This window comes from Danaus plexippus, chromosome 31 (assembly GCF_018135715.1).
Source record: "Danaus plexippus chromosome 31, MEX_DaPlex, whole genome shotgun sequence".
NCBI classification, from domain to species: Eukaryota; Metazoa; Arthropoda; class Insecta; order Lepidoptera; family Nymphalidae; genus Danaus; species Danaus plexippus.
Genome location: NC_083558.1, coordinates 1,199,265 through 1,762,667, shown reverse-complemented (window position 1 = coordinate 1,762,667; position 563,403 = coordinate 1,199,265). Strand labels below are relative to the sequence as shown.

Sequence of the window (563,403 nt, the reverse complement as noted above, 5' to 3'; positions counted from 1 at the left end):
TTACCTAATGGTAAGTATGGAAAGTCTATCCGGTTTTACCCGAGTTAGATAAGGGTTAAAATCACGATAAAATTAAATTTGCTTCTGGATAAAATGTTCAACTATCTTATTATATGATGTGATGTGATCCTATTGACATTTGACATTTGACATTTGACATACCCCATAAATCTGCTTTGTACAACTCATTTCGTTTTAATTAATTTATATTAGGTAATATCAGCACAAATGACGGGTGAGACGTAAAAATAACTCGTGTCCGTCATCAGTTATAAAAACTTATTTGTATTCATAATTATTGTTATAACTAAAACTAAATCAGAGACTAGTTTAAGGGAGAGTATAACTACGTTTGTATGTCGGTGTAGACACGACGTGTGGACGCGCGACGGTACAGGTCAGTGAGTGCGGACCGTTGAAGGATATAGAACCTTCTAGAAATAGAAGGACGTTTAGGAGAAATGAAGTCTCATTTTGAAACATCACGGAACGCACTGAGAGAAGTGACGCTAGTGACGTCAGCGATGACGTGTCCCTTTAAAAACAAAGAATTTGTATTAAATCCGATATATAGGTATATATGATCAACAAATACCTAATTTAAGTTTGCTAAACCACAACTTTAGTCCAAATTAAATTCGAGTCAACGTATTTTATAGTCTCTAAACTAATTTTAAATTACAGCATAAAATTGTACATTGAATGAGTAGTATATATTACGGCTATTTTATATCTTTGTAGACTGGATTGTAAGTAATAGTCACCGAATAAAATATAAAATTATGCATAATTTGATCAATATCACCAAGTATCACAAAATTAAACTACAGTCATTGGCTTCAGTGTATTAAAATCATCAATATCAATACATATTATAAAACAAAGTCCCTCGCCGCGTCTGTCTGTCTGTCTGTTCGCGATAAACGGAAAAACTACTGCACCGATTATCAAACAGCTATCAGCACTCGATAGCGTGATTCTCGAGGAAGGTTTTAGTATATAATGTGTTAAATTTTGTATTTACTTGTGTGTACATAAATGATATTTGTTGAAGATGTTGGAAAAAAATGAGCCGTCCGAGAGCTTTTAACGAAAACGCTCCCTTAAGTCTTTGAGATATAACAAAATAATATATGGTAGAATTGTGTATCTTATATAGGTCTACAGAAAAGTCCGCGGTGGCATATGTCTATACCTTAAGGATAACATACTATATCCATTTTACAACTTTTAACAATTGGCATTCCTAAAGCGTTTATTGGAAAGCTATTTACATAAATACGGTACTAAGCCTTATCAAAATAAATTACTTCGTTTTCAAGCCTACATCAGTATCTGTAAATTACTTTTTAAATCATTTAAATCGGGAGTACCGTTTGAAGGTTATCATAATATAAGTTTAATAATTCTCAAAATTAATAGGATATATTATTTTTTGTAAAGAGCACGTGCGAAGCCGGAGCTGGTGCCTAGTTGTTTATATTTATTTACTAATTAGAAATTGAAATGACATTAGGAAATCAATAGCTGTCGAGCTATTATATAGATAAACAAATGAATGAAAGAACGACCGAATCAATCAATCAATCATCAATCAATATATAATTTTTCAGATTAAGGAAATATTTTAAAGTTCTAAGATCTAAAAGTCGCATGTTAATCGTTGTTACTGATGTATCCACAAAAATAATATTCACAACAAAACATATATATAAATCAAATAAACATTTACTAGGCTGTGAATAAACGTTAGTAATAACAAGACACAGTATCAATGATATATATATATATACTGTCATGTGCTGTTTAGGGATACCAACAAACGCTGCGTATTTAATTTAATAAAAAAAACTTGTGGTAAACATACCCACTGAGTTGCACTAAACATTGCTGTAAGTGTATCTCTTCTTTATTTATACGCGTCTAAATCTGATACCGGTTTTGAGACTGCGCTGTCATAAAGGCGAAAAATTTTATTCATATATATATATATATATATAACTTAACCAAAAATAAGGACATAATATTCTTATAACTTTAACAAATTGCATATATTTTATGACAAAACGACTAGCCGGATGCGCGGTTTGTGTATGACATATATATATACATATATATACATAAATACATATATATATATATGTTGCAGGTAAATTACAAGGAAATATGTCCAACCGGTTCATTTACTAACAATAGCAGTGCTATAAAGACGTCTCTGTGATAAAATTCGGATAAATGTATTTATAGGATAAATTTTAGTGTTCTTAACAGAAAAAAACTGTTTTAGGTAAGGCAATATACAGACAGACAATATTTTAACAACACAATAATATTGTAATATTAATTATTTTAGTTGAAACCGATCCAATACGTCTTGAGTGAGACAGTTGGTTGTTTACCGACCGTGAATTTTAAAGGTTTCTAATTTAACGTATTTAATGAGTTTGCTTTGTTTGTGTAAAATAAATTTAAGAAGCATTAGCTCGGATTAGTAACAGTAGTGGTAAATAAATTACTTAATAACTATAATTAAAGTGTAAAGAAGTAAGAAAATTGTGACTGAAGTAATTAAAAACTATATATATATGTATATATATCAGTATATGTTCCCTTTGACCTCTCCGTATCTTGTATATAGTTGTCATATTAGTTAATCTTAATACATAGTGCTTTAAATTGATTCAATAATAATTAATAAGTTTTGAAATACATTAAACGTAACACGTTATAATCCCAGCATTGGATCTTCATTTAACTTACCAAATGTTTGTAACGTCAGACTAAAAACGATGTGTTAATAGGTTTGTTTTTATTTATATATATGAAGACACTCACGTGCGATGGTTTGTGAATGTTAGTATAAATCGTTGTTTTGTATGACGAAACTTGGAGTAAGGTTCGATGACATTAAAATAACAAAGTTATCTTTAATGATTTTTATATTATTAAAAATAAGAAAAAAAAGAATTACTTCATACTTTAAATAAGTAACTATTCCCTTTACGAGTAATTTAATTCTTTTAGAAAGAGTGCTCGGTCATACGAATGACAAATTTTTGTAAACTACCTTAAATTTATTATATAGTTATTGTTTACTACGAAAACTTGTTTAATATTCTAAAGAACAGAATATTAAAAACGCTATGCTGGAAGTATTCAAAAACTCTCATCTTCTGATCGAGCTGACAGTACAATACACCGATACGAGTAATCTTAGTTAAACATTTAGTTAAAATAGAAGCAAAGACGAACGTGTCAACTAGTATCCCAGGATAATATTATTATCATTTTACCGATATGAACTCTTAATACAAATTGTCAATCGGACATAACCCGAAAACAGAGTTAGTATTGCCATTTATATTTTTCGAATTATGTCGAACTAACCAAGAAGTAAACAAAGCTAAAAATACTTTAGTTTTTCATTAAAAAATCGGCCAAGCGCGAGACTTACCGGCGCACGAATGGTTCCGTATTATATAAAAATATATATATTAGAGCCTTTTTAAATAATTATTTTATTTATAGACATCACAGATACATAATCTGTGACATATTCAAGTGTCTCATTATCACAGTGTATTAGATACAACCCAGTGACAAACGGACAGTCCAGCTATTGATTCCAGTTTCACATTTAGGGTTAATGAACTAAAAAAAAAATTAAAAAATTCTTTCAAATTCGCCGAATCAGAGAAATGATCATGTCTATATAAAATTAACAACTTCATACCAGACATATTATATTTTCATAGTCACAACCACTTACTCGTAAACCTTTTGACGGCTGAATAGAAATTGAAGTTAAATTGTCATACCTATACCACGCGTTTGTTACCTTCACAGCGATCGTGATCACGAATACGTGATGAAAGTGTCTGATGCGTATAATATAATAACAAACAATTTTACGTAATACTCCTAACCTTTGAAATTATATATATATATATATGTCTGATTGGTGTACTGGAACGCAGACAAATGGAGGTGTTGTCGTTTTTTATCCTGGTCATCACACAGCTCGGACATTCGCAGAAACGTGAGTATTATTTCAATTATTAATTGATTTTTTACTAAGAATTATATTTCGCTAACACATATATATATATGAATATAAAACACGTATTTTGATTCACAAACCAGTTACTGTAAGCTGCTTTAAGCGAGCTTTGTTACATTAAATATATATATATTATCCCACTGGGTTAATCATATTAGAAAATGATATGAGAAAAAAGTTTTGCGAGACCGTGTTATACCTTTTTGGGTGAAACCCGAGGGTTTATCGGATTCATAAAAGGAGCAAGGGTAAATCCGTTCGTAATGGCTTTGAAGGATTCAGCATGGAAGCATTAGGGAGATCTTAAGAGAATTTAAATATATCAAAATCAATTATACTCGAAGATTTTTAAATAAAAACAGTTAAAGAAATTAATAGAACGAAACTGAAATAATTTTATTACGACTTCAATCACTCTCTTCTTTATTATTTTATATAATATTGAATAGAATTTTGTTGTACGAAATTTTTGTGTCCAAAAAATCTTCACCAACTGCCGACTATAGTCTCTATACTTGTTTTTCTACATTATTAGATCGCGCAGCTAACGCGGCAGCGTTTTATGTGTATTCCTCTAACCTTACCACAAGTCTGCTTTGTTACTCTAAACTGACAGTTCCAATTACATGACAGTAACCCGTTCATTAACCTACATACGTTAAAAAAATCATGGCTTTCAATTCGTGGACCAACAGAACATATATATTTTTTTGTCACTTAAAATAATACCTGCCTGGGCCATCAATGAATGCTTTGTCCACAAAAAATATTAATTACCTATCAATTTTTCTATGAGATATGTTTGGCATAAATAAAGTCTTTTCTCGTCACTAAGAGGTAATGTCTCTGAAACTTAAATATTATACGAGAAAGTGATTTTAATAATTATTATACGTGCTCAAGCAAGTCCCGACATTTTTCTATGTACATCACAGCAACGCTCGGCCCATATTTTCGTGTTTGTTTCCACAGATTGTTGTTTTTCTTTAAATTTACATATATTTTTCCGCCAAGACAATTGTTTCTTTGCGTACGACGTAAAAATATTAACGCAACGTAACTCACTCGCGATATTTATATTTGGTGGACCGTCAAGACTTGGAGATTGTGTTTTCAGTTGGTGAGTTGTGCCTCAAGCAGAACACAAGGACCCTCGGACTATGCACGCCAGCAGCCAGATGCGAGTCAGCGAAACAGGAATACGCGTAAGTTGTTGCTTTCACCAGTATCTTAATAATTGACAGGAATAATGTTAGTTGTTACTGTCAAAAATTATTCAGCTCGTTTTAATAAAATTTTGCATTCAGATGGCTACATAGCTAGAGTATGATGTAGAAGGCATTTTGTGCCAATTCTACGTGATATCCAGCAAAAGCAACGTTAAAAAGATTATGTTTTATTTAATACATATATATATATATATAACAAATTAGTTTGTATATATGATATATTGTGATGTTCCTATCAGCGTGATAACTAGATCAGTTTTTTAAACAAAGATTATGTTCTCTTAGAGTAACAAAAAAAATCAGTCGCTAATACAAACATATCTGAAATGTTAGCGTATTATAAATATTATATAACAAACAATATTTATCGAACATATAAATAAGAAAGACGAAGAGAACATTATAATATATATATAAAGGCTTCTCACATTAGTTAGCATTGTTGTTTAAATGAACCAGATAGATATATGTTGGTCGTTTCGGATTTGGTTAGGTAGAGAGAGGAGCTTGGACGGTGGAGGTGAGCGTTTAACGCGCGTTAGATAAGCTCTTAAACCTACACCGGGGTCGAGTCCCAGGCACTGTTGAAGCTCCTCTCCCTGCATGGACCCGGCGCCCGCACGGTGTATCCATGGAATGCTGAGAAGTTTCATATCCTTGAAGTATGAATTAAAAACTCACAACTGTCAGTATTTAGTCTAACGATTCCGTTTCATGAAGATTAAGTTAGGAGTAACACATACGTATATCTAGAAGTAATGTACATATTTGTCTGTCATCATCATTATCGTCTAGTGATCTCTCAAGAGTCTTTACAGACATGTTCTGGTCATCACGTATCAGTGATGACTTTACTTGACCGTAGACATGATGATTTTCATGAGAAGATAGTAACTATAGCCGTAACTGCACTGTTGCAGTGGCTTCCCATTGCCTTCTGTACCAGCACTTTTTGGAGACTATTTAGACCCTAAGAGGCTTGCTGTAGCCTCTCTTCCAGCCAGTTTCCCGGCCGGGCTTGTGGTTATCCCGACACTGCTCGGTGACACCGTCTGCCAGTGGTGTCTAAATAGTTAGAAAATATATTCGACTCGGAAAAATCACATTGGTACTTGCCTGGTTTCGAACCCGCGCCATCACGTGAGAGGCGGGCCTTTTAACCTCCGGGCCACCACGGCTCATTTTCCTGTCAAAGGAAAATAATATGTTATTATTTTCCTCGATTTTATTAGAATAAACATACATGTAGACATTTCCTTAATGAGAAAAACGCGAGGAAAATTTCATTATTCTCACAGTAACGAGAAACTATGATATGTATTTCCTTTTGATTGAAAAATCATTATAAAATAATTTACGTACCTACTCAGACGACGGACGCGAATTTCGTTTGAAATGTGAATAAATCTAACATATGACTAATAAAAGAAAAAAAGTATGAAGAAGGACAAAACCTGTATTTTATTTTTATTTATTTTACATACTGTTTTTGTTAAGAAATCGATTCTATTAAACGAATGATAACATTTATGAGGAAAGACGAGACATATCGAGATATTCCTATTCTTTTGCATATACTAAATAACATGGTACCAAACAATAGATAATATTCAATATCCTAATGTCATTGTAAATTTCTTAGATAAAACTTTATTATTCTCTTGTTTTATTTTATATCATATTATGTTAGAACATTTACTATCAGTTGAATACGAAACGCACTTCAATGTTGCCAAAATTTTGTGTCCATAGGACAAAGAAAAAGTGAGCACTTCATAAAATACAGAGGCTTTTATTGGTATTGGTGACTGTGCTGTGACCTTCAATTTTGATGTTTGTCTCCCGCCTGATGAGTTCAATATTTAAAAAGGAATAGATAAAATGATTGAGATAAGACTAGGTGGATTAGATCTTTCTGCAGTATTTTCTTTGGCCGTGAAAACACCTCGACTCATAAGCTTGGCGCCAAATGTTATTATATAATGTTATTCAAAAACCAATCGAGTGACACAAATCACAATTTACGGCTAAGATATGAGTTTAACTTGGAATTCGAAGAAATAATAGTGGCACATCAATATTCCTAATCAACAAACGGCTATTGGGCACAGTAGATAATTAATAGAATGATGTACACTGAAAACTACTCACTGCAAATAGCGCCGACACTTCACAACGACAACCTTTCTCTACGACAGCCAATCAGCAAATGCCTTGTCTTTCAAACTACCCTCACTTTTATAGTATTTGTGGGTAGTCGTTTCTAAATGCAGAAGTTATCCCTAATTTTCCTAACATTTATCACACTATACTAAAGCTAAGTTTAATTATAATTTTTAATATTTTTCCAGGCTCAATAGAATAATACCGACATTCTGTGAGAGATTTGAGACCACGATTGTCGTTTGTTGCAGCGATAACACGTTGTCTATTGGATCGGTCAAGTGAGTTACTTGTAGTCATTATTGTAAAAAAGTTATTTCAAACTATTATAAGTAATGAGATCTAAGGGTTTCGCGAGTTTTATTCATTTAAATGAAACTAATATATTTCGGGTATACTACGCGTGCTACCACATCTCGTCTGCCCGTGATCACGGTTGCTGAAAAGTAACCGAAACGTCGGGATTATGTAGTTTTTTAAAATAATAAAAATCCGCGTAGTTTATCCGAAAAATATTCGTTTCATTTAAATATTATAAGTAATGTTACTTAAAAATGTGTATTATTAATGCTGTCAAAATAATAGGAATATTTATGCAAACACGTAATTGGGTTTAGTTTAAAAAACAGTGAGAATATTCTTTACCATTAGTTTGTGACGACAAAGTAAGTACAGGCAGTATTAATAGTTTATTTCACTACTACATACTTGATATAACTTTGAACTGACTGTGTTGAGTTTATTACACAACTATTAGTAAGGATACTGAACTTACTTACTTCTTGTTTGTGGAACACTTTCAGTTTATTAGAATATTAGTTTAAAATACATATATTATAATCCTTAGAATTGTTCTTATGACTGTTTAATAATTATATAGTAAAGTATCGACAGTAATTAAATTGAAATCAATATTTGTATTAATTATAAAACTGAACCATTGCAATTTTTTTATGGCAACATTTAAGTATCAACTTGTATTTATGCTGTGAACACTGGCTTCAGCATATTTTGACTTTGTATTTGAAAGCTATTAATACTCGCTACAGTAATTTTGACAGTCAGTCCTGGAAGTAACGCTGATCATTTAGAATCTCTTTCGAAACTGCCTCGAACACGTGATAGTATTTGCGAACAATTTTATTTTATTTTATGTTAAACACCACACACACTACAACGACTCACACACACATATAATACATCGATCCGTGAACACTCCTCAGTGTGTGTGTCGTCACTGAATGTTAAACATCACACACACTACCACGACTCACACACACATATAATACATCGATCCGTGAACACTCCTCAGTGTGTGTGTCGTCACTGAATGTTAAACATCACACACACTACCACGACTCACACACACATATAATACATCGATCCGTGAACACTCCTCAATGTGTGTGTCGTCACTGAATGTTAAACATCACACACACTACCACGACTCACACACACATATAATACAGCGATCCGTGAACACATAACGATAGCAAATAAATTTAATTTCAGAATAAATTTAACTTAATAAAAAAAATATATGGTTTAAACTAAGGGTCGCGGTAAGCTTTTTATGTTATACAATAATTTAATAAAATAAAAATTAACGATGCTAAGAGAAGTAACTAAGTACTAAGTAAGAAGTGGAAGTCCCAAAAAAAGGTGTAATGATTATATCATCGACGTATTTTTTGATGTCGTAGGTCTTAAATGAATATACAGATTTGAAAGCACTTTTTTATATTAAATATAGATTCCTTAAGGCGATTTTCTGATAATTTTGTGTTATTTTCCGTCCAGCAATGTCAGAATATCACAGCTCGTCCCCGAAGCGAGATAAGCTATTTGTAAAGTATGATTCGATTAAGTGCCCCCACATAGAATAATCGATAAATGAGTTTTATTTATAATTTTCATAGGAAATTAAATGAAAGAAAGATTAATATATATATAAAACATCAATATCTATTCCCACGTACATTTAAATTAATGATATAAGGGTAATAATCACTTTTTATTGTATCCCAGTGTCCAACCTCCGACTCAACCGCTCAGAGCTCCGTCACCTGAACCCGTTCCAAGACCAACAAACAATGAGCTCCGAGTGAGTGAGAAAAGTAAGGATCGTTTGTATCTTGTAAATAAAAACATTGTCATTCTTGTCTCATTATAACAGAAGGAGGTTATATTCTTTCTCAGTCTCATTAATAGCAAAAACACACACACACACACACACACATTCACATACATATATGTGTATGTGTGTATTTGCACATATATTTATGTAAATAAAATACTAAATTATAATTGATATTATTAGTATTTTTATAACAAAATTACATGAAGTACTTTTTTCTTTTCTTAATAAGCAATTTTTTTAAACGTTCTGGAAATCGTCAATGAACTTACCAAATACTATATAGTGATAGTTTTTAACTTATTTTCTTTTAATAATAATTTGATGTGACTGAAACCTCTTTGGGAGGTTTGATATTTATCTTTTCTGAGCCGCTCTAGATGGAATAGACCCAATAATTTTATTTTTCGGAGCGAAACTATGTTTTATCTAAAATTCAATAAAACGTAACAGAAAATTACCCCACAGTACATCAGAAAAGCATAGCATTAGGTTAAATTAACGAATACTCCAACTCAGAAGGTTATTTTTTATGAAATCCAAATAAAAAACTTTGTAAACTAAAAATATAACAGAATGCGCTGAATATAGCAACGATGTGGTCGAAAACATCAACGTAACTGCCGGCATAAGCACGTCGAAGTGTGACTATAATAAACAGCATTTGATAGTGGGGGGCGAAGATGCTGAAAGGGGGGAATTTCCACACATGGTGAGTGAAGTCTTAAAATATATATATTGATAGGCATGTCCAAAAAAAATTACTCAAATCTGATGAGAAATTCCACAAAATGTATAGAAGAGATGTTGATTACTTGTCATTGGTGGTGTACAAAGAGATAATAGACTTAAGTGTTAACTATTGATTGTAATCAATATAAAAAATGACTTAACCTTAGATTGTACTATCTGGATCTCGTTAACTCTGTTTTTTACTGAAATAATTTTATATACTTGCAATATTACCACATTATTTTGTTCAGGCAGCGATCGGTTGGATAAACCTTGAAGGGACATATTCCTTCCTGTGTGGCGGGAGCCTGATCAGCCCCAACTTCGTGATGACGGCGGCGCACTGCTCCAAATACGCCAAGATGAGAATCCCAAGACCCGTCATCGTTAGACTTGGAGATCAGAACATTAAACCGGAGAAATTCGACGGCGCAAATCCCATTGACGTAAAAAAAATCATTTGAATGAATCAAAGAAACTTTCTTTCTAATTTAAAAACACCATCGAAATCGGTTTTTAATTTTGGAAGCCCTTATACCACAGAAACACAGATACACATATAGATAGAAATCGACGTTAGACTTATAACATACCTTTTTTCGGGTCGAAGGTAACAAAAATATGTCACCAAAAAAAATCGAACCTGTAACCTCTGGGCTCTAGGACAACATCACACTCTAGGACACTTCATCAAATTAACTATCGTGACCTTAAAGAAGGGGAAGGATTTTACATTTCATTACTCTAGAAAGTAACTCAATAACATTTAAGTAAGTTATCTATATTACGAAAAAACTCTATCCAACTGCTTGCAAAACTCAGAGGATTTAGATAATTCTGTCTATATATCTCTGTAATCTGTTTTCTGTCTTTCATTCTCTTCGTGTTAGTATGTAAAACACAAAACATGTCTTCGATTAGGTCAAAATCAAAAGTATACAAAATCACCCGCTGTACAAATCCCCGGGCAAATACAACGACATCATGCTGCTGGAATTGGAGACGGAAGTTAAATTCGAGGCGGCCATTAGACCTGCTTGCTTGTGGAGTAAACCTGACTTCGAGGAGTACACGACAGCTGTAGCCACGGGCTGGGGTATTACTGACCCACGTAAGTTTAAACCGATTTACTAATCATGATATACTATAGTACACTATAATCCTTAGAATTACTTTTATGTCTGATTATAATTGATTATAATACTGAACCATTGTAATTTTGTAATGGCAACATTTAAGTATCAACTTTGTATGCGAAAGCTATAAATACTGGCTTCAGCCATTTTGTGGGACATTACTGGAAGTAACGCTGAACATTAAAAATCGAGTCTGAAAATGTACTTCGAACATATGTTCTTAAACCGTTTTTGTATGTAATTTTTTAATTACTATATCACAGTTTTGTTGATGGTTTCTATGTCTATTAAAGTTTAAGCTCGGCGATGGTCCAAAAATCCAGTAAACAAGTTGCTTATTTTATAGCAACATATGGTACCAAAGAGGTTATGTTATTGTACGAATCTTTTAGATGTATCTAGATAGAATCGGGCGTTTCTTGTCAGTGATGGGTAACCTGGAGATTAAAAAAATTCCGAATTTTTAATAATTTAACTAAACACCAACAATCAGAACGTTTTCGATTCACCGTCAGTCGTATGGACGATCACTAATAACCAAGGAACATTGATAATAGAAGTGTTTAGTTTCTGAACGCAAACAAGTTCTAAGCAACGCGTATTTAAGCAAAAAATTGACAAAATTTTACTTGACATTGAAGAGATTTATTTTTTTCATTACATTCATTTTTTCAATTCCAGGAACACAGCGGACTTCCGACGAGCTCAGGAAAGTATCGCTGTCGTTATTCAACAATTCATTTTGTAAAAGTGTTTTGACACCAAAAAGGAATCGCAACTGGCCGGATGGGTTCAGAGACACGCAGGTGTGCGCTGGGGAGTTACGAGGAGGAAAAGACACATGCCAGGTAAATGTAGTCCGCTCACTACATATATGATTCGTTTCGTATGATTTTTTTAAGAACAACACAAACATCACAGTAAAATAGTCATTAAATCTTCAAGAATCTCAGCACACGATGTCTTCTCACTCAAAGCGCTCTGTAGAATGAATGTGCACTCACAATATTTGCCCTTTCCAAAGACATTTCTGGTGGTTTTAAAAATGAAATGAGGGTAGTATTGGGTGAGAACAAATGTATTTGAAGTTGAAGGATAACTTATAATATGTAATCAAGACTTCGGAATCCACAAACGACCATATATAAGAGAATTTGGGGGTTCCAATTTTTTTTCTTTTATTACGAATTGTACCTACATATGTGTGACAGAATCATGTATGTGTTTCTGCGCAAAAAAAATATTTCATCACTTTTCTCACAATCCTCGTAGTGAGTTTAGTATATATTTAATAAACATGTGGACAAAAAGTGGCCTATAACGTCGAAAATGAATGAGATAACAGAAAGTTCCTATTGAAAAGACTAATAGGCTTGAGGTCAGAGAAGATTATTTTGTATTTAAATGAAACTAATATTTTTCGGATACACTACGCGTACTTTATTTTTTGTTAAAACTACACACTCCCGACGCGACGTTTCGGTTACTTTTATTTATAAAATAACATTTTATTTATTTATAAAATAACAAGGACCAACTGAGAGACACTCACATCTCGTCTGCCCGTGATCACGGCTGCTGAAAAGTAACCGAAACGTCGGGATTGTGTAGCTATAACCAAAAATAAAGCACGCGTAGTGTATCCGAAAATATTAGTTTCATTTAAATTAATAAAACTCGCGAAAGTCTTAGATCTCATTATTTTGTTTGTGTTTGATTGTATACAAAACAAAGATTTATATCATTTACATAACGCCAAAATCTACTACATATACACATAACATATATATATATATGTTATTATCTGTGTTTATTTAAAATATAATATATGAAAAAGTAGACCGGAAAGCATACACGAACTTCCCAGACATATAACTCACATCTCATTGACCTTCCAGGGTGACTCAGGTTCTCCACTCCAAGTCGTCTCCAGACAGAATAAATGCATCTTCTACGTTGTAGCCATCACCTCCTTCGGGCCAGGCTGTGCTCTCAAAGGGACACCGGCTATTTACACAAGGGTGTCCTCATATCTTGATTGGATTGAATCCGTCGTGTGGCCAGAGGGATAGTTAATTTAAATTGAATTAACTCAAATAGTTGTCTGTTCAAATTTCAATCTACCTTCGACCTAATGTCGCTGATAAGTAAAATAGTTAGATATTTTGTTTGATCGGACCCCGCGTCGTATCAGATTTAATTTTTAATGACATCTAATTTATATTTAAATCAATATTTAACTAGAATACATATAAATTAATTTTAAAACTCAAAAACCTATTTATTTGTTACTTTTTGTTCATTTTATTAAATATTCTGGTATAAAAGTAACGAAATATCGAGGGTCCCTTTCTTTACTTATAAACGTAATTCCATTTTATTAAGATGTATATTTTATTCATTTTCTTAAGTAACAGATGACCCTAATAAAGCCTTTTTTAATATTTTTTTAAAGCCTTTGTCTCATTTTAATAGTAATAAAATTAAAAAAAAAAAGTTGCCCTAAACACACGACTTACGATATTTTAAGTTGATGGGAGTGGTTTTATAAAAAAAATTGCTGGTCATCGTCAAATAGAAACAAACCTTATGTTCTGTTGAAAAAGTTTAAAAATTGAATAAAATACATTAGTTAATTGTTTAATGATCAAACAATTACGGTGACCTTCAGCCGTGTAAAAAAGTACACATTATATTCTGCCAGTATCGCTGAGACACGAACAGAGATCGCCTTACGATAACACTAATAGTCCTTTGTAAATTTTAATGTTATCTCTCACGCTCAGTAATATTATTTTTTATTTTTTATCATTATTAGAGTCAAATCTTAATTTTAGCTTGTAAATAGAAAGGGCAGTAGTTTTTACCACTATTGACCTGGATGAAAAAGAACTATAAATGGCTCATCTTCGGAGGAAAACTCAGCTGAAGCGTTTTCTGTCAGAGCAACTTAAGAGACACGTTGTCGTATGCAGGGGTAATGTTTAGGAAAACACCAACAAAGTGCTCTCTTTTAATTTCCAGGAAGGAGCGATGTTGCCAGATTCAAAAATGAGATAAATCAGCATAAGAAAGTATGTTTTGGATTTAATATTGAGCCGTGTTGAAAAAGGATAGCGAACCCCCGTCTTCACCAGGAGTCGAATCTTTGTGACCATGGAGTGCACAATGAAACTCAGAAATAGGGACAGGAGAGCCAGATTGTCGCAACCTATTGGGCATATAGCTCGGGGACGAAGAGCGGTGAAAGTAGTTTTGAAGTATGAGGTAGATAGTGGAAACGCCAATATAAATGGAAGTCAAAGAGAGACGGGAGCACAAGTTCCTTACTAATTCAGTAACCCATCTATGGTAGTCTGATGGATCTTTGAGGCGCGCGGTTCGCTACGCGCCGTACGCTTGAGTCTGGTTCGAGTGGGCGGCGAGCTACCCTTGCCCGTCCGCAGACCCGCGCATATTTATAGCACCTAGGCTTATACCGACACTGAGCTTTAATATGCCCAAACCTAAAATCTTTTACTTCTTTGAAGATGTATTCAGATAATAGATTACGAAAATAAAACAGCAATTTACTAATATATTTTAATAGTTCATAATAAAAGTAACTCACGATTAAATTCCTTATCACGCGACATTAATTCCGATCATTGGGTCACGATGACGTAATATGTCAAATTACAAAAAAAAAAAAAAACGATCCAATAAGATCAAATTAAATAAATATAGATTTTGCTATTAATAATAATTTATAAATAAAATTATTGTGACGAAAAAATATATATTTATACGTAAAAAAAAAAATTCAATGTAAACTTTCACATTTATACGTAACTAAAATATTATTTGCATAATAAACAAGAATTAGGCAAAGCGGGCGAGACGCCCCCTCGCGGGCGCTGCAGGCGTGAGGCGGTAAGAGACCCGCAAAGAGATGTGGCGTTGTGTAGAGGCCTGAGTGATTTGTAATCTCATTTAGCTAGGATAAGTTATAGATATTGTTCAGTAGGTTAAAATAAAGGGGTGCTAAATCAAATTTATTCTCATAATGGGCAATAGACAAAATATGGGGGGCGCAAATAATAATTTAGTCGAAGTAAGTTTATTGATCCCCATCAAAACCATATGAGTAAGGAATCAATCTGATTTGTATCAAACAATCTCCCGACTAACACTGTACGTATACGGTTTACATGTATTGTAAATATAAGCCAAGGTCATCGGCAACAAACAAGTCGAAGGTATGTATATATATTTATTTATCGGAGGGGTATGTCCGAACGGGAACAGCCATAAACCTCTCCGGTTAGCGTCTCTAATGTGGTGACTTGTAAATGCTATTATGACCATAAATGCCGATATGTATATATTTATTTTGTGAGTTACTCGACCATATAAAAGCAGGAGTGTTGTGATGATAATCCAGAATGTGCTGCAATGGAATATACCTCGTCGGTTTAAACTCGCCAGGTCCTAGAAATTAAATACATACTATTTATTCTTTATATAATTTAATTCTTTATATAGAACTTTTTTGGTAGATAAAAAATATATATATAATATGTCAGTTATAATGTTTGTGAATTTTATTTTTGAAAGTTCAAAAATTTTGTATCATCTTATTTTTTTTTCTATTGCTGCTGCCAGTGCCGGATTATATCGAAGTAATCGAACTGCAGTTAAGATCATGACTTGTTTTGCTATTCTCTATATAATATCAATTAGGTTAACTATATCCTTATCAATAGTAATAAACACACTGTGTTACTCACCGCAAAATGGAATGATTTCGCCAAAATAAAATGATCAATGTCTATCAAGGATGAGACTGCGGTACATAAAAATACGTTACTAATATACACTTGGCTCGTTACATTAATTCCATGGTTAAAAAAAAGTAAAGACGAGAGTAAACCGACAGCAGCGTGGACGGAGTTATCGGTAAATGCACGGCACATGTGATTATTCGAATATTTACTCTTGAAAACTATATAATCACCGAAAATTAATGTAAAACATATCGCGAATGTCAATAAAGTGTTAATCAATTTCATTTTGGTTACTTATTTTCATTTTTTTTTGTTTATTATCAATTATTTCGTTATATAACCACATTATTTATTTATTTATCCCATTGTTATCAATTGCGAAAACTTTTTACAATACAAAATTTGTTTGACGTTCTTAGCAATGTTTAGAAATTTCAAACTTCAAACTTCAAAGTTAAATATTTTTCACTAATGTATACATTAATTCTGAATTAAAATTTAATTACATTTTTCATAACGTTTTTTTAATTTTAATTTAAGAAATAATTGTTTCTTATTTTATTATTATTATAAATGTTTAGATGATTTTCTTTTTTATGCAAACACCTTCATAAAAAAAAATGTATTTTGTTATATCTCAATGTTACTAAATGGCATCGTATAACATATTAATGTAATATAAAAAACTACGACTATAGTTTTTTTGTATGTATGTATTTATAAACATTTAAAAAAATTGAGTTGAAAATAGTGCCAACATTATAAAACACACCTTAAACTGATTACTAAGAAAAAAAACTGTTAATTTTATAACACCTCAGTCGTCTTACATTTGATTCCATCTAAATACCATCTTAATTTGGACGACTATTCTGTTGACTTCCAACAAGGAAGACCCAGTTCACGAGCTACAATACATTCGATCGAAGGTCAACTGAAAATGGGCAAGTGTAATCTGTCATATCATTATCAAATACGAGTCAGTACTGATAAGACTGTGATAAAGTCGAGTATCATTTTAGCCAACTCTATGCTAGTTTCGTTTAGACTTTGATATTTTTAATAATTATTAAAAGAGACAGTGATTATTAAGTATTGAAAATGCGTGAAATAGTACATGTGCAAGCGGGCCAGTGCGGTAATCAGATTGGTTCAAAGGTATTTATACGTCATATTCTAAATTAAAACTCAAACAAAATTAGAATTTTATTTGCTAGCTCTGATATTGTATAAAATAGACTACTTTTATTTAATGTAGTTTAATTTATAGTTTAAATGTAAGCTTTTTGACACCAAAGCAACTTTTCCTTGAATTTTTATGCACGAACTTCGTGCTAGTTGCTAATTTGGATTGTACGTACTTCAATGATGTGTCACATATTATGACAATGTGTATAACAAGTGTTTTACGGAATCGAATTTTCTATAATTTGACATTTAACAAAATATAAACATATATGATATTCGATATAAATGTTATATTAAATTAATTTTAATGCAGACATTATTCCGACTTCATAGTTAAAGTTAGAGTTAGAGTTAGTTCATAGTTAAAGGTTCTTGATTATATTAATAAATACTTTGTAATTCATGAATCGATTATGCTATTAGTTCTCATGAGCTAAAAGTTAATATAATTTATTGAATAATTATCAGTTATTTTGCAAAAAAAAAAAAAAGAAAAAAATAATTTCGTCGTAAAAACGAGATGTTTAGTTTTTTCGATTTTAAGTAATAATATTATTGACGTTAATTTTATCTGTCTATAATTAAATTTTTCTACCATCAAGTTCAATGACCCAGAAACATCAACTTGAATTTCATTCATATATCCAAGGATGAAACCAAACAAAAGTTGACTTGAGGGTTTTCGTATTAAATTTAAAAAAAAAGTAATACCTTTTAATAATCTGTGTTATCAACAGTAATAATTGTATATAATCTGTGAATTAAACTCATTCTAAATATTTAGATTTTTCTTCTTATACGTGTATTGTAAGACCCTTAAAAATATATGTTATATATTTTTTATTAATAATTTTAACATAAACATTTATTATCTGTGGCAATTTTAAATCTTCTTTTCGTAAAATCGCCATAACAAAAAATGCATGAACATTTACAGCAATGAAACGAAAAATATGTGGAGATTTTACAATTAGATTGTTCTTCTAAGATTAATAATAGTCTTTACGAAACATTCAAACAAAATATTCACCTCTTTTTTGCTTATACACTCGTGAAGACATCACCGGGATTTACTATTTAATAATACTAAATTATCTTTCAATATCATTTAATATGATTTTTTAAAGGATAAGTAATTATTTGCTAATTTCTTCACACATTTCTATATTATAAAAGTGAATTTACGGACGCCATGTTTTTAATTTTACTAATATATATAACTTAATATATGTCTATGATTTTTGGATATAGGTACGTACTACACAATTTTTTATATTTTAAATGTATCTATGTCACTTCGCGTCTGATATGTCGGAATAATGTAGATATAAAATAATAAAAGAATAGAAAAATCTTCGTTTCATTTAAATGTGTACCAAGGAAAATCTTGTGTTATTATCTTGATAGTTACGTGTAGTTAGTCTAAATAAGCTACGGAGATCGCAATTAGGTTGATGCCGGCTGCTTTCCTAACTTATTCAGATATAACAGACAATAGTATATTTATATGACGTCCCTAAAGTAATAATATATATGTATATATAATTGTTTTTATTGTCTCTCTAGAGCCTAGTATCAGATAACCTATAATCATTTTGTAAGCCGCTCGTGATATTAAATTTCAACCGCAGTAAAGACCTTGCTTGAATGATTCTACTCATAGTTAGAATAGTTTTTTCCTATTAATGTTTGCGTATAGCGTATAAAGACGTTTGCTATATATGTTTATATATATATTACCAGCCGTTACCGTACGCTTCGGGCTCCATATAATACAATAATTTAAATTACTCATTGCTAACACACCCTTTGCTTGCTAAAAAATGTAGAGCATGTAGGAGCTGTGTTTTAAGATAGATAATTTTTCATAATTGACGCCCCCGGAACTACCCTTGTGGGTGGAATATCGTCAAATCCTGTCCTAGCTGATCTCTTGGCGGAAGGAATATTCCTACCAAATTTCTAGTCTCTAGCCTTACGACATGTCGGGATGAGTCATTATATCGGTGGAAAGTCTTATACATATCCGTGTGTAGTGTTTGTGTGTTGATCATTGCATTACAATAATATTATATAAATTAAAGAATTAATATATAAAAAACTAGTGCTAGTACATGACATTGTATGATGTATTTATGGCATCTGATTGATTGTCTTAGTTCTGGGAGGTGATATCGGACGAACATGGCATAGATCCGAATGGTTACTACAAGGGAGTGAGCGACCTGCAAGCCGAACGCCTCAACGTGTACTACAATGAAGCCGCTGAAGGTAGCGAACAACAATTATACAGGGTGTTCAATATATAAGTATATAAAAAGAAATATTTTCAGATTACTACGCGTTTTTATTAGTTTGAATAACATACTACCGACGTCTCGTCTGTCCGTGATCACGGTTGCTAAGCAACCGAAACTTCGGGAGTATGCAGTTCTAAATAATAATTTAAAAAAACGTGTAGTAGAGTGTTAGATCGCAGTATGTATTTTTAAGGTTATATTTTTTTTCCTTTTCCTTTTTTTTCTTTATGTACACCAAAATTCTTGTTTTTTTTTTCTATCAAAATGATCTCTTGTAGAAATCTCTGTTATGAGATAAGTTATACTTTTTGCATCACATTTCTTTTATAGTATCGTAATTTTTACTTTTTGGCGCCAAATAAATATTCAAATTATATAAAATACACATGTCTACAATGTCTCCAAGAAAGGGTTTTACTACACCGGCCATTGCATTTATGATCGCTAATGCATCCTAATATATTTTTAATATGAGACTGTATCTACTAAGAAAATGGTTTTAAGTAGACTATAACTCAACTATATTGTTTATTTCTCATAAATCAAGTGAAAAGTTTTTCCGAGCAACCAGATTTCAATCACCTATACTGTATACATAACTAGTATTTTAGTATGAGTTAAAGACACATTAATATCAATTTTCTTATCCAATCATACCAGGTAAATTTGTTCCTCGGGCTGTTCTCGTGGATCTGGAGCCAGGGACCATGGACTCAGTGCGTTCAGGTCCCTATGGACAACTGTTCCGACCTGATAACTTCGTATTCGGACAGAGCGGCGCTGGTGAGTGTTCAGTTCCATTGAATATTACCAACCAAATATCATTTTTTTTGTTTCAAACCCTAAAGAGTAAAGAGAGTTTTAATGTAACAATCTCGTAATAGGTAACAACTGGGCCAAGGGTCACTACACAGAGGGCGCTGAGCTCGTTGATGCTGTGTTGGATGTTATCCGGAAGGAGGCTGAAGGTTGCGACTGTCTGCAAGGTGGTGTCCAATAAACAATGACTTACAAAGAATATACGTTAAAAAAGAAATGCAAGATTTCTAAAATCTGTTCAATATATCGCTCGGCCAAAAACCCAAATTTTGCTATCATCTTAGATACAGCTGTCTATACCTACATCTTTTTCTTCATAACGATTCTATATAAAGCAGGAAGTACAAAGATCTGTCAATATAAACAATATGTGAATCACACTGATTGTAATATCATCTACGTAAACTTCAACCAGGTTTCCAAATGACACATTCTCTTGGCGGAGGCACTGGTTCAGGCATGGGGACACTGTTGTTGAGCAAGATCAGAGAGGAGTACCCTGATCGTATTATGAATACCTTCAGTGTTGTGCCATCACCCAAGGTAACATAGGCATTTGGTGAAACCCCTGTAGTAGGTCCAATAGATAGTGACACATTGTCTCACCTTATCTCCCCATAATAAATGTTACTGATACAATTTCAATTGCCCTCCTCGCGATGATTATGAATTATTAATAAAAAAGATTATTGATATATAGATTTGTTTTATCAATTGATTTGTATGTACCGGAAATAAATTTCCAAAAATTTTAATGTTTTATTGATAGATATTTTTTTAATAGGTATATAATAGTTATTTGCTAACATTTTTAGGTCAGCGAAGTTGTCCTGGAGCCGTATAATGCGACTCTGTCTGTGCACCAACTGGTCGAGAACACGGATATGTCCTATTGCATCGACAACGAAGCCCTTTATAACATTTGCTTCAGAACGTTGCGATTGAGCAGCCCAAGTTACGGCGATCTGAATCATTTGATATCAGTGAGTTTGTTTTATATTTACCCACTGTAAATTATAGATTTAGAAACTTTTCTGTTTACCAAATTTAGCACATATCAAATATTTAACTAAATTGGAAGCGAGACATCTCGGGTTTATATTTCAAGTTAGATTATGCAAGAGCCTTAAAAGGAGTCAAAGTTAATGAAGGATTTTTTAATACTAACTGAATGTTTAGCCTAAAATAATGAACTGATAAAAATACTATTGTTTTATATATGACTGACGACCTTATTAACGAGGACCATGTCAGTGACATTTATCAAGGGTCGCCGTACAAGCAGTCTTAAGAATTATATCACGCAGAAAAAAAATGGTTTCTCTCAGACAATAACATAAATTTACTTAGTCTTCAGAGTTCGTTTAACATTTACAGTCACATAAAAACAGTTTTAACGTTGTTATTAAAGTAAAAAACATTAAATTTCACTGTCAATGAAACTGCTGTTGCCTGTATGTGACGCCAAGACGAGCAGTTAAATAATTTATGAGATGATTTTTTGAGGGGCTTCACTGAGTGATCCGTTTCCATCATCATCATCATCATCACCAGCGTATAGAAGCTCACTGCTGAGCAAAGGCCTCTTCTCACATGGAGAAGGTTAGAACATTAATCACCACGCTCGCTCAAGACGGGTTGGCGATTACAAACTTATAATTTGAAATTATAAGACCAGGTTTCCTCACGATGTTTTCCCTCACCGTCCGTCAGTGGCGTCTAAATACCCTTACAAAGTACATATGACTGGAAAAGATCACATTGGTGCTCGCCAGGTTTCGAACCCCCTCACGTGAGAGGCGGCCTTTAACCTCCAGACCTTTAACTTTTTCCAAATCCGTTTCCAAATGTATTCAATTCTGTAATACACGTTTCTTATCTCCACTTGTTCTTTGATATACAACGGATTAAAGCGATCTATATCAAGTCCTTGATAAACGCAGGTCATTATCAGTTATACGACTTAATTTCAATTTATATTTCATGGTAGCTATATTATATCGTTTAAATAATTACAAAACGGCTAAAATGATTTTGATGAAACTTTTCATTTAAATTAAACTAATATATTTCGAATATACTACGCGGATTTTATTATTTAAAAAACTGCATAATCACGACGTTTCGGTTACTTTTCAGCAGCCGTGGTCACGGGCGGACGAGACGATGAGATAATATCCGCGTAGTGTATCCGAAATATATTAGTTTCATTTAAATGAATAAAACTCGCGAAAATCATATATCTCATTAAACTCTTCATTGTTTGTAAATTGATAAAATATATATGTCACTGATATATTTATAATATAATATACGTAAATTATTTTACTACTTCAAAGTAAAAACGAATTTTTTACTCTTCACAGTCAACATTTCTGTATCTAAATAATTTTCGTTGAAAGGTTTTGTGACGAAAAAAAAAATTTGACACAGATACAGTTTAAGGAAAATATATAAATGTTTACTGGAAATATTTCAATTACACTCTTGTTATTTTAAGAGTTAGTGTATAGACGAGAGTTTATTTCTTTTCTGCAGGTAAAATCGAATACCTACACAATGTTATGTAGATTGAAATCTTCTATCAATAGCCAAAACCAAAGCACTCTTTCTATTAATTTTCATATAATTACATTCATCATCAGTAATATCGTCCAGTCTTTTTCCGCCATGGCTCACTCATCACCTATATCTTTATCATCACACATTCTGACACTCGTTACAAGTGGCGCCATCTGTGCTATGCTACTTAAAATATACTATAATGTATAGAATTACTTTTATGACTGACTATAGTTAATCATAATACTGAACCATTGTAATTTTGTTATGGCGACATTTGAGTATCAACTTGTATTCGAAAACTGTAAATACTGGCTTCAGCCATTTTGTAGAACATTACTGGAAGTAACGCTGAACATTAAAAATCAAGACAAGCTGTATCTTAAACACAGTATCATCTCGATTAAGACCATCTTCCTTGCCACCAGATGACAATGTCCGGTGTCACGACTTGCCTGCGTTTCCCTGGACAATTGAATGCTGATCTCAGGAAGCTGGCCGTCAACATGGTGCCCTTCCCGAGACTGCACTTTTTTATGCCCGGTAAAGTCTATTAGAATTTAAAACTATATGAAGAGATATTGTAATGTCTCATTTAAGAGAGTGTTAATGCCAATATATTTTAAATATCACCTAAAACCTACCTAAGCAAGCAAGTCTTTGTTTTGTGATTTATCCAAATTTTCTTAAAGTTTATGTTTCCTTTGACAGAATTTAATTCAGTTTCTTTATTTTCTGACTCCTAACATTTCAACAGCAAGTCATGATAATTTGAAAAGAGTCTGCTATGAAAAAATAATAGCTGGAACTATTATCATTTTTACAAAATAAGAATATTATTTGTAAATTTTCTGAATTGAGTAATCCTCTTGGAATTTTAAATTTAAACAAATTTCGTTACTGAATTCTAAAAATGCGTCCTTGTGTGAGAATTATTTTTCTTAGCATTAACAAAATACATTATCTTTCCTCAGGCTTCGCTCCTCTGACAGCAAGAAACTCGTTCAACTACCGCCCTCAGACCGTTCCGGAGCTTATGAGCCAAGTGAGTCATTAGTTGATATAATTCTTAGAAAACTTTGATTCACGTTCATTTAATATTTAAAAATTTATTTAGAATTCATCTATATTATGAAATGTAACATAATCTGCACATATTTATTTAATGAAGAAAAATTCAGTTTGAGCCTTGTGCTAGTGCTACAGCATTTCCGACGATAGATGGCGTTTTTATGAACAAAACGTTTCTCTAATTCATGTGATTCCAAGTTTCACCGATAGATATCACTCTCATTAATCACAATAGATGTTCAACCCTGGGAACATGATGACGGCTTGCGACCCCCGTCACGGCCGCTACCTCACAGTGGCCACCGTGTTCAGAGGTCACATGTCCATGAGAGAGGTCGACGACCAAGTGTTGGCGGTCCAGAACAAGAACTCGAGGTGAGATAGAAGTGGGATAGGTCGTTGTCATTGAGGATAAGTGGATTAATGAATAACAAACGAGAAACGCTTCATATATCCTGTAAAAGGTAATACATAATTATCCTTAAATATTCTCCGAAACACCACAGTTAAACAGAATATAACAGTTTAGTTAAGTTTAGTGCACATTATAATCAATATATATATTCCTCTGTGTTCCACGTAATCTCTAATCCGACCAGCTACTTCGTGGAATGGATACCTAACAACCTGAAGGTGGCCGTCTGCGACGTCCCGCCGCGCGGCCTCAAGATGTCCGCCACGTTCATCGGCAACTCCACCGCTATCCAGGAGATATTCAAACGCATTTCAGAACAGTTCACCGCCATGTTCCGGAGAAGAGTGAGTTCTTAACACACTAAACTATGAGCGTATAAAATATAATAAAGAATATTACTCAGGGTATAAAAATTTTTGATGAACCCGAGACGTATAAAAAAATATCTTATCTAAAATATTAAAAAAAAACTATCCTTATGTAAAAATATATCTATACAACTCATTAAATGATATAAATTTATCGAGGCGATAAATTTTCTTTCCAGAAAACGTCTCATTTCTTATAATTACTATTGATGTGAATGAAACATACATGAACTTGTTCCAGGCGTTCCTCCACTGGTACACGGGCGAGGGTATGGACGAGATGGAGTTCACGGAGGCGGCCAGCAACATGGCCGACCTCATATCAGAGTACCAACAGTACCAGGTACATCAACGTCATTACTATATAATGAGATCTTAGATTCTCTCTAATTTTATTCATTTAAATGGAACTAATATTTTTCGGATATAATACGCGGGTATTATTATTTTAAAAAACTACATAATCGTCGTTATTATATTTACATATTATTGTATGGCAACACTCCAAGTGGTTATCTTTATAACTATTAATTTAAATACGTTTAGGAAGGTATCTGTGACAAATCTAATAGTTCTTTGTATATCTTGCGTAGGCATATTTTAGGAGACGATGACTGTACTTTGTGTGAGCGTTTTACTATTATTAGTTATTGAGTTATCATTCAACTTTTAATTTATTCATATATATAAGAAATAAGAATATTTTAATCTACGCGGGAAAACTAGTTAATATGTATAAAATATTAACAAAATTTTAAATTTATGACTATAGTTGTTTTCCTGCACAAACGGAACTATATGAATACAACGCCATCTAGCGTCTAACGCATTGTACTATAAAGACAGTTTTATATTAAGAAATAATATATATTTAACAATAAATTGATTGCTAAATTCTTATATGATGCAGGAGGCTAACGTGGATGATGAAGAGGTAGGCTTCGACGAGGAAGAGGAGGAAGACGATCAAAATTACGACCACAAGGAGTCGGTGCACGTCCCGCTATAGAGACGCCATCTTGTTTTGTATACAACTTGAATTATCTCCCGCATTTATAAACTTGGTACTTAATTTTAAATTTTTAATATCATTAACTTGCGCGTTCAATGTATGTTATATTTTAAGGTTGTAGATGTGAATCGAATGTTTTTACAATAAAACTATTTGTGAAATACTACTGTCGTTTTGATTTCTGTGAACAAAATAATTATACGGTTTGTGAATAATGTGGCCATTTTTGGCCTCTGTTTTTTATGAAATATATTGAAATTCTAGAAGTCAAAGAAAATTAAATCGACATATATATATATATATATGTATATATACTATACTTTCTAATGTCTGAACGTAGGAAAGACATAAATACAAATTCCTTTTAAACAATATTACTTCAACCCTGCAAAATTTTCTTAGTAAACGATCTATTTTTTCTCAAATTATAAAGAACTGTCTAAATTTTTTTTTTGAATAAAACAAAAAATAATACAAAACGAAGTTCATTATGAGTATATCGCTGTCTTCGCCTCGCTTGGCCGCTAGAAATGGCCACTAAATGTCGGTGACGGATTACCGACTACCCTCCCTGTCATTACCCTTTCAGGAAGTAAATTCTGGAGGCAATGAGCGAAGTGAACGTCGAAAACCACAAATTCCGCGACTCGTAAGCCGAGGACAAGACCATACTAATGTTGGAGGCACAACACAACAGATCCCAGTTTAGCCAAACCAGATCACTCCTCTCAGCGATAGCCAAGATCAGCAAAGAACCACCCAAAATTATAAATTCTAGACGCATTCTTCACTGGCTTCTATAAGGGTGAAGTAGAAGATCACCTCTTCAGTGTGGAAGCTTCAGAGTACCATTATTTAGGAGAACATGAGGAAGATCTCAACTACCTGAGAGTTAGGAAACAGAAATCCCCCTGGCATAAACGAGTTCACCAGAATCTTCATCGAGGGCAGTATAATTACATAAACAGAAGAACTGCTAGAAGCCACTCACCTCGAGGACTGGGCGGTTCCAACCATTAATCGGAAAAAGCGGAGTACCGGGATGCGGCAAGACAACCTCGATAGTGGGTAATTGCGACGAGACCAAGAAGGAGGTATCCTACTAAGCTCCTCTTTCAAAATTGATCTCATTATTTTTTAACTATTTCCCACCGACGGATATTTAAATCTTCAGCTCGTTTTCCTCAAATTATTTGTAATCGAAAACCCGTTTTGTAATCGGATTCGTTTCTAAGTGACTGGTATAATTTTTCATAAATAACGGTCGCGTTAAGTTGAATGTCGGCAGCGGCACACCAGTCAACCAGAACTTGTAAAGCAGAATTTATAGCTTGGTTTTGAGCTAAAATGCATTCGACAACGTAGCAAAACTACGTTTCATTTAAAACAAACGTAAAAGAGTAAAAAGATCTTCTAAACGTCGCCCCTCATTTACTTTTAGTTCAGTAAATGCCGGGAAGGCCGCATATTTTTCTGGACGTCTGTATGCTGAACCGCATTCCAGTCAGTTGAGTCAAATCTTTGCATAACTTATTTTGTCGACACGAGCCGCCTTTGCTTTCGCTAAAGTATGTTCTTTGGCCGTCACGTTCAAATTTACCAAACTACCCGCAACTAATTCTGACGGGTATACAAATTGTTCATTGACCAAGAATAATAAATTAATTAGGTTATTAAATGAGGGTACTTATTCCAAGCGGGAGCAAACCTTGCCGTTAAACATTATCTAAAAAACTCACCAACTACTGTGACACGTCCCTTTCCTCCAGATCCTGCAGATTAGCTCTCCTTCGGCGTTTCTTTCACTTCAACTTTTCACTAGGCACCATATCCTTCCAACAACTCATTTTATATTCACTAGTACTCCCAACAGCATTTAAAAAAAAATTTACTCGTGACAAATATTATAACTTAGTGCTCGGCTCGAAAATGGTATCTTGTGTTTATAGCTAGATTTGAACCGAACTGTAAGCGTCAGGGAGGGTGGTCGGTAATCCCTTACCGACAATTAGTAGCGACATCTAGCGGCCAAGCGAGGCGAAGGCGGCGATGTACTCTCTTAATGGACTTCGGACGTCAAACGGAACGCAAAATATTAATATACATTTTATTGATCTATATTTCGTTGTTAAAATCATTAAGATATCAAATGTTTTACTTCCGTTGAAGCCAAAGCAATTTTTTTCCTGAATATTTTTGAAACATATGTAATATGTAATGAGATTTAAGATTTTCGCGAATTTCATTCATTTAAATATGTTATATGTACAAAAATTAAATCATCCCTTGAAAATTTGTTGTCATGACATAAAACAATTTTACACAGAGTTTATATTGAGAAGTGTATTAAGATATTACTTATATCAAATGTATAAGCAATATATTGAATTACATAAAATAAACATGACACGCCCTACTACCACACACACACACACACATATAATACATCAATCTGTGAACCCCACCTTCTCATAATAAGGCAATAGCTATTTATTTTTATTTCGCCCCACCTTCTCATAATAAGGTAATAGTTATTTATTTTTATTTCGCCCCACCTTCTCAAAATAAGGTAATAGCTATTAATTTTTATTTCACCCACCTTCTCAAAATAAGGTAATAGTTATTTATTTTTATTTCACCCACCTTCTCAAAATAAGGTAATAGTTATTTATTTTTATTTCACCCACCTTCTCAAAATAAGGTAATAGTTATTTATTTTTATTTCACCCACCTTCTCAAAATAAGGTAATAGTTATTTATTTTTATTTCACCCACCTTCTCAAAATAAGGTAATAGTTATTTATTTTTATTTCACCCACCTTCTCAAAATAAGGTAATAGTTATTTATTTTTATTTCACCCACCTTCTCGTCATAAAGTAATAGCTATTTATTTTTATTTCACCCACCTTCTCGTAATAAGGTAATAGCTATTTATTTTTATTTCACCCACCTTCTCAAAATAAGGTAATAGTTATTTATTTTTATTTCACCCACCTTCTCAAAATAAGGTAATAGTTATTTATTTTATTTCACCCACCTTCTCAAAATAAGGTAATAGTTATTTATTTTTATTTCACCCACCTTCTCAAAATAAGGTAATAGTTATTTATTTTTATTTCACCCACCTTCTCAAAATAAGGTAATAGTTATTTATTTTTATTTCACCCACCTTCTCAAAATAAGGTAATAGTTATTTATTTTTATTTCACCCACCTTCTCAAAATAAGGTAATAGTTATTTATTTTTATTTCACCCACCTTCTCAAAATAAGGTAATAGTTATTTATTTTTATTTCACCCACCTTCTCAAAATAAGGTAATAGTTATTTATTTTTATTTCACCCACCTTCTCAAAATAAGGTAATAGCTATTTATTTTTATTTCACCCACCTTCTCAAAATAAGGTAATAGTTATTTATTTTTATTTCACCCACCTTCTCATAATAAGGTAATAGCTATTTATTTTTATTTCACCCACCTTCTCAAAATAAGGTAATAGCTATTTATTTTTATTTCACCCACCTTCTCAAAATAAGGTAATAGTTATTTATTTTTATTTCACCCACCTTCTCAAAATAAGGTAATAGCTATTTATTTTTATTTCACCCACCTTCTCAAAATAAGGTAATAGTTATTTATTTTTATTTCACCCACCTTCTCAAAATAAGGTAATAGCTATTTATTTTTATTTCACCCACCTTCTCATAATAAGGTAATAGCTATTTATTTTTATTTCACCCACCTTCTCAAAATAAGGTAATAGTTATTTATTTTTATTTCACCCACCTTCTCAAAATAAGGTAATAGTTATTAATTTCGCCCCACCTTCTCATATTAAGGTAATAACTACTTATTTTTATTTCAGCCCACTTTCTCATAAGTATTATAATTTTCATATGACAATTTGTAAACCAATAAATTCTCCTTGTATTTTAGTTTTTAGTTAATTCTGAGTTTTAACATAACACAGAACTTAAATTTTATCCTCCATTAATAATTAAAACAAATACAATATAAGTTATTTAATACAGAATAAGTTACAATATAAATATAGCTTACATGAGATGATATACGGACTACATCTTGACATTGAAATACTGTTTGTCCATCATCAGATCTATCTTCGGATCGTTCCATCCTTGTATGTCTATCTCGCTCGCGCTCGCCATACCTGTTATATTCTGTCCTTGTCTCTTCGCCCGTGATCTCTTCGGCCAGGGCTTCTTCAGATGTACATATGTTATGTGAGCCCGTTTCTCGCTGGCATGCTTAAAACATTTGCCGCACATCTCACACTTAAATGGTTTTAGCCCGGTGTGAATCTGTAAATATATATATATATATATATATGTATGGTAAATTTATTACTTAACATATACAGACATATAAGGTATATTAAAAATTTTGTTTTTTAACATAAACACAATTATTTGCATTCATTTTCAATACAAATATATACATAGCATTGTTTATATGAAGAATAAATACACGTACAATCATATGTCTCTGCCTGTTGCTGTGTGTGCTGAATCCTTTCCCGCACAGAGCACATGTGTAGTGCCTGGTCTGTCTGTGTACCCTTCTGTGCGCGACCAGGCGTTGTTTCATGCGGAACCTCTTGCCGCACTCACAGGCGAATGGCCTCTCGTTTGTATGCACCCAGCGATGGTCTTTCAACAATGCGTGACTCTAAAATATATATGTATATATATATATTATTATGAAAAAAAAAATCATTTAAAAGAATTGGGTCTGGATATGTGACTTTTTTGGTTTGACAAATTTTTATTTTTAAGTTTAATTTCCATCAAAGGAAATTTCAGTCATTACCTCACATTTTATGTTATGTGACATAGAGTGACATTTTTTTTTTAATTTTAAATACAATAACGTCTGCAGCATTTCATTTTAAATGATCTAGATACAGACAGCGCCATCTGCCGGGCTGAGTTGTGAACCCAATCCGTCTGGGGCCACACAAATGCATACAAAATTCATTCGAATCGCTCGAGCCGTTTAGGAGGTCAGTGACATACACACGGACATAAATATACACAAGTTCTGGTTTCCCTATCCACACAGATTGAATTATGTAAATGGTGATAACACTACTGTCCATGCACATATATGTATATATATATATACATATATATATATATATGCGTGTGCCTTTGTGTGTGTGTGTGTGTGTGTCTGTGCGCGTGCGGGCCGACCTGGAACATCCTGCCGCACACCTCGCACATGCAGGGCGACTTCATGCTGGGGTAGTTGGTCCTGTTCTTGTCGGGATGGTTCCGTCTGAAGTGAGCGTGGTAGGCGCGCGAGTCCTCTAACTGCATGCCGCACTGTTAGATAACATACAAACATATTTATATTATCTGAATTATTATATCAAAGACTACGAGTTATTAGTTGTTAAGCAATCTAGGATTAACTTAGGGCACATACAATGGACCTAGTTTTTTCTTAAAGTACATATAATTAATGAATTTCCAAGGTAACATAATATATTGTCCCTACTTGCTCGCACGGTATAGGACCTTCTGCTTTTCTGACTTGACTCGGATACACTTTCTTGTCGTTTAAGTCGTTTTTTTCGCTGTCATCTTTGTCGAGGGCGTCCCTTGATTTTCTTCCGCGTTTCGGTTTGCTGGGATCCTTGGATATTCTGTTGTAAATAATATATGATATATCAAAATATCTCGAATAAATTATTCGGGATATTCATAGATTGTGAATATCTCGAAAACTTAATTAATTGCCGAATATTAAATTCCATTTAATCTGTATGTATATTTTAATTCGTTAACTACAATCAGACTATAATTACGAATGGGAAAGATTCTATTCGGATTTCGGGATATATAGCTATCTTCGAGGCATTCATATCCGGCATTGAATAGTGAAATAACAGAACAGTAATGAGATCTAATACTTTCGCGAGTATTCATTTATATAACAGTAAATAAGGAATACCTAGAGCGGCAAGAGACAAAAATTTGTAACAGTAAGTGATGAAAATCTCGGACCATGAGTGATGAAAGTCTCGAAAAGTCCCGAAAATATTATCGGACATATCTTATCCGCGATACTCACTCGTCGCCAGCGTGTCTCGCGGAGACGCTGAGGTGTCGCTTGTAAGCCTCTTGTGATATGAAGCGTACGTCGCATAGCTCACAGAGCGGCCCGTCCTCCGGGATCTGGGAATTCATCAATTAATTTAAATTTTGTTAGGACGCGTGTTTGTTGCTTTCATCCGAAATCTACTAAACGGATTTTCAAGAAACTCTCCAATTATGTATCTGGGACATGAGAATAATATATATATATATTATATTTTTTATTTAGTCATAATATATTATTTTCTATCTGAATTTTATTCTGAAGTCTAAGCGGTTCGTTCGTTGCACACTACATTATTCCCGCGGCTTCACGCGGCGACACAGTATAATACCTGTCCGAGATGTAATCTGTGTTTCAGTTTCTTGTGCAAATCTATCCCCTTCTGACTGACGAAGCAATAACCGCACAGAGCGCACACGAAATCCGACGGGTGTTTGATGCGAATGTGTCCCATGTAGGTTGTGAATTTACTGTAACAATAACATTGTTGGCAGAATAGAGTTAAACTTGAGCCTGAAGTTTTGATATCGTAGAAAAATATATATATTATAGCATAAATCGTATTTATATAACCTTAATATGAGTTCTGAATCGTCACAGTAAACACTCTTAATACACCGCACATGAAAACTGGAAACGCTGCGTGTGTAGTGTGACGATGATAATTCGAGTAAGGTTACTGTAAAATACTTTCAGGGCAAAACTATGACTTGGATCACAAAATAATAAAGTCAAAGTCAGCATGACTCCGACATTGACTGTGACATTGACTTCGTCATTGACTCACAGGAACACTTCATTACAGTGCGGACACTCGTATTTGGTGCCCTTGTGCCATCGCTCGTGGAGTCGTGCTGTTTGTCTGTCAATGTAATAAATAACTTGATTAATTTTGTATATAAAGTAAATTCATTTAAAAGAAATTAATATAACAACAAAATTAAATTTTCTTCTCACAAAGGCATCCAAAAATTATATTCCAGTAAAGCAAAAGTCGTCTTCATTATTCTTTCCAATATATCGTTCACTCACTCATTCTTCACTCACATAATGAATGATTAAGTAATTCAATCATTTAATCTTCAATCAATATTCACTCACTCATTTATTAATTGATTCAGTCATCACTACTTATTCATTCATCTACTCACTCACTCACTCACTCACTCACAGCACTCACCTGTGTGTAGTAACGAAAGCACACCGGTTACAATTGAACCTCTGCGCGTGATGCGCCGTCGTGTGTTTCCTCAAGGCATGTGAGTGTTTGAAATGTGTCTTACAAATTTCACAACAATATTCACCGCATTGCTGGAATGTTAAATTAATTTGTATAGACACAAAGCTCGGGTCGTTAACCCCGAGACGATATGGATCTGGGGTTAACGACCTTAGTTCGTTTTTAATACAATTTTTAGAGTTGTTGATTTTGAAAGTTAGATTACGTAAAAATTATTATATCAAGACTATATGATGAGAAAACAGAATAACTAATACCTTTGGTTGTGTGGAAAATAATTAGAACAGTTAATCTACCTACAATTTATAAAATATCAGGATTGGGATACAATAGATGTTTCTTTATATTGTGACGATATTTCAGATATTTTTAACTGGATTCAAAAGTCTGAACAGATTATGATAAAATTTTATAATGATAGAAATTCTTAATTAAGGAAGAGGACGGTGTAACTATATTTACATAGATTATTTAAATTTGATAACCGAATTCTCTACATATATATACTTACAGTAGTATGCCTTGTCATATGTCCGTTGTACGCTCCTTCATCAAGGAAACCCTTAAAGCACTCCATACACTTGTACACTGAATTCTTGAAGTTAGAACTCTCCTGTCTCTTCTGGATATCAGCTATTTGTTCCTCCAAGGTCAGATCGGTGATAGTGAACAGACTCTCATTCAGGTCATCGTTAAGGAACGGCTTTCTCCTCCTATCTACCTTCGGTTCCTGTATCTTCTTCTCTTTCTTCTTCTTTGTCTTCTTGGCTTTGGTTCTCTGCGTCTCTAGTGGCAGACTGTCATCTGTTGTGTAGCCCATAGCGACTGTGTCTTGCTCGTTAATAAATTCCTTTTCAATTTTAACCTGTTCCTCTATAACGATCTCTTGTATGGGGTTCACGTCCTCTTTGTTAATGTATGCATCGCAGTGGTTCGCATCAAATCTCTGCATTTGCAGTTTCCATTTGGGATTGTGATTTAATGATTTTATAGCTTCTGTTGTGAACTGTGATTAAAGGAAAAAGATATATATATATATATGTGTGTGTGTGTGTGTGTGTGTAATTTCATTTTATTTCCATAATTATGTCACCATTTAGGCCATACTAATAAATATTTTTAATATAACAAAAATATATTTCTATGATATATTTGAATATTACTTTTTCTATTTGAGAAAATATACTAATTACAATATTTATTATCTATGACGTCTAAATTCATTATGTGTATATGAATTTTAATGTCACTCACATTGCCTATTCTAATGAGATCCACAATAATAGTCTGCGCCTGTAACGTCTGCGTTCTAAATTTATAGCAATTTTTTAATCTTTGCATGCATTCGATACAAAGATTCTGAGGCAGGTAGTCATCTTTGTATATCTGAAAAAAAAAATATGTTAATTTATATAAGATAGCTATACAAATACTGACAGTTTCTATTTAAAGACAATTAAGACACAAACAGTATTTATAGATGGCGGTACCGGTTACATTATTTGTATGTACAAATTTAGTAAATACTTTGTGGTGAGTAAAACGTGAAACTTGTGTATATAACATCCACAAGCAAGTCTTCCAGCGTATTCAGTGACTTTTTAACAGTTAATAAACCTCCTTAGTATATTAAAGTATAAAAAAATATATATAAAACTGTATTGTCTATTTGTAAATATATATCAAAATAGGATTGTGATTTTTTCTGTTTATACAGGCTAACTGAAACGACAGGACTGATTTGATTGAATTTTCACTGATATGATAGGTACTGACATAGGCTAGTTTACTTTAAATATATATATATATATATATATATTTAATAAGTTTTGAACTCAGCTAGTGATGAAAATTACTTCCTATAGTGTCTACTTACGTTCATGCCTGTGAGTAATATAAATGTCTGCTGAAGATCGGGATTTAGTATCGGGTAGACTCTCATATCTGCCCCCAAGCATATACGACATACCTGCAACATAAGTAGTGATATATATATATATACAATATTAATCTTTTTCGGTTAATAATCTTAACTTTTAAAACGAGAATAACAATTGTAAATAATATGTTAGTATATTCTTAAATAATTTATAAAAATATATATTTTTAAACAATGTACTATATGATAAGTTTGTAATCATATTAAGGTAAGGTAATTAACTATCAAACTTATAGTACCTGTGTAACAGTGCTGTTCACTGGTGTAGTAACAGCTTTAGGTACAGCTCCTGGTAGGAGTTTCCTCTCGCCACCTTCGACTTCACAAATATCGTCGTCCTTAAAATGGTCAGAGCACACCAAACTACGAGGAACCCATTGCGGTAACCCTAACAAGCTCAACCAAGACGTCTTCATTTTCGCATCGTTTGGAAAACTAAAAATTTAACTATCTATGAAAATTTATACAAATAGCGGCTCGAGTGAATTATAACTTCTGTATTTTATACATATCTCTCATTTAAGTTTATCACTTACAAGTAAAACGTCGTTTCCTCAGATTTAATACTGTTTTTAAAAGCATTTTTACAAAACGGTACACAGCAACGCATTTTGTCGTTCACTAGGATACATTACATTCATACATATATAGTCGTATTAGAAACACATAATTTACATCTACATTTATATTTCTTTGAATATCGAGGCAAGTAACATATTTTTAATTATAAAAATTTTATCCTACACTATAGAATAAACTCAATGATAATGATAGAAACAATAATAAATTTCAACCTATCAAAATCCTATTACAACCAATCAATATCTCCAGCTCGCTCTCACGCCTCGAAGTTGATAGAGACAAGTATATTACTTAATAGAATCAAATGTCATTTGAAATATGTCGGATAACAAAGGTTTGTATGACATGTAAACATATTTATATTTTTATTCAACCTCTCTTTCTAAGAAATATAATGGATATATGAGTAAAAAGGAAAACGCTATTTTCTAGGCTCATTTAAGATATTTCTCAAGTATGGCACAGAGTATACGTTTATCATTATGTGAAAAATTGCAAAAGGTAGGAACGTTTGGAATGGTTTGTGATAGTTATTTAAAAATATATATATATATTCTTACAGCATGCTAAACATCGATTTTTATTTATATTTGTTGCAATGTGTGCTTGGCGTCCTTGATAGTTTTGGCAACCTTGAAATCAAGAACTGTCACTTTTGAAGGGTGTCAATTTGTTACAGAAATCGTAAAAACTGAACAAACCGTAAACAATAATATAATCAATTAAATTTAAAACGAAACAAGCATTTCATACTCTAATACGGTTATTAATTTATTTACCCAGCGTGTGGGATATCATCGCTTCAATGTCACAACATATTCATATAGGTTTACGTGTTTAGATTATTTACAATAAATAGTTTTAAAATGAAGTGCTGTGTTAAAAACTGCCCAAATGACAACCGGAAGGCGACAAGGAACGACAGTATCACCTTTCACCCGTGAGTTTCATTCATAAATAAACATTACATGCCAACTACATTACCTCCGATGCACTCATCCCATAGCGTCAATTTAAATTATAATATATATCCTATTAGAATTTTACGTTAAATTTTACGTTACCAATAATATAATTGAAAATTTTTTTATATTTAAATTATATAGAGACTTTAATTTAATACAATAACTATGGTAGTGACATGGAGAAGATGGGGATTAAAGATAGTTGTCTTTAAAATTCATTGTGATGTAAAATATGTTATCTGTGTTCTCATAATTTAAATTGACTAAAGAATGAACAATTTCAACATATATTTATTTAAGTGACATTCAGTTTATTAATTTATATATATGTATATATTTATATAAATTCAAATATATTCTGTGTACAATTACTTGTTTAATCTACATATATAATTGTGATATTTTTTCCATACTATTTTATTTAATTTTTTTTTTTGAATTAAAAAATATTATTATTATTAATATCTTATTTATGTAAGATGAATTTAATATATATATATATATATATTTGGTACTTATGGATGTAACAAAAAATATTTTTTTTCAGATTCCCCAAAGAGGATATCCTCCGCACCACATGGATTGATGCTCTCGGTATGACAGAATGGGAATCCAAAGATCCAAGGTATGTTATAGCAGCTCTACCCACAACTTTATCTGTATGCAATATTATTAATAGTAATAAAAGTAAACAATATTTTGAATAGTGTAGTCTCAGTTACTATTTATCATACCTATTTTCCAAGGAAACTTCAATCAAAATCAGTTGAGCCGTTCCACAGATTAGATGGTTAACAGACAGACAATAATAAAAAAAAAATTGATATCTACTGAGTATACATGTGTTAAGTAATAGTTGATATTTAAGAACATATTACCAAATATATATGTATTTTCTAACAATCACTAACTTTATAATCAATAATTTTAATAGGCAATACAAAATTTTTACTTTAATTTTTATTTTAAATGAAAATGTTTTTAAACGTAAAACAGTTTTTTTAAGTATGTTTAAAGAAACCTTGAATTATTGTGAGCAAATTTAGTTCTCCACCATTTTGAAAAATTTTAAAAATGTTTTGTAACCACCATTAACTGGCTAAAACGTAAAATTTCATTATTTTTATAACCCGAACTCCGTTTTTATCACAGCGTGGTGTGCTCTGAACATTTTACTGAAGATTCATTCTACGTCACAAAATGTGGCGTAAAAAAGGTCAAAGCCGATGCAGTGCCATTACCGGTATTTGTAAGTACTTGATTAAGATTATCTTAAGTGAAATTCGCATCAAACTTAAATTTATATAATCTATACAAGCTCTTTATATGTTACCCAAAAAAAAAACGATTATATAGAAATCGTCCTGCACAGTACAAAGTAGAGCCAACGAAACAAGATAATTTCTGTAAATAAACTTTTATATCAATCAAATTTAATATCAATTTATTGCGTAGATAACATCGGATGAATTAGACTCGGCAGCGGATAAAAGGGTGAGTTTAATAGACAATTTATTTTATTATAACGTATAATATACATTCTACAATTGCCATGAAAGAATATTAACTTAGATATATTCATTGTGGACAAGCACTTACTATGTTTAAAATCATTAATGACAACCCTAAATGTAACCCTACACCATATATGTGTAATTACAAATAAGATAATGACATGTAAATGTTACTAAGTTTTTCGGATACTAAGCGTTTTTTATTATTTATATATATATATAAATATAACTACTGACCGACACTCATCTCGTCTTGTGATCACGGTCTCTGTAAAGGATCCGATAGGTCGTGCTCATGTAGATAAACAATAAAAGTAGTATCCGAATAAGTCAAATAATTTTCATACCCGTCTACCTTCAACGAGCGGGCAACACTCAACGTGAGGTCGGTTTTCAGGTGTGCAGAGTATGTTTGTCGATAGATGTCAAAATGTATGACATAACAGAAGACGGAGTTAGTACGATGTTTGAACGGATCACGAATATACTTGTAAGTATATACATATGTAGACATATATGTACATATATAGACTATCACGTCTCACACACACATACAATACATCGATCCGTGAACACTCCTCAATGTGTGTGTCGTCACTGAATGTTAAACATCACACACACTACCACGACTCACACACGCACATATAATACATCAATCCGTGAACACTCCTCAATGTGTGTGGCGTCACTGAATGTTAAACATCACACACACTACCACAACTCACACACACATATAATACATCAATCCGTGAACACTCCTCAATGTGTGTCGTCACTGAATGTTAAACATAGTGACGTATATATTAAACTATTGAATAGAAAAAATCTATTATGGTCGCATTTCAATTTCTATTCATTGAAATACCTAAGGTATTTAATATATTTTTTTAAGTTTAATAAAAAAAAATTCTTTTACATTGGTTCCGCACGTACGTTTAGGTTAGTGACGTCATTCCAAATCCACTATTTCAGATACAGCCCTTCTGTAACTTCATTCGTTTGTCATAATAAATGTCGTAAATTGTAGATCAATCCACACGATAGATTACCGCATCGTATATGCTGGGAGTGTAGCGTGCGGTTGAGGAACGCTGATAGCTTCAGGGCTAAAGCTATCAGATGCGATGAGCTGCTTAACAAATTGGATTTGGACAGAACTGTGAGTATTCCTGACGTATATGAGGACTATATGTATGTAAAATTGTTTATAATAAAGTTAATTTTTGTTAATTTCTTTTCATGAGAACCTTTTCCTGACAATGACAAACACTAAACAATGTGCGTCTCGGAACGCTTGACAGAAGTCAATGTGGCGCCGTAACGCGTTACGTTACGAAATAGATGACCCTCTCATAAGTTACCATTCTAAAAAATATAATAGTGAAATCGGTTCCACCGTTCACGCGTGACCAAAGGAAATACAGATTAATATATCTGTGACAAATAGATTTTATTAAAAGTATCTAGATAATTATTATCTAAACAGGTTTTATATATTGCGGTAATCGTCATGTAATCCGCAATTCAGAATCTTCATTATGGAGTTCGGGTGACGTTTGTAGAACAAAATTATTCTATGACCTCTCTTTGCATACCCTTTAAGAGGTAGTTTTGATTTTACCCTATTCTATGTTGAATTATCAGTTAAGTGATAACCAGAAACTCTTATGCGCTTTAGGGGTGGTAGAGCCTAGTTTAAATTTAAGCCAGGCTGAGCTGTGCTCAAGTTACTGCAGCTCAAACATGGGCTGGACCGACCGGGGAAGTACCGACCTCTCACAGAAGATCCGTGTGAAGTAGTCTTTAATGGCTGCGTGTCGTCCGATGAGTGAGAGACACGGTTGCTCTTTCTGTTTCCCACCCTCTCCTCTCTTTCTCCCACAACCAAGGTCGGCATTAATACCGGTGACTACTTCCCATCAAGTAGACAGTCTGCTCATTTGACCCTTTACATATAAAAAAGTCCTTATCATTTATATATATCTAAAGCTCTCTGTGCCACAGAAGTTTCCCACTTATAAATAGTGCAGTACACGGACATAACTAACAATAGTATAAGAATGACAGTCTAAATAAAAATATATATATATATTGTTCGATTGTTCAAATGCTACTAAAATAGTCGATTTGTCATCTTTTTACAACTGATATTCATGAACAAGTTTAATGACATTTCATGGAAAACTAAATGACATTAGTATTCTTATGACAGTATAATTATATTCTGGCAAAACTGAAGCTAAAATCTACTTAACGTTTTTAATAAAATGAATTTCTATTCAACAGATAACATTAAGAGATGTAAAATCAATAAATAGGACATTCAAAAAATTTAAAACTACCCTAATACAGAAAATATATGAGACAAACGAATATGATTATGAAATTAATGACGAGATCAAAACAGAAGAAAATAATGACACGGACTTTAATGATTATAATGATAATGATATTAATGATATCAAGAACGAACCCGAGATAAAAGATGAGAGTAACAATGAGATATTCTTCGAGGAGTATCCGGTTTTAAACGACAGCGACGAGATAACACTGAGCGAAGTCTGCAAGAAGAAAAAGGTGAGGAAGAAGAAAGTTAAAATAGAGAAGAGAAAAGAAGTTAAAATTAAAAAGAACGATGAGAACGACAGTCCGTCCATAACAATGGATAAGTAAGTATTAATACTATAGATGTAAAAGTGTTTTATTTCGTTTATATTATAATAAATAAAAAATTCTAGAATTCTATAGAAAAATAAGCCTTCTTGTAGTCATGAGTATTATCCCACAATAAATGATATCAATATTAGATACAATGACTAAGTTAAACAATATGTATATATATATTTCGGCTATAATACGCAGTACTAATGTTTCACTTTACAAATTATCTCGTTTCCGTTGTCACGGTTATTATAAAGCAAATGAAACGTAAAGAAAATTTAAAATACAGTAATAAATGTCGCATCCAATAAACGCAGTATAATTTTAAACTATACATATTCAATTTAGTCTGACAAATAATATCGATTACGCACACGACGTAACAAACAATTTTTTTAGTCCCAGTCATAAACAGAATCATTAAATAATATCCGAAAATTAAGTTATTCAAAACATTAACAAAAAAATCCGTTTTCAAGGTACAAAAAATCCGATGTTAAACGTCGCAAAACCGATAACTTGGACGAATCGTTGTTCACTATAACGACTCTCACTTACGACGAGCAGATCGCTGAGATAGAAAAGCGACAGGAATCGGCGTCGTATAGACACTCGCCGTACAAATGTCTGACCTGTTACAGAGGATTCCTCATCAGAGATAGATATGAAGCACATGTCGTGAGACACAGCGAGGTTGGTGTGGTGAACGGAATAACTATTCGGTTAACCGGAATAGCTATATGGTTAATCATAACAACTATATGATAAAGCGCAATGACCATGCGTTTTACCGTAATAACCATTTGGTTAACCGTAATAATTATTCGTTTGACCGTAATAAGTATACGGTTAATAATAATAACCATGACAGAGCCAATGAAGACCCTTTTATTTAATCCCCCTTTATTTTTTCTTACAACAACATAAATAATAATTTCGAAAAGATTCTAAGATATAATTTATGTTGCTAAAAAAGAGCAAGAAAGAAACTAACTTCAACAGCTTATGTTAAAATTATATGACCGTACAAATCTTGATAGATTTATGAGATTGTTTACATTTTTTGGTAAAACAGGAAGTTCCTTGTGATGCGATTCAAAGATGTTTTAAGTGTGTTACACAATACTATTTATATATCAAGTACAAAAAACTAGTAAGTTTTTTCCTGAATGCTTGGTCGCACAGAACTTTATTAACCCTTTAAGTTTAAACTAGATTTCTATTTAGTGCAATGAATATAATTCATATTGGTTAAGTGATTTTTACGTCAACGACGATCATATATATATATATGTTACAGCAAAGTGGTGCCTACGAGTGTTTTATATGTAAAACACGCCTGAAGACTGCGAGAGCTCTAAGAAAACATCTGACGGCGCAACACACAGAGAAATTTAACTGCAAGGGATGTCCGTTTGTTACCAGGAACAGGTATTGTAATAAACATAGCAATCTAACAAAAAATCATATACATTAAACTTTACCCTTGTATATATATGTGTGTTTCTCGTCCAGGGGTGTAGCTCGTGAACACGAGAAATGGCACGCCGGCACCAAGTACCAGTGTCCACACTGTCCAAGCGAGTTCGAGTCAGTATTAGCTATATTTATATTATGTTATTAATAAAAATATTGTATTTGCAACAAATTCCCCAAAAAACAAATAAATATCACCAAAAAAGCATTGGTCTTCTAACAAAGTCTTAAACATAAATTACAGAATTCTTAATTCACGAACTAAGACTCGACAGCTTGTTTAGCTGCGACTCGACGACATATCACCGAAGTCACCGATTCGATTCCAGCTCGCGTTAATAAATTATCCATTCTATATTTTCATATCGAAATGCATATACATATCAAATTATTGTTTCTATGTAAAAATATAATTTAATTTATTTATCTAGTAAACTGACCACCTACATGGGCCACATCCGCATAAAGCACGTGTCGGACTTCGTGTGCGAGTTGTGTGGGTACACGTTTGTTAGCAAGAAGGGGGTAGACGTCCACAAGAAGAAAAAACATAGAGTTGTCGACAAAAACGTAAGTTGACATATATAATAGTATATCTCGTACAATATAGGAGTACCCGCACTTATAGTGTCATGTTAAGCAAGTAACAATTTTTAAACAAACAAATCGCTCTGTTACCTGGGTAAATACCTCATTAACTGGCAATTCCATGAAAAAATCTTTTATCAAACTTAAATGACCACCCAATATGTATGTAACTACGACCGTAATAGGAACGTGTCACGCCAACAAGAGTGCTTTGTATTGAAGAGTATGAGACTATGTCCAGTACATTGTTTTGTCAGCGATCTGTACCGACACGTGACATATACGGAGCTGTAATTGTTGTCGGCGATAATATTTTGCCCGGTTTTAACCTACAATGACCGTCCTAAACGCCTAAAAGGGGTAACCCCTCTTTTTCTTTCTCGACTGCCTCAACAACAGGAACCGCGCGGAGTTAGCACTCAGATGACATGCTGACGCTGCCTTTACCAATGCCGATACATATGACTGACACGTAATTGATACCCTCTTATTAAAGCTCTTATTAGTGGACATAGTAGAGCATATAGAGTTGCCAGTCCTGAAACGTTCCTATCACGATGATAGTATGACATGTTGTGGGGGGTAGAGTCAATTACACTTCCTAACAGTAGCTGTTGTGTATCTACCCTCATATATTCCAGGTGGAACTGACTGGTCCGTTCTGTGAGGTATGCGACGTCCGCTTCCTCTCCGAGGAGGCGCACTCTAGACATCTGAAGTTGTCATCCAAACATAGCAGCGACAATGACCCGTGAGCGATATATATATGTAGAATATATTACATTGTTTAAGAACAGTATCGAAATCTCCTTGATGTTATCAGCGGATAAAGAATTTGTTGTGTGTTTGTTTCTGTTCTCTCTAAACACGTATCTAGAAACGATGGCAATTCTCTCGATGAAACTTTTATAATTAAATTGTAAGATAAATTTAAGGTTATTTATTTTCTATCAACTTCAAGCGTTATATGTTTAAAAAAACATACTTTTAAATATTATAAATATTAATATACAATATAAGATCGTACCTGTGACTCAATAAATGTCTTCTCGAAGAGACTGTCTCGACTGAGCCATCGCGTCGTTACGTTTCCAGTAATCGTATCCGGAACGACTCTCAAAGTATGAGCAGTGAGAGAGGACTCGCGAGAAGGAGGGACGTCAGAGAAACTGGTGATGCCTCACCTGTTACGTGCGAACAGGTATACATACAGGCATACACACACAGACACACATACATACATTAATACATATGTATATATATATATATATATATATATATTTACTTTCTTATGGGTACCAAATACACAAATGAAGTAAAGACATATTTATAGTATAGTCTGCTATAATTATTCCAGTGCGGTCTTCAGCTGCGTGACCTGCGTCTATACGCGCAGCACTTCCGTCGGTCACACCCGGATAAGAACCGTACCAAGTACCCGGCTATGAAGACACCGGCCATGTGCGAACACTGCGGCCGGATATTCCAGGTGAGTAGGCCACATTGAAGTAAAGCAAAAATATAACCTACTCTCTCTTATGCGGTGTCACTGTTGCTTTTTAAGTGTAACACACACGACTATACTTTGAAATGTCTGTAGTTATTTCGAATTGTTAATTTTATATACATTCTTTGTACGTTAGGCTTCATTCACACCGAACGGTAATAAAACTTGCAGTTGTATTGAACCTTAACGCACACTTCACTGTCAATTTTTGTATCACATATTAGGGAATAGTGACTTATAAAATAAGATACGTTACAACAGATACTATGGATTGTATTTAAAAATAATTATATGGAAAAAAAGGCATAGAACATATTTCTACCCACATTTTCTTAAATGAAGTCGTGGTGGCCTGGAGGTTAAAGACCGCCTCTCATACGTGAGGGCGCGGATTCGAAACCTGGCAAGTACCAATGTGATCTTTTCCGAATCATATGTACTTTCTAAGAGTGTTTAGACACCAGTGACGAACGGTGAAGGAAAACATCGTGAGGAAACCTGGTCTTATAATTTCAAATTATAAGATTGAAATCGCCAACCCGTCTTGAGCAAGCGTGGTGATTAATGCTCTAACCTTCTCCGTGTGAGAAGAGGCCTTTGCTCAGCAGTGGGCTCCCATAGGCTGATGATGATGATGATGATGATTTCTTAAATTAATGTCACTCACTAAATGTAACCTGAGATACATTTCTACTTGTCCGTTATCTTTTAAATGTATGGAACAAAAAACATAGAAATAAAACTAATATTACTCGTATTTAAAACGCGTTTATTTTTATTTTTAAAAACATACTCAGGACGTTCGGTTCCTTTGGAGCCGTGGTCACGGACAGATGAGTGTGAATGACCTTAACCGAAGTTAGTAACCGAAACGTCAGGAGTATGTTGTGAATAATAATAGTAGTGTCGTAGTAATTTCGTAATATATCAGTTTTATTTCAAAGAATACCCGCGAAAATCTTAGATATCATTGTTAGAATATATATCTACCCTCTATCCTTAATGTTTCAGAGTATGGCGCTGTTGAAAGATCACATGTGGGTCCACACTGGGGAGAAACGGTTCAAGTGTGACAGGTGTGACAAGAGCTTCACCCAGAAGACAAACCTGGTGTTCCACATGAGGGTACACTCCGCAACAAGACCCACGTACGAGTGTCCGTTGTGTGGCAAACACTTCGCCTTCTTCAATAACAGGAGACGGCATATGTTTGTATGTATATATTTATATATATATTGTTGTGTGTGTGTGTATATATATATATGTGTGTGTGTGTGTGTGTGTTTGTGACGAGAACTAAAATAGTGGTAAATGTTTGAGTGACTTATATAAGCTGAATGCATTTCTTTTTCGTACTGCACCGGCAAGAGTTCGCAACTACCGCACATAAAAGGTTTTATTTACAAAATAATAATTTCTTTACAATCTAGGGATTTTTTATTCCTTTGGGAAAGCTTAAGGATAGTATAATGAGCCCCTGCACTACCATTTTATACTCTTCCTATGTATATGAAAATCTACACATATTTTTTCTCAAACTTAACAAATATATTACTTACATTTTCAACTTGTATAACAATTCGTTATAATTTTCTCTTACACTTCATTGTTCCACAAATAAATATTTATCATAATTAATTTATAATCTATATTGTACAGGTAATTACATCTCGAAGAGTATTCTATGTTGTCCGACAAGTTAAGTAATGTTCTGAGCTATTATAACATGATTTCAGATCCACACGGGCCTGAAGCCGTTCAAGTGTGACACCTGCGGGAAGAGCTTCACCACGGCCGGTGAACAGCGAGCCCACACAGACCACGTGCATCTCAAGAAACCCTGGCCGAAGAGGGCGAGGAGCGGCCAGTGGAAATGTGTAGAGGATTAGAGTATGTATAATAATATCATAGTATAGACACACACTCAGACACACGCCCACACACACATACTGTGTATATACATTGTAGGCATAAATGTATATCTATACATACATTAGTTTGTAGTTATTTGATATATAAATTATCAAATTCCTTGTTTACTGTTAGTCCTTGTCTAAATTAGTCCAACTATGTTATATGTACCGAGACATAGTCATAAATGATTGAGTATTAACTAAATATATATATTAATATATAAATTACCTTCATCTTTACAACAAATATCTTTCAGATCAATGAGCGTTGAGTCCTTATAAGAAGTTTCAAGATGAAATTCAAATTCAAATAATTTGTACCTTGGCTGCTAGTGTCACATTCAAGCCGACAACTGCCATGTCTTAAGGATATATTGTGTGAGGAAATAGAGTTATGTGGTTCCTTATATAAAGAATTATATATAAATATATAATAAAAATTATAAAACAAGAAATAACTAGCAAATTTTTCATATATTTTCAATTATTGATGAAGATCAATGGACTTGTTAACTTTGATTGAGAATTAACAATCATTCTAAAGTGTACCTTTACATTAAGGTTAATTATAAAATTACTGTGTAATTTTAAGTTCAATACAAACATCACAATAACAAAATTAAACAATAATAAAATTATAAAAAATGAATGTCATACTCTTCTATCAGAAGCTATAATCAGTTACTTCAATGACCATTCCTTCTAGAACTTTCTAGAAATATCTTGTTTTATGTAAAGTGTTGTGTATGAAAAACTTTGATACTGACAATATATTAAAATGTAATCATTACAATATTAAGTTTCTGACTGTCAAGATGGAAGTAACGTAATGCGAACAGCTTAGAATTAAAATGATCTCAACTATGTATTATTATTTATAAGGTTCTATATTTTTAAATGTTATACAAGTATCATTTTGTACATGTATGCTGTATATACGGCTTCAGCAATTAATTTTATTATTTATTTTTAATAAAACCTTTTGTGAGCACGCCTATAATAGTCGATTATTTTAATTAACACCCACTAGAATAACAGGTTTGAGCCAAACTTATAATACTATAGTTAACAAAAATATCTTTTAGAGGACAATAACTGAATATAGTCATGAAATAATATTAAGTTGATACACAATATATCTCTGAAAAAGTTTTTTTGATGTTTGCACTGTCTATTTACGATTTTCTTGAGTTTATTAAACCTTAAGCTAAATTTATCGTCATAATGTGTTGATTTTATATGCAAAAGGAATATTTGCAAAAATTAAAACAAAGTCAAACACAGGTTTTATTCGAAACCAGACTTACCTTTCAAAAAAATATTTCAGCGATTACATTTGACCCATATAGCATAATCACTTTTAAGTGCTCACAGCTTAGGTTAAATACAAAGGGAATCTGCAGCTTTGCTTATTAAAACTTTACATAAGACATACGATAATTAATACATAGATACTGTATTTAACAATACCCATTCAACAAGAAAATTGAATTTTTAAAATATTGACATAGACTCAAAGCAAGGGATTGTATTTTAAATTTTTTAACAATAATTACTTTAAATATACTTATTATCTATTATGTTGATAATTTAAATGACAGAATTTTTTTCTAAAAATAAAATATACATTTTCCCCCCATTTTCTAAAACATAGATAACGAAAACGTACTGTGGAAATAATACTAAATTATATCTAAAACAATATTCAATAGTTTTTAGAAGTAATTAATAACTAAAATAATGATCTTACTTATTTTACTTTTTTATTAAAAAATACTATACATAATAAATGATTACAAAATAAATATTTTTTAAATAATTTTAATGCATATTCCTAATATTGTGTGATGTAAAATGAAAAGACAAGGAAAAAAAGGTTTGAAATATTTTTGGCGGGATATTCGACGTTATTTAAGGTAGGTAATAGGCGGGATTCAGTAGTCTCTTGTAGTTTGAATGTTATTACTTTTTCTAAAGATATATTCTAGATTATTTAGTTTTTTTAGAACTTTCTCTTTATAATAATTATCTTTATAAGAATTCTATGATGAGTAGCTTGAAATTAAGAAACAAGCCTCGTGTAAACTACTTTGAACCAGATGAACCCAAATTAGACGAATATATATGTAAGTTATTTAAATTTAACCAACTGCTTAAACCACTTTAAGTACTATTTAATTATAATGTCATTCTAACCGTCATTTTATATTTTCATACGTAGTTTGTGCTGAATGTGGTGATTTTGTTTATGAATTCTGTTCTATACACGGTCCACTGCTTGTGATACCCGATAACAAGGTGAGTTATAATATGTATGTATATATTTCTTGCTATACAAATATATAACAATAAAATTATCAATCCAAGCCACCGACCAAATCCCTATTCCCTCCCTGTGTCCCACGAGCCGCTCTCACCATACCCCATGTGTTTCTACACATAGCACCTTCTACAATACCAGGTGATTATTAATACAACACAAGTCACATATATACTGACAACAAGAATATAATTAATGTACTTATTATAAGAATTATCATTTAAATCCAATTAACATAATAAGTTATTAATGAAATTTTCTAAACCTCTCTTTTACTTTTGCTTCTTGCTGATTATAGATAAAAGACTTTTTATAAACATTTTAACACTTTATTATATAATAGGGGCGGGTTTAGGGGTGTTTTCTACACTCACTCTGCCCAGCGGAGTGCGTTTTGGACCCTATATAGGGATGAAGACCGAGGAAATTACTTCCATGTATTGTTGGCAGGTTGTTTTATATAGACTTTATTTTATTAGCAAGTTATTTAAACCAAATTAATTAAGATATACATAAATATATATATATATATATAGTTAATTTTACTTAATTTACAATTAGTCTGATTAAATTAATTTAATATTAAGGAACATTATTGAAACAAAAACATGAATCGAAAGAAAAATTTCTTTCTGTATATGGCCAATTAAAACCTGGAAATTGAGTTTTGTATTTGAGGCATTAATATATATGTGTGCTGGTATTGATGATAAGTGAATGAAAAAAATATGGACAAATAATACAAGAATATTAAAGTCTTATTGATAAATAAAAAAAAATTCTTCAAAATTAAAATATATATATATATATATATATACATAATGATGATATCATTGACAAAGCCTAGATTCGAACTTGCTACATCTGTAATCTGTATATTGTCACATTACAGTACCTTTACCAACTAAGCTATCGTGCCCTAACATTCGAAGATTTTTTTATTCAATTTGAAATGACATATACTGCCGTGATATTATATATGTACTAGCCGTTGCCCGCGGCTCCGCCCGCATGTTGGTCTCTTTTCGCATAACCATATAAATATCAAACTTAAAATTGACCATAACTTCTTTTCCCTTAACCGATTTTGATGAAACAAAGTTTTGACAATGCTCCTAATTATATGTAATCCAAATGTGTAAACCTCGTTCAAATCCGTCGAGTAGTTTTGAAGTTATAACGTACCAGACAGACAGACAAAAATTCCAAAAATTTATTTTTTGGTTTCTGTCACTCTTCTTTAATTGCCTCCTATCAGTTTTTTGGAAAAATATTTAATGTACAGACATTCGATTTTTACTGTCTTATTATATGTATATGATATATACTTTCGCCTGCCAAGTGTATTTTAGTCAAAAAAATAATTTACGAATCCTTAAAATAGATAAAAGATAACAAGAGATCGTATGTCATCAACGCCGAAGATCCCAACAAGTCTAATTGGATGAGATACGTGAACTGTTCCCGTCATTGGTCCGAACAGAATCTCATTGCATACCAATACAGGGGAAAGCTGTACTACAGGTGTTATAATATTATCTCAAATTTAACAGACATACACACGCTCAGGAGCACGATCATACAAATTACAAACACACACACGCGCGCAGACACATGCACTCACGCACGTAGTGAGGATTAATGGTATTTAGACAGTAATTTCGAACAAAAATTTTGTTTTTCTATAGACATTTCACGACCGAACTGAAGTAAATCGCTATCACAAAGCAGTGTTTCTTTATCGAGAATTTTCGTCCCTATATATCCACTTCTGATCATTATGCCTTCAAATCTGTTTTCGTTGAGAGTATTCTTTAAGAGGCACGTGATATTAGAATATCCTATTCTATTTATGAAAAAGATGCTCTTTTTTCAACATTTACATAGACAATAAGCAAAGATCCATCAGCACTGCATAGTCATTTTTATATTTTTAATCAGAACTATAAAAATCATTCCGCGCTTCACTGAGCTGATGGTGTTTTATGGAAGCGAGTTTGCAAATATATTGAACATTGACTTGAAGAAATACAACGCACCTACTGGTTATGCACAAAAATTTGGTACGTTACTTTTTTTTTTGGCTTTTTTTTGGTTTCATTCGCACTAGAATCGTGGAATATTATGCCAATGTCAACGTTTTTATTTGTTGGACGAATTATAATTTTGAGCATTATGTGGAGGAAACACCAAGGAGTTTGTCGAGGTAAGGTGAAAAAAAAAATTATCATTTAACTTGCCAGTAATATAAATATTTTATGCATTTTGAGTAAAAAAAAATATTTTTTTTTTGTTCTGTTATCGTAACAACGGTTCTTTTTAATTTTATGTAAGGATTAAGATAATAAGTGTTTTTTATTTCACTAAAAATACTTTTTTTATAACAAATTTTAAGTAACTTATAATGTTCAGTAGCTATAGACCACCAAACCTAAGATCCCATAGCTTGTCATTACGCCCCTATTGCTACTTTACTTGCTGTAACTTTGCTGACTACATTTTAGGCCGAAAGTGTAGAATGTGTCTCTAACTTTAACAGGTGCTCAGCCGCGATCAAAACAAAAATCTGTATCAAGGCAAGAAAACGCCACAGCTATTACAAATAATGCCACATTATCATCAAAAAAAGACGAAAAACACACAAAAAATAATGGCAACAATACAAAAACTAAAACCACACAAAACAAAATAGTAAATTGCGAAAAAAGTATTCAACGAAGATATAAAAAGCCAAAATTTAACGTGCCAAGGAAAACTGAAAATATAACAAAGAGCGGAGAAATATTTTTATCACAAACAATACAAAATTCATCAAAAGCAAAGGTTACACTTTCACAACCTCGAAATGACAGCGACTCGGTTATTAAATTAGGAAAAACCGATGAAAATATAACATCTGATAGCATAACCGAAAACCACGATAAAATTAATTTAATTAAAGGTTCCAATGAAAATTCTATTATTTCAAATGAAAATACAAAAAGTGATCAGACAGACGATATTTTTGTGAAGAGTGACACAAAAAACGATAAGACAAGGATTTGTTTAGATCAAAATATATTAAACTGCGATATATGTTCGTATAAAACAAAAATTGAGAATCACTTGATAAATCATTTGAAAGTGCATGAATCCGCAAAGAAATATAGATGTAGCCTTTGTGATTACATCACCAGTTTTAAAGGAAGTTTAGGGTATCATCTAAGAACGCATACAGGAGAGAAACCTTTTTCTTGTGATGTTTGTAAAAAGACATTTACACGAAGAGGCGATTTAAATAGGCATATCAAAACGCATACAGGAGAGAAACCTTTTTCTTGTAATGTTTGTAAAAAGACATTTACACAAAGAGGCTCTTTAAATATTCATATCAAAACGCATACAGGAGAGAAACCTTTTTCTTGTAATGTTTGTAAAAAGACATTTACACAAAGAGGCAATTTAGATATGCATATCAGAACGCATACAGGAGAGAAACCTTTTTCTTGTGATGTTTGTAAAAAGACATTTACACAAAAAGGTTCTTTAAACAATCATATCAGAACGCATACAGGAGAGAAACCTTTTTCTTGTGATGTTTGTAAAAAGACATTTACACAAAGAGGTTCTTTAAACAATCATATCAGAGCGCATACAGGAGAGAAACCTTTTTCTTGTGATGTTTGTAAAAAGACATTTACACGAAGAGGCGATTTAAACATTCATATCAGAAGACGTCATATTATTAAACATTTACAAAGCCAAGAATCTTAGTTATTATGTAAAGGAAATATTAAATGTTAGGTTTAATTACAAAACAAATAATTTATCCTACTCAGTGTCACTTATAGTAAATATTTAGAACACTATATGTTGTATTCTCTACAATTAATTTTAGATTTAACTTATTGAATATTTTTTTCAACAATGCCTGAAATACTCATAAATTGTTTACTTTAGGGTAATGTCTATAATTTTTTGGGTCTATCAAAACACGAAACTTAATTTAAACTTCAATAATTTAACGAATTAGATGAAGAGTTTTTAAATTTTCAGTAGTTTAAACTTAAAGCGGTACACAACACAGGTACAGATTATTAATATCTTTAATTATCTGTCTATAAAAAGTTTTTAAAGTAATTTTTTTTAGTTTTTATTTTTAGAGTATGCTTCATACTATTATTTTAATACATTTCATTGTACTATTTTATTGTTTCTTTAAGTATAATATTTTGTTAGAATAAAAAAATTAAATAGATTTTATCTTTACATATTAAAATTTTAACTAGAACGTGTCGTTTTTTACTCTTTGACAGACCAAAGACCAAATTGTCAATTATATCTGACGTATGACATGACGCTTAAATGTTTTTATTTTTATAACCTTATTAATGCACGTGTGATAAATATATATTGAAATATGACACAATTACACATCGAAGAGGTTTATCCGAAAAGTATAACGAATCCCGTACTAATTAACTTTCAAAATGGCTACGCGACCGACAATTTCACAACCGAACCGTGTTTTATATACGACAATGATGAAAAGCATAACAAAACTATAGCCACTACATTAGACGGCTTAGTCTACGCTGGCGAGGAGGATACAGAAGATCTTGGCAGAACTTTGATATTAGCCAGAAATAAATGCACCGGTAAAGTACGCGTGATCGAATCCAGCTATGTAGACCTGAAACCAGTCTTCAAAACTAACACAGAGCCAGCTCCGTTAGAAACCAGTACCTTGGAACTTAGTAGGAAATTCGGTTCAAAGAAACAAAAACAAAAAATGGAACAACGCGAGAAAATGAAAGTCAACATCGAAACTGTTACCGAGCAAATGCAAAATGTGACACAGGAAATAACTGAAGACAAAGTCGATTTATCGTCATACAACAAGACCGATTCAGATGATTTTTATATACCGATTATAAATCGGCAAGCCGATAAAGCGGAGGACGTTTACGACATCAATAATATATTAACTGAGGAACAGTACGAAAAAATAAGCTCTGAGCTGGAAGGCAAAGACTATGAAAACAATTTGATTCCGATCATCAAGAGTATTGTTAAAAACAATTTATCCCAAAAGATGACAGTTTTAGCTGTATATGCCAATTCGTTATTACAGCTGTATGTAACAATGATGAAAGAAATAAGTAAAAAAAGTTTTGTAATATGCCCACATTCGGTTACATTAAACAAGCATGTATTAGACCACTTCCTACTCACGACCAATGGTAAACGGACTCGCCCGGCCCCATACAAAGACAAGTCACTATGTCATGCTATGGTGATAATACTAATGATAAATAATCTTAAATTCGACCTGAACAGTCTCTGTGAATCTATTAAGATCACTCCAAACACAGCATCCATGAAAGTCCGAGTGACCGGAGCATCCGTTACAACATCGGGCAGCAAAAAAGTAGTTCAGTTGAAGCTACCTCTGAACACTAAGTCCAGTTTCAGAAGAAGAAGTGCTAAGTTTTAAGAATAGAACGATATATGTACAGAAAAATATATGTATTTTTACATATAGTGTATTTAATGCTTGTTCATACATTAAATGACATGTTTTATACTTATTTCTTTTACAGTCTCATAAAGGCTCTTGCCCGCGACTTCATCAGTTTGGACCTGAGTATTGTGTTAAGATAAAGCAAATAATATGATTGAATTTTAATACAATATATGTCCACCAACCGTCAGCGCCATCTATCGCGTGTCGCGTTACTTAATACAATACAGCTGTTATGAAGCGTTCCCGGGAACTACACGGACTGAAGGACACATTATATACTATGAGACATATTATTATAAGATTTTATGACAATCCCTTCTCTAGTTTTTGTATGACACTAAGCAAACCTATATAGAATATTTAACTTTTATATTATAAAGGGCTTTTTGCACTACAGAGATAAAAGGTCTGGTATTTACGAAATGCAGTCTCCTTAACTATGTATGCAACAAATCAATTTTTTTGTGATGCACAATATAAATAATTAATAATACGCCAAAAGGTAAGTAAATTGGTAGTAAATTATAAATAAAAAAAATATAAAATCAGGTACGGTATTTGAAAAATTTTATGTTAGTCTACAAAATGCTTAAAACTATATAAAGATGTATTATTGGGAAACGAAATAAAAAAAAAACAATTCTTAGAATATTTATAGAATTATATTTACTTAATATAAAGAAATACAATAAACTAGATTGCTGTTACGTTATTTCTTAAAAAATATATATAATTATTTGGATCAGTCTTAATTAAATCGTTATAAATGTATATAAAAAAAATAGGAGAGATTCATACGAAAATTGCAATAAAAGAAAAGGTTTTTATAATAAACCATTGCTACGTAAGCAAGGAAATTTTATAATAAATATCGAAGAAAATAAAATTATATATACCAAGATCGGCAACTATTCTCTAGTAGAAAATCAGATAGATTCTTCAAATAATAATAGAGTAACTAGTGATGTGCCCTACACATATTTATTGTCAAGATCTACAGATATTAATTACTATCGATTAGAGTGATCTTAAAACGCTAATTCACATCACTAGCAGTATGCGAAATTTTTTTCAATTACATATATAGTTTTCATATTGTTATCAGATAAATATAACGTATAAAAATTGTATCTAAGTATTGAAAATTCATAATTAGAGAAAGAAATTTTTAGGTATTTATTTCCGTCCATGGATATCCGGTTTCTTTATGTTGTTATAATACTATACCTAGATGTCAAAACAAACAAATTTATATGAAGCGAGATGTAGATACATTTCATATAAAATTATTGCAATTAAAAACGACTACTTCTATAACCACGTGTTTTGTAATAATTTTTTTGTTGGTAAAAAATTTTAATTAATAAATCAAACAAAGTAGTGTTTTCACAAACACCTGATAATTCGCATAATTACATTGTTACGTATATCCAAAAACCGGTAATAAACGAATCATGGAGAGCTGGGCTCGATTTTTATATTAAAATGTTTATATTCTACATCATCTTTTGAATCAATATTGCTCTCAGGCGCAAGTTTTCCGCTATCCGAATCATTTTCACTCATTTCAGTCGTACACAACTCGCTCAAATACAACTTCCCTTTCACGTCAACGCTCTGTTTATACCTCTGGATCGCGTATTCAAGACAATTGTAGGAATAAGAGCACAATTCGCATTTGAAAATAAACGAATCGCTCAAATGCTTCATTTTTGAATACACCATGAAATAAAAATCATTATTAAAATTTTTAATACACTCGGTGCAATTTACGTTAAACATACGTTTCTTTGTACCGTAAGTAGCCAGTTCCTCCACGTTAAACTCCTCGTGGAATCGTTTTATGTGACGCTTTAAAGTCTTACGAGTTCTGAAATCTTTGGCGCATATTATACAACGCGGCAGGTTCTTCTCTTTGCTTTCACACGCGTGGTAATTATCGTTGTGACAGTCGAATGTTATTTGTCCTTTAAAAACTAAATTGCACTCCTCGCATTTATATATTTCATCTTTAGCGAGATGTTTGGTCGATAAATGAATATTCAGAGCATCGAGGGAATCGAAAGACAGTGAACATAAATCACAAGGATGGGTATTCATGTTGAAGGAATGGAGTAACTTTAAATGTATTTTACAGGATTTAGCTGATTCGAAACGCTTTTTACATATATGGCACTGTGGGAACGCTGTCGAATCTGGATGTTTGATCCTAACATGCTTCCTCAAACTTCTTTTCTCTTTAAATAGAGTTCCGCACTCTATGCACTTATACCTCTGCATGCCTAAATGTGTGTATTCAATGTGCCGGCGTATGTTCCTTTTCGATTTGAATTGTTTATCACAGAAATCGCATTTGGCCCAGTAGTCGTTATTGTGAACGATTTTTATGTGGGATGCCAGGTAATATTTATTATTGCATATTTTTCCACAGTATTGACATTCAGCGGCCTCGTCGCTGCTGTGTTTTAATTTCACATGGTGTTTCAAAGACCTGTCGCTGTAATATATCCTGTCGCAGTGATCACATTTAAAGGATCCGAGATCCTCACGGTTCGATAATAATTTCGATTCAGCGATTTGAGCTTGCGGATGAAATATTCTCACGTGGAAATTCAAACTCGATATGTCAGTGAACAGTTTGTCACAATGACGGCAGGCGTTCGCATTTTTTGGCGGGAAACAGTTCTTTTTATGCGCAAACATGGTTTCTTTGCTGTAAAATTTATTAAAACAAACGTTGCAAGTGGACAAGCTGTATTCAATGTCGTGATGTGATTTCATGTGATCTTTTAAATCGTATGCCGTTGAAAATGTGTTACAACAAAATTCACAGGTATGCCAATTATTTTCCCGCTTAGGTAATTTCCAAGGTGTTATGTTTAGTAGAGATTTCTTGCAGTGGTCGTAAAACTGTTGGAAACTGTGCTCTTCCCTGATATGTCCTCTCAGTGAGTGCTCATATTCAAATATCGCATTACAAACCTCACATTTAAATATATATTTATCCTCATTGTTTTTGTGACAATTATTAATATGCTTCTCAATATCGTCTTTGATGAATTTTGAACAATACTTACAGTAATTCTTTTCGCCGTGTAAAGTTCTTGTATGCCGTTTCAGACTTTGACTTGATAGATATATTTTCGAGCATATATTACACTTAAAAACGGACTTGTCCTTATGTATTTCTGACCAACTTTTTAACAATTTGTCGCTTTTATTTTCTTTATAATTCTCGGTTGCCACTGAAAAATTTGCCAGATGCACTGTTTCTATATGAGATGCAAGCAATCCCTTGTCTTTGAAGTTCTTTTTACATATATCACAGGTCGGATAATCTACAACTGTGTGCTTGTGCTTCATGTGCCTCTTCAAATTCCTCTCGATATTAAATTTACGATCGCACAAATTACAAGTTATGTTTTGTTTGCCCGCCTGCAAGTGTACGACTATCATGTGAGAGACAAGATTATGTTTCCTTGTGAATATCCGTCCGCACAAGTCGCACTCGGGCTGAGGTTTCCCCAATTTGTTGTGGCCTCGTGACATATGTGCTTGTAACAATGCCGAGTTAGAAAATGTCCTCTCACATATAATACATACATTAGACTGGCAGTTCCCATTTAGGATGTGAGTCTGGAGGTTGTTCTTCCTAGTGAACAAGTGGTTGCAGGAATTGCACACATAATCACCTCTCCGTTTCATTTTATAATTTTCAGTTATTCAGTTATCTGAAATTTTGTAATATTTTTATGTTTTACTAAATCAAAAATTAAATATATATGTGTAAAAAAAAAAAAATTATAAACATGTGTTTATGGCAAAATAATATTTCAAAAAAGTTTCAATACATTTATATTTTGGCATTAAAAATAAATAAAGACTTGCAATTATTAAAAAAAAAAATCATTTTTTCACCAAGTTATTTGTTTTATTAGGAATATTAGTTATAAGAAATAGAATCTTGCGCTGGTGAAGTAACAACTACAAGTTCCGAGAAAAATTTTGTGTAACCAGAAATTGTGATAGAATGATATAGGAATTATCAATGGATTATGCAGTACAGATATTAAAAAAGCATAACACTTACAATTTCTCTGAATTTTTCTTAATAATGAGAAAATAAAATACAATAATTGAACACAAATCGTATAATAAACATAGCAAAACACTACCTTAGTAAATTCGTTTGGAATTCCAGAAAACTATGCCATCAGCCGTTTCCATCCACATTTCTACGTATCTAAGTTATGCTTATCATATTTTTGATGCTATAAGTTACGAGATAATAATTATTGGTATTTATAAATCATAATTTATTTATTTTCTATAAATCTATAAGCTGACTTTACGCATCTATCTCAATTTCAACAAACGACAGTGCAATGACACATGACCATAGACTTCTTTACTTAACTGGAAAAAATAAATTAAACAATAATATAATAATTACAAGAATAATTCATACAGTGTAATGAATTATATAAGAAAAATATTAATTAAAAGGCAAATATTTTTTTCTCATATAATGTTTGTATCATTGCTTGTGTTTAAAAACGACATGTTCTGAGATTAAGGTAACAAAAATCCTTAAGTTATTCAAATAAAGAAAACAATATTAACCGTCATTTTGACAATTTTGGCTTTAACTAAATTAACAAGAGTATGAATCTTTCAGTTAGGATAAATTCAATAGAATTCAAATAAAATTAATCAAAGATCCAAAACACACAAAAAGGGCCGGCATTTCAACGATACGAAGTTGGTCTATTGTCGATGCGAGCACGCACTCGGTTCAGACCAGTCGCCATTTACGATTTCATGCCACGGAGTACAATAGTTTGCTTGGAAGTGTTTAAATAGGTTATAGTGGCAATAATTCAAAAAAAAAAAACTGTGCAACGAAAAACGCAATAATATTTGGAGAAACTATAAGATTGATTATATACTGTAAGCGCATGATAAGTGCGTATTATGAGTAAGTTGATAGTTGACTATTTTTTCATGTAACACGTGCGCCAGTTCTTAAATTTTGCTTGCGTAGTTGCTACGTCGACTGCAAATTTATATACAACTAAACTATCACCTAAATTAGTTCAAAACATATCTCGGTCACTGTATTTTTGGAAATCTATTTTGAGCTGTAGTCAGAGCTATGCTGTCAAAAAAAAGATCTTAATAATTTTATAAGCACTTGAATTTTAATAACAATGAAGTTAGTGCAAGTCGCAATTAGCATTTATCACATTATTCTGTCGTAATATTGTAAAATTTTACGTATTTAAAGACAAAAACCAAAGAATTTTATCAAAAGACGTGTAAAATGACTAACGTAACATTTTTTTTATTTTCCAGAAAATTAAGACCGAAATGCTCAGTAACAGACCACGATATAATATCCTTATGAAAATAGTGCCTGAAATTATAATTAAGTATCAATAAATATATTTATCGAGATAAAAATAACGAGTGTACGTTAAGTGTTTTTATTTGATGATAGCAAAGTTACATTGATTACAAGCATGAAAATACCTGAAAATCCATACTACGGGAACAATGAGACCACTCAGTGGCAGGTATGTTGCATGATATTAAAGAAATCATATCAACGGACGTATGACCAGCACCTACTACGGACGGACAGTCACCAAACATGTATATATATATATATTTATATATATATATATATATATATATAAACTTGTATGTTGTGTATATATATATATACTGAAATATCTATCCTTAATAAATTTTTATAATTTAGTACAATTTCTATTTTATCAAATTATAACTTGTACATATATATAATAAAACATGTGTCAGTTATATTATTTTTGTAACACTTATAATTATCACCCGCCCAGCCAAATGGAGTGATCATAGACAGCGGGGTCGGCGGCGGCGTCGTGGGTAGCGGCGACGCGGGAGCCCGACCCGTTTACCCCGTACACATACCGCGACATATACCCGGTGAGTTCACTCAAATGACGTGTCCAACGAGACAAGATAAAAATGATAAATAATGATTACGTTACTTATTATGTACTTTAATTAATTATAAAAATAAAAAATTGCATTCTAAACTTTTTGATTATGTCCAACGAGAAAAGATAGAAATGGTAAATAAAGATATCGTTTTCTTGTAAACAACCAAAATGATATCTTACAAGAGAGTTATGTTATTTCAATGTTGAACAATATATATATATATACCTCCTGATACATTTTTACAATTATCATCAGTTTCTAACTTAATTATTAAAAGAAAAGAATTAGTTCACTAACATAATACTTGAAAATTAATACGATTTAAAACTACCCGCTTTAAAACAAACGAAAAATATTTTTCTAATAGTGGTAAATTTGACCCACCATCAATATCAATGTTGTATGCAGGTGGTTACGTGATGACGGGCGCGTACTACCCGCCGTACGCGGCGCCGCCTCCAGTACCTGACAATTTTGAAGACTATATGTGGATGGAGAATGAGGAGGAGTTCGATAAACAGGTAATATATATATATATGTGGTTCCGTACCCAAAAAGCGATACAAGACTGTCTCAGACTCCACTGTCAGTGAATGTATGTCTGACATCAGGCTATATCTCATAAACTGCTACAGTTAGTACAAATCAACATGAATGATGTTTACGAAGATTTCCATACAACGGAGACATAATTTTATGCCATTTTAATTTCTTAATAGGTATCACTAATGGTATATATATATATATATATATATATATACCATTTGTATATTTGTTTATTTAACTTAGCAATCATATTTAAAATAATCTTTATCAGCTTTAAGTGGAATTCTAATAAAATATCATATCATATCAGTTCAAGCTAAAGCTGTTGTACCCTGACTCATGTTCCGGTACGTTCCGGTGTAAATGTGATACATATTTTCGGATTACTAGGCATTATTTTGTCATGTCTTAAACAACTTCACACTCCCGGCGTATCGGTTGCTTTGCAGCAACCCGATATCTATCATGGTAATAGTAAGTTCACCTGTATTATGAATTTTCCAGGTTATGCAGCAGTTGGAAGAAGAGGCACTTATGGAGCAATGTATAGAAGCTATGTTAGAAGACGAACAGAGAGAACGGCATAGAACTGTCTCCAACGGACACTGTGCAACGTATGTCACTAATCATTATATGAAACAGCTGTCTGATTATAAAGTCTAGACTCGTTATTATCAGATCATAAGTTACAAAGCCTAGACTTGTTTTTATCATATCATAAGTTACAAATTCTAGACTCGTTATTATCAGACCATAAGTTACAAAGTCCAGACTCGTTATTATCAGATCATAAGTTACAAATTCTAGACTCGTTATTATCAGACCATAAGTTACAAATTCTAGACTCGTTATTATCATATCATAAGTTGCAAAGTCTAGACTCGTTATCATCATATCATAAGATACAAAGTCTAGACTCGTTATTATCATATCATAAGTTATAAATTCTAGACTCGTTATTTTCAAACCATAAGTTACAAAGTCCAGACTCGTTATTATCATATCATAAGTTACAAATTCTAGACTCGTTATTATCAGACCATAAGTTACAAAGTCCAGACTCGTTATTATCAGACCATAAGTTACAAAGTCCAGACTCGTTATTATCAGATCATAAGTTACAAAGTCTGGACTCGTTATTATCAGATCATAAGTTACAAAGTCTGGACTCGTTATTATCAGATCATAAGTTACAAAGTCCAGACTCGTTATTATCAGATCATAAGTTACAAAGTCTGGACTCGTTATTATCATATCATAAGTTACAAAGTCTAGACTCATTATTATCATATCATAAGGGTTTGGTAGCAAAGTTTTAGTTTTAACAATTTAAGGATAACTCCAATTTTATTTATATTATTTATTTTTATTTACCCAATTAATACATTTTTTATGTTAGTTAATTTCCTATGTATATATTAATTACAGAACAAGTAGTGGTTCGTGTAACCTGTCCCTGGAGGAGACGATCTCCAGGTCCACACTGAACCCACTGGCCGCTGAGTTTGTGCCCAGTAGGATATCACAGACCAACACACAAACAGGTATATATATAATATAACCCCCCATTTTAGTGATAATTAATGAAAAATTAGTTTTAGATATGACTAATGCTGGATTCCTTCTTGCAATTTAGTTTATATTAAAAGGGACATTCAATATTATATATATATATTAGTTTGGAAACTTACCAAATACTTGTTTTTACAGAAGAAAAACAAGAAAATCCAGAATTAAGACAAGAAGATAAAACAGAAGAAGAAAAAGTTGAAGAAGTTGAGGCTGTAGTGGATAATGTTATAGAAAATAAAGAAGGTACACACTCATATATATATATATATAAATTATTTAAACATTTTAGTCCTGATTTTAATAACCGGGATTCAAACCCGCAACCTCTGGGACATCAGTGCAGTGGAAACTAAACTAATTTAAATGTCATGCATTTTATATTACAAATTCATATTGGCTTGGAAAAGATTTTTATGGAGCTATTTAAAATGACATAAAACACTTGTAAAATAAAACTAATATTTTTCTCCTTTACTACTTGTTTTTGTTGTCATATTAACCACACACTCCGACGTTTCGGTTAACTCGCAGCAGCCGTGATCACGGACACGAGATGAATGTCTGTCGGTCAGTCTTGTTATCTGTCATAGCTGATAAAAATAATTATAAACGCGTAGTAAATCCGACAAAATATTAGTTTTTATTTAATAGAAAACTCGCGAAAATCTTAGACCTCATTGTGTTATTCAAATCAAACTAACCAAAACGAATTAATTCCCAGAAGCGAAGCAACAGCAACCGGCAGACGCGCAACCAGATAATCCACCGGAAGTTACGGAAGAGAAGAAATCAAAACCGGAAGTGAAGTCGAAAACGAAAAATGTATCTAAATCTGACACAAAGGTCGCTGTCAAGAGAACGGCTAAGAATGAACGGGCAGAGGAGAACTTAGCTGATGTAAAGGTATTATATATAGTATTTTACTTAAATCTTACTATCAGTTTGAATTGTGAATACTAAATACCGACAGTTTAGAGTCTTATTTATACATCACACATGACAGTATCAGTTGTGTGAGTGAAAACGTGGGAACTGTTCCGGGATTTACACTCGCGTACGAGTCGCGAGACGAGGCACGAGCCGGAGCACAAGGTGACAGTTTAAAAAGTCGCTCAAAAGTATAAATCACAAACGATTCCAGTCTCAATACACTCGTAATAAGAACGGCAATTTACAATCTCACCTCGTGCTTCCGCTCGTGCCTCGTCTCGCGACTCGTACGCGAGTGTAAATCCCGGGTGTTGGTTTAGTACTACAATGAAGACTCATAGTAAGGAAACAGAAAGTAACTGGAGAGTTCATAATCATATATATATATATATATATATATATTTATATATAAAACCTATTTGTTAAGTTTAATACATATCATAGTCTATGAACCCCATTCATATAATTATGTTATTTTTCCTAGTAAATATTTTAATAAAACATTTTTTCTAATCCACAGTCAGCAACAGAGGACACCGGTTTCAAACCAATAAACTACGCGGCGGCGGCGAAAGCCAACAAACCTAAGAAACCAGAGCAGGACAAACCCAAATCCGACAAACCAGCAGAGAAACCGAAATCTGAGAAACCAGCGGAGAAACCGAAATCTGAGAAACCAGTGAAACTAGCCGATAAGGATAAGAAACCGCTGAAAGAGAAACCAAAGGTCAAAACAGACAAACCGGTTCAAAGGAAGAACTCTGCTAAATAAATAATATATATATATAATACATTTATATAGTAAATACTAAATAATTTGAAGGGTTATCAACATTATGCCTTTATAGCGGTCTCATATATATAAGACAGGCGTACATATGTATTATATATATATATATATGTGAAGATAACTAACACATGAAATACTATGGATATATCTGTGTGTCCGTATGTTTGAGATCGCTGGAAATCATGTTTAATTGTGATAGATAGTATGCATTCTATTGAAGAAAAAAAAATTTAAAAAAAAGATGTAAAAAAACCTATAAATAAAATAATTATAACATAGTTATTATAGAGCTAGATATACTGGATGTAATGTTATACAAAAGATTAGAGGGTAGTTGGCATAGGAATGTTTATCTGGCTTGTGATTGGTCGATTTTGTGTATGACGTGACAATGGACCAATCACGGCGCGGCGCTAGTTTAATGAAAAACCAGATGTGATCTCGCCTACGATCGGTTGCTTCATCTCGCTATGAAGGACTTATTTGTTTGGTTTTCGCGAGTTGATATGATAGTTGGAAATCGCAAGATACCTCCGATTGGTTGTTCAAACAAGTGACGTCATGATGGACCAATCAGGTGAGTTCTTTGGACATTATACAGTAGAACTTACATATATGACGTCATAACGGACCAGTCACAGCGCTGTAAGGATTAAGGAATTGTACTAGAAAAATAGGACTTGTGATTGGTCGATTTTATGTATGACGTGATTGCTGACCAATCACGCAGCCGTCGTTTATGATGGACTTGCATTTCGTTTACAGCCTCAAATAATGTATAATTAAATATGATTCATAATAAAAATTTTAATTAATTAAATCCAATGATATACACATAATGATAATAATTATTAAAAAATAAGCGTGTTTATTATTATTATTATTCAGCTAATATGTAGATAATTAATGTAAATTGAGTGACAAAATATTGCACGTAATTTTGAGGGTATTTTTGTTTAGTATAAGATAAATTTAGTGTTGCATCAACGGTGGCATTGAAAACTACCAAAAAAAAAAAAAAAGAAATGGTAGATTTCTGTTGACGTTTGGTAGATTTTATTGAAGTTATTACCTGTAATTTTATAATAATAGTGAATTAGTTTTAAATAGTTACTCATCACTGCCTTCATATATCGGGAGTTGAAAAATTTTATGTAACAAAAAAAATATATATATATGTGCTTGTGGCAGTATAGACCTATAGACCTTTTTTTTGAATAAATTTCACCCAAAATTTATGTTATGTTTTTCATCGCACGGTTTTTTATATATAATAAGTCAATTAATAATTAGATTAGACGATTTAAATTGTAATATATATAAGACATTGGCTGAATGACACTGTACAAAACACGACTGTGTGTCCCTAACGTGTCGCTGGCTGTTTATATTTTGGCGGGAATTTTTTTTTTTCATTATGTTGGTAATATTTGCTACCGTGCGATGTTTACCGGTAAAAAGTTTGTGAAGCCTTGTTTATAGACAATTTAATATATGTAAAATACAGGCTATGATTGTTTTATTACCCGACTGCGGAGGAGTGTTATTCTTCTTGATATAAAAGTGAGTAAAATATGCAATTAAATAACTAGTAACGATTTCGACATTAGATATTGATCTTTACGATGCTTAAATCATTTATGTATGAATGTACTTTATCTTAAGAATCTGAAATACGTTAATAAATAAACAAAAATTAGTATATAGTTTGTCTTCTATGGAAGTTTGAAGGAAAAAACATATTTTGCCATTTCAAGTCGTAACAAAAACAATATTAATAATAATATATCGTCCTACGAAATTTATACTTGCAGTGCTAAAGCCGTATACATATATACAAATTATAGTCTAAAGCCGGTTTAAATTCTAGGTAAGTGAATTACTAACAAGCATGGACAGTTACACTGTAGCTCATTCATAAAACTTGTATCCGTACTACGAGTTCACGCCAACTAAATAACTATAAGTATTTCTATACTCTACATTGATAGTAGAGTATCATATGACACGGTTTATATTGAAAAACGAACTACTATTTGTTCAGTGACACGACAAACCGGTGGTAATGACGTGACCTTACGATTATTGAATTACGAGTTGATGAAAACTAGCATCGCCGATAGATGGCGCTATACATAAAACTGGTTATGACTCACTGAACCTGCACTATTTATTACGCGGTCGATTCCTTTAAGCGGTTGTATAACAAAAAAGGTTGATTGTGAAAAGGAAATGCTCGTTGCAGAAAACGTTCCGTTAGTTTAAGTTTAATAAATGGGCAGTATATGTGGAATCGAATAATGTAATATTTATTTACATTATTCGACACATTGTAATTTTTTTTACTCCTCCATAATATTACATATTTTTGTATAGGACTTTTCTCAATAACTTCAACTTATCGTACATATGAATAACTTCTGGTAATATGTTTGAGAATTTTTAAAATGGTTTCGAACATTCACGACGGATCCCTAAAGTTTCTCGGAACTGCTTCTGATAGTCGTTGCTATACAGTCTGCGAAATTTTTTTTATTGCTTTAATAACGTGCGATGACGCAGAGCAGATATAGCGAGGGCTTAGTAAATGTATCATGTAATATAAAAAAGAAACGTTAGGTACGGCGATAATCAAGATTTTTATATGAATTAAAATAATAAAAAAAAATACATAAGGAAAAAATTATTAACTTTGAGCTATAAGTCCTACATTTAAAGTTATGAAAATTCACACACGTATCTTAAACTTCAAGGTTTATAATTGTAGGAAAATCCCATTTTTTTTAATTAACTCTTAATCCATATTTCCTTACATAAATATATACCCACAAAGAATATTAATATTAATATCTGTTAACATTTAAGAATCATAAGATAGTTATTAATATGCAATTTAAAGAAGAAACGTATTGACAAATCTATTCGAGCTGATAAAAAATTAGTACAACCTATTTGTAAAACAACATTTTCATCTCGCTCTCCCGTGATCACGGTTGCTGCAAAGTAGTACATCCAAAAATATTAGTTTTATTTAAAACAACAGTAGTTAAGTATTAACGTCAGACCAGTGTCACTAACTTAATATTCAACATGCATTTACAGAAGAATCTACATCGCAAACACTGCTTAACATAGATGTTATGTAAATTTTTCTTAATGTTTTTCTATTTGTTTGTTTAAAACATGGCCTTCATCCGTGCAAAGAGGTGCACAGTATTTTCTGCGAGAATTTTTCATCATATTTAATTTTATAATGACATTCGTTTTGGAGGGAACAATTTGACATTTGTCAAAAGTTGCGAGAATTATTTTGGTAATTTTATTTTGTAGTAAATATTTTAAATTATTTATTACAATTATTTGTATCTTTAAAAATGTGTTATATTTATATAATATAAAGAAGAAAAAAAATATTTTAAATAAAACCAATAGTAAGGTTGAAATATCATTTACCATTATTTAATCTGTATCTAAAGGAGTTTGCGTTATTTTAAAACTGTCAAAATTAACAAATCTTATCCAAAGAAACAGATACGTTATTTGATGTCATATATTTTTGTTCTTATTACTAATATGTTCTGTTCTAGTCGCTGGTAAAAATGTAACAACCTTCCTTAAAAATTTTAAATAAACGCCTTTATACCACTCGTCGAAATTTATGAATTAGGATAAAAAAGAAATTACAGCGATATCATTCATTAAGATTTATATACGAACACTCAAGAAATCTTATATTTGTAAAAGGCACACTTCTTTAAAGTAAATTCCTCCTTTCACATATATCCGACTGAGTGACCCTAGTATAAACAAGTATATAAACAAGTTAAAGAACTGTGAAAGTAGGAACGGTGTGTGTGAGGTGATTGCAATGATTTTGGCACAAAATTGTGATAAGTTGATTATATTTAGTCAATACCACCTTAAATTATTTATTTATACCACGGGATAATTAAACCTTATAAAAATACTTGAGAAATGAACGAATAAACTTGAAGTAAATTAGCCAACTAGATCTTTAAAAATATACGTTTCCTTTCTCGTGATTACCACAAAGTTTATTTGGTTAGGTGGTGAGAGCATGGACGGTGGAGGTGAGCGTTTAACGCGCGTTATATAGGGTCTCCTTAAACCTACACCTGGGTCAAGTCCCAGGCACTGTTGAAGCTCCTATCCCTGTCACAATGAAGCCGGCACACGCACGGTGAATCCGTGGAATGATGAGAGGTTTCGTTACCTAATTTTATTTATACACTGTTGTTGTTGTCAAAAATTAATAAAATTTAATCAAATCTCAGTCTTAAAACTATAAGACAACGGTTTAAATTTCATCGACTGATATAAAATATCTTGTAATTATTGAATTGTATCTCAAAAATATTTAAAATTTTCGTTACAAATATCGATCAGCTACGAAATAGCCGACAATTCATCCGTCGAATACTACGAGTCGGGTTATATCTGAATAAGGTGAATGGTAAACATCAGGTATTTGCGAAATCGGCCTTAAAAAGCGACGCCTTTTAAAATGTTAACACGTAGGAGTTTAGAAACATAATAAAATGTTAATAACCCGTTTGTTCTAGGAATTCTTCCTACAAATTAATTTACGAGTAATATTCTTATTAATTCCATTAATATGGTTACGTGGTTATAAAATTATATACAAATATATAATACACACGCTATTATAATTGTAAATTCTTAACATTAGTATAATGCGTGTGAAAACAATTTAAACAGTACCCAAGCTTGTGAGGCTAGGACAAATAAGAATTTATAAATAAAAGACTAAGGATTCCGAGAAACGAATTTTTTAATATATCTATGACGTACAACGCCACACATTTGAAGGCCCGTTTACATCACAGAGTGCACTACATAATAACAAAATATATATAGATAATAAAAAGCATTGATTATATAAAAAAAGAGAACACAAAATTAAGTGTAAAAAAAGTAGTAAATAAAGAAAAGTTTACGTATCTTATTGTTTAAGTGTTGACTGACAGCTATAAAATCATGTTTAACTATCTTAATGCGTAATATTTCTGTCAAATTGTTGAATATAAATATCTATATTTTTTTATTGCATCCCATAATATAAACACAATAATAATATATAATAACTATATATAATTTAATAAAATATAATATCTCAATTAATTGTAAAGTGTAAACGTTCTCTATAGTCTATATTTTGTCTATGGTCATAACTTGTACGGCTTTCAGTAACCAGTTCGTAGTTCGTACATTCTCTGCACTCGTGCGCACCATTACATATGCTATTAAAAATTAACACTCAAATGTTATTCTTAGAAATGTTGTGAGTTTAAGTGCACTATTGGATTGCAGTGATTTTTATTCAAGAGGAACACTTCTTACATTCTATGCTAAATCCGTATAATCAACTGTTGATGAGGTAGGCGACCTAATTTAATAATTCAGTTTTTCCTTGAACATACTACATGTTTTATTCTTAACTTGTTTTTTTTTCATATCGAACAATGTTTTAATTGAATTTAAACTATCGACGACTCAAATTCACGTAATTTACGTTACGTTTAAAGTTTATATTAAATAAATAATGCTATCGTAATCACTCATCCGTATAAATATGTTTTTAAATACATTTTTATCCAAAAATACAAAATTTACGTTAAACAGCAAATTATAAGTCATTATTCATTACTAATATCCACAAATAAACAAAAAAAAAATAATAATTAAAACATGGAATTTTAGTCATAATCAACACAAATATACGATAATAACATTTTTATTATAAATATACGATGTAATTTTTACAACATTCCCATAATGATGTATAAGTTAACTCGTTTGCATAAAAACCATCAGTTAAAAATAACTTACACATTAACTAAACGGTCAAAAAAAAATAACTCAATTAATATCAATAGATCAGTTAACGGGTTAGTCTTTTAGTTTATTTAACATTGTTACATTGATAATATTTAAATAAATATTCAGTACAAGTATGTTTATCATGTCCGAACATTGTTAGAGATATTACCTACTGTATGTTTTATATATATATACTCATATCTGTATATATACAAAGTATATTGAAAATCTTTGAACCTGTACTAATTTCATGTACATACAGATCATTTATCTTAACATTTAAAAAAACACTTTTCATTTGATCCTTATTTGATGATTTCTGGAAATTTCCGGTAGAAAATCGCTTAAAATAACATGCTCTACCATATACTCAGATAACATTGATATACCTGTAACTAAATTAATTAAATTTTCTCATATTATCAAACATTATATTGTTCACATTATGGTTGTTTAGTAAATTCTTATAAAAATATATGAAAATGCCGTTAGAATTAAATTTTTATTTATATCTTTGAATAATATTGTCTAATATATGAGCTGTGCCACAGAGGCAATGGTTTTTTTTTTATCTAGCATAAAAATATATAGATAAAATATCAATTAAAACTATATTATAGAGTGGGATATATATATATAATATATATATATATATATTTATTTATTTATTTATATATCCATCTTCTGTTAATATATTATGGTTGGGAAAGTTCATTACAATATTATGTGTTGTTTGTTGCTCTATCACTCAAAAATTACTAAATAGATTCTGATGGCACCTTGCAGATGTGTAGATAAGGGATCAGAGTGAGACACAGGCTATCATTTATCGCCAAATTCTGTGCATTTCCCACAGGATCCCATGACAGTTTCATTTTATATGACAGTGTCGACGGTGTTTATGTGCGATTAGCATATAGTGATCTCATATATAAAACTCAATAAATAAATATACTGGTTGATAAATTATTAGTAATTATAATTGCAAGCAAATTTCCACTAAACAGATATTTATCACTAAGGTGTAAGTTCAATAGTGTTATCACCTTTACACACACACACAGACACACACACACACACACACGCATGCACATACACACACGCATGCACATACACACACACACATGCACTGTGTGTTTATCTGTTAAGTAATGTTAAGTATATACATTAAGTTATGGTGTCCTGGAAGTTAAATGCCCACCTCTCATACATGAGGGCGCGGGTTCAAAACCTGGTAAGTACCAATGTGATTTATCCGAGTCATATGTTCTTTCAAGAGTATTTAGACTCCACTCACAGATGGTGAAGGAAAACATTCTGAGGCAACCTAGACTTATAATTTCAAATTATAATTTAAAAATCGCCAACCCGTCTAGAGCGAGTGTGGTGGTTAATGCTCTAACCTTCTCCATGTGAGAAGAGGCCTTTGCTCAGCAGTGGACTCGGATATTGTATATATATCAAATTATGAATTTGAATAGACAGTATAAATTTTAATCGTCTGAACCAAGATTTGAACCTGCGACCTTCAGAACTTCAGAACGTAGCTTTCCCTCTATATAACTATATTTCTTCTATGCCATTCAAATCTTACTTGTGTGTGTTCGTCAATCAAAAGTTTCTTAAAAAATTTTGCTGATATAAGCACATACTTTGGGTGTAACTGGATGTAATATATATGTGTTACACTACCTTATACACCTGACTATACTTGTTTAGTACATGTAACAGTCTATTGTACATACATAAAAGCACATTACTGTATCTTAAAACTTTATATTCAACGAAGACATCTCTATATTATAACCTCTAGGTACATATATATATATATATATGCTGAAGGTGACAAACAAGCAGCCGGCCTACCTGTTGGAGGTAGTTACTAGTTACCATTGTCCGTCAACACCCACAACATTGTTTTATGGAAGTGTTGACACCCTTGAATAAGGATGAGGGAGGGGAATGGGTGGGAAACTGTATATATATATATAAAACTTAGTACGCACATCATTTTTCGTAAATAACTTCACTGCTTAAAATGTATGCATGCGTTGTTGATTCTAATTAAGTTGAAAGATATGCATACCAACCACATTTAGAAGATATGCATGCATGCTATAAGAATACTATGTGAAGTAACAATTAATTATGTTATATATATGACTATAGCTTTATAAACATATATTTTAAGATATTGCTTCAACAAATTTTTTGGCTATTTTATAAGTAACTCTCTTAATAGAAACCCATTGTTTAATTTAATTTTATTTTTATATAATTATATTGTTTTTCCGCCGTTTTATCACATTTTCTATTTATAATATATTGTTTATGCGATCGAATACAACATAGGAATGTTTTTAAATGAGTGCTCGTTTTAGTATTTTTTAAGAGCTCAGAAAACGCTTAAATGGGACGTCATGGAAATTTTGCGTGAATTTTTCTTATGAGGACATTGCAACGCTCGAAATTGATAGGAAATCTCTGTAGACATTTCGTTTTGGGTCGTTTAATTTTAAAATTTCTTAAATAATAAAATGTCTTGTTTAGAAAATACTTCGTCAAAAGGTAATTAATTCTAATCATACATTGATTTATGTACAGACAGACATATTGTTCGCTTTTATTATGTATATATACTATGTACGTCAATCCTACAACTACTTGTGGAGGAAAAACTACATTGCTCCGATCAAGCAGGTCTTAACTAATGTATGCGCTTATTTCTTTACGTCATAGCTCATAAACGAATTGCATCCCATTAAAATGTGCATGTTACGTAATATCTTATTGATTATATAAAACAAAGTTTTCTTGATAAGGAATGCATGTTTGGTTGTTCAACATTATCTCGATCAAAAGGTATGATGTATAAAATAAAACTTTTTAAAATAGATATAAGTTGAGGACACATTAAATTTCAATTAAAATGTCTAACTATAATATGTATGTATACTAGTTTTTGCCCGCGACTTCGTCCGCGTTAATTTCGGCATTAGTTATATATGTATAGCTGACCGGGCCAACACTATTCCGCCCTAGAGGCCATAAATAACCATGTATTGGAATTTATTAAGTATTTTTTTTTCTTTTCGATCGAACAGAATTAAATATCCTATGTCTTTCTCCTGGTTCTAAGCTATCTCCCCACAAATTTTCAACCATATCCGTACAGCCGTTCTTGAGTTATAAATAGTGTAATTAACATATATACATATATATACACTTTAAATCTACAAATATAAAGTGTTTGTAGATTTAAAATCTACAAATATAAGACTCTTCTATTCTATTTTATTTATGACAGTGTATTCGCGTGTATATATATATATTTTATCATATGGAAAGATTTCGAATGACATCTGAAGGCTGTATTCACCTTTACGGTACAAATTCCTGATACACAGTTCGAGGTACAGTTTCAGACTGAATTCTTAATGTTCAGCGTTACTTCCAGTAATGTCCTACAATATGGCTGAACCCAGTATTTATAGCTTTCGAATACAAAGTTGATACTCAAATGTTGCCATTACAAAATTACAATGGTTCAGTATTATTATTAATTACAATCAGTCATAAAAGTAATTCTAAGGATTATAGCACATAATAGTTAGTATGGCATGAACGACGCCACTGGTAGCAAATTAGTTACATATATATATATATATATATTATTCTTATTACCAACTTGCATAAAAGATTTTTTTTGTCTCTAAATTTAAGGCCTTTTTTAGAAGTAACCTCTCCCTACCTGATAGCTCAATTTCCAAAGCACCTGAATTTTAACACGTCTCAAGTTGAGGGTTCGAATCTGGCTGCTGTTTTGTCGTTTATCTGCTGTTATGTTATGTCGTTATGCTGTTATGTCGTTTTTGACGTTTTTGTCGATATTTATTTTTTATCTGTCTTAAGTATGTATTTAACTATTTTAATTAACCTACAGTGTAATAGGAGTGTCTCTTTTAATCTTTAGTAAATCAATAAATCGTACAAACATTATACCGATAATTATTTGATTTTCGAAATCAGTTTAGTAGTTATCGTTCGAAAAAACAAACATACATCGACATATATAGGAATAATTTTATAAGCAGTCATGTACGGTTAAATTAATATTGTCATTCTGCGGTTAACTGAGTTTTGTTTATAACAAACATGACTCAGAGTTATAAACACCATTGATTTTAACATTCATTAAGATATATATATACTACTTTTATCCTGCGACTTCGTTGAGAATATTTCAATATTTAAATTGTAAGTACATTTATTATGTGTACTAACATAGCGCTGTTTAGTTGACTTTTTCAAATAATGTCTCATATGTAATGTGTCCTTCAGTCCGTGTAGTTCCCGGGAACACTTCATAACAGTTGTATAGTGTGAAGTAACGCGACACGCGATAGATGGCGCTGATGGTTGGTGGACATGTTTACGCATTATACGTCACTCTCCGAACACGAGCGAAATATACGCAGACGAAGCCGCGTCCAAAAGCTAGTATAAATCACGTTAAAATCCGATAGAGATTTGTTATTTCCTCAACAAATAAATATTACACATATAAAGTCAGTATAATTAGTTCTTTAACGTAAAATATGTAATGAAAAATCATGTTCTCTAACACTCTACGCTAAATTTAATTTTAATGGAATAAATTAAATTATTATTTATGTTAATCAAATTTTTAATCATTTACGTAATGACTAGATACTTTTTGGGTTAATGGAGGCAATTACGTCCAACAATTGGTCCTGTATTTGTCAACAGAACGTTTGATAACATGAGTCACTTGTTTTTAGAAAGATACAGCCGTATCTGTAAGCTTACTACACGTCTTCTGACACACGATAAACGGAGAGTTAAAAGTTTTTCGTTAACTAAACAACGTTATTACTACGAGTTGTATCGATGTAGAATTGAAAATTATGCTGTGTGACGATAAAAAAACTTGTGGTAACCGAATTAATATTTCGATATGACTTGTATATTGTTTAATATCTCTATATTTATATAATACTAGCTTTGGCCCGCGTCTCCGTCCGCGCGAACATCAGAGTTGAACTCAGATAGAAATTTATAAAGTTTGTTGAAACAGCACATATAGTAAGCTACGTTTCAGTCTTTTCATTTTAAATAACTTAGATACAGCGCCATCTGCCGGGATGATTTGTGAATTTAAACCATCTGGTGCCACACAAATCCATACAAAAAAGCATTAAAATCGGTGCAGTCGTTTAGTAGTCCAGTGACATATACCCGTATGTATATATATATATATACATAGTTCTACTGTACTGTATATACTTAGTACTTACTTAGTTCTACTGTAGTGTATTTATATATATATATATATATATATATATGTATTGTTGTTTTCTGTTCAACAATCCTCTCTCATAAGATTCATAGTACAATATAACATTATCTAGTTCCGACACTGATAAGTGTCGATCACTCCAAATCATTTGAGCAGTGTCTTTTTTATCTTATTTACCAAATATACTAATGATAAGACACACACACGCAGTAAGAAAAAAAAAAATGTTGATTTAACTTTTCTATGAAATATAAGGAGTTTTTTATAAGTTAACATAAGATATATATAAGGATCTTTGTTTAGGTGCCATTAATACTCATAGTGCGTGTTGCGTGTCAAAACACAGATACTATCCGTTTAAAGTTCACTCTAACTAAAACATTATCTACCTTATTACTTCCGCTAATCAGTCAGTTATATAAAATCAAATATATTATCTATTTAATTTATGTATTAAATTATAATCACATGGAAATAAAACACACTAGTACTTGTACGAGACTTCGCTTTTTTACTCACATAATAAGTGAGCGTTTTACTTTACGATGTCACTAATAGTGCTCTAATTTTGTATTGATGAGTAATAATACCAACAAACTGTCCGTGTTATGTAAGCAAAAAAAATTCTTACTAAGCGTATAGATACTAACATATTGAATAATCATATATCTTTGTTTGAACGATTTATATTAATAAATCATTGTGACTTATTACTGTACCGTTCTCAGTACAAGTCATAAAATTTTATAGTGATTTATTACGGAAGGCGTTCAGAATGCAAATAGTGATAGGGTTGACACGAACACAGTTTATTTGTTTATATGTTGGTTGGATACGAGAAAACTACTGAACCGATATCGATTAAATCTCTATGTAATTTTTGTTTTACTACAAAGGTCATTGTACTGAACGGTCACGTAAGTTAACTGGCACTTAAGCTACGAAAATCCAGACTAACTTTCACTTGGTCTATAATAAAGGTTACTACTTAAACTATCAGCAATTAACTACATAGAAAGTAGAAAATATAACTATATTGAAGGACATAAAAAATGTTCCCCTATAACTGAATCTGTCTGTTGGGAAACATAAAAAATACATTTTAAAATTTAATTACGTTGCAAACTCAGCTCGTTAGGACGATACGAGAAGCGACCTTGGAATCAATTGTATTTTACTGATGTATGAGTTTGTTAAGTGCTACATATATACATGTTAACAGCTTTTATATATATATAATAATAAATAAAAGTTAAAGGCTGCCTCTCATACGTGAGGGCGCAGGTTCGAAACCTGGCGAGTACCAATGTGATCTTTACCGAGTCATATGTACTTTATAAGAGTATTTAGACAGCACTGACGGACGGTGAAGGAAAACATCGTGAGGAAACCTGGTCTTATAATCAAATTATAAGATTGAAATCGCCAACCCGTCTTGAGTAAGTGTGGTGATTAATGCTCTAATCTTCTCCATGTGAGAAGAGGCCTTTGCTCAGCAGTGGGCTCCGATAGGCTGATGATGATGATGATGATGCACATAAGCCAACGTCACGGCTCCTTTACAGTTTTCAGCGACCGTGATCACGAAGACTAGATGCACGTCATTTTTAATATTTGTTTACATTAAAGCAAACTTGAAATCATCGGCTCCATTTAGGACACGATAGCTCAGTTAGCAAAGAAAGCATTGCATATAACGATGGTCACGGGTTCGAATCCGGCTTTCAAAACTAGATTGACCGGGTCATTGACACGTCTAAAGCTGTTTTCGACGTGTTAGCTTTTATTGACGTCATTAATTTCTAGTGTTGAGTGAAAGCTTGGTAAAATCCGTTTCGAGGTTTAATCGGTGCAAATATACACACAAGTACACACATATAAATAATATGTAATGACTGTTTGTACGTGTCAGTTATATCAGAGATACTGTATAATATATATACTTATATAGACTTTGTAAAGGCAACGGAACAAATACGGTTTTCTAAGATATTTTTGTCTGTCTGTTTGTGCGCGACGATCTCAGGGAGGGCTGTAACGGTTCGAGTGAAGTTTCCACTGATGTATAGTAGTGAGTTACCCCAAAAACAAGGTTATATCATTTCAGTCGGCCAAAAATTATGAAATTATTAAACATATTTTAGAAAATAACAAACGAAGCCGGGTTTAAAGTGTTGTACAACTCAGGACGTGTGTGCAATATCTGTGGGCGCAAGACGTCACCACCCCCACTATATATACATCGCATTTGCAAGTAGAATATAAATTTTCTGTTAGTATTCCGTTAATGCCCTCAATAGTACGAGGGTAATCCCAGTTTTGGAGACCAGATCGGTAACCGACTATTTTGATGATTTATGAATTTTGTTCTGAACTAAGAATATTAATTGATTTGTTGCTAAATATTACGCTAGAAGTTTTTTTTTATTTCGTTTGATATTTTGAGACGTACATTTTCAAATATATATTATATATATATAAAGTTATTAAAGTGTTTAGCTATACCTATTTCTATGAGCCCATTATCTTTTTCAGCGACGTGTGGTATCTTGTATATTCGATAATTTTGTCAATATAAATTATTTGGTTTCAATACTTATAGCTGTCCCAAACTGGTTCCCAATAAAACAGAAACGTTCACTAACAATGTGTCACTACACATACAGATGACTGTCCAAATGCGAATAGGATTATCGTAGGATGGGTTCCGTACAATTATATAGAGTAAATATTCCCAAAAAAACATGTTTTTTGTTTGGTATAGCACTTGAATGATTATTTTAATATATTTTTAGTATTTCCATTGTGAAAATTTCAATCATATGAAAAATACTGTTTGTGAGATAAAACCCGGTGATGGACGAACAGCTAGGACCAATAGGGCTCGGTTTTGTCATTTGGTTACGGAACTCTAAAATCCAGATTGATTTATTAATTATCTGGTTTGATTACTTCACGGGGGAAATACCACAACTTTTTTTTTTATATTTTTCAATCTTTGCAATGACTGCATATATATGTCTGGACATTATATTTTTGTGTTATATACTGATATATTTTACCTCCACGTTTTATTTAAAATCACAATTAAATAAATACAGTTATTTAATATGTGGTAATATTTAATTTTATGCATCACATGTACGTCATTCCATAATCTCTCTGCATGGGGATTTCATGGCGTCTCAACTTAGGGAAATTATTATAAAAATGACAGAAACACGGTAAATTGTTCAAATAACGCTCTCATGACACTAGAGTTGTATTTTTTTAAAATTTACCGATACGTTGCAAGTAGATCTAACAAGTAGTGTATTTCCGACAACGATAAAAGAAATCTTTAACACACAACCTTCATTGTTGTAATGTTAGCTAAACATTCAGCCAATGTCAATTAGAACGTATAGATAAATTAAATATATATATATATATTTATGACTTTGACATTGACATTTGACGGGTGAAATGTAAACAAAGATTTCTCGGTACAGCCAATGTTAGTAAACGATTGCAGATTAATGCACATATTTTCATACTAATATATATATATATATATATATATTAATTAGTATTACATATGGTACCCCTTTAAATTTATTATAATTTATGTCCATTGGCGCCGCAATAACTGTGGAAGTAATAACTTGTGTGTAGGTCACATTGTCAGTTTATTTATAAAATCTTATGCATCTGGAATGAAACAAACAAGTCTATATTTTGTCTGTTTGTTCCCTTATATACGAAAGGTTTAAAAGATTTATATATATATATTGTAATAAGATTAATAATAGCAAATAAAACTTTAGAATTTAATTCTAAACACATTTATATTAGTCTGATTTTATAAAGAACAGGAAATACGTGTTCAAATTACTTACCGGATGTGTCCTTAAGCTAAAACGTACATAGCATTATAAGGCGTTACATCAACACCGTCTGTACGCTTACCAAGTGTGCATCGACAAACTAAATACAGTCAGTTTGAAGTTAAACATTCATAAACCTAAATTTAGATACTATTTGGCGACACAAATGAATGAAAAAAATTTTAAACCGTTGGTTTATTTCAATGATAATTACTAGTAAGAAAGAGTTTACAACAATTTGTATCGTAAACTGACTTAGGAGAAGATAGTTAGTAATGTGTGAAATTATAAAATCAAGAAATAAATCAGGTGATCATAGTTTTATATAAAAAATAATCGTTTGGTGTTTTTTTTTTTCATTCATTTCATTTTTTTTTTCTTATGATAGTACAAATATATTAATATATCTCTTGTATGGACCTGATTGAAGTTTTATAACAAAGTAATATACATAACATATTATTTTATTACAGATGCGAAAGTTATAACCATCAGTGATGGGCACCTCCAAAGTGGCCGTGGTTACCAAGACAATGGAAGAAAAGAAGAGCATCAAGAATATACTGAAAAAACCGTTCCAAGCACTCTTCCAGAAGGACAAACGGAAGAAAGACAAAGTCAAAGAAAACAGAGATAGTGAAAAAACAGAAATAGTACGCAGTGAAGTCAAGGTGACGCCGGTTTCGGTGCTTCTGGAAAATCTGGAAAAGCTTGAATTAAGAAGACAAGCGAAGCTGGAGGAAGAAGACAATGAGCTTAATAATTTCTCTTACCACGTCATCAAAGACGATAAGGCGACGGCGATAGGTTCACAGCTGTCCAGAGAGAGCGGCTTTGACGAGACCTTCACGAACAGTGACGATGAAGAGGACGGTCACAAGACCGAAACTAGGGGAGACGATCTGGCGGAGTCATTACAGAATCTGAAAATAGGTGACAATGAAGCTGTCGGAGAGAGCATTAAGAATGACCAAAAAGAAGACAGTTTAATAGAATCGCTAAAGAATTTGAAGGTAGACGACAAAGAAGTAAAGACGGATGATAAAAAGAAGAAACAAGTGACAACAGTCCGCATTGACAGAGGGCCGAAGAAGAAGAAAGTGTCGGACTATATACCGTCCGTACATCCGTACATAGAAGCTAGCAATTCATATAGACATGTGAGTATTAAAATACCTAAATTACTGTTCAGCTGTGCATAAATAATAAATAATCACTTCGTTACTCAAAACTGATACACTGATCTGAATGACACGTGTACGCTGAGCACTGAGCGGTAAGAATATAAGACATTTTCGGACTTAGTACGCGTTTTTTATTATGTTAACTACATACTCCCGACGTTTCGGTTACTTTGCTGCCGTGATCACGGACAGGCGAGGCGAAACGTCGGGAGCATGTAGTTGAAGTAATAAAGAATTTAAGTTGCATATTAATAATAATAATTTTTATAAAAATATATATTTATAGTACTCCCCAAAAATATGAGTAACGATGAAGGTAGACAAAATGTCCGAACAAGGACTAAACTCGTACAAATCAGTTCAAAGTATTACGTACAGTCCAATCTAAAGTTAATTATAATATTTTTTCCAAGCAATAAAGTAAAAAATCGTTTAAGACGACCGTTAGGGTACTTCACTTGAAAGTTTTTTTCAACTTTTACATAAAGAACACGATTTCTTTCAATTTTTTTTGTTTATCACCTCAGCAATGTCAACGAGAAGACAACAAAAAAATATAATAAAATCATTCTTCCCATTCACAATATATTTTGCTCGACTTGGGCTATTCTTTATATGTTTATATGCTTAACTGCGATTCCAATATATTTTTTGTTGTAAATTTTTTTTAAAGTAATAGCTTTTTTTGGTGCGGTGTGCATTTAAATTTATATCATTTGTATTATTTGGTAACGTTTAAATTTTTTGTGTCTCGAATATGATGATTTTGTGAGCGGAAGAACCAGTTCTTTAACTAAATGTGAATTTAGTACAACAATTGCAAGTTAGGTCCTTCCCTCGATCGATATTAATAATGAGCGCCTAATTCAGTCTTGTTGTCAGGAAATTTTATATTTATTTCAAGTTTCTGTTAAGTCGAATAGTCGCTAGTTAAACTATGACCAGTTATTTATAGTTGCCAGTATATTGAAATTTTGCCATCAATCACAAGAAAAGCTGTTCTTCCAGCGCTAATAAATAATTACAAAGCATCATACCAAAAGAAAAAAATGTATTTTGCGTGATTTAATAAAAAAATATACAAAATATATCGAAGAACATTTCAATAGATTAGTTTTATAAATGTATTTCTATCTTCTAGATCAGTCAAGTGAACCCTCAAACTTTATCAGGCGGTAATCTGATAGTTAATGAGACGAACACACTTGAAACGTGTCCAGAACTGTCTGTAGCCCTCACCCAGCTCGACAGGAGCGTGAATGACTTCAAGCAATACTCGAAACAGGAACAGGCGGCTGACTTCGAAACAGCCTTAGACTTTGTCCAAGAAAAATCAGCCCCAACACAGTCTTCCACCGACATATTGCAACATTTCGATGACACAATGAACAATCTATGCATCTACCCGACCCCACCGAGATCAGAAAATCTACCAAGTCCCATGTCCGACTCCCAAATATATAGCTTCCCGCCAGAATGCTATCTATCCCCAGCGACCTCGTCGCCGATTTATAATAGCGATAATGAAAAATATCAAGAAATAAACAACGAATCGCCGACAAAGTTCAGTTACGAGAAACAGAAATCGTACGGGACAGCATCTGACGTGTCAACCATTCTGTCGCCAGCGACCTCCTCATCAATATATAACAGTGATAACGAAGGATGTTCAGCATCAGCGGACTATCCCGCTTCAGTCAGCGAGCAGTCCATGAACGTATCGAATCTATCACCAATGTGTAACATTGATCATGAGAAATATCAGGACATATCCTGTGAGTATATCCCAATACCAGCGGAGAAGAAGGAGGGAAGTCTCAGGAGGAATTCGACTTCCATGACCATGAAGCAGTATAGGGACATGCAGAAAGAAATAGCACACGAGTTCTCCAAGAAGCTATGCTGTCAGGTCAATAGGAAATCCTGCAAGGACATCTTCCAAGGATACATGGAGAAGCTATCTATGAAGGACAGGAAGTACCTCTGCTATCAAGTCGCCAACCTAAAGTTGGAGCAAGCCTATGGGTGAGTGACATATTAAAGTACATTATTATCTTTAGGATACTGCAGTAACTCTAAAACTTAGGGTCGAAATATGCCTCCATAGAAATATTTTTGGTTACTCATAATCAGAGTAGTTCATTAAATTAAAGTCTTTTTAATTTGACGATATTATATATGTATAGAGAGATTTTATTTTCCCGACCGAGATAGTTCTATTCTTGACTCCGACCTACAGAATGTACAATTTGCCAGCGTCCGTATTTTTAATTATAATTTGGGTATATTCACACTAGTCTTAGGGCGCATTTTCATTGGTCGATAAGTCGGTAGTTAGCCCGATTGCGGGGAGTACCCGCATGCGAGCTAACAACCAATGAAATCCACTGGTCGATAACTCGGTCGATTAAACGTGTGCGGGTGATATCCGCATTCCGGAATAACGGAATTCGCATGCGTTATAGAAATCACCCGCACCCCGTATGCGGGCTCTGATGACCAATGAAAACGATAAACTCTTTGCGGGCCCTATGGCATGCGTTACAGAAATCTCCCGCACCCCGAATGCGGGCCTTATCGACCAATGAAAATGCGCCCTTAAGCTGTTACTGAGCGCGTTCATCACCTACAACTAAATTTCCACCTACCGACAGGTGGAAGAAGTCAAGTTATATCCACTTAAAATGAAAAAAAAGATATCCATATCTTATCTTATCTTAAATTTTCCTTTCTTTTGAAAATCTTTATTCTGTTGTTGAGATCAAAGAATTTGCTTACCGCCTAAACATATATTATCTTATCAGGAAACACATATATATCTCTAGAACACGCACCCAACACTGTTTTTGAAATGAAATATATATTTTTTTAATCACACTATTATTAATTTACATTTATTGAAATTTATTTTCTATTTTTCAGTTCGGTTTTCTATAAAAAGCGTGTCTTTTTAGTTTTTTTAATCTATTAATTATTTTCTACTTTTTATTTTGCTTTATTTGTAATAGCTTGTTTTTTTTTATAAATTTTAAACTATTGCACGACTCATGCTAGAAGCATCAGAGGGTGCTTTACGATCGAAAATTTTTTTTCTCCCCATTTTGGCAACTATTTTTAGTATTATAGCCTTGTTAGTTAACGTAATCAAGATATCTTGCATACTATTGTCGAGATAATTTATTGGAGATTAATTCTATACTTGCTAAAAATTAATTTATTGCAAAAGAAACAGAAAAAAATATCAAAATAGGTCAAAAAAATTTACTGTCTGTCATGTAGGAAACTCCGGAAACACTGTAACTTATGAGAAAATCGATTATTTGAGTTAATATTTTATTTTATTCTAATCGACAATTGCAGATCATCGAATGCGAATGGCTCATTAATTCAGCGGCCTTTAATTACAATCAATAAATTAATTAAGTTCCTTAGCTTATCGACTATAGATGATAATTATATAAATGAACAAAAAAAATATTTTACAAATTAAAAAAATGGTATAATTTTATCAAATTAGTGTATTGTCATGAGTCCTCGATAAATCTGCAAAGTTTGAACAAAATCTGGCCGTTTAGAGTGGGTCAAAATCGCGCCCAAAGAAGTCGGTTACAAACAAACAAACATACAGGTGAAGCTAATAAAAAGAGTGTAAAAATGTAGCTGGCCTTGAGGAATAGTCGCCAGGGATGTCGGGGGGAAGAGGACTGTGAATATGCACGTGATTAAAAACACAGCTACTTAATATGATAACATAATCCAATTACTTATTATAAATAATCATATGTTTACGAATGTGGAAAGATAATATTTTTCCATGAATATTTTATACATATATATATACTTGTTATATAGCAAAACTGAATGTATTCTATACGAAAAACATCTCTGTAATTTTTTTTGTGTTAGAACTGAAAATTTTCATCAAAATCTAAGAACAGGAAATAACAAAATTTTTCAAAACTATGTTTATTTTCGTATATAGACGACATTTCGATCTGTTAATTGCCCATATCGGCTTATTCCATCGCACCAAGGTCACCGAGGTACGGTTGATATGAGGAAGCCAGAAGAACGTGAATAGTTTTCCTTGTATCAAAGACAATGATAACGTCTACTATTTCGTATATATACAAATACATGTATAAGGTCACCTGGTGAAACCCTGCCAAGAGATCTATTGCAACAACTTTGCATACATTATTATCACACGCGAAGACTAATTTTCGCTCCCAGTTTTGCTCGTTTAAAATATATCAAGTATTCGCGATTGGAATTACGATCGGAACAATATCCTCACTTTAAATTTATGGCGGTAGTTAAACATTTTTGCGTCTAAACTGTTTTTGTGATAAAATTAATTTACATGTATAATGTGTACGTTTCTTACTGTTGCACTTAATGAATATCAATGAAGTTTTAAAATAATATTACTCATACATTATAGTATATAATGTATCTTCAGTCCGTGTAGTTCCCGGGATCACTTCATGACAGGTGTATTGTGAAGTAACGCGACACGCGATAGATGGCGCTGACTGTTGGCTCACATATATATCCAATCCAATTAGCAAATCCACAGAGCTCCACATTATTAAAAATGCAAAAATTATATTTAATTATTACTTGTAGTTGTCAAACAAATGTGTATGAAGTAAATTTTCATACATATTATTTAAGTCCAATGTCTTCAAGGAAGGACAATCTTGATATCTTGAGTAATTTGCAGAGTTCAGAGATCCCTAATTGAGATATATACATGTATATAGTTGCAACATGCTTTATACACTGGTTTTTCATACAGATTCATATATGAATTAATTTTCCTTATACATAATACTGTATTTTTTTTAATAAAACTTTTATCTCTATATGCTCGGTGTATCAAATATATCGGAGATAATAATTTTGTACCTATTTTTTCGTAATGTTTTTTTAAGTTGATATTTTTTTTTGTTCATTTTCTATTTTCCATTTTTATTTCTACCCTCACTATATATAAGTTCTCTAGCAAATATTAAATATATATATATATATATAAGATTACTAATACAAATTCCTAAAATAGGATGTCATACAATTGCATTGATAAGCAATCACCGGAACATGGGCTTAGTTGATAAAGTGTTTGTTAATCATAATGATTACTAACAGCCCGGCTCGTGTAGACTTCACGCCACGACTACTGAAACTTTTTATATCAATATCAATTACTTATTGTCGGATAAATAGAATAGATTAGATATATATTTTTTTATAATCGCTTCCTGTAAGCCTTTGTACATGCCAGGTGTATGACCTCTACAAAATCTCCCACTAAATTCCCATTTCAGTAAAAATTTGTTAACACCTGGATATAATTCCTGAATAACTTTTTTCGTTATAGTTATATAATTAAAATTAATTAATTTAATTTAAGAATATATTTGGAAAAAACAACGCACGTAATAAAACAAGCAAACACAAAATATGTAGACATTTCCACAGCTAAGGAATATTAAGGCATTAAAATAATCTAACAAAATTCTGTCAAAATATTCCTATAGTAATGAGACCTAAGACTCTCGCGAGTGACTCGTCCGCCCGTGATCACGGCTGCTGCAAAGTAACCGAAACGTCGGGATTACGTAGTCTTAAAATAATAAAAAACCGCGTAGTAAATCTGAATATATTACTTTTATTCGTACAGTGTTTATGCATATATATATATGTTTATAGTTCTACTGTACGTGTGTATGTTACTGTCACTGTCATTGTCATTGTCACTGTCACTAAACTACTGAACCGATTTGAATGGATTTTGTATGCATTCGTGTGGGGTCAAACGGCTTAGATTCACAAATCATCCCGGTAGATGGCGCTGTCTGTATGTAGGTTATTTAAAATGAGAAGCCCGCGATGTATCTTACGATATGTATTGTTTCAACACCCTATACTGATGTTCACGGGGACGGAGTCGGTCGCAAAAACTAGTATATATATATATGTGTGTACGTATCTTGAGTCCTATTTTTAACTCCCAACAAGTGCGCATGACTCACCACTGATGTGCTCCCTTTAGCCAGTGACGCATCGCGTAGCAAAAATTGTTTCACTTGAAAGCAATTTTCTTCAGCTGACGATATGATATTTATATATATATATAATGATACACAGACAACCGTGACAACTAGCTTTTAAAACATGTGAATACGGAATAATTCATTAGTATTTTTTTGTTATTATACCTGTAACACAAACTATTCCGTACGTATTAAAACATAATACATTTTGAAAAATCTACATCTTATACATTACTATTTAATCGAACAGTAAAAATGAACATCTTCCGCCTTATGTAGGCGCTTCATTATTAGTCCAATTTAAACCGGACGATTACGCTGAGTAATTGACGGAAGAATATATATATATATATATATATATATAGAAAACTATTGATAAATTTCTAGAGCGTAATATTGTAACTGCTATATGAATTTAAATTAAATGATAGCGTAGAAAATACGTCAATGCCAACATAAATCGAACCTGCAACCTATAAAATTCGTTCCAGTTATTATGCAGACTGAGCCATCGCGTACGAACTTTCGACTTCGAATATTACACAATATATATATATATATATATAGTATTTAAAATATATAAAGTTAAATATATATATGAGAAAGAATTATATTATCTTTATTTCCCATTGATTTATGACCACGTGCATGAGTCGTGACTCTGTATTAACCTTCTCGTCTTGTCACTTCATCTTATTTTAGATTCGGTTATGTTTTTGTCTTGTGTATAAAGTGTTTCCTAAAACGACCCACGATCAATACGAATTGATTAACAATAACCAAAAAGTCGTAGTGGCCTGGAGGTTAAAGGCCCGCCTCTCATGCGTGAGGGCGCGGGTTCGAAACCTGGCAAGTACCAATGTGATTTTTCATAGTCATATGTATTTTATAAGAGTATTTAGACGCCACTGACGGACGGTGAAGGAAAACATCGTGAGGAAACCTGGTCTTATAATTTCGAATTATAAGATTGAAATCGACAACCCGTCTTGAGCGAGCGTGATGATTAATGCTCTAACCGATCCATGTGAGAAGAGGCCTTTGCTCAGCAGTGGGCTTCCGATAGGCTGATGATGATGATGATGAACAATAAGCGGTTAAACTTTCGATATTATATTGACAGTGAAATCGATAAGGTTTATTATAAAGGATTCGTGGTTAGTTTTAAGAGTTCCGTATAATTTCTTTGCAGTATACTCCACCATGTACTGGCTAGTCTCTCCACCAAAGAGGACCCTTTCCAAATGGCTCTTTTCAGTCTCATCTGTCAGAAGGTGCTCGCTCTGAAACCGGGGCTGTTTGTGGATGAATTCGGTGAGTACAAACCATCCATCCATCTTCGAACCAACCACCCATCTCTTAAACTCTTTATCCAAAACTGAAATCGCCCTAATTCTTCTATTCACAATATTTGAACCTTTGGCTGACAGACAATCACCTCTTCGCGGAGTATCCCGGATTATATATATTAAGTTCAAAATTTAACTACGTTTTTGGGATTTACTACGTATAATAATTAATATATCTTCTTAAAGTTTCGATCACTTTACAGCATCCGTGGTCACGGATCACGAGAATAAATTAATATATAATATTTCACGTACTGTATAGCATACATAGGGTAGGCTCATTTTAAATATGTACTAAAGAAAATCGTATGTATGTCGTGTTAAGTTTTTTTTCCCCTAATAAACCACTCCGCGATCTTACAAAGACTAAGTTAATCTCGCAGTTTTACTCATATTTAATGAAAATTAATTCTCAATTATAAACATAAATGTCTTTGAAACAACAAAATATCGATTAACGTCAATCGTAATTTAAAAACAAAAAACAAAAAAAAATATATATATATATATAACGCTTGTTTAATATTCGCCAAAAATTTCTTTCCAGTCACTATAGCTCAATTGTTAAACCAACTCCCACATAATAACCCGGATGTATTAGGTTCAAATCCTGGTAACGACGAATAATATAATGAATAGATTTTAAATATGATCACTTTAAACTGTCCATTTTGTGAACCGAGCGACGCAAAGAAAAATCCAAACATCTAAAAATACGGAATTAATAGCCCAATACATTTGACATAGGAACTATCAGCCAAAGAGGAGACATTTCACATCAAAGTGGACATTAACAAAAAAAAAATCTATATGAGGACCTAAATAACCTAAGGATATAAATTTCAGGACACAACCTCCTAGCGTCAGCTGTCCTCAGATGTCGTAAGATACCACTCCTGACGCGGTATCTGGTCCAGTGTGTGAGGACGGTCACGCGTAGCGAGACATACAGACCCGCTAACGAATATGTGTTCACTGAGGTAATGTATATGTATATAAATCTTATAAAAAAATATTAATTTATATGCCTATCCTTACTACGTGTGTGCATAGTCACACTCAAGACGGACAGTTTAAAGTTCCATCAATAATATCATGTTTGGCGATTTATGTATGATTAAATTTAATATCTTTATATAGCGAGACGATTCTTAAGAATGATTTTGTTTGAACAGGTCAACGACCTCGGTGACAACCTTTTCATAGCCTGCGCCAGAGCTGGCGACGAATGTGGTGATACCCTCAGTGAGCTCGTGAGGAAGGAGGAGAATGACCCGCCGCTGTTCAACATACATCACACCAACACTAACGGTAAAGAGATTGATAGAGTTAGAGAATTAAATACGTCTAGAATAATATGGCTAGGAATATTCAGAATACTGGGACTAGGAACATTCAGTATACTGGAATTTGGAACATTCAAAATAATAGAATCAGGAACATTCAGAATACTGGAATTAGTAACGTTCAGAATACTGGAATTAGGAACATTCAGAATACTGTACTTCGGAAACATTCAGTACACTGGAATTTGGAACATTCAGTATACTGGAATTTGGAACATTCAGTATACTGGAATTTGGAACATTCAGTATACTGGAATTTGGAACATTCAGTATACTGGAATTTGGAACATTCAGTATACTGGAATTTGGAACATTCAAAATAATGGAATTAGGGTACATTCAGAATACTGGAATTAGTAACATTTAGTATGTTAGAATCAGTAATGAGAATATATAAAGCCAGCCAGAAGCTCAAATTATTTTGTTTATATAGAGTTCTCAGTTTGAGAGTTAAAAAAAATATCTACCATCTAAACTACAAACACATGTCCTCTCCGTCTGTTGCTTATCATATGGTTTTGTTCAGGTTACACGGCGCTGCACGCGTGTTGCACGCGGCCGTCGGGCGGCGCGGGCGCGGCACACGTGATGCACGTGCTCCTGAGACACGCCGGGGCCGATCTCTGGAGGGGGGTGAGTGGTGGGAGAGGGGGGATTAAAGAGCAGCAGCCTGGATATAGAAGTCATTGCCGGAAGAGTATACTAAGAGTGTGATATTTCTTTAACCAGGATGTCAAAGGCGGTGACACTCCGCTACATTTGGCTGTGAACTCCGCGACCTGTGACCTCAAGGTGGTCATGATACTGTTCCATCACATCAGCATCAAGGACAGGAAGAGCCTGGCGCACGTTCAGAACAGGAGGTACGGTTTGTGAGGGTGGTATAGTGGACAGTGAACCCGCGACCACCGGCCGTGACGTCACAGGCGCTTGCTTCACTGTCTACTGTACACGAATGGTTGTCGTATGTCCAAAGTGGTTTCTATATATAAGGCGCGTCTCCTAATAGCTTCTATATGGTCAGTCGTGTGATCACCTCAGCATTATAACCTTGTCATTTCGCCCCCAGCTTCGACACCCCGCTGGACTACGCGCGCTCGGCGACCAAATCGCGCCCCAACTACCCGAGCGAGGTGCTCGAGTTCCTGAAGAAGTGTCGCTAATAAACGTTATACACTACACGGCTCTTTTAATAGTGAAAGACAAAACAACCTCTTTGTTGCGGCACTCGTGTGGCTGCGAGCGGGACGGGTGTAATGCTATCTCTCTCAGATCTCTGTATAACATTTGTATAAAAGAGCGAGACAGGTGTATTGCTATCTCACTCGGTTCTTTGATATGATATTTGTATGCGAGAGCGAGACAGATGTATTGCTATCTCACTCGGTTCTTTGATATGATATTCGTATGCGAGAGCGAGACAGATGTATTGCTATCTCACTCGGTTCTTTGATATGATATTCGTATGCGAGAGCGAGACAGATGTATTGCTATCTCACTCGGTTCTTTGATATGATATTCGTATGCGAGAGCGAGACAGATGTATTGCTATCTCACTCGGTTCTTTGATATGATATTCGTATGCGAGAGCGAGACAGGTGTATTGCTATCTCACTCGGTTCTTTGATATGATATTTGTATGCGAGAGCGAGACAGATGTATTGCTATCTCACTCGGTTCTTTGATATGATATTCGTATGCGAGAGCGAGACAGATGTATTGCTATCTCACTCGGTTCTTTGATATGATATTCGTATGCGAGAGCGAGACAGATGTATTGCTATCTCACTCGGTTCTTTGATATGATATTCGTATGCGAGAGCGAGACAGATGTATTGCTATCTCACTCGGTTCTTTGATATGATATTCGTATGCGAGAGCGAGACAGATGTATTGCTATCTCGCTAGGTTCTAAATCGTTGGTTTATTTTCTTACATTAAATTAGTATAGAGCTTTAGTTACATGTTAAGGTTACAATAAAAACAAAGATGGCGCTTGACGTATGTCAAAATTGCCGCCAATATTTTTTTTTCTGGCGATTGTCGCGCCTTTGATATAAATGGAATATAATATTTTCGTATGTCGATAAGGATTTTTTTATTAAATATATTTTTCTACGGACATTTCGTAACTCGAAAGATGAGTTTTTTGATTATTTGCTAGTAATTGTATTATATATATGTATATGTACAAGTTATATGTATATATTGATTTACGACAAACAATTTCCCGTTTAATATTTTTTTATCTTCTAGTCACTTAAACGTATAAATCTCATAAATAATATTGAATTTTTAAGCAAGAAAACGGATAAAATTAATGATTTCGTATCATAAGCATCGTAACTTTATAATAGGTCGGCCATTTTGATATGGACTCGGACTCATTAAACATGGCGGTCACTGAGCGAGTATTTTGTTGTAATAATAAATATATTGATTTGTTTAATGTTCACTTTTATTTTCCTGCACACCCTGTATATAAGAATATACTTCATTCCTGAACGGACATGATTCATGATTGACTCGAAACTACTAAAAACTACTAGAAATCTTATCAATCTAATTATTTTTGATAAGATATAGGATATTATCATTTAAATCAAATGATTTCTTAATATATTTTATACAAATTAAGTTTATATATATATTGTTTTTAATTATATTCGCTTGCATACAATGATTGCTTCAAAAGATCATTAGTCTTACTACAGTCCGATTCGTTAGAGAATATCTTGACCAGCATAACAAGCTACGACAGGTCTGTATGAAATCCTAATAGATTTTGATAATCAATGAAATCTCAAGAGATTTTGATAGTGACGGAAATCTCGATAGATTTTGATAATTACATTGATATCGACATTGTTATATACTTTCAGTGTTTATATTTCCCGTTATCAATATTATTATAGTGTAGGCATAGGGTAATATTAGAGGGAAATAACTAATACTTCTTTGATTTTTTTTTAACCTTAGTATTCAATAAGAATAACTATTTGTTGATAATTAAATATAAATAAATTAGTAATAGATTTGTCTACTAGATGGCGCTATTAATAATATTATTTAATGACAGAAAACACCAGTAAGACTAAGTTATAACAAACTTTTGCTCGCACCTCCGTCCGCGTGGACATCTCTTGCTCTCTGCCACTACGGTCACTGAACCGGTAGTGCACTCTATAGTTCCACCCGTGTAGTTTTGGGATCGGAATCGGAATAAAAGGTAACCCGTGTTCTTCTCCAGGGTTCCATCTATCTCTATACCAAAATTCATCAAAATCGGTTCAGTGGTTTAGGTGTGAAAACGTAACATACAGACGGAGTTACTTTCGCTTTTAATATTAGTAGAGATACACAAATTATGAAGAAATATATGTATCTATGACCAGAGTATGAATATTACAACAGAGACATTTTCAAAGAAAAGAAATAAATATTAATAAATAAAATTCCTAACAATTTATCTAAAAGTTAAATTCATATTTTATGTAAAGGAAGATATTTAAAATTAGTTAAATTTTAATATTTATGATCTTCATATGGCAGCACCACTACCGGAAAGTCCCTACTTCAAAGATGACGTCTCAATATCCTTATCGCTTGCAAAATGCTTATTGACATTGCAGATAAACTAGGAAGTTGCAACTATTTTTCATATGTTCTCTGAAGTTATTATAATTAATGGTTAAAAGTTATTTCTTTTATTTTATTAGTTTAGCTTGTTATTGTACTAACAAGCTTGGGACCTGTAAGAAATCGTCCGAACTTAAAACGTACAAAGAGACCTCGTTAGTAAGTATTGTTATTAAGTCATAGATCTGCATGTTTTAACATAAAATTTTTGATAATTTTAAATGATTTGGAACATGGAATTAATTGTATTATATAGGTTTGAAACACTTCGCTATATAAAATTATAAGGATAACCACTTGCCATAATAAAAATCAGAAACGAACATAAAAGTATTCGGGACAGAAACATTTTGTTTTATATTAATTGTATGTGAGGTTGTTTCTGTGTGTACTTTAACTTAATTCTTCAATATAAATACAAATTACCGTCCGATGAAACACTTTTGTATTGGAAAAGTTATCATTCGATTTCAATAAATTTATTTGACAAACAACACTTATATGGTTATCCTATAGTGATAAAATATAAAGTTATTTAAAAAGAAATTCTTCTACAAACTAAAAACTGTGTATATTTGTGCTTATTCAAAAATTTATTATTTGGAATGTCAATTCTGTTAAGCCCTTCCCTTTTGAGGACTCATAAGTATATCAAGGGATTTGATATTGAAAATTAATTATTCAATTAAATATATAATATTTTTATGTTCATGTTATGATTTATTTAAATTAAAGTCCCACCAAAAAAAATCTACCCGTCTGTATAATATGGAACATTGTTACAAAGGGAATCCATTAATATTAATTTCTTAGAGCATTCAAATATTTTATTATAATTTAAAATAAAAAAAATTTACAGCACAATGAGCGCCGCCTACATTATAACTTTGGATGAGATGGATTTAGGTCTCTTACCAAATACTTATTCCCCGAAGAGAAATATTACGCCGCTGTGGAGCTTAAACAATGAATTATGTGAATTTCGTATTTCCTACAATTCAGTCCAAGATCAGAGCGATAAAGGTGATTATAAAGCTGTTATATATATACATAATATACATTTATATGTTATTGTACATATTTTTGTCTAACTAAAATATATTATGTTACTTTATCGATTCTATTGCACTCTAAACACAGTATTGTGTAAATCAGCATTTCCAGAAGATAACAATCAACAAAAGTTATTTTTGCATAGTTAGAAAATGACTAATCTTATTCCATATTTGGTCTTTTACACTTAACCTATATTTCCTTGTGCGCATCGGTTCAACTTATCTATAATAATCACAATGGTCTAACTTACAGATGCCTCGACACACAGACAGGACATCAAAACGACTATGTGTCACATTTGCAAGATTGATGTGCCGGTAAGATATATCACGGAACATAGAGACAGTGTCAAACATAAGACATATTTAAAAATAGCTGACACAGCGTTACAAAGATTGAGAGACGAAATCAATAGTAATGTGTATTCAGAAGAAAGAGATCCGTTGAAATATTTTTGCCCTCATTGCACTACTGTTTCAGAAATATGTGATAAGGAAAATCATGATAATTCCATGGGTCATAAGAACGCTGTGGTCTACGACAGATATATCAAAACATTTCTTGATTTTTATACAAATGCAACGGATAACCCAAACGATGCTTGGGAACCTCAAGTAGCACAACCAAAGCCAGCTGATAAACTACTAAACGCTATACAGAAAACGAAGCAAATTTATGTTCAGAATAATTTTGATATAGAAAATTACTTGAATGTTTTGAAATACAAACACAAAATGACGACAAATGTAAAAGCGATCGGCAAAGGAAGATTACAGATTGATATAGACGGAAGTACACTAGAAATTGATGAAGATAACTTTCATGGCATCATAAACAGGGACGGGGGTTGTACCGAGTGCATTGTTTGCAAAGAAATTTTCAGAAATGAGAACAAATACATACACATTCGAGGATCAAAACATGCTTACAGAGTGACTGTGCCAATCACAGATGTGAACTGCATAAGAGAGGTGACATTTTATTATATCAATCATTTAACCAACTTTACAAATACGAGTATAATGTAAGCAAAGAAAACAAAATTTACGATAATACGAGATTTCTATATTATTTTTCTCTTCATTATTTAATTTATCAGAAGTTACAGCAAATTACTATTTCTTATCTCAATCTCCTTTGATCTATCAGACTAAAATTTTTTTTATCTTTTCTTTGGCTAAAGGTATTTTATCTTTTCAGATATATCCATTATGGAAACACTGCATTCTCTGCAACACTATCATTAATAATTACTCCAAACACAATATCTTAGACAGTAATCACAGCAGAAATTTGAACACCGCTTTAAACTGTTACAACTCCCAGCAAAACACCTCATCATTAGACAATCTGAAACCTAACAATGAACATTTAAATGACAAAAAATCTTTTGTCATAAACGAAACTAGCATAGACGGCTCTGTTATATCTGATGATACTACAAAAAACTCTTTATGCGAGTACTGTAATATCCAATTTAAAAAAAATAGCAAAAGGTCACATTCCCTGACCTCAAGACATATATGGAATACCAAATCTCCTTATCATTACTTATACACAATCAACACAGCCACATGTAGAGTTTGTGATACTGATGCCATCGATGTGGAAAGTCATGTGGACTCGGAGGAACACAAACAAAAATACAGAGAATACTTAACGGACAATAGATTGGTCTCCATCGAGGCGGATAAATTCTATTGCATGGTCTGTTTCGATGTGGTAAGGATGAGAAACGAATTACTCCACACATATACACCAAATCACAAGAAACATATGAGCAGTGTGACAGACACGGATGACTATTACTGTGCCGTATGTGATAAAACTATTAAAAATTATAAATGTGGCATACAATTACACAATGAGAGTAAGAAACATAAGAAAAAAATTGCAACATTCACACATGCAGATGAGTCTTTTATAGACATAGATGATATGCTGGTAACGACTGATTGTAACACAGATGTCAAATGCTCGCTATGCAACATACTCGTTGCAAATAATAAAAACAGTGTGGCATTACATACGAAAAGCCGGAAACATAAAGACAAATACGAGCAGCTCCTCCGAGATAACATTATGGAGGTGAAAGAAAATATTATATATTGTAATGTATGCAGTGTCCCGTTTACTTATAAAATGTGTATCACGCATCTGAGAGGTAAAAAACACATAAAAAAACTACGAATTCGCAACCAATCTCTTTCTATCGACATAGAAAATGTTAAAGAAACAAATGCAAATGTATCACATGGACAGAATAATGAAAACATTAATAATAGTACTGGCATTAATACAAATGAAATAAATGTCACTACTAACGCAGACAAAACTAATGAAATATATAATTCAGAGATTAATTTAAATGAAAATATAAATCACTTGAATATAAATGTGAAATCGACCATAAATGTACCTGGCATTAAAATGAACGAAGCCGTAAGCAATGAACCTGGCATTAAAATGAACGAAGCCGTAAGCAATGAACCTGGTATAAAAATGAACGAAGCCGTAAGCAATGAACCTGGTATTAAAATGAACGAAGCCGTAAGCAATGAACCTGGTATAAAAATGAACGAAGCCGTAAGCAATGAACCTGGTATTAAAATGAACGAAGCCGTAAGCAATGAACCTGGCATTAAAATGAACGAAGCCGTAAGCAATGAACCTGGTATAAAAATGAACGAAGCCGTAAGCAATGAACCTGGTATTAAAATGAACGAAGCCGTAAGCAACGAACCTGGTGTGAACAAAAAAATAAATAAAGAAAACAAAGCCAAAATAAATGAAAATGTGAATAAAATTAATGATTCCGATGTTAATTTACTCGACAGAAAGATGAATAAGTTTATTGAATTATTTAAAAATTCAGATGAGAACGGTCAGGTATTATGTAAAATCTGTAAAGTGAGGGTACCGCTCACGCTTCATAATATGATGCAACACTTGAACGGTGCGAGGCATAGAGAAAAAATTATGGAAAACTAAGTTTATTTACTGGAAAATTTTATATGGGAGTTTATTTTAAATTAATTATTAACGTATAAGTGATAACGATTCTAAATCAAGAGCTTACTCGTCGCTTTATAGCATGTAAGATATTGTTATTTATTATCTGTGATTATATTATTATAATGTAGGGACAAATAAAATGTGGCTGACATTGTTTTTGTTTTTATTATTTTATTATAAGTAATGGAATTAATTGTCACTTTTTGAAGTGAAACTTCTTATGCGAATTGCAACAAGGTTGCGTTAAATGTTAAACGCTCGGGGGGGGGGGGTGAAAAGAGACACGGCGAGAGGGAATGGGTGGCGCTCGAACCCATGCGAGCAATCAGTTGTGACTTGTAAGAAGTGTTAATAAAGGTCGTCTTAAGGAAACACTAAAAATTCCTTAAAAATCGATTCCTACCCCTTCCTGTTTTCATTACGAAGTTTCACTTATTCTACGCGGAGGAACCTCACACTAAAATTTTTTTTATATTATCTGTTGCATGCGGCTTTCTCCGCCGCCTATTAAACCCCTTTGAGAAACGAGTCTAATGAGGTTTTACTAGATTTGTCAAAGATTTCCTTTTCAGATTCTGACTTGGTGACAATGGAAAACCTCAGGATAATGCCCTTTCGATAATTAAAAGTAAATTTCATCGTCGCAAGTCTTTGCAGACTTGTTCTGGTCGTCACGTACCAGTGATCCGTATACACGATGCCTTCCATGGGAAGATAGTTGCAGTGGTTTCCCCTTGCCTTCTGCACCAGCACTTTTTGGGGCTATTTAGACCCCAAGGCCTGCTGTAGCCTGTTCCAGCCAGTGGTGTCTAAATACTCTTAGAAAGTACAAATGACTCGGAAAAGATCACATTGGTACTTGCCAGGTTTTGAACCCGCGCCCCCTCTGTATAAATGCGTTACTAAAATCGATTAACATAAGAAACATGGTCAATCGTTCGGTGACAACCTGATGATTTTCCATGGCTACTCTAATATCACACGTTATTTTAAACAAAATAGTGCTGAAATCGTACCATCGTGGCAGAAATCGGTTCGGAAAAGGTTCAAGAGACTGTGTTTTTCCACAAAATTATTTAATTGTTGGTTGATGAAACGCTCAGACTTTTGATAAAAATTAAGACATGAAATAAATACAGAAAATTTAAATCAGAGATAATACATTACTCGATTAATCGTAATCTCAAAATAAATGACTTTCTGACATATTTATGTAAGAGAAATTATTAGTCCAATATGACAAAGTAATCTATATCAAAAAGCTTAAGAAATTAAGTCATGATATATAACTAAATTCTTCCAACTTGCCATTTTTATATGACACGTGTAAATCGATTTTATTATTATGCGATTAAGTGCCATGATGATTTCTTAAAAAAAAAGACAAAATGAATTCTAGTTGTTTAATCTGTGTGATTATCCTTGACATATCAACATTGAGGCTGTCAAGGACTGACGCGGTTTTTGTTATGATGTAAAATTATTGAAAATGAGTTCAATACAGGAGCGTTTGCAATTAAAGCGTGTGCCGCTGGACACGTGGAATGTGAGGGAACAGCTATGTCTAGCGTCGGCAGTCGTGAGGAGCGGCGATCAGAATTGGATGACGGTTTCTCGGGCTCTTAAAACTGTCGGAGAATCAAACAGGCCGCCGGACTGGTATTCTCAAAAAAGGTATAAAATTTTAGTTAAAGTGATGTGTTGTGTTACTTATTGTAGTAGTATCTAAGATTTTCGCGTGTTCATTTAAATGAAATCAAGTTTCTCGTATAGGTACTAAGTGTTTTTTTTATTATTTTATATCTACCTGATCCTTACGTTTCGGTTCCGTCACGGCAACCGTGATCACGAAGACGAGATTAAAGACTCTTTTATCTCGAAACATCGGGATTATGTAGTTATAAAATGCATAGTATCTGCAAAACTTAGTTACATTTAGTTATAATAAAGTTGTTTTCTGTAAAACAGACATTGATTTTAAATTACAAATCAGAAGCCACTACAATCACGTTCCACCACTTTGGATTCTATAGAATTAAGCTGGAAAAAACGCTGTTTATAATACGAGTAATTTCACTTCTCTTAACATTTTAGTTGCGCCGCTCAATATGGAGCCCTATTGGAGCACGTTGAGACACCGAAACGTAAGAAAAGAAACTCGGAGGGCGGAGTGGAAACACCGCAGGAGAGCATCTTAAAACAACTAACGCAACAACGTATACAGGAAATACAGAACACATTGACGGAAATGAATTCCCAGTACGAACAGTTGAAGGTAAGGAACAATGACCATACAAACATATATATGTACATCCTGAAAGATTTACTGAAGAGATTTTTGCTTTAAATAAGTTGTAATAGAAATAGATTAAGTTTAAATGGAAAATTAAATCACAAAATAAGTATATATGTATATATATATATATATATATACATACTTATTTTTGTATATATATATATATACATATATATATATACTCGTATGTACATTTAAGTTGTTACACAAATACACCTAAATAATTAAGTCTTAAAGCTAACTATCAAATTTAAAAAAAATATTATTTGATACTGACAGTTACATATATATTCTCTATATATAATTTCTATTACTTGTGGTGACTGGAGGTTAAAGGCCCACCTCTCATGCGTGAGGGTGTGGGTTCCAAACTCGGCGAGTACCAATGTGATTTTTCTGAGTCATGTACCTTCTAAGTGTTTTCCTTCACCACTGACGGACGGTGAAGGAAAACATCGTGAGGAAACCTGGTTTTTATAATTTCAAATTATAAGTTTGTAATTGCCAACCCGTCTTGAGCCAGCGTGGTGATTAATGCTCTAACCTTCTCCATGTGAGAAGAGGCCTTTGCTCAGCAGTGGACTCCGATAGGCTGATGATGATGATATATAGTTTGCGTAATTAATAATGAAAGAAAAGAAAATAATGTGTAAATATGACTTATTTTACAAATAATAATGGTCCAAATCATAGCAGTTGGGGTCCCTTTTGGTTCAACTTAGCTCTCAGATTGCTTGTCTATATTCATTTAAAACAATTTAAAATCTTCATACACATCTTACTGGCAGCATTAACATTTTTTTTTAAGTTAGCGTCATTTGGCTTATGAACGCTTGTTCCAGAACGAAATTAACGAAGTGCGCAACAACTCGACTCCGGATGAAAGGATCCAGGAGTTGTGGGCTGGTATAGAGAGCGCCAAGCGAGCGAGGGAAAGAGACAGCGCTAGGCGGGCTGCCTGGCTGAAGGAAAGAGAGGAGAGACGGGCCAGGGCAGAGAGGACGTGGAGGCCGCAGACCACGTCACCGGCTGGTGAGACATGAACGGGTTAGAGGGAGGTGGAAGATAGGGTGAGAGAGACAGAGAGATTGAGGGAGTTAGTGTGCGAGAGAGATAGCGCTAGGCGGGTGGTCTGGCTGAAGGAATGAGTAGGAAGAGTTGAATAATAAGAAATAAATTTACTAAGAGAAAGATTCTTTAAAATTTAAGATTCTCTTCCAGGTGGTTGTCAACAATGACCTAGTCCCGTGTAAATATTATTTCACATACATCAACATATATACATATAATATATGTAACATTTCCAGCTAGCCCCGCGCCCCCGTCTTCGCCTCTGCTGACGTCACTCCTCAAGTCCTCGCCCGTGGTCACAACGCCCCAGCACATACCACATCCGGCTAGTGTTGTGGGTATGTATGTTAGAAAACTAGCTCGGAAACTAGAATTAGCACGCTTGATGTAATCCAAGATCGTATGTGTGTAAGATAGACATGACTTGTCCGAACCCACACACTCCGGCATGTAGCTCTCAGTTATTTTGTCAAATAAGCCACTATCCCGATACGAGTACGAATATTGTCAATACCACGCCTTCATATATATATAATTAGTTATAAAAGTCATTTATAATAAGTAAGTAATTAATAAGTTGAGCGAGATATTAAAAAGATAAACATATATATCTCTATCTCTGTCTAATATGTTCCAGACACGGTGTCCCCATCAGCTGGTGCGCCGACACTCTCCCTGCTGTTGGAACTGCCTCATGATAACAAACATGCCGCTATCGAACACATCAAGAGCCAGCTGGTTCAGATAGAACACCAGCTGAAAGGTACAGTTGTAAAACAACACTAGTAACCGCCCGCGACCTCGCTCGCTGTCAGATGAGAGAAATTTATAGTATAACAGCGCCATCTAGTGTAAAAATAAATTAACCAACTAGCGCCATCTCTGGTCTGTTGAAATGCAACTGTTTTGCATGTGTTCGGACACAGGAAATTTCTGAATCTCTGTTATGTATGTCGTTCTGGTGTCTGTCCTATATTACTGGAGAGTTAAATCAGAATTAATTTAGCAGTTTTTACGTATAAGAACTATCAAATCTATCTTTAAGTTAAATTATAAAATATATCTACTAGTTAAAATTATAACCTGAACTATGGAGGGAGTAAATCACGATTGTAAGTATGTATGTACTGTTACAGCTAATTCCCAGCCTGCGGGCCCGGCGGTCCCGGCGGTCCCAGCGGTCCCGGCGGTAGATATAGATGACATTGAGATAAAAGCTGAAGACGTCTATGCCTTCCGAGACATAGACATCCACATCCCACCCGTGACCAGCATGCACAAGGCTAACGTGCGGTGAGCTAGCCAACTACGCATAAATAGGTTCTGCGTTTGAGAATTCACTTCATACTATCGAATATCACTAATGTTTAAACTAATCAAAAAGTTAATGATAATCTGTGGTGTAATTAATCTTTTATCTTTGCTATATCTTTATCTTTACCTCATCAGTAACTCAACACGTGTAAGACAGTCAATGAAATTCTTCATTAACCTTCTAGAATTATCTTGGTCTAACACATCTGTGTCTGAACAAATTTTGATGATGCTTTTCATGTATAGCAACTAAAATGGAGATCACAATAACTCCGGATACATGCTGTTTTATATGAAGATGTTTTACCTATAAATATTAACCAGGGTGCTGGAGAAGTCGAAGAAAGGTGCGGAAGCTGAGCCCGTTGATGTTGAGAACACAGAGGCACCCGTTGCTATGGACTATAAGGTTACTAAGAATATATATATATATGTATATATATGTATATATATATATTATATAGAATAAGAAAATTTTACATTTATATAGGAAATGTATTTACTACATTGTCCCTAGGACACACCAGCTCAGTCCGTGACGCGATGAGTGCACGCAGGTCGGAACCCTGTTCCGTTGTTCTCGAGTGTTCGATGTGAGATTTGTGTTAGACTTGCGTGCGAAAACTACTGAATTGATTTTGATGTAACTTTACAATGATATAACTCGCACATTATAATAGCACATAGTATATAATGTATCTTCAGTCCGTGTAGCCCCGGGAACACTTCATGACGGGTGTATAGTGTGAAGTAACGCGACATGCGATAGATGTCGCTGTCGCTCGGCTCACATGCACATTTATTTCTCTAATCCACTACCGAAGTCCATCCAGATGAAGTCGCGTACAAAACTAGTACACACAGTAATTTAATCGTTTTAGTATGAATTGTGTAAGAAATTAATATTTTGCCTAAAAAGTTTTTAAAATAAAAAAATATAGTCTCCAAAGGACAATAAAACGTAAAAAATGATATATATATATATATATGTATATTTTAATATTACAGGAGGAAACGTCAGTACAGGAGAGCCAAAAGGAAGAGCCGCGAACAGAGACGCCATTAGTAAGTTTATGCGAATATATAAACTAATAGATTATATTACACTATTAGTACATGTTGTTATGGATGTGTGTTTTAGTCAGTCATAGAAAATTACTGAACAGATTGCGATGAAATTAAAGTTTTTAAATAGATACTGTTCGTATATTTTATTATTATTTTGCACTCAATTGCAGCCGGAGGAAACCCAACCGGAAGTGATAGAAGAGAAACAAGAGGAGCCGGAGAAAGAGGAAGTCAAGATCAGCTTCCCGGAAGTCAAGTTCCCTACGCCGGAAATAAAAGTTATACAAGATGAACAGAAGGTATTTATTTAGCGACTAGCTGTTGTCCGCGACTCCGGCTGCGGAAAACAAAAAAAACATTGAAAAATTTTTAAGCGCCGCATGCGCACCGCCTGCCATTCGCTCTGATAACGGTTTAATTTCGGGATCCGGATAAAAAGTAGCCGAAGTTACTCCTCGTTACATCAGCCGCCTGCCAGTTAAAGTCCCGTCAAAATCGGTCCAGCCATTTCAGAGATAACCCGGAACAAACAGACGGACAGAAATTGCTATGTCGGTGTACATACTATATATACATATATGTATAAAAACAAACGCACACTCAATCTTTATATAGATATAGATTTTTTTCCTGTAATGTATGTAAAAATATATTTTTATAATATCACAAAGAGGTGACAGATTTCTTCCTTTTGAAGTGCCGACTCAAGCAGACACGGCAGATCAAATGTTGATGTGACTGGGATTATATTATTGTGCCTGTGGGTTCATATATATACTAATATTATAAATGCGAAAGTAACTCTGTCTGTCTGTTTGTTACTCAATCACGCCTAAACTACTGAAACAATTTGCACGAAATTTGGTATTGAGATATTTTGATACCCGAGAGAGGACATAGGCTACTTTTGAGCCCGGGAAAATTACGCATTCCCATGGGAAAAATTACTTTTCTGGCCGAGGAGGGAAAAACAAAAAACATCGTATATAAAAATGTATTGCAGTAACCTATCTTCTTCTTAAAATGTATTAACCTAACCTAACCATAGTATGGCCTCATCCCATCTCGGCACAATTCAAACATACGTACAAAAAGTACAGCTCAGGGTTTTTCATACTATACAAAAAACTATCCAATGCGGACGAAGTCACGGATAAAAGTTATATATAACTAATTCTGAAATTTACGCGGACGAAGTCGCGGGCACAAACTAGTATATATATAATGCTTATTTCACTGACTCGGATCAAGGCACGATAGCTCAGTTCGTAAATCAACCGCAACGAGATGTTCCAGAAGTCGCGGATACAAATCCATCCTATACGTGTTAGACGGATTCTAATTGAAAATTCATTTAGTATAGAATAATATGTTAATGTATATTCTGATGAAAAATAAAATTTAAACGTACCTTTCCATTAAGAAGGAGGAGGTCAAAGAACCAGAAGTCAATCCAGATGACAGAATGGAAGAAGATAACACAGAAGATTTAGAAGACAAGCCTACGTATGTATATAGTTATATATATATATATTCTTCTTTCCACATCAATTTTCATTATTACTTTAAAGCATATTTAGACTATATGTATATATATATTTTATGAATATCTATAATGGAATGAAAATTATATCAAAATCGGTTTAGCGGTGTTTGTGTTACGACAGACATACAGACATTATTTCCCATAAAATAAAATTCGGTACAATACACATTACAGGCAAACACAAGAAGATAATGCTAACGAAAGTGCTGCGGAAGCGGCCACAGCTGAACCTACGATTGAACCTGTTGAGCAACCGGTCGAGCAAGCGGTTGAGGAACCAGTCGAGCAACCGGTCGAGCAACCAGTCGAGCAACCAGTCGAGCAACCGGTCGAGCAATCGATACCCGACAGTATACCAGATCCACAGGACATACCACTGCCACCGGAAGAAGTTAAACCGGAAGTAGAAGGTAGGAGTATAGAATAATCTCCATAGATAATACAAAGACTTTAAACTGACGTGATAAATTTATACCGGCTGGATTGTTGTCGTCATAGAAATTTTGGCTTGTCAAGCATTTGATTACTCCTTGGTGCATAGACAAGTACATCATCTGTAATATAAGAAGAATGGTCTACTTCTACGTCTTTGTTGAGTAGATTCTTCTGGGTGAGTGCATTAGGAGAAACGCCTGTACGGATTTTGGCGCTAAGATCTGGCCGAATACATTCGCGTCATATTCGGCTATTCGGCTGCTGACCTCGCCGATTATTCGGGTATTCGGTATACTTCCGAATATTTAGTATATTCCTTACAAAACTTATTTAATAGTTAGTGAAAATATAGCTATTCTAAATGTGGTTCCTATTCTTTTATAGCCGCTGAAGAACCACCACAGGAACCGGTTCCAGAAGCACAAGGAGAAGATATTAAAGCAGAAGACGTGCCAGAAGTTCCAGAAGATATCAAGAAGGACGCTGAAGATATAAAGAAAGAAGACGATGAGGTGGCTGATGATAATATAATATATATGAAAATATTTTTTAAATATTTTTGCTAGTTTTAAATATATATATATATATATATATATAGAGAGCTTCAATATTATTCCCAATCATTTCGTCATATAAATAAGTGTAAAGGCATATATTCTTATTTTATATTTATAAAAACGACTTCTTAAGACAGGAGATAAAAACATCTGACGATTCTTCTGTTCCCAGGACTCAATACCGCTGAAGGAGATGCTGAAAGAGGAATATCAGGATGAAATTAAGTCGGAAACTGTCGAGGAGGACACGCACACGGAGACCGACGACGACACGCCGATGGAGGTGAGCTCCATCACTAATGGTGCAGCAAAAAATATAATACATATATATATATTTAGGTTTTTAACAAAACCATTAAAACATATAGTTGTCATAGAGAGTTTTAACTATTTGTTATTTGAAAAGAAAACAAATCACCGATCACTTGTTTAAACAAAACTAACTTACTCACAAAATAATACGAACACCTTGAACAACATAAATTTAATTTACAAAAACACTCACAAGTCGCGTCGACAACTACTTTCCCGCGTCGCAGATAGAAAAAAAAATGTACTTAACATCACATTTGATGCGTTCAGAAATTTAAAGGTCCGGTTATAATAAAATGTGTGTTCCCTATATATATATACTGAAGTAGGGACAGCTCCTGGTGAGAAGTTCAGTAGGAAGTGATTACAATGACTGAATGTGCTTATATTAAAAATGTATCAATAATCATTGCAGTTGAGTAGAGAAGAGGACAGAGACGGAAAGAAGAAAAGAGACTATTCAAGGAAAAAGAAATCAGATTCGAGAAGTAAGCTAACAAACAATTAAATATTAGATAGTATACAAAAATATAAAAAAATATATACCTACTGAAAAATTTATATTCAAAAGCTTTGAAATAAATGTCAAAAATAAAGAGCTTTTTATATGATAATACTTCATATAACATAATTATTTATACCAGCCTGTTCAGGTTCGGAGAGCGCTCCGGAGTCTCCGTCAGCGAGCGACGCCGAGCGGCAGCACAGGTTGTGGAGGAAAAGCGTCATGCTGGTGTACAGCAGGTGTGTAGGTTATTATGCCACAAATTTGTATTATTTCAAACATATACGTTACTCACGCTGAACTGTACGTTTCGCACGCTAAACTGTACGTTACTCACGCTGAACTGTACGTTACATTGAAAATATAGTCTGATATGTTTATACCTTCAGGCTGTGCGCACACAAATACGCTTCCCTGTTCCTGAGACCGATAACCGACGAGGAGGCGCCAGGGTACAGTGTGGTGGTCAAGAGGCCAATGGACCTCACCACCATACGCAGGAACATCGACTCGGGAAACATACGGTAAGGATGTGTGCTTTAACAACAATATATACAAGGCCCCGAGTACTGGTCTCAGAGAATGTGTATATATATATATATGTATGTATGTTTGTCGTTTTCTCTAGAACAACAGCGGAGTTCCAGCGTGACGTTCTTCTGATGCTGTCCAACGCCCTCCTTTATAACAGCAGCTCGCACAGCGTGTACAGCATGGCTAAGGAGATGCACCAGGAGGTACGGTGGAACGTTTTATGACAAGACATACATACAGTGAGACGAGTGACTGTGTGCATGTTTGTTAGCAGTGACTCTAACAATATTTACATCGATCCGCAGGCTCAGTGTCAGCTCGCGATGCTAGTGGCGGCCCAGGCCCACGCCGGCCTCAACCCCCCGCCCGCCAGGAAGAGACGCTTCCACGCGCACTCGTACAAGAGAAATTAATGATTATACATAATAACATGTGTACAATAAAAAAACTTTTGTTTCATTTTCATTTTATGTGTATGAGTTAAGTTAATGTTGTCTAAGTCATTGTTTACTGACACAGGCTAGCTGGTGAGGTCTCATCAAAAGCTTAGTTTCATTATCAGTAAAGATTTACTTCTTTTAGCCATATTTTTACACACATAATACAATATTAACTAGAACAGCCACTTACATACATATATATAGAAAGTTTAGTACTGGACCCCTGATTATAGATGGCGCGCTCGTGCAATCTTGCTTCCTTGATAAACCAATAGATGGCGCTGTATTCAGTTCTGAAATATTTAGTAATTAAAGTACTTTTATTGGTTTTCTTTATTTGAATAAACGATTAACACGCTTACATATTAATTGATTAATTAATTATCAGTGCACGAACAGTGAGTGTTTGTAATTATTTCCATATATAAAGAAAACCAGAACATACAACTATATATTTAAAAAAACAAATTCTTCGTATGTGATTCCATTTACTTATCATTAATATTTAATGCAAGTTCGTTCAGTCGCCTTGAAAAAAAGATAGATTTCCGGTCATTCGCTTCCGGTAGGCAACAAACTTATACATAACATCTCTTCTCTTTTGCGTAGGGGCCAATAAAACACTTCCCATCAATCCAACTAAAATGTCATGTCATTGCAAATGTGAAAATTACTATAAGTTGTGAGTTTTACTATAAGTTGGGCTGTAACTAAGGAGCCCAAGTAATAAAACAGGTCACTGAAGATCAAGATATCATTAAACAAGCCGAGTCGTAATAAAAAATAAAACAATATCTTAAAAAACACATACGGCAAAAGAATGTTTTCCGGAGAACAAGGAATTCAAATGTAACGAAGTTGAATAATTACTTTGGATACGGCCACCTAGCTTCAACAGTGTCGACTTAATGATAAGTTGACGAACCTATGATTACAGATGGCGTTACTTATATTATTTTTCATAATGTTTAGGAGTTTCATATAGATATGTAGATAGAGTAAGCTTTTGTGTCTCCTCGTGGTGCTTAGGTGATGAATTACAAAACAAGTAATTATATTTCATTAATAATCACTTCCAAATTCACCAAAGTTTATAAGAAATGTTCTGATAGTCTACGAAATATTGTATATTGTTTATCACTTTGCGGCTGCATCATTTACTTCTGTTGCTTAAAAAAGTTGTAACACATTATAATAATAGGATTTACTTATGGATTTTTTAAATTAAAGTATTATAAGTAAAAAGAAAATCTTATTAATATAATAAATAGATGAAATAAGAGTGTTAAAATATATAAGAACATATTTTACCAGTTCTACATGGAAGTAGCTCTTTCCAAATAAACCACAAATGTCGACTGTATACGTCCACACCCTACACGAAAAAAAAAAACCTCCATTGACATTTTGCTAATGTCAAACATGTTTACAAATCAGATGTAAACAAACGTGTTCAAATAAATTGTAAATAATGGACGAAAACACTGAAATGAAATTAAAAACAATATGTTGTGCATGTTTGAGTGTTGATAGAAAGCTCACGAAACTGTGCCGAGTCGAGGATGGTGTAAATAGTTTATTCTTCCTACTTTCATACAACTGCGAAGTTTTCGAAGTGAGGATACGCTTGTATTTTAAAATAAAAAAAATTGTTAATAAATGCACACTGTTATATATATTTTGTTTGAATAATTCAGTTATTTTCTTAATTCTTCTTTTCTCTTTTCAAATTAAAAATATATTCCAATAAGAGAAATATAATTGTACATAGTTATAATTTAATTTTGACATACATTCAAAGTATTACATTACATATCAGATGCAGTGGTTGTTCGTATATACAATATTTTATCTGTTACTTGCTGGTCTTAAAATAATACCTAAATTTTATTCGTATTTAAGTCAAAACACATTTAATATACTGCTAGTAAAGACAAACAACTGATGTATATCTAGAAAAAGTGTAGTATTTATTTGTATGGACAGGAAATATTCAACAAGAGAGCATCACTTTTATCAATATGTTGGGAGTGTAAGGCTGTTATATATAGACTGCAACAATTCCGCAAACAAGTAAGCCTCGCCCAGAAACAACTGTCCGAGCTGACAGACGGAAGAGATGTTGTGAGTTAACAGATTAAAAATCTCTTAGTATATTCTGTGGATATATATTTTGTAGTCATATATTTTTCTATTACATTTTCTTAACTTATTTTTCAATATGTTATAATGTTATTTATATGAAATTAAATAGATTTATGTACCACAATATTTTATTCTAATATATATGTAAAAAATAAATATTGTATATATATATATGTAAGTATGTATGTATATGCAACAACCACATAACAATTATAACATAAAATACTGTAATTATGAAACTTAGATATTTTTTGTTTGTTTTGGGTTATTGAAGAAATATATTGTTGTTTAAATAAAAATTCTCCATTCATATATATATATATATCTTAATCATATTACAGAAAAATTTCCACAGTCTATCAAAATTACAGTATTTCCATCAGGATAAATACAATTTTATTATAGAAAATATATCAATGCCAGAAAATTTTATAGACTGTGGTCCTGACATCAGTTTCTTGAAGACTGAAAGTGACACAGATGATATACCGCTAGCAGATTTATATTTAAATAATTGTAAAGATATACAACCTCCTCCGAACAATATTAACATTGGCTGTATAGAAAATAATACAGACAATAAACATGTTGGGTCTGGATGTTCCAAATATGAAATGACAGAAGAGGAAATGTTGGAGAGTATGAAAAAACAGAAAGAAAATGAATTTTACATGAACAGTTCAAGCAAATGTGAATCTTGTGTGAGAGTTTTCAAGGACTATAAATGTTTGGAGCGACACAACTTGAAATTACATGTACAGGCAAGCAAAAAGCACTGACACACTAAATATTATTAATATTCATAAAATATGCTTTAGAATTTTATTTGACATAAGTAACTTAGAATATTTCCTGAGATATATTTTTTCTTATATTCCAAGACCAAAACCAGTCTTGTAAGTCCATCAAATTAGTTCCGGGGTAAATTGAACCTGGGAATAATTATATATAGAGAGAGTTACCCTTAAACATCTTAAATTACAGAGACCGAATCATATCCAGTGCGGCATATGTAAAGTGTACGTGAAACGAAGGGGTTTTAAACAGCACGAACAGAGTCACTATACAAAACATGTATGTGATATCTGTCGGTTCGTTGCATACAAAATTGTCACAATGAATACACATCTGAGGAACGAGCATGGTGTTGATGTTGAATACAAAAAGGTATGAAATGATATTTCAGATTAATCATGTCCACTAACCTCTATACAGCAATTTCTAAAAGCTGGACCGATTTTCATGTAACTTCAAGCAATTAGATAGTTGATCCGATAGATACAAAATTAAGCTTGTTAATATTTGAATGAATGAAAATAAAATTACTACATGTATCACAGGTAAGAAGGAAACCAAATGAGTCTAAGACATCGGACAAACAGACGGGGGGGTTTCTATGTACAGAGTGCGACAAATGGTTCGAGTAAGTAATACTATTCAATATAAATTTTATTGAAATGCTCTTATTTTGTTATAACTCTAGCTTTTACATATTCTGTCCCGTCCCGTCCAGTCCCATCCCATCCGCGGAGGGGGGCGAGGGGGTGAACGCCAGATGCTTCAACAGACGCACTGGGTATAGTAGAGTGGCCGAATTCTGTATACCGTAGGGCGCGTCCTGTGGATCAGACCCGAGCCATCTTGTCGTTCGATAATCTCAAAGCGGCGTCGTGTTCCACCCGTCTCATAGTTGAGTCTCGCTGCCGGGTGACGGGGCCCCTTTTGACCATCTGATGGGCCAATACCTGTGGGTACCGACGGAATCTTCGACGACACCTACCCCTCTGACACACGAGTACATGAGGAACACTGGTTAGTTTTTAGTCAGTTGGAGTCTGACAGTCGGATTCGACCTTAGGAAGGAGGGACTTCATCAGGATATATCAATTCGACACCAAAAAAAAAAATCCCATCCCATCCCATCCAATCCCATTCGATCTCTACGTTGTTCACCATCAGCAAATTCCTGAGATAACTGCTGAAGATGTTGATAGAAAACACATTTTCCAGGAACAAAAACAAAAGATACAAACACACACAGAAGTGTCACAGAGACGGCTTCAAGTGCGGCTCCTGCGGGAAGAGGTTCGCCTTCAGGAACACGCTGACCAGGCACGAGAGGTCAGACACATATATATATGATTTGAAAGACGGTAAATGGTATCCCGTCCTGATTCAACTTTCTTCTTAAATATCAATTAAATTGAGGTACTCGTATGGTAGGTAGATATTCTTTTTTATTAGAATATTCATGATGTTTCAGGGTACATTCCTCGCCACTGCCCAGGGAGCAGTGTCCCACGTGTGGGAAGCTCATCCGCCAGGACCTGATCAAAGCCCACGCTCACACACACACTCACAGACAGACCCATGTGTGTGTCGCGTGTGATAAACGCTTCATATCAAGGGCCTCGTACGAGAATCACCTCAAGTATGCCAAATCACACGCCGTTGGAGACGTCTTGAAGTATGTATTTTTTATTGCAAAAATCTTGTGTTTTTGGTCTTAGAGGCGAAAACTATATAAGTATATATTACTGTAGCTCATGTACTAGAATTTGATAGACCAGGGACCTTAGAATCTATGGTTGGTTAAGGAAGACTAACATTGCCCTGTCGCTGACAGATCCGGGGTGCACAAAAAAAAGAGTAAAAAAAAAAGAGACTAACATTAGACGGTTGACTGAAACAAGCTGGACTATAACCTATTCCTCCTCCTCATCCGCATGTTGCTCCTAAATCTTGCCTTTTCTACCGATTATCAAATCAATTCAGAAGCCCAATCTCCAAATCCTAATCACGTAAAATAATCATACTACAAACTTAATTATAATGTCGTCTAAATATACAATTGTAATTTTTTCTTAATGTTAACATATGTTATATAAGATATATTTTATTGTAAATAAAATTATAATTTTTATACGTGTGATTTGAAATGAAAGTAAATATTATTTTTCTGTTATTAATTATTATTTATTAAGACCATTTATTCATATGGATATCGTCTAATACTATTTGATGAAAGGCTTGAATTAGATCAACATATATGAGGTATAATAGTATAGCAGACGGGCTAACATGACGATGTACATACCTTCAAGTGGACTATAGATATTTATAGGAAAAAGCGAAAGTCTCTGGCTAGTTCTCGTTCCGTCTGGCCTCTGGGTTCCAATGCAATGTACATTTAATGTTATAAGGAATATAATATCGATCTGCGCTCCTATACTTGATTATTTTCTGCATCTAGACTAGCTTCTTCCAAACTCTTATTATTAGAATATTTATAATTATTATAATTGTCATAGAATTGCAAGAAGGTAATACGTTTTAGATACAAATGTCCTGAATGCAAGAAAGGATACAGATCCCGTGGCGAGTTACGAGATCACGTCAACTACCAACACATGGGCAGGACCCTGCACAAATGTCCCATATGCGACAAGGTAATCGTAAATAGTTTACTTTATAAAACACATGAACACAATAACTAATGACATATTTAATTATTAAGAATAATTTCAGATAGAAATTACACGGGCAATTTAAACAAAATATTAGCAAAGCTAAGGTTTAGAAGATAATTATTGTACATTTACTTATACAGTTACATATAAAGTGAATGAGAGGAAATAATAAAATATGAAAATATGATAATATACTTCAGGCCCTAGCGACCCGCAGGTGCATAACCCGCCACGTCAAACGAGCGCATCACGGGATCAAAGAGAACGACAAGGACAAGATATGTCAGACGTGCGGGAAGACATTCCGGGTTAGTATATATGTATAAACTGTAAAGGTTTGTATGTCTGTTACTAAATTACTGAATTATAAAATCGATGGAAATAGTGGGTTGTTTAATTATTTAAAATATTGAAATTAATACATAGGTTAATTCTCTTTACAAATGTATTTAAAATACAGCAGTTTCATAGTATTAATGAATGCAAGTATCTGTCATAATGTTATATCAACGGAATGTCATGTGACGTCACGTCACGTCACATGATGTGTTATTTAGGTAACTTTATTGTCATAAAACAGGACAATAAGTGTCTCCGGGAACACGAACTAATCCATACAGGCGAGAGACCGCTGTCCTGTGATGTTTGTGGTCGGACGTTCAGACAGAGCGCGTCATTATACACACACAGACGGAGGGTCCATCATATAGTGGCCGCTCAGAGGATCGTCGTACACGAGGAGGGTTCGGAGAAATTGAAACCGGTCTAGAAGGAGCTGTGTGTTTGCTATCCATTACACATAGGTTTATGAAGAAATTTTTAATAAAGAATATTGTTATATGAGTTCTGAACAAGGAAATGATGGTTTAAGACCAATCGCTAAAGACTATAACAAAACAATATTGTATCCGTCGGCAGTTATTCGGATGAATTGATAACAAAATCATTTGCTCCAGTTTAGTCGTCATGTGAAGCAAATAAATGTATTGATAAAGTTTGTATATGCACAAAATAAAATCAATTGTTTTAAATAAAAAACATTCCAAACTATTTTTCATTTCCTGTTCGTACATTTTCCTATAACATTAGTTAAATTTTAACGTGAAAGTTACTGACTATGTTTATGTTCGTAACACTATCACCCAAAACTATGTGATGTGATAGTTTACACTTGCCACATCGTGACATTATAATAAAACATTTGCTTTTCTTTTCCACCTTCATTTTGTCAATACGAAGATTGAATTTACATGTGAATTAGAGATAAATAATGGCGCCAGTATTGCTAAAATTTTATCCCAATGCGTTCCAAATGACTCCCAGATAAAAGTAATTTAGTAAGATGGGGTAAAGGTACCGAAAAAACTTGCAGAATCTGTGGGAAGGCAGCATTTGCTGGTGGGATGTAGGGTACTCCTGGATAGCGGTCAGTACTCGCGTCGTCACGATAGGGTTCTGGAAATCATACGTGACGCGGTTAGTCCTTCGGTAGCCAGAGCGCTAAGGGGAATAACCACAAACGAGCGATCAGTAGGTTTTCTGAGAGAAGGCACTAGGGCTATAAAATTAAATATCAAGCCTTACTCTATCCTTAAAGCGGCTTCAATACAAAATCCCCGAGGATATTTGTGCGTCGGCCTCCAGTCCAGACATATTTATGTATTCGCGAATTTTAAAGCGCGTTGTGATGATAGAGCTTACGGTTCCTTGGGAAACCAACATCCCCAAAGACCATACCATCAAGGTCAGTAAATATTACGAGCTCACTAACGAACTCACTAGAAATAGGTTCGTCGTGGATTTGTACGCGGTATAAGTGGGAGCGAAAAGTATAACGGCTAAATCTCTCTACAACCTACTAAACGACTTGGGCCTGTCCAGAACTAATATCAATTCATTCTTGGAACGTACTTCGAAGGCAGGCCTAATAGGTATGTTTCAAATTTGGTCATGAAAAGAGTTGGGACGGTGGAGGTCACGATTAAAGCGTTAGATAGCCCCCTAAAACCTACACCTGGGTCGCAAGTCCGAGGCACCAGTGAAGCTCCTCACCCTGCAATGCGATGGACCCGGCAACCGCACGGTGAATCCATTGAATGGTAAGAGGTTCCGTCTCTTTAGATATCCATACTATGCTCTGGTAAAATAGAAAAATAAATAAGTCCCAACAAAATTAATGGTTTCGCCTCTAATGATGGGATTTTTTACATATACATTACTATATCCTTATCTTGCAAATCAAAGAGGGTATATTGAGTAAGGAAATTAAAAGAAAAGATACAGAGAAAGAGATAACCAAGAATGAAACTAGTATTATTCGGATTTACTACGCGGATTTTATTATTTAAAAACTACATAATCCCGACGTTTCGGTTACTTTGCAGCAACCGTGATCACGGGCAGACGAAGTGTTCCGAATCCGGATAATACTAGTTTCATTTAAATGAATACTCGCGAAAATCTTAGATCTCATTAGATAACCAAGAAATTCTAGAGGGACTTGTCCATAGTTTTTCACGCGTTTCAAAAAGACAAGGTTGAAATATTACTTTGGTTTCCATATGTTTTTAAGTCAAAAAATTTATCTTGTGGAATAATCCCAAGGAGTGTACTATCGTCTGGTCCAAGGAGTGTATAATTTACTAAAATAATAGATGCCTGTGTCTGGTTCCCCTAAAATAAGCTTTGATATTCTACACTTATGTAGTTCGAATTTTTAATTCAATTAATATTGATTTTTCGTAAGTCAAATAAAGTTTTTAAAAAGAGATTCAATATATTTCTCTGCTTGATTTTATATTTGTCTGACTTTAAATTTTACAATATTTTTCTGTAAACCAAAAAAAAAATGTCAGCCTCCTCAACGAAGTTTCTTCTCAAGAAACAAATATTACCGAACTGGTTTTATTTCATGCTTATCCTATTCTTTATACACATTGGAGACAATAGAAAAATATATGGAGAATTGTCAGGGGTCAGGATAGTAATTATAAATCTTCAATTGATATCACAAGGAGTTTTTACATATATGTGGAAGGCCGAAACAAAAAAACCTTTAGAATCTTCTTTCATTAATTTAAAAAATTAAACTTAATTTACGATCTGCTAACACAATGATATCACAGAACTTTTACTCACGTGTCATGAAATAAAGTAGCTATGTCATACAATAATATATAGTATAAATGCAAATAGGCTTATTTGACAGGCGGCAATTTCACGGCTATTCATTAGCAAATTTAATATATGTCTTTATGAACGTCACCTGTATAGTGTCAAGACCGGAACAAACTTAAATAAATCTAGTATATTCTGACGTCAGATTCACGGCCGTTGTAGTTTAAAGGTTACTTACGGTGCGCTTAACTTACGACACCACACGACACACTGAGAGTAGGGAGTGTAGTGTATGAAGTGTCCCTGTAGGAACACGAGCATTTAATGGCCAGATTTATTGTGATAAGATCGTAAGTTGCATCAGCTGCTCTGAGGACAGGTTGCAGCCAAGAAAGTATATGTATGGTCCAAGAGTATAGTCCGTGTATTTGAAAATATTCGTGTTTGAGTAACGAATGTTTTTTTCTTGCGTGAAGCAAGGGACCATGTGGATTGTTAGTTTTTAACGAAAGCTATCAGACTTGAAGTCTTTTTGCCAATTACAGGACCACAAATATTATACTTTCAACTTTTTAAATTTAATATTCCAAGCTATTCATTATTCTTTCGAACCAGGTTTTATCAACTGAACTTTTTTTGTTAATATTCATTAAATATTGAATAGGAAGCTGTTTGTACTTAACTGTTTTGAACCTACTCTTTTACCCGAATACTGTTTTTGCGATTGTTTATCGTAACAGCAGCAAAAGCAGTAACCTTTATCTATGCCAACCGAGCACGACTAGCTTGGTTGAATGTTCTGACAATATTTCCGTACACGTGCAAAAAGACACTCGTGTCGGCATATTTCAAAGCAAGCGTTGATATTTACCTTTTAATATTCACACAATTTTTTTTTTTTTTCGGGGAGAAATCGTCTTACAGACTGCTCACTGCCCTGGCTCGACAGTGAGTTTTGTTTGGAGGTCGCCCAGCGCCTGTTGGTATTGGCACTGGGAATACCCACTAAAACTCCCCGGCTTCCCTTCCTGCCCGTGTTTAGGGTGATTTGGGACCTGCTGTAGCAAGTCACCAATTCACCCCCGGGCCGCCCGGCTACTGTGCCGGACTACCGCGCCGATGGGGGACTACCCGGGAAAGCCGAGATAATCCCCAAACATGGTGACCAGGTGCAATGCCTGCGTCAGTGCCATTTGACGCAGGCTGGTCGAACCTCCAGGTCGTCGAAGAAAGGCGTTTACGGGTTCACCCGTCTCCTCCGACCCGTACGTCTACGCCGGATGGAAGCGGCTAGAGTATTTACCTCCCGCTCCCTCTCCGCGGCTTCCTTCGCCGACATTACTGCTTCGGCGAAGCAAGCGGCAGCCTCCCAAGCCTCATCGCTACCAATCATGGCCTCGACCAAACTTGGAAGCGAGAGAATCCTCCCGCCGAGCGCCGAAGTGAGTGCACGGCGCTCATTTTGCCACGCCGGACACACTACCATAGTGTGGTCGGCAGTGTCGTCGGGATCGCCGCAGTGGTGACACTGTGGCCTTTCTTCCCTTCTGGCGACCCGGTGAAGGTAGTGGCCGAAACAACCATGTCCGGTTAGAATCTGCACCAGGCGGAAGGTGAGGTTGCCCCGATGGTGCCCCACCCCCTCCCCTAACACCGGACGAAACGCGGCAATCGTCCGGTGACCTGCGATAGGGTTGGCAAGTGCCTCCTTCCAACGGTGTAGAGCCTCAATCCGCGCCTCGGTTCGGGCCTGCTCTATATCTTCTAGAGCAATATTCACACATTAGTGTTATCGTAAGTTATCGGATGAGTACGGAATACGCCTTGTATGTAGTGTAACGCTGGAAACTTTAGTAAGCATAACGTGAAGACATTGATGAAGACCTTTAATCAATCAAACAAGTCGTTGAATTTGTAATTTGCTGTAACAAAATAGTTATCTTTAAAAGTATAAGAGACGACGGGACACTTTTCGTATCAACATTCCCATTAACAAGACGCTTGAACACTTTGTATATCTTTATTTTATATTAACTTCATTCGAGTTTCGACTGTTTTTTTTTATTAATCCAGCAAACACTTTTAGATTTTAACAACATTTAATCTCTGTTTAATAATTTGGTTGCGTGAGTTTGGGTTATCTGAATCAATTTTAAGTTTATTCCTACAAAATGGAAAACTGCGAATATCAAGAACTGAAGGTTCGAAACGAGTGCGAAAAAGAGAGGTGGTGGTGTTTGTTAAAACAGGTTGTTATACTTAATGTATCTTGTAGCATCAGACGCGGGTGCTGTCACAAATAATTGTTATGTATCGTCTTAAATACAATTTAATTTATATCTTTATTTAGGTATTACAGAATATACTAATTATAAAACGTGAAGGAAGTTTTAAATTAAAAGAACATAGTTATAATAATACGAAAACTGCAATTAAAAGATCGGAAATATTTACTTTATTTTGCTTACAGAGTAACACAAATAGCTTAAGGCAATACTTTTAGCTGACTGTCTCTTGCATCAGTTGGTTATTTAGGGATGTACCCTTTACCCAAAAAGATGCATCACATTTCCTTTTGTGACTAGTTTATGCTTGTGATACAGCGAATGTTAGTTTTGGGAAAGTTAATTTATATATATAGATTTTTGTTCCCCAAATTCAGACACTACTCATTTAAACTCGTTTTAATTATCTGGCAGGGTGTAAAGTCCAGCTGTTATGTTTTTTTTTTCTAATAAAGTTTCCATAGACAATATTTGATTATATTTTATACCTTCATGAACAGAAGCATATTGAACCGTCATATTAATGAGCACTGCTCACATACAGGGTTGTTTGCTGTCTGAAAAAGATGGTCCCTTTATTAATAAAATTTGTGATACGGATATTTGCTACAGAACAACAGCAAATTAAACATAACGAGATATTTACAAAAGGTTTTGTTTTTGGACCTAACAGTGATTCTGTAGTTTATAAAGTAACTTGCGAAAAATTTAAATTCTCAAACATAACATTTTCGGGTGCCATTGAAGAAAGAATTTTCTCTTATTAGTAGTTTGTAAATATAAACGAGCCTTTGAGCTTCTCTCTAAACTAATACTTCATTATCATCTGTTTCAGTTATTAATATGCAGCACTGTTTGGACGCAGTTCTTTATGACCGGGTTGTCTGTGGGCGCCACAACCGTTATGGTTCCTCAACTAAAGCGTGAGCAGTCTACTGAGATCGACGCTGAACTGATTTCCTGGTTGTGTGAGTATACGTTGAATACAACACAAATTTTCGGAATAACACGCTTTTTTATTATTTTGAACTATTAGATGAGATGAGACATTCTCATCTCGTCTGCCCGTGATCACGGTTGCTCCAAGGTAACCGAAACGAAAAGTTGGAAATGGTCCACTAAAATTTCAAAATCCACTTTCAGCGATGAAGGCTGGGCCGATGGGTAACCCTTAATATATTATTTTGTGACACTCTTTTTTTTGTTTTTGGTAGCTTTCGTTGCAATGGGGAAGAAAGCTTATACTCCTATGAAATAGTGTGGCCCTTGATATGAATAAGTGTCCGATTTTGTGTCCCACTGGCCCATGAGCCGATGGGACGGAAGAGTATCTGAACCGACTTGTGGGAAAGCTAGGTGCCATCCAGCCTCCCACTTCGGCCTCTCTCCAGTGGGCAACCAGCGCTGCACTTTTTCGTGGACTATCCCTTACCACAGGCTTATGAAATACTATAAACGGTTCAGAATGGACTTAGATTAAGGGACCCTGCACATAACAACAACTTGGGAGAGAATGGGGTTTGTTAAATACAAGGGCAAACGCCTCTCGCAACATCGGACGACCCGCAAAGTGAAACGCGACCTCACATTGACCTTTTGTGAGACGGTGGTACTTTCCCGGCCCAGGCAGCCCTAATACAAACTAAAATCCACCATCACTTAACATTAGACTACCCTATTAGATTTCCATAGTATTGTAAGTATTAATCTTACATAAAAATCTTTTCAGATTCGACAACAAGTTTTGCGATCCTGCCCTGGGTGTTCATTCTGCCCTACTTCACTTCGCTGACAGGAAGAAAGTTCCCGCAGATTATTAACAGCATCATCACAACAACTTCATTCCTCATATTGTACTTCGGCTCCGAAATAAAACACATCATAATCTCTGAAATAATTCAGGGTTATTTTCACGCGGCGAACATTAATTTGATGGTGATCATACTAACTGACTACAGCTCTGTTAAGTATCGTGGTATATTTTTGGGTATGAAAGGCGCTTCCTTTTTTTGGGGAATGTGGATGGCGAATGCGATCGGAACTTTCTATCATTGGAAGAACGTAGCGTTGCTTGGCATTATAAGTAGTTTATACACGTATAACGTGATTTTTTGGAAGGAATCCCCAGTGTGGTTGGCGAGCAAAGGCCGGATTGAAAAATGCAAAATGTGCTTCAGATGGATCCGTGGCACTGACAAGGATTCGGAAAAAGAATTGCAAGAATTAATATCGGATGAGCCTCAAATAAAATATGACAGAATTAGGTTTACTGATACGATTAGTTCTCCCGAATTTTACAAACCACTCCTTTTATCATTGGTAGCAGTAGCCCACTACCATCTTTCTGCGAAAATGGTTTGTAGTTTGTTTGTGTTGGATATATTGAAAATTATTACTAAGGACGAGAACTCCGCCTACACGGGAATGTTAATTTTGGATGGGGTAACAGTATTTGGTACTTATGTAGGTTCTTATTTGGTAAAAATTCTAAAACGAAGGACTTTATATATGTTCACATCGTGTTGTGTTGTTGCTTGCCTTTTAATTATATCTTTATACTTATATTTGGTTAAATGGAAAGTCTTAGAGGAAAATAACTATGTCCTGATGGTATTCTTCTGTATGCATTCTGCGGCCGTGAGCTGTGGACCAGTCGTTCTCGCATGTTCTGTGTTTGGAGAAGTAATAAGTCCGAGATTCCAGGCTACATCTTACACCGTAACAGGCGGCACCTTTTGTATAATTAACATGATAATAGTGAAGTGTTCGCATCAAATGTTTCGTGTTTTCGATGTCAGCGGTACATTCCTTTTCTACGGTGTAATGTGCTGTATTTGTACTTCATATTTATATATGTTTTTGCCGGAAACAAGAAACAAAACACCCAAGGAAATCGAACTATATTTTAGACCTAAAGCTATGGGAGACATGTAAAAAATTTTGAATTATAGTAGTGTCAATGTGCCTTAGTTTCATTTAATTTTTGTAATATAGCATAAGTCATATACATAGTAATTCTATTCAAGAAAGAGGAACCTATTGTCTTAGCTATATGTATTTTTTTAATACGCCTTAGGGCACATTTTCATTGGTCGATAAGTCGGTAGTTAGCCCGATTGCGGGGAGTACCCGCATGCGAGCTAACAACCGATGAAATCCACTGGACGATAACTCGGTTGATTAAACGTGTGCGGGTGATATCCGCATTCGGGATAACGAACAATGAAACTAGTCAGTCGATAACTCGGTCGATACAAAGCATGCGGTGACTCGCCTCCGTTCAGTCATTTATTAGACGTCATCAATACTACGCGCATTATTTATATTATTAACGCTGTTTATTTTGTTTCTTTTTCTTTTTCTTCAAAGAAGTTATTCATTTCTTTTTTAATATACCGCAAACAGTCAAAATTGCTCCACAAAGCAATAATTGTTGATCCATGGCGAGTACGTTTGCTTATCTCAAAACCCACTGCCAAACTGTAGGTACCTAATTCTCTCGCACTTCAAATGCGGGCTCTAACGACCAGTGAAAATAGCTCCCCGCATGCGGGCCTTATCGCATGTGTTATAGAAATCACTCGCACCCCGTATGCGGGCTCTGACGACCAGTGAAAACGATAAACTCTTTGCGGGCCCTATGGCATGCATTACAGAAATCTCCCGCACCCCGAATGCGGGCCTTATCGACCAATGAAAATGCGCCCTTATACATTTCTTTCCCAACGCAAAGCTAATGTTCATGAGGACTGAGTCACGGGCTATGACTAGTATATCTATTAATACGAAAATTAATCTTAATTTCCGATGGTCACACTATAACTTTAGGAAGAATTTACTAATTCCATTTATTTCTAGAACATTGCTTCTTATACTTCGTAGAGGATTCTAAGATAAAAAATAACAAGATTATTTCGCAAATCCTAAAGGTACGTCACAAAATACTCTAAAACGTTTGCAATAGCTGTCAGTTGTTTGACAGTTGTCTGTCAGTCGTTCAAACAGATCTCACACCTCACGTCTAGTTTACAAAGATCTCAAACTTGTAAAATAGTTATATAATATAATAATTATTTAGTTCTGTTGATCTGTGTAACACGCGTAACTCCCGATAGCTTAGCAGTTGGGAGCATTCTGATTATATTTGTTTACTCTAACGTTTATAATACTCTCACTCATCCTTAATTTAAAAAAAAAACATTATTATTGATTCAATAAAAAAGGAATCATAAAAATCGGTAGAGAAACACCAAACTTATACATTAAATACGCCAATAAGCCATCTCGCGTGAATACTGAGTCATGCTATAAGGGTTATTTTTGCGTAACGGTTGCCAGGCTCGACGCGGCTCGCGGCGGTGGGGTATAAAAAGGCGGGAGGCGACCGCGAGCTTCACTCAATGTTTGGCTGTCGATGCGTTCAGAGCGTGCGACTTTATTGACAGACAATAATTGATATTACAAACCGTGCTTATCAGCGCCACTTTTAATCTTTAAATCGTTTATTTAATAAATTTAAATTCTTTTGTTGTAATTTTATAAAATAGGTTTTAGTTGTTTTGTTAGTGTTAAAATATTCGTTCAAATTCAAAATTATTAATAGTTTCCATTTTATTTCGTTTTAGATGATTTTTAGATACCGATAGGTTAGTTTCGACTAATTTATGTTGTTTTTTTTTTGTATTGAGTAGTTAAAAGCGTAGGTACGTTTATTAATTATAGTAGTTGTAGGTATTTATTTTTAAGCGAAGTATGCATAGGAAGATAGTAGTTTATTTTAGTTTAAATAGGCACTCAGATTTTAAGTGTAAGGTAGCGTTAGTTAGGACCTCTAACGTAGGTTATTTGTTTAACTACTGACAGCCTTTCAGTTATCGTCGGATAAAAACAAAATACACATTGCCACCTAAAAAACAATTATCTTTATCTCGCACTTCGAGTCAAGCTAAGAAAATGAGAATTAGACGTTCTCAAGAATCGGCAGAGCGAAGAGCACATCAGTTCAACTCTATGAGAGTTAGTGCCTCAACTTCTCGAGCTAATGAAAACTGTCCAGAGAGACAGAGAGAGGTGTTTAGCAACTGTTAGAGCGAGGCGAGCCACTCATCGTGATCTGAGGCGTATTATTGACCGAGAACAACATGCGTCATCCCGAGAAGCTAAAACTGCTTCACAACGAGAATTGAGGCTCACGGCTGACTGCGGTCAGCATACATTATCTCGCGAGTCGGAAACATCTATGAGAGGGAATTATGGCTTACAGCTGATTGAGAAGATTATGTTTTATCTCGAGAATCTGAAACTTTTACTAAATATGAAGACCGTTTGACAAATGATAGGGTGCACCATAACATTATTCTTTCTCTTGAAGATGAACATGAGCATGAACAACCAGTAGAGTCGGGACGCGATTATTACAATTTTTTGAGACAAGAACGATAAATAACTTTGTCTAATGAAAGATTAAGAACTGAAAATATTCGGTCTCTTGAAACAGACGCACAGCGAGAGGCCCGCCCTACTGCAGACAGATTTCGACATAGTCTTAATGACTTAGATGTACGCATAGGAGATCAATCTACAAATGCGGTGCCGTGGTCCCACAAACATAAAAGTGGATTTCCTTATAACCTCTCAAAGGATTACAGACCATCTTCTGTAATAGGCGATGTGAACGTAGTACGTTCTTTTTGTAATGCTTCAAAGTGCAGTGAGGAGTCTGCTGGATTCTGTTGTTCTGGAGGTAAAATAAATTTACCTTCGTTCGAAGACCCACCGGAACATTCGAAATCACTACTTTTAGGGGAACATGTGCAATCTAAACAGTTCTTAGACAATATTCGCACTTATAATAGTACATTTCCAATGACATAAAAGCAACGTTTAAAGCAACAAGTCTTTAACCGCAGACGCCGTAGCAGGCCTGTAGATGGCGAGTCAGATATTTTCAAAGAACATGTTGTTGGTAGAGTGTATACCGTTCAGCCTTACAACGCCGAGTGTTACTGTTTGAGATTATTATTACATACAGTGCGAGGGTCAACAAACGAGGAGGAACTTGCCAAGCACGTCATTTGCTTGAAAACGATCAGCACTGGGGTGACGCTTTAGCAGAGTCCTTTGTCAGTGATAGTCCACGACGGTTACGCCATTTATTTGCAACATTGCTGACATTTTGTAATTTGTGAGATCCTGTTCATTCATGGGAAAAAATAAGGAAAAATTTGCATAAGTCTTTCTTCGGAATATATCTCACAGTGACACAGTAACTAATGATAAATTCCGTGGTCTTGCCATAAATTAGCGCTTATCAGCTCTTCAGGAAGACTTAACAGCAGTAGGTGGTAAATCATTCTGTGAATATGGTTTGCTAATACCAACCACAGTCAGAGAGGTTACCAATAGGGAATATTCCACAGAGATTGGTTACAACTCATTGGGACTGCTGGCAACATTAGAAAACGGTGTCCCAATGATGACTGCAGAACAACGGTCAGTCTATGATCGCGTGTGCGAGAGTGTCCAAAACCATTTAAGATTAATATGGTTTTTAGATAACTATTTGATCACTCCAGCCACTCGTCTATCTCTCAAAGTAAATTGCGGGTATATCACTTCTACAATTTTTATTTTTATTTTATCTCGATCCTATTTCACTAAGTCGCGTCATAGGAACTCATTTTATATCCAGCTTTGATTAGAGTATTTATTATAAATTTATATCATAACCTGGTAGGGCGCCTCAGTGCAGCGGTAAATATTGGCTCCGTAATTAATATTCGATGAAAAATGCAAAAGTGACTCTCGACCAACAAAAAAACTATGGTTTGCAGAGTTTTAGTGATCAGGGAAATAGTTATAATAAAGGACATTTAACAAATAAAGTTATAAATATAGAAAACCCAAAATAGTGAAAGTGCAAATAATCATGTTTTCCCATTGTACACTGAAATTTTACGCCAATTTTTCAAAAACAAGAACAGCAAGTTATTGTGTTTCCATACATGTTAAAGTGCACTGAAATATATATAAGTGAAAGACTATCGAGTGCCATAAAACATAACCTTAGGTAGAAAACTTGCTGAAAGATCAAACTACCACACGCAACGCCATCTATTGAATAATAGTTACATCAACATCGACTTCACAATAAATCTGCGAAGAACTACAAGATAGTGCCGACACATACAGAGAGAGCGTGCCACTAATGAACCATCAAGTATCTAGCTAGCTATTTAACTAATACAAAGAAACACCAATAGGTGTCACTACTTGAAACAAAAAATGTATACTGATAAACTAAAAAATCAATGAGGAGATTCTAAACGCACTTAAAACAACACAAAAAGACTTGATAGAAATCAGAGAAACAGGGAAGGATATCGCGGAACAAGTTACCCAGAATACTAGCAGAATGTTCGAAAAGAAATTTCTGGAAATAAAAGAAAAAAATGAAAAACTAAAATGCATCGTGGAAAATCAGGAAAAATGAATTGCATTTTTGGAAAGGCAGGCAAGAAATAGAAACTTGTTATTCTTCGGAATTGAGGAGACAGAGAAGTCATACGAAAAACTTGAAAATATATTTATCAACTGAGTCGACCAATATCTGTCGGTGAAACTAAATAACAGGTACATACAAGAATTAAAGAGAGTAAGAAAGAAAGTCGAAAGGCCACGCCCCCTAGTGGTGACTTTCTCAACTCTATGCACCAAAAAAAATACTTAAGCAAAAAATAGCAATAAAAGATACACAATACCATGTAAAAGAAGATCATCCAAAATCTTTAATAGAGAAAAGGAAACTACTACAAGAACAAGTGCAACTAAAGAGACAGAGAAGGGTCACACAGCCTTTATTAAGTGTGATAGTTATAGCATATGAGCTGATAATCGCAAGAAACAATACTAAAAGAAAATTGACAGGTTCTCCTCAAAGTCAAAAATCAAATCACAGTGATACAATTAACACACAGATAAACAAAAAGACCAAAAGGCAACTGGTTAAGAGGTCGAACAGCATCTCGGAGGGAGTCATAAAACCAGGAATCCTAAATTACATAACAGACAAAAACACCAACAGCGATCAAAACAAACAATCATAGCCACCAAGCGCCTCCTCCAACATAGAGCCTAACAAAATAAATATGGAAACGAGAAACATGCATAGTCTTCCAACCCGGCTGGTCACAGCGGAAGAGCAACCGAGCACACGAGCAAAACCCTCCAAAGAAACTTATTTGCAGGTAGCTGATGTAATAAAAAGTAACTTAGGGAGGCAGGGCGCTTACGGGGCTTTAAATTTTAGTCATAGTTTCTTATTATTTTTCTTACGCAAACGGAGTCGCGGGTACCAGCTAGTATAGTATAAATGCAAATAGGCCTATTTTACAACCGGCAATTTCACGGCTATTCATTAGCAAATTTAATATATGTCTTTATGAACGTCACCTGTATAGTGTCAAGACCGGAACAAACTCAAATAAATATAGTATATTATGACGTCAGACTCACGGCCGTTGTACAGTTTAAAGGTTACTTACGGTGCGCTTAACTTACGACACCACACGACACACTGAGAGTAGGGAGTGTAGTGTATGAAGTGTCCCTGTAGGAACACGAGCATATAATGGCAAGATTTATTGTGATAAGATTGTAAGTTGCATCAGCTGCTCTGAGGACAGGTTGTAGCCAAGAAAGTATAGGTATGGTCCAAGAGTATAGTCCAGTGTATATGAAAATATTCGTGTTTGAGTAACGAATGTTATTTCTTGCGTGAAGCAAGGGACCATGTGGATTGTTAGTTTTAAACGAAAGCTATCAGACTTGAAGTCTTTTTGCCAATTACAGGACCACAAATATTATACCTTCAACTTTTTAAAATTAATATTCCAAGCTATTCATTATTCTTTCGAACCAGGTTTTATCAACTGAACTTTTTTTTGTTAATATTCATTAAATATTCTACAGGAAGCTGTTTGTACTTAACTGTTTTGAACCTACTCTTTTACCCGAATACTGTTTTTGCGATTGTTTATCGTAACAGTAGCAAAAGCAGTAACCTTTATCTATGCCAAGCGAGCACGACTAGCTTGTTTGAATGTTCGGACACTACTTCCGTACACGTGCAAACAGACACTCCTAAGAAAAATAATCATCCGTAAAAGTGTATAAGTAATGCAAACCCCAAGTTGGTGTCGGCATATTTCAAAGCAAGCGTTGATATTTACTTTTTAATATTCACACATTAGTGTTATCGTAAGTTATCGGACGAGTAACGGAATACGCCTCGTGTGTAGTGTAACGCTGAAAACTTTAGTAAGCGTAACGTGAAGACATCAGTTTGGCAGCCTACACGCACCTTTAATCAATCAAACAAGTCGTTGAATTTGTAAATTGCTGTAACAAAATAGTTATCTTTAAAAGTATAAGAGACGACGGGACACTTTTCGTATCAACATTCCCATTAACAAGACGCTTGGACACTTTGTATATCTTTATTTTATATTAACTTCATTCGAGTTTCGACTTTTTTTATAGATTTTAACAACATCAAATCTCTGTTTAATAATTTGGTTGCGTGAGTTTTGCTTATCTGAATTAATTTTAATTTTATTCGTACAAAATGGAAAGCTGCGAATATCAAGAACTGAAGGTTCGAAACGAGTGCGAAAAAGAGAGGTTGTGGTGTTTGTTAAAACAGGTTGTTATACTTAATGTGTCTTTAGGTATTATAGAATATACTAGTTATAAAACGTAAAGGAACTTTTAAATTAAAAGAACATAGTTATAATAATACGAAAAATACAATTAAAAGATCGGAAATATTTACTTTATTTTACTTACAGAGTAACACAAATAGCTTAAGGCAATACTTTTAGCTGACTGTCTCTTGCATCAGTTGGTTATTTAGGGATGTAACCTTTACCCAAAAAGACGCATCACATTTCCTTTTGTGACTAGTTTATGCTTGTGTTACAGCGAATGTTAGTTTTGGGAAAGTTAATTAATTTATATATATAGTTTTGTTCCCCAAATTCAGACACTACTCATTTAAACTCGTTTTAATTATCTGGCAGGGTGTAAAGTCCAGCTGTTATGTTTTTTTTTTTCAAATAAAGTTTCCATAGACAATATTTGATTATATTTAATACCTTCATGAACAAAAGCATATTGAACCGTCATATTAATGAGCACTGCTCACATACAGGGTTGTTTGCTGTCTGAAAAAGATGGTCCCTTTATTATTAAAATTTGTGATACGAATATTTGCTACAGAACAACAGCAAATTAAACATAACGAGATATTTACAAAAGGTTTTGTTTTTGGACCTAACAGTGATTCTGTAATTTGTAAAGTAACTTGCGAAAAATTTAAATTCTCAAACATAACATGTTTGGGTGCCATTGAAGAAAGAATTTTCTCTTATTAGTAGTTTGTAAATATAAACGAGCCTTTGAGCTTCTCTCTAAACTAATACTTCATTATTATCTGTTTCAGTTATTAATATGCAGCACTGTTTGGACGCAGTTCTTTATGACCGGGTTGTCTGTGGGCGCCACAACCGTTATGGTTCCTCAACTAAAGCGTGAACAGTCTACTGAGATCAACGCTGAACTGATTTCCTGGTTGTGTAAGTATACGTTGAATACAACATAAATTTTCGGAATAACACGCTGAGACATTCTCATCTCGTGTGCCCGTGATCACGGTAGCTCCAAGGTAACCGAAACGAAAAGTTGGTAATGGTCCACTAAAATTTCAAAATCCACTTTCAGTGATGAACGGTGGGCCGATGGGTAACCCTTAATATTTATTTTTCTGACACTCTTCTTTTTGTTTTTAATAGCTTTAGTTGCAATGGGGAAGAAAGCTTATACTCCTATGAAATAGTGTGGCCCTTGATATGAATAAGTGTCTGATTTTGTGTCCCACTGGCCCATGACCCGATGGGACGGAAGAGCCTCTGAACCGACTTGTGGGAAAGCTAGGTGCCATCCAGCTTCCCACTTCGGCCTCTCTTTTAAAAGAGCGTTAGTCTAAGTTCGGGTCCCGGACGGTACAAGTGGCGACCAGCGCTGCACTTTTTCGTGGACTATCCCTGACCACAGCCTTATGAAATACGATAAACGGTTCAGAATGGACTTAGATTAAAGGCCCCTGCACATAACAACAACTTGGGAGAGAATGGGGTTTGTTAAATACAAGGGCAAACGCCTCTCACAACATCGGACGACCCGCAGAGTGAAACGCGACCTCACATTGACCTTTTGTAAGAAGGTGGTACTTTCCCGGCCCAGGCAGCCCTAATACAAACTAAAATCCACCATCACTTAACATTAGACTACCCTATTAGATTTCCATAGTATTGTAAGTATTAATCTTATATAAAAATCTTTTCAGATTCCACAACAAGTTTTGCGATCCTGCCCTGGGTGTTCATTCTGCCCTACTTCACTTCGCTGACAGGAAGGAAGTTCCCGCAGATTGTTAACAGCGTCATCACAACAACTTCATTCCTCATATTGTACTTCGGCTCCGAAATAAAACATATCATAATCTCTGAAATAATTCAGGGTTATTTTCACGCGGCGAACATTACTTTGATGGTGATCATACTAACTGACTACAGCTCTGTTAAGTATCGTGGTATATTTTTGGGTATGAAAGACGCTTCCTTTTTTTGGGGAATGTGGATGGCGAATTTTATCGGAACTTTCTATCATTGGAAGAACGTAGCGTTGCTTGGAATAATTTGTAGTTTATACACGTATAACGTGATTTTTTGGAAGGAATCCCCAGTGTGGTTGGCGAGCAAAGGACGGATTGAAAAATGCAAAATGTGCTTTAGATGGATCCGTGGCACTGACAAAGATTCGGAAAAAGAATTGCAAGAATTAATATCGGATGAGCCTCAAATAAAATATGACATAATTAGGTTTATTGACACGATTAGTTCTCCCGAATTTTACAAACCACTCCTTTTATCATTGGTAGCAGTAGCCCACTACCATCTTTCTGCGAAAATGGTTTGTAGTTTGTTTGTGTTGGATATATTGAAAATTATTACTAAGGACGAGAACTCCGCCTACACGGGAATGTTAATTTTGGATGGGGTAACAGTATTTGGTACTTATGTAGGTTCTTATTTGGTGAAAATTCTAAAACGAAGGACTTTATATATGTTCACATCGTGTTGTGTTGTTGCTTGCCTTTTAATTATATCTTTATACTTATATTTGGTTAAATGGAAAGTCTTAGAGGAAAATAACTATGTCCTGATGGTATTCTTCTGTATGCATTCTGCGGCCGTGAGCTGTGGACCAGTCGTTCTTGCAGTTTCTGTGTTTGGAGAACTAATAAGTCCGAGATTCCAGGCTACATCTTACACCGTAACAGGCGGCACCTTTTGTATAATTAACATGATAATAGTGAAGTGTTCGCATCAAATGTTCCGGGTTTTCGACGTCAGCGGTACATTCCTTTTCTACGGTGTAATGTGCTGTATTTGTACTTCATATTTATATATGTTTTTGCCGGAAACAAGAAACAAAACATCCAAGGAAATCGAACTATATTTTAGACCTAAAGCAATGGGAGACATGTAAAATTTTTTGAATTATAGTAGTGTCAATGTGCCTTAGTTTCATTTAATTTTTGTAATATAGTATAAGTCATATACATAGAAATTCTATTCAAGATAGAGAAACCTATTGTTTTAGCTATATGTACGTATTTTTTTAAAACGCAATCCAAGGGTAAACCCACAATTCATGCCAAGTCGAATTTTAATGGGATTTTATAACAGGAAGTTAAGCCGTTCAAAATGGCTAATTTGGCCAATAGGTCTGTTTCATTGCCATGGATACCAGAGTGACTAAATTAACTAAATAGAAACGCAACCGTAATAGCTTTATTTGTGTCTGTGGCGTCGCCAATAGCGGTCTCCCTTGTTAACTGATTTCTACCACGTTTTCTTAGAGTGTAATAAAACTTCCATTTGTAATTAAATACGGTTTAATAATTTAACACAACCACGATTCATATTCCTTTAACTGGGAATCCAGACCAAAGCAACAAACAGACCCATTTGATAACTTAAATACGAGGCCTCCCGAACATCAAAATGATGGGAGACCAATACTTACGTCTAAAAGGGTTTTGTTTGAATGATTCAAGACAGCTTAAGGAGTCGGTCGAAATGATAGTCTGTTTTAAGCTGTGGGACTTCGCATACAGAATAGCCTCAAGAATAGCAATGGCTTTACCGGAAAATACTGAGAATTGAGACGTGCATGTAAATTGTAGGATAACTCGAAATTTGGGAGCTAGCATGCCACCCCTACGCAACCTTCAGAGGATTTCTTAGAGGCATCTGGGTAGATAAAAACATGGTTTGGCCAGTTTTGTGAACATGTGAAAGAGAATTTTTCTTTAGTCCTTTCATAAATTCAAGATCTGCGAAGAGGAGGGTATTAAATATGAGGCAATTATAAGGAATTAAGCGGGAAGGTTAAAACCGGAAAAGGAAGTGATACAAATTTAAGGTAACTATCTAATAAGAGGGGTTTTGGATAACGGGAATTGTTCAGCTGGGAAAGAAGGCGCAGACGATTAGGAAGGGGATGAGAGATAATTGCAGCATTCTACAAATAAATTTATCGCAAAGAAGCTGGCGACGAATATTAAGGGGGGCATCAACACATTCGACCTGCAATGCCATCGATGGAGATGATTTCGTTGCCCCTAGGAAAATTCTTAGGCATTTCAATTATACCTCGTCTAACTTTTTGGAAGCCGCTTCATAAAGAGGGTCCAACAAAAACAAGTTGTTGCGAACAAGATATTAACTATGGCGTTGTATATTTTTTTTGAGAATTAGAGAGAGAACCCCACCACACACCGGAAAAGGCGTGAAGAACATTTGACCGTTTCTCACATTGTTTTATAACGTACTCAACATGAGGAACACCGGATAATTTTTGATCAAGAACTATGCATAAATATCTGACCTGAGAGTTAAACTTAATGTCTTGATCTTTACAATATGAGTGAAGGGATGTAACCTTTTTTAGAGAAAACAACAGCTCGACATTTGGAAACCGCCAAAGATAAACTACGGCTGGAGCCATTGATTTAGATAGCGAAGAGCCGTAGACATCATGTGCGAATTATCCTCGACAGACGGGGAGCTAAAGTAGATAATAATATCATCAATGTATTGTTATTTAGAAAAAAATTACATTACAAAAACTGTTAAAGAAAATACTGAATAACATTGGGCTAGAAACTGAACCTGGAGGAAGACCTTTCTATACAAGTCTGGGGGAAAGCGTCTTTGAATGATATTTTACCACTATTGATCTACATGAACGAAGATTGCAAGTGACATGTCATTCACGAAGAAATACTCAGCTGTAGCACTTTCTGCCCGAGTAACTGAAGAGACACATTGTCGTGTGCTAGGTAGTATCTAGGAAGACACCAACAAGGTACTCTTTTTTAGATAAGGCCAAACGAATGTCCGCAATCAAAGTGCCAATGCTATCGGTAATAATCAAACTTTTTCTAAAACCGAGCTGTGTAGCACCAAGGACTTCTATCCTCCACTATCCAATCCAGATGATCTTCAAGAAGGTGCTCAAGTACAATTTGTGCCACGTTTTAGAATTGGGACTATAATATGGGATATCCAGGAAGGAGGGATGTTGCCGGAGAAAAAAAATAGAGATTAATCAGCTTAAGAAAGTATTTTTTGAATTTAATATTAAGATTTGTTAAAAATAGAATACAAAACTCCTGTCTTCACCAGGAGTTGAATCTTTGAAGCAATTGAGTGCATAATGAAGCTCAGAAACAGAGTGAGGAGAGCTCATTTTATATGAAAATAGAGTCAAAGGCGACTCTGAGAAAAGATTATTATGAGGTACAAAAGAGGGGGCGAGCTTGTCCGCAAAATACTCCAGCCATTCAGAGGAATTACTAGACCACCTATTATTATCATCAAAGAATCTACGAAATCTCTTAAGGTTTCTGCACACAAGAGAAGGAGAGGAGCTAGGATTAAGGGATTCGCAAAACTTGAACCAACAGTGTCTATTTTTCTTCGTAAAAATTCACCTAATTTGAGCATTATTTTTATTTTCTAAATAATAAATTTCTGTGTGGACATTACCCGTTCATAACTCGCCTCTGCTTGATCTCTTTCCAACAGCATCAATACATTCCCAGTCCCACCATAGTGGTGATGGCCAGTAAGTACTATGATAATCTTATTCTGGAACGTGAGAAATCGCAGATATCAAAATATTATTACGGAAATATTATGTAGATATAAAAATTTACAAATAAATAACAGATAAGTACTTACAGAAAGTATGCAACACGTTACTAAAACACCCACCCACTATAACTACATGATAATAGTACACACAAAATAATTTCAACACTATTCTAAAGTAAGACAACTCGAAAAAATACAGAGAAGTAATGTATTAACAACAACAAAGTGTACCTCTATAATTCTATATCACTTGATGTTGATGAAACGCAACTACCCTCAAATCAACATCAAACGTAAAACACGACTACCTCCATAATTAAAACTTACTGACAAATATTATTGTTGCCATACAATAAAATTATAGAAATATATGAATATATTTAATTTTATTAATATATCCTTGCACTATATAAGCATGGAACTTTATACGATACTAGTTTTCGAACGCGACTTCGTCCGCTTTAGTTTCAGAATTAGAAAGATATGACCGTGAACTCTGTTCCCCCTTAAAGACAGTAAATAAGTCTATTTTGGATTTCGTCAACTTATTTCTTTGTTTATTTTCGATTCGATAAAAAGCATGCTATGTTCGTCTCGTGGTCCTGGGCTGTCTTAAATAAATTTTCAGCCAAACCCTTACAGCCGTTCTTGAGTTATAAATAGTGTAACTAACACGACTTTTATATATACATATATATCACCATCATCAGCCTATCGGAGTCCACTGCTGAGCAAAGGTCTCTTCTCATATGGAGAAGGTTAGAGCATTAATCACCACGCTCGCTCAAGACGGGTTGGCGATTTCAATCTTTTAATTTGAAATTATAAGACCAGGTTTCCTCACGATGTTTTCCTTCACCGTCCGTCAGTGGTGTCTAAATACTCTTAGAAAGTACATATGACTCGGAAAAGATCACATTGGTACTTGCCAGGTTTCGAACCCGCGCCCTCACGTGAGAGGCGAGCCTTTAACCTCCGGGCCACCACGACTATATATACATATATGTATATATAATTTAATATAAAAATTAAATTAATTAAAACTATAAAAGGTAAAATGAATAACACATTTCAGAAATAACATATATTAACCAGCACACCTCACGAACAAGAGACTAGACATACAAAGTTGCCAGAACAAAAAAAAATATTTATAAAATATAAATGGCAAGTTACAAAAACAATAATATACACCAAATGTCTGCGAATAAATTTGCGACGATCATCATTTAAACAAAGACTAGGCGATGGCTGATTCAGAAAAAAAAAAAATATCCTGATTTATACGACTGACATCCCTTTAGCAACCGTCTCACTCTAACGCTGCTGTCTCTCTCACTCACCACGTCAAAATTCCAAAGCGGCAGCGTATCATATACAAAAGAAACAATAAGTGTTACACTATGAGAAAAATGTTATGAGACAATCAAATAAATTAAAATTCTAATAATATTATATTTCAAAGACGTATTTTTATTTCTTAATACAAAATAATAACAAAAATTTTTTAAATTATAATAACATTTTTATGGCAACACCGATTGCACCAAAAATGACACGAAAGAGATCACACGCTTTATATTTTATTTATTTCTCGTGTATTTATTTTTAATCTGCGATTACATTCACAACACTCATTCACTCGTTCACTCGTCCGATCGCTCTTTCATTCACCCGTGCGGATTCCATTCGTCCATTCAAACTCATTCATTCGACAATTAATTATCTTTTTAAACATTATCTGTACTTCCAGAACATTTCCAGAACCTTCCAAGAAAATAGTATGTCCATGTCCAATTATAAAAAATATACAAACGTAATCAGTGCTTTTGAAAAAAAAAATGGCGCAGATAAACGCCAGGCTTGCATTATTAATATTTCTGAATCGATTGCAACATGTACACAGAAACCACCCAACAGATATCTCTTAAACATTATAGTTTACAGCGTGTGAGGGAAGTAACCGACACACACACGTTCCGATTACCTTTAAAGGAAAAGTCACGTACAAAGTTTTTATCTTAAAAGAAAAAGTTCGCTTACATTTGATATGTTGAATCACACGTACTTAGAAAGTCGAAATTAATGATTTAATTTTAAACACATTTTTTTTTTTTTTTTATAAATAGCAAAGCCCCTTGGACCATTATAATTTACTTAGCACCTCATTTAAAAATAACACAAGCAGTACCGAAAAAAATTAATATATACATATAAATATCTATAGACAGACTTAATTAAAAATTATATATACATACAGTCCCATAGTCAGAAATCTTGAAAAACAAAAATTTTTTTCTATGAAATAATAAAATTTTCAGATTATGCAAATTCAGAAAGGAATTCTTGTAATAATTTTAGAATCACAGAAATGTCGAGTTACAAATTCACTTACAAGCCTCAACCTGTTTTACAAACTGCTCTGTAGTGTTGAGACACGATAGCTCAGTTTGGTAAAGCGAACGCATGCATCAAGCGGGCAACAGGTTCGAAACCGGGTAGTGCGAACTAATTTAAATTTTAATTCTCGCAAATCATTTTAGTCACATATATATCTGGCTTATGTAGAGAAAAAAAATATTTGTAGTAAAAGTTACAAAGAAAAATATATACTTATACATAAATACATATATAGAAAACATTGTTACAATAGTATTTTTTACATTTTTTTTTTAAATTTTGTACTGAAATATCTTTTCATTTCATTCATTTAACTCTGCTATAGATTTACTTTTTTCATTTACAACCAGTTTCATATATTTCTAATTTTGATTTTTTTTTTTGTCTTCCAAACCTTACTTACCATTTAATTTAATTTCATTAATATCAAACACGTTATTATTTTCAATAATGTATTAAATTTTATTTAAATTTGCCAAAAAAAAAAAAGTTATAATGAAGAAAAAAGTAAATCTTAACAATCCGTATCCTATAATCACATTACGAAGCAATCACAGTATCAGACCCTGGCCGGAGGATGGCGCGTCATGGTGGTTGGGCAGACAAAGATAAGACATACAAACCCACGAAATATATATATATATATAGAGGTCTGTTTTAAATTATCAGGTGACTTTTCCGTTTTAATAGATTATTAATCAGTGTTATGTCATTATTTTTATATATATATAGTAATCGATAAATTTTGCGAGCAAAAATATCAGATCATTAACATACTGCCAACTACCATTTCAAACCATCTCCGACATCACATCACATTATTTTTCAACATTCCAAAATTTTCCTATCTATCACTATACCTAATTAAATCAAAAATTAAATAATTACGAACATCCCGAACGAGCACAATGTTGTGACCGAAACATACTAACGATTACAAAACCGATAACACTTCCTTGTGTATATATTTTTATATTAAAAAAAAAAACACTGTAATTTAAGAAATAAAAAAAATCTTCAAACAAAATTAGTTTTGATATTATTTATCTATAACACAATAAAATCAAAGGAAGACAGATGAAATTGGGAAAAAAAATATATTATTTTTTTGATATTTTCAAAACATAAAATATTTTAAAGTCACTTTCAGCAACATACAACTTTTAATTTTGTATATAAATTTAGTGAAAAAACGAAAACATACAAAAAAACAAATGGGAAAAATACCTCATTTCTTCTTATCCGTCAATATATGAGACATTGTCATGTGACGTCTGAAACAAAGAAAAGTATATATATATATATTTAGTACACACATTTAATTTGAACCGATCCTTTAAATTCCCGAACGCACCCGAAGTGACGTCAAGCGATGACGTTTGTTTTGTTCACTTTTAAGCGGGAAAGTATTTGTCGAAGCGATTCGTGAATGTCTTTGTAAACTAAATTTGAGTATTTTGTCTTGTTACGCGACTTGTTTGTTTGTAAATTGAATTTAAGTTATTTAAATTGTTTTGTTTTAAGATAATAATTGGTTTGTTCTAGTTAAGGTTTGATTTGTTAATTAAAAGTACTGGCTTTATTATACAACTATATTTTTTTATGATCTTGTTAAAATCCTAAATTTATTATATTTTAGTACACTGTTTTACGGTGAGAAATTTACTTCCGCAACTATAACCGTATGACTACCGTAATCCGGAAAATTATCCCACCGTAAATGTAAACTAAGCGGAGTACGGTGACATAATTATGTTAATATATATTTTTTTTTTCGGTAACAAAAATAAGATAAATCTGAACCATCTTAATATAAACTAATTAACTATTTCTTCCTATAATAGTTACAAATAACTCACTACTGTAACTGTAAAGTGAATAACTATATCCTAATATCATTATATACATATATATTTTATTCATATATCAGGAAAAAAAAACACCTAAGAAAAGTTTAAATCTTTTTAAATTCCGTCTAACATTGCCCTCACACATTTTTGAAATACATCATTTATCTATATTATTTTCACTGAATTTATCATATATGTCAATAGAAACTACAAGAAAATTGGGGTAAATAATATATTTTTCTGTATAGACATGTCAATATCAAAGGTATGTTAGTTTTTTACCTTAGCCCTCTCTCCCCTCGGAAACACAAACTGCACAATGAACAACGCCAGTCCAAACTCTTTTCCTTATCTACCGTATTGTCTGTGATGTCATCGTTGTCTACATTTTTCTCTAAAGACGGATTGTCTATGGAATCTTTCTTTGTGTCTATCTTCCTGGACACCTTCTTCTCCGGCGACGGTGATTTGAATTTCTTTAAATCTGTAATCAATTAATTATTAATTAAAAAAAAATTATGTAATGAGTTAACTATATAAAAGAATAGTTATCGAACAAGGATTGAATAAGATGAAGACAACTCACCGATGGGTGTGATAACAATACTGGGTACTCCCATCACAGTATGGCAAGGCGAGGGCGGTGCCCTATCTCTGTAGTCCACGGCCACTCTACTAAGAGGTAGGGCTTCGTCGCTGGACCCATCAGAATCATGTTTAAATGGCTGCTTCTTGACACGTTTCCGGAATCTGATTGGAATATAAATATAGTTACCAAATATTATAATAACTTTCTATATATATATATATATATAGCCGTATTTACCACTAAATCAACCAAATAATTCCTAATATATTATAAATAAAAATTAAAACCTTTATATTTCTTTCTGAGATTAATAGTTCTAAAGAACCTTCTAATAGAAATAACTGTATAGTTATTTATTTTTACTTTTATTAATCCAAGGTTACTTCGAGATACTTTAGTTTGAAAAAACATTTTAGGAATTTTTGGTGAATTGAAACCTTTAAGTTCCAATGGAATATAGTAAAACCAAAAATCTAAATAAAATTTACACCTATAATTTCATGTGAATTTTGTTCTAGATAAGCCCACATACAAATATATATATATATCTTCTCTCAACATATCTTAGTGACTCTCATAACAAACACTTTAATATCATTAAAAAATAATTGAAAAATCCATTACCATACAATAAACATAGTGTACATTAATTATACCTATATCACATAATAAGTATATATGTATATGTATATATATGTTAAATTCACCGTTTTTTGGGACGTCGATGAACAACTTTTCTTTTTTCCTCTATATTGTTGTTGTTAATGTATTTCTCACAAGCAGCGCTGCCGTGTTCCAGTTTCTCCAACTCCGTGGAACTCGATATTGATGATTTATCGCAAGCAAACAGATCCGTTTCATTGCTCAATTCATTACTGTCAATATCGCTGAAAATATTCATATATATATGTATGAGGCTTTAATAGATTATTAATCTGTATTATGTCATTTTATTATATAAATATATATATATATATATAAGTAAAGGTATAAACATATTAAATTTACTTGATGTATCGGATAATTAATTTTACAGTATAATAATGTGACATAACTCGCTATTATTATACAGCCATTTTAATTGTTCGAGTTTAATTATCTGTGGAATTTCGCTGGGTATTGTAACAGATATATTTTAAATATATATATATATATATATGTATATATATATATAATAAAATTTTATATTGTAATAGCTAAGTTAAAAATGATAAATTTAACTTAGAAATTTTTTGTTACAATTTTTTTATTACGAGAAAGTAATGTAATATAAGAATGACAAGTCAAATACGTTTTATCTAGTCGGGATGATTATATTTTAAGTAACAACTCTATGGTCACATTCTATAAGTTACCGAGCTCGATGTTTGAAATACAATTTCCCATGTTATAAAATATGACATATATAAGATTCAAGACTGCATTCTGATATAACGGCTTATTAACTAAAAATTTAACTCTTTTAGTAATGCAGATACTCATTCCATTCGACAAATCCCGTTGTGTTTTCATACAGTACTCGAGATTGTAATTCGTCCAGCAAATAAAAATGTTAGTATTGGCAAAAAATTACATGATTCCAGTGCGAATGAAGCTACAGCATAAAAAAGAAGATAGTCAAGCAGTCCACATATTTAATTGGATCTCATTTTGAACCAATCTCAACTTAGTTTTGTGCATATTTATATTAATTTCATGAAATGCTATGAGATTGCAGTAATTTACTCCACTCACCTCTGATCTGATAGATCGCTTTGAGCGTCCGTCTCCAACTTTTTGATTTCAAACGTTATATTTATTCTTTTGTATATTTCTTCGGTTATATTTCGACACTTTTCGTATTTCTCTGATGTCTCACTTGATATTTGAGGCCACGGATTTTGCAGAGTAGACATTTTAGATAGTTTTTTGTATCATTAAAAACATATTGCAATATTGACGATTTTTAAGTTATTTGGAAATTCCATTTCAATTACGAAATAGTGTGCAAAATAATGGCGGGATTGTACCGATTTAAGGCGATCTCCTCTTAAACAATGCTCAAAATAAGCAGGGCACGTCCGATATTAGTTTTTCAAATTATAACTCTTTATCTGTTTTTATAAAGCACCAAATTTCGCTGTTTTCACAACAAAGACACATCGATCAACAATTTTATGGCACATTAAATTAATCATGGCTATTGCTTTGACTTCATAAGATACTACATATGTCTAGGACTAGATATAAGCACTTATTACACTCTTTCAGAGGTTAATTACAACAATAATTAAACACAAATAAGTTTAAAAACTAAATTAAAACTACAACAGTTGCCTTGCGGCTTTTTTTTAAGACTTTTTTGACGTTTTATATTTAGTGTTGCTTGACACTAATTGCTCATAATTTTTAATAGGAAATCATTTTTCGTCATAGACAACACAATTCTAAAAAAAATCTTCCTAAAACATACCCATTGATAGAGGAATCAATATTCTTGAATATTATCGAGGAAAATGCATTATCATCAACGAAATAAGATATCTAAACGTATTTAAAACAAAGAAGATTCGATCCGTGCTACGAGGGTTGAACGAATGCTTTATCTCTGTTGTAATTATCTTTGCAGTGGAAATTCAGAAACCTTCAAAGCTTTGTACATAAAAATTGTAACATTATTTTTATTTGTTATGCATTGCTAATTGCATTTTTTAAATAATTGCATTTTTCTATTCATTAGTCAATATAAAATTTTTGTAGACCGTTTTAACGTTTTCATAAAAAATAAATAAGGTTTCAGAACGACAATAATTTGCCGCCAAATGTTGCTTTAACTTAATGCTAGCCATTTTTGTTATGACATAAATTATCTAAACAATTATCGGAAATGTTCATAATGTCGTATAATGTTCACTAGTTTTATGAAACTAAACAGTTTTGGAACACAATTGTGATTAAAATACACTTTTATGAATCTTAAATTACGGCAATCATGGCCTACCGAAGAGGGTCAACATCGAGAAAACATTTGCTAGCAAAAATCGCAGAAAAAAGTGTCCCTTGTGCGTTTTGTAGGCTCGAAGTTGATGATGAGGCTATTTACGGCAAATTATACAGCATTGGAGACATCCATTGTCATTATTTCTGTGTGGTTAGTTTATATTTTACACTCGCAATTGTAATTATTTATAAAAAGTTACTGTTTAAGAAAGTTTCTTTTATCGTAACAGCCTTCTGTTGGAGATAAAACGAATCATATAAACAAGACAATTTATAATCGTGATTTGTCAAAGATTTTTTTTTTTCTCCGTCTCATTAATTACATTTTACCAATTAGAGGTTTAGAAACTTTAGAAACTTATTTTGATATCTAATTAAACTGACAATATTTTTGTATATGAATCGTACATAAACTAACACGAGTGTTTCATATATATGACTTGTTATTTTTCCTTTAATTATAAATTGACATGACTGCTTTTAACTCATAATAAACATATTGTTCTAGTTGCTATCCTGTTGTTTGATACAAAAGGGTAAAGACAGCGAAGGGCTGTTCGGTTTCCTCTATCAGGATATATTGGCAGAGATAGAGAGAAGCAAAAAACATGTAAGTATAACTCTTGTATCTTGGTCTAGGACGTGAGATGAAACCTTCCATCGATTCACCAGGCAGGTGCCGGTCCATTGTTGCAGGGAGAGGAGCTTCAACAGCATCTGGGACTTGTGACCCAGGCATAGGTTTAAGGGACCTATCTAAAGCGCTTTAAACACTCACTTCCACTGTCCAAGCTCCTCTCTTTACCTAAGCAAAAAATTAATAAAAATTGCTGTATTATATGTGTGTGTGAGTCGTGGTAGTGTGTGTGATGTTTATTTTATATGTCGGAGTTGGACACACTTTGTAGTTTTTCAAAAGAGTGATGTCGGTCTAACTGAGCCACCAATAACTTTATTCTTGATTGTCATCTGGCTCTGAGGTATTTAAGGTAACCCCGTAGACGATTTGACGAACTCCTTTCTTCGAAGAGGTCTGTACCCTACAACATCTCGAGCGAGACTATCTTTAATCTGTACCCTCGCCTCTATTTATACCAACCGACACCTCAATGTTGTGACTACACTCGCACAGGTGGCTCCGCGGGTTACGCGGCTGACACCTGATAATTTCAACTACCCTCAATTATTAGTTATTCATATAATAAGATTTGCGCCGATATATATAATTTTATATTTTTCTAATACATAAATAATATCCTAATACCCTTCTCAATATAAAACTCTGTCCCTGTCAAAAACCACGATCGGGCATCGCAATTATGTTTAGTAGTATTCTCTTCGTAACATATTCATATATTGTTTTGTACTGAACATAAGTTTTATCTAAATAGGTCCAGCCATTTGCATTTTAGTGTATCTTGCATATATGATTAATAATAAAATGTCATATTTCCATCACAGAAATGCTCGTATTGTTATAAAGAGGGCGCGACTTTGGGTTGCTGCGTGTCTCAGTGCAGGAAGCAATTCCATTTGCCTTGTGGAAGGGAAAGAAATGTGGTCTCCTTGTTCTACGGGAATTTTAAGTAAGCATAATTTATGAGAACTAAGATTTTCGCGAGTTTTATTCATTTAAATGAAACTAGTATTTTCCGGATAAACTACGCGTGATTCATTGCTGAAAATTAACTGAAACGTTGTGATTATGTAGTTTTTTACAAAAATAAATGCATAATTGATGTCAACGGAATGTAGGTGGATCACTATTATGTTACGAATTTGAGATAGTTTTTCTGAATACAACAGCCGTATATTTATATACCTATGTAATGTCTTATTTAAATTAACTTAATGTTTCATAGAAATCCGTTCAGCAGTTTTGGTTTGAGAGATCAACAAACATACATACATCTCAATGAGCTCTCATATGTCTAATTAGTATGGTCATAGAGGTTTGATGTAGACATGTATGGACAATATGTACTAACACACACACACACATATATATATATTTCCAGATCATTCTGTGAAAAACATGCACCGAAACAAAATATACCACCGGCTATTATGGAGAAGGCAAAGATAAGGAAATCCATAACGAGGAAGATTGAAAATGGAGAATCTATTGACACAGGTGAGTGGAAATATATAGAAGAAAATAATTAAATTACTTAAATATACTGAATTTTTAACATTAAAAACTAATTTACTTATAGCTTAAACTTCATGTATTAAATAACAAAATTATTGTGATCAGTACCAGTAAATTGCGTGTTCGATCTGAAGATGTATCTCAAGATCTATCTTCAGATTCAGTTGCTGAGACGACGTGTGTTATATGTTACGAGTGCGTCGATGGCTTCCCTACGCCGAGTACATTCTGGCCTCCCTGCTGTGCTATCGACGCTTGGTTTCATAGAGATTGTATACAGGTATGAAATTATATGACCCACAACACAAACATTATGTGGGATGGTGGGTTGTCTTAATATTAACATATATATAAATACAAATGTACATATATATTGTACTTTTAAAAAATTTTTTTTATATATCATGCAGCCCATATGTTTAATAAGGGAAATAACTTGTGAGTTCTATCAAATATAATTTTTTTAATCATAGTAAATAATATTTTAACATCAAATGTATAAAATATGTAATTTTTTTTGATAAAATTAAGGTTTTTATACATAAAACGTATTTTCTTGTCATGATATATATATAATAACATATAGAGATATCTTCATAAAATATAAACTTATTAAAGTTTCATCTTTACTACAAGTTCCGTCAACATAAAACTGCACACGTTCAGTTAAATCGTCACACACGAAATATTTTATAGTACATAGGCAATAGAAAACTGTCATAGATGTATTGTATCGAGAATTTGTAGTAAATACACATGTGTGTTGAAGTGCAACTTCTTATGCGACCTCCAACAAGGTTGCATTAGGTTCAACGCTCTGGAGAATGGCCCAGGGCTGGGAGGGAGGGTGGCTTTTCGTTTCTGCTTTTCGTTTGCTTTCGTGTTTGTTAGAAGTTGTTTTGAGTGTGGTTGAGTGTTAGATGATGAGTGAGAGAGAGTATAATGGTGGGGGGGGGGGTTCCCGGGGGGAAACACCGGGTAAGGAGATGAAGGAGAGTGTGTGTGCGGATGACTCAATGTCATCGCGCCCGGAATCGGTGTTAGGAGCCAAACGGCTGTTCTCGGACGTATCTGGTTCCGACACCGAGACCGGGGGTGGGATGTTTCGGGGTCCGGTAGTTTCGGGAAGGCGGGGCCGCGGCCGTACGCTGGCGAGAGCCCACAAATTTTTAAGGGAAAGGAAGGAGGAGGAGTCGGAGGCTGCCTTCGACTCCTGCCTCGAAAAGAGGCTCCGAAAGGAGAGTGACGGGGGTGGGAAGGCGAAGGGGAAGGGGAGGGAGGTCCCTTTGGACTTTGGAAGCAATGGGGGCGGAGGCGATAAAGGTCGAGGCCGAGAAAAGCCTCGACCTTATCAAAGAGTTGGTGGGAAAGAGTAGAAACCTCAAAGGGGACTACTCGTCCCGAATTATGAGGGCCTTAGCCTTCCTGAGGGAGTCCCTGGATGCGCTCGTATCGCGCACCGAGGCTGAAGAGACCCACCGCCTCAGAGCCGACATTGGTCGGCTCCAGAGGGAGAACGCGGGTCTCAAAGAAGAGGTACGCGCTCACCGTCTCCAATACGAGGAGATGATGAGGGAGAGGGCGGCGGCGGTTAAGGCAAAGTTAAAAGTTAAAAGAGTTTCCCTGCGTCATCAAAAAAAAAAAAAAGGTTCAACGCTCTGGAGGGGATAGACAGAGACGGAGCGAGTAAGGGCGGGTCGGTGTGACTGTGAGCAATGTTTATAAAGATTGTCTTATAACAACATGAGGACACTGAATACTGATTTTTATTGCTTCCTATTTTCATGTCCACATTGTTAAGTCTCACTTCTTCCCCGCTGAGGGACTGCACATTATTTTTTTCTCATAAATCAATAAAAGTTGATATGTAAAGCGAGCGAAGCCGCGTTCACGAGTTAGTGTGTATTAATTTTGTTAACATTTCAGCGCATGTCCCTGAGCGCTGGCATACATTACTTGAAGTGTCCGCTGTGTAATGACAAAGAGGATTTCTACCAGGCTGTCTTGAACCAGGGATATTATGTTCCGGACAGGTAATAATATATATATATAATAAATTGATATAAGTATTCAGAATATAAGAAAATTTTTTGTATTCTAGAGATGCCGCTTGGGAGCTGGAACAGAACGCCTTCTCAGAAATATATGAGCGACAATTGTCGTGCTCCGCTGAGGTGTGTCACTGTGAGCACGGCCGGGGGCACGACGAGGACGGCGGGTGAGGGGTTAGGTTAAAGAAAAATGGCCTTTGATATATATATATATATACTGAGACCCAATCCAGATCCCATCAAAGTCACTGAACCGACCCTGGACTGACGATACAGACCAATACAACGAAATAACTCTGATATTATATAAACTTAGCTCACAATTATGAGATCTCTGTGAACGACTGACCGACAACTGTCAGACAACTGACAGCCGTTACAAATACTCATAAACAATAGATTTTATATGAAAAAAATATATATATATATATTGTCAAAATATTTGATAATTCCTGTGTGAATGGAGCCTTATAATGACTTACCAAAAGAATAATTCCATTGCTTTTTTCTTTAACATAAACTCTTCAAATAGCATACAATCGTGTTTCAGTCCCTGGGATATAAAGATGTGCCTGCTGTGCGGCTGGCAGGGCGTCCACGCGTTCTGTGGCGGGAAGCTGTGGCTGTGTCCCGTGTGCGCGCCCTCAGCGCCGGACGCGGACGTGCTGCGGGACATCGAAAAACGTGAGTCGGTAACCGGCTGACAAACATATATATATATGAGATACATATGATTGCGTGAATATAATATAAAAGCATAGGCGGTTAGTCCTAAAGGTTCAGTGCTGCCATCTAGTTTAAATTAACGGCATATAGAAGAAAATATTCTAGAAAAATTACGCCAGAAAAAAAAAACACGCAACTGCTTAAATAATATGAACAGTCATCATCATCACCATCATCAGCCTCTCGGAGCCCACTGCTGAGCAAAGGCCTCCTCTCACATGGAGTAGGTTAGAGCATTAACCACCACGCCCGCTCAAGACGGGTTGGCGATACGAACCGTAACAAACAAAAAATCGTTGAGAAAAAAAAACCTAATACTATAAACTTAAATAAATTAAATTGATAAGTTAACATAGAATTAATTTATCAACAAGCGCTGGGTTTGATACTGCGGCCATTAGTTCCCGTTAAGTCACTTTACCAACTGAACTATAACGACTCGTACAACAAATATACTTATTAAATTATCAGATATATATATATTCACCTGGCAAGTACCAATGTGATTTTTCCGAGTCATATGTACTTTCTAAGAGTATTTAGACACCACTGACAGGCGGTGAGGGAGAACATCGCGAGGAAACCTGGTCTTATAATCAAATTATAAGATTGAAATCGCCAACCCGTCTTGAGCGAGCATGGTGATTAATGCTCTAACCTTCTCCATGTGAGAAGAAGCCTTTGCTCAGCAGTGGGCTCCGATAGGGTGATGATGATATATATACATATATAAAGATATTTCCTCAGTACAAACTAAATATCTTAAATAAGCATGAAATAGACATTCTCTTCCAGCTCACATGTTTGAAAGCGTATCGTTTATATTAATTTTATATAATACATTCTTCGAAGGCGGCTCTAGGAAGTTAGGTTCATATTTGGCAGAGAGAGGAGCTTGGACGGTGGAGGTGGACCCTTAAACCTCCACCTGGGTAAGTCCCAGGCGCCGTTGAAGCTCCTCTCCCTGCATGGACCCGGCGTCCGCACAGTGCATCCACGGAATGATGAGAGGTTTCGCCTCTGTAGAATATTTAATTTTCACTATAATTAATGTATTGTTTTTTTCTTATTTCAGTGTCTCTTCCAACATCGAGTCGGCCTCTACGTGCAAGGCGGCGTCCCCTAATGACGAGCAGAATGTCATTGCGACGGACGAAGTTGAACGCTGAGATGTAATATACTTATTATATATATATATATATATATATAAATACTACCCTACATAACAATACAATAATTTAGACTTAGTAATGTTATAGTTTTGTCATTCAAAAAACTGGTCAAGTGATTTTCTTTATAAATAAAATTAACAAATTAGATATCCAACGTTTAATATGATAATAGAATATTATTCCTTAGCACGAGTTGGTATCGTCACTCCATACGGAGCGTTTACCGTTTCGTTGATGCAGAACTGTTAACGCTCCGTTCGCAGTGTCGGTGCGGACTCGTCTCAATCATACTTTGATATAACCACATATAAAATTTTCAGGCCGTCTTGCTCAAGGAATGCAGTAACTAACAAAAACGAGGGAGACAATAGTGAGTGTCCTTAAAGGATTTTTCTTATAAGATCATCTTCGTCACAAGAGTCTACAGACTCGTAGTCAACACGTGTCGGTGATCCGTATACATGATGACTTCCATGGGAGGATTTTAGCAGTGGCTCCCCTTGCCGTCTGCACCAGCACTTTTTGGGACTATTCAGACCCCAACGCCTGCTGTAGCCTGTTCCAGCCAGTAGTGTCTAAATACTCTTAGAAAGTGCATATGACTGGGAAAGATCGCATTGGTGCTCGCCAGGTTTCGAACCCGCGCCCTCAAGTGAGAGGCGGGCCTTTAACCTCCGAGCCACCATGACTATATAAGATTGAAATTTAAAATATCATCATTATTGATTTTTTTTTTCTTTTAATCTTTGATATTTATCACTATTTAGCTATAATTAATTATTTAAAAAATCCTATATATATCAGGGAACCATTTAGATAATTTTTTCATCAAAGATAGAAAAACTCATAAATGACAGGATCATATAATACAAGAGATTTATTTTCATCTTTCTTCTTCTTCTTCTTCTTTCTTGGTCCTATGTCCCTTAGATGGGGCAGAGGGCATCCACAGTACGTCGCCATCTCGTTCGAAATTTTTTTTCATAAAGAATCTTATTTGATGTAAACAGAGAAAATTCTATCAATCTAAAATAGAAGCTCTGAAGGCAGACCTAGTAGGTTTTTTCATATTTGGTTAGGAGAGAGGAGCTTGGACGGTGGAGGTGAGCGTTTAACGCGTTAGATAGGACCCTTACACCTTCACCTGGGTCAAGTCCCAGGCGCTGTTGCAGCTCCTCTCCCTGCATGGGCTATATAACAAATTTCCTTACATTTTTCTGTAATTTAATTAGAAAAAAAATATTTTCAGCTATAGAAAACAGCCGTCGCGAGTTAAATCTAAAGACACCTAAAAAACGGAAGCTGCTGGAGGGAGATATGCTGAGGAATATAGAAAATACGCTGCTGTCACCGATTAAACTGATGGAGAAATTCCTCGATGAGAAGAAGCCGGCTGCTGATATAACTCTGGATGTAACCATCCTCAAGGAGATGACTGACAAGTTTAATAAACCCAAACCATTGGTTGCTAAGAAGAGAATCGTCGAGTTAGTTGACATTTTATCTTAGTTATATAATCTGTGGGGATGTGTGTATGGGGCACTGTTACTCGGAAACTGCTACAGGGGTTTTGAGATCTTATATAATGTATCTTCAGTCCGTGTAGCCCCGGGAACGCTTCATGACAGGTGTATTGTGAAGTAACGCGACACGCGATAGATGGCGCTGATGGCTAGCTCATATATCGTATTAAAACGCTTTAAATTTGAGCCTAATTCCGGAATTAATGCAGACAAAGTCGCAGACAATAACTATTATTATATCATATATAATAATGTAAAATTAAATAAATATCTAAAGACAGACAAAAAGTTATATTCTTATTGTAATGATAAAGAATTCTTTAATAGGTCTGCTTAAACAGATACAAAATATTAGACCGTTCTGTAACGATTCGGAAACTTTAAATCAACGTTGATCATTAGTTAAATAAAAAAACTTTATATATATATACATTCTGTGTAACTATCAATAAGATTTAACTGACAATAATATTACAGTGATATTTTGGAAAGACTTCTAAAAGATCTCGAGGTGAATAAGGAACCTAAGAAGAAGACATCGGTAAAGGAGTCGCACTCACCAGGAAAAAATATGGCCCCGGAAAACATATTGATTGTGAGTATGGAGATGACTTATATATATATATATATATGCTAGCTATGAAGGGGACTTTTCTTGGAATAGTTATTTTTTGTTTATTTCAATAAAAATATATTAATTTTCTGAAACATAAGTTGCCTTAGTTATTCAGCTGTATCTAAGCTGTTAGTGAAGTACCTTCAAAATCGGTCCAGTCCTATCGGTTTAAGCGGAGCCAAACATTCACATAGATAATTAATGTTTACAAGAATATTCACTTAATAAAAAATTTATATATATATGTGTGTTCAACAATTAACTAAGGAGTTAATAAAAATTTGATAACCAAGTTCCCTAAATATATTTTTTGTAAGACATAATTAATCTAATATTTTTCAGGATAACATACATGTTAAGGCAGAGCTCCCAGAATCATTGGACTCTAAGGATGTGGGATGTAACGAGAAGAAATTAGACACGAAAAAACTGAAAACCGTAAATATTGTTAACGATTCGATGGAAATATCGGAAAATAATCAAATTATAAACATTGATCTGGTTAAAATTGAACCTAATGTCAGCCCGGTCAAAGAGAAGTGCGCTCTTAAATTCAGTTCAACGGACAAAGAGATATTAGAAGACAAAGAGATCAATATAGATATAGAGAGATTCAAGAGCCAGTATTTGTCGGAGGTCGGGCAAAATATGGATAAGCAAAAAGATGTGCAGGAACCGAGGGAAGAAGAATTGAAAGAAGAATTACCCACACGAAAATCAAAGAAGAGAACTAAGAAGAACAAGACGCATTTATCAATAAGAAATAAGAATATTAAATTCAAGATTCAAATCAAAGAGGATGATTTTAAAGTTAAGATAAAGAAGAATAGACAGGAGAAGAAGAAGAAGTCGATCTGTTTGAAATATTTCATCAAGATAGACGACAATCCTAAAGTATTGAGGCAGTATGTCATCAATAAGTCGACTGAAATCGAGAGACCGAGCGAGCACGTCTCCCCGGTGAAGGTGAAGCGGGTTAAAACTGAAAAGTCACCTGATAACTTAAAACAGACCTCTATATCCAGCTTTTTTACTGCTAAAAATAATAAGTGATATATATGTATATGTCTGTATGTCTACACGCATATATCTCAGTAACAACAGTCTTATTAGATTCACACTCTCAATGTTAGCGCCACTCATGCACGTTAGAATATTACTACGTAATTTAATTGTCAGTTAAGTAACAATCAATTGATTCAAAAGCTAAGAAAACCGAAGCACAGAGATATTGTTGTTATTTATATTTTTTTATGTATAATTTAAAAATTCCCGCCAAAATTTTTTATAATTCCTCAACAACAGCTGTTATTATTCTCAGTGTTGCTGCATTCGTTAAAATCTACTATATAGTAGTAATTGGACTATTTATACAAATGATTTTATAATTTTTTTCTCAATGTTTCAGCCAAGGATTGTTATATATAACCGCTTGTAAGAATAAATAAAATATGATTTACGTTGTTTATTTTTTATACCAAAAATTTTAAGCAATAATATTTATATAAAAGTTGATTGGAAATAAATAATTTATATATAGTCTTGGTGGCCTGGAGGTTAAGGCCCGCTTCTCATGCATGAGGGCTCGGGTTCGAAACCTGGCAAGCACCAATGTGATCTTTCCCAGTCATATGTATTTTCTAAGAGTATTTAGACACCACTGACGGACGGTGAAGGAAAACATCGTGAGGAAACCTGGTCTTATAGTTTCAAATTATAAATTTGAAATCACCAATCCGCTTTGAGAAGGCGTGGTGGTTAATGCTCTAACCTCCTCCATGTGAGAAGAGGCCTTTGCTCAGCAGTGGGCTCCGATAGGCTGATAATATAATAAATAGTAATTTTTTACTCAACAACACATTTTAGCGATCTGTTTGAGCAAAACTAACGTCTCCTTAACATATGTTAAAACAATACTGTGCCTTAAATACGAATATCTTAACAAGTTTGTATACAGTGATATAGATTATCAAATCCATATAATTCCGCTTGCAATATTTTTTTGATCTATATAAATATATATTCTAAACGAAATTTAATATCATTTTCCAAAGAGAGACACATAAATTTAGTTATTATTTGGAAGTGTCAAAATTAACAGATACTGAATTTTAGAGTCTATATATTTTGTATTAAATATATAGGCAATTAAAATAAAAGTGAAATTAAGTTTTTAGGATGCGGGATACTACGCTTTTTTATTGTTTTATATCTACATGATCAACATTCCGGTTTCTTTACAGTAATGTCGTGGTCACGGACAAACCTTTTCATCTCATCTGGATCTTAATCCATATTTATATATAAAATAATACAAAACACGTATCCGAAAGCCCAATTTTTATTAAAATGAGTACACATGAAAATCTCAGAAATAATTTATCGAATTTAACCCACCTCTTTATTCTTATGAGGTTCGTTTTTATTAATATCAAAGCAATAAACTACTTAATATTAAATAATTATAATCCAGTAATTTTTTTTTTTTATTTAAATAAAACTAGTATTATTCGGATTTACTACGCGGATTTTATTATTTAAAAACTACATAATCCCGACGTTTCGGTTACTTTGCAGCAACCGTGATCACGGGCAGATGAGGTACTAGTTTTATTTAAATGAATACTCGCGAAAATCTTAGATCTCATTTTTTTTTTTATATTTTTCAAAACCATGTATTCCTTTAAAATTTGTATTTGTTACTTTTCACTTTCTTTGTAGTAATTTAAAATTACTTAACTTATTTAAAAGTAAACAAAGATTTTAAATTTTTATAAATATATTCAGCACTTTTTCAATTTATAACATATTAATTTAAGACTTTAAAATATGTTACAATGTTTAAAATTATGGTAGAATTAATAAAACATTTATATAAACATGGCAACACTCGATCACCTTTGTTTACTACACTAAGCTTAGATTGCTCCTCCAAAACAATTTTACGTGTGTATTTAGTCAGTTGCATTATAAATTTTGTTGGGAGTTTGTTATCTCTTGTTATTCTATTATAATAGATAATCTAATTTGACTTTATTTTGCAAATTACAGTTACAATCCAAGTTAATTGAAAGGTAATTTGAAAGTTGATGTATACGGTTTCTTTGTTTAATCTGGTAAACAGCTAGCGACGTTGCCGCTCCTAATAGACGAGCTTTTTTAGTTCATAATCATTAAATCATAATTCTTCATACTTCGATACGATTGTTGTTATAATGCAACTAAAAATTAAGTTATATTACAGTGTCCTGAAATGTGTTATTCGGAACAATATACGCTATCTGACGCAATAACGGTTTGGCAACAGCGCTTCGTATTGGAATGAATATTTGCCTGATGTATTAGAAAAGGTCATCGCTTGTTTGGATTTCCACATTTACCCCCGATTTATGTGGTGAGTTTAAAAATTAGTATAACGTCTTTTATATTTATAATATCTTTTGAAGCGTATGAGATATTTGAGTTTCCCGCGCAGTGACGTAATACGGATTTCGAATGTCCACCATCTTTTCCCGTTTCTGACAGTCATCTTTTGAGTTGTTCAAGGTTCAGTTCGGAAGAGGTGAATTAAAATTTCTCCCATCATAAGGTGTTTTCCACATCAAAATTCGCCACGGAAGCATCCGGGTAAGCTTGGAAATCTCATACGCGATCAAACATATAGTTACACATACTATTATTCGCATGAATAAGGTTGATGACTTCATATTGTCTAACCTACATTTGCCTCGAGTTTTTTTGGGTCAACCACTATCTTAATAAGTTACTAAGTTTTGAAACACAGAAATTATTGTAGCATTAAATTTAATCTCCTATATGCATGGTAGATATATATTTAATATCATTCAAGAACTTTCAGCGTATTTCATAAAAGTTTTATATTGACACGACTAACTCGGTAACGCGCCAAAAATGGCTTTTTTTTGTCGTTTTCCATAGATTAATGTGTTATATCAAGTTGTCTTATAACATAGAAATATCATTTACTTGTAGCTTCTAGAACGCTCCGGAATCTAACTTGTTCGTACTTGTTACTGTCGCGAGACAAACGACTATTTTTATACTTCGCATAATGATATTGATATAGCACATGAATGTTGCCCCCATACTGCGAAACTAAAGTTTAAAACGTTACGTAATTAATCAGAATTTGGAGTTGTTTTTTGTTTAAATATATATAATTTAACAAAAATTTCACCTTACTTTACTCGTTTTTACTCATACTCTATATTAAATAAAATTAATGAAAATTTGTATATTAAATTTTTATGGTTATCTCAGTAATAGTAAATAATAGATTCTAGGCCTTACAACATTAAGTATTTTTTACCATTTTAATTAAGAAAACTAATATTTTTTACTACTGATATTAAATTAAATCATATATAAATAATTTAGTTCCTTATAAACAGTTACAAATAAGTATACAATAATATATTTAGCTATAATGATATGATTGTAATCAAAATTTACTATAAAATAAATTAGGCAACAACGCCCCGGACATTTGCATGTACATATTATATAATGTGTCTTATATATCCTGTTTGTGAACATAATAATATCGTACTACCCTCGAAATAAGACAAAAATTAAAATAAGCAAGGAGTTTGTGTTAATGAGGTTTTATACTATATTCTCATTACAAATTTATACTCGAACTATACAGACCTACATACTGGCTATCATGGGTGGAGCTTTATGAATGAGACTGGATACTGTTTGTATTTAGTTTGCTTATGTGAACTCGTATTAAGGATACATTATGAAATAAAATTATATAATTTGGGAGTAATGAAGAAAAAATTGTTGGACGGAGTGTCCGACTCGATATTGGGGTCATTGATAACAATGCCAAAATTATTGATAACAGATACTCAGTGCATTGCCAAATACGATATACGCAATCGTATTAAGCCTTCCCCGATTTTAACATCATACTAACTTAATCACCTTGGTTCTTATGGGGTGCTTTCTGCGACACTAATATTTGTTGGACAAACTTCAAGAGATCATTTCCGTAACTAAAGACCGTATCATATTAAAACTGTATAACAAATTATTAGGTTGTAATATTAAAAAATTGCTGGAACTATTTCCATAAAACTTTTGCATTTCGATATCAACATTTTGGGAAAGAGGGCGATGGTTTTTTTTTATCACAAAATAAATTTCGACAGAGTGCTCTGATTAAAATCTTTTTGGAAGTTTATTATTTTTAATATTTTTTATTAATATTGATAATTTAAATATTCACATAGTTCCCCTCAACGAAACTTCAATACATATTTACACAGATGTTGCCGTACGAGACACGATAACATCGCAAATTGTAAATTACATTGTTAAGTCTGAATAGAATGACAAGGATAATTTACACTTATTTCTATAGATAATTATAATTTTTAAAACGAAATTAAACTCAATATTATTGAATACATTTATATTATCTGTATTCGAATCTAACACTGCCGGGTTTTGAATCGTAGGCAATTTAACAACTGAGCTATAGTGTCCTTACTAAAGATACTTACACACACACACAGATATATATATATGTTTGTGTTTAGTATTAAAAATGTCTAAATTCTTATTCCGTTACCAGTAAGGACGCGTTATCTCAGTTGTTAAAGCTGTCTGCATCTGATATCACGACAGTCACGCCTTCAAACCCAGCTCGTTACTATACGTTCAGCTTACATTTCAATGCCTAACTCATTTGCCCTTCTCATAACTATACTTTGAAAATATACGCTAAATTCATGTTCCGTATATAAAAAAAAATAATGATAAAAAAATATTATCCATACTGGTTTGATTCGAAGATTACAAACGGAATGCATACTGGTTGTGTCACAGTGCTTTGCTCGCATTTAGAAATCTTATAACGAGTTGTTTATACACACATGATCAGGTCTATGACCAAAAAACTCGTTATTTTCACAATTTAAACTATAATAATGATATTTTTACGATAAAAATGTTTTTCTAGTTATTTATTTTTATGTATTAGTAAACATGGCGTACAATCTAAAGAAGTTATTTGTGTATATAAATTTTATAATTGTACTATATGTTTTTGTTATTAGATTAACTACATACTCCGACGTTTCGGTTACTTTACAGCAGCCGTGATCACGGAGACGAGATGAAATCTTAAATTATTTTTTATTCGGATTGCACAATTCTAATTTAAAAATTTGGGACAAAGTTAAAAATTTGTTTATCTACAATGTTATCTCTCTCTTATCAAGCGGTTCGATTCTCGGTTGTGCCGTAAACTATTATTCGGTTTTATTACTAGGCTAGGTAAATATTTCCTTGAACACGCCTAGCGTGTCATAGTATTGTTTTAGAATGTAGGGAAGTTTGTTGCGAGTTCATTAAAAAAAAATACTAAACAGATTTCGATGAAACTTTACAGAGATATATCTCATACATTATAATAGCACATAGTATATAATGTGTCCTTCAGTCCGTGTAGTTCACGGGAACACTTCATGACAGTTGTATTGTGTGAAGTAACGCGACACGCGATAGATGGCGCTGACGGTTGGCGCACATGTATATGGCATCAACAAATTATACCAATACATACGTGAACCTAAATCCAAAGTCCATACGGAAGAATTCGCAGGCGAGAACGAGTTTTATCACGACACCACCATGACTAGTACGTGTTACGTAGTTACTGACGGTTTTGTAGATAATAAACACATCTGGTACGTGATTCCGGCAACATAGTATTCTATTCTATTCTATTTTAGTTTGCATGAACAACATATGCAAACCGGGAGTAACTCTAAGTATAGTGGCATAGAAAGCTTTACATTATATGTATATGTATATTAAATTTAATTCTCATACAAAAAAAATAATATCTCCAAGGTCATGCTCATTAGTTCGCCTCGATAAATTATCGTTTACTGTCTGTCGGTGATGGCAAAAATATTTGAATGGAAAATTTAATGTATCATAAAAAAAACGACACTTGATTGAAAAACATATCATAAAAAAAGCCTTTGAATTTTTTCGTAAGAAAACGAACGAATATATATATATATATTTATATGGCAGCTGTGTCTGAAGGTGTTTCGAGGCTCGCCTCTCAAAAAATTTTCGTAAGCCCAGACCAGTCAACTGTTAACCTTTTCGTACCTCAAATTATTCTGTTATTTTCGGCGACGCCTAATATCGTTTGGCTAGTTTACGACCGCGTCTCCGCTCGCGTATAACTCACATAAATATGTGTTATGTAAAAATATATTTTATTTTTATCTTACAGTTACCATAGAATTGATTTTGATAAGGTTTTAATATTTATGTAGATGGTGATTTGATTGTTGAGAATGTATATGTACTTATTATGTTAAGTTTTTGAATTTATATATATATATATATATATATATTTGCCAAGCATCCTTGTTATTAAACGTTCCAGAACATCCATCTTAATAGTCGGCTAAAAATTTTCGGTCTTTGATAATTTAAAACATCACTTGTTAAATGCATATCAGAGTTCATTGAACTCGTAATACTATTGATAAAAATTGTAATTTCTTCGCATATGCCCTAGAAATATATATATATATATATATATATATATATATATAAACTAGAATATTATAACTTATAGTAATTTTATTGTTTTGTTTGGAAAAAATATATATTTTGCGTATCAAATTATTTTTCACACTCGACTAAGTTTACATATAAAATACTATTATTCAGTACATGTTATTTGCTCATTTATTTACGTAGTACAAGTCGTCCTTACTTCTAAGTCAATTACAGCGAGATGACGACATTGAATATTAAAAATGAAATTGCCTGTAATTATTTAACTGGCTCTGATATATAACCTCAGGGTTAGTTAAAGGATAAACTTTTACCCGACCGCTACTAAGAAAGACTGTTATGTGTTTAACCTCCGTACATGTACAACATAATTTAATCTTTAAATTTTTGCATCATTATGTATAATATTTAATATTGGTATATAAAATTAATAGATATTACATAGAAAAATATGAAAAAAGATTACATTAAATTATAAAGATAATTCACTATATTTTACCACACATGTTCCATACGAATACTTTGATACTGACAGTGTTCAGTCGGACTGCAACACGCACTAAGGCATTCATATCGTGACTCGAAATGAAAACTTTCACAAACATCACATCTACCGAGTCTGGGATTTTTATTTAGTGAGACAAAGAATTGTTTGAAACGTGCAATTAGTACTTACGTAATATTTTAAATACGGAAACATGTTTGGGTGTGTGTACGTCTGTTGCTCGTTCACGATATAACTACTGAACAAATTTTGATGAAACTACTATAAAATATGTGATACATAATAATAACACATAGTATATAATGTGTCCTACAGTCAGTATAGCGTTTTAAAATTTCCCGTTTAAAATAAAATCTGATCGTTCTTAGTTTTATTTATTTAAATAATATATCAGGCGCCATACACATGGATAGATATTTGTATTTATTCTATGGAAGTGTGATATTTTCATAGCTGAGTTCGCGGTCGGTTAATATGTATGTATGTTTGTCCTCCCACATAACCTCGCCAAGCTTTCACCTCTACCAGTGTGATGTCACGTACGCCAGGCTTGATCGTCGCCTGACCGTATTAAGGTCACGCGCCGGTAGAGTCTCATGTATATAAATAAAAAACAATTTTATATTAGTTAATTGAAATGAAAAACAAATATATATATATACGCAAGTAAATACATAATATAATATTGTTTTACGTAAATATTACGCGTTTATACTTTAGATAATACGACAGTATACGTAAACGTTCACGTAATCGGGTGTCTGAAATCTGAATGAACAATAATAGACATTTACGTAAGCACATTACACGTAATTACGTTTAAGCTCGTGTTGGTTTGTGATTGTTGATTTTTTGGCAAAAATATAGCTTTATATATATATATATATACTTCTGATGAGTTTACCGACAACGAACAGACAAACTCATCTATCCATCAAATGGAAGTTGCAACGGCCTTAAGCTCAATAAAGTTTCCTTAAGTGTATATCTTCTACGAAGGTTATCCTTTGGCCATTTTAATGGAACAAACAGTTTCATTGTACGTTCTAGTTGTTTTGTATTTATCAATGTGTTTTTAAGTTAAACTTTGTAATTTTCTTCATAATGGTTTTTAAAACCGAAAATGTTATGACGTAATGTATGTCAAGGCTGTTTATATTGAGTGATCTGCAATTGGTTGGTTGGAGTTAATATTCTAGTCGGTTCTTACTATATATATATATATATAGGGACAGCTTCTGCTATATTTATATATATATATATTGTTTTTTATTCTCGACTGTTTTATTTATACCCCAGCTAACCTTTGGACGCCGTTCAATTAGTTAAAGTTAAAATTCTTTTTTAAAAATATTTAAAAGTCGCCTTATGATAACATATTTTTCTCATTCATATCAATCATCTCTGTCGCTGTATTTGTACAATGGTATGCTTACAGTAAATCTGCAAGGACAAAACTCTAAACGTAGAGTATTAACGTATTTTGATTATGGGAAACGGTGAACGTTACGTTTGATCGTACTGTTATGATGTCGCAGGAGGTACAGGGAATGTATACATATATAATTTTATTACGGTGTGGTAATCTTGGATTGAAACCTAAATTTACAGTACAATGACCTTCACCCTGGCACCTATCTCTATCTCTCTCACACTTATTGCTATCCCTCTCCCTAAAGAAGATCTGTGACCGCTGCCCGTCAGCTGTTTCTGAACATCTGTTCAAATTAACGTCTCGACTTGGCCAATATTTTCCCATCTAATGCTCCGTATAATTTTAACAGAACAGCGATGTTTATAATCATTCTGTTTGACGAATATTACATAGCTTAAAACTTTCATTATTTAAATGAAACTAGTATTTTTCGAATAAACTACGCGTGATTTATTTTTGTAAAAAACTACACACTCCCGACGTTTCGGTTACTTTTCAGCAACCGTGATCACGGACAGACGAGATGTTAGATCTCATTACTTTGATTATGTTACGTATATGTATATATAATTTTATAAAATTCTTGGCGATGTATAATTAATTGAGAATTTATTTCGTGTCTCAGTATGTATGTATGTATAACAATTATAAGTACAAAAGCCATTGTTACAGCATTTTCCATTCTCATGATATGTTCCTATTGTCTCGGTGAAATCACTCTATGTTAATTACTAAGTATTGCGCGCGACTTCGTCAGCTCGCCCGTCGATATTATGTTCAGGGAGAAATGCAGTGTTGATGCCATATATATGTGCACCAACAGTCAGCGCCATCTATCGCGTGTCGCGTTACTTCACACTGTACAACTGTCATGAAGTGTTCCCGTGAACTACACGGACTGAAGGACACGTTATATACTATGTGCTATTGTCATGTCTAAACTACATCTCTGTGAAGTTTCATCGAAATCTGTATAGTATTTTTTTTTAATGAACTCGCAACAAACTTTCCTACATTCTAAAACAATACGATGACACGCTAGGCGTGTTCAAGAAAGTATTTACCTAGCCTAAGGTCAATCGAAATCCGTTGAGTCGTTTTTCTCTTAAACGGAAGAGTGACGTCACAATGTATTTTGTACACTGAAGCATTACTCTAAGGCTATGCTATATCTATTTTTAATATTATTAACGTATATTAAAGTAAAGGATAACATTTCTCACATTAAGGTGAACGAACTCGAAACAAACAAGACAAATACGTCAGCTGTGATATTGTTTATCGTGTTTTTCTGTTTTTCAAACCAAAAATACAATAATGTCATGTTTTGCGATGATGCGCGCCGATAGAGATGTTGATAGCTTCAGACCTTAGTGTCATTTGGCGATGTTTACTTCATACTAACAGTTTTAAAGTATCTCAATACGATCCCGCGAATGTATCTTGTTATATGAGATACTATTATTAGGGTACTCCATGAACTATTTATAAGATTTCTGTCTGTGCGTGTGTGAGGTTTAATATCAGCAACGGCTGTGACGATTCGAGTGCGGTTTACGTTTATGTATAGTGATGAATCATGAGATCAATTATTGATGTCATTGTCTGTACAATTTCTATCTGTATACCACTAAATAAAGTTTAATCTATATATACAAGATAGTTATATCGAATATAAAACAAAACGAAGTCGCAGGCAGATGTTAGTTTCATAATTTCTACATATCTATACATATATATACGCAATTCAAAACTTTCACTGTGTTTCCGTCACGCTTGACGACACGACCAGCTCGTAGCGGACTCGCACGAGCCAAACGCACTGTAAAGCATTTGTACGAATAGCTTTAAAGTGTAACTACCCTCAATATTTCCTTCTAAATAATTTTTATCTCATCTCATACATGGAAACGTAACAAAAATCTCCTCATCTTTAATTTTATTCCCTGTGATAGTCTTTCCTCGTGACTTTGTATTTTTTTAAATTTAAATATCCAAAATATAAATTAGTGATGTGTATTTATTGAACTAAGAAATACTCGACTCGAAAATACATTACTTTAAGTTTCATCGAAGTCTGTTTAGTATTTTTCACTTTTATAATATTAGTAGTACATATATATATGTACTACTATTATCCAGTCCAATAGTATGTTTTTCATTACGTTATCAACAGATATACAAATATATAAAATTATCTGCGTGCCGTGATGTCATCACGTGTGATGTGTATGATACGCGTGATAGCTTAATTTCACTATCGCGTACATGCTATCACCCCCTGGTTTTGCTTGTGATGTCCAGAATTAAGGGAGAGGTACATAAGTCTAGTGTCGCGACATCTTGTGTTTTTTTAACGAAACATGGAAATGATGAAAAAAAATGACGTTTCTTTTTTATTTAAAATACAAAACTGTCCGTGTGATACCTTTGAATACTTTAGACGTATTGTATTTGTCTAAACTAGATATTTCCTTATAAATGAGCTATGAGATGGTAAAAGTTTTATCAGGATAAATTCAGCCGAGTGTTTAATTTACTAGCAGTCTGTTACACATTTTGTGCATAATTAGTACGTGTTAATAAGTGTACTATACTAAGATGCATGAACGTAAAACGTTTTGTTTGACGTACTTTCACTCGTACTAAGCAGTACTAACAGTTCAATGTCTAGAATGAGCATGTCTATAAAAGTTAACGTATGCGAGACGCGTACTTTTTATAGTTCTTGCTTTACGCTGTAACGAACAAACAAATGAATTACATACATATACATATATTGCTTGTTTAATATAATAAAAATACATGGACAAAGTCAGCAGCAGCGGCTTGCTCGCTTGTTCGCTCAACAAAACATATGATTGCCAAATTAGTGGCAGATATATGCTAAGGTCACGGAAAGGTCATTGCAGTGTGCGAAAATATGAAGCAATACTTAGTTTAAACTCATATCGAGTAATATTTAAATAAAATTATATATATATATGTATATGTACATTATTGTTAATTTTATCTTTTATGATGTTATTATTTAATATCGTTGTTATTATAAATAAATTTTTACGAATATGTTTCTTTGGAACATATATTTTTATTTTTGTTTCTATTATGTTTCTATTAAAAATATTATAATTTTACTTAGTATAAGTACAGATTTCGCATCAATAGCTGCTGATTGTATTAAAGCTGACTGTTCAGGATATTTCTTGAGTGAAATCATTCAAATTAACATCAAAATCGTTACAGGTTTTAGAAATATAGTTTATGCATATAATCCTGTCAAGAGACCCCAGCGCTTGCTGCGTTAGACCTTCGAGGGTCGGATAAACATAGTGTTAAGGGTTATCCTAAGGGTTAAACCCGGTGTGCACTACGGGGTTAAGGATTTTGACCGTGGCGTTAAATTTAACCCACATTTGTCCATAAAAGGACCTGGCCGTTACAGTACTGTTCAACCATTACTGTCCTTATCTGACTTGAGCGAAGCGGCGGGGCAATTGTCTTTCAACAAGACATTGGATTCCGTAGCTTTGGGCTTATTCCCATCAAAAATCCGCATTTATTCCTATCAAAAAAAGCACCTATTCAGGGTTGGCTCTGTCTTCTACAAGGACTCGGCCGGCTTTATATTCATCTACCCACGAAATCATCGACATCATCCAACTACCCACAAACCCTCCAACATCGGACGTCCTCCAACCTCCACCAAAGCCCTCCATAACGCTGCCAGCGTTTACCCAAGTCTCTCGTCAGGTACTAGGCCCCCCGCGCCCGGTCGGAGGCAGTCGGAGGTCTACGAGCATTGGGCGGATCGGTGCTGGCTACAAAACTCTTGGTTGCACAAAAGCAAGCTCAAGTAAGTTACGTTACTACCATATATATGTGAGGAATCATCTGAGGATACTCACTAGGCCCCGTAAGTTATTCTGACGCTCAAGTTACGTAATTGCAAAGTTTCAATCAAAATTTGCTGGTCATATTACAAAGTTAATGAGCTATAGGGGCGCTAATGAACATATATATGCTGTAACCTTAGTCCACGTCTGTATGAGTATTGATGAACACCAGGTGCCGATTCACCCGACGCTCGCAGCAGGCCACCGGCGATGTCGAGAGCGGGCGGCGCACACCCGGATGCTGACGGAGAAGATCTGAACACCATGTATACAACGCTTAATGAATATCTGCTGCTGGAGAACAAGTTTCAGCCGAGGCTGTGTCTGCCGGAGGACAGTGAGGTATGTACACACACACACACTCACGCACACACAGACACACACACACACATATATATATGTATGATTTTGTCTTTCGTGAAACTACTTTATATAAACTCATTATTTTGTTGACTCTTAACTACATAACAAACTAGATGCTTGTCGTTTTTCATACACTATCAGTAACTGATAAGCCCGCGTCTTTAAGAACAAGCGTATTTTATTGTGTGATAATGAATTTGACATTGAAACTGAACACACCACCCCGGCTGAAGTCGGCTGTGACGTTGAAATAAGACTAATACATTAATACTTACTACGCGTTATTATAGTGTCTTTAAAAACTACACACTGTCGACGGTTCGGTTATGACTCGGAATGACTCGGAGTAATCCGATAATATTAGTTTAATTTAAAAGAAAACTCGCGAAAGTCTTAGATCCTGACTGTTCGTTTGTAACGTAATGTTTGCTCGTACGGAACGAGAGTAAAATGTATGGTAATAAACTCGTTAACTTAGCTGAATGAAGTAAATGATAGTAATATAACGTTGTTTCTAACCGACTGCGAAGAGGAAGGTTGTGTGTTCTACCATTGTGTATGTATGTTTGACTCTGTCTGGAACTCGTTACAACTCAGCTTTTCTTTAACATACGAAGCTTTAAAACTTTTTGCATTAGTAGAAATTATTAACTTAATTTATATGATATCAAACTGTAAACGCGACGTATTCAGTGTGACGATGCGAACATGTAGTAAGTATAGCGGAATCAGTTTGTATTGTGTATTGTACTAATGACAAAAAAATATTTATATTGAATCATCGAGAGACCTTGCTTGTCAAAATTTCAAGTACAAAGTCCCATAAAACTAGTTGCCATTAGGATTCAAATATTTCGGGGCCTCTGATAGGTGGATATATATATATGTGTGAGTGTGTGTATCTCCTCACCAAACCTACCTTTACGCGTAATAATCTCGTTATTGTAAAAAAGTACATAATTCTTCTGAGCTTAGTAAGAGTTTAATTTACATTGGTACGCTGATAGTGTCAACGTATGTCACTGTTTCATAGTCTAATAAATGGTGTTCTGTGTCACGTTGATACTGTAAGTTGTTAGTTACACGATTGTTCGTACTAAGAATGTAATACCATTTGAATTGTAATTGCTTGCAACATAAAAATTGCGCGGAAAAAGTGTTAAGAATGTTTCACACTGACCCCGAAATTGAACCTTGAAGCTATGCTAATGTGTCCGCTGCCTTACGTGAAACATCTCACGATTTTAATGTAACGAACGTTCGCCGTAAAATAACCGCTGAGCAGATTGTCGTGAAACTTTTACTGTTTCACAGTCATAATTACAGAATAATATTTGTTTGTGTAAGTTTTTTTTTTAATAAACACCAAATAATATTTATTGTTTATGTTTTCTCCCAAAATTAATCTTAGATAGATTAAACCTCATCACTTTTATCACAGCCACGATCTATATTTTATTTTCGATTTTTTTAACATAAAACAGCCATTATTCAATGACCTCTTAGTAATAACCAACTAAAATTAAGGAAAATAATATACTTTTATATAAATAAATTTAAATACAATAACATATAAATTTTACGGAGATTTATTATAATTGTATCTTCACCTGATGGCTATAACTGTAATTATACTTACTAAGTGTTCGCAGAATTAATAGTAATACGGACAGTATCACGTTTTACATTCATATACTTTCACATGTTAGTATAAAAATTTTCTGAGATTAGTTTTAATATCCAAACTAGTGGTAAGAGTTCAGCAATTTGCTGAGTATTGTTTAGGCTGTTATTACGTATCCTTATTGACCGGGTGTGACGTCATTTCAGAATGGAGACGTGACAACCGGCGCCAGGGACGGAGCTGCCCACGTCCTGCGCTGTCTCAAAGTATGGTTTGATCTGCCGGCCGAAGTGTTGGTCAACGCTATCAATCTGTTTGACCGGTTAGTATTATATATATATACAGAGAGACAGAGAGAGAGAGAGAGAGAGAGAGAGAGAGAGAGAGAGAGAGAGAGACTTGCTATTAACCGCGACTCCCTCTTGTGTTTAAAAATGTTCAGAGAGTAACATGTAATATTGAGTGTGTGTGTGTTCGTTTGTGTGCGTGTGTGTGTGTTTACCATGCTATTATAATGTATGAGTAATATCATTGTATGTACATCAACATACGTTTAATAAATTTTGAGTAAATTCAAAAATGTAACCCAATAGTACTATATATATACAAGCAACTGTGTCGCGACAAGCTCGTTTCCTATTTAGTAGCCTTTGTTATGCAAAAAAGTTGATTTATATATATATATATATATATATGTCTGTCCTGCAAGTAATTAGTTCCCTAACGCAAAGTGTCGGATACAGAAGCCTCATGACGTCATATGTTTTTCAGTTTCCTGTCCAAGATGAAGGTGAGGCCGTGCCACGTGCCGTGCATAACGGTGTCCTGCATGAACATAGCCATAGACGAACACGCCGAGACGGTCAAGCAGGCCAGGAACGTCACCATCGAGGAGCTGGGTTAGTTACCACCTACCACCTACACCATAGTTATATATACAGCAATTTTTCAAATATTCTATTACTATATTTCGCCCACAGTACTCGTCTCCCAGTCGGCGTGTACAGCCGGCGACGTGTCACGCATGTCGTTGGTGATAACGAACAAGCTGGCTCTGGCCGGTCACAGGTCGATTACTGTACTGCACTGGCTGAAGCTGTTCCGGAAGTTGGTCGCAGCTGCCAGCGACACGGTACTTCCGGTGAGTGGCTATGTTATACCAGTTTCCGGCTCTATTTACCGTAACACCCTCCTTTGGAGATCGCTATAGATAAATTTTACCCGTCTGTTACTCCAATAGTAGAGATTTTTATTCAATTTTTTATTAATAAAATTGCTGTGCCAGTTTTCGTGTAATTTTTTAAAACAAATATATATACATACAGAATAAATAGCATTTAAGTTATATCTATGAGTAAAAACAGTCTAAACAATAAAATTTGGTTGTCCGTGGTAGTATGGCCTACACACATGACACAGGAATGACTTAAAAATTGAAAAAAAAAACTAGCTTTAAAAGTATTGGAAATTAAGTGAATTTTACAAATTGTAGGTAGTTTGTGCAGAACGTACATGAGCTGAGCTGTTTCAGTGAAAATGTATAGACATATCACGGCTGTCACAATGAGAGATAATTTAATGGAAGCCGAGTAATGTGGACAATACACGTACTAATTGTGTGATAAAAAAAAGATATTTTACGACTATTTTTCTTCATGTACATAATATTTTTTACATTTCCCCTAATATATTTTTTATAATTCCTATAATAATTACCTGTATCCCCAGGAGGACGACCTCATCAACCTGCTGGAGATAGCTGTGTGTGACGCTCGCTGTGTCAACTCACGGACCAGTGAGTTGGCGTTGGTGCTGATCTTCCACAAGCTAGGTGAGTTTTATATATATATATAAATGTTTTAAACTCATCGTGATGAGATCTGAATATAACACAAACGAGAGATTTGAACACACAATCTACGAGCTGTTGATCTGTCACCAACCAACCAACCAACCAGGAGACCAGGACTCAGTCTGTTGGTAAAAACGAACAGAGTCCTGATCTCCTGACAACTGATTACACGTGGTCTCCCCTCCCCTACACTCACATATTCCCACTATATATATATGAGACTGAAGTTTTTATAAAGTAAGTGAGTACTCCAGACGGGACGTTTTATCATCAATTTCATGTCTACAAAGATTCTCAAAGCATTATCTAAAATTTTAATGTACAGTCATGTTTAAATCTAACCTGTTGAAACGGGATTCGAACCTGTGACTTGTGGGTAATGAAGTCACTTTGCCAACTGAGCTATAACGTCCACAACGGTTTTGACGAATTTTTCGTCGAAAAAAAAACTATTGTATTCGAAAAAAAAACTATTGTATTTCGTCGAAAAAAAAACTATTCTACTCCGCTTTCATTATTTTAACAACGCTACGACCCGCGTTTTGCTTCGAAGCAATCGTGATCAAGAAGACGAGACGAAATATTCTAATCTTGGTCCGTATCGGGAGTATGTAGTTTTAAAGAACGCGTAATAAAACCGAGATTATTACGTTTATTTCAACGTAAGTGTAATATTTTTAACGTTTCCTGTATTGTAGGTACTGTAATGTTTTTTTTTTATCTGTTCCGGCAGAGCAACAGTTCGTGAATTGGAGCCGACGTGCCTCTGAGGGCGGCCCTCCTGTCCCCGAACAAGCCTACTATCTGTACGAGTTCGCGGCCCAGTTACAGCAGCACTGTCATGTGAGGAGACAAGACATACATACATACAGACATATACAATACAAGCAGTGCTCAGTGCTTAGTAAATTATAACAGTATTGCGATTCTTATAAAAATATATGCGGCAAAATGTCTATCAGAATTGTCGCGTTGTCTGGGAATTAATTTTTTTTATTTGTATGTAGTAAGATTTATATGGGTTTGTTTATTGCTTGAAGATGTCGGACGAGTCTCTGGTGGCGACCCACCAGTTGGTCCGCGATGTGGCGGCTCGGTACGAAGCGAGGTTGAAGGCGCCCCACAGACAGCGGCTAGTGTGGAGGCTGTCTGAACGAACTTTAAAGGTATGAACACGCACACAGAGAGAGAGAGACAGACACACACACACACGCACACAGAGAGAGAGAGAGAGACAGACATACACACACACACGCACACACAGAGAGAGAGACAGACATACACACACCGACACACAGAGAGAGAGAGACAGACATACACACACACGCACACAGAGGGAGGGAGACAAACACACACACTCGCACAGAGAGAGAGGGAGACATGCACACTAAGTACATTATACATGTGAAAGTAGTATAACCTGTGTATATAAACACAGGTGCTCCGACCGACGGACCGTCTGACGTCATTGTTGCCCACCATCGAGGAACAACACCTGACGGCGGACGCTACGCCGAAGAGAAATAGGTAACGTATAGGAATTATTACTTGAAGTGCTGACTATATATATAGTACGACAAGTGGCAAGTAGTAACCCACGTGTACACACACAGAACCGGCAGCGAGAGCGAGGAGACCTGCGACTGGCCCTGCAGCCCCGTCCTGCCAGTCTACTGTGACAACTGAACGGTACACACCACAGATCACCATCGCCGCCCTAGACGACCACGTTGGCTGTATACGAACAACTGTATCACATCGACACCGGCTGGATGTACAAGCTGTCAGCCTGACGTTAGGCTGGATGTGCATACAACTGACAGATGACATTGGCTGAATATCAACAACCGCGACAGCACCGACTTCCGTTTCACGTCTTCTCCATACTACGTGACATTGGCTGAATGTCGAAGAATCGTGAAACTGACAGATCAATGCTGGCTGAATACAACAATGACATCTGTCACGCGCTAGCAGAAGACGTGATAGTTATCAATCCAACACTGGCTGAATGCAAGAAACCAACAGCTCGGCTGAATACGAAGGACTCGTAATCATTAATAGTATTAAAAAAAAAAACAACCCGATAGTTTGAAAAGCAAGAAGGTTTTACTATTAGTTATGTTCATTTGTATGTATGTGATAATGAAGAGATAGCATCGATATAGTAAGCCTGTGTCTTAGAACGTGGCGCGGCAGGATAACTTATAATTAGATAATACGCTAATTAGAAAGTTAATAAATAATTGACAGAAAATATGCAAAGTTTTATTACACCGGCTATTATCTGATTATAAGTGTGAGGTGGTTAGTTCACTACGGACTGTCCGTTTCGAGTGCTAAACACCCGTACTAAGGGTTGTCGAGAAAACGCGCTCGTTATAGTACAAAGTTTAATAGTGATGTCTGTGGAGCGGGACGAGTTGACGTTAAATATATCAGCAAGCTTTAATAAAATAATAAAAAAATAAATAATAATCACTGCCTCGTCCGCGGAAACATGATTACTCTATTCCATATAATAAGTTAAGTAATATAATTATTGAAGGAAAAAAAAAATAAAAAAAAAACCACCGAATTAATCGTATGTTGTAATTTAAATCGATTTTTTTTCTTTTTTTTTTTTAATAAAATTCTTTATTTGAAAATATTATTCCGACTTGACTCCGGATCGCCGCGTGTTTCGTTAATTGTGTATTTTTGTATGCGGAATCGTAATTGTAGTGTTGTGTAGGACGTGTAAATGAAAATGTAAAAAAAAAATAATATAATTTTTTTTTAAAAAGCATAAAAAAAAACGATCTCAGATTTAATATAATTTTTTTTGTTTGTCTGTCTGTTTGTTTGTTCCGTGTGCATGTATGTTTGTAGATGAATATTAATATATATATATGTATATATTTAAGACGTCTGTTAAGTATTTCTGTACTGAGAATTAATAATTGTACTAATGATTAAGTACTCTCGTATTAATACCATATCATAATTTACTGTCACACGTACGTTTTTATGTATCCGTAACACGAATAACTTGTAAGTAAACGTTGGATCAGACCGATAATATTTTACCGATGTCTGATTTATAGAATATATTTTTATTAATTCTCAGTCCGTTGTACCTTAGTCGGATGGTTCTGTGACTTTGAACACGGTGATACTGTCAGTTTGACGTTATCGAAACCAATGAATGTAAACCAGCTCAAAAATAATGTAACAGTTATATGGAGGGACCATCTTTTTGTTGAGCATTTACAGTGAATGTTAATCTAACCTGGTGGAATATACAATTGAGACTATCAGGCGTTTTATTATAACATTATCCCTGTCGTATGAAAAATAATGAGTTATGAGAACTATTCGTGAACTTTTTATTTTGATTCAAATATGCTTACCATGCGTTTTCAATATAACACGTGGAGTTAGCAGTGTTCCATTGATGAATCATCTAAAACAGTGTTAAGGTAGCTTAATGATAAACGTGAAACGATTTGTATTTAGTGTGACGATGTTAACTTGGAAATAAAATAGGTTGATATACGAGTTCCCTGGATACACCGAGCGGGCGCCGGGTCCATGCGGGGAGAGGAGCTTCAACAGCGCCTGGGACTTGACCCAGGTGGAGGTTTAAGGGTCCTATCTGACGCGTTAAACGCTCACCTCCACCGTCCAAGCTCCTCTCTCCACCAAATTTGAAACGAACCTACTAGGGCTGCCTTCGAAGTACGTTCCAAGAATTAATTGATGTTAGTTCTGGACAGGCCCAAGTCTTTACTAGGTTGTAGAGAGATTTTCCGTTATACCTCTCTCCCACTTTTCATAAGATTATTTTCAAATATTTTAAGTTAGTGTAAATAAAAAAAGACCATTTTAATGAAAATAATTTAACGCTGAGCCTAAATACATACGTAATTATTTAATGACTTCAAATTTACTCAAACGATATAATGACATATATTCACGAAGCTGAACCGAAGTTTATAATAAGATTAACTGGAGATAAGGCTTAGTATACACCAATAGGTAATCTTCTCATACATTAAAACGATAAATAAATATAATCTTAATATATTTTATTAAATTCATATAAAAATTGTAATTAATTAGTGAAATTTGGCACATTTAAGTTAAAATTGTTGTAGTATATCTTAGTTCTTATGTCAGTCGTCGTTGGCGTCAATGTTTATTCTGTTTGATTTGGTCTGGTTGAAGATCTGGAACAGCTGGCAGGTGGGCAAAACAGCTCCTTTAGAAGCCCAGCACTTCAAGGTCTTCGCTATATCTTCACTTTTCAATTGTATTGTTATTCTCATTTCCTTGTTCAGTCTGAAACAAGATAATCTAGATACAGACAGCGCCATCTGCCGGGCTGAGTTGTGAACCAAAACCGTTTGGGGCCACACAAATGCATACAAAATTCATCCAATTCGGTCCAGCCGTTTAGGAATTCATTGATATATATGTGGATAGTAGAATTATATATATATATATGATTAAATGTACCTTTCAGGATCAAAGAACCGCCTCTGTGCCGTGACAACCAGTTTATCTAGACGCGGCGGGTCCGGCCCCAGTACATCATCAGTGTATTTTTCATCAGTCTTCCTCCCTGTGAAGTCTATCCCGCACCTCGTTAGACACGGCGCGATAGAATATTCGGGAATCCTGGCGAGAAAATCTGGATTCTCGTTGTTATTTGAATTAAATATCCTCAGCAAGGATCCTATATCGTGACCGTTGAGACTCGCGTCTTCGTACTTCTGGTAACCAAGACCTGGAAATTGTACATAAGTTTAATTTATATACATATATATAGATACATATACATACATAATAACAATAGTTTGATAAAAAGTTTTTTAATGAACAGATGTTGATGAAACTATACAATAATATATCTCATACATTATAATAGCACATAGTATATAATGTGTCCTTCAGTCCGTGTAGTTCCCGGGAACACTTCATGACAGTTGTATTGTGTGAAGTAACGCTACACGCGATAGATGGCGCTGACGGTCGGCTCACATATGCCATACATATTACATATGACATACATTAACACACAATTCAATTTACTCTCTGGGAATAATTAAATTACAAATCACATAGATACCTTGGATACAGGCCTTCAATAATGAACTGTGTAATGAGCTCACTAACGCTACAGGCTCTCCAGGCGGAGTTGCTACATACAGTACACCGCCTTCCTTGATGTCGGATATCATTTGGACACTTATGTATATTAAATCACCCAGCTTAACAGTTTGTATCTGTAACAAAATTTATTGATATATTTATATATATATAATATAAATATATAATAACATATTATGCTATGCCATACCTCCGGCCTCATATTCCGACCAGATCTGACCCCTTTCAGTGCCTGCATCACCCTCGACGGCAGCACTCTCGTTAATATGTTGACGGGCTCATCCGTTAACTGGTCGGAGAGCTTTACCACGTGCCAGTTACGTCGTTGCGTCGCTATCACTGTTATGGAGACACATTTGTACCAAGATTATAATTAAGGCTTTGTTGATATCTATACAATGGTGATGCTATTGAGACGGACTTCACACTGTTCAGTAGCTCAAGAGGTTTTTGTATAGATTAAAAAATATATAATTTAAAAATTTAATGATGTCTTATCGATAAAAATGCCTACAGGTAACAGACGGTCAGTCGAATGATAGTTAAATTAAATTTATATGCAAGAAGCAGGATACAAAACTTATCTAAATGGGGCGAGTTCAAACCAGCAACATCTGATACATCACAGACAAGTTGCTTAACAATTGAGCTATACTGTACTCGTCAAGTTGGTAAGGAGTAAAATATTTTCTATAAATAATAACCAGGATTTGCAGAACATTATATGCTACTGTAACAACTCGAGATAGAACTCGACTGGTCTGAGATAAATAAACATTTATTAAGAAATGTTTATGTTTAAATAAATTAAGTGTACATTTTAACCGCAGTCGAGACACAATCTCAGCGATTTCCTCCAGGGTCAAAGCCCTTGCGACATGTCTACACAGCACTCGTGCTACACTGGTCGGTGCCATGGGCAACCTGGCGTTACGAACAGCCCGAGATACTTCGCGCCAACGCACACCCAGCTCCGGCAGGACAGTAGTAGAGCACACTTCCAGCGGCATTTTGCTTATAATAATCTGCAGTTCTGATATTTCTGTGAATAATTATAGTCATAAATTTCAAATAATACGTAATATTTGATATATATAATGGTAAATTTGAAATTAATTTACGGCATGGATTCGATATAAAATTATACAGAACGTTGTAACGAAGATAATTTATGATGCTGTAGTACAACTTCTTATTAAGGAGAGGAATTATGTAGTAAAATATATAATACAAATATGTACATGGTTTGCTTTCAATCGTGAACTATTTAATTATGCTTGGAAAAAATGTGAAAGTGTATCATATCACTTGTTTAATTCTTACTAGTTTTGGAAGTTGTCTGCATTTTGTTGTTTTCTCTCCCGCCAATTAATTTTGGAAATGTTCAACAGATATTTATTGAACGAAAACCCCGCTCTCACAACTTTTTATTACACCGTTAATATTTTTGTGTTTTTAAAATTGTTGACATTTCATAATGACATGAATAATGTTGCTAGTAACAAATTACAAACAATAGAAGCACATTTTATCTTTTGTCGTATAACATTATTATTATCTATAATTTAAGTTTTGAAGTGATACTTCATATACAATATCCAAAAGACTAGCTTTAAACGTTTAACGCTTATGAAAGGAGACAGAGCGAAAGGGAATGCGTGGGCTGGAACGCATGTTGGCAATCAATTGTTATTTGTTAGTAATTTTAATAAAGTTTTACGTAAAGAAACACTAAAACATTCTTAAAAACTAATTTCATCCTCTTCCTGTTTTCATTCCAACAGCACGAAGTTTCACTTTTTCCTCGAGGGGAAACTCTAAGCATATTTTTTTTGTTTTCAAACACTTTCATTGGTATATTAAACTTTATTTTCTTGTTAGAAATATTGATTTTCAAATAATAATAATTTCCTGATTTTATTTTACCATTACATTTTCGTTCTTCTTCTCGTTACAATGTGTAAGTTAACTAAGTTTTAAAGTATATTTTAGATATTACGTTATTAAACTATGTAAATAGTAACATCAATGTTGCCAGAATAAAATTCATCAAATTTTTATTTGTATAGGCTGACAAGTCCGGGTAAAGCAGCCATTTTGTGGTGTCGTTGTGGCATTATACATTCTTCGCCTGGATTCGTCTATTTTACATGGGAGTATTGCTTTTTGTTGTGATTGATAACTTTTCAAGTTGATTTGAAACATAATATTTTTATATTTATTTTTAATATGGAACAAGACGTCGATACGGGTTACAGAACTTTATGTTGCACTTGCCTGAGCTCGGATCGGAATGTAACATCTATAAACGGTCTAACACAAATATATCAAATGTTCAGATTAATGATGTACGATTTCGCGGGTGATAGAGTGAGTTTTAAAAGTTTTATGCTACTTTATATTTAGCGAACAAATCATTTTTTTTAATATATATAATCTGATTGACTTTACGACTTTGGCTTAATAAAAACATGTATAAAAAAAATACTACGTTTTTTTTTTTTAAATTTAACAACAATTTTGATTATGCCATCATAAATAAGCGATAAATATTCTCATATAATAATGTATATTGTTTTTAGTTCGGTGACTCTCTTATTGAGCGAGATCAGTTAGTCTGTTGGGAATGTTTGGCTCTGATGAAGAAGTTCGCGCGTTTCAAGCGGCAGGTTCACAGCGCTCAGGAACACTTGAGGGTGCTGGCTATGAGCCACTCGCAGGAAGTAGGTTTGGTAATAAAAATTGATTTTATTATACGTAATTAGAGCTCTAGTTTCTTTTATGAATATTAATGTAACATGTTTATAGTTTGAAAGTTTTCGCTGTCAGTAGAGTTACAACAGTATAATATTTTAAATAATTGAAGATTTTATTTGTTTAAATATATTTTGTGACCCGAACTTAACATATTACTATACAATTTACAAACATACTTGCTTACTAATTATATGAGTAAATTGTTTTACTACTTAATTGTTATATATATATATATATATATATATATATATATATATATATATATATTTATATAATACTATGTGATTTTACATATATATATACATATACATATGTGTGTATGTGTGTGTGTATTCGACAATTACTTATATGGTTCTCCATACATTTGTATATGTTAAGTACCTTAAAGCAACATACAATATCATATTTTCCGTTCCAGGCTATGGACCACACGTATATGTCCCAATCATTGTCGTCATTGGAATGCGTGATCAAGACCGACTTTGATCAGATCTTAGTCGACTACAACTTGCAAGAAAAGGACTGGCCGCAGTACATAGCGATTAATGGAGAGGAGAATGTTAAAAATGAGGGTTACGATGTAGCACAGGCTTTGAGAGACCACATAACATTGAGTATTGACGACCAGGTCAACGTTATGGGCGGTGAGTTGACTGGTTAGGTTAATGTTAAGAATTAGTTACGCTTCCTCGGTATCGTTGCTGTGAGGTTCCGTCATAGCCTTGCTACTTAGCGCAATACATACATTACAAATTTAATTTAGCTTTATTGAAAACTACAGTTAACAATAGAATTAACCGAACAGTTAGTTTTTAACTGTGACTTGCTCTATAACTATACAAGTTTGTACCCAAGGCGCTATCATTTGTATAGACATTGAAATACTCAATACTAGAAGTGTGTCAGTATTGTCGCTTACAAACTTGTGGTAGGTTAAGGAGATTTATTAATTTTTTTTTTTATAATCATACATACATTATTGATCTTATATAGTAGAGATGTATGAAAAAAAAATTATCGGCTATCATTACTACAATTCTATTCTATACAACTATACTATGTATACAAGTAGATAATTTGTTCGCTATATATAAACCGGAACAGGTTTTATTTATATATTGCTTGTTCTTGGTTACGGCTTGATATCAGCTATCAGATAAAGTATGGACTAACTTATAGTACATCTATTTTAGAAATAAATATCTATTGAAAATTATATATAAGTTATACAGAGTTGCATTGTCATCTATATATGTATTACAGTCCAATAAACTGAGGATATTTAATTATTTTAAGCAAAAAAACTATATTAGTCCTAATATATGTATTTTAAGTAGCAATACTGAATGACGGAACCTAACATAATTGATCTACCCACATTATATTATGCATCATTTGAAGTGGAACTTCTTATGCCACTTTTAACATGGTTGCGATGGTTGCGTTAAACTTTAACGCTGAGCGAGAGGGAGATAAGGAAATGTAGACAGTAAGAGAGGAAGAGAGTGAGTCGGTGGGTTCTCGCTATGCAGCACAGTAAATTGAGTGTCGTGAAGTTAGCTGAAATACTTACTTGTTAATACAAATTTATAAATTTTTTTTATTTCCACATTACAGAAGGACCGAACACACTATTTACTTTTATACCGACCAACTATGTATAACTAATACACAACAATATTGCAGTTCCGGAACTAGTTTTGGAGAATCCGGTGACCGGTGTGATGTCACACATCGTGGTCAATGCCGGATCTCTGACCGATTACAGCAGTGTCAAGAGGGAAATGCCAGAACTGACCATAGAGTTAGTAATATAATCTTTAATTCTATGTAAATTCTAATATATATATAATAAATTAATGTATTACTGAACTCTCTGTCTGTTCTCATGTTATAGCTGAGCTGATTTTCATGTAACTTCTAGTGGTATGTAGTCTGAAGGAAAGATATGCTTGTCTGATTCCTGTTTAGTAAATTAAAAAATATTATACATATATATATATATAGCTCAAAATGTGAGAGTTTGTTAGAATCTATGTCCATTGCATTTTCAGACAAAAAAAGCTGTACAGATTTTGATGAAATTGTCACAATGCTATTTCATTTTCCAGTCCCACAATAAAGCCTGATACAGTGATAATAAGCCAGAATCCAAGAAATAGTCCGAGGAAGGAGAAAGCTGATCTCAAAAGCAAATATACTAAGGAGCTTATGACTGATGAGGAAATGCTCGCATTGAGGTGATTACATTATATATGCTAAACACACACACACACACATATATATATATATGTGGGCCACAAGGCCCTCTAGTGGCTGCTGCAGGCCTGAAGAGACCCAAAAAAAAAATGAGACATTGTATAGATTCCTGGGTGATTTATAATAATATTTATCTGAGATAAGTCATAGTTTTCAGTAAGTGAAAAAAATGGCGGTGTCAAATAAATTTTTTATTCTCAAAGTGTACTGGAGACAAAATAAGATTTCGAATTCCTTATATATATATATATATATATATGACTTGAGATTTAAATTAAAAGATTTTACTGCGGTCTTACAGAGAGGAAGCCAAGCAGAAAGTGCAATACGTGAGCTCTGTGTATAAATGTGAACTGTGCATCATAGGATTCTACACGCAGCAGCAGGTGGAAGATCACTTCGTGGCTATGCACAGAGAGGTGTGTGTAGCTGGTTTTGTGTATAAGGATAAAACATACACACATATGTACATTTTTTTGTTTATGTGAACTATTCATAGAGCAGGTGTTAGGTCATAGATAACTTTACGTTTATTTTTTATTAATTAGTGAAACAATTCTATATAAAGATAATAAATAAGTTAAATTTCATGCAAAAATAATACTATTTAGGTAATTTAAAAAAATAATTACATGTCATCATGTTAAATAAAATAACTTAGTAATCAATCGTAATTCCCGTAACAGAAGCCGGGTTACGTACCGTGTAAAGTATGTTTCGTATATACACCGGAGAACAAGGTGGACGAACACACGGACACGCACTACAGCAGGTACACGTGCAAGATGTGCAGCCGGCGGGAGACCAGCCTCAAGATGATGATGGTGCACCTCAGGGCCCACGAGAACAGGACGCCCAGGGCGCTCATACAGATAGACGGGGAGAAGAAGGTTTGGTTTATGTAATGATATGGTTTGGTCTGTGGAAGGGTATGATATGGTTTGGTCTGTGGAAGGGTATGATATGGTTTGGTCTGTGGAAGGGTATGATATGGTTTGGTCTGTGGAAGGGTATGATATGGTTTGGTCTGTGGAAGGGTATGATATGGTTTGGTCTGTGGAAGGGTATGATATGGTTTGGTCTGTGGAAGGGTATGATATGGTTTGGTCTGTGGAAGGGTATGATATGGTTTGGTCTATGGAAGGGTATGATATGGTTTGGTCTGTGGAAGGGTATGATATGGTTTGGTCTGTGGAAGGGTATGATATGGTTTGGTTTAACATTCAGTGACGACACACACATTGAGGAGTGTTCACGGATGATGTATTATATGTGTGTGTGAGTCGTGGTAGTGTGTGTGATGTTTAACATTCAGTGACGTCACACACATTGAGGAGTGTTCACGGACCGCTGTATTATATGTGTGTGTGAGTCGTGGTAGTGTGTGTGATGTTTAACATTCAGTGACGTCACACACATTGAGGAGTGTTCACGGATCGATGTATTATAGGTGTGTGTGGGTCGTGGTAGTGTGTGTGATGTTTAACATTCAGTGACGTCACACACATTGAGGAGTGTTCACGGATCGATGTATTATAGGTGTGTGTGGGTCGTGGTAGTGTGTGTGATGTTTAACATTCAGTGACGACACGCACATTGAGGAGTGTTCACGGATCGATGTATTATAGGTGTGTGTGGGTCGTGGTAGTGTGTGTGATGTTTAACATTCAGTGACGACACGCACATTGAGGAGTGTTCACGGATCGATGTATTATAGGTGTGTGTGGGTCGTGGTAGTGTGTGTGATGTTTAACATTCAGTGACGACACACACATTGAGGAGTGTTCACGGATGATGTATTATATGTGTGTGTGAGTCGTGGTAGTGTGTGTGATGTTTAACATTCAGTGACGTCACACACATTGAGGAGTGTTCACGGACCGCTGTATTATATGTGTGTGTGAGTCGTGGTAGTGTGTGTGATGTTTAACATTCAGTGACGTCACACACATTGAGGAGTGTTCACGGATCGATGTATTATAGGTGTGTGTGGGTCGTGGTAGTGTGTGTGATGTTTAACATTCAGTGACGTCACACACATTGAGGAGTGTTCACGGATCGATGTATTATAGGTGTGTGTGGGTCGTGGTAGTGTGTGTGATGTTTAACATTCAGTGACGACACGCACATTGAGGAGTGTTCACGGATCGATGTATTATAGGTGTGTGTGGGTCGTGGTAGTGTGTGTGATGTTTAACATTCAGTGACGACACGCACATTGAGGAGTGTTCACGGATCGATGTATTATAGGTGTGTGTGGGTCGTGGTAGTGTGTGTGATGTTTAACATTCAGTGACGACACGCACATTGAGGAGTGTTCACGGATCGATGTATTATAGGTGTGTGTGGGTCGTGGTAGTGTGTGTGATGTTTAACATTCAGTGACGACACGCACATTGAGGAGTGTTCACGGATCGATGTATTATAGGTGTGTGTGGGTCGTGGTAGTGTGTGTGATGTTTAACATTCAGTGACGACACACACATTGAGGAGTGTTCACGGATGATGTATTATATGTGTGTGTGAGTCGTGGTAGTGTGTGTGATGTTTAACATTCAGTGACGTCACACACATTGAGGAGTGTTCACGGACCGCTGTATTATATGTGTGTGTGAGTCGTGGTAGTGTGTGTGATGTTTAACATTCAGTGACGTCACACACATTGAGGAGTGTTCACGGATCGATGTATTATAGGTGTGTGTGGGTCGTGGTAGTGTGTGTGATGTTTAACATTCAGTGACGTCACACACATTGAGGAGTGTTCACGGATCGATGTATTATAGGTGTGTGTGGGTCGTGGTAGTGTGTGTGATGTTTAACATTCAGTGACGACACGCACATTGAGGAGTGTTCACGGATCGATGTATTATAGGTGTGTGTGGGTCGTGGTAGTGTGTGTGATGTTTAACATTCAGTGACGACACGCACATTGAGGAGTGTTCACGGATCGATGTATTATAGGTGTGTGTGGGTCGTGGTAGTGTGTGTGATGTTTAACATTCAGTGACGACACGCACATTGAGGAGTGTTCACGGATCGATGTATTATAGGTGTGTGTGGGTCGTGGTAGTGTGTGTGATGTTTAACATTCAGTGACGACACGCACATTGAGGAGTGTTCACGGATCGATGTATTATATGTGTGTGTGGGTCGTGGTAGTGTGTGTGATGTTTAACATTCAGTGACGACACGCACATTGAGGAGTGTTCACGGATCGATGTATTATAGGTGTGTGTGGGTCGTGGTAGTGTGTGTGATGTTTAACATTCAGTGACGACACGCACATTGAGGAGTGTTCACGGATCGATGTATTATATGTGTGTGTGAGTCGTGGTAGTATGTGTGATGTTTAACATTCAGTGACGACACGCACATTGAGGAGTGTTCACGGATTGATGTATTATATGTGTGTGTGTGAATTTTGGTAGTGTGTGTGATGTTTATTTTGTATAAATAATATCTTGATACAAATCATCTCAATGACTGTGTTAAATTCCATGTTAATCTGTTTTGCAAAATTCTCCCATTTAATATTCCGTATAAAAAAATTCCAGAGCAGAAAGAGGAAAAACACTAAGTGTGATGAAGAGGAAAAATCACCTCCGAAGCCGGGAGACCTCAGGAAGCTACTGTCCAAGACTACTATAGTCGGCTACAAGTGTTTGGAATGTGACATGTTCTTTAAGTGAGTCAGTTTGAAGTTCAGTATAGTTTATATATAGTACAAGCCGTGCCCGTGACTCTGCTTGGAAAATATATATTATTTTGTTTATAACTAGATGACATATGTAATATAAAAGTATATATATTATATAAAAATGCATATAGTTTTTAATTAATTTGATTTTTACTATAGAATAGTGAAAAATTTGGTGTGAATAATTCCAGAAATTCAAGGGCACGCAAGAACCACGTGGATAGATTCCACCGGGAGGGTCTGCAGTGTGATCATTGTAAGAAGAGATTCGTTAACAGGACCACTCTCGCCACGCATTTGAGGTAAGAAACACACACACACACACACACACACACACGCACACAGACACAGACACACTCACATATACACTTACTCAATGTATAGTTGTTGACTCCGTTAATTTTATCATCTCTGGGTTTTATAAAAAAACATTTAAAACAAACATAATGCATTTTCATCAGGTGGATTTGAATCTGTTCGTAAAGCGATATCATCACCACAGCCCCTCATCACCACAACATCCTCAGGGATCATATCGCTTTACGAACGTAGCCATAACGTCAAACTTGTATATTTTCTATTTAAATCCTAATTCGAGTACACTCTCAACATTATTTTAATATATATATATACTAGTGAAGCAATATAGATTATAATATATCAGTGAACATATTCCAGACTCCACGAAGGCCCGCTGCCCCGCGAGGAGTGCCCCATCTGCCACAAGATGGTCCGCACGATACAGATCAAGTACCACATACAGAGGCATCAGAGCACCACCAAGTACGAGTGCAGAGACTGCAACAAAATCTTCTCCCACCTGGCGACCTATCAGGCGCATCTGAAGTTCTCGAGGGCCCACGCATCCGATCAAGTTTTTAAGTGAGTGTACATGTTGCCTGCGACTTTGTCTGGATGATTAGCGAACCGACTCGTGGATCAACAATAACATCGAGTTTAGGTGTTATACCGTGACAGACAATCAATTACGTATATTTTAATTTCGTTTTTGGGAGATTCTTATAAAATTGCTTTAATTACTGTCCGCGTTTGTGACCGTATGAGGAATTTCCCGCGAAAATCGGCTCAGCACTTCCAATGATTAATCGTAACAAACAGACTGGCAAATATTTTTGTAAATCTAGTTCTGTCATAGTTTTCTAACAAATCACAAAAGGACACTGTAACCTTATTTATTGCCACCGGAACCATACAGAACCAACTGAGGAATGACGTCATACTAATGTCTAACCTGCATTGTTATAAAGGAAGTCGTGGTGGCCTAGAGGTTAAAGACCCGCCTCTCACGTGAGGGCGCGGGTTCGAAACCTGGCGAGCACCAATGTGATCTTCTCCGAGTCCTATGTACTTTCTAAGAGTATTTAGACACCGCTGACGGACGGTGAAGGAAAACATCGTGAGGAACCTGGTCTTATAATTTCAAATTATGAGATTTAAAACGCCAACCCGTCTTGAGCGAGCGTGGTGGTTAATCCTCTAACCGATCCATGAGAAAAGAGGCCTTACACAGCAGTGGGCTCCGATAGCCTGATGATGTAAAGTTGCATGAAAATCTATTCAGCAGTTTCGGCGTGATGGCTTAACAAACATACACACAGTTGATTGCAGTGCATTTTGTACGCAATAAAACTCGTATGCCCATATATTATCTAGCAACACAATTCTTACAGGAAAATTTGATGCCACGAGAATTTTTTATATTAAAATGTGTGCGAACCAAAAACGGCTGAGCCGATTTGGATGTAATTTCATATGTTGTAAATAAATTGAGATTATTTATATATAACTATATTTATCCACAGATTCCCGTGTCCCATGTGCAACAAGGGCTATCCGACAAAACAGGCTATGCAGGACCACTTCAACTATCAGCACCTCAACAAGACAACGCACAAATGTCCCATATGCAGTAAGGTATATAACTTAGACTTATAATTTAGCTACAGCGCCATCTCGCGGCGAGTGGACGAACTATCAGCTACACGTTTACTAGAACACTCCTAATGTCAATGTAAACAAGCAGTAATATTAGCGAGATTGTTTAGGAATGTTCTGGTAGTCGGATCGTCGCTGAAGCGCCGCCGGGTCGGTTTGGAGTCGAGCGACGTTACCGGCGACTACAGCGAAGATAATATTCGTGTCTTCTATTAACTACCGTCTGTATATTGATAGTCAAACCCTGGCTGCTAACAGTAGTATGATTCTACTGTACGTGTGTATTATGCTGACCTCCTAAGCGGCTGGAGCGATTTGAATGAATTTTGTATGCATTTGTGTGGCCCCAGGCGGTTTTGGTTCACAACTCAGCCCAGCAGATGGCGCTGTCTGTATCTAGATTATTTAAAAGTAATAGCCTTCGAAATAGTTTACTATATGCATTGTTTTGACACACATTTCTCACTGAGCGGAAATCAGATTTTCACGAGAGTTCTGGGCAAAAACTAGTCTATATATATATATATTTAGGTTTCTAACAAAATTATTAAAAAAATAAATTTGTCTTATAAAGCCAGTACTTTTACCTAGAACAAACTCGTTATTGTCTTAAATCAAAACACCTTAAATAAGTTAAATTCAATTTACAAAGACACAAGTCACGTCGACAAAATACGTTCCCGCGTAAAAGTGAGCAAACCAGACGTCATCGCTCTAACGTTACTTCGGGTGCGTTCGGGAATTTTAAGGTTCGGTTCAAATTGAATGTGTGTTCCCTAAATATATATATATATATATTCTATAACGTGATTTTTAGTATAGTGCAAAGCTCAGACACTCCAAAAAGAACTTCACTTAAAATATAGTATATAAAAAAAAACAAATCATTAAAAAACTGACAAAATCACAAACATATACAATTGTCCCGATTTCTGCGCGTAATAGTCACAGCCACACACGCGACGCTGTCAGTAGCCGGTTCGTGTCGCATAGATAGTACTGGCAAGAACCGCGTTCAATGAGTAGGTCGTGACTACATCTCCCATCACGCTATTTACAGGCTTTGGACTGACAGAGTGATATATGTAAATATCTTTTCAGCCGATAGCATCCAAAGCGAATGTTGAGAAACACATGATGAGGGTCCACGGAGAGAAGAAATCTAAGCCCAGGAAGCATGTGTGTCAGATGTGTGGCAAGGGGTTCACGGTGAGTCACATATATAGTATATTTTCTGATTAATCTCAACTATATTATATGAAAGTTTCATGAAAATCGGTTCAGCATATTTTATATATCCTAACATACTCAATTATAACAATAGGTAATTAGTAGTAGATACATACATATTTCTCCATACCTTATTTGATAATTTTAATTTATTTTCAGGACAAGAAAGCCTTAACTCAGCACGAGGTCATCCACTCCGGGGAGCGGCCTCTGTCTTGTGATATTTGCCAGCAGACGTTCAAACAGAAGGCGTCCCTGTACACACACAAGAAACGAGTCCACAAAGTATTCCCAGCTAAGAGAGTTGTTGAATTTATGGACAACGGTGAAAATAATACCTAGTGTCGGTCTAGACTGGTCTGGGTCGGTCTAAGCTAGTCTATGGACCTATTTATAGTCTATGGCACACAGTGGCAAATATACATTACAAAGGAATATTAACTAACAGCATTCTCGAGTGATTTTCTCCTATTTTTATGTACATATAATTATTCAAACTCCATATAGTTTACATTGTATGAGTGAACTTACTTTTAGTCCGGACTCCCCTGTTAATAGACCATCATATCTTGAACCGCTTATACATTGAATTAGTAAGCGAATGAAGCTCAGTATTTCCGTCAGGTAATATTAAAATATATACGTCATAGCAATAGCATGAAGGCTCTGTTGATCGTATGTTGTATGCTCACGATTTTAATCAAAATCTTATATATTTCTTGTAAACCTGTAACAGTTCTAAGCCTAAATTTGGCTCAGTCTCTATATAAATAAGAATTTTTAATGAACACGCGAAGTATGTATGTACTTTTTGTTCCGCTGGAATAACGCAACTTTGTTTTGATGCAAACTTCCTTAATTTATATATGTACATTGTTTGGATGACAGTGAGTTGTCAGATGACGTCACAGATCCAAAATGGCGGAACACAAGATGGCGGACTCGATTTTAATAACGGGCTCACGATACAAAAATAAGTAAAAAAAATATCTTAAATAAGAATCTCACGAGGATTTGACTGACGTCTAATTATGTTTGTTTATCCCGAAAAAACTACTAAACCGAAATGAATTGTTCGCTGTGTACAAAATGGGAGTGATTTTACATCATGTAAAAGTAAGTTTTAACTAACTATGGCAGCAATACGAAGTTATATGTGTTTTACAATTAGGTTATTTAAGGATAATATTGTGATATATAATGTTTAATAAAATTTTATACTTACTATGTGTTTCTTTTGACTTTCAAAGTTACTGTATTGTCGCGCCGGTTTAATGATCTTCCAAGCTAATATTGTAGTATATTCTTGAAATTTAGTGACAACGCCATCTCGTGGCGAGTGGACGAAATATCAGCTACACGTTTACTAGATCACTCCTAATGTCAATGTAAACAAGCAGTAATATTAGCGAGATTGTTCAGGAATGTGCTGGTAGTCGGATAGTCGCTTAAGCGCCGCCGGGTCGGTTTGGAGTCGAGCGACGTTACCGGCGACTATAGCGAAGTTGATATTCGTGTCTTCTATTAACTACTGTGTGTATATTGATAGTCAAACACTCGCTCGTGATAATATTATGTTGAAGTCGTAATAATTTGCATGTAGTATTGGTTAAATTACAGTACACAACTTTATTTGATTTATAAACCTAAATAAAATCTACTACGATTGCAGTGCGAAAGCCGTAGCATTAAAAAAAATTATCAGGAAATTTCTAACCCGGGATTTACACTCGCGTACGCGTCGCGAGACGAGGCACGTGCCGAAGCACACGGTAACAATTTAAGTGGTCGTTCGAGAGTATAGATTACCGTTCTTATGAGTGTATTGAGACTGGAATCGTTTATTTTGAAATAACCTCGGCTCGTGCCTCGCCTCGCGACTCGTACGCGAGTGTAAATCCCGAGTAATAACGTCTTCAACACCATAATCTTTAGATAGTTATTAAAAATTGTTTTAATTCGACATACATCACATTTTATATTATACCACCGAATATTTAATCTATGTAATTTATTTACCTTGTAGTGTACCATTTTGACTTTCTGTCGGCACTTAAGATGACTTAACGTTATAATTTTTTAATTTAAATCGCTTACATGTGGGTTTGATTTATTTTTAGTTAAATTAATCTTTATTACTTTTTTAATATAACCATCGCATTTGAGAAAAAAACAGAGATTGAGATTGATATTTAACAAAACAATTGACGACATTGATCGAGAAAAATAAGTAAAAATAATGAAATAGTTTTCGGAGAGATGGTCTTTGATAAATCTATTTTATTTCCTGAGGAATGCTTCTTGGTTATTAAAAAATAGTTATTTCAAAAACATAGTTGCAAAAGCATTTATCAAAAACAAAACTTAATTTTTTTTTTACCTCAAAAAAGGAAATGCAGTAATATTTTCTGATCACAACCTCACACAAAGTTTTTGGAATTTTTACTTCACTCATAATGAAACATAACTTGTAAAGATTAACTCGCAAGGAATGCTTTTTAATTAATTTTAACCGTTATCACGAATTTAACACTACTTTTATAACTGTTTTCGTGATTTTTAAATTACGAGACGACTCATTACTCAAAAAAAAAAACTACATTCTAACTTTTCGCGCCAATTCAGTTGGGAATATGTCAACAAAATAAAACCACAGATAAAAAATTGTTCTCTATTAAAATATCATCACATTAAAATGCTTAAGCTAAGTGACAAATAGCACCTATTCATATAAAATATCAATTAAAAAAAAAAATTAAGGCCACATTATAAACTTAAATAAATTTAATTATTATTTCATTTAATTCGTATATCACTAACAATTTGTACCACAGATAATAAAATGCTTGAAGAAATGCTGAATAACAAAAATGGTTCTTTGAGTATCTTAAGTATATTTAAAAATCTATGTGATCAATATATAAAAATTTATATGAATCTAATAACAGTACTATATTAAGAGTTATACATTATTTTCACTAACAGTTATACACCAACAGGTTGTATAATTAAAATTCATATTGTATAATATTTTTTGTATACAAAAAAGTAATGTTCAGTTTCCCATACTGGATGGTGAAGTGAAAAAATAATGTGCTATTTTGTACTAATGAATATATATATGTTTATTAATAAATTTATGACCCCTCAACACTACCGGCTTATGACATGTTTATTGAAGGCGAGAGTGTGGAAGCGGTTCGCTGCTTAAAAAAAAATATTTTTCATTATCCAGACCTTTTTAAAGAGAAAAAGTAGTTTATTATACTAAATTCATTTTTTATTTAATTTAATATAACTCCCAAACGGAGACATTTAGAAAAAAACCGAAATAGTATTGAGGGTATATCAATATGTTACTAAAATTATCAAAAATTTTTAAATTATCACTTAAAATATAGTTTCCGTATAAACAATTATTGTCTTCACAATCACATTAATTACCGGTTTTATTTGTACACGTGGGGCAGCTTTTGATCTGGCTTTCCAGAAGGGCCAGGCGTTTCGTGAGATGCATTATTGTCGCGTCTTTCTGCTTGAGTTGGACCTTCAAGGTCGTTATCGAGTCTTCCAAGGCTCCGTACACAGCTTGGACTTCCGGTTGGTAACTGAACACCTGCGGCGGTTCATCTAGACAGAAGAACTCCCTTACGATCTTGTGATTCGGCAGCTTGCTTAGAATAGCGTTGACGAACACCTGCAAGCCCCTCACCCTCTCCTCTAGGAAGGCAGTCTCGAAATTGTCCCTGAACCAGCGCTTGCCTGGCAACGGGAGCATAATATTTGGCTGTTCATTCTTCAGTCTATTGTACAGCCTAACAAAGTCCGTGTATCTCCTAAAGACCAGCCAGGACTGGTCCCGCTTATCATCCTCCACCTTCAGCTTGTATATCGTGAACCTAGCTCGTTCCTCCATCACCTCATAGCCTACTATAGGTATCCTTAGAGACTCGAACTTCTTTATCTCGCTGCTGTGCAGGCTGACATCTATATTACTGATGCTGTTCTGTATGGTATTGTGATTTATTTCATTATAATCCGCTATGTTCCCGAGGGACTTGTAACAATTCCTCTGGATTGGCTTTGATACGATTATCTCGTTGTCGGATGCGGATTCCTTGTAACTGCTCTTGTAGAAGTTGTTGAACTTCACAATAGGATCCGAGGATCCCTCCTCGCTGGATGTCGATGATATCTCATTGTTCATACTGTCAGAGCGGAGTGTTCTACATTTAGTTTCTAGGTTTTGTACTGTTGCCATAGTTGTGACTGAAAACGGTGAGTGAGTTAATGTAACATATATATATAGATACAGACATGACGGAATGTGTTAATATATAAAGAAAAGCTAACATTATATTAATGAGTAACTGCCTGCATGCCTTCCTATTTATTTAATATTTGTATTTGAATGAAAAGAATTATGGAATAGACCTGATATTAAGGATAGCTAAAAACCTTAGCCAGGAAACTGGCTATTGCATGAAGATACCACATTGAAATCTGTCCATCCCTATGAGAGCTAGGATGACACAGACAGAAACACATTGAGGTAGAACTTATAATATGCGTCTTTTTGAATAGGCCGCAAAAAAAAATTTCGATTTTATTATATTCAATATAAATTTTTCAACACTAAGTGCCAGGTCCATCCCGTTGCGGGGAGGGCAGCCTCACAGTGCCTGGGACTTGCAACCCAAGTGTAGATTTAAGAGGCCCCTATCTAATGCGCATTAAATGCTCACCTCCACCGTCCAACCTCCTCTGTGTACCTAACCAAATATGAATTGAACCAGTAGGGCCTAACAGGATCTAGATATTAAATGTATTAAAACATTAAAAATAATCCCTAAATAAGCCCTACTAAAAAATCATTTCATTCTGATATACATTGTCTATGAAAATTTCTCCTCGGTAACTATCTTGGTACATGAGATAAACCTGGTGACAGAGGGATGAATAGCAATGTCTTAGCTATGCTGTACTATACTAACCCTAAGATGCAGACACCCTAAATGATAAATAAATATACAAAATTTGTTTCCGATTAAAGTATTTTTTTTTTTTAAACTTTTTACACACCATTATTTCCTTACTATTTATAAAAGCTTTCTCAGTCTCGTGAATTTTGTGTAAGCGAGTGCAACGAATAATAATCAAATTGTCCTTCACATTTATTACAATTTACATATAAAAATGAGTTAGCTCTGACTAGCTGTAATTTTGTCTGTGTATAATATCGTATTGTTTAAATTTCATATCAAATATATTTTTTTATACAGGCATATCTAATTTACATATAAAAATGTCTCAAAGTCAAAACAATTGTCACCATTGTATGGCACAATAACGTGTCTACTTTGTGTAAAAATAATCAAAAATCACTATAATATAGCATAATAAGCACGTAAAAATTCATACCGAAATATATATTTATATTATATTCGATTGAGACAATTTTTTTAATGTTAATCAAATACGAAAACATACCTGTGGAGCTTAAAGTTATGGTGTTCTTATTCCAATAGGGATCGTGTTTATAACATCATTCCATATCTCACGTTAACTGTATTAAGGCACATTAAAAACTTTCGTTATGCTGTTGTATAGATAATATTGAGAATTGGAAAATATAACAGTTACGGACTACAAACAATACACCTTACTTGAAATAATTAACAACTCATAAACATGATGTGACAAATGACATTACATTGAAGATATTGTTGCCAATATAAAATTATTTACTATATAAACATATATATTAATATAATTAAAAATTTGAGATATATTGTTTATTTAGTTTATTAATTATTTATTTTATTATATAATTTATATAATTCATATAAATGTAGAAGAATATGCTTATGGAACGAGTCGTCTATTACTCTGTGATAAGTGATAAAGTTACGTCAAACTAATGTCTTCAAATGTAAATAATAATATAGCCTAAATTATGGCCGAAAACAGTGAATTATCACAGATAGCGACTATAAATTGCAAACAACAAGCGGTTAGAGCTGTGCGTTTCAATGTAGATGGAACATATTGCTTATCATGTGGCGCCGACAAGAAAATCAAACTTTGGAATCCTCAAAATCAGTTGTTACTAAAAACGTACGGTGGACATGCTAACGAAGTGCTTGACGCCGCGGGATCTTGTGACAGCAGCCACATAATCTCATGCAGTGCGGATAAGTCTGTTATACTATGGGACGTGACCACGGGACAACCAATGAGACGTTATAGAGGTCACGCCAGTTCCGTAACCTGTGTCAAATTTAACGAAGAATCAACCATGGCAGTGTCGGGATCCATAGACAATACGGTTTGTTTTTGGGACGTAGTAAGCAGAAGACAGGAGCCTGTACAGATTTTGAAAGACGCTAAAGATACTATAACCTCCGTGCAGGTTACCGACCACGAAGTTTTGACATCGTCTGTAGATTGTCACATGAGATTATATGATTTGCGCATTGGCAAAATGTTTTCAGACTATATCGGCCACATTATTACATACGCTAGTATGACTCACGACGGTCAGTGCTACTTGCTTAGTTGCGCTGATAGCACAATAAAATTATTCGACAAAGACACCGGTGAACTTCTCAATACATTCTCGGGACATGAAAGCAAAGACTACATGCTTGAGAACGCGGTAAACGAGCGCGATAGCCACATCATTTCCGGTTCCGCAAGCGGAGAAATATTCTATTGGGATTTGATTTCTAGTAATTGTACTCAAAAGCTTACACACATTAAAAACAAGCCGGTGGTGTCTCTGAGTCATCATCCGACTGCAAATAAACTTTTGACGGCTTGTGAGGACGAGATTAGATTATGGGGAGTGGCGACTGTAGAGGAATAAAGTATTTAAATTGGTTATTTGTTTTATTGATAATATATATGTATAAAAAGTCACATTTGAAAACTCTGTCATATTTACTTACTATTTCACCATGAACAATAATTAGTTTTCTTTTCGAGCGATCATTTTTTATATTTAAGATGCCATTACATCAAATTGGTACCATAGACAAGACTATATGAGAGTACATATTGAGTGTAGGGATAAAATATTTTCCTTATGACGCAACATAACTATTTCAGTAGAAATCAATATACTGTCGTGTTTTGTACAATGCGTTGCAATATTGTATATGCAATTATTTAGCAAGAATATTATATATGTCTATTAACTTATATGTGTATCAATTGAAACTAAAAAAAAATATGAATATTATAAATAAATTAATATAGAACTACAAGTACGTATTTCACGACGCTCACACTGCTTACTTCGCTGCATAGCAAGAATATCACGCGAATGTGCTTGGAATCTACCGACTCACTCTCTTTCTCTCCTACTTTCTTATGATCAAGTGGTTCGTTTGCTCATTTTTCATCTTTTTGGTGTTAAAATATTATATGTTTTGGAACTCCGGTTAAATACTACCTTTCAACATGTAAACCGTCTGATCGTTCGCTAACTTTGATATAAAAAAATATGATTTTATCTTTCAGAAAGATTAATAAAATACTGTTGATTTACCTATATAATTTATAATATTACAATTTAACAAATTGAATATAATTTATTTTCTTTAAGACCTTTTATAATCCCTAGTTTTATATTCTTTATTAGATATTAATTGTCAAAAATTAAATGTCTTGAGACATACCTATTTATTCCAAAGAATAACAAGTTTTATTCCATTTTCTACTAGTTTACATATTGATAATGCGTATTGTCTGTGGATATCATCTACATTTGCAATTCGTTTGAAATAAATAAAAAGATAATATATTTTACCGGTTTAATCTATGTTCGGTATGTGTTTTTTTCGTCTGGTATTTTTATAATCAATAAAAATATGAGATATCTTTAAATATTTTTATAATTTATATATTCTTAATTACGAATTATTTCATTAATATGTTATGCACATCACTAACTCGTTATCTTTCGACATCAATTAATTTAATTTTTTTATTGAGTGCAGTTTACACTATAGACAACTTACGTATATTGGCTACTGGAATGTATTAGCCAAATCTGTTTTTAGTTTTTACGACTCGGCGCATGTCCTTATTGTAGAAATTTTATTAATTTGCGGAATTAAGAGATGCACAATCTAAAAAAAAATCACATTCACTATAACACAGAGAAACAAAATTGACAAGTTATAACTGTCAAAGCGCGTCATCTCGCATTTGCGCTGAATACGAAAACTAAAGCTATATTAGATGTGAAACTTAAAAAAATGGGGACTAAATCCACAGTGAGATTGAGAAAAAGAGGCAAGGCTTTTAAATGTGATCTTTGCGGGCGTAAGTTAATGAGTCCGGATGCTTTAAAAGCACACCAGCGCACAGCTCACAACATATTAAAAGTGAAAACGAAACAAGAGGCTAAACCCGTGAAAATAAGTAAAACAGCCAAGCCCAAGCCGATCAAAAAAGCGGCGAGCCCGTCAAAAGTGGCGGCCAAGAGAAGCAGTGAGAGGAATATCAAGGAAAATGACAAACCCAAGAAGACTGATAAACAGGATCAGGTCGAGAAAGCTAAAGTCCAGTTCGAGTGCCCCAGGTGTTTCAGATTGTTTCTCACGTATTTTCCCGCACACAAACACATAGTAAAGTTTCATTGTGTTAATAAACAGGGATTTAAAGTGTAAGTCAAACAAACGAGTTCTTGTGCGATCTTTTCCCGTCTGTGCTTAGTTTGGTAGTTATTGCAGGAGATATCATAAAAATTGTCCGAAATCGATTTCGGTTACCTTAAATTTTACAATATTTCTCTTACCCTGGTATAAAGTTACATTAAGTTCAGTTTCGCCCCTCATAGGTTGCAATTAAAACGATCAGTGCTTAACCTTTAAGGCTTTTAGTCCACATCTTAATTCTGATATTTATATACAAACAACAAGAGAAAGATTTAGATAATGCATTATTAATAATTCTACTGCTTCGATCAAAACAAACAAACAAAGCTTTGTTGAAATCTTAACTAATAGGAATTAAATTTTATATATAAGAAAATCCAATTTGAAGTCTTAGACTTGGAACAAAATGCATATATATATATAATAAATTATTTCACCAAGTCTTATTACCAAGACCTTTACATTAGAAGTTAAAAAAAATATCCATGATTTTGTTCTATGTATATGTAGTTTTGTACAAAAGTACATATATATAGTACTTTTAGTAGTAAAAATATGTACTTTTGTACATATTTAGTTTAATGAGTTACGTTCTTACAAATTTTTAATTTTAAAACATATGCCATAGTGTGGCTCTGGAATCTGAACGCATATTTGTCTCGTTCGATTTGTTTTTTATACCGAATGATTTATATCTACAACAATCTATATTATGGTGGGATCAAATTTTTTCATTTATAACATTTTTTAGATGCTCGCTTTACTTTGACCGTCTGATGTATACTATACAAAATGTCTTTGAAATTATTAACTCATAAGGTACAGGGATATTATCAAAATGTCTCAATAGTATACTATTCTTATAAGAAAATATATAAAACGGGCTGCTAAATCCTAGTGTTGCCGTTATCACAACCTGAAATACCATTGAAACAGTAAGAAAAATTGTAGTTTTTGGGGTAATTTTGGTTTATTTACACTAAAATCCCAATGTCTTTAATCCAAATGTTTTTAATTCACTAAGGTTGTGTTAGTCATACTCGCTCTGTAATGATAATATTTTTGTGTACACATCAAAATGAAACTAATTTTTTTCGGATACTAGGCCTTTTTTTTATTATTTAATATTTACATAAACTGACGTCTCTGTACCTTTACTGCGACCACAATAACGGGGAGATGCTTGATCTTTTTTGTTGAATTTTATGAAGTGACGTATAATGTGGGTAGATTAATAACTTATAGTAAATCTCTTGATACTTACAACTAAATATACTATGAATAGAACAGTTACAGCAGACACTACAATAATAACATATATCGCTTAGATTCTAGAAGTACGCTGGAGTTAGTGTGTAACTTGAATCGCCATAGCATTCCCAAAAAAACCACCAACACAAGCCAGAATTGAACCCGTAACCCACAGGATATTGTGTTTCAGTTGCATTGTCAATTGAGCTATAGTGTCCTACTGTCATATATGTGTCATACAATTTTTATTGATTGTCAAAATTATATATTTTCAGTTTACCAAACTCACCAGATCTCATACAGCCGGTACGTTTAGAGCTGTGCCAGAAATGTAATCGTAAAGTGAAATCAATACAAGCACATGACTGTGAAACCAATCAGGCCGCGGAGGATAAGACCCGGTCATATATGTGTGCGGCCTGCGATGAATGGTTCACTAATCTGAAGGGTTTTGATGACCATGTGCTCGGAACGCACAGCGAGAAAGAAAGTGTGATCTTCCCGACAGACGATGGTAATTGATGTGACTTTTAGTTGAATTTCAATGAAAATAGGAAACCATATTTTAAAATCTGTTAAGATTTCTTTGAGATCTGGCTGTTGTGTAAGATATCAAGATAGTTTGTGAATTATAACTAAGACTAGGTTAAAAAAAGTAAGTTTCTTTGAAAAGATCAATTTTCTGTTGGAGAATTGTGTTAATTTTACTTAGTAATAAATACTTAGTGATAAAATTTTATGTAAAGCCCATCAAATTACCTGATATAAGTTTTTTCTTGACAATAAGAGACAAATTTTACATGTAAGTAGTAACTTATAAGGGACTTTGCAAGTCACTTATGTTACAGCAAGCTCATTTAACTTTAAATGTATTGATTCCGATAACTTTCAGAATTCACAAAATGGAAGACAGATATGGAGGAGAGAACTAGTGTGAATTACACTGAAGTAGAGAATAGTGATCCGAAAAGGTATCGATGTAACAGCATTAAGGAAAAACCAAAAAGGTCAAATACATCGTACATGTGTCCGTCTATGTTAGTTGTTCAGGACATATCCAAGGGACTTGAGGTCAGTTACTATAAAAATCATCACAAACACCAGTTCCAAGAATACAATCCTGAGGATTATAAGAAGTATCTGAAGTCTGCGGTCGTAGAAGAGGAAAAAGTGGCAGAAATAAAGAAGGAAGAGAGCGAACTGTTTGTGCAGTTCAAAACTCTAATGCAAGGTATTCTAGCGGATGCAGAAAAGGCTAGTGAGGCGACCCTGAAGCTGTTATTATTGAAAGCTATGGATTTATCATCTGTGATGCACGTTCATGATGAGAAAGCCTCGACGTATATTAATAGCAACCAAATCATGACCGACTCCCAAATATCTGAAGCCTTAGAGGATACTGGGACTAAGAGGAAATTGGGTCATGACACTGGTGACATCAAACGGCCAAAACTATCATGTGATGTACCGTCACCGAAGATTGTGAACTCATTCTCATTAGCCGAACTCGACTCTGATATCACTGAATCGGTAAAAAACACAGCCAAAGATCAGACTACATTCAACGACAAATACAAAGATTTCGTTGTGAAGAACTTCCCCGAGGCTGAGCTCAAGAAACGCACGAGGAATGAAAGAAAAATCATGAAAACTAAGATCGGTCAGTACAAACCGAGCATTTCACCGAAGGACATCAAGAAATCAATACAATTAAGTATAGAGAAGCCGAGGGTGAAAGTGGATTTTGACTACGAGGTCAAAGAACAAACGGATGGCTGTAATATATTAATACTGAAAATATAAATATGTACAAAAAAGATATGTAAAAAAGGTCTATATTAAAAATAAAAGGGATATTTATTAAGTTTGACGATTATGTATGTTATTTTTGGAAGTCATCATCCTTACTATCAGTACCGAATACTGTCCGTTTTGAGTTCTCTCATACCCACATTGATAGTTTCGTGTGAAAATGTGTGCAGTAAAAATTTAATCGAGCCTATGGTAAGGATAGTAAGAGTTTACATACGTTTAAAAAATATTTACGTTACGTTACGTTACGTTACGTTATAGGTTTTGTATAAATAAGATTTTTTTTTTTCTCCATAGAAACATTACGATAAGTGAACCAGCATATTTTAACTTTATTATCTATCTGTTAGCTCAAAATCTGGGACGTAATAATTTCGCTATAAATGTATAAATGTATTATTCAATCGTAGGTTATCTGTATTTTTTATTGTATTATATTGTAATAAATACCTGGTTTATAGTCTCAATTATTTTAAACACCTCAAACCTACCAAAAAACCGGCAATCGATACTAAGAAACCGGTAAATAAGTAATGCAAATGTCAAATAATTTTCTGGCATTACTAAAAAAATTACTAAAAAAAAATCATCGGATAGTTTCAATGCTTTTGATAATTTATAATATATTTACCAGTAGTACATTTGAATGGAAATTGATTTACTAAATCATATATATAACAAAATTTACGAATTCATATATATAACAATCTGTTAATTTAAAATTCAAAGATAATTTCTACTTTCTTTTCAACATACACAGGCATGCATACTGTATATAAGGCCAATCTACTTATTTTTTTTTTACCTCGCAATTTAATCTAAATTATGGAATAATCGTTTAGAAATGTATATATCAAATTTAAATAATTAAGTTATAAAACTAAATTTTAATTCGATATCAGTGAGGGAAAATATTTATATGTTTACGCCCAACTCCTAACACCTTTTTTACATTAGGTGTATTTTATAAAAAGTTAAATCTGACAGAGCCAGTTTTATATACAAATATATATATTATTACTATTCCGAGCTGTTATTTAACAACTTTGTTCTAAAATGTATGTGCAAAAGTGTATATCTCTACATTGAGACAGATATTTGGTTTCTATAATGTACGAGTCATGAGGACTACCGCTGTCATAAATGGGCACCTTCTGCCAAATTTTCTTAATTATCTGCATGTGATAGAACAACCAGATTCTTGAAGAGCCGCCCATCTTCTTTCCTTATAGATTTACCTTCTGCATACTTATAGTGAAGGTATAAAAGAATTTGTCTATATATGATTTTCCTTCCACTTACAGTTAAGATGTCTTTAAGTTAAGAATGTGCAGATTCATAATCACTTGCTATGACCAGAATCATATAATCATAATCAGGCATTATCTAGTATGTTACTTATAAAAAAATATAAATTACTTAATTTTTTTTTTCTATAAATTAAATTAAAATCCTCAAGCAATTAGTAGTTATTTTAATATATGGTTTAGAAAGTGATATTCATTATGTGTGCAGTGCAACTTCTTCTAATTATAATAATCTACTTCAATCAGATCTAGAGCTCGAAATTGGTAGGTGGTAGAGGCCTAGCTGTGGTCAAGTAACATCTGGATCATAGGCTGGCTCAACTGGGGAAGTACCACTCTCTCGCAGAAGATCAGCGTGAAGTAGTCTTCAATGGCTGCATTTCGTCCGATGAATGAGAGAGCCGGTTTACCTTTCCTTGTTTCCAACCTTTTCTTGCCATTTCCTAATACCCACCCCTCCCTTTTCCTCAATAACCAAGTTTGACAACGCATCCACAACAGAGATGTTGATGTTGCGGATGTCCATGGCCGACGATGATTACTGCCCATTAAGTAGGCCGTCTGCTCGTTTGCCACCTTTCACGTACAAAAAATATCAATATATAATATTAATTTTATTATTAGAATTTATTTTTACTTTAAATTTAATGTATATTTTGTATTATTTAATATTTATTTATTATAATTTGCAATTTATATACGTTATAACGTTTATAATATTTCGTTTGTAACAAGCTTACAACTCAATATAATAACATTAAAATCTATCAATATTTACTTCCTTTTCATTATTATTTAATTACGTATATTTAAAAAAATATATATTTTTACCGGTAATTAAACATTTTGTCATCGATTTTTCAAGTTGACATTCATTCATTCACTCAACATGTACATCACTAAAAATTAATACAAATAACAAAATCAGTGTTTTTGTTTATGTTTATTTTTTAAATTAAACTTTTTAAATATGTGTTCATAAAAATAAGTTAACGTATCCTATAAAGCGAAGTATTAGATTTTTTAAATATGCGCAATAACACCTTAGAGTCAAATAAATAATGAAAGTATTTTATTAATTAATATAATAATGTAATTGTGTATATTTTTACCGATAATCGTATTATTGGCTGGGAAAATTAAAAAAAAAATCCACTGTTTATTTTTTTACTATACATACACCAAATAGAAGCAATGAACTGTATATTCTTCCAAAAAGTTTTGTTGTTTTAATTGTGATCCTCAGAGCTAAAATAATTTTTATATTAAAATGGAAATAAAGGAAGGAATTCTTAATAATTTATTGTGTATGTCATGTCTGTGTGTTGGGCGATGTATCCAAGAGGTTAAGGAAGAAAGATTAAAGCAGTATTATTTAGATTTACTCAGAGAAATTCCTGTAAGTTAGCATTATTACTTACATTAAGTCAAAGAAATATATATATGTATTATACATATTTATTTATTATACCATTTAAAGATACATTTTTATGGATAGAAAAGTTTCTTGAGTGTATAAGATACAATAAAACCTTCTTAATGTTTTTTTTAAGTATATTAAAAGTTTTTGCTTCAATGAATACTTATTTAGTGGATAATTACAATTAATTTATTTTCTAGTTGAATGTAGACCTTCCATCCCCATGGCTCTGTTGGGAGTGTGTATCCCTGTTACAAAGAGTGGTGGCGTTCAGAGATCAAGTGAAAGACTCATATAGGATACTACAAACTTATACTAAGGAGGTGAGTTTTTAATATTGATATTTTTATTGATATAAATTAGAAAATTGCAAGATCATATCAAATTATCGAAACTAAAATTATTATAGATGTTTATAATATTTCTGTGTGCATACTACTGTGTGGTTATTACTTTTCTTGTATATTTATTAATTATTTTTACGCAGAATTTCAATGAATGCCTGCAAAGTGATGTGTCGAGATCTCCACGGTTGAAGTTGGCTAAACAATTATGTATTGATATACCGCCTGAAGATGTGAAGTTTGCAATTGACGAAGGTAATATATATATATATATATATATATATATATATTTATTAGTGCTAGTTTTCAATGACTGGATAAATTTGTATGACTTAGTTTTGACAGGGTTGTCAAATTTTTCATCTACAGAAAATGCTGTTAGGTAATATATATATGCTTAATGGAAATCCTAACAAATGTCTACCCTTCAAATTCTTCTAATGTTATTTTTATCTGTTACTCGTCTTTGCAATTTGTATCTGTATCTTAAATTCATATTCTGAGTTTATTCTCAAAAATTTTACACCAAACATTATGATTAAATAATGAATAAAATTATTAAATAGGGCATCAGTTTCCAGTGAGTCAATCGCTCACTCATTCAGTCAATGATTCACTCATTGACTTAATCATTAGTTTGGTCAATTAATAATTAATTAATTTTTATATTGTTAGATGAGTTGACTCCGAGGAATAAGAGTTTTAATATAGACTTGGAACATGAACTCGAAGAGGTCCACACGGTCATATGTGATGTACAGCGAGGACAGGGGAAGGTAAGAGATATATATATATATATACATGCTTATTTCTTGATGTAGTGTTCGTGTACTCTCCCAAACCTATTATATATGAGTGTGACGTCATACAGATGAATTGCAAATGGTTTTACAGATCCCAAACAACGGAGGTCTGTTCTTGAACGAGGATGATCCGATGTGTACCCAACACGACGTCAAGAACGAGCCGTGCGAAGGTATGGAGAAGTTATGAGAAATATAACACACACACACATAGACAAAAACGGTTTAAATATATACACTTACACTACACACACATACATACATGTTAATGTAGTTGTAAATACTCACATAGTAACACTTACAGGCACACACACACACACACATATATATATACGTAAATTGCACAGATGCGTTTTAGAACACATACTTATAGAAAATGACCACAGACTATAAAATATAGTGTAATAACAAAATATTCAATTACAGATGTATTTACTGAGAAAATGAAAATAGAAGCCGTCGATGAATCGAATTTGACCCTGAAGAGAGAGAGAAAGAAGGTATTTTTCGTCTCACATAAGACACTAGTTCTTCACTGTCTTAAAAAAATATTTGCAATAAAAAAATATTAGAGTCCCTCCGCGCGGAGGAAGTGAAACTTCGTAATGACGGAACTAAAACAGGGAGCAGCAGAAATTGATTTTTAAGGATTTTTTAGTGTTTCTTTAAGACTAGCTTCATTAACATTGCTTACAAGTCACAATAGATTGCTTGCATTCTCTCCGCTCCGTCTCTTTATCACCCGTGAGCGTTGAAATTTCAACGCAACCTTGTTGGAGGTCGCATAAGAAGTTTCACTTCAAAATTCCGAATTTCTCCCGTACAATCATCTCAGATGCAATATAAAATATAATTCTAGTATAGTGTTAAGTCTATCAACACGAACTGGGTTCGAATCTGCTACTTATGGGCTATCTCGTAGTTTCCCTACTAAGCTATTCTGACCCGACTTGAATCTATGAATTTTTCTTTATGAACTTTCTATTTTATTTTTTTTTCAATAATTTATCTCTATGCTGATTACGATATTTATTATTAAACTATTAATTAGAGCAGATACATTAGCCAATGTGAATGAATCATTGATTGATTCGGTCAGTCATTGATTGATTCGGTCAGCCATTGATTGATTCAGTCGTTCATTGATTCTCACTGATTATAGATTTCTATTATTACAGTTAAATCATAAAATAAAGCGACCGGAAGTTAAAGATTACTGTGAGAACGGAAGTAATGAAATAATTGAGGTCAAAATTGAGAATTATGAAGGCAAGGTTTCATTTAGGAGAGAAGGTAAGAGAGATTTGGTTGTGGAGACGAAACTTGACAATTCCGTGGATGCACCGAGCGGGCGCCGGGTCCATGCAGGGAGAGGAGCTTCAACAGCGCCTGGAACTTGACCCAGGTGGAGGTTTAACGGTCCTATCTAACGCGTTAAACGCTAACCTCCACCGTCCAAGCTCCTCTCTCTACCTAACCTATTTAGTATTTTGTTTTTTAGTCTGGAGAGAGTTAATACTGAAGGCAGTTCTCGCAGCCAATATGCCAATAATAATAATAATAGGTCTATAATCTGTAATTAGAAGTCTTGACCTTACTCTGTGTTCTGTGATCGTTTTTTTTTACTCTATGGCTTCATTCACACTGAACTTGTTGAATACTTTGACAATATATTTTTTTTATTTATTGTACGAATCATATAATTCTGTTTACTCTATGAAGAAAACATAGAGGAGTTTGTATACGAACACACACACACACACACACACACATATATATATATATATATATATATATATATATATGTATGTATGTTATTCAGTACAAGATAATAAAGACTTTTTTTTATTTATGCTATGGCTTCATTCGCACTGCCATCGTGGAATATAATGCCAATGTCAACGTGTTTTTTTTGTCGGTAATCATAACCTTGAGTACTGTGTGGGGGAAACACGAAGGAGTTCGTCGAGTGGACTGTGAAGATAAATTATAATCTAACAATAAATAACTTGTAAAGTGTAAGCGTCAAATAAATGCAAGTGTCAAACAAATCAAATAGAGATGTCAATCTGTCAAATATTTAAATTAGTCGGTAAAATCGACCGATCAGTCGGTAAAACAGTTACATCGGTCGGTAAAACAGTTCACAGGGAACAGTAGTTATTTATGAATATAAAATTTTGTAGACATCTCGGAGAAGAACAAAAAAGATGTCAAGATAAGTATTGATGAAAACAAGATGGAAGAAGATAACGAAGACACGAAGGACAAGGTTACAGTAAGTTATTCATTATACGAAAATTAATAAAATTTATATTTTTTTTTATACTGAAAGTAATAAATATAATGTAAAAATAGGTTTTATTACAAATAATATTTTTTTGTATCGAAAGTAATGAATATCATATAAAAATAGGTTGTATTACGAATATTTTTAGTAAATAGATCTTATTTAAAATAAACAATAATAATAATATAAATTTAAATTTAAATCAATAACAAAAGCACAAATTAAATGACTACCCACGATTTCTATATCCAGAATAATTAATTCCTAGGACACTAAGTGCGTTAAGAATCAATACTACAAAACTGTGCATCTCTCCTACGAGGAGATGCAAGCGGAGAGACAGAAACTGCGCTGCGCGGAGAGTTTCTTGAGCTCTCCGTATAAATGCGAGTCTTGCATACTGGTTTACAACAACCAGAGGTCGCTGAAGATTCATAGAGAAAAGAGACATTCAGTGAGTATTGTATCAGTAAGGAAATATTACATTTGTATAGATTATTAATATAATTCAAGTAGTTTTTGGAAGCGGCTTCGTCTGTGTATACTTAGGTTTTGCATTCAGAGGGTGACATATATGTGCACCGACCGTCAGCGCCATCTATCGCATGTCGCGTTACTTCACACAATACATCTGTCACGAAGTGTTCCCGGGAACTACACGCACTGAAGGACACATTATACACTATGTGCTATTATAATGTGTGAGTTATATCAATGTAAAGTTACATCAAAATCTATTGAGTAGTTTATCCGTGAGATGTAACAAACATACATACATACTCACAAACTTTCGCGTTTAAAATATTAGTGGGTACTACTGGTTGCTTTGAGCATTGCTTTCAATGAGGTCTTATCTGAAACCTCACTAAGATAAAAAAAATATATAAATTTTCATATTAAACGAAAATATACGTGGTGCACCCCAAGGGTTCTCTTTGGCACCACTATTCTTCCCAATTTTCATAAATAGTCATAAATTCACAAGCTCACAAATGAGCACTTGTTTTCTGCGATTTGTGGAAGACTGTGTTTGTAACTGCAATGGCTTTTACTGTGATTGAGATTTTTTCTAATAAAACTACGCACGGAGTCCCTCCGCGGGGGAAAAGTGAAACATCGTAATGTTGGAACGAAAACAGGAAGGGGTAGAAAATGATTTTTAAGGAATTTTTAGTGTTTCTTTAAGACCAACTTTATTAACATTGCTTACAAGTCACAATTGATTGCCTGCATTCTCTCGCTCTGTCTCTTTTTACCCCCTCCCCGGAAGCGTTGAACGCTTACCGCAACCTTGTTGGAAGTCGCGAAGTAGATTCATTTCAAAATATGTGTAAATAAGTCGCGAATTATTCTGCAAGGGTTTTAAATTTAATCATATATATATATTTAGTTAAAGTCAAACCCTGCCATCTAATGCTGAAATTTTGTGAAAGTATCTATTATGTTAAAGATGGAAGACTATTGTGATATTGTTTCCAAAAAAATATCAAATCATTATTAATATACTATTAATTTTTAAATAGGTTATATATATATAAAGGTTCAAAACTGGTTATTTAAGGAAATTACTCAGTTATTTGGTCGCCATGGGTGAAATGTTGGCCATATTCCTGTTTTGCCGCGTTCTTCATTGAGTTAACTGTGCGATTAACGCTCAGGGTTCAAAAATAACCCTCGTACGGTATGTCTGAAGCGTTTGTCCTGTGACACCAAAAACGTTCTTTGGTTACACGCTGGATATTTTGAATTTTCCAAGTTATTAATAAAAATGTACAGTTGCAGGCGAAATGTTTGTCCATTTATTTTTTACCAAAATGCTTAGCTCATAAAAATATGACCTCTTACGGACATCCCATTCTGCTTGTGTGACTTTATCTATACTTATCCACATTACAGGTCGCAGGTAAATATACCTGTTCCGTTTGCGACATAAACGTATCCTCAGCTGATGAATTCACGTCACACTACAGGCGGCACATGAGGACGTGAGTCACGCTTGATACTTGCAAAACAAAAAAAAATATTATAACATATCTTTCGGAACGTTTTAATTTTAATAGAAAAAAACTATGATAATTTTCGAGGTTAAGGATAATGATGGCTTCATTTTGCAATCATTTACATTAAATGTGAGAAATAAATTATCGAAATAGAGACCGCGCAATGTCCTTGTGAATCTGAGCCATCGTGTCCTATATATTTCAGCTACGAATGTACAGTTTGCAACGAAAGGTGCGCGTCTATCAAAGATATACATAAGCACTTGAAAGAGCACAGCGTGTATATAAAATCGTATACATGTGATGTCTGTGCTGTCGTTTCTAAGTGAGTATACACACACACACATACACACACATAGTTTATAACCTTACGATAAACAGACGCATACACACAAAGCTATAGATATTTTACGACGTTGTCTCTTTATTTTTTTAACAATCAAGTAATGTTATATAGAATGATAGATGTATTAGTAAAAACGCAGGGACGTGTAATTCTGTTAGTGGCTGATTAGTAATCTTGTGTTGATAATTTCTCATATTATTATATAATAAATTATAATTTTAATAACAACTTAAGTAGTTTCCATCGTTCACGTTAACACTTACAGTTTAAATGTATTTTTTTGATTGACTATGTTTTTGTTCGAGAACTCAAAATCCTTCTAGTGTTACAAAACTTACTGTATCGTAACTTATGTAAAACTTTTCGCGATCAAACGCACAGTTTGGAAGTTTTTTCATTAGCATTTTACTTCATGTACGAAAAACCTTACAACTGTCGATGTGCGGGTAGATTTGAACTCGTACTGACAGGCTTTCAACTTTCCACACGTTTGAGGTTGCTAAGTAGATGTTTTTTTTTGTTTTTTTTTTTTTTTAATAAATTAAAACAGATACTCTTACGTTCATAAACACGAGTGACGTGGTTTCAGTTCAGCGGCAACACACAGGTACCACAAGGAAAAGCATCACTCTAACAAACCGAGGATAGAGTGCGCCGATTGTGATAAAACTTTCAGTCATCGAGCCGGGCTAATGAATCACAGGTTGTGAGTACACTGTACATATTAACATCGATTTTAGGTATCGGGAATATTCAAGGTGATCAAGGTCATTACTTTGTAGATTAGCCTATAAGAAATTTCTGTGTCTCTCGATGAAAGAAACGTTTATTTTTTTAATTCAAAAAGTCTGATTACTGTGGTAAGTAAGTAAGAATTAAATTAAACTATGAACTTGTAGCGGTAATAGCAAATTATTTAACAAAAGACAGGTAATAAAATATAATATGTAGAAAAACATTGCAAGTGCAACGAATGCAATATATGCTAATAATTTTTAAAACGCGTTTTTTTTTGACAAATAAAAAATATTGCAGTGATGCTATCTCAGATTTCCTCGCGTACGTTCAAATGACACTAACTTTTTAGTATACTAAGCGTTGCTTTATATTATATATATATAAAACGTCTGTCTGTCGGTCTTGTTAATGTATATGTATATATATAAACTTAAACCAAGTGACAGACGTTTTGTATCTCATCTCCGTGATCACGGTTGCTGTAAAGGAACCGAAACGTCTTATATGTGATAATTTTAGATATCAGTACTCGTCACCAAATTTTTACTTCTATATTATAATTTTATTAAATATTACGTGACATTATTATCATGGATAGAGCCTTCCTAGGCTTTATATACATTTACTACGTCACATTTTATCACAAGATTCGTCGTATGTGTTCACTGCCTAAGTTGCCGCACGTGTGCTATCAGCCTTATATATTGCAGGACTTTTCACGAGTATCAAAACAAGTTCCCCTGCAACGTGTGCAACAAGATATTCAGGTGGAAAACTAGTTTAAAACGGCATTTGAAGAAACATAATGAGGTAAAATATATATATATATATATATATGAAATTGTGAGCCAAATAATTTTGAGAAATTATATCATTTTATACACTCGTTATGAAGTTTTTTTAAGAACATTGCGTTAAAAAGATTTTCCCATTATTACTTTCTTCATTATTTTGATCGAGAATTTAAGTTTTTTCCGACTAAACGGTATTTCGATAGTGAATGTTAATTGCGAATATTTTTTTTGATAAAACTAGCGTATCAATTGATAATAATTTCGTTGTTTTTGGTAGTACATTGATGTTGTCGTTTATATTTTCAGTCTAAGGATAATCGCAGTAAAGCCTTCTGTGCTAAATGCGACATCGTGTTCTCGTCTGTGTGTTCGTTGCAGCGTCACCTCAGGAACAGTTTGAAACATGTCACTAGCGATCAATTGAAGTTAGTATACACACACACACACACACGCACCCAGGCACACACGCACATAATCTATTACGCACCAGACACAGACACAACCACACACACACACACACACCCAGACACACGCACGCACATAATCTATTACGCACCAGACAGACACACACAACCACACACACACACACACACCCAGACACAAGCACGCACATAATCTATTACGCACCAGACAGACAGACACAACCACACACACACACACACACACCCAGACACACGCACGCACATAATCTATTACGCACCAGACAGACAGACACAACCACACACACACACACACACCCAGACACACGCACGCACATAATCTATTACGCACCAGACACACAGACACAACCACACACACACACACACACACCCAGACACACGCACGCACATAATCTATTACGCACCAGACACACAGACACAACCACACACACACACACACACACCCAGACACACGCACGCACATGATCTATAGGTTATACAGTTTTTGCACTGGCGGGCGTATTATAAACACATCTCCATACTAATCGCTTGGTTTCTGTCTAGTTTGAAAAGTATTTTTACGTTTTCTATACAAAAAATCACGAGGAAAAACCTCCTTATTGCTCTTAATTTTTTAAATGGGCCCAACCAAAAACTACAGCGAATTATCTATGACCTTTTTGACACAAGCCTTGCTGTATCACCTCTCAACAGAATCATGAATTGCTTCAAGTGTGAGGCTGGGTTTAAAATACATTTATATTGGGTCGGGAAGAAACGAAACAACTTTCTAAACATCAAAGTGAATTATATACACACACATATATATGAGACGAAACCTCTCATCATTCCATGGAAGCACCATGTGGGGAGAGGAGCTTCAACAGCGCCTGGGACTTGACCCAGGTGGAGGTTTAAGGGTCCACCTCCCCCGTCCGAGCTCCTCTCTCCACGTAATCTCTATGGTTGTTCACATCAATTTCAAGGTTCATCTGCGACCACTGCAACCATAGATTTGCTGACAAGACGAAGCTGAGAGACCACATTGAAGAGAAGCACCTGTTCAGGACCTACCAGTGCCATATCTGCCATAAGGTGAGCCAGCTCGAGGGTGCGGGAAGTTTATAGTATATAAATATCTTAATATACAAGATAATCATTCGGTTTTGACCATTTTTCATTGCAGCCGTCCAAGAACAGGGTCGGACTGGAACAGCACATACGAACAGTGCATAAGGGAAGGCCGAATAACAGGATGTGTCACCACTGTGGCAAAGGGTTCCCCGTGAGTATATATATATGAGGAAAAACAGAGGAAAATATTATATATATATATATATATAAAGCCTTATAGGTATGTATTATTAATGTTTTTTTGTCGATCTATTACAAAAATTATATACATTTAATTTGAACCGATCCTTTAAATTTCCGAACGCACCCGAAGTGACGTTAAAGCGATGACGTTTGGTTGGCTCACTTTTACGCGGGAAAGTATTTGTCAACGCGACTTGTTTGTTTGTAAATTGAATTTAAGTTATTAAAGGTGTTTTGTTTTAATAGTTAGTTTGTTCTAGCTAAGGTTTGATTTGTTATTTAAAAGTAGTGATTTATGAGATAACTATATTTTTTAATGATTTTGTTTGAATCATATATATATATGAACACACAGACAAAGGTCCAACTGGAGTCTCATATCCGTACACACACTGGCGAGAGGCCTTTCATGTGCGAGTACTGTCCCACGACCTTCTCCCAGCAGTCGAACCTCTATAAACATCACAGACAGGTGAGATACGGAACACACACGCACACACACACACACACACACACACACACACACACACACACACACACACACGCACACAGATACATGTATACTGAGTTATAATGGCCTAGACGTTAAAGGTCCGCCTCTCATGCATGAGGGTGCGGCTTCGAAACCTGACAACTGGCGAGTACCCAGAGGTCTTTTTCCGAGTTAATGTACTTTCCAAGAGTATTTGGACACAAATGATAGATGGTGAAGGAAAATATGAGGCAACCTGGACTTATAATCAAATTATAGGTTTAAAATCGCCAACCCGTCTTGAGCGAGCGTGGTGGTTAATGCTCTAACTTACTCCATGCGAGAAGAGGCCTTGTTCAGCAGAGCTCCGATAGGCTGATGATGATGATGATGATATTAAGGATAATTGAAATAAAATTAAACGTACCTTTTCAAGCATATGACTGTATTCATATCATCCCCGTCTGTGGTACATATATTAAAAACCTAATTTTTCTGTACTTACATTTATACATACATGCAAAACTTCATCGAAATCTGCTCAGCAGCTTCGTATCGTCCGGACACGTGAATGTCTATTATTAATTCCAGGTACACCTTAACATAAAATCGAAGAGGTATCCTCTGTGCAGGAAACGGAAGGATAACAATCAACCGGATGTGGCCGTCTTCACACTTCCGGTCCACTTTATGCCGGATAACGGATATGCTATATAAATATATTATATATTGCTTTATTGCTAATAAAAAAACTCTAAATAAATCACCTCCCAAATTAAACCGCCACGCGTTTCAGCCGCGGGTTGGTGGGTTATGTAAAAATATACCCTTAGTCCTAAATACAGAACCTGTATCATGTTAGTCTTGCCATAACATTATAACTACTATTAAAATGTAATTAAAATAAATGAATTTTATATATATCGGTAATTTTTTTTATTTCATTACGTCCATACAGCTGTTGCTCCTCTCCAAACACTATCAAATGTCAAGAGCTTCATCAATATCGGTACAGCAATAACTTTTTTAATTCACAGAAAACAAAAACGCGAAAATCAACCAAAATATTCTATTTTATTGACTCCAATAATAATTGTTCGTAGATGTCAGGTATTATTAGGTAGGAAATACTGCAAACAGTACGTGCGTAGTCAAGAACACTTGTAATAGGGTGACAAATAGTTAAATTAGTTCTTGACCGGAGATTGTATGGAAATCGGACGAGATTTAATTTAAGTAATCACAGATATACAACAAGAGGAATAGTCTGAGAAAAATATTACAAGAAAGAAGAATTAATATAAAAAATAAGTCCAAAAATATGTTTCACCGAAATTTTAAACATATACTTATATGTAATAATACGCGATGTTAGTAAATCATTTAGGATAAGAAAGAAAATAAATAAAATTATATTTTTAACGGAAGTTCGAAGTGAATTTGCTGAGGAACTTAAAAGTTTGATTTTATGATGTCACGTAACAGACGACAGATGGCGCTTTTGAGGAACGAAATAAAAGTTTGTAATGCATCCTCTACATTTAACAAAGGAACAAAATACATGCAGACGAAGTCGAAGACTATAACTATTATATATATATTTTTCCTTAACAATATATAGTTTAACGAGAATTATACATTTATACAAAATATACAAATATACACTGACCAATTCATAGCTACTGTGTATGTATATATATTCTATAAAAAGAAATTTGCAAATTGGTAACAAAATCTTCATAATTTAGTTATTTACGATAAATAAATAACAGATATGTGTACATGAATACACATAACCTCCTTCTTCGGAGCCGGTTAACGTGTAGAAAGGATATGTTTTATGAAAACCAAGTTGTAAGTGTAACAAAAAAAACTCTCTTAGAAGTTTTATACTACTGCTCCAGTTATCTGAGGGTTGCTCAGAGGAAACTGTGGAATACCCTACCATTTGTTACTAGATTACAAAATTTAATAAAACTATTCTTTATTTTATTTTTTTATATATATTTAATATGATATTAAATTGGAATTGAAATATTCTTATATATTACACATAACGAGAAATATGGAGGATTCTGTTTATCACCGTTTACGAAATATAATTTTATATGTATTTGTCTCACCACATAGTAGTAAATACATATTTAAGTTACATTAAAATTATCATAACATAATTTTACTTAATTCTTATTTATTTATCAATAAAAGAACATAGTTATATATATGATATGTTACAAAAATAATGTTAAGGTCAAATCATTCGATTCTAGAACAAATGGTAGTTACTCGAACCAACCCTGATTATAAGGGTTCAACACTCTCATAGAAACAACCCCTGGTCTGTTCCCATCCCTCTCTAACATATTGAAACCACATCCACCCGTCTCTTTCCATCAGCACAACATAGCATCGATTTTCCCCGGCATTTTCCAACAGACCCTCGCAGTGAACGGTCGTGAATCGGAACATATATAATATATTAAATACAAGTGTTTTTTTCACTTTAACAAACCGGATATATGTAAGTGTTTGTAACATATTATTTATAACATAATATTATTTACGTTAATATTGTATTTAATAGTGCTGTCATTGGTACTGCAACGTGGTGTCATCGCGTTTGTGTACGTTCAGTAATCAGAGATCGTAATTAAAATTAAAAAAATCTTTATATTTGGTAACACTGCTCTTAATATATAATATTGTTTTATTAATTAATTATATATATATATATCACGTTTTATTCAAAGGTACGGATTTTTTTTATTATATATATTCGTAACAATATTACAGAACGCATACGCGTTAGATTTTATATTCTCTTATTCACTTATTTGACGTTTTTTATAATGTTGTTATAATATATTGTCTTTACGGTTAGTTCTGTACAGTTCGTTAGAATATTATTCTATATAATTTGAGATATTTTTTAATTTTTTTTTGCAGAAAATATAGTTTAAATTACGTCTCATGTAAGACATACATTTTAATTTACTTCAATAATTGAATTATATATAAATTTTAAGTTATTAGTATTAAACGTCTATGTTAATTTAATTAATCATATTAAATTATAAAAAAACACACTTATTAGGTTTTTTTTTGAAGAAATATTTCATATAATTGGAAATTTCCGATGTGATTCAGCAAGGGTAGCCCGAGATAACTGACATCCGGTTACTGAAAATTAAATTTTCTAAGGATGCGTTCACATTAAACATGAAAAAGCGTTAAATGTGCCATCTCCATTAAAAAAGCCTTGATTATTTAGCGTATAGGTGGCATTATAAGTATTTCTTGTTTAACATACTGAAGTTAGGACTAATATTTTTAAAACGTCAATATTTTTTTTCTTTAAAAGATATTCAATGTTAAGTTATATATGTAAATATTATGTTTATCATTCTCTTTTATGAAAATTAATCGACAGTTATAATTATTTAATAATCTGTAAATGTGCGATAAAATTAAATTAAAATAGATAATTGGGACGGTTTTAAAGTTTTAAAGTAAGCTAACCTTGGCACGAATTCTGTATAAACTTTTCAAATGCAAGTAAACATTGAAAGGTGTAAACAATGCGTGTGACGTGTGTACTTTAGAGGCGTCAGCGTGTAACGTTTTGAGCTTTTAAGGCAAGGGTTGCTTGAAATTTATACGTTTAAAACCAAAAATTACGGTTAATTTTTATATTATATCGTTTTTTCGTATATATATATCCTATTATACGAAAAACTCTTATTATCTTATATTATATTCTTATCGGGATTTTATAAAATGGATTTTATAAAATGGATGTTTTAAAACGAACTGGCGTCCAAAAGTTTACTTAAAGCTATATCTATGCCCTTTATACATTATATTAAGGGCTTGAATAATAAAATTTCAGCAACTACGTCATTTAAGGAGAAGCTAATATTTATTTTATATAACGCCAATTTAGACTGCAATAAAGTTTCTGAGGAAATTGAAATATATAATTAAAAAAAAAAAGAATATTAAAAAGAAATGGTATTAATATAAATATTAAGGGTATTGTGTATATAACATTTAAGTAATTATTTTTTTTTATATATAATTTTTAATCTAGCAACCCTGATGCATAAAAGGTCTTTGAGGGGAAGGTCTTTATTCGTACTAAAGACTTGCTCTTTTGCCAACTCTTTAAGATGTTTCAGGACGCTGGTTGAGCTTGAGACGAAATTATGCTTTTTTTTTCCACGCAAGGAGTTTAAGAGTTACACTGTGTGTGACATTGTAGCTAAATGAGATGCTTTGAAATTTAATAATTAAATATATATATATATATATTTCGAGAGCATCAAAACTAGGTTTTATTTTTATCTAACCGTCTGATCCTAGTGAATTAGTTCTACTTGAGTTACGTAGTATGAAGTCAGCCTGTCAATATTCTTGCTCTATTTCAAATTAACTACTGCTCTGGACAGAAAATTTATGAAACAAGATCTACTCGTCGTAATTATTGTATACACTTACAAAGCGTGTACATAGCGACTAAATACGTGGAGGTAACTGTTTTTCATTGAAAAACTTGGTATCAACGTGGGTTAATGGTAAACGTCAAACGATTGGTTTGTAGTGTGATGCACGTTACGCTAAACGTTGTTGTAGTCATTAGACTTGGATGACGTCGCGTGGGGGGATGGTGGGGTGGGGGGGGGGGGTTCTAGTAATAAATATTTCCTATGTCAATTTTGTTCCAGTTGTCGGCCATGTCGTGAAATGGATGGTATACAGATGGAACCCATTGGAAAATATAAGACAGACCGCAACGGTTCAGCTAAAGGTAACCACAATTATATACATATATATGCCTACCATGAGTTTGTATCGCAACACGACAACTGATAGTTTTGAGTTCTTCATAACCAAATCTTTGTTTATATTAGCATTAGCAACGACGTAGGTAACGTAAAAAATCGCTCCGTACATAAAAACGAGTGAAAAGTCGCGGGTGTCAGTTAGTTCATATTATGTTACTTAATAGTTGCTTGTTATAGCTGCTGCGTGGCGTAACATGGTGGACCAGGACCTAGACGACGTCGCCTTCCTAGCGGGTGAGTTTTGACATGTAGAAAAAAAAACTTCTACACTGTCTATTGAATAATATAATAAATATTAAAAATACGATACATTCTGTTCACATAAATATTCACGAAAGTCAAATTACTTTGTGAAGAAAAACAATATTTTCGTATGTCAAAAATGACAATGACGTTTCTTGTCAATTGTCAAAGTAGCAATGCTATAATCAATACATACTCGTACATACATATTGTAAAATAAAGTACCCCGCCGCGTCTGTCTGTCTGTCTGTTCGCAATAAACAGAAAAACTACTGCACCCATTATCAAACAGTTATCACCACTCGACAGCGTAATTCTCGAGGAAGGTTTTAGTATATAATTTGTTAAGGTTTTGTACTGATTTGTGTGTACATTAACGATATTTGTTGAAGATGTTGGGAAAAAATGAGCCGTCTGAGAGCTTTGAACGAAACCCTTTGAAATATAACAAAATAATATATGGTGGAATTGTGTATCTTATATAGGTCTACAGAAAAGTCAGCGGTTGCATATGTCTATCTTTTAAGGATAACATACTATATCCATTTTACATCTTTAAAAATTTGGCATTCCTAAAGCGTTTATTTGAAAGCTATTTACACAAATACGGTATTAAGTCTTATCAAAATAAAATACTTCGTTGTCAAGCCTACATCAGTATCTGTAAATTAGTTTTTAAATCATTTAAATCGGGCGTACCATTTTAAAGTTATCATAATATAAGTTAAATAATTCTCAAAATTAAATAGGCTATTTTATATTTTTTGTTAAGAGTCCTTGCGGAGCTGGGGTTGGTAGCTAGTATATGTATATATTTTTTAATCATATATTATTATGAATTAATATTCCACACATGAGACATTAAATGTATATATATATGGATGTGGTATTTTTTTTTTATGCGAGATGGGTAAAAGCTTTCACCAATCAGCCCGAACTCCGGCGTGCTTCATTAAAGAGTTCTTATATCTCGCCCTGAAACAACGCGAACTATGATGAGAAAGGTCTTTTGTATCTTTTATACTCATACAGCCTTCAAACGTTGTTATTGACGAAGATCTTTGACTGTAATAATATTTGTACATAATATTTTATGTAAAACTACATTTCGGAAGGAATTTTTTTATTTAATTTCTATTAAAAATTATTGAATAATGACGAAAGACTATAGTATTCAAGTAAAAATAAATTTGAACTCTGTTTGTAATATAATATTAACCACTCACTAAACGCGTAAACCAAAAAAATATAATAACATTGTTTTGCATGCATGTGTGTCTGTTACGGATAATCTCTGTAACGGTGCTTCCAATGTTGACTGGACTTTGTGTCATATATAGCTCATGTAATAAGGAGTGACTTGGGCTACTTTTTAAAGAAATTAATAAGGAATGTTTTATATAATATTATGAGAAATGTATTGTGATTCTAGACACAGACAAGGCGCGAGAGGCGAGGGAGCTGGGGGATGCTCCGGTGGCCGTGTGTTCTCAGAGGCGAGCTCTCTGTTTAGCGGCCCTCGTCCTGTCCGCTATGTTTGCGACTGCTCTACTGGTCGTCTATGCAACGCCGCAACCAGGTTATTTATATATATAGATATAGGATTTAAAACATTCGTTGTTTTTAAAGAGAGACACATCAGTGTTCACATTACTAATGTCATTTCAGTACGTTCCGTGATGTTTCAGAATGAGACTTCAATTCTCCCCAACGTCCTCGTATTTCTCGAAGGTTCTATATTCGTCAGCGGTCCGCACTCACTGACCTGTCCCGTCGCGCGTCCACACGTCTTATCTATACCGACATCCAAACATAGTTCTATTCTCCTTTAAACAGTCTCTGATTTCGTTTGACTTTTAACAATAACTATGAACACCAGTAAGGTTTTATACTAACTGACGACAGCCACGAGTAATTTCCATGTTTTCTGTATATATATATATGTGTGTGTGTTTTTATAGAATGCCCGTGCGCCGGAGAAGTTGAACTTATCCCTGGGATAGTTCCCACCGGCGTCGAAGAGAACTACACAGCGGCGTCCAAGTGAGTTACAATATTTGTACTTTATGCTTGTATAACACTTAAAGAGCTTTAATAAATAGCATTTCACTTATGATTTTACTATTATGACATCAGATATATTGATTACCTTACCATCAGTGTCCGAAACAGACAGTATCGAGTTTTTAAATTCCATAGCAGATATAGCAACATATAAAATTACTATTATATATATATTCTCCTTCATCAGGGAAAGGATAGCTAGTAACGGAATGGTGTTTCCATGGCGAGGCGCCAGGTTACCAACCTTCCTGATACCAAAGCACTATAACCTGTGGTTACACCCGAATCTAACCACAGGCGAGCTGAGAGGTAAATACGAAACAACATGAAACGAATAAAACGTCTAATTTTGTTGTTTTTGAATTTTCTAAGGAATTCGTAATTTTTAATATTATCAGCTTGATATTTTTTCTGATTATTTTGTGGATTTGAATCTGAAGTATTTTAACCTGAAATGGTTCTTGGATTGATTCATATTTTTCTTTAAATATATATCATTATATGACCATAAAAGTTATGGTGGCCTGGGAGTTAAAGGCCCGCCTCTCACGTGAGGGCGCGGGTTCGAAACCTGGCGAGTACCAATGTGATCTTTTCCGAGTCATATGTACTTTCTAAGAGTATTTAGACACCACCGACGGACGGTGAAGGAAACATCGTGAGGAAACCTGGCCTTATAATCATATTATAAGATTGAAATCGCCAACCCGTCTTGAGCGAGCGCGGTGATTAATGTTCTAACCTTCTCCATGTGAGAGGAGGCCTTTGCTCAACAGTGGGCTCCGATAGGCTGATGATGATGTATAATAAAAAATAACCACAAAATAGATTCCTAAAATGAATTTAAAAATATTTTTATTTACTTTCTCCATTAATGTAATAAAGAAAAAATAAGTCACCCCGTCAACTATAATAAAGTCTGCAAAACCTTTCTTTGTACGATATACTAACACAAGCAAATTTTAAATCAAAAGTCTTTTTACTTCTACAACTACGTATAACTATCAGTAGTTTTTGAGATAACTCAGTACAGACAAACACATCATAACTGACAGCACCTAAGACTACGTACTTGTAGTATTTATAATAAGTAATACAATTTTTTTTTTGTAATTAAACTTGGTCGTTATTCAATCAAAATCGTTGTATAAACTTCGTGAAGTTCACTTCACTTCACTTCACTTCAACAGGTGAAGTATCTATAGACTTCAAAGTGGACAGAGACACGACATTTGTGGTCCTCAATCTTAGAGACATGAACGTCACCGAGCGCGCTCTGTTTAAGGCCGGAGGTTCTTTGGGGCCCAAGGTTGCGAAAAGCCTTGATTACCCACCCGCCGATCAAACCTACATCGAGTTTAAGGTAATTTTCGGTAATCTTTTAGACGTAATCACTTAAAAGATTTTGTTAATTTATCAATGATATTTGCTAGGAGAATCATAGTGATTTATTTCTACATAACTATTAACAGAACAGCTCATTTTCTTAATGTTAATTTTTAATATACACACGATTGTTCCAGGAGAAGTTAAGGCGCAAATACAACTACACGCTCAGTCTGCGTTTCATAACTAAACTGGACAGGAGCGATCGTCAGAGAGGTTTTTTCATAGCTGGTACACACAGACAGTAAGTATTATATAATATAATTTAAATTAACATCAGTATAGTTTAGATCCGTTGTATAAATCTAATAATATTCAAGTAAACAGACGAATAGTCTCGTAACCTTATAGAAAGTTTTTCACGTAAAAACAAAAATAAGATCAATAGTTTTTCATTCATAGAACAGCAGATATTCATGAAATAGCTAACTGCTGACTGTTAGTTACACGAGAAAAACTCGTTATAAGGTTATTAGGGCATAACAGCAAACTGCGCCGTCTTCAGCTTCTAATATTATATATATATATATATATATATAACAAGATGGCGTCGGCATGTTGTAAACATGGACCTAACCTAACCTAAAACAAGAAAATTTCCCGCGGAAATTTACAATATGAGCTGCTAATGTTATAATTGTTTACAATGACGATAGTTTACAATCAGACAGACATACACAAACCGCGTGCGACATGTGCGGGCTCGTTTCATTGAGAGCTCAATCTGCGATACATCCGAAGAATTCCCATTTAAACCTAAGATTTGTAAATGAATTAAGGTGGCAACCGGAGGTTCCATAAAACCACGAAACTTACTTATATGTATATTATAATAAGAATTACATATTAAAACTCATAACCTATACCTTAGACTATGATCGCCCCGATGTTAGGACAGCAATGCCATTCCGTAGCTTGTGTGGTATCAGGAATCTTCTGGTTCACGCGGCTTAGTGTTCCGCGGAGTCAGCGGCGTCACTCGTTATATATTTTATCCATACAACGATATTTCCCCGGCGATGCTCATTTATTTTATAATATGTAGCGCGTACGTTACAACCGTTAAAAATAGGTTAGGTTAATGGAATTTAAATGAAACTAGTATTTTTCGGATGAACGTGATCACGGTTGCTGAAAAGTAACCGAAACGTCGAGGGTATGTAGTTTTTTACAAAAATAAATCACGCGTAGTTCATCCGAAAAGTACTAGTTTCATTTAAATTAATAAAACTCGCGAAAATCTTAGATCTCATTAGGTTAATGTAAGTAAATAATAAGAATTCCTCATTCTTATATAATTAAAACCAGCGTCTCCAAGCTGACAGTTGTAACACCCAGCATATTGAATCCGTGTGGCAAAAACCTGGAAATACTGTCCTATTTTCAACATTCACCAATCATGTCCACGGTCCGAGCACCACAGATACATACATATATATGTGTTCAACATTTTTATTATAATATATAAATAGCAGCCATAACCTGTCCTCATTTTACGAGGTCCTAACAGTGTGATGTTTCCAGGCGTTGCGCTATATCCAGGTTTTGGCTGACCCACGCTCGCTCGGCCTTCCCCTGTCTAGACGAACCGCATCTGAGGGCCACCTTCAAACTAACCATAGTCAGAGATCGGTGAGACAACCTCTAGATGATATACTTTTGACAATTGATAATACTTTCGTTTATTTCAGTAATATCCTACAAAACGGCTGATTCTGCCATAAATTTATAATGTTTCAGTGTAATTAATTATAATCTGTCATAAAAAAACATCTAAACATTTAAACGAAACTAATATTTTTCGGATAAACTACGCGTGATTTTTATTATTTAAAAAACTACATAATCCCGAAGTTTCGGTTACTTTTCAGCAGCCGTGATCACGGATTGTGAATTGTGAAACGAAAATGTAGTTTTTTAAAAATAATAAAAATCCGAAAAATATTAGTTTCTTTAAATGAATAAAACTCGCGAAAGTCTCAGATCTCATCTAAGTATGCTATGATTAGTACGGCTCAGACGCTGTCACTCGTAACATAGGACACGATAGCGCGGTTGGGAAAGGAATTGAAAATATCACAACAAATGACAAGTTCAAATCCTGGCTTAATATTTTTTTATATATATGTGATCTGAAGATAATTTTTTCGACGTAAGCGTTTAGAGTTCAAAGCTACGGTTACCAAAAATACGTTCTTTAATTCTAGGTTCCACGTGTCACTGACTAACATGCCGATAGTCGCAACCGAGGAGGCTGGTTTTTATTTAGGACACAGACTGGTAAGGGATATATAATTTAAGTAAGTAATTAAGAGAATATATGAATTTTTGATATATATGTATATATTTAAAATTAATTTTGTATTTCAATCAATAATCCACTAAATCGATAGACCAATATCAAACTACCCTCACGTTTTTTTTTTATTTTTTCACTCGCTTAACTTCGTAACTAACTGACACTCTCTATGCTCAGCTACAAGACGAGTTCGCGTTGTCGCCTCCGATGTCCCCTCACATGATGTCGCTGGCTGTGTGCCGTCTCCAGCGGCGCGGCGCGGTGCCACTCCCGGTGCCGACCGCGGACACCACGGAAGCACCACCGGAGGCAGCCCCCGAGATAAGTCTGTACAGCGACCAGCAGGTCATACTGGACGAGTCAGGGTGAGTGGACATCACATCCCCATAGATGCAAACAAGCCTACATACCCTACCCATAAAACGACTGAGCCTATATTGTTTACTTTTAGTCATACGTTACGGAATACGAATGTTTACAGACATTTAAAATGTATTTGATTCGCGATTTGTTGAAAGTGCCATCTATCAATGTAAAAACGATTTTTTTTATAGTATAATAATATGCTGAGCGGATTTTAATGTAACTTCCCATTGATTTAGTTTGGACATCAGAATAACGTATATGTCATTATTAAAAAAACTTATCTATAAATTTACTAAGGAATTTGAAGGTTGTATTTTATGTTGTCACGTAACAGGCGACAGATGGCGCTTTGAGGAACGAAATAAACTTTTAAAATACATGTTTATTTATCTGACAAACTGAATACAAGACACGTGCGGACAAAGTTATATCGACTAATACAACTCTTGTATATATATATATATATATATATATATATATTTTCCTAAACAGTATAAGGTTTAGCAGAATATACTTGTACTGTGTGTCAGCTGATAGGTTTAGGAGGTTTAGTGGGATATTATACAAATATACACGCGACAATACAGATCTACCTCTCGTGTATATATACATATATGTGTGTGTTTGTAATTCCGTCCGTAACAATACATTTCTGTTTCAGACCGCTACTGGAGTGGGTGCAAAAAACGATTCAGTTGTTCGCTTACGAACTGAACACGTCCTACCCGCTACCTAAATTCGGTAAAAAAATTATACAATATTGAAATTTCGTCGAATTGTGGATATATAAAGAATTTTTGTTTAATATTTTTTGGATATTTTTTTTAAGACATTGTGGTAGTTGACGGTGGTGGTTCGTACTCCGAGGGCTGGGGTCTCATTACGCTGTCACCCTCGCTTCTCACTGACACCAAGGTCATCGCTAGACTGCTGGCGCAACAGGTGACGCACGCACACGCACACACACACACACACACACACGCACACACACACACGCACACACACGCGAATGTTGTGACATAGAAAACACTTACTGATCCCATTTTCATGAGATTGTCATGGTAGGGGAGCACAATGCTAAATACTCGAGCGTTATAGAGACCTAATGGGTAGCGAAACTTAGATGATAAGAAGAAAAAAAATGTTATATATATATATAACATTTCCTTCAAAATAAAAAAAAAATGAACTACGCTCGAGACGACGTTTTTTTCTACAACTTTGCCGCCCTCCCCTTCCTTTACGTCACTCCCAAATTGTCAGATTAGTGGAATATTCACTTTTTGGGATGCAATGAACTCGCCCTACCTTTATCTGACGGGCAAAGAATTTCTGAAGGTCAATTTCATTTTTACTACCCTGATCCTGTTTCCTTCACGGGCGGCCTTAAATATGGGGCTGATGTCTGGTGGAGGTCCTTCACCGGGTACGAGATCCCCCTGTATATTAATCTGCCGCGCTTCAAGAAATCTCGAAATCCCCGCTTGGGCTCCCCTACTATATGAAATAGGCACTAATCCATTTTTTAAGTTGTTAGTGTCCGTCAATTTTATATGTATATAAAAGTAATATCAATGTCCTCTCACGTCAGTGGTTCGGGGGCCTCGTGTCCCCTCGCTGGTGGAGTTCCCAGTGGTTGTTGGAGGCCCTAACTTCAGTGCTGGGTGAGAAGGCCCCCGCTTTAGGGGGACTCCCCGCCGAGAGGCAACAGGACGCGTTGTTGTTAGATCATGTGTTGCCAGCTCTGAGGTTAGTTATTTACAACATCTATATATAGCTAATATTATCTTTTGTAATTAAAATAAAATTAATTGTGAGTTTCTTATTTAATTAATTTTCCAAAAAAATACTTAGAACAATCTCGAAATGTTACTAAATATGAAAAAATATTTTTTTTTTCAAAAAGATTCTCATTATAATTTCGACACGAATTTTTTTTTTTAATTTTAATCATTAACTGATTCTTTATACTCGTATAAAATATTCTTTGATTTTTACTAAATAAATTTTGAATAAAAAAGTATGATTCTCTCTCTCTCACACAAACTAATGAATTCTGTACAAGATTGAATTATTTTTAAAGACATTTTTTTATCGTTAACTTTAAAAACGACATACACATACACATATATATGTATATATATATATATTTTCATATGCAGACTAGATTCCAGTAACTCGGTGCGTGCTGTCGCCTCACCGAGACTTGAAAAATCAGACATAGAGTCTGCTACCGACGAGTTATCGTTACATAAGGTGAGTATACACACAAGTAAGAAGAATAAGAATACTATTATGTATTCTCAGCTTACTTTACTAATAATTTAATCAATCAATCAATATCAATACATATTATAAAACGAAGTCCCTCGCCGCGTCTGTCTGTCTGTGTGTTCGCGATAAACGGAAAAACTACTGCACCGATCATCAAACAGTTATCACCAGTCGATAGCGTGATTCTCGAGGAAGGTTTTAGTATATAATTTGTTAAGTTTTATATTTACTTGTGTGTACATTAACGATATTTGTTGAAGATGTCGGGAAAACATGACCCGTCTGAGAGCTTTGAACGAAAACGCTGCCGAAACCCTTTGAAATATAACAAAATAATATATGGTGGAATTGTGTATCTTATATAGGTCTACAGAAAAGTCAGCGGTTGCATATGTCTATCTTTTAAGGATAACATACTATATCCATTTTACATCTTTAAAAAATGGCATTACAAAAGCGTTTATTGGAAAGCTATTTACATAAATACGGTACTAAGTCTTATCAAAATAAATTACCTCGTTTTCAAGCCTACATCAGTATCTGTAAATTAGTTTTTAAATCATTTAAATCGAGCGTACCGTTTGAAAGTTATCATAATATAAGTTTAATATTTCTCAAAATTAAATAGGCTACTTTAGTTTTTTTGCAAAGAGCCCGTGCGAAGTAGGGCTGGTCCCTAGTATAAACATATATATATAGAATTCTAACAAAATCATTAAGGAATATAGCTGTCTTATAAAGCCACTATTTCTAAATAACAAATGAAACCTTAACTAGAACAAACTAATTATTAAAACAAAACACCTTTAATAACTTAAATTCAATTTACAAACAAACAAGTCGCGTCGACAAATAATTTCCCGCGTAAAAGTGATCCAACCAAACGTCATCGCTGTGACGTCGCTTCGGGTGCGTTCGGGAATTTAAAGGATCGGTTCAAATTGAATGTGTGTACTAAATATATAATGTTTCCAGGGGGCGGCTATAGTTAGTATGGCGATAGAGGCGGCCGGTGTGGACGTGGGTCGAGCCGCTCTAGCCAGATTACTGAAAGATCATCGCACAGCCAGCGCTGATGCCAAGTAAATAAAACTGAAGAAAATTTAAATTTAATATTTATGACTGTTGGGTTCTGTGAGAGAATTTTTAACTATATATATATTCCACGAACAGAGACCTTTGGAGGGCGCTGCAACACTCGTCTACCGCTCCGCCCCACGCGTGGGACGGTTGGTGTGAAAGGCCAGGATATCCGCTACTATGTGCCACACAAGTGGACGCGGATATAGTGTTGCGACAGGAGAGGTACCTCACTAACAATAACACACGCGCAGTAACTTTTTTGACATAAAAAAAAATATAATAAAAAAAAAAATGGTTGACACGAGCTGGCTTCCAAACCAAGACCTTTGAAATTTCCAACTGAGCTATGGTGACCTATCGTATGATGGAACTTATTAAACTTTATACTGTTCGTGGGTAGTTATGCGAACTAATGGTAAGTGTATCGTCTATCGAGTTATTATTGCAGGTTCATAATGTCAGCGCCGCCGCCTGAGCCACAACCGGTTATGCTGAATGACCTGCTAACACGCGACCTGAGGTCGGAACTTGAAGAGCTGTTCTATGAACCTGGTGAGATGTGATGTTTTTGGTATATATATATATATATATATATACTTGCAATAATTGCACACTTTATAATTAAACTAATTTATATACTGAGTGCCGTTGGTTGGTAAAGTATGTAAATAAGATGGCGCGTAACAGTCGTATGTGTGTATACTGTCAGAACGACTCCGTTCCTGACAGAAATGTTTTCGTTTTGAAACAAACAAAAAAAACTCAATATACTTTCTCAGTAATAAAATAGAATTAAAATAAAACTAGTATTATTCGGATTTACTACGCGGATTTTATTATTTAAAAACTACATAATCCCGACGTTTCGGTTACTGCCACCTCGTCTGTCCGTGATCACGGTTGCTGCAAAGTAACCGAAACGTCGGGATTATGTAGTTTTTAAATAATAAAATCCGCGTAGTAAATCCGAATAATACTAGTTTTATTTAAATGAATACTCGCGAAAATCTTAGATCTCAAAGTAGAATTAATTTATTAATTGCATTTTATTCGTGTGAGCTTATTTTTTTTTATTTATGATAATTTATATTAAAAAATTGGTAGTTTTAAGTAATTTTTGACGTCCGTCAATCTGCTTGTCTGCTACCAGGCTGTATACCGTGAACCTTGACAGATAGTGACATTTTCACAGACGGATAATATAGACGATTTAAAAATGGACGCTTAAAATGAGAATGAAAGTAATATTTAAGGAGTTTTTCATATGATTAACGTAATTTTTGTGGTTGTTGTTATTGTAATGGCATTACCACTTGGTTATATACGTTTATATAACAAAGTGGTAATGCCATAGATATAGATACCACTGACGGACGGTGAAGGAAAACATCGTGAGGTAACCTGGACTTATAATTTCAAAAATTTAAGATTGAAATCGCCAATCCGCCTTGAGCGAGCGTGGTGATAAATGCTCTAACTTTCTCCATGTGAGGGGAGGCCAGCAGTGGGCTCCGTTAGGCTGATGATGATGATACATTCCAGAAAATTACACGGAGATAATCGAGGAGGACATAAATAGCACATCTACCACACCAGCGCCAACCACGACCACCACGGAGAAACCCACAACCAAACCCACGAAACTACCACCAGCACCCAAATGGGTGATACCAGTCACCTTCACCGTGGGACCCCTCATAGAGGAGGAGGAGATGGAGAATATAACGAAGCTATGGAAGAACTCCACGGAGAACATCCAGAATGGCACCTGGTGAGAATTCTTTACTTAGAAAATAATATGTGCTCTACACTTCTCACTATTTAAGTCCTCGACTTTGCACATTTTTTTTTTAACATTTATAAAGTATACTAAATCGCTCTGTATTATACCGGCTATATCCCAGAGTAAGTTCCATCAAAATCAATGCAGCTGTTACAGAGTTAAGTGGGAAAAAACAGGCACAAAAAATCCAAATATTCTGCTTTTCATTATAGGTACGACATCTTAAACGACACAAAGCGCTCGTCAAAATGGTCCGAGAATGTAACTTATCTGCTATGGATGAATGACACTGAGAGTGAGTAAATAAGTTTTATATGTAAAAAATAATCATATTTTATATATTCTTTATATAAAATTAACATCACACACACATATAATACATCGATCCGTGAAGACTCCTCAATGTGCGTGTCGTCACTGAATGTTAAACATCACACACACTACTACGACTCACACACACATATAACACATCAATCCGTGAAGACTCCTCAATGTGCGTGTCGTCACTGAATGTTAAACATCACACACACTACCACGACTCACACGCACATATAATACATCGATCCGTGAAGACTCCTCAATGTGCGTGTCGTCACTGAATGTTAAACATCACACACACTACTACGACTCACACACACATATAACACATCAATCCGTGAACACTCCTCAATGTGTGTGTCGTCACTGAATGTTAAACATCACACACACTACCACGACTCACACACACATATAATACATCAATCCGTGAACACTCCTCAATGTGTGTGTCGTCACTGAATGTTAAACATCACACACACTACCACGACTCACACACACATATAATACAACAATCCGTGAACACTCCTCAATGTGTGTGTCGTCACTGAATGTTAAACATCACACACACTACCAGGACTCACACACACATATAATACATCGATCCGTGAACACTCCTCAATGTGTGTGTCGTCACTGAATGTTAAACATCACACACACTACCAGGACTCACACACACATATAATACATCGATCCGTGAACACTCCTCAATGTGTGTGTCGACACTGAATGTTAAACATCACACACACTACCACGACTCACACACACATATAATACATCGATCCGTGAAGACTCCTCAATGTGCGTGTCGTCACTGAATGTTAAACATCACACACACTACTACGACTCACACACACATATAACACATCAATCCGTGAACACTCCTCAATGTGTGTGTCGTCACTGAATGTTAAACATCACACACACTACCAGGACTCACACACACATATAATACATCGATCCGTGAACACTCCTCAATGTGTGCGTCGTCACTGAATGTTAAACATCACACACACTACCACGACTCACACACACATATAATACATCGATCCGTGAACACTCCTCAATGTGTGTGTCGTCACTGAATGTTAAACATCACACACACTACCACGACTCACACACACATATAATACATCGATCCGTGAACACTCCTCAATGTGTGCGTCGTCACTGAATGTTAAACATCACACACACTACCACGACTCACACACACACATAATACATCGATCCGTGAACACTCCTCAGTGTGTGTGTCGTCACTGAATGTTAAACATCACACACACTACCACGACTCACACACACACATAATACATCGATCCGTGAACACTCCTCAGTGTGTGTGTCGTCACTGAATGTTAAACATCCCACACCCTACCACGACTCACACACACATATAACACATCAATCCGTGAACACTCCTCAGTGTGTGTGTCGTCACTGAATGTTAAACATCACACACACTACCACGACTCACACACACACATAATACATCGATCCGTGAACACTCCTCAGTGTGTGTGTCGTCACTGAATGTTAAACATCCCACACCCTACCACAACTCACACACACATATAATACATCGATCCGTGAACACTCCTCAATGTGTGTGTCGTCACTGAATGTTAAACATCCCACACCCTACCACAACTCACACACACACATAATACATCGATCCGTGAACACTCCTCAGTGTGTGTGTCGTCACTGAATGTTAAACATCCCACACCCTACCACAACTCACACACACATATAATACATCGATCCGTGAACACTCCTCAATGTGTGTGTCGTCACTGAATGTTAAACATCCCACACCCTACCACAACTCACACACACACATAATACATCGATCCGTGAACACTCCTCAGTGTGTGTGTCGTCACTGAATGTTAAACATCCCACACACTACCACGTATAGTATATATAATAACATTATCCCTCCCCTAACAGTGGTGATACCGGATTTGGGTAAACACAAGTGGGTGAGGTACAACGTCGGTGCTCGCGGCCTCTACCGCGTCGCGCCACAAGACAGACATCTGAACGAGGTATGATAATAAAACATTAAAATATGTCTTCGTAAGACATAAAAACATATTCCATGTAAAGAGTTGAATTATTCCTCAATACATTGATTAATTACATGAAGGATCTAATAATTATTTAATCTGTGGCATATTAATTTAATTTATTTTTATAATAAATCAATATTTATTTATGCTCTTACTTTCGAATTTAATACATGAATTTGTTTATAAGTATGTTATGAATTTTTAATTTTATCAATACTCAAACATTAAAAGCCTATTATATAGATAATTATTTAAATTACGTAAATATTTTCAGATTTTTGCGTTTAAATTTAATATTAAAGCTATATATATAATTCTTTAGATTTAATTTGTCCTTACTCTATAGACGGCTGAGGCGGCAGCTAGACGAGCGTCAGATTTGTACTCCAGCGGAGCGCCGGCCGAGAGAGCGCTCTTATTAGACGACGCGTTCGTGTTAAGCAGAGCGAGGCGGTTACCAGCTAGCGTAGCGATCGCGGCCGCCGGTGAGACCCACTTATGGCTTATACAATAAAATTAATATAAATATTGTATAGAAAAGTTTTAATACAGGTTAATGTGACGCTGAAAACTACTGAAATTTTTACCAAACTTCACATTGATATATCTCATATTTGTATATAATGTGTCCTTCAGTCCGTGTAGTTCCCGGGAACACTTCATGACAGTTGTATAGTGTGAAGTAACGCGACACTGACGATAGATGGCGCTGACTGTATACTGACACACATACGTCACTCTCTGGACACTATTTAGGCGGACACGCGAACAAAATCGAGTGCATAAGCTCATGACTACAGATGGTTACCTTCCTCACATTAGTCTAATAAATATAAATTAAACTACTCAGTCGTCGAGTATCTTAGTTTAAAAATAATACATGTATACCAAACAATGTATTTATAGCTTCCTCAGTAAGTATTCTTCGGCTAAAGTGGACCAAAATTATCTATCTATCAAAAAGAAATTCGATGTTTTTTTTCCGACACATAATTTTGCTAAACACGTCCCATTCCCCGCCAGCCCACCTGTCCACGGAGCGCCATTGGGCCGTGTGGCGTGTGGTGGTGTCCCACCTGTCGTGGTGGCGGGAACTGCTGAGGGTGTCTTCATCAGCACCGCATCTGCTAAGCCTCCTCAGCACCCTACCACCCACACTCCCACTTTACACCTCTCAGGATATAGCAGACGCCGCCGTCAGCGAAGATCAGCTGTGAGTTTCGATTGCCGTGTATTTGATCATTCGTCTTATCCCTCTCATGCATGTTAATGGTGTTTGAAGGGAAAGTAACAAAACAAAATTTTTCAAGATTAGGAAGTTTTCAACTTGTTACCAACGATTTACCGAGTTTCTGCTGTGTCTGAAGGTGGTTGAGTGGCGCCCTCCTGACGGCCGGCGTGGAGTGGGGCAACGAGAACGTGACGCAACAGGCTCTGACGCTGTTCGACGGCTGGACAAACGACAACGAGACCATACCCGAGATATACCAGGAGGTGAATATGCTAGTCAAAATGATTTCCAATAAATTTTGCTAGCGAAATCGTTTGGGAACATCAAAATCGGTCAGTTTACACGAGAGCTTCAGACCCAAAAGATGTTGTGGGTGTTGCGAGTAAGGCGGTGTAGGCGTGACCGAAGCTTCGAAGGCACTTAGAACAGATATAGAGATGTGAAATTTCAAGTCACAGTGAGAGTTTTTGAATAGAGACAGTTTGATCTCATGGAAGAAAAATCTTTATCAATTACTGAAATTTCATAATTTGTCAGTGGAATACCTATAATTTAAATAGTATTAGCATTATCTATGAGTATTTGTCTGTCGCAGGCAGCATTCATAGCTGGTGTCCGCGCGCACGGGGCCCCGGCCTGGTCGGCCTGCTGGCGAGCCCTGATCGCCTCGGCCTCCGCCCCCCGGCCTCTGTACTCGCACAGGGCTCTGCTAGCGGCCCTCAGCGCCCCCGATGACGACTGGCTTGTGTATCGGTGAGTTGTATGAGGAATATTCAATTAAATTATAAAAAATATTATATACTTACCTAAAAGCGAAATTTTGTTATTTTCTTACCTAAATATATTTTTAACCAGGACCTAGTTTACACACTGGTATGATATACGGGTATTTTAAGTAAGATTTTCATGATTTAAAAAAGTTTTTATTATTCTATATAATACAGAAGGTTTTTTCACTGTTGAGTTACAAATTACGATATGTACTTAAACTATGGACGTAGGACGTTAATGGAGACCGGCTTCGTCAGTAGATTATATATAATGAAAAATTTGCGGGAAACTAATAAAGAGGTTTTAATGAAAAATGCAAAAGTGGAGCTGATATTACAATAACACATAGTATATAATGTGTCCTTCAGTCCGCGTAGCCCCGGGAACGCTTCATGACAGTTGTATTGTGTGAAGTAACGCGACATGCGATAGATGGCGCTGACGGTTGGTGTACACATTATATATTATTTTAAATTTATTAAGATTCGCGTACACGGTGCTGTCAAGCGAGGCTCAGAAAGGTCGAGATTGGGATATGTGGGTGACCGCACTTTATGAGGGCCTTTGCAGGTTAGTAACTTATATATATATATATATATATATATATATATATATATATATACAACTATCTAAATATATTAAAGTATTATATACGTATTCTCTATAACATTTACGACCCATAAACTTACATAACTGATTATATTTTATTCACAAACAAACTTATAAAAGATTATAATATAACATTTAAAGGTAAAAGATAAGAAAAATTAATAGAATAGTGAGAAAATATTATGAGTAGCTGCAGTGTATGTGTCCCGTGTGTAGATGGCGCGGTCCGTCCGTGGTGTGGCGCGCGCTAGTCGCGGGCGCGCTGCCGCCGCGGGCGCTCGCCGCCGCCGCGCGCTGCATGCATCAACCCACGGACTATTATAGGGTGAATATATATATATATATATATACAATTAAAGTTTTCGTCTCTAGGACAGAGTAGTGTAAGTAAAAACTTCCACCAAACGAAGCGCTCGTCGAAACTCTTTTCCTTACTCTGTGTAATGATTGCTTGAAACATTGTTCTGATTAAATTTATTCGATTAGGACATGTGTTTAGGCGCATTTTCATTGGTCGATAAGTCGGTAGTTAGCCCGATTGCGGGGAGTACCCGCATGCGAGCTAACAACCAATGAAATCCACTGGTCGATAACTCGGTCGATTAAACGTGTGCGGGTGATATCCGCATTCCGGAATAACGGAATTCGCATGCGTTATAGAAATCACCCGCACCCCGTATGCGGGCTCTGACGACCAGTGAAAACGATAAACTCTTTGCGGGCCCTATGGCATGCGTTACAGAAATCTCCCGCACCCCGAATGCGGGCCTTATCGACCAATGAAAATGCGCCCTTTGTGTGACGAGAGCGTCACGGTAAGTGTGATCGAGCGAGATTTACATTAGAGAGAGATGGATGCAGATGCACATGTCCCTTCTCTCTCACACGTAATTTATTTCATTCCGTATATATAAGATTTGTCTATAATATTTATTTCAGTTCAAGGAACTATTCGGCGATCAGAAAGGCGCGGCGTCGGCCTTGGACATCATAGCCTTGAACACAGCGTGGGTCGCGAAGGCCGACGCTGATTTGGTCGCGTATTTCAACTCGATAAAACAAAACGAATGATCGATTGTTAAGATACGGCCGCTGAAATCGATTTTGTACTCCCTGCTGCGAGGCCTCCTGGTGTTGCAGATAGCTCTGATATTGCTGAGGAGTGAATATAACCACGCTTTGGGACATTTCATACTATTGTACACCTGTTTCCTGATATTCGGCGACCACATCTACTCGGACTGATACAATGATTGTCTCTTAGATGAACTTTGAGGAGATCTGCGTATATTTGAGTGTATTTTTTTGCGATATTTTTAATGTTCTCAGCGTATAATTTCTGTATACTCCTTGCATATCTAGTTTCGAGTAGAAATTGTATAATCTGTTTGGAGAAAACGTCTGTAACCTGAATTTGAATTGGCACAGATAATTAAGTAGCAAATTTGTGTTATTGGCTTCATTTGAAGGGGAAATTTTATTTAAATATAACGTAGATGTCTACGTTTGTGTTTGTTAAGTACCTAAAATTTTTGTTAAAATATTACTTAGCCAAAATATATCTTTATACTTACTGACATAGTGAAAATCTAATATTGTATGTCTTAAAAAAAATTTAGAATTCGCAAATTTTTTTATCTAAACATTGCTACACATATATATTTATGATTTTTTTTTATTTGACACAAAGGCCATTTGTAGCGGTACCTTAACAATCGAAGTCAGACTGTCGCGTAGGTCTTAAAAAACTACCAAAATCTACTAGTTTAGTAGATTCTATTAATAATTTTTGTAACCTCCATAACATAGCACTCGTTATAAAACATGAACTATCACAGTTATTCACGCACTCGTATAATTAAGGACATATCAGTTAGTTGTCATCAGTAACGTCCCGCATTTACTTATTTAATATTATTTGTAGATATTCATTAATTTATTTTTATTTAACTTGGTCACTATAAAGATAATCACAAAAGTTAGGTTCGCAGTTAAATCTGAGGCGAAGCGAAATATCTAACGTAAATCTTGTTTCTCTAGCAATTTTTTTTTTTTTTATGTATAGAAATGTCACTGTCATTGGATCATCCAAAAACGTGGAGTTCGACCAATTTATGAAAAATTAATATATTTTTGTATGAATAAAACTAATCGGGTGGATTTTTATAAACGAAATTTTCTAAATTAATATTTCGACCAGTAGCGGCTTAGAATTGGTTTCTCGACACTTCGGGGTTGCCATCCCACGAGTGTTATTGTGTTAGGTTAGTTTTTATTCCGTGTAAATTAATACGTAATAATAAGTCTGTGAACTCCGTCAAGATTGTCGTAGCTATAGAATTTTCTAGACATTTGTGTAGCTTTAAGTATCTAGTAAATATTTTGTATATGCTTTTGTAATAAATTTCCCTAACGTATATATATAAAATTTTTTTTATTATTCTCAATCGTTACCCCCAAGAATATAACGGAAAATTTATAAAAAAAAATACACTGATAATAGAAAAAATCGATTTGAAAAAAATTACTGAAATGTAATATTCAATAATAACACGTAACTCGCAACGGCAAGTCAATTAAAAAAACAATCAATTTCCTCTCAACCAAAACTAACGCATAAATTTTTTATAAAATCAATTACTAATATTTTTTCAGTCAAATGCATAAACACAACACACTTGTAAAGATTATACGTTACCAAACGAAATAGCGACGGAAATATTCAGATTAAAGCAGCAAATTGAAAAAACGATCCTAAGACAAATAGGATCGATGGAGCAAGATGATTAATTTCTTATTAGTCGGCGTATACCTGCTCGCAAACGGTATGGTATGTACGTGAGACATGTTTATATACGGCTAGGAAACTAAAAGGAAATCGTTTTCAGTGGGCACCAGTGTCGGGAGACCGAGGCTATTCCTGAACGGTGTTTACACCAACACGAATAGACATCAGCTGTACCAAATGAGCCCTTACAATATAGTGCCCGGGATAAGATTCGTTAAGGTCACAGAAAAACAGACGCTCGATTTCGACGAATGTTTTGGGAAAATCGACGAAAGCAGGGAGGCGTGCTTAAGGCGGTACAAGAATCCGGAAGTGAGCAGATTTCAGGCGGATAGTGATTCCGGTGAAGACATGGATCGATCTTTCCACGGATATAATAACTTCTCACACGATTACGTAGACATAAACGACCTGCTTAGGACCGACAAAAAGTTGGTCCCCGTACCGAAGAAAGACAAGAATAAGAAAAGTTACAACTTCAAAGTACTGAAGCCAAATAAATTTGACAGGTTCACGTATGATCTGACGAAATTCAGACGTGACAACAGAAAGAGGAAGTACAAATCCGACGACAGCGAGTCCAGCGGCTCGAGCGAGGAATCCTCGCTGGAGAACGTCAACCGAGGAAGGATAGCCAAAAACAAAAGATTCCAAATAGTAGACAAATCTAATTCCGACTCGTCAGAAAGCTTGGAAGAGATAAAACAAAGGAAAAGGAAAAAGAAGTCAAAAATATCCAAAGATGGGATGATGTACATGCAGTCCCCGTCAAGACTCTACGAACTAAGACGCCGTCTACCAAACTTTTTCCCGAAAAGGTACCACTGGGATGAGGACGACATCAAGGATTTAAGGAACTACTGGTTTAGCGGACCCCAGGGCAAGTACTGGGGGCAGTATAAGACGCCGTACTCCTAAAACATTACGTATATCCCACGACGTTAAACCGAAGCTAGTTATAGTGATTACATCAAACGATTAAAATAACCACTTAGAGTAACAACCGAGGAGGAATTATTTATACAAAAAAATAAAACACGTTTTAAATTGAAAAAAATATATATTCGCTGGATAAAACAACAAAACATTTCAACAACTCTAATGATTCAGCTGAAGGCGTTTAAACAGATCATAACGACGTTCAAGGACAATAATATTATAGTAATAGTAAACAATACATGGCAACACCGATGGAATACGAACAAAAGTTTCGACGATAATACCTTAGAGATTCCATTTTAACTGGCAACACCGCGTCCGGTGACCGCGCCAACACATTGATGGGGAACGGATGAAAAACACTTATATATTTTTAAAACAAAAACAGCCGCGTGGTAATAAGACGTAAAATTATAAAACTATTCAGACAGAAAATATTTATTGGAAATAACTTATTCAAGGAAATTTCGTTTAATACGAAACGAAAATCGTCGTAATTGAATTTTCATAACAAGATATCGTATCTATCTTTTAAGATATTAAAAGGTAAATTTTATCGTTTCAAATATATTATATTATATTAGCAAGTGACTGTGTTTGTTAAAAAAATATATGACTGTATTGAGGGAATAGCGTTTATTATAATGTATGAATAGAAAGAAAGAAAAAAAGTAATTTTTGGTAGAACAATCGTATTACGTAATTTATATCATTAAAAATAATTATTAGATAATGGCTCGATTTAAACTCTAGGAATGATAACAGCAGCCCGCTGGAAAATAATATGCCATTATTTAAATAAGGCACGAAAATGTACACAAATATCGTGAAAATAAATAAATAAACGTCAACGTCATTCTGACATTGACAGTTCAGACGAAGGCATACGACATACAGCCGGCGTCGCACGCCGATCTGAAAGCAGGCTGTATAGGGAAAAATATGAGATTAAAATTCGAGTGTCTTTATTTTAATAAACAAAAATTAACAGTCTACATTAAGCTAAGACGCGTGCCCAGCGTGAGATGGACCTTATTCGTATGGCGAGAGGGTTGTATCGGGTGGCTTGCTATTTTAGGACGTATCCGTTGCCATGGCAACCGAATCGCACGAGAGGCACTCTTATAAGTGAAAGCGTAGGCAAGTTAGGTGCTGACACATCGTCTGTCCGTCGCTCTCCATGGGAATAAATGATAAATTATAATAATAATAAAAAAAAACTACCAAAATCTACTAAAAAAAATGGTAGAAATATTCGCAACGAATATATATATACATATATAGAAAAATATTATCTGGAAACGATACATAAAGCCAGACAGACAGACAGACAGACGCTGCATCCCATAAAAACTATCTTGGTCGATGTGTTAGTATAAGACAGAAGTTTCTGTTTCAGTCTTTGTGGTAGAATATCCAGTTGAGTAGGGACTGCAACACCATAGCCAGCACGAAGCCCCCGAACAGGTCCCACGAGTGCGAGGTCGTGGGGCTCCGGCCCAGGTTCTGCGGCCTGAAGGCGTTCGCCCTCTGACCCTCGCTTATATTCTCCACGATCCTCGTCAGTCTGTCTATAGCGAGGGTCTGGTCTTTGATGGTCGAGTCTATGCTCGACAACGTGTGCTTGAGGCTACGTCTGAAACACAGTTGACATTCAGCCGACATGAAAAAAAAAATTAGCTAGATATTTTGATAAACAGCGTCTGTGGTATATACACATATATATATATATATATATATATATATAGACAGGTACGAATATATATATATATTCGTACCTGTGTGGAAACTTAAATTAAACTAATATTTTTCTCGTTTACTACTTGTTTTTGTTGTTATATAAACTACACACTCCGACGTTTCGGTCGCCTCGCAGCAGCCGTGGTCACGGACACGAGATGAAATTCTGTCTGTCGGTCTTGTTATATCTCATAGCTGATAAAAATTATAATAAACGAGTAGTAAATCTGACAAAAACATGACATCTCATGATGGCACACTCACGCGGAGGTCTTAGACCGTCTTGCTAGTTCGTCGTGGCTGTCCGAGTCTGAGCGACGGCTCTCGCGCAGTCTAGACTCACCGGATGTACGGACGCTACAAAATACAAACAGACAGAGGGTTATATCAGAGCTGTGTTACCGAGGATATCTAATAGGGGTTACGACCCACGCGACCCCTTCCAACCCCTATGTATATACTAACGCAGTGGCCTTAGTTCTCCTGGCCAGCTCGTCCCTACTGTCAGAATCCGATCTCGTGGCTATTTCTCTCAGGCGAGTGTCGCTGCTCCTGGAGACGTTCTTGAGGGACGTTATCACAAACTCCTCCTCATACTCTATCAATTCTTCTGGCTGCCACGGACTGTCGAGAAGAATTACAAGAATAATTATTACTGGATTCTTCTGCTTCATGTTATGATCTTTGTTATAGATTTCTTTAGCTATCCCTATTTCAAAACTCCATCAAAATCTGTACAGCTATAGTAAAAAATATAATTCTTAGCTGATGTGAACTATTCTTCTGTTTGTTCTGTTATATACCAACTGATTGTAACCGGTACTACAGAACTTCATATAAATATTCTGTTAACAGATCTTAAAGGATCGCTCACCTGGTGTTCGAGTGACAGTATCTCCAGCCCTGGTCCATTATACCTGGTGATAATATATATATGAGAATGTATTTTTGACACAATTAATATTATATTAATATAAATTACATAAAATAAAACGAAAAAATTGTATATACATATATATATATGTATATATTGATTTTCCTGTGTATCCCCCAGCCAGCACTCACCCTCGGGCAGGTCCCAGCTGCCCCTCGTGAACAGCCTCGGGCTCCAAACAACAGCGACATTCCGAGCGCGGGCCCGCTGGGCCTCCTCTATGATAGTCTTCTCCTCCGTCGCCACCACCTACCGCATGTAACATTACGATTTCAATATTTTCTATAGACCATTGTACAGTATGGACGCGATGGTTCAGCTGGTGAAGTGACTGACAATTGAAATTATTTAAGTGACAAGTTCGAATGATTTAGTGAAATGAAAGAAAACTATATATATATATTTATTATTACTTCACCTTTGCTTTTTATATTTTTTTATATTATTATGTATAGGATTTATTATACATAATCATTTTTATAATACAATTACTTAAAATATAAAACGAGAAAAAATATATAAATTATATGTTCTAAACATTATTTAATCAATCAATTCTATTACGAATCTTTTATTGATTGATTGACTAAATGATTGATTGATTGATATTTAAACATCTATATTAAATCTACTGACAAATAAAACGTCTATATAATGAACGCAAATAAAATTATCGTTATAAAAATCAATATAAATTAAAGATAAAGTTAACCTTGCGTATAACAACAGCAAACACACCACAATGTGAATTTGCTATATTTTTTTGTGAGGCGCTTGATATGAATCGTAAATTATAATAAATATTACCTGGTCCTCATTACGTATTGCCTCGGAGACCTTGCTCCACAGTCTCTGTGATTCCCACACCCCCTGACGCTCGAGTTTCACCAGGTACCGAGGAAGTCGATGGTCTTTCAACACAGCCACGTCCAGGAGGTTAGACTCCTCCTATTGCGGAAATGACGTGACAAAACTTATTACATTATCCTCATACATAAATAAGGCGGAGATGACGTCATCACCAGTGGTATGCCTGAGTACAAATATATCTTTGAATGACCTTATTGGAAGGCAAACCGTTTCGTAACGTAACGTAACGCGTTACGGCGCTTGAGTCTGACTTTCCTCTCGCGCGTACACAGCATCAGTTTTACAAACATTCAGCGACAGTATTTCACAGATTATTGATATAATATATATAAAACCAAAGCGATGGCCTCAGTAAGTATATATATGTATATATATCAGCACCAATGACGGATGTGACGTAACAATAGCTCGTGGCTGTCGTCAGTTAGTATAAAACCTTACTGGTGTTCATAGTTATTGTTAAAAGTCAAACGAAATCAGAGACTAGTTTAAAGGAGAATAGAACTATGTTTGGATGTCGGTGTAGATAAGACGTGTGGACGCGCGACGGGACAGGTCAGTGAGTGCGGACCGCTGACGAATATAGAACCTTCGAGAAATACCAGGACGTTGGGGAGAATTGAAGTCTCATTCTGAAACATCACGGAACGTACTGAAATGACATTAGTGACGTCAGCGATGACGTCACTTCAAAAACAACGAATTTGTACCAAATCCGATAATATATAAACAAATAAGTTAAATAACAATATTCAAACACATTGCCTTCCGAAATCACTTCCGCCAACCTTAACACACACCACGCAACTCTGTCACTAGCTCGCTCACCCCGCTCCGCTTATCCTTGATGTCTATCCTGCCGTCCCAGTAGCCGTCCAGGGACGCGACCGTCTCCTTGCCCTTCTTTATTCTCCCGGATATAGCATTCGTCTGATCAGCGCCGCCGAGAAACGACTGGAAAAGCCATAGACACGATAGCTCAGTGATAATAAAGGCGGTGATTGAAAAACTTTGACAAACGAATACGATACTTTTACGACAATATATATATATATATAAATTATCATATTTTCTTTGTTTTTAGAACAGATTGTAACATATAAACTATTCCCGGGTTCGAACCCGGGACATAATAACTATATTTTTTCATGTAATTTATTTAAAAAATAATTTATCACGTATATTATTAGTTTAGTAATATTAGAGACGCCTTGGTGACTCTGTTTGCAGTCACATCTTCATTGCTGTATCGATTTTTATGTAATCTAGTGGGGAGACAGATAGGAACTGGGAGAAGGATATGACGTCACACTCACTCGTAATTTGAACTCCACATCCGCTTGATATCCAGTCTCCTGACATATAACATGCACCTGGAATAAATATATAGGAATAATTAAATAAACATATCACGTACACGTACTAGCCTTTTCCCCTGGCTTTGTATATTAACGGATGACAAGTCTATAGTAAATGAAGGCTGTGGTGGCCCGGAGGCTAAAAGGCCCGCGTCTCATACATGAGGGTGCGGGTTCGAAACCTGGCGAGTACCAATGTGATCTTTTCCGAGTCATATGTACTTTATAAGAGTATTTAGACACCACTGAGGAACGGTGAAGGAAAACATCGTGAGGAAACCTGGTCTTATAATTTCAAATTGAAATCGCCAACCCGTCTTGAGCGAGCGTGGTGATTAATGCTCTAACCTCCTCCATGTGAGAAGAGGCCTTTGCTCATCAGTGGGCTCCGACAGGCTGATGATGAAGTCTATCGTATATACAAGAACATCCGTCGCTGAACACTTGGCGTTCATGAGAATAGTATCCTTAAAACTTTAATGGCTTCGTATTAAATTAAGACTTCTCTATATCCTTGTATACAGCTCCGGGACACATATATTTACTTCTCAGGTGACATAACATACATTACATATATATATCGTAATATATCGTAATATATATATATAGGGAACACACATTTAATTTGAACCGATCCTTTAAATTCCCGAACGCACCCGAAGTGACGTCACAGCGATGACGTTTGGTTGGTTCACTTTTACGCGGGAAAGTATTTGTCGACGCGACTTGTTTGTTTGTAAGTTAAATTTAAGTTATTAAAGATATTTTGGTTTAAAATTAATAATTAGTTTGTTCTAGTTAAGGTTTCATTTGTTATTTAAAAATACTGGCTTTATAACTTTTATGGGAACCTATATATATATATATATATATACACCAAGCAGAGCGCCCGCCATACATTCCTCTATTCCCCGTCTCCTCTCGTCGCCTCCGTGGCGCAATCGGCTAGCGCGTTCGGCTGTTAACCGAAAGGTTGGTGGTTCGAGCCCACCCGGGGGCGGGACCACGTTTTTAGCAATTCAATTTTCATTTTGTTATTTTTAATATTATTTTATTTTTTCAATTGACCACCATATTGGCATAAATATAAGTTATAATAATATATAATATGATGTTTAATGAATGAATTCTTCGGTGAATGTTTCATTGATTGATTGATTGATTGATTTACTAAATGAATGATTGATTGATTGATTGATTGGACGCACCTTTCCACCGAGTTCCATGCTCAGTGTCCCGATGACCAGTCCCTTACAATGCGCGTAAGGCGCTGTGGTGATGTAGGTTTCGCCCCAATTCAGTAAATGTATGCGAGCACAGCCTTCTAGTATGGCCGATGTTGAGTTACCTGTGAGTTGTAAGAAGTTATTTAATACTATATATATATATATCATTCCACCATCAATCATTATGTGTGTGAATGTTAACATTATCATTAAGTACTGAACCGATTTAGGTGAAACAGCTATCGTTGTTTTTAACAATTCTCTTAATATTTTATATATATTAAATAAATAAGAGTCTACATGCTTTTTTTTAAATTAATCACATTAATGTAGACAGCTGAACTATCATTAGTTTTTGATTTGATTTATACAGACATACTTTAAAATAATGTATATATACATATATATATATCAAAATATATACCATAAAACTTGGATCTGGCCAGGAGACTTCCTTCGATAACAAAACCATCTTTCCTATTGGACACGTAGAAAGCTGACACTGGGGGGTGGTGGGACACCTAGAGTGTGAATGAATGAAGGAATGAGTGAATGAATGAACATTTAACTTATATTTGAACTTTTTAACATACTCATATATTTTGAGATTAACATTAACGTAATTGTCTCTAAGACATGATCACTGTAACTGCTTTGAGGGAATCATATTTCCTTGATTAAAGGATCAACAGAAAACAAACATGGCGGCGCATTGAGAACATCCTCACTTAGACCTCTATCAAAATGTACCCAAGTTGGTCCATATCACACCGCCTACCTGCGAGTCAATTTTCCATCGAAATCTGTCCAGCCGTTTTGGAATTTAGCCGACACAAAAAAAATTGCGTTTTTGATGTACGCATCGTATATATTTTCGTATGGTTTTAGTAAATTATTGTTTATTTGAAATCACCAAAAGACATTTTAATTATATATATATATATATATGTATATTTGTATGTATGTATTACCTGCTCAGCTATATAATAGGTATACGTGTCACTGTTCCTATGCCGCCAACAACATCTGAACGTCTCCCCCAGGACTGGATTGTAAGGCTTCTTCAGCCCCTTGGGCTTCCTGTACAGACCTGATAGATACCACTTCAGCACACCCTTGAACCTCTGATAGGGATCCTCCGTAGCCTGAGCCCTGAATCGATAATACACTGAATGCATCCATGAATTTTTCATTGACTGAACAAATGAATGAATGTCTGAGTGAATATTTCTTTGATTGTGACAGTACTGTTTAAAATAATTAAACTAATGTTAGTTTTATTAGTTGAAAATTATTTATTTATTATAGTATTTTTTATTTTGTACACGTTCATCGTAACGTGAGTCACTTTGATAAGACACTGGACTAGTTTATGATTACAATCTCCCTATTGAATAATCGCTGGCCTATTGACTTGATAATATGTAAGTTGTGTTAAAGAAATGCCTTGGATTGAATCGTTATTGATAAGATTTATAATATGTATAGACGGCTTATTGGAATGATAACGGAAACCTTGGAAAGAAAGCTTTTGTCATACAAATATTGTACATACGAACGAAATTATCGGTATGCTTAGTCCTGGTTCACACCGACACGACATACGGAGCGTTAACAGTAGGTATTTAAGTCGTAAATCTTTACATGTAGGCTATTGAGAAAGAGACGGATACTAATCAGTATCACGTGCAAACTTGTGTTAAGCGTATAGATTTATGTATGTGACTGTTCAAACTATTAGTTTTTAGGTGAACGGTGAACCCCTTGAGCCTCAGTTACTTGACCTTGACTGAAGTAACTTGACCGCAGCTAGGCTCCACCGCCTCGTGAACTAAAAGTAAAACTTTGACTATTAAACAAAAGATCAAATACTCACTGACTCAGTAAATCCGCGTGATAGTAGTTGTCGGACAGTTTGTCGAGAAAAGACCTCGGCTCCAATATGAATGTGGGTAGGACGACTTTGGACAGATCCATGCCGGGGCGGACTTGCTTCAACAGGAACCATAGCAGGGATTTATTCTCCTCAGCGACTTCCTCGACCAGTTCACCAGCCTGGTGATGGTGATGGTCAAAATATATTACTGCATAAGTTACCCTAACATATATATATGTTAGGCTGAAATCAGTGCTATACAATATAAAGGACAATTAATTTACGCGAGAAAGAATCGAATTTGTATTTGCTTTAATATCGTATTTTTGGGTTAAAGACATATATAGATATTATTTTATTTGAATTCTCATTATCTTTACCACATTTTGACTGATCTTATACATATCTTCAACAGACAAACATAAGTAAAGCAGTCTGTATAAACGAACGTGCCTTTTATTTAAGGTCGGATATAAAAAACACATTTATGAAATAAAATGACATATTTTATACAGTAATATCCTTTAAAACTCTGTTTTTGTCCATCAAAAAAATATTTCTCTAAATCTTTTAGGTAAAAATCATTTATTTATATATACAATGTTTTAATGTATGAGTGATTCAGTCACAGATATACTCACCACGCCGATCTCTCTATCCGGATCCTCGACATAGAGGCTGTTAATCCTCTCGAGGATGTCCTGTTTCCTGACGACTTCGTCCCTGACCTGATTGTCTTGCATGCCAGGATCTTCGCTATCAGTATCGGAGGCAGCACCGGCTAGCTCTGTTGAGTGCGGTTAGCGGCTACACAACTAGCGATATATGAATGCACCAACACAGATGCGTGATGTCATGAATGCATCAATGATTATTCCATGAATGTTGTATCGGATGAATGAATGTAGGAATGATTCGCTCGTCCATTCGTATATATCTTCTGCTAAGTTTATTTCTTTTACGATATTTCAATTAATTTTAATATAACCATATTATGAATTAATACATTCTTCGAATTTCACTTAAGAAATTTTTAGCAAGATAATTTAATGTAACTTTTATGTTCCATTAAAGACGGTAGCACAAACATTTTTTATATTAATATTATGAAAACATAATTATCTTATCTATGTATAAGGAGTTTGCTAGAATATAATAAAAAATCTGTTAGTCCGATGATAAGGCCGAGTAATTATTTATATATACATACATACAAGAATAATTTCGTTGTAAATTATCATAACTCTCTTTTATGACGTCTAGTTAAGAGAAAACTAAATTAAAATAAAGTTACGCGTTGATTATCATTATCACTTAAAGATCGTACTGACTCGCGTGAAGGTTTTAACCGACGCAAAAAATGCCTAACATGATTTCGAAGAGCCGATACTTTTTCAGTGGCCGATATTAACCGAACATATCTAAGAACCGCTTGTAGGAAAGTGACTATCAAACGGAATGAACCGCATCGAAATCTGACGATCCGTTTGACGGCACGAATGAGACACACGCATATTAAAAACCACGTTTATGGCCTCATAGCTTTTTATAAAAATGCCTTTAAACAGAAAGATTCACTATGAACTCAATATATATGAACAATAAAAAATCGTTAGGAAATAAAGTGTCTACTACTTTAAGTTAAATTGCATTTCAAAGAACAAGGCTCAAGGCTTCAAGGCTCGCTAGTGATAAACGTTTGAGTGACCTTCGTGTCAAGGTCACAGCCGATTAGCTTCATCATTTTCGACACAAACTATCGCTGAACATGTAAATTATACCTACATTACACTCAAACATAAGTTACGTAGTTCAGAAAAATATTTATATATATATCATAACAAATCCAACGAAACAAGATAGATAACGTAAACAAAGCTAAATTTGTTGTACTTTAAGTGTCATTGTCTAAATTTTGTGATAAATCATACCGTGTTGAGATGCATATACGTTTTATATACAATTATCACACATATAGGTATATATATAAATAAATAAGCCTAAAAAATTGTCTGTATGTTTGTTAAGATAAACAGATATTAGTATCTTCACTGCAAGGGAAATTATAGCAAACATATATAATACAGTCGGCTATGAGAACATAACTAGTAGACATCTACTTATCTAAACACGAACACGCATACAAACACACGGGACAACATAACCTTCACTATTGTAAGTAGGTTGAACCCACTAAATATTATACACAATCTTATCTGATGCAGTCACTTCACAACGGTTTAGACGTATGACGCCGGCGCGGCGGTCCGCTCACGTCGGTAACACAGTTAAGCTGTACAGCCTTAGAACTATATGATAGGTGAAACGCATTGTGTATGTATGTCTGTGTCACGCAATCACCTAAATTAAATTTATTAAATTTCAACGATTCTTATACGTTTTCTTGTTCTACAGATCTCAATGCTATTGCACTAATTATCTAGATTTTGTCACTGGCTGTATGTATGATTGTTACGTAAAAAACTACGAATTTTATTCTTACGAAATTTTGTTGGAACCATTATTGTTATGCTATTTACATAATTTGAAAAGCTTTTGATTTCGATGTCTTAGTAATCGTTATTCGTCACGACGATACAGAAAGTACGTTCGTCATACCGTCGTTTGGTAGTGCGAGCGCTTCCAATCTGCGATCCACTTTCAGGGCTGAATCCACAGAATACTTCCTAGCTTGCACCGGCTCTGACAGCTGTCTTGAGAGCTTTTTCTGTCTTTTGAGCAACGAAAATATGCTGGACCGGCGTCTGGTCAACACTACTTCTTTATCCATACTTCGTTCCTTTTTTTTTCACATTAACGTAATAGCTATTGTAATTTTTATATTGTTATGGAAATATAATTTTAACATGACGTCCGTATATCGCGGAATCCTTGTCACACTAGTGCTGATAACGCCTTGTTTGTGTGCATTATCCTTAAACGTGTATTGGCTTTGCGTGTACTAGGTTACGCGTGTGGCTTTACTTGTGAATTTTTATTTTATATTATATATATTTATATATAAACTCGTAGGACTATGAAATTATCGATATAATTTACTATAGATATATAAAAAAGTCATGTTCGTTTGTTTGTAAGCAATAGCGTTAATGTTCAATATTCCGTATTTATAAACAAAATTACACGCTTAGGTATTAAGAAGAAACATTATAATGTTCGCGTAAAACTTAACAAAATAAATACCAATACCCATGATGCCAACAATTAATCTTAATGACCCCGTTTTTTTATCTGTCAATGATTTTTAAAAGCGACTCGAACAGAAAACCTACCTGCTGATAGTTTAATGCTGTCAAAACTCGTATATATATGTATTTGTCAAACATTTTATTGAAGTAATTGACATTGGAGGTAAATAATTTAAATAAGCCAATTAAAATTAAGATAATATTAGGGCCCCCACAAGGAACAAAGCGTTCCATCTAGATAAACGAGGATATTGGAGTTGGGAGGGAGAGAAAGTCAATTAAAATTGAGGAAGTCTTAGGCCCCCACAGGGAACACAACGTTCAAGCTAGGTGAACGAGGATATTCAAGTTGGGAGGGAGAGAAAGTCAATTAAAATTGAGGAAGTCTTAGGCCCCCACAGGGAACACAACGTTCAAGCTAGGTGAACGAGGATATTCAAGTTGGGAGGGAGAGAAAGTCAATTAAAATTGAGGAAGTCTTAGGCCCCCACAGGGAACACAACGTTCAAGCTAGGTGAACGAGGATATTCAAGTTGGGAGGGAGAGAAAGTCAATTAAAATTGAGGAAGTCTTAGGCCTCCACAGGGAACACAACGTTCAAGCTAGGTGAACGAGGATATTCAAGTTGGGAGGGAGAGAAAGTCAATTAAAATTGAGGAAGTCTTAGGCCTCCACAGGGAACACAACGTTCAAGCTAGGTGAACGAGGATATTCAAGTTGGGAGGGAGAGAAAGTCAATTAAAATTGAGGAAGTCTTAGGCCCCCACAGGGAACACAACGTTCAAGCTAGGTGAACGAGGATATTCAAGTTGGGAGGGAGAGAAAGTCAATTAAAATTGAGGAAGTCTTAGGCCCCCACAGGGAACACAACGTTCAAGCTAGGTGAACGAGGATATTCAAGTTGGGAGGGAGAGAAAGTCAATTAAAATTGAGGAAGTCTTAGGCCCCCACAGGGAACACAACGTTCAAGCTAGGTGAACGAGGATATTCAAGTTGGGAGGGAGAGAAAGTCAATTAAAATTGAGGAAGTCTTAGGCCCCCACAGGGAACACAACGTTCAAGCTAGGTGAACGAGGATATTCAAGTTGGGAGGGAGAGAAAGTCAATTAAAATTGAGAAAGTCTTAGGCCCCCACAGGGAACACAACGTTCAAGCTAGGTGAACGAGGATATTCAAGTTGGGAGGGAGAGAAAGTCAATTAAAATTGAGGAAGTCTTAGGCCCCCACAGGGAACACAACGTTCAAGCTAGGTGAACGAGGATATTCAAGTTGGGAGGGAGAGAAAGTCAATTAAAATTGAGGAAATCTTAGGCCCCCACAGGGAACACAACGTTCAAGCTAGGTGAACGAGGATATTCAAGTTGGGAGGGAGAGAAAGTCAATTAAAATTGAGGAAGTCTTAGGCCCCCACAGGGAACACAACGTTCAAGCTAGGTGAACGAGGATATTCAAGTTGGGAGGGAGAGAAAGTCAATTAAAATTGAGGAAGTCTTAGGCCCCCACAGGGAACACAACGTTCAAGCTAGGTGAACGAGGATATTCAAGTTGGGAGGGAGAGAAAGTCAATTAAAATTGAGGAAGTCTTAGGCCCCCACAGGGAACACAACGTTCAAGCTAGGTGGACTAGGATATTCAAGTTGGGAGGGAGAGAAAGTCAATTAAAATTGAGGAAGTCTTAGGCCCCCACAGGGAACACAACGTTCAAGCTAGGTGAACGAGGATATTCAAGTTGGGAGGGAGAGAAAGTCAATTAAAATTGAGGAAGTCTTAGGCCCCCACAGGGAACACAACGTTCAAGCTAGGTGAACGAGGATATTCAAGTTGGGAGGGAGAGAAAGTCAATTAAAATTGAGGAAGTCTTAGGCCCCCACAGGGAACACAACGTTCAAGCTAGGTGAACGAGGATATTCAAGTTGGGAGGGAGAGAAAGTCAATTAAAATTGAGGAAGTCTTAGGCCCCCACAGGGAACACAACGTTCAAGCTAGGTGGACTAGGATATTCAAGTTGGGAGGGAGAGAAAGTCAATTAAAATTGAGGAAGTCTTAGGCCCCCACAGGGAACACAACGTTCAAGCTAGGTGGTCTAGGATATCCAAGTTGGGAGGGAGAGAAAGTCAATTAAAATTGAGGTAGTCTTAGGCCCCCACAGGGAACACAACGTTCAAGCTAGATGAACGAGGATTTCCAAATTTAAATTCCTTTTCTCACACGTAATTCATTAACGTGGGTTTACGAGTGGAAAGCTAGGAACTCTCAGTTCGCGACGCCAGACCGTGGCCAGGCTACTAGATAGTTTTGACAGCATTATCTAGTACCTATATTTTAATACTGTTTACATTTTCAACAACAACTCCTTATATCTTGATAAACCCGTAATATAAATGGAGGGTGAATCATTTAAAGATTTATGCCTTCGATTGTTACTATATAATAAATATTAAAAAAAAAATGTTTTACGTCCACAATTTTATACATTAGCCCACGTAATTGGTTGCTATCGTAATTTATGCAACCGTTATAGGCAGGTTGCTCACAACCAGCCCCCGTGCATTACCTCCTCCGACTATCTTCCCAGCGAGATAAACGCTGTGATCACTCATCCTCTCGTCCCTCCTCATCATCATCACCGCCTCGTAGCTGGCCGACGGCAGGTTATTGTGGTCTATTAGCGAATATTTTTTGTCTATCGGATTTCTACAACGCATTAATGATATAATCATTTTTTTTTTAAATTACTCTCGTTTGTTGCCTTATTTGTGTTAATTCACAGAGAATTTAGACACCATTGTGGATGTGCTGTCTTGGTAAGCTAAAATAAAACTGGTTTCTGATTCAAATTTGGAACATTCTATCTATTGGCAAATTGTCAAAATGTCCATTAAATTTAATTGATTTTTTAAACAAAATGGCGTCTAATGCATTCCATTGACCCGAGCAGTCGACCACTCACCCGCTGCCGTCATCGCTGGTGGTGGTGCCGTCGCTTTGATCGAAACGCTCTATAGATGGCGCCGTTTTAGTTATCAGAAAGTTTTGCGGCGAGCTGAACAACACCTTCGATTGCTCCTCCTCGTCAGACTCCGTCTTGGACCCGGATTCCCTCAAAGCTTTGACTTTCAGACTGTTCTTGGACATAGATGGCGCTGAGGACCTCCGCTTGAACACCAACTTGATGCCCTCCTCCAGCTGCGAGGACAGCTCCCTCTTATCGGCCATCAGTTTCGGCAGCTCAAAACACTTCAGTATCCTGTTCGAGTCTATCCTGAACGGGCTGGCGGTCAAACTCTTAGTTTTGTCGTATTCGATGCTGTATTTAGTTTTCTTCCTCTCGGACCGGATGCTGCTGGGTGAGTAGTCGGCTATGGATAGGAGCGGTGACGGCGAGCCGGTAGTCGACTCGGCTAGCTTTAATACTGAACGAGCGGATGAACGAACGAATGAACGAATGAGGGTATCGGGGCATCAAATTGTAACGAGCATACGTGCGTTGTATGGAATTAAATACATAAGTATGTATTGAGAAAAAATCAGTATATATATATATATATATAAAAAAAATTAAATATATATATATCAAAGTAACAAATCAAAGACTTTATGTATATATAAGTACCGTGCTCATTGAAGTGTTTCTCGAGCTCCTCGTGCGAGATGTTGGTCTGCGCCGGCGTGTCCTCTACAGCTTGTTCCGGCCGAGAGCGAGAACATCTACAAACAAAGCAACAAATACTCCCCGACATACACCTGGACAAGATTCCTTAACAAAATGTCTTATCCGATTCCAACAAAAAAAAAATCTATTTAGAACTCCTTCACCGACACATCACTTAACTTGACGATAGATGGCGCTGTACATAAATTATATGAATCAAAGTTCTGGCATCAAATCGTAGAGGAAAAGTTCATTGACCCGAGTGCCAGTTTAATATGAACCTTAGCATAGCATTGCTACATCTCAGCGCTAGTTCCAGTCCATCCAGCCAGCAGTGTCCGGCGGCGGGGGAGGGAGCGCGGAAGATCAGGTGAGCGGTCGGCAGGGGCTGGACCACCGCGCCTGGGGGTGTACCACATATATATACTGGAGATATGAATATATATATAGGAACTTTTCAAAAAAACAAAATATAGCAGTGCGCGAGTCTTAGCTGTCATCAAGTATTACGTAGTGCACACCTATAGTCTCGTTGTGCGGACCCCTGGGCGCCCAGATGCTCTGTTCCAGGGGGTGGTAGAGTTTGAAGCAGAAGCCGTCCTTCTTGCTGGGCCGCTCTATGACCTGGCACGACGTGAGCAACACCGTACCCACCCAGTGACTGCGCTGAGAGGATACGCACAAATATGAGCCGGCTGTGTAGAGGATGCTACGACAGAATCATATGGACATTCCAGCTATGGATATGCTTAAATATAGTGCTACTGTTATATATTCAGCAGTGATATAATAATGTTCTACTTATTTGAGTCGAAACGATCATAACTTTAAGATCTACAGATATGATTCACCTACTTAATACTAGATGGCGCTAGTTGTATGCATTTCTAAAAAAATTTATTTATGAACTAAGAAAAATTTGTTATACGTAACATGTATCTGTATAAATTAGTTACTTTCGCCTTAGGACTCTTGTAGAGAAGCAGCAACCCTGGCTTCAGCACACACCATAGCTTCGTCCACGACTTGAGAGACCCTCGGACCTAGACATTATAACAACTATTAATATATATAAAATTTAAGTATTACAATTTGTTGAACAAAAAATCTCAATGCTATTTTGACATAGAGATACAAAGACATAGTGACGGATATCTGGATACACGGAGATAGTGTTGGATACTATGATATGTTGATATATATATAAGACAAAGTTTATATTGCACGTCTAAATCATCCCCGTTTTTACAATCAGCTAGTTTTTTCACACGGCTTCGTTCGGATAATGTATATAGCATTCGTTACGTTACTACAAACTGAATACTCCATTCAACTGCTACGTCTCCATCTTGGTGTAACCAAACGGACTGAAGGGATGAATGATTCCCTATATCTCATCCTGACGTCTAATCTACATTACTGTAAAGTTTCATTAAAATCCGTTAAGTAGTTTCAGCTTGCATGAGCAACAAACATCTTAGTCATTATTAACAGTACCCTGCCGGGTCCTACCTTCAGCCAGTCAGCGAGCACTATAACAGACGGATCCTCTATAGAGTGTAACAGCGCAGAGGCGGCCCTCTTCTTCTCCTTCCTGTAGTGTTGCCTCTGTGCTTTGTAACTCTCTTTTCGTGTGAGAGCTGTGCTTGGGGTCCGCGATACACCCCCCACTGCTGTTTCTGATGACTGGAAGCAAGGAGAGGGGGGGGTCAGTTGTAATTATCATTATATGTAAATGACCAATCAAAGACAAGAGATTGGAAAAGCATTTTTCTATTCTAAATATTTATAATCTGTTGAAGTAAACACAACATTTTGACAGGTGATTGACAGAACATAACTGCCAGTGTATTATGAATACTGACTTACTGACACGTTTGATAGTCTGTGTGAATGACTAAATGATCTATTGAACGATGATTGGTTTATTATGAAATGTGGCGTTCCTAGCTGGAGGGGGGGAGAGGTGCTGGTATTACCTTGTCTGAGGAGGTCCCGTCCGGGGGGTGAGCTCGGTCACCACACCCCGGGGCAGGGGGCACTAGCGGAGCACCCGGAGATCGCGGCGGTGGGGTGAGGGTAGGTTCGCCTGGGAATATAGTTACATATATATAAACTAACAATTATCATACTATATATATAAATGTATATATGTATATAGGAGATGGGGCATAGTGGAACGTATGGTGATGATTTAGTATATATATATATATATACACCAAGCAGAGCGCCGCTATACATTCCTCTATTCCCCGTCGCCTCTCGTCGCCTCCGTGGCGCAATCGGCTAGCGCGTTCGGCTGTTAACCGAAAGGTTGGTGGTTCGAGCCCACCCGGGGGCGGGGACTACGCTTTTGATATTTTTTTAACATTTTTTATTGACTGTATTTAATAGTACTAAGTTACAAACATACACCTTCTTTCTATTTAATAAACTTATTTTCTCTTTCTCATTTCTCGCTTAAACTGTAATTTATCATCTTTTTAGACTTATATAATTTTACGTTATTTTTTTATATTTGATAACATAAGGATGTATGTATGTTTGTTGATCTTTATAGCTCAAACTAGTCAAGTGATGTTTTTTAGCCTGAAGTAACCACATCCGCTAGGTTCAGGGATAATAATACAACTATAATTCCTATGATTAATTAATATTGTAATCTGAGGATATTTTTCTGTCAGTCTTTTTGTATGTTCCGCTGTATCTCGGAAAAGGCTAAACTTTTATTGATTCAACTTTTTCTGATGGACAGTCAGTTAAGAGGAAATTAAAATTCACGCAAGAAAAACGTTAGAATAATAAAAATTTACTATAAATGTATTGAATTTCATATAACTAATAAATATTAGAAAAAAAATTCGGGCGAACTTTATTCGAATCTGCGACAGAAGTGTTAGCCTAAACCAATCACTATGCCAACTAGACTATCGTGTAGTTAGAACATTAAGGGCTTCAGTGACGTCACACACATTGAGGAGTGTTCACGGATCGATGTATTATATGTGTGTGTGAGTCGTGGTAGTGTGTGTGATGTTTAACATTCAGTGACGACACACACATTGAGGAGTGTTCACGGATCGATGTATTATATGTGTGTGTGAGTCGTGGTAGTGTGTGTGATGTTTAACATTCAGCGACGACACATACATTGAGGAGTGTTCACGGATCGATGTATTATATGTGTGTGTGAGTCGTGGTAGTGTGTGTGATGTTTAACATTCAGTGACGACACACACATTGAGGAGTGTTCACGGATCGATGTATTATATGTGTGTGTGAGTCGTGGTAGTGTGTGTGATGTTTAACATTCAGCGACGACACATACATTGAGGAGTGTTCACGGATCGATGTATTATATGTGTGTGTGAGTCGTGGTAGTGTGTGTGATGTTTAACATTCAGCGACGACACACACATTGAGGAGTGTTCACGGATCGATGTATTATATGTGTGTGTGAGTCGTGGTAGTGTGTGTGATGTTTAACATTCAGCGACGACACACACATTGAGGAGTGTTCACGGATCGATGTATTATATGTGTGTGTGAGTCGTAGTAGTGTGTGTGATGTTTAACATTCAGTGACGACACACACATTGAGGAGTGTTCACGGATTGATGTATTATATGTGTGTGTGAGTAGTGGTAGTGTGTGTGATGTTTAACATTCAGTGACGACACACACATTGAGGAGTGTTCACGGATCGATGTATTATATGTGTGTGTGAGTCGTAGTAGTGTGTGTGATGTTTAACATTCAGTGACGACACACACATTGAGGAGTGTTCACGGATTGATGTATTATATGTGTGTGTGAGTAGTGGTAGTGTGTGTGATGTTTAACATTCAGTGACGAGACACACATTGAGGAGTGTTCACGGATTGATGTATTATATGTGTGTGTGAGTAGTGGTAGTGTGTGTGATGTTTAACATTCAGTGACGAGACACACATTGAGGAGTGTTCACGGATTGATGTATTATATGTGTGTGTGAGTAGTGGTAGTGTGTGTGATGTTTAACATTCAGTGACGAGACACACTTTGAGGAGTGTTCACGGATTGATGTATTATATGTGTGTGTGAGTAGTGGTAGTGTGTGTGATGTTTAACATTCAGTGACGACACACACATTGAGGAGTGTTCACGGATCGATGTATTATATGTGTGTGTGAGTCGTGGTAGTGTGTGTGATGTTTAACATTCAGTGACGACACACACATTGAGGAGTGTTCACGGATTGATGTATTATATGTGTGTGTGTGAGTCGTGGTAGTCTGTGTGATGTTTATTTTTACAATTTAATATATTTCTAATACATTTTACATAGATAACATTTTTATACACTTCACAATATAAAATTTGACTGTTTTAAATTCCGCTTTCACCGGTTAGATAAATTTTCTACAAATGGGAGAATCGTTATCATTCTATGTATCAATATCACTTATCAAACTCACCGTAAGTCGGAGGTGTGTTCGGCGCGGTCGCTGATAGAACCACGCTAAGTGGCTGGTGTTGTTTCTGGAAGTACGGACACATCTTAAGGTTGAAGGTCGTATTAGTTTTATACTACTTAAACAGCAGGAGTGACCGAACTGAACACTGTCAGTTTGAACGTAAACCTTGTACATCTAAATAGTTTATTTATATATGAATGGTAAACGTAATAAATACAGTGGGGTTCAGCTCAAAGAAATTCCCACTTTTTACAAGTTTTTTTGGTAAATACTATAGTCTTGAAAAGAGTAGCTAAAATACTTGAAAATGGCCAATTAAATATTATAGACAGGAAGTCTACTAGATGGACCAAAAATCCGGTCAGATTTCAGTGGATTATGAGACAGGTTTCAACCTCTCAAAGATTTTTTGGTAGGCTATGTCCAGCAATGTACTGCTACATAAACTGATCATACTAAATGTAGTCTTACCTTCAGATAATTCGGTGTTGACGTATGGAACTGGTATTCCGCGGACCTCAGAGCTGGTGACGAGGGTGTGGCTGTGGGGGTCGAAGTCTCTATGGCGGGAGAGGAACTCATTGTAGGTGGGTTAGGTTACAGCATCATGACCGGGTATTCAGATATGATCAACCAGCTAATATTATCACTACGAAGGCAATATCATTATATTTCCAAGATTTATTTTTTTTGGGAATGTTTTAATTTATTATATTATATATTAATAATATTCACAGCTGTATGTATTTATGGAATGGATGGGAATGGAAAAGTTTAAACCTGAAATTTTATAAGAATATGTTAGAATAAAAACACTATTATATATATATATATATGAAATGCAATGTTTATTATAAAATTTTTAAGAGCTAGATTCCAACCAAATATTTCGTAAATTGAAAAAATAGTTCGAATATTTTTTTTAAAACATATACCCAATAGTAGTGAATATTAAAATGATTACATGTATATATATATTATTCCCCGCTACTCTGCCCGCGTGAACATCAGAGTTGCGTCCATAGAGCAATGTGTGAAGCGTGTCAAATAAATAAATATAGCAACCTACGTTGCATCTTTATCATTTTAAATAATTTGGATACAGACTGCAGCGCCGTCTGTCGGGCTGATTTATCAATCTAAACTATCTGGGGTCCACGGATGCGTAAAAGAAAATTTATTTAAATCATATTATATTATACGTACAGTAGAAATATATATATAGATCAATTACATTTAATAAAAATAATAGCTGTACACTTAAAACGAGTTATAACGTCACACTATGTCCGGACAGTTTCCTGTTCACGATATACCTTCGTCGATGCCATCGTGCGAACGTAAAATTGTGAGTATTTAGTTTGATGTATTGTGGCTAAAAGTAGAAAACTATTCCTTAAAAGTTGTAAGACATGTTTCGAGCAGACATTGATAAAATTTATTAGATAATGGCCCCGAAATAATGCCGATTGCTATTATCAAATCGATAGAATACTGATATGACCAATCTTTTTGAGATGTGCGAGACTATATATATATATTAGAATTATAAAAGTATGAAATATTCATCGACCCAAGCTGGATTTGAACCTGGAACCTCCGGGCTAATGTTTTCAAATTGCTTTCCCAAATGAGCTATCGTGTCCTCACTCGCTCACTCTCCTGACAGCTCAAGTAGATTAATTTTTCATTCTATATATATTTGTATTTAAATTTATAAAATAGCTCAAAATAGTAGTAGTGACCGCTGTAAAGATTTGAACGTTATTTTTTGTCAATAACTTTAGGTATTTGAATAACAATTTTCTATCTTGCAAGATTAATTTTAACTAGACGTATCTTCACTGTTGATACTAGGCCATAATAAATTGATTATTTCATGTTCAATAGTATAATATAAACATTTAACATTCAGTGACGACACGCACATTGAGGAGTGTTCACGGATTGATGTATTATATGTGTGTGTGATGTTTATTGTATATCAATACATATTATAAAACGAAGTCCCTCGCCGCGTCTGTCTGTCTGTGTGTTCGCGATAGACGGAAAAACTACTGAACCGATCATCAAACAGTTATCACCACCCGATAGCGCGATTCTCGAGGAAGGTTTTAGTATATAATCTGTTAAGTTTTATATTTACTTGTGTGTACATTAACGATATTTGTCTAAGATGTCGAGAAAACATGAGCCGTCTGAGAGCTTTGAACGAAAACGCTGCCGAAACCCTTTGAAATATAACAAAATAATATATGGTGGAATTTTGTATCTTATATAGGTCTACAGAAAAGTCAGCGGTTACATATGTCTATCTTTTAAGGATAACATACTATATCCATTTTACATCTTTAAAAAATTGGCATTCCTAAAGCGTTTATTGGAAAGCTATTTACATAAATACGGTATTAAGTCTTATCAAACTAAAATACTTCGTTGTCAAGCCTACATCAGTATCTGTAAATTACTTTTTAAATTATTAAAATCGGGCGTACCGTTTGAAAGTTATCATAATATAAGTTAAATAATTCTCAAAATTAAATAGGCTATTTTATATTTTCTGTAAAGAGCCCGTGCGAAGCCGGGTCTGGTTACTGGTAATTAAATTTATTCCTAATATTTTTTACATAAATAATATCTTCGTACAATCCATTTCAATATAAACTTTGACTGTGTTAGATTTAATATTCATTCCTTCTTAAAGTTACGTTACAAAAGAGAAAGTTTTAGGTTCAAATAACACTTGTAGATGTAATTTTATCTGTCCCTACATAGTGATAATTTCCGTAAAAAAAAAAACATACGGATATGAAACCCATTCGTTTTCCGGATATCCGGATAATATATAATACAACATTGATATTACCCAGTCCTGATCATGAACAGAATCAACTATCATACCACACATTTTTCCACTAATACATTAGTAAAACTGAAAAATTCAAGGTAGTTATGATAAAAATTTTGGTAAAACGTAAGAGACGAGCAAATTGGCGTAGGATTGATCATTTGTTTTTGGATCTCGCGCTAAATTTTTGCTTTACCTGACACTATTATTAATAGTAGTATTTTTTCAATACAATATTATGAATTAAATATATAATTAAATTAATTTCGTTAAATTATTTTTTGGTCTCAATACTTTCGCTGATACATATATTTGAATGCAAAATGTATTGTTTTTTTTATTTTTCCATCGAAATACGCACACGTGACAAGTTTCCATCGTCACTCCATACGCAGAGTTAATAGTGTTCCATTTATAAATATTCTCACATAGTATTAACGTAGGTTATTGAATGGGAAACGGGAGACTATTCGTATGTAGTGTAACGATGGAAACTTGGAGTAAGCATGCAGAATATTTTAAACAATTTCTTAAATAATAATGATAATAAAAAAGGCAAAAAAAATTTGTTTCGATCAAAAAAAATTTAAAGTGCAAGCTTCAAATTAATCGTTTTACTTCAATGCAAAAGATGGGTGTTGTTTATTTGAGATAGATGTTTGGGTGCGTCTGTTTGTTTCATCATATCTTTTAAACGAATCGACCGATTTCGATGTAATTTTTTCCATTTCAAAGCCACTTGCTTTGCGGCAGTTCTTATCTATGTGCGGTTCATATCGGCCTCCGAGTTTAAGAGTATCAGCGCTTCCAAAATGATGTAAGGCATTTCTGGTCTATGACACATCGATTAAAACCAGACAACTGTCAGTATAATAGTAAAAATGACGATTGATTACCAGTGGTTTTTAAAATTGAATAATAATTTGTTATAATTACAAAAATTTCCAAAAATCTGTTCACCGATTTCATCGATAGTAACTGATTTCCTATTTTCTTATTTTCACTTACATTCCTGTGTATCTTTTTCGGAAATCCTTATCACTGACTGTGACATTGATAACGCGAGCTTATCACATTATATAAACATGGTGATTGATTGCAAGTTTTTGGGGAGGAATTTGGCGTGTGTATGTTCTTTCGTTACCTAATAATTGAAAACAAAAGTTGAGAGGGCTCCGATGTCATGTAATATTATCCTAGACATATCATCGTCAGATTATACACATTAAGGAAATAAAATACTGTATCTAATACGTACGTTTGTAGGTATAAAATGTAGTATGAGAGATAATGTTTTTAAGAGAATTTATACGATTGCTATTTTAGAATGATTGTCTGCTCGTTCGTTAGATTCGTTATAAGAAAGGGCTGTGACGATTCGGGTAATGTTTCCACTTATCTATACATATATATATATATATATATATATATATATAGTGTTGGCTCAAGCATTACCATTTCCGCACTTTCGTATGCATATATCCTTAGTATAATAAGTTCATGTGTGAGATACGTTAAAACTATCCGTATCCAGTATTCCTAGTTGTTAACACCGACATACTAAATACTTAAATTTACTGTCATCATTCATAAATCTTCACGAGCTACAATATGAACAGATTTAAATAAAAAACTCGAAACTGTACGTATTTAGTTCAAATCAAACTAGTGGTAAGTTATAAATAGTTCAACAAACTCACCAAACGTGTCAAATAATTAGCAAGTCAAACTCATCCGACCTAAAAAAACAGCTCAAACAATCACACTTGAAATAGCAAACTGTTATAGTGCCTTTGTTAATTGCATTTAACCTATTTTATATTTTGAACTAAAGTATTAATAAAACGTAAAAATATTTATCTTTTGCCTATAACTTTCGGAATTACTTAATGTGTGTTAAAACTGGATATGTGTGAACCAACCGTCAACGCCATCTATCGCGTGTCGCGTTACTTCACACAATACAACTGTTGCGAAGTGTTCCCGGGAACTACACGGGATGAAGGGATAAATTATATCCTATGTCACATTCTGATATCTAAACTACATTACTGTAAAGTTTAACCAAAATCCGTTAAGTCGTTTTTGCGAAACAGAGCAACAAACATACATACAACCTTAAACATTTTTTTTATGTGTTACAATATTGCGATTTTAGTTTTCCTATTAACATCTAAGCGCAAGGAAACTTTAGTAATTTATACAGATGTTGCTTCACCGACTAATATCTTGCGTTAGCGGATATTTGAATAAAATCGGACGTCCTCTAGATAATCAGCTGAGCGTGAATCGGTCGCACACAAATTTAAACTCACTAGCGATAACAGCTATTCAATTTTAACCAAAATTTTAACTTAACCGTAATTTGAAAGACAGAGTTTAACACTTTTAAGTTACTGAATACAAACGTTAAACGCTTCGTATATCGTGTCTACACAAACTTGTGGTACACATACGCCATAATATTATCAGAGATTTGTGTTTTTCATAATGAGATCTAAGATTTTCGCGAGTATTCATTTAAATGAAACTAGTATTTTTCGGATGAACTACGCGTGATTTATTTTTGTAAAAAACTACATACTCCCGACGTTTCGGTTACTTTGCAGCAACCGTGACCACGGTTATACTAGTATATTAGTTTCATTTTATTTGTGTTTTTATTAAAAATAAGTTCTCAAATGAGTTTTCAAATACATTATACAGCAAAATCCCAAACGTTTCGTATAAGTACACATAATACATGCCTTATTACCTAATAATTGTCCCAAAACGCCCAATTTGGTCTTTAGTTTCGGAGAAAACTTCAATCATACGTGCATTCAGATTCAACAAGGGACCTCCCATTTCGCAGTCGGTAGAATTATTAAAAAGCTATTAAATCTGCAGATAAATTTCCTTAAGAGATCAAAATCAACTAACATCAAAGAGTGTTTACACTAAACCAAATATTGAGAAGACTTCAATGAGAATTTTATGTTCGAAATAATTTTTAATGGACATTAAAATTGACAAAAATATAACCGGCTGAGACTAAACAGATCGTGTAACCATGACATCCTTATTAGAATTAAAAAAAAACATTGCTGAAAATATGAGAATTATAGTTATAATTAAAAAGAGGTATTTTTGTTTGATTGATAGTTTTAGAATTGATTTTCGATCCTAGACTGGAATAGAGATTTAGGGAGCTATCAAAATATCTTCATATAATTTTATGAGCCAGTACGCTCACCGCAACTTTGTATGCTGTATATTGAGCTTTAATAAATTTTCATTTATAAATAAATTATTGGATGGGAAATGGGAAATTTTGTGTGTAGTAAGACTGCATTTATTTAATATCTTGAAAGAAAACTCTGTAGAATTTATCAATTATATCCTCATGAAAAATGTGAAACTCCTGAGGAACGATTTAAAGATAAACAATGTATATATATATATATATATATATTTACCAACAGTCAGCGCCATCTATCGTCTATGTCGCGTTACTTCACACAATACAACTGTCACGAAGTGTTCCCGGGAATTACACGGACTGAAGGACACATTATATACTATGTGTCGTTCTTATGCATGAGAGCTATATTAATGTAAAGTTACATCAAAATCTATTGAGTAATTTTCGAGTGTTAGTCTAACAAACATAGCAGAGGATCATGTGAGATGCACAGCTCGCAGAATAGGTATCAATACAAAAGCTTCCTACATTCTCTCAGTCTCTCTCAGTCTTAATATTTAAAATAAACCTGTCCACGTCGGACAGGTGAACGTTCTTCAGGCAGTTGTATTTGACACGTAAATATTATTGCCAACAAAAAAAAATTGGCAGTATATTTATTGTACATATTTATATTATAAAAAAATTCTGACATAATATAAGGGATTGTCAAATAACTCCCTCCCGCTTTTTTGCTCTTTATTCAATGCTTTATAAAAAGTGTTACAGTGATCGGATTTAATTCAAATGTGCACCGTTTTGTTTGATAATCTGATTCCATTAAGGCAACTTCATAATATCCCTCTCGTTGGTTTTCACAAGCCTCTTTTGCGTTCAACATTACTCCACCAAAGGAGTACGCCATGGACAGGGACAGGTGGTGATCACTTGGCGCTAGGTTCGGGCTATATGGTGGATACAATAAAACCTCCCATCAGATCTCCCGCAGCTTCTGACGAGTCATCAACGAAGCGTGTGGTCTGGCGTCGTCCTGGTGGAACACAACATCCTTCCTGTTGGCCAATTCTGGACGCTTCTGGACGACCGTCTACTTGAAACGGTCCAGTTGATCACAGTAGATGGTAGAATTAAACGTCTGGCCATTTGGGAGCAGCTCATAGTGGATGATTCCCTTCCAACCCCACCAAACACACAGCAAAACCTTCCTGGCCGTCAATCCCGGCTTGGCCACTGTTTGGGATGATTCACCGGTTCGACCACGACCGTTTTCGCGTGATATTGTCATATTTGATCCATTTTTCACCGGCAGTCACCATTCACTTCAAAAATGGGTCGAGTTCGTTCCATTTTAGCATCATATCGCAGGCGTTGATTCCGCCAAGAAGGGTTTTTTGCGTCAAATCATGCGGCACCCAAACATCAAACTTTTTTTGTATCCAGCCTTCTTCAGATGGTTTAAAACGGTTTGGTGACTGATTCCCATCTCCTGGGCGATGTCACGAGATGCCACATGCCGGTCTAACTCGATGTTTTCCATGTTTTGATCGGTATTCGTCGTCACAGGTCTTCCGCCGGCTGGCTTATCCATGGTGTCGTCTTCACCAGCTCCGAATCATCGAAACCACTCTTCCGCCGTTCGAACTGAAGTACCATCCCCCAAAACACCATTAATCTCACGGAACGTTTCTCTAGCGAATGTGCCTTTAACGAAGGAAAACTTTAAAATAGCTCGAATTTAGTTCGTTACTTTTTATTCAGGTAGTCAACTCCATGTTTACACGTCCCTAAATCTTGAACGCAATATCCAAACTATTCATTCATAGCGTCGTTTTGTAGGTTATGTCAAGACCCGTCAAACGATATATAGTATTGCCAGATACGACCTGTGCAGCGCTTTGTGCATACCCGCCAAATTCAAAAGACAAAAAGGCGGGTGGGAGATATTTGGCAACCTATTATTATATATAGGTCGACAAATAATGATTTATTAAAGGAATTAACACGAAAAATCATTCAAAATAAGTCACATTTTTACTAAGAAATTAGTGCACATGAAGGATAATAATTTTAATTCTAACATAACCTACAGAGTATATGTACATAAATTCATACATTTTATTCCAAATCTATGAAAGCTTCGTTGCGAGTTCAGCATGCACTCTATCATTGCATATGCATGCAACATAACTTTTTATGCTTATCATAGATGCTAATGCAAATAAAAATAAAATTATTACTTTATATTGAGTTAAATAATAAATTAATTTCAGATAAACTTATCGCGTGAAGCCAACCACCTACCATGACCCTACTGTTAAAGATAAATGAGCAACGTTGCAACGATAACCAAACGACGGATATTTAAATATATATGTATATATATATATGGTGGTTTATGGTAAAAGCTCTTAAGAAACTTCACAATAAGTGGACAGAGTACAACCAGGGCATATTATTCCAGTGATGGTCTAACAGATTGTTAGCTGTGAAGGACCTAGCGAGGGATTGCTATGGTGAATGTGCCTAAACATCGCGAAAAGATCATCAAGGCACTACTTTGAGAAGGTAGTCAAGTCTTATCTAAATCAGGTTCAATATCCAAGAACGATATATTAAGTGAGGCTGGGCATCAGGTCATAGAGTTGGAGATCCTTGGCTAGAACCAAACGTTTTGGATTTCGTCAAAGCTGAAGACGTCGCAATGCTCTGGATTGTGATTCGTGGTCAATCTTAGAGAGGAAGTCTCGATCTGAACACCACAGTAATTTAGCATCAATCATCCATACATGCATGCCTCAGTAATGCATGAAATAATTTTCCCAAACAAACAGTTCTGGTGCTGATAAGCGACCATAGTTTAAAGGACTATACTGCAGCCAAGAGGTCATATCTAATAAATCCTATATATATATACCACAGGTCCCACAAAACAAAAATCATGAACCAAATTATTAGAAAGGTAACGCAAATATAGCTATAATATTGGTCTTTTAACAAAACTGACAAAATTATTTGTTTATGAGACATCTTATTAATTTTTCTTTACGTCTTCCGTGTGACTGGAACTCGCTTATTTGATACCATTCAATTCAGACCCTATACATCGGTATCACACATCCAAGCGCACGTCGTCACGCAAGCGTTGACAGTTTTTTAGTCATACGATATGTCATGATATGAAAGATCATATAATTAAACAAGCACTTGTTGGGTGGGACAAGAGCTGGTTTCAGACTCCTACCGACTAAAAACCTCCCGTACTTTCCTTTACTCCAAGCCAGGAGGTACTTTGAGCTTGTACCCGCAAGCCGTATTGACATGGGCTCTAAGGCTCCAGCTATGGTTAGCTGATGAAGCTCTGTAACGCGCATAGTATTAACGCAGGTTATTGAAACGCTTCGTATGTAGTTATAATGTTATTATACTAACCCAGCGGTTCTCAACCTTTTCTTGACTAGGACCACTTTGTGTTTTGTTGTTCGCGTGGGACCGAATGTAAAAGAAAGATAAAGTGAACGACTAAGAAAATAAACTTTAATAAAAACAAAAATATTTAAAAGAAACTAATATATTTCGGATAAACCACGCGTGATTTATTTTTGTAAGAAACTAAATACTCCCGACGAGACGTTTCTGTTACTTTTCAGCAACCGTGATCACGGTCAGACGAGAAGTGAACAAAAATATGTAATTTAAACATTAATAAAAAATTTAAAGATTTTTGAATCCCGCAGACCACTGGCTGTCCGCGAACCACCGGTTGGGGACCACTGTACTAACCATACCATTCACAGACATTTGTATAACCAACAAGAATAATAACTATGGGGCATTGCTTTAAGATCCAAACTTGTGCTTTCATACAGAAAAATAACTCTTATTTACTATAATTTATCTAATTATTGTATAAACTTGGTAAATTTTTAAAGCATCCTAAGTACCTCACAATACTTAATTCATATATTATCACTGACTGGTAACTTTTATATTTGGCTAAAATATCATGAGCCGTGATGAAAAATACATAAGTGAAACAAAATTAATACTATTATAAAGTATGCTGGCGACATTGTAATGGGCGCTTTTAAATAAATACGTAATGCATATGTGCTGTATATAACATAATAGTATATATATATATATATAACCTATCCAGACTTCTTTTTACTAGACGTCCAGACACCAGATAGTAAAATTAAAAACACATTGTTTTACATAAAGAAAATCATAATACAATAGGTATGAAACAACACAAAATTGACAACAGGAAATTGTTGTAAATTAATACCAAGGGCCGCATTCGTTGGTAGCAGATGACTCGACTCGGCCTCGTATATATGACCCGACAATGAAAACAGCCTTTCTCTGTAAACCGATCTCTGATGCCGGGTGCTGAAAGATAAATCCTGGCAAACCTTGACAGCTGTAGGTGTTGAATTTAACTATCTAACCACCAAATATGTCGTCACCAAGTAGGTGTGATATGTCTTTAAGTAAATTTCTGAAAAAGCTGAATATCTACCAACCCAGCTCTCCAAATATTCGTTAACCGGTATCCATCCAAACAACCATCCGCTTCATGTCTGATATATTCAAAAATATAGCTGACAATAGCATACCATACCTCACAGCATAAACGCAACACAATGTCAGTACTTTTAAAATAACATTGTATTTAAATACAAAGAAATGTTTGAGACAGTCTTATTTAAATAACAGTAGAAAATTCAACACAATATGCCTTGGAGTGAGGTAATTTTAAATAAAATAATTACATATATATATATATATATATATATATAGTGATATTTTGAAACTATGTCAAGGTACTGTGGAGCAAGAACAAATTTGAGCTATAAATGATTGCCATTTCACATATACATATATTGATTATCGAAAAAAAATAATCAATTTTTATTTCAATCGATCATTTCTATATACGTTTTTAAAACTTCAACTAAACCATTTATATATTCAAACAAATACACAAGAATTTAAAATTTCTTATATAAAAATTTTGTGTTATAACATGCACGGTTTGAATTAAAATCAATTAAATCATATCTCTGTCAAAAATTTTATATATAAAATCATACTCAGTGTAATAAAAAAAACTGTATTCACATATAATTTTAACAAATCAAGTCCTGTTATTTGTTCGTAATAATTTCTAAACCAAATAAAATCTCTCTCATATTTAATTACAATATTAATAAATAAAAATAAAATAAATTTGATAACAAGCCGATTGTATTTAGCTTTAAATTTATATATGCCTGTATACTTTTTTATTCAGCAAAAAGTTCCCTTTGAATTATCTACTAAATATAACGGAAGAACATCCCCACGAATAATGAAGATAAAAATATCGTATTATTATTTGCAGTCTTATTAGAATCTCTTTCGTACTTAAAGCCGAGTGCCATTGGCTGTTAATTTAGTTTATTACAATGTTTTAACACCCCCACTTTACACCTAATTAGATTATATACAACTTATTACGTGATATATTGAAAACAACCTTTTACATACCAGATATTTCGCAGCCGATGGATTCCGTTTCGCTCATGAATTTAAATTTATGTACATTTGCAAATTTGCACCGGTTCAGGATGCAGTCTTAAAGGTTATATTTTGTTTTTTTTTTTTAATTGTCACCACAATACACCCAAAGTGGACACAAACAGCCGAGTTACCTAATTATATTATTAAACACTATTATTTAGATGCGACTTTAGTCTTTAATAACACCACAGTCACCGACACAGTACACACGGTTTTTAAGTTCTCCAAAGTTATTGTCCTAAATTCAACACCCGATGTGTGCGTCCAAAGATGTTGAAACTAAATGTTTTATTAATTTTATGCTTCAAGGCACAAAAATTATAATATCTGACGCGAGTACGACATAAGTGCGTTAGATACGTGAAGCACAATGTAACAAACGACAATCCGTCGAGCGATGTTGGCAGTATCGAAATAAATTCATCGATAAATAAAGATTATAACGTGACTTACCGAATATTTAAAAATAAAATTATAAAACTATTAGCTTTTTATTAAAAAATAGTTTTCATTTATCTTCAGGTTTTTAATTCTTTGGATATTATGAGCAACAACGAAATATGAATTAAAAAACCCACAAACATCTATTAAAATTAATTTAGGATAAATTATGGATTGATTTGTATAAAAGAAACTTTTACATTCTGCTTTATTAATATAATTAAAATTAAACTAGAGGAAAGCATATTTTTCAAAAATAGATATTAATTAAGAAACTGACTTATAAGATTCTCATTTCCGTCTGATTATTAAAAGAATTTAAATATTTTATCCACACAGAATCAAAGTAAACATTTATTTATATAATAAATTAACTATCGTTATTTGCTATGGAAATGGCCACAGTAAACTTTTGTCAAGTTATGTAATTTTAACTACTGAATTATGACTTAAAATTTCGAATTATTATATTGTATTTACTATAAAATTTATGTTTAAAGAACAAATCCCATTCCATTAAATGTGAATCTATTATTTTGAAGTTCGCTCTTATAATGATAGTAAGAAATTAGTTTTAGAACGCATCGTATAAATACAAATCTCAAAAGTCAAAACAAAGTCGAATGACATTTGTCATTTTCAAATTATAAATTGAAATATGTATTTGTTTTCAAAACAATGTTATAAGTTAAACAATAATTCTTTCCATTGTCATATTAAAGTTATAGTTTGATGATAAATAAATGTCACTCAGATCTTGAGATATGTGATATAATAAAAAGCTACACTTGCTACTTATGAATTATTGAAACAAAAATGTCCAACGTCTTGTGTTTTGTATGCTACGGCACAGTTCATTCGGATATCAGTGACGGAACACGAGCTAAATATCGCGACTTCGTCGGCATTAGCGTATGTTTACTCTGAATTTTACTTAGATACACATAATTATTTACATTTAAAATATAATACTTGTTTAGCGTGATTGAAATTGATATTTTTATATTTTGATGTTGCTAACTTAACCAAATAATACTAGTGCGCAGTATGTACACTTGATGTAAAATAAAATTAACAAAATCTAATCTCAATATAAGTTGTGGTGGCCTAGTTAGAGGTTAAGGCCCGCCTCTCATGCATGAGGGCGCCGGTTCGAGACCTGGCAAGTACCAATGTGATCTTTTCTGAGTCATATGTACTTTCTAAGAGTATTTAGACACCACTGATGGACGGTGAAGGAAAACATCGTGAGGAAACCTGGTCTTATAAATTCAATTAATAAGTTTGAAATTGCCAACCCGTCTTGAGGTGGTGGTGATTTATTCTCTAACCTTCTCTATGTGAGACGAGGCTTTGCTCAGCAGTCAGCGCCGATAGGCTGATGATGATGATGAAATTTCAATATGTATTGAGAAGTGTGTAGAATTAAACGATATAATAATAGAAAAGGCAACTATAAAACGGGACTCTGCTCCTCAACTAAAAAGGATAACCAGAGATATCTTACAATAATATAAAATATCAGATAAACATTACAATGTTACTACTTTGCTTAACAATTAATTATATATATATAACTAGATAGTATTTTTTCAATTTTCGCTTGTCTGTCTGTGCCGTCTAATCTCATTAAATAAAAATATACATATTCGGACAAACTCGGGCCACAGCCATTATATAATTAATGTACTTAGTGTTATTCATAGCTTTATACTGTTTTATTATAATCAAACAACTATCGCTTTATAAAATTAAAAAAAAAACAATTTTTTTTGTTTAACTATTGCAGCTGTGTCCGGAATCCCAGCTGTGCTACGTTTGCTGTCACATACTCAATAAGATGTGCATTTTCAAATCGCTATGTCTTAAAAGGAGCACAGACTATCCTATATTTAGGTATATATATAAATATGCTAATGTTAATAAAATAACATTTTCCTATTATTAAATAATTATCATATATATATATTTATACCGTAGAAATATTTCAGCTTAGAATACTTTGAGTGGGTGTATTAGGCTAAATGTATAGGTCTCAGATAATTCTATTTATCTGAATTACTATAGTGTGAATATATGAGATAGTAGGCTTGTCGTCTTTGGCTACTAATATGATAGATAAAAAAAATATATATATATATATATATATATATATATATATATATATATATATATTTTTAATGTTCCAGCGAAAAAGATATACTAAGATTACATATAACCGAAGTAAAGACACAAACGATTTGCGATGATGAATGCTGTGAACGACTTAAGGTAGATATAAAGAATTACAATGACAACTACGATGAAAATCTATGTGGGAATAACAAAGATATTGGTTCTGATGAGGATATTAACGGGTACGGCACAGATGATGATAATAATGGTGACATTAATTACTACGAATATAACATTAGTGATGCTTATCATGGCAATGAGGATGGAAAACAAAATGGAGGACATACAGAGGTGGGTTTGAAAGAAGATGTCGTGTTGGAGGATACATTAAATAATGATGTTAACGAAGATGATAGAAATGATAGTAATGATGATAATGATGATAATGATGACCGGAATCATGATGTAATTAACAAGGATGATGTTAAAGTGACCGATGGGAGGAAAATGAGAAAGAATAGATTAAAGAAATCAAAAAGAAGGGGACTTATGAAGATAACTCTGACAGTTGAAGAACAGAGAGCTGAACTAGAAGCGAAGAGGAAGGAAAAGAAGTACACAGAGGCTGAGTTCAAGTGCTATAATTGTGCCATAGGATTCCTGTTCAAGGATACTTACCAGGCGCATATGATGCGTCACGAAGAGGTGAGTATATATATATATATATATGACCTTGGTTATGACCTTAGTTTTTGTTAAAGAATATCTTAAATATATATATATATATGTTAAGGCTATGTTTCCAAGACCTATATAGTCGTATATATATATATATATTTAAAAAATTCAGCACTTGGAATGAACCTACGACTGTGACGGTGTCTCGTCCTAGTCGTTTAGCAAACTGAACCGTCGTGTCTGTGTAAAAATACCGGCGATGTTGAATTTCATTATTAATTCATATAATTTAAATTTATGTGACAATATATAAACCTTTTAAGGTAACTTTGTAATTTTTTGGAACTTTTTAAGATTTTAATGATTAAACAGTAAGTTGTAGAACAAATGAAAGTAAGTATTTCGTATAATATTCGTTTATTATTATTATTATTATTATATATATAATAAGACTAACAGACGGATACTTTCATCTGTCCCTGGCCACGGTCGCTGTAAAGGGAAAGATGCGTCGGGATCATGTAGATTAAAATTATAAAACCGCCCATTATGAGGCCATCCAAAACTTACGTCACACGAATTTTAGGACTTTTGAACCCCTCCCCCTTCCTCGTCCCAGATTGTTACATTTTTGTAACCCCCGCCCCTCCTGATGTGACGTCACACATTTTTAAAATTTACGTATGTATTTAAAAATAATCGATAGAAAACAGCTACTAAAGTTTTTTACTTATTCTGAATTAAATAAAAACTCAGTGGTTTAAATTTTGATATGTGACGTCACAAAACTATCGATCCCCAATGGCTCTTGTCACAGGATGTCACATTTCGTGGATACCCTCCCTCCTCGTTAAGAGAAACTTAGTTTAATTTTAATGTATCCCAGCAATTTGCGATAATATAATTTAATATAACCCGAGTTGTGGCGGTGACCAGCTCGTTCGTCTGTGTGACACACCTGGGCAAATATGGTTCTTAAACATATTTGTCCAACTCGTATTCATATCGGTGAAGGTTAAAAAAATATTATTAGGATCCTCAATATTTACACATAAAGCCAAATAAACACGTCGATTAATATCGGTTAAAAAATTTGGGATTGAATTAGCTTCAGTGAAAATAGTTTTTCTATCAGATTATGAATGGTCAAACAGATGATAAATCAAAATGTTCCGAGAATAAATAACTATATCGGAATGCTCACACAAAAGTAACTCGGAATGCCCACACAAAAGTAACTCGGAATGCCCACACAAAAGTAACTTGGAATGACCACACAAAAGTAACTTGGAATGCCCACACAAAAGTAACTCGGAATGCCCACACAAAAGTAACTCGGAATGCCCGCACAAAATAACCGGAAATACCCTTCCAGTCTAACGGTCAATACTCGTGTCCCATATGCACCCTCCGCGTGTCGTCTCTAACGCTGCTCCGCGTCCACGCCTCCCGTCACGCGGAGCGCTCCGTGTGCGTGAGGTGCGGGGTTCGAGTCCCCGGCAGGCACCACGTTTGTAAGCACACGAGGACCAGGTCCCTGCCCTGCCACATGTGCGCTAGACTGTTCACGTGAGTACACTACATGCAAAGCGACTTGTGACATTGGATTTTAATGTTCCTACTATAATTTTTCCTATATATATCTTAGAAACGAGATTAGTATTGACTTTTTTTAAAAATTATATTCTGTACGATTTCACTCAACTAAAAACTACGTCTGAATTAATAATCAACTGTCTCGTTTTAAACTCATCGAGATGAGATCTGAATATAACACAAACGAGAGATCTAAATCACACAGTCTACGAGCTGTTACCAGCGAGCAGAGTCCTGATCTCCTGGCGACTGGTTATATGTGGTCTCCCCTCCCCCACACTCACACATTCCCACTATACATATTGTGAACAGGGACGCGAGTGGTCTCCAACAACATTTAAAACGAGTCCACACCAGCAAGACCAGCGGCAGACTCCACACCTGTACCGTCTGTGGCGAGACTTACAACACGCAGGCGGCTCTGAGGACGCATATGATGTAAGTTACACACGCGCGCACACACACACACACGCGCACGAGCGCCCGGGCATAGTGAAGTTGTTGCAAACAAACGTAATTAGCTTTAAGTAGTAAAAAACATGAAACTATGTTGAAAATAGTGATACATAGAGACGTAACAGCTCACATTGAACATTAAATAATATAATATTAATGGAGTATCTCATATAAACAGTCAGTTAGACAAATTACGGTAAGATGACTTCAATAAAACTAATATCTCTGACTACCTTCATGTAGAATGACAATCAAATACACACACACACACACACACACACACACATATATATATATATATATACACATATGTTACAGTAAACATATAAAACGAAAATTCCCGTGTGAGCTGTGCCCGTCGGTGTACAGCAGTCCGTACACCCTGAACCAGCACATGAAGACCCACAACCAGGTGTCGGAGACATACTACTGCGAGACCTGCAACGTCAGCTTCACCTCCAGGAAGGGGCTGATGGCTCATAGACGGAACACGCTCAAACACCAACAGACCCTGTTAGTATATGTACATGTATATTAAAAACAAAATTATGTTATGATAAAAGTAACATGGGGAAGCAAAATATTCTAACTAATTGATATGTCAAAAAAAGCTGACGATATTTTTGTATGTAGAGTCTACAGCAGTGGTTCCCAACCTTTTCTCGGCTAGGGACCACTTTGTTGTCTTTTCGTAGACATTAATAAGATTTAAAAGAGTTTTGAGTTCGTTCGCGGACCACCGGTTGGGAATCACTGATCTGCGGTATTTTTGGTCATAAAAAATTTACTAGTCAATAATTTTTTTACAAATTAAATTTGGGATATATTATTAACAAATAAAAAGAATTGATTTGGAGAAAAAATAATATATATATATAGCTTTAAGACATTTTTAATAATTTATAAGAACCTCTTATTTACTCGTTTTTAGTGATTACACGTATTTTTGTGTAAAAACCAAAAAAAAAAGACATTTTATAGATTATTGTCGAAACCAAGTTAAAATGTTTTTTTTTAAAGTAGGATCTTAATTTTATATTCAATACTCAAAAAAAAAAATTATACGAAATTCTATTGAGACTTAATTTTTCAATATATAATAATATAACAATGAATGTATCTTTAAGCCGAAGATATTATCTAAAATTCGACTCACAGCTTCGAGTGTCCGATATGTGGTCGAGTGTGTCCCAACCAGCGAGCGCTGGCCTCACACATCCAGGCCGTCCACTCGTCCAGCAAGGAGTACAGCTGTTCCATGTGCAGCTCCAGCTACACTAGCAGGAAGTCGCTCGTCAGACACGTCGGAACGCACAGGAACAGCACAGGCGGGCCGCTGGCTGTGTGTCACCTGTGCGGGAACTGTTTCAAGGTCGGCCATTACGGGTTATATGTATGGAGCGTTTTATTTGAGAGTTATTTTATGTGTGTGTTGAGTTATTTTATGTGTGTGTTGAGTTATTTTATGTGTGTGTTGAGTTATTTTATGTGTGTGTTGAGTTATTTTATGTGTGTGTTGAGTTATTTTATGTGTGGGTGTTGAGTTATTTTATGTGTGTGTTGAGTTATTTTATGTGTGGGTTGAGTTATTTTATGTGGGGGTTGAGTTATTTTATGTGGGGGTTGAGTTATTTTTATTTGCAAGTAATTTTGTTCATTAGGTAAATTGTTTGTATTTATATCCTGGGTTATCTGGGATGCACTATTTTAAATTTCGTTTTTACGTAAAACACATAAACCGTGAATGTGGTATAGTTATTTATAGTATTTTATTAGATAGGTTTAAATAAGGAAAAAAATAGTTATAAAGTAATTAAAATTCAATATAATTGTATTTTTTTGATATTGTATCAATACTAGTTTTAAATACATGGTACGCTTGGCTTTTGCGTACTAGCGCCACTTAAGGCTGTCCTATAGGTTTGATACTTTATGAAGAAAGATTTTCGCTTAAATGAAATTGAATAATAGGAACACATACAACAGATTATATATTTTTACATACTAAATAATAATTAAACAATACACTCTATTCAGTTAATGATAATATTCAGAAATATTCCGTTTAGATGTTATAACGATAGCTCTAAGTAGTTTTTCGTCAGTTCATTTCCCGTGAATGTATTTTTATTTGTTCACTGTGTATATTTTTATATAAACTAGCAATTTTCACATGTGCTTTAAAATTATTTGCGGTTATGCTATACATATCATATTCAAGAATAACGATATGCGATATTTTGTTTACTGATTTTTTTTAATATATTCACATTAGACATTTTGACTTAAATAACTCACATATATATATATATATATATATATATATACCGTTCATTATATATTTCAGGGCAATAACAAACTCAACAGACACCTAAGAGACGTCTGCGAGAAGGCGAAAGCTGAAGAAGCGACAAATAGTTACGAATAAATACTTATTTAATGAAATTTTGGGTCATTTTTTTTTAATACAATATTTATTTAGCCATTATAATATTATAGTATCTTTATTTCAGTCTTTATCTTTATCTTTATCTTTGGATGGATTAAGCAGATTTTAATGTAACTTTCAATTGTCAGTCAAGTATTGATTTAAGTAAAATGAAGGTAGTTCGACAAATTTTTTGCTTTGTCTACAAAGCGCTCGTTTAGCAGTAGCAGCTTACTTCTGTATGATATTCAAGCACTGTAAAGCGCTAAACGATATCAAGCTGTAATTATCTATAGCTTGAACTAGTATTTTATTAAGTACACGCCTACATTCAGTGACTATGCATGTTTTTTCACTCACTCTGACGTCACTATCACTCAAGTTCCACTTCCTCCTCCATATGTCTGTGAGTGAGTTTTTCCTCAACACACTCCCCTGTGAGTCTACGCTGGACTGGCTCACGTTATCTATAGCTGTGTATCTTCTGAGTAATATTTCCAGTATGTGTAACATATAGCACAGGTTCTCAGTGGTTGCCGTCTGTGTGATTTCAATAGAATCACACAGTTTTGTGTGTAACTTTTCCAATTTGCCTGTGATCAACTCTATAGTGTACCTCATTATGTGATGCGATCTGTTTAGTAGGAATATTCTTTGTATTTTCTCATCTACTTCCAACATCTGTAATGGAAGTGCAGATTTTGATGTAACTTTTGCGTTTTTAATTATCTATCAGAGACCAGCTTGCCTGATTATATTAATCTGTGTTATAGTATTTATGAAATTAAGTGAGAAATATGTTTATATATATTACCAAATCCCCATCCACACTAGATTCATATAAGTCATTAACCAAGCCTCCAACACTGTCCAACATATCGTCCAAGAACTTTGGATACGTCTCCGCATCGTGAAGTTTGTCCACAAACCTTCCCAACACCTAAAAGAATACAAAAATGTTACATATTTAAACCAATTGCAGCGATTTTAACTATAAAATATAATACTTGTTCCATAGTTATTGCACAGAATAAACACACATACAATCATTACGGGAGAGCCATACAATAATACTTGTACGCATGTGCACCTTAAAATTAGTTCTTATCATACTACTGTTAGCAGCCAGGGTTTGGTTATCAATATACAGACGGTAGTTAATAGAAGACACGAATATTAACTTCGCTATAGTCGCCGGTAACGTCGCTCGACTCCAAACCGACCCGGCGGCGCTTTAGCGACGATCCGACTACCAGAACATTCCTAAACATTCTCGCTAATATTACTGCTTGTTTACATTGACATTAGGAGTGTTCTAGTAAACGTGTAGCTGATAGTTCGTCCACTCGCCGCGAGATGGCGCTGTCGCTAAATGTCGAGAACACAACAACATTTAAGCCGGCGCGACAGCATAATATTTGCGTTAGCGAAATTAAGCTATGCATTTTATTACAAACACTTTTAATGTATATGAATTACAGGTATCACTATTAGTATGAGTTTTCATAAGTCAGTAGTATGTTAGTAGTATATATATAAATATATATATATATATATATATACTACTAACATACTATATATATATATATATATATATATATATATATATATATATATATAATTGTACGTATGAGAGCAATGTTGAATCACTACTCGAATAAAAAACTTATTAAGATATTTTACAATTAAAAATTATTTACAAACAAGGATATGATTTAGTGGAAATTCATTATGAGAAAAGGCAGATTATTGATATAGGCCAACTTAATATTTTTTTCAAAATCTTATAGATGGCGCTACCATACACAACACACACACACACACACACACATATATATATATATATTACCTTTGAAATCTCTTCAACAATATCCATAATGTTTACAGCCAGTGGACAACTCTTAAGGAAGCTCATCAAACAGTAAGCAGATTCGTTTAAGCAACTCGACTGGGACACTGGAATTAATACTGTTATTATATACATTTTGTTGGAACAAACATACACACACACACACATCTATCTATATTGTACTGTCTATGTGTAAAATAAAAAAAAACTGCCTTTTAACTATAATCATGTGTTAATATAATATATGTGCGCCAACCGTCAGCGCCATCTATCGCGTGTCGCGTTACTTCACACAATACAACTGTCATGAAGTGTTCCCGGGGCTACACGGACTGAAGGATACATTATATGCTATATGCTATTATAATGTATGACATATATTTATGTATATTTACATACTACATTAAGATACATTCAGTAGTTTTTGCATCAGTGTAACAAACACACATACAAACTTTACTAATATATATATATATATATAGCCTCACCACTTCTAGAACTTTTATTCTTCCAACTCCTATATCCAGAATCCTCGGACAACTTGTTATCAGCCTTATTTAAATAGCTCTTTATTCTACTTAATTCCTCCAACACCTTGAAGGAGACCATCTCCGCTTGTGATTCTGTTAAGCCGTCATCGGCTGATTCATCGTCAGGTGCTGATGGATCTTGGTGATTTTTCAAGATGCTCCCATCGATTTCACTGTACAATCTCTTATTGTCCAATCTTTTATCTGAACAATACTCATGTTCGTTCAATGAAAAGCTATTTTGTGTTAATGAAGTCAAACTTCTTGGTGTGTCCGTCTTATCCATATTATTCTGTCCACTACAATCCATTGACACAGTCATTTTTGATTCATCATTCAATCCATGTATTTGGGAATTTAAACAAATTAAATTCTCTCTTGTATGATTTAAATCATCAATTCCACTGTTATCTTGTCCACAGATTACAAAATCATTTAAATTATTTACAATCTGTGCTCTCTCATGGGTTTGTTCTAAATTCTCTGTATCATTATCTTCTACTGTTTTATCTTTCTTTGCATTAAAATATATTTTTTTAACAACAATGTTCTCCTCACTCTGGCTTATATGTGTGTTTGTGTCATGTACAGTGTATAAAACAGTTGCTTGGGAATCGATTTGATTTTTGGGTACATCATTAATTTGGGAATCATCGATGATGTCATCCTCAGCTTCCATGAAATCATCAGACTCACAGAAAGTTTTGTCATTATCTGTGCAGTCACTTAACAAATCTTGCTTACATTGTGTCTCATCGACTGAACTATGTTTTTCATCCTGTAATGTAAGATATGTTTAATGAGAATTGTATTTAAATGAAATATTATTTACTTAAAAAACAATATATATGGACTTAAAATATTCTTTTTGTATACATAAAGGAGATATGAAGATTTATATAAATAAATAATTAAAAAAAAAATTTTTGTTAAAGTAATAAATTATATTGAAGCAATTAGCATATTATTCTACAAAAATAGTCTAACGGCAGTTAAAATTATGTTTTACTTACTCATTTAATTAAAAACGTATATATTTCGTTCTATTAAAAACAGGAAAATAAATTAATACAAACATATCTTTTAAAAAATACCTCGTTTCGTGTGTCGATGTTGATTTCGTCGTTAAAAAACGTATTTCCATCCTTGTATTGATCAATAGCTTCGTTATTCTGAACAAAGTCCTTTAAAATGGTTACACTGTCGTCTGAATCATTGAAATCTTGAATATCGGGTTCATTATCGTTGTAATTGAAATCTTCCTCACATACACCGTCATCCAACGTTGTAAAATCACTTAAATTATTTATTATAGAATTTACGTGATCATTTAGGTGTGTGCCACTTGGTTTGGTCTTGATGACGGCTAGTGTAATGGCTAGGCGATATTTTTGTTGCATATACTGAGCTGAAATGATGTACGACGCTTTATCTTGATTTTAAATGGGCGTTATAGTTTAACATTTACGTAATTCATATTAAGTCCCTATAATTAAGTAAACTATAGAGTTCAAGCGACGTAAGCAAAACTCCAAGACTATTTATTTAAATGGTTTTTATATGTAACTAGAAAAATCTTTGCGAATTTGAAATAATATGAACTCTATACGAAACACTGTTAGCTATATTTTATAGCTATTCTGGTTTTTTATGGTATCTTCGTTTACTAATAATTAATAAATTTTAACTAAACAAAGCTGAATACCGTGTAAAAGTTATAATTAATAATTTAAAAAATATTTCGCTGAAAGAAGTAGAAATTTAAGTTTACTTAAAAGACCAGCAACAGGAAAACGACTTTTAAGAACCTTAAACTTACCGTAACCATCGAAATTCATTTTCGATGATAATTTTTCATAAAATTACTTTGATATAAACATTAATTTTTATCATTAAATCCATAATAATAGTACAGTTAAGGGACGCAGATTTATTACTATTAAGAAATATGATTACACTTCGCGCCACTTTTTTAAGTTCTTTTCGTGTACAGATTTCAAAACTTTTTTAACATGATACAGATAATGTAAGAATATTAAAACGTTATGCAAAGGGTTTTATTTATTTGACATATTTTTGTTGTCACTAAAAATGACATCTAAATAAACATTAGGACGTAAAAAATGATTTCTAAAAAAATTATTGATGGCACTTTACACAATTCTATTCGGGATGAGTTTATTTATGATAGCACTGGTGATGGCGATCATAAAGAAAATGTTTTTCCATTGGAAACAGGAGCATAAAATTGAAAGGACCGTATTCACCACCGTACAGAGACCAGGTGAACTTGTAAATGGCACTTATTTAGTAGCATTCAGCATTTAGATGGGAACTTTTTGTAATAAACCTGTAAGCTAAGCTATATTTTATACAGGCTTAGAGATTTCCCTTCTATAATATTACAATGTCGTTAAAATCGAAGGATTTATTTATAAATCTTTGGAGAAGAAAAAAATATTATTAATTTGCTTAACATTTTCAGCCGTTAGTATAATGATAAGTGTGGAAAAGTGCCTTGTAAAAAAGCGGCAATATCCAGAAAATGTTATTATTTATGACATCATCAGCAAGAGTGATATAAGTTTGAAGCAAACTTTCTAATATTATCTAACAAATATATACGTGAATTTTTTAATAAAGTTCTATTAAAAACGGGATATATGATCTGTGACTTCACTTTATTCGTTAATAAAAATTGAAATCACATTTTCATAACATTTTTCTAATAAACATAAATACAATGCCCTATTATTTTTGTGGATGAATTTTAATAAAATAAGTTAAGAAATCGCCAATAGTTATGCAAAAAGCATAAATAATTATTAAAATCAAATTAACTATTTGTCTCCAGACGAAAATTGGTTAGATTTAAATAAAATAAGTTCGTGTGCTTTGTTACTTATAAAGTACCCTTTTCACGTGTATAGAAACATCATTATGGCAGCACACTTCAATCTGCACTACGCTTTATGGACAAGTAACAGCAAAATTTTTATTAACATTGTTTATTTTGTTTAATATATTTTTAGGTTCGATAGAATAAATAACCGAAAAAAAACATACTAATTACAACCGAAGATTTTAATAATTCTTACAAATTCATGAAATAACTATAGCAATAGGTTTTTTAATGACACCAATACACAATGATGATTGTTGCCTCACAGAATCTAACAATGTGATTATAAAATGACTCACGCTACCGAATTGACAGACGTCCGACTGTTCCGACGGCTCACGAGCAATAGACAAGACTCGATACAGGACTACAGATCTTTTTATCTTTATAAAACTAATCAGTTGGAGGGTACTTTAATAAATCAGAGAGGAGGGCTGCATATAATATTTATTGTAAATGAAATCACCAATTTTTTTTATAAAGGTTTTATTCCACAGTCCTCGTGTATCGTATCTTCATTCGTCGTTGACTCTTAAAACATTTAATACCATAGACACTGTTTATTTTCATAATGTCAGTATCTGACAGTAACTTCGTGTTCTGCCCCAAGGACTTCATTATAGAGCCGTCGGGGTCCTGGGGAGGTTGATTCATAGAGAAAAAAGGTTTTAATATGAATTTATTAATCTTAATAATATTTGTATTGTTGAGTATTTTACAGTAAGAATTTTTCTCTTTTCTAATGTTAAATTTAATATTACTCGCAACATATATTGCGATTTATATTTAAAACGAGATTAATTCTTTTAAGGAAATAGTACTTTAACTGTCAGCGACATCTGTCGTCTCATACACTAAACAAACTTATGTCGTCTCATACAACAAACAAATAAATTGACCCAAAGGGAATTACACGAGATGAAGAGGTTATAGTGTTAGTAATATAATTGCTTAGTAGTCTGTGTAGTTCGTACATACTAGTGTTACTCCAGTCTTTGCCTGTATCCTACCTGTTCCTTATAAGTGGCGACCGTCGATATGCCCGTTTTGCCGACTACCCTCCAATACTGCCAGGCGGGATGCGTGGCGCTGGCGTAGTCATAAGGCAGGGGGAGGGTCGCTTCAGCACGTATCTTCTCGAAGTGATGCAGTTTGTCTGTTTGTTTGTATTTATAACTCGACTTTTTATGATTTTGGTAACGCATTCTTTGTTTTTTTTTTTTTTTATATTACTATGTTGGCAAAGAATACTGGAGGTAGTATAATATTTCAATTCATTCAAATAGGTTAAGTATAGCTACTGCGGGTAGTTCCAAACTGATTATTATCTATAATTACATTCTCGTTGCATACATTTACTTACGTTATTATTGCTAATGTGTTAATATCGAATGTGTGTAAGAAAAATTAAAATTCAATCCTATTTACAACAAAGTAGGAAACACATGATACAAGTGCTATTATCAAAAATATATATATATATATATACATATATACATATATGTGTGTGTGTGATTTAAAATACGCACACATATATACATATATATATGGTTACACACACAGCCCCGCACCTGGTCGTACGTGTCTGTTGTGCACTCGTATATACTTGTCTCTGTCGTGGCGCGAGACCTCGAAGTAGAAGCCGAGCATAGCCATTACCATCATAGCAGCGTGCTGTCTATGTTGACCACCCTCGAACAGCTCTAGACTACCGAAATTCTACAAAATAATACAATATGTTACATAAATACAACAAAATACTTATTTAATTGTAACGTATATTCAGAAGGTAATGTTTTGACACCCATCACGTGAAAACTAAACCTACCCTCGAATGAGGTAGTTGTAGCTGGGTATTTGAGACGCTAAAAGATGAGTCAGAATAAATTAAGATTCAATAGTCCAACTGACTGGTCGTTTTGAATTATTTTTGTAGTGTATTTTATTGAGTGAAATTATGGTATTAGAAATATATATATATTTTATAATGGTAAACATATATATATATATATATATATGTTTACCATTAATACATTTATAATAAAAATTATTATACATTACCCATAAAATAAAAAAATATTTACACGATTTGAATTAAAATCTGTGATCTTAGAATTGTTTTCCGCTTTATGTATTGGTGTTATTGGTATTTGTTTTAAATACATGTAATGTAACAAAAATAAAGAGAAGCTGTATTGACTAAGGGAAAGGTTTGTGGCGGGCGAGTTGTGGAGGGGAGAGGAGAGATTATTTAAAGAGCATGTCTGGATGTAATCATTCATTATTCTGTGGAAATTGGAAATAAACAAGTGACTTATTAAGATGTCGTAATATTTTCATTATTCTCTTTAAAATGTCGGTTGTGTTTTGTAATTAATGTAACAATAACATACAAATACAACAAGATTCAACTTATAAAAGAATATTAAATTAATATTAATGATATATATGACTTAATAATTATTTTAAATTAAAAACTCATTGGTGAAATGACATACAGATAAAAATATTATCAAGTGATAACTCTAAATCGCAATACGTGTTACGTAAGCGTAACGTACTAAACATTTAACGAACACCGCTGGGACAACAACATTGTATAGATAAAATATTATAACTCTGAAAAACGAGGAACTGATTGTGTGAACCAGAAAATTCCTGATACAACACAAGCTATGGAATGGGATTGCTGTCCTAACATCGGGGCAATCATGTAGTCTTAGGTATAACCTATACCTAAGACATACATGATTGTTGATGATCATCATCATCATCATCATCATCATGAGCCTATCGAAGCCCACTGCTGAGCAAAGGCCTCTTCTCACATGGAGAAGGTTAGAGCATTAATCACCACGCTCGCTCAAGACGGGTTGGCGATTTCAATCTTATAATTGGAAATTATAAGACCAGGTTTCCCTCACGATGTTTTCCTTCACCGTTGTTGATGATGATAAGTTTTAATATGTAATTCTTATTATAATATACATATAAGGAAATTTCGTAGTTTTTCTTTTGGCTGGCCGTGACTTGATCTATATACAAGACAATATTTTGCCCTCATTCTTATTAGTACTGGCACTATTTATTCTGTTCACAACAAATAGTGCTTAGATTCCCTCCACGTGGAATAAGTGTAACTTCGTAACGTGGAAATGAAAATTACAAGGGGTAGAAAACAATTTTTAGACAACTCATTGTTTCAAGGCAAACCTTATAAACATTGCCTACAATTCCCAATAGCCCCACCCGTTCACTCTCGCTCCGTCTCTGTCTATCCCCCCTCCAGAGCGTTGAACGTATAACGCAACCTCTTTGGAAGTCGCGCTATAAGTGGTTATGTAAATAAAAACACCACATCATTTTTTCATTAGTTTATTATTCAACGACGAAGGTAGTTTGAAATATTCTAACGAATTCCGTGGTGTTAGCCTAATTGTAATTTCTGAATAGCTTTCGACATAAATATTTGACAAGGCTCTCTGAATGCCAATGATATGGAGACTGTTCTAGAACATTTGATATTATAATGCGCGTTTCATGGCGTGGTGCGCGAAAAAAACGTTTGAAATTCATCAGTGCTGAATATAATTAGAATAACCTGAAAATCGGTCACCAATTATTCGACTTCCGTTTCTGGTAGAGTCATAGAAGACAGTATAATGGTATCAAGAACAATACTCACCGTATTCTTCTTTCAGCGCTCCTCGGACAGTTCTTCTATAATAGCTGTCTGGTCACAGACTGACTCTCCTCTGTGCCTTTTAGCTCTGTGCGCGGCGTCCAGCTTCCGTATATCACACGACCAACGCTGCAGCAACTCCGACATCTTCCTCTCATACTCCTCTCTCAAGCAATCCTCGTTCTCATCGAGCCAGGTAAGCGCGTCCTCGCATTCACCAATCATATCTCTGAACTCCTCCCCGCTTAAACTGTCCAGATTCTCAACGACAGATCTCTTAACGTTATATATATAAGACTCCAGCTGATTTCTCACTTCCAGGCGTCTCTTGTTCTCCATGTCTTCTTCCTTGAATCTATCAGCATTGGATATCATTCTGCTGATCTCCTGCTGCCGCAACCTACTGATGTTCTCGATGGTGATACTGTTGCTGTTACCGGTGGTTCTGTCCACAGTTGATACCGTCAGGATACCATTTGCATCCACTTCGAAAATCACATCCAATTTTGCGACTCCTCGTGGCACTGGCGGGATGTTCTGCATTTCGAATACACCCAAGCAGTGATTATCTTTGGTGAGAGTACGTTCACCTTCAAATATTTCTATGGTCATAGCGTTCTGATAGTCCTCCAACGTAGTTATTTCCTTAACAACCCGGCAGGGTATCGGCGTGTTTCGTTCTATTACCTTGAACATTAAGCCCCTGGCTGTTTCCAGGCCCAGGGACAATGGCACAACATCCACTAGTAACAGCTCCTGTATCCTCTCGTGAGTTTCGCCGGACAATATGGCGGCTTGGATCGCTGCGCCGCAAGCTACAGCCTCGTCTGGGTTTATCGCACTAGATATCTTCCTAGAGCCAAAATATTCCTTTAGAATCCTCCGCACTATAGGAATCCTGGTGCTGCCTCCGACTAATATGACCTCGTGTAAATCATCCTTGGTCATACTGGCATCCATCAACGCCTGATCTATCGGTTTGAGGGTATCTTTGAACAGATCGAGGCACAGATGCTCGAATATAGAACGTGATATTTTACCAATATAGTTGATACCGCACAGAGCTTCTATAAACACTTCAGCGTGGTTCGACGAGGTCAGAGCCTTTTTGGCTTTCTCAGCAGCAAACTTCAACCTCCTCATAGACCGTGCGCTCCTTACTTCCGTCTTATATCGTTTACGGATGTCCTCAAGGAAATACGCCACCAGACGGTTGTCAATGTCTTCACCCCCAAGCCTGGTGTTGCCAGCTGTGGCTTTCACTTCATACACACAGCCTCGACCTATCTTCAGAACTGATACATCGAAAGTCCCGCCGCCAAGGTCATAGACTAAAATATTTCTATCCGAATTGATGTTTTTAAGAAACCCGTAAGCGAAAGCCGCTGCGGTAGGTTCGTTTATTATCCTAATGACGTCCAAGCCAGCGATACGGCCCGCCAGCTTGGTGGCCTGTCTCTGAGAATCGTTGAAATAAGCCGGCACAGTAACCACGGCCCTACCAACACTAGTACCTAACCAAGCCTCCGCCAACCCCTTCATCCTGAAAAGAATCATAGCACTTATTTCCTCCGGCGCAAAACATTTTTGGCCCTCATAGTTAACAATTATATATGGCTTACCATTCTTATTGATCACCGCGTACGGGAAGTGGCGGAGGTCCGTCTGTAAGCCGATATCGTCGTAGTTCCGCCCGATCAAACGTTTCGCGCCATAAATCGTATTCGTTGCGTTGACGGATGCTTGATTTTTCGCGGTTTCGCCGACAACGCGACCGCTGGCAGAGAATGCTACGTATGACGGAGTCGTCTTATTGCCTTCCTCATTCGGTATGACTTCGACGGACCCGTTCCGCCACACGGCCACACAGGATGAAGACGTGCCTAAGTCTATACCCACGGCCACCATTTTGTTTGACAAACATTAATTCAGATAACCAACTTCTCTGACAGTTTCAAAAACGCCAGACTTGCCGCGATCGCTTATATACCAGCCAATGGGAACACAGAATTTTCGAGAAATAATCAACCAATCAGAGCACACTATGAATAGATACTTCTAGAAATGTGTTACCAGATTCTATACATCAAACTTATCCGTAAATTACTACATCAGAACAACAAGATATTTATTTTACGGATAAAAAAACTTATATACTTGGCTCGAAATGTACAACAGTTTAGTTTATAAAAAAAATATCTCTTGATATAAAGATAATATAAGAAATACCATCCACAACAAAAATACAAACACATGATAATACGAAAATAGTATTAAATTTTAAACTATTATATTAAAAAAAAAATACTATGGGATCATTAACATACTTATGTAATTAAAAAAACTGGTTTCATCGCCTTATGTTAATTGAAAATAAAATTATTAAAATTATTTCACCTATCGAACAGGGATATTTCTTAATGCTTGCAACACAAGCCTATGATAGGGATTGACGTCACGATGTTTGCTATCCCTTACTAACTTATACAAGATCATATCTTTTGTTGTATTTGTATCTCTCTCCTATATCGGATCTATTAATGTCAAAAAAATTTCAAACCAATATAATAAATATAGGCTTAATTTGAACAAAATGTCTTAAAAGGGAATTGTTATGCTTAGTTTATAGTATGTAGTAATCTTATGTAACTACATAATAGGTGAGATTATGAATTAAAAACTGTTAACGCTGCGTTTGTAGTGTCGATGCAGACTTAGGGTATGATAATTAAAAGATTCTTTTTTTAAAATTACAACCTGTAAATAACCAAAATGATTTTTTGAATATAAAAATAAATTTAGCAAAAATGGCGGGAAATATCACTATCTGTCAACATTGCGCCATATTTAATGTATATATGCTTGGTTTAAATTATTTATATATACTGACAACACAATCAATTATTAACGCTATAAGTTTTACCGCCCATAATATTATCACGGGAAAGAAAATGAATAGATTAAAATAATTAAATTTTTTGCTACTTGATATATTGAATCGTTGTATAATTTTTTTAAAAATGCTCAAATTTGTAACGATAATATTTTATTAATTTTATTTTTTTTCACTGAAAAATACATATTTATTAAAAACACTACAACCTTCTTGGATGAAAAAGTCAAACCCAATATTTTTTTTATCTATACTTATGAATGAAGTCTATGTGCCAGTTAGTAATTTCAAATTATAATGTTTGAAATGTCTGGCCGTCTGTTTGAGTTTGACTTCAATTTCACTATGACGTATCAGGTAGGTAATGTGATATCATAAAGTGTAACTTAGGTAACTTTTTAACCGACTTCAAAGACGACTTTATGGACACCAAGTCACGATTTGATTGCACAATTTCAAGAATCATCGAGAAAGCGTAAGAAACCTACATGAATGACATCTATAGAGTTTAGTATGCGAGCGAATCCGCAGTCACTCGCTAGTGTAGCGTGTTTTGATGTAACCGTCACCTGCTTCCCGCCGACCCGCCCCGTGACGTAATCCCTGCCGGTGTCTAGAACGAGATAGTCTGTCAGCCGTCTCGCTCCCTCCTCGCTCATTTCGTTCAATCTCACACAAGTCCGCCGGCGTAATATCCTATTCACCTCCGCCAGGCGTTCGCGGACTTTGTTCGAATCGTCTGCCGATATTTTTTTTATATGAATTCCATATTCGAAAATTCTCACTAAAGGCGCATTTTCATTGGTCGCTAAGTCGGTAGTTAGCCCGATTTCGGGGAGTACCCGCATGCGAGCTAACAACCAATGAAATCCACTGGTCGATAACTCGGTCGATTAAACGTGTGCGGGTGATATCCGCATTCCGGAATAACGGAATTCGCATGCGTTATAGAGATCACCCGCACCCCGTATGCGGGCTCTGACGACCAGTGAAAACGATAAACTCTTTGCGGGCCCTATGGCATGCGTTACAGAAATCTCCCGCACCCCGAATGCGGGCCTTATCGACCAATGAAAATGCGCCCTAAGGAGGTTGTTGGTATGAAGTTGTTTTTTTTTAAATTATAATGTTATATATACGGCATAGATTTTTGATATTGAATTAAAAATTCCTTAACGAGTTTTGCTAGTGAGTTTAAACGTCAAAACATTTTTAACATAAGAACTATAGACAGATTTAAGGAACGTATTGTTATTTCTCACAATACGTACAGTTCACATCGTCTTTTATGACATAGTTGACGACGCCATCCGGCCATATTCTCTCCGCGTAGAACTCTATGTTCTCCTTCGAGAGCTGCACTGTTTTAGGTACACGGAATAACTTTCTCTCCTTTCTCTCTTTCCTATCTTTCTTCTTCTCTCTGGGTCTGTAATAGGTAATAGCTTTAATTAATCGCTATAACTACACGGATAAATACGTCGGAGTAATTCTTGATAACGGAAAATAATTAAAATTAGTCCAATTTCTTATTCGATGACAATAATTATAAAATATATACTGACATTTTCTGTATAGTATATATATGTAAGTGTATTCTCGTATTTTTTAACTACCCTCAAATCATTAATATTCACAGTAGGCTTAATGTGGTAACAGATTATCTATAGGCCATAGACAATTTGCAATCTGTGCATATATTTTTTTTATGTGTGAAGTAAAATAAAGTAAGTCAATATAAAAGATAAAGATAAATCACCTTTCTTCTTTATATCTCTCAACGCGTTCTTCTATATTCTGCTTCGTTTTATCTCCGTCTTCATCGAAGGTCGTAACTCTCTTCTCTTCTGGTCGGTGTCGTGGTTTAAGCTTCTTCTTCCTTGGCTTCACGGGAGTATCGGAATCTTCGCGATCTTTCCTACCATATATATACATATATATAATAACTATGACATCACAAGAAAATCTTAATATAAATGACATCAGATTTCTGATGCTTAGTCTTAGTTCGTATCGTCACTACACACGTAGAGTTAACAGTATTTCATTAGTAAATTTTATCACATACTATTAACGTAGTAGTGAAAATAAAGCCAAACTATGTATTGGAAAGATCACAATACTTTAAATAACGAGGTAATCAAACAGGCAATGGACATTGAAAACGCGCACAACAGTGGCGCCGCGGACGGATAGCAACGGAGTTAATAATTTATTTTGTTTATTCTTCCAAACTGTTGTATGAGGAACGTGAAACGCTTCGTAAGTAGTGACTGTAAACTTGTGGTAGACATGCAATATGACAGTTAAAGTATATACAACGCCTATTCAATAGCCCGTACTAAAGCAATGAAGCAATAATTGTTTGAATAAAAAACTTTATGTTCAACTTCTATAACTCGTTTACATCTAGCAGAAGATTTATTAATTGAGTTAAGAAGAGAAAGAATAATTTCAAACTATATTAATTACAGAGACATGGACGACAAATGTACCAAATACTAATATATAATTCTGACTCGGGTCGTTGACCTCTCATTCTAAATAAATATTTTTCTCAGGCCCACTTTCAGTAGCAAATATATTTTATATCATTGTAATATCTTGAGTACGTGTAGTGACTGATTGTAACAAATTTCTTGTGTGTATTTAAGTACCAGTTAGGGTAACCTCATTAGCTGAAATAATGGTAACCTGGCGCCGATTACAGTGTTATTTTGTCCTATACGATGAGATATTATAAATTTAAATATTCCATCATTACAGCATCTAAATCATGATGACAATTGATTTAAATGAAACTAATATTTTCGGTTTAGCAGAATATTATGTCCTCATCTCGTGTCCATGATCACGGCTGTTGCTATGTACCCGAGATATCGAGGGTATGCTGTTAAAATAATGAAAAAGAAAACAACGAGTAAATTCCAAAATATTAGTTTCATTTAAATGAATACTCGCGAGAGTCTTAGATCTTATATGACAACTGTCGCTGGTAATTTAAAGTCAGATAGAGCATCCGGAACTGTGTGTCGTACCAGAAATAACTCACCCAACACTTTGGTAGCTGCGTCTGACAGGTGCAAAGTCAACCTTCTTGTCAGTCATTATCCTTGTCGCCATTCTCAAGACCTCTTTGACAGTCTCGTTGGCTGGTCCAGAGTTTGTCTGATTCACGTCACGCTTTGCCCTCGTCAAGTTTTTCTCTTCCGTTCCATTCTGGGACCTCAGCCATGGGACATACTGATGTTTTATCCCTCTACCCTCATGCTTTGTCGATTGTCGGATCAATGGACGGTGCTGTGTGGAATATTTGACAGGCCCAGGCATAGTCGATCTGAAGTACACGGGACATCTACTGTTAGGACCCCATTGGCACCTCCCAATTTGGAATTTCTCCATGGAATTGGCGTCATCGCAGAACACAGTCATGTTTGTCAACGCGTTCTGGACCACAGCTCTGGCGTATTCATTGACTTTATATATTATTTCCTTTAAATCCGCTTTCTTGTTATCTCCGCTGCCATTCTTTGTGGTGTTACAGTGCTTTAGTTTAGCGTTCGTCAGCGCTGTAGCCGTAACTTTGTGTATTTGCTCTATCAGTAGCTGCACCTCTTCTTCTATGCCGAGTTCTTTTAGATTATTTGTCAATTCGTCTGTCAGATTCTCCTGATTGTTTGTATCCGGCGGCGGGGTTATTTCCGGATTGACTCTAAGGCTTCCGACTGTTGCAAAATCGATTTCTCGCTTTCTCCTAACAGCTGGGAAGTTTCTACAAATATCGATTTTTGCTTGTCGCTCTCGTTTCAAACATTCTGGCCCATAAACTAATTCTATCTTTTTTAAGTCGGTTTTAGATAGACCGATTCTTTTCTGTGGAGTCTTGTCGTTCTAAATATATAAATTGCATTATTTACTATATTAATGAAATTTGAATTATAAATAGACATTTTAAGGATTTTTTCGTGATATGTGCAATGTTACACAGGGGTAGTTTGATAAATAAAATAAAGAATGATTTCTTAGAAGACATCTAAAATAAGAAAGACCTTAAACGATTTTTATTCAATTGATAGCATTATTGTATTATGTTTAAACATTAATTAGTTATTTTATTTAATTTATACAAATCATTTGTTACAGTTTGTGAGTAAATAAACAGATAGATAAAATACTGTCTTCGTATCATCTATAACTGTAAATACGACAAATGTTATTAATTCTTCTCATTAAGGCTGAGTAAACCCGACCATTGCCGAGATTTTCATACATATAAAAAAAATACATACATTTTTTTTTCTCTAGAAACTTCATTAATTATATTAATAAATATTTACCTTGAATAATAAAGTTCTGTGACCGTTCTTGCTGAAATCCCTTTCATTGAAATGCATGACACTGTCGACGTCATACGGCAGAGCTCGTAGCTCTAGAGGAAGTATCTTCTCTTTGGTAAATAACGGAATTGAGCCTACAAAGATAAACAGCATATACGAGTATATATGTGTTATTATAGTAACAAGACTTACAGACACTTTCAACTCGTCCTCGTGATCACGGTTACTGTAAATCAGAGCTTCCCAAACTTATTTTGCGTCCTACCCACTTATATAGTACATTATTTTTATAGCGCCTTCATTATTTAATTTACTGAAAAACCCCTTTAACTTAGGTATCCCAGCTAAATGACATAATAAATCACCCAGGCCTCTACACAACGTCCCCAATTTTTTTTTTCTGTGTCTCTTACCGCCCCCTTTAGGCCCACAGCCCACAAGGGGCCGTCGTAACCCACTTTTGGAAAGACTATAAAGGAACCGAGACGCCATGATTATGTACATATGAAATAATAAAAAGCAAGTAGCTTACGAGAACCTTAGTTTCATTTTATAATGAAATGTCTATTTTTTCAGTACAAATACATATCCAAACCTTTGGGGGCGTATTACAATATCTTGTTATAAATAATAATTTTATTTAATTCTCTTATCGTATGCGATAACATGTCGCAATGATCAGAATTATCCGATGAGTTAATGCTATCCAGATATACGTACAAAGATAAAGACATTTCCAAATACATATTCCTTCTTTGAATCACATGTAATTTATATTATAGATGCTTTTGGAGAAATTTTATAAAGAGCATATCGTTGTTTTTTTTTTGTTTGTTAAAAAAAGTCTTAACTGTTGCCAAAAATTAACGAAAATAATCGTAATCAGTTAACGTGGTCACTAGAGGTTAAAGGCCTGCCTCGAATGCACGAGGGTGCGGGTTCGAAACCTGGCATGTACCAATGCGTTTTTTCCGAGTCATATGTACTTTCTGTGAGTATTTAGACACCACTGACGGACGGTGAAGGAAACATCGTGAGGAAACCTGGACTTATAATTTCAGATTATAAGTTTGTACTCGCCAATACGCCTTGAGCGAGCGTTGTGATTAATGCTCTAACCTTCTCCGTGTGAGAAGAGGCTTTGCTCAGCAGCGGGCTCCGATAGGCTGAGTATGATCGGAGTTAGTTATATATTTACGTCAATAGCTTTACTTAACACAAGTTTGCCTCATCACTAAATACGAACCATCCCCTGTATCATTCATAAACGTGCGCATTGTCGTATGTGGAAATTACATAACCAAGAACTAAAAACTGTCCGTGTTTAGTTTGGAAAGAAAACGAGCAGTTTGAAAGTTTAGGTCTTAAGAATGTTGATTCACTAAAAACTTTTTTTTTTGCGTAATTTGATTTTAAGTTTCAATAGCCATACATATATCATACATTCGAATCCCTAATAAATAATTTAATTTGTAATAAAACCGATATAAAGTGTTAAGTATTATATTAATAATATTGGCATTATATTTGAGATTAACGACTGCAATTATTTTCAATCAAAAATCGAAATGTCGTCAAAAAAAAAAATCTCTAATTAAATCCGAAACTTATGACTGAATAAAAAAAAAACATTGAAATTTTATAATAAATAATAATATAAAGTTTACGAACGTTTGACACTAAGTAATCAAATAATAATTATCAATATCTTGCTGGCAACTGTCATTAATACCGTATCCATCAGTCTTATCATGTTTACTCATCTAATCGGCGCTGTGTTTATTTGGACGATAACTAAGTAATATCTCTAGATACACTTCGAACAAAGAATAGTATTTACACTAATAATACTCAAAACAGAAAGCAGTTTAATGTCGACCAAATACATGACCAAATAAAAAATAAAAAACATGACAACTGACAGTTGACATTTTTTTTTTTTTTTGCATTTTACCCGACGTCTCGATAACTTTACAGCTGTCCTGGATTAATAAAAACAATTAAAATAATAAAGCGAGCGATACTCTAAAACAAAAAAATTTTATTTACGTGTACCCGCAAAAATATTATAAACATTTATATACTTGACATTTTCTTTCCTTATGTGACAGTAAAAAGATTCTATATGAAGGTGAATTTAAAAAAAAATAGGCACACTAATTTCGATTGAACGTTACAATAACACTTTGTGTAAGTGACACAAAGATAAGACAGGCGTCGCTGTCGGCTTTTCCGGAGGACATCCCGCCGCTCCAGCTATATCGAGATGCGTGTATTTTATATTCTTGTCTTCCAAACCGGCAACCCTGATCAGAAACCCTGCAGCTAGCTGGTGGTTGCGGTATTTCGCGTCAGTATCATATTGAACGAGATCATCTCCGCTACATTTCCCATCATTTACAGCCAAATCCTCGGCCCTCACGGTAGATATCTCGAATCCTTCTCCGAGTCTTGACCCGCTGAACTGCAATTTGCTCGAATGGTTGGTGCCCTTGGCGCTGTGATTGTCCATAGCTGCTGTATAATTACCGTAGCAGGCTCTGGCGTGTCCGGTCAAAGTCGCTATGGTGTAAAGATGTGGGTTGAGCTCTTTTTCCGCCATATTGGCCAGCATGTAAAGAGAATCTGCCATAGCTAGCCTACCCTCCGCATCCGTGTTGGTAACCCTGACGAGTTTTCCGCTACTGGATGTAAGCAATTCATCAGACACATAGGAATCTGAGCCGATAGAATTGCGACACAAACACATAACCCCAATGACCTTCAGATGTGGAGGTTTCAGTATGGAGCAGGCCTTCAAAAACCCAGCTACAGCCGCTGCCCCGCATTTATCCCTGGACATGCCGGCCATCTTGCCAGATATCTTTATATCAGCGCCGCCAGTGTCGTACGTCACCCCTTTGCCAACCAACATTATGGTTTCTGTCACCCTGACCGGGTTAGATGAATTGTACTCCAGTAAAACGACTCTAGCCTTGTGTCTCTCCACGTTATTCGCTGCCCGCGATACAGCTGCCAGCAGTGGATATTTCTGCGCTATAATATCATCGTTGTCAATAATTTTGATGGATATACAAGGATCTTCGGCGAACACTTTGACTACATAATCAGCTATCCTCCCGGGAGCCATTCTCTCGGGATCCCCGCCAGCGATATCTCTAGCTACGATCCTAGCTCGCTCCAATGCGATAGCGTTTCTAACTATCTTTTCAAATGACTCAGTTGCTTTTTCCTCAGCATGCAGACCGATTCTGTACACCTGCTTCTGGGGTTTTATCTCCCTTATCTGTATCGGAATATACAAGGATTCCAGAGCCCCCAGAATGCAGACTAATTGCCCGTCGGGGTAATGGACTACGTTTTCAACGATCAGCAACGGTTTGGTCATACCGGCTTCCATTGCTCGCAGCATTCCCCTCTTCGCGGCTTCTCTCACCACGGTAACGTCATGGTAAGGAGTTACATTACCGACGGGCGACAGCACCAACCGCCCTCCAGAAACGTAATCACAGTTCCAAACGCTGGGCGTCTTGTAAATACTCTTATCCAGGATAAAGATTTTGTCTATGAAGCTCGACACATGCCTGGGCAACGCCACATTCATGTCCCTGGGATACAGTATGAGGATAACGCCGTCATAGTCCGAGGATAAAAGATTCGTCTCAATAAAAATATTCTCGTACAATTTAAACGGCGACATCACGACATCCGTTCAGACCCGCAACTGATATTATTACCAATTGCCCTCGCTAATTATTTTATTCGTTATCAGATAAGCAGACAGATATTGCATGATTTATGTTTAGTATGTAAGTTAAATTACAATCAAAACAAGGGGTACCTTGAATACATATATTCAATAAAATTTATCATATTGTTGCTAGGAAATTTTATTGGAATGTAATATTGTATGTTATTTGTTATGTTTTATAACGTCGAATGGAAAATTTTTTAGCGCCATCTAGTGGATAAAAGTTTTCATGTTCAAATTCCCAAGAATTAACTGTAAATTAATAAGATGGTACCAATAAGGAATTCAAGTCCAATCATTTTAACTTCAGACATCTCGTTTTAGTGATGAAAGTTGCGGTATAGAACCGAAAAAATCGGGATTGTCTTGTTATAAACAATAAAAAAACCTTAGTGTCCGTGAAGTCCCTCCGCGCCGTGGAAGTGAAACTTCGTAATGTCCAAATGAACAAAGGAACGGGTGGAAATTGATTTTTAAGGAATTTTTAGAGTTTCTTTAATACAAACTTCATAAACATTACTTTTGTACAAGTCACGATTGATAGCCTGCATGCGTTCGAGCGCCACGCATTCCCTCTCGCTCCGTGACTTTTTAAAAAACCCCCATCCCCACCCCGATTCGTTAAACGTTTAACGCAACCATGTTGAAATTCGCGTAAGAAGTTACTCTAATATAAGTTAATTTTAATATAATAGAATATGTTATATCTCACCGCTCTCGATGTTTTCAAACTGCACGTCCACGAACAGGTCCCTGCTGGCTCTGTTATGTTCGAAGGGGAATCCCAGAGTCTTCATGATCATCATGTCTATATTCGGACTCCGCAAACACTCGTAACCGAGCGTCAGACGCTGTACCGTTTAAAATAACAAGGACTTACGATTTTTAAATTATATCACAACACGATATTATTGATTTAAATTTATATGATGTCTAGTATAGGTAGTAAGAATTTCATAGCAATTTAATTTTTTTTAATATAGCAACACAACAATTTTAAATTATATATGTTAGATAATTTCAACTTAAGATTGTTGTGCTACATACATATACATATATATATATATATATATATATATATATATATATATAAGCTATGGCTTAATAACTTATTATAACTGACACTGACACTGACAGCTGTCAATATCAAAAATCGTGCCTCATTATGAAATGTACTTCGTAACAAGCAAGTCGCCTCACCGTTTCACTAGTATTTGTTAGATATTAACTACTTTATTGCAATTCGCTGACAAACCTTATATAATGATATAAATCCGAAAGTTTATGGGGACGTGTGGGTGTTTCTTGATCGTATAAATATTCAACAGATTTTAATGAAACTATACATTAATATATCTCATACATTATAATAGCATATAGCATATAATGTATCTTCAGTCCGTGTAGTTCCTAGGAATACTTCATGACAGGTGTATTGTTTTAACACACTATACTTCTTAATAAATAAATTATTATTTAATAAAATCCGCACATGCGGCTCATCCTTCCCATGTCCCTCCATACTGATGACGCACTTCCGGACGCCATTTGGATTCTCAAACACCAAGACATGTTGGTTGAGACCTGGTTCCGCCATGACCGGGTTGAATTGAAGGCAGGTCTTGAACGCGTATAGCGATAGAGAAGACATTATCGCTAACATTTGTTCTTTGTCTGTCAAATAATTTATAATCTGTGTCACAGTCGTGCATATGCACGGAACGGCCCACTGTAATTATTATGTTATGGCTTCATTCAGACTGAAAATGTGTGATATTTCGCCAATGTCAAAGTTTTTATTTATTAAAAGAATTATATTTTGAATACCGTGTGAAGAAAACACGAAGGTGTTTGCAACATTCCGCTCCATATAAACATGGACGCAACCGTACATCATTCGTTCAACCGTAAAACGTAACATCCGTATTCCGTACATACGAACAACCGTACGTCAACATCCGAACACTCACACCTCTACTGCTTGCGTAAATCTAAACAATCGTATATATATAATAACACTAAGTTTAAATGATTTTGACGATTCTCATTTAAATGTTGGTAAATAATACATTTTTATACGCAATCTCATCAAAATCAGTACGTTACTTTTAAACTAAATAACTTCAGTTCTCTCTTAGTTTTCAACCAATCCTTCAAGAGACGTTTTATTTTACACTTCATAGTGTTTGGTTGCTATAATATCTCCCCAGGCGTCCGTCGTACATTCAATAGCTTACAACACAGATAACTCACCAAAATGATACGGGTTGATATAAAATGGTATTGTACCATTCGGCCAATAAACGAAATTCTGAAGTTGAACAGTGACTGTAAAGATACAATAAAAAAAAAGACAATGAAATAGATTTTTTAAAAGATTCCTATTTGAAAGGGACTTATAATAATAATATTAAAATGAATGGATGCGATCGTAGACTTTCGCTCTGTGGGTAAAAAGGCGGGAAAACAGAAGAGTGAAGTGACAGATTTGAATCGGTATACTGCCAATGTCTTTTAATGAAGCCATGAAAATTATATCTTTTGAAATATTTACGATATCTTTAATGAACATAAAAATAGTCTGTATTAAGAATGTTTAATGTAATAATATTTTATACGATTCTATATGATGGCTTAGAACGCTACAAAAGTTAGACTTTCTTTTTTTTTTTATTTAGGGTCACACGCTTTTGAAATTAGGCAAAGGTTTACATCATGCTTCTGAAATTCCGTGTTCCTTAACTGAGCGCAATTTATATCGATATAATGTTATAAATACTAAATAATAATTATCTTAACTAACTAATACCCGGGGCTTCGTACGTTTGAATAAAATTGTTTTTCCAAAAAAATACATCTGACAGTACAAGTATAGCTTTATTTTCAGATCTCTTAATATCTGATACGCCCAATTTTTTCTAAGCTACGACTTCATTCACACCGAAATTGTGGAATATTCAGCCAAGGTCAATGTTTTTATTTGAAGAAGGAATTATATCAATATTGTAAAAGTGCGTGGGGAAAATTTTATGCCTAATCGTGTAATGACTAATACTTGTAAAATCTTATTGACATCTATCCAACGATCGTCGTGATGCGTGTGCCATGACAACTAACATTTTATTCATATAGACATCTATTAAGACTTTTTTTTCAACTTTACTTAAAAAAAAATGATTTATTACCGTATTAAAAAAAAATACCTCATCAATACTTACACACATTTTTTTTAACAACTTCAGATACAGATGGCACAATTATAATAGATTTAAAAATATAAAGTAACAGAAATATTCGCGCCGCCATTTTCCTATCTAACTCTCAAACGTATTGGTATTATTAAAATTTTATGATTTTGATAAAGTTTATCGACGTGTTCAATAATATTTAGATTAGAATTTGATTTTTTTTTTCGCTATTATTTGACATATTCTTGTAACCGACCGCATTGGTATCGCGCAAATCAAAATGGCGGCCTATATTTTTGTATGTGCATAAATAATTCACCTTGTTGATTTTCCTTGGATCTGAATGAAGGTATACCCTTCTTCATCTTCATGACCACGTTACAGGATCACAACATCCGTATTTTTTCACTTACTAAGACTATAACCGTGCATTTTCTAACTTCGACTTCACTTCCGCCTACCCGCAGGCAGAATGATATCCAACCGGTATCCAGTTAATAAAAAACATAGCATTATTTTTGCATTCTCCATAGATTGTCACAAGTCATAAAATGTTGTAGGGAATATTCTCGACGTTTTGTATACTATAAGTAACGTATTTAAAATGCTACATCTATATATATAATTTTGATGTAAACATTAATGCAATGTTACGTAAATAACTTTAACTGAAATTCAAACAGACAATATGATATGAAGAAGTCATTGAGGGGAGAAAGTTTTAAACCAGCGAACTCCGGATTATAAAATTGTAGCTGTTTTTTCATATGAGCTCTCATAACCTGACTTGACATTTTTTCTTTCATAGCATAACGGTAAATGGAAAACTTACTTATACAAAATGGAAATTTAAATTACTTTATATATGAACATAGATTATTTTGTATAGGTACAGATAGTACTTGAGGGGTACTTTTTTTTCCACAAAATACTTAAATAACTTGATTTTCCAATATCGTGATCACTAAAATACTTATACTAAATAAAACTAATATTTTTGGGATTATACGCCTACGCCTACGCGTAATTTATTATTAAAAAAAAAAACTACACACCCCCCTGACGTTTCGGTTACTTTTACGATGTATTTAAATGAATAGTCTTAGACATTATTATTTGACTTGTACTGATTTTGTATTGCATAATGTACATGCACGTATAAATATTAAGATAATATAGAAAATTAATAATATTGAGTGACTATGTAATGTATAACTGTATATTGATTTTATGTTAGGTTTAAGGAATCATTTTTCACTTGTATATAACAGATTTGGGGCAGGGTAAGCGGAATATATGATTGAAAAAAAAACTTACCAATTTTCAGCATAATTTCAGTACCTTCTAATCATAAATTAGTTCAACTGCTGGCTAGGAATTCGATCATTTGATGTTCGTTTGGGGCCACCATGAATATCAAAATACACGATTGATGGTAAAACAAGCCATTTAAGTGACAAAGGAGCCTTAACAAAGGCCGTGGGATGTTAAGAATGATTACTTTGCACACATGAATAAATAATCCCGTACTCTTTATAAACTAAATCAACGCGCCTATATTTTATTAAATAATTTTGTATAGTCTTCGTAAAAATGACAAGATCGTTTCAAAACAGTGATAACTTCTTTTTCAATTGCAATTAAAGACAAGTCTGTCAGTCTACTTTGACCCTGGGTGTTTCTTAAATATGTATGAATGCTTTTGAGACAAGAAAATGATCTTTTGTAATTATCTTAATTTTATTCTCAACCGACAATATTGAAGATTTACTCGTAATTAATTTCGATAACCACACATCACCAGCACTGAGCTCACAGCTGTAATTTCCCATAATTCGTTATTAAATTAATAAAAACTTATTCACTTGCGCTTAGAAAGACAAATGACAATATTCAATAATAACAAAATGGCGGCAAAAATATATGAACAGTTCACCGACCAATCAGAGAGCCGCGTTTCATTTGACAATTAACGGACTTTCTACGACATTTTAAACGAAAAAAGGAAGCAGTGCTTCTCGAATACAACACATGCATAGATTTTCGCACACACCATGCAAATAATTTCTCATACAACACGAGATTTGTAGATCGTCCTTGAGAATTTTCGTATGGAAAATAAGCACCGAGTAGTTGTGCCTATTGTTTGACATATCATATTATTGTGAAGTTTGATCACAATATGCTAAATAATTTTTGCGTGAAACGACAACGAAAAACCCGAAAATCATAATTCTTCATAAATTGTCTCATTTATGATAATAGTAGGTAAGATTAATGAGTTTGAACATTTAGATCATAACTTTAGTATTTTTTCTTCCACAAATATACTTATAAATAATCCGATTTAATAATATACAGCCAGAAACACCAGCAAGGAGTTCGTATTTAAAGTAAATAAAACAATACAACAGCTATATATGTATAATTGATCATTGTAGTACTTTCTTCTCAGGCAGACCAAGCAATTTCCTGACTGCAGCATCATAATCTTCAAGTGTTTGATCACTTTCTGAGTTATTGAACAAATCAGAGACGGCCTTCTTATATTCTGGGCCGTTCGGTATATTATTCACATCAAACGCCTTGACCTCATCATCAGTCAGGTCACCTTTCTTCGACACCCTCATAAACCAGGCAACCAGATTAGCTTTAGATGGATTCTGATCAAAATCATAATACTCCATATCCTCTAGAGCCTTATCTTTCTCCCAATCTTCAACGTTCCAGCTCTCATAATAACACGCTGTCAGTAGATAGTTGACGTAATCCAAATTCTGTTTCCTAACCGGACATCTATCGGCTGTGATGGTCACCAAATCGGTACCCTCATTATATTTATCACCGACCAATCTTAGGAATTTGTCTCTGGCGTGGTTATCTAACTTGAGATCAGACAATTTGACCCTGAGAGTCGCTATTCTTGATAATGGATTCCGTATAGTTGGGCTCGCATGACAGTAATCTGATGTGATGATTTCTACCGGGTAGTTCTGTTCGATAGCTTCCTCATTGTTCAGCAGTTCGGGCCAGGGTGTGCAGAATTTTTTTATAGCTTCACATTGCATTTTTATCACCGGAGGCGTTAGGTGAAGGAAGTTGGGGACTTTCATTAGTTCGGCGTTGGCTTTTTTTCCGGGTGGGGCCTGGCCTTTCGGGACATATCCTTGCCTCAGTGGCAGCGGGACCGATGATGGGTGGAATGATCTCGGGCCCGGCCACACGTTACCCCAATTCTGAAAACGATTGAAAAATATTATTCCTTGAAAGTTTTCTAAGAAATTAATACGACGTGTATTACATTGATAACTATAAGACAACTGCTAACTTTGCCAAGGTATCGAGTCGTCAGTCGTACCCTAATCAATACTCGGTGAACATGCCATGCTTGGGTAACCGATAACCCAGACTGACCAGGTCTTTCTTGCATGAACAGCTACAATTACTACTTAGTATCAAAACTCCAACAACATATAAACGGGCTTTAAATTAATAAAATCAACATTTACTCTAGCTTTGATAATTAATGTATCAAAGAGTAAATTTGAATTTTTAAATATATTATAAAAAAGTTAGTTTTAAAACTTACAGCTGTCATCAAATTATTTTTGTACTGTATATATTTTATTTATTATACTAAAGGTCTTACACTGATTGACCTACATAGAATTTATTTAGACATAGGCCTATATAATTATGGCCATATCAAATTGATATCGAAGCCACTGCTTTCGGATGCTAGTGACAGAGTAAATCATTGCGTTTCAAATTTCTGTATCACCAAGTAAATTTATTATATGATATTTAACAAATAATATGATTGTTAAATATTTGATCTAATCAAAGTATATCAGTAACTGAAATCGTACTTGGTTCAGATAGAATTGATGTTTTTGCCGATCGTAACATTATTTTAAGCAATATATATATATCACGAGAATAACCTGATCTGTCTTCATTTTTTCCGATCTATCCGGCTGTATGTCAGCTCTCCTGGTCACTTTCCTTTGTAATCTCGTTCTAGTCTTCAGGATGTCCAATACTCTGAACTCTTCTTCATCCTCTTTCTTGGCCATTTCAACTTTATTTGAGTGGTAACGCCATATTATCTGAGCGTTGTACACGCTACCCGGCTTGTAATTACGAATAAATAAACTCATTTTCACTTATTAAGGTAAAATTCTGTGTCTAATTTACTTTAAATAAACATTATTATTCAATCGTTTGTACCTTAATTTTAGGTTATATTGAAGTGTATTTTTGTGTCACCTGTGTTAAATAGCAACTGTCAAAATATGTATTAAAAATTAAACTATGTGTGTTGTAAATAAAATTCTCATATCTTAAATAAATAAAATATACTTATAATTTTATTTTTTATGTAATAGAAATTTATGTAGTAAATAATTATTTAAACTTATGAAATCCAAATTATAAGTTTATATTTAGAAGAAAAATAGTCTATTTACACCTTGAAAAATAATTATATAAATATCAGTTAAATAAATTTTAAATTATAATTTAAAATTTTATAATTTTTTAAAATAATTAATTTCCGAACGATCTTAAAATACTCACGAACTACCCGTCTGATGTAAAGATAAGTCAACCATTTTAAAAGGGTACGACAGAAATATGTCAAACCGCATTTTAGTTATCACAAGCTAAAGTTAGACAAAGACAGGATATAAACATTATGTGCATTTAAAATAATAGTATTATAAATCACAAAGTTGATTGTTCGCAAGATTCAAGTTTTAATGGTCGTAGGTATTTAGTTTAGTTAATTCCAAAGTTGACATAGAATGTAGTGGCCTGTTTGAGTTTTATTTTGTGTGGAATTTGTTATAAAATGGAGGATAATTTTAAGAAAAGGTGTCGTAAGTCGAGGTTGGTGCCACGGGAATGCTTGGATACCGATGACGAATATATAGCAGTTATGCAGGTAGGCGACCATTTTGAAAGCAAAGGCTTTATGTATTATGAAATGAAACCGCATATGCGCTTAACAACTTATTAATATATTATCAGGCTTACATGATATAATTTAACACCTATTTTGATATAAAAAAACTTCCTTTTTTTTCTGTGGGTAGATTTGATTTTTGATGGCACTTATTTAATATTTATAGAACATCCAAAAACGTCAGTCGTAACCACGACGTGTTGATAAACAATAAGCTTATTTTTATGAAAAAAAAATATATAAAACCTTCATCACTTAACCTATTTTTAACTGCAGATATACAATAAGTATATTTTTTAATTTTTTTAAATAATTTTATTTAATATATTCTGCAAAAAATTTATGAATATTTAAATCTACTTAAATATATATATAGTTTGCTAGTCTCAAATTCATTATGTTACCTTTATTTCCTCAATATAAATTACAATTTTCTAATAATAATAAAACCTTTTTGTCTAAAATATTCTGAAAATAATAAAATTTTACTTCAAATAATTATTCTAATAATCTTTAGGCTATATATCAGTGGGTAAGATAACAGATAGCGACTAGTTTTAATAATTTATTCAACGCTACCATAGATTTTATCTTAAAAAAAATATAAGTCTTATTTGAAAATATATTTAGAAGTTGTTTAAACGGCTTAAAGTTCACGTTTATTTCTAGATTAGATAGTTTTAAACTTGCTTGTAGTTCAATTAAACGGACAATTGCTCTTAATTTGAGATTTCCTTCTTTATAATATATATATATATGTATATATTTAAAAAAAATGGTGCAAAAAATTGTTTAAGATGTTATTTATAACAAGATTCAAATCTTTTAATTAACTTACAAATGACAGGATATACTATATTTATTACCAATTAAGGTTTCTATCGAAATGGCCTATATGTTATTATTTATTGATAAATAATGATAATTAATGTTTACTATTTACATCCTTATTTTGAAAAATTCTTACATATAGGAATGGTACACCACATATATATATATATATAAGACAAAGTTATCTCACTCTCAGTGATATCGACCAGTAATGCTATGATGTAACCGATAATATAATGGTAACAGTAAAAACATACGATGACCTCTTCCGATGCTCATGATTAATGTAGATAAATTTTCAATAAACGAAGTAAAGATATCTCATTTAAGATGATAACGGGATTTATGACTATCTTTCTAACTATAAGATGGAGAAGAAATTTTTTTTTTACGTTCTTTCACGCTTGTGGTCTATCACCCGATGTTGCCATAGCAATCTCTTCCTGAAATTATATTTGATATATCGGTGTTGCCAGATCGATTAATTTTAATGGAGTATTGATAAAGCTGCAATTAAATAAAGTTATACAGATGTATTAATTTGCTATAATAAGATAGTGTAGTGTGATATAGTTTCAACAATGCTGACGTATATTTGCTATAGGACTTTGTCAATTTAAGTTGAAATATATGAAAAATTTTGCCGTTGTCTATAAATACATTGTATATATGATTTTAAATTCTATGGAAAATGTAAGTTTAAATCTTAGTTATATGTATTCAAAGTGCAATTTTGTTTGAAGATATTTTTATATGCTCTTAGCTCTGTAGCTTTTAAAGATGTCCTAACAATTTCAAGTGGATTAATTTATAGTCCGGTAAATTTAGATATTTCAAGTTACATAATTTTACAACAAGCTGAAAATTTGTGAGATCGCTTAAAGACGAAACTCCTCAGCATTCCATGGATGCACCGTGCGGTTGCTGGGTCTATCGCGTTGCAGGGAGAGGAGCTTCAACAGCGCCTGGGACTTGACCCAGGTGTAGGTTTAAGGGTCCTATCTAACGCGTTAAACGCTCACCTCCACTGTCCAAGCTCCTCTCTCTACGTAACCAAATCGGAAAGAAGCTTCTAGGGCCGCCTCCGAAGTACGTTCTGAGAATGAATTCATTTTTAGTTCTGGAGATGCTCAAGTGTTTTTGCAGGTCTAGCTGTTACATCTCTCGCTCCCACTTCACGACGAACATATTTTTAGTGAGCTCGTAATACTTATTGACCTTGATGACATGGTCTTTGGGGGTGTCAGTTTCCAAAAGAATCGTGAGCTCTGTTAACACCACGCGCTCAAAAAATTACGAATACAGAAATATGCCTAGTCTGGACGCATTTGCACAAATATCCTCTGGGATTTTATATTGTTTCTCATACGTATCCATCATTATTGTGCAATCTGCGCCGCTTTAACGATAAAATAAGACTTGACGTTTGTGCCTTTACAAAAACTATTGATCGTTCGTTTGTGGTTATTTTTATTTGCGATCTGGCTACCGAAAGACTAACCGCTTGACGTATCATTTCCAAAACCCTATCGTGACGACGCGAGTATTGACCGCTATCCAGGAGTAACCTACATCCCACCAGCAAATGCTTAGCAGTTCCAACTGCATCTCCGCAGATACAGTAAGTTTTTTCGGTACCTTTACCCCATCTTACTAAAACACTCTGATCAGAAAGATACAAGTTCAGAATTTTTGAATCGTTCTACCTCCGAAACAGTGGCTCGTAGAAAAAAAGTTTTAATATATTTTCACAGACAATTTTACGATCTACAAGTTTTGTCTGATTTATTTTTATAATAAAACGTACCGTTTTGCTGAAAATTGCAAAATAATCAAATGTATTACCATTGACCCTGAATATAATTAATTTTTTTCGATACAGGGGAAAGATTGGAAAGTTTCAAATTTTATATATAATTATATTCTGAACGATCTCACCAATTTTCAGTTTGTAAATTTATTTAACTTTACTCATATTTTTCGATCCAATTTTCCCACGCCACAATCCAACATACCACGTAATAGTCGAACTTAATGCCAATGAGCTAGCTACCAGGTATTTTAAGAAAAGTAGAAAAAATAGTATAAAGATGGGATATAATATACAATGAAAATATTTTTTTAATATTATCATCTATAGTTTACGATTCAGACTAATTCCTTTGTTATTTGGTTTGATTTTTTATTTACCAAGATGAAGTTAATTTTCTGTAAACTGAGGGTAATCAGCATTTAAAGTGATTTATTTACACTGAATAGTTTTTATTGAGAGATATATACGTAGAAATGAAAACTACGGCATTTGAAACAGTCAGGTATATCACTAAGAGATAGTCCAAATACTATAAAAACCAGAACCTCGAGGTACTCGCGAAGTCCCTGTAAATGTATCCGAGTCCAAAAACAATATTCTTACAATCTGTAAAATGCGTTCATAAAAAAATGCGTCATTAAAGACAGAAATTTTAATCATTATAATAAATACGTTAATATCAAATAGACTTTCTAGGTCCGCCTTAACTCTAGTTAAGTTATATCACTGATAGTAATTACTAATTTGACGTAATGTGCCTATTTATAACGAAATTTAATAGCTATACATACACAAGCCTTACCACTAGTTGACATTTTCAAACTCAAAACATATAGTTTTCAGTTTTTCTATATATATCAAAATTCGTTCTGTCATGTGAGAAAATATTTCAGGGCTGTTCCCTGTAAACTATCTTCTGTCCAACGTCACTTTATTATTTAATATAATGACCCTTTATGAAACTTCAGTGGACCGTTGTTTTTAAGCCTAGACCTATTTTATATTTTTTCTTATAGTTAAAAAGATGCTCCTAAAGAAATAAAAGATTGTGCTTCTTAAACACAGTCAGCAGTCAGAACAAACTGTAACCACTAGTGTATTCTAAGCTTAAAATTGACCAAATGTTTAAATGAAACTAGTGTTATTCGGATTTACTACGCGGATTTTATTATTTAAAAACTACATAATCCCGACGTTTCAGACAGACGGGCAGACGAGGTGTGTACCCGTGATCACGGTTGCTGCAAAGTAACCGAAACTTCGGGATTATGTAGTTTTTAAATAATAAAATCCGCGTAGTAAATCCGAATAACACTAGTTTCATTTAAATGAATACTCGCGAAAATCTTAGATCTCATTAACCAAATGTTATTTCGTACAATATTTATGTAATAAAATAATTGCAATATTTTTTTTTGTAAAACGATGTCCGCTTGCGTATTTTATTCATATATAGCGTCATTTCCTTTAAGTTCCTTTAAAATAAAATTAAATCACGATAGAAATAAATTTAATGTTTATAAAATGTATTTGTGAAACGAAACGCAATTGTTGTCAAGTTGGCATCCTTGCAGAGGGCGGCGGGAAGACGCCATTTTGTTTAGTGACAGCAATATTTGTAAGGTGAAAAAACGGGTTTGAGAAGTACCACAAAGTTTGCAAGGTACCACAAACAGTCCCCTGGTAAGTAATGACATTTCTTTTACGTGCTGTAATAATTTCTACATATAATTAGCTAATATGTTAACTTTGTTTAAATTAATCGGTAAAATTTAATACTATTTTGTATCGATTTAGTAGAAATTTTAAAATTTTATGAAAATGTACAGTCCCCTGGTGCTTTTCGCCTGATAATGAATCATTGTTTTTTAATATGAAAGTACCCTTACCACAAGTTAGTACGGTTAAACTAAATACGAGGCGTTTTCAGTTTTTTATTCGTTAATCTACCGTGATACTAATATGCGAAATTTTTGGAATGAAAAACCTAATGAAATAAAAACGCTTTAAGTGTTGGTACACCATACAAACTTGTGGTTAGCATAAAATATATAATATTTTTTATTTGTGACTATTATTTTTTAAATTATGAACACACGACTCAGTTGCCGAATTTATTAAAGCCAATATCACTTATTTATCAATTCATTTGTATTATTTTATAAATTTTAATTATTTTACGCAGACTGATCATACAAATAAGATGGCTCCCAAAATCAAACAATCCCGAGAGGAAGTATTGAAGAAGAAGAGAGAGGCAGAGCGTGTGAGGTACTACAGAAGAAAAAATGACCCGCAGAAACGAGAGGAGATGAGGGTGAAACAAAATGTGAACTATGAAAGGAGGAAGCAGACAGGTTTGAGGAAGCTGGTCAAGGACATGACTCCCAACGAGCACAGCACAGCTCTACAGAAGTGGAAGGAATACTGCAGAGTGTACCGAGAAAGGAAACGGATTCAAGAGAGCCACAATACTGATATTGTATGGGACCAATCTTATAATCACTCACACATTAAATTACCACAAGTGCGCGTTGTCTAACTAAATACATACAGTCTACAGTTTCCGTTCAAATCATGTTGCTGTCATGTAAGGTTTATGAAATTAGGACTGTGAAGTCGGTCTTTAGTTATCCAAGGCAAAGCTTTGGTTAATGTTTGTACCGAGTTCAAATCGATTAGTAGTTTATATGGACTGGACAGACAGACATATATATGTCGGATATATAATATAAGACTGCATTTAAAGCCGGGCTATGTAACTATTGTCTTATAATGACCTAGCAAGTGTGTATATTGATGAGATAGTAAGTTAGTGGAGTTCGGCCAAAGATATAACTTACACATGCCACCATGTTTCATATAATATTTTATTACAAATAACATTTGAGTTGGCGGCTGTGAAATATTACTTCTACAATAAATATATATATATTATATATACATATATAATATGTATATATAATATTTACATAGCATTAAAGAAAAAAAATAGAATACTTGAATTTTTTTTTTTGTTTATCCCATTCCCCCAATCATAATTTTCTCCCAAATTTTTGTTTAGTTTTTAATTTCCTTAATATGTGATTTTTAATTTCTTGTAACCGCGCTGCTATTGATGTAGGGAATAATTGATGAGCAATCAAAACATTCGCTTCTATTGATTTTACATGAAGAAACATTACCAAATATTGTGTTTTAAATCCAGCGCAGCCGTGAGATTCCTTTATTTGACCGATTTTAACCGATGTTGGTAATGTTTGGGCTGTGTGTTTTGTAATTTTGTAACTACCCACAGATAATGAAACGCATAAAGCAAGTAAAAAGATAATAAATATGAAAAATTGTAGGGTATATAATACTGTTATGATAATTTCAGGATGAAATAGAGGAGACCATAGCTCGGATGACGTCAAATTCCATCCTCAAAAAGCTGAATCAGAGAAGTGAAGACAATCTGAAGTTTGATGTCAAAGTTGAAGTTGAGGAGGTGGAGGAACACCAGACGAACGATTTGAACATAACCATCGGTTCTGTCGTTAGTCTGAAGGGCACAGCCGATGATGCACTGGGCGCAGCTGATGAAGAACAGAATCTAGATGACACAGCCGACACGAAACTGCTGGTCCGTGAATACGACTTCAAAGCTACAACTGTTATAGATGAGTTGAACAAAATGAAAAACATGACTAATATAGCCGATGTGCTCATAGATGTGAGCGTCAGGAACTATTTTGGACGATATTTCTTTAAAGTCGATGCCGAGGTTAAGGAAGCCAAGTTGCTGGTGGTCTTCGCCAAGTGGCAGACCTGGTGTAGGATGAACCCTGACGATAGAGACGCTCCTCTCCTGTACAAGTGCTATATATGCCGTCGATCTTGGTGGCATTACCATGAATTCAGAGAGCATTTCCACTGTCACGACGATTTCAACTTGGATATAGATCAGTTCGGCCAGGAATGTATCGTATTCGCCTACAGCAAAGAAATACAACAGAACGACATCAGCGTCATCGGAAACTGCTGGCGTTGCGGCAACGACTTCCTCTTCCACCAGAATAAGAGGAGATACAAGAAGCTATACGACTGCTCCGGCTGCCTGGCTAAGTTCACGACCTGTTTGAAATTATCCAATCATGTGGGGGGCTGTAACTACTATAAGAGATCTCTTCAGGCTTTGGGCAAAAACGTCTCTCAGATACACCCATGCGATGTTTGCCCAGTGAAGTGCTTCAGTCAAACCGATTTGGCCGTTCATATAAAAGACAGGCACTCGGTGAGATCGGATCTGCCGATAGTGGCGACTCATCAAAAGTGCAGTCACTGCTCCCAGCCATGTGACGCCCTGACGCACGAATGCAAGAACCAACCGTATATAAAATGCTGTGAGCTGTGCGACAGGAAGTTCCACAGGCCTATAAACTATCAGATACACGTGAAAAACAACAGAAACCAGTACAAATGCAAGGTCTGCGATGAACAGCTGCCTGGGCAGTGCATGGAAGTGAAGCATCTGATGAAGCACACCAACAACTTTGTGTATCTATACAGATGTCTGCTCTGTCCCTCGCCGGTGTACTTCAGCAAGAAGAATATGCTGGAGGAGCACAACGACGCGCACCACCAGGAAAATAGTACGAAATATTTCTTTGACGAGGTCAGTTGTTTAGTTTAACGAGTAAGTGGAGTGAGTTAGTGAACTTGTTTTTAAAATTATATCTTTTAAGTTAAATTTCCCTTTCCTTTTTGAATTTTTTCAGTCAATAAAATATCTTATTGTGACTCCATACCAGAGCTGTATACTTGGCTTTAAATCATATATATAAAAGTTCATAAAAACGAACAGGACTTGATCCTGTGACCTTCGAGGAGTCGCGTCCCAAACACTTAACCAACTGAGCTATCATGACTAATAGATTTTGCTATATTTTACGCCTAAATTACTTCACCTTATATCATATAGACCCATAATGTCATTCGTCTAACAAGTGGTACCAGTGTACCTTAACTATGTACCATCATGTACTATAGTCCAATCAATGCTAATAGGTCGTTGTACCAAAGTCGCTGATCAAAACGAAGATATTAATCAGCAGACCAAGGATAAGACGGAAAGACCATCTCAAGCCTATTAAACAAGTACAGAATAATGAGACGAAACCTCTCAGCATTCCATGGATGCACCGTGCGGGGGCCGGGTCCATGGGAGATGTAGGGGATACGGGTAAAAAATATACTTAAATAATCCTAACAAAGATTCTTCTAAAAAAAGGCTTATTCTGATGTTATATAATGTTGAATTTCATGAAAATCGGTTCAGCAGTTTTTGTTATAGACGAACACACATGCTCCATGACGTATTTTTGTAGTATATATTTGTTGGATCTCAAGAGAGCTAATTAAATTTTCTTTAGAACACCTCATTAGGTCCATTTAAATCTACAACAGGTGACCTTCAAAACGAACATAAATTTGTATTACATTGCAAACCGAGCGTGAGACACATCTTAAGATATATCACAAGATCGCATCACTCTCGACCAAAAAGATGATCAAATATCAATTATTATAAAATGCAGCTGTATAAACATCTAATATTTTTGTAACCGCTGCATCTAATTCCAGGTCAAACCCAGCAGAACAACACCGAACACCTGGAAACTAACGAGGCTATGTACAACCTGGAGCCAGTGATCACAATAAAGAAGGAGTTGAACGAAGATGACTTGATGAGAGAAATAAAACAGGAAGCCGAGGAGCTGATGATCTATGATGGGATCGGTGATGAGATGGTGATCAAACAGGAGATAGTGGAACATGTGATACAAGTGTGTGAGTACGATGACATTAATGTGGGGATTAAAACCGAGCCAGCTGATGATGATGAAGTTACCAACGACGAATATCTCTTGGACATAAGAAACCTGGCTTACAACTGTACCAAGTAAGTATATATATATAGTTACTGAGATTAATGTGTACAGACAGACATATTATTATTTACAATAAAAATCCTCTAATATTTTCCAGGTTGTACAGCTGTAAGAAGTGCCTCTTCCAGGGTGTGCACCGGGAGTATATGGAACACCTCAAGAGCAAGTGCCTTCACCGCACAAAGTACTACTGCAGTAAATGCAAAACCACGTACCTGACGATGAAGAGGTACCTGGTTCACTTCAGGAGGCACGGCTACGAGGAGAACACCTGCCCCAAATGCATCAGGACAGTGGAGATGAGCCAGCTCATAGCGCACGTGTACCAGCACGTGAAGAACACCTTCATCGGCTGCCACTACATCAACGACAAGACCTTCAACAAGTGCTACCAGTGCAGGGAGTGTAGAGAGGTGGTGCAGTTCTGTGACTTCTTCAAGCACTGGGAGCTGCATCTGGAACTGAAGACTGAAGACAGCGCTGGCAGGAACGACCTGGTGGAGAACAAACCGCTGCTCAAAGAACTCATAGGTTCGTGGGCTCTGCCCTAATGTATTCCGCTGCTATTGGCCATGTCCTTTATAATGAATCATCTCTCGTTCTTTACATATACGTATATAAAGTAAAGCACGTCCTCAGCGCTACTCCTCGGCGACACCATGGACGTGTCCAAGGAGTTGCATCCGAAGCAGTGCATCATGTGCCTGAAGCTGTTCTCCAGGAAGAACGACCTGAAGCGCCACCTCATAGAACACCTGCTGAACGACGCGTACAGGAACAGGCAGAAGTATGAGTGTCTCCGCTGCCAGATATGCAGCGTCGGCTTCAACAAGACGGACATGTGAGATGGACCTGTTCTGATGATGCTCTTCCTCATGATAGGCGCCCGTTAAGACATTACCCGGATGGGTCACTCGATATATACATGTGACATATTTAATATTTTTGTTTTATTACAAATTTAAGTGAGACGCTATAGCTCAGTTTTTGACACATCAATTTTATATCCCTGTGGTCCGTCCCTGGTTCAATAAAATTATGCAAGATTTTTTTTGTTATTGAATATATATATAGATTTCTTATTGAGTGTGTATGTATGTGTTTGTGTTTACTAAAACTCATAAACTAGAATAAAATAGATTTATGCTAGTATATTAGGATTTAAAGATATAAAGCTATGTCTAGATGTATATATATATATATTATTCCTGGCAACATTATCTCCTAAGTAATAACCGTAATATTTTGCCAGTTACAAGCGTCACATGCGGGACCACGGCTCGCTGCCTCTCTACAAGTGTGAGATCTGCGACAAGACCTTCAGTGACTCGAGTAACTTCTCCAAGCACAAGAAAGTACACAACATGTCCGTGGTCATCTGTGACATATGCAAGAAGAAGTTCACCTGCAAGGCCATACTCGTCAAGCACATGGAGGTGATATACAGTGGACAACATGGCAAACATATATATATATTTAAATATCAGTTAACTATTTCTGTCTGTCTGTCTGTTCTGTCTCATCTTTGAAACTCCGGCGGGCCATCACTAGAGACAGCTGATTTAATAAGAAATAGTAAATGCTTTGTTCTAGATTATATTAAGCCTATGACTTAAACGAAATGATTTATCAGATATATTTTTAAATATCTATACAGATAAGTATATATATTTATATATATAAATATTTCAGTTACACAAGATCCTTAAGCCAATATCGTGTGAGTGCTGCTCGCGGGTGTTCCACTCTCCGTCGCTGTACAGGAAGCATCGCCTGGGGAAGAACAGGTTCAAATGCCCCGCCTGCAAGGTGTTGTTCAACAAGCTCAAGGACAAGTGGGATCACATGTGGCTGGTGGGTACAGGCATAGGGATGGGGATGGGGATGGGACAATGGTACTATACAGTTATATAGTGAAATGTATTTGAAGGAATTTTGTCTAGGGAACCTTGAAATTTAAACTAGGAGATGGACCTTCGCATGCAGATGTCAGTGCATGTGAAGTGTAGCGACCTCAGCGTGTCGGTACCGAACTGTTTTTGTTCCGTTTCCCGGCTATAAAATTGATATTGATAGTCCAATTTACATAATTTTTGCATAAAATCCACCTCAGATAACTGGGTGACCGAACAAACCCTCGACTCGATGAACGACCTGAGTCGCCAGTATATTTTTAAAGCATTTTTCCACTGAATACATTCTGTTGGTGTGTTTAAATATCAATACAACTTAATAATTTTCGATCCCAGGAGCATAAGGAGAGGAAGTACATAGCTGATTGTCCGATCTGCAAGAAATCCTTCAGGAAGTACCAGGACGTGAAGGTCCACATCAGGAGAGAACACGACGCCAAATACGTGTACAGGCCCGTGTTCCACAGAGTAGATGAAGAGGAGATTATAGTGTGCGACTAGCATACAGGCTGCCGGAGTTGATTTGAGCCATGAGATATATACAGAAAGGAAACTGTTCATACATTGACGGACTTACTTTAGATTTAAAAATAAAACATATTGCATGCATACAAATTAGTTGAAAAAATTGTAAAAATTAAGTGTTTGTTTTTTAATACAGTTATCTCAGTATGTAGAGATGTGATCTTCTTCAAGGTGAGCGTGTGGTAACCTCATGTATGTTGTAAATCTTTTTCTAAATCCTCTCCCTACTCCCTGATCACTGACATTCCTCTTACAAGGCGTTCCATCTTCTTCGTCTCGATGTTTCCCTCCAGTCACACGCTGTATGATATATTAAATCAATGAATTTACAAATAGTTCACAAGTTTACAGGCGTCTTATATCCTTGGATATAATATATATATATATATATATAAGGCCAACGTAACAAGATAAAAAATGTAAACAAGCGTTCAATTCTAAGTATAGGCAGTGTATATTTAATTGTTAAGTTGTTTAAACGTGTCGGACTTAATAAGGAATATAGTTCCGTGTTTCGTATTAAGTAATATTAATATAAATTTATATGAAGTGTAATGTTTGTTTACATAACTTATCTTTTCTCGTTGGCCGCCAGTTAGTTATAAATTGACATGTTATGAGATATCAAGGAACGCTCGTTCCCGTTCTTGTATTTGATGAAGTTCTTTATAAAATTGTTATTTTAATGTTAATGACCTGTTTTAAGCTGCACGTTGAGATATTTTGAATAAAAACATTGTTTTTATATAGATTTCTCATTATATTTCCTCCATGTATATATATGACAAAATCAATTTGTTTAATAGAGATACACTTTCAGGACTGGGAGCTTTAGAGAAAAATGTCCTTCCTTGAATGACGGTTAAGTAATAAAGACGAAACTCACGACACTGACGAAGATAACTTGAGCTTTTTTCTATCTCATAAATCATTCTACTCTAGTCAAGTTAACTTTAACTGAAATCTACAGCAACACTAAGTTTAGATACAACAATGTGAAGAGGGTAAATGTAGTCCGTTAATTTTTAATTTTTTATAAAAATCACGTATTATTTAGTTCATTGAGGCAGGCGCCATCTGTGAGTGCTTCAGCAGACCTTATTAGTTGAGGTTTTAACTCGTGACAAATTTTGATATTTAAAATATATAATTTCGGTTCAGGTAGCTTTGTCTAACATATTGTGTTGTCTAAACAAAGCACTGCCGCGAGTGGGGAGGGGAGGGGGGAGGGGGAAATAAAAACGAATTTCGAATCGCAAAAATATATTTTTCACTAACGTCCTATGACATACACATTAAGATTCGATTAACTTAAGATAACACCAAATAAACGTTCCGTAACTTTATAATACACATATCAATGTTGAAATAAAACTTCCGGTTTGTGTTTTTTTTTTATAATTAATTTATTAATCAGTATAATAATAATAATATGTATATATTGTATAACTTACATCGCTCGCCGGCGCCTGTACCGCGGACCGGTGACAGACTCACGGCGACTGTTGGCCGACGATGGGCCAACCTTCGGTCCACGCTCGGCCACTACGGACCGAGCCCGGCCGACATTGGCCGACGATCGGCCAACACTATACGCGGACGCCGCGCAAGCACGCTCAGAAAGAACCACTTCTATAATAACCGGCGAGCTACTCCCTACGTATTACAAGACTATAATTACAACAACCAGTTTCCGCCCGCGCGCCGCCGGCTTCACGCTTCACGCCTAACGTTAATAGCAAGAATTCATGTTTCAATAGCTTAATATATATTTTTTTTTATCATTTTTCGTTTATACAACAAGGTCATCGTATCTCCATGTTATCTCGTCGTCTCCTTTGGCGTTCACACGGAAAAAATTAAAATCATGCCTCGCGTCCACTGACACCCACCGGCACGAGCTCCGGGGCCGCGGGCCTGGGAGGCCTACACGCGGACGGTCACCGGCGCTGACCGTCGAGCTGTCCGCGTTCAGTTCACAGCGAACCCGCGTCGGCCGCCGGGCCCGGGCCCCGGAGCGGCTTGGCCCGCTTCCTCGGCGACCGGCTCCTCATCAAACCACACACTTAACAGAATTATCGTATATTTTTTAGCATTTTCACCTATGTTTTATTAAAAAAGAAACTATGTATGCGCTGAAGCGATTCCTGTGTCAAACGATGTCGTCATAAAATTATTAGGAACTATCCGTTAAAGATATGAAGCGACCCAAGCGGAGTGCAAGTCCATTACGAATTTACCTTAAAATAATAATATACCTATACTAAGGAACGCGCTCACCGGCGTCGCCGTCACCGAGCGGACGGTGGAGACGATAGTGCATTACTGCCGGCGACGCGTTCCCTTAAGAAAAAAAGCTTACTTAGAACTAGAAAAAAAAAACAAAAAAAATAATAATAAAAAGTAAGAGACACACCTTAGCATATTATTTAGTGCAATGTACATAACGACACCTAACAGAATATATAACTAACTCATACCGACAGCTGCGTCCCGGCTCATTGAGCAAGTTGTTGACGGACAACGGAAACACTGACGAGTAGACCGAGACACAGACTACATCCACACCACAGACTGGACCCAGGCTACGGTCTGGACTCAGGCTACAGACTGGACCCAGGCTGCAGACTGGACCCAGGCTACAGACTGGACCCAGGCTGCAGACTGGACCCAGACTGCAGACTGGACCCAGATTACAGACTGGACCCAGGCTACAGACTGGACCCAGGCTACAGACTGGACCCAGGCTACAGACTGGACCCAGGCTACAGACTGGACCCAGGCTACAGACTGGACCCAGGCTACAGACTGGACCCAGGCTACAGACTGGACCCAGGCTACAGACTGGACCCAGGCTACAGACTGGACCCAGGCTACAGACTGGACCCAGGCTACAGACTGGACCCAGGCTACAGACTGGACCCAGGCTACGGTCTGGACTCAGGCTACAGACTGGACCCAGGCTACGGTCTGGACTCAGGCTGTAGACTGGACCTAGACAACAGGCTGGACCCAGACCATAGACTATTAAAGGCTCACCGACTAGACCAGTCTGGATCCACAGACTGAATTCGCAATCGCCATTAAACTATAAGGCCGCCTCTACCTCAAGCACTACACTCGGCCCGCTGAGCGGTGACCTCCAGCACATTAAAACGAACAGAACAGAACCAGGAGAAAAATATATAGTCTAGAAGATTTGTGTGTTGTTTTGGCAGTTTCGTGAACATGGGACACTAACCGACCTGACCTCGGCATCCTTAACGCTGGTTTGGGTTCACTGAATACGGACAGTCCGGAGTGTTCAGTCACGTCACGGGGAATCCCTGTGGACTATCCGTATTGAGCGAGCAAACTAGAGTAAGCTTTTTTACATTAATCTTTCACAAGCTGCTACAACGATACAATAAAATCACTCGAATTTACATAAACGTATAAAATAGCGTGTCTTAATGTATGTGTGTCGGTGTGCGCCGCTCCGACGTAGCCCCGGACCACGGCTCCAGTCTCGCGGCCACCGCGGCTAGGCTGCAGCGCTCTTTATTGTCGATGCGTTAAGCTGAACAGACAAACGGGCGGACATTATTATATAGATAGGTCTGAATTTCTCCGTTACAACGTCTATCCGCCAGCTAGAGTTGCATTGAAATCGATCTAGCTTTACATGTGTCAGGCGGAAGAAATGACAAAAAAAAATTAACTAAATCTTTTTTTATTATATATACTGCAATTTAAGTATTACAAACAGACAATACTGGTATATATATATATTTTCCTCGGCGCGTCTCGCCCCACTCACCTCGGGCTCGCAGTCGCGCCGCCCTCAACCGCTCGCCTCGCTATATATAATCTATGTCTTGTTAATATTTTCTTCTTGTATTATATATATATAAAATGCACTGATCGTCTGTCTATATACACTTATTGCTTCGACTCCTCCACCTTCGGCTTAGTTTTCGCTGAAAAAACAAATTTTATTGCTCAATAATAAACTATCTCATAGAATAAAATATATATTAGTCATTCTATCTTCCGACACCGAACCCCTCAATAGTAATGTTTATGAAGTACAGCCATCCTAACGACTGAGCCATAGCGTCCTAGCTTATATTATGTATACAGTATGTACTAACGCCTCCTCTCAGCGGCGACTGTACCCTGGGCGCCGCAGGAACCAGCACGACCGCGGTTGGTGGCGGCCGCGGGACGGCTGCTCGGACAAAAATAACATATGTAAGTTACAACATAAAACAATATAAAAAAAATATCTGTCACGACACCAGTGTGTGTGCGCGCGTGTGTGTGTGTGTGTCACCTGAACGTGTTCCGACAGGCCTTGGTCCTCTCGCTCTCGGACACGGAGCGATGTCTCTCGTACACGCGGGCGTGGGGCCTGCCAGCCCCCGGCCCGCCCGCCGCTAGCAGCTCGTTCAGCTGGGGCTGACAAAGACAAACATACACATAAATACAATAATTCCATCTCACTGTATACACCCGAGCAGCTCCCCGAGGACTCATAGTGAGCAAGTCATGTTTTATCAAAGGCTATACAGGTCCAGCAGCCCAGCTCGTGTCACTGACATGTATTGCTTCTCTTATATATAATTATAATGGCTATTTGTCCTACAAATTATTGTCATATGCATCTATATATATCTCTCTCTCTCTTATCTCTCTCTATCTCTGTCTGTCCGTACCTCCAGCACCCGGAAGTCCTCCACGGTATTGAAGTTAGCGAGGTGTGCTTTAAGTGTAGGCTCCACGTTAAGTGCCGCCGCGTGCTTGTAGTACTTCAAGAACGCCCAGAACTTCTCCAGGCCGTACAGCTGACCTGGAATCGACAAACATACATAGGGAAATTACATAATATTTCCATGTGGATATATTATTTTAATACACACAGTTATAACTCATTGTTCTTATGTTAAATAGGCCGCTACTATAGCTTTACTATCAGTTGACATTATTAACTCCATACAGACAGTTCGTAGTAATCCAAACATAAGACACCTCAAATAATATTATAAACGTAATTCGTTAATAGCGAGTACAGTCATCCGACTGGGCTGTGTCACCTTTCTCATAGTCAGCCAGCGTCTCCACCTGGAAGTGCTGGTACAGCTCAGGTCTGAACTTGCGTTCCAGGCCGTACGAGTAGAATCTGAACAGACATTCCAGGCCGTAGCGGAATCCTGCCGCTGCGTCCTCAGTAGCTAGGCTCCTGGAAGTTAAACACACACACACACATATATATATATATATCATTAAACTAGCTTCAGTATATATGTATAGTGTCATCATACGTCTTAGCAATTTTGAATATTTCCCACACATTATGTACAATTAGTTTTCCCGTTATTTATAATATTGTCAGAATAATTGGTTTGCTCAAAGATCCCGATCGTTCCTATATAACATTGATATAATACTGAACTCTTCCCTTATGAGTGTGGTTAAGGAAGGTAGTCCAGTAAGTACTTCATGAGCAAAGCAGTTTGTTCAAAGGCAACATATTTTTATAGATCTTTGATGTATGTATGTATGTATGTATGTAACAGTATTTTTACCTAAACTCATTATACATAGTCCTGTTGAAGTGATCTCTGAGGAAGAAGGACCAGAATCTGAAGAGAGTATTCATCTCCTGGGACTGGCCTATGCCCAGCTTCTTGCGTTCTGAAACATATATATATAGATATAGCAACATATATATATATATATAAAGATACTATGTGTGTGTGTGTTTGTCTTTACCTTTAAGACATCTCGAGTGATACTTGTGGTAGGCCTGCTGTGTGAAGTGGTTCTCTCTCAGCAGCCCGTGGCTGGGGTGATGGAAGGCCGGCAGGGACTGAGGGACGGAGCCGCAGGACGAGCCCAGGGTGGGTGACGTTCCCAGGGACGATCTGAACACCATAAAGACATATAAACCACGTGTTTAAATCACTGCCAGTATTAGGGATTCGTTAGAGTACCGATCCCCTACACTAGACTAATTACTATGGATCCTTCTGTATAAGATTGATGTTCAATATTATGTATGTATGTGTGTGTATGTGTGTGTGTGTGTGTGTGCCTGCCCCCTCATCCGCTCACCCCGTGCTGTCCCTGTGCTGTCTCCTGTGCTCGCGCACGTCCATGATCCACCCCACGTGGTGCTCCACCGGCGGGTTCAGGCTGTGCCGCGTCTTGTGCTTCCTGCTGCTTCTGTTGATATACACATTACATCAGGCCGACGGTTATAGTGTTTTCATATTGCAGGTTGGTAAACTGATGTAAACATTAAAGTTAATTGTTTTAGCCCATATATATATATATATATATATATATATATATATATATATAAGGCATCCTACACATCTTAAACATTGTCATTTGTGTATATATGTCTTACATAACGTCCGTAGCGTGCGGATCCTTGCTGGCCGCGTAGAAGCGCGCCGTTCGTCTGCGGGCTGCCTTACCGCCGCCCTCTGGCTTTTGCTCGTTCGGCTGTGGATAGTTTTAAGTGTCATATATATATATATATATATATATATATAATGGACAAAATATAATTAATTGATATTAAAGAGATCTAAGACTTGTATACATTGGAATAAAACTAATATTTTTCTCATTTACTACGCGTTTTTATGATACTAACCGCACACTCCACGGTTCGGTCGCCTCTCAGCAGCCGTGGTGAGATTTCTCAAATTCAATGAAAACCATCAGCTATATTTTATTTGTTATTACTTAAACAAACTCCATATATGTAAAACTATTAATTTTTTTTTAATATCACCAGTGAAAGCTCGCGACTTCAGTTAGGAATTAATTGATAAGATTTGGTCACCGACGGACAGCCGAGTATAGTCTGTGACACGAATTTTCATACAATGTTTAACTTCATATCGTTTATTGTATATTTTTTTTTATTTTATAGTCTGTATGTTATTAACATACGCTACATCACTCAGACTCGATCAAAATCAGAAAAATATTAGTTTAATTTAAATCAATACTAGCTAAAGTCTTGGATCATTGGGACATGTGTATGTTGTGTATCCTGGCCGGTCTCACCACAGTCGGCCTGGGCGGGGGCGGGGGCGGCGTCTCGGGGTTCCTGTGCTGGTGGGCGGGCGCCGCGGCCTCGAACTGCTCGCGGCTGATCACCGACACCGTGCGGTACTGCGGCGTGCTGTGCGACTGATGATAAAACACATACAATAGTGTGTATAACGCGCGGAACACGAACCGACATATAAACAAATTAATTGCCTTTAATACAATAAACTAATATTTTCCAAGAAATGATGCTAGGCAAGGCAACTCGGCTTGTTTATCTCAGCCATGAGAGAGAAATTGGCATTACTGTTAGTGACTTTATCTATATATATAAAGTCTAAGTCTAGTATAAAATATATATATACATATATATATATTATTTTTTTCCCTACATTAATTTATTATCAATACAATATATATATTACCGATGAGAACTCGTTCCAGAGGTCCTCCTCGTAGCGCCTGAGACCGTCCGTGATCACCTGGAAACACATATAACAAAAAAATTAACATACAGCATTATGTTACATTAAAACGAGATCTTAGTCTGTGGCACCTGTCGGGACATCACAGTTCAGTGGGGTCAGTGACGGGGACAATACTTCGGTTTAAAGACATTTATTTCTCATAAAGAACACAAAAGTTCACTTATAATAAGAAATTACAATAATTTTGCTTGAGGGTACATTTAAAAGTCTGCCTTATGAATCATATACAGTAAAATGAAATGTTGCGGGTAGTTATATCACACAAACATGTTTAGGTAGGGGTTACATTAACTTATACATTATTTTGCACATATTCCATTACACGTTACTTAAGGTGGGGATTCAATTCTGAATGAAGAATTAATTGCTATAAATTCATATCAGATATCATTCTGTGATGTCAATCGCTATAGCAATATGTGTATTACACGTAATTCGCACTTATATAATATTATCTTATATTTGTCTCATTGTTTTTGATACTGCTATACATTTTTCATGTCCTGTGAGCTCGGAAGCGAGATATTTACGCCTAATGTAACCCGTACAATGAACTGAGACGGACAAGTCTATCGCTGCTACAGATTTGGGCTTCACGACACTAATTTAACATATTCTAATGTGTTATCTGTCAAAAAATATTATAAAATATTAAGAAGTTCTAAAAGTATGACATGAAAAACTTTGTATACATTGGATTGAATTTTATCACACTAGTAACGCCATCTGTTGGTAAAAACCAAAAACAATTTGACAGGACCTAAACTATATATATATATATGTGTGTGTGTGTGTGTGTATGTCCGTCACCTGCTCCAGGTCCTGCGTGATCTTGGTCCTGGTGGCCCAGTCGCCCTGTCGGTCGTGTCCGTCGTGTTTGGGAGCGCGGGCCGCGGTCTGAGTCACTATAAGCAGCCGGCCGATGTCACGGTCCGACAGCTCGAGATCAGATTCCTCGTCCGACCTGGAAGAACATAAATCTCCCGCTGTAATGAATTCTATCAAAATCGATCCAGCCATCGCTTATATGTCAAGTTTTCGGTATAAGACTAAATATATATATATACTATGCCTACCAGCCGTCAGTGAAGGTGTTGTTCCTGGGTGGAGGCAGCTCCAGTTCTTCATCCAGCTGGAAGTGCAGCTCCTCCTTGGGCTCGTCGTCCGCCGCGTCAGGTCGGGGCGCACGCTCCCGAGACCCCGCCTTGGTACGGCGCTTCACCTGGATACAGACATACACTTATAATATATTTAATTGAGGGTAGTTAAAATTATCAACTGCCACCTGCGGAGCCACCTGAGCAAGTCTAGTCACAACACTGAGTGTCGGTTGGTATAAATAGAGGCGAGCGTACAGAAAAACACAGTCTCGCTCAAGACGTTGTAGAGTACGGACCTCTCAGAAATTAAGGATTCGTCAAAGCTACAAGGTTACCTTACAAGGGCACCGGTGACGTCAGTTATGCTGACGTCACTCTTTTTAAAGAAACAAAGTTGTTCCAACTCTTCCATATATATGTGTAGTGACAGTGTTGCACCCGTGGCGGTCACGGGAGCGCCCCGGAACGCCTCACAATCTCTTTGATGTAGCACTGGTTCGCAGTAACACACGAGGCTACGACAGCATCGCGTGTGGACATGGGTGCATGTACTATACTCTATACTCTATAGTGTATACTAACCTCCGTCCATACGTCAGCATCTCCTCTGTCTGATGATGCACTGGAACCATTGTCCTGTTTCTCCGCGGAATCCATCGGTTCCTCTGGAAACATATGTTAAGGTAAATTTATATAAATATATATGTGTATGTGTGTGTGTTTAACACACTGTGACTGTCATAAATGTTGCCAACAATAAATAAAAATATATATATATATGTATAAATATATAAATATATATATATGTGTGGGATCCTCTGTGACGGGCCCGGTGTGTCGGCTGTGTAGTTTTTACAGGCTGCTAGTTATATATTTTTCCATACCGTTTCTCCTGGCCTGGGGGACGAACTCCGGGACGTCAGGGTTGAGGTGATCCACGGCGAGGGGCGCGGTCCCCGGACGTGTGCGGAATATCCTGGATATACGTCACGGATATAGAAACACAATTGACATATCAAAGTTTTATTCAGTGCAAAATATCGGCGTAGCAAGATAATGAGCGTGTGTCTGTTACTGTCGGCTACGAAACTAACCTGGGCAGCGGCGGCGGAGGGACGGCTCTCAGCAGACTGGACACGGGCGCCACTAGCGGCCCGCCCATGGTCGCCAGGGGGAAGATGCCGACCATTTGCTTTTTACGTCTGAAACAAACGAAAATTATATATATATATATATAGTGGGAATATGTGAGAGCAGGGGAGGGGAGACCACATACAACCAGTCGCCAGGAGATCAGGACTCTGCTCGCTGGTAACAGCTCGTAGACTGTGTGATTTAGATCTCTCGTTTGTGTTATATTCAGATCTCATCACGATGAGTTTAAAACGTGACAGATGAAAGTTAATTTAAACATTGTTTTTATTTAAGTGAAATTGTACAGAATATAATAATAAAAAAAAGTTTAATATTCTCTCGTTTCTAATATATATATAAAGTATATTGAATAATGGTCTATGCCGAAATCAACATTTTCATTATAATGAGATCCAGAGTCCCGCGAGTATTCGTTGAAACTAAACTAATATTTTTCTCGTTTACTACTTGTTTTTGTTGTTATATAAACTACATACTCCGACGTTTCGGTTGCTGGAAGCAGCCGTGGTCACGGACACGAGATACAAAATGTTTAAAAACGCGTAGTAAATCCGAAAATGTTAGTTTTTTTCTCTGCGAGCCAGCCGCTGCGGTAACCAACCTCTTCTCCCCGGGCTTCTCTACATCCGGTTGCAGCGGCGGGTCGTTGTTGATATCCTTCTCCTGGCTGTCCACATCCGCTTCCTGTTTCCCATCCGCCGGCGCTCGTTTGTCTTCATCCTGTTTTTCTGACGGCGGTTCGGGATTCGCCTGACAATTTTTTATCGAATATGTGAGTATCGGGAGCTGGTTAGCGTCGCTGGCATGTCATATGTCTACTGTATGTGTGTTTGTTAGCTTGCCTCGTTCCCTAGAGTCCGTTCTCCGTCCTTCAGCGCCGCGTCCGCTCCGTCCTCGCCGGCCCCCGCCTCCTCAGCGCCAGCGTGCGCGGCCTGGTCCCGCTCCGCTGGCCGCTCCTCGTGTCCAGTCTTCTGCTCCGGCTCCTCGTGTCGCGCTCCGTGTATTCTCTCCGCGTCCGCGTCGTGTCTGTCTGTGTGTTCGTCTCTCTCGTTCTTGTCCTGCCCCTCGCCGTCATCGGAGTTGGAGGGTAGATCCAGTATCGGCCATTTTGTAGGCTCGAACGCCGTTCTGACCTGTTATAATATATATTTTTTGTTATATATTAATCAATTACTTTAACGACCTCCGTGTTATGTATTATAATGCACTATTATCGTAGCAACGTTCAACAAAACTGGTGTCTGCTTGCTATGGAGCGGAATGTCATTAAAGTTTATCTCGTCTCAGTGGCGCGGGTGCGCGTACTCCTCACCTTGAACCCTCCTATCAGCTGCAGCCTGTCCGAGTCGCGTATGGCGTCCAGCACGAGCTGCACGTCAGCGGTGAGCGCCCTCACGCGGTGGAAGGACGCGATCAGGGTGACGGGTATAGTGCCGTCCGGGGACATCTTACGCCGCAGGAAGAAATCCCGGGCCAGGTTATCGGGACTGAAGTAGTACTCGCTGTGACACACAAATACATGTTACTAACAGGACTAGATTTTATATAAAAAAAAGGTGAAAAATCTATATAAGGAGCTTGTTTGGAGCTGACCGTCCGTGGGTACACGTCAGCCATTTTGTTTTCGTATTTATCATACGTTTGTTATTTGCTCATACTCTGATTTGTCGGATTTGGATTTACTTAAGGTGATCTCGACTTGTTTTTTTTTTTAAACATATTATTTTGGGGGTAGAATAAAATATGTGAAGTAGCGCTCGCTGTGAGACACAAAACTAATCTGAGGGTAGTATGAAAAGGGATTTCTTATATTAGAAAATTAAATTTAATAATTCCTTGGAAAGACAAAAAATATCTACAGCTTGTTGGAATTCACTTGGTAATCGAAGAACGTTTGGTCTTTGACAATTTGGACAAAGTCCTCTTATTTTTGATAACAAAATAATATAATTAACTTTAATAAGGAAATAAATTGCCATATACTGATTTTATTTTATTTGTCAATTCGTGTGGGAGAAGAGGAAAAATATTTTAGCTATATTTATATAGATCTGTTCTGAACTGTTCCCGGGGCTACACGGACTGAAGATACATTGTATACTATGTGTTACTATAATGTGTGAGATATATTAATGTATAGTTTCAGTAGTTTACGTGTTGGGTTGTAACAGACATACACACAAGAAACCTAGACACATACATCTGCTTCTTGATGAGGTCTTTGAGCGTCGCCTGGTCCAGTCCGACGTAGGGGGCGCTGCCGTAGTAGAAGGCCTGCGCGATCGGCGGGGCGAGCGGCAGGGCCCCGAGCCCGTACCGGAGCACCACCTGCGGCAGGCCCGGCTGAGCCACGCGGAGCTGGGGCGGGGACATGATAGGTGGTGGGTGTTTCGGCGAGCAGCTGGTAGCGCGCGCACTACCAGCGGGTACAGCCTCCGCACTCAATGACAAAGCGTTAGCCGACAGCCCTCAATGGCGATTAGTGTTTGCTTATAATGACGTGAGGTTTATATCAGAAATATATCACTAATATTAATTTTACTAGTTATTGTGTCGAATACGGACAAACACACCGACACCCGGACATGCAAACTGCTTTACACATATGTATATATATATAAAAAACATTACACATTAATGACACGAACAGGTCCACGCTGTTAAATGATGTGTTGATAAATAAAAAGATAAGAAAAAAAAACATGGAATAAATAATTTATGGTATTAACTATGGTGGTGGATGAGAAATGGGGGGGAGGGAGGTTCTGGTATAAAATACCTTCTATGTGGTGATGTAAATCATATATATATATATATACAAATTGTACGATCGAAATTAATCTATATATAGTATTTATGTACAGAAAAAAATAGCCAACTGTAAAACTGATTGTCAAAAATCACTATCCGTGCCGGCGCCCGGGTCCGGAGAGGCCTGGGGGCGGCTAAAGTCACTACGGTGGACATTAGAACATTTACATCACCAGCAAAGTATCTTATACCAAGGACCCGGACACGGTCCAGCTAGCGCGTCGGGCCCGCTCGCAACAAACAACGACAACAACAAAAAAATAATAAGACCGGGAACTGAAATTTAAAAGAACGATGAACAGAAAGTCGTCCCGAGTTTAAAACCTTATGTGTGAGGTAAAAACGGCTTACACCGTTCACTGAGGAGGAAAATGACAAAAACAAATTGTTGAATAACCGAAGTTAATCAGAAATCTAATAATATTTTTTTCCTGAATTAATTTTTCCAAAACTGAACAAAAAAAAATAATAAAAAAAAGCATCCTCGATACTTATTTGCGGACGTTATCGAGTGTCAGTGCTCGCGCGGTACCTGAGGCAGCTCGTGGCTGGCTATGTCCTGGTGGTACACGTGCGAGTGGATGGAGGAGGCGCGCGGCGCGCCCCGGCGGGTCCCCCGGCCGCGCACGGAGCCCCGGCCGCGGGGAGCGCCTCGGCCGCGGGAGTCCTCGCCGTTCAGGCTGACTGTATCTGTTTGGACGTTAATATTATAGCTTTCACTTAGAACATTCAGGAACATCGGATATTTAATATGTTTTATAGCGCATGGCGACCCCGGCCGCACAGACTCGGGAGGAGATTCGTTGAGTATAAAGAGGATATATTCATTTAAATGAAACTAATATTTTTCGGATAAACTACGCGTGATTTATTTTTCTCATCTCGTCTCGCCCGCCCGTGATCACGGTTGCTGAAAAGCAACCGAAACGTCTGGAGTTTGTAATTTTTTTACAAAAATAAATCACGCGTAGTTCATCCGAAAAATATTTGTTTCATTTAAATTAATAAAATTCGCGAAAATTTTAGATCTCATTAGAATATATTAACTCTGAAGCTACGCACATTATTTTAAATTTAAAGTAGAAACAAGTTGTGCCTACGTTTTATATGATGATGTTATTGATGTAAGCTACGCACATCCCACATCGGCACTCAGAAACAACCGATATCCGATATGTCACATACTGAATTAATATATTATTATATTTGTATCGACAGTCGCCATCGGAACTTAGCGCTGTACACTCGTCCCAATGATGAAATTGTAAACTATAATATTACAACACATATATATATATATATATATGTTTACTAGATTGAATTTTCCTTACATCAACTACAAGACTAACAGGCAAAAAATCTTTACAGTTATGACTATTAAATATATATATATATATACATACATAGTGTCCGGCTGTATAGACTCTATTTGTTTTCCTACACACACACACACACACATTCAATACAATATATTATAATATTATAAAGATATTTTAACTTAACATGAAGTCAATTAATAATATATATTTTTTTAAGTTTCACTTTACAACAATATGTATGTAAAAAATTTACTTAACCATATTGTCAAAGTTTTTATTTATCAGTTCAAAGTTACTCAGATTTCTATGACATCATATCATATCGTATCACAATCATGACATACCGTGGTCCTGCCTGGGCGCGTGCTGTCCATGCTTGGACCTGCCGGCCTTCACGTCAATATCCAGAGGCACCCACTTGTGCTTCCCGGATTTGTTCCCGCCCTTGCCGGCTGTGGACAGATTATATATACATGAGGAGAGGAGCTCGGACGGGGGAGGGGCGCGCTTACACCCACTCCTGGGTCAAGTCCAGGCGCTGTTGGAGCTCCTCTCCCTGCACGGTGCATTTTATAACTAAGCACATTTTTTCTCAATATGATAATTTTCTTTAACTACACAGGCTCGAGGATAAACAAATATGTGACACTAGCTTATATGAGACAGTGGAAATAAAATTAGACATTGGAATAAAAATCAATGTAAATGTATTGAACTGAAACATGTGGATATTGTTGTGTGAATACCCGCGTTTGTTTCAGTCGAAACGTTCCTCTGCCCGTATTGCGTAACCGATCGCCTCCATGGAGAGGCGTCAGGCCTAAAGTACGGGGGCGAACCACTCAAAGACCCTCATGCAATGTCAAGAGCTGCCACAGCTCGACACGGTCGCCGCCCCGGTAACCACTGAGCCTACGCGTCATATATATTTTATACATTTACCAGCTGTTTTGCTCTTGTCGAACGCGTGCCTGTCGTAGTGGGCGTGGTGGTTGGCGCTGGGATCCACCTTCTCCGCCTTCATCGGCTGTTCCTCGAGCGGCTTCCTCTCTTGGTCCTGAAAATTAAATAGATTTCGTTTATATTTGAAGAATTTGAACTAAAAACCAGTCATTGCTCCGTTCAGACGTTATCATTTAAATTTATCAGAACATATATTCTTTATATCTTCGTTTTCTGTGACAGGTCATATTATTTAGTAAAATATTTAGGCAGAAAAAAAAATCATCGAATAGTCCTTTACAAGTAATTCTTCTAGATCTTCGAAGAATTTTACTATTGTTTGAAATCCCATCGTCCTCACCGCGTTTCCATTATGGTGCGCCGAATCCTCCTGCGGCGGCGGCGTGGAGTGACAGCGGGCGCCTGCAACAGCTGCGCCCAGAGTCGGCCAATCACCAATGTCTGTGAAGTCAGACGCCTGGAAAAAGATGTTCCCGTTAAATAACTTATCTGATCCCTTTCTGAATTCTGGAAACCTTATTAACGGAACGATCAAAATGTAAGACCTGGAGATACAATCATTTTTAGCACCAGAATGGAGTTATTTGCCCAGAGAAACAATTCCTATGCTATATAGATTAGCATTCCATGAAATCTCATCAAATACAGATGATGATGATGATTCCACCGACACAATAATCTTATACCGGACCTGTTCCTGTTCTATCCTGGCCCAGCTCTTCCTGGACCTGGTCTTCCTCCTGGTCGCCACGCCGGCGGTCATAATCACGGTCAACACCGACTCACAACGCATCCATCACCAAACACTAACCCGATAACGTTATAACACTAAAAGGCTCATTTCCAGTGGGAAGAAAAAAAAAATCATTGATAATACAAAATTAAGTCCAAATACAACTGTAAAAAGATTAACATCTGACATTATGGCTGTGACATTTGAAACAAGGAAGACGTTCGTATTAAATTATACGACTGGCGTGTTTAGTACTGGACCGGTAATGATGGCATTTCGACCGTCGACACAACATGATTGTGGATATATTTAAATTACTTTTTTATTATAAAATGATACGTAATGACTCGCCCGACAACAGTGGTGGTTACAGTCGTGTACGTAACACGTAGCGACAATTACAAAACGGAACGATAAAAATACTAATGACTCGTAAAAGGGGACAAAATAAAGAAGTAGAAAAATTAATATATATATATATATATATGATAAAATATTTATTTCTGAATATATCTTTTAGTTGGAATTATATTTCATGAAATTTCACTAACAATACGCTTAGTATAAGTTCAAATAAACGAACTACACACGGTGCGTTAACAGTATTCCATTCATAAATATTCTCATATGGTATTGACGTGGGTTGTTGAATGGGAAACGGGAAACTATTGGTACGTAGTGCAACGATACGGTCGTGTGGTAAGCGTACTTACTCATAGCTCATGAAATAAGGATGAAGTTTAAAAGTATCAAAAATTTTACGTGTATATATGAGTAATGAAATTAGGAAAAATATTTGTCACGAACAAAGTCGAGAGCACGGCTTATATATATATATATATACATATATATAATGGTTATCAGCACGTGTTAGATACCTATCCATTATTACCCTATCCAAGGCCAATCCATATCACACAATAATATATAACGTTGAGGCAGAAAAATACTATCCACAAAAAATATATTATAACTACAAAGTTACGTATGTCGCGGATAAAGATGCGTACAGACTGACATACACGTAGCTATATATATAGATGAATAACGAGAAAAAAAAAGTTTTTTAAAGAGTTTAATGTATACAGCTCATGTATAAGAATGACAATAAAAATGTTAATATTATATACATATATATATCCATTGATATAATAGTATCAAGAATAGCTTATTTACTCAATAATGTAAAATTTTAACATATATAAATTGTTATTATAAAACAAAAAACGACGGAAATGAAATAAACTACCTATACAATTGTTTTTCATAACATTTCTTGATTAAAATATTAACAAGATTATTTAAGTAGACACATTTTTCACATATATATATAAACTTATCTGTTACTTGAGAGACTGAATCGTTACACGTATATATCCCCAGCGAATATCCGATACAAGAAAAAAACTTACACGGAACCACGGCTCGCGGTTAGTGTTCTAATCAAATACATTAATAGGCGGTAACGTTTGAGAGATTTATTTAAGATTAGTATAAATTTAATCCATCATAATTACTCTCCACCGCCTCTGCTATCCGTCAACAGGTGGCGCTCTCGATAAAGGCACTCTTACGGCACTCACAAAAATATATACCCTTACACGAACGAATATATATCGTTTGCTATATATATATATATATATATATATATATATATTTCAATACATTGGCGACACGTCCAATAACACTCTCAACATATGTTATCCAAGGTCATTTATACCTCGAGTATAAGAACACAGACATAATATAAAAATCACGATAAACCAGTATTATTATGCAAATTGTATTAAAATCATTGTATGTTATGTATTATGTTACTGATAATGTTATATAGTGTGTGGTGACGAGGGTTTGAGCGAACACGTGGTCGGAGAGCCACGCGGTTATAACCTATAAATAGCACGTGCTCTACAAACATACACACATACATATATATATATATATGTATAATAAAAAAAAAAAAATAAGAAAAATTTTTTTTTTCGTCTATTAAGTGAAAGTGCTTCAACACTACGAGTTCAGCCAGCATTCTTATAGTACACGTCAACACCTACAGTATCGCCGTGACACTTGAGTACCTCCGACTGTAAATGGATGAGAATTATACTGAAATTTTGCTATTATATATTTTAACTTAATCACAGATCTCAAATAATTTTATCTTATATTAAGTCCATTATTATTAATGTAATAAATTAAGTTATATTTTGAATTAATTCAAGCAATCCTTTCTGTTGTTATTCGTGTTGAGAATTAAAGCTCAAAAGTTACTTACTCCAAGTTCGTGCAGTCACTGAATACTGAGTTAACGGTACTCCATTCTTTAATCTTCTTAAATATTAACGTAGGACATTGTATTAGAAACGAGAAACGCTATGTACGGAGTGTAACCGTGTTAACTTGTGGTAAGTGGTGTCCGTGTGACGTTTTGGTGATGGTAACTTTTAGGAACGGTACGTGAATATGTTGTTCTTGATATAATACATTATTTGTGTTATATATATATGTACACCAACAGCCAGCGCCATCTATCGCATGTCGCGTTACTTCACACTGCACAACTGTCATGAAGTGTTTCCGGGAACTACACGGACTGAAGGACACATTATATACTATGTGCTATTCTGAAAAACATTGTAAAGTTTAATCAAAATCTGTTCAGTAGTTTCTATCTGAGTTAGTCATAAAAAGATCACACAATATTTCAGCGTTTACGACCACATGGACATGCGCACGTTATTTTCTATTACAATGAAGACGAAAAACAATATATCACCTTTTCTGAGTCGGTTAAATTTATCATACTATAAGCGAGTTATACACGTATTGCATGTGTGTGACAAATTCTTTACGTGAATGTAAAAATGATTACCTACAATATAACAGACACACATACAAACGAATAGACGTTATATGTGTAGAAACGCACACAGGGACATTTACGCAACGTGCATATATATGTGTGTGTGTGTGTGTGTGTGTGTGTGTGTGTGTGTGTGTGTCAAATCCTACCAAACAAATTAACACACACAGAGACACTAGATGCAATCCAAGGCATTAATTTTATAAACACCGGATAAACTCCAGATTCCTATCACATAACTACAAAACCGTCCGCATACAATACTACCCTCTATTACCATTACAATAAGGTCGTTATTTATATTCCTTTTTACATATATACGTATAATACATTAACGTAAACACACACACACACAAAGACCGCTATTGATTATATTTTTTTTTTAATATGAAATTAAAAAGCATCAGTTCAAAATTTAAGGAAATGTAGTCATGTATAATATTTAAAAAATTGTATATATATATATATATATATATATATATATATGTAGTTTTTGTAGAAGAAAAACAAATTGGTATATTAAGAGGTTGTTGTCAAAAATTAGTTCCAAATAATAAGATTCTTAAGTACGCTTAACGCTGGTCGCCATTATTTACCCACATGCCGACGGTGTCGTCGTTTCCGTGTAATTGAAATACTTGCAAACTGTCCGTATTCAGTATACGTAACTAGGATTATATATTATATAACTAGCAGAGTGATGTCAAGATTATCGCAAAATTATTGGGACTATAGTATAAGTGTATTTTTATAAAGGATACCATAAAAAGTAAATAATTTAAAATATATATACATATATTAAATTGTTACAAGTAATATTATTATTTTTTTACACAAAATAAACATTAATAGTGCCTTACAGATTGCGATGAATTTTGTCGTTACAAAAAAATTAATATCATGAAAATGAGGAAAATTTTGTTCAAACTCAAACGATCGCGAACAAATCAAACATTCACATTATTTATTGTGCGACCGGAAGTGGACGGAAACGCGTGTTTACGGTGACAGTGTTGTGGTAACGCACGTACACACATACAGCAACCCGGGCGAGTCTCGTGTGAGACATTTGAGTTGGCTGAAAATCTCTGTATCAAACACCATCACACTGTACGTATTGAAGTTTACGTAACAAACTCGTGGTAACGAAGTTACTAGAGTGAATGTAAATAATAAAAAAAAAAATTATTTTCATATAATTTAATTTAATTATGCAATGTTATGAAGATTTCATGTGAGAGAACTAAAAGTCCTTCGTGCAATGCATGCATGCATTGAGATAAAGTAGAGACAATTCATCTATAGTTAGTGCATGGTTAGCATATGAATGGACTACCTTCAAGTGATTTAGAGCGCGGTATTGCTTTATCTGCGCTTTTGACGTCAATAGGAGAGACAAACATACACACATGCCTATATATATATACCTATATATATGAAATTAAATTAATTGGTAAGGTCGTGTGTATAATTATGACACGTATGTATATGAAACTAGTTATAGCGAGCGACTCCATCCGAACTGACATCGGAATTGTGCTCAGACGGAAAAGTACGAAATATGTTCTTCCAAAAACAGTCAGCGCCATCTATCGCATGTCGCGTTACTTCACACAATACAACTGTCATGAAGTGTTCCCAGGGCTACACGGACTGAAGGACACATTATATACTATGTGTTATTATAATGTGTGAGATATATTAATGTATAGTTGCATCAATACGCGTTAAGTAATTTTTGCTGTAAGTTTATCAAACATCCGTAAACCCTCACTAACCACCATATTTAAAATATCAGAAATAGACATATTATAATGATCCAGTTTTCCTATGTACGACATTTGCTGTTCTCAGACCAAGTTCTGAGTACTGAGTATTTAAAAAAAAAATGAGCAATGAGTTACTTTATAGAAAAAAAAACAGCTGAGAACTGGTCGAGTATAAAATATATATTATAGTATGTATTAATTTAAATATATCATCCTAATATACAGCAACTGTGTAAAGTTCACGGGGTCATTTATCCTGACACACACAGACACACACACACACATATATATATATATTAATTCGCCAACACTGTCGTAACCCGATCCGGAGTCCCACAAGGTAAACGTCTCGCACCGCTACTTTTTACTGTCAGCTAACTTTATAAATTTCACAATACTCAATAAATGTTACGATTTCTACAGACTTCTGTTCGCCGGGCTCGTGTTGGACATAGTCGGGGATAAATTAGGACGCTGAGAGGTCATTACAATGGCTGTATTAAAAAAAGTACTTTGATCTCTTATCTATCTTGTTAAGTAACCAAAATGTTAACACATGTTTAAATCTTTGCTTTTTATGTTAAATTAACTTAACCAGGACTCAGTTTGTAATAATGTATGCAATAATTATATTTAGAAAGAAATTTCGTATCACGACGTGATGGCATAGAGATGTCTGTCTGCATTTTATCAAAGACATTTTTATTTATTTTAACCGACATCAAAATATATAAATGTAGCATTTTATATATATATATTAAGTGACTTGAAACCTCTCAGCATTCAATGGATCTGGCTCCATCGGTGCAGGGAGAGGAGCTTCAACAGCGCCTGGGTCTTGACCCAGGTGGAGGTTTAAGGGTCCTATCTGACGCGTTACACGCTCACCTCCACCGTCCAATCTCCTCTCTCTACGTAACCAAATATGAATCGAACCTGCTAGGGCTGTTTGAATATATATATGTATACACATATACGTAATGATAATTTTAGTATATGAGACCTTCGCTTCTGATGAAATAAATCAATTATCAGTTTCCTAAAGGAAAATGTTATTTGATTGTTGATTGCAACCGACGTCATATAAGCAGTTAAATTTGTAAGACGATGTATACCTTACCATAAGTTTCCATCGTCACTACATACGCAGAGTTAAAAATGTTCCATTCATAAATATTCTCAGTTCTCACATAGTATTGACGTAGGTTATTGAATGGGAAACGGGAAACTATTCGTACGTAGCGATTGAAAACTTGTAGTAAAAATAATGATCGGATAGCGATTTCAAACATTTATAATACTAATTGATCTATATTATATTAATGACGCGGATAGGCCAGCGAACTGGAAACTCCGTTTACTAACGACTTAATCGTAAATCAGATAATGTAACAGTAAAACGGTATGCTTACCACAAGTGGATTTCACACTACACAAACAGTTTCCCGTTTAATATATTTTAGTCGTGGTGGTCCGGAGGTAAAGGCCCGCGTCTCATGTATTAATGAGGGTGCTGGTTCGAAACCCGGCAGGCACCAATGTGATTTTTCTAAGAGTATTTAGACACCACTGACGGACGGTGAAGGAAAACATCGTGAGGAAACCTGGACTTATAACTTAAAATTATAAGATTGAAATCGCCAATCCGCTTTCAGCAAGAATGGTAATTTATGCTCTAACTCTCTATATGTAAGAAGAGGCCTTTATGTGAGAAGAGCAAGGGAGACAGATATGCTGAAGATGATAGTGTGACCGTAGGTTTATGTATAAAACACTCAATACTATCAGTATGGAGTATAACGACGGACCCGTGGTAAGTTTGTAAATTTAATATCATCAAATAGCTATTTATAATTAAGTTGAAGGGATTTCCACACGTAGTACATTAATGTTTGAATCATTGTGACGTATGTTCTACTGGACATTAATATTAGATAAAAAAAAAATCCCAAAATATTTTATATAAGTTTAGACTGCGGATTTGCTTGTATAAGGACTAGAGATAATATATATATTTATTTATTAATGCCGTCTCTATCTTCGTTTGTATTGAAAGGTCAGAACAAATACGACGTATTATTTAATCGAAAAAAAATATGCATCAGGCTTACCAATAGTGTACATTATAAGACTAAACACGGACGGTTTAACGATTTTCGTACACATACATGTATATATATATATCACAATACATAGATAGATTAACGCTTGTACATCTGGATCAAAAGCTATACGCTCCGTTTGTAGTGTTACCTTTCAAACTTGGACTAAGAATAACGTTGATATAATTAATATACTCTTATGAGTAGGGGCTTGATTTAAAAATATTTTCGAAAATAAACACCTGTAGTAAGAGCCATGCATCAGATGAAAGATCCATGTAAAGGATATATATTTCAAATAATACTGTAACATACGATTCTTAAGTAAACACGTTCAAACTCACTGTATCTAGTTAACGAATAACTTACAAAGAGTATTTATATACGCTTATGATTAGATTAAATCGTTAAATAGGCGGACGAAGCTGTACTTCGCAACCAGTGTATGTAATTATGTTTTTAATAACTAAAGCAATAAATACATATTTTTCAATACACGTAATATATACGATAAGAACAATCTAAAAATATACGTATAACCATTAAAAACAAATATTTTAAAAGCTATTATAAGACGTTGCCAACAAAACAACCCACGTTCCGATTCTAAATCAACGAGACGTAATGATATTCGAAATTCAAATAAAATGAATGAAAAAAAAAAATAAACATATTCAAACTCCTTAACCGCGATCAAGGTCGTATGTAATACGTATCGTAATAAATTACAATTATTCTAAACGCGATAAATCGCTATTAACAAAAAAAAAAAAAAACTCCTTTTATCATAATATATTTCATATATATACCTATATATAATTAAAATGTCATACTTCGCATTAAAAAGCAATCTGTGCATTATAAAGGACCTTGTAATGTTCAAACCATAAAACTGCATTCCATATCACCAGAACAAAACGGCCAGTAACAAACACTTATCACAAAATGCGCACTTGAATAAGAACCTTTTAGATGATATTCCAAATTTGAAAAACTCTCAATACAGTGGAAACACTTGGGTCGTCACTTTTTTTTTTGATGTTGTTCCAAATTTAAAACGAGCGTTCTAAATACGAACGCGGGTACGTCTTACAAGCTCGCCGGCGAGCGTCCGACTGGCATAGTGTTGGTAATTATCGGTGTATGTTATATAAACTTAAATAATTTCCTAGTGCAGTGGAAATATACATTTATTTTCTTCAATCTCATTTTTATTTGCACATATTTGAGATATATTACAACTTAAATATTGAAACACATTAATATTCTTTAATTACAGATAGATAAATAAGACTGTCGTTATTTATCAATAATGAATTCAACTTATGAACATCGCTAGTGTCTGGAATAATGTATGAAAAAAAAACACGATATTTTTTAACGGCATATAAAAGTTTTTTATACACAATAAAATCGATACACACGGTACATCACTGTCGCGTTACCACGTCTTAATAGTAATGTGACAATCATTTGCGATGAATAAGGATTTTACGAAAACAATACCCCACGTATAATAGATTGCAAATAACATTCAATGACTAATTTAAAATTCATAATAAGGAATAATATTCACATGGTCACACTACTGTAACGCTTTTTAGTAAGATCTACCTTATTTTTTGTAGATAAGGTCCATAACAGCCTGAAGCAGCTAAGTGCAAAACAATACTCGTAATGAAATCTGCGTCACTCACACAGAGACAATGGCTTGTTTACTGTTAAAGTCTATTATTCACACACACACGCACAATACAAATGGAACGTTCCCATGTGTGAGTACAGTGATATTGATGGACCATTTTTTGAAATAAGAATAATTTAAGTAATTTTTTTTTTTGTACATTTTTATTTTTATAGGCATCTGCACACAACATTCATCCAATCTGGTGCACTTACCTTGTGATTTATTTTGGCGTTTTTCGGTGCCTTCACTATGGCTGGCTTAGCTGGTTGTGCTACTGGGACCGGTTCTGTTGACATAAATTGGCTGTAAATATACATGTCGCTGTGAGATCAGTCGGGGATCTCCTAAGGAGACGCTCAGTAACAAAATATTATGTCAGGGGTTCGTAAAACTTTCAATACTGATATTATTTTAATGGCAACATGGGCGTAATTAGTGTAATTTATAAAAGTTAAACTTACTACTGATAGTTAATTTTTAATAGTGTAATCAAAACCTGCATTATTCTCTCTAGTTACAAACGAAAACTCGATCAAGGATAAAAAGTTAAAATTCCTTGCATAGACAATACCTAGCCAACAAAAAACTTGATACATAAAAAATATCACAGACATAGAAACGATAAAAAAATTCAGCTGAAATCGTAAATACCCCGCGAGGGGAAGTCCCTAATGGGGAGTGCATTATATCTGTGTCTCTGGTTGTTGTTGTTGTCTCACCTGGAGGCAGCTGTGCCCGGCCCTGTTGTTGGGGCTGCAGTGGCGACCTCTTCTCCTGCTCCAGGATGGCTGGGGGCGCGGGGGGCGGAGCTCCGGTGCTTCCACCTCGCACCTGGAAAAATACCATCATTACAGCGCTATGTACAGGATATATTATTTTTATAGTCATATTGATGTTTGATAAATGTATATAATACTGAATCAATTGTAAGACTATAGTGTTATTGACAAGTTATTATTACCGGGGATCGACATAGAGCGAGTCGCAAGTTTGATGCCCAGAAACAGCTAGTTTTATTAAACATATAGACTAAATAAATTATATGTGACGTCATAACCAGGAAGTTCCATAGCAAAATCCATTAATCAATTTGATAGATAATAATATAAAAAAAATCTTCATAAAATAGCCATACATACATACAGATTTAAATACAGAACTCACTCTCTCCAGGTCGATCAAATGGACATCTTAAATAAATATTATTTTCATAAAAATAACTTTTTTTAATATATATGGTACAAGATCCATTATCCCCATATCTCAGTCTATGTGCGGTGTGTCTCACGCGTGTGAGATTCGATTGACGGGAGGCTGAGACGTTTGCATATGAATCGTGAACTTTGGCCTTAGCATTTGAAAATATTACTTTTGAGGAACAACAAGATTTAATTAAAATAAATTTTATATATATATATATAACGCATAACTCTATTCTTGTAGTTCATCTCCAAAAGAATATATATATATATAAATATATATGATGAAATAGACTTATCAACTCTCAAATATTAATCTACCCAGCATATTTTCCATCAAGGTTAGGAGGAAACGAAAAAGGTATGGATAAAAAATATATATATATTTTTTAATATATATATATATATATAATAATTTAATACGTGCTTGTAACATGGCACCTGCAAAAGTCCGTTCTCGTAACCGGCTACGGTTGAAACAAGAAAAAAATATAAGCCCAAGTGATAAGCTGATCGCGTATTAAAATTTTAAGATAAAACTGTTTTTAAAAGTAGCACATGTTCAGTGACGCGTGTTTTCTTGTACATACAATCACTCTCATAGTCAAAAAAAAAGAATTGGCTAAGAAAAAGTTTTCATCGTCACACTAGATACGCAGCGTTTATAGTTTACCATGAATCGGCACAAATGATAGTATCGACGTGGATTGTTGAATGAAAAATGGGAAAAATTCGTACGTGGCGTGAAGATGAAAAAAGCTGTATAAGATGTCAATGGTCATATTTAATGACAAGCTAGAATTTTAAAGTTAATTAGTAAGATTTTTTTAATTACATAGTTATGTGCGTCTATGATTAATAGAACTTGTTCCCAAAAAAAAAAAAATACCGACAACCCTTATTTTTCAATCGAATACCCCCTAAATATATCAAAACTTCCAAAACAATTTTTACGTTCTGTAAAAAAACATCACTGGCTCTATTTCATATATATATACTTGTCAAATACAAGACGGAACTAAACACAAAAATAAATTAATTACGAAAATACATATATATGAAATAAATTCTATTACACTTTTTTAAATAAAATTTCCTCTAAAATGAAGGTAGTTTAAGTGAGGAATATATCTGACTTTGGAATACCAGGAAAAAATCAATGTATCGGAGCTTTTGAGTTCAATGCAAATTGTTTAAAATAGTTTTGCTTATGTGATACGACGAAAAATTGTAAATAAATCAACATATAGAATATTAGTTACTAAGTTTTTATCAAAACTGGATTTCAATGGTTTTTAATAGAAACAAATTCCCTTCGCACGTCGACCGCGTCCAATCAAATAATCGATTATTTACAACTAAATTACATATTTTATAGGAAAATTAAACTAAAAAAACAACACCAAGTCATCGTTAATTTAAATAAAATAATCCTATATACATATACATCCATACATCCACGCAAAGACTACTTTAACAAACCTCAGTGTATTGTAAAGCATATAACATAGCAATAGTATTGATAAACATATTATCTATATTTATAAATACAGTCAATATAAGTTTTATTTAATATTATTTATATTATATTAAACAGATTTTCAAAAATGTACTCCTTTGAGACAGATCCGAAAATCGAGTATCGTAAACATAGAGCACATTTTGTGGATTTGGAAATTTAGAACGATGTTCCTTGCTACTTCTGAAGACACGTATATCTCATACATACTAATGTGACAAACGCTTACTTTGTTGCAACTCCATATAAGCTTTCTAATTTATTTCTAACTAGTTTTGGTCTGCGAATTCGTCTGAGTAGATTTCGGAATGGGCTTCAGAGAGAAAAGTCGAAAATTTGTGAACCAACCCACCAGTGACATATACAGTCTGTGTCACGAAATTAGTCAAACACAATACAAGTGTAATTCCTTAATCCTGTTATGACTTCAAGGAATTTCCTGATAAATTCCAACATGTCTTACACTGTTGCCTCAGCTAAATTACTACAAATTTTCATCAATATCGGTTTAATGATTTCGTCTGTAAGACCAACAAAAATCTACTCATCACCGGTAACTTCCGCATATCAGTGGGCTATAAATAAACAATATATAGATAATCTATTTATTTTATTTGTCCGCTTAGCTATTATTTTCCAATACGCTGACAAAATAATCCCCTAAGATCATGACTTAGGTATAATTTTTATCCCTATTTTTAAAAAAAAAACCCCTTGTAGTAAAAAAACGAATATTGTTCCCATACAAATACAGAAAAAAATATTTCCATACATATCGATAATCTCCTTTCACTTGGACCACAGCCCAACCGACATATGACATACCAGTACGAAATTCAACCTTACCATTAAGCAATAAGCATCAAAATCCTTTCAGCGATAAGCGATTACTTTAAAATTATACCTTAACGTGCATACATAAGAAACAAAATCTTTTGCATTAAGGAAACCAGCGAAATGTCAAGCCGCAGACTGGCGTTGCGTCATTATTTAAGTTACATTAACTCACATTCCGTACTACTTTCATTAAATTATATATATATATATGTGTGTGTGTGCGTGCGTGCGTGTGTGTGTGTATATATATGGTTTTTAAAAAATTCTGTCACGTATGAATATCTTCGTATTTATGACAGCATTAACTATAACATATTGAAACCTTAGCCTTACCATACGTAGATGCGAACGGAAAACTCTTAAACTGTCAGCATTAAGGTTCATCTGCGAACTGGTGCTAAGGGTTATACGATATTTGATTCTCAAACAATTGAATCATATTTTCTCCGTTTTATAAAAACCTAGGTACGTATAAAATTAAATTAAATATGTATTTCATTCATACTATAAGTCCACGGGAGCAAATCAAAATGACAAGACTATAGTAGAAAATCCCAACCACTTCAATTGATCCAGACTATAGAGATAAAATCTGTTGTCTCTGGGCGATATATTAAATGTATGTCTTTAAAACAAGCGTTGGAATAACATTTAGTCCGAGTTTCCATCGTCACTACATACGGAGCGTTAACAGTAAATATTTCATTCTATAATTATAACGTTTTATTTAATGAGAAACGTGAAACGCTTCGTATATAGTGTAATTCAGACTCGGAGTAAGCGTACAGTTTAATTCATATTATAACGTGCGTAGATTTCGTCAACTTTAAACTGCGAAACTATCTGTATTGAGTTTGACGGTGTTTGCTCTGACAATGTTAAAATAAATTTGAACTGGGCAGTAACTTGATTGGTACAAAATAATACCGATGATTGATTGCTGTTATCAGTCATTCAAGGCTTTTTATCTACGAGACAAGTGCTCCATCGCATTCACACAGTACGACAAATCGGATGTCGTTACACGATACAATACGACACGACCTGCGACTAAATTGTCGTATCGTGTAAAGAGCACCTTGAGATTTAATACGATATCTTTCCAAGTAAAAAAAACACTCAAAGGATTGGTTTAAAATTAATTTAACGTTTTTGAACATTACACAATATAACAAAAAATATATTTTATAAAGGCTCACAAAGAAATAATATTTCTTGTACAATCTTCTAGAAAAACTGTTAGTTAGTATAGGTCATACGTACGTATTATTTTTAATTATGTATATTTAGTCGTTTTTATTGCATATGTATGCAACTCTGACCATATATATATATATATATATAACAATAGTAATAAAATAATATTATATAGTACATCACAAGTCACGGCTACCGTAAGTTATTTCTGTTGTCGAACAATTTTCGTCTGTTTGCCAAACCATGTTACACAAATCGTTTGAAATCAAATTATAGTTAATTAATAGCTTTGATAAAGTCTTAATTCAGTCAGTTTTTAGCATTAAATGCCTGAATAGATAAGTCTGCAGCATTAGGTCATACATAACTTCTAGCACCGGGTTGGGTCTTCTGATATAGTATTCTTGTACCTCAGATGTGGTATTCTCATTGGACCTTCACTAGTGCGGTTGCAGGTCCAGGTCTTGAACCTGGAGCCTTTAGGACAAGTCTTTGAGACACTGCTGGAATAGCATACCAACAGATAAACTCTAGTCTTCATTGAGATATAAACAATCGTATTTTGTAGATGGTTTAGCTAGATTCAGTTGAATTGCTCTTTGGATGAAAAATCTCATAAAAAAAAATCATTAGCTGGCTTAGACGAAAGGAGACTATACGTATCCCGAATTTGGTATTCATCAGGTTTCATTTCAACCGGAAATGGCGACATAATACCCCCATGGTAACCTAATCATAATTAATAGATTTGGACGAAGTCACGTGACACATGACCTTGACCGAGAGGAACCGAGGTCACACGACGTCAACAAACAAGGATGCTGCGTCAGATAACGCACAATGGACATCTTGATCTGGTGATGAAGCAGACCTTTGTGTCTTATTGTATTGTGTTCACAACTAGGAATTCTATATCACGGCTCACTGGATCTCCATCCTATACTATAGAAGTAATCGGGACACTTCTATAGAAATAAATTAATTCTAAAACATATATATTCACTGTAGAATAAAAAGTTCTGTTCGATACGAAAAAAAAAATATATGTATACTATGATGATTCAAATAAATATTGTTATTAAATCTCGACATGTTTGGTGCGATGGAAATATAACGCAAACCAAGTCGCTAACAAACACTAGTACATAATACAAACAAACGAACTTTATATACCATTAATATATATATATATATCAGTAACAAAATTTTTTTTTAAGAACCATTTTGTAAACTATAAAATTACATTTAACTGTCACACGTACGTTTTTTTATTTATAACTTCAAAGGGGACTGTATATTAGATCATGCTTTACTTTTCAGAATAAAGTTTAGTTCAACAATGAAAAAATAATTTACCGTGCATTTAATATGAAGCCATGTGAATTTAATTAAAATTTGACATGCCACCCCCATCCTGGTAATCAATATAGCTGTGGGCGACCCTTGATAGGGAAGGGGAACGCTCCATAGAAACTGTACCATAGAAACCATTTATCAGGTGATGATGGAGTGGAGATCGGTGAAGATGATGAGCTGTTTGCACCATCGATCATCACACTAGCGATATATACCAGGTAAGTCACTTGGACTGCTGTTGAAGCTCAAAAACCGATGTTAACGAAGTTTTTTTATTAAATCGTGAAGCAGCGACGATGAACTGCCGACTGTCAGTTGTAAGTTTTACTTATAACACTCTTACTTGGGTAAAGTTTAATTTTATATGACCACGTTCTTGGAATCTCTGATTTTAAAAACTTCGATATCGGCTAATATACAAACGAAAATATTAATATACAAACGAAATTAAGAAAGAGAAGTATGATTAGAAAGAGAGAAAAATATTTTTTTGGAGGTAGTTTTAATTCCATCGCCGCTCGTCTGTCTCGCTTTCAAATCAAGTAAACTCAAAGAAAACGAGTCATTGACAGCAAGGTTGTGTCCCAGACTATATATATATAAAAACTAGAAACATACATATGTGTTTATATAACGAAAATATAACTTGGACAGCGTCCAACACCAACCGCTGTCAGCTGATCGGTAGTATTAAAACTTTACACACAATAATAATAATGGTTATTCATTAATTTCTGCACAAAATATATCAAATCGGGCGGATCAGCTGATTTGGGAGTCGGGATAACTGATGGATGAGGCTTCTACTGCCTGAGGGTCTTTCGGGCGCGTCTTGAAGTCGCTCGTCATATATTTTCTGGTGACCGCCGAGGTCATCTCCACCTATCAGACCGATATACGCTATTCGAATGAATTTTGTTTTGTCTTGATTTGATTTTATCAAATCCTATGGCTGTCATCACGCCATAATAATGTCAATGGAGTGCTCACTTACTTATAAGTTTTACATTTCCAACATTGGCTGGTCTGAAACGATTTTCAATTTATTTTTTTTACGTCAACAGCGTTGTTCTGAAAGCTGAAAGTACACCAATACTAAAGTTATATGAGTGACAAAAAACTTAAAAATGTATACAATCTCTCCAGCCTGAATTTACACGACTCATGACAGCATGACGGATTTTAAACTTGGCACTGATGAACATTTAAAAAACATACCAAACGTTAAAAGAAATAGTAAATACGAATTACTCGATCGATTCACGTGAAACTTGGGCGGAAACCAGGTATTGGAGGAAGAAAAAATTCTGTCGCAGTATGACGTAAAATGTTAGAGTCACAGTCTAACACAAGTGAACTAGTTACCGAGCATAATGGTAGGGTCTTGAGATCAGACCTCAAACAGATCTTTAAAGATCTTAAAATTTAGTCAAACAAATACCACTATAGACCGACATGTTGTCTATCAAGTTTTAACGTTAAAGTTCAACTATATTATACGAATTATACTTTTTTGCCATAATGAGAACAGTGCTCAAAAAGGCTGGACTGGTTTTGATGACCTTCAATGAAAAATAGACAGGGAAAAAGAGCAAAATGTAAATGTATTGAACTGAAACATGTGGATATTTTTGTGTGAATACCCGCGATTGTTTCAGTCGAAACGTTCCTCTGCCCGTATTGCGTAACCGATCGTCTCCATGGAGGGGAGACGTCAGGCCTAAAGTACGGGGACGAATCATTCATAGAGAGATTTTTACAATAACAAGAACCCGCATTACTTCACATGTTTACCGCCATATTAACAACTGATCCATCGCGTTCGTAGTATATTTAGAATAACCTATTACCTATCACGTCATATTCATTGATCGCCTTTACTTTTGTATGAGATATTGTTAAAAAATATACATATCTTTTAAGCTTCAAAATTCAAGAGAAATTTTTTCAATGCAAAAATTTCTATATGACATTTTTATTATAATTACTTTCTATACAGCTGACAAACAATAATATGTTATAGAAAAACACATCAACATATATATATATATATATATTTATATATATATATGTCATTATTAGTAAAGAAATAAAAATTTAGTAGCAATAATACCTTCACGTTGAGTATCATTAATCTTACACAACGATAACGGGTGATTGTGTAACAGACTGAATGACACCGCTTGATTTTTAATCATTTCGATACATATAAAATACCTTATTAACATTTACATGTCTTTCTCACTATTAATTAATTCACTCGAAACGAAATTGCACAAAATTAATGATATTATATAAAAATATATTTTTTCTACCATAAAAATATATATATATATATATATATATATGGCAACATTAATTTCCGACAATCAATATTCTCTATATATGGCAACACCGAGCAACGTCAACCCTGACCACGGCGCACCACGTGTCTTTTGAGGTTACATACATCGATAAGAAACGCACTTATCAACAACTTAATACTTTTGATATATTACAATAAATTCTTATCAGTTTAGAAACATTTTTTTCTTTTAAATTAAATAAAAAAAATAACACTTAATTTATATAAAAAAAATAATATTTATTTAACAAATAAAATAAATTTATTTGACGATTTGCAAGATTAAGTTTACAAAAACTATTTCAAGGAAGGTGACTTTGTACTCGTGAGTTTATTACGTATGCAGGTTTGAATGTCTGAAAATGTCTTTAAAGCACTGATCCGATTTTGATGTGATTTCCTTTAATTAACAACGCATCTAATTTACGAACACCTATTAATTATGCGTATATTAATACGTATATAGTTATGACGATACTTCTGATCAGTTACACCTTTTTATTGAAAGTCGGTTAACAAATTCTCTTAATCAACAATTTTTTTTTTTGTCTAGATTAAATTTTGTATCGAGTAAGTGGAATAAAAATGAAAACTAAGTAAAAAAAATAATATCAATTCTCACATTACGAGTTGGTTGAAATTAGAGATTCCTTAGTCGTCGTAAGTCAGTAGTGCAAACGGAATTAAAATTTTGATACTTTTAAACTGTCAGTATCACCATATGTCATCTAAGCTCGTACTAATACCTCAGGTGAGTATGTCGTGTATATAGGTCAAGATCGAATCGATGGAAGTTTACAAAATAACAATTATACTAATAAAAAATAATAACCCTATATTACAATACACAATTTACCTGTGACTTTGTTCGTGTTTACTTTGGAATTATGTTATGCATAGGGAAAATGTGTTTTATATATAATATACATGTACACCAACAGTCAGCGCCATCTATCGCGTGTCGCGTTACTTCACACTATACAACTGTCATGAAGTGTTCCCGGGAACTACACGGACTGAAGGACACATTATATAATGTGTTATTGTAATGTATGAGATATATTAATTTATAGAGTCATCAAAATCCATTCAGGAATTTTAAAGTAGAAAAATTGAAAACTAACACATCTATATACACAGACTCTGTCATCATACTAAAAATCTTGCTACATGTATTCTCAAACTGAATAAACATCACCTATTATAAATTAGCTATTACTTGATTTAAACGAAAAAAAGGTATTTTTATTTAAGAAACTACACATATATATATTTACTTACATTAACGTAATTGTAAACTAAAATGCTGCATAAATAACCTACTGTGCTATATATATAAAGGTATTTTCATAAAGTTCCATACAAATTTTATTCCATACATAATTTTTAAACGACATATCTGTTTAGTAGATATAACGTAACACATCAACAAACACACATACGAAACCGCACCCGCCACGCCTCCGACCGCGGTTGTAACCCGTTAGATACAACGTTTTATCTGAGATTATTGTTATTTTTTTTTTCCTATACGTTTTTCGTTCACAGCGTGTATCTCCGTAACCTATATGTGAAGATAATTACGATGACGTCATACCGCTTGCGAGACACACACACACACACACACATATATATATATTAAGACTTTGCCCATCATAAAACTAATATAAATATTTAGTGCTTGAATCTACGAGTGATGAAAATGATGTATCATTATTGATTGGGCTCTAAGCGAATGGATACAGGACTGATAGATTTTAATAGTGACAATTTCGAATTAATGATTTTATATGCTACGGTGAAAATTATTCAGTATAACGTATATATATTTACATATACACACATCGATTGTGTGTATAGTAAAAATATATAACATGGACAGACCGGGGGTTTAAGCCTTGTATAACATGATACGGAACGACGCAATGATCAGTAAATACGGCTGAGACGACTAATATTAGGTATATCTAATCGACAGAAAACTATAGCCACCTGACAGACAATGTTGCGTCAGTCAGGATATTGAAGAATTTCATTATTAAAGTGTGTATCTTCATTAAAAAAATTAATATCGTTAACTTATCAGACCATTTAAAACATATGTAACTTTTGTATGTGCGAATACAGACATACAACATGTATATATATATATACACTGACACAGTAATCTTAATATGAAAGCACCTAAATGTATGTATATATATATATATATGTGTGTGTGTGTGTGTGTGTGTGTGTATATATAAGAAAATACTAAATAATAAAAATACTAATGTGTGTGTATATATTTAATAAAATAAAACTTTGTCAGTCAGATTATCTGTAAATTAATTTAGAATCACAAGCAGAGACGGGTGTAATTTATAACTTATAGACTTAACATTGAAATATATATAATCCACGCAAATTATCATCATATCATATCATATGATATGATATATAAGTAAGGCTTTAAAGATATATATAACAGATTATGATAACACTTTTAAACGATACTAGTATTCTATTAAAAAGCAGCATATCATTACGCAATTATTAATGTATTTTACTAGGGCAAGATAATGTTAGGTAATATATATATATATATATATTAGCTATAAAAAGTTTTCTCTTACCCTTTAAGAGGTAGAGATGAGTTGACACACATACTAAATACTTACAGTTACGAGTTTTTCATTGTTATATCTTTGTTGATTAACCTAGTTATAGTCATTAATTACTCCAAACTGTCTTCAGTTTGTAGGTGAGAATGTATAGTAGGACGAAATACAAATATAAAGGGAACGGAAATTAATTTTGATTGAAATTATGTATTATGTATATATATATATATATGTATATATATTTATATAGACGGTCCCTACATATATAAAGACATGTCAATAATGGACTTTTTTTTTAATTTCATCATTGGCTTTAGATTATCTATGCTCACACAGACATACGATTTTTTATTTTATCTTAATTAGTAACCTCGTCTTACAAATTTTACAAATCATAGAATAATTTCTAGGGCTTGTTGAATACAGACTATGCTCTACGTAAACCACGGGTTTTGACTTGACCTTAAATGTAGAACCGTCGATATGAATTGGTGATATGAACTGGTATACACTTAACGGCACAACATGAAACAACCTCAAAATATATGCATTGATAAAATTATATCCAACATAGCTCATATTTGTTTAAGGTTATGAAGAATTGTCAGTACATTCCAGCATTGACACGTACTGCGGTCTGACATGTATTGCAAACTAGGTTCATTGATGCTGACAGTATATTTGGTGACATATAAAATATATTGCCCAACATATATATGAAGCACATTCACAACATTATGCAATAACGCCGACGAGACCGTATTGATTGTAAAATATCATAACATGACTCAATAGGACAGTATGCAATCAAATTGGAAGTCTGACAACTCAAATTCTCGTACCTGCCAAGGGTTTACTTTGGGTATGGGAGCTTCCACGAACTTCTTGGGCTGCGGTTCTGTTGACTGTTGTTGGTCAGACGCTGGCTGGGGCTCCGTTTGCGGCTTGGGTTCCTTGTGCGGACGAGGTGCAGCTCTGCGCTCTCGCTCCCTGCGGCTCTTGGCCGGTCTACGAGCGTGCGAGATGACTGGCACGAAACCTTCCTCCTCCTCATCATCCTGGCGAGGTGGCGCGTCTGCCACCTCCTCCGTGGCCTCTATGTTTTCTTTATTGCTGTCACTCACTCTAAAGTTGAGCACCGACGCGTACGAGGGTCCTGCGCCCTCGACGGACACCCGCGCGGCCATGCCGCTGCTATCCACGTTATGTAAGCCCGGGCGCGCGCTTCGCGCCGACCTAGGATCACGAGCGCGGCGCCATGCCCCTTAACAAAACGGCATGCTTCGGGTCGGACCCACGAAATGCACAACTTTCGCAATTATAAGAAGGTCAATCGAGACGTATATGTATACAAAACTCAATAACGTATTTTCAGAGCGTAATATGCTCAAAGTTCAAAATGCACACCAGACTGGCCCTGGATCGACCGTATTTACATCGAAAAAATTCACTTCCGTCGACTTGTTCCAACTATTTAACGACACACAACGTTCCGGACACACCGTATCTATCGATTACGTGCACAACCTGTACACGAAAAGGCGTTTTTAACCTGAAAATAACTAATGAACCATATTTTGTTCACAATTCACACATGTGGTCGGACGCCCAAAAAGGGTATTTTCCGCAACACACGGAACTCGCGGAAGGCTGTGACTTCTAATTTTACAAAAAGCTCTTTTTTCGCCAGATGTCGGTAGTGGACCAATGACAGTGGAAATGTTCAAGATAAAGGAACATTTAAAATGATATATAAAAAAATATCTACGAAAAATTTACATAAAAACTACTGATGATGGTTGAACAAGTATTTACCTCCTAAGGGATGTTATCATTTTTTTTTTATTTTGAAAAAAAAAATCCTCATCATAAGCAATTTTCTGTTATTTGTGAACGCGATGATAACAAAATCACATTTCATTCGAATTTTTTCACGACCTTGTGAATTGCGACAATGTAACCTATTTCATTTAATTAAAAATAGTTAAGTATCTTAAATATGAATATAACTCTATTTTATGTTATCATTTAGCTTAGAAATAACATAAAATTTAATAATTTACAATATAAAACAATATTAAAACGCTTTATAATTTTTAAATTAAATAAGTTATATAGCAACATTACATTTTCGTTTAGAAATTTGAAAAAAAATCAAGTTTTCTAAATTTAATAGACAAATTTATTTTAAGCTTTTACATATTATAAAAAAAATCAAGTATAAGCACTATCTGGACTGGTGGGGCAGTACATTCCAAGATAACTGCGACAATTCCTGCAGTAGTGATAAACATCTTTGCATGATCGTAGGACGTATGGCAGGGGCGCACATATCCAACAACACATCAAACATAACGACATTGCACATAAATGGGTACACAACGTTATTTTACAGGTAACCACTGTCATCCCCGTGTGTCCACATTGAGGGCAGACGATAGGCATTGGCGTAAATCCAAAATTATATATCCTAGGTGGTGGTTGCGTAATGGGATTATCAACGTAGATATCGAAAGCCGTAGCGTAGTTCGGAGGAGGTGTGTGCTGCACGAAGGACGGTGATGGATAGAAAGTTCCCATCAATCTAGGCCTTCTCCTTGCAGCCATTTGCCGCAGTACAAATGAATAGGACGGCGGCGCGCTAGTCAAAGAATCGGGCGGTGATAGTTCTTTATTAAGAGCTGAATCGTTATTGAATCTTAGTTTGTCATCGATATTTTTGAATGCTAAACTTATAGAGCTCGTGTTTAATTTGGCTAAAGCCTGCAAGAATAAAGATTGGGGCTGCGAGGACGTCGGCATGTTTAACGACATTGGTGATGGTACGTTCGAAAATATGCGCAGAGGTTGGGTAAACACGACTGGAGATTCTGGGAGAGCACTTGGTCCCTCTCTTGAGAATCTCGGAGAACAGTTATTATAAACGGGGTCGACGCCATTTGGGCTTACATCTAACTTATAAGTCATGATTTCTTTAGATGTAATCGATATATCATCGTTATCTTCCTCCGTTTGTACATCTCTATTCGTTGGATTATTGTCTGTATTGTGATTATCATTTTCATTATCCATTTTTGACATATGACATATTTGAACTTTTTAATTTCTAAATAACTATAAATCGACATATATAAGTAAAAGTTGTGACATTTCTGCAACGTTAGTACCTAGCTGTTTATGACGTGGAAAAGTCAAAAAATGCTATAGGTAGTCCTTGGCATATTTTAATGCAAAGTTGCTATTTTTGAGTTTTTTGCTTTTTGCATCATACGAATTCTAAATATTGAAATAATTTTTTACTTTATTATCTTTAGAATTATTTTTTTAATATATAATAAAGAGAGAATTAATAATAAAAACTTTTCATTTAACCATTGACCCTTTTATCCCGTTTTAATGACTATGGCCTTTTTTAATTTAATATATATATAAATTCTTCTTTACAAATTTCAACCGGAAGACTAGTTGTAATTGTAAACTATTTTTGTTTCTAGCAACTTTATTTTAAAATTGTCAAGAGACCATCTCTTCCGGTCTTTTACTCCTCCGTGGCATGGCGGATGGTCTTTCCGCCGCGTATAGTGTGTAATTGGAGGAATAACTTCGCTCATATAGCGAAATGGTAAGTTTCAACTTTTTTATGGTGCAAATAGTATTGTAATAACGTTCTGTTGGTGAAAGTTTCCAAGTGATGGTGTAGAATGATTGTTTTAACAACATGGTATGCCCCACGTGTTTCGTGATCGGAATCGAAAATATCTACAAAATTAGGACTTTATGTGAGTTCAATCTTACTCAAAGTTAATCGGGGCTGATCATTTTAAGTATTGCTACTATATTTTGCTATATTAGGCCCTAGTTACAGATACCTCAACATATTATAACCCAGTATATGGCTTCGCTCCACTAGTCATTGTTGTATGATTGTGTTTTGTTTATTCTCACCTGTTTTGGTAATTGATCGTTATATTATGAAAAGAATGTTCAGTAATTTAGTTATACTATTTACTCGCTCAAACAGGAGAATGAATTGCTTAAGTTGAGGTTAGGATATCCATTGATCGAAACATTCATCGTCGCGTCAGCGTGCTCTTCAACCGAACATTATCTTTATAATACACATTGCATACTTAATCTCGTCATTTTTAAATGATTTGATACATATTTATAACGTTTATGTCCAATGTCTTGTTTTAATTATAAAACAATTGCATATGATTCAAACAGTCTCGTTTTTGTTACCGGATTATTATTTTGTATATATAATAAATTAAAATAATTTTAGTTATAATTTTACCAGGTAATATTATTTGAACTTCAATAATAAATCTACTATTTATTTATGACTCATAGTTTATCTCGTAACTCGTCTCGGTAAGGTGCACCTCATTCATCCCCAAACTCTTCCTGGTTGATGTTTATCGTCCTCCAGGTACAATATAGGGGTATATCAAACATTCTTGTAGGAAACATTGCAAAACTATCAGTTTGCAGTGTGTCGACAAGTAGAAGACATTACTGAATTTAGTTAAACTAACCAAGACTTAGTATTATTTTATGTGATCATGGTTAATCAAGTCAAGTTGTTGCATTAATATGTATGTATATATAATACATTTAAGCTAACAAATCTGTGTGGTGCATTGTACAAAGTATCACCAACTATCTTATTGAACAAATTTTTAACATCACAGCTTAATTGTGTGCGTATTATCAAATATGTCTCCAGAGTCTATCGGTAGCCCGGCCGTTAGTGTCGGTGTACACAGAGAAGAGTGAGAAGGTAGCAGACGCAAACATCCCTCTGCCGTTTGTTTTCAAGGCCCCGATCCGACCGGACCTTGTCAACGATGTTCATGTGTCTATGAGCAAGAATTCTAGGCAACCCTACAGTGTGAGCAAGGAAGCCGGTAAGATTAATAACAGCTGTTGAAGACTTTGTTCACATATGAGAACTTTATGGCTGGACAGATTCTGATAGGACTTGCTTAATGCTTGTTTGTCTGTTTGTTCCGGCTTATCTCATTAAATAATATATATATATTTAGACAAATCCGGCCCACAGCAAGTATATTATATGTTATTAGTGTACTTAGTGTTAAGTCATAGGTTTTTATTCAATGTCTTATAAGAAATCCATATATAGTTAGTGTTATTGAGGTATAGTACATGCACCCATGTCCACACGCGATGCTGTCGTAGCCTCGTGTGTTACTGCGAACCAGTGCTACATCAAAGAGACGGTGAGGCGTTCCGGGGCGCTCCTGTGACCGCCACGGGTGCAACACTGTCACTACATATACATATTTGGTCGTTTAATGCTATAGCATTCCATTGGATGGGAATATTAATATGCTCTTCATCATCAGGTCATCAAACCAGTGCGGAGTCATGGGGAACAGGTCGCGCCGTCGCCCGTATACCCCGTGTCCGCGGCGGTGGTACTCATAGGTTAGTAGAATGTCAATAAACATAGTTTGTTTTTCGGTTTTACTTATTGCTCTATTTTTTAAGTTTATAATACTTTTTTTAAATCTTCAGTCTTATAGCTAACATGTTATCCCCAGGTCCGGCCAGGGTGCCTTCGGCAACATGTGTCGTGGCGGCCGTATGTTCGCGCCGACCAAGCCCTGGCGCCGTTGGCACCGTCGCGTCAATCTCCGCCAGCGACGGGCTGCAGCGGCCGCAGCTGTTGCCGCGGCTGGTGTCCCAGCACTGGTTCAGGCCAGAGGTGAGACCGTCTCATTTGTATGCTTGCAACAATTAGCTGTACTTGCTCGGTAAAATAAAGATATATATCTCATAGTATCCTTAATGATACTGAGAGAAAGTTGTAACGTGTCACATCTAATGTGTTGTTGCAAACTTGTAATTAAGGTAATTGTCGGTATTGCACAAACTAAAACGGCCTTAGTGGAAACAACCTTACTGTTGCATAAAACGTGCCAGTCACTATGGTGTACCAGAGTACAGAGAGAATGAAAGAGATAGTGCTATGGTGTTGCCAGGTGCAAAATTGAGTTAAATTTACATATGTAAATATTATAGGTCACATCATTGAGAAAGTGCCAGAATTCCCGCTCGTAGTGGCAGATTCTGTCCAAGCCATTGAGAAGACAAAACAGGCTGTTATCTTCCTAAGAAGAGTAAAGGCTTGGTCCGATGTGCTCAAGGTATGAGATATATATATGTTAAAACAACCGACATACAAAAAATTGGCATTATTGTATTTTAGAATTTGATTAGTAATTTTATCTTAGAACGGTATGATCCCGAGATCTGCCGAAGATCCCTTTTCTATACTCCAAGGTCATTAAGACATTGGAGTGTTCCATGAGGGATGACAGTGCTTCCTGAACCAACAAACCTTTGAGATTACTTTTCATACGGTTATATTATTTAGGAGACATTGAAATTTTAAGGTATAATTAATAAAAAAAAAGTTAGCTTACCCGTGTTAAATTTACACTGCCACGGTAACGCGAAGGTAAATTATGGTAATAATTTTCAATATAATAGCGTAAAATGACCAAAATCAATAAAACTGGAATAATCAATAAACGTATTTATAGATAATTGGTTTGCCTGATGCATATTTTATCATCAGGTATACAAATCTCAACGTCTCCGTGCCGGCAAGGGGAAGATGCGCAACCGACGCAAACTGCAACGAAAAGGACCTCTGATCGTTTACCACAAGGACCAAGTACGACTATTACTAAGATATACTAATGTGGTGACGATGGTAGTAAAACTTTTGTATGGTTATAGACAAAGTTTGGGAGGAAATTGTAATAATTACATTCTTATATGTGTGTATGTATGTTGTTTGTTTATTTATTTGAGAATTTATTGTTGATGAGAAATACTGGTTCATAATTGTTGAATAAATAATTTAAAGTATAAAATATATATATATATATATATATATATATAACAGAGTACAGAGAGAATAAAAGAGATTTTTATTTTTTTTGTAAATGTTTTTACGGCTCTGGATACGAGTCCTTATGAGCCTAATAAAAGAGATCAGTGCTATGGTGTTGCCAGCCGCAAAATTGAGTTAAATTTAATGTACATATTATAGGTCACATTACTAAGAAAGTGCCAGGATTCCGGCTCGTAGTGGCAGATTCTGTCCAAGCCATTGAGAAGACGAAATATATATATATATATATGATTACTACTAAATTACTGTTAACAAAATATTTTAATGCTGAATTACCTCTTATCTGTCTATTAATAACTTAAAACCTGCCATCTCAATACAGAATCTCTGTTTAAGTCGACATGATGTTACCTGTTGTATATTGAGACTGGTATAACTTCCAGGGTCTATCCAAAGCTTTCCGTAACATCCCCGGAGTGGAGACCATCAGTGTCAACAAACTGAATCTGCTGAAGCTGGCTCCGGGAGGTCACATTGGACGCTTCATCATCTGGACTAAGAGCGCCTTCGAGAGGCTCGGTGAGGAAAATATTGTCATATATATATGAAGTAGCCCTAGTAGGCTCGGTAGAGAGAGGAGCTTGGACCCTTAAACCTACCCCTGGGTCAAGTCCCAGCCGCTGTTGAAGCTCCTCTCCCTGCATGGACCCGGCGCCGCACGGTGCATCCATGGAATGATGACAAGTTTCGTCTCTATAAATTTGGACAAACTCGGTCCACAGAGTATCTTATATTTAATTACTGTACTTAACTATGAAGTTGTAGGTTTGTTATCCTTGTCTTATGACAAATAAATGTATTGTTATCTTACGAATGGGAGATCCCATCCGTATATAGTAAGTGTTATTGAGGTATAGTACATGCACCCATGTCCACACGCGATGCTGTCGTAGCCTCGTGTGTTACTGCGAACCAGTGCTACATCAAAGAAACGGTGAGGCGTTCCGGGGCGCTCCCGTGACCGCCACGGGTGCAACACTGTCACTACACACATATATATATATATATATATATATAATTTTTTTATTACTATCTCTATTAAAAGGTAAATTTAAATTAAAGCAAAACATGCCACATTCTGCATGAGGTTTTAGAACACGCAAATTCAAACTTATACCACTGATCGGTTTGCATTGGATAATCTGTGTAACGGCATGACAGATTTTGATGAGATACTAGTACATGGCTTATGTGATGAGGAGCGACTGAGATAACTTTCATCACAGTTTATATTTAGAAACATGATTAAAACGTGTATCTGTTCCAGACCCACTGTTCGGTTCCTGGAAGACACCATCCAAGCTCAAGAAGGGCTTCAACCTGCCGCAGCCCAAGATGGCCAACACCGACCTGTCCCGCTTGCTCAAGTGCGACGAGATCAGGAAGGTGCTGCGCGCTCCCAAGTAAGTCCTAGCACTTATTTCCCGTCCTTTGTTGCTGCAAATGTTTACCATAGCACGAGTCCCACCATGAGTTGGCGTGTCAAACGTAAAACGTACAGTTGGTAGTTTTTCATTCAAGATAAGTTGTGTAATTAATATTTGTCCTCGTAATTTTTGCAGCAAGCGGGTCGTCCGAGCTCCTCGCAAGCTGAACCCTCTCAGCAATGCTCGCGCTATGCTGAGACTCAATCCCTATGCGGCCGTTCTCAAGAGGAAGGCCGTCTTGGACCAGAACAAACGCAACGATGCCAGGGCTCTGGCTCTGGCCGAGAAGAGAGGGGTCGGTTGAGTGATGTGTACTATATAGAGTTAGACTCGGAATCCGCGTGTTGTGCGACGTCACTACGTACGGACAATTTGTAGGTTATTGATGTACTGAGACCCAGTTTCACCAGACAGTGTTACACGAATGGCGTCTCGTTAAGGTATCCGTGGACTGTAGGCTGCATCAAACGTCCCGCCGCGCGCTTATGTCCCTACAAGACGTCTATACTGATTCGCGCTCCAGAGATCCGTCCATAGCTGACGGACTGTTAATCTATTGATCTAGGGATGAAGAGATGCATCGTAGCAAACTAGCAAACGTGTCGTTTAAACGCTGTAACTTCAACTCGGTAGTCTTATAAACAGACAGAGCTTGGTGAAACTGGGCCTAAGACATTAAATTTTGACATGTTTACGCTAAAATTAAATTACCTAGCTACTTGAAGAGCTAACTTTGTCTTAGGAATCTCATTACGGGAAAAAAAATTATCAATTTGGACTATTTTTCCCATTATTTTCATATCAAACTGGTAACAGTTCTCTGCGTTATATCAAAACCAGTCCAGCAATAGCTGTTTGGTACACTCTGTGATGATATTCTCTATCAGAGCATTGGGTTATGAGCACCATGATTACTCATATCACGTTGACTAATTCTGAGCCCTCCACTCTCACGTCGCGAGCACTCCGAGCCTCGACGGGAGCCCTAAGCTTGATGGTGTTTCAGATCTCCCTCCCATCCTCGGACCCGGCGGTGAGGGCTCGGCGTCTCCGCGAGAGGAGGGCCAAGAGTCTGAAGCTGGCGGCCGCCAAGGCCCCCAAGAAGAAGGTGGAGAAGAAGACGCCCCCCCCGCCCAAGAAGAAGGCGGACAAGAAGGAGAAGGCCAAGAAGTGATGAGAAATATACATTGTGACTAATGGAGTGTTTTATTTACATACGCTGGCGAAGCCTAGTTCCTTGGGTAGGGAATCGGTACAAGGGCGCCCTCCGTCACCCGTGCCCTACTGACTGACTGATACGGAACCATTGTGGTTCGTGATGCAACATTGAAGCATCGTCTTGTATTTGAGAACCATGAATACTGGCTCCAGCCATTTTGTAGGACATTGTAGAATAAACGACAGTCAGGTTACAAGACTGAAACTGTACCTCGAACGAAATTAGTCGAGTTTTATGAGCGATTTTACGTGGAGGGATTTGATGTTAAATACTTAAATAAACGCTGTTTTTACACAAAAAAATGTTGAAGGGATTTATTTAACTAAGACTTGATACGTAGCCATTACGTCGTTGACTTGTGACTGGTGAAGTTGAGCTAGTAGATAATCATACCTAGGGCCTGTCATTGATGGTAGACTCGACCGGAAACTGAGTATAAACTAAGGAGGTTCAAAACTAAGTGATTCTAACAAAACTAAGATCGATAAAATTTTAAATTCCATACAAAATATTTTTATAACATCAAATCACACTTGAGCCGACAGTAACGAATCACAAAAAAATTATTCCAGAAAATATAAACCGATTATCAATCAAAATCAACGAAATTTTACGTATACGAGAACAAACAATATGCCACAGTAATGGAGCAATATTTGAATGAGGAATTTAAACATAGAAATAAAATGGCAACATAATTGATTATTACGTTCGGAGGCAACCGGGAGTTCCAGGAAAATACGAAACTTAACGTATATTATAATAAGAATTACATTTTAAAACTCATAACCTATACCTAAGACTGATCGCCCCGATGTTAGGACAGCAATCCCATTCCATAGCTTGTGTGGTATCAGGAATCTCCTGGTTCACACGGCCTGGAGTTGGTTCCGCGGAGTCAGCGGCGTCACTCGTTATATGATATTTTATCCATACAACGATGTTTCCCCGGCGATGCTCATTTATTTTATAATATGTTTGACGTAAAATATATAAAATTTATTTTAGGATTACTATGAAAAGAAGTCTAGACTTAACAATGGAAAGAGAAAGAAGCAATACATACCTTAACAATACGATCTACTTAAAGAAAAAAAACATTAGAGTCGTAAATATTAATCTAGTAGTGATTTTGGCTCGGAATGGGTTAAATCTCAACAGAATGTGCAAAACTTGACAAATGAAAATATATAGGAGACTAAGCTTCAAGGAAATGGGTTCTCAGACTAGTTTTAAGATGTTATAATCGTGACTACGCTTCAGACAAAGAAAATGAATTTCAATGTAAAAAGCCGTAAATTTTACGTTCACTAACAACATTCTATTGGACTTTTTTGACAATTCAATTGAAAAGTCTTAAGATTTAAGAAAATTTAAATGCTATATAAGCGATTGGTCAATAGGTACCCTAATATACCTATATATATTGTATTGCTAGGTCTTCGAAAATAATGAAAAATCTATTGAGATAAGTAAGAGACTAAATTCTAATCATGTTTTTTTTTATCAACATTGAAATATGTTGCTGACGAACGTAAGTTTCCTAAATGAAACGAAAATATGTCTCATATTTATTGATAATCAATAATATTTACCTGAAAAAGAATAAAAAATAAAATTAATTAAAAATTTTATACGAATATATTTTTAAAAAAATTGTGGGTTAAGAATTCTCTATGTTAGGTTAGGTTGCAATTTGATGCTAAAACTGATTTTAAATAATCGGTAATAAAAACAAAAAATAATATAATCACATCACTTCCATATTAAATTTATTTATGTAATGTATATATAAATTATAATTGAACATGTAAAACGCAAAACTGTCTACTAAGTTATTTATAAGAAACAAGATGGCGCTTTAAACAAAAATGAATGACCCTGTTGTAATCGCGCCAAATAACTTGGGGTAATTAAAATAGCTTCTCTGTACCAAAAATGTATTACGGCAATATGATTTGTTATCTAATAAGTTGATTTACATTTATAAAGTCTATTGTGATTCAAAATTAGCAAAAAATAAAAATTACACGAAACATAAAAATTGTGCCAACGCTTTTATATTATTTAGAAATGACCCAGTTTGGTTTGAGAACTCTTCAAAAGCAACAAAGGTATTTCAATGGTCTCTGTTAGAAGAAATTGTGAAGAAGAAAAACGTAATTCTCGTGGAGATAATCGATATTCATGTTTTTTCACATAATTTATTAAGAAAACATTGGTATGGCGTTGTTTTTAGTTGTTTAATGATTATTCAATCTAAGATTTACAATACAAGGCGATAGGAGACTCGACGATAATATATATGAAGATACGTATATATAAATAAATAATTACTAAGGACTATATTATATGTATCTGAGTGTACAGTAAAAATGTGAAAATATTACGCTTATAATTGAGAAAGATTATAATTAATGTATTTCTTTTACGTAACTGGATACGCGTTAAAAGGATTGTATACATTAAGAGTTGTTTTCCGTACTTAACGCTTGTAAGAATATGACATCATTAATTTAATTGACAATGATGACATAGTTGTTTTGACAAATTTTGTCAGAAATTGTGACAATGACAATTTAAAATGAAGTACAGAACAGTGCGAGTGTTAATTTTACGTTTAAAGATGAGAATATAACTTTGAATAGGTTTAGGTTATTCCTTAAAATAACTACAAGCAACCGGATGTAGCGTAAAATGAAAGCGATCGATACGCTGTTTGCTTCGTTGTCTATGAATGACCTTATTATGAAATATTTCGAAATATACATTGTTAATATGACTTTATTAAAAATTAAAAAAGTCACGAATAAGAAAATGTGATTTCTTATTACTATCTAAGAATTCTAACATTTATAGCAGGCTGGCTGCTTTTTAAATTAACTTAGCGTCTTGTGACGATAAATTGTTTAATTGTCTATGGATTACATTTTATAACATGGTAATATTATTTTGTGAAAATCGATTTTTATATAATTATTCACTTTCAATCATGGAATTATTCAGTTTTATAGAAATTCCTTTTATTTTATTCTATTTATAGAATAATTTAAAATCAATGAATAATGTAAACAAAATATATATATATTTAGAATAACATAATTAAATTTCAGACTGTTTATGCTTATAACCTTTGCTGGATGTTACTACTATTATAAAAGTCATAAAAATATTGCATTTTATAACGTGAATATATGCTTACACTAAAATAGTTCAATCGTTTATTATTCGATGTATTAAAATCGATGTTTACAACATCGATATCATATTCGCTTTAACATTCCAGTGTTGCCACATTATTCTCACGGGCGACATTACATCACCATTTGACCATTTCATGGCACGCATTTAGTACTTCGACTTTTCGTGACAGCATGTCATTTTCGACATTTGATTGATAATTTTCTAAAGATCCATCAAATTTGTTTGTTTGAAAGCTAGTTTAGGCGCTAAATGTCTATATTTTGTAAATATTAAGTGGTTATAAGAATGTGAATAATCGGATTCCACACTTGGATGCTATCGCTGCGTACCCCATCATGAGTTCACAGAAGTGTGTGGTTGAAGGCTGTAATTTGGAATACGATGTGGTTTGCAGCTTTTCCTTTTACAAGTGAGTAGTTTTCCCGCTTAAAATTAATAAGAAAATTACTATCCGCAATCCGACTATCCATATATAAAGACGCCCTTTTACCTTGACGCAATATGTATTTCATTGTCGTCTAACAATAAAAAAAAAATCTTATAAGATGTTTATATATAAACACGTAATAATTTCACTAATCGAATAAACTGCATAAATCAATGCATATAAACATTTTATTCTGGCATAGTTATTTGTGGTCTACAAATTGGCGGGCTTAATGTTCTTATCAAAGCAATCGCGTCTCTCGTATAGCAAGTTAATAATATAGCAACTAAACAATTTGACCAACAAAACAAAAAAATTACACCAAACCAACAAAAATGTTTTTTAATAATCTTTATAACGGAATACAAATATAAGATTTTACCACAACATCAATACATAACAAGTAGAAAGCTAGAAAATTAACATAAGTGACAACCTCGTTCATATCACATATAATTTTAAAATGAAATTAATCTTAATAGAATTAAATATATTTGGACAAAAAATTGTTACAAATTAAACGGAATTTGATGAAGTTTTGTCATTATATAGATATTATAACGGGATAGGAATCAGTTTATTACTGAACAAGCCCTCACATACTGTGTAGATATCAAAAATAATTACGAATTTTCTGTTTTAATACAGAGGAAATAATCGCTGTAACTTAATTTATATGGAAAATATATTACACAGTTACTACAGTGTGTTATTATAATCACTTCTTTATTTTATTATATATAGTTTTGATAACAATTACAAGATCAATAAGTTATATATATATATATATGTATACAAACACACAAACATTTACATATGTATATATATATATATATATATTATAAGAAGAATATTTGCTGTTAACAAAATGCAACATCGATTGCTCGACTTCACTTGGTTCCGTAAAAATTTGTTGTTTTATCCTAAAAAATATAAAATTCTATCGCTATTACGCAAGAGACGTGTACAAATCATTAATGTACAAAGGTAACTTTATTTGTATTGAAAAGTATTCAATGTAATTAATACGTACACCATGATTTGTGTTAAAAATAATATTATATTATATCTATCATTAAACATATCATCAGATAGTTTATTTTTTTTTCATAGAAATATTTATCAAACTAGCAAAAAATAAGTTTATTCTCGTACATTTGATATTATTAAATAAGAAATTAATCGTTCTTATATACATATATGGTGGAAAAACGACGGAAAAACAGGTACAAATTTTAAAGCCAAGACCAATTCTTACATTTTTACGTAATGAGTATACGTACTATTGAAATATTTAAATGCATTGAGACTAAAATATAAATGTATTAGCTATATTTTAAACACGTTTTATATAAATAACCGACAAAATACACTTCGGATTTATAAACATTGTAATAAAACAGAAATGACACTTACATCAGTGACGCCTGACAGTTGTGACATTGTAGTGACATTTGTATGTGTGACGCTAGTAGGTTTAATGATAGTGACGTATAATAGATTTGACGTAAATTAATACGTGACATTGATTACATCTATGAAGAAATTACGATAGCACAAACACGACAAACTCCATCGTGTGTCCTCCGCTCAGTGCTCGAGATTATAACTCGTCGGACAAATAAAAATATTGACATCGGCAGAATATTCCGCGATCCCAGTGCGAATGAAGCCGTAGCATAAAAAAAAACATCCTACGAATAGAATACAATTACTCCCTAAACATATAAAATTTTGTGAAACAGTAAGTAATTTGCAACAACAAGATTGTTCTCGTAATTCGTTGTGTTTTTTAATATTAAAGTCGACGTTCTGATATGCAATACTATTGTGGTATGTAGTTATTTGGCAATCGCGTATATTCTGTTTTGCGTATCTACATACGTATATATTTTTTATATCGAAGGGAAAAACCTTTGTAATTTTCATAACATGTATCTGGCTGACTGCCATATAAGTATGTTTGGTCTATCAAATCACTTATTATATCTCAAAAACTATGTATAACTATTTATATATTATTGTGGTGTAGTATTCAAGTCATCAGTACAAGATGTACAAGTTACTTATATTGTTTGTAATCATTCCGGTGACGGTATATTTTATAATGTCTCTCTCTCTCTCTCTCTCCAGTTATAAGAGTTAAATATATATAAACTAAATTAATTAACCAGATTCCAATCACATCTAAAACGTTAAATAGACTATTAAAATTCCAGAGTTCACACTGATACATGAAGTATTATAAGTCATTAGTTTTATTTATTTTAACATACTATTGGAATTATCTGGAATCTTTCCATGTTAATCTCATGAACGTTCTAGTGTTAACACATCAGCGTCTACGGATGACAAGCGACAGGAGTGGATTGAGGGTGCCATGCAAGAGGAGAGCGAGTGTCTCTGGAGACATGTCAGTCTACAACTGTGCGGGTGGGTATGATTGTATATAGTTGCATCAATTTGTGTTCATCATTATAAAAATACAAAGCAGTAATCATGAATTGCAAAGTCAGTCACAACTTGAAAGTCTCTGGGACATTCCGTCCCTGATGCCTTACCAATCGATCTCTTTTTTTATTTGATATTGCCATTATGTAAGAATGTTTATATTACGACCTGATTGCAGGTATCATTTTGAGCTGGACGCCCAAGGTCTATGGATCGACTCGCCGATGTTACCTGAGCTGCTGACCCCTCAGGAAACTGTGGCCCCTATACAACAGACAGCTGCGGACAAGAAAGGTATTAAAATGTCTAAAAATGCCACACATACCAACTTCCTGAACTGTATAAAGATATTTCAGCATCACACTTTCCTTACAAATTAATGTAACTTGTCACAAATCAGTATGGTTTCGCCTGTTTTTTTTTGGTTTTGTGTACACGGATTATCATATAATGTGTACACCAACCGTCAGAGTCATCTATCGCGTGTCGCGTTACTTCACACAATACAACTGTCATGAAGTGTTCCCGGGAACTACACGGACTGAAGATACACTATATAATATGTACTATTATAATTTAGCGATATATTAATGTATAGTTTCATTGAATAATTATGTGTGTGTGTGTGTGTGTGTGTGTGTATATATATATATATATATATATATATATATAATAACTAATGTCTGTATCCAGTGGCCGACATAATCAGAGTTGAACACAACTACAGCGTGGAACCCGTCAAAGAAATTCATGAAAGTGTATCCAGGCTGAACGTCAGGCAACTTGTAGACACATTGGGGTATCTGTGAGTATAACATGCTATATATATGTTAGTCTGTGAGATTAATCTCAGTAACTAGTCTGTGATTGACTCATTATGACCAGATATTATTATAAATAGTGATGTATATGTGGGTAAAGGTTTTATTTTTAAGTTTTTTTTAATATTATTTTCTACAGAAATGTATATAAGTACAGAGAATATAAAATAAATGTATATTTTTTTTGTTTCTGCAATACTAAAATCGTGTCTAAAGTAAACCTTACGATTAATTTGATGTTCAGTTCATTGAAGAACCTGCAGAAGAAGCAGCTGTGGGTGGTGAAGGTTGAGACGGACAAGGCTGAAGCTTCCATTGCACAATCCGAGCAAGTAATTGCCAAAATGCCCGACCCAAAACAGATTATAGAGGTCAGTGAACTCTACTATGTAAATAATAACTTACAAAATGTAGATAAAACAAGTACATTAAGTTACTTGTTATTTTTTAACAATACAAGTATAACTAAAACAAGACAGCTTTCATATTGATTTTTAATATATTGCAGATCGTCCCTCAAACTTCGACAGTGGAACCGCAGAACGAGGTGCTTCATATAATGGAAGATGGGAATATATCAGATAACTTTATATATGAGATAGCGGAAGAACAAGAAATCACTATGGAGGAGGTGAAAGAAATACCCATCACCGAGAACAGAGAGTGGATGGTCAACATAATACCAGAGGAAACGAAACCTAAATACGCGTACATCAAACATTGCAACAGCGGCAAGAAGAAGAGGCATTTCACAGCGGAGATGAACGAGATAACATTACAGGGTGACTATGAGAACTATTACATACTCCCGGACATAGACCCGTCAGTCGGAGTGGAGATTACGACCACATACGAGCCAGAGAACTTTATAGTAGAGGAATATCCTCATCTGGTGCTGGAGGAGAGACCCAGGAAGAGATCCAAGGACTCGGACCCGAGGAAGAGGAAAAAGAAAATATCAACCCCATCGGTGAGGGAACAGATCAAACAGATCAAGACGGAGATCAAGCCGGAAATAGAGGAGGACTGGGTCATAGACAACAGTGTGTACGACCAGGACACCTCCGATGACTATGATGACAAGAAAGCTGCTCGGGTGAGAAGAAAAAACAAGAAATACCTCGGCTATGACTTTGTAACATAAACAATCAGCCTATATATATATGTTATACGCATTCGAGTGATTTGTCTGCCTTAGACCGTTGTTAGTTTAAGAAACATTTTAATGTATTTTCTTTGTTTTTCAATTAATGAGTAACATTGTTTTTTTTTTTTTCTATATAAAGTCGGTAGTTCAGGAATCATGTATAGCGACGCTATATGAGATGCTCGTCTGTAAAGGTGAATAAATACGTTAAAAATATACTTACGTGTTAGTTTTTATTTTTTTTTTGTTTCATTTCTATTATAGTGCATTTGGACTTAGATTAGGGAATTTTGATATTTTTATATATTAAATTTAGTGACAAATAAAAAAAAATACTATCTGTCAAAGATGACAAATGACGAAACTGGCAATGAAATATATTTCTGTCACAAATATTTCTGAATGTTGTTTATATGAATTGTCGAAAAAAAAGTTTCTATTTGTCAAACTTACAGAATATCAATGACTGACGTCTCAATGTTGCAAACAGAAAAAAAATCTATTTAAAAATAGTTCCAATAGTATAGCGTTGAAGAAGTCAATGACCTTTGTCCGCCGACCGTTATATAATAAAAATGGGCGCTGAATTTTCGATCAGTACGTTGTAACTGGCAACCCCATATGAAATGTATAAAACTATGTTTTCATAAGTTTTGGAATTGAAAATAGGAGAAAAATCGTGATAAGGTTTTGAAGGAGTTTTCGTTCGGGCATTAACAATTTTTAAATCTTCTGAATATGCTCTTTCTTTAGAACAAGTATCATTTTAGATTAATTTTGATACTTTCATTTTCTTACTGCAAATCTCAAAGTAATATTTAAGAAAAGCTTCAAAGCATGTGATCGAAGAATAGTAATAACAAGTACGGGACAGGGGTAATATAAGGTTGCGAAGGGAACTACTACCGCTTGGAATGTGTTGCCAGTTATAAAAAATATATTTCTCATTTTCATTATAAAGTGATTGTTAACACCAAATTGTTAAAAAATAATTTATTTAGATACACGACATAAATTTCTTGTCAAAGACAATAAATTAAAACTGTTCTTCCTCCTTATTCACTTGTTTATTTCAAATTTTCACAGATTAATGAGAATTTGTAACTGAACTAGTTTTGTATACTCGGTCTCCTCTCCCCTCCACGAATACTCAGTCAGTACAATTACTCTTAATGATCTAAGACTTTCGCGAGTTTAATTCATTTAAATGAAACTAATATTTTTCGGATATACCTACTACGAGTGCTTTATTTTTGTTAAAAACTACATACTCCCGACGTCACGGTTACTTTTCAGCAACCGTGACCACGGGCAGACGAGACGTGAATGTCTGTCTGTAGTTTTAACAAAAAATAAGCACGCGTAGTATATCCGAAAAATATTAGTTTCATTTAAACAACTCCTCTTTATTTTTGTCAGTTAGTATTTTTTTATCTACAGTTGTGACAGCAGAGCCGAGTGTTCTTGTCGTTTCCTTGTAGACCTTTGCTACATTTTTAAGACAAATATTTATAATGAAAGAGACAGTTTAGAAATATGTTAATTTTTAATTTCCATATAACAGTACATCAATAGTCTGCTGCTGTGTTGGCGAGGTAGTCCCTCCTGCCGATGTTGGAGGCCTGCTTGTTCTGGACCGCCTCTAGCTTGGGGCACTCAGTGATCCTATGTCCCAGGCCCCCGCAGTACGCGCAGCCAGGTCCCCCGGACAGGGGCCCGTCCTCACCGATCATCTCTAGAAGAAATTGCGGGACTTTTTGCCCAGCTTCGACCAGTAAATGGGCCAAATCTCGTAGAACGCTAGAATCCGCCGCCCGCCCTAGTAATGTGCTCGCTACGCCCTGGGTCCCCGCCCGCCCAGTACGACCTATCCTGTGGACGTAGTTTTCGATATCCTCCGGCATGTCGTAGTTGATCACGTGCTGGATGTTCTCGAAGTCGAGACCTGTTCGTTATAAAATATATGAGTACTCAGTTAGTTTGCACAGCTGGAGGTCCTTGTTGCAAGTCTTGGTTTTATAAGAGCGACAAAGACATTAAGTCAGTTAAAAAAATAGTTCTATGGGAATCAAAATTAATAGACATTTCCTGAGAAAAAAGTTCACGTCCAGAACCAAAGAAATGATGACACGCAAATTAAATATATATTACCTTTACTGGCAACATCGGTAGCCACGAGCACGTCCTTCTCGCCCCTCCTGAAGGCCTCCACGGCCCGGGACCTCTCCTCCTGGTCCTTGCCGCCGTGTATCGCCACGGCCTCCACCCCCTTGAGCAGCAGGTACTCATGTATAGCGTCCACGTGTTGTTTCCGTTCAGCGAACACTAGGACGGGAGGAGGCGTTTTCTGGAGACACTGCAGCAGGTGGACCGTCCTCGCCTCGGCCTTCACGGGCTCCAGCTCCTGGCGGACCGCGAGCGCCGCGGCCCCGGCGCGACCCACGTTCAACGTCACCGGTTGGACCAACGCTGACCTTTCAATTACAAGGTAAAATTCACTCGTATGTTGATGTTTTACTAAGGAAGAATATTCTGATCCTTCAATGTAATGATTGCTTCATGTTATATTTCTTTGGCAAGTAGATTTAATGGAGATATCCGAGGGAATAGTTCCAATCGTGCTCGTGTAATTTTGTTATTAAGAATAAAAGTAACAATAAACGCTATTTATTACACAAGGACAAACAAATTTGGAGTTTTTATGTGTGAGGTGCAATGGAAAGTAGGGACGGCATTTTGAAAATTGACGGAACAGAAATTTCGGCTAGAAACAAATAAGTTTTGCAAGGATATTCAGAACTCTGCCATCCAATAAAACCAGCTGTTATGACCCTGGGACAATATTGTTACGAGTGGCGCCATCTGTGCCGTACTAATTATAATATACTATAATCCTTAGATTTTTTTTATGACAGATTATTATTAATCATAATATAACTGGCTTCAGCCATTTTGTAGGACATTACTAGAATAAGCGAAGATTAACAATCAATACTGGAGCTGTCCCCGGACTATATACACCTGGAAATTACCTGGCGAAGTTCTGTATCTTCTTGGGCATGGTGGCGCTGAACAGTAAAGTCTGTCGCTGCCCGGCGAAGTAGGAGAAGATGGTCCGCACGTCCTCTTCAAAGCCCATGTCTATCATCCGATCAGCTTCGTCCATACACAGGTAGCGGCACACGTTCAGTCGGACCTAGACACGTACAAATATATATATAGTGAACACACATTTAATGTGAATCCTTTAAATTCCCGAACGCACCCGAAGTGACGTCACAGCGATGACGTTTGGTTGGTTCACTTTTACGCGGGAAAGTATTTGTCGACGCGACTTGTTTGTTTGTAAATTGAATTTAAGTTACTTAAGGTGTTTTGTTTTAAGATAATAACTAGTTTGTCCTAGCTAAGGTTTGATTTGTTATTTAAAAGTAATGATTTATGAGATGACTATATTTTTTAAAGATTTTGTTAGAATCCTATATATATATATGTACTACTTATAATCAAGGTTCCATAATGGCGTCTGCGTGTCTGTTGCTCTCTAACAAAATATGCTGAACGGATTTTGATGAAACCTTGCAATGATGTACATTAGATATCTGAGCAAGACACGGGCTAGAATACGTTTAAAATTTGTCAAAGTTTTTAAGGAGCAGCCCTCAAATTAGAATGTTTCGGACTATAGAGTGACTATTTTTATATTTATTACCCCACATCTCACTTCCTTACTTCTTTATTTTCAAATCTATTCTTTATTCCGTCTGAATCAACATCTCAAAATAAGCTCAGAAGCCCAATAATTTATCTAGCCTTCAGATAATGTCTACTTTTGATTGCGCGTGAACACTCTGATGTCAAAACTACACAACTGAAAAGTACCATACGGATCGGCTCAGCCGTTTCCTCGTCACGCATGACCGACACACACATATATCTCCTACTGACACTACGCGAGCGGAGAGCCTCATCACTTCGCGTCCAGCAGTTATTACGTAACAGAACACACCATCTTCTTATCCAGCATGTCCATTAATCTTCCAGGTGTAGCCACCATGATGTGAACTCCTCGCTGCACCACCTCCATGCACTCGGAGACGGACACACCTGGAAGGGAAAGCTGGTAAATGATCTGGAAGCGATCTTGGAAATAAATGTATTGAGATAGTATGATTTTTTAAAGTGAATTTCTGTATGTATGTATGTATGTATGCCATTACAAGTACTATAGGCCCTAAAAAATCTTAGTTCTGTTCCCCGTCACACCCCACTTCCGGTCTGCCGGCTTCGTAGTGATTGGTGCAAACACATCAGTGATGTCCCTGACAACCGTTTACATCCGATGAATACGAAAATCGGCAGATTCTCATTGGACGGTCCCGCTATCGGTTCTCGATTGACATATATATGATAACAGGAATATAAGATTTGTTTGAAACAGTGAGATCCTCTGCATGCGAGAGCTCAGGCCTTCAGCGGATATTGGTTTCCCTGGGCATGATCCGTGACCTAACCATATCCTGGGACCATTGTATGGACTTATTCCCTTAATAGCCTATTATTTAACAATTTCAATATTTACTATACATAAGTTATAAAACACTCACCACCGATCGCCAGACAGCTCCTTATCTCCGGATGTCCCGCCATTTTGAGATGTTTAACGAAATGCATTATGATATCATGGGTCTGCTTGGCGAGTTCCCTGGACGGGCATATTATGAGGCCGTAGGGACCTTCGTTTCTAGAAATTAAGGAACATATTACAAACGAACCGTTTTGAGACCACAAAAACCGGAAATGGTATTCATATCCGACCATGAACTGAATTTGCTTCCTATATCCAGGATATCCGACTTATATTCTCCGTCGGATATAAAATGTATTAATATGCAAAATAATGATTAATGATGTTTTCGGAATAAGCTCCGTCAGTAACATCATGATATATAAAACAAACTATAACATTGTAGAGAAGATTCTGAGATAATGTTATTATCTCTCCGGGGGCGGTGTCAGTCTGTGGTGCGGAGAGTCAGGTTTCGGTCAGAAAGAGAAAAACCGCTTCTGAATAGAAATAAAACAGATATATTCAAAATATATCTCGTACAATTGACTTCCGCTGATGTACTATTTACCTGATGAACGGCATCTCTATCTCCTGTTCCAGACACATCATGATGATGGGCAGCGTGAAGACCAGCGTCTTCCCGGAGCCGGTGAAGGCTATACCGATCATGTCACGACCGCTCAGAACCGCTGGGATACCTTGAACTTGGATGGGCGTTGGCTTCTTTATGCCCTTCGCCTCCAGACCTTGGAGAATACCTAAATAACAGTTCATTATTAATTGACACAGTGGATAGACGTTTTGTATTTCGCAATTATTCTCAAAGATGCTGACTTTTTGTATTTTCACGTAACCAGCGATCGATTTGGCAATATTTGAGAAAATTATGTAAATTTTAAGTGATGACATAACAGATAAGACAAACCTTTGGGAAATTTCATATGTCTGAAAGTCCTTATAGGTGGAGGGACGTTTTCACCTTCCACCTGTATCCTCAGCTCCCTCCTCACCCTCTCGTGACGCTCTGGAGGTAAGGAGCTGATACAGCCAGGAGGTTTCCACGACGTCTTTATAGGTTCCGAGTATTGAATACCTGGGGTCATTATATGTCTTACGGTCAGGTCCGTTGTTTAGGGGACATCAAATTTTAATTACGTACGTACGTAGAACAAAGAGCTTTTTAAATAAGTCGGGTAATAAATAAGATCATAGAGGTTTTAATCAAATAAATGTACATGTTCAAGATATTCCTATATGGAAAATTACAATACTGTCGTTCAGTTTCCGAACGTACAGCATACACAAAAATTGTCAAAAATTACTGAACCGTTTCAAATTTAATCGACGGTAATCTCGTCCTATGTTTGATGGAATACATATTGCCAGCGTGATTCAAAATTAAGGGAGCGACATCTGTTGAATGGGTTCCAAACTAACTTGAAGTACTAAATAGTAGTTAAAAATTATCTTACGAGATGTACTTGGTTTACACTCTCTCTCTCTCTCTCTCTCTCTCTCTCTCTATATATATATATAAGTGAATAAGCCTCACCTTTAGCCAATTCAGCGACTCCCATCAAAGCCTTGCTCTGTGCTACACTATCAAGTATATGTTCTTCCTCCTTAGCCTGTCTCTCCGCTGCAGAGAGGGCCCTCGCCTCCGCCAACCTCTTCAGTTCACTGTGTTGATCCAGCAATGACACATTGTAACGTCTGCCCCATTCTTCCTGTGATCCTGTCATTTGATAAAACCAACTAATGTCGTAAATAACTTTAATATTATACTGTCTTATACTTAAGTCTGGCTTATTGGTGATATTAGTATCAAAAGTTGTGAATAGTACTTTAATTAAATGATTTGTATATAAAACCTTCAATTTTGTTGATGATACATAGTTCAGGACGGTTAAAGTTACTATACTACATTTCTTTTTCAGTACAATACAATTTTATAATATTTTATCAGATGTGTGTAAAGTTAGGTGCAGATACTAGTGCGACTAGATAAGTGAAACGGTGCTGCCAACTTATAATTTAAAAATTTCAGTCCGTCCAACCTCAGCAAACTCAATACTCACAGGAAATATAGTTTAACTAACTTTAAAGTTCCTATGGTTTATCTAACCATAGATAATATAGGTGCCTACAACTTTCTCATCACATCTTTCTGACATCATTTCAAACGTAATAAGATAAAATTATATAAATTTTTAATATCTACTTTGTATCATTGTTAACGTTTATGCTTATATTTTAAGCAATGAATGGAAAATTTTTTAGTGAGTTCTGTATGAGAGATAGATCTGCCAGTACTTAAAATTATTATAAATGAGCAATGTATAGTGTTTTAAAACAATATATGTATGTGCCAACCCTCAGCGCCATCTATTGTCTGTGTTACGTTACCTTATACAACACAACTCTCATCACTTGGTCCAGAGGTAGCTACACCAATTCCGGGACAGATTATACCTTATACCGTAAAGCATCATTGTAATCAATTCAGTACATTTTGTGTGTTAGAGCAATATTCGTACATCTCTACAAAGTGTCGCATTTACAATATTAATTTGACAACCGTTATTGGCCTTTTAAATATTCTATTTCAGCAGGAAATATTTTGTAAAAATTACTCAACTAATTTTTAACCTATTGGTTTGTCTTGTTTTTAAGGTCTCCACGAACTAAACATCACGAACGGCTTTATTAGAGTAAAGATAGCATTGTGACAATAACCTTACTTAATTTACATATTTATTTTGTTTAAAGCATAAGCAAATTGGGTATTTTTAAAGGGATTATGAATTATGTTGTACAGACCCTCGTCTTCTGGGTCATTCTCGCTGGAGCTCTTGGTTTCAGCTACAGCCTCAGCAGCCAACTGGCCAAGGCGACCCAACTTCAACAATTTCTGCTTCTTCCTATCTTTCACAGGCACGTATGGCTCGTAATTATCTATATCTTCTTCAGATTCTGACGATTCCTCTTCTCTCCTATATCGTTTCACTTGAGGTTCCGACATTTTTGTCTGATGATAAATTAAATAAAATTAAAGATAGCTATATACATTTGTTTTTGTTGTGAATTCTCGACTGTTGCAAAATATTGTGATTTCTGAATGACAGTTGACAATAACTTTTGACAGAGTTTGTTAAGATGTGATCAAATAATGCAGAATATATATAAATATAATTTATATAAAAATAAAACAGGAATTGAAATATTTTTTGGTTGTATGATATTAAAATACATAATAAATGTAATAGAAGAAACAATTCGTTATAATACTGTAAGTTTTATTAATAAAAAAATTGCATTTATTAGTTTAAATGTTCGTAAACTGTGATGATAGTATAGAATAACAATAAGAATAACTATTTTTTGTATATTTAAATGAAACTAATATTTTTCGTATAAACTACGTGTGATTTATTTTTGTAAAAAACTACATACTCCCGACGTTTCGGTTACTTTTCAGCAACTGTGATCACGGGCAGACGAGATGAGCCTTTTAATGTAGATGCTTTAATTCAAAGATTGTTTGCTGATTTCTTTGAGTATATAACCTAACTTTAAATTAAGCGGGACCTCTAAATAAGGATATAATAAAAACTCCTTGCATTTTAATTTTTTTTAGATACAGTTTTTTAAATTCAAGCTTTTCAAATAAAATTCAGTATAAACCTTTTAGAGATATCTTCTTTCATTTAATCTAAGTGATACATAATGTAATGTATTGCACAGTGACATATGACCATTATTTACATATTGGTTTTGTTTGCGGAAGGATGTTGTCACTGTTATTACAGAACGGAACAAAATTTGTCAACGTCAAATCAAAATACCAAGTGACACGTAACTTCATATAATTAAATTAGATTTTTGTGACCTCCAAATGTGAAAATTTCACCAAAAAAATTATATGTACCGTTTATTTACATCGCGACATCATGTCCGATAAAGGTTATGGTGACTGTACTAATCGGAATGTGGTTAAAAATCCTCTTCTCTCCACCGCCGTGACTGGGCTTTCCGTCGAAGATTTGACGCATAATGCAGTATTATTGCCAGCGGTGCCCAGCCAGGAACTAATAGCAAGACAAGGTTAGTGTTATTTTTATCCCTGAAAACCATCAAAATGCGTAATTTCACACGACCTTGATGTGAAAACCAATTTGACGTTTTTATAAAAAATTTTGCAAAACTTCTGTCAGTTTGAATATCAATCATGTTTGATATCCTGTTTTGTAACAGCAGATACATTTTAGTGTATGGCACAAACTCCCTGTAGATTAACGTTGTAATTGTTAGTTTTTCGCGTGTGTTTAGTGTTAAGTGCGTGTCAGTTTGTTTATGTGCGGCCAGCCATGTCGTTTTTGTACAAGTCGTATAGAAAACCGCCCTTCGAGAGCGGTTTCGTACCGGATATGAGATATTCCACCTATTATAGGAGTTTCGGGAAACTCTTTAGACAGATTGTAAGTCTGTAGTCATGAACTAAATTCACCCATGTTCCCCTTGCATGTTTACATATCGTCTCGTGTATATATTCGTGAGGAAAGTAGACAATTTATTAATTTATAATACAACAATAAATAATGTCTTTATACATTATAATAGAAAAAAAAATTGACATTATGCAAACATTCCTGATTTAATTCATCAAATAGTTTGACCAAATATGTCATTAAGAATAATTTAACAAAATAAGTCTATATATATTAATATAGGTCTGTAATAGTTTTAAGTAATGACAACTTGTTGCATAATCTCATTCCCAACACAAACATTATTTATAATACTACATTTATTATAGTGTTTTTCATGATTTAAAAATTAAATTTATTATACCGAAGTTAATTTCGAACGTGGAGATTAATTGTCAGTAAGCGATTGTGAGAGATGAGAAAAGTTGCAAGTACATATATGTTTAGCAATTTTTTTAATGGTCTGATTATTTCGGATCGTAGACCTAGTAACTTAATAATAAAATTATTATGTTCTCATATGTAAAAATGCAAAAATTGTATTTATATATGTATATAAATATATTAAATATCAACAGACAGCAATACCAGTTGTTTGTCGCTACTTCCGACGCATGGACCTTAAAATTGGTCTCCGAGAGTATATATTTTATCTATAAGTTAACCGACCGTTAGCATCTCAGGAGACATACAAAACACAAGCATTATGTTATAATTAGATTTATAACCTGTCTTATCTACATTATTGTGTAGTGTCATCAAAATCGGTGCAGTAGTTTTACCCGTACACCCCAACACTCGTAATATAACGTTCTTTTGCCTGAAGCTATGCTGTGAGCTGCGTAGATAGCTCATGGGTTAATCCATATGGGGAGATAGAAACTTTTTTGAAGTGAAACTTCTTAGACGACTTCCAACAAGGTTGCGTTAGGTTCAATGCTCTGGAGGGGAGAGACAGAGACGGATCGAGTAAGGGCGGGTCGGTGTGACTGTGAGCAATGTTTATGAAGATTGTCTTATAACAACATGAGGACACTGAATATTGATTTTTATTGCTTCCTATTTTCATGTCCACATTGTTAAGTCTCACTTCTTCCCCGCTGAGGGACTGCACTCACAATTTTTTTTAATATCGAGCATTTATTTATACGTGGCTTGCTAGTTGGACATTTTACATACATTTTACTCGTCACCACCATTATTAGGTTATAAAATTATATATATATTTTTTTATAAAGATATAGAGTATTGTTTTAAAATATATTCTTTGTAGGTCAAGTAAAGTAATCACTTGATCCAAGTTAAACATCTCACGAGTCAGTTTATCGGAAGTTTGATGGTTTAAAATACAGTCAGTCAGTCAGTTAGTTAGTTAATAAATCTAGTTTGTTAACATTTATGTATGAATTAGCAGAACTTTTTTATTTCATAACTTTTATGTTGCATTAATCTGCTAACGGTAAGGATACCGCCAGTATTATTCTCCCAAATACGTAAGATTTTCACCCAAATAAGTGAGTTTTTTTAAGTATGTTATAAATTAAATAAAATTAAATTAATGTAATCTTGTGGCAATGAAAACAAAAAAAGAAAGATGGAAATGCAAAAAAATTTATTTAAAAAAACAAAAATCAGTTAGTCGATTATGGCAATACTTAATTAGTAATTTTAATAATACTACCCGTATACAACTAATGTTAAACGTAAATGTTGCCAATATTAAAAATATATATATAGATTTTTTAACTCTACAGTTAAAATGAAATGAATTTAATTAGTATATATTTTTTTTTATTAACAAAGGCTTTGGACGTTTCATAAAATGTTATCCTATAACTCTTATACAAAGGTAACTAGGTTCATAGTCTTTAAACTTAAGTAATATATATACGTATATATAAAATTCACTTAAAATGAAAGGAATGAAGGTAATATTTAATTACCATGCGCCATTTCTTAGAACATAAAATTATTTATAATGATCATTAAAAACTTAATGATTATATTTTAAATAAAAAAAAAATAATTATAACCTAATAAATAAATTAACATTCTGTATACTAGAGTTTTGGAAATCAAATGGAATGTGTCGTTATCATTATCGTTAATGATAATGATAATGATAATGATAAATGATAATTTTGTGTTATTTTTCTTAATGTTGCTATCAAGTAATGTTTCTCGATGATCTGGAAGTTGAGTAGGTCGGTAGCTCTCTGGACTCCTTCCTTCTTTTTACGCAGAAGTACGTCAGTATTATTATAAGAAATATTAAAATTAATATTAATATAACACCTAGGGCTATAGCGGCTATCGTTGCTTCATTAATGTAATCTGTAACAAAAAAAAAAAATATCACATATTATACAGGGTGTGTCTGTATTGTACATTGAACTCATTAGTAATTATATTTTAATTAAAGTGAACTATGTCGTTCTTATGTCACGATAGATATTGTGAAACAAAGGTCAGTATGGCTCAGTTGTTGGAACGACGGCGAGTTGTCAGTGTTCGGTGGTTCAGATTCGACAGTATTTTCATTGAATATACTCGTTTGGGGGAGACAGAGCGGGAGGGAATGCGGGCGAACAATTCTCTCTTATGAGTAATGTTAATATTTTTTTCTTAAAGAAACACAAGAAAATTCTTAAAAATCAGCTTTGACCCCTTCCTGTTTTCATTTCAACGTTACGAAGTTTCACTTCTTCCGCGCGGAGGGACTTCCCCCCACTATTCTTTTTTATACTCCTCTTTCACTCACTTGATATGTCAATGGTATAAGTGTTGGTGTTCCCAAAAGCGTCTACCGCATTTACAACAACCCTCGGGGCGCAGCAGTTGGCTCTGTACGTGGCTATGATCTCATCCCTGGAACCTGATATGAAGCCAGCGTTGTAGGATATTCCTGCTGGCGTTGATGATAGCCGAAGAAGACCTGGAATTGGACTATTTTAGTATGAGTCGTCTAGCGTTGATGTTGATACTAAAATAACATGTTTCTTTGGGTTAGAAAGATGTTTATTTATAGTTTATATTCGACCTCCCATGGCGTCTCTGGCGATCACAGATGTAGACCAGACGTGTTCAGCACAGTCGCTCCCCAGTCTGCCTAGGCATGTGCCTTGGAAGTTATGTCTGACATCGGGCGGAGTGAGGTCTCTGATGTTGTCTCCGCTGCTCACCACGTACACGTACGAGGATAGGGATACTTGTTCGGATTGACCTGATGATAAATATAATATTATTTGTCTCAAGTATGAAAAACTGTGATTGACATTTTTTTTTATATCAAATCAAATCTGATGATTGATGTTAGCCCTATGTACTTTGACTTCGTCACTGGGGAGAGTGTGTGGAGCGGATTGGTCATGATCTTGAGCGAGTATAGCCTGAGTGTCCTGGGCGGGTACGCCCGTGTCATGGGTGTCTCTAAAAGGCCGGAGATCGGTTTAAGGCGTAATTGAAGGGTGGCTATTATTACATGGATGATGTTTTTGTTAAATTATTTATATGCGTTTAGAAACTGTAATCTTTTTAACCCTACAAGTTGCTCTTATTTTCGATTGCTATTGCTGTGTTTTTGAATCACTTTCTATTCTTACCATAAGCGGTGAATTTGATGAGGTCTCTGGCTCCGACCTGAGCGTTGCTTGCTATCAATAAGCTGACTATGACGTTGACGGTTTGACCAGCAGCCACTGTTTGACTGTAATTATGTTTTAATGTGTGAGTGGAAATGGAGTGTTATATATTATTATATTTTCCATTATTTTTTACTTTTGGTATTTACAGTAATTAGTTGATGCATGATGTCTTACAAGCAACTATACTTCCAGACACATGCTCTGTTTTCTTTTTAAAGTTGCCTTGGTTAAACGACGGCTATAGCTAAACAATGGCTAAAGCTAAATCCTGATCTTTAGATTGAGATTTGAATATTAAGATAATTATCAATTAAATAATTTAGTTTGTGCGCGAACTGACGATGTTAGTGTAGTGTATAATATCACTTACGATTCTGGATTAATTCCGGTCAAGAACCTCAGTTCACCAACAGCACCGAAACGATAGAACACGGATGTATCCCTCAAGTTAGTGACTTCGAAATGAAGCTGAAAGATGAGAATGATTTAAAATTACTTGTTTCATTGCTTTTATTAGAATAAATTTAAGACTGGCTGTAGTTTAGCGATGTCTTAAACATTGTGTATTCATGTCTGAAATGTTTTTTGTCTAAGAACCGTTGATATATGAAGGTAGATGTAAATAATTTTACTATCGGATCATACAGACATTTATCAGATAAGAAACAATTTAAGTTATATAAATAAAGAAATTTTAGGAAGAACAGCATTTTGTTACCTGTAATCTGCTTTCCGGAGAGCCATAAAGTCTTGAACTCAGACCGATTTGAACAGCTGTCATAGCGGGATTACGTTGTAATTGCACCTGTTATAAAAATGTTCATTGACATTGAGATTGTCGGATAACAATTACCTCTGTAATTGTTTTGTGTTCCATAGGCCAAATATTTTGCAAGATTTCATGGGCCATGAGTTGGGTTGATCGTGAAGGTGTAAGGAAAACAAGAGCAGAATAGTTTTTATACGTTATATTAGCAAAACATTTGTTTACTTATATATTATAATGAGTTTAAATTAGGATTTCGGAGCATTTGTTTTAATTACCTCAGACTGGAACAGCACATCGCTCTCATTCTGTATTTTCTCGTTATACGTCTTAGAGTTCATCTCCTCAGCCACCTCTAGATCGTTGATGCTCTCTGGGAAGATGATGGCAGCCGATCTTCCCATTCTCACTTCAGATTCACCGTGTATAGGTCCAGCGACTCGTGCGAAAGTTTCGCCTAGAAATTTTAATATATTCTCCTCATACAATATCAACAATGACTTTACTGTACTAATGAAGATATTGGCAGAATCTAACTGAGAGTAATTTGATTGTAAACAAAAATAAATTTACGAAATTCCATAAACGATTCAAATCCTTTTGTTTTAGAGTTAAATATAAATGTAGGTAATTTAATAAAAAATAAAAAATTAAAATTATATTATTATTTATGCTTTTCTGATACGAGAGGAAAATGCTGCGAGAACCAAAATTAATTTGGACATTTGCTAACTCTGTAGCTCTTATGAGAACAGCAAGTTCAAATCTAGACGTGTTAACTTGGCTTTGAAACGTAACCTAAAGTTTTTTGACTCTATATGGGCTATTATTTTTAGTACTTGCAATAAAACATTTTAATGTCCATGTATACCTTTGAAATCTCTTCCCGCTATTTTGACATAGGCTCTGTTTCCCGAGACATTTCTCACTGGGACACTGGTAAAGATATCCGCCATTTTGTTTTCGAAAGCCTCCGTTGATGGTTGGTAGCTGTGAAAATAAAGTCCCATAATTTAATTTTTCTGCCATTTGTAATCCTATGTCGTTGTTGTCCAATACTGAATCTTATTCTATCTAAACCTGCTATTTTATGTCAATACGTCATGACCGATTTGTTTAGCAATATAACTCATTACATCATTGAGGTAAAAAAAAAACTACTGTTAAGTCCATAAGCTGAAGCAGATAAACTAAATTGCGTAGTATTATTTAAATTTGATTTAAGATTTTTAGTTCCTTACTAATTTTATCTAACTAATGTCTGAAGTAATGTCGCTTACCTGAATGATAGTTTTTCGATAGTCGCTCCATACTCGTCGATAACAGAGGAGTCTCTCACACTAGCAACATTCCCAGTGACTTTGATGTTCAACGAATCTGTAAAAATTTGGATGTCTTTTTTTTGGACGTTCAGAAATATTCATATATACGAGTACATTTAATTCTAAGCGTGTCTGTCATTCAAAAACAGCGTTCACTTCATCCTACACATTATACAACGACCCTATTATCTCGCCTGATAACCTCTCAATGCTTCCGTGTACCATCAACGTTTTAGTCACATATCAATTGTTTTATCCGACTCCTAAAAAGTTTGACCTCCTTTTATAAGTTAATTTTTTTATTTACATATGTCCTCACACGACACCGTTCTTTGTGGATCCTGATATTTCTTTTGACATTCTCGAGTTTTTTTCTTGTATAAATAGGCTCGTGTTTTAAATGTCGATGGAGGAATTCTAAACATTGGTTATCGAGCCAATGCAAATAATTTTATATGGGCATTTTTTTTTTTCTTATAAAGGTATAATTTTATGATATCACGTAAGTATCAATTTGACATTGGACGTTATGTTTGTGTTGGTATTTTTGTTCTCTTTTTGTACGAAAACTAGCCGACCGCTGATCTTCTTGTCGCTCTTTGAAAGACATAAAAAACCCGGAATAAATAATCAAAAGAGCAACGTCGTAACAAACAAACAAACATACTGTTAGGCAGGAAACAGTTTATCGTTATTAAATAAAATTGATATAGTTCATTTTAATTGATTTCATTGTACACATCGGGTGTATTTTTATTTTCAAATTAATTTATCAAAAATAATGAGAGCGTTTTTCTCATTATATGTATAAATATATTTTATGTACAGACACACTGAAGTATGATTATTTTTGCGATAATATAATCTATGTAACGTAACCAGTTCGCTGTTTACATCCGTTTGATGTGTATTGTGTCATAGTGATCATTTGTTTAATTTTTTTTTCTTTTTTAATTTAATTGTTAGGTTAGTTTGTTAGGTTAGGTTAGGTTTATTTCATTGGCTTGGTCGTAGTTATTTTCGATATTTCAGTGGAAAGTTTTGATTGCTATATTTTTTTAAGTATATTTATATTAGCTATAACAACTGTAGTCAAGGTCTAGATTTAAACTAGGTCACTAACGCAACCTCTGTGTGTACGAGTATGATATAGCTGTACAATAATTTGTGCACTGTGCCCATGACCCAGGAGTGGCGTCATCACTAAACATCGATGGATTTTTATAAGGTTGTAGTATTTTTCTTGTTACGAGTTATGTTTTTTCATTTGACTTCATCTGTTTTTGTCTTACAACATGTGCATGTACAGTTAGTTGGAATAACATACGCAAATCACATCCGTGTGTGTCATAGTGTTAATGAAAATATGTATACTTGTTCTTTATTATCTGTTAAATCTATTATTTACGGACTTTATTAGACGTGATGTTTGCGTTTAACCCCGCTTGCCTTTATAAATGATAAATTTGCATATAACGATGTGATAATATTTTCCTTGATTTCGTATAGTAATATAGTATAGTAAATTTTGTTAAGTTTTACTTGTTAATCTGATCCGAACGTGATATTATTTTGAAAATTTAATCATAATCTTATTCAACGATTAACTTAAGAAAATCCAGTCATCGATCTGTCCGAGTGTTTAAAAGTCTTGTTTATATTATATTTTCTGTATTGACATATGAGTGACTGAGGCCGTGTTTGTGTTGCAAAAAACCAAACGTGATAGTGACCCTGGCTCACTGATCACATAAAAAAAATGGTTGTGAACCGTATTGATATCTGTGTCACATATGTTTAAGGGCGATTATATCGTGTATGGTTATGCTTTTGACGGATCGCCCAATTATCATTGTTGTAGATGACAGAATGATTGGTGGGCAACAAAAAAAAAAGAATGTGTCAAAAGGAGCTGTTTCTTTACGGATAGGTATTTTTTTTATCCTACCGTGTCAGGCCATAAACGGAGGTAATGTTTAAACCAGTTAAAGTATGTATATGTTTGTGTTTAACTGTTCGTTGTGATCTGATAACTAGTAAGGAATATGTTTTATTATTTTTTTATTTAATTATCAGTATATTATAATATATAAGCTAGTCTAATTGCAAAGATTTATCTCTTGTCTCATGTTATATGTGACTGATAATACGTACATATATATTTATACACAATGTTTTATTTCGTATACATATTAATTATGTCTTCGCACAGCCAAATTCATTTTTGTTTTTTTTTTTTTTTTTACGATATTTTGTCGAAAGTCTACAAGAGACATGTTGATGCTATTTTTTATTTTTTTTTACTGTATCTGTGCGTTGACGTTGTTGATTAAAATTTCTACCATGCCGTTTTGATATAGCGTCCGATATAGATTGTCCGTCCGAAAGGTGGAATGACCTCAGGTTTTTTGCGAATGTGTAGTAAAATGTTTTAGAGGATGTCGTATTTTTTTTTTCTGTCATTGGAATTCGAGTCTTAAGCAACTAGTCGCTTTCGACAGCTCTCCTCGCTACACGCCACTGTAGTGGTTTTTTTTTAAATTATTAAAGTCAAAATATAGGATGTATATTTTATTATTAGAAAGCTTATCTTTTATGAGAATCAACTGCTGTTTCTTATCGTGGTTTAAAGTAACTAGTGTTGTAACTAATGAGAAATTTTTCTGACATTTAGTTTGGTAACCAAATAGTCATTGAATTTTTTTAATCAAAATTTTTATACTGTCATACTTGAAACGTTGCGTTCCAAAAGATGTTGCGTTTGAGATAATTGAAAAAAAAAATTTATTTGCCTATACAGGGAAACTAAATATCGTTTTGTAATGTAAGTATTTTACCTTCAGTATCGAATTCAACGTCGAAATGTATGTGTGATCTAGCGCTGACTGTTAGTCTGTAATCGCAAGTGTCACACCTGACACTCAGGTGCCACATGCCGGTCATAGCGACGTCCTCACCCGCCGACATCACCGGCAACACTGACAGCCTGGAAATTATAGTGTTTTATTTCTACCATTGGTAGAATGGTAGTTTTTTTATATCTATCAAGGAATGATAGGCTTTTTATAATAATGAAGATTATTCGGTTCAAATCAAGTTAAATTTATGTTTCTTATTAATTATTATCACTTATCTTTGAATATATTTTATATGTTGATGTTTATGAATAAATTTAGTCAGCAAGATTCATATGTAATCTTTTTTTAGTTACACATTTTAAGATCACAGTGTGATAGGATTTAGCCAAAAAAAATGTTCTTGTATCCAATATAAATAGTCAAAACCAGATGAGATTTCAATGCAAGCGTACAAATATAGTCTAAGTCTAACCTAAAGAAATTTATTCGCTGATATGGCGTAAAATATCCTCGCAGAAGTACTGTTGAACGACTTCTTTGACAACAAAGTAACGAAGGAGCGGACTGTGTGAATAAAAGTAAAGATGATAGAAAAAAATTAACGTCACTCACATGTCTACATACAGTTTCCATCCTGGGACAACGATATAGACTTCCTGTGGCGATATGCTCTCAATAGTCGACGATGCTGAATACATCTTCACTGATGTCTCATTGTACAGGTCAATCTGAGGACCTGGTTTGGAGAATGGAGTAAACTACATATAAAAGATACTTCTTTTTTTGCACGTATCCTTGACTACATCTAACCAAACATTCTCGGGTCAATGGTCGACAAATAGTATCCCATGTTTCAGTGCACCATTTGAAATTCAGTTTCATATAGGACACAACTAAGCCAAAATATTCTTTTAGGTTGGCAGTAGTTTCGTGAAGCCAGCCAGCCAATTGGTACCAATGCTACCAACATTAATTAAATTAAACGAACGGAAAAGCATTATCTAGTTTATTTTTGTTCGCAATCCTAAATCGTTAATCTAAATCGTCCAGCCTTGTATTACCAAGTCATTTTTCGTAATGGTCACAATTTAAGACACTTGCTCTGGTGGATAGGATTTATATTTTTTTATCTTATATATATCGGATAGGTAATGATGTTGGTTCTCAAATTGGCCTCATATTAATGTTGTTGCAATAGCACATGCACATGCACATAGATCGTATGCAATTAATTATAGTTATTCGTCATATTCTGTAGGCATCATAAATAAAGTTATTTAATTATCTTAAAAACCATTTAAGATGCAATATTTTTGTAAATATTGTATGTATTTGTACAGCTTTCGTTACAGTATTGTAATATCCCAAGATCTGTCGTGTATTTTGATGATATTTGTGTAGGAAATGTTTTGCTCCTAGAATATAATTGAGAAGTATATATAGTTGTTAGCCCTTACCATCGTTGGGTGGGTATAATACGGCGTGATCAATCGCCCCTTCCAGCAGAAGACGGAGTGCTGTCACTCCTGTTTCAACTGGTATTCCCAAGGTAAGGGCTTCAGCTCTACCACGTCTCACCAATAGAGTCTGGTGATGAAGAAGAGATAAAGGAGAGTAGAGAATAGTTCGAAACATAATAGTAGTTATCAAATTTCGTCAAATAATAATAATTAGTGGTTATTATAGTGTGTTTATACTAAACTAAAATCTATGAGGTTTGTCAGGATGTTGAAGATCTATTAACCCAATTTAGAGAACCTCTCTGAATCCTCGAGAGCCAGTCTATAGTCGTGGGGTCCAAGCCAATTGTAGGAAGTAGCCCTTACTTGAGGTTGTTTGTTCATATAACTTACATCAAAGTTTTCCACATCCGGATGGTTATTGATCCTAGCTCGTCTGGCTTGATTAGATGAAACTGGCTCCCATGGTTGGAGTTCAACTTCCGAGGCCAGATTGGAGTTGTCTTCATCCTGCAAACAGATCTATCATCACAATTTGTCCCTCATGTATTTGGGTAACTTGGGTGATTTTGGGGAAATCCTAATTTATACGTCAGCTGTTTTTAGTTTATTTAATACAAGTATTTTTAATTTAAAGTTAGTTAGTTGAATGTATCTATATAGAATGGGAATAGTCCTTATTTTTTACTTCATTAGCTTAAATAGGTGTTTTGTCTTACTATAACTTGTAGTGAATAGGCCAACACTTCGCCTTCCGTGTGCGAGGAGATGTTCCTCAAGTCCTGCAGTGCCAGCTCTGACTCAACTGATGGATGACTGGGATCCGTCCATATAGTGTACACCTGGGATATTAAGGGCAACAAATAATCTATCACCTATTCTTATTTTGAATAATTTCGTCCATTACCGACGATTTACCTTCAACCTTTTCTCCACTAACGCCCTCAAAGCTAGAGGCAGTCTCTGAGGGTCACCAGCTCCTTTGTCAGTCACCAGGAACAGAGCACTGTCATACGGCACAAGTTTCGCAGCGGAAGCTAATGCCCTCATCGTGCCGTCGTTCGAACTATCGGTGTAAACGTCCTAGACACGAGCAATGGTTAATAGGGTGTTAGTTGCTGAGAGTTACATTAAATCTGGTATATTGAAAGTAGATGGGCACAATAAAATCATTGTTCCTAAACGTGCTGCTAAGTGAGTGTCCCTTAAATTGACCCCAAGCTTGCTACATTGGTATATCAATTTACCATGCTACAACGAGGATTTTTTTATTAACAGGTTCTTGTAAAACCTTTTTGTTTATTGGTTTGTTGAAGTCTCAAACCAATCAGAGCCTATTTTATGTGAGGAATCCAATTTTTTTTGGTTTACTTTAAATTGCCAGTGATTTGCGTGTTCCTGAAGATTTTTGTTAAATTATTTTATATATAAGGTTTTCTTTTCTTTATGGATAGATTTCAACAGGTTTGGCCTTGGGAGTTGGCATTATGTTTATTATTTTTCTATACTTCACTGTCACCTGTGACTTTGCTTGTCTAATTTAGGATAATTGTTTTTTTCATTTAAATCAAACTAGTGTTATTCGGATTTACTACGCGGATTTTATTATTTAAAAACTACATAATCCCGACGTTTCGGTTACTTTGCAGCAACCGTGATCACGGGCAGACGAGGGCACCTCGTAGTATGTAGTTTTTTACAAAAATAAATCACGCGTAGTTTATCCGAATAATACTAGTTTCATTTATATGAATAAAACTCGCGAAAATCTTAGATCTCACGAAAATCTTAGATCTCATTATAATTTTTTTTTTTTATATATATATACTATCAACTGTGTGTTAGTCTATCCGTCTAAACAGATCCAATTTTTTCGGCAGACCGAATACACAAACAGACGGACATACATTTTTAAAATCATATATTTTTTTTTCGAATATTTTGATAATCATCCTACATTTATGATACGCTAAGTGTATTTTGTTTGGCAACGCAAACGAATACTGGATTTTATACTTGTATGTATGTATATGTGAATTACACTGCAACGACCAAGAAATGATAATTTTCCAATATTAATGTTATATTTATTACTATTCTGGTGTAACTAATTCTGGCATTGTGCGCTCCAAACGCTTTTTCACACAACAAAAGCCTTGCCACAGTGTGATGTGGCATTTATAAATATATGATCTATGTGGCCAAAGAATACGGCGAGCAACTAGTTGTATATATATATATATATACATTATTTCTATTTACTCTGCTAAATATCTGCTATGATATTTCTCTAATGGGGGGTATTAGTAATTATTTTTGACAATTCTTCTCTCTCCTGTAGTTCCCTGATAGAGTGCTTCCAGCATTAAGTCTGTCTCTTGGTGGTATTGTTGGTTAGGATATGAAATTAGTTTATCGTCTTGTTCTGGACCTTCTTGCAGCTGTTCATTAGGTTGAAATTTGCGTTTAACGTGATCAAATCTTCTATAAGGAAGTGCGTTATTTTATTTTCCAATGTGTTTTTCCTATATTTGATCATTTCTTCTCATGAATATCGTTGGCTGACTTCCATTTGTTATAGAGTTTTATTAAATCTTACAGAAATTATACGATAAATGTTTTACCATCAGTTTTTAATATTTAAATTACACTTGTAGTACATTCATAGAGTAAAATTTCAAACACGAGCACTGAAACTGTGGAGAAATGAATCAAGAACTGTGCATTATCTGCGTCCAGTTCAAGGGAGCCAAAAACATGTTCTTTTCATTACAATTCCACTCACCTGGTAACTCAATAACAGCTTCGACAAAGCGTCCCCGACAGCCCTATCTCCATTAGTTCCGCTGGAAGTTTGGAGGTTGTGCCTGGATCTCCAATTTACGCCTGCCAAAAGACGAGAACCCATCAGATTAATCTGATCAACAGTTATTTATTTATTTATTTATTTATGTACCATGAGTAGAAATAGTTACAAAAGAAAAGTGACGCACAACGGATAACTTATCTCGTAAAAGAGACCTCTACCAGAAACCCTATTGATAGAGGAAACTAGATGAGAAAGCGTGGTGTAGGTACAATAGAAATAGAGAAGGAAAAAAACAAAGACGTAAGTTTTTTGACCTGTTTGTTGCACCCATGTATTACGTACAGATAGGATTAGGACGGTTTTATGTAACATAGCAACAACTTTGGGTTTTTTGATGTATAATAAAACAATTAAGGTATTCAACATTTCGGTATTTTATTCTCTTCATACATAAGATAGAATCAATTCCATAGTCCATATGTGTATAGAAGCGTAGCTCAAATTTAACAATATGTATAGCTATCGTTTCGTCTGCAGCTTGGATCGAGCAGATTACGGGCTTATTTTGGTCTTTTTTTAATTATTAGTTTATAAGTTTCATTTTGTCCAAAGAAATAGCCGGAGCTAGGAAATTTGAGCGGACCAAAGTACGCAGTGTTTATGTGCCCATGTCTTTGGTGAAAATTTTGTCATCTCGAAATCTTACGGTTCATGTCCAATTTACACGTCTCTATGGACACTGCGTATACTATTCGTCACAACGTCAGTCTGTCTGTGTTACTCAAGTAACGTTTGTAATAGATATGCTTTTATTTAGTTTTTGTAAGTAAATGGAGCGTGTCTTAACATAACTCCCTTCTCCGGCCAAGGTTAAGTTTCGTGATTGCGACTGCGGATATATTGTTGTTAACAATTTGTTATACCAGCTATTGGACCCGGTTTTGCCTGATGATAATATAATTTTATAACTTTTCATAATATTTAACTAACATATATAATAATGTGTTTGTTATCTTACTAACATAGATCGATAAAATAAATTAATTAAGACCATAGTTACCGAGATTGGTACGTAAAGACAAACAAACATAAACGATAATAGAATTATAATATTATTGATAATAATAAATGAATATAAACATCAGTTTTGGATCTCATATTTTGAATCTTGACATATTTTTTTGGTTCAGATATCACGACTACTATTAATTTTACCCGAATTCAAAGACGAAGTATATGATTGTGACGAATTTGTATTGTCAGTACTCACACTAACTATGAAGCGATTCTTGTTTCACGTTCGTTGACTAACTATCGACTCGCCTGTAGCCGTTAGCACTAGCGCCGGGAGGGGTGATACTAACGTCGTGACTGCAATATTCGTGGATGTTAAAAACTATTAACCGTCCGTATTTAGTACGACGATTCAAACGTTTAGTAAACGGAAATACTGACGTGTCCCGAAAATTTATTAGGACACTAGGTTAATTGCAATTTTTTTAATTAAAAATTGATTGTATTGAAATATTTTGCTGGGATTATTTATATTGTATGTATGTATATCTGTTTAAAACATATAAATTTATATTATTTTTCTTTTATATTATCTTGCTGAATATCGTAATAACAATATCATTTCCGCTTAGAGACTGTGCAACATTGTAACCTATATATATACCTATATATATATAGTTTTGCTAATTTTTATATTTTCTTCTGTTTCAGGTAAATATGTTTAGGTGTCATCTGTAACGGTAAATATGTTGATTGTTTTAAACATCTATTGATTATCATTGACTAATAGCGAGGATTTATTGAACGTTTTATCATAATCGTTTTATGAGTTTATATGTAATCTGAAACATACAAACATATTTTTCACAAAAACGTTACCTCCATACCAATCACGTCACTAATTCATGATAAGGTTAGATAATATCTAGAGGAATAAATAAAAAATACTTCAACGAACAAACATAATCGAATACAAAGGAAATATTTTTAAAATCTGTCCAGATCTCATATATAAATATATATATATAAAAAGTGTGAATTCTTAAGTCGTTTAAGATTATCGCGTTTACTGTAAAAATAATATAGTTGATGTATACTTTGTACATCAAACAGGTTAGTGCGAGTTAACGTTGGTAGTCTAATTATGTATATGACTTGCTGTTGCCCGCGACTCCGTCTGCGTTAAAAAGAAACAAAAACTATGACAACATTAAGCGCCGCATGCGACCCTCTCGCGGGATAATGCTTTATATCGGGTAAGGCAAAAAGTTACTCCTTAAAACGTGAGCTATCTGCCAATAAAAGTCACGTCAAAATCGGTCCAGCCATTTCAGGGGTCAGCCTGAACAGACAGACAGGCAGACAGACAAAAACTGTAAAAAATGTTAGTTTTTGTATGTACCGTAAACAAACAGACATTCCAAATTTTATTTATATGTATATATTTATAGATTATGCAACTTCTCTAAAGCCGATAACGTTTTATCCTCATAGCCAATGTTTACTTCAGTCATAATAAGTTCCAGACAATTCTTCTAATTGTAACGGCCGTTGATGAGTTATATTATTATTCGAAATTCAAATGTGTATGCGATATTATGAAAGGTATTCGAATTTTGAATTACGAACTGTACTCGATGTTGAATGTGGGATGGGGAATTGTATTCTGAAATGTGAATCATTTGGATATGAACTTCTTAATTGTATTCTTGAATTCTGGAATAATTCCTATTTCGATAGAATTTCGGATTTAAATATATTACGGGGAAATGTCTTATCGACGCTGAATATTTTGGTTGTTAAATTAAGTTTGTTTGTTTGTTTGTTTATATATTTATATGAATATATTATAATTGATAGGTTTTTTGATGTTAATGATTTTTTTTTTGTCAATATTAAGGACATGGTCTTCTTGATTACACAGTATTATATCAAATTAGAACTTACCGTTGGAGTCATAGCCAACTATGACGATGTCTGTCAAATTTAAGCCTTCATTGGCCAAATCGTTCCAAACGCCCAAAGCCCGATTCAGCGCCAAGGGCCTCAGCGGCACCAGAATGCCGGCTGGTGGCCTCAGCCAGGAGTCTTCGAGCCAGGATTTGAGTGTCGTGCTGCGGTTCATGTACGGCGCCGGCTTTGGCTTTTCGAATGTCCTTAAATCGAAGCTCTGCTGGATTTCTGCTATGAAAATTGGTGTCAGGAATTACATTTAGATTTGAACAACCATCAAACAGGTTTTTTTTTGGGCTCCGGAGTTTTAAGTATCGGTTAGGTTGTGTATTAAAAATATATATTTATTTGTTCATGCAAAAGATTAAAAATAGAACGGTTAGAAATAAAGTGAATATCGTTTCCTAGGACCTCAATAGCGGGAAAGATAATAAATTGACGGTAGAATCACAGAGACGGTTTACGGAAATTAGTTTTGAATGATCCAAAAAAATGCCAACGTTTTTTGGAAGGTTTTTTTTTTTACAAACATCCACGTTCTTCTAGGACTCGTTTCAGGTTACAAGTCAAAAAAAAAATCACGTATCTCCCTATAATATTAACTGCTCACATGTTGCATAAACGATACTTATACACATAATATATTCAATATTTTACCTGAATGACTGTTTCTGTATAATGTTTAGAGGTATACCTAAAATATATACACATATACATTCGTATTGCAAGCTTGCGAGCAAGCGAGCTAGCCTGGTGATTAATGCTCTAACCGATCCATGTGAGAAGAGGCCTTTGCTCAGCAGTGTGCTCTGATAGGCCGATGAAGATGATGTCTCGTATTTCTCATATTACTGAGATATTAATTGTCAAATTAATCTTATACCTCATTAATTATGGTTTCGCGAAAGACATTAAATCATGATTCTGAGGTCACGCAATAATATATTGAAATTTCGCCTGTTGTATGTTAAATAAATTATATTAAGAGAAATTTTCTGAAGGTTCAAAACTTTCGCAGCCATTGAAAAAGTATATATAACTGTTTGATTACTACTAATCGTCGTCGACATGACGGACAGTTTCGAGTTTTAACCAATAAGAAATCTTACGTTTCGTATGATGGTGAAGTAACCCGTAGTCGCAACGAAAAAATTTTCGATCGTTACAATTCAATAGAACAATAAATTTATGAGTTATATAGATTTAAAAAATCAATATTCTGATACAGCGTGTTCATAAAAATATATTTAGAAATTTAGTACAATTAAGTTTAATATTAAAGCCAAATTTAGCGTAACACTCGAATTGATATAGATAATATGTAATGAAAAATTTGTCTTTTCGAGTTCAGACACGACAGCTTAGATGGAGAAGCGATACAAAGCGTCATGTCAGCGGTCGCAGTTTCGATTTTCTGTTCGTGTCTATTAAATTTTCATCGTATATTGTTTAAGTGAATTTTAACTCATGAAAAACATGGATTTATTTCTTAATGAAAATGTTAATTTGTATTGTGTTCGTAATTAGTAATTAAACCACTCCAATATGTACGTTATTTAGCCAAACACTTTATTTCTGAGGAAGGGCAATCATATATACAGAAGCATAGACGGTCTTAGTCCTATAATGAGATCTAGGATTTTCGCGAGTTTTTTTCATTGTAATGTAACTAGTATTTTTCCGGATGAACTACGCGTGATTTATTTTTGTAAAAAACTACATACTCCCGACGTTTCGGTTACTTTTTTACCGTGATCGCGGTTGCTGAAAAGTATGTAGATTTTTACAAAAATAAATCACGCGTAGTTTATCCGAAAAATACTAGTTTCATTTAAAGTCTTAGTCCTAGAATCGGAGTGACAGGGTTTAGCGCTGCCATCTAGTTATGCTTAACAACACATAAAACAAAACAGAATCAGTTTCTCTTACCTTCAGTTTTGGGGTTCCTCTGTCCAGGGTTCTCATGATGGAACAACTCCTCGGGTTGTGTCGTGTTCTTAGCGTCCTCTAAGCTTTTTATCGTCGTTTCAGGCTGTAATATAGTGAATGATATGAAGCCACTTCTTGTCACACCACCGCTGTCATGATGCTGGTGAGTTTGATAGCAAACAATGAGACCGACGGACGTGGCATAATTTGAAAATAATTATATTAATCATCTCTTTGAGTATAAAAAATATTACAGTTGCTAGTTTTTGCCCTCGTTCTCGTCTACGCTCTACATTGACTTCGGAAAAGCGTTATGTGTGAACCCACAGTCAGCGCCATCTATCGCTTGTGTCGCGTTACTTCACACATGGGAAGGATACGTTATATACTACATGTCATTATAATATCTATACTGCATTGCAAGAAAGTTGCATCAAAATCGATTCAGCAATTTTTGCGATAAACAGCAACAAACAGGCATACTATGTTCTGACTTAATATCATTAGAGCTGAAATAAAGCTCCTTAAATTTTTACATGGAACTGTTCCCAACTACATACCTGGCTATTCGTACCATAATCCACGTCCCTATAAGTCGACAGCATCTCCAGGGGACTGGCTGTGGTTATGTCACCCCCTTCATCATACACGTCGGTTCCATTACCTAATGTAATGGTAACATTCTCTTCTTTGGCTAGCTCCAGATCCTCGCTCGGTTCATCATCAACTATAACCCCTTCATCCATCATCATACCAAGCGGCTTGAACTCCTCGCTTCCATTTGAGGGCACATCGCAATAGTTCCTTATAATTAAATTTACCAATACTAGTATCGACAGCTGGCTTCTCCTGCTTAGTGCCATGTTACACTAAACTCATTTCCTTGTTGATGTACTGGATTATCGTCGTTTCTTTGAGGGTATATCTAAAATAAATACACCCGTAAATATGAGTACTTAACATGATTTAACTTTACCACGGATACGCATTCACGAAACTAGATACAGGAAGTTTTTTCGTTAGCAGAGCTTACATATGACAGTAGTTATGTTGGTATGTGTGAACAAATAAAAAACTGTAAACCATAAGTTTTTAGTTAGGTTATGCAAACCACTACTAAGGATATAGATTTATACGTTTACAATTTTATGTTTCGTAATAATGAATTAGTAGCTATTGTTGTAAACACACCCATTGATCTGACCTGGTCATTAGACAATAAAATCTGCTATATATGTATGTGTGTTTGTTTGAGACGTCTTATCTCGGGAACTACTGTATTGTAATGAATAATGAATAGGTTTTCGACGAGAAAGATATATAAAAAAGGGTTAGAGAGAGATAGATTGTTTGGATATAATTTTCTGTCAGTCTGTCTGTTTACTTCGGCTGCAATAAGTATTATTTTAAGCCGTTTAGATTTTTCTATGAAAAAAAAAAATATATATTTGTTCACATCTCAACAAACTCTGTCGAAAGTTATTGTCAGCTGTCATTCAGAAATCAAAATATTTTATTTCATATATATGTATATATATGTGTGTGTGTGTGTGTGTGTGTGTGTGTGTGTGTGTACATATATATATATATATACAACTTTCATTTCGTTCGTATCAATACATTGGTCAATTAAAACAATCCCACGGAACCCACAGCTCTGTAGCATCTCATAGCGAACGATTCCGTTTTTAATTTTAGGAAATCTTTATCTGCGCGTGAATATCTCCGGCGGGTTCATGTAAAAAGGATGAAGTTTTGACATTTTAATGATAATTTCATTTTGTGTGTGTGTGTGTGTGTTAGTCTATTACGAAGCTCCTAACCGTTTTGCGTATATAACAAAAACATGTTATTAATGAGTAGTCTTTTAAAATTTTATTATACACGTAAGGTACTTCAATCGTAACATAATATAAATATATATTGTCAAGTATTGCATTTTAAATCAAGTGTCTTATATAATGAAAGAGCTAGAGATATTTAATTTTAAGTTTAATATTAAACAGACAAACATATATATATATATATATATATAAATTTTTCATCGGACACAATGCTTTAAGGTATTGACTAATTGATCTCCGGGCAGCTTAAGGTTAAATTTAACCGGTTACTGACATAATCATGACGTTAAAACTAACAGATATATGTACATACGAGTTATGAAGTACCCGGACGTTATATACACGTTTGTATAGAATGTGTTCGGAACCTTATTCTCACAAATTAACTACCACTAAGAGTATCATCAAAAGCTGTTCAGCATTTATATTCCAGCCTATGTTTTGTCTGTTTGAACTTAACTAAATATTACGTTGTTACGATAAAGAATTTCGTTTAAAAGCGATCGTTATATTTGCTAGTTTTTGCCAAATTACGTAACAAACACTATATATATATATATATATATATATATATATATATATGCATGGACACTTGTCTTTATGTGATGATTTATATATTTTTATGGCCCGGCATCATCTGTGATGCTATTGTGGGTTAGAAAGAATTACTTTAAAAACAATTGTATGTGAGAATCGTCTGTGTATCGCTAAGCAGTAATTTTTTAACTTTAAAATAAAATTTTACTTCCATTAAAGGTAGGACACGATAGCTCAAGTGGTAAAGGCGTTGGTACGCGTTATGCCGGAGGTCGCGGATTCGAAACTCAGTGTCGATTAATTTTCATTACATATTATCTTAGTCGAAATTTATATTATTTATATATAGTAAGTATAATGAGATCTAAGATTTTCGCTAGTTTTATTCATTTAAATGAAACTAATATTTTTCGGATAAACCGAAACCGTAACCGAAACGTCGGGATTATGTAGTTTTTTTTTTTTAAATAATAAAAATCCGCGTAGTTTATCCGAAAAATATTAGTTTCATTTAAATGTAGTAAGTATGTTTTTAAGATTGTATAATACACTTTGTAGTTGTAAAAATTGTGATGAGCATCAAAAATATGTAAAGATTGTGTTGGTAGAGCATATTAATAGATTTTATTTGAAATTTAAAACCTATATAAGATAATATTCCACCAAATAAATCTGGCGTGTATTTACCATCGATATTAGTACAAGTTTGTGACGCCACACTGTACACGGACCGTTACCAGCTGATACTAACACGTTGGGATTCATCAATGAAAAACTCCGTACTCGGTGTGGCTGTGCAAACTCGTGGTAAGCGTAAAGAACTCGGATTTATAAATTTAAAAGTCGAAATAACTTTAGGAGCATATAATTAATTTAACACGAAGCTTACCATGAGTGTACATCGTCACTGCATACGCAGTGTCATCAGTATTTCATTCGTAAATCTCCTCGCTTAGTATTAACGTATGTAGGTTATTGGATGAGAAACGGCAAACGATCCGTGTGTAGTGTAACGTTGCGAACATGTACTAAGCATACAGAACTTAATACTTTATGTTAAGTGAGTCTCGCGTAGTTTTGTAATGTTTTTTTCCATACAATCACGTCACATTATAAATTACCATAATTCTTAAATTTTGGGATACCTCCAATACGTTTCATAACCACAGTCGTTATAGCTATATAGTTTGCTGCGGCTTTGTCTACGTATTTATGTATATATATATATATATGTGTGAACGTCAGACATGTCAGTAAAGATATCTTGTACACTACTAAGCGTGCGTACAGAAAACGTGACATAATGCGTAATTTGAACATGTATTTATTTATTATATTTTCGTATTGCAAAATCATTGAATTATATGTAATACTAGCTTCTTCCCGCGACACCGTCTGCGTAAGAACTTTAAAGCGCGCCTTTGCCCCGTCACCCGCCCGCGCGTCATAACGCTTGATATCGGGAGCGGCATTAAAGTGTCCTAAGTTATTCATTATTACATCAGCTATCTGACAATCAAAGTCCCGTCAAAATAGGTCCAGCTTTTTTAAGTGATTAGCCGGAACAAACAGATGGACAGACACAAAAATTATAAAAAATGTATTTTTGTGTATATATATGCATGCAATAAAAATGTTTTTTTCAATATTACAAACAGACATTCCAATTTTATTTATAAGTGTAAGTATATGATTAACCGACTTCAAAATTAAAGTGTATTATATATTTTTTTTATCGTATTCACGCCTATAATGCATAAATTAATGTAACGATTTTGATAGAACTCTCATTCGATTGTAGGATGAAATCGCAAATAAAGGAGAGAAAATCTTTAAAGATCTTGAGAGGAAATCTCAACAGATTTGTCTCATCTGTGCTGAAGACAGCTTATAGTACTTACTAACACCTGCTTATTTGATAGATGAGACACCTGGAAAATACGACATTAATAGATTTTCAACTTTCCTCCTGCTCTGCGTTTTCTTTCCATATTCATGTGAATTAAATCCTCACTCATCTGGAGCTAGATTCAACCTGGATAAGGTATAACACCTGGACTGGTTATAATCTTCCTTAGCAATACTATTGTCAAACGAAAAAAACTTGTTCTGCTGACCCCATAGTGATGTAACTCTAGCGATTATGTAATCATCGCCTCGCCGTATGCTTTATATGAAAATGTATTTTAAACGTTTTACAAATAATAGTTTGGATTAAGATTTTACCATCAAATCGCTTTCTTCTGCCGCCATTACCGTTAATGGCCGATAGTTAGATCGTAACACGCCATTCTATGATATAACCGTGTAGCGGGTTAATGTTTTTTGATATAGCCATATGTATAAATTTAACAATTTAAATACAAAGGTATAAATATAGAAACATTTGGATGAAAGTGAAAACTATTCGGGCTGATTGTTTTTATCTAACGGAACGACTTATTGTATATAAGCTTTACGTTTCCAAATAAACGAATAAATAAATAAATGAATAAATAAATAAATGAATAAATTTAAGCTGTTAAATTTTTATTTCGATGGTATTAATATCTGGTTTAAGTGATCATGAATTATCATCAAAACTAAGAGACTAGTTGTCTTGTATGAGTTTGTATATTTTTTTCCGACACGCAATCTATCTATATATGAATGTTTCATTAAAATCGTCTCAGGCGTTTGTGCGAGTTTATCTTATATGTAAAATCATTGATTACACCTTCGGTATGTAATCAGTAGGGACGACTAGTACGTGTGTCATGTTAATATTTTCGACCAAATCCCTTTCTAAGCGACACAATGTTTTATTCTAAGTTAAGTTTTAAGCAAGATATTATTGCTATCTAATTAATATTATATATTTATGTTAAAAAAAAATTAACATCACCATGTATATTTTGACACTTAATTTATTTGTTTAAGTGTAAATAAAATTTATTTATTTATTTGTTATAATTTTTCTATCAGAGTCAATTGCGTTTTAATTTCATAAAAATTTCTTTCGATCTGAAAGCCTAGCGTGAGTTGAGAAAGTTAGACGAAATGCAGACGGTATAGTTGTCGGTTCGTTCAAAATTTTTGAAGGGGAACCATCAAATGACCCCTTGTCGGACTCCTACCGACTACAACCCAGCTGGACCTTCCTCCACTCCAAGCCAGCCGAGCGGTTTGTTTGATCAACATATAATTGAGTCACTCGGTTAGTGATCATTTGCTTTAAATGGGACTTATATATATTAATAGGCAATTAGGATAACATAAAATTAATATTTTCGGATTACAATACGTGGTTTTTATTGGCTTTTTATTAGCTTCACGTGTATGTTTGTTTGTATGTTTGTAACCGACCTCTTTGGGCGCGAGTCTGACCCACTCTAAACGGCCAGATTTCGTTCAAACTTTGCAGATTTATCGAGGACCGATGACAATACACTAATTTGATAAAATTATACCATTTTTCAATTTGCAAAATATGATTTTTGTTAATTTATATAATTTTCATCTATAGTCGATAAGGTGAGAAACTTAATTAAAATTAAAAAAAACAAGCTATTATAAACAAACCAAACTAAAAAGTAGAAAATAAATAATAGTTTAAAAAAACTAAAAAACACGCTTTTTATAGAAAACCGAACTAAGAAATAGAAAATAAACTTTAATAAATTTAATGAGATCTAAGATTTTCGCGAGTATTCATTTAAATGAAACTAGTGTTATTCGGATGAACTACGCGGATTTTATTATTTAAAAACTACATAATCCCGACGTTTCGGTTATTTTGCAGCAACCGTGATCACGGTGAACACCTCGTCTGCCCGTGATCACGGTTGCTGCAAAGTAACCGTAACGTCGGGATTATGTAGTTTTTTAAATAATAAAATCCGCGTAGTAAATCCGAATAACACTAGTTTCATTTAATAAATTTAAATTAAGGAAATAGTGTTAAAAATTTCAATAAATATAAATTAATAATAGTGTGAATAAAACAAATGTATTTTATTTTAACAAAAGCGTGGGGTGCATGGTGTCAATAGTTATAAATATTTCATTGACAGATATGAGTAGAGTGATTATCATTTCGATGATATCTTAAAAAGCAGCCCACGCTTTTTTAAACTATTATTTATTTTATATTATTTTAAACTACATACTCTCCACGTTTCGGTTACTTTGCAGCAACCGTGATCACGGACAGACGAGGTTAGAAAATCAATAAAATTTCTTAGATCTCATTAGGTGATTAAGAATCTAAGGCTTAATTGATTTTGATGATAGACATTTAGATGAATAGATTGAGATATAGACAAGAGTCTAGATATTAATAGATTGTGTCTTATTTATAATTCTCCGTTATGCTCATTTAAATCTATTTCATCTTAGAGGTTTTTAGATCCATTGTATTTTTTCAGTTTCCCTATAATTTAAATTTATTATATTCAATATATATATAATAACACATTATGGTTCATACATTTTAAATGTTATTTACAGATTTTTTTAAAATTTTTTATTAAACTGATCGACTTTAGTAAGACGCGAGTGCTCATTTCGTAAAGCGACTGAAACGCTACGTCCCGGAGGGTACGGGTTCGAGTCCCGCTTTAATTATATAGAATTTTAATTTATAAGCTAAAAAAAATAATTAAGGACATTTGATAATTTTGTTAACGTTAAATGAAAATCTTAAAATACTATTTTTAATTTATTCTCTCAAATGAAAGTAATATTTTTCGTATATACTACGCGTGCTTTATTACGTCTCGTCTAACCGTGATCACGGTTGCTGAAAAGTAACCGTGACGTCGGGAGTATGTAGTTTTTAACAAAAATAAAGCACTCGTAGTAGGTATATCCGAAAAATATTAGTTGTATTTAAATGAATTAAACTCGCGAAAGTCTTAGATCTCATTGTAATTCTTATTTTTACAGAATTATTTTGAAGTTCTCGGAATTGAAGTGTTGTAAACTTCAATAACAGTATTATATTTAATTAAAATAAAAGTTACTGTTGATATGAGAATAAAAAAAAATCACTAATAGGATATACAAATACGTACATATAGCCTACACACGTAGGATTTTCCGTATTTCATTCGTACGTAACCAACGTAAACGCTATAACGTACGTAAAACTTTGAACTTAACGTGTTCAGTGCGTCGATGTTGACTCGGGCTAAGCACAGGATACTGGTTATAAAAAACTAAGTCTCGAGTTGTGATGCCATCAGCATACAAGTTGGTGACTGCAGCCAAGGTTAAACCCTCTTTCCGGGATCATTACTCTCGACTGGTTGGAGCGGGCTGGGCGCATCAATTGAATAGTAATGCTTTTTTTTGGTTTTTTGTAGTATTTTCGTTTGTTTGTTCCAAATAAAACGTTTTGTAGCACCGAGGCCAGCTGTGAGCTGTACAAAGATCGTTAATCCTCTAGATTTTTTGTTGTTGACGATAAGTTTTATAGTTTTCGATTCAGCCGTTTGTATGGCTAAAATGATCTAAGTGTTATCCATGAATTTAATTAGATATCTGTAATTATTTTTCTTTTTATGAGAACGAGGGAATTTAGTAAACATTGATATAGTATATATGAATTGAATGAGTTACTGGACCTACCTTGAAATTTTTATTATTAAGAATAATTTAGTAGAAGATGTATAAAAGCTTTGGTCAGCGACTTGGTTTGGTTAGATCGATCATATATCGTATGCTTAGCACGAGTCTGTATTGTCACACTACATACGACACGTTTCCCGTTTCTCGTGAATCAACTTACTTTAACGTAGAAGAAACTTCTCAGCGTTCGATGGATTCACATTGCGGGTGCGGGTCCATCGTTGCAGAGAGAGGAGCTTCAACAGTGCCTGGGACTTGACCCAGGTTGACCCAGGTGTAGGTTTAAGGAGTCCCTATCTAACGCGCGTTAAGGCACACCACCACCGTCCAAGCTCCTCTCCCTACCTAACCAAATTTGGAAAGAACCTACTAAGGCTGCCTTCGAAGTACGTTCCAAGAATGAATTGATATTAGTTCTGGAAGTTCTAAAGTCTTTTAGTAGGTTGTAGAGAGATTTAGCTGTTATACCTCTCGCTCCCACTTCTACAGCTTACTTTACGACGGACCTATTCTTTGTGAGCTCGTAACCTATACCTATTGGCCTTGATGTCATGGTCTTTGGGGACGTTGGTTTCCCAGGTACCGTAAGCTATATTAACATAACGCGTTTTAAAATTCGCGAAAACGGTAATCTGTCTGGTCTGGAAGCCTACGCACAAATATCCTCGGGGATATAATGGGACAAGATTTATGAATGAAAGATTGTTTACAGTTAGGTATTTCGTAAACACACAGTTTTATGACCATCACGCTGTTATAAGTGAATGTACTCGTATATGGTATGTCGTGCTGGCCTAGAGGTTAAGGTACGCCTCTCGTAAGGCGCGGGTTCGTCATCTGGTAAGTACCAATGTGATTCTTCCGAGTCATGTGTTCTTTATAAGAGTGTTAGACACCACTGACAGACGGTGAAGGAAAACATCGTGAGGAAACCTGGAGTTATATTCAAATTATAAGATTGAAATCGCCAACCCGTCTTGAGCGAGCGTGGTGATTAATGCTCTAACCTCCTCCATGTTAGAAGAGGCTTTGCTCAGCAGTGAGCACCGATAGGCTGATGATGATGATAGCTACAGTACTCTATGTTATGTACATGGACTGTGTTATAATCACCTCACCAGGTGATGTTTCTGCCAACAGACAGACGTACACAATAAAACTTGTCTCATTTGAAATAACTCCAGTTTTACAACTTTTGACTCTTTTCTTATCTTTTCTTTTCTCATCTTTTAGTATCTTTTTAATTTTATAACAAAATTGGAATGATTGTTATGTTTTATTACTAAGATATATATATTCATTTGTCTTATTTAAAAGAGGTTCCATTCTTTAAATTACTGTTTCATAAAATTACATCCTTATCGTCACAGTAATTTTTGATTTATCGAGAAATAAAAAAAATACTTAAAAAATATGTATAGAGAAATGAAGATTATTGAAATGATTTTGCCCGTTTTATTGTTACGTCCGATCTAAGGAATAAATTTCCTTGCTGATATTTTGGGTGTTATAAACCAGGTATGTATGTATGTATGTATGCTACCCATATATAGATAACTTTAATCCAGATAGGGGTAACAAGACGCTAACAAAGTCCGCACAAAGGAACGCTATCGGGAAATGACTCTCCCACTGTCGGTATGTATAGGACAAGTGTACCTTGTCATACTGCATACGTAAAGTTTGCCGTTTTTAAGTCCATAACTCCGGTAAATACTGTAATGTGATATGATTTGTCAATGGAAAAACTTTCAAAGCTACGTATCTAGTGACGATGCGAACTTAGAGTAAGTGATGTTTGAGTTTGTTTTATATATATATATATATATACTAAACAGATGTTTATTTTATTTGCATATTAATAATATTTGTTTGTCACAGCGTTCGCGAAAACGGCTTGTTGATTTAATTATCAATAAAAAATACAGTTTTATGTTGTTTTTGTTACGTGTACAAGAAAAATAATAATAATAGTAACGATATTAATGAAATAAAACTTTTAATTTTTTATTATACGTCAGATTAATATCAGTCCTTTTACTTCCTATGCTGTTTTCATTAAATTATTTTTAATCGTATCGTAATAAGAAAAAGACAAACTGACAATCCAATTATATACTTATATATATATGATGTAGAGTACCGTAATCTAATAAAGCATTGAAATTCTGGCATCTAAGAATAATTCACATTTTTATGTATCCGTAAAGCCAAAGCGAGGGATAAATACCTTTTTTATTTAACTCAAATTTTTTTCCAAACGCACGGTATATTAATTTTGTTTATATAGTCAGAATAACTATAAAACTTGTAACACTGTATTTTCGTTGTCACAAACACACAACACTATTATTATGTACGTATATATTTATTTATATATGAATGCGTCCGCGTATATTGACGGCGTACGCCACACTGACTTCCTAATATTAATGTACACCTGTTTGGTGTAGTGATGGCTTTATGCGGCGTGAGTAATTTTTTTATTTATTATATTATCATTATAGAGTTATTTGAACATTGGGTTCGGTTTGTCTGTTTGTTTGCGTGTTACGTTATAGGGCGTGGTTTCAGCGGATGCGGAGCGCTTGTGTGTTTTGTATGTGTCTACGTTTGCTTGATTTTCGTAATTATTTTTTTGTAAGCCTTTTCCGTTAAAATTAATATAGCTGTTGAAAAAATTTATCATAGTTTGAATGTCATACTGAATCGGTTTAGGAGGTAAGACGAAACATACTAATATATATATATATATAAGATTTTTTTTTGTATATCTGTGAATAATTTTGTAATATAATTGGTTAAGTCTATATCACAATCACTGATTTCTAAACAACCCAGCCACGTACTGAGTTAATGAGTTTGTATCGAAATTAAGTAAAAATAAACTATAAAGAAACTAGTTACCGTGACACAGTTAGAGATATCTAGGCGAGATCGCTATTTATGTGTCGTAGACAGTAATTTTTGCCTAACCCTTAGCACGTGTTAACAGCGTCTTAACGTGCGACTTACAACTATTATCAAAACCGTCATACTTAAAGTTGCTCGTATGATGTGAGGCTAAGTCAAATATTACGTTTTGAAATATCTTCCGGTTCACATACGACGAGATTGTCGTTGGAGATCAGTTAAGAGATGAGACATCTAATTCATCTCTTACCAGAAGCAGCTGAATTCATTTTTTTTGGTCTTTTATCTGTAATCTCTCCGATTTCACTTAACCAACCGTACCATATGTTGAAAAAAAACGATTATTTTTAGATATAATACGCGTTTTATATTACTTTAAACTAAATACTCTCGAATCTACGAGATGAAAATTTCATCCCGCTTGTCCGTGATCACGCTTGCTGCGAAGTAACTTAAGCGTCGGGAGTGTGTGGTTTAAAATAATGAAAACACGTAGTACTTGTGATAATATTAGTTTAATTTATATGAATAATCGCGAAAGTCTCATCTTTGCCTTCCATACATGTATGTGTATGAAATTTTTAGTATTTTTTTCTATATCAATCAGCACCTTCATAGACATTCACTATTACCGCGGATATTGAATAGTAATTTAGTCTCATTATCCTTACCACAAGTTCGTAACGTAGTAAATACGAAGCGTTTTTTTTTTTAATTTATTCATAAATCATGTATTAACATGTATAGCGTGGTATTAACGTATTGTTGATTGGAAAACGGGAAACGCTCAGTATGCAGTGTGCCGACGCAAACATGACCTAGTACAGATTCCCTGGAGACGTTTACTTGTAATATTTTCTACTACTATAATACTATAATAGTTATTCATTAACTAACCGGTTTAAACCGGTTTGTTTAACTTACTCATAGTTTTGTAAACAATGTTGAACAACTTTAACTGTTGTAATTTCTAACTAAACAGGACATAAGTTAAACCGCGGTATCTTTGTTCTTGTTGTGTGTCACATCGGCTGATAACATTGGATGTGTCAGTTTATGTGGTTAGTTAGAAATAGCTTTAAGTAATTTTTGATTATTTTTTTTTAAACTGTGAATGAAATTCTTGATAGAAACCAGCTGATGTGAACGTTGAACTGATGAAAACAGATATTGAGAGTTTTCTTTTTATCAGAAAAATATATGACGGTGATATAAACTGATCAATTCGCGGAAACCAGTCAAGGCATGATGGTTCAGTTGTTAAAATGACTGTGGTTATGACAGCCCGGTGACATCAGGTTCGAACCCAGCTCCATTAATAAATATAATTTGTGCTTATAGGATTTAATTCACACACTTAATCAACTTAAGCATGTGAATAAAAATATACGGAATGAATATTACTTTTATTAATAAATTTACGAGAAAAGCTATTTTTATATATCAGTGCCATCTATTGGATGTTTTTGACATCTATTAGAATGTGACTGAAGTATTAAATAAATTGTAATATATAATTTGTTTGTCACGACCACCTGTTGCATGACGCGGACCAAATCTTGTTTTTATTGTCCCAATGGAATAATTTGTATGCACGGATAGCTCTAATGAGAGGCGTCCAATGCTCGATACTTTTCGGTTTTGTATATACGTGCAGACGTTCAGACACATACACACATACATTATATCGCTAAACGCTATGTTAGAATGTTGTGCTCTTGTTATGGCTGTGGGTTATTAAGCAAAATTTTACAAGTTTTCGGGTTATTTGAGCGGTTGTAAATAAAGAGAAAATACTAGTTCAATAAAATTTTTTATGATTTTCATATAAATGAAATAATTTGTATTGTAATTGAAATTTATTAATTTTTTTTGTAAAATTTCAAAAGATTTCTGTCATTTGTTTATCTACCAGGAATGTCTGTTTGTAAATCAAACCAAAATTCTTAACGTACTCACTAATGAGTTACAAGATTTTAGCTTGGTTCAATAAAAGTTAGTTAGTGGAATTATGTGTCGTTCGTCCTTCTAACTGTAACTCATAAACGTATATATACATATACATATATATATATATATATATATATATATATATATATATATATACGTTCGATCACATATCGTCTGTCCGTGATCACGGTTGCTGAAAAGTAACCGAAACGTCGGGATTATGTAGAATAAATTAATTAAATAACTCATAGTAAACCCGAAAAGTTATTAGTTTTAAACTCGCGAGTCTCAGATCGCATTACACAACAATCTTACTACGCGTCCTGAACTAAATGTTACGTGCATACTTTATGTTACACCGTATAACATAATACTCGTTCATTTAAAAACTCGCATATAAAGGATGCTACACGTTTAATGTATAAAAGCGTTTTATTAGTATTATTTTTTTGTACAAAAAAATAAGGTTTAATAAAAATATTTAATTCTTCGTATATCCTTTCTTATGTAAATATTACATCCGACACGTGTTGTAACACGGTTCGTGACTGACGCCCGTTTTCATAATATAACAATAAAATTATTACATCTATATCTATGGCATGTGCAATTTATCGATAGGACGTATTTTATCTATATTTTTTTCTCCTCACTATCTCTGTACGATGAATATTTGTAATTTTTATTTGCGATTTTTGAATATTTTGTCGATTTTTTTTTCTTTCGGTTCGGCACTAATCGGCACTGCAAACTCAGCTCACTAACTAGTTGTCACTATGGCTCAGTCGCAAGCGCCTCGGTTAGGATCGCCCCGGTCGCAGATTCGATTACAAGCTCGCTAAGTTCTCTCTACGCACTAGTATGATTAATTTTAAATATGAATATAAATAATCACGGCTAGATATTACTTACGGGACGTAAAACGTATTCGTTGTTTTGCCATAAACTATAATTATGTGCAAGGTGACGTGATAAGTTATAAAAAGAAATATTAATATCCTTGTTATATAAAGGCAAATTATGTATATATATGTGTGTGTGTGTGTGTATGCAAAATTTATTCAACTGATCTCAGTATAACTATACAATAATATATCTCATACATTAATAGCACATAGTATATAATGTATCTTCAGTCCGTGTAGCCCCGGGAACACTTCATGACAGTTGTATTGTGTGAAGTAACGCGACACGCGATAGATGGCGCTGACTGTTGGTGAACATGTGATATATATTAATACACAATTCTCGTTTGTATATGAACACAATCTCTTAATACTTCCAGACATACATACTTACACTATATATATATATATATATATGATCAGTGACATGTGTGTTTGTTAAGAAACATTATATACCAAGGAATAGAAAAACAATTTTCGCTTCAAGTTTAAACAAACACATTAACTCCCACTATGCCTCTCGTAGAGACATCTTTAAGAAAGCATTTGTCGAAATCAAGAAACAAATTTACCGATACCATTAAAAAGATTACCATATTTTTATTAATGTATAATAATCTATATACAGTTATATAAACAACTCTAAAGTTACATTAAAAAAGGTTTAGTATTTGTCTAGGAACGTACATTCATATATATATATATATATATATAAAAGTTGAATATATGCACATTAATTCAATCATCGCTAGTGTGTGTGTGTCTGTGTGTTACGAATGTCACGCGACATGTTCAACTTGATCCTATAGGTAAATAATTCTCAGACTTACCTAAGTTATAAATTATATATACCTAAGCTGGTTCCGTATCTATTTATTAACCGACTCCGATATAAAGAGGTTCTCAATACGACTAGGTTTATGTTACTACGAAGGTGTACGGGCATAATATCTTAAAGCGAAATTGGTTGCTATCGTAGTATAGAAGCCATGTTTATATAACAAATGTATATCTGTATCATTAGTACGTGTTCGCACTGCATACTACATACGGATAGTTCAAAGTTTTTCATTGATAAAACAAATTGGAGTGTACATACATATAGGAACGTATGTAAGTGTGGTTATCTCTGCCAACGGTACCCCAAAAACATTAGCCGTGGCCTAGTCTTATTTCACTGTCCTAAGACTTCAAGACTCACATGTGTGTTACGTACATCAATTGTGTTGGGATAAAATTTATATATATATATACTAGTTTTTGCCCGCGACTCCGTCCATGTCAACAACAGAACTGCTCTCAGAGAGCGTGTCAAAACAATACATATAGTAAGCTACGTCGCGGGCTTTTCATTTTAAATAACTTACATACAGACAGCGCCATCTACCGGGCTTCATTTGTACTAAGATTCCATTTATTTTTTTAATTTGCATAACTTTAGCCAAGGAAGAAAAACAGTTACTATGGCCCAAACATCCTTCAAAGATTGTATTTATTACCGTGCAAATGTGTTTCTTGTAATAAAGGGATCAATTAATTGGGTTTGAAATGGCTGAAGTTCATAAACAGCGATAGTAAATGCTTTGATTAAATAAATGTTATTAAATAAATATTATTTACTGAAAAAACTCGTATTTGGGTTGCTCCCTTACAAAACGCCAATTACGTATGTAAGGACTTTATATATAAATATATAATCTTATCACAAAGTCATTGTTTTTAGTAGAAACGGGAAAGGCGTGCGTTTGCATGGACCCGTCATCAGTGTCGCAGTTCGGGTGTCATTATCTATTTTTCATAAAACTCCTATATATTTAATTTTAGCTCCCTATAAAATTTTGACATTTTGTATTTTGCTCCAAATTGTACAAATGATAAAATAATTCTCATAATGTTGTCGTGGTGGCGAGGAGGTTAAAGGCCCGCCTCTCACGTGAGGGCGCGGGTTCGAAACCTGGCGAGTACCAATGTGATCTTTTCCGAGTCATATGTACTTTCTAAGAGTATTTAGACACCACTGACGGACGGTGAAGGAGAACATCGTGAGGTCTTATAATTTCAAATTATAGAATGAAATCGCCAATCCGCCTTGAGCGAGCGTGGTGGTTAATGCTCTAACCTTCTCCATGTGAGACGTGCCCTTTATAAATAAACAATGTATATTATAATTATATTATAAAGGTAAAGCCAGAAGAATAAGCTAGTGTTTAGATATTTTAAGTTCAAATTGTTGTTAGTCATAAACTTTTGTAATTATCTCTAACCGCGCCTTTGTCTGTTTATCGTATGTGTGAATGACTATAGCTCTAAACTGTATATGGTCATTATATAGGGATACTTAACGCAATCACGCAAGAATATATATGTATATATATATATATATATATATATATAGGATCCGATAGGCTGATGATGGTCACTTATAACCACCTGTTAATGAGATCTAAGTCTTTCAAGACTTTTATTCATTTAAATGAAACTAATATTTTTCGGATATACCTACTACGCGTGCTTTATTATTGTAAAAAACTACATTCTCCCGACGTTTCGGTTACTTTTCAGCAACTATGATTATGGGCAGACGACACGTGAGTGTCTGTCTGTAGTTTTAACATAAAATAAAGCACGCGTAGTAAGTAGGTATATCCGAAAAAATTAGTTACATTTAAACGAACCACCGGTTGTCTTCAAACTAAACACCAACAGTATAGAGTTTTTCGTTAATATAACATAGTTGTAAGAACATCCGAACTTGTAGTAAGGACGAAGTAAACTTTATTTGTGATATAACTGCGGGAAATCTAAATCATTGGAAACCATTTATGTTTCAACAGAAAGCTAATAATATGTTAAGTATTGTAATTATATGAGCTCTGACATGTTCTGGCAAGTATTTCGTAACTGAGCGATTATACGGTAAAGTATAGATTTGTAGCTAGTCTGAACGGTTTATTGAAATAGGGTGCAAGTATCTATTTGGATTTCATCATCATCATCAGCCTATCGCAGCCCACTGCTGAGCTAAGGCATCTTCTCACATTGAGAGGGTTAGAGCATTAATCACCACGCTCGCTCAAAGTGGATTGGCGATTTCAAACTTATAATTTGATATTATAAGTCCAGGTTTCCTCGCGATGCTTTCCTTCACCGTCTTTCAGTGGTGTCTAAATGCTCTCAGAAAATATATTTAACTCAGAAAAATCGCATTTGTACTTGTCAGGTTCGAACCCGCGCCTTCATGAATGAGAGGCGGGCGTTTAACCTCTGGACCACCACGACTAAGGATTTAAAGTGATAAATAAAATTCCTATGAATATTGTATTTTAAAGAAAAGTATGTAATACATAAGATCTCATAAATAATGAGACCTCATCCAGTTCTTGAAATTGATTTGCAGAGACAGAAGTTAATAGCAATTGCAAAGAATTATATTCTTTTATATATATATATATATATATATATATATATACATATATATATATTTATAACTGCATGGACTGTTGCAATATATTGTGTATTTTTTGGGTCACATAGATAAATGCAGATACGGCTAAGCAAATAGGTTTTTCGTTGTCACAAATGATTTCCCAAAAAAGGGAAAAGGTTTGGCTCTATGTGGGTCAGGACAGACTTTCAATTTATAGCAATTTTATTAGTCATCCTTATAAAGACGGTTTCATATATGGAGTGAAGCGAGCGGAACGCTATACTTGGGTCATTCATCCGCGGGAGATGATCCGATAGAGTCGAGGTTTTTTTTTGTTCGTGTTCGATAGCCCAGTTATCTGGGGGTGATTAACATCAAAAAAAAATTTTGATTGGGCCACCATTTTCAAATATATAGCTGGAAAATTAAACTCATGTCCCTAAAAAAAAGGTTCCGTACCGAAACACTGAATTCGCTTCACTCAACCTGCACCGAGAGCTGATTTTTTCAAACGAATAAAGAAAAAATGCGAAGGTGCTTCTCCTGTTGTTGCTTTTATTCCATTAAGTGGTACTTACGTTGGATTCTTTGTTTCAGATGAACGAAACTTGTTCCAAAACGTTACCCTGGGGCACTCCGATCACGATATCACAAATTTTCCGTCCGGCGACGCCGCTTTCGCATCCACACAGCCGAGACAACTGTCCAATATAAATCAGTTGGAACAACAAAAACAATCGCAAAACGCAAATATCAAAGAAAATTATATGACTTGTAAGTCTAAAGATAGCATCAAATCTGATGACGATTTTGACTTTAACGAATATTTTGTGAGGTTACAAGGCACTAGATACGTGAGCGCACCGATTAACAGTAACCTTAAAGAGGACCAAAACGCTAATCTCCAGGTTGAGGAGAATCTGGAGGAGATAAACCTCAACGAGCCGGATAAACTGGTCCAGGAGGACATCCAGAACAGCCTGACGGCTGATATAGCGCAAAACTTTTCGCAACTGCCAAGCGTTCTACCTCAGGTCGCGAGCGCCGTGTTCAGCTCTTTCTCGAATATGTTAAGCTTAAAGAACAAAGATCAAATATCTGATGATAGTAAGAATTGCCAACACGCACAACTTCAGGATATGACGGTCTCTGCACCAGGACCTGGACCCTCGGCTCCGAGTGCACCACCGCTGACGGAACCGCCCGTATCAAGTGAGTAGAGTTTTATTTGAAGACATGTCTCCATCTTCCCATACAGCATAAACTCCTCAACCAGGACCATATAGCTGATATAACATGTCAAGTGCCCTACAACAAATTTGCTGGCTAAAAAACAGCGTATTGTTAGTTTTCATTCATTAATCAGCTCATGATAGCATCGACTTGTCTAAACGAAAAACCGATAACGTCACGTATTTAGTTACACGGTGTAAAACTAATGGTAAACTCATTAATCCATTCAGTCAATATTATGATCTTAGTATTTTTTCCTGCCTTACACATATATAACTCTGACAATTTATAGAATATAATATACTTGATGTAATTAATATCAAAATCGTTGTGTTTAGAGCGATTTAAAAATACGTGATGGACACTTTCATCCGCCCGTGATCACGGTTGCTGCGAAGTAACAGAGACGTCGGGATCGTGTAATGTAATAATAAAAAAACAGCCGGGTATAAGAAAAAGTTTTATTTGAAGGTGTAAAAAAACTCAAAAATTTTGATATCAATTTATCTTTTTCGTGCTTGTTACGAACAGCTTGTTTTCAGTGCTAGCTTTTAAAAAAATATATATTTCAAAGGTAATCATTTTTTGACCTAAAAAATGTTTCAGTCTACAGGTTACGGGATTTTTTAAATTTGAATTGACGTGAACATTCGCATAACACTGGCTTAATCACATTTTTTGCGTTTTTTTTTGGTATCAACTATCGTTTTTTCCCGTGACTCCGTTCGCGTATATATATATATATATATATATAAACGCTAGCATAAATCTATAACTATATAAAAAGACTATGTTTTGTAATTCGTTCACCTAATAAAATAATTTTGGTCTTATTTTTATAAGTAAGTTAAAATCCTCCGATCCGCCTTGAGCGAGCGTCGTGATTAATGCTCTAACCTTCTCCATGCGAGAAGAGGCCTGTGCCCAGTAGTGGGCGCCGATAGGCTGATGATGATTACATAAAAACCCTGTCTGTCTGTCACAAATATCTATCAATTTTCACTTCACTTGTAATAAGCACTTTCAATACAAGCAGTTAACACTTGATTACAAGTACAGGATTTTTCTCAAAGCATGTTTATTATGGACTAGTTACCAGCCCCGGCTTCGCACACACTATTTACAAAAAACATAAAATAGCCTATTTAATTTTAAGAATTTTTAAACTTATATTATGATAATTTTAGAATGGTACGCACGATTTAAATGATGTAAAAAGTAATTTACAGATACTGATGTAGGCTTGAAAGCGAAGTAATTTATTTTGATAAGACTTAATACCGTATTTATGTAAATAGCTTTCCAATAAACGCTTTAGGAATGCCAATTTTTAAAGGTTGTAAAATGGATATAGTATGTTATCCTTAAGGTATAGACATATGCCACCGCGGACTTTTCTGTAGACCTATATAAGATACACAATTCCACCATACATTATTTTGTTATATCTCGAAGACCTTAGGCATCGTTTTCGTTAAAAGCTCTCAGACGGCTCATCTCTTCCCAACATCTTCAACAAATATCGTCAATGTACACACAAGTTAATATAAAACTTAACAAATTATATACTAAAACCTTCCTCGAGAATCGCGCTATCGGGTGGTGATAACTGTTTGATGATCGGTGTAGTAGTTTTTTCGTTTATCGCGAACACACAGACAGACAGACGCGGCCTGGGACTTTGTTTTATGATATGTATTGATTGATTATTATAGTTTTATCTAGATATTTATTTAATAACACTCCCTACACACATATCTAGGGCGCGCACGTATCTCGTGATGGATTGCTTATTTCGCATTAAACAGACACGATCCTAAGGTCACTGTTTACACGCGTGAGGTCATAGGGCCGACATTTATGTGCGTGGGAAATTTTCTTATATCTGACGCAGTGAAGTTTTCAAAATTGCTATCTATTAATCGAACTAAAGTTTTTTCCTAAATGAAACAATGAAAATTTTGTACAAGTAATCTTTATGAATCTGTGTATTGTTCGTGTATATGGAAAAGTAAGCGCTTCTTTATTATGGATGTTAAAATTTATATTTAAAAGAATTTTATATGAAAAGAACAAAAAATATATGATGTAAATAGGCTTTAATAATAATGACATATATGACATTAATGGATGTCTTGATTCTCATAAATGAAAGTAATATTTTCGGACGTAAACCGCGTTTTTTTTAATTTTTTTTTTGTTATACTGCATACACCCGACGTTTCGGTTACTTTGCAGCAACCGTGATCACGGGCTGACGGGATCAGATTGTCTGTCAGTTGGTATTAACATTTTGTCTGGTTCCTCCTGAGATTTTTTTTTTTTTAATTTAATCATACCAAAAACATGTCTTTTGTGAATTTTTTTTCGATGTGATCCTCTATATATCATTCTATATTGTGAGACTTAATTAAATATCAACAGTCCCAAACGTGTACACCATGCCTATGGCCTCGCGTAATTTTATGTAATTAATGTTTATACGCGGAAGGCTTCTGCCTCGGGTCAATTCGAATTTCACAAGCAATTATTGTTGAATGTTATTATTTTTTTTTTATTTTTGTTAACGATCTCGGGGTCGATGCCATCAATGTTTTTTTTTTTTAGTTATTATAATAATTTTTCACTCATTACTCATATAATTTTGATACACAAATAACATTACGAGAATTCGTGTTGTTTTTTCTGGGAAACTATATATAGCAGAACTTTAGATGAGCGGACTTGAGTCCCTAAGAGCGTTATTTTTAAGTCACTAATTTGAGGCATATGAATCACAAAACTAAGAGAATTGTTATTTGTTTCAGGTAACACATCAAATTACCGCATCACTACTAAGAAGAAGGTCTACGCACAGATACCTGGAATTATCTCCAGTGATAATAATGTACACACGTTCAGTATGCCGTCTGTCGGTCAAACGACGAACTATTTCACACCAGACATGAGTATCAAAGACGGGAAAGAAGGGGATGTGGCGGAAGAGGAAGTCGTAGATAGGAAGGAAGAAATGAAGGCTTACGATATGTTCAATGAAAATGCTCTTCAAACAGAACAGTTCTCTCACAGTATGAATTCTGACCAGCGTCAGGAAGGGATAAACATGAATGTATTCCATAATATGCCCATTCAACAGCGAGAAACTTTAAATATAAAAGAAAATATGTATAATAAGAGTCACACAGAAACTGCGACTTCTGATACAGAAGCGTTAGGCCACACAGAAGAAATAAATATTCAGGAAAATCTACAGGACACCATCAATAACTCGTTCAACAAATTTATTCCGATATCCCAAGAACCATCCGCAATAATTCCACCACCGCCAATGTTTAGTAGTTTACCGCGAAGAGACAGTCAATCATCAGGGAGATCTGTGCTCCCGCCGTCAGTAGCAAGGCGTATAGGCGCGCATCAGCCAGTAATCAAGAATCAAACCTCAAACATTCCTTTGCCTGATAATATTTTTGTCCCAAACGTGTCTGATATTGGTCCGCTAGGTGCAAGTAAAGAACCACAAACCATTTTAACGCAATATCCGCAGCAAGATTCCATATACAACGCTCCAATAGTCCAAACAGAAGGTTCTGGACTTTGCAATCCGTATATCCAAACAACAGGAACGTTTCCTTCTCAGGACGTTGTTAATTCATCATTTTTCACACAACCAACAAGTACAATGGATGTTCCACTTCAACAAAATAATCCCATTGAATCAAAAGTAGGGTCAGAGGCCATTAAACTTCCTAATGTATTTAGTCCATACTCAGAAGCTACTAAACCCGTTAATATAGTAAACCAAAATGTAAATCTAAATCAACCCGAAAAGACTGAACAAATCTTAGCTCCACTATTCTTCAGCCCCGCAAATATATCGCAAACAACTTATAACTCCCCCCCACAAGAAGGCCAAACCGGGTCCATTGCACAAAGTACAGTAACTCCATTTCACAGCACGAGTACGGTCCCAGAGCCTCCAAAAGCGATCCCAGAACCACCAAAACTAACTGGCAACCTCAACTATAGAATGATCAAAAAAAGACCTCAGTATTATTCTGGTCCAATAGAAGGGTTTGGGAGCATTAGTAATAACATAAAACCAACCATACAGCCAGTTGACGCTACTCCTTTTTCGGGATCGCTGTTCCATAATGACCCCTTATCAGTTCCTCCATTGTCTGTAGATTACAATCCACCAGTCATCCAAAACCCGTCATACGACATAAACAGCTCGATACATTTAGCCGGGCAGTCAGCGGTCGATCCATATTTACCGCAAGTAAAAACTCACGAACAAACCGATTTTAATACGGCATTCGATTTAAGCAGACCGACTACAGAAAGATATGAACAACCCCCGCCCCCGCCCCCGCCCTCAGAACCGAAAGGATTCGGCATTATCGGATCGTTGAAGTCTAAACTCAGCTCGATCGATATCAACAAAATACAAAACACCGTAACCACATTCTTCGACCCCGCTTACAATGAATCGAAAATTGATCAAAACAACCCAACGGAATCTAGCTTCCATTCAATCTCTGGGAACTATCAGAACTTTCCACCTCACGAAAGCGCTGCTTTAGAAGTATTTGTACCCAACATAGAAAACGAATATCAGCAGTCAAATCCGTACAATTACCAACTACAGACCCACCAGCTGTACAACAATCAACAGTATTATCCCAAACAAGAGTATTTCAATCCACCCCAGGGTTACTCAAACGATTTCTACTCAAACTATCCGTCCAACACAAACTTATCAACAACAGATGCTTACATACCAGCGGCCCCGATTAATAACGATAGCGTTCAGCCCACAAACGCCCAACCATTGATGGGTACCGCCGCATCATGTAGTCCGGAATACGTTCAGTCTGGTGGAAATCCTCAAGAAAAGGAAAAACAGACAGCCATTGACGATACACAGCTAGTGGAAACTGCCAAAAGCGCACTTGACGAATTCGGAATAACAGGCAACGTTGTACATAGTGAAAAAGTCGTATCTAACTTTAATCCGGTAAAGATAACTGAAAAATGTGACGTCGAGGGAATAGCAGTTACTGACTCCCTTGAAAGCAATTACGGTTTCCCTGACAAAGTGATACAACCACCACAAAAATCGTGCAAGGATGTTAAACCTGTCAACTTTAACACGGATGATAAAACTTTGACGTCCAACAGTGACATCATAAAGGAATTACAATCCGTGGCTGATTCCACCCTGAAGAAAGTCTTCGACTGCCAAACGCCGGTCGTGGTGGAATCTGCTCTGGAAAATGATAATTATATAACATCAGCCGCCCCTGATGCTGCTTTGGATCCCTTGAAATCCTTTTTCGACTACCCACATCCAATATGCCCACTGGCTACTTCTAAAAAGGACTTTATCGAAGTCGCTGATTGTAATCCATTGGCAAATGACTCGTTGAAATGCTTCTTCAATTCTCCAGCTCCAACAGCTAGTCATGGATTGGAATTAAAGAATGAATTTATTAATCAAAATACTCAAAGCGTAATAAGCACCAGTCACGTTATCCAAGGCCTTTCAGAATCAGCTGATTTCAAAGGCTTATGTACGGTATTAAAGGCTAAAAGTGAAAATCTTCAGCCCCCCACTCCGTCTACTGTTCAAAATGCTTTAAATGAGACTCCATTGTTTTCATTATTTGACCAACCACCTCTGCTACCCCCTGTGCCTTCATTCGATTTATCGAAGATATCCTCCTCATCTCTACCAACATCCAACAACGAATCAGCTGCTATACAAAACATAGAAAATAAAATGGATAATATCTCTCTATACGATGCTGTCGATAATATGGCAAAGTTTGAACGAAGGTCGAGCTTCTTTGACAAAACTATGCCAATAGAAAATGATGAAAAACCGCTCGATAGTCAAACCACTGATCTCAATATTTGGACCGAGGATAAGGGAGCGGATTTAACCACACAGTTAATTGAGAACATTACCGCGCCTATACAGTTAGCATATCCGGTTGACTTCCCGACTGCTGTAGGTGCAGCGATCGTCACCACCGTGCCGGATATATCCAATTTCTCGAATCAGTTTGCAGAAATATCTCATATACCAGAAGACATTATAGAAACTATGAAGCAACCCCCCTCCGTCGAACTTAAAGATAACAATTTCCCCGCCGCCATTAACTTTGGATGGTCAGTGGGTGAAACGGCTCCAGCTATCGGCTTCTATGGCGACAATTCATTATTTTTTGAAAAAGTTCCCGCTAATGCCAGTGACGAAATTAAAGCAGAGTATAAAATTTCCCAGGACGACGCTGTAGTCCTTCCGCGCCAGTTGAGTATACCCACAGCGCCGCCGGAGGAAGACAACAATTCCGATGAGAGCGGACTCGATGTCCATTCTATTGAGCAAGACGCTAAAAAGGATTTTCCGATATACGAGGAGTTTGTTATTGAACCGTCGGAGACCGATGATGATAAAATTGAATACAAAGAAAGGGAGAAACTTTCAGAAGATGCGCCGCAAGATGTCGACACGTTTACGAATAGAGTGGAAAGGTTCAAACAAATGGAAACGTCCACGGATGTGATTGATGACGGTGAGCTGCAGAAAGCCGTTAAACCCATAACCTTAGCCACATCCACTAGTCCAGCAGTGACGATCGCGTCATATTTCGATACTGGAAATTACGCGGTCGAGAATCATTACAAAAATTCCCTGACCTCACCAACGGCGATGGCATTCAACGCTAATATAACATCGACCATTCCACCGGGATTCGAAGATGAGTTCAATAAAAACCTCGCAGGGATTCCATCCACGGAACCAGCAGTTGAATTTAAGATGGGAAATATAGTTCACGTACCAGAAACGTCCACTCAAACATCTTTATCGATTTCGAAAACTTTTTCGCAAGCTAGCAGCGCTCCGTTAAACGTTGTGGCGACAGAAATTGAGACGATAAGTTCTTTTGATCATGACACTACAGCAACAAAAGCGGACAGATTGCCAGATTTTTCAAGTATTATTGAACCCAAACGTGAAATTTCCGACGATATACCCTCAGTATTCGACAACAAAACCGTAGAGACTACGCCTGCTGCTAATACCTTGTCCGAATCTTCAAATTTATTTTTATGCGCTGAAAATTCTGCTAATGCAGATGTTTACAGCAATTTCAGTCGGCTCTCTAGCTATTTTTCATCACCGCCTCAGCCAGACCACTCGAAGTCTTTTTTTGAATTAAGCCAATCACAAAACCATTACAGGCACAAACCCGAACATTTCGATTCCATTCAGAGTAGTGTAAAAAATTTCTTCCAATCAGATTCCACCAAAGGGCCAAGCATTCCACAAAACACATCACAAATGAACCTAGTTCGCGATTTAGCGTCCTATAAAAGTTTCACCCCAAACGACGTAGTCAGGACCGTCAACTATTTCACAGTCGAATACGATATAGACACTATAAAAGTCGGCGAACCGAAATCATCGATAGATTTAAGCGAAAATCATATTAAAACCAACTACGACTACGACCAACCCAATGAATTAGGCAACACGAACGGCGCAAGCCTTAACATAGACGACGTTATAAAGAATTGCAAATATTGCTGTGACACAATCAAACGAGACTTAAATTGCAATTATTCCAAACCAAAAACCTGCATGGATACGTCCGACAGCAAAAAAGGGGATGCGAATATGGAAACCAAAAAAGATGACATAAAGAAATCTGTGACCATAAACTTTTGCGACCCCTCTTACAACGACACAAACGAAGGTGTCGTTGTATCTTCAGAGGTATTTTTCAAGATAGTCTCATTTTGAAATATAATGAAATTATATGAAATTTATTGTGAAAATCGTTGCAGAACCGGAGTTCGTCTGAGTACTCGCCGGTGAAGCATCACTGGTTCTATCGAGTCGACTGCGAGGGCAAATCGATATGGCGCGGGTTTTCAGTCGCCGATTCCAGAGCACTGGAAAACGCGTTTATGAGCCGTGAGTTGTGAAAATAATTATATATATAATGCTTACAAGTTATACTTACATTAAACAAAATAAAAGGTTTTGTTGAGTGGGCTTAGAACGCTCGCAGAAGTACATATGTTTTGTAAAAGCGATCGCAGGTAATCTTTGACTTTTTAAATATGTTATTATGTTCAGATGTGATGTGCCAAAAAAAATATTAGTCTAAAGGTAACTTAAATAATAAAAATATGTATATTATTAAGTAATACCAAATTTTTTTTTACTACTTGTAGCTGACCTAAACGAAAATACAGTTGTAGCAACAGACGGGGGTAGATTTGACGTGAACGTAGTTGGACGCCTTAGAATTCCAGTATACTGGTCGGAGAAACCAACGAACGTTATGAGGTAAGTTTAGTAATACCGCCACGGGTAAGTCCATTGATTACGTTCGATTACAAAGGTAAGTTTATTGATTACATTTCAGATGTAGCTGGTTTTACAAAGGGAACATAGACGCGAGATACGTGCCGTATGCCGAGTCGGTTGCTGAGAAATTAGAGGTTAAATGTCTTATAATGTCTGTCTTGAGTAATTAAATATAAAATTATATGAGTTTTATAATACAGGAGGAATACCACCACGGTGTAACGACGGGGGAGTGGCACAGGCGTCTGATGCTGCCGAACAACGAAATGGTGGTGATGCACGGTCCCGCGGTCATGGTACACTTCCTGCAGACCAGCCCCACAGACTCGTTCGGCTCGACGCCGGTAATAACGCTAACTATAATGTCGTCTAAAAAACATCCATTTTGTTTTTGGACGTAAACTGTGTGGAAACCAAAAAAAAAATTTGCCTAATCTGATAAATTTTATCTATTTTGCAACAGTTCTAAGTATGTAACTGGATTTAGGTTTGAAAAAAACAAAGTAGTTCTATGACTTAGTTAAATATTACCTACCTTACCTGACATTCCCCGAATTACCTGTCGCTTCCCAGCTGTTTACCTTTGGTAAGCGAGTGTACAGGAACCCTCCAAAAATTAAGGTAGCCGGCGATCAGCTCAACAAAATAGACCATCTCATCTTCCTCGTACACGGCGCTGGTGAATACAGAAACCAGAAGGAGAAAATTGTTAGTTAAAATGCATCTATAGATAGGTTTTGTAGATGGTTTCATCTAGGGCGTTTTATAGTCTATGTAGGATTCGATAGACAAGCATAGTATCCTAAATATATGAAAATTAAAATGCAAAGAATCTAAAATCGTTTATATATAATTTATTATATAGTGTGGGTTTTTTCTGAGAAAGAAATTAACTTGTATGTATTCTTTGTAAGTAGCTAGTGTATGTATTTAAATAAAACCTATATATTTTTTTATCAATACGCGTTCCTTATTATTTTAAACTTTGTGATATTTTCATCTCGTCCGCCCGTGATCACGGTTGCTGTGGAGTGACCGGAAATAATAAAAAAAAACACGTAGTGATTTCCGGAACTATTAGTTTTATTTAAATGTAAATTTGGAATATACATTAGTATATAGGTATATATTAAGTATTCAGTATTCACATACAACTAGTAATGGAATATATAAAAGGGTTTATTTAAAAAAAAATTACTTTAAATTAAATGTATGAAAAAACAGCTAGCAGCTTCAGTTGGAACATGGTTCTTTTTGAATTTTTTAAAATGTTTTTGTACTGTGATGTCGTATATATATATATATATATATTTATAGCAATCAGCAATGCGCCCCCGTGTGGTTAGAAGAGGCTGCGTTGAATCGGAAATCGAGGATACAGAGCCGTCCAGCATAGACCACCTGCTGTTGCTGTGTCATGGCGTCGGATCCGCTTGCGACATGCGTTTCCGGTCGGTGGAGGAAGTCGGTGAGTTTTAATTTTATATTTATTAAGTTTACATCTTCATTGGTCCAGTCATCTGGATAGAATTCGCTATATAATATATATATATTTATTTATTCTTTCAGTGGACGACTTCAGGACAACCAGCCTTCAACTGATTCAGTCACATTATAAGAATTCGTACGACAGCGGCCTCATCGGTAGAGTGGAGGTGAGTTCTTAACTCCTACGACCGCTGCTCGACAGATCTTAATGGAGTTTTGTTAATTCATATACATAAACCCCAAAAACAACTGTCTGTTTGTTATATAAGAAAAAAAATATGTTTTTTTTGTACCTAAAGTATCATATATTATACGTTTACTAAAGGCGCATTTCTTTATTTTCATTATACGTCTGTTAGTTTCAGCTAATCTTTGAAACGGCTGAATCCATTCTGATTGGATTCTCACCGACAGATAGCTATTGTAAAATAATATATATACTTTTAATTTCATTAACTTTTATGTATATGAATACTAAAGAGATAGTATTTGGTCAGTCGAGACGCAGCAGATGTATAATTTGTTCTGTATTAGCTGTACTTGCTCGGTATTTTGGTCAATAATAATATGAAGTCAAGTGTAATGTAGGTAGTTAGCTTTATTACATTAATTTCTGTCACAGTCCTGCTTTTTAACGATAAATATCACGAATTTCATATAGTCTTGATTGATAGTCGTGGCCCGGAGGTTAAAGGCCCGCCTCTCACGTGAGGGCGCGGGTTCGATACCTGGCAAGTACCAATGTGATCTCTACCGAGTCATATGTACTTTCTAACAGTATTTAGACACCACTGAGGGGCGGTGAGGGAAAACATCGTTAGGAAACCTGGACTTATAATCAAATTATAAGATTGAAATCGCCAACCCGTCTTTAGCGAGCGTGGTGATTAATGCTCTAACCTTGACCATGTGAGAAGAAGCCTTTGTTCAGCAGTGGACTCTGATAGGCTGATGATGATGATGATTATTATGTTTTGATAATTGTAGTATATAAATCTAATCCAAGGTACTGCCAATATCCTGGCATTCGAGTCTACATTCCGGTGAGACGGGCGTGGATAGGAGACTGGCTGCAGTTACCCTCGAGAGTATACCCCGACTAAGGAACTTCACCAACGACACCATACTGGACGTACTGTTCTATACCAGCCCAGTCTACTGTCAGGTAAGTTTGGTAATAGAAATGTTACATTTAAGGTAAGTTCGGTAATATCATAAATTCATGTTACCTGTTGTTTCTGAAATGTATTTCTTGTTTGTTTTTCCGTAATTTATCGATTCCAATTTGTTATAATTTTAATTTTAGATTAAATATTAATACTACCGTATTCCCACATAATATTACGAATATTTTTTTAAATTTACGTAAAGTAATAATATATTTTTTTTTTGGTACGAAAATAAAGTTTGTATATAAATTAAGAATATTTTTTTATTGAATTTTAAATCGCTTCCGCCATATGCGGTCATTAAAATCTTACGGAATGAGTTATATTCCTTATATAGTGATTATTATATATTTAGGTTTCTATCAAAATTATTGAAAAAATAAAGTTGCCTCATAAAGCCAGCGCTTTTAACTAGAACAAACTCATTATTATCTTAAATCGCAACACCTTAAATAAGTTAAATTCAATTTACAAAGACACAAGTCACGTCGACAAAATACTTTCCCGCGTAAAAGCGTACCAACCAAACGTCATCGCTGTGACGTCACTTCGGGTGCGTTCGGGAATTTTAAGGTTCGGTTCAAATTAAATGTGTGTTCCCTAAATATATATATATATTGTTCCAGACCATAGTTGATACGGTCTGCAGTGAGCTGAACAGAATATATGAGTTGTTTAAGTCGAGGAACCCCGAATTTAAGGGCGGCGTCTCATTGGGGGGTCATTCCCTGGGGAGTGTCATTCTATACGACCTGCTCTGCCACCAGACGGCTCAGGTAAGTTCGGTATATAGATAGGTAAATTGCATTTATTATCGGGTAAAATGAATTTAGTTTTTATTTTCTTGGGGATGAAGTTTCATTTAATGGTTTAGAAATTTATATGTAAATTTTTAATATGTAAAATGTTTTTTTAATGTCCTTAAATCCAAAGAATTTACACTCACACACATAAAATTGGGCAAATGCAAGAGCAATAGTTTATATTGTAATCTGGGATGGTTCCAGGAACTGGATATCAGTTCCAGTAAGCAGTACGTCCAGGGTTGCGCTGGAACAGGCCAGCCGACTGTCAAATATCCCCGGCTGGTTTTCTATCCGGACGCTCTCTACGCGCTCGGCAGTCCCATAGGTGAGCCCTCCCATTCATTACATATCAATATTTTATAAGAATTGATTTTAAAAGTAACTTTTGTTATAATAAGACTTAGTATTTTATTAATATCGTTTGTTAGGATCATGTTTATAGTATTTACCATTGGAAATCTATTACTGCTGATGGTTATTGATCTTTGATTTATTTGATATTTTCAATAGTTAAAAAATATGTCGGCTCATAATTTTTTTAGACATTTGATTTCGGTTTAAAAGAAATCACTTGGTATATGTATTATATATATAATTAAATCTCCCTTAATAATCAATTTAATTGACATCCCCGCATCACGTCTCCAGCTATATTCGAATGCATAAGGGGCGTGGAGACCCTGGGCAAGGACTTCTGTCTGCCGACCTGCAAGAACTTCTTCAACATCTTCCATCCCTACGACCCGATCGCTTACAGGTAAGGAGTCTGAATCGCAGGTAATTTATGTAATTACCTGTGGTTCAGTGTGGACTTTATTGAGAGGATTACCAGAATTACCTATATTTTTTTTTCTTATAAAAAATATTTGGCATGTCTGTATGGATTTGATTCACAAATTAGTTTTGATGCTTTGAACTTCCTTCCTGTGACGTCATCTTGTCCTTTATCTTCAAGAGTGTCTCTTTATTTCAGGTTAGAGCCGATGATAAATCCGTCACTAAGGAATGTTAAGCCTTATCTGATACCACATCACAAGGGAAGAAAGAGAATGCATTTAGGTAAATAATACATTATATATATATATATATATATCTCTCTCTCTCTCCCCCTCCCTCCCCCTCCTCCTCCTCCTCCTCCTCCTCCCCAACCTCTCTGGATGTGGACGCGACGATAACGATACAAATACAAATTTAAAAATATATATTACAGCAGTGACTAAAGTTGTATTGATCTCTCCCACAGCGCCATCTAGTGGCTTCGCTAGTGTACTACAACTATTAGGAGTTTTGCATGAATTTAACTTAAAGTTTCTTAACGTATTAATGTCGTACTTATATATACGCGTGTGTATTTTTATGGCAGAGTTGAAGGACACGATGGCGAGGGTCGGAGCAGACATCAAACAGAAGCTGATAGAGTCTATACGGAACACGTGGACCAGTATGTGGAGGAAGGAGGCGGGCCAGGCGGAGGTGAGGGGGATATGAGAGGGAGCGAAGGGATAGGAGGATATTTGTATTGGTTAAGGAAGGGAACTTGGTTTGCTATACGCTGAAGTTAGATTTAGATTTATAAAATTACAGTATATATATAATTATATTATGCTTAAAATGGTATAACTTTGATATTAAATACGGCGTCGTGACTGACGGGAAATGTGTCTATTAATACTGAATAATAATGAAACGATACTAAAAGTGAGCGTACGTATTTTGTTGAAGGTCGGGCAAGAGGAGCCGGAGAAGGAGGAGCTGACGTCAGACGTCAAGGAGGAGGACGACCGCTATGAGGTAATTACGTGTCAGGAGCTAAAATCATTATATATATATATTATTTTTTATTACTTAGTATATATAAGACTCCCAGCATTCCCACATTTTTTTAATTAGGTTATCATATTATCCTTTTGAACAACAAATTAATATTGTGTACTGCCATAATCGACCGATAGCTATAATCAATAATGTGCATTTTTTTTTATTAATGAACAAGAAATGTTGATCTCTTTGTGTTAATATGTTAGTAACCCTAAGATTATCCAGTGGAACCTAAGGTTTACCAATTCTTAATGGCAGATGTCCGAAAGAGGTGTCCGTTCAGGTTAGTTTAGGTTTATTGAAGTAAGTAATTGAGAATTCTTCATTGTTTTATTCCTAAAACCAACTACTACCAGCTGGTAGCAGTAAAACCTAGCATATACCCAATTCTAAAGGTCAAAAAAAGTCGTCCTATTTTCAACATTTACCAACTCATCGGTCAATACTAGAATTTACTGGAAAATCTTAAGATTTACCGCAGTTCGAAGTTTTACAGTGACATGTATTAATTTAAACATTTGAAAAACGATTATATACTTATTTTTGTTTTGCTTAAGAAGCATAAATGTCATTAGTTATTCAAGGATTGGTTGCTACCGCCATCTATCGGTGTTTTCTGTCAACTAAACGTTATCAACAGCGCCATCTATAGGCGGAGCGAGGAAGTAATATTAGTTGACTAAAACAGCTTGTATGTTTTATAAAGTTATTATAAAAATATATATATATATATAAAAATAAAATATATACATACATAGAAATTTTGAAATATCCACATATATTACTAAGTTTTATTTGTCCAACTATGTACGTCCATTCAAATTATTCGTGTCAATAAATAAATCTGATATTTTAATTATTAACGAAGGCTACTCCTGAGGAGTTGGGGAAGCTGAACGGCGGCCGGCGGGTGGACCACGTGCTGCAGGAGGCGCCCTTCGAGATATTCAATGAGTATCTGTTCGCTATGACCAGTCATGTGTGCTATTGGTGAGTACACACACGCACACACACACACACACACAAACACACACACACACACACAAACACACACACATAAGCATATATGTATTGGGTGTAACCTCCTACGTAGCCTCCATATAACCAATAATGTACATAACTCCACGTATTGTTTAATTCAATATCTCATTCTAGTGCATGTGTGTATGTTTATTCCAGGGAATCCGAGGACACGATGTTGGTGATGCTGCGTGAGATATACAACGCCCTGGGCGTCACGCCCGACTGCAGCCTGCCGCAGAACACCATGACCGTAGAGAGGAGCCGCGTCACGGTGAGAGAGAGAGAGACACACACACACACACACACACATACACACACACACACAGACACACACAGACACAGAAGCGAACGCACGCTCGGGATATAATTACTGTAAAAAAAATAGTAGTGATCCGGATATAATTAAATATACGGAATTAATATTAATGTGTATATTTACAGGAAGCCCAGGACGCCAAGAGCGACATGTCTCCAGGTCAGTGCAACACAGATAATCTACTGACTTACATGTGTATATATATACTATCATATATGAAGGCCGTGGTGGTCCGGAGATTAAAGGCCCGCCTCTCACGTGAGGGCGCGGGTTCGAAGCCTGGCGAGCACCAATGTGTTTTTCCGAGTCATATGTACTTTCTAAGAGTATTTAGACAGCACTGACGGACGGTGAAGGAAAACATCGTGAGGAAACCTGGTCTTATAAATTCAAATTATAAGTTTGAAATTGTCAACCCGTCTTGAGCGAGCGTGGTGGTTAATGCTCTAATCTTCTCCATGTGAGACGAGGCCTTACTCAGCAGTGGGCTCCGACAGGCTGATGATGACTAATATATTGAGAGGATATATCAAATAAGGCTCTAGTTACTTAGATCAATGCAGAAGACAAACATATATATATATACATATAATATTTCTCTCCTTTTCCAGAATTCCCATCAACAAGCCGCGGTTCAATGTGATCCATCAAACGGAGGCTTGGCTAAATATAGATTAAAAATGATAATTTATATAGTCTGTTGCTTTCAAAGAGTATTTTTTACTTTCGAACATTCTTATATGGAAAACGGAATAGCGTATTTTGTTTAAAAAAAAAATCGAGGAAAAGCAGAAAATGTTTTTTTTTTAACGAAACACCGTTCAAAGAAGCGGATTCGGAATTATTGGGGAAAGAAAAATCAATTGTATGTAAAATACAATACTTGATGTAACTTTTAGAAAAATATAGATATATATGATGTCTTAATAATTTATTGTTCTTTCTAATCTATTGATTACATTCCATGGATTGTTGTTTAAAAAAAAAATTCGTTATACTTTGATTGGTATACGTAATTAAACGAATCCCAATTTTCCGAAAAGTATTCCTTTTTTTTACATAAAAAAATAAAGTCTTTTTTTTTAAGTCATGAAACAATAATTAAATACGTGTAGTTTACCTAAATTACATAAATATTTTGAGGATCGCCGATAGATTCAATTTATTCGAACATTTGGTTGTAAAAATTGTTAGTGAAATATACAAAGAGGATGGATAAATGAGGTTTTAGTTAATTTTTTTTTTCCTTCAGCTCGTTTAAATTTTTTCTGGTAATTAATCTAGTTGAAATATCGTTTTATTTGATTTGTTATTAGTTAATATATTTATTTATACAAATATCTTGTATACTAACACGAATAAATGTTTATATTTTACTACTTACTCGTTATTATTTCTCAATAATGGTAATTATTTCACCAAAAATAATATAATAAATAGTGTTTTTATTAAGTTTATTTTAAGATGGTTGCGTTGTTATAATATTTAAGCAATTCATTGTTACATACAGTTGTATCCTTTACAATGCTTACATTCCACTTCGTCAGGTATCGGGCTGAATAACGCGTAACCACAAAACATTAACAGCGTGAAAAGAAACGTCACAATGAATTTTCCCGCCAAGTCAAATGTCATTTGATGAACGTCTCGTATATTTGATGGTTTTTTTAATAAGATTGCTGCTCTCGGATTACTTTTATTAGTGTTTGTTCTCAATTTGGTCATGTTGGTTTCTTTTTCACAATATCCTTTATTTCCTTTCGTATCCGTCCGTATATGAGACGGTTCATCAACGTCTAGATGGTACCAGGATTTGTGTCTGTCGGAATCATACCTGCTCCTGTGGCAAATTAATACGTTAGAGTTTCTGATTGCTTCATTTTTTTCCATCAACGGTGAGTTCGTTTATATAAGTATATTACATAAAATAACGAGGATTTTTATAGATTTCTGACAGAACAATGTTGACAAATGACGAAATTAATAGTTAAGTCAGGATGACGTTATTTAAATAGCTAATATACTTACGGATTCAGAAGAGTTTAAATAAGGCCGTAAGCTGTAAGATTAAATATTTCCAGACGAACATAATCCAAAGACAGCTAGTGTTATCTTAACTACGTGTGCATAAAAATTTACATAGAAATATAAAAATTTATTGAATTTAATCCAACCTGTAGCTGGTGAAACGTTCGTTCCAGTCGCATTGCGTTCATATCCTTACTCGATTACCTAAATTTCGCCTTTTATAACTCGTATATTAATTTTGAAATTTTTTAACTAAACGTAATATTAATAATAATTTCTTTATTAAACTTGTAACTTATTAAAATCTTCCTCGACCACTCCCAGATCTAGTTAAATAAAAGATATCCAGTATCGTAAATTTACTTTATTAGACTTACATAGTAAATGCTACAAGGACAAAGCTCTTTGAATTTGAGTTTCACTTAACGGTCCCAAAGTAAGAAGCTTTTCATTTTATAATTAAACAATTTTTCACTCGTAATTCACAATCCCATCGGTTATTTATTACTTTTCAATCAAGCTGCCAAACAAATTGGTTGTGTTCCCCTAAAATTATCTTAAGTCTTGTAAGATGTGCTAAATTACATATGTTATATTAATTTGTTATAATAGTCCATATAAATTTTATAGAAACCATAGAAATTTCTTACATTTAAACTTTCTAGATATATTTATTATTAGTATAAAAGAAAAAAAAAACTTAAAAATAAATTTGTTCCTCCGTAAACCTCATATATTTCAATGAATACACTTACACACTATAAACTAACATTCAGAATGCTATAAAACCTTTTTTTCATTACTTAAACTTATATATATTTGAGACTTGATAACTTACAAAATGCAAGGGACAGAAAACATTATAACAAGATCAATTTTTAAAGAAAACCGCAACAGAATCTACCAAATATACGCCTGGTGTTGGGAAACATTAACTTTGTCTCCGTCTATGTCTGTTGTACACCTCGGACCGAGCACAACATCACTCCATAACGAGTGATGCGCTCGCATAAGACACGGATGAGTCCCTCATCGTCATGCACTGTGATGATTGAGCGTATTTAAGAAATTTCATTGACATTTGAGGTGCACCCGACTGGCATCTCAGCTTCTCGCAGGCCTGTGGACATAATAGGTGTTACGGACTAGCCCTGTATATACTGAGAGCAAATAATATATATTCTCTTGTTCACTTCATTTTCGTAATATTTTATTATCTACCTGTAAAAGTACTCCAATGGGGTGTCTACCGCAGATGGTGTTTCCGTACTGGTCTAGGTAGTTATTGAAGCCACGAGCGTCCAGTTTCTCTATGATAGACATACCCTGGAAACATAACAATATTATATATATATACTCTGTTGGTTATAAAAAATTATATAATAATATATATAAGGAACAAAATAAGCCTCTCGTCATATTTTCTTTACAAATATCTTATTATAATACCATATCTCGGTGAACAGCAAGAGATATGCATTTTCGGTTTCGGTTTAAAGACTTATCTCTCATAAAGAACACAAAAGTTCACTTATAATAAGAAATCACAATAATTTTGCTTGAGGGTACATTTAAAAGTCTGCCTTATGAATTATATACGGTAAAATGAAATGTTGCGGGTAGTTATATCACACAAACATGTTTAGGCAGGGGTTACATTAACTTATAAATTATTTTGCACATATTCCATTACACGTTTTTTGAATATAGGAAAACTCTTGCTATTTAATTATTTTATTTAAATGACGTCACACTTGGCGCCATTTTTTAAGAGAAAGTCACATACCATTTGGGTAAGTACGATTATTTAAAATGAATTCTCTAGATGCGGTACAAATGAGAAAATTCAAAAAAAAAAAAAAAAAATGTTGAACTATACATAGTAATTCAACGAAACATTCAAATACAGTCATTAATGCTTAAAATAGCACTTAGAGTGACAAACACGATTTTCAAGAACCTCCCCACTTTGAAATCGGTTAATATTCATCATCACTACCTGATGGTCCAGCCATTCTATGGCCTGGTGTATGTTCCTGTTGCCGTCTCTCCAGGTATATCTGAACCTTGAGCCCCAGTGGCAGAAGTCTGATGACACCACCACCAGATTTTGAGGGTCAGCTAGGTACGGGGCTAGGATAGCACCATATCTGAATGTTTTGGATATTCGGTTAAAACTTACATATTATGAAAAAATTTTCAAGTTAATCATATATATATATAAAACCGTTTTGTTTATTTGCAATATATATGTCGGTTTGTTTCAGCTAATCTGTGTAAAGGCTGGACAGATTGTGATGGTACATTCACTGACAGATAGCTGATGTTTTAGAGACTAACATAGGATACTTATATAATAATGAAACTTACTTTGCCTCCCTGTCTGGAGATAGAGAACCTACTAGGATCGGTATGATAGTGAAGGCCGTTTTGAATCTGAAATTAGTCATATATATATATTAATGAAATACAAAAATATATATCAAATTAAATACAGATACATAACACAAGTTTATCTAAACCTTATTTATATTTAACATATCATTATAAACTAATCTCTATTTCAACTAAAGCAGGTATGAACGCTGTAGTTCAGTTATCTAAGTAGCGGGACGCGATGTCCCGGTACACGGGGGTTCGGATCCCGGGTGATAACTATTCATTATATATATATACACAACTCACTCCTCCATAACTTTGGCGATGTATGGGAGATGCATTTCTATGGAATGCTCGTCCTCGTCGGTCTGTACGTCCATAAACTCAAACTGTCCGGTCGCTTCCAACTCGGCGTATACTGGAACGAAACGGGGACTTGTTTGTCACAGACATACATGTAGAGGACACACACACACACACATATATATATATATAAGTACCCCCCCCTCTTTGATTTTAAAGTACCCACTAATTCTCTTTAAAAAGATCTGTAGTGTTGTAACGAGTCTTAATTGCTTGTGGACGGTCGGAACAGCCGGAGCTCTGTAACATCGGCGGCGCTGGTCATTTTCTGATCACATTCTTAGATTCGGTAACGTATCAATCATTATTATATATTAGCTCAATGAACCCATTGCTTTAGTCATTTCATTAACTTATATGACTTATTAAACTTTTTTGTTCGTAATAAATAAAAATATATCTTATTTCTTCTCCTGAACCTAAATATATATGCACACTCTACACGGTAGATGTCGCTGACGGTTAGATGGTTGGGTAAACGTTCCCGGTCTATTCCTATTTTCCATTCGAAGCGGCAGGCTAAGGCTAGTATAGTACAAATCTTTGTGATTAGATCTAAGATTTTCGCGAGTTTTATTCATTTAAATGAAACTAATATTTTTCTATAAAACTAACTTATAAAGAGATAATTGTCTCCGTAACCGTCACAGCGTAGTTTGCGGATACACTAGTACTTAGGATATATGCGAGACCTTCGAATGATTACGCCCTGTATGCGTCCTTACAACAAAGCCTAATAACTTTGTAATTTCTGGCAATTAAAAACAATTTTTTTTTAAGTATAATATATATATATATCGTATAATTTGCACAAATATTTACATTTGATAGTTTTGAAAACAAAATTTTGCTATGACGGAAAAAACTACTGTTACAAGTGCCGCCATCTGTGTCGTACTAACTATAATATATTATAATCCTTAATTTTTTTTATAGACAGATTATGATAATTAATAAAAAAATTTATTTACTTGCGGATATTTAAATTTAACTTATATAGGAAAAATAGAAATAGCGAAACGTCGGGATTACGTAGTTAAAAAAAAAATAATAAAATCCGCGTAGTATATCCGAAATATATTACTTTCATTTAAATGAATAAAACTCGCGAAAGTCTCAGATCTCGTTAAATAGCGAGTTATAATATTGAAAGTAATATTTATATTTAACTATTAATGCTGAACCTATGTTAGTTATGTGACGGCCATGTTCGGGTGTCAACTTGTGTTTGAAAACTGAATACTGGCTTCGGCCATTTTGTAGGATATTGATGAATAAATGATGAATACAACTAGAAAAGACGCGCTTGTTAATTAAAAATAATAGAAAATTATAAGGCAATTAGGTCGTTAAGAGCATAGTTACATCGTTTTAGGTTCAGCCGAATACATACAGAACCCGCAAAACGATTACCAAATATAATATTATTGGCTTGACGTCTTTTTACATAGAGACAAGCCATACAAAAAATGCAAAATTTCATCAAAATCGGTTAACCCCAGCCAGACTTGGTTCAGCCTATATAGTTATACGGATGACGAAACGATACCGCGATCCACAATACCACTAGCGACATCTAGTTCAAAGTCGAGGCATTATGTTTGATAGTAAAATAAAAATATCAGCTATATATCTTTAAAATTAATTTAATAAAATCGTGAATTAATATAAATAAATAATGATGGTAGTATACGAGGAAAATATAAAAATAATTTGTTGACAGCGCCATCTAGCGGGGGATAGGAGATTTACATAGAATCTAACATTGATAGTATAAAAAAATATTTTCCATACAATCATTTCTATATAACATCTCCTTATATATAAATTATACCTTATGATATAAATGGCTGAAGCGTTTGAACTGAATTTATTGAATTATCCCGACGTGTCGCCATGATTATCATCAGGTCGGTGTGTAACGTACGCGCTACATATTATAAAAAAAATGAATGAGCATCGCCGGGGCGACATCGTTGTATGGATAAGATATCATATAACGAGTGACGCCGCTGACTCCGCGGAACCAACTCCAGGCCGTGTGAACCAGGAGATTCCTGATACCACACAAGCTACGGAATGGCATTGCCATCCTAACATCGGGGCGATCATAGTCTTAGGTATAGGTTATGAGTTTTGATATGTAATTCTTATTATAATATACATATAAGTAAGTTTCGTTGTTTCCTGGAACCTCCGGTTGCCACCTTATATAATTGGTGTGCTTGAGACGGGTAATTAAAGTTTTTCCTAGTATCCCGACTTAATACATACTGTGTATTGGATTTTCTGACTTAATGGAGCTGGTGTTACCAGCTGCTACCAGTATTTCATGTAAGAAAACTATAAATTTTAAATTCTGTCACATAAACTATTTGTTTCATAATCATTGCTGTATCCCAACTAGTCATTCTCATAGCACTGTACTGACTATTGTATAATTACAATTATATCTTACTTTTTTTATCTTTATCTTTTACCGTTCCTTTATTTATCTTACCATTCCGTCTGCCTTTAAAATCTAATGAGCTAATTGTAGAGCGAATTGCAGTATTGTCTAGTATATTATGTGTTCAAAATATGTCATGTGGGTCCTATGACTGATATTTGGGATATATATATATATATGTATATATATATATATACATTTGCCAGCATACCGCATACGACATGTCACTGCCAGTATTTCAACCCCCATGACTTCCCCATACATACTTTGTTTATCAATGGTGAGGTCGTATAGCGGGGTCGCGTACTTATCTAGGGATGACAAAGCGCAACCTCGCAGGCGGACGTGATGAGATGGGCCCAGGATGAAGATACGCTTACTGGGAACAAGGACGATCAGGGTCAGTCAATCAATCAATCAATCAACGAGTCGATGACGCTGTCAGTCAAATTCATTTAATGAATCAATCATATTTCAATCATAAAAGGTAACCAGTAACTGATATATATCTATTTATATGTATTTTTTAAATAGAATAAGGAATCCGAGGTATGTAACAATTGTTTTATTACTATGAGAAATCATTTAAAGAACAATTCTATATCACATAATAGTCTCGCTAGGTGAAAAGCAAATATATTAAAAATTACAATAGAATTACATTTAAAATACACAGTAAAAGAAACGAGCTTTAAGTATATATGTATGTATTAATTTTTTTAATAAATACATATTATCATAATCAATCAGAATCAATCAATCAATCAACAAGTTGATAAACAAATCAATCAGAGTGGAAATAATTAATAGTGAGTCGTATCAATACTCGGATTCAATCAAGATTTTTTGTTTATCAAACAAGACAGTGGTTCATAATTTTGTAAATTTATTAAATTTTTTAAAAACCATAGAGTATAAAATATATATAGCGTATCACGAGTCTTACATAACATACTCACACTACTAAAGGACTGACTTGTCTGTAGGCGAACGCTGCGCACGCGCCGCAGTACGAGTAACCAGCGTGGCTGTAATTAATTTGACCGACTTGAAATAAAGAGGGTTATATCACTTTAAAATGAAAAGAACACAGAATTAAATTTATACCTATATAAAATAACATATGTATGTTATTTGCTGCTAATTTAACTATAAAATTCGTATGGGAAACACATGATGGAATTTTTTTCAGCTAGTCGATTCGTATGTATGACTTTCCGCTTTGCCAAATAAGACAGTGTCAATGAACTTTACGTTATATCTATTTAAGGAAATTATTATATGAATATTGTTTTAACAAATGTATTGAATTATATACGTACGGTGCTATGATGGCCCTGGCTGGGCCGTGTGTCAGATCGGCCTTGGATAGCCACAAGTCCAGCTGTCTCGACAGCTCTGAACCTGGAACCAGTTAATCTTCTGGTGAAATGACGTCATATCACGCACAAGATGAATACCCTGGTTTTTGGCATGTTTATGCCATGTTAGTACTCAGTGGATGGATTTAATTCTATGTATACAGCCAAATGCATCTTCGCATTTCTTGGTTCGCTCAAAACAAAGCTCAAAATGCCAGTAAAGTCACGCAACCTGCCCGTGTTTTTGGACATGGCGTAACCTAAATTTGAAATTGATAGTCCGATGTAAGTTGTTTTTTGATAAACATCACCCCAGCTATGGGCTATCGCACAAAAAACCTCTACCAGATCGTACATCCGGTCGCCGAGATCGTCTCCGTGGATGAACGACCTGATTCTCCAGCATATATTCCGCTCGCTTCATCCAATATTTGAAAAATATTTAATAAAAGTGTCTCATTATTAGAAATAACTTCTGTAATAGTAAGTATCAAGTGCTCTCGACTATACTTATAAGATCACTCAATAATTACTACCGAGTTAATCGTTAGCGTAGTCGTAATACAATCAACAACATTCCCTAACTCGATTGATTACTAGTCTTAACTAGTCGTAAATAAAAAAACGAAGCATTTTTTTGTCTTTTCACGATTAAGAAACTCACATTTTGGAAATTCTCACGTGTGCGGCGTGATTGGGGGGTGGGGGAGGGTTGAATAAAATCTCACGACGTCTCACCAAGGGGGGGGGGGGGAGGGACAGAGAATTAAAAAAACAACACCTCACGCAATGTGATCGCCCCCCAAATATTTTCAAAAATCCGATTATTATCAAGCATAAGTAACAAGTAAAATTTTTAAGGTCATGTATATTTCTTAGTGTCGACCAAAAAGAGAAAGATCTGTAAAATTTAATATAACATAGTTTTTTTACAACAAAATTATTAAATTTCTACATACATACATAAGAATAGCAAATACAAATTATTTAATTTATGGGAACAAATTTCCATGTCAAATATATATATATATATATATATAAAAGATAAAACATTCTTGAGAGTTTATCAGAATTGAACTATGTTAAAAGGATATTAAAAAAGGCATATAGAGAATTATAATTTGATTTTATGGATCATTTTAAGGATTCTGGTAAGAACACACACACACACATATATATATATATATATAATCTTACATAGCAGTAAAGCTTATGTACAAAGAAATATGTAGTAGTATATATATTATACATAGTTATATCTATATATATATATATAAGAAAAATTACAAAGAAATTTCTATATAAATAATATTTATTTGATAACAAAATTCTACACATAATAAAAATCACATATATATATCTCAGTCCGCGTCCTCGTTATCGTTCATAACGGTAGCTATCTTCTCTGATATGTCTTTCAGTAATTTCTCGCTGAATTTAGGAAACTTCGTCTCAAATTCAGATTTCAGAGTCTCCAGATCGAATCTGTCTGTTTCCAATTGATTCAGACCGTTGTGTGATTTTTCGTATTCTTTAAATTTGTTCAAATCTAGATTTGAATGTTTCTTTATTTGTTCCAAGCCGTCGATAGCGTCGTTGACTGCGTCCAGGAGTTGTTTGTGTCCCGATTCTTTGTTGTAGCCGAAGTCAACGTTTTTAGTTTCGAGTCTATCAAGGCAGGCTTCCTCCGTCATTTTAAGGTCATTGAGGGAATCTTCTATGTTTGAATCGTCAGTGATGTTGTAGAATATGTTCGAATCCTGATTCTTGAGGTCTAGAAGTCTGAAAATGTTTACAAAAACTGATTTCAGTGAGGACATTACTCATTGTTATGAGATATATACAGATATTAAGTTATTAATATTTGTTTAATTAATATGTTTGTGATTTTAACTAACATATTGTTTTATATATAGAAGTATTGTCGCAAGCTATTCTAAAGTCTCATACTATGTGAGTATTGCATTATCCTATATGAATATCCGTATTAGTTACGACATAGTTAACACTCACCTTTTCTGTTCCACAACAAAACTGATGTCTTTAAGTCTCCTGTTGGTCTTATCGAGCTGGTCCATGGTCTTCTGGAACCTGTCAGCCAACTGAGCCATTTGGATGTCCATTTGTGTTTCTTCTCTCTCAATCTTCTCTTCCACGAGACAGTCTTCTAACAAGGCCCGTAAAAACTTACCGTACGCAACTTGTCTATACTCAGCATCAAAATCGGGCATCGAATCGGTTTTACATACAGTCGTGTCTCCGTCGCCGATTATTGTGACATTTTTGTTGACCCTAGCCCTAAGTTCGTTTGTATTTTTATCTTTACTCGGTAGTATTTTACGCGATGTCGACGCTGTTGACACGGTTGAAGGTCGTTTAGGTCTGATATTTTTAGACGGTGGGGCCATTTTATTTTTATCCATCGTTAGTGTAACTCGAATCGCATATAAATTAATAAAAAAATATTTCACTTTGTTTATTCCGTGATCCGTTGACAGATATTTAAAAATAATTCCCTAGCAACCATTTCCTGCTAACGTTCGGAAACTTTAACGCCATTCGTATATACAATAACACTTTTATTATTGGTTTTATTAAATTATGAATAACATAAATTTTATATGGAACACAAATAATATTTAAAACAATTTTAGCAATAAAAAAAAATATTAGAAACTCAGTTGACATAATAAATTTCTGAACGATTTTTGCTAACGTCATGATCAAGGCCGACATTAAACAAAGAGATTTATCTTGTAAATAAGTTTTTTTTACAAGAGGCTGTATAATTATGAATTGATGCTGACCTTATACAGCCAAATAAAAGAAACTACACAACTGAAAAACAAATGATTAAAACCCATTAACTAGCAAAATAAATTATTAAACGAAATTTATTAATAAGTAGACAATAATGTAAAATTTTACTGTATTAAAATTTTTCTTGACCCCATTAACCTTAGAAGTCCCTTATTACACATGATCATCAAAAAAAATTATACCCATTAAAGTGTATACTGCCTTAAACATATTTTATATTTAGTTATAACAGGTATATTATTAATTTTATAAGATAGTTCTTACCATTTTCAGTATACCAGCTACCAGCGTGAGAGGCGTTACGGCAGGACATCTTAAATGTTTATAATAAGATTCCTGAATTAATTGAAACTCCAATTATTTTTATCACCAAAATAATATTTGACGTTTCTCTTTGATGTAAATAACCTGGGCAGAAGTTTCTAAGTTGCACAGATTAAGACAAAATATATTTATCATATGTAATTGATTATTTTGCCGAGTTAAAATATCGTATTTAATACTAAAATAACGATAAAATTTTTGAAGTATTACGCATATTAAAAACAAAATTTTTTATTGTATTTTTTTTATATTTACTATATTTTGTTCTAATATATATTATTAGGATCTATAATATTAATACTTTATCTATACAATTATTAACTTTATTTATTTATATAGATTTAATTATTTTAAAATTTTTCATTTAATATGTGACCAAATTTAAAACACATTGTATGTCATTGACAGTGTCATTTCACTTTTATAAAAAAGTAAAAGTCAGCCCAGCGTTATCAGGAATGTGTAAAAATTACAAAAAGTGTATATTAATAAAATTGTTAAGGTCGACTTAATAAAAAAATTGGCTTCAAACCGCTCGCGATATATGATTTTTATTTATTCCTAGAACCTTTCGATTTACTGTATTATCACACCTTTCAACACTTGCGAACATCATGTTTAGCTCGATTTGTAAGTATATGAAATAATTACCGCTAATACATAAAAATGAATTGTCATTTAATAAATTCAATAATATTAATTTGTAACATTTGATTGACTTTATAATTTTTAATTCATAAATTGCACAATTATTCCGTAACAACTCAAACGTATTTTTAGTGAAGTTAAGGTGATTTTGTAATTACTAACATCTGTCACGCTTTCCGCTCCAACCGTTTAGTAAAAAAATTATTGTGCTAAATTTCGGCTAAATATATGTTACGTTCTAGATTTAACTTTGCTTTTTATTTTTGATCTTGTTACGTTTACAAACTTAGTGTTTGAAATCAAATTGAACTTATAAAATTAATTGACAAATTAATTCGTTAGAAAATTCTTGGTGTACGTAAATTATACTCGAAAAATCCAAATTAATATTTAGAGAGTTTATCTTATATAAATATATATGATTACAAAACATCACACAACCAACCAGCATCATATTTTTAATTATCCGAAAGACATTAATATCACAAAAATTCTAAACGACCCGGACCCCGCACGGCGAATCCATGGAATGCGGAGAGGTTTCCTCTCATACAAGTGATTTACATAATATATTAAAATTAACATGTAATTGTCTTAAAATATATATAAATATGTTAGTATTATATATAAGCACAGTTTGTGCCATTACCAGTAGTTATAATTAAACTAAAAACTGAAAGTTTTGAGTTCAGTCATAAAACTTAACTCATAACAGTTTAACTTAACTTAACTCATAACAGTTTAACTTAACTTAACTCATAATGATGAGAACTTAACTGGAAATGGTGTTTAGATAACTATTCTGTAAGAAGAATACCTAATATATTATTTCTTTTATGGGACAAAACCTCATCATTCCATGGATTCATAGTGCGGGTGCCGGGACCATCGTGTAGCGGGAGAGGAGCTTCAACAGTACCTGGGACTTGACCCAGGTGGAGGTTTAAGGGTCCTATCTAACGTGTTAAATGCTCACCTCTACCGTCCAAGCTCCTCTCTCTACCTAATCAAATTTGATACTAACCTACTAGGACTGCCTTTGAAGTCACACTTCAATGAATATATATATATATGTATTTCAATTTGTTTTGTAGATACACGATCCAAGTTACTGCACCAGGGCCTCAGAAGGTGTATCAGCGAAGATGTCAAGAATCCGAAGACAGCCATTGTTATGTTGAATATGGGCGGCCCCAAGACCGTAGACCAGGTAGATGTCTGAAGCGTATGATGATTATGTTTTCAATGTTCCAGAAATTCATTGACCGAATTTCGTTAAACTTTTAGAATTTATTGACGCTAGTTGGGACATAACAGTTTAATTGGCTAAGCAATTGGAATAAGATATTTAATTTTTCATATAGATTTTAATTTCTATCATTTATTTCCCTAACCTTATTTTATTGGTATGTTTTGTTTGATCAAAATCTGACCAGCCATTTCTGTGTGTAACAAATCTTTTATATATAGTTATCAATTCATATGTATTCAAAAATATTTTTAATACCATCAAACAAAATATAATAATTAATTTAAAACTTGCGTAGTGTTTTTTAATTTGACTTATTTTAACTAGTAACGTCGTTTACTTGAAGTATAGTCAATACAACAACTGCACTATTGACTGATGCTTACTAAAGTACTCAAAACAACATTTGTATCACCAATCTCAATATAATGTCCCTACTATTGACGCTAGTCAACACAGTGTCCATAACAATGACGTATTTGTTCAAGGTTGGCGATTACCTCCTTCGCATCATGACAGATCGTGACATGATACAGCTCCCGGTCCAGAGCAAGCTTGGTCCTTGGATCGCTAGCAGGAGGACTGAAGAAGTGAAGAAGAAATATGAAGAAATTGGTGGAGGTTCACCCATCTACAAGTGGACCGACTTACAGGGTATGTTCACTAGCGAAGCTGCTCTTCATCATCCATCCATCCATCCAGCCAGCCATCTTGGATATGAATCAAGTTTTCTAGATATTAATTTTAATTTTATACATAAAAATATCAGTGGGTGTAATGTAGATCCTCTCAATCGAAGGTCAACTGCTCACCAAGACCCTGGACCAGATGCTGCCGGCGACAGCTCCTCACAAACATTACATAGCGTTCAGATATGTTCCACCATTCACTGAGGAGACCTTGGATCAGATGGAATGGTCAGTATACATACATATATACGAGTATATATATATGTATCTATATATTACAAGTGATATATAATATGATTGTTTGTTACTCTTTGAAGTAAAATGTACGGAATAGATTTTGATAAAACTTTCCAATAATACAGCTCGTATATCAAAATAACATATAGTATATGTGTCCTTCAGTCCGTGTAGTTCCCGGGAACACTTCAGAAGAGTTGTATTGTATGAAGTAACGCGACACGCGATAGACGGCGCTGATTGTTGGCGAACATATATTATATTACACGTTACTCTATGAACATAAACTAAAAACATCACAGACACAATATAGTAATATTTATATGCAAGGTTTTTTTAATATTCGGCAGAAGTTACTGAACACAATCACAATATTATATATAAATATATATATAAAATTACAGTAAGAGGATATTAAGTAATTTGACTTCTTTTTGACATTTTGATGATCACCCATCCACATTGAGACACCGTCTGCTACCTAACTCCTGACTCCTGGTACCTAACTCTTGACAATCAGCGTCCGAAGGAAAAATTGGCGCTGAAAAAAAAAACTATATACATTAAATTTTGTATCAGTTGATGTAAGAAAAACGATGTATGTATGAAATTTAGAAAAAAAACATGTGACATTGAATATTTATGAACGCTGAGGGAAATCGAACCTCGGACTTAAAGAGCACAGCCTAACAGTCCCTTATTCAATTAAGCTATCGTGTCCTGATCCTCAAAAATAGTGAGTGCAGTCCCTCAGCGGGGAAGAAGTGAGACTTAACAATGTGGACATGAAAATAGGAAGCAATAAAAATCAGTATTCAGTGTCCTTACGTTGTTATAAGACAATCTTCATAAACATTGCTCACAGTCACACCGACCCGCCCTGACTCGCTCCGTCTCTGTCTATCCCCTCCAGAGCGTTGAACCTAACGCAACCTTGTTGGTCGCATAACAAGTTGCACTTTTTGTTGCACAATCATTTATATACTTAATGTTTGTGTTTTAATTAATTCAATTGAATTCTCAACTTAATGTTGCATTAGTTAAAATGATTATTAAAGTATATATTTTTTTCTACCAGCGATGGTGTCAAGAGAGCTGTGATATTTTCACAATATCCCCAGTACAGCTGTGCGACCACCGGGTCCAGTTTGAATGTGATAGCTGATTATTATAGGAAACGGTGAGTGTGACTATAGAAGCTGTTCAGTCACATCAAAATCTGTCTATCAATTTCTAGATGAATGATTTAAATGCATGCTGTATATGTTGTAATATCTCATCAGGATAATAGTTGCCAATTAATTGATACAGCAAATTTTAATCTTGAAATAAATTGTGCCAGCCCATAATCTTTTTTTATCTTTTCAATGGAAATTTAACATATATATATATATATATATATATACTATTAATATAATATCCGAAGAATATAATATCAAAATCGATCCAGCCATTTCAAAGCCACAAACACTTCTAGGCAACTGCCGGACATCAAATTCAGTCTGATAGAGCGCTGGGGCACCAACAAGCACCTGGCTAAGGTCTTCGCTGAGAGAATAAAGGAGAAACTCAACTTGTTTGATGCCAACATAAGAGACAAGGTTTTAATAATGTTCACAGCACACAGTCTGCCGTTAAAGGTGAGCACACATTGCATAATAAAGGTATGTGCACATTATAGATTAAATAACACTAGATTGTATCTAATGATAGTTTATATTCATCATAATTTCTACCTACCCTCAATAATACCAACATTATATATATATATATATTTAGGGAACACACATTTAATTTGAACCGACCCTTTAAATTCCCGAACGCACCCGAAGTGACGTCACGCGATGACGTTTGGTTGGTACGCTTTTACGCGGGAAAGTATTTGTTGACGCGACTTGTGTGTTTGTAATTCATATTTAACTTATTAAAGGTTTTTTGTTTTAAGATAATAATTGGGTTTCCTAGTTAAGGTTTGATATGTTATTTAAAAGTACCGGCTTTATAAAAGAAGTATATTTTTTTGTAATTTTCTGAAAATGCTAAATATATATATATATCACATACAGGCTGTATCCCGCGGCGATACCTATCCTCATGAAGTGGCAGCTTCAGTATCAGCTGTTATGAATGTGCTCAAAGTCAAAAACCCTCACCGACTGGTTTGGCAGAGTAAGGTTGGACCTCTGCCGTGGCTTCAACCTTATACTGATGATGCTATCAAGGTAAATAATCACATATATATCTATATATAGTAGAATTTTTTATTTATCCTTAATATATCAATTAATTCAGTTTTGTATGTATTTCTGTATTAATCATGCATTTTTTTTCCAGGCGTACTCGAAACAAGGTGTCAAACATATGATTTTAGTGCCGATAGCATTCGTCAATGAACACATAGAGACGTTACACGAACTGGACATTGAGTATTGTGACGAGGTGGCTAAGGAGGTAGTAAATATTATGTATATATATGTAACAATGTTAGTATGTATGTTTGTTACATTCTAATGCAAAAATATATAAATGTATACAAAATATCCCACACATTATAATAGCACATAGTACATAATGTATCTTCAGTCCGTGTAGTTCCCGGGAACACTTCATGACGGGTGTATTGTGTGAAGTAACGCGACACGCGATAGATGGCGCTGACGGTTGGCTCATATATATATGTATATATAATATTATAAAATTTAAGACTAGCTACTTCATGTTTATAAAGGGTTATGTTTTCTCGTTATAAAAAAAAAAGAATAAATTAAACCTTCAGCAATAGTTTTTACTTCCTAAGATTAGTTACATAGACGTTTAGTATATATATATATATGTGTTATTTATTCCAGGCCGGTGTCATTCAAATAGAACGCGCTGCGGCTCCCAACGACCATCCCATGTTCATAGCAGCGATGGCCGACGTTGTGGCTAGTCACATTAATGGCGGTCCGGCGCTGTCCAGGCAGTATCTATCCAGGTTGGAATGTCATTTATTATATAAAGCGTCACGTCATGACATTGATGTCACATGTCATGTGATTGATGTCACGTGTCATAAAAATTAAAGTATAGCTAAAAAGATATTGACATGAAATCAGTAAAATTTTGTTTTTAAAACCTCGTCATTCTTTAGATAATTAATTTAAAATGACACAATTTTTTTTAGGATACACTGCTTATTATTTTTTATTTTTTTTTTGTATATTTCTATGAAGACTCATTGACTTAACGTTGACTTAACAGAAACCTTGTAAACGTATAACATTATCTCATAGCACACTTAAAATATATATGTTAGTGTCATTAGAAATTTGTATTAAAGAAAATGTTAGGTGTAGAGTTTTCACCAGACAGATATACACATATATATATATATATATATATATATAATATATATATATATGTTATATATATATATATATATATATATATATAATATATATATATATGTATATAAAGTTGTGTTAGTTACACTATTTATAACTCAAGAACATCTGTGCGGGTTGGGCTGAAAGTTGCTGGAGACGGCCATGGGATATTTAACTCTGTTTGATTGAAACAAGCCTAATAGACTACAACAGCTGGTTGTTTATGGCCTCTAGCCGGTGTGGTCAGGTCGGTCAGCTGCACATATAGAACTAATGCAGAATATAAGCGGACGAGGTCGCGGGCAAAAACTAGCACACTGTAAATCCTCAATCCTCACACATTAAATAAGATTCTCTTGATTTTCTTGATTTTGGCCCAATTTTTATTTTTAATATGAAGAAATTTTCTCCGCACACATTACAGATGCGCTCACTGTACGAGTCATAGATGCAAAGCGTCCAAGGAGTTCTACAAGAAGCTGTGTGATCATGACTGCGACAAGGACATGTGACTCGGTGGCATTTAGTAACAATAGTAATTGATTACAAGTTTTTGAGCGACTTTATGTATAGTTATTTTCAAAAGGTCATCACTGTGTGGGATGGGTTAGTTTGGTGGGTAGTCGATGAAAATGATTTTGGACTTCAGTGTGAGTGCACAGCAATGTTTGTGGCCGGTGGAATAAATTATTGTTGTGATTGTGTTGTTTTATTTTTACGTGAATTATATGAGGTGGCACCCGGAGGTTCCGGGTAAACTACGAAACTTACTTATATGTATATTATAATAAGAATTACATATTAAGACTTATAACCTATACCTAAGACTGACCGCCCCGATGTTAGGACAGCAATCCCATTCCGTAGCTTGTGTGGTATCAGGAATCTTCTGGTTCACACGGCTTGGTGTTGGTTCCGCGGAGTCAGCGGCGTCACTCGTTATATGATATTTTATCCATACAACGATGTTGCCCCGGCGATGCTCATTTATTTTATAATATGTAGCGCGTGCGTTACATGTGTGTATGAAAATTATATATTTGTGTGTATGAAAATTATATATTTATTTAGCGATTACAGGCATTTGTGTTATCTGTTTCTGTAGAAAGATGTAGTTTTTTTTTATTGTTGTATAAATGAGTTTTAAAAATACAACTATAGAGACAAAACCTCTCATCATGGATGCACCGTGCGGGCGCCGGGTCCATCGGTGCAAGGAGAAGAGCTTCAACAGTGCCTGGGACTTGACCCAGGTGGAGGTTTAAGGGTCCTATCTGACGCGTTAAACGCTCACCTCCACCGTCCAAGCTCCTCTCTATACCTAACCAAACTTGAAACGAACCTACTAGGGCTGCCTTCGAAGTACATTCTAAGAATGAATTGATCTGGACAAGCCCAAGTCTTAGTAGGTTGTAGAGAGATTTAGCCTTTACACCTCTCGCTCCCACTTCTACCGCGTATAAATCCACGACGAACCTATTTCTGGTGAGTTTGTTTGTGAGCTCGTAATATTTACTGACCTTGATGGCTTGGTCTTTGGAGATGTTGGTTTCCCAAGGAACCGTAAGCTCTATCATCACAACTCGCTTTAAGATTCGCGAATACATAAATATGTCTGGTCTGGAGACCGACGCACAAATATCCTCGGGGATTTTGTATTGTTTTTCATACGTATCCATCGTTATAGTCCAATCCGTAGCCGCTTTAAGGATGGAGTAGGGCTTGACATTTGATTTTATAGCCCCAGTGCCATCTCTCACAAAACCTACTGATCGCTCGTTTGTGGTTATTTCCTTTTGCGCTCTGGCTACCAAAAGACTAACCGCTTGACGTATGATTTCCAGAACCCTATCGTGACGACGTGAGTATTGACCGCTATCCATGGTTACCCAACATCCCACCAGCAAGTGCTTAGCGGTTCCGACTGCCTTCCCACAGATATAGCAAATTTTTTCGTTACCTTTACCCCGTCTTACTAAATTACTCTGATCTAATATAGAGTCATTTATAATTTTTTTTTCATTTTAAAATGCATCAAATGTACACCGCTATAGTAGAAATCTTTTGGAAATGAAATTTTACTATTTATTACTATTTTTTACTATTATGCCAATGTCAATGTTTTTATTTGTTGAACAAACTATAATTTTGAATACTGTGCGGAGAAAGCACGGAAGAGTTTGCCGTATGTAATAATGGCGAGTTTTTTAAATTTTCCAGTTATATTTTTCTCAGCACCTAGAATAACACGTTAAATACATTAATAATAATCTAAAAGACTTATTACATATTTTAATTTAATTAGACTTTAAACAATTATTACTGTCACTTAAATCTTGACATATACATGACATCTACAAGACCGAAGACGTGAAAAGAGAAAACAGATATTAAATTTAAATTTTACTATTTTTTTCTTTAAAAATAATAATATTTTTTTAATAATAATCATTTTAGTACTGATATGTATAATGGACACAGTACTGTTTACAAAAATTTCTAGAACCTTTTGGAAGAATTTCTTTTGAGTTTTGTCGTTTATTTTATCATAACTTTTTTTTTTAAATCTTTATTGCATAGTGCTTGACTGACATAACACTCGTTCGAAACCGGAAATGAAGTCGTAGGTTGTGAACGCAGCATCTCAGTATAAGCCTATTCATCCTTCTTGAAGACGTCCAAATTATAACTCGATGGAAACACACGCAGGCAAACTGTTCCAATCCCTCGCTGTGCTGATGAGGAAGGAGGAAGCTTTGATGTGTGAATTTGTTAACGTTTCGTATATAGTAACTACGTGAACTTAGAGTAAGCTTACTATTATGATACTTAAGATGTCTCAACCCATAATGAAACATGTGTTTAATGATGTACATCATCATTTTAATTTTCTTAATTTTATTTTGTTTCTACTTTGATTTAAAACAATTTCTTGGAGAACATTAAAAGTAATCGCGTTTTACATTATATTATGTTCATAAAAAATATTTGTTTAGTTAAAAAAAAAAAAAAATTATATTACAAGTACTTTATAAAGTATTTGAAAAGCCCTTTATTTATGCACCCTTCACGGATGTGAAATATTGAGCTATTATTAAGACCTTTGTATACGGGAAAACCAGACGTATTTTTTTTACAAATAAGAAATAGAAAACTTTCGATCGATTAAAACTTTAAAAGCGTTGATACGACAAAACAATGATAGTATTTAAGAAGGGTACAGACTGCTAAAGATGAGTTGATAAGCTAAAGTCACGAGTCAAGACAAAATTCTAACCTGCTCACTCACCAAATGTTACTATCGCTGCACTAAATATCCTTTTCAGTTTTACATTCATAACTTTATTTATTTATAATTAAAAACAGGAAATCTGCGTACTCAATGTGACTTAAAAAAACTTGTCGTAAGCTTACACCAACACATTGATTGTTAAATACTCCCGACGCACGGTTACCGTGATCACGGGCAGACCAGATGTAAGAATTGTCATTTTACCGTGTATCCGTCTATTTCAATATTTTATTATATTGGAGATATTTTAAAAAGTAAAATTACAAATTGAGAATTTAGATAGTTGAAGTTTTTTGATGACAAATATAAAAAAAAAACAACTCTGCGTTAATTTTTTACGTTTAATTTACTAAGGAACCCATAAAAGCCATGGGTTCTTCATGGGGTGTGATCTAACGAAGCCATAGGCTATAACCATATTAGCGAATAACGATATCAGCTGACTCATTGGACTTAACGATTTCGTTATATTAATTTTTTTTTCTTAGTAGACGAGTTATTATTTTTCAATAAACATTTCTTTCTTTAATATTTCAGTTAGATTTAACGCAACGTTTTGTTAATACCAATTTTGTAACTGGGTAATCCAATGACTATGTCTGTATATTATATATTAAATTAGTTGAGGCCTGTTACTCCTGCTTCCGTCAAGATACGTTCTCCAACGTTCTTCTAGACTTTTAAATGAAACTAATATTTTTCGGATAAACTACGCGGATTTTTATTATTTTTAAAAACTCACCTCGTCTGCCCGTGATCACGGTTGCTGAAAAGTAACCGAAACGTCGGGATTATGTAGTTTTTTAAAAATAATAAAAATCCGCGTAGTATATCCGAAAAATATTAGTTTCAATTAAATGAATAAAACTCTCGAAAATCTTAGATCTCATTCTTCTAGACTCTTTGTTATAGGGGAAAGGCTCTCCTTAAAATATTATATCCGTTCTAATCCTTCAACACTATATGCTGACCACAGATAAAAAATATCTTATAAAAAAGGAATACTATAATTTTGTTTATATTATCTTAGCATGTTTACAAATCCTCGCTTAGTACATGTGTAACTAAAGGTTAAACTGATCAAATTGAAAGCGACAGTCAAAGACATTGTTGTTTATTTAATAGATAAATAAATATATATTAGGCAATTATGTTTACTAATGATGTCACCTAGCGGAAGGTTCACGTATTATGTACATACGCTAATAAGACTTTCATGTGTACTGTATGTGTTAAATGTGTTTGATATAGCCAAGAATAATGTCTGCTTTATTAAAATATTAATACATCTTTTGTTCTCATTATAATTTTATAGTCGTGTAAAATGTCATTTATATGTTAAAACGAGAAATGTCATCTTGATGTTATCATCATTTTGCTCTCTCACGCATATGTGTACAGCGTAATGTTAGAAAGAGATGGAGTTTGAGAAACAAAATGGCGGAGGCATCAGCTGGTGAAGCAACTTCACTCGCAACGCTTACCATTGATTATAAAATACTTTATATTTAGTGTCACTTAGTAGATCGTTGAGGGTGGATGTGCTCAACATGGATTTTTACAATTAAAATGTAAACAATATTGTTATTAATCGAAATGTCTCTTAAAATTGTGTATATAGCTGCCATGTGTGTGTTATGTGCGGTGAAATCTGTGCTGTGTGATACATACGTGAACGAATTGGTAACGAGTAGTAACCATATCGCGTGTTCCCATGACCACCCTAAAGTTGACCAAGTAAGTAATTTCATTATGGGAATTATGTAGATTAAGGCTTCTAAAACAGTAAATAAAATTTAAAAATACCTCGCGTCTACTAAAACAAAACCTAAGTGATTTATCTAATAAGTGGTAATTAACGAAAATTATTTTCTTATTAATAATTGCTTAGAAATTGTAAAGGAATGCAATTTTGCTTTTACGCTCTCTAGATACGAATGTGTTCCGTGAAGATTTTCATGGATTTGTTATAAATTAATTAAGTGGTGTTTTGTTGGCATTCAATTTTAATTTTGTTGTGTACAAAATTTAATAAAAGATTTTTGCGGATCTAATTTTTATTTACTAGTTACAAACCGCGGATTCTCTTACAGATTTCGTTTTATTTGAGTACAATATTAATTTATTTCTCGTTTAAACAAAAATTATATATCAGTGTCCTTCAAAATTACTTGCAAAATTACTTATAACAAATGTATTTTGTCCCATAAAATTGCTTTCGTTCTAGTCATTCATATAACTTAGGTATATATTTATATATACATATATATATATTTTTTTCTCAAGTATTCGTACGTGATTTTAAATGATAAGTGCTATGTCGCGTACGCGATTTCGTCCATTAATTAGGACCACAAAGATTTTTAAATGTGACAAATGATAATTTTGGCTGACAAGTTGAGAGAACGGCCATGATGACTTAGTTGTTAAAATGACTGAAAAATTATATCTCTCAAGTCTCGGGATCGATTTGGAAAATACTTTTTTTTTAATTATATATTATATATATCTATTGCCAATTTATTTCAAGTCAAGAGTGTTTTATCTAAAAATCTTTTGTTTTGTGAAACTGAGTTTTAGACGCGTTCTGTTTTAGCAAATACAAATTTAGTAAGATGTTTAAAAATATTTCGTTTTTATGTATATTTTAAATTATAATTTTCGTATTCATTTGTTTGGTGTAATAGATTTTAATGTGTAACAAATTGTTTTATATACAACACGATACGTTATTTAAAGTTAAAATTTATTCCCCTTAGTACTAGTTCTTAACTCAATACGGATAGTATTCAGTTTTACGATACGATCATGTGTGATGTATAAATAAACTACAGACTGTATGTGCTGAGTTTGTTGATGAAAACTGATAGAAAGCCATAGAAATGGTCGAAATCCAAAAAAAATATATAATATTATATAATATTTAATATATAAATAATATTTTTACCTCCATCTTAATAAATAAATAGACCGTTGGAGAAAAATAATTTAAATGTGTAAACCAAATTTAGATATACATCCTTTTGTCGGTCGGTTAAAACTTAAAATGCATTGATTACTACACTCTGTATATGGTTTTTTAAGACCACCCTGTATACTTCCTTTAGGATGAAGGCCGTCAGGATTCTTAGCGATTCTGTTTGAAAACAAAGGCCATTAGCATTTTTAATTGCGTTTGAGACAAAAATTACATCTCACTACGCGTTCACGTTTACGTAAACACTGTAAGTTTAGACGTCACTATTTATTTATCGCAGCGATTTTTTTCCGAGTGATAATTCAAATATATTTGGTGATGTGACGTAGTTTCAAAAGCTATAAAAAAATCTCAGTTATTTCACTGAGATAAAGTCAGAGCCTGTACCGGAACAAACGGATAGACAAACATATACAAAAATAAATTTTCCCTTGTTGATATAATGCTGAATTATGGGAATTGGATTCTAAATTACTATAAAGGTTCAGGGAGACCGTCGCTCTCTATCAACTGGCCTGTTTGTTTGTCCTCAATTGATATATCTCCGTAACTGATATCACTTGTAAGTAACATCAATTGTTATGTAGTATTCAAATGTAAATAGTAATATATATAAGGTGATTAAAAAAAACTTCAAATACGTTAGATTTTATTCAGAAATAATATATGTTTTGTAATAGAATTACTTATATTTAAATATATTATATACTAGCCCATATGGTTGTTATATAATTCCAGCGCTCGTTAGTATGTGTGTCCATATACATGTCTGTATGTCCATCGCCATCTAAGAAACTAGTTCGCTCCGTATCACTACCGCGTTCTTTGCGTATGAACTAATCCTGTTATTCATTGTTGTTGAACAAATATCTTTTTTATATATAATTACGACACTATAATGTATGTTTAATAATATATCTGTGAGCCAACCGTCAGCGCCATCTATCGCGTGTCGCGTTACTTTACACTATACGACTGTAATGAAGTGTTCCCGGGAACTACACGGACGGAAGATACATTATATATTATGTCCCATTCTGATGTCTAAGCTACATAAAAGAAATGTTTCATCATAATCGGTTAAGTAGTTTTTGCGTGAAAGAGCAACAAACACACATACTCATTAGTACGATTACCATTGGTAATTGGTAAAAAGTATTTATATTTACTGTAAGTTTACCACAAGTCCGCGGCACACACTCCGTAATTAGAGTTCCTAGTATTGCAATTATAACCCTGCGTTGATTGAAACGCGTGCTAAGATTTATGTATGAAAAACTTTAAACGCTCCGTCTGTAGTTGATGCAAAACTTGTGGTAAAGATCCCGTATGTCTCTGTATGTATATAATGATATATTATGTGATAGTTATAATAGCCCAGGACCAGATAATATATATATATATATATATATATATATATATATATATATATATATATATATATATATATAAATTAAATTCCATATATTGTCCTTCTGTCCGCCCGTTTGTTACGGCTTCAGTCTAAAACGGCTGACCAATTTTGATTGGATTCTAACTGGCTGATAGCTGATGGAGTAAGAGTGAGTTAGTATGTGCTTAAAGTCTAATATATGTACACAACGGTCTCGCCCCGGATATGTTTGTTTTAAATAAATAAAACTATTTTCAATACATATAATTTATATCGAAAATCAGAACTAATTTGCTTTTCATCAGTCACGTCAAACGTCAGATGAAGGCCTTCTAAAGGCTTTAGGAGTAATACGTAATGCTCAGGTAAATGCACAGATTTCAAGGTCCCTTAATGGAATTTAAATTGCCGATTTAAATAATATACCTAGTTTAAATTTAAATTTAAATATGGCCTTAGTGTTGAGATTATATAATGATATATGTTTAGTTTATTTTATATAGAATATATGAGGATTTATATTTTGGGATAACAAGAGCTTTTTCCATCCCAAATATCAACCGGGATCGCTCTATCCCGTTTAGTATGAAGACTGTATTTAATCTAAACCCGACTAACGAAATGAAAGTCACTTGCGAGTGAAACGAAAGTTTTGTTTTTTTACTTTTTAATAGAAATATATTATTTTCGTTTTATATGATTCTTGTATTTTTCATTGTATAGAATAGAAATGTTTTTTATTGTTAATTTTACTGAACAATAGTGTTATTATTAAATTCCTTTTTTGTACCTCAAATACATATGTAGAAAATTAAACATGTTTTTGAATATATGACAAAATTATATTGATTTTATACGATTATTTCGATTGACTAATATATTTAATATATATGTAAGTTTTCAAATAAATCTCTTAGTTTTAATATTTATTATTGTTCGTGGAGAAATTAATAGGTTTAAAAAAATAGATACGGTGTAAAGGTTAAATTTTTTCATTAGTAGGTGCTACGTAAGATAGTTATTTTAACTGAGTTATTAGCGGATAACTACGTGTTGTAACTGTGTGCGTAGTTAAACCAGATCGTGTTGGTTTTTACTGGATTCGAGAAGACAGTTAACACGAAAGATAGTTATGTCGTCAGATAAATAATATATATATATATATATATATATATATATATATATATATATATACGATTGCAGCTATTTACGGAATGCATATTTGTATACAAGGTGCAATAATAAAAATATATTTTTCTTTACAAATTTTCGTCCCTCTGTTTGTTTCGATTAATCCATGGAACGGCTGGATCGATTTTGATGTGATGCTAATATGAGGAGTAACTTAGGCTTCTTAAATTTAAGCAATTCTATGTATATTATGACAAAGGTGGCAAACGGGAAGACGGTCTGCTTGGAAGGTAGTCACCGTCGTCCATGGACATGTAGATGTTGCAGATGCGTTGCTGACCTTGATTTTTGAGGAAGAGGGACAGGAAATAAGGAGTTGGCAGGAAAGGGTGGGAAAGAGAAAGCAACCGCCTCTCTCACTCATCGGACGAAACGCAGCCGTTAAAGACTACTTCACGGGGATCTTCTGTGAGAGGGTACTTCCCCGGTCGGGATAGTCCATGTTCGACTTGCAGGAACTTGACCACAGCTACACCACCACCTCCAAAATATATCTTGTTTGTATTATCAATTAACACAGGAATTTTCTCTAATCATTATTTCCCTTTGATCATTTATGTGTTATGAGATCTAAGACTTTTCCGATAAATCGTTTAAACAGAACTAATACTTTCTGATGAACTGCGTCTTTGATTACCTCAGAATACATACAACATCATTTTTCATCTCGTCAGCCCGTGATCACGGCTGCTGCAAAGTAACCGAAACGTCGGGAGCATGTAGTTAAGATAATAGAAAACGTGAATTACACCCGAAAATGTAGGTCTTACTTTTTTATATAGAAAATCTTTTGTGTCAAAGTTTGTCTATACATTATTGCTTCATCAATAACAGAATGACATTGGGTATATATATATATATATATTAACCTTTTATTTAATATTTTATCTAATTTTGTATATATTGGCTTTCGGATATAATTTTGAATAAACTCATGTAGAGACAGCATAATGCTCTAACCGAAAACTATATATATTTATCCCGGGTTCGCACCCCGGATAGTATATTTTGATATCCTGATACAGGGCGTTCATCCGATTTCCTGTAATCTGTCATAATTGCTCCTCATGCGTCAGTTTCCGGGTAGAGCATATTCAACAAGCCGGCGATCGCTACTTGGAATTTTAAATTAATAATGTTTTCTCTTAATAAATACTATCTATATAAATCAAAATAACATTAAAATCGGCTCAGCAGTTCTGAAGTTGGGCGACGAGTGGACAAACCGTAGGACTTTGAATCTGACAAGACATTTATGTTATAAAATATATATATATTTCATGTATAGATTCAGTGATAGGACTTTTACGAATTGATAGGATGCTATAAGGAAAAATCTTACACTCTTCGCAGTTCGTCCGATTATGATTAAGTATAACGTAATACGGACATAAGGAGATCTAAGATTTTCGCGAGTTTTATTCATTTAAATGAAACTAATATTTTTCGGTTAGACTACGCGGATTTTTATTATTTAAAAAACTACATAATCCCGAAGTTTCGGTTACTTTTCTTAAAAATATAAAATCCCATGTCCGTGATCACACCGCAGGACCTCGCCACACCGTAAGCGCATTCTGCCGGCATCCAGGGCGGTACGCCAGAAAATTAAGAAATCGATGGCGGTAGATGATAAATAACAAGGACCGACTGACAGACATTCACACCTCGTCTGCCCGTGATCACGGTTGCTGCAAAGTAACCGAAACGTCGGGAGTATGTAGTTTTAACAAAAAGTAAAGCACGCGTAGTTTATCCGAAAAATATATTTCATTTAAATAATACGGACAGTCGATTTAAAGGACCAGTTAATTAAAATAAGAGTATAAATAGTCTTGATAATAGGATACAATAAATAAACTGACGTGACTGACTGACTGACTGACTGACTGACTGACTGACTGACTGACTGACTGACTGACTGACTGACTGACTGACTGACTGCCAACTGAACTATCGTGATGTAATTTTTACGTTCCTATTTGTCTTTGATAGTGATGATTGAAAAATATTACGTGGAGTCCCTACGAACGGAAGTATTGAAAATTCGTTATCTTTGAATGACCACAGGAAGGGGTGGAAATTGATTTTTAAGGAATTGTTTGTTTTTTTAAGACAGACTTTATTAACATTACTTATACGACAATTGATCGCCCGCATGCGTTCGAGCGTTGAACGGAGTTGCGTTAACGTTTAACGCAACCTCGTTGGAAGTCGTATAAGACGTTTCACTTCAAAAATCTATATTATAATTTAAGTAATCTGAGCTTAATGCGCGACGGAATCCACGTGTTCGCGTCTGTATGTGAATCATCAAAAATATGATAGCATGTCCGCTTTCTTCGCGTTAAAAGCTTTCACTTTACGTAATACGAGCGAACGGGCGAGCTGACAAGGTGAGTTACCGATCAAAACTAGTTAATATTAGATACCCTTAGTACGGATCTCGGCTGAAGTGACACCGTCGGTGTCGCGTATTCCGAAACGTCCCCGTGTGTGGCTATTTATAATTTTAATTCTGATGTTTTAAATTCAATGCACAGACGTGAAAGCTTTTCGAGAACGTCGCTGCGTTTGGAAATTTAAATTTTTATGTAAATGAAATTAATTATTTAATATGATATTGAATACTAGTTTCTATACACGGTTTTGCCCGTTTTGTTCTATGTAGGATTCCTTGGCTACACCGTTGAAACCACCCATGAAATCTCGCAAGTTATTAGAAAATGTAATAAAAATATTTTGTCTATTTTTAGGTGCAAACCACAATGTTAATATTACTTAACCAATACTGATATCACAAACATTGAACCTCACAAATTATTTATTACATTATCATCAATAATTATCGATAATTGATTGATCGAATTTATCGATAAATCGATTTGTTTAGCCCCAACACGTTAACGACTAACTTAAGGAATATTTACAAATATTATTCTAAAGATAAAAAAGTTTTTGTGATTTCTCGTAACAAGATATAAACATACCGGGACTTTTTTGTATATTGACGATTATATTATAGTCGCGGTGGTGTAGGGGTTGTAAGGCCCGCCTTTCATACGTGAGGGCGCGGGTTCGAAACCTGGCAAGTACCAATGTGGTCTTTTACCAATCATATGTACTTTCTAAGAGTATTTAGACACCACTGACGGACGGTGAAGGAAAACATCGTGAGGAAACCTGGTCTTATAATTTCAAATTATAAGTTTGAAATCGCCAACCCGTCTTCAGCAAGCGTGGTGATTAATGCTCTAACCGTCTCCATGTCAGAAGGGGCCTTTGCTCAGCAGTGAACTCCGATAGGCTGATGATGATGATGATATAATGATTGACGTTCGATGAACTCCTCAATTTTAAACATGACAATGCATGCAGCATAGTTCACATGGATGCGTATTTTAATGCATGCGCATGCAAAGTAAATATGTAAGTAAGAAAAATATAGCGAATAGAGTTTTAAATAATATCTAAATCAATAATATGCTTAGAGTTAAGCTATTTATCTTTTTATTTTTACGATATCACTAATTAATAATGTTATTTCGGTTCACAAACGACAACTTCACGGTTTTTACGCCGGTTTCTGTACAATGAGCTGTTGTTAGCGACGCCTGACAACATGTATGTACGTCCGAACTCTATTTTTATACTTATAACTCGGAAACAATATAGTTTTGCTATACACGAACTGAGATGTTGGAATTATTATATGTATGTATATTTTGTTGTTCTAGATTCTAGTAAAAATTTAACTGGAATCTTATTTAATAATAACAATAATTAAACGAACGAGTTTACGCCATTCTACAAACTCCTTCGTGTCCTCCGCTCAGTGCCTCGAGATTATAACTCGTCGGACAAATAAAAATATTGACATCGGCAGAATATTCCACGATCCCAGCGCGAATGAAGCCATAGCATAAAAAAAATAAAAAAAAACGATACAGTATATATATACACTAGCTTTTGCCCGCGGCCGTTACTTCCAAATTGTGTTTAGACATATGTATATAAATATTTTTTTAACTTCTTAATGAAATATGTAGGTATGTATATTAATCAGCCTTCAAGGATAACTTACCCTTATGTTACGCAACATCACTGAAGAGTTACGTTAAAACCTCTTCAGTAACTTGGTTTTTCAAATCGAAAACGCAATTGATTCTAATGTTTCAGCTGAAAATTCCAAAATAAAATTATTAAAATTTTAAAACCCACTAATAATTTACGCTTACGTATATATAACCTGTCAAAAAATTTGTTCATTGTAAGTCTCAATTCGCAACGAGCGAGCGCATCCACGGTCAATAGCTAGTCACTTAAATAGTGTTGTAAAACGAATTGTCAAAATCGTAACATGTAACATACGCAACGATTCCTACCTTGATGTAATGAAATGAGCAAAGAAATTTCACGACAATTAATACATTGTTAAAATATTTTATTTATTTCGTAATAAGTTAGATTGTCTAACCGTCCGTCATAACTGGCGCAATCTCCTAAACTTGATCTTCGTAACAATACGCATTGTCTCTTAACCGACATAGAAAAAGGTGGTCATTGGCGCTACATTGATAACACTGTTTATAGACAAGAAATATTACTTTAAATGCATCTGATTTAAAGAAAAAAATTTATATTCTTATTAAATATTGTATATATATATTCTATAAATTACACTAATAGTATATATATTTTTTTACTTTCATCACCCTTAGATTCATCTTAAAATTAATACTACCTACATTTTCTCACGTTGCTAACCCGTCTCTACACAGACGTACTGACATCATGACCTTGGGTCGTGTCCTATACTTGGAGTATTTTATTATATACGTGTGTTGTAAGTTTAAATGTACGTTTGTTTGTTACGTAACACGTCGGGACAGCTGAATTCATTTTAATGAAAACTAAAATTTAGGATAGGGCAAGGAAAATGACAATGAGTGGTTCTTTATCGCTATGTACATTAACTTATATATATATAATTTTATATATACTTGTAATGATTTATATTAAGATAAGAATATGACAACATAATAAATTAATGCCAATCAATATTTATAGTCGGGAGATATTCTTATATTTTAATATATAATAGCAAAAATAGTATGACACCGCGTTTACATTAATAAGCGGAGCGGATGATGAATATCGGTCGCTGTTGCAAACGATAGGTTTTTATTTTGCCTGCGACTTCGTCTGCTTTTTCATCGGATATCAGTGTATAAAGAAATCTATATAGATTGTTAATATAAAATATATGTGAACGAACCGTCACTGTCAGCGCCATCTATCGCGTGTCGCGTTACTTCACACTATACAACTGTCATGATGTGTTCCCGGGAACTACACGGACTGAAGGACACATTATATACTATGTGCTATTGTAATGTATGAGATATATATATGTAAAATAAATCCATTATTTTGGAAGAGTTTAAATAAATTTATAATAAAATATCTTGTTTATTAACCGACTTATATAAACGAAGGTTATGAGTATATATATGATGATAACTTTTAAGAATACATGTTGTACGTAACAAGTCATATGTAGTGGAAATATTTGTATTAACTTAATTCAGATAACTTTATTTTAATGTAAATTTAATATATAAAGTTATGACTAGTACTTGTACGCGGGAGACGTGGGAGCGAGAGGTATAACGACTCTCTTTACAACCTAGTAAAGACTTGGGCCTGTCCAGAACTAACATCAATTCATTCTTGAAACGTACTTCGAAGGCAGCCCTAGTAGGTTTGTTTCAAGTTTGGTTAGGTAGAGAGAGGAGCTTGGACGGTGGAGGTGAGCGTTTAACGCGTCAGATAGGACCCTTAAACCTCCACCTGGGTCGCAAGTCCCAGGCGCTGTTGAAGCTCCTCTCCCTGAATGGACCTGGCGCCCGCACGCTGAATCCATGGAATGATGAGAGGTTTCGTCTCTTCTATATGTTCTGATATAAATCCAACGCGATATTATTTTTATTTTTGTATATATATTTATTTACTTACTGTATATGTTTGTATTTACTTCAGAAGGTCGTCACGATACTGGCAGAATATGCTGTGCACGTCTTTACGCTTAATATTTAAAATATTTTTTTTACATGTTGAAACTATTTTTATTAGTATAAATGTAATTCTATACTATACTATATTTGGCCTTTATTACCATATTTGATTCGTTAATAATTGAATAAAAATATGTATATCTCAATTCAATTATTCTGAAGTAGTATTTCGATGTGACCAACACAGTCCCTGTGGCGCAGAGGATAGCGCGTTGGACTTCTAATCCAAAGGCCGTGGGTTCGATCCCCACCAGGGATGTCTATCATATTTTTTCATTTTTTTATATATATATTATTGAAATTTTCATTTAAATATGTTTTTCATTTTAATGTATTATTTTCATTTATTTTTGGTGTAACGTTGCAACTTCAATAACTTCTTCATGTCACGCTTACCACATGTGTACACCGTCACTATATACGCAGAGTTAACAGTATGCCATTCATAAATATTCTCACATACTATCACTAGTTATTTATTGAAAAACGGGAAACGCCTCGTATGTAGTCAGTAAAAACTTGTGATAATCGTATCGGTTAGCGTCGCCAAACCAGATTGTTGAAGCGGAGAAATTTTAACAGTTAGTTGTATATATGTCGAGCTTTTAAAAGAAACTTTTGCCTTAAACATATAACTGTGAGTTTGGTAGTTTGTTTGACGGACATTAAAATAAAAAAAAATAATCTTATATTATAAATGCGAAGGGTTGTGATCGGTATTATTGATTTTTATTTACACTTTAATTCAGACACTAAACGGATTTTGATGTAACTTTTTAGTTGTGTAGCTCAGACATCGGGATAAAGCATGTATAATTTGTCCGTACATTCCGTTTACGTCCCGTGTAGGTGGATAGATGTACTGAACCACCTTAAAACTATAAAATAAACTAGTTTTAACCCGTGACATCGTTCGCGTTTATCGCTAACAAGCCCACCGATTATACAATCACAAATCACTGAACACATACGTCACAACTGTAAGTGTTACAGTAAAATTAATATTAAACATCCCATATAAGAGACGGTGATCAAAGATTTTATTTGATACGAGATCGATTCGAGTGTGAAAAGTAATTGGAGAGATTTTTTTTGTCAGACGTAGTTTGATGCAAAACTTAAAAAATATATATAATAATTTTGTCTGTGATAATTCTTTATATTTAAACAGTGTCGAGTTAAAAGTTACTATGAGTCCGCATATGTATTACAATGTATTGTTTGTTATACATGTTACTTAGTACGAGCTGGTGACGTCGGAAGTTGAGTTCGACCGTTTCGTTTAACGTGTACCACGTCTCTTTCACCACTAACATTCAGTTATTTTACTGCCATAGTTTTGTTTTTCATCATAGTTGTTGGAATTATTCATGTGTATGTATGTTTATTAAACTTTCATACAAAAAACAGCTGAACTGATTTCACTGAAGCTTTTGAATTGTATAGTTCTTGTATCAGACTATCGGGAAATATAATGTTTAGTATTCAGTATTATTAATTTATTTATTGCTTTTTAAAGGTTCCGTATAAAATGAAACGGTTTTGAAGTTCACTGTACGTCTGTCTGTCTGTCACCTGACTATATCTCGTGAACCGTGATCGTTAGACAATTGTGATTGTCACAGACGATGTATTCACTTAAATTAAAAAATAAATATGAAAGACTTGTTTAAAGCAAAAAAACTGTTCTTTTTGCTCCTTTTTGCACATTATTTGTATTCTAATATATAATATAAATATATAAATCGCCAATCAGACTCTAGCGAGCGTGGTGATTAATGCTCTAACCTTCTCCGTGTGACGAGAGGCCTTTGCTTAGCAGTGGGCGCGGATAGGCCGATGATATATATATATATATATATATATATATGTATATCTCCATAATTTCATTTGTCATTTCTCAGTGAGCTTGTATAAGTAGTCTTCGTGGGAATACTGATTTTATCTGCGACGGTCTTACGTAGCTTGTCAGATAAACACGCTTACCACACGTACATAACCGCATACACACAGTTTATACTTGTTTATACATATATAAGCGCCCGGGTTTTACACTCGCGTACGAGTCGCGAGACGAAGCGCGAGGTGACAGTGTAAACAGTCGCTCGAGAGTGTAGATTACCGGTCTTGTTACGAGTGTATTGAGACTGGGATCGTTTGTAGTTTACACGCGAGTACGCGAGTGTAAATCTCGGGTTAGTGTCACGTTTGAACATTTGATGCGTGTTGTTCAACTCGAAACTGTATGTTTGTAGTTTTAATATAGAAACTTGTATTAAAAGTGCAGACCGAATGAGAGACTTAGTTCGTGATGTAAAATTTTTTCTCAAGTTCCAAGTATTTATTTGAATAATGTCGCTATACTTTTTGCTTCCGACTACAAACTTGTGGTTTTTTATTACAGTTAAAACTTTATTCATCTCTGAAATAATATCTATTTTCACGGCAACTTTTATCAAAATAGGTTCAGCGATTCGTATTCGTATTAAGACAGTGTTTAAGACGACTCGCCTCCTCGCTTTAAATGTCGCTTACGTGAAACATAGAGACGGGCAACAATATTGAAAGTAATTTATATATCTACGTGATTGTACAAAAATGCTTGCACGTAACGCAATAATACAAAAAACACGTAAACGGATTTCCACTTTACGTATAAACAATCAATCATTACACTAATATTGCAAAAGGCGGGAAATTGTTAAAAAATATAATTTACAGTTGGACATTCCCGTTAATAGATGGCGCTGATTTCAATAATTTATAGATCATTTTTGATCGCCAATAGATGGCCCTTTTTATAATAATGTCTCTGCACATTTTTTGTCGGTATTTACGTATGTACAATCTAATATATTTTTAACTTAATATAATAATTAAAAAAAATTTCAATGCTAAAAAGTGAGTTAAAGAACAAAAAAAACGCCAATTATTTGTCTAAAGTTATTATAAATATTTAATATATATATTTTTTATGCTAACTGTATCTATGTTTGATATTTAATTTCAAAATATTCACTAAAATTCATAACTGTCCGTGTTGAGTTTATGTACACTGATAGTAAGTGAAAATGAGTAGTTCTAGACGTGTTATATTTATGAATTTAAGCCACGTGAAATCTGTCGCACTCAACCGGTCGTGACGATGTTTTCTAACACGAATAACAAAAAAAAATAAACAAGTAGGTTGTCAAAAAACGTTTAAAGAATTTAACTGGCACCAGTCGAGTTAAAATTAACTGAGATTTTTGGTTGTTTGTCAGTGTAAAGTTGAAATACTTTACGCTTAAACTAAGCAAGTGTACATCGTGACTACAAACGCAGCGTTGACACTTTTTCATTCACAACTTCGGACATACTGTTAACGTAGGTTAATGACAAACGTGAAACGCTCAATACGTAGTGCGTGCAAACTTGTGGTAAGCACACTAAAGTATTAACATTGATTTTTAAGTTCTATAAAAACACATTTCCTGACGAAAAGAATATCACGCGCTTCACGCTTGTAAAGTGATACATACGTGTTTTAAAATATTAATTTACTTAAACAAGAGTTTACATAGTGAGGATATATAAAGAATATAACACTGAAATTATATTAATAAGACATTTTTCTTAGACACGTATATTAATACGTAAACGTAGCGCATACTTCATAGCCGGAAACCGGATGTTACGTGTAATTGATGTCAAATACATTGAATATCTTTTATCAATAACATATTTTCTTAATGTTCTATTGATATTTCCGGTCGACCTTCAGTGACGTTATCACCGGAAATATATATATATATATAACTATGGTGGTGTAGCTAAAACGAGATAAGACAAAAACAATATATATATATGTATATATATATATATATATATAATTTTAGTTTCGTGAGTGCAAATCACGAATAGTCATGTTTATTGAAGACCAAATGTTCCGTTGAACCTACGGCGTCCTATAAATTTAACCTTGTATAATAATGTTAGTTCACTCATTCAATACATTCGTTTCGTAATTATTTGTCATTCGTTCATATGAGATCTGGTGTTTCGAGTGATTCGTTCAATAAATTCAATAAATACATTATATTCAATTACTTCATTCACTCGTTCGATCTCATATGTCAACTCATATCCCGGAATCATTCGCAACTAATATAACTCACTCATCTGATTGATTCGCTCAGGAATGTATTGAAAGATCATTATATTGGTTATGTTTTTAGACTCGTATTTATTTAACCGACTTCGAAATAGATGATTCAGATCTTAAATGTATTTATATGGTCGAATTTAACTAAAGAACTAAACAAACGTAAACTCAAACAAGCCTTAATGTGTTGTTTGACTAAGTATAGTTACTGAGATTTTTTGTTGGACGTACATACATACATACGAAATGATATTATTATAAAAAATTTCATACAAACAAATGAGACTAATGTGCGCTATTGAGGAGAGGTATGAAGTCTATGTAAGTCTGTCATTTCAACACATCTCCTAAACTAAATTTGTGATATCAAATTCAAGACTTATTTCTTCAGAGCCACGCGAGTTTTGACAGACTATTAACGTCGTTGTCAAAGTTCAAAGGTCAATTTACATAACACGTTTCTCTCAAAGCTCTCCCGGCTCAAAACTGGAGGTTAAAGGTCAATGCGACTTCACCTTAGATATAGAACCTTTATTTCTAACCCCGTTTCAGTTGAAACAGCAGAAGTTGTTAGGAGATTCTGGGAAGCGCCTTCCGATCTCGAAGGTTTCCCTGGATATTAATTCAAATCATCACACCCTGACATTTACTCAGGTCATTGTCATTGCTTAAGTCAAAGTTCAGTTGCAAGTCGCAATATACCGTCGGATAACTATAGGCAATTCCATACATTATATACACGGATTGTATATGTGTAATGTATGTCTGTTTGTTACGTGACACGTCCGGACATCTGAACAGATTTTTATGTAGTTTAGTGTAATTTATAGGGCAACGATAAGGACAAGGAGTATTCCTTAACTCCATGGATATCAACGTAGGTTCATCAGGAGCTAGCTCTCATCATTCCATGGGTTCACCGTGCTGGTGCCGGGTCCATCGGTGCAGGGAGAGGAGCTTCAACAATGCCTGGGACTTGCGACCCAGGTGGAGGTTTAAGGGTCCTACCTGACGCGTTAAACGCTCACCTCCACCGTCCAAACTCTACATATATATTAGATTACTGGGTTAATACATATTCAAATAAATAATTAGTTAACACATATATATTTTTTAATGACAAACGCTTAAATTGCCGAAACTTTATTAAGATAGATCGCTTGTCTTACTATAAGTTATATTTATACCTACATACTGACAGTTTGAAAGTTATAAATAATTAAATATTTGTAATTTTATAGCTACGTTGTTTTGTGCTCAACTAATCAATACAAAATGCTGGAGGTGTTTTTGATTGTTGGAGTTTTGGACATCATTAGGGTAGGTGGGTAGGATCATGATCAGTTCTGAACAACCACCCTGGACTTACGATACGGCCTTGATATAGATCAATACAAATTAATAACTCATCATCATCATCATCAGCCTATCGGAGCCCACTGCTGAGCAAGGCCTCTTCTCACATGGAGTAGGTTAGAGCATTAATCACCAGGCTCGCTGAAAGCGGATTGGCTGTTTCGTACTTATTATAAGTCCAGGTTCCTCGAAAGGTTTATATATATATACTATATAATATATATACATGTTATTCTTATGTTATTCTAGATAAAACAATTGGTCTAATTTATTACTTGTATATAAGGAAGCTACATTTCTTAATACATTTTAATTACTTTAAGTACATAGAGCGAAGTTCATGGTTGGTCTTGTTAGGACTTAAATTACATATTATATGTGTAACGTAAGGCTATGTCCAGATACAACTATCCAATGTATTGGGAGATAAAAAAAATACTTTTAATAGAACTAATAAGTGTTAAAATATTCACATATTAACGTGGAATCTAACGCGATCAAGGTTTATATTGAGATGAATTGTATAAAGATATTATTTATGTAAATACATCGATCCGTGAACACTCCTCAATGTGTGTGTCGTCACTGAATGTTAAACATCACACACACTACCGCGACTCACACACACATATAATACATTGATCCGTGAACACTCCTCAATGTGTGTGTCGTCACTGAATGTTAAACATCACACACGCTACCGCGACTCACACACACATATAATACATTGATCCGTGAACACTCCTCAATGTGTGTGTCGTCACTGAATGTTAAACATCACACACACTACCACGACTCACACACACATATAATACATCGATCCGTGAACACTACTCAATGTGTGTGTCGTCACTGAACGTTAAACATCACACGCGCTACCACGACTCATACACACATATAATACATCGATCCGTGAACATTCCTCAAAGTGTGTGTCGTCACTGAATGTTAAACATCACACACGCTACCACGACTCACACACACATATAATACATCGATCCGTGAACACTCCTCAATGTGTGTGTCGTCACTGAACGTTAAACATCACACGCACTACCACGACTCATACACACATATAATACATCGATCCGTGAACATTCCTCAAAGTGTGTGTCGTCACTGAATGTTAAACATCACACACGCTACCACGACTCACACACACATATAATACATCGATCCGTGAACACTCCTCAATGTGTGTGTCGTCACTGAATGTTAAACATCACACGCACTACCACGACTCACACACACATATAATACATCGATCCGTGAACACTCCTCAATGTGTGTGTCGTCACTGAATGTTAAACATCACACACACTACCACGACTCACACACACATATAATACATCGATCCGTGAACACTACTCAATGTGTGTGTCGTCACTGAACGTTAAACATCACACGCACTACCACGACTCATACACACATATAATACATCGATCCGTGAACATTCCTCAAAGTGTGTGTCGTCACTGAATGTTAAACATCACACACGCTACCACGACTCACACACACATATAATACATCGATCCGTGAACACTCCTCAATGTGTGTGTCGTCACTGAATGTTAAACATCACACGCACTACCACGACTCACACACACATATAATACATCGATCCGTGAACACTCCTCAATGTGTGTGTCGTCACTGAATGTTAAACATCACACACACTACCACGACTCACACACACATATAATACATCGATTCGTGAACACTCCTCAATGTGTGTGTCGTCACTGAATGTTAAACATCATACACACTACCATGACCTGTGTTATATTATACTACACAGAACCTCTTTTTGCGACGTCGGCTAAACCCATTCGACACTGTTTCGTCAGTCGCAAACAATTTCCCGATATTCACAAAACATTCGCCGGATATGTAGTAAGTGTTGGAAATAACCGTGGGAATTGTAACAAGTTCACATTAAATTGCAGACTTAAAAAATGTTTCTGTGGTACCAGTTCATGTCGCCACACCCGCCGCGTGAACAGAGATGAGCGGAGATGTGTGTAATGTTAAGATAACAGTCACCTACGTCGCGGGCTTTTCATTTTGAAATAATCTACATACAGACAGCGCCATCTGTCGGGGTGATGTGCGAATCTAAACTATCTGGGAGACGCGAATGATGTACACAGATACACGACGCACATATGGGATAGGATAGATAGGATAGAATAGTTATCGGTAAATCAAATCTACGTTGTTTAACTGGAATTCATTGAAACATTATTTTGTTTAATGTTTTTTTTGTAGGGAAAAAATCTGTAAATCTGTTAATATAATGAAAGAGACTCTGTCGTGATATTTTGCATAGCTTTCCCCAATTGCACACAATTAAAGAATTGAGATTTCTCCTCAGTACAATTTTATAATCTTCCATCAAAGAAAAGTATTTAAATATTTCATTATTGATATTTAAACGGTTATTATTTTGGTTATAGCGAAAAAAGGAATAATTTTTTGTAACCCAAAAACTCTTGTTCTTAGTAATATATATTATTTAATAAATAAATTTAAAATGTACATTATTTTTTTTTCGCTAAGGATCTTTTTAAGATATGCTTAGTTAATTTTCCTTAACTTTTTTGTTTCGTGACCATTTATTTGCTAAAAAGTAAGTTAGTGTTAAGTATTCTAAATATCGGAATTATCAGTGAAAGTCTATAACCAAATAAAAATGGAAAATCCTTCGTGATGAATTTTATTATCTTCAAAGTATTCACATCAAGTACCCATCAGCTCTGTCCTTTTGACCCTCGTATTCCTGTTTCTTCTTGCCAGCCAGACGTAATATTCTGCTGACGAATGGATCAGCTTTCAGCGCCTTCCTAATTTCCGTTTCGTCGATGACAGTAACAACAGCTTTTTGCTTCTTTGTTGTCGTCTTTGGTTTAATAGTTTTAGCATTCACTGATGACTGTCGTTTCTCGACAGATTCTAGTATGTCGTCAAAGTATGTTCTAGCAATTTTTTTCTTTTTTTCTTCTCTTAACAGAAGACTGTTTGCAATCCTCTCTATTAACTTATTCTGTTTTGTCAGCACTTCGAATATCCTTTGGTCCCTGTCAGCGAAGTTATCTTCTACCATATTGCGCCGTCTTAAATAATCTTCATCCGAAACTTGATGGTATTTGCTGTTTAAATCTATGAACGGGAAATCAAATTTTCGCGTAGATAAATACGTCCGTCTCTTCCTCATTGTGAAGTCATCCAGACTCTTCTTTATTTTTGAACTATCCCCTTTAATTTGCACCAATTGTGTGTGTGAACTTCTCTCTCTTGGGATACCTATTTGGTGACCTAGGTCTAGGGGTACATACATAGGACTATCAGGATTTCTCTTAAACAATTGATGTCCGAGCATATTATTTTTCATGTCCAAATTCATAGTTGCATTACCTGGGGATGTGGTTTTAAGGAATTAATTTAATTGCATAATACAGACCGCTTCAGTGTCTGAAATAACTTTAAAACAAGCCGCCAACTAACATAGTTCTTTTAGATATGAGACATTTTTTTTTTGTTGTAGAACCATCTGTCATTATATAAATTTATTTATATAATGAGTAACTTACAATTTCTTTGAAGAAATCTTTTGCGTTTATTCTTTATAGGAAAATAGATTTGGTAAGTTATAACTACAAAGACTACAAGAAGTATATATATATCTAGTAAAGTTTTTGTTTCTTTTAAGGTAATTAAACAATGTATTTAACTCTTCAGCACCCTTATTAACATTCATAAGATGTTAATCAATTTTTTATATATAATCTATACTAGTTCTTGACAGCGACGTCACCCGTGTTAACTTCAGAACTGGAAACGTGAAGCTGAACCGACGAAGCGAGTTCATTCTTAGAGGCAATTAATATAGGGATATAGGAATTTAATTTTTTTTTTCAATCGAACGTGATGAAAATCCAATATCCGTCTCCTGGTTGTTAGCTATCTACCCACGAATTTTAATCCAAATCTGTTTAGCCGTTCTTGTGTTGTAAATAGTGTAACTAGCACTATATATATATATATAGCGTACCATTTTGCAAACGCTGCAAGTCCGTTGCGTTGATGTATGTAATAAACAAATTGTTGGCTGTTGTTTGTCTGTCCGTAGTCTCGTGCAGGTCTATTTTAAGCATCACTTCGCCCCCGACTCCACCTGGAATTTAATGTTCATAACATTATTCGCGTATACTAATAACCTTGGGCCACCAAAATTTATTAACAACAGCTGTTTTTCAGCTGGATGTGTGATGTTTAGCTTCCAGGTCTTGCAGCGGTTACGGTGAATGTAGAAAAAACGCTTCAATCGAATCATTTTGCTCATAACAATGATATATCCTTTGAGAATATTCGATAACAGGTACATTTTGTCGTAAAACTGTTTCCCTCTTAAACAACTTATTCTTATTGGCATCGGAAACTCAGTTATCAGCGAAAGTCCCATCAAGGTCTTTCAGCTTTTTAAAATCGGAGAGAAGAATTCGATTATGATAATACTAATGGTATAAAAATATTGAGAAAATTATGTACTTTTGCATACAAGTATATTATATATATATAGTTAGTTTAGACTAATCAATTCGCATACCAATATAAATAAATTTCTTACCATCTGGCTCGCAAATTATACTCACAGAAAAACGCTATAACACGCAGCAGTTTGGCAAAAAGCATTTTATTACATTTTTTATGGCGTCGTAAGAATAATGAAGATATTATATATATATACTCTGTTGTTCATACTATGCTTGGTAAAGGTCTCACATTGAAGTATTTTTTTTAAACCTCGCAAATGATTATTCAGTAATTTATGTGTCTTATTATGAATACTATAGAATATGTCTATAGTTATTTTCTCATGACAAATCTACGGCAAACATTATAATATATATATATATTGTAGAATGAATCTCATAGTCTAAGCATGTATTGATTGGAAATTAGTAGTTGTGAAAGGTCATCACGCATAAGTACTTGCACACGGATCTGCCTGTATATCCGACATATATATATAACCTTTATTATAAACGTAATAGTATTGCGTTTATATGCTAGCCTTAGTATGTGTTAACGTCGCTAACTTCTGTACCGACAGTTTAATCGTTTTCATTTGTTTAATACTTTTTTTACATAGAAAATGTAGTTTTTCTTTATTTAATTTGAAATTATCTTTATTCAGTTTGAAACCTATAATCTTAGTTTGCTATATAATCTATCTCATTAATAGAAACGTCATCTAAAAGGAATCAGTATTTTTCGAGATCATTCCACATTTATGGAATGATAAAATACATAACCTCCTTTCTGTAGTCGGTTAAATACAATAATTATATATATCACATCCGTTCCTTGCAAAGTTCTTGAGTTATGTTTCCGTATATTTTATTATGTTTTTCCATACAAATAGATTATACTAATTAATAGCGAGCGTTCGTTACGGTCGTTTTGTTGTGTAGACGGGCGTTAAAATAACCGCTCGTTTGGAACTCTATATTGCTGAAGTTAGCTTTTGTTTTGAAAGATAATTTAATTAATTAATTTTTATATATATATTTATATATTATAATACAGGATTGTATGCAAAAACTCAACACTTCAAGTGCTTTACTTATCTCCTAATATCTAACCGTCGGTGTGTAGGTTGACAAATTAAACTCTTACTAAGGACAGTCTTGGATCGCGTGTTCATTTATCTCAATTGAGGGTATCTTCATGTTTATTGAACATGATATTTTCCTGGTGATCTCATAAGCTTGGAATATTTAACAGAATTTGCTACAACACTTGGTGGTAAGTTAGTAAGTTTGAGTTTCAAATTCACCTATATATATATCCTGTTAACAATTGTTATATACTTATATATTTGTACTATATTTATTATATATATACATATCATTGTGCGACTGAATAATTATTTATAATGTGTAAGTGTATTGTTATTGTGTTTTTTTTCATCCGAACGTCTGACGCAAGCGATTGTTATGCAAGCGATTTTTCATTTTCTATCAGAACAATGAAACTACGTACATTTGATATTATATATATATATATATAATATCAAATGTATATGTTTATAGGATCTAGCTTCGTTATTTTACTATACTACATTATACAACACGTTTTCATTGTCGACTGTAACCCTTATCAAAGACGAGATGCAAGTGTCTGTCAGTTTGTCTTGTTATTTGTCACCTACCGCCAACGATTTCTTAATTTTTTCTCTAACTGCTCTGGATGCAAGAATATAGAGCAATAGAATACAGATACAGTATCTCGAGGTCCTGTGGTGTGGTCACGGACATGGGATTTTATATTTCTGATGAAAAGGTCCCAGGCGTCGGATACATTCCAGCCATCGCCTCTATTAACATTCTGATGTTTTTTAATTTCAATAGCCTCGCGGATTAACCTCAGTATATACCTGCCTTCACGAGAGAAGGTCTGTGGTTTATCAAACCGAATGTAGTGGCCTGGTCCATTGCGTGTACACAAACCGCTGACTTCAACGAGACGTGTTCTTTAACCCTTGTAGCGATGCTCCTCTTTGTCTGTCCAATGTTTGACATAGTCCTCCACAAAAGGATTGTAAAGGATTGGTACTCTTAGTAGGCATCAAGAATTGGCTCACTTTTTATGTGGTTTGTAAAAAGTCTTGGTCGTAACCTTCTTCAAGATGTTGCTTATTCTATCTGTAACTCACTTCACATATGATAATATCGCTGGCTGTCGCTCAACTGTCAGTTGCTCCAACTGGTTCTTGCGATGCTGGCGAACCAAGGGCAGGTTGTTGGCGGTGAGAGCATGTTTTACACCCTGCAGCTCGGCCTCTAGACGATCAGCATCACAAAGATTTTGCGCTCTTCGAAACATTCATTATCTAACTAGTGTGGAGGTGTTGAAAGAAATTCTTTTAGAGGGTAGATAACTACTATTTGACTTTTATAGTATTGGTATAGTTATTGAAGGTAGTCAAGACGTCGGTTATAAATTCAAAAATAATTAGTATATAACAATAAGTATGTATGTTTGTTACGCGATAATTCCATAACTATTTGACTGGTTTGTATAAATATTCATATTTATGTAACTTGAAAGTTTTACAGATAGTCCTTTTTAATTAAACTCGTACATATAAAATGTTTATCAATGTTAATAATACATGTGTTGTCTCCAGGTTGTACGCGGCGTTCACATCGAACCAGCACACGTCGTTAAGAAGCGTAGCATAGACCAACCCTTAAGGATAAGCATATTTTATGATCACTCCGTATATAGGTGAGTTGCTACGTACATATAAGGTATAAAGAAATTTATTTCTCATAAGAATTTACATTCACTTACAATGAGATACAATGAACATTTGCAAACAAAATAGTTTTAACATCTGGGCCATTGGATATGAAAGGCTTCCTTAATTTATTATAGCGAGAATATTAAATGATTTTTGAGTGTGACTTTAAACATCTCTATACTATCACATAGTTTTTTATCGTCTGGTAGTTTGTTGAACAGCTGTGCTCAAACAAACAATATTGTTTTTTACCACAATTAGTTCGTACATTATCAATGTGAAGTTTATATTTATTCCTTAAATTCGTAATATGCGATCTCACAGATCCTTATCTCTGGTTGAATGGGACCTGATTTAATTTTTTTGATTAGTATGTGAATAGCTGTGATATATTCATTATTTTTGTTTCATTATAAAGTTGTGTCGTTGGAGTCAAATAGCAATATTTATAAAGAGTTTTGTATTATCTTATTTTGCGTATACATTTATACATTCCGTCTGAATGAATATTATTGATGAGGCTTTGAAAATTTCTGCTGTTTATTTTGTATGTAAAATTTCGTAATGAAAGTTTTATTCTTCTTCTTCTGTCTGAGATCGGAAATTGTTGGGGAGAAATGTAAAATTTGCTATATCTTAATGTCATACTAATCACATGGAATTGCAGTATTGTCTTGTCTTTCTCGTTTGTACGAACAACAGTACTTGAAAGTTTAATCAAAATCGGTAAATAATTTTTATCTGAAAAACATCAACAACGATAGCTTACCATTCTTTAGAATCTATAGTAATATGAAGTAACGTGATGCAGGCGATAGATGGCGCTGACGGCTGGTTCACGTACATATTACTTCAAACACACGCTATTTATTTCCTTTTAACAGAACATAGGAAAATCAACAGAAGTCGCGATCGCAAACTAGTCATAATTATGTATTAAAAAAATAAGTAAATAAAATAAAAACGTAGTAATTATATTTTTATATAATTAAAATTAGGGAAATCTTAAAAAAATCGTATTAAAAACGAATGATTTTTAACGTAGGTTTTCGGTAACATTGTTTGAAATAAGTCATCCTTACACACAGTTTCCATTGACAATACACGTCTGTACTACCATGAGAGATGTATTAAAGGAAAACTGCCGGTTTTCAGTTTTGCGATGGTAACTAGTTCTAAGGATGATATGAGTAACTTGTCCATTAACGGCTAGACCGATTTCAATATTACTTTCGTTGTTGTCTCTCTTATTGTTTGGAGAATGTTCTTATGAAACAAAAAGTCAACAGTTAAGAGGACACTATAAAATTTAAGAAAAATTTACTATTTACTATTAGAAACTTTTTTTTTAATATACTTTTTTTGCTGAGTATATTTAAAATAGCTGTCACTTGTTCGGATGAATCGCTTTGCTCTAGGTGCTGGTGGAAATATATGTGTATGTATATTTTGTTGTTCTAGATTCTAGTAAAAATTTAACTGGAATCTTATTTAATAATAATAATAATTAAACAAACGAGTTTACACCATTCTACAAACTCCTTCGTGTCCTCCGCTCAGTGCTCGAGATTATAACTCGTCGGGCAAATAAAAATATTGACATCGGCAGAATATTCCACGATCCCAGTGCGAATGAAGCCGTAGCATAAAAAACATTCCACGTTGCATTATTCCGTTGTTTTAATTACAGTTATATATAGGCTTTATTATAAACCGCGAGCTGTGGTTTGATACTAACTTAACCCGTACCGAGCGTTTTTGTTACGTTGGAAAAATGCGTTGCTGCCTACCCTCTTGGCTTGGGATGGTTATATGGGGCTCCCAGCAAGCATGTTTAGCTTTACTTGTCTGTCGATTTACCCACAATAATATTACGGTTACCCTCCGGAATTTCGCAATCGCGATGACCTAACGGAGCGTTCCGGGGAAACAAAGACGCTCTCAACTCCTTACCTAGGCATGTCTGAATGATGTTTTTGACACGACAAGGTCTGTAGGTCCACTAGTAAATATAGTATTTAGTACTAATTCGTTATTTTCAAACAGGTAACGTCAGCGTAGACATTACTAATGTCATTTCAGTACGTTCCATGATGTTTCAGAATGAAACTTCAATTCTCCCCAACGTCCTCGTATTTCTCGAAGGTTCTATATTCGTCAGCGGTCCGCACTCACTGACCTGTCCCGTCGCGCGTCCACACGTCTTATCTATACCGACATCCAAACATAGTTCTGTTCTCCTTTAAACTAGTCTCTGATTTCGTTTGAATTTTAACAATAACTATGAACACCAGTAAGGTTTTATACTAACTAACGACAGCCACGAGTTCTTGTTACGTCGCATCCGTCATTAATTCTGACAGCGCCGATGTAGATGAGAATTACGTAACAAATTAGCTGTCTTACGACACACGTCACACTGTTCAGTTTGAGTCTAACGACGTGACTGCAATGCTAAATATAATATGAATTGCGAAAATTACGATCGTGCGTGAAATATTTTACGTTGTAACACCAGTTTAAACTTACTACACGTGTGTCGTCAAACTTAACGGACTGTTTCCATTTATTTATCAATACCATGGGACAGGATTTAGGAATGATTTAATTAAAAAAGTTTTTATGTATGCTTAGTACAAGTTTGCATTATCACGTACATACAATGAGTTTCACGTTTCTTATTTGATAACCTACGTTGATATGTGAGGAGATTTATGAACGAAATACTGCGAACGCTCCGTACGTAGTTTCGATGTACACTTGGGGTACGCGTGATGTTTGATAGTTTCAAACGCGTTGCTATAGCTAATTAACAAAATGTATTAAAGTATGAAATCTTATGCTAAAAAAAAAAACTTAATTTATATATATATATATATATATATATATAGAATATTAAATTAAACATTATTATTATTAAACATTAAATTAATTAAAAAAAAGCTATTTTCAATACCTTGTTTTTCCACATTATATTATTTGGTGGCAATATTAATTTACGTAGTTCTAATCACGAGATGGGGGATTTTCCAAAATGGCGGACTACTTTTTTTTGCCACATCCATATGGACGTAAAATGAAAAGTGATATGTTTTTAATATATTTTGTTATCACAACGCTATAAATGAAATTAGGTTACTGATGTTTGCTGGCTTTGTCTACTTTGGGAGTAGCCGAGTTTGCTATTCTACCAAAAAGTTAAAAATGACAAAAAATTATAACATATTGCGCAGGAAATGATGGCCTAAGTATTTAACTCACTCCAAGTCTTTTTTTTTCAGGTTAGAACCAGAAAAATTCGTTGTCATAAACGTAAGTATGCTTGCTACTTCATTAAATAATCACTTAACTTACAGACCTACAGTTACAAGGCTTTACACGACACGCAATCTGAGGTGTCTGTGTGATATCAGTGACACGGTGTCTGATAAATAATAAATAAACAGTGACGAAACCTCTCATCATTCCATGGATTCACCGTGCGGGTGCCGGGTCCATGCAGGGAGAGGAGCTTCAACAGTGCCTGGGACTTGACCCAGGTGTAGGTTTAAGGGTCCTATCAGACGCGTTTAACGCTCACCTCCACCGTCCAAGCTCCTCTCTATATCTACTACTATAATTACGAAACTTTGCGTTTTGTTATTTAATAACACAGAAGCTGATGGATCGATTTAAGATTTTTGTTTGAAATATAAAAAGTTTATTATTTGTTTCTAAGCAAGTCTATTTTTTACGGAAACACTTATGTTGAGGCCAAGTCAAGTTATTAATTATTTATAATCTGTTGAGATTTATTATTCTTGTTATATTATGGGCCTTTAGCTTAATATTTCAATGGCTGTGCCTAAAAAGGTTATCCTCTTACAGAACACTATACTCCCAGAGGCGGTGAAGTTTTGGGAGAGCGCCCTGAAAGTGAGAAAAACCGGGGGACCAATTATACTTAACAGGTGAGTGGAAGGAAGTAGAAGAGGTATGCTGACAGGTGTTCCAGAACCTGGTGATGGTCGCTAGATCTCTGGACCCAAACGGTTGACCTGGAAAACCTTGGGTATTTTTGCGGAAGTAGACGTATTTTAGTTCGTGGTTTAAAAATCTTTACAATAAATGAATATTCAGAATAACATAAATACAATAGAAGCTAAAAGTCCATAGAAAAAATATAGAACTACTTTTCCTTATTACAAGCAACTGATTAATTACAGAATTTAAAACAAAAAATAATCGCACAATAAAAAGTATAAAAGTAAAAGTATTTTTTAAATAATAAAATCCGCGTAGTATATCCGAATAATACTAGTCTCGTTTAAATGAATAGAACTCGCGAAAATTTACAAAAAAAAAAAAAACACTACGCGGACGAAGTCATTGGCAGAAGGTTGTGCAGAATCAGTCCAACGAGAAGAGATAAATCAAACCCGTGTAAACACGTAGATATAAACATGTCTCTCGTTTTCAAACAAACGCAATAACGGAGAGGCGTTTATTGTTTACGATATAAATAGTCCCGTTTGTTATTCGAAGAGAATGTTTTCACAAGAGATTGCTCTGGAACGATAATTAAATTTATAAAATATTATACATCTGCTTTTAGGTTTAAATAATTTGTATATAAACGGCTGGACCGATTTCGATGACGCTTTGATTGGACTTTAGTCGAATTATAGGAATACCGACGATATATATATATAAATACATAAAAACTTTATATTTATGTATAAGTAAATAAATAGTATAAAATATAAATAAATTCACGCACACACACACACACATATATATAAATATATATATATGTTGGAAGAAAAATTTAAAACACTGTTAAATAGAAACAAATATTTAATACAGTAAAAATAAATTATTTTTTTCCTTATCATAGGCTTATATATTATTATTATGTAAAAAAATGTCAGACTACCCTAATATATATATAATTAAAAGGCCATTAACGTTAATAGCAAATAGACCTTGTATTTTACACTGAAAGCAGCACACTGACTTGACGCCTTAATGAATTTAGGGTTGAAAAAAAATCGACTTTTTTTTTAACGATAAAAGTTTGATAATTGCTTCCAAAATGTCACAATGGCCGTTAAAAGGCGAGCAAAGCAACGTTATATCAACATTATTTATGATCGCTTACAATATTTCTTTCTGACGAAGAACTTCATTGGAATAAAATATAGTATATATATATATTTCAGTATGTATTTAATTGTAAAATTAAAAATTTACTACGCACTTAACAAAGTAAACAATAAAAAGCCTTATTTGAATTTCATTATATAATTAATTTATACAAAAAAAAATTACCGTACAGATGGCTATATCAACCAGCTGTTGTGGCCTTGCCGCCGCTCTAACCACTGAACCATCGGGTCTATAGATTGGAGATTATTTTACAAAAAAAAAACTTAAATACCTATGTATGATATTAGTTTACATTAAACTTATATGAGAAAATAATTTATCGGTCCTAGTTATGCTAATAAAATATTGTATTATAATGTCAAATCTGTCGTCCGATCAAATAAAACTAACATTTTGCGGATGCACAACGCGTTTTTATCATGCCGAAGACCGTGCAGTGAGGAGTTTGAGGAAGGCAGAGCCTGGGTAATGCTGGGATAAATTGCCAGGAAGAAGATTTACTACGCGTTTTTATTATTAACTACACACTCCGACGTTTCGGTTACTTTGCAGCCGTGAACACGGAGACGAGATAACATTTGCGTCACCACAAAGTAAGCGAAACGTCGTGAGTGTGCAGTCTATCCTCTACTTTATATATATATATATAATTCTAATTTATTTTTCCCGCCTGCGAGTTAAAAATTATTATGAAAAATCAACACAATTCATATAAGTGAAGCACTCACGAGACTCATTTGTCAAAATATACAAATTACGCTATGATTTAAATGTTGAAATTAAAGAAAAAATATTTCAATTTTTTTTAAAATTGTCATAAAAAATATATATTTTGCAGAAAAAAATACATTATATATTTTTTTTTAAGTCTCTGGACTCAAAATTTGCATCAATTAATTAGTTAAGGTATAGGGTATCAGGTTTAAATTCATGGCTACATAGAAAAAATATTTTTACTGCAAAAACATTTTAGATAATGGTGTACTAGTTCGAGGCTTGAATATGCTTTTCTGGAATTTAGGTAATGAATCTTTACACACACAAAAAAACAATTTTTTTTTTGTTACTTATAACTACCTTCATATTTACCGTTTTTATATTGCTATACACATTTTATTGGAAGCAAAAATATTCAGATGAATATTTGCAAAACTGATCGCCTATAATTCCTTTGTAGCTACGTACATTGAATTCCATATATTTTTTTTTGTATAATAACAAACGTTACTCTTGTATTGATTGTTAAAAGGCATGTCCTATAGAGAATAGGACTATTACGATGCGAAATTTACAATAGAAATCACATACAAATAACTTTTACGGTTAAAAGTTAAAGATATATTGTTTATATAAAGGAAATAATGAAAATATATACCAACAAAGTATTTCAGTACACCAATTTTTCTACCCAGTTTTGTTGTAGACCATGTCCTGGCACAGTATTGGTACTTCGTAGCCGATGAGCTGGTTGCAGTTCGGGCAGTAGTGGTTCCTGTATTTACAGAAATCCGTGCAGTAGATCAGAAGGGTTAGTGGCGCGAATCTGAGGATAAAAATATCTGATTAAAACCACGTAATTATAAAGTTATTAAAATTATATAATCAAGAATTATTTGTACGGGACACTGAATGGCGTGGAAGCGCTGATTGATTTGCTTATAGACATGTTCTTGGAGTTCCAAATGGCTTAATTAAAACATAAATTTTTTTTTATCTTGAATACAGATGACTTAAATTAAATGAAACTAGTGTTATTCGGATTTACTACGCGGATTTTATTATTTAAAAACTACATAATCCCGACGTTTCGGTTACTTTGCAGCAGCCGTGATCACGGGCGGACGAGGTGTGTGTGTTGACTTAAATTAGTTTATTGACTTAAATAAGTCAATTTTATTTCAAAAACAGATATTTTCGCAGTTGAAATAAAATATCAAATATAAACTGAGACGTACATAAAGAAGAATAAAATGGCTAGCATGTGAGTGACGACCCCATTCTCTCTAACAGCCAGCGTGTGCACTCTTAGTCCGCAGTGAGCACAGGACAACAGTTTCCTGTCGTTGCTCGCGATACCCACGGGGGTCTGTTGATCTGGAAAGACGAGGAGATTTGCTGAATATTATTAGCAGGTCAACCAGAAGAAGCTTTTAGTATTCTATATTAATTTCGCGGAATCATAACAGATGATAGCGTAATGGGACAGCAAGTAATCACATCTACAATTTGTTTGCTTTAAATATCAAACAATAATTTTCAGATCATAAAAGTAATTTTTTTATTAATATCAATTTTAAATTATTAAAACACTTTGATTTAAATTAATTGTCAAATTACGAGTTAAATTCTCTGCTATATATTAAAGCAATGTCTCATACTGTATTTGAAAATATTGTCTTATTTTTTCTCTGTACAGCGTCTGTCTAGCTTTTAAGAATAACAATGTCTTTGTATTGAACTGAATTTTGATGAGGTTCAATCGATATCCCATAATTATCTGGGCGATAGTGTAAAATAAGTTAAGTGACGGTATCCTAACCCTTTGTCTGATGGCCAGTTTGCTGCGTAGTAATTCTTCTGCCGTCACATTAATGTGCTCGGCAAAAAGTTGTTTTAGGAGGTATACCAAAAATATTTTGGTCTTATTTCAATTTTGCTGACGAGCAATGATGTTGAGCTAGATGTTATGTACATATAGTATATAATAACAGGCACACGAATTTAATATACATATATTGGCAGTGGATCTTGAAACAAAGTCTTAATAGACAAAAAAAACATGCTTTCAAAGTCACCAACAAAACATTTTTTGGTTTAAAAATAAACCTCATTTATATACATTTTAATATTTAACAAGTCAATAATATTTGATCTTTTATATCAATGAATCTACAAATCACTAAATTGCATCTATACTGCATTGATCTAAAAACCTTGAAGTGTTGCCAGAGATGAATATTTAATGCTATTGGAACATAAATCGCTTGATACAGACGAAATTGATTCATAACAAACAATACTAGGTCACCTTGGGAATATATAATTTATTTATTATCAATATTAATCTGTCCATAGCAGAAGGAAACGAGTTATGGATCTGTGCTAATAAAAACCTAGGCTATTTTAATTTTTAGTAAAACTCTTTCGATTTTTAATCTTTCCATAGATTATATATTTATATATCCAGTCATGTCAAACTGACATTGTCAAACGTAGCGGACGGTTACACATAATTGTTACTATAAATAAAATAACGGGTCGTGGTGGCCTAGAGGTTAAAGGCCCACCTCTTGTGTTAGAGGGCGCGGGTTCGAAACCTGGCAAGTACCAATGTGATTTTTCCGAGTCATATGTACTTTCTAAGAGTATTTAGACATCACTGACGGACGGTGAAGTAGAACATCGTGAGGAAACCTGGACTTATAATTTAAATTATAATCGACGCTCGCAGAATATACCGTGCATGTCTTTGCACGGATGAAGGCAGTAATAAAAAAAAATAGAATTTTATTTTTTGTTATAAGATTGTCATGTTACAAAATTAAGAAATAGTATATATTTTTTTTGTTTCAAGGAATCATGATGAAGTTTAAATTGATGCCATTAAAGCGAACAAAAAAAAAGGGTTCTATTTGTCGTACAGATAAAAAAATTAAAAAGACCAACTGTCATAGCCGTTTGCTAAAGTCAGAGGGACGTCATTCACCTGGTACGATAACGACAGTTCTTGGTGGCTGTGATTCTTGCGGTGTGTAGACCTCTGTGTAGGCTGGTGGTGGTTCTGGGAATTCGGATACTGGGATCGGGGATAGCGGGAAGTCATCCGGCGTTCGTGCCCCATACACGAAGGTCTCCTTGGACATTATCGGCGGTCGCGACGAAGTAACCACTAAAAAATATTACATTTGTATCAACTCACATAAGCCCTTAATTTTAATTATATGTACATCTTTCGAAATACGTTTATCTCAAATCACGGATCTTTGAAGTTTCTCTTAAAACGTGAACAAAAGTGTCTCTAACATACGTACTAAAAGTTATAATTGGCAAAGTTTAATATCACTTCAAAAAAATCAATCATTCTTAATAAAGGAGCCTCGCAAGATGAGGGTAGACAGGTTGACGCATACATGGTCTAAGAATGTCTTTGATTAATTTATGAGTGACGTTTCAAAACCAAGAAGTTTAAATTACTTCGCTTAATTTAATGATACTTTTGAGTTAATTCGATTCGAGAGTAATTATTTTTCTCTTGTTACTCGTTATATTTCATTATGAAAGTAATATCGATTCTGTTTCGTGTCTCATAACTAAAATACTTGACGTAAATTATAATAAATTACGCTGGCCTAGGGCTGCAATTATAAAAAGTGGTGTACAACTGCGATGACTATTGTCTGAAAATAACTTTGGTTAAAAACTATATCACTCAGCTGTATTTAATACGATAAAGTGTTTTTTTACTTAATATTTTTGATATCCAAAAGTAAACGAGCTGATAAAAATTATACAGTCATGTCCAAGTCTTCTTATCTTACTGACCATAAGTCAAAAGTTAAATCTATATGTTAGAATTCACCTTGGCTGAGGTCTGACCTGGAACCTCCAGCACCAGGCCTTGCTTCTGGATGAAACAGCGGCGATTCTGGCGTGTTGTTCTGCTGGGAATTCAGATTTTCTGGTCTCTGGATATTTATTCTCCTATCTTCGAACGGATCGTACAGTATCGTTTCCTGAAATATAACGACATTCCCCCATAATGATATTGAATCGTGCTGATATTTTGCAATTCTTGCATCCATAGATACTGAGTTTATATCTACCTACAAAAACTTCTATTGCAATACCTAATTTTAGTAGCTTAGTTGCCTTATACAGCACTTCTATAAGATGTAGATTTGAATCAAATAATAATACTTACTTCTACAAACCTTGAACTATCTTCTAAGTTTCCGGCGCTCTCGTTTCGCTCGTCTGGTCTAGCTATGGGTAATTCTATGTATACCTCGGATGGATTTTGATTTGTCTGGGCTAGGTTCAAAGAATTCGGTCTAATTGCTTGTACAGTTCTCGAATTTGTGCTCTGTAATATAAATTTTGGGGGTATATTTACGAGGTATTCAAGAGGAATTTATATGTAGTAAATAATAACAAGGTTCTGTAATAAGTATATAACGATTTTAAACTTCATCCAGTTCTTAATTGGATTTCTTAAACCAATGAAGTATATTATAAGATTATTTGATATTCTTTCATAATTGTTAGTTAACATGGTCTGTCTGTAGCTTTTTCTGGCAATAGCTCTGATGTCCAGAGGAATTTCTGGCTGGTTCCCAAAAGAAGATAACCTAACGTAGTATCATATGGAATAGTTTCTTATAGAAGTTATAACAACTTATTTCAAAGGTCTCTTTTTCTTACAAACAGTTCAGTGATATTAGCGTCAAAGGACCTTCAGAATTGAAGATTGACTTCAAAAAGACGCATATAAGTAAACTTTCTGTTCATAGTATCCTCTTTTTTATGTGGAAGGTGGCAAGCGAGCAGACGGCCAACTTGATGGGCAGTAGTGACTGTCGCCCATTGACATCCGCAACATAGATGTTGCGGTTGCGTTGTCAATCTTGATTTTTGTGGAAAAAGAAGGGATGGGAATAAGGAAATGACAGGAAAGGGTGGGAACGCGGAAAGGGCAATCGGCTCTCTTACTCATCGAACTAAAGGTTACTTCACGACGATTTCTGTGAGAGGGTGGTACTTCCTCGGTCGATCCAGACCATGATGGAGCTGTAGTAACTTGACAACAGCTAGGCTCTACCACCTAAAAAATGATAGTAAACTCACCCTATTAGTATTCTCTCTAATTCTCTCTGTGATATTTCTTCTTGGTAAGTTTGTCCATTTCGTTTCTGTCTCCTGGTCTATCGTCTGTACTTCAGTCGCTATAGGATTTCTGTAGGGGTAACCCTGATATTCAGCCGAACTCTTTGTCAGTGATGTCATCACCTGGAATTGTATGATTAAAAGTTACCTCAAAGTCACATATTCATTGATGACTTATTTATTTGCGCGATATTAATATGAAAAATCGTGTAACTTGTTTCGCAACAAAATTAATTGATTGAAGTTTATAATTGTAAATAAGATAAATCATGAATTTTCGTTGTTTCCTAAATTGTGTTTATCACAGCGTCGCTAACAAGGGTAACGTTCAGCCAGGCTTTAACACATTTTTGATTTCAGCATGAAAAAATGCATTTCTAACCAAACGTGTACCAAATACCGAATAGTATATAATTCCAAACAAAGTTATGTATTGCTCGTAATTTTATCATTCCTGTCAATATTATATTAGGTACATTCTATTCACTAAATTTTTTTTTTTAATTTAGACTATTAAACAAAACTATGACATAGTCCTCAATAGGCAACTGTTTTGAAATTAATACCAAGCTAACTTTGATGGCGCGTTTGTAAATATTTACGTACAGAGAAAAATAATTTAGGTGTTCTTGAATCGAAGTTAATAGCTACTATCAGTCACAATTGTATTTATGTTTATATTTTATCTGTCCTGAATATTCTAGAATAATCCGTATCACTCAATTTTAAAACACAAACACTCACTGAATTGTTTTCGTTTTTTATGTCAAACGTCTGTCATTTTGATCACTCATTACGAAACAGGCTCTTGTTTTATTTGCATAGTCGAGGATAGACGTATTTTTTGAGATAAATAAACAAAGACATAAAAAACTTGTATTTTAGTTAGAGATCGATTGGCTTTAATTTCCTAAGAGTAACTGAGGTCTAAAATCCAAATGAGTATGACATTTGGATGAATTGATGCTGCAAAGTTCATCCAAAAAGAAGATCGAAAATATTTAATGTATGTATAAACGCTATCACAATGGCATGTCCTAATCAGCACCCAGTAAAACTAGTATTTCTTCGTTGGAAGTTAATTTGTTTGGGCATTAACGAAATAATATTCAACAAGTAAACATTAATAGATACTCACGTAGTATTTTCGGGATCGCACTACACTATCAACGACATTCCATTACAGCACAGCGAGCAGATATCGCATGTATGTGTGTATCTTATCAGTGATAGCGTATCGTTTACGTGTCTACAACAATACTATCCCAAGTCACAGAGTTGCTCCTACAATTAATGCCAATCATTCAAGATTTGCTCAACACAATTTTACACACGAACCTTGTTGTATTAACAATACTATCTCGTGAAGACTTGTGAGTGAAGAACTGTCAATGTAAAGGCACTATTCTGTCGCGCCAGTTATCAAAATTTATCGATTTTTTTTGTCGTGTGACGTCATCCGACCAAATAATATAATGCATAAGTAATTCCTTATATTTGTTACGTAATTTAAAGATATTATAGCAAATTATCTTTAATTTATAAGATTTAATGTTTCTTTAACTTTATAAATACAGTTATTGTATTTTTTAAGTCTTAACAAACTTGGTCCTGGCCTATAAAATCTACTTGACCTTGATCGATTAAAATTGGCGCCAGACGCCAGCTGATTAGAAAGCTTGGGACCGTCGTAAAAGAGCATGTCGTCTTAATCGGCGCCGTTATCACGGATGATCGTTTCATCTTTGATCTCTTTTAATGTCTCCTTAATTATTTTTAAAAGATATTTTTTTTTTGCCCAGAAAATGTCCAACTCGTCAAGTATTTTTACACGAAGGCAGAGCGTACTGCATAGACTTCTGCAGCGTAGACACGATGTGTGGGGAAGTCAAGGTTCCTGAGCATCACCTCAATGTGAGTATGGAATACAAGATAAACAGTTTTAAGTTATGTACAGATTTAAAATACTGATATGGTGATGATGTTGGCACTAACTCAGGAACTGTTCTCATCATCAGCAGTCCTAAGGCTTCAATTTGGTGCATATCCTATATCCTTTATATATATAAGGCTAGCCAAAGAACTCTGGAATATATATATATATATATATATATATATTTATATATTTGGCTAGCCTTCATGAACCTCAAGAATCAGTTTTACAATACTTGATGCTCAATCTATCCACCTACAGGAGTCGTAGATACTAGCCACGTACCATCCAATAGATCTTACTTCACATACTGTAACAGCTAATTAAAGGCTCTCACCAGTTCTTTGTGGCCTAAAACCCTGGCAATTCACGATAAGTAACAAAACACAAAGAAAACTTTCTCATACGAGTGTACTATTATAATCTTTACAAGTAACTGAATGTTATAATAATGCCAGTAACATATACATATATAAAGAAATCTTTACAGTAAATAAATCTTTATTAATATTTGAGTACCGTATTTCGTGGTATCAAAAAATGTGTGCAGTAATAGGCTATTATACTTTGAACTGCTCAAATGTTGATGCTCGCTGCAATCAGAAGAAGTGTTACACGAGATGATCTGATCTGACTGATTTTGTGTGTGGTTATCAATGGAGTGAGTGAGGTAGCAGGTATGGGGAGAAGGATAAATAGTTTTAGATAAAGCGATGGAACAAAAGTATCATTCCGTAAAAATTAAGACTATTATTGTGTTATGCGATTAAAATAATTTTGGAAGGTCACAGTCAAAGTTACCAAAAAGACCATTGCGTGTACTAAGTACCAAAATTAAATTATTGCTACGGAACCATCGCTGAAATTTCCTGTAAGTGTTTCTGGGAGATATCTGTGAAGTAGGTTAGACCATTCTGGTCGAATGTATAAGACATATTAAACGGTTATTTGTCTTTACCAATTTTATTGAATGTTATAAAAAAACCAAGTCAGTATAGGGAGTCAGGTATATATATTTATGTATTGCTATGTGACACTTATGTAAAGTTGTTTTTATATTTCATATTACTGTTTTTGCTGCTTCTTCTAGTTCCCATTTAACACTCACTCATATAAATATATTCATCTTTATATCTGTAACATCTAGTTTTTGTTACTCCCTTAATTTTTGTTAATTTTCCTGTATGGCAATATTATTGTTTGCAATTAAATATATATAGGGAATAATAGTATCTAATTCTTAGCTCCAGTCAGTCCTTGCGATATCTACTTTTTCTAGAATCTAGCAATCTTAATGTCACGCTACCACTTGTGCCCACAGCTTTAGGGTAGTAAGTGTTGTCGTATTGGTCAAACTCGTTCTTGTCTCTCCTCGTCGTTAGCGTTGTGTCTCTAAATAAGCCCTCGTTCACACCTTCGACGTTATTAAAACGGAACACATAGTCCGACTCGGTTTCCTGGTCTGATGTCAGGTTTTTACCAAGTTTCCCTTCTTCAAACCAACCAGCCGTTGATTCTATCGATGCGTTGTTGGCCGAACTGTCGTCTGAGAAGACATTCAAATTGTTTGTCTCTGATATCAAATTTATTTCTTTACTGCGTTTTGTCTTTTTTATTTTTTTATCCTTTTTTTTTCGGTGATCTTTCTTCGATCTTTTCTCATTGGATCTCGACAATTTTGATTCGAATCTAGTTTTGTGGCCTGGTATCTTGTTTTTTAAAGCCTTTGCTTTGTATTTCATGTTCTCTTTTGATATCGACTCTTTAGTTGTCTCAGACTCTGCGTCCTCACTTTCAGAATATGTTTTTGTGGGGATTTCCTGCATTTTAGATTTATCCTCCTCGTTCGATAACTTCAAACCTATTTTATTCACAGTCGCCTTAGACACGAACTCCGCTATCTTCTCCGCCAATGATTCAGATACGAATTTCTGTGCTAATTTTTTCACATCATCGAAATTTGCGGTCAGTAGCACGAAGGAATGAACGTGGGCAAAAATTATTATATATGCACCTAAAAGTAATAGCATTCATTAAAATAATATACTGAGTATAGTCCGATATTTTTTAATAACATTGATCTCACGACATCATACTTTTTGCTTTTATTAAGATCTACTTAAATTAAAATATGTAAATATATTAATGTGTTAAAATACAAATAAAATTTAAAGGAATATTTTCATGTATTTAATGATTAACAAACTAGCATCCACAACTTCCACATACTCATCAATTCCCTCAGTTTTGCTTATAAGATTATTTTTAAATAAATCGTTTTGATACTATATATTAATGAAATTTAAATTATCTATCGCGGTCTTGTTGTAACGTAGCTTTTGCGGTATAATAATGAGAATATTATTATTTTAATTTTTTTTATTCATAGACAATGTGAGATCTTCGATTAGGAGTGTAAAGATAATTATCTATATTCTGTACCCTTATTAATTATTTTAGAGGAAAAAAAAATAGTTATCTATATTCTAAACCCTTATTAAATATAAAAATATCATACAAATAGGTTCAGCCTTTTTTTAAACCCCAGCATACTGTACTTATATCCTTACAGTGATATCTGAAGCGAAAACTTCGAATCCATTTTAAAGAGAATTGTCCGAACTGATTTACGTAGAATTTAACACAGAAAAAGTTTATATTGAGAAGAATTGTATAAAGATATTATTAAAATAAAATGTATTACAAATATATTAAACTATATAAAATAAACATACACACACACACACACATATAATACATCGATCCGTGAACATTCCTCAATGTGTGTGTCGTCACTGAATGTTAAACATCACACACACTACCACGACTCACACACACATATAATACATCGATCCGTGAACACTCCTCAATGTGTGTGTCGTCACTGAATGTTAAACATCACACACACTACCACGACTCACACACACATATAATACATCGATCCGTGAACATTCCTCAACGTGTGTGTCGTCACTGAATGTTAAACATCACACACACTACCACGACTCACACACACATATAATACATCGATCCGTGAACACTCCTCAACGTGTGTGTCGTCACTGAATGTTAAACATCACACACACTACCACGACTCACACACACATATAATACATCGATCCGTGAACACTCCTCAATGTGTGTGTCGTCACTGAATGTTAAACATCACACACACTACCACGACTCACACACAAATATAATACATCAATCCGTGAACACTCCTCAACGTGTGTGTCGTCACTGAATATTAAACATCACACACACTACCACGACTCACACACACATATGATACATCGATCCGTGAACACTCCTCAATGTGTGTGTCGTCACTGAATGTTAAACATCACACACACTACCACGACTCACACACACATATAATACATCAATCCGTGAACACTCCTCAACGTGTGTGTCGTCACTGAATGTTAAACATCACACACACTACCACGACTCACACACACATATAATACATCAATCCGTGAACACTTCTCAATGTGTGTGTCGTCACTGAATGTTAAACATCACACACACTACCACGACTCACACACACATATGATACATCGATCCGTGAACACTCCTCAATGTGTGTGTCGTCACTGAATGTTAAACATCACACACACTACCACGACTCACACACACATATAATACATCAATCCGTGAACACTCCTCAACGTGTGTGTCGTCACTGAATGTTAAACATCACACACACTACCACGACTCACACACACATAATACATCGATCCGTGAACACTCCTCAATGTGTGTGTCGTCACTGAATGTTAAACATAGTGACATTTATGCCCAGGTATTAGGTAACACTGGAAATGTTTAGAAAATGAAAAACAGTTTAATGTAAAAAGTTGCCAATACTTTTATTGTTTTTTAATAAACTCCGTTCCTCTCTACATATCGTTACATTCGATGGAACCACTGAGAAAAGTAATGGGCCCATTCTTCTTTAGGGGTCTTTTGTATGGCATATTTTTTGCGCTTTATCCGCATTATCAGGGCTTATCTTTATTTATTGGGAATATATAAAAGTCGCAGGGCGCCAAATCGGGACTGTATGGAAGAGGACTCACTATATCAACACCTGTCAGAGTCAAATATTCAACAGTCCGTTTCACCGAGTGCCCTTAAGCATTGTTGTGGTGAACAGAGATCCTGCTTCGAGGGCGCTACTGTCGAATTTTTTTCCGAGACAACAGGCAAACAGCGATTAACATACCAGTCTGCAGTAACTGTCCTGCCATATCCTAGCTAGCACACCTTTCCGATCCAAGAATGAGGCAATCATCTTTCTTTCTTCACTTCTTCCATTCTTTACCGTAGTGGGCCGATGCGCGATAGGGAACACCCAGTGAACTGATAGTCTTTTGGTTTTGGGTTCATTTCAAATACAGCATTTGAGTCACAGCCGTTGAAGTTATCTAACATTTGGCGGCACCAGTCCATGCGATGGTGTTTCTGGTCGTCGGTTAAAGTATGGGGCATCCATCTGGTACAAACCTTCCTGACGCCTGAATGTTCGTGTATTATTCATGGACCTAGCTCATACCAATGTATAGGCTTGTCTGTGTCTGCTGATAGACCACTCTTTTCCTCCTCTATCATGCGTCCACAGCACTGATGTTATCTTCAGTAGTCGCTGTTAAAGGACGTCCCTTACGCGGTTTATCATTGAGATTGCTGCGTCCACACTTAAACTCGTTAAACCAACCGTAACTAGTGGCACGAGATGAGGCTTCATTAAGAAATGCCTATCGCAGCCTATAAAAGCTGTTTTCTCGAGTAAGCCCAAGCGAATGTCATAATAAATCATTGACTGAAAATTTTCTCGCGTCAGGTTGATTTTCACGTGTAACAAGAGTTTTAGATTTGCCGCCAATTCACAAAAAGAAATGACAAATGAATGCAATATAATTATGTTACCAAAGAGTTCTAAAATTGAAATTAAAAAAAAAAGGTTTTCATTGGCAAATTTTCTAACTGGCCAGTTCTAAACATTTTCAGTGTTACCCACGTACTATACTATTGAACATGAAATAATTAATTAACAAGCCACAATATATATATGTCACGATAATTATATTATCAAATTAAAAAGCCTATCGCAAAATTGGTTCCTTATTAGACATTTTGTCTGTCGGGTATTGTTTCTCTGACATGTAATATGAGACTGTTAGTGTCAGCGTCTCTTTGGCATGCTTGAACCGATCTCGAAACTAAAAATGAAAGTGATGTTTTGAATGTATGTACGTGTATGACAGAAAAAATCCTAAACTTATATATTTTATCGTTCAATGTTAATTTTACATTTTAAAGCCTCGATATATCCTATATATATAAAATAATTTAGTTTATTTGATGTATTATCTATTCAGGTTATGTGATAAGAAATTAAATTTTCAAAAAAATATATTCAGTTGAAAAAATATAACTTTAAAGTGAATCTATATGTCGCGGTGGTGTAGAGGTTAAAGGTCGGCCTTTCGTGAATGAGGGCGCGGATTCGAAACCTGGCAAGCACCTATGGGATTTTTTCCTAGTCATATGTACTTTCTAAGAGTATTTAGACACCACTGATAGGTGGTGAGGGACAACATCGTGAGGAAACCTGGACTTATAATTTCAAATTATAAGTTTGAAATCGCCAATCCGTCTTGAGCGAGCGTGGTTATTAATACTCTAACCTTCTCCATGTGAGAAGAGGCTTTCAGCAATGGACTCCGATAGGCTGATGATTATCATGAATGATAATTGCACTAAAGCAGATTTTTTGCCGATGTTTCTAATATCAATGCTTTAAAGAAAAAAGCCTCTTCTGTCCGTGTATATAAGTTACAATGGCTAAGATACGATTTTATTACACATATTTTTTTGCCAGTAATTTCATCCGTGAACATAATCATCACTAACTTAACACTAGTTCTCACTGTATACCTACACACGGACAGTTTCAGTGTACGCATCCTTAGCTTTAAATTTTTATGTATTCAGATTGAACCAGCAAAATCCGTATTAAGGTATAGTTTGTTATAGAGGGTAACTTCAATTCTTTGAAATGGTCTATAATAAAATATGCTTTTCACCACAATTGTTATAGGCTTTAGTAACATCTTGTTTCGACTTCAATTGGCTCATACACACACACAAACTTTGCCTCATAAACAAACACACACACTCGCACACACACACGCTCACACACACACACATACGCATATATATATATATATCATTATTTGCTAGTCATTATAAATATTAAAATATCTCAAACAATAATCCTCACCTATGATACACAACGTGTTTTTCATTGTACCATATAATTCTATTGCAATTTTTATTCAAAAACTATTTTATATCAACTATAACTTATTTTACGGCTCTCTGTTATTACGATCTCTAAAGTGAAATGATATTTTTTTATTTCATAACACTATGTTTGGTAAGCAGACTTTAAATCCGCATGTCCTAATTTGTGACATTATTGCAAGTTATGTCCTGTGGTTACCAGTGGGTACCTGTGGGTAGTATGTCTGTTTCAATCAAATCAAAATATTCTTGAACGTTGCTTTTAGTAACAACCATAAGAAAATTCATTTTAATTCCCCTGTCATCGCATGTTTGAAGTGAAACTTCTTATGCGACTTCCAACAAGGTTGCGTTAAACGTCCAACGCTCCTGGAGGGGGGATAAACAGAGACGGAGCGAGTGGAAGGGTGGGTAGATTGTGACTGTGAGCAATGTTTATAAAGATTGTCTTATAACAATATGAGGACACTGAATATTGATTGCCATCCCTTCCTATTTTCATTTCCACTTTACGAAGTTTCACTTTTGCTCCGCGTATGGACTCATTTCTCATGTAACAAATGTACTGAATGTGTTCAGCTTTAAAACTATTAATTTTAAACAGACAGACAAAAAAATCATTTTACTATCGTAATAAAGTTATAACAACTCAATATATATAATTTTACTTTCGATATCACAGTATATATGTATATCACGGATTTAATTTAAAACTAATACAGCGTGAGATTTCGACTGAGATTAATATTTTTATATATTTCCTATTATATTATATATCTCTAAATAAAATAGTTTAACATAATTTTTATGCGTAAGTTTGTTATAATATATGCACTGTTCTGCCACTAGAGGGAGCTACCTATTCAAATTCTCCAATACTACCCTCTTCATCGACTTCTAGCATCTAGCGTAGGTCCGCCTTCAATTTCAAACTACCCGCTGACAGTAGAAGCGAATAGGGCCTACGGCATTAGATAATTTGGAAAATTTTTATTTAATCTTCCGTGTTACAAAGAGTAGTATAAGTCTGAAACGACACAGAAATATCTATAACAAAAACGAGACGTAACTTCTCATCATTCAATAGGTTCATTGGGCGGGTGCGGGTCCATCGTTGAGGGAGAGGAGCTTCCACAGTGCCAGGGACTCGCGACCCAGGTGTAGGTTTAAGGGGTCCCTATCTAACGCGCGTTAAGGCACACCACCACCTTCCAAGCTTCTCTCTCTAAATCAAATAACAAATTATGAAGTTATACACTGAATAAAAGTGTACATAAAATGTTTTAATTTAAAACTCAAAGTATTTTTATGTTTAATACAACGATTGAGTGTCCCTTCTCACCAAAAGTTCACATGGCCCACTACACACGCAGCGTTTAGTTAACCGTTCAGAAATCTTTACACGAGATAATAGTAAGTTTATTAAAAAATCGTAACCTCACTATTTTACTTAGGCGAACACAATCAAAAGTGTCTCATATTAGTTACTATTTGATTACGTGTAAAAGCCTATTATTTTATAAATTCACTATTAATTTTTGAGATACTGAATACGTGTATTAATATTTCTATTAAGAATATCTTATTAGTTAAAGTAAGAAGACTTTTTTTAAGACCAGCTGTAGCAATCTTCACAGCATCGCATAATCCAAATCTCTGTCACTATAATCCAAATCTCTGTCACTATATAAGCTGGAACGAGCTGGAATTTTTTAAGCTATTATTTCCAGCCTTGCTACGTGTGCAACAGCACTGGCCATAACTGTAGGGCGCTGCCGAGGGAGGTCGATTTGGACGACGAGATCACAGCCACAGAGATCTCGGGGAACGCTCTCAATGACGGAGCTGATTATGGTAAGGATATTAATAACAACATATATACATATAAGAAAATTGCACGCGATATCTGTCTATAGGTATAATATATTTGTTATAACCAAGCATTAGCATCATAGCGTGATTTTTGGGGGTGTGTGTTTGTACGCGGTAATTTCTGAAACGGCTGACAGGATTCGATAGCAGTTTACGTTAATTCATTGTTGTGAGTTTAACCAAAAACAAAGTGTTAATTCTATATCAATCGGTCCATAAATAAGAGGGTAATTATGTAACTAACGTCAACATTTTAATTTTCTAAAATCACACTAGAATAGTTACGTATCCAAGAATGTTACAAAAATTTCGTCTAGGCTGGAACATCACAAATTACATAGTTTTTCCAGCAGTCCCGGAAGTCAGCAGCGCTGAGAGTTCAAGAATCGGCCCGATCGGTATAGAGAATACCGATTTCGTTTTATACGTCAGTGCGTTGGAGACAAATCGGTGCAAGCGCGGACTCACCGTGGCTTACGCGTCCCACTGTCAACAGGAGTCGGCTTTGGATCGGTGAGTAATGGACAAAAAGTTTTACTCTCAAATCTTAATAATATGAAGGACATGTAATGTTTGCTTTTTGTTGAGATTTTTATTTTTTGTGTTACATTATATATAGATCTCTCTATCGTCACACCTGATGATAAGTGGAAACGTAGCTCTGACGGTGCTGTCTCAGTAACAGCGCGTTCACTCTTGCTCTATACTCACGGAAACACGAAAACTGTTCACATACTTTGTTATGCTCAATGTCCTTGATTGATTGATGATTGATTGATTGATGATTTGAATGTATTTTTGAGTAAAGTAACTTTTTTTAATATAAAATATTGCCCTAATTTTCGATGTTTCGTGTCATTGCTGTTTAAAAAAGATATATTTTTTAGTCTACATTAAATTAACTAATATAGAAATTTAAATACTTCAAAAAAAAAAATTTGTTTTGCAGAATACCCTCAATCTGTTCCCTCAAAGTTTGTTCTATATTGATATATTAAACGAAAGTAATATCTTGTAACATAAAAAGCGTTTTAAATTTTACTACAACCTTCATTCACTTTACAATTCACGTCAGCCTTCATCACGGAGACAAAATAAAAAATTGCCTTACATTGAAAAAGTTTGATTTAAATTTTTGCTCGAGGAAATCTTAGAAGTTTCGTATCTTTATAACTGGATCTCATCTATCATCCTTAGACCCGTGGCTGGTCACGCGAACTTCTGCCCGGCCGAACTCTCCACTAAGGCGCGCGATCTGCCATCTCTGCTGTCCACAGTGAAACACGAGATGCTACACGCGCTAGGCTTCAGTGTCTCACTGTTTGGCTTCTACAGGTAAAAACGGTTCGATTTTCGTCCAAAAAAACAGCTTTCTTTATCTTTTTCTGGGAAAAAACTATGATAGAAGATTTCGTTAAATAACATCCGTGTACTTGTAATTCAATGAAAAATCTCATATCTCCAGAGACGACAACGGCGAGCCGCTGACGCCACGACGCAAGGACACCGGAAATCCGCCGCTTGACGAACAGTAAGTAGGTACACGAGGTGCGCGGAATAACAAGAATATGATAACCAAAAAAAATAACTCGCAAATTAAAGTTCCATCGAGACTAACATTCTCATGTAAGCCAGCAATCCTATTTGCGTCAGGTTGCAAATCCACAAGTGGTCGGCCAAAGTCGTCAGGAACGTTACGAGGAGGAAGTGGATGGTGCGCGGCGGCTACATGGAGAGGACACTGCAGATGGTGGTGACCCCACGCGTGGTCAAGGAGGTGAGTACCGCTGTCTCTGTCTAACATAATGCTTTAACATATTCGTCTCTCTTTCTCTTTCCTTTTATTAATTCTATCTTCATCTCTTTATGGTCTCTAATGCCATTGATTTGAAGTTCTTTATTGTCAAGTTCATGAATACCGCTGTCTCTGTCTAACATCATTTTTTTTTACATATCTATCTCTCTCTATCTCTTCTTATATTCAAGATTGATTTAATTTAACCTCACATATTCAGTATGAAGTAATTCCACTTGTATTTTCTTTCGTCCCCCATCAGGTCCGCGCACACTTCAACTGTTCTCAGCTGGAGGGGGCCGAGTTGGAAGACCAGGGCGGTGATGGAACGGCTCTCACACATTGGGAGAAAAGGGTCTTTGAGGTATTTATACGTACATGCATAATCAATGTTCCTTATAACGATAAGTCCGTCGAGTCATCGGATTTCCGAATGTGCTAGTATATCCTCTGTGCCCGCGACCAGTCAGGACTCGGGAACATCTTTTGGCTTGTTCTAATGTAATATATATTTTTTAACAATCAAAGACTTTAGTTATGAAAGTTGCTTTATTTTTATTTCCTTAGAGTTAGTAAAGAAAAAAGTGTGTGTGTGTGTATTTGTGCTGATCAAAATCTTACTCATACTTCCGAGATGTAAGTTTCCCAAAACCATATTTATATTTATATTATTTATCTGATAACGTTGTTGATTGTATTGTCTGTTGGTCAAACACACTAAATAAAAATGTCTTAGTGTGTTATTTGAAGCGGTTAAATCTATTTGATTATAACGAGTTCGGATAAGAATTTTTTATATTGAAATTTATTCAAAAATAGTGCTTTTTTGCAAACCTCATCTTCCGACGAGGGTAGTTTATGTATCAGTTATTACAAGGCCATGGTATAGGGACTAAGAGGGAAAATTCATTGTGGACTTATTTGTATTTTCCCAATAGAGAAAAATTGTCTGATCCCAGTCAATTCATAGTTTCCCCCAAAAAACCACAAACAAGATTATTTTACATATTTGTCGTCATACCTCCAGAACGAGGCGATGACAGGCACACACACACAGAACAGCGTCTTCAGTAGGATAACCTTCGCTCTGATGGAGGACACTGGCTGGTACCGCGCCAACTACGAGCACGCTACCAGCCTAGACTGGGGGAGGGACCTGGGATGCAATTTTGCCATGACCTCGTGCAAGCAGTGGCTGAACTCGCAAAGGTTCAGGTATTCTGAGATTAGAGGGTACATGTGTATTGTGCAGGTAGTCGGATAATATGAATTAGTGAGGGTAGTTCATTATTATGTATTTTTATTTTTTACATTTTCCATATAATTTCTTAATTGTGTATGTATTAAAAGTTATTGTTACGGTTTTTAGATGTTAATCGGTTGTCGGGGATGTCCATGTTATTTAACTTCAAATAGCTCTTTAATATCCTAATTTTTCACATCAAATGGAATAAATTAATTTCTTTATTTCTCACACAAAAGATGTTTGTGGACGCCATTAAACAAGTTAAATATTAAGATTTAAATGAAAATTATTTTTTTTCAAGCAGCGATACGGATAACGCGACAGTGGAGTAAGACGATATGCTTGTTGTTATATCACTCTTGAATTTTTCTTAAAAAACGGTCTATCTATAAAAACAAATTACATCAAATTCGGTCAAGTCGATCCTGAGTCGACATTGTATAGATTAAATTCTTTTAAATTTAACGTGTAAAACATTTATTTACTAATGGGTGCTTCTGTGTTGTCTTTTGGGCCTAATTATTTATTAGTGGTTTGTATGACGTTTTTACTAAAAGTTATAAATTTATTTAAGAAAAAACTTATATATCACTAATCTAAGATATTTAATTTATATATTTTTACAAGCATCTCAAACGTGACGGACCCCGTGTAAGTTATTAAACAACAATCACGAAATTTTAATCACAGTTAACAGTCACATATATAGTATAAATATCTTTAAAAAGAACATATTTTTATATTCTCACCGCAAAAAAAAAAAATTACAGTAATAATATTATTTTAGACGTAAGAATCCAGCACCGTTCTGTGAGAGGGTCAAGGGTGATCCGCTGAGGACCGAATGCTCTCCTCGGAGGAACGCCGTGGTGCTCTGCAACCTGGTCAAGCACGAGAACATCCTGCCCAGACAATACCAAGTGCGTCCATAGCTTTATTAGCAGCTAGAGTAACTTTAAACACTTTTATGCGAGCCATGGGCACTGTTTACACTAAGGTCGTGGATTACACGAACAGATAAAGTATTGGGCAATTCCTCTTCCAATTACCAGCATTTCGACACATTACCCAACATCAAACCCGGAGACGAGGCGAAGTATGGCGGGTCCGTGTCGCTGGCGGACTACTGTCCATACCTTCAGGAATTCTCCTGGAAACATAAGAGCGTTCTCGTCAGAGGCAGCAGGTGTTCCTATGAGGAGAATACGCCCAGTGAGTTAAATACATCCCACCATCCAACCACCCCACCATCCCACCATCCAACCATCCAACATTCATCCAGCCAACATCATCTTATCAGCTATGCTTAGTAATCCGAAAATTTTAGTTTCATCTAAACGAATCATTCTATTACTAGTAAATTATTCATATACTATATCTTTGCAGTCAGTTAACGATAAAAATATAAATTTAAGGCAATTCAATAAACAACTTTTTTTTCCATTCTAGATATGGAGGTAAATTTCGCTCTCGAGAACTACGGGCCGCACTCGAAGTGCTTCGATCACAGCGACAAGGTCTGGGAGCAGAAGTCGTGTAGGCAGGTAGAGTGCACGCAGATTACCAAATAGTTATTTATCATAGATAACCGGTTAAGGCGCAGCTTACCACGCAGATTACCCAGCAGTTATTTGTTCCAAATAACTTGTTAAGGCGTAGTGTAGTACAGATATTACCAAATAGTTATTTATCATAGATAACCCGTTAAGGCGCAGCTTACCACGCAGATTACCCAGCAGTTATTTGTTCCAAATAACTTGTTAAGGCGTAGTGTAGTACAGATATTACCAAATAGTTATTTATCACGTAACATTTATAGCTAGAGCCTAGTACAGAAATTATTAAATATTTTTTTGTGGCATATGCTCAAGTGACCTTCAAATAGTACAAAAATATATACATTTATGTATATATAAACTAGTATATGTATATATCTAAGAATTGATGTTTGAAAATTTCAATACTGAAAGTTACAAAATTTATTAAATAATTTATAATTGATTTTATTTATATATATATTTTTATCGTTTTCTTCAGATAAGAGAATGGCAACACTGGGGTTCCGGATGTTACAAGTACAAATGTGAAAACGGAAGGATTCACGTAGTGGTAACGTGTCATGTATACACCCGTCTGCTCCCTTCTCTAACTGATCGTCTCATTGACAGCTAAAGTCCCATTAAAATTGGTTCAGCTATAATTACTCCTCGTAGTTCTCAAGCTACAAGTAAAACTGCAGAAGTGGTTTGAGCTGAGCCGTTGCCATGAGCCTTTTGTCCTCCAGGTCGGTAACTACACCTACACCTGCTACTTCGCCGGCCAGGTGCTGCAGGTGAAGATAATACAGAAGGGCTGGCTTCATAGAGGGGGCGTGGTTTGTCCTCCGTGTAGGGAGCTGTGCGGAGAAGAGTTCAAGGTGAGATCGAGGTTATTCGGTTCTTAAAAATATGAGCTTGGTTTGAGATCACCTCGGGTATAAATGAGCTGGGTTTAAAAACTACAGACTGTTTTATTTAAATATATATATATATATATATAAGTAAATGCACCTTAAAATATCCCGCTGGTAAAATTAGAAATGACTTAAATTCGTATCTTCATTGAAAACTGTTGAATAGATCTGAAAGTCGCTTCACAGGCTGTAGTGTGTAGTAACGAGAGGCACGCGGTAGATGGCGCTGGCTGTTGGCTCATATATATATATATATATACTGATTTTAATAGATTTTTTAGACTCAAAGATTTTTTTTCAATATATCAAATAGTACTGAGTTAGAAATAATTTTACATTAACTATTAAGTTACAGATAATAAGGAAAAATACTTTCACAATGCATTTCTTGTTAAAGAATGATTACTTTATATATATAAATGATTTCAGTCCCGCAGCGAGTACTGTAAGGGCGGGGAGGAGGCGCCCCCCCCTAATTTGTACCCGAACGACTTCCTCGCGTGCGGCGGAAGCGCCAACCGGGCGGCCATTTTGTTGGTGGCCGCCATTCTGTGTGTGATCCGTTTGAAATAAGACTGTGTGACCAAAAAAATGACAATGTAACATGAACTTACCTTTATTCGGTCTGCTTTGACCTCTACCACTTAAATAATGACCCGCTCGAGTAAAGCGGGGAGGAAACTTAATTTAATATAATATTTTTTTTTTATAAATGGCTATGAGTTGTGTAAATTTATATATATGTATATATCTTCATTAAAGCAGTTTTCTTTATTAATTTACAACAAAAATTTATATATATTTTTTTTGTGTAAAAATACCATATTTTATAATGATTATGATATTTTAAGTTATTATTTTTTTTAGTCAATTTCGTTACTTAAGTCGTCTTAGTTAGTTAGGTCCTACGCCATACCGTAATTTATTCCTTTAATTATAATAAATAAAACGTTTTTTTTTTTACTTAAAACTGAAATTTAAAAGGAATTTTTAATATTATTATTATTTTTTTGTGATTCGTATGTCGGTGCTTAGTTTCGATTCAATGCTTTTTTTATTTATTTTCCAAACAAGTGATAATTTAATGTGTGTAAAAAAAAATATTGTACTGATCGTGAATATATATTTTAAATATAAAAAAAAGTTTTTCATTTAATAATAAACAGTTAGGTGTCAAATAAAATTAACCAAAGAGTAATCTTGATTATAAAATTTGTTTGCCTTTTTTTATATACGGCTTCATTCGCACTGGGATCGTGGAATATTCTGCCGATGTCAATATTTTTATTTGTCCGACGAGTTATAATCTCGAGGCACTGAGCGGAGGACACGAAGGAGTTTGTAGAATGGTGTAAACTCGTTTGTTTAATTATTATTATTATTATTTTAAATAAAACTAGTTATATTTTTAACTCGTTACATTTTACGAAAAAAAAAAAGCAATTTTGACAAACTGTCAAACTCAAAAGTGACGTTTAAGTAATTGACAGTTGCATTGAGAGTAGCTTTATACAAGTGTCATAAACTCGTAAAAGGTATTATTAACTCATAAAAACATTTTTTTTAACGACACGGAATTAGAATCTCAAATAGTAATCAATCAAAAATTGAAATGAAACATCGTAAATTTTATCAGGAAATATTAAAATTGCAATTAATTCTAAGGTTCCGCTGTTGAAGACAGTAAACGGTGAGAACAAGGTTTGAATCTATCGTTTGAGTTTTTTCATCATCGACCGGTATCCAGGAGTACCCTACATCCCATCACCAAATGCTTAGCGGTTCCTTCCCAAAGATATAGCAAGTTTTTTCGTTACCTTTACCCCATCTTACTAAATTACTCTGATCTGGGAGAGTCGTTTGAAACTCATCAAGTAAAATCTTAGCAATGCTGGCGACCAATCATGAATTAAAGTGCGCCATTTTAGTGCTAATGGGATGCAAAAATCTCCTATGTCTAACCACTCGTTCTGCATTTCTAAACTTATTGCATGTATCTTATATTTATCATTCTCGTTTTGCCGAATAAAAGACTTCAATATATCCGTATCTTGGACTTTCTTACTTGATCCTAACCTTACTCTGTTACTTTGCGCTCCTATCATAAACCGCTTAAGGAATTGAAGTCGTGTCTCCAGCTCTGGGGCATCTTTGTCTTTCGGGAGCGACGTAACGACTTCAGCCTGGGACTTGGGATTTCCCCAGGATATGTCTCTTGGAAACTCTTAGGAGTTTATAGAGCTCCGATGGCCTGCTTAGGTTCATCCAAAAATTACTGCGATCCCGGATTAACGCTGACGAATCAGCCGACAGCGCGAGCCCGGGACACAGCTTCAACACCCTTACGACGCTTGCATCTTACTTCGACAAAAGGCTTTTATTTCAAATCCTAGGCGAGGAGAGGCTCAATTCAAACGTGATGTAGGTAACCACTGTGGATCCAAGCTTTTGTTTACGTTAGTGATCGGTTAGTTATCTACCCTCTTAAGATAAGATAGTTAAGAGCTACATACTTAGAGTAAACAAATATATATATATAAAAAATAAAATAAAATAAAATAAAAAAATAAAAATAAAATATATATATATATATATATATATAAATAAAAATAAAATATATATATATATATATATATATATATATATTTTAGATTTATATATAAGAGATTTATATATAAGTAAACAAATATATATATATATATATATATATATATATATATATATATATATATATTTGTTTACTTATATATAAATCTCTTTATTTTTTATTTTTTCTCCTTCTCTATTTCTATTGTACCTACACCACGCTTTCTCATCTAGTTTCCTCTATCAATAGGGTTTCTGGTTGAGATCTCTTTTACGAGATAAGTTATCCTTTGTGCATCACTCTCCTTTTGTAACAAATTTTTTAACTCTTGGTACATAAATAAATAAATAAATAAATACTTGGTACATAAATAAATAATTAACTACAAATATAATTAAATTTCTTAACAGAACCTACACAACTTAACAATCCTCTCGTATTTTATTTCACAGAGGATTTAAACGGAACGTTATATGCCGTACGCGAATGTGTAATGCAAGTAATTCAATGCAAACTATCAGACGTGTTGAGAAATGAATATTTTATTTGTACTTTCATTGATTTATCTTTCAGTTTCATGTAAATACTCTTGTGATTACAAATTTGGTGAGATTTAATTTCTGTTTATCGATATCGCTTTCCTATAAACAATGTTATGTTTGGATCGTTTTATTAGTTCTCCTTGGTGGGACATAAACTACGAATTGTCGAAATTTTAATTATTATTTTTTAATAATCGTAAAAAATCTGATTTAATTTATTGTTTGATTTCAAAAAATCATTAATGTATTATATATATGTACGAGATGTGTCCAAACCGTGGTTTAAAAAACTCATGACGTCAGCATAACTGACGTCACCGACGCCTTTGTTAAAGTAACCTTGTAGGTTTGACGAATTCTTAATTTCTAAGACGTCCGACCTCTACAAAGTCTCTATATATATATATATATATATATATATATATATATATATATGACATTTTCTTCCAAGAATACGCAAGAGTAATTTTTCTTATCATAATTTCCTATAAAATATACAGATATAAACAAAACTAAATTAATATAAAAACTCGTTTCAAACATATTTTTTGTAATATATGTAAATTTTTATATTTCTCCATTTTATTCATATACTAATTAATATTTATTTAATATAATTTGATTTTTCATACATTCCAGGCGATCCAAGCTGGGATTATTCTCAAATTTTTTATAATAAATCTCACATAGTCACACCCGGTACTAATGAATTGATGTTACATCTGGAGGTAGAAACATATTTACTAAATATATCCCGTTCCGTACTTAACCGACTTCAAATAAAGTTATTCAAATTTAGCAGAAGTCTGAATTAGTCTGATTATATTTTATCTTTAATGTATACGAGTTTTATTTTCAGTCAGAACTAATGGTATCTTTTGTGTGCGTCAATGTATCCGTCGCAAAGGAGTCGTCAGACGTATCCTACTCTAGTTTATTTAAGAAGTTAACTATTAAATTACGCGAAGCTCAGGAGAAGGACGTGAGAGTGGACGTCGTTGCTATGCACCACGGCTATCGAAGACGCGACTACTAAATATATACATACATATTGTATTTATATTAAATAAAGTGCTCCAAATACAAAATGCTCGTTTATAACACACTAGCTGCTGCCCGCGGCTCCGCCCGCGTGTTGGTCGCTTTTCGCATAACCATATATGTCGAAAAACCATGTCCAAGTTGATTATTAGGAGCTGTGACGTCAGCGATGTTATCGTCACATAACACTATTTCCACCTATCAGGTTATCCTTTTTCACCAATAAAGCACTCTCACTTACTCACACCACTTTATTTTCAACTTTAACTAACACTTAGTAATTTCTCCTGGATAGCTCTCACACCGCTGTTTAAGTTTGTGTTTTACTAAAACTGACAAAATAACTAATCTTTACATATCACAAATCACGATACGAATTGCCATTTACTTTCCTTCAACACAAATCGTACGACGATCTATAAAACAAATAATTTTGTTAAAGTTATTACTAACGCCTTGACATTGTTTATGTCACATCTACCCTCTAAAGTGAAATACATATGAAACAACTATACATATGAAACAACTATACATATGAAACAACTACTCTTTATAATGGTTTTTAAATGTCGTTGCGCAGACATACATAATATATTAAACTTAAAATAATAACATACGGAAAAGGAAAGATTACAAACTATAGACAACCACAACAAACAAACGACAATGAACCCTCGAACCGCCTGGCAGTCATTACACAAGGAGAATCTTAACACCGCGATCTAGGCTGATGACGTATTTCATCAACGCCATCTATCGAGCACAGTGTTATACTCCAACCGCGCCCGCGCGCACTGCGTTATTTGTTATTTTTGTTACCTCTCATAAGTTTTAATAATAAGATTAATATAAATTAGAAGTAATTAACTATTAACTAATATATAATATATAACTAATCAATATTAAGTTGTTTTGTTTAAAAGTATTGAAGCAGTGCTTGAAGTATACTTTCAATTGACCATAACTTCTTTTTCCCTTAACCGATTTTGACGAAACAAAGTTTTGACAACGCTCCTAATTACATGTAATCCAACTCTGAAGACCGCGTTCAATTCCGTTGAGTAGTTTTGAAGTTATAACGTACCAGACAGACGGACAGACAAAAATTCAAAAAATTGCTTTTTTGGCTTCTATGACCCTTCTTTAGTTGCCCCCTATAAGTTTTCTGGAAAATTATTTAATGTACAGACATTCGATTTTTAGTCCGAGCAAATACTACTACGATTTTACACGTGAAACTGAATAAAGCTTACCGTTTACGATTCACACTGCTGTATTAATTAATGCGTGTGCGATGTTTTGTTAAATATAAACGTGTAACTATCCGTGTCTAGTTTGAATTGTATACAACTACTAAAGTACAGTTGATAATCAAAATCAACAATAAATATATAATGTTCAAAACAATAACTTTTGATTATATTTTTTATTAATTAAATAACGAAATAAAAAATAGTATCGCGAAAAACTTATCATATTGACATCGGTGTGCTTACCACGAGTTAACATGGCGCACGACACACGCAGCGTTCACAGTATTTCATTCATGAATTTTCTAACATAATATTAACGTAGGTTAATAAGAAACGTGAAACGCTTCGTATTTAGTGTGATGCAATCTCGTTCTAAGGATACTGTATTACAATTAGTTTCTGACATGCCTAAAAAAACAACTTATAACTTCTCTATAAGAAAAAAAATGCAGACAAAGCAGACAAAGACAAAGCAGCTAGCTTAGTTATAATAAAGAGAGAGAAAATTAAATTCACATCTCTCTAGAACCTAGAGTCCAATCAACGGTTACTTAAGATTAAACATAATTAAAAAAATAATAATTAATAAGATAAGGCTAATCGTTAAAAAACATTAAACGATCTGTTTAACTGTAATGTTGTTAATGTGCTCGTAAACGGGAAACATTGAAATGTTTTCGAGTTATATACATATAACTATATTATTCGGTGAGTACATTTTCGTGTAATAAAATTGTTTTTGTTGTTAATATTACGAGTATTATATTTGGCTTACAACATTTGAATCCAATAATCGTTGAAGGGAAAAGATGATGTGGTCGCGGTGGCCTGGAGGTTAAAGGCCCGTCTCTCACGTGAGGGCGCGGGTTCGAAACCTGGCAAGTACCAATGTGATCTTTTCAGAGTCATATGTACTTTGTAAGAGTATTTAGACACCACTGAGGGACGGTGAAGGAAAACGTCGTGAGAAAACCTGGACTTATAATTTCGCCAACCCAACCCGCCAACCCAAATCGCCAACCCGCCTTGAGCGAGCGTGGTGATTAATGCCCTAACCTTCTATATGTGAAAGGAGAAGGCCTTTGCTTAGCAGTGGGCTCGGATAGGCTGATGATGATGATGATATATATGATTCTGATCCAACACAAATCATTGACTTTATATTTTACACGCCTAAACTTTGAGGCTCGTCAGAAAACTCCACAGGAAAGTTCGTAAACTACGAAAATTAGGTTTCATTGACGACTGAGATTAATAAAATGACTAAGATAGCGCTTACCCTCTTGCAACTCAACATCAGTGTCAATAAAGCAAGTCGAGCTACACAGACTTTAAACACAATAGCATCATCAATACTATGCCTTCATTAAATATTTATTAAATTAAAAGGTCGCAGCTTGTTAACTATCTTAAATATTTAACTCATTCGTAAGCTCAATAAATTTTCATAAAAACATCCATTAAAAATTCTTTAACAATTTAAATTGTTTATGCAAAAAAAAAATATTCATTCCAAGGTCTACTGTTCAATGCGATACACAGCTATGTTCTGCTCCAAGTCCGCAAAACAGACAACCAGTCAAACGTGGACGCGCTCATCCACAAGGCCGTCCCGCCGAAGCAATTCCAAAAAATCGCAAACACAGCGAGAAAACAGTTCAAGAACTACAAACAGTTCAAAATAAAAAGCGACCCCAACGACAAGGAGTTGGAGAGCGTGATATTCGCGATAAAGACGAACGCTGACGTCAAGAGACGCCACAACGGCCCGGAGTATGCCATGGTGTTTGACGACTTGAAGAAGAAGTTTCTGGATTTTTTCAATCTACCCGACAAAAACGATATTCCAAATTTGAGAGCTAAATTGCAGAAGTATGACATAAGTGAGTCTCCGCGTTTCAGTGATATTATAATAAGTAAAAATTAAATCGTACGTAAATTATAACATGGTCGACTAAAAAATTATCACCATTTAATAAACTCCTCCTTTTTTAAGTCCAAATCATTTAAAATCAATATAAATATGTCTGAATCCTAAACGTAGTTATGACACTTGTCAGAATTGTCATTCTGACAAGTGACATAACATTCTGACGTAAAAAAAGTAAAAAAAAAAATATTTTTCAGAGCCGCAGTTAGTAAATTTCAGGGATGGTAACGGAAAGCCGTCTCTGATGTACGAGGTGGAGGCGAAGTCAGTGCTGGATACTATAAAAGATACTATCACCTCGAAGAAATTCAACAAAATCGCAAACAAACTAGCACAAAAAGCCGGTCTGATTTTGCGCACACTCAACGAGGAATTGAATAAAAATTAAATGCACTAAAATTCTTTTTTTTTTTATTATCAAATAGTTTTATATTTCAACAAATTTAAGTTTTTATACGATTATAAATTTTTGTCTGTGACAACACCAAAACGGCGGGGAAGGGAATTTTGAATATTGTTGAAAGTCGTACATCTAATGAAATGTGAAAAATCGTAATAATTAAAAAGATTTTTGACTTTTAAAAAGCAACGCTTAATCATAAATATTTTATTCATATATTATTTATTAATTTTTTTTTTTTTTGTAAATGTTTTGTCGGCACTGGATACGAGTCCTTTTGAGCCTTACCGTTAAATAATATTTTAATGTTCCGTAAAATTACCATTCTTTTAGTGATATAGGTTCATTCGCACATAAAATTAAAATTGTCTATTATGTCTAAATATCTGGACAACGAATTATTTAATACCAGCGTCTGTGGCTACATATTTAGATGTGACATATTAATGTATGTATCGTACAAGGCATATTAAGGTAAACATTAATTTACGACTTTGTTTCTATTAAAATTAATTTAAAAAAATATAAATACCTACATACACAGACAGCGCCATCTGTCGGGGTGAGGTGTGAATCTAGACAATCTGGGGCATCACAGTGACATGTGCTCTCGTTAAGTGGCATTATATATACATATATATATATGAAAATGTTAAGTTGGTTTGTGTATTCTTCTAAAGCTGAAAATATGCAATAGGCCCAAGGATTGTTTTTATCTATTTCTTACGATACTAACATACCCCTAAGCGCGCCATCTGTCGGAAGCGCGAGGAACACTCACGATATCAGGTTACGATAACCGCAGACCTTTAGTGTTGCTAAAGTAGATTTGTTGGACCGACACCGAAACAAAAAAGTGATTCAAAAAATGTCTGTCTGTTCATTATATTATATATATATAAGTCTTAATAGTCTTTCCTTCACATTGAAACTTTCTACCGTTGACATCTGCTGAAATTTAAAAAATAAATAAACAACGCAATAAATAACCTTAAATGTATTTTATTATCACATCATGTTCATTATAATTACATTATTCTCATTATTTCCTACAACATTCATGGCCATGTCACATGTGACGCGGTTCATGTCACACGTCATAAATGACACGGTTCGTCAAATAAATGTACTCCATTAATTACGAGTCTCATATTATTGTAATAGTATTTATATATATAAGATAAATAGTAAAAGAAAGTTAATAAACGTAAATAAGTAGAAAGAAAGGATCATATTGAAGAAATATTGATTGATTTATTATATATTAAGTAAAATAAACGGGAGACTTAGAGAAATATATATATATATAATATATTATACATATATATATATATATATATATATATATATATATATATACATTTAAACAATAGTAAATGCGTCTTCCATCAAGCGCGAGTAATTCTCTTCGTGTCCCTTCCCACTCGTGTGTTGTTTGATATTTTTTTTTGTATTTGGGAAATTTGTATTACACGTGACGCAATTCAATGTCCCATCTTTTACCTGGAAGTGGCAAAAAATAACTTAAACTTACATTTCATTGCTTTACTTATTAGTTGTCTATGATCATATCTTTTAGCTAACTCTATGGTTGGACAGATTAAAAAATATATATGTGTGTGTGTGTGTGGTTGATCAGGTAATTATCATATATTTTTTAATTAATTCATATATCAGATAATTTTAATATCTTACTATTATTATTCTTACTGATCTTATACCAAATCTCACCTTCCTGTAGCACGACGGTAAGTACTCCACCTCGAGCGGCGTCTCCAAGGCTTGTATGTGTGATTCTTCCTCTAAATGTAAATCTCTGTCGGCGAAGTATTCGCCGCATATGTTACAGTGTGACCTATTCTTTATATTTAAACCGTGGTACGCATCAAACGTTACGTTCATTAATTTCTTATCCCCATGCAAAAAGATCACGTAACCGCCTATATTTTTGGACTTTTTAACACCGGATTTCACGTTCAGTAATATTTTTATGCCATCCTCGATATCAAAATCGCCATCTCCGTCCCTAAAAGCTGCTGCGATTGTATTTTTGTGTACATTTTTGTCGTATAAAAGCCATTTTTTTCTTTCAATGTGCACGGACCAATTTATATGTTCATTGATAACAGTGTTTGGAAATAAAACATTGCAGATGGAGCAATGATAGTTATTCTTTACCTGAAAAATATATAATACTATACATTTTTTTTCATTCCTTATAACAGATAGAACCAGCATCAGTAAACGTCACCCAAGAACGAGATGATTTCAGAATGAAAACCCAGTTTTTGATTGAAAAGAACGAATATAGATTAGAAATTTCTATTATAAAAAAAATTTAGAATATTATTTATTATTTAAATGATAATAATAATGAATAAAATAAAATATTATGTGTGGTTAAGTTCAACTAGATGGCACCACTTAACCTAGTTGCTTCGATGTTAGGACTAAGACTGTTACGCTTCAGTACCATACTACAGAAATAAAGTGTCCACCCAATCAATGTAGTGGATGTATTAACTAATCTGTTGTTTATAAAAAGTTAAGGTGAATCAAGAAATTGTAACTTATAAGACATAAAAAACAAAGATCCTTGATAAAGTACTATAAATTAGATTAAAAAAATTACCAATTTTGAATCTAACACAAGCTAATTTTAAATATATACCTTACTATAAGTTTGCAAGCAAACTAAAATCACGGTCCCGAGTTATGACTACCCGCGCGAGCTAGTATTAATTCGACATATGGAACACTCGAAACTGTAAGTGTTAAGTCTAACAGTGTCTAGTGGAGACTCACTTGTGTATAAATCAGTGTGACTTGTTGTGTATAAATCAGTGTGACTCGTTGTGTATAAATCAGTGTGACTTGTTGTGTATAAATCAGTGTGACTTGTTGTGTATAAATTAGTGTGACTCGTTGTGTATAAATAAGTGTGACTTGTTGTGTATAAATCAGTGTGACTTGTTGTGTATAAATCAGTGTGACTTGTTGTGTATAAATTAGTGTGACTCGTTGTGTATAAATGAGTGTGACTTGTTGTGTATAAATCAGTGTGACTTGTTGTGTATAAATCAGTGTGACTTGTTGTATATAAATCAGTGTAACTGGTTGCATATAAATCAGTGTAACTTGTTGTATATAAATCAGTATGACTTGTTGCATATAAATCAGTGTGACTTGTTGTGTATAAATCAGTGTGACTTGTTGTGTATAAATCAGTGTGACTTGTTGTATATAAATCAGTGTAACTGGTTGCATATAAATCAGTGTAACTTGTTGTATATAAATCAGTATGACTTGTTGCATATAAATCAGTGTGACTTGTTGTGTATAAATCAGTGTGACTTGTTGTGTATAAATCAGTGTGACTTGTTGTATATAAATCAGTGTAACTGGTTGCATATAAATCAGTGTAACTTGTTGTATATAAATCAGTATGACTTGTTGCATATAAATCAGTGTGACTCGTTGTGTATAAATCAGTGTGACTTGTTGTGTATAAATTAGTGTGACTCGTTGTGTATAAATCAGTGTGACTTGTTGTATATAAATCAGTATGACTTGTTGCATATAAATCAGTGTGACTTGTTGCATATAAATCAGTGTAACTTGTTGCATATAAATCAGTGTGACTCATTTGTATATAAATCAATCTTACTTGCCTGTCTCAATAAATTCTTTCCGTATTCCGCAATAAACTTGCATTCCTTCATTCTATCGGCGTGTCGTTCAGATTCCACGTGCTCTTCTATGGATAACGTAATTTTAATCGAACACACGAAACAGTATCTCTTGCCATCGCCGGTGCGAACCAAGCTATTGTACGTCATTTGTGACATTCCGATCACGTCATTCCTATTTCTTATATACAAAGTATCGTTTGACAGTCTCGATTCATATTCTTTATCATCCATTATACTAGTATTTGAATTCGTCACATTTACAACGTCAGTTCTCGTTTCGTCTGTGCTCATGTCAAGTGTATTTTCGCTTGACATATGTGACGTATCGATTATGTCATTTCTATTTCTCGCGCCGATCAATTCTTTTGATGCTGTCGATTTAGTTTCTTCGTTTGCTGTGTCAACAATTTTTAAGGCGTTCGATTCTTCGTGTCTCGATACGTTTTTCTTTATTGATGTATTAAAGTTTTCAGTATTTACTGTCTTATAAAAATTTCCAGTCATATTATTCGTGGTGTGATGGTACGCTGGCATGTTTGGCATCCTATTGTTAATGCCAAACGGGTGTGGCATAACTGGCACGTTATTCACGGGTACATGCACAGTGTTGGCATAATTATTTGGCGGGAAAGGATGAATTATCGCGTTATGAAGGAGAGTAACGTGATATTGGTTTACAACATGCGCGTGAATATCTACTATATTTAAAACCACGTTGCATATAGCACAGTGAGCATACTCACGTACCTACAATACACAACACGTTAATCTAAATCAATATTTAAAAATATATTTTTTCATCTCAAATCATAATACCTTATACGAAATTTAACTGAACCAAGGCTGTCTATATAATTTTTTTTTAACCAAAATCCATATAAGACCAGTAACTATCAATTAACTCACCATTCTTATGAGGTTTATACCGAGGCTTGGCTGGAATATCGCGTTTTGGAGGCTGAGCACGTGTGTCAGATCCCGGACGTGGTGGTTTATGTCGCAAACAACAACATCACATAGAGCGCAGACGAAACTAAACCCAGTCCTTATTACCGTGTGATAGGACATAAAGTTCAAGCGAAAATCGCATAAGAAGCGATTTATAACTAAATATTGCATAGAAATCGTATTGTTTATCTTATTCCTTTCCAGTATATTTCTATTTTCAGCCATAGTATTATTTATTCTCTCTTTTATAGCAATAACTTTCGTTTCATCCAAATCATTTGTGCGTTTCGTTTCATCATTTACAATTTCATTATTTACATTCGTTCCTGAATTACATTTAAACGTGTTTTTGGTATATATATTTTTATTTTCGTGTTTCTTTAAATGTAATTCTAGTTCGCAGGGTATGACGAGGTTATTGCAGGTACCGCAATGATAAAATCTCGATGTTACCTTCAATGAAAACTGTTATTAATACGAAGTAGTTCAATGAATTGTTCTTCGGATAACTTCAATTGATGATATATATGAAAAACTGTGACACTATTTCAGAATATATAAATTAATGTAATAAATAACACACATACATAAACACAGTATATATATATATATATATATATATATATATACTGTACTAACTTCAGCATAAGTGCTATATTTATCGTATATTAAATAAATAAAAATATAATAATTTCCTAAAATCTTGCAATCGAATATTTAAAATCACACACGTTAACATAACTTTAAAATGTTTATAATGGCCAGAAAAAAAATCTAGTGTTATATAATTAAACTTTAATTAAAACTTCCCTTATATATATATATATATATATATATATTAAAAAACAATAAAAACAATACACTGACAGAGGAAATTACGACAAGTGAATAGCGGGCGGTAATTCCCCTTCTCGGTTCTAAAGCGTGTGCCTAAACGTCTGCATTTTTTGCGGGAATCCCCGAAAATGCGTTTTGTTTTCAAGCTAAGACAATTTGAGGGTTCCCATTCGGTAAAAAAGTAAATAACTACCGATGACGTAATCATCATCTAGACTCCACCCCCCATAGTGCTTACGCAACACTTGAAGCGCCCCTTAAGCAATATTCATAAAACTCCTCATATCAATTCATATTATACATAGTATGAAACGTACCCGTCGCACTAAATGCCCGCCAGCGTCGGACGCTTCACACGTCTCCACCTTCCTTAGGTGCTCCGACGAGGTGCAGTGTACAATTTTTGATCGTAAATTGAAAAATGTCGTACAAAACATGCAATAAAATTGTTTGTTCATTTTAAGTAGCGTGTGATACGTGTCGTAAGGGACTTTCCATTTGATGTTATCACAGACAAAATCTAAAACATGTAGTAATTTAAATATTTATATATACACATATATATATATATATATATATATATATATATATATATATATATTATAATATCCACTGCGAGAGTAAGTAAAAATTCAGCCTTCCATACTTGGTCTCGCTCGTATGTTAGTTCCAAAACCTTTAAGTGTCATCCAAAGTGATTTAGAAGTTTTTTTTTTATTTTCGTCATAAAATTCGCGGAAAACCATATATATATACATATATATATATATTTAAAATAATTAAATCATTTAATAAAAATAAAAAACTCACCTATATATAGCGGTATATTATTTTTCGTAGTCTGTTTCAGAACCGATGCATACGACCGTACGTTATCACTGCCAGGATCAGTGTCACACAGATCAGTATTTTCGCTGTTAAAACCGCTTTCCGTGTCACACACAGGGTTCGTGTCATAGCTGACGCTGTCAGAAGTGACATCGGTCCCGTCAATGTCATTCGTGACATCTACAGCGCGGTTAGTCGCATACAACATCCTCTCTAAGTGTATTTCGCTATCTACATGTTTACCGTGGTCCCTCGCATCGTATAAACTGTTGCATACAGCGCAATGATTATAATCGCCAATCTATTTAACAAAGGCGTCAGAATCATCAATAATCACAACTTAACTAGTCACAGCAGCTATTTTCCTTTGCTTTTCTTATCCACAATGTATATGTATGTATATGTACATATATATCTTGAGAAGTTTGATTAAAGCTATCTATATGCTATCGGCATTACTATCTTTAAACCTATGCATTTATTAAATTAAAAAAAAAAAATCATATTCTCGGTATCAAAGAGCCATTTGTATATGAATTCTTGTTAGTTTACTAAATCATTTTGTGTTCCATTTAAAAGCGAAGCAAGAAATCTATTTACGACAATAAAACATGTTCAAGGTAATGTTATTTAGCTAAATTAATTAAATATTAATTTAAGGCTGTATTAAAAGTGGTCTCAACTAATTTTTTTTTAATACTATGCCATAAAGACTTAAGTCCGAAGCGTTTAGGAACGCAGATACAAATATCAATGATCTATAAGAACTCGTTGTTAATTGTTTTTGATATAAGTAATATTAAGTAAGTGAGAAACCTACCTTTCTTGTGATGTGTAGATCGAATATCTTCAATGGCTTGTAGCTATCTAAGTTATATTTGTGCCGTGCCGATGAGATGTGGCCATTAATATCTTGGACGGCCACACCGCACACGTGGCATTTGTTATCATCTGTTATGGTATTCCACTGATTTTGATTCAGCAATATTGCAGAATTGATTAAAACTCTGTCACCTTTTACTATCAAGTCAATTGGGTATTCTGAATGGAGGGGAAAATATTATTAGTAAACATATATATATATATATTAAATATATATGTGTTAATGATTTTACATCTGTACATTACCTTCGTCTTCATTGTTATATACTATAGAAAACTCTTTTAGTTCATTAAAATCTGTTTTCTCGGTAAAAGTTTCACCATTAATGGTATATACATTGTAAGTGTGAACGGAATGTGATTGGGAAGTCTTTAAAATTTCTTCATATATAAATATTTCTGGTACATCACCATTCAATACGTCCTCTTTGAGGAAATCGAGAAAATATTCGAATAGTGTTGAAGACATTTTCTATAACTAAATATTTCCTATATATGGAAAACACTAAAAGTTATATATAATATCAATAATATTCTTATCAAGTTATTAAGTATGATAGTACCTAATAGTTTACTTACGTCTATTAAGTCATTTTCAAACAGGTAATTTTATAAAAAAAATTATTTAATTTTCTTTGTCACACATCATTTTATTCGTTTAAATTCTTTGCACAGTAAATATAAGTGATTTTTTTCTGCGTTCACCCACTCGGAATATAAAATCCACTTCTAATACAAAGTCAGTACTTGTTATTACTTATATAGCACTTCACGTATTAAGATTTGAGATAACAATTAACAATACCGGGAAAAACCAATCTCGAGTGTTTAAGCATCACTTTGTTTGAAATATCGGTAAAAAAAATATACATAGAATTTAGTCATAACTTTAAGACTAGTTATTCCATCAGATTTTGCATAAATTATATTTTAAACCTTCTAAATTAACAAAAAATGAATTCGTTTATATTTTTATGCATATAAAACACACACAAATTTATCCTAGTGCATTTGTCTAGGTATGTGAAAATACGTTCAAAATTACCGGTTTTTACAAATCGGATTATATGATGAGATCTAAGATTTTCGCGAGTTTTATTCATTTAAATTAAACTAATATTTTTCGGATAAACTAGGCGTGATTTTTATTATTTAAAAAATTACATAATTCCGACGTTTCGGTTACTTTTCAGCAACCGTGACCGTCATCTCGTCTGCCCGTGATCACGGTTGCTGAAAAGTAACCGAAACGTCGGGATTATGTAGTTTTTTAAATAATAAAAATTCGCGTATATTATCTAAAAAATATTAGTTTCATTTAATCGGATTATATGTATTTGGTTATATATAAAAACATGCTAAATATTAAAGGACCTTATAAATGAATGTACTTATTTATTTTAGAATGATAAATCGTTAAGCTCTTTTTAAAATTGATAATATTTGATTTTATTATATAAGAATGAAATACATTATTTAAAGTATTTTTTTTATGTGAAAACTAAAATAAATAGGAAGATCTATATTACATATCGGTTTATAAACCAAGCTAAATATTTATTTATATCAAAACATACCTTCGTTATAAATGACTCGCATTCAAATTTGCAAAATTTGAATTGACCTACATCTTATTTAGTAAACATAAAACTACAATTGAAACTCCAAAATTATTTTTGGTATCTGTTGATAATAAAAATAACACTTTCTGCGAATTTCATAAAATTGAAAGCAATAATTATTTATTTGTTTTTTTTTTTTAAATATGGCCTTCATCCGTATAAAGAAAGGAAAAGAATATTTAAGGATGCTTTAGTGAGAAAAAATAATTACGAAATCTTTTGTCAGTTTTGACGTTGACATTGACAAACACAAGTTATAAATATTTATTTCACAATATTATAGTAGGGAATAGGGATATTCTTAATGTTTTTAGATTTTTAGTTTTTCGGATAAGGAATATAATATAATGTTTTAAAAGTGCCCTGTAATAATATTATAATGTTTACGAAAGCACAAACCGCCTTCCACGGCGCTATAGAAGAATTACCGGGTATTTACGTTGATAATTTCGAAAACGCTGCTAAAGTAAATGCCAGAGCTTATTTTTTAAGCCACTGCCACGCTGATCATATGCACGGATTGAGTTCTGAGGAGTTAATGGCTACGCTGAAAAAGAGTGGAGCCAAGATTTACACAACGGAATTATCTGCAGCCATTATAAAGACCGATGTAAATAAAGATATCGGTGATCATGTACAGAGTTTGAAAATGGGTGGTAGGTACGGCATTTTATTTTATATGTGAATTATATTATAAACGCAAAAGTTTGTTCCTTCCTAGGCTTTCAACTACATGACATGTTATTAGTTTATCGTCAGTAATGTTTTAAAGAAGACAAAGTTATAAAAAAAGTAAAAAATAAAACTATAAATTCATAAAAAATAGACAATTTAACAATGCAGTTGGATTTTAGGTACACAAATATTAAGTTTTCCTTCCATACCCGAACAGAATATTCCAGAACTACTTCTCACCGTGACTCTCATTCCGGCCGGCCACAGCGCTGGTTCGACTATGTTTTTGTTCAGGACCACGACTAAAACGATTCTATTCACTGGTGACTTCAGAATGAACCCCAACGATTTACCCAAATATTCAGCACTTCATGACGACGGCCACCCTATAAAGTTGACCGGTCTCTATGTAGACACAACCTTCTTAAGCTACAATTACGATAATTTTCCCAAACGTAGCGAGAGTATAGAAAAAATGTGCTCTGAAATCAAGAAGTGGTTGAGTTACGAACAAAATGCCGTGGCCTTGCACACCTCAGCCAAGTATGGTTACGAGTTTGCATTCAATGAGATATATCGGAGGTTGGGTTTGAAGGTACATGTACCGACGGAGAGGTGGAATTTGTACAGGTAACTAAATCATTACATACATATATAAAAATCTGTCTTATATATATATAAAATTATTCAATAATTAATTTATCGTCGTTTACGTCTAGTTCCATACAACATTTGGTGCCCGGTGTCACAAACGAGTCGACAAAGATACATTTATGCAAGAAAAAACAGCAACACGATGTCTGTGTGATGGAAAGTTATGGGAATTATTTGCATGTCCGTCTGTCAGCGATGAAGTGGACTAAATACAGACATAACGATCCGCCAGTTAAATATACATCCAAAGATCACTTGGATGTCTGTTTCGCTACTCATTGCAGTAGGAGCGAGCTGCTGTTTTTCATCAGATACATGTCACCGACCAAAGTCATCGGCTTCCCGAACCCTTACAGGCCCCTCAAGAGGAAGATCCAGGCATACTGATTTATATAACGAGCGTGTTTTGTGTATCAAATATATTTATTTTTATCATATTGTCCTATTATTTACCTTTTATAATTAATTTTAGTATTATATGAGAATTTCTCATTAATATATATATATATATATATATATTAATTTGAAACATTACAATATGAGATGTAATTGTTCCTCTAATAAAAATCTCCGAATACAATTTTGTTTAAATCTGCTTCTAGAACTAATAGCAGTTAATTTTATAACTGACTACTGAAAATAAAGGTTTCTGTGAAAAGTTTATATATATTAACACAGATGTCGATAGATGGCGCTGTTGTTATTTAAAGCGCCATCTGTTGGAAATGTCACGATAGTATCTATGTAGTTATATTACGTTTGCGTTCAAGAATCGTTGAAAAATTGTAGTTTTTTTTTGCCGTTTATACAAATTCGTAATATAAATAGATACTACTATTACTAGCTACTTTTTTATTTTTAGGATATTGATCTATCAAACTTATTTTTAGGAAATTGTATCATAACAAAGACTACTCCTTGGAAGGTTTCAGTAAAAAAAAAAGTATAATAATCTCTTATTCTGTAACAGTTAAAATGAAGTAAACGCAAATTTTTTCAATTAATTTCCTCTACAACAGCACAGCCCCTAGTAGTAGTATCGTGAAACGATAAACCTTCGGTTTTACCGTTTTACTTTCATAAACTCAGTATACAATTGTAGTGACAAAATTTTTCTCACTGAAACATTGACAATAAACTAGTTATCACTTTTTTTGAAGCGTTTCAAGATAATTTTTCTTTGTTAGGATTGAATCGTCTATCAGAGTCCTGTTTTGATTCCTACATTAATATTAAATACGAATTCAATCAAAAAATCTTCTTAATCTCTCGTTTCAAAAATTAGGAACTACCCCACTGTTTAGCCAAAAACTTTAAGAATATACCTTATTACTTAAGAAATATATATAATAATTTAAACAATAGCCAAAGCATCTTCCATCAAACGCGAGAAATTTTCTTCGTGTCCCTTCCCACTCGTGTATATATATATATTAAAAAATAGAAGTGACCTCTATAACGGAATGTTCCTAAATAAAACATTTTCTTATTTAAAATGGACTTGTTGGTTCTATTGGTCATAAATAATTTAATGACCGAAGCTAATTGCATGACCATTGATTTCTAATTGATCTGCACATATCGATAATGTTGCTTGCGTTTGTTATTCTATTATGTAATATTAATTTTATATGTGAGTATGTATTAATTATAATATTTTTAATGTGAGGACGTTGTGGCAAATATTAGACAATAATAATTACTGTAGCTAGTAGGTTCGTTTCAAATATCAAATGGTTAGGTAGAGAGAGGAGCTTGGACGGTGGTGGTGAGTGTTAGCGTGTTAGATAGGACCCTTACACCTACACCTGGGTCAAGTCCCAGGCGCTGTTGAAGCTCCTCTCCCTGCAACGATGGACCCGGATCCATTGAATGCTGAGAGGTTTCGTGTCGTCTAGACTTTGAAAATTCCGCCTCCTATAGAAGCTATGAAAGTTATAACTATTTTATTACGTCTCAAAATTTAAGCGTAATTTTTCACAGTCGAACAACGTACGAAAAAATAGTATTTTATTATGAGAAATAAGATACGTGTCGTTTTTAATTTCACGAACGAACTAAGGCCAATAAAATCTATATACTTCGACAGGATTTTTGAAATATATTATCTGTATGTATGTAAACAGACTATTAATATTACTACTTCAGTGATTCCTGTTAATTGAGCATTTTTTTGTAATTATATTTGTCGGTGCAACACAGCATACTCTGATTTTGATAGTGAGAGAGAACAGTGTAAAGATTTAGTGATTTTTTTTCATATATTACAAATGTACAATTATTGCAGATCCCAAAAACGTGAAACCTACTAACCACACGAGGTAAACGATACTAAATTAATATATTTATTTTATTTAATTATCGCTATTTTATTTATATTTTATATTTCAGACCGTCGTCTAAATACGACAATCCTAATTTCATTAGAGACAGATATTATGGTAAGGTATTTAATTTACAAATAGTCTAATCAGAACCCGTATTGGCTATATGTTCATGAGCAACACGGCTCATCTCACAAAAAATATAATATGAAGTAAACACGACGAAAATACTCTATAAATAAACAAAAATACATAAAAATTTCACACAAAAAAAAAGGACAGTAACAAAATCTTAGTTCAAATAAAGATAATAGTTTTAACCAAAAAAAAAAATACTTTTTTGAAGTCAGTTAAATGTAGGTAAATCTTAATTAATATTTCCAGATGAAATATGGAAACCGATGGTTAGCGACAGCTGGAAGAACCGTTTCCGCCAACCATTTCATCCAGCGTGGATGGATTACTGCGATCCTTATCATTGTAACGATTACCACAAAATAGCCTGCGGTTTGAACCGGATGACAATGAGGTTCAAGTGGTTTCAGAGCCAATGCCACATCATTCTGAATAATATGTGTTCAAACTACAGGGGATCTCTGCGTAGGTTGACGTTTCTCTATGGTAACAAAATCATAGACAAGACTGACATGTTTTAAATACAAACCTCTGATTTCGGACCATACAATATTGTCTGTCCAAATACATTTTATATTAATATCATTAAATGATTTGCTTATATAAAATATATCTATACACGAATGTAACTTTATAGTAATTTGTAATATGTAACTATATAACTAAACGTTTGACAGTTCGCATTCGTACCAGCGACAGATTTTGCCTGATTACTGCAAATTCTGAATATTCCTTGTATAAAATTTCACGTATATTTTGACAAAACTCCAGCCGTACATTTAAAATATCGTAAATTTGTTCAGATGTCATAAACAAACATATAGTATATATAGACAAACAATGGTATGTTTAAATTGGGAAAACAGTTATTAAAATAACACAAACATAATGTTATTATGTATCAACAAAAATATATTATGTATTGTTACGAATACGTATTTATATATATTTATATTATACCCGAACTATCCTAAAAGTACAAAGCGTTTCAGACGGTAAAATTTAACTATTTTATTACCGTATTTACAGAATACGACGTCGTAGATACGAAATACTGTTCGTATTACGTAATGTTCCTACGGACAGGTTGTCCGAATGTCTGTCCTGATGTATTGGAGCCAGTTTGTTGTATGAGCACCGTCGATAGCCATGTGGTATTGTTTAAGAACAGTTGCGAAATGGAAAAGGCTAATTGTAAAGGCGGAATGTTGGAAGGTAAGTTGCCCATTATACGACAATAGATGTCGCTAGTAGATATGTAAATTGATAATTAATTAATTGATTGCACAATATCACAATATTAACACGCGAAGCAAAAACTTATTACATATATGAAGTGTATTAGAAATATTAACTATTAAATTATATAAAATAATTATCACACACACTAGCACGACTCACACACACACATATAATACATCAATCCGTGAACACTCCTCAGTGTGTGTGTCGTCACTGAATGTTAAACATCACACGCACTACCACGACTCACACACACATATAATACGTCGATCCGTGAACACTCCTCAATGTGCGTGTCGTCACTGAATGTTAAACATCATACACACTACCACGACTCACACACACATATAATACATCGATCCGTGAACACTCCTCAATGTGCGTGTCGTCACTGAATGTTAAACATCATACACACTACCACGACTCACACACACACATATAATACATCGATCCGTGAACACTCCTCACTGTGTGTGTCGTCACTGAATGTTAAACATCACACGCACTACCACGACTCACACACACACATATAATACATTGATCCGTGAACACTCCTCAATGTGCGTGTCGTCACTGAATGTTAAACATCATACACACTACCACGACTCACACACGCACATCAATCCTCGAACACTCCATCAATGTGTGTGTCGTCACCGAATGTTAAACTTAATGACATTTATATTATACTAATGAACATGAAATAATCAATTAATTATGATAGAATATTTATATCTATAATAGGTTATTTATAAATGAAAAATTACGAATTAAGTTATAACATTCTAATGAAAATAGTTTATCAATATCATATTATAATTCGTTTGTAATAGAAAGAAATATTTTTATTTATTTTTCAGAATACGAATCAATTGACCTGCGAGTATGCCGAGATTTATTGAAAAAATAAATCTTCTGTTTGGATAAACATACCAATGACATATTACTTCCTGTGAAATCCAATAAACTATGTTTTATTATCTGTTATTTTGTTTTATATTATAACATTTGAAATTTTGACAGTTTCTTTTATAATACAAAGATAAAAGTATAGTCTGTGATACGATGAACGCAGAGTATTTTTTTTTTGTGATACAAAAAGAGATTTTATGGTCCAACCTTTAAAATGGGCCAAAATATAAAAATGGAGTAAAGAGATATGATATAAATAAAAATATTTTTATAAACTAATGTGAATGTCGTTGGTTACTTTATCAGATTATTATTATTGTTTTTTTTTTTCTAATACATACCGACGCACGTGATTGCATGCAAGTTATTTATCCAAAAAATATACCGTCAACTTTACTAACGGAATTACTTTTGCTCGTTGAAGTTAAAATGTATTTTTGTTTTTTTATTAAAAGCAAACCAGTTCTCGCAACAGAATACTATTTAAATGAGATTAAAGTGAAATAACAACTTTTTGTTATGTATGTTAGGAAGTGACAGGAAATATTTTTTTTTAAACTGTCAATGTCATACCGGTAAAGCAGTTCGGAAACGGTGATTGATTTTAATGTCAACACTATTTAGTGATTTAGATATAAAAAAGGTACATTTGATTATTAGATTAGCCTCAAGGGATTATTTCATCGGTAGTTTAGTGTAGCATAAAGAAAATGTGAGGCCATTCGTGCCTGGTTGGGACATCAAGCCGGAGCGTACACTCTTTGAATCTGAATATTTGCGGCCAATGTAATATTCTTATTTAATTTTTTTTTTAATAACAATGTCTTAACCTAGTCAAACCTGGGTTGGTAGCATTGACTCAGTGTAACAATCTAAATAGTTGTTTCTTTACAACCACAACAAGTTCCGAGCTTAATGGACATGAACAACCCTCGACCTGGTTGAATTATGGTCGTATTTAACTCAAAATTTTTGTCTTATTGTTGATCAATTAAATTCAGCGAGTTACATCATAATCGCAGTTATGGAACAAGTCCCTGTACACAGTAGACTGAATTAAATATAAAGAAAATATTAACAAATTAACTTGGACTAAGGATAGGCGAATATTTGTCAGAAAACCTAAAAAGTCAGCATCCAGAATGCGCTTACTGTGTTAGTAAGCTCATTTTGCTTGCATCCATGGCGTGCGATAGAAGGTTAAGAAATCGTTGACGGTAGATGACAAATGACAAGACAAACTGACAGACATTTTCATGTCGTCTTCGTGATCACGCTTGATGTAGAGGAACCGAGACGTCGCGTCGGGTTTATTTAGTTACAAAATAAGAAAAACATACATATAACTAAATAAATACAAGCTGAAATTATAATGAGATCTAAGATTTTCGCGTGTTTTATTCATTTAAACGTAACTAATATTTTTCAGCAACCGTGATCACGGTTGCCGAAAAGTAACCGCAACGTCGGGAGTATGTAGTTTTTTACAAATATAAATCACGCGTAGTTTATCCGAAAAATATTAGTTTCGTTTAAATAAGCTGAAATTTCTGGAACGTAATGATTCTCTTGACGAAATCAATTATAAAATTATAGGGGATCGTTAGGACCAATACGCGTAGGTTTAGTGTTAAAATTTATATGTAAGCGTTATGGCAGACAATATTTGAAGTAATATAATTATGTTTTGTTCCTACCTAAATTCAAATCGCGTCGGAGATGACGAGAATGTTTCGATCTTGCACGCCATAACTTCTATTCAATTCTGTCTATCAAAACATATGACATAGCAAATTAGTTCAAATATCATGATATAACGAAGGGCGCGGGTCCACAGACCATTCTTCAGATATTCATTAATCATGACGCCAGTCTTTTTTTACACTAAGGCTTCATTCGCACTGGAATCGTGGAATATTCTGCCAATGTCAACGTGTCTTCAGTCCTGCGACTCCTCTCGTCTTTGCCATTAAATATGCTATTTCCCGTTAAGTAGCAGTGACCAAAGAAGCTTTGACATTGTTTTTCTACGCTTTTTAATTAATACGACGAAAATTTATAATCAATGGTAGCTCAATATTTTGAAAATATTACCAGCTAGTTATTAATGCTTTGTTTACGTATGGTTGGTTGAACTTTTAATCAGATTTAGTACCGTTAAGTTAAAATAGAAGTGGCCGACGATGTTTGTGTTGGTAAACCTACTTTTGGGTGAGTGATGTTTTACTAAAAAGTTTTTATATAGTATATTTATGTAATTGTATATTTTAATTTAAAAATTACTTATCTGTCTCAGTCCAATTTATTTATGAATCAAATTGCGTTACACCCGTGACGTTGAGCCAAAGAGAAAGGATAAGTATATTGAGGGACGAACTTAAAAAGGAGATACGTAACGTAGCCGGCGCCGCGGATGACGACACCACTGATGAAGAAGAAGATTATTTGGAATCCCAAAAGATGCCAATAACACCGATAATGGAAGAAGACAAGAGTGAAGATAAATATAATATACCTCCCGACCTAACCTCAATGACAATGTCAACGTCAAAATTAGCGCCAAAGTCAAGAGTACCGTCAAAGTACATGTCAAAATCAATTACCGATTTGACAGCTACGTCAGCATCAAAACCGGTAATAAGTGACGTCAAAATTGACAATAGGCCAGAAACTAAAAAGAAAGAGAGAATAGAAATCGACAATAGGAACTCAAGCCTGCGCTCGAAAAACCGAACTGTGATCGAACATAAAAAGTTCCACGTCCGGAAACCGATAGAAATATTTTATAGACGTTTCTCTTACCAGGAGCTCACAGATAATCCGTCAGAATGGGTGCACTGTCAAGACATGATCACACCGTACTTGACTGGGACTAAGACAGACATAACACATCCAAAGAGGTTGGCCGCCAATGATCCGATAGTAATGAGGTACGTAAATAATTACAACTAACTGGCACTGGGAATTGTTGTTATGTATTTTTTACTTTATCTTATATGTTTATGAAGATACGAGTATCAAGCCAATAGAATCTGTCAAAGCTACTGACGTTTATAACTAGGAATCAGCCCCGGCTTCGCACGGGCTCGTTACAAAAAATATATAACAGCCTATTTAATTTTGACAATTATTAAACTTACATTATGATAACTTTCGAATGGTACGCCTACGGTGACAGACAGACAGACGCGGCGAGGGACTTTGTTTTATAATATATATTGATTGATATACATAGTTTTCAGTAATGTGAGGATTTAAATTGATAGTATAAAATAGATTGATTGACGAAAGAAAGTCTCGAACCCGCACCGTCTGGGATACCCAGTCCCAGCCACTTTTTCAACTGCGCTATCGCCTCCTATAACATTATGAGTTGAACATGCTTCAATATTTAAAAAAATATACTTTTCTTTAGATTTATGCAGTTGTTGAAAGTGGACACAACTAATTACGGCCGAGATGACATATATTCAATATTATATCAAATAAACAACTTACAACTCCGACTGTTCCAATGGGATCTCACGCCGCTGAACATGCTGTTGGACGCTATCATAAAAGGTAATTATCGCAATCTATCACTAATCATGAATGTAATTTTTGACTGAACTTAATGTATATATAATAAGGATTTTGTTAGTTTGTTTGTCTCTTTCTCTCTCTCTCTCTCTCTCAGTCTCTCAGTCTCTTATCAGTCGGATAACGAGTTTCAACTTATAATTTATAGTATCGACACGATCCAAACTTTAAGACAGATTTACCATCACACATAACACATAACGATATATATATTTTTAATGTTACTTCTCATAGACGTTAAATATTGTACCGTTTATTTTATACAAGAATCTTGTTTATGTTCAGCACAACAATAATAATAAATTCCTGTGACATTCTAAAGCTATGTCAAAATTAAGAATATGATAGTTTTTTTTTTTCTGGGATTAAAATTCCTGAACGCGGCCCGGCTTTAAATCCGCAATATTCGGGATATCGCCAATATATGACTAGCCAATTAATGTGGTCATATATTTTCCATATAAATTTTAAAATTAATTATTACCACAAAATAATATTAAAATTATAACCATAAATACTTTTAGAAAGCAAACATGAGTCGTAATTAATAATCACGTAGGTACTCGCCAGGCTTCGAACCCGCGCCCTCGTGCATGAGCCTACCTTTTATACCTTTAACCTCTAGGCCACAGCAACTCTGACTTACTCCAATATTAATGATATCTAAGATTTTCGCGAGTTTTATTCATTTAAATGAAACTAGTATTTTTCGGATAAACTACGAGTGATTTATTTTTCTCGTCTCGTCTCGTCCGCTCGTGATCACGGTTGCTGAAAAGTAACCGAAACGTCGGGATTATGTAGTTTTTTTACAAAAATAAACCACGCGTAGTTCATCCGAAAAATACTAGTTACTCCAATATTCCTTACAAATGATAAAACATAGCCTATTCCTATTCTTAAAGATCAGTGGCACACTTTCGGCAGACTGAAGGTTGGTATTCGCGAAATTTTCAAGAATTGGCGCATGGACATAACTAACATTACAAATTTGCTCAAGCAAACCAGGATATTCAGACCCCCGTGTATACAAATATCCAAATACGACGGTACGTTGGACTTGGGGAAATGAATTTAAGACAACAAATATGTTTACATAAATGTTAATTACCGTCTAGGTTCAACGAAAGCGCCTCGGGTGACGACTTACACTAAGAGAACGGTTGTGACTCGCTGTGAGGAGGAGGACGACGACTGCTAGGAATGTCTTTTGTATTACAAACCAGTATGACTATTCTGAGTTTGAATCACACTACAGACGGAGCGTTAATAGTTTTTTATTCTTAAATCATCTCGCATATTAAAGAAACGGCAGACGCTTCGTATGTAGTAAAACTTATACTAAGCTTACAGATTCATTGAAATAAATGGTAATATTGTTAACAAATTAAGAATATGTTTACTGTTTCACAAAGAAAGTTTATTTCCTAAGTTCGAGTAATAACTATCACGTATAAGTTATACACGCTGTGACTGTCAGTGTGCCAGTTGACGCGGTAAATGCATTAACGTTTACAATAACGTAAATCGTCGGTGTTTGGATAGAAGTAGATTTTTACCGACTTCAAAAATAGTAGAACTTATCGTTTTATACTTTATATGTATTTTTTTTTGTTTCCTTGATTTTTGTCCCAACTTGTCCTAAACAAAGTTACCGTATATCATACTAAGTTACTCTAAATCTAACAATTCCAACTCGTTTCGTATTTTCACTTACATTTAATAGAAATGGTTTAAAACATTAATCAAAGATTCTTAATTTTTAAATATTTTTTTTATATTATATCTGTCGGATTTAATATCACATAGTCGTTTTTAAAAAACTGATGTCACAAATGCCTTTCTTCTGAGCTGTCGTCAACCTCTCCGGCTTTTGTAAGACGCCAAGTAAACCTTTTTACGAATCCTTTATTTCGAAGAGGTCCGACCCCTACAACGTCTCGAGCGAGACTGTTTTCATTCTGTACGCTCGCCTCTATTTATACCAACCGACGTTAAATATTGTACCGTTTATTTTATACAAGAATTTTGTTTATGTTCAGCACAACAATAATAATAAATTCCTGTGACATTCTAAAGCTATGTCAAAATAAAGAATATGATAGTTTTTTTTTTTTCTGGGAATAAAATTCCTGAACGCGGCCCGGCTTTAAACCCGCAATATTCCGGATATCGCCAATATATGACTAGCCAATTAATGTGGTTATATATTTTCCATAGAAATTTTAAATTAAATAATTACCAGAAAATTATATTAAAATTATAACTATAAATACTTTTAGAAAGCAAACATGAGTCGTAATTAAAAATCACGTAGGTACTCGCCAGGCTTCGAACCCGCGCCCTCGTGCATGAGCCTACCTTTTATACCTTTAACCTCTAGGCCACAGCAACTCTGACTTACTCCAATATTAATGAGATCTAAGATTTTCGCGAGTTTTATTCATTTAAATGAAACTAGTATTTTTCGGATAAACTACGAGTGATTTATTTTTCTCATCTCGTCTCGTCCGCCCGTGATCACGGTTGCAAAGTAACCGTAACGTCGGGAGTATGTAGTTATTTTACAAAAATAAACCACGCGTAGTTCATCCGAAAAATACTAGTTACTCCAATATTCTTTGCAAATGATAAAACATACCCTGTTCCTATTCTTAAAGATCAGTGGCACACTTTCGGCAGACTGAAGGTTGGTATTCGCGAAATTTTCAAGAATTGGCGCATGGACATAACTAACATTACAAATTTGCTCAAGCAAACCAGGATATTCAGACCCCCGTGTATACAAATATCCAAATACGACGGTACGTTGGACTTGGGAAAATGAATTTAAGATAACAAATATGTTTGCCTAAATGTTAATTACCGTCTAGGTTCAACGAAAGCGCCTCGGGTGACGACTTACACTAAGAGAACGGTTGTGACTCGCTGTGAAGACGAGGACGACGACTGCTAGGAACGTCTTTTGTATTACAAACCAGTATGACTATTCTGAGTTTGAATCACACTACAGACGGAGCGTTAATAGTTTTTTATTCTTAAATCATCTCACATATTAAAGAAACGGCAGACGCTTCGTATGTAGTAAAACTTATACTAAGCTTACAGATTCATTGAAATAAATGGTAATATTGTTAACAAATTAAGAATATGTTTACTGTTTCACAAAGAAAGTTCATTTCCTAAGTTCGAGTAATAACTATCACGTATAAGTGATACACGCTGTGACTGTCAGTGTGCCTGTTGACGTGGTCAACGCCTTAACGTTTACAATAACGTAAATCGTCGGTGTTTGGATAGAAGTAGATTTTTACCGACTTCAAAAATAGTAGAACTTATCGTTTTATACTTTATATGTATTATTTTTTTGTTTCCTTGATTTTTGTCCCAACTTATCCTAAACAAAGTTACCGTATATCATACTAGGTTACTCTAAATGTAACAATTCCAACTCGTTTCGTATTTTCACTTAGATTTGATGGAAATGGTTTAAAACATTAATCAAAGATTCTTAATTTTAAATAATTTTTATTTTATTTTATGTGTCGGATTTAATATCACATAGTCGTTTTTAAAAAACTGACGTCACAAATGCCTTTCTTCTGAACTGTCGTCAACCTCTCCGGCTTTTGTAAGACGCCACGTAAACCTTTTTACGAATCCTTGATTTCTAAGAGGTCCGACCCCTACAACGTCTCGAGCGAGACTGTTTTCATTCTGTGCGCTCGCCTCTATTTATACCAACCGACGCTCATTGTTGTGACTACACTTGCTCAGGTGACTACGCAGGTGACACCTGATAATCTTAACCATCAATAATTATTAATTACGTTAATAAAATCTATATTATATATCTATATGATATATCTACTTTATGTTAGCAAACTATAAAAAAATAAATAATATCAAATCATAATTGTTGACTTTTTTTTACACGTAAAATTTTATTTTCACGCATAATCAAACACGGATATCACCAACGAGTTTGTTAAATTAAATAACCTTAAATAAAAATATTAATTTATTGTTTATTAATAAGACAAAACATAAAATGATCAACAGTTTGTTTCATACTATTAAATTTACTTTCCATACACTTGTTTGGGAACTTAAATTGAAATAAAATTCTGAAACCTTATAAAACTACAGGAAAATAACTTTAACTATATGTACCTTAATCAAAATTACAACCAAGTATATCATTTTCATTTAATTTTTAATATCTCTTAACCTCTCATGATTTCGTAATGACTTACACCGGGTTTACGAGTTTCATCAGTCACATGTGCTAAACCAACCTCTTCTTGCCAGGCCTTCCACTAAATTTCCCTTCTAATAGCCGCTTTCTGTCATCAAAAGCAAATATTATCCTCTTATTGCCACGCACATCAAACCGCGGGGGTATCTCGGTGTATCGGACTATATTTTTCATTGATAAAGGTTTGAGGCCCTTATCCGTGTAAATGTATTGGCTGACCGCGCCCCAGGGATTGACCTCTAACGGTACACGGATCACAATATCCTGTCCTAATACGGAGACGAAAAATAATGAATATATAGAAATCTTTAAAAGCATTTTATTTTACTCTAATAACAATTTCAATTGAAGTGTTTTACAAGCGAAGTAAAGTTATGAATAATCACGCTTCAATACCAAGGATAATAAATTTTTATACTTTAGGATTTTGCCTCTGGATTTGCCTGTGTTATGTTTTTGCTGTATTCAAATTTCAGAAATCTTTATAGTATAAGATTCAGAAAAAGTAATAAATAGTGTTCTTGATTTACATGTTCATCAACCGTCAGCGCCATCTATCGCGTGTCGCGTTACTTCACAATACACCTGTCATGAAGCGTTCCAGGGGCTACACGGACTGAAGATACATTATATACTATGTGCTATTATAATGTGTGACATATATTATTGTAGAATTTATGTCAAAGTTATAATAACATTATATTTAGAGGTGTTAATTAAATCAAATGGGAGTATTCAGAATCAGAATAGCTATTCAAAGAGCCACAGTTACTTTTTTCGACTTGACTGTAGCTGTTAGCCCTGTTGGTTACAGCGTCACCGGGAGGGGTGGGTGGCCCGATGGGACCAACCCGTCTAATTCGGGCCCGAGGGAGGGGTTTCGTCCCAAGGGTGCCTCTAAGAGGCCGGACCTCAGCTTAGGACGTCGTTGAAGAGGAAGATGACATCGGATGATGGGATTGTACGACGCTCTCCGACGGCAGAACGCCAGGGCGACGTCTAAGAAACGGGACCTCTTGTCTTGGTGTGTCTTGAGGACATTTTGTGTACTATCGGCCATGAGGACAGTCACTGGGGGATTTATTTAAATTATTTCTTCTACTTTCATCCACAGATATAATTTGATGGTATCCCCTACGAAGAGTTTAGGATTGAAACGGAAATTATGTTTCAGTGCGTGTGACGTGTGAGATGTCATTGTTTTTATGCTAAAAGGGGCAAACGAGCAGACGGTGTGCCTGATGGAGGTAGCCAATGACATCCGCAACATAGCTTCGCTCATGCCTTACTACCCTCGATTAAGGAAGAGGGAGAGGACAGTGTGGAAATGGGAAATGTGCTTTGATTGTAATTTTTAATATTGTTTAGTTATTTTGCGTATTAAATTCCATTATATATATACACATATATATTTATCTTTAGACTCGCATCTGTGTGATTCCACAGTTGGCATCACATTATATACGGAGCGTTTTTAGTCTGTACGTGAATACTATAATGTAGGAAGTCAAAAGTTAGCATTGTGAAAGCTATTGTCTATAGAGTATAATTCTACTGTGACGGCCATTACATATATATATGCATATATATGTGCGTGCCTTCTATTCAGAGACGAGACGAAACCTCTAAGCATTCAATGGATTTACCGCGCTGGTGCCGGGTCCATCGCGTTGCAGGGAGAGGAGCTTTAAAAGAACCTACTAGGGCTGCCTTCGAAGTACGTTCCAAGAACGAATTGATGTGAGTTCTGGACAGGCCCAAGTCTTTTAGCAGGTTGTAGAGAGATTTAGCCGTTATACCTCTCGCTCCCACTTCTACCGCGTATAAATCCACGACGAACCTATTTCGAGTGAGTTCGTTTGTGAGCTCATAATATTTGTTGACCTCGATGGTATGGTCTTTGGGGACGTTGGTTTCCCAAGGAACCGTAAGCTCTATCATCACAACGCGCTTTAAGATTCGCGAATACATAAATATGTCTGGTCTGGAGGCGGACGCACAAATATTGCTGTCATTTATGTGAAATTTTTCAAGAACCTATTTAATTTTTTCTATATTACCTTCAGATAACAATTATATTACGGAGACCCAACACTTCTAAGTAGCTAAAACATGTTCATAGACGAAGTTGAAATTCAGAGCTGACATGAATAAGCAAAATTTTTAAGATCTATTACCAAAAAACGAAACAATGTTAATTTAGTCTGAGATTTTGTCTGATAAATTAATTGTGGGTTTTTAACACATTTTATTATTTTATATTTCTGACACTCAAGTGAAAATTTCTTTGACTTCAGTGATTTAATATAATTAATGGTGGCTGATTGATATATATATATACCTACACCTTGAAGGGACATGGAACCAGCTCGATTGATTTTACCATATACTTAACATCTAAATGACCTGACCTTACCACTGTTACAAACTAACCACAGACAGTATTACGTTTCCGGTTTGTCACATATTAAAGTTGAAACGTCGCGTCGTTAGAATTAGGAATAAAAAACTCATCGTTTGTGTAGTTTAGAATGAAAAACACGTAGTAAAGCTTCAGTCATGTTTAGCATATAATCGTAGTTAAATGACCAAAAAAATATTAGCCTAATAGGAAAATATCTTTAATAATTCTCAAAGGTTACAATAATCTCACTTTCCTATTGATGCTTGCGGGGGGATTCCCGTAATACCTAATCTCCTCCCTCTCCCTGTCCTTCGCTGGTAGTGGTTCGTCGAAGTTATATCTCTCCACAACGTTGGGAATTCTGTCTATATAGTTGGGTGTGACTATAGTGTATAGCTCCCTTTTGGGTATACTAGTCCCCTTTTTTACTTTCCTAGTCCTATCTTTAGGGTCCGCTAGTATAAGGGTGTCATTGGCTTCGTCTGATTTCTGTAATTCCTTGCTGTTGTACCTCTTTTCGCTGAATCTAACTCGTCTTGTTATTTGTCTATTCTGCTGTACTTTAAATCTCTTGTTACCTTCATAGTTTTCTGTACGTGTTTCAGCCTTAGTCGTTTCGTCGCTGGCGTACACGTTTTTCTTGTTTGGTATTTTGTAATCCTCGTAACTATCTTGTTTCATTAAGTCAATTTTTTTAAACATATCGCTTTGTGTCACTATTTCGTAATCCTGTTCCGTTTTCTTAGTTACCAATCTACTTTTATGTGAGAGTTTTACTGTATCGGACACTTCTTCCATTGCGTCAGCGTACTCAGTCGCTTGGGTTGTTAGTTTTATTATTTTCGGTTCAGCATCTTGTTTCGCTTGTTTCTCCGTAATATCCTCATATTCTACATCATCATAAGCATTTTCCTCACCAACTACATCTCTTTTCGGTTGTTCTGATGTTGGTTTATAAAATTTATCAACGATCTTACCATCGACGCCATTTTGTATGACTTCGTCTTTTTCTTTAATATCACTAAATCTGTCCTCATTCTGATTCTTGTGTTTAAGATATTTATTTTTGAGCTCTTCCTCTAGTCTCTTCTTGACTCTCTCTACGAGCTCGTCGAAGTCAACCTTCGTTTCTTGGATGCTGTAAACCTTTTTCTGGTGATAGTCCTTGCCCTTTAAGTATGGCTGGCCGACGGATGAAGCGTCGCTCTCCTCGTAGCCGCTGTTGTCATAGCTCGCTTCAGACTTAACGAAATCTTGATTAGTCACCATCTTAACGAGCTTGCTTGCGAAGTTTTGTGGCACAAGTTTCTCGGCGATCGTTCGGAAATCATTTAAATTAGCGGCAATCAGCAGATAACTGTTTATTAATTTTATGAAAATGAAGAAATAACCTGAAATAGACGATAAATATATAATATATATATAAATAAGGTGATTAATTTTGAAAAACTTTTGTATTATAATATAATTAATTAATGATAGAAATTTAGCAAATCGATAGATCTGTTTAATGATTTCAAATAAATATTATCGAGAGCTTTTATTCTAATTTTTTTTCCTATTACTTTCCAAAGAAACTCGCTTACTTGCGTCCGTTTGTCTGTACGTAAATCTCGTTTCAATTGAAACGGTCTTACCAGCTTTCACAGATCATAATTAATTGCGTATACTTAGTATTGGATTCTATATTTTTAATCCTTCATAACTATCCGTTAATAATATGAAAATGTATAACTAAATTTTTTTTTCTCCAGTTTAACGTGTTCATAACTCACCGACGCGCAGTAAGTCTGATAAGGATTTCATTTTAGGATGTGATTGAAATTTAACTGAACTCTTAACTGCATTTTTTACTGCTGGTAACTCGAACACAGCGAATTATATGGGGCGTACAAATATTTGAGATTATAACACCGAGGGAGTTATATAAATGTCTGTCGGATTGTCTCGTTACGATTAACGATGGACTGGCTGTGCTCTGAAATAAAGCTAATACGAGTTATTCTTTATTATACCAGCTATCTGCTCGTGAAAGTTTAATTGAAATAGGTCCAGCCGTTTCGTAGATATGACAGAACAAACGGGGAGACATTCTAATTTTTTTTATATATGTACAGTGTATGTCTGATACGTTTAGTAAAAAGCTGATATTATAATGTTATACAGACAATACTATATATATATATATATATATATTGCGTAGACTGTATACAAGCTGTGCCCGTGACTCCGCACACTTTGTATCCGGTATAATAAATATTGATTTTCTTTAAAATATTCTTCGTAATTAACATTTTGAAATGACAACAACGTTTGGTGGAAATTAAAAAAAAAACCTTTGTGTTTTTAAACCGACGAAAGTTAGAAACTCAAATCTGTTAAACTTTACGAGATAAACGTGAGTTGACAGACGGACAGACATGTAACGCGTAATTTTATTGTACTACGTGGTTTTGTGTGTTTGTCCTTCACATAGAAACTACTGAATTGATTTCATTAACACCAGGTGGTTATAAAAAAAATTGTATTGTGAACTAAAGAGTATCTTAACACACTCATACCTAAGGGATATTATTAAATGATAAACGTATCGTATGTGATATTTTATTGACTAGCACCGTCACACGACTTTGTCCAGAACATTAATGTGGTTAAGCATAGTGTTTACTTCGAGTTAGTGCCATTAACACTTCGCGCGACGCGAACTCGCTCTTCCGGGTACAGTTCTGAAAGAGACGGCGGAAATGTGTGCTATATATATATATAACATACTTATAAGGTATAACATACAAAACTATACAAAATGTAGTGAATTTGTATGAAATAAAGTATGTCATAGTTTAGAGCGTTAATAGTCTTTCATTCATGAATCTAAATAGTATTTACGTATTATTGTATGAGAAACGTGGAACGCTTCGTATGCACTGAAAACTCGTACTAAGCAAGACTTTAAATGCATGTTGTATATATGAAGCATAAAATTTTTTTTTTTTATATTTTATATATATAATTAGTTTTAATTATCAAGAATTTTATATATATTGATGTTCAACAACTGTTCTAGATACAACTAGGAACATAAATACCGTATAGTTCTCTTCCGAGTCGGGGCGAGAAATTATAATTTCTGCCGAGTCTTGGCGAGAAGTAGCTCGGCCGGCGGTTCGCGGCGATCGCGTCTTGAATACTGGAAATATAATTATATATATATATACAATCAAAGAGTTGTTTGTACGTTGATTTAGGAAGTACTGATCTTAACATGGGTTTTATTGATTGTACTAAATACGTATAGTTTGAAGTCACACGCACAAAGCTATCGAATTATCGTGTGAGATTTATTTAATAGTTTACTAACTGTGTTTAGTTCTGAATGCAGACCCATTGTAAGATATATATATATATATAATTAATAGTAGTGTCGTTGTCTAGTCTGGTTCTCACCTGTCTTCATCAGACGACGTGGTCGGGGTCCTCTCTGGAAGCTTTCTCCCTAACCGTGGGGTGAAATCAATGTTTCCAGCCATCCTTTCACTGTACTGATCCAACGCTCTCCCCAGTTTTGGGGTAAATATCACTTTTTTTATAACTGCAAATATATGTCTGTTGTGATTCGTCTTAGAGAGGACAAAGTTAACAATAAAAATATGACATATTTCTATGAATTGTTGAATAGAAATCTTTCAATTATTCTATATTATATGTTGTTTATAAAATGGGTAGTGCCTTATAATTATTGGAAGAAGCGAGCGGAATATATACTGGAGAATCAGGTCATTCATCCACGGAGACGATCTCGGCGACCGGATGTACGATCTGGTAGAGGTTTTTTGTGCGATAGCCCATAGCTGGGTTGATGTTTATCAAAAAACAACTTATATCGGACCATCAATTTCAATGTCAGTTCCGGAAAGCCTATGTCCAAAGAAACAAGTTCGGCACCGACACGCTGAGGTCGCGTTACTCAACTTGCACTGGGAGCTTTTACGAGCGGCGTGAAAAAATGGGAAGGAAAAAATATATATATATAATCATCTCCAAAAAGCTATCTAAATTTTACACAGGATTCCCAATATAAAATAATTTATTATTGAGTTCCTGTATAAGAAAAACTTAAAAAAATCGCCGTTAAAATTACATTACTAGCTACAGTTATCAATGAGAAGTGCTTCAGTTATGACTAAATATAACTTCAATGTCCATTCAATGAATGAAAATTAATTATTTATGTGTAATTTCAAAATAAAAAAGACGTCGTGGCCCGGAGGTTAAAGGGACGCCTCTCACGTGAGGGCGCGGGTTCGGAACCTGGCGAGTACCAATGTGATCTTTTCCGAGTCATATGTACTTTCTAAGAGTATTCAGACACCACTGACGGACGGTGAAGGAAAACATCGTGAGGAAACCTGGTCTTATAATTTCAAATTATAAGTTTGAAATCGCCAACCCGTCTTGAGCGAGCGTGGTGATTAATGCTCTAACCTCTCCATGTGAGAAGAGGCCTTGCTCAGCAGTGGGCTCCAATAGGCTGATGATGATGATAATGAATTACAAAATAATATTGAAGTTGCTCACAAGGACTTTGTTTAATATTTAAACATTTATCTGTTTGTTTGTTCGGAGTAATGCTGTATTTAGTTATATATTAAAGTGTCCTCGTTACCTTTCTGCGGCGCGTCCGCTTGCATCTGATATGACATTTGGTCGTAATAGTACTTCAAAGCTTCGGCCGCTTCGAGCAACCTTACGAATGTTTGGCTGAAATAAGTTTCGCAGTATAAATTTACCTTAACTATATGTATTATAAAATCTTTAATATCAGTGCACGCTGTTTGTGAAAACGTGACACGAGACGTTTGAAGTTGTTAGCGTGAACTAAGATTAAGTTTTGATTAAATAGATACTGATGCTAAAAAGGAACATTAGTTTTTACAAAAAAAACCTGACGTTAATTTTGTTTTTAATGAAAAGTTCTTTTGATTGAAACTCTTATATACTTTTCCTTATATTTGGGATAAAAAAATGATGATGTTTCTTCAACACAATCGTCACTTAAGAGGGTGATACGACATCAAAAGATCGGTCGGATATTGATGACGAAAGTCATTGAATACATCTTTATTTTACCATAAAATTACAAAAATATAAATAAATTAATAAAAAATATATATAAGATATTGTAACAATAAAATCTCACACACAATAAAGTTGTTATGTCATATCTCAGTAATGTTATCCGTGGACTGGGTCTGTGATAGCTTTAATGTGTTATTTTTATGAGAATTATTTTGGTACAACTTAATATGCGAGACGAAGATAGATTAATTGTTTTTGGGGTTAAGGATTACGTGGTATTTATACCTATTACTGTCGTCTAGGAGCTGCAATGACCTCTTTCCTAGGCGCGGACCGAACCAGACACCGCCTCTGTCACTGTGAGCACCACGATCTAAGTTGTCATCCTGATAACATACGTACACATAGATAACTATAGATTCTTAGATGAAACCATAGATTATATAATTAATTTCATTAATAAATAATATTTTAAATAGCTAGTATTTTGTCCACCGAAACTCGGAGTAACATAAAATCGCGGAACAAAAATCACGATCACTCTCACGTAACACTCGTTAAAAGTAACAGTTTAGTTCTGAATATACAGAAAAAATAAAAATAATGCAATTATTTTGATCGGACACGTAAAAAAACGGCCAAAATACAGTGCGGAATCTATCTTTGAGTAATATACCTTCATGTCACTGGCCCCAATCAGATGTAGGGTGAACAGAAGAATTGTGAAGGATAACAAGAAGTACCAAATACAACCCATGTTCCTGGCTCCGGATCCTCGGAACTGATGCTGTTAGCACAGCTTCTTGTTCTTATATATCTTGGCTGATAGAAAATTTATGGTAATGCTCTCTGAGTAGGGTGAAATTGACATAGGAATAAATAAATTTCTTTGGTCAAATTAGATATGTAGTATTAGATTGTAGTATATATACATATATATATATATATATATACATGTTTATATTTTATATATATATGTTTATATACATCTGTGATTGAAACGAATTGGTACACACATAAATAAAAATTTTATATTAAAAATCAAAATTACCATAAAAAATCGTATAACCAAATATTATACGAGGCTTAGTTTAAACATTTATATGTACTAATTAAGAATTAAATTAATATATTGATAAAACACATCCATTCCAGCCCGTCCTCCCCTAAGCTCGGCCAAATTGATACAAATGTCTCCAATGAAAAGATTTATCTAGTGTCTCAGTTAATTCCATACATTTGTTATTGTTACCTATTTTTGCTTAATTTCTTTCGTATTTTATTAAACCATTAACGGAACATTGTGTAATTATTTTTTTTTTTAGTTTATTTTAAGTCACCTTAGCGTCTTTTAAAAGATTTCAAACTACGGCTTCAAATGTAAAAATCTTATGAGTGACTTCATACAAATTGTATCGAGTAAAATAAATATATTATTAAATATATATATGTTATCTAAACATATAATAGGACAGTAAAAATCGAATGTCTGTACATTAATATTTCTCCAGAAAACTTATAGGAGGCAATTAAAGAAGGGTCATAGAAACCAATTAATAGCTTTATATAATTTAATCTATTATATTTTATATAAATAATATCTTCATACACTTCTTCTCCTTATAAAATTTGTTTTTGTTAAATTCTACGTTCATCACTTAACACAGTTCTCTTCAAAAGCGATACAAAGTTTTCGTTTCACGTATAAATGTTATGATTTAAAATAAAACAAGGGAAATAGTTTTGTTATCCTACAAAACATATCTCACTGAATCGATTTGGATCAAACTTAGACATAAAGTAGGTTAACATACATGATTATATTGTCATAACAGTAGGGCATAGATAGGAGTGAACGAGAGGCAAGCCTATTCAATGTTTATCTTTAGAAAATGAGAAAAATAGAAAGTCTTTTCTTTACAGATGGTCGTCTCATCTGAAGCTAACCTGTGTCTTTTTCGATTTGAACAGAAAAGCTTTGGAATAGTTACCATTTAGATATCTCTAAGCCTAATTTTATCATCAGGAAGTCTTGAAAAAGGACTGTCTTAGTAAAATTAATAGCATTTTTTGAAACCTCTTCGTTGCACTACGGATTCCTTATTTATCACTCGAAATAGGTTCGTAGTGGATTTATGCGCGGTAGAAGTGGAAGCGAGAGGTATAACGGCTAAATCTCTCTACAACCTAATAAAGACATCATGGGCCTGTCCAGAACTAACATCGATTCATTCTTGGAACGTACTTCGAAGGCAGCCCTAGTAGGTTCGTTTCAAATTTGGTAGAGAGAGGAGCTTGGACGGTGGAGGTGAGCGTGTAACGCGTTAGATAGGACCCTTAAGCCTACACCTGGGTCAAGTCCCAGGCGCTGTTGAAGCTCCTCTCCCTGCAACCATGGACCCGGCACCAGCACGGTGAATCCATGGAATGCTGAGAGGTTTCGTCTCTTTGTATCAATGAATTTGTGTCTCAAAGCAACTATGGCTTAATTCAAGACTTCCGCGAGTGTTCATATAAATAAAAATAATATTTTCGGATGTGCTACGAGTATTTTATGATTTTGAAAAACTAGTCTACGTCCGCCCGTGATCACGGCTGCTGCAAAGTAACCGAAACGTCGGGAGTTTTTTATTAAAATAATAAAAAGCGCCTAGTATATCCGAAAACATAATTTTTATTTATATATCTCAATTAACCGATCATATTTTATCCGACGATAACAAAAAGATCCATATTTATAACGATTCTACTTCCAATATAAGAGTTATCCAAAAAGTTATCTAATAAAATGCGAGAGTATTATCCTAATCGGTACATACTAAAATGTATTAGAATGTCTTTCGTTTGTTATACAAATATCACGTATACAATAACTTTAGTTTTCCTTTTAGTTTGTAGCCCTGGCTTATTTTCCGCCTTCATTTACTCAGTTGCTTCATCAACGGACGTGCTCTACGTTTGTTTCGTTATGTTAGCACTAATATTATTTGTGAGTGTTACATGTTGTTTATTTAAAAAATATATTAATATAAATAAAAAAACGATCGTTTCTATAGCGACTTGTTTATTTATAAGACGAAACTTATTCAAACATAGTTCAGATTGAAACACTATCATCTATGTCAGTTTGTTTTAAATACAAATCAATTATTTGACATTTATTGATTGATTTAAAACTATACTATAATGTATTTGGTGTGCTATTTTTTATGATGATAGTGATTGGTGATTGGATTCTTTTATTTCAGATAACAGGCGTACAAAGTTTACCGACGAAATTGAGTAAGATTTTTTTATGTACTTTCATATAATTGTAGTAAATAAATAACATTTATATATATTTTTTCAGGAGACGTAAACTGCTTGCATCTCACGAATGATATAGAGGGACAAATCAACGATATAACTCACAAATTGTCATCACACATAAAATATGTCAGTAGTTTTTACGACGATATAGATCTTAGAATGGTCAAAATTGTGATAGACAGACATTCGTCTGGTGAAAAACAGAAGGAAACTGTACTGAAGGTAGACATAAACGACTGTGAGAGCGACAATAAGTACAGACGATATTTATTGAATGATAGTGACGAGATAAGATCGAATCTATCGATGAAAAATAGATCGATATCCGGTGATGATGATGATGGGAATGATGATGAGGTGATTTATTTCATAGATTATATTGATCTTAAGAGAATTAGCACAGGCGATTGAAGGTAGACGTTACTGTGTATTTACAAACGTCCATATATATATATATATATATATATATATATATGAAATAAAATAATATTTTAACTATATATATTTGTTTTATTCATTAGTGGTTAAGACTTCAATAACACCGGATACATAATAATGTACGCTTAACACATGTTTGTAACGTTGATGCATTGAGATTTAGGAACAGAAAAACACTGTAAACGTGCACGTAATGCGTCTGAACTCGTAGTAAGAATGAATAAATGTGACGCTAAAATTAATTATTGAATTGTTGAAACACTAAAATAACTTTAAAGATATAAATATGTAAATATTTAAGAATAGTTAAATATATATATATACATATATTTTTGTTGGTTTTACGTAAATTTAAATGTACGTAACTATTAATTTTATTGTTTATCTGTATTGAAATAAAGTAATTCAACATAAAATAAGGAACAGTTTTCTCAATCGTCGGCCATGTTTGTTACTTTATAAATAAACATCTAGTTGTAATATGTTACGAAGTTTTTGGAAGGTATTTAACGAAAAAATTATGTGACAGATACCATTAGTATTATTATAAAATTGTAATGTTTTTGAAATTTTAATAAAAAACTAATATTTTCGGATTTACTACTCGTTTTTTAATATTAATTTAAACTATTCCAGGATTAGTTAAAATTATAAAAAAGCGTAGTTTCTACATCCGAAAATTTTAGTTATATTTCGTAGTTGGAAATCTATGTTACATTAAAAATTTTATAACATTTTTATTTTAAGTATATTGTAGAAATTAATACGTGTTTATGAGCGCTCAATAGACTAATAGACTGAGCGCTCAAAAGTCTTACAGACTGAGCGCTGAATATATTTTCTTGTTATTATCACAATAGCATTAATATTTCTTCGGATGTCGGAAATATTAAGTCAATATATAAAATTTACTTCATCTTCATCTATATATAAATATATATTCGGTTGTAGAGTGTCAGATATAACAAGTAATGCAATCCTCAATCCATTGCAATAAATAAATAGATGCTTTGAAACAAACCACAAACCAATATTTTACTTTTATATAGTTTTAAATTAATTTAGTTTCGACATACTTGAAGATTATAATAACATAGTATATAATGTATCTTCAGTCCGTGTAGTTCCCGGGAACGCTTCATGACAGGTGTATTGTGTGAAGTAACGCGACACGCGATAGATGGCGCTGACGGTTGGTGAACATAATTCAGACACATCTTACTGCTCGTGTTCTTGACTTTATACAGCCATATGTTAGTTCCAGATGACAAGTATAAGGTGGGCAGATCACCCTATATTAGGTTCAGTCATAGTCTTGCCACTTAGCACAATACATATTACGAATTTTAATATAGTTTTTAGAATACAACACATGCAAAAATGTTTAGAAGATTATATATGAGACGAAACCTCTCATCATTCCATGGATTCAGCCTGCGGGTGCCGGGTCCATGCTGGGAGAGGAGCTTCAACAGCGCCTGGGACTTGACCCAGGTGTAGGTTTAAGGGTCCTATCTAACGCTAAAATAATATCATCATCATCATCATCAGTCTATAGGAGTCCAGGAGGAGGAGGAGGAGTGCTGAGCAAAGGCCTCTTCTCACATGGAGAAGGTTAGAGAATTAATCACCACGCTAGCTCAAGACGGATTGGCGATTTCAATTTTATAATTTGAAATTATCAGACCAGTTTCCTCACGATGTTTTCCTTCACCGTCAGTCAGTGGTGTCTAAATACTCTTATAAAGTACATATGATTGGTAAAAGATCACATTGGTACCTGCCAGGTTTCAAACCCGCGCCCTCACGTGAGAGGCGGGCCTCTAACCTCCAGGCCACCACGACATAATACATAATATAACATAAAAAAAATTAAGAACATATGTATTTCAACAAATGTTTTAGCTGTCAAAGTTAACCACTTTTTATGACAGTTATAGGTACGTTCTCTTGAAGCCCATGCATTTAACACAATGTCGACGTCAGACGATATATAAGTTAACATAACATGTAATAAATTAACTTTTAACTAGTGCACGCACTCGACATCGCCTGCGTATTAAATATAATGAAATAGTCTATCTATGAGTATATATTATCAATTATTTAATGCGACAGACAAACAAAAATACTTTAATATATACAATATATATAAGAAAGTTGGTAAGGATGCAGAGATGTCTCTTGTGATTATTACCATATATATTTCTAGTCCTTTATACACTACCTCAACGCCTGTTCCCAACTTCAAACGGACGAAGTCGCGGACAAAACTAGTTTATTTTAGAAAAAAACAAACCATTGCTTTTCGTCGCCATAAACGCGCATAATATTCGGCAGTTTTATTAATATTAACCCTATTAACATGAAAATAACTCAAGGCTGTCATCAATTATTATAACAACTTATTGGTCGTCGTTACTATTGTTAAAAGTAAAACGAAATCAAAGAGAATAGAACTATGTTTGAATTCTGGTATAAATATGACGTCTGGACGCACGACAGCGGACTGCAGAGTTCAGCGAGTGCGGATCATAAAGAATATGATTATGAAGAACCTTCGAGAAATACAAGAACATTTAGAAGAATTGAAGTTTCATATTAAAATATCTGGAACGTACTGAAACGAGTGACATTAGAGACGTCAGCGAGGCTGGCGTCCTGTCTTTAAAACAATGAATTTGTATTAAATCCGATATATATATATATATATATATAATGGCAATTTTAATATATATGTAAACAAGTAATAAAACAGATCAAACTATATTATATATATAAAAAAAAGTCGTGTTGATTATATTATTTATATAGTGGAGAGATAGCTCAGAACGAGGAGACGGACATACGATACTTTTCACTACGTAAAAAAAACCACCTTATTTTTAGTTACAAAATTTTAATTATAAAATTGACGCGGACGAAGCCGCGAATTTAAAGTAGTTATTTATGATAACATGATTATATATGTCTCTTCCTTTCCTGAAATCTTCACAAAAACGTATATTTCTATATAGTTTTATAATGAGATATATTTATATTATAAATGATTAAAGGTAAACCTTGTGTTTTTTTAAGTATCATTATGAAAAAACATAGATATTATTCTTCTTAAATACGTTTTAATACATATATTAGCTTTATATATATATATAATATCAAATATTTGTTAAATTGGCAGACACTACGTAAACGAAATTAATAAACATCTGAACAAATATGTTATGAATATCAATATTGTAACACAGACCCATTTTTTCGTATATAATTGCTACTTATTATAAAAATGCAACGAAATTTTATGTTTAATATACAAAAATTTTACAATTAAATCATTAAAATAATGTTAGGGTATACAATATTTGGTAATCCTTCCTATAGACTTGACTTTTCGTAAATATTTTGGTGGCTTAGAGGTTAAAGGCCAGCCTATCGTGCATGACGGCCCGGGTTCGAATCCTGGCAAGTACCTAGGACATTTCTGAGAGTATTTAGACATCGCTGACGGACGGTGAAGGAAAACATCGTGAGGAAACCTGGATTTGCAATTTCAAATTATAAGTTTGAAATCGCCAATCCGCCTTGAGCGAGCGTGGTGGTTAATGCTCTAACCTTCTCCATGCGAGAGGAGGCCTTTGCTCATCAGCGGGCTCCGATAGGCTGATGATGTTATATAAAATTGTTTTAGTTTTAACTAAACTAAATATTAATAAAATATTTTCTAGTTTAATATTTAGTAATAAAAATTTCCTGCGAGTCTCATTTCAAGTGACGTGTCCCTACCACAAGTTGGGAAGGTTACGCTATTGAAAACTTCAAACTGTTCGTATTCTGTGACGTCGCTGAAGTAACTGTCATGACACGGTTTATTTTTAATTTCCTTAACTACCAGTAGACGGTAATCCATTATCTGTATACAGCTTGAATTAATATAAAATCATTTAAACATTAAGATCATTAATTTTTTCATCCCGTCTGCCCGTGATCACGGTTGCTGCAAACTAACAGAAAAACTTCGGTCGTATGTGTTACCGACATATTAATCCTTGATATGGAATATCACATTTTGTTTGTTAAATGACGTTAATATTTATAATAACTTCTAAATGTATTAAATTATGACTACTTAATTTATATCGATTTAAAGGGAATGTTTTACCGATCTATTTTTGTAAAGTGATAGCTTTTTTTACGTAGGGTATTATTTTATTTTGTTTTTGAGTATGGTATGATTTTTAAACGGGACTCGATCGGTCACCCGCTGTTGGATACCGATCGAGACGGTAGTACTTGTAAATATGAAATCATTTTAAAGTATCAAGGTGTTTTCTTGTAATCGACTCATCAGGTTATAGCCTGCCAAGTGCTAGTCAAGGCGCTATTAGAATAATATACTCTCAAATACGGCTCCTGAGCGTGATCGAGAGGAGTGTATATTACATATGTATGTTTAAAGTAGTAAAAAACGAGTAGTAAACCCAAAAATATTATTTGAGACGCTGCTATGATATTCTTCTTCCACCTAAAAATTCTTCTATTATAAACAGACAATGTCCCACTCGGTAACTGTATTCAAGAATTTAGGAAAAAAAATCAGATTATCTACAGTTGACGTCAATGAGAACTACAATATTATTTTGTTATACACATCACAAAGGCAATATATTTCATTATTTACGAATTATTTTAACTGTTAAACCTATTTTGATCACATCGCATATCATATTAAATAAAAAACTTTGGGAGTCACCGATGTTAGGAGACCGGATGATTTTATTATTAAGAATCAAACTAAAAGGATCCTGAGGGATAGTCTCATTTTAATAATCATTCAGGATATCAAAACTTACTTCCACTGGAAGCTATACCGCTTTTATATGTCAAAGGTGGCAAACGAGCAGACCTTGATAACCTTGATTATTAAGGAAGAGGGAGAGGAAAGAGTGGGAAAGAGAAAGGGCAACCGGCTCTCTCACTCATCGGACGAAACGCAGCCGTTAAAGACTACTCCACGCGGATCTTCTGTGAGAGCGTGGTGCTTCCCCGGTCGAGCCAGCCTATGTTCGAGCTGTACTAACATGACCACAGCTAGGCTCTACCACCTCTATATATACTATAACCGTATAAAATTAAAAAAAAAATTAGGTAGGTTGATCTTTAATCACCAGTTAGTGATTTTAATATGCGCAGTAACTGCTTATTGGTCATTTAAGACCCCGTAATTAATATTACAGTCTTTTCTTATATATCAATATTTACTTTAGGGCTGCGTTATGTAAAGAATGAACAGATTTTAATTACACTTCCGCTACAAGATAGAGACGTATTGGGAGAAGTGAAGGAACAATTAAATTTAGTAATGTTTTAATAAAAATCATCTCATTTCATCTTCACTCTGCAGTGAAGAGATAGAGAGATGTAATATAATACCACCCTTTTAAAAAACCCACGTACGAAGCCATCTAGTGGCCATGGACCAAAAATATCACATTTTTTTTAAAGAGCCGACACTTTTACACTACTGGACCTTTATAACCAAACATGGAAACTAAGAAACGGGTTTTATAATGAGGCAACAGCATCAAAATCGGTGCATCCGTTTGAAGGCTACGACACCATAAAGATAAGCGACGTCTAACTTATACCACATTCTTAAAGCGTACTTTTAGTTTGTAAGTACGCAAGCGTAATGACCCTTATCGGGGTGAATGGGACAGAGAGAGATCCCTTAATGTTCCACTATATAAGGGAAGGTACACTTGGTTATATTAGTGGGTAAAACGACAGGCATGTATAGCTAAACATGCTTCCCGGGATGCCTAGACAGCCAACCGGTCAGCAGTCCTTGCCGAGGGGGTATGCAGCGATCCATTTTTTCCAAAGTTAAATAATACTTCAGTACCCTTGGTACGAATTGACAGATTTAGTTAAAAGTAAAAAATTGACTGATTCCCAAAGTAACGGGAACCTGGGCTGTGAATTTTGCAGTCTTTAGAGTAGTGAAATGTATTTAAAATCAATATAAAAGTCCTGTTAATAGGATATTTGACGGGCTCTAGGAAACTGTCTCATGAGACGAAATTGAGTCGGGTTACCAGCCCGACCCCAGCCGGAGCACAGGGGTGCTATTGGAGGCGTTGGAATTGCTTCCGGCGCACTCCTGTACGTCGTCTGCGGAGGGAGGGTGCATCAGCTGCAGCTTCCCTTTCCCGCTCAGATGCCTCCTTCGTGGACATGACCGTCTCACAGGAGGAGGATACCGCCAGCCAGAACTCGTCACTCTCGAGCATCTTCTCCGCGATGGTCGAAAACGACAAGTCCACCCCGCCGAGAGCCTACACGAGGTCTTGGCGCTGCGCAGCCCATCTCGGGCACACCTCGAGGGTATGCTGGGCCGAGTCCACCGCGGCACCGCACTCGTGACAGCCTTTTCCCGGCTCTCTTCTGGCCGTCTCACACAAGTAGTCACCGAAGCACCCGTGCCCGGTGAACACCTGCGTCAGACTGAAAGTGAGGGGTTTACGTTTCCGCCTCATCCAACGCTCTAGGACCGGGCGCAGCGCTGACGTTGTACTTTTACCGTACGGCTGCTCCGTGTTAAAGGCATTTGCGATGTCCAACGACACCGCAACCACTACCTCTCCACTGCGTTCCGGCTCTTCCGTCACCGCCCTGAGGCGTTTGAGGGCGTCGATGGTCGACCGGTTCGCTCGGACCCCGAACTGGGAAAGTCCATTGAACCTACCTTTTAAGGTTCTATAACGAAAACGTACAAAAACAACAGAATAACCAACTTATATTATTTAAATTACTCTTTAAAATATAAATCAAATATCTAATACATTTGATAATAATATACTCGTATATACCAAGATCTTAAAAGAAAATTGATTTTATTGTAAATAATAAATAGCGAGCAATTTAATAGAATTCTGTTCAACGGTAATTCTGAATCTACGATTGTTAAGAAACTAACATAGAGTTGTATTCTCGATTGAAAAAATCGTAGAGGAAAATTTTCACGTCTTATATATAAAAATATGTTAATATTTAAATGCATTCTAAATATGTATTATATTCGTTTTAGACCCGCCAGAGATAGGAGGAAACCTACGAAAGTTACTTATATGTAGGCTGTTCCAAGAATATGTATTAAAAGTAAAAACCGATGCCAGGATAGCAATGCCATGCCATTTTTTGTGTGGTATCAGGAATGTGCGTTTCGCGGAGTCAGGAAAGTCATATGATATCTATACAATAGTGTTGCCCCGGCTACGTTCGTTAATTTTTACATAGGTATGGGCCGCATACGTAACAAACGCTTCAATATTTTTAATGTAAGAGGAGTCCAAATATATATATAAAGTTGAATGTAAATAAATTTTTTAAATAACCACCTCGTAAAAATAAGGCTACCATTTTGTGAGGTCCCACAGCAAAATTTTCAATATATATTCCAAATATAAGTTCCTAATCGAGATTAATTCTAAGGTTCGTAATTTCGGAAACCAGATAACGACCAAGTATGTGCCAAAAATGAGTTATAAGTAAATTTTTCTCGCAAAATATAATTACCGTCACATCATCATCAGCCTATCGGAGCCCACTGCTGAGCAAAGGCCTTTGATACCTTCTCCATGTGAAAAGAGTCTCACATGGAGAAGGTACCATCACATATCAATATAAAAATGTTGATTTTTTGAGACGTTTATCTCGTGAATATAATGCAAGTTTCTATAAATCATTCTAGCAGCTTCCCTTACATAATGTTTATTTGTTTTTTAAGTATTTATGTATTTATTTATAACAAAATTATAAACTCGAAGAAGAAATGAGTTTGCATTTACAGAGAGAGTGCGTATCTCATCAGAAGGCACATCTGTTCTGTCACGTGGCGTGTGGGCTAAGCTATGTCCATACCTAATTAAAATGCATTAATACATAAGGTGTATATAGGTATGCATATATATTAGGCACTAACCTGAATTTCCTTATTTTTATTTATAAAACGTCAAAAACTCATATTGTTATTAGGTGAAGTCTCTATAAAAATGTTTTTTTTTGTTGAGGGATTTTTAAATGGCAATAAAAGTTTAATTCACTTGTGACGTTCACAGAACGGGGCGGGAAAAAGGAAAAATATAGAAGCACAGATAATGTTCAACTTGACATAGATTAAAAAAGGCTCGAAATTTAAATGTGAATATAACGACATTTTTCTAGTTTGTTTTACATGCCATAGCATCTTAAACGTACGTTTATTGGGTGAAGCGAGCGGAATATACTGGCGACTCTGGCCGTTCATCCACGGAGATGATCTCGGCGACCGGATGTACGATCTAGTCGAGGTTATCTGTTCGATAGCCTATAACTGGAGTAATTTTAATCATACTTGGGACTTGAAATTTAAATTTTAGAGCTTTTTCTTTAGCTAAGCGGGAGGAGAAAGGTGCACCTCCTAGTATGTTGATGATGTTCAACTGTAGGAGATTTATGTACATGATTTGGTGGATAGACGATTATAAGATAAATAAGGAATAATCGTACCGCAGCGTACCGCACAACTTTTAGCATATTTTAGAAAAAAAAATTTTTACAATAGTTTGAAAAGTAGTTTTTATTTAAATTAAAATAAACTTGTTATATGACAACTGTCTAGCAGATGGATAAGTAAGGTTTCTTTATATTCTTATGACACGACATATAATAAAAAAATAATATCCTAAAATAATAAGCCTATGATCTATGTTAAATCAGCTATCTGCCAAAAAAATTGTCTCAAATATATATATAGGTCCCATTAAAAGCTCTCACTTATACAACTTATTTAAAAAAGCTTAACTTAATTTTGACCGATTAAGTTAAAACTTTTTAGTGTACACAATGTTTCGTAAAAAAAAAAAACTCGTATTCTCAAAAAAAATTAATGATTTAGTACAATCTATTTGCTTAGCTGTTACAGCATTAAGCATATTTTTTTTTCACATAATCCAAAATTACTATTTAAACAGATGCGAGAATTTAATTTATTACCAATAATCATATTTGTCCAGTGTATTGTTTAATTTTAATTTATTTTATTTGCATAATATTGTGGGTGGTATAAAAAGGGGCGCTGGTTACTGACAGCTATCAATTCATGGTCTTGTAAGGATAAGACATCCTAGACCGAAATGAATTTGGTGCTTATCTTCGCGCTGGGTGTAAGTTGCATAACATTTTGTATATAACAAGTCTTTAATACATATAGTTGTTTATTTTCTGATAATCTTCATATAATTTAGACGATAATTTTGTAAAAAAAATATATATGATATGTTAGTACAGCCTACGTACGGAGCGTTTAAAGTCATTCAATAATAACTCCTCATTTTGTTTATACCAAAGACGATTTTTGGATAAAATAATATTTTTTACAAACATTTTTCAGGTGCTGTGTGTTAACGCAGACCCCCATTTCGTAAGAGCGAGACAACCAGTCAGTAAGTGTCATACGTTTATAATAAAGCCAAAAAAAAATTTTAATTTTGTTATAAAACATAACTCTCTTTTGTTACGTCAGTTATAATATTCTGTACAAAATAGTATCTAATAGTAATATATTTATGAGAATAAAAATGAAGTTACTCCAGATATCATCAGATTATCTCCGAAAGTCCAATCAGAATCGAACCATCCGTTCTTGAGATTGACTGCATAAACAGACAGACAAATGCAGTATTTGAAATTAGAACATATTTTTTAAATGATTTAAAGAAGTTTCCTTTATTGTGTATGTACGCGTATTATAAGTTCGCATAGTCACTGAATATGAATCGTTACACTTTGTCATTCTACCCACGTTAATGCTATGTAAAAATTTATGTGAATAAAAAACTATTAACTCTGCGTATTTAGCGACGATCAAACTTGGAGTATATATACAGAAAAAAATAATAATAATTATGTATGTTTGATAATTTTTTCACCAAAATATAGTTAATTATATATGTAGTTCATATGTTTTTAATATTTTTTCAGATGATCAGAATTTCGTGTTCAAACTCCCAGGTGAGATATAATGTTTTATTGGGATACCGTGGAAATAATAAAAAAAATAGTCTCACAGAGATTGTAATTTAAAAAAAAAAATCACTTCTTATACAAAAACTTCGTATAAAATTTCCTGTCAGTTTTTAGAATAGTGAATTTTAATGTTTACTTATATAGAAATTGTGTCACAAAAATTGTTTAATTAAAAAGAACAAGACAATAAAGTTAGGTAGAATATAAACAGAAGAGCTATTAAATATGTTGAATCGAAAAGCCGTACTTAGATATGCCCTAGACTAGTGAAATAAAGTCCGAGCAAGTCCATTTACCATGGCAATACTTGCAGATAATGGTTTACAATACACGTACTTCGAGGAAGAAGAATTGGACAGTTTTGGTAAACCAATAGTGAAAGTGACTTTCATACCAGAAGGTTAGTAAAGGTCAAGGTAGCGTTATGGTTGTACAAACAGAATTAGGTGTAAAATTATATGAGCATAAAAATAATTTAATAACGAAACAACCTAACGCTGGCCTTTCCAACGACCATGACTCTAATTCCAAGATCCCCCCCCCTCGTATAATAATCATATGCTGTATTCGTACTGAACAATAAATTTTTGCAGAGGACATTGGCCATGGCGCACTTGACTTGACGTCTGGGGTTGTGGAAAGAAAGCTCAACTCTGAAAGGAAATTCGCCCAAGGTTCAAGCGATCACCGCAGATCAAGGAACCATGGACGACACCATAACATCGCTGGTGGTGTCCTAAATGATGGTAACAGCAAGAGCTATTGGAACTCAGATTCGGAATCAACCGTTGATAATGAAAATGAAAGCAAAAATTACCAATACAGTTCCGGTGAGTCATTTTAAGTATTTTTTCAACTATACGCTAAAGACCAACCGCTTTCTGAAGTACGAATAATTTAAAGTAGGAACAGTGTAGGTGAGCGTTTATTACGCGTTAGATAGGGACCTATTAAACCTACGCCTGGGTCGCAAGTCCTAGGCGCTGTTGAAGCTCCTCTCCCTGCAACGATGGACCCGACACCCGCACGGTGAATCCATTGAATGTTGAGAAGTCTTCGTGTCATTAAACATCCCAAATAATGTATATTTTTTTTTTTATTCTATCGATTCAGAGGATTTCTCCTTTAGCTAGCAGCGAATTTTCATACCTATACTTACTTGTATATCATACCATAACTATTTATTTTATTTTACTGCGGATGGCTGATAAACAAATTGTTTTCAGGTTCTCAAATTGAATCGTCACACTCCAAGGGAAAACTTGGACGTATTCCTCACCCAATACTGAGACACCATCCACGGATTCCGTTACGATCACCAATACAGAAACCCGGACTTCTCCCGGTCGATAATATTGGTATCGACATTGGCGTCGGAGCTCAAATCTCAGGAGGTTTGTTTTTTTATATGATTATCATAAAATAAATAGATATTTCAAAGTTAATCACCGATTAACTGTAACGGTGTTTTTAAAGTTAGCAATAAACGAGCTCCTGGCAGTCTGGCACAAATGGTAGCTGAACTTATGAACCAAAATCATTCCGGAAATGTTGAATATACAAAATTATTGACTGCCGATAACGACGCCGGTAGATTTTATTTTATATAGACATCGATTTTGAGATATGTATACTAAAAAACTAAGATAATTAGTAACTATGTATATTGAAATGTATACGTTCATCATAATGTAATATTCATTTTTTAAAAAAAAGGGGCGAAACATCCAATAATTGGAAGGATTCCAAAGAAGCCTTGGTTGCGAGGGAAGAAACCTAAAGGTGGACAGGCACCTGGCGGGAGAAACCCTGACGAAGTTATAACAAGAGAAACTGAAACAACCGTTGTGACTACAGATAATGCCAAGGCATCAAACGAAAAACAGAGTTCCTCCACCGTGACTAAGATCATATCAGAAACAAGAGCCAATTCGGGTAAGAATGTCTTGGAATAATAAACATATGTCTACTGACTGCGGTTCTTAGATAAGAGACAAATTTTTAAAGAAATGAAAAAAATTACAAACTAGTGGTACTTCGACTTATATAATCACGTTCAACAATTGCGAATACAGTGTTATATTTTAAAAATAATGATAATGTTTTATTCAGAATAATTTAAGACGTGTATATTAATTTTTTTTTTTTTCGTAGATTCTCCATCGAATAACGACAAGCCAAATAACGTTGATTCTAACAACAATAAGAAAAAACCAATTAAAAAGTGTTCGAAAGGTAAAAAAATCACAATTACATATACATAACAAAAGTAATTAATTTATTATAAGCAACTCCTACCGCCAGGACCTCGGCCAGATGATTTGAGGAAACCAAAACATGGCAAGAGACCAAGAGGAGGCAAATATCCTCAGGAAATAACAACTAGCGAATCGATAACGACAGTCGTAACCAAATCTAGCAAGGAATTATCTGAGCAAGACCAAACCAGTTCAACGACAATAACCAAGAAAGAAACAATAACGCAAGGTAAGCCGAACACAAAATATATATATAGCTATCTTTCTACAACAAATATGACTGTTAAATAAAAGCAAAAATTAAATTCAATTGATACATTCTATTTCAAAAGGACCTGACTATAACTCGCCAGACGAGGACTATCAACCCGACGACAACAGCCCTGACAGGAACGGTGGCCAGCCAGGAGGCAAGAAACCCAAGGGTGGCAAGAAACCCAAAGGTGGAAATCAACCCAACAAAGAGTCACCGGATGATGACGACAACAGCCCTGACAGGAACGGTGGCCAGCCAGGAGACAAGAAACCCAAGGGTGGCAAGAAACCCAAAGGTGGAAATCAACCCAACAAAGAGTCACCGGATAATGACGACAACAGCCCTGACAGGAACGGTGGCCAGCCAGGAGGCAAGAAACCCAAGGGTGGCAAGAAACCCAAAGGTGGAAATCAACCCAACAATGAGTCACCGGATGATGACGACAACAGCCCTGACAGCAACGATGGCCAGCCAGGAGGCAAGAAACCCAAGGGTGGCAAGAAACCCAAAGGTGGAAATCAACCCAACAATGAGTCACCGGATGATGACGACCAACCCGACGACAACAGCCCTGATAGGAACGGTGGCCAGCCAGGAGGCAAGAAACCCAAGGGTGGCAAGAAACCCAAAGGTGGAAATCAACCCAACAATGAGTCACCGGATGATGACGACAACAGCCCTGACAGCAACGATGGCCAGCCAGGAGGCAAGAAACCCAAGGGTGGCAAGAAACCCAAAGGTGGAAATCAACCCGACAATGAGTCACCGGATGATGACGACCAACCCGACGACAACAGCCCTGACAGGAACGGTGGCCAGCCAGGAGGCAAGAAACCCAAGGGTGGCAAGAAACCCAAAGGTGGAAATCAACCCAACAAAGAGTCACCGGATGATGACGGCAACAGCCCTGACAGGAACGGTGGCCAGCCAGGAGGCAAGAAACCCAAGGGTGGCAAGAAACCCAAAGGTGGAAATCAACCCAACAATGAGTCACCGGATGATGACGACAACAGCCCTGACAGCAACGATGGCCAGCCAGGAGGCAAGAAACCCAAGGGTGGCAAGAAACCCAAAGGTGGAAATCAACCCAACAATGAGTCACCGGATGATGACGACAACAGCCCTGACAGCAACGATGGCCAGCCAGGAGGCAAGAAACCCAAGGGTGGCAAGAAACCCAAAGGTGGAAATCAACCCAACAATGAGTCACCGGATGATGACGACAACAGCCCTGACAGCAACGATGGCCAGCCAGGAGGCAAGAAACCCAAGGGTGGCAAGAAACCCAAAGGTGGAAATAAACCCAGTGACGGAAACCCGCCTGGACAAACAACAACCACAGTCACAACAAAGACGACAACAGAAACAACCGCTTCCGCCAGTAAGTTAACATTCAATACCTTGGGCTTCCTTATTTTTTGCAAACTAAAGAAAATAATAGTGACCAACAATAGCTTACACTGACCTTTATCATTTTAAAACAGGCTCGCCATCTGGTAGTCCCAATAACCAACAACCCAGTGACGACCAACCGGATGTAAAAGATCAGCCACAAGAAAACAAACCCAGTGATGACAAAAAACCTAAAGCTGGAAAGCAACCCAAAGAAGTTTCACCAGACGATAATAAACAGCCCGACGACCAGAGCCCAAAGAAACCCAAAGGTGGAAGTCAACCCAACAATGAGTCACCGGATGATGACAACCAACCCGACGACAACAGCCCTGACAGGAACGGTGGCCAGCCAGGAGGCAAGAAACCCAAGGGTGGCAAGAAACCCAAAGGTGGAAATCAACCCAACAATGAGTCACCGGATGATGACGACAACAGCCCTGACAGCAACGATGGCCAGCCAGGAGGCAAGAAACCCAAGGGTGGCAAGAAACCCAAAGGTGGAAATCAACCCAACAATGAGTCACCGGATGATGACGACCAACCCGACGACAACAGCCCTGACAGGAACGGTGGCCAGCCAGGAGGCAAGAAACCCAAGGGTGGCAAGAAACCCAAAGGTGGAAATAAACCCAGTGACGGAAACCCGCCTGGACAAACAACAACCACAGTCACAACAAAGACGACAACAGAAACAACCGCTTCCGCCAGTAAGTTAACATTCAATACCTTGGGCTTCCTTATTTTTTGCAAACTAAAGAAAATAATAGTGACCAACAATAGCTTACACTGACCTTTATCATTTTAAAACAGGCTCGCCATCTGGTAGTCCCAATAACCAACAACCCAGTGACGACCAACCGGATGTAAAAGATCAGCCACAAGAAAACAAACCCAGTGATGACAAAAAACCTAAAGCTGGAAAGCAACCCAAAGAAGTTTCACCAGACGATAATAAACAGCCCGACGACCAGAGCCCAAAGAAACCCAAAGGTGGAAGTCAACCCAACAATGAGTCACCGGATGATGACAACCAACCCGACGACAACAGCCCTGACAGGAACGGTGGCCAGCCAGGAGGCAAGAAACCCAAGGGTGGCAAGAAACCCAAAGGTGGAAATCAACCCAACAATGAGTCACCGGATGATGACGACAACAGCCCTGACAGCAACGATGGCCAGCCAGGAGGCAAGAAACCCAAGGGTGGCAAGAAACCCAAAGGTGGAAATAAGCCCAGTGACGGAAACCCGCCTGGACAAACAACAACCACAGTCACAACAAAGACGACAACAGAAACAACCGCTTCCGCCAGTAAGTTAACATTCAATACCTTGGGCTTCCTTATTTTTTGCAAACTAAAGAAAATAATAGTGACCAACAATAGCTTACACTGACCTTTATCATTTTAAAACAGGCTCGCCATCTGGTAGTCCCAATAACCAACAACCCAGTGACGACCAACCGGATGTAAAAGATCAGCCACAAGAAAACAAACCCAGTGATGACAAAAAACCTAAAGCTGGAAAGCAACCCAAAGAAGTTTCACCAGACGATAATAAACAGCCCGACGACCAGAGCCCAAAGAAACCCAAAGGTGGAAGTCAACCCAACAATGAGTCACCGGATGATGACAACCAACCCGACGACAACAGCCCTGACAGGAACGGTGGCCAGCCAGGAGGCAAGAAACCCAAGGGTGGCAAGAAACCCAAAGGTGGAAATCAACCCAACAATGAGTCACCGGATGATGACGACAACAGCCCTGACAGCAACGATGGCCAGCCAGGAGGCAAGAAACCCAAGGGTGGCAAGAAACCCAAAGGTGGAAATCAACCCAACAATGAGTCACCGGATGATGACGACCAACCCGACGACAACAGCCCTGACAGGAACGGTGGCCAGCCAGGAGGCAAGAAACCCAAGGGTGGCAAGAAACCCAAAGGTGGAAATCAACCCAACAATGAGTCACCGGATGATGACGACAACAGCCCTGACAGCAACGATGGCCAGCCAGGAGGCAAGAAACCCAAGGGTGGCAAGAAACCCAAAGGTGGAAATAAACCCAGTGACGGAAACCCGCCTGGACAAACAACAACCACAGTCACAACAAAGACGACAACAGAAACAACCGCTTCCGCCAGTAAGTTAACATTCAATACCTTGGGCTTCCTTATTTTTTGCAAACTAAAGAAAATAATAGTGACCAACAATAGCTTACACTGACCTTTATCATTTTAAAACAGGCTCGCCATCTGGTAGTCCCAATAACCAACAACCCAGTGACGACCAACCGGATGTAAAAGATCAGCCACAAGAAAACAAACCCAGTGATGACAAAAAACCTAAAGCTGGAAAGCAACCCAAAGAAGTTTCACCAGACGATAATAAACAGCCCGACGACCAGAGCCCAAAGAAACCCAAAGGTGGAAATCAACCCAACAATGAGTCACCGGATGATGACGACAACAGCCCTAACAGCAACAGCCCTGACAGGAACGGTGGCCAGCCAGGAGGCAAGAAACCCAAGGGTGGCAAGAAACCCAAAGGTGGAAATCAACCCAACAATGAGTCACCGGATGATGACGACAACAGCCCTGACAGCAACGATGGCCAGCCAGGAGGCAAGAAACCCAAGGGTGGCAAGAAACCCAAAGGTGGAAATCAACCCAACAATGAGTCACCGGATGATGACGACCAACCCGACGACAACAGCCCTGACAGGAACGGTGGCCAGCCAGGAGGCAAGAAACCCAAGGGTGGCAAGAAACCCAAAGGTGGAAATCAACCCAACAATGAGTCACCGGATGATGACGACCAACCCGACGACAACAGCCCTGACAGGAACGGTGGCCAGCCAGGAGGCAAGAAACCCAAGGGTGGCAAGAAACCCAAAGGTGGAAATCAACCCAACAATGAGTCACCGGATGATGACGACAACAGCCCTGACAGCAACGATGGCCAGCCAGGAGGCAAGAAACCCAAGGGTGGCAAGAAACCCAAAGGTGGAAATCAACCCAACAATGAGTCACCGGATGATGACGACCAACCCGACGACAACAGCCCTGACAGGAACGGTGGCCAGCCAGGAGGCAAGAAACCCAAGGGTGGCAAGAAACCCAAAGGTGGAAATCAACCCAACAATAAGTCACCGGTTGATGACGACCAACCCGACGAAGACAGCCCTGACAGCAACGATGGCCAGCCAGGAGGCAAGAAACCCAAGGGTGGCAAGAAACCCAAAGGTGGAAATCAACCCAACAATGAGTCACCGGATGATGACGACCAACCCGACGACAACAGCCCTGACAGGAACGGTGGCCAGCCAGGAGGCAAGAAACCCAAGGGTGGCAAGAAACCCAAAGGTGGAAATCAACCCAACAATGAGTCACAGGATGATGACGACCAACCCGACGACAACAGCCCTGACAGGAACGGTGGCCAGCCAGGAGGCAAGAAACCCAAGGGTGGCAAGAAACCCAAAGGTGGAAATCAACCCAACAATGAGTCACCGGATGATGACGACAACAGCCCTGACAGCAACGATGGCCAGCCAGGAGGCAAGAAACCCAAGGGTGGCAAGAAACCCAAAGGTGGAAATCAACCCAACAATGAGTCACCGGATGATGACGACCAACCCGACGACAACAGCCCTGACAGGAACGGTGGCCAGCCAGGAGGCAAGAAACCCAAGGGTGGCAAGAAACCCAAAGGTGGAAATCAACCCAACAATGAGTCACCGGATGATGACGACAACAGCCCTGACAGCAACGATGGCCAGCCAGGAGGCAAGAAACCCAAGGGTGGCAAGAAACCCAAAGGTGGAAATCAACCCAACAATGAGTCACCGGATAATGACGACCAACCCGACGACAACAGCCCTGACAGGAACGGTGGCCAGCCAGGAGGCAAGAAACCCAAGGGTGGCAAGAAACCCAAAGGTGGAAATAAACCCAGTGACGGAAACCCGCCTGGACAAACAACAACCACAGTCACAACAAAGACGACAACAGAAACAACCGCTTCCGCCAGTAAGTTAACATTCAATACCTTGGGCTTCCTTATTTTTTGCAAACTAAAGAAAATAATAGTGACCAACAATAGCTTACACTGACCTTTATCATTTTAAAACAGGCTCGCCATCTGGTAGTCCCAATAACCAACAACCCAGTGACGACCAACCGGATGTAAAAGATCAGCCACAAGAAAACAAACCCAGTGATGACAAAAAACCTAAAGCTGGAAAGCAACCCAAAGAAGTTTCACCAGACGATAATAAACAGCCCGACGACCAGAGCCCAAAGAAACCCAAAGGTGGAAGTCAACCCAACAATGAGTCACCGGATGATGACAACCAACCCGACGACAACAGCCCTGACAGGAACGGTGGCCAGCCAGGAGGCAAGAAACCCAAGTGTGGCAAGAAACCCAAAGGTGGAAATCAACCCAACAATGAGTCACCGGATGATGACGACAACAGCCCTGACAGCAACGATGGCCAGCCAGGAGGCAAGAAACCCAAGGGTGGCAAGAAACCCAAAGGTGGAAATCAACCCAACAATGAGTCACCGGATGATGACGACAACAGCCCTGACAGCAACGATGGCCAGCCAGGAGGCAAGAAACCCAAGGGTGGCAAGAAACCCAAAGGTGGAAATCAACCCAACAATGAGTCACCGGATGATGACGACCAACCCGACGACAACAGCCCTGACAGGAACGGTGGCCAGCCAGGAGGCAAGAAACCCAAGGGTGGCAAGAAACCCAAAGGTGGAAATCAACCCAACAATGAGTCACCGGATGATGACGACAACAGCCCTGACAGCAACGATGGCCAGCCAGGAGGCAAGAAACCCAAGGGTGGCAAGAAACCCAAAGGTGGAAATCAACCCAACAATGGGTCACCGGATGATGACGACAACAGCCCTGACAGCAACGATGGCCAGCCAGGAGGCAAGAAACCCAAGGGTGGCAAGAAACCCAAAGGTGGAAATCAACCCAACAATGAGTCACCGGATGATGACGACAACAGCCCTGACAGCAACGATGGCCAGCCAGGAGGCAAGAAACCCAAGGGTGGCAAGAAACCCAAAGGTGGAAATCAACCCAACAATGAGTCACCGGATGATGACGACCAACCCGACGACAACAGCCCTGACAGGAACGGTGGCCAGCCAGGAGGCAAGAAACCCAAGGGTGGCAAGAAACCCAAAGGTGGAAATCAACCCAACAATGAGTCACCGGATGATGACGACAACAGCCCTGACAGCAACGATGGCCAGCCAGGAGGCAAGAAACCCAAGGGTGGCAAGAAACCCAAAGGTGGAAATCAACCCAACAATGGGTCACCGGATGATGACGACAACAGCCCTGACAGCAACGATGGCCAGCCAGGAGGCAAGAAACCCAAGGGTGGCAAGAAACCCAAAGGTGGAAATCAACCCAACAATGAGTCACCGGATGATAACGACAACAGCCCTGACAGCAACGATGGCCAGCCAGGAGGCAAGAAACCCAAGGGTGGCAAGAAACCCAAAGGTGGAAATCAACCCAACAATGAGTCACCGGATGATGACGACAACAGCCCTGACAGCAACGATGGCCAGCCAGGAGGCAAGAAACCCAAGGGTGGCAAGAAACCCAAAGGTGGAAATCAACCCAACAATGAGTCACCGGATGATGACGACAACAGCCCTGACAGCAACGATGGCCAGCCAGGAGGCAAGAAACCCAAGGGTGGCAAGAAACCCAAAGGTGGAAATAAACCCAGTGACGGAAACCCGCCTGGACAAACAACAACCACAGTCACAACAAAGACGACAACAGAAACAACCGCTTCCGCCAGTAAGTTAACATTCAATACCTTGGGCTTCCTTATTTTTTGCAAACTAAAGAAAATAATAGTGACCAACAATAGCTTACACTGACCTTTATCATTTTAAAACAGGCTCGCCATCTGGTAGTCCCAATAACCAACAACCCAGTGACGACCAACCGGATGTAAAAGATCAGCCACAAGAAAACAAACCCAGTGATGACAAAAAACCTAAAGCTGGAAAGCAACCCAAAGAAGTTTCACCAGACGATAATAAACAGCCCGACGACCAGAGCCCAAAGAAACCCAAAGGTGGAAGTCAACCCAACAATGAGTCACCGGATGATGACAACCAACCCGACGACAACAGCCCTGACAGGAACGGTGGCCAGCCAGGAGGCAAGAAACCCAAGGGTGGCAAGAAACCCAAAGGTGGAAATCAACCCAACAATGAGTCACCGGATGATGACGACAACAGCCCTGACAGCAACGATGGCCAGCCAGGAGGCAAGAAACCCAAGGGTGGCAAGAAACCCAAAGGTGGAAATCAACCCAACAATGAGTCACCGGATGATGACGACCAACCCGACGACAACAGCCCTGACAGGAACGGTGGCCAGCCAGGAGGCAAGAAACCCAAGGGTGGCAAGAAACCCAAAGGTGGAAATCAACCCAACAATGAGTCACCGGATGATGACGACAACAGCCCTGACAGCAACGATGGCCAGCCAGGAGGCAAGAAACCCAAGGGTGGCAAGAAACCCAAAGGTGGAAATCAACCCAACAATGGGTCACCGGATGATGACGACAACAGCCCTGACAGCAACGATGGCCAGCCAGGAGGCAAGAAACCCAAGGGTGGCAAGAAACCCAAAGGTGGAAATAAACCCAGTGACGGAAACCCGCCTGGACAAACAACAACCACAGTCACAACAAAGACGACAACAGAAACAACCGCTTCCGCCAGTAAGTTAACATTCAATACCTTGGGCTTCCTTATTTTTTGCAAACTAAAGAAAATAATAGTGACCAACAATAGCTTACACTGACCTTTATCATTTTAAAACAGGCTCGCCATCTGGTAGTCCCAATAACCAACAACCCAGTGACGACCAACCGGATGTAAAAGATCAGCCACAAGAAAACAAACCCAGTGATGACAAAAAACCTAAAGCTGGAAAGCAACCCAAAGAAGTTTCACCAGACGATAATAAACAGCCCGACGACCAGAGCCCAAAGAAACCCAAAGGTGGAAATCAACCCAACAATGAGTCACCGGATGATGACGACAACAGCCCTGACAGCAACGATGGCCAGCCAGGAGGCAAGAAACCCAAGGGTGGCAAGAAACCCAAAGGTGGAAATCAACCCAACAATGAGTCACCGGATGATGACGACAACAGCCCTGACAGCAACGATGGCCAGCCAGGAGGCAAGAAACCCAAGGGTGGCAAGAAACCCAAAGGTGGAAATCAACCCAACAATGAGTCACCGGATGATGACGACAACAGCCCTGACAGCAACGATGGCCAGCCAGGAGGCAAGAAACCCAAGGGTGGCAAGAAACCCAAAGGTGGAAATCAACCCAACAATGAGTCACCGGATGATGACGACAACAGCCCTGACAGCAACGATGGCCAGCCAGGAGGCAAGAAACCCAAGGGTGGCAAGAAACCCAAAGGTGGAAATCAACCCAACAATGAGTCACCGGATGATGACGACAACAGCCCTGACAGCAACGATGGCCAGCCAGGAGGCAAGAAACCCAAGGGTGGCAAGAAACCCAAAGGTGGAAATCAACCCAACAATGAGTCACCGGATGATGACGACAACAGCCCTGACAGCAACGATGGCCAGCCAGGAGGCAAGAAACCCAAGGGTGGCAAGAAACCCAAAGGTGGAAATAAACCCAGTGACGGAAACCCGCCTGGACAAACAACAACCACAGTCACAACAAAGACGACAACAGAAACAACCGCTTCCGCCAGTAAGTTAACATTCAATACCTTGGGCTTCCTTATTTTTTGCAAACTAAAGAAAATAATAGTGACCAACAATAGCTTACACTGACCTTTATCATTTTAAAACAGGCTCGCCATCTGGTAGTCCCAATAACCAACAACCCAGTGACGACCAACCGGATGTAAAAGATCAGCCACAAGAAAACAAACCCAGTGATGACAAAAAACCTAAAGCTGGAAAGCAACCCAAAGAAGTTTCACCAGACGATAATAAACAGCCCGACGACCAGAGCCCAAAGAAACCCAAAGGTGGAAGTCAACCCAACAATGAGTCACCGGATGATGACAACCAACCCGACGACAACAGCCCTGACAGGAACGGTGGCCAGCCAGGAGGCAAGAAACCCAAGGGTGGCAAGAAACCCAAAGGTGGAAATCAACCCAACAATGAGTCACCGGATGATGACGACCAACCCGACGACAACAGCCCTGACAGGAACGGTGGCCAGCCAGGAGGCAAGAAACCCAAGGGTGGCAAGAAACCCAAAGGTGGAAATCAACCCAACAATGAGTCACCGGATGATGACGACAACAGCCCTGACAGCAACGATGGCCAGCCAGGAGGCAAGAAACCCAAGGGTGGCAAGAAACCCAAAGGTGGAAATCAACCCAACAATGAGTCACCGGATGATGACGACAACAGCCCTGACAGCAACGATGGCCAGCCAGGAGGCAAGAAACCCAAGGGTGGCAAGAAACCCAAAGGTGGAAATCAACCCAACAATGAGTCACCGGATGATGACGACAACAGCCCTGACAGCAACGATGGCCAGCCAGGAGGCAAGAAACCCAAGGGTGGCAAGAAACCCAAAGGTGGAAATCAACCCAACAATGAGTCACCGGATGATGACGACAACAGCCCTGACAGCAACGATGGCCAGCCAGGAGGCAAGAAACCTAAGGGTGGCAAGAAACCCAAAGGTGGAAATCAACCCAACAATGAGTCACCGGATGATGACGACCAACCCGACGACAACAGCCCTGACAGGAACGGTGGCCAGCCAGGAGGCAAGAAACCCAAGGGTGGCAAGAAACCCAAAGGTGGAAATCAACCCAACAATGAGTCACCGGATGATGACGACCAACCCGACGACAACAGCCCTGACAGGAACGGTGGCCAGCCAGGAGGTAAGAAACCCAAGGGTAGCAAGAAACCTAAAGATGTACATGATAGGAAATTGATTTTTTTTAAGATATTTAGTATTCAAGGCAGTATGAATTTAAAAACTTAATTCTTTTATCCCCAGGTCCAGCTAGTAAACCCGATGGTAAAAAACCAAATTCAGCCGAAAAAGGCCCCAATAGTTCACGTAAACCTGATTCAAGTCGTCCGAAAGGCAAAAAGCCAAGACATGGTGGTATCAGACCCGGCAGACCTACCCTAATTCCTCCACGTGGTGGTGAGCGGCACATTTTGCAGTAGCCTTAACTTTTATAGTTTGATTTTCAAACCAGTTTATTTGTGAAGTTGAAATAGTTTTTTTTAGAAATATCAATTACAAAAATGCTTTCGTTATAGGTCGATACCCACCAGGATTCATCCCCAAGCAGCCAGGTCGCAACCGCATCTGCGTGTGCTTCAACAGCTTTAGCGACATGCCGGCAGAACTCAGATCCCAATTCCGATTATACTGATGTGAATAAAATTCTTTTATCTATTAAATGTGCATGAAAAAAATATCCAGTTTGAATTAAAAATTGGAACCAAAAATAAATGTATGTATGTTTTATAATTGTGTCGTTTCCTTTGTCTCTTAAACATGACGGAATGAAAATGAAAGAACTAATAATAACAATATCTCTCTCATGGCTGTTGAAGTCTATGAGTCATGGAAATTTATTATTCTTGCTTTAATTACATAGAAGCGTGTTCCAGGATTACATAGAAGTCGTGGTAGCCTTGAGGTTAAAGGCCCGCCTCTCACGTGAGGGCGCGGGTTCGAAACCTGGCAAGTACCAATTTGATTTTTCATAGTCATATGTACTTTCTAACAGTATTTAGACGCCACTGACGGACGGTGAAGGAAAACATCGTGAGGAAACCTGGTCTTATAATATCAAATTATAAGTTTGAAATCGCCAACCCGCCTTGAGCAAGCGTGGCGATTAAATGCTCAAACCTTCTCCATGCGAGAAGAGGCTTATGCTCAGCAGTGGGCTTCCGATAGGCTGATGATGATGATGATGATGATGATGATGTGTTCCAGGATTACAGCTTAGTTAGATTTCGGTAATACATCGGGAAAATTCAATTGCAACTTATAGATCATAAGTTCAGTGATGTCATTTAAGTTAATATTTTTGTACCTACCTACATCGACTTGGTTGTAAATTAATTATAATAAGTTTATTACCAACTGAAATACAGACAAAAGAACGCGAAACCCTAAACAATAGTCACCTTAATGACCAATGGGTAACACTGGCATAAAACCCGAATTTAATCCACTCACTAAATATATCAAACGCGTGAAATTAATTTAGAATATTATATATTTAGAGTACACACCCAATTCGTACCGAAATTTAGAAAAACGAACGCACCCGAAGTGACACTGCCTGATGGCATTTGCTTAATATTTAATAACTTTTACGCGGGAAAGTAGTTGTCATTGCGACTTGTGTTCTTGCAAATTATATTTAGGGTTATTAATGATATAACTCTTGAGAGTTCGGACGACGGACAGATAAGATTATTATGACTTAAACATACCTTCCTGCAAAATATTCAACTAGTTTATAATACAGGGACAAACTGAAGATAAATAACTCGAGTCAAGTCTTCACAGTTCACATCCTTCTTAGTGACGATTCATACATACCTACATCACGAAGTTCGAATAAAATATCTTACTGTCTTGCGTATTTTCAGTAAAATAAAATATGATCTAACATTATGTTTATATATACAAGAGTAGTCGGCTAACGGCTTTTGATAGTTGATACAACTTTACCGACATATTAAGACTAAAGCTACTCAACAATAGGTGGCGTTGTAAAAACTAAGGAAACATTTCCCAACACAATTCACCAGAAAGTAAAGGTCAATGATCCGTTTACTATGTGTTACAAGTAAATGTGTATGTAACTTTAAAAAAATTTTTCGAACGTATGACAAACAACTTTGAGTTTTAAATTTTTTATCTATAATTAATCACTAACTTTAAATACCTTTCGATTGCTCTAACCAAGAAGACATTACGTACGCATAATTTTTTAAACACGTCAAAAATGTTAAATAAGTGATAGGTTTGATTATAATAACTTCGTTTTGAAATGTCACTTGTCAAATTTTATATCATGACATTGACGTATTGTTTTAAAGAAATTTACCGGTAATAGACAAATAGTAGCCAAAGGAAAAATAGAAAAAGATTTTATGACAATTTATCTCATTACTAAATTATATTTTACGTAAATTTAATGACAATATTTTTAATATTGATAAATAAAATTAAATTAAATATTTTTAGATAGGAAACTAAATTTTCTTTAATAACACATTTTCGTCGTAGTTATCTGTCAGTGGATTTTCTTGATGTATTAATTGCTAATAAAAAAAAATATAAACGTTGACATTGGCATAATATTCCACGATTCCAGTGCGAATGAAGCCAAGGCATAATAAAAAAATATATGGTGCTATCCAAATTTACTAATATATATAAAAAAAAAACATTATCCTTTAAATTAACTATTTTCCAGAGGAATTTTCCAAAATATTTCCAATGTTATAACAATGTTTAAAATAAAGATATGATATATAATATAAAATTAAGAGTAAATTTTGCTTTTCTTTAATAAAAATGTACTAAATCACTTTTAATCCTACTATTATTTTTATGGAATATAAAAAACTAGTTTTTGCCCGCGTCTTCGTCCGCGTATATTTCAGAATTAGTTATATATAGCTTTTACCCCTGACTTCGTCCGCATTGGATAGTTTTTTTGTATAGTAGTATGAAAAAACCTGCGCTGTACTTTTTTGTACGTATGTTTGAATTCTGCCGAAATGGGATGAGGCCATACTGAGTGTGATTGTCATAGGTTTGGTAAGGTTAACATATTTTAAGAAGAAGATAGTTTACTGCAATACATTTTTATATACGATGTTTTTTGTTTTTCCTTCCCTGGCCAGAAACGTAATTTTTCCCATGGGAATGCGTTGTTTTCCTGCGGTCAAAAGTAACTCACATCCTTTCTTAAGTCTCAAACTATCTCCTTACCAAATTTCATTTTAATCTGTTCAGTAGTTTAGGCGTGAAAGCGATCGGCCCACCTGAATGTTTTTATGGGAATGCGTCATTTTCCCGGGCTAAAAAGTAGCCTATATCCTTTCTCGAGTATCTAAATATCTCCATACTAAATTTCGTGCAAATCGTTTGAGTAGTTTAGGCGTGATTGAGTAAC

At 34.8% G+C, this 563,403-nt stretch overlaps 59 protein-coding genes, 1 long non-coding RNA gene and 3 other non-coding genes across 107 annotated transcripts; 39 read left to right on the top strand and 24 right to left on the bottom strand.

Annotated features, from left to right (window-relative positions):
• The first annotated feature begins 2,162 nt into the window (after positions 1-2,162).
• On the top strand, positions 2,163-13,911 carry LOC116778309 (serine protease snake-like). 2 transcript variants are annotated; one of them, XM_032672269.2, is made up of 10 exons: positions 2,163-2,287; positions 3,978-4,039; positions 5,178-5,265; positions 7,641-7,733; positions 9,481-9,569; positions 10,165-10,301; positions 10,573-10,767; positions 11,243-11,432; positions 12,139-12,305; positions 13,356-13,911. In XM_032672269.2, the coding sequence occupies exons 2-10, from the start codon at positions 3,982-3,984 to the stop codon at positions 13,527-13,529; spliced, it is 1,191 nt and encodes a 396-aa protein (XP_032528160.2). In that variant the 5' UTR covers positions 2,163-2,287; positions 3,978-3,981; the 3' UTR covers positions 13,530-13,911. The 2 variants fall into 2 exon arrangements, with proteins under 2 accessions (XP_032528160.2, XP_032528159.2); XM_032672268.2 differs by having other exon boundaries at positions 2,171-2,287; positions 3,847-4,039.
• A 1,114-nt stretch (positions 13,912-15,025) lies between these two features.
• LOC116778519 (transmembrane protein 267) lies at positions 15,026-16,622 on the bottom strand. The gene is made up of 2 exons (XM_032672545.2): positions 16,227-16,622; positions 15,026-15,927 (listed from the first exon to the last, which is right to left on the bottom strand). Exons 1-2 carry the CDS (start codon positions 16,506-16,508, stop codon positions 15,607-15,609), a joined length of 603 nt encoding a protein of 200 aa, XP_032528436.2. The 5' UTR covers positions 16,509-16,622; the 3' UTR covers positions 15,026-15,606.
• A 564-nt stretch (positions 16,623-17,186) lies between these two features.
• LOC116778344 (tubulin beta chain-like) lies at positions 17,187-26,121 on the top strand. Of its 2 annotated transcripts, none has more exons than XM_032672321.2 (12): positions 17,187-17,381; positions 19,571-19,682; positions 20,372-20,494; positions 20,596-20,697; positions 20,946-21,073; positions 21,346-21,513; positions 23,521-23,635; positions 24,067-24,137; positions 24,399-24,538; positions 24,763-24,922; positions 25,188-25,289; positions 25,857-26,121. In XM_032672321.2, the coding sequence occupies exons 1-12, from the start codon at positions 17,325-17,327 to the stop codon at positions 25,953-25,955; spliced, it is 1,377 nt and encodes a 458-aa protein (XP_032528212.1). In that variant the 5' UTR covers positions 17,187-17,324; the 3' UTR covers positions 25,956-26,121. The 2 variants fall into 2 exon arrangements, with proteins under 2 accessions (XP_032528212.1, XP_061381739.1); XM_061525755.1 differs by lacking the exon at positions 17,187-17,381 and adding an exon at positions 18,644-18,662.
• A 3,844-nt stretch (positions 26,122-29,965) lies between these two features.
• LOC116778479 (zinc finger protein 879-like) lies at positions 29,966-36,028 on the bottom strand. The gene is made up of 13 exons (XM_061525859.1): positions 35,797-36,028; positions 35,500-35,695; positions 35,198-35,290; positions 34,576-34,707; positions 33,833-34,327; positions 33,262-33,392; positions 32,869-32,943; positions 32,413-32,551; positions 32,055-32,158; positions 31,479-31,626; positions 31,172-31,303; positions 30,453-30,647; positions 29,966-30,280 (listed from the first exon to the last, which is right to left on the bottom strand). Exons 1-13 carry the CDS (start codon positions 35,868-35,870, stop codon positions 30,035-30,037), a joined length of 2,160 nt encoding a protein of 719 aa, XP_061381843.1. The 5' UTR covers positions 35,871-36,028; the 3' UTR covers positions 29,966-30,034.
• Positions 36,029-36,440: 412 nt separating this feature from the next.
• Positions 36,441-47,428, top strand: LOC116778251 (zinc finger protein 729-like). Its single transcript, XM_032672196.2, has 17 exons — positions 36,441-36,782; positions 37,355-37,432; positions 37,960-38,056; positions 38,263-38,301; positions 38,719-38,811; positions 39,349-39,480; positions 40,608-40,990; positions 41,462-41,675; positions 42,283-42,413; positions 42,498-42,572; positions 42,890-43,028; positions 43,688-43,797; positions 44,142-44,247; positions 44,404-44,535; positions 45,565-45,765; positions 46,290-46,443; positions 46,724-47,428. The coding sequence occupies exons 1-16, from the start codon at positions 36,709-36,711 to the stop codon at positions 46,440-46,442; spliced, it is 2,157 nt and encodes a 718-aa protein (XP_032528087.2). The 5' UTR covers positions 36,441-36,708; the 3' UTR covers position 46,443; positions 46,724-47,428.
• Positions 47,429-50,961: 3,533 nt separating this feature from the next.
• On the top strand, positions 50,962-52,645 carry LOC133319862 (zinc finger protein 501-like). The gene is made up of 2 exons (XM_061525737.1): positions 50,962-50,992; positions 51,326-52,645. Exons 1-2 carry the CDS (start codon positions 50,962-50,964, stop codon positions 52,537-52,539), a joined length of 1,245 nt encoding a protein of 414 aa, XP_061381721.1. The 3' UTR covers positions 52,540-52,645.
• Positions 52,646-53,117: 472 nt separating this feature from the next.
• On the top strand, positions 53,118-54,352 carry LOC116778482 (DNA-directed RNA polymerase I subunit RPA49-like). Its single transcript, XM_032672493.2, has one exon. The coding sequence runs from the start codon at positions 53,186-53,188 to the stop codon at positions 54,260-54,262; it is 1,077 nt and encodes a 358-aa protein (XP_032528384.1). The 5' UTR covers positions 53,118-53,185; the 3' UTR covers positions 54,263-54,352.
• Positions 54,353-54,932: 580 nt separating this feature from the next.
• Positions 54,933-58,673, bottom strand: LOC116778478 (zinc finger protein 808-like). The gene is made up of 2 exons (XM_061525895.1): positions 58,468-58,673; positions 54,933-58,023 (listed from the first exon to the last, which is right to left on the bottom strand). The coding sequence occupies exon 2, from the start codon at positions 57,995-57,997 to the stop codon at positions 55,745-55,747; it is 2,253 nt and encodes a 750-aa protein (XP_061381879.1). The 5' UTR covers positions 57,998-58,023; positions 58,468-58,673; the 3' UTR covers positions 54,933-55,744.
• A 258-nt stretch (positions 58,674-58,931) lies between these two features.
• Positions 58,932-65,627, top strand: LOC116778483 (uncharacterized). Its single transcript, XM_061525807.1, has 9 exons — positions 58,932-59,270; positions 59,648-59,868; positions 60,157-60,262; positions 60,689-60,801; positions 61,331-61,440; positions 62,255-62,370; positions 62,537-62,641; positions 63,120-63,301; positions 63,849-65,627. Exons 2-9 carry the CDS (start codon positions 59,815-59,817, stop codon positions 64,098-64,100), a joined length of 1,038 nt encoding a protein of 345 aa, XP_061381791.1. The 5' UTR covers positions 58,932-59,270; positions 59,648-59,814; the 3' UTR covers positions 64,101-65,627.
• Positions 65,628-69,341: 3,714 nt separating this feature from the next.
• Positions 69,342-91,553, top strand: LOC116778477 (uncharacterized). Its single transcript, XM_032672488.2, has 9 exons — positions 69,342-69,537; positions 79,640-80,326; positions 81,492-82,375; positions 87,602-87,723; positions 88,605-88,738; positions 88,934-89,069; positions 89,631-89,737; positions 89,834-89,967; positions 90,174-91,553. The coding sequence occupies exons 2-9, from the start codon at positions 79,664-79,666 to the stop codon at positions 90,265-90,267; spliced, it is 2,274 nt and encodes a 757-aa protein (XP_032528379.2). The 5' UTR covers positions 69,342-69,537; positions 79,640-79,663; the 3' UTR covers positions 90,268-91,553.
• Positions 91,554-92,710: 1,157 nt separating this feature from the next.
• On the top strand, positions 92,711-96,965 carry LOC116778475 (metacaspase-2-like). Of its 2 annotated transcripts, XM_032672484.2 has the most exons (4): positions 92,711-92,902; positions 93,603-93,766; positions 94,052-94,770; positions 95,000-96,965. In XM_032672484.2, the coding sequence occupies exons 2-4, from the start codon at positions 93,607-93,609 to the stop codon at positions 96,788-96,790; spliced, it is 2,670 nt and encodes an 889-aa protein (XP_032528375.2). In that variant the 5' UTR covers positions 92,711-92,902; positions 93,603-93,606; the 3' UTR covers positions 96,791-96,965. The 2 variants fall into 2 exon arrangements, with proteins under 2 accessions (XP_032528375.2, XP_061381848.1); XM_061525864.1 differs by lacking the exons at positions 92,711-92,902; positions 93,603-93,766 and having other exon boundaries at positions 94,066-94,116; positions 94,280-94,770.
• A 1,273-nt stretch (positions 96,966-98,238) lies between these two features.
• Positions 98,239-106,911, top strand: LOC116778476 (bromodomain-containing protein 8-like). 3 transcript variants are annotated; one of them, XM_061525871.1, is made up of 18 exons: positions 98,239-98,488; positions 98,909-99,089; positions 99,953-100,142; positions 100,418-100,519; positions 100,819-100,944; positions 101,318-101,474; positions 101,820-101,904; positions 102,504-102,560; positions 102,734-102,862; positions 103,990-104,069; positions 104,284-104,519; positions 104,929-105,056; positions 105,274-105,384; positions 105,829-105,901; positions 106,058-106,157; positions 106,308-106,442; positions 106,547-106,655; positions 106,758-106,911. In XM_061525871.1, exons 1-18 carry the CDS (start codon positions 98,304-98,306, stop codon positions 106,863-106,865), a joined length of 2,292 nt encoding a protein of 763 aa, XP_061381855.1. In that variant the 5' UTR covers positions 98,239-98,303; the 3' UTR covers positions 106,866-106,911. The 3 variants fall into 3 exon arrangements, with proteins under 3 accessions (XP_061381855.1, XP_032528378.2, XP_032528376.2); XM_032672487.2 differs by having other exon boundaries at positions 98,240-98,488; positions 103,987-104,069; positions 106,067-106,157; XM_032672485.2 differs by having other exon boundaries at positions 98,240-98,488; positions 103,987-104,069.
• A 1,312-nt stretch (positions 106,912-108,223) lies between these two features.
• LOC116778480 (zinc finger protein 470-like) lies at positions 108,224-113,557 on the top strand. 2 transcript variants are annotated; one of them, XM_061525918.1, is made up of 10 exons: positions 108,224-108,507; positions 108,879-109,016; positions 109,379-109,798; positions 110,022-110,204; positions 110,378-110,460; positions 111,048-111,158; positions 111,301-111,504; positions 112,375-112,486; positions 112,708-112,815; positions 113,065-113,203. In XM_061525918.1, exons 1-10 carry the CDS (start codon positions 108,364-108,366, stop codon positions 113,080-113,082), a joined length of 1,521 nt encoding a protein of 506 aa, XP_061381902.1. In that variant the 5' UTR covers positions 108,224-108,363; the 3' UTR covers positions 113,083-113,203. The 2 variants fall into 2 exon arrangements, with proteins under 2 accessions (XP_061381902.1, XP_032528382.2); XM_032672491.2 differs by having other exon boundaries at positions 108,262-108,507; positions 113,088-113,557.
• Positions 113,558-117,736: 4,179 nt separating this feature from the next.
• LOC116778256 (facilitated trehalose transporter Tret1-like) lies at positions 117,737-120,843 on the top strand. Its single transcript, XM_061525867.1, has 3 exons — positions 117,737-117,873; positions 118,745-118,877; positions 119,639-120,843. The coding sequence occupies exons 1-3, from the start codon at positions 117,796-117,798 to the stop codon at positions 120,841-120,843; spliced, it is 1,416 nt and encodes a 471-aa protein (XP_061381851.1). The 5' UTR covers positions 117,737-117,795.
• Positions 120,844-127,245: 6,402 nt separating this feature from the next.
• Positions 127,246-130,518, top strand: LOC116778255 (facilitated trehalose transporter Tret1-like). The gene is made up of 3 exons (XM_061525736.1): positions 127,246-127,612; positions 128,411-128,543; positions 129,314-130,518. The coding sequence occupies exons 1-3, from the start codon at positions 127,535-127,537 to the stop codon at positions 130,516-130,518; spliced, it is 1,416 nt and encodes a 471-aa protein (XP_061381720.1). The 5' UTR covers positions 127,246-127,534.
• A 3,744-nt stretch (positions 130,519-134,262) lies between these two features.
• On the bottom strand, positions 134,263-140,578 carry LOC116778504 (uncharacterized). The gene is made up of 5 exons (XM_032672528.2): positions 139,767-140,578; positions 138,740-138,919; positions 138,030-138,193; positions 137,726-137,927; positions 134,263-136,867 (listed from the first exon to the last, which is right to left on the bottom strand). Exons 1-5 carry the CDS (start codon positions 139,925-139,927, stop codon positions 136,822-136,824), a joined length of 753 nt encoding a protein of 250 aa, XP_032528419.2. The 5' UTR covers positions 139,928-140,578; the 3' UTR covers positions 134,263-136,821.
• Positions 140,579-140,845: 267 nt separating this feature from the next.
• LOC116778258 (uncharacterized) lies at positions 140,846-150,710 on the top strand. 2 transcript variants are annotated; one of them, XM_061525900.1, is made up of 13 exons: positions 140,846-141,162; positions 141,520-141,621; positions 142,473-142,597; positions 143,030-143,145; positions 143,310-143,443; positions 145,090-145,196; positions 145,265-145,381; positions 145,765-145,898; positions 147,016-147,112; positions 147,433-147,482; positions 148,362-148,599; positions 149,113-149,230; positions 149,594-150,710. In XM_061525900.1, exons 1-13 carry the CDS (start codon positions 141,004-141,006, stop codon positions 150,302-150,304), a joined length of 2,208 nt encoding a protein of 735 aa, XP_061381884.1. In that variant the 5' UTR covers positions 140,846-141,003; the 3' UTR covers positions 150,305-150,710. The 2 variants fall into 2 exon arrangements, with proteins under 2 accessions (XP_061381884.1, XP_061381885.1); XM_061525901.1 differs by having other exon boundaries at positions 140,847-141,162; positions 143,322-143,443.
• A 1,459-nt stretch (positions 150,711-152,169) lies between these two features.
• Positions 152,170-169,800, top strand: LOC116778411 (cyclin G). 2 transcript variants are annotated; one of them, XM_061525916.1, is made up of 13 exons: positions 152,170-152,325; positions 152,496-152,645; positions 152,798-152,878; positions 162,523-162,625; positions 162,838-163,007; positions 164,859-164,974; positions 165,424-165,551; positions 165,633-165,793; positions 166,381-166,483; positions 167,238-167,347; positions 167,545-167,670; positions 167,943-168,031; positions 168,118-169,800. In XM_061525916.1, exons 5-13 carry the CDS (start codon positions 162,876-162,878, stop codon positions 168,188-168,190), a joined length of 1,038 nt encoding a protein of 345 aa, XP_061381900.1. In that variant the 5' UTR covers positions 152,170-152,325; positions 152,496-152,645; positions 152,798-152,878; positions 162,523-162,625; positions 162,838-162,875; the 3' UTR covers positions 168,191-169,800. The 2 variants fall into 2 exon arrangements, with proteins under 2 accessions (XP_061381900.1, XP_061381901.1); XM_061525917.1 differs by lacking the exon at positions 152,798-152,878.
• Positions 169,801-170,559: 759 nt separating this feature from the next.
• Positions 170,560-173,119, bottom strand: LOC133319869 (uncharacterized). Its single transcript, XM_061525823.1, has 6 exons — positions 172,982-173,119; positions 172,476-172,700; positions 171,849-171,997; positions 171,618-171,774; positions 171,005-171,275; positions 170,560-170,827 (listed from the first exon to the last, which is right to left on the bottom strand). Exons 1-6 carry the CDS (start codon positions 173,001-173,003, stop codon positions 170,662-170,664), a joined length of 990 nt encoding a protein of 329 aa, XP_061381807.1. The 5' UTR covers positions 173,004-173,119; the 3' UTR covers positions 170,560-170,661.
• A 615-nt stretch (positions 173,120-173,734) lies between these two features.
• On the top strand, positions 173,735-184,781 carry LOC116778410 (zinc finger protein 81-like). 3 transcript variants are annotated; one of them, XR_009753345.1, is made up of 13 exons: positions 173,735-174,028; positions 174,241-174,390; positions 174,834-175,059; positions 176,102-176,219; positions 176,527-176,655; positions 176,976-177,093; positions 177,361-177,564; positions 180,229-180,359; positions 180,563-180,673; positions 181,050-181,253; positions 182,195-182,301; positions 183,429-183,536; positions 183,717-183,858. XR_009753345.1 is itself a non-coding variant. In XM_032672408.2 (13 exons), the coding sequence occupies exons 1-13, from the start codon at positions 173,888-173,890 to the stop codon at positions 183,897-183,899; spliced, it is 1,926 nt and encodes a 641-aa protein (XP_032528299.1). In that variant the 5' UTR covers positions 173,736-173,887; the 3' UTR covers positions 183,900-184,781. The 3 variants fall into 3 exon arrangements, 2 of the variants coding, with proteins under 2 accessions (XP_032528299.1, XP_032528298.1); XM_032672408.2 differs by having other exon boundaries at positions 173,736-174,028; positions 174,241-174,381; positions 182,195-182,306; positions 183,717-184,781; XM_032672407.2 differs by having other exon boundaries at positions 173,737-174,028; positions 182,195-182,306; positions 183,717-184,781.
• Positions 184,782-186,214: 1,433 nt separating this feature from the next.
• Positions 186,215-189,821, bottom strand: LOC116778417 (sorting nexin-16). 2 transcript variants are annotated; one of them, XM_032672417.2, is made up of 2 exons: positions 189,679-189,821; positions 186,215-187,826 (listed from the first exon to the last, which is right to left on the bottom strand). In XM_032672417.2, the coding sequence occupies exon 2, from the start codon at positions 187,816-187,818 to the stop codon at positions 186,994-186,996; it is 825 nt and encodes a 274-aa protein (XP_032528308.2). In that variant the 5' UTR covers positions 187,819-187,826; positions 189,679-189,821; the 3' UTR covers positions 186,215-186,993. The 2 variants fall into 2 exon arrangements, with proteins under 2 accessions (XP_032528308.2, XP_032528307.2); XM_032672416.2 differs by lacking the exon at positions 189,679-189,821 and adding an exon at positions 189,048-189,265.
• LOC116778416 (WD repeat domain-containing protein 83) lies at positions 189,442-190,438 on the top strand. Its single transcript, XM_032672415.2, has one exon. The coding sequence runs from the start codon at positions 189,514-189,516 to the stop codon at positions 190,423-190,425; it is 912 nt and encodes a 303-aa protein (XP_032528306.2). The 5' UTR covers positions 189,442-189,513; the 3' UTR covers positions 190,426-190,438.
• A 1,146-nt stretch (positions 190,439-191,584) lies between these two features.
• Positions 191,585-195,749, top strand: LOC116778418 (uncharacterized). 2 transcript variants are annotated; one of them, XM_032672419.2, is made up of 3 exons: positions 191,585-192,147; positions 193,750-193,988; positions 194,367-195,749. In XM_032672419.2, the coding sequence occupies exons 1-3, from the start codon at positions 191,822-191,824 to the stop codon at positions 195,275-195,277; spliced, it is 1,476 nt and encodes a 491-aa protein (XP_032528310.2). In that variant the 5' UTR covers positions 191,585-191,821; the 3' UTR covers positions 195,278-195,749. The 2 variants fall into 2 exon arrangements, with proteins under 2 accessions (XP_032528310.2, XP_032528309.2); XM_032672418.2 differs by having other exon boundaries at positions 191,585-192,231.
• A 1,777-nt stretch (positions 195,750-197,526) lies between these two features.
• Positions 197,527-208,277, top strand: LOC116778434 (zinc finger protein 626-like). The gene is made up of 18 exons (XM_061525806.1): positions 197,527-197,992; positions 198,214-198,336; positions 198,501-198,612; positions 199,033-199,133; positions 199,252-199,333; positions 199,587-199,660; positions 200,339-200,453; positions 201,347-201,438; positions 201,719-201,904; positions 203,347-203,435; positions 203,656-203,775; positions 204,386-204,502; positions 205,245-205,344; positions 205,635-205,753; positions 206,734-206,842; positions 206,934-207,032; positions 207,420-207,536; positions 208,128-208,277. Exons 1-18 carry the CDS (start codon positions 197,864-197,866, stop codon positions 208,251-208,253), a joined length of 2,010 nt encoding a protein of 669 aa, XP_061381790.1. The 5' UTR covers positions 197,527-197,863; the 3' UTR covers positions 208,254-208,277.
• A 1,696-nt stretch (positions 208,278-209,973) lies between these two features.
• LOC116778259 (aminopeptidase N) lies at positions 209,974-230,379 on the top strand. The gene is made up of 28 exons (XM_061525805.1): positions 209,974-210,057; positions 212,261-212,343; positions 212,558-212,614; positions 214,056-214,202; positions 214,585-214,666; positions 214,875-214,996; positions 215,878-216,050; positions 216,211-216,317; positions 217,598-217,705; positions 218,281-218,353; positions 218,550-218,737; positions 219,400-219,479; positions 219,568-219,680; positions 220,330-220,487; positions 220,901-220,994; positions 221,988-222,094; positions 222,186-222,317; positions 222,544-222,647; positions 223,638-223,866; positions 224,091-224,173; positions 226,144-226,241; positions 226,612-226,750; positions 227,289-227,478; positions 227,633-227,759; positions 228,092-228,249; positions 228,751-228,837; positions 229,093-229,201; positions 229,816-230,379. The coding sequence occupies exons 2-28, from the start codon at positions 212,280-212,282 to the stop codon at positions 229,945-229,947; spliced, it is 3,261 nt and encodes a 1,086-aa protein (XP_061381789.1). The 5' UTR covers positions 209,974-210,057; positions 212,261-212,279; the 3' UTR covers positions 229,948-230,379.
• Positions 230,380-231,459: 1,080 nt separating this feature from the next.
• Positions 231,460-232,711, top strand: LOC133319866 (uncharacterized). The gene is made up of 2 exons (XM_061525778.1): positions 231,460-231,701; positions 231,765-232,711. Exons 1-2 carry the CDS (start codon positions 231,659-231,661, stop codon positions 232,580-232,582), a joined length of 861 nt encoding a protein of 286 aa, XP_061381762.1. The 5' UTR covers positions 231,460-231,658; the 3' UTR covers positions 232,583-232,711.
• On the bottom strand, positions 232,705-263,917 carry LOC116778260 (oxysterol-binding protein-related protein 8). 2 transcript variants are annotated; one of them, XM_061525776.1, is made up of 22 exons: positions 263,490-263,917; positions 252,397-252,485; positions 251,926-251,989; positions 249,448-249,557; positions 248,981-249,154; positions 248,425-248,511; positions 247,990-248,134; positions 247,750-247,870; positions 247,430-247,524; positions 241,249-241,394; positions 240,608-240,786; positions 239,703-239,883; positions 239,156-239,252; positions 238,714-238,853; positions 237,464-237,520; positions 236,976-237,101; positions 236,085-236,225; positions 235,409-235,526; positions 235,218-235,260; positions 234,809-234,967; positions 234,608-234,700; positions 232,705-234,239 (listed from the first exon to the last, which is right to left on the bottom strand). In XM_061525776.1, exons 1-22 carry the CDS (start codon positions 263,524-263,526, stop codon positions 233,999-234,001), a joined length of 2,643 nt encoding a protein of 880 aa, XP_061381760.1. In that variant the 5' UTR covers positions 263,527-263,917; the 3' UTR covers positions 232,705-233,998. The 2 variants fall into 2 exon arrangements, with proteins under 2 accessions (XP_061381760.1, XP_061381761.1); XM_061525777.1 differs by having other exon boundaries at positions 252,397-252,705; positions 263,490-263,916.
• On the top strand, positions 238,432-238,505 carry Trnan-guu (transfer RNA asparagine (anticodon GUU)). Its single transcript has one exon. It is a non-coding gene; the product is annotated as a tRNA-Asn (tRNA).
• Trnan-guu (transfer RNA asparagine (anticodon GUU)) lies at positions 249,736-249,809 on the top strand. Its single transcript has one exon. It is a non-coding gene; the product is annotated as a tRNA-Asn (tRNA).
• A 698-nt stretch (positions 263,918-264,615) lies between the features above and the next one.
• On the top strand, positions 264,616-271,253 carry LOC116778491 (zinc finger protein 846-like). The gene is made up of 8 exons (XM_032672509.2): positions 264,616-264,875; positions 265,753-265,859; positions 266,153-266,783; positions 268,132-268,325; positions 268,665-268,790; positions 269,127-269,321; positions 269,967-270,180; positions 271,156-271,253. The coding sequence occupies exons 1-8, from the start codon at positions 264,780-264,782 to the stop codon at positions 271,234-271,236; spliced, it is 1,644 nt and encodes a 547-aa protein (XP_032528400.2). The 5' UTR covers positions 264,616-264,779; the 3' UTR covers positions 271,237-271,253.
• LOC116778261 (uncharacterized) lies at positions 271,243-275,525 on the bottom strand. The gene is made up of 6 exons (XM_061525882.1): positions 275,435-275,525; positions 274,710-275,023; positions 273,574-274,393; positions 273,086-273,192; positions 272,051-272,176; positions 271,243-271,917 (listed from the first exon to the last, which is right to left on the bottom strand). Exons 1-6 carry the CDS (start codon positions 275,451-275,453, stop codon positions 271,468-271,470), a joined length of 1,836 nt encoding a protein of 611 aa, XP_061381866.1. The 5' UTR covers positions 275,454-275,525; the 3' UTR covers positions 271,243-271,467.
• Positions 275,526-276,947: 1,422 nt separating this feature from the next.
• LOC116778412 (uncharacterized) lies at positions 276,948-294,523 on the bottom strand. The gene is made up of 12 exons (XM_061525797.1): positions 294,399-294,523; positions 293,434-293,508; positions 292,673-292,854; positions 291,893-292,031; positions 287,430-287,563; positions 286,145-286,983; positions 284,852-285,010; positions 284,364-284,521; positions 283,662-283,831; positions 278,089-278,236; positions 277,528-277,673; positions 276,948-277,153 (listed from the first exon to the last, which is right to left on the bottom strand). Exons 1-12 carry the CDS (start codon positions 294,484-294,486, stop codon positions 277,004-277,006), a joined length of 2,388 nt encoding a protein of 795 aa, XP_061381781.1. The 5' UTR covers positions 294,487-294,523; the 3' UTR covers positions 276,948-277,003.
• On the bottom strand, positions 278,587-281,963 carry LOC116778413 (heat shock protein 68-like). Of its 2 annotated transcripts, XM_061525799.1 has the most exons (3): positions 281,822-281,963; positions 280,203-281,742; positions 278,587-280,118 (listed from the first exon to the last, which is right to left on the bottom strand). In XM_061525799.1, the coding sequence occupies exon 2, from the start codon at positions 281,739-281,741 to the stop codon at positions 280,215-280,217; it is 1,527 nt and encodes a 508-aa protein (XP_061381783.1). In that variant the 5' UTR covers position 281,742; positions 281,822-281,963; the 3' UTR covers positions 278,587-280,118; positions 280,203-280,214. The 2 variants fall into 2 exon arrangements, with proteins under 2 accessions (XP_061381783.1, XP_061381782.1); XM_061525798.1 differs by lacking the exon at positions 281,822-281,963 and having other exon boundaries at positions 280,203-281,756.
• On the bottom strand, positions 289,451-291,173 carry LOC116778414 (putative aminopeptidase W07G4.4). Its single transcript, XM_032672413.2, has one exon. It carries the CDS (start codon positions 291,127-291,129, stop codon positions 289,603-289,605), a length of 1,527 nt encoding a protein of 508 aa, XP_032528304.2. The 5' UTR covers positions 291,130-291,173; the 3' UTR covers positions 289,451-289,602.
• A 2,255-nt stretch (positions 294,524-296,778) lies between the features above and the next one.
• On the bottom strand, positions 296,779-298,648 carry LOC116778494 (small ribosomal subunit protein mS35). Its single transcript, XM_032672513.2, has 2 exons — positions 298,313-298,648; positions 296,779-297,604 (listed from the first exon to the last, which is right to left on the bottom strand). Exons 1-2 carry the CDS (start codon positions 298,526-298,528, stop codon positions 296,801-296,803), a joined length of 1,020 nt encoding a protein of 339 aa, XP_032528404.2. The 5' UTR covers positions 298,529-298,648; the 3' UTR covers positions 296,779-296,800.
• A 383-nt stretch (positions 298,649-299,031) lies between these two features.
• Positions 299,032-311,094, top strand: LOC116778299 (zinc finger protein 236-like). 2 transcript variants are annotated; one of them, XM_032672246.2, is made up of 11 exons: positions 299,032-299,313; positions 303,553-303,661; positions 304,164-304,460; positions 305,358-306,635; positions 307,028-307,202; positions 307,604-307,922; positions 308,009-308,442; positions 308,551-308,752; positions 309,164-309,347; positions 309,604-309,765; positions 310,161-311,094. In XM_032672246.2, the coding sequence occupies exons 3-11, from the start codon at positions 304,182-304,184 to the stop codon at positions 310,323-310,325; spliced, it is 3,198 nt and encodes a 1,065-aa protein (XP_032528137.2). In that variant the 5' UTR covers positions 299,032-299,313; positions 303,553-303,661; positions 304,164-304,181; the 3' UTR covers positions 310,326-311,094. The 2 variants fall into 2 exon arrangements, with proteins under 2 accessions (XP_032528137.2, XP_032528138.2); XM_032672247.2 differs by lacking the exons at positions 303,553-303,661; positions 304,164-304,460 and having other exon boundaries at positions 299,036-299,313.
• Positions 311,095-313,547: 2,453 nt separating this feature from the next.
• On the bottom strand, positions 313,548-347,106 carry LOC116778444 (la-related protein 1B). 8 transcript variants are annotated; one of them, XM_061525952.1, is made up of 28 exons: positions 346,287-347,106; positions 335,109-335,220; positions 334,602-334,675; positions 325,576-325,692; positions 325,215-325,329; positions 324,617-324,724; positions 323,486-323,643; positions 322,343-322,500; positions 321,455-321,644; positions 320,985-321,275; positions 320,744-320,892; positions 320,082-320,189; positions 319,872-319,963; positions 319,570-319,652; positions 318,964-319,109; positions 318,698-318,851; positions 317,825-317,881; positions 317,415-317,540; positions 316,744-316,841; positions 316,446-316,556; positions 316,104-316,255; positions 315,917-316,025; positions 315,425-315,570; positions 315,047-315,180; positions 314,665-314,789; positions 314,483-314,559; positions 314,149-314,308; positions 313,548-313,908 (listed from the first exon to the last, which is right to left on the bottom strand). In XM_061525952.1, exons 1-27 carry the CDS (start codon positions 346,629-346,631, stop codon positions 314,271-314,273), a joined length of 3,573 nt encoding a protein of 1,190 aa, XP_061381936.1. In that variant the 5' UTR covers positions 346,632-347,106; the 3' UTR covers positions 313,548-313,908; positions 314,149-314,270. The 8 variants fall into 8 exon arrangements, with proteins under 8 accessions (XP_061381936.1, XP_061381937.1, XP_061381942.1 ...); XM_061525953.1 differs by having other exon boundaries at positions 322,343-322,470; XM_061525958.1 differs by lacking the exons at positions 334,602-334,675; positions 335,109-335,220; positions 346,287-347,106 and adding exons at positions 325,927-326,132; positions 333,512-333,816.
• A 504-nt stretch (positions 347,107-347,610) lies between these two features.
• LOC116778485 (uncharacterized) lies at positions 347,611-348,610 on the bottom strand. Its single transcript, XM_032672500.2, has one exon. The coding sequence runs from the start codon at positions 348,523-348,525 to the stop codon at positions 347,659-347,661; it is 867 nt and encodes a 288-aa protein (XP_032528391.2). The 5' UTR covers positions 348,526-348,610; the 3' UTR covers positions 347,611-347,658.
• A 301-nt stretch (positions 348,611-348,911) lies between these two features.
• LOC116778347 (large ribosomal subunit protein uL4) lies at positions 348,912-355,017 on the top strand. The gene is made up of 10 exons (XM_032672329.2): positions 348,912-349,066; positions 350,174-350,354; positions 350,814-350,895; positions 351,012-351,175; positions 351,493-351,617; positions 352,052-352,150; positions 352,777-352,912; positions 353,661-353,796; positions 353,956-354,115; positions 354,827-355,017. The coding sequence occupies exons 1-10, from the start codon at positions 349,064-349,066 to the stop codon at positions 354,992-354,994; spliced, it is 1,254 nt and encodes a 417-aa protein (XP_032528220.1). The 5' UTR covers positions 348,912-349,063; the 3' UTR covers positions 354,995-355,017.
• Positions 355,018-358,376: 3,359 nt separating this feature from the next.
• LOC116778424 (uncharacterized) lies at positions 358,377-363,307 on the top strand. 2 transcript variants are annotated; one of them, XM_032672426.2, is made up of 6 exons: positions 358,377-358,652; positions 360,996-361,103; positions 361,300-361,415; positions 361,815-361,926; positions 362,187-362,313; positions 362,451-363,307. In XM_032672426.2, exons 1-6 carry the CDS (start codon positions 358,579-358,581, stop codon positions 363,084-363,086), a joined length of 1,173 nt encoding a protein of 390 aa, XP_032528317.2. In that variant the 5' UTR covers positions 358,377-358,578; the 3' UTR covers positions 363,087-363,307. The 2 variants fall into 2 exon arrangements, with proteins under 2 accessions (XP_032528317.2, XP_032528318.2); XM_032672427.2 differs by lacking the exon at positions 358,377-358,652 and adding an exon at positions 360,248-360,414.
• A 1,309-nt stretch (positions 363,308-364,616) lies between these two features.
• LOC116778541 (ATP-dependent RNA helicase abstrakt) lies at positions 364,617-370,781 on the bottom strand. Its single transcript, XM_032672568.2, has 9 exons — positions 370,480-370,781; positions 369,212-369,394; positions 368,585-368,752; positions 368,228-368,417; positions 367,697-367,833; positions 367,099-367,196; positions 366,122-366,285; positions 365,241-365,563; positions 364,617-365,034 (listed from the first exon to the last, which is right to left on the bottom strand). The coding sequence occupies exons 1-9, from the start codon at positions 370,679-370,681 to the stop codon at positions 364,658-364,660; spliced, it is 1,842 nt and encodes a 613-aa protein (XP_032528459.2). The 5' UTR covers positions 370,682-370,781; the 3' UTR covers positions 364,617-364,657.
• Positions 370,782-371,461: 680 nt separating this feature from the next.
• Positions 371,462-414,424, top strand: LOC133319861 (uncharacterized). Its single transcript, XM_061525735.1, has 4 exons — positions 371,462-371,763; positions 407,685-408,299; positions 411,128-414,333; positions 414,413-414,424. The coding sequence occupies exons 1-4, from the start codon at positions 371,610-371,612 to the stop codon at positions 414,422-414,424; spliced, it is 3,987 nt and encodes a 1,328-aa protein (XP_061381719.1). The 5' UTR covers positions 371,462-371,609.
• On the bottom strand, positions 373,744-400,314 carry LOC116778540 (uncharacterized). 2 transcript variants are annotated; one of them, XM_061525710.1, is made up of 20 exons: positions 400,123-400,314; positions 390,462-390,826; positions 389,902-390,004; positions 387,967-388,203; positions 384,982-385,082; positions 383,115-383,279; positions 382,916-383,038; positions 382,590-382,706; positions 382,194-382,323; positions 381,349-381,472; positions 380,716-380,864; positions 377,837-377,933; positions 377,428-377,546; positions 376,835-377,013; positions 376,509-376,595; positions 376,161-376,258; positions 375,749-375,852; positions 375,187-375,369; positions 374,908-375,081; positions 373,744-374,480 (listed from the first exon to the last, which is right to left on the bottom strand). In XM_061525710.1, the coding sequence occupies exons 2-20, from the start codon at positions 390,762-390,764 to the stop codon at positions 374,314-374,316; spliced, it is 2,760 nt and encodes a 919-aa protein (XP_061381694.1). In that variant the 5' UTR covers positions 390,765-390,826; positions 400,123-400,314; the 3' UTR covers positions 373,744-374,313. The 2 variants fall into 2 exon arrangements, with proteins under 2 accessions (XP_061381694.1, XP_061381695.1); XM_061525711.1 differs by having other exon boundaries at positions 387,967-388,200.
• Positions 414,248-424,705, top strand: LOC116778545 (uncharacterized). Of its 2 annotated transcripts, XM_061525708.1 has the most exons (19): positions 414,248-416,106; positions 416,178-416,307; positions 416,571-416,685; positions 416,765-416,840; positions 416,907-417,050; positions 417,280-417,414; positions 418,024-418,174; positions 418,276-418,361; positions 419,201-419,359; positions 419,990-420,139; positions 420,371-420,494; positions 420,818-420,926; positions 421,143-421,228; positions 421,533-421,642; positions 421,892-421,960; positions 422,856-422,977; positions 423,167-423,281; positions 423,452-423,485; positions 423,938-424,705. In XM_061525708.1, the coding sequence occupies exons 1-19, from the start codon at positions 414,430-414,432 to the stop codon at positions 423,967-423,969; spliced, it is 3,624 nt and encodes a 1,207-aa protein (XP_061381692.1). In that variant the 5' UTR covers positions 414,248-414,429; the 3' UTR covers positions 423,970-424,705. The 2 variants fall into 2 exon arrangements, with proteins under 2 accessions (XP_061381692.1, XP_061381693.1); XM_061525709.1 differs by lacking the exon at positions 417,280-417,414.
• A 998-nt stretch (positions 424,706-425,703) lies between these two features.
• Positions 425,704-435,145, bottom strand: LOC116778543 (protein MEMO1). Its single transcript, XM_061525712.1, has 9 exons — positions 434,991-435,145; positions 431,868-431,949; positions 431,505-431,573; positions 430,812-430,924; positions 428,040-428,151; positions 427,725-427,790; positions 427,354-427,504; positions 426,576-426,680; positions 425,704-426,474 (listed from the first exon to the last, which is right to left on the bottom strand). The coding sequence occupies exons 1-9, from the start codon at positions 435,037-435,039 to the stop codon at positions 426,337-426,339; spliced, it is 885 nt and encodes a 294-aa protein (XP_061381696.1). The 5' UTR covers positions 435,040-435,145; the 3' UTR covers positions 425,704-426,336.
• Positions 433,201-434,555, bottom strand: LOC116778542 (uncharacterized). Its single transcript, XM_032672570.2, has 2 exons — positions 433,920-434,555; positions 433,201-433,688 (listed from the first exon to the last, which is right to left on the bottom strand). Exons 1-2 carry the CDS (start codon positions 434,327-434,329, stop codon positions 433,268-433,270), a joined length of 831 nt encoding a protein of 276 aa, XP_032528461.2. The 5' UTR covers positions 434,330-434,555; the 3' UTR covers positions 433,201-433,267.
• A 315-nt stretch (positions 435,146-435,460) lies between the features above and the next one.
• On the top strand, positions 435,461-441,940 carry LOC116778544 (ferrochelatase, mitochondrial). Its single transcript, XM_061525748.1, has 10 exons — positions 435,461-435,680; positions 436,793-436,908; positions 437,436-437,601; positions 437,747-437,864; positions 438,952-439,053; positions 439,351-439,513; positions 439,940-440,095; positions 440,208-440,324; positions 440,723-440,850; positions 441,666-441,940. Exons 1-10 carry the CDS (start codon positions 435,665-435,667, stop codon positions 441,751-441,753), a joined length of 1,170 nt encoding a protein of 389 aa, XP_061381732.1. The 5' UTR covers positions 435,461-435,664; the 3' UTR covers positions 441,754-441,940.
• Positions 441,941-446,038: 4,098 nt separating this feature from the next.
• LOC116778382 (leishmanolysin-like peptidase) lies at positions 446,039-496,597 on the top strand. 4 transcript variants are annotated; one of them, XM_061525746.1, is made up of 18 exons: positions 446,039-446,270; positions 468,864-468,964; positions 472,262-472,292; positions 472,848-472,930; positions 481,814-481,925; positions 489,987-490,110; positions 490,479-490,641; positions 491,326-491,463; positions 491,594-491,659; positions 491,782-491,905; positions 492,186-492,287; positions 492,951-493,138; positions 493,957-494,089; positions 494,222-494,381; positions 494,619-494,713; positions 495,207-495,278; positions 495,454-495,585; positions 496,051-496,597. In XM_061525746.1, the coding sequence occupies exons 1-18, from the start codon at positions 446,130-446,132 to the stop codon at positions 496,192-496,194; spliced, it is 2,109 nt and encodes a 702-aa protein (XP_061381730.1). In that variant the 5' UTR covers positions 446,039-446,129; the 3' UTR covers positions 496,195-496,597. The 4 variants fall into 4 exon arrangements, with proteins under 4 accessions (XP_061381730.1, XP_061381731.1, XP_061381729.1 ...); XM_061525747.1 differs by having other exon boundaries at positions 490,482-490,641; positions 496,051-496,596; XM_061525745.1 differs by having other exon boundaries at positions 490,470-490,641; positions 492,951-493,132; positions 496,051-496,595.
• On the top strand, positions 456,358-456,430 carry Trnar-ucu (transfer RNA arginine (anticodon UCU)). The gene has a single exon. It is a non-coding gene; the product is annotated as a tRNA-Arg (tRNA).
• On the bottom strand, positions 464,372-468,236 carry LOC116778264 (uncharacterized). 2 transcript variants are annotated; one of them, XM_061525751.1, is made up of 3 exons: positions 468,111-468,236; positions 465,723-465,845; positions 464,372-465,085 (listed from the first exon to the last, which is right to left on the bottom strand). In XM_061525751.1, the coding sequence occupies exons 1-3, from the start codon at positions 468,166-468,168 to the stop codon at positions 464,406-464,408; spliced, it is 861 nt and encodes a 286-aa protein (XP_061381735.1). In that variant the 5' UTR covers positions 468,169-468,236; the 3' UTR covers positions 464,372-464,405. The 2 variants fall into 2 exon arrangements, with proteins under 2 accessions (XP_061381735.1, XP_032528099.2); XM_032672208.2 differs by lacking the exon at positions 468,111-468,236 and adding an exon at positions 466,324-466,395.
• LOC116778383 (uncharacterized) lies at positions 474,770-481,387 on the bottom strand. 2 transcript variants are annotated; one of them, XM_032672378.2, is made up of 7 exons: positions 481,150-481,387; positions 479,973-480,134; positions 479,050-479,211; positions 478,708-478,861; positions 477,835-478,017; positions 476,084-476,222; positions 474,770-475,671 (listed from the first exon to the last, which is right to left on the bottom strand). In XM_032672378.2, the coding sequence occupies exons 2-7, from the start codon at positions 480,129-480,131 to the stop codon at positions 475,533-475,535; spliced, it is 936 nt and encodes a 311-aa protein (XP_032528269.2). In that variant the 5' UTR covers positions 480,132-480,134; positions 481,150-481,387; the 3' UTR covers positions 474,770-475,532. The 2 variants fall into 2 exon arrangements, with proteins under 2 accessions (XP_032528269.2, XP_061381733.1); XM_061525749.1 differs by lacking the exon at positions 481,150-481,387 and adding an exon at positions 480,618-480,705.
• Positions 482,881-488,363, bottom strand: LOC133319886 (uncharacterized). Its single transcript, XM_061525948.1, has 2 exons — positions 488,234-488,363; positions 482,881-483,958 (listed from the first exon to the last, which is right to left on the bottom strand). The coding sequence occupies exons 1-2, from the start codon at positions 488,256-488,258 to the stop codon at positions 483,195-483,197; spliced, it is 789 nt and encodes a 262-aa protein (XP_061381932.1). The 5' UTR covers positions 488,259-488,363; the 3' UTR covers positions 482,881-483,194.
• Positions 496,598-498,602: 2,005 nt separating the features above from the next.
• On the top strand, positions 498,603-499,855 carry LOC116778386 (uncharacterized). Its single transcript, XM_061525865.1, has 3 exons — positions 498,603-498,814; positions 499,390-499,478; positions 499,610-499,855. The coding sequence occupies exons 1-3, from the start codon at positions 498,742-498,744 to the stop codon at positions 499,784-499,786; spliced, it is 339 nt and encodes a 112-aa protein (XP_061381849.1). The 5' UTR covers positions 498,603-498,741; the 3' UTR covers positions 499,787-499,855.
• A 1,718-nt stretch (positions 499,856-501,573) lies between these two features.
• Positions 501,574-503,368, top strand: LOC116778384 (uncharacterized). The gene is made up of 3 exons (XM_032672379.2): positions 501,574-501,752; positions 502,562-502,927; positions 503,172-503,368. Exons 1-3 carry the CDS (start codon positions 501,716-501,718, stop codon positions 503,360-503,362), a joined length of 594 nt encoding a protein of 197 aa, XP_032528270.2. The 5' UTR covers positions 501,574-501,715; the 3' UTR covers positions 503,363-503,368.
• A 988-nt stretch (positions 503,369-504,356) lies between these two features.
• Positions 504,357-511,509, bottom strand: LOC116778381 (uncharacterized). Of its 2 annotated transcripts, XM_032672375.2 has the most exons (9): positions 511,141-511,491; positions 510,808-511,066; positions 510,500-510,720; positions 509,662-509,980; positions 509,169-509,371; positions 507,973-508,467; positions 507,046-507,813; positions 505,106-505,552; positions 504,357-504,877 (listed from the first exon to the last, which is right to left on the bottom strand). In XM_032672375.2, the coding sequence occupies exons 2-9, from the start codon at positions 511,028-511,030 to the stop codon at positions 504,737-504,739; spliced, it is 2,817 nt and encodes a 938-aa protein (XP_032528266.2). In that variant the 5' UTR covers positions 511,031-511,066; positions 511,141-511,491; the 3' UTR covers positions 504,357-504,736. The 2 variants fall into 2 exon arrangements, with proteins under 2 accessions (XP_032528266.2, XP_061381812.1); XM_061525828.1 differs by lacking the exon at positions 505,106-505,552 and having other exon boundaries at positions 511,141-511,509.
• Positions 511,510-512,432: 923 nt separating this feature from the next.
• LOC116778511 (protein artemis-like) lies at positions 512,433-513,947 on the top strand. Its single transcript, XM_032672535.2, has 3 exons — positions 512,433-512,839; positions 513,038-513,488; positions 513,578-513,947. Exons 1-3 carry the CDS (start codon positions 512,563-512,565, stop codon positions 513,897-513,899), a joined length of 1,050 nt encoding a protein of 349 aa, XP_032528426.2. The 5' UTR covers positions 512,433-512,562; the 3' UTR covers positions 513,900-513,947.
• Positions 513,948-515,041: 1,094 nt separating this feature from the next.
• LOC133319881 (U-Kazal-Dg21.2-like) lies at positions 515,042-518,200 on the top strand. Its single transcript, XM_061525896.1, has 6 exons — positions 515,042-515,145; positions 515,800-515,833; positions 515,904-515,953; positions 516,221-516,436; positions 517,001-517,186; positions 518,074-518,200. Exons 1-6 carry the CDS (start codon positions 515,100-515,102, stop codon positions 518,121-518,123), a joined length of 582 nt encoding a protein of 193 aa, XP_061381880.1. The 5' UTR covers positions 515,042-515,099; the 3' UTR covers positions 518,124-518,200.
• A 2,026-nt stretch (positions 518,201-520,226) lies between these two features.
• LOC116778563 (uncharacterized) lies at positions 520,227-523,098 on the top strand. Its single transcript, XM_061525961.1, has 5 exons — positions 520,227-520,336; positions 520,422-521,055; positions 521,541-521,686; positions 522,610-522,753; positions 522,823-523,098. Exons 1-5 carry the CDS (start codon positions 520,309-520,311, stop codon positions 522,903-522,905), a joined length of 1,035 nt encoding a protein of 344 aa, XP_061381945.1. The 5' UTR covers positions 520,227-520,308; the 3' UTR covers positions 522,906-523,098.
• A 1,260-nt stretch (positions 523,099-524,358) lies between these two features.
• On the top strand, positions 524,359-524,853 carry LOC133319875 (uncharacterized). The gene is made up of 2 exons (XR_009753344.1): positions 524,359-524,508; positions 524,578-524,853. It is a non-coding gene; the product is annotated as an uncharacterized LOC133319875 (long non-coding RNA).
• Positions 524,854-528,567: 3,714 nt separating this feature from the next.
• On the bottom strand, positions 528,568-530,252 carry LOC116778403 (uncharacterized). 3 transcript variants are annotated; one of them, XM_032672396.2, is made up of 2 exons: positions 530,142-530,252; positions 528,568-529,757 (listed from the first exon to the last, which is right to left on the bottom strand). In XM_032672396.2, exons 1-2 carry the CDS (start codon positions 530,170-530,172, stop codon positions 528,601-528,603), a joined length of 1,188 nt encoding a protein of 395 aa, XP_032528287.2. In that variant the 5' UTR covers positions 530,173-530,252; the 3' UTR covers positions 528,568-528,600. The 3 variants fall into 3 exon arrangements, with proteins under 3 accessions (XP_032528287.2, XP_032528288.2, XP_061381818.1); XM_032672397.2 differs by lacking the exon at positions 530,142-530,252 and adding an exon at positions 529,953-530,135; XM_061525834.1 differs by lacking the exon at positions 530,142-530,252 and adding an exon at positions 530,004-530,135.
• Positions 530,253-530,864: 612 nt separating this feature from the next.
• On the bottom strand, positions 530,865-534,242 carry LOC116778356 (PBAN-type neuropeptides-like). Its single transcript, XM_032672343.2, has 6 exons — positions 534,119-534,242; positions 533,728-533,828; positions 533,030-533,124; positions 531,811-531,955; positions 531,453-531,553; positions 530,865-531,092 (listed from the first exon to the last, which is right to left on the bottom strand). Exons 1-6 carry the CDS (start codon positions 534,197-534,199, stop codon positions 531,031-531,033), a joined length of 585 nt encoding a protein of 194 aa, XP_032528234.2. The 5' UTR covers positions 534,200-534,242; the 3' UTR covers positions 530,865-531,030.
• Positions 534,243-536,371: 2,129 nt separating this feature from the next.
• Positions 536,372-537,198, top strand: LOC116778429 (uncharacterized). The gene is made up of 3 exons (XM_032672432.2): positions 536,372-536,431; positions 536,691-536,724; positions 536,792-537,198. Exons 1-3 carry the CDS (start codon positions 536,411-536,413, stop codon positions 537,160-537,162), a joined length of 426 nt encoding a protein of 141 aa, XP_032528323.2. The 5' UTR covers positions 536,372-536,410; the 3' UTR covers positions 537,163-537,198.
• Positions 537,199-546,320: 9,122 nt separating this feature from the next.
• Positions 546,321-560,726, top strand: LOC116778440 (collagen alpha-1(VII) chain-like). 12 transcript variants are annotated; one of them, XM_061525813.1, is made up of 29 exons: positions 546,321-546,392; positions 546,620-546,671; positions 547,210-547,239; positions 547,568-547,654; positions 547,848-548,084; positions 548,481-548,648; positions 548,971-549,189; positions 549,409-549,489; positions 549,559-549,741; positions 549,845-550,735; positions 551,060-551,149; positions 551,253-551,432; positions 551,553-551,660; positions 551,781-551,870; positions 551,974-552,471; positions 552,575-552,754; positions 552,875-553,102; positions 553,211-553,300; positions 553,404-553,706; positions 553,815-554,870; positions 554,979-555,188; positions 555,292-556,371; positions 556,912-557,001; positions 557,105-557,632; positions 557,849-557,938; positions 558,042-558,959; positions 559,063-560,121; positions 560,241-560,393; positions 560,513-560,726. In XM_061525813.1, exons 1-29 carry the CDS (start codon positions 546,363-546,365, stop codon positions 560,626-560,628), a joined length of 9,045 nt encoding a protein of 3,014 aa, XP_061381797.1. In that variant the 5' UTR covers positions 546,321-546,362; the 3' UTR covers positions 560,629-560,726. The 12 variants fall into 12 exon arrangements, with proteins under 12 accessions (XP_061381797.1, XP_061381800.1, XP_061381804.1 ...); XM_061525816.1 differs by lacking the exon at positions 551,553-551,660 and having other exon boundaries at positions 549,845-550,627; positions 551,661-551,870; XM_061525820.1 differs by lacking the exon at positions 551,553-551,660.
• Positions 560,727-563,403: the final 2,677 nt, after the last annotated feature.

Coding starts and splice junctions, on each gene's coding strand:
- LOC116778264 (XM_061525751.1), bottom strand. CDS start 468,168: ATGGACCAGGCCACTACATTCGGTTTGATAAACCACAGACCTTCTCTC. Junction 465,846..468,110: donor ACCTTCTCTCGTGAAGGCAG/GTATATACTGAG, acceptor ATTAAATTCCAG/GTGGAGTCGGGGGCGAAGTG. Junction 465,086..465,722: donor CTTGCAGCGTTTGCAAAATG/GTACGCTATATA, acceptor CCACATCCCCAG/GTAATGCAACTATGAATTTG.
- LOC116778256 (XM_061525867.1), top strand. CDS start 117,796: ATGGAAAACTGCGAATATCAAGAACTGAAGGTTCGAAACGAGTGCGAA. Junction 117,874..118,744: donor GGTGGTGTTTGTTAAAACAG/GTTGTTATACTT, acceptor CATCTGTTTCAG/TTATTAATATGCAGCACTGT. Junction 118,878..119,638: donor TGAACTGATTTCCTGGTTGT/GTGAGTATACGT, acceptor AAATCTTTTCAG/ATTCGACAACAAGTTTTGCG.
- LOC116778440 (XM_061525811.1), top strand. CDS start 546,363: ATGAATTTGGTGCTTATCTTCGCGCTGGGT. Junction 555,189..555,291: donor AGAAACAACCGCTTCCGCCA/GTAAGTTAACAT, acceptor ATTTTAAAACAG/GCTCGCCATCTGGTAGTCCC. Junction 557,002..557,104: donor AGAAACAACCGCTTCCGCCA/GTAAGTTAACAT, acceptor ATTTTAAAACAG/GCTCGCCATCTGGTAGTCCC.
- LOC116778434 (XM_061525806.1), top strand. CDS start 197,864: ATGGAAATAAAGGAAGGAATTCTTAATAATTTATTGTGTATGTCATGT. Junction 199,661..200,338: donor TGAAGAGAGAGAGAAAGAAG/GTATTTTTCGTC, acceptor CTATTATTACAG/TTAAATCATAAAATAAAGCG. Junction 205,754..206,733: donor GTCACTAGCGATCAATTGAA/GTTAGTATACAC, acceptor ATCAATTTCAAG/GTTCATCTGCGACCACTGCA.
- LOC116778429 (XM_032672432.2), top strand. CDS start 536,411: ATGTTAGCACTAATATTATTT. Junction 536,432..536,690: donor TGTTAGCACTAATATTATTT/GTGAGTGTTACA, acceptor CTTTTATTTCAG/ATAACAGGCGTACAAAGTTT. Junction 536,725..536,791: donor AAGTTTACCGACGAAATTGA/GTAAGATTTTTT, acceptor ATATTTTTTCAG/GAGACGTAAACTGCTTGCAT.
- LOC116778511 (XM_032672535.2), top strand. CDS start 512,563: ATGTTTACGAAAGCACAAACCGCCTTCCACGGCGCTATAGAAGAATTA. Junction 512,840..513,037: donor ACAGAGTTTGAAAATGGGTG/GTAGGTACGGCA, acceptor GTTGGATTTTAG/GTACACAAATATTAAGTTTT. Junction 513,489..513,577: donor GAGAGGTGGAATTTGTACAG/GTAACTAAATCA, acceptor GTTTACGTCTAG/TTCCATACAACATTTGGTGC.
- LOC116778424 (XM_032672426.2), top strand. CDS start 358,579: ATGAGTTCACAGAAGTGTGTGGTTGAAGGCTGTAATTTGGAATACGAT. Junction 361,416..361,814: donor GACAGCTGCGGACAAGAAAG/GTATTAAAATGT, acceptor GTCTGTATCCAG/TGGCCGACATAATCAGAGTT. Junction 361,927..362,186: donor GTAGACACATTGGGGTATCT/GTGAGTATAACA, acceptor TTTGATGTTCAG/TTCATTGAAGAACCTGCAGA.
- LOC133319861 (XM_061525735.1), top strand. CDS start 371,610: ATGTCCGATAAAGGTTATGGTGACTGTACTAATCGGAATGTGGTTAAA. Junction 371,764..407,684: donor GGAACTAATAGCAAGACAAG/GTTAGTGTTATT, acceptor TCTTTGTTTCAG/ATGAACGAAACTTGTTCCAA. Junction 408,300..411,127: donor GACGGAACCGCCCGTATCAA/GTGAGTAGAGTT, acceptor TATTTGTTTCAG/GTAACACATCAAATTACCGC.
- LOC133319866 (XM_061525778.1), top strand. CDS start 231,659: ATGATTAATTTCTTATTAGTCGGCGTATACCTGCTCGCAAACG. Junction 231,702..231,764: donor CGTATACCTGCTCGCAAACG/GTATGGTATGTA, acceptor AATCGTTTTCAG/TGGGCACCAGTGTCGGGAGA.
- LOC116778255 (XM_061525736.1), top strand. CDS start 127,535: ATGGAAAGCTGCGAATATCAAGAACTGAAGGTTCGAAACGAGTGCGAA. Junction 127,613..128,410: donor TGTGGTGTTTGTTAAAACAG/GTTGTTATACTT, acceptor TATCTGTTTCAG/TTATTAATATGCAGCACTGT. Junction 128,544..129,313: donor TGAACTGATTTCCTGGTTGT/GTAAGTATACGT, acceptor AAATCTTTTCAG/ATTCCACAACAAGTTTTGCG.
- LOC116778403 (XM_032672396.2), bottom strand. CDS start 530,172: ATGAAATCCTTATCAGACTTACTGCGCGTCG. Junction 529,758..530,141: donor ATCAGACTTACTGCGCGTCG/GTGAGTTATGAA, acceptor CGTCTATTTCAG/GTTATTTCTTCATTTTCATA.
- LOC116778258 (XM_061525900.1), top strand. CDS start 141,004: ATGGCCTACCGAAGAGGGTCAACATCGAGAAAACATTTGCTAGCAAAA. Junction 147,113..147,432: donor ACGAAGTTGAACGCTGAGAT/GTAATATACTTA, acceptor TAAAATTTTCAG/GCCGTCTTGCTCAAGGAATG. Junction 149,231..149,593: donor CCCCGGAAAACATATTGATT/GTGAGTATGGAG, acceptor AATATTTTTCAG/GATAACATACATGTTAAGGC.
- LOC116778384 (XM_032672379.2), top strand. CDS start 501,716: ATGTTTTCGAGTTATATACATATAACTATATTATTCG. Junction 501,753..502,561: donor ACATATAACTATATTATTCG/GTGAGTACATTT, acceptor ATTCATTCCAAG/GTCTACTGTTCAATGCGATA. Junction 502,928..503,171: donor ATTGCAGAAGTATGACATAA/GTGAGTCTCCGC, acceptor AATATTTTTCAG/AGCCGCAGTTAGTAAATTTC.
- LOC116778544 (XM_061525748.1), top strand. Junction 437,865..438,951: donor ACCTTGGATCAGATGGAATG/GTCAGTATACAT, acceptor TTTTTCTACCAG/CGATGGTGTCAAGAGAGCTG. Junction 439,514..439,939: donor CACACAGTCTGCCGTTAAAG/GTGAGCACACAT, acceptor TATCACATACAG/GCTGTATCCCGCGGCGATAC.
- LOC116778417 (XM_032672417.2), bottom strand. CDS start 187,818: ATGGCAACAGTACAAAACCTAGAAACTAAATGTAGAACACTCCGCTCT.
- LOC116778541 (XM_032672568.2), bottom strand. CDS start 370,681: ATGTCGGAACCTCAAGTGAAACGATATAGGAGAGAAGAGGAATCGTCA. Junction 368,753..369,211: donor AGTCGCTGAATTGGCTAAAG/GTGAGGCTTATT, acceptor TAATGACCCCAG/GTATTCAATACTCGGAACCT. Junction 366,286..367,098: donor ACATGCTGGATAAGAAGATG/GTGTGTTCTGTT, acceptor GTACGTGTCTAG/GTCCGACTGAACGTGTGCCG.
- LOC133319881 (XM_061525896.1), top strand. CDS start 515,100: ATGTTGCTTGCGTTTGTTATTCTATTATGTAATATTAATTTTATAT. Junction 515,834..515,903: donor AAACCTACTAACCACACGAG/GTAAACGATACT, acceptor TTTATATTTCAG/ACCGTCGTCTAAATACGACA. Junction 517,187..518,073: donor TAAAGGCGGAATGTTGGAAG/GTAAGTTGCCCA, acceptor TTTATTTTTCAG/AATACGAATCAATTGACCTG.
- LOC116778261 (XM_061525882.1), bottom strand. Junction 273,193..273,573: donor GAATAAAAGTTCTAGAAGTG/GTGAGGCTATAT, acceptor TATTAATTCCAG/TGTCCCAGTCGAGTTGCTTA. Junction 272,177..273,085: donor TTGTTGAAGAGATTTCAAAG/GTAATATATATA, acceptor GTATTCTTTTAG/GTGTTGGGAAGGTTTGTGGA.
- LOC116778412 (XM_061525797.1), bottom strand. CDS start 294,486: ATGGCGGCGCGAATATTTCTGTTACTTTATATTTTTAAATCTATTATA. Junction 285,011..286,144: donor CGCAGCTACCAAAGTGTTGG/GTGAGTTATTTC, acceptor TATATATGGTAG/GAAAGATCGCGAAGATTCCG. Junction 283,832..284,363: donor CATAAAAGACGATGTGAACT/GTACGTATTGTG, acceptor AAATATCGGCAG/ACGATTCGAACAAAGTCCGC.
- LOC116778444 (XM_061525952.1), bottom strand. CDS start 346,631: ATGGCCGCGCGGGTGTCCGTCGAGGGCGCAGGACCCTCGTACGCGTCG. Junction 319,964..320,081: donor CCTCCGCCGCCGCTGCCCAG/GTTAGTTTCGTA, acceptor ACGTATATCCAG/GATATTCCGCACACGTCCGG. Junction 315,181..315,424: donor GCTGGCTGACTATGAGAAAG/GTGACACAGCCC, acceptor TGTCGATTCCAG/GTCAGCTGTACGGCCTGGAG.
- LOC116778382 (XM_061525744.1), top strand. CDS start 446,130: ATGTCTCTTAAAATTGTGTATATAGCTGCCATGTGTGTGTTATGTGCG. Junction 472,931..481,813: donor GGACCAATTATACTTAACAG/GTGAGTGGAAGG, acceptor TTTTTTGCCCAG/AAAATGTCCAACTCGTCAAG. Junction 490,642..491,325: donor CAGGAGTCGGCTTTGGATCG/GTGAGTAATGGA, acceptor TATCATCCTTAG/ACCCGTGGCTGGTCACGCGA.
- LOC116778475 (XM_032672484.2), top strand. CDS start 93,607: ATGAGCGCCGCCTACATTATAACTTTGGATGAGATGGATTTAGGTCTC. Junction 93,767..94,051: donor CCAAGATCAGAGCGATAAAG/GTGATTATAAAG, acceptor TCTAACTTACAG/ATGCCTCGACACACAGACAG. Junction 94,771..94,999: donor ATGTGAACTGCATAAGAGAG/GTGACATTTTAT, acceptor TTATCTTTTCAG/ATATATCCATTATGGAAACA.
- LOC116778411 (XM_061525917.1), top strand. CDS start 162,876: ATGTCGAGAGCGGGCGGCGCACACCCGGATGCTGACGGAGAAGATCTG. Junction 163,008..164,858: donor GTCTGCCGGAGGACAGTGAG/GTATGTACACAC, acceptor ACGTCATTTCAG/AATGGAGACGTGACAACCGG. Junction 165,552..165,632: donor CGTCACCATCGAGGAGCTGG/GTTAGTTACCAC, acceptor TTTCGCCCACAG/TACTCGTCTCCCAGTCGGCG.
- LOC116778545 (XM_061525708.1), top strand. CDS start 414,430: ATGAAGCAACCCCCCTCCGTCGAACTTAAAGATAACAATTTCCCCGCC. Junction 417,415..418,023: donor GAAACCAGAAGGAGAAAATT/GTTAGTTAAAAT, acceptor ATATATTTATAG/CAATCAGCAATGCGCCCCCG. Junction 421,229..421,532: donor AAGAAAGAGAATGCATTTAG/GTAAATAATACA, acceptor TTTTTATGGCAG/AGTTGAAGGACACGATGGCG.
- LOC116778483 (XM_061525807.1), top strand. CDS start 59,815: ATGAAAATACCTGAAAATCCATACTACGGGAACAATGAGACCACTCAG. Junction 61,441..62,254: donor TCCAACGGACACTGTGCAAC/GTATGTCACTAA, acceptor TATTAATTACAG/AACAAGTAGTGGTTCGTGTA. Junction 62,642..63,119: donor TGTTATAGAAAATAAAGAAG/GTACACACTCAT, acceptor ATTAATTCCCAG/AAGCGAAGCAACAGCAACCG.
- LOC116778543 (XM_061525712.1), bottom strand. CDS start 435,039: ATGTCCTGCCGTAACGCCTCTCACGCTGGTAGCTGGTATACTGAAAAT. Junction 428,152..430,811: donor CCTCACCATTGATAAACAAA/GTATGTATGGGG, acceptor GTTTCGTTCCAG/TATACGCCGAGTTGGAAGCG. Junction 427,505..427,724: donor TCTCCAGACAGGGAGGCAAA/GTAAGTTTCATT, acceptor CAAAACATTCAG/ATATGGTGCTATCCTAGCCC.
- LOC116778519 (XM_032672545.2), bottom strand. CDS start 16,508: ATGAAATTGATTAACACTTTATTGACATTCGCGATATGTTTTACATTA. Junction 15,928..16,226: donor CGAAATCATTCCATTTTGCG/GTGAGTAACACA, acceptor TTTAATTTCTAG/GACCTGGCGAGTTTAAACCG.
- LOC116778542 (XM_032672570.2), bottom strand. CDS start 434,329: ATGGATAAAAATAAAATGGCCCCACCGTCTAAAAATATCAGACCTAAA. Junction 433,689..433,919: donor TTTGTTGTGGAACAGAAAAG/GTGAGTGTTAAC, acceptor AAACATTTTCAG/ACTTCTAGACCTCAAGAATC.
- LOC116778309 (XM_032672269.2), top strand. CDS start 3,982: ATGGAGGTGTTGTCGTTTTTTATCCTGGTCATCACACAGCTCGGACAT. Junction 7,734..9,480: donor TTGTCTATTGGATCGGTCAA/GTGAGTTACTTG, acceptor ATTGTATCCCAG/TGTCCAACCTCCGACTCAAC. Junction 10,302..10,572: donor GGGGGGAATTTCCACACATG/GTGAGTGAAGTC, acceptor TATTTTGTTCAG/GCAGCGATCGGTTGGATAAA.
- LOC116778344 (XM_032672321.2), top strand. CDS start 17,325: ATGCGTGAAATAGTACATGTGCAAGCGGGCCAGTGCGGTAATCAGATT. Junction 24,539..24,762: donor GTCCAGAACAAGAACTCGAG/GTGAGATAGAAG, acceptor TAATCCGACCAG/CTACTTCGTGGAATGGATAC. Junction 24,923..25,187: donor CCGCCATGTTCCGGAGAAGA/GTGAGTTCTTAA, acceptor AACTTGTTCCAG/GCGTTCCTCCACTGGTACAC.
- LOC133319886 (XM_061525948.1), bottom strand. CDS start 488,258: ATGAAAAACACGTTGTGTATCATAG. Junction 483,959..488,233: donor AAACACGTTGTGTATCATAG/GTGAGGATTATT, acceptor TATTACTTTTAG/GTGCATATATAATAATTTTT.
- LOC133319862 (XM_061525737.1), top strand. CDS start 50,962: ATGTGGAGGAAACACCAAGGAGTTTGTCGAG. Junction 50,993..51,325: donor ACACCAAGGAGTTTGTCGAG/GTAAGGTGAAAA, acceptor TAACTTTAACAG/GTGCTCAGCCGCGATCAAAA.
- LOC116778418 (XM_032672418.2), top strand. CDS start 191,822: ATGGGGACTAAATCCACAGTGAGATTGAGAAAAAGAGGCAAGGCTTTT. Junction 192,232..193,749: donor AATAAACAGGGATTTAAAGT/GTAAGTCAAACA, acceptor ATATATTTTCAG/TTTACCAAACTCACCAGATC. Junction 193,989..194,366: donor GATCTTCCCGACAGACGATG/GTAATTGATGTG, acceptor GATAACTTTCAG/AATTCACAAAATGGAAGACA.
- LOC116778347 (XM_032672329.2), top strand. Junction 350,896..351,011: donor CGCGGCGGTGGTACTCATAG/GTTAGTAGAATG, acceptor TGTTATCCCCAG/GTCCGGCCAGGGTGCCTTCG. Junction 351,618..352,051: donor CTTGGTCCGATGTGCTCAAG/GTATGAGATATA, acceptor TTTTATCATCAG/GTATACAAATCTCAACGTCT.
- LOC116778410 (XM_032672407.2), top strand. CDS start 173,888: ATGGAACAAGACGTCGATACGGGTTACAGAACTTTATGTTGCACTTGC. Junction 176,220..176,526: donor ATGCCAGAACTGACCATAGA/GTTAGTAATATA, acceptor TTCATTTTCCAG/TCCCACAATAAAGCCTGATA. Junction 180,674..181,049: donor ACTCTCGCCACGCATTTGAG/GTAAGAAACACA, acceptor AACATATTCCAG/ACTCCACGAAGGCCCGCTGC.
- LOC116778383 (XM_032672378.2), bottom strand. CDS start 480,131: ATGACATCACTGACAAAGAGTTCGGCTGAATATCAGGGTTACCCCTAC. Junction 476,223..477,834: donor AACTGTCGTTATCGTACCAG/GTGAATGACGTC, acceptor TCGTCTTTCCAG/ATCAACAGACCCCCGTGGGT. Junction 475,672..476,083: donor GCCATTTTATTCTTCTTTAT/GTACGTCTCAGT, acceptor TTTTATCCTCAG/ATTCGCGCCACTAACCCTTC.
- LOC116778260 (XM_061525776.1), bottom strand. CDS start 263,526: ATGAGCGAAACGGAATCCATCGGCTGCGAAATATCTG. Junction 251,990..252,396: donor CAACACCGAATTATCTGAAG/GTAAGACTACAT, acceptor CCGTACTTCCAG/AAACAACACCAGCCACTTAG. Junction 234,701..234,808: donor AGGAGAACTAAGGCCACTGC/GTTAGTATATAC, acceptor TGTATTTTGTAG/CGTCCGTACATCCGGTGAGT.
- LOC116778477 (XM_032672488.2), top strand. CDS start 79,664: ATGGGCACCTCCAAAGTGGCCGTGGTTACCAAGACAATGGAAGAAAAG. Junction 87,724..88,604: donor GCTGTTTGTGGATGAATTCG/GTGAGTACAAAC, acceptor TATAAATTTCAG/GACACAACCTCCTAGCGTCA. Junction 88,739..88,933: donor ACGAATATGTGTTCACTGAG/GTAATGTATATG, acceptor TTGTTTGAACAG/GTCAACGACCTCGGTGACAA.
- LOC116778485 (XM_032672500.2), bottom strand. CDS start 348,525: ATGTCAAAAATGGATAATGAAAATGATAATCACAATACAGACAATAAT.
- LOC116778504 (XM_032672528.2), bottom strand. CDS start 139,927: ATGTCTACTCTGCAAAATCCGTGGCCTCAAATATCAAGTGAGACATCA. Junction 138,194..138,739: donor CATCGACGTCCCAAAAAACG/GTGAATTTAACA, acceptor TATTCCAATCAG/ATTCCGGAAACGTGTCAAGA. Junction 137,928..138,029: donor TATTGTTATCACACCCATCG/GTGAGTTGTCTT, acceptor AATTGATTACAG/ATTTAAAGAAATTCAAATCA.
- LOC116778563 (XM_061525961.1), top strand. CDS start 520,309: ATGTTTGTGTTGGTAAACCTACTTTTGG. Junction 521,056..521,540: donor AATGATCCGATAGTAATGAG/GTACGTAAATAA, acceptor ACTTTTCTTTAG/ATTTATGCAGTTGTTGAAAG. Junction 522,754..522,822: donor ACAAATATCCAAATACGACG/GTACGTTGGACT, acceptor ATTACCGTCTAG/GTTCAACGAAAGCGCCTCGG.
- LOC116778480 (XM_032672491.2), top strand. CDS start 108,364: ATGGACGAAAACACTGAAATGAAATTAAAAACAATATGTTGTGCATGT. Junction 110,205..110,377: donor TTGATGTTGAATACAAAAAG/GTATGAAATGAT, acceptor CATGTATCACAG/GTAAGAAGGAAACCAAATGA. Junction 111,505..112,374: donor GCCGTTGGAGACGTCTTGAA/GTATGTATTTTT, acceptor AATACGTTTTAG/ATACAAATGTCCTGAATGCA.
- LOC116778478 (XM_061525895.1), bottom strand. CDS start 57,997: ATGAAACGGAGAGGTGATTATGTGTGCAATTCCTGCAACCACTTGTTC.
- LOC116778251 (XM_032672196.2), top strand. CDS start 36,709: ATGAAGTGCTGTGTTAAAAACTGCCCAAATGACAACCGGAAGGCGACA. Junction 37,433..37,959: donor TGGGAATCCAAAGATCCAAG/GTATGTTATAGC, acceptor TTTTTATCACAG/CGTGGTGTGCTCTGAACATT. Junction 45,766..46,289: donor ACAGGAGACGGCATATGTTT/GTATGTATATAT, acceptor ACATGATTTCAG/ATCCACACGGGCCTGAAGCC.
- LOC133319869 (XM_061525823.1), bottom strand. CDS start 173,003: ATGCAGACAACTTCCAAAACTA. Junction 171,775..171,848: donor GTCGGAATATGAGGCCGGAG/GTATGGCATAGC, acceptor ATTTTGTTACAG/ATACAAACTGTTAAGCTGGG. Junction 170,828..171,004: donor CGGTTCTTTGATCCTGAAAG/GTACATTTAATC, acceptor ATCTTGTTTCAG/ACTGAACAAGGAAATGAGAA.
- LOC116778540 (XM_061525710.1), bottom strand. CDS start 390,764: ATGGCACTAAGCAGGAGAAGCCAGCTGTCGATACTAGTATTGGTAAAT. Junction 376,596..376,834: donor ATGTGCTGTTCCAGTCTGAG/GTAATTAAAACA, acceptor TTTTTATAACAG/GTGCAATTACAACGTAATCC. Junction 375,082..375,186: donor CGCCAGAGACGCCATGGGAG/GTCGAATATAAA, acceptor GTCCAATTCCAG/GTCTTCTTCGGCTATCATCA.
- LOC116778356 (XM_032672343.2), bottom strand. CDS start 534,199: ATGGGTTGTATTTGGTACTTCTTGTTATCCTTCACAATTCTTCTGTTC. Junction 533,829..534,118: donor TTGGGGCCAGTGACATGAAG/GTATATTACTCA, acceptor GTATGTTATCAG/GATGACAACTTAGATCGTGG. Junction 531,554..531,810: donor ACGTCGTCTGATGAAGACAG/GTGAGAACCAGA, acceptor TTATATTTCCAG/TATTCAAGACGCGATCGCCG.
- LOC116778381 (XM_032672375.2), bottom strand. CDS start 511,030: ATGTCTTCAACACTATTCGAATATTTTCTCGATTTCCTCAAAGAGGAC. Junction 509,981..510,499: donor ATCTACACATCACAAGAAAG/GTAGGTTTCTCA, acceptor TTTGTTAAATAG/ATTGGCGATTATAATCATTG. Junction 509,372..509,661: donor TAATATACCGCTATATATAG/GTGAGTTTTTTA, acceptor TACATGTTTTAG/ATTTTGTCTGTGATAACATC.
- LOC116778413 (XM_061525798.1), bottom strand. CDS start 281,756: ATGATTCTTTTCAGGATGAAGGGGTTGGCGGAGGCTTGGTTAGGTACT.
- LOC116778491 (XM_032672509.2), top strand. CDS start 264,780: ATGTCCAACGTCTTGTGTTTTGTATGCTACGGCACAGTTCATTCGGAT. Junction 264,876..265,752: donor GCGACTTCGTCGGCATTAGC/GTATGTTTACTC, acceptor TAACTATTGCAG/CTGTGTCCGGAATCCCAGCT. Junction 270,181..271,155: donor TGTGCGGGAACTGTTTCAAG/GTCGGCCATTAC, acceptor TATATATTTCAG/GGCAATAACAAACTCAACAG.
- LOC116778414 (XM_032672413.2), bottom strand. CDS start 291,129: ATGTCGCCGTTTAAATTGTACGAGAATATTTTTATTGAGACGAATCTT.
- LOC116778386 (XM_061525865.1), top strand. CDS start 498,742: ATGAATATTTTATTTGTACTTTCATTGATTTATCTTTCAGTTTCATGT. Junction 498,815..499,389: donor CTCTTGTGATTACAAATTTG/GTGAGATTTAAT, acceptor CATACATTCCAG/GCGATCCAAGCTGGGATTAT. Junction 499,479..499,609: donor AATTGATGTTACATCTGGAG/GTAGAAACATAT, acceptor TTTTATTTTCAG/TCAGAACTAATGGTATCTTT.
- LOC116778476 (XM_032672485.2), top strand. CDS start 98,304: ATGAGTTCAATACAGGAGCGTTTGCAATTAAAGCGTGTGCCGCTGGAC. Junction 99,090..99,952: donor CCCAGTACGAACAGTTGAAG/GTAAGGAACAAT, acceptor CGCTTGTTCCAG/AACGAAATTAACGAAGTGCG. Junction 100,945..101,317: donor GATAGAACACCAGCTGAAAG/GTACAGTTGTAA, acceptor GTACTGTTACAG/CTAATTCCCAGCCTGCGGGC.
- LOC116778299 (XM_032672246.2), top strand. CDS start 304,182: ATGGCTCCCAAAATCAAACAATCCCGAGAGGAAGTATTGAAGAAGAAG. Junction 307,923..308,008: donor CTGGCTTACAACTGTACCAA/GTAAGTATATAT, acceptor AATATTTTCCAG/GTTGTACAGCTGTAAGAAGT. Junction 308,753..309,163: donor GGCTTCAACAAGACGGACAT/GTGAGATGGACC, acceptor ATATTTTGCCAG/TTACAAGCGTCACATGCGGG.
- LOC116778482 (XM_032672493.2), top strand. CDS start 53,186: ATGACACAATTACACATCGAAGAGGTTTATCCGAAAAGTATAACGAAT.
- LOC116778259 (XM_061525805.1), top strand. CDS start 212,280: ATGGATGGTATACAGATGGAACCCATTGGAAAATATAAGACAGACCGC. Junction 214,667..214,874: donor AACTACACAGCGGCGTCCAA/GTGAGTTACAAT, acceptor CTCCTTCATCAG/GGAAAGGATAGCTAGTAACG. Junction 214,997..215,877: donor AACCACAGGCGAGCTGAGAG/GTAAATACGAAA, acceptor TCACTTCAACAG/GTGAAGTATCTATAGACTTC.
- LOC116778416 (XM_032672415.2), top strand. CDS start 189,514: ATGGCCGAAAACAGTGAATTATCACAGATAGCGACTATAAATTGCAAA.
- LOC116778494 (XM_032672513.2), bottom strand. CDS start 298,528: ATGAGTTTATTTATTCGTAATTACAAGCCGGGTAGCGTGTACAACGCT. Junction 297,605..298,312: donor AAAAAATGAAGACAGATCAG/GTTATTCTCGTG, acceptor AATCGTTTTCAG/AATTGGGGTAACGTGTGGCC.
- LOC116778479 (XM_061525859.1), bottom strand. CDS start 35,870: ATGCGTTGCTGTGTACCGTTTTGTAAAAATGCTTTTAAAAACAGTATT. Junction 30,648..31,171: donor TGTGCGGCAGGATGTTCCAG/GTCGGCCCGCAC, acceptor TATATATTTTAG/AGTCACGCATTGTTGAAAGA. Junction 30,281..30,452: donor ACAGGCAGAGACATATGATT/GTACGTGTATTT, acceptor ATATATTTACAG/ATTCACACCGGGCTAAAACC.